Source organism: Kogia breviceps, chromosome 5 (assembly GCF_026419965.1).
Source record: "Kogia breviceps isolate mKogBre1 chromosome 5, mKogBre1 haplotype 1, whole genome shotgun sequence".
In the NCBI taxonomy this organism is placed as follows: domain Eukaryota; kingdom Metazoa; phylum Chordata; class Mammalia; order Artiodactyla; family Physeteridae; genus Kogia; species Kogia breviceps.
In genome coordinates this window covers 81,101,635-81,510,648 of record NC_081314.1, presented here as the reverse complement: position 1 = coordinate 81,510,648, position 409,014 = coordinate 81,101,635, and the positions used below count along the sequence as shown (strand labels likewise).

Here is a 409,014-nt window from a genome sequence, read left to right as displayed (position 1 = left end):
ACATTTGCAGGCTGCATCCCAGGCTGTGCTTCTCCTATGAGGGGAGAGGGGCTGATGCCGGGAGCTGAGACTTCCGGAAGGAGTCCGCAAACGTCCATTCTTGGGTTAATACCTGTAGGAACTCTGGGAAACCCTCACAGGCCTGGGTTAAGCTGTACCACCATGGGGCTTCTGCGGTCAGAGGGGCCTGGAACCCCACAGCAGGCCTCCTCCTCCTGTCGCCCTCAGCCTTCCCAGGGCTGCCTGGCACAGAGCCCCCGGTTGCATCCTCCAAGCTTCCAGGTATTGGCAGTGTCCCTGACATCCTTTCCAGGGTCTGGGAGGGTCCATCTCCCCTGATTCTCCAATCTCCTTGTTAAGTCTGCACCTGAAATCACGGTGTGGGCAGCTGAGGCTCTGCCTCCCTTGACAGGAAGCTCAAGTCCCTGGAGGAGCATGAAATCCCCTCATCGTACACCCAGAAGTGGCCTGCAGGGCCATGCTGTGGGCTGGGAATGCGGGGTCCATCTCTGCCACTGACCACCTGTGTTCCTTTCTCTCCTTGGACTCAGCTTCCAACTCCGGACAAGTGGAGGCTGGAGGTGACGATGCTCATCTGAGGCCCCTTCCGGTTCTGACATGTCATGGTTCCCTCGTGTACAACATGGGCTGGAGGTTTGGGAAGGTACGAGGTGGGTGGTGTTCAGTGACAGTTCTCCATGGAGCAGGTGGGGCTGCTCATCTTCTCCTGACTTTGAATATGAAATGAAGCAGCCTCAAGCCGCTGGCAGGCTATGATAAGTGCCTGGAGCTTTCAGCTTGATCAACTGTCCTAATGCAGGGGAGAAGAGGCAGAGATAATCAAATAAATGTAGGCTTTAGCCTGTGGACAGAGATGCCCATGGCATGTGGGCACCCTGGGCACTGTAAGCCGGGCCCAGCCCAGCTCTGGGGAGGAGCCCTGGTCCTGAGCTGCTGTGGATAAGCAACCACCAGACTGCACGAATTCCTTGTAACCGAACTCTCAGCTGACATTAGCTTGGCTAATGAGAAGCGCCTGAGGAAAAGGCCGAGTCTGGTGGGGAAGTAGGGTTTTAAGCTCAGACCTCCAGTGCTCCGACTGGAGGTGTCAAGCAGAGTGCTGCAGCCTGGAACCCAGGAGGTGGAGCCCTTCTTGGACCTCGCCAGGGGACCCAAGGGCACCAAGAGGACTAAAAGTCTCCAAGGATCAGGCAGCTGTACGCTTTGAGGGACTATCTGGGTGGGGTACCCCCCGAAAGTCATCCTAAATGAACCCCCTGCCCCCTGCCAATGCCCCTGTGCTCCAGGGAGCAGGGAGACAGCATGGTGGAGGGAAACCACTGTGTGCTTTGGGATCTGTGGAATTTGGATGAAATCCTGCATCCATCCCTGTTCAGAGGCCAAGCCTGAGCACTTGAGCCAAAGCTGCAGGCCCAGCCCCTTCTTAACACATTGCCTTTCTAAGTTTCTTTAAAGAACTTACTGGTATCTGAAATGACCCTATTTAATCATTTGTTTTATGTTTCCTGCCAGTCCCCCAAACCCTAGTAGAAGCCTGGGGACTGAGAATACAGTGGTCCCCAAGCCTGGAGGAGTTCCCACCCTTGTGGAGTCTGCAGTCTTGACAGGCAAACAGGTGAGAAAAGATGGCAGTGAGAACTGGGAGGGAAGTATGAGCACCGTCACAGCGGCCTCAGAAATTATAATATTGCCTGAGACGTACTTCACTGTTACCTGAAATTCTCACTTAACGGGTCTCCTGTTTTTTTCTGGTGCCCTGGCACTGTGGGAGCATCCAGGAAGTACACCAGGGCCGGTCCTAGGACCTCGGACAGGCACTTCCTGGAGGCCAGGCCACAGCCACTCCTGAAGGATAGGAAGGAATTCACCAAGTGCAGAGGGAGAACCTCCCAGCAGAGGGAATGTGCTGGACAAAGACCAGGAGGTGAGAGCCAGGTGCCCCAAGGGCCTGATGGGCCTTCATGAACATGGGGTGCAGAAGGGTGGAGACAAAGCCGACACAGGCTGCAGAAAGTCACTGGGTCAGGTTCAGGGGTCTGGACTTTGCACCAAGAACAACAGAGTTACTGCAGGCTGAAACAGAGAACGACATGATAATACTTGCATTTTAAAAGGCGATTTTGGCTGCTGTATGGAGAATGGATTTGGGGGGAGGGCAAGGATGGAAGCTGACAGCCGGTTGGGAGACCACTGCTGCCGTCCAGCTGAGATGCTGGTGGCCCAGATAAGAGGCAGCGGAGGAGGGAAGTTGATAACTTCTATTGATCCTCAGGAGATAGAATCAATAGGATTTAGCGACTGATTCAAAACTAAGTGAGGGCCAGTGAGGGAGTAAAAGAGGGAAGATGACTCCCAGGTTCTTGGCTTGACCAGCTGGTGGATGGGATGCCGTCCAGTGAGGTGGGAAAGACTAGGACGGTGGAGGAGGAAGGGATGTGTGGCAGCGGGGGGCGGGGAGTTTCATTTTGGATAGGCTGAGCTCTGGGTGCTTATGGGATGCCCAAGTGAAGGGGTCTAGTAGAGCTCTGAGATGGATGCAGGCTTGAGTCAGAGGCCTGCAGCCATCGGCACAGAGGGGAAACGCGAAGCCACGGCAGACCTGCTCCTCCTCTCCAGCTCCTGCGTCAGATTCCAGAGGGGCCTGGCTGGGCGGTGACAGGGGGCACCGTGGCCTGAGCCTGACCCCTTCCTGAGCACCCAATCCCATGGGCAGCCCTCCTTGGTTCTCACCGATGCCCAACATATTGGAAAGTGACTCTTGCTGCCTCATCTTCTGATTTCTCTTAGATGGTTACATAACATGTCTCAACTTTAAAGTGTTGACAACTGATTCAATTTTAAAAAGTAATGTGGGCCAAAGAGAACATGTTCAAGGGCCAAATCTGCTCCGGGGGCTGGTGATCAGGGGCCTCAGATTTGAAGTAAGGAGTTAGGATAGAACCCTCAGGGTCAGGAGCCCTGAAGGCAACGTTCTTCAGAGTAAGCCCCTGGACCAGAATCCCCCGGGAGCTTGGGTGAAAATACAGCCCCAGAGTCTCTATCTCCAGCGATTCAGATTCAGTAGTTCTGAGGGAGCCAGGAATCTGATTTTGTCAAGTACCCTGGGCGATTCTTGATGCACTCAACCTGTGAGTCAGGGGGTTGGCAGAGACTTGAGCAAGTTTGGTCAAGGAGGCAGGAGGAAACCAGAAGAGCAGGCTGTCCAGAACAAAGATCATTTAAGAAGCATGTTGGCTTCCTGGGAGGGATTCCAAGGTCCTTCTTCATTCTCCACAGCATGTCTTGGCTCCTTCCCAAGGAAGAGGAATGCTAATCTTCGTGCTCAGTTTCGAGATTCTGATGGAGCTCCACTTCTGCGAGTGAGAGGGAGTGGAGTCAATGGGCATTGAGAGGTTGGTGTACAGGGGTGTGGGTCTCTCTTCTGGCTCTTCTAGCCATTAAGTGGTAAGCAGAGCCAAATCTGCTCTTTCTCCCTGGATGCTTTCCTGTCCTTCCCAGCCTAGGCCAGCCTGGAGCCAAGCATGGTGGCACATGCACTCAATCTTTGAGTACTTCTTCCCTGGAGATGGTGGTGTGTTGGGTCAGCCTTTCTATCACAGTGGTAGGACCTAAGAGCTGGCATGAACAAGAATAGGGTGAGAGGTAAGCTGAGAAGGCCTCACAATTGCCTTTAGTCTGAGCTACTTCCTCTTACTGGTTTAGGAAGCATGAGTGTTCTATGAGGAGCTTACCAGAATGCTCCCCTGGGGCTCAAGCCACAGTTAACCATTACACATTTTGTTGGCTGGTTCCCCCTTGTTTCTTTTGCATATACCTTCATTAGAGATGCATGGAGAAAAAATGAGAGTTCTGGGCCAGGACTGGGTATTACTCGGGCCCCCAGTCTACTCCAAAACCATACCATTATTTCTAACATCCAGCAGGTAGTACCCCAATTTCAACCATACGACAAGGACCACAAAGCATACACTGGATTTCATAACAAGGAGGTCACTAGTGACCTGGAACAGAGCCGTGTCGGTGGCATGATAGGAAGAGCCAGGCTGGGTGAGACGGGAAGAGTGGGAGGTGAGAAGCAGAGGAGAGAACAGGAGGAGAGAGGGCGGAGGGCTGGGGTCAAAGCCAAGATGGGGAGGCACTCCATGGGAAGAGATGGCAAAGAGGAAGTACAGAGGATGGGATGGCTGGAGTGAGATCTCTAAGTGTGTGTGTGTGGGGGGGGTGGAAACATCTAGAACACAAGGAAGGGATTAACTTTGGACAGAAGGTCACCCCTTCCATTCTAACAGGAGGAAAAGAGAAGGGTATGCTCAGTATAGGTAAGTCTATAGATGTGGTGATAGAAAGTTGAAGGAATTGCTACCTGATGGCACATTTCTCTGAAATTGGGGGTGTTATCCTGGGCTGGGAGTGAGTCAGAGGTTTAAGGAGGATGGAGTCTAACGGGAATCATGGGCAGTGCCAGGCAGGCAGCCCCAAGAGTGAGGCACAGAGAAGGGTAGCAGCTGGATGATCCCAGCTCAGGGTTTTGCCAAGAGGGTGCAGTGGGAGGGCAGAGGGGCACGGGGGTTCTGATAACAGTGAGAAGAATGGTGGTCTGGCAGGAGAGTCTGATGGGAAGCCTGAGGGGTCATGGGCAAGAGAGATTGGGGAACAGGGAGAGATGGGGAACAGTGAGAGAGCTGGGAGCTTCAGAAAGCCATGGATGGGGTGTGGGCAGCAGAGGGCAGGGCACAGCCCCGGAGCTGCCCTGGCGGGGTGGGCAGAGCTGGTCCCAGCTGTCTATGTGGCCCTGGAGAAGTCACGTGCCCTCTCAGAGCCTCAGTTCCCTCTGCACAGAGAGTGATGGCTTCTCTGGCTCCCAAACATCTAGGCGGTGAGCTGACGTGGGGAGGATGCCACCCAGAGCGAAAGGAACTCTAAGGTCTTGTCAGATAACAGGGCACACCAGGACAAAGCAGCCATCACCTGGTGACGTTCAGGAATGAGGGTAAAGTCAGGGAGACGATTTCCTGACACCAGGAGCCTCAAGGAGGACATGAGCCTGAGTAACGGGCTGACAGCGGGCACTTAAACTGGGGTGTAGGCACAGGGGGAGTGGCGGTTGGCTGATCCAGTTTGGGGCTGTTGGTCCCAGCTGGGTCTTCTCAGACAGACAAGTTCACATCCACTGGTAGGCTCCCTTTAGACGCACCAGAAAGTAGCAAATGGTAGACTCCATCCAGGGTTGCTGACACCTGGGTTCTGAATCTAACGTGTAATTCGTTTACCTATTTGATGGTGGTTTATTAAAAACAAAAAAGAAGGAAAATCTTCCCAGATCCCAGGCTAAGCCCTCGTGCATCTTGTTTTTTGTTCCCCCCAGGACGTGTTAACATCCTCCGATGGGAGAAGCTGCCAACAGATTAGTATTTTTCATGGTGTTCAAGGAGCTCTAGCCCTGAAGATGTTTCAAGGATAAAAACTGAAAATAGCTTTCGAAAAGCCTGCAGTAGCACCCTGTCTCTTGGAGATTCACAATCTGCATTTATGTGCAAAATGATCTGAAAAGCACAGCAGGAGAGAAAACTTTGTTTCAACTTTTTAAACCACAGAACCGCTCCCCCCAGCATATGCATACCCCCATGCCCTCATAACCAATATTCTGTGGCTTTCACTTTGACATACATTGGCTAAATAAACAAACCACCTGCTGTAAGACTATCACCATCCGCCCTGGCACAGTCAACCAGTGTGGTTGTAGAGGTAGTATTACGTATGTCCTTGGTTATCTATTTGGTATGTCCAAAATCGGTTGTCATTTAAACAGCTCTTGAGGAAGACTTTAAGCCTGTTAAAGAGACAATAATCCATGGCATGAATAGAAGTATTTTAAATCTGTGAGAAAACTCACAGTCCAAGAGTCAAGTTAACTCACACACACAGAGTGTACTGGACACGCTGCAGACAAGCATTCTCGGGGCCAGACACAGCCTTATAAGGTGGCCTGACATTTTTTCATGGCCCCGGCCACCCTCCAAAAATATCCAGAGACAGAAGAAGAGTGGGAACTGACCTCCCTGAACGTTTCAAAGATTAACAAGAAGGCTCTCCATTAAACAGGAGCACTAACACCTGCTTCACGACCAGCTCCAAAATCTCTCATTTCAAAGCCAGGCAGCCTGCAGGGTCCCACCTGGGGAGGTCTCCCAAGCCGGAAGAGAATAGCTGGAGCCTCAAAGCATGCATCCAAGCTGGGTTTTTTGCTCTAAAAAGTGTTATTTCCTGTACCCCTCCAGAATATGCTTTAGGATCAGGCTGCCTTTAATTTATATGGACAATAGAAATCTGTGACTAATTTGCTATAGTGCGCCTTTCTGCCCCTTCCGCGCCCTTGGACCGAAGCTGTGTTCCAAACGCCTTTTGACTCCCAAGGCCCCGGATCACTTGTGAGGTGCTGCCCCCCAGCGGGACAGCCCAGCTACGACAACACGGAGGCGGAAATCACCTTTGGGTTTTAACCAAGTCCAGCATCTGGAATTGCATCTGGATTGCACCCACGAAAGTCAAAGATAGATGTGGAAGCACTGCCGTTGTAATAAGTCCACGTTCTGGAATTAGTGAACAGAAAACACAATTTCCAAACATAAGCAGATTTATGAAATGGGTACTAGGTGCTTAAGTATACTGCCTCACACATTTTATTTTTGCTCAAGTGACTTTTAAGGTGAATTGCCTTTTTGTGGGAAAAAAGATTATTTTTGGTAATGAGACCTACCCCTATAACAGTAAGGGGTATCGGGGTATCTCTCTAAATTTGAAAAAAAAAATTAGTTTCTTACATGTTTAAAATAAAAATGTTGGTCAAAAAAAAAACCCCACACAGCTCTCTCTTCTAACTCTGGATCCCAGTTGCCGGCAGGGGAATGTTAATAGGTATGGCTATATTTGCTAATAGTTGTTTAGAACAGTTTCTTCACCACTAAACTGTGTAACAACGAACCAGTCTATTTGTAATGCTGGGATAAAAAAAAAAAAAAATGAGGAATTGCAAAGCTAGTCTCCATTCTGGTTAAAGAGGACAGAACAACACAGCAGTATTTTCGGAATGCTGTGTGTAACAGTAGGTCTCTTAATTATACCAATGGTAATTCCTCAGGCTGGGGCTTATGTTAACATAGTACACATAATTGCCATAAAATATGACAATGACAAATTACAAAGCCCTGGCTGGTTTCCCATTACCACCCTAAGATTGAAAGGTTGTATTTTCTGTGTAGCCTCTACTATTAACTTTACCTCTGTTCTTCAATTTCAGTTGAAATACTTTTCTCTCTCTTCATAAATGAAAGCCTGTCTCTGAAGCAGATTAAACTCTACGTGAGGAGAGAGGTGGTCCTAACCACCGTGCTGGTAATATCTGTGACCAGACAGCGTTCAGAAAGAAAATGTTCCTCTTTGGAACAAAGATCACTGTCCTGGACAAGGGTGACAACTCTGAGAAAGACCTGGCAGACTCAGGAGGGGGCATGTCCCTGCTGGAGGCACCCTGAGATCACCCAGAGAAATAACTAGAAAGCGACCGGCACAGGGGCGCATCAGCACTTTCATTTTGAGGTGAGGAAATCTAGGGTCTAGTACTAGCAGGTCAGCAGTAGCTGAGCTGAGTACCCTTCTCAGTGTCATTCTGCCCACTTGTTACTGTGGACGTCAGTGTGTAAAGCAGTGCCTAGGATTGCTCTGTATTTGGAGCTGTTTTCAGGAGGAGGTACTCAACCACTGGACCAAGTACTGGTTTTATTATAAGATGAACATTGCTGGGCAACAGTATTTCCCCCCTCAACTTACATTAGAAAAGTTAGATTAAAACACACACAGGGGCTTCCCTGGTGGCGCAGCGGTTGAGAGTCCACCTGCCGATGCAGGGGACACGGGTTCGTGCCCCGGTCCGGAAAGATCCCACGTGCCGCGGAGCGGCTGCGCCCGTGAGCCATGGCCGCTGCGCCTGCGCGCCCGGAGCCTGTGCTCCGTAACGGGAGAGGCCCGCGTACCGCAGGAAAAACAAACAAACAAACAAACAAAAACACACACACACAAACACTGTAAGACAAGGGACCTCAATATTTTACTGATTTTTTATTTTTCTTGGTCACCTATATGAGGAATCTGTCTTGTCCTTCTGCAGCCAGGTTGGAGACTGGCTTGGTAAGCTTGAAGACTGACTGGTAGGAAGAATGACTTTTTGGAAACCTCTTAATATAATGTTTATTTTTCCTGTAAGTGTAGAACCATTAATGAATAGCAGAAATAGATTTTAAAACCGTAAAGAGCTGGAATCCGTTCACAGAGCTGAAACTCTTCCGTAATCCTACACCACCATTCTCGGGCCAATTCAGTGTGAAAAATCACTAGACTCACTGGTCAGTATTTCAAATCCAGGCAGCGCACACACCAGTTTATTTTGAAATGCAACACAGATCAGCATTTTATGAGTACAACTTATTACTACATTAACATTATCAGGTAAAAACAGCTTCCAAATGCATGCATAGAAAGTTAAGCATGGTCTTTGAACTCCTTATTTCTAAATATACAAAAAATACATTTAAATTATATAATTTTAGTGAATCAAAGACTTATAAAATTACAGTTTTGGTTTTCCTAACATAGAAAAAATATAAAAATGACTATATATATGGTCGTATAATTTTTTTACCCAAATTTCAAAGGAGCAGTAGGTACTGATATTGTCTTACAACGTTTTATCTGAAACTCAGAATTGAAAATAATTTGCAGGTTGTACCATATCAGTGCCAACCTTTTATTATAAACTAATAACCAGAAACATAAGTGGAAGTGAGGGCACAATCTCTTCACATGGCTTAACGCTACACTGTCTAAACCCTTCCTGTTGGAAGTTTGCTCCAGAGGAACGTTTTCATCAGGGAGGATGTGCTTTGTTCCATGACTAACTCTCACAGTGCCTTTGATGATAGTCAGTACATGTTAAATGAATGAACCCAACCTTAGCAAATAGAACACAGCAAGATGCGAATTAGCAGCTTGTGTCTACAAAGCACTACTGCGTACCTCAAAGAATTTTCTGCCAGAAGGTGGTACCCGAAGGGGGGGGGGGCGGATCTGAAACACCCAATCAGGTGGGGGGCTGGGCAGTTGATGCCTTTGACTGTGCCCTGAAATGAAAACGGTAAGTCTGACAAAATACCCACCAAAACACCACTTTCCTCATTCACACTTTATAAGAAGATGTGACATCTGGTGGGGTTAGATGTTCTCAATTCATAAGAGAACACCACCACTTCCAAAGAGAAATGAATTCATGTTAGAGATAAAGAAACCAGTTACTGAGTGAGGTGACTGAAGGACACAGTGGCATGGATTACTTATCTTCAACGAGCATTTTAAATGTTGATGGACAAAAATGCACACTGGGGTCGAGACCCTTTTTGAGAAGGGAATTGTTCGCTGTGTTCTTGTTGCCGAAGTTCAATTTGATGCATAACCACTATTTGTGAAAGGCTGTTTTTCATAGTGACAAATTATAATAGAGAGGCCCGAATAAAACCCCCAAGCCAGCAATCCTGGAAAACCTGCATTTCTCATCCCATCTTCTACAACTATTCCAAAAACAAATGAAAAAATCTTACTCAAATTAATAATAAGGCTAATATAACCCAAACTGATTCTATTTTATAGTAGAAATACATTTTGGAAAAATAAAAAGCATGAAAAATAATCTTTCCCACATATTTTGTTTCTCAAATACAAGAATAGATTCTAATCTCAACACGCCCAAGTTAAGAGTGCTAACTTTAAGAAGCAGAATTTTAATGTGTAATTCAAAAATAATTTATTACACATCTACCTGCATTAAATTTTAGGCTGCATATTTTCTTCTCATTTTCATCTTAATTTTCAAGCTTCTATGAAAATAAACATTTAAAAATTAGTTTTCCATTACGACTTCTAATATTAGCAACTATATTTTAATTGACAGTCAGTAAGCTAGACTTTTACAGATCAACCAATTTAAAAAATGGGGGGGGGAGTTTGCACAAAGAACATTCTGTGTTTAAAATCTAATGCACGTCTAAACTTGGGCTTTACATTTTTATCCAACTCTTTCTTGAAGAGCCTTAAATGCACAGTTTAGCAATTAAAGTATGGCGACATGATGTTAATTAGACAATGTCCATATGTCCAAAGTATTTCTTGGCTGATCCAAAATGTGGGGACAATACTACTTTTAGCTCATGACTGCCCAACTGGAACATTTCACTGCCTCTGGACTTACAACTTGGTGGGAATTACATAGGACCATAATTAGGAAAAGTATCCAAACAGAAGAGATGAATGAAAATGTAAAAGTAAATAATAAGGGCATATAAAACCCATTCCTCATGGTTCTTCCAGACTCCATTTTTAGAGTAACGCCTTCCATGTGCTTTCGTTAATGGATTCTTTACTCCTGTGTGACTAGACTGGCGTCAGGTCCCTAAGTAAGAATTGCTCTTGGGCAAACACCTTACTCAGGGGTGTTCTGAGAATGGTACTGTGAAAGGTACTTGTCACTGACTAGTGACTGAGCTTTCCCTTTCTGATAACTGTCATTTTGTTAAAATATGATTGAGGCTGAGCCCCAGATAAAGTAGCTTCTCTACAATATACACGTACTTATTAAATTCAAGCACATTTCGTAGTGGCAGGCAGTAATGACTCGATTGAGAACAAACAAAAGGGTTCTAGCTGTTTTCTGATTACAGGCACTACTCCAAAGTTTCACAGACATATATACATTGTATAATTCATTCACTAGATAGAGGGGAAGGTCCCAGCCATAACTTCAGAGCATTCCAGAGAACAAATGGCTTCCAGCATGCAGTCAAGCACTTTGAGAGGGAATGCTAAACACACTGCAGACTGAAACATAACTGCTGCAAGCTGGGCATTGAGTGGGCACAACTTCATTACTCAGACTGTAACGCTCAAGTATTTAGTATTACAGATCTTTATTTATCAGACACATGAAGGAAACAGGAGGATAAAAAATGCCAAATCGCTTTCCAGCGCCATCATAAATATTGGGAACTTCTGGTTGAAAGAACATGCTGAAATGGACCAGCAAGGATGTTTTATGTAACAGCTTTTGTTTGGTTTTTTATAAAATCCCAGGCCCATGTGATACTGGATTTTGGGTTTTGTTTTGTTTTGGGTTTTTTTTAGTATTTTTAAAAAAGTTCTTACTTATTTTCTATGAAACGTACTGGGAACAGAAAAAGTCTGCAGCATCTTTTGTCATTGGAAAGTTTGTTTCTGGGGGTGTGCAGGAAGCAGGAATTATTCAAATTTCTTGTGTTCTTCAGTATGAGAAAGGACCTTTCTTCTCTGGTGTATCATGTGGAAGTATAACTGGGGAAAAACTGGAAAGAAAAGAAAGAATTCATTAAGGAGATGATTTAAAATCACATTTTCTATGTAAAGCACATGGACTTGAGGTCCTCTCTCTCTGACCACTTTCTCTTCCAGCAACTAAGGAAGGTAACAAAGTGGGCTTGGAGAGAGAGGAAAAGCACAGAGGGACTGACTTTCCTGCTTTAGCCGAGGGGGAAGGATAGTGTGGACTGGAATGACAGACACTACTGACACTACCATTACCAATCAAGATGCCACAGAGCCGCCAAATAATACTCTTTACACGCTCTCATATTATCTTCACATTTATTCTCGGATTCCCCAACAACTAGGGGAAGAGTTCTAGTGATGGAGTTATTATTCCTGTTCACAGAGGAGGAACTCAAGCCCCAGAGAGGGTGGGCACGTGCCTGGGGTCTCATAGCAAATCACTGACAGAGTCAGGACCAGGCTCGGGGCTCCTGACTCTTAGGCTCGGCCTCTCTGTTACTGCTCTGTCATCAGGGAGGATCTCCTGAAAGTACTTCCAGAGAAAGGCTGTTCTTTGAGTGGGAAGACTGAAGAGGGGGAGGAACGCTATGACATTTGATCTGAACACCACTAAGCCGGGTTTGGATGAGGAAAAAGTCCATATGAAAAGCAAGCCCTTAGGCACGGGAGATTCTGTTCTTGGTCATTTCATAGATTACTTTAAAAAGGACTGGTTCTCAAATGAACAGGGTGGTCCTGCCTCCCTAGGGACTATTTAGAAATGCGGGTGGGGGGATAGTATTGAAGGGGGTAGATTACTGGCATTCAGCACAAGGGGCCAGGAATGCCCAAACCCACAACATATGACAGTCCCCTATGACTAAGAACTGTGTCATCCCAAATGCCTATAGTGTCCCTGCTGGGAAATGCCAGTTTAAAACTACCGGACCTTCACAAGGTTACTGTAAGCTGGGGGTTCAAAAACCATGTGAAAAACTCCAGTGAGATGGTCTTCGATGTACACTATCCCTCCTTCCTTCCCAACCGCTCCAATCTCTATTTTTTAGACAGTAACCTGTGTTTTGGGGGAGGTAATATCTACTACTGCCAACTCTCATCTCACAGTTTCTTCCTTTTTAAATGGATTCCAACTTGGCCAAATGTCAAATGATCTTCCCAAAGTACTCCAAGACATCAGTGGGTGTGTGCACATAGATCTGATAAACTGCAGAGGAGGCCCCAGTGCCGAACTGGGCTGCCATCCACTCCACTCACTATTTGCAGGCAGGAAGTTATTCACAGAAAAGACCCAGCTTGTGCATAAAATTCAACAGTGAGAGAACTATTTTGGTATGAAAGCCAGAAAATTTGACAAGCTCTATAATCTAAAAACTGGAAGTAAAGATATAATTAAACCATAAGGAATGCTAATTGTAATCATTTGAAAACGTGTGGCCAGTCACATTTCTACAGACCTACTTTAGTAAAGGGAAACTTTGAGGCAAAGTACACTAAGGACTTTTCCACTGGCTGCATTTGTTATTACGCCACTCATAAGGTGGCTATAGCCCCACAGGCTCTGAGGGAGGACAACGATCCAGAAGCCATTCATTAGGCCCTTAGTGGCAGCAAGAAGGCCAAGGACACCTTCATCCCCCAGGCAAGGGCCTGCTGGCTACAGAGGGTCAGGGGTCAGAACTGGAGAGCCGGTAAGGCCCTTTCATTTTTTTTACATCTTCCAGAGGTTTCTCAGTGCCCAAGAGAAAGGAATGTGTGGGGGAGGCCAGGAGAATGGGGGTACTTGGGTTGGAAATTCTCTTCTGCTCTGAGAGTGACTCCCTGGTGACCAGAACTTGGGTGACACCGTCTCCAACTCATTACCCACATGTTCACACTGAATCCAACTACAGTGGCTGAAACAATTCCAGATGCATGGCTACTGCTTTTAACTACACTGAAAATCTCAACCTGCCAACAGGCCATTTAGAATTCTACCCTCTGCTCTTACAGTTCAGGACATGGAGGGTGGAGATGGCGGCTGTGCACGTATGTGTGTCTGGCATGGAGTGTCGGAGTCGGGGTAGGGAGCTGTGCGTGTCACTGGACCCATCTTCCTGTAAGGAAATGGGCTCTCTTAAGACTTGAAGGCTGAGAGCAACTGGAAATGCTGTGCTTGGGGCAAGTTTCTTCTGTTCCTCTAAAAATCAGAGGTGCGGTTATGGTTACTGACAATGTGGAGAGTGCCCTCCTTCTTGGTGCCCTCACTCTACTTACTCATTGTTTCTCATTTCTCTCAGCCTTTAAGGCTATAGCTAACTTTCTACAGCCTTTTAAAGGCTATAGCTAACACCCCTATAGCTAACTTTCACCAATTTGTACAAGGATGGGGGAGGTGATGTAAACAGGACTTAGATGTCTACTGAGTCCTGTGGATACTGTACATACTCATACTGCATCTGCAGCAGAGGAGGAAAAGAGCATCTTGCAAGGGACTCCAAAGCACCTCGATATGAGAAAACTCCCAGGGCTGCGGCTCATGGGCCACACACAAAATGGGCTATGTGTGCACCAATGCAACATCAGGTCAGGACCATAATGAAGAGGTGCTGCTTTATGTAAGATATGTATATCATTAACTTCCCATTAAAGAGGGTTAAAAGAAACGTAAGTTGTAGAAAGGAAACCAAATTTGGTAAAGAAAGCTGCACATCAACAGCAACCTCTCCAAACTCTGCATTTTCTTCTCATAAATACCGTTTTGGAAAGTTGGAAATGTGCAGCTGGCTGGAATGAACTGTACAAACTGGTCTCAATATTAACAACCTAAACTACTGAAAACATTCAGGGCCATTGGCTCAGGCCAGAAGCATAGTGAGTGCCAGCAGACACAAATATGGTCTGCATGACCATCCTCAGCTGGGGTGGCGAGTCAGGGATTTGGAGGGAACCTTTTAATCCCTGTCCTTGTTCTACAAGAGTTAAGCTGCCTTAGAAGTGAAAGAATACAGCTTTTAACCAAGCCAAGTTCTCTTATCAAAAAGAGGCTGAGAATGGAAGAAGGGGGAAGGATTGAGGTAAAAGCAGACATCTGTTGAGAGGAGAGCGCTGCCCTACTCCCTGTAAGACAGCTGGCTCTAAGGTCTGTGTTTTCTCTCTTTTCTCATTTAAGGCCAAGAAGGACAATCCCAGAGAACTGGGCTTGTTTTCCTTCAGGAATCCTATCATCCTATCATCCTGTGCTTGACCAGGCCCCTTCGCTACCTTGAGAGGTCAGCAGGCAGAAGCAAAAGGCCGGGCAGCACTGGTTGCCCACCAGAGCACAAAAAAGACTACGAGGTGCAGACAGACATGGGCTGCCCTGGAGAACTGCTCCTGGAATAAAGCCCCTCCTTCTCTTCAACAGACAGAAAATCTTGCAGCAACTCTGAGGTAGGGGCCCCAGATTTCTGTCAATGACGCAGCACCTTGTTATTGGTTTGATTTCATGATATTCTCCTTGCCCCTTTCCCAGTTACCCAATACAGCATCTATCGCCATTCAAAGACTTATGTTGAATTTAAATAAATCCTGTGGTGCTCGTCGGGATATTTGTTAGTTTGGGTGTGGAAAAACTGCAATTAGAATTGCTGCTCCAGAGACTGGAAATGAAACTCTAGGGGAACAAAATTAGAAAGGTGAAAAGCTCTAAGTTAATTTTTATTACTTAAATTTTTACACTCTTCCATATTTATCTTTTGTTTGAAAATCAACTACCTTTTACATTTGAACCAGAGAGGAGGACTTGATCATTAATAAAGAGTAGAAAAAGAATCATGTAGCAGAACTGCATCCAAGAACTTCTCCAAGATAAATGTTCATATGAAATCGGGGTATGCTTTTTTTCTCACAACGCATTAAATGCAATTTTCCGCAGGGGGACACAAACATGTCACCTATGATTGTTAGGATGATTCACTCAGTTAATGCTGTGGGCTGAAAAAAAATCCAATCCTCCAGTCTGAATTTAATCTGAGGTTTAGGGGAGAACATAGCATTTCACAGACTAAAATAAGATTCAGAGTCACAATGCCTATGGAAGTAGCTAAATGAGAAGAAACATTAGCTTTACGTGTCCTTGGGTAAAACAAGATCCTTTTGGATATGTGGAAATCAATCACAGGATTGCAACTGAACATCAGAATTTGAGAAAAGGAGTAAACAACTCTTCCTCAGCAAACATGGCTCATTTCAGAGAAGCCTCAAACATGGCTTTTTCTCTCTGTTAATGTGCTGATAGGCATGTTTGATTATCCACATATTTAAACCTTCAGAAGTGCTATTAAAATCATTGGAAACCATCCAGAAGATAACACTATGTCCTATTCAGATGGCTTTGTTTATTTCCAAACAAGAAAATAAGAAATATAGAAAAAATAATCTATTTTTATTTTATTTGTTTCTAGTTAACTACCAATTCCTTAAAAGTGAAGTAACTGTCTATTTTGATACAGTAAAAATCTCTTTATAGTGTTTTTCAAATACCACAACAAGCAGTTCTCAAGACAGAAAAACTCAAGGTAAGGTCTTTAATGGCTTTTTTTTTTTTTGCTTTCCACTCAGTACTCTCCTCCAATAGACAGTTAACCTATCCTGGAATTCACTGTTTAAAACACACACTGAGAAGGACTGCATTTTGGCAGCTGTATTGAGAAGGGTTCATCTTTATTCAATTACTACCAGAGAAAATTTCCTCTGACAGTCGGCATTCAACAAAAACCAAAGCGTCCCCAATAAATTAGATTTATTGGGGTGCAAAAACAACCAAAGGCATTTAACTCTAGTTACTCTTGAGCCAATTTTTGAAACATAAATAAATATATGCATAAACATCTACTTACTTGGAATGTAGGAGATCATTATCAGAATTAGGAATGCGTAATAGTCAAAAGAGAAATTGTATTTGTTAGGTAAACTGATGGAGTACAGGCCAGACTGTCTGACAAAGGGCAAAGCGGCATATATTGTGAGCAATTCTCCTGACACTCCCATTGGGTACAGCACAATGAAAAGCGTGTACCTAAAACAAAACAAAATATTCATTACTGAGGTTCGAAGCCAGCTTTAGTAGAAAGATACATCCCCACCTATACTGATTACTTGGTAGAAAGCTATCGTTTATACATTTCCCTGTTTACCCACTGCTTAAATTCAGATTTTACAAGCCAGTTTTTGAAAAGGGCCAAAGCAAGTATGCTTCTGAATGTTCTAAAATAAAAGAAATGTGTTTGGTCAGCCTCAAAATTTGGCCTAAATAAACAACTCTTCAAAACAACTCCCTAAAATAATTGAGATGATGCCAAATATTGGTAAAGTGGGGGCACTGAGTCATGGTTTATACTGAAGGGTCCTGCCTCGTGGGGTGGGGCTGAGTTTGGGGGGAAGGTGTTGGAGCATGGTGTCCAGGAATCCCTACAATGTACACCAAAGTCTGGTCTGTGGACTGAAAAAAACAGCACATCCAATGTGTGTATACTGTTACAACTTTTCAAATGCCTGTACATGCTATTGTGAAAAATAAAATATATCCTAATTTTAAAAGACATTAAAAATTTTTATAAGGCTTTAGTCATTACATAATTTTCCAGTCAAAAAAACCTACAATTACTATCACATGGGTGAGTCCACACAATTTTTTTCACTTTAAAAGGAGTTCCTCAGGTTTCAAAAACAATTCAGAGAGGTTCATCCTATGGAACTAACTGGAAGCCATTCTGAGGTATAAGTATTGCTAAAGAAATCATCAGCTCAGGTTTTAAAAAGTCTTTGGCTGTTTGTGGCTGACAATAAATACTGGGCTCTAAATGTCCAGGTACAGGAATTGTGCTGAGAAATCTGTGACAAAAGAAAAACATGTTCTCCATTGCTACCTTCAGCCATGCTGAGGAGGATGGTGGAAAAGGAAGACTCTTCCATGGGCCACAGAAGACAATGGACAAAAGAATCTTTCTCTAATTGTAAAATCAGGGTTTGGTCAATAAACTTTCCTTATAACCAGGATAGACAGCTTTCACAAGTCTGCCCAGCTTGGTTAGAAACTGCTATATTTTTCCCATTCTCCCCTTTTCCTAATACAAATGTTTATTGAAAAAAAAGAAAAGAAAAAGGAGAAGTTCACATGCTTGAAATGTTGGAGACATTTGGTTTATGTCTCTGTTTAATCACTAGACTCATAAATTGTCTAGGAACCATTGTTTTTTTCCTTTTATGAAATGAGGAACTTTGACCCCAAGGATAATTTTGATCCTTTGGCTTTGTCACTCCTTCCTGTAGTCACTTCTAACTCAGAAAACTGCTCACAACTGTGTCACACATTAGTTCAGATAATTAGATGAACTATCAGTCTTTCACACAATTCATAACAAATATTACTGCTAAAAATAATCAAAGCAAACTAAACTGATAATATGCTAAAGCTGCCATGTAACATTTGTTATTAGTTAAAAAGTAATTTAAGAGTTATCTTGTTGGCAAAATTGAGACAAGAATTGGACTTGGTCCAAAATCCATCAAAATGGCAGAAGCTCATCAGTAAAATTTTCTATGGACAAAAAAGGGATGGTATATCAAATCTCTTTTGAATAATTTAACTGAAAAGAACTGATCCTAAGGAAATAAGTAGAGATAAAAAATTTAAAAGTGTTTCTATTAATCAAAGTTAGGTACAGTCACTTATTCTGATGAAATCTACAGACCAGATTTCTACCTAACCCGTCTCACACAATTTCATATTTATTTACTTATTTATTTATTGGCCACGCCACACAGGTTGCAGGATCCTAGTTCCCCGACCAGGGATCAAACCCAGGCCCACAGCAGTGAAAGTACCAAGTGCTAACCACTGAACCACCAGGGAATTCTCACAATTTTATTTTTAGAAATAAAAAACAATATTTAGGCAATAAAGGAAAAATACAGTGATAGATCACTTCAAAAGTTAGTCTTCATTCCCTGTACTTCTTTACCTGGCCCATTTGATGAGGTAAGGCAGATGGTTTAATAGACTGAATGTATAAAAGGAGTAACGGATAATTTCTGTGATTGTCCAGGCAATAACAAACAGGAGAACACTGTCTTCACTCTGTACCTGTAGGAACAGGAAGACAAAAGCAAAAGCAAACACATAAAACATCTTAACAAAGAAACACTCACCATGTGGGGAGCTGGGTCCCTCAGCCCCCTTACAGAGCTGGTGTGTTGAAGAAGTCGACACAGTCCCTGGTCTTTATCCTCAATGGCCATAGCACAGCACAGAAAGAGCTTACCACATAAAGGAACACATGCATGCCTATGACAACAATTGTGTAGAGCCAAGTGAGAAGGAATTTGGCTTACTGATGAGTATGAGAGACAGGGAGGGGGAATGATATGAGCTGTAGCCCACAGGGAGAAATAAACACGATGAGTGAGTTTCTGCATGTTCCTTTGCTGACCTAATGTGGAGAATGTGAACTGGCGTTAGTGGGAGCCAAGAATGGTTAGGTAAGACGGCAGAAGGGTGAATTGATGGAAACCTTGGGTTCCATTAACAAGAATGTTAATTTGATTTGCATGACAACTTGGAATCCAAGGAAGTTTCAAAGAAGGGCAATATAATGATTAAAACACAACTGAAGCTAATTCCCTGGGCAGGATGAATTCACATGAGGGAGGCTGGAGACCAGCTACGAGGCAGGGCCCATTTATTCTCTCCCACTGGTGACTTCTGCCCCCAGATGAGGCCTGGTTTAACTCAAGGATTACAGAAGCTTCCATGCTGATCACAGGAGGTGGCTAAAGCCAGAAGAGCTTTGGAATACTTAGCCTCCTCTGAAGTTGTTTTCATGCTGAAAAAAAAATACACTTTTTAAAAAAAACTTTAATCAATTAATTTATTTTGGCACACTGGGTCTTCGTTGTGGTGTGTGGGCTTCTCTAGTTGTGGTGCATGGGCTGTAGAGTGCACGAGCTCAGTAGTTGCGGCACGTGAGTTCTCTAGTTGTGGCATGTGGCATCTTAGTTTCCTGATCAGGGATCAAACCTGGGCCCCCTGCATTGGGAGTGTGGATGGAGTCTTAACCACTGGACCACCAGGGAAGTCCCCAAAACAATATATTTTAAAAAGAGCTCCTTATGTATGTTTTTTAGGGGATGTTCTCACTAGATGCCTTAGACTGCAAATCTTGCATGAAAATTTATTACCGTGGTATTAACTTTCAGCACCCCCTCTTCCCACCCCACCTAAGTTATGATGATCCTTGGCACTTGGAAACCAATAATAAGAAACAACCTTGCACACCAATTCACTTATATTTTCTTACATCCGAAAAGAGCAGTTAGAGAGTTGGATGTGAATAAGAAATTCCACTGAGGAAATCAAATAAATTTCAATTACAAGATGGATGTCTCTGTCTTACTTCTAACATCTAATACAACAAAGGTATGGCATTCTAACCTTAACTTTTGCTTCTCTGCATTTGCAATGTTAATTTAGCACTTACATTCTTCCTCAGAAAGTGTACCTGGAGCGATCCACCTACACAATGAAATAAGTAGCATTTACATACCTATTAACTAAATTGTTCTCACAAAGAATTTCATAAATCCATAGTTACTACTCTCTAAAAATAATAAGAATTTTATACTGTCAAGAGCAAGAGTACTTTTTGTTTTCCTGGCACTCTTATACTAGCTAAAGTAAAGCAAAAGCTAAACCCCTCTAAAGCTTTCATGTTTCATTTTTCAGTCTATCCCCAAATCCTTGCTTAAAACCCATTATACTAAAATATAATTTCAGAGCACACTTTGCTTTTTGATAGAATTTGTAATCCTCCTCATCTTAAGGAGATATGTTTTTACAGCTATGGGCTGAAGCCTTCCTTAAAGACCTTTGGGTTAAACAGGAAGTTCTTCTAATATTCTGCATTGTAATCGTCTTGAAAGCAGGGAGCGTGTTTTATTCATTTTTGATTCCCAAAAGTACTTTGTGATTTTCACAAGTAGGAGCTCAAAAGATATTGCTAAAGCAAAACAATTCAATCATAATCAGTTGCCTGCTTTTTGATACCTGATATTAGTTTCTACATAGTCTTAGAGGCCTTCAAATAAGGGAAAAGCAAACAAACAAGCCCCCCACCCCGCCCCCGCCTCCCACTCTGATCCAGCCTGCAGGTTATTTGATTCACTGTTCCCCCCACTCCACCCCAACTGGACTTTAACCAAAAGAACTGTAACAAACTCAGACTCAGGATGAATGTGAAAACAGTCTTCCCAGAATCCAGCTGTGAAGACCATGTCACAATTTTAAGAAGACTAAGGATGGGGAAAATGATCATTCTGTACAAAAGATATCTTCAGATCAATAGGAAGTATAACATGTTATTAAGAAGGGGCTCACATAAAGTCAGAGATCAAGCTTATCTAATTTGCAGATAATTATCCAGTAACAAAACAGGGGTAGAATGGAATTTGTTAAAACCAGTAAGATCAATGAGCAGGTTTGGGCTAGGTTGACCAAAAATGTCTTGAAGCCATGTTTCAAAGCTGCATGTTCACAATCATGGCACAAATGGGGGAATGGGCCGGGGGCCGCCTGGCTGGCCAGGAAATCTTCCTTTGCCTGGTGCGGTGAGCTGCGTGTTGGACCCTCCACACTGTAGACAGCAGGTTTCAGCCCCCTGCTCTACAAAGGGAGAGGAGGCGTGGGGAGTGGGTGGCTTGTGTAATTTAGCCAAGGGAGTTTACATAGAAATTCAAGCTGGAGAAACAAATGGGTGCAAGAGAAAAACCTTTACACACAAATAGCATCATCTGTTTGACTTTAAAAGGCTCAGGGAGTATCAGTACATGAAAAGCTGTCATTTTTATTACATTCAAAGAAAAACAAATGGTGCCAAAACAAATCGCGGTTGTAGAAACCCTTTTCTTCTTAGCATTTTAGAACCTACTGCTTACCACTCTGATTATTTCAAAGAAATCCCCTCATCAGGCTTTCTCTGGTAGGTGTTCTTTCCTCTTCTTGATACTCTTTTCATTTGTGAAGAGAAGAGATTTTGGTAAAATCTCGGAGGTGAGAACTAGAGTCTGTTCTTGGCAGAACTGTGAAGAGTATGTTTATCTCAGTCTCCTCTGGTTGCCATAATAAAATACCATAGTCTAGGTGGCTCAAACAGCAGAAATGTATTTTCTCGCAGTTTTAGAAGTCCGAGTTCAGGGTGCCAGCATGTTTGCTTCCTTGTGAGGACCCTCTTCCCGACTTGCAGCTGGCTGCTTTATCACCACATTCTCACATGGAACGTGAGAGAGAGGGAAGTTCTCTCTAAAAATATGTAAAAGGTATCATGTGCAAGGATATTAGTGCCTTAGAGGCATGAATCTCATTGTGAAGATCCCACCCTTACCTCATCTAAACCTAACCACTTACCAAACGCCCCCCCTCCAAATACCATAACACTGGGGGGCTTAGGGTTTCCACATATGAATTTTGGGGGACACAATTCAGTCCACAGCGTCGTTTCAGACCAGGTGTTGGCAAACTTCTGAAAAGGGCTAAATAGCAAATATTTTAGGCTTTGTGCCATATGTGGCCTTAGTCAGGTATTCTTTTTTGTTGTTTTTCTACACCCTTTTAAAAATGTAAAAACCATCACAAATTGCAGGCTACATGTAGCCTACAAGTCAACACTGTTTTAGATCCATTTGACACCCCCCAACTTTCCCTGTCTGTTAACCTCTACAAATATCATTCTTCAGCCTTCCTTTGGCAGACTCTGCATGTGTGTGTGTGTGTGTGTGTGTGTGTGTGTGTGTGTGTGTGTGTGTGTGTGTGTGTGTGGTGTTTTGCTGGGGGGTGGGGGAGGCAATATATCTATAACCAATGGACGCTATGGAAAAAGGAAGTAGTCTAAAAAGAATACATATAGGCAAGTTTTTCATGTTATGTCATCTTAAAATCTTAGTAATCTCCTTATGTTTGTGATAAAATATACATAACTTAAAATTTACCATTTTAATCATTTTTAAGTGTATATTTCAGTGGCATTAAGTACATTCACCATGCTGTGCAACTATCACCACCATCCATTTCCAAACTTTTTCATCAACCCAAACAAACTCTGTACCCATTAAATAATATCTCTCCATTTCTCCCTCCCTCTAGCCCTTGGTAACCACTACTCTAAGTCTTTAAGAACTTGCTCATTTCACAACACTGTAAATCAACCACACTTCAATTAAAAAAAAGAACTCGCTCATTCTAGGTACCTCAATTAAATGGAATCATGCAATATGTGTCCTTCTGTGTGTGGCTTCTTTCATTTAGCATAACGTTTTCAAGGTTTATCCATGTTGTAGCATTTATCAGAATTTCCCTCCTTTTAAAGGTTGAATATTATATTGTACGTAAATACCACATTTTGTTTACTGATTCAACTACTGATGAACATTTGTATTGCTTCTACCTTCTGGTTATTGGAATAATGCTGCTGTAAACATGGGTGTACAAATATCTATTTGAGTACCTGTTTTCAATTGTTTTGGGTATACCTAGGAGTGTAATTGTTAGAGCATATGGTAATTCAATGTTTAGCTTTTTGAGGAACTACCAAACTGTTTTCCACATTGGCTGCACCATTTTACATTCCTACCAACTGTGCAAAAAAGGTTCCAATTTCTTCACATCTTCACCAACACTTGTTATTTTCCTTTTTTCTTCCTGACAGTAGCATCCTAATGAGTATGAAGTGGCATCTTGTCGTGGTTTTGATATGCATTTCCCGTAACTAGAGATGTTGAGCATTTTTTCATGTGTTTGTTGGTCATATGTGTATCTTCTTTTGAGAAATGTCTTTTGCCCATTTCTTTTTATTTTTTTCCGGTATGTGGGCCTCTCACTGTTGTGGCCTCTCCCGTTGCGGAGCACAGGCTCCAGATGCGCAGGCTCAGCGGCCATGGCTCATGGGCCCAGCCACTCTGCAGCATGTGGGATCTTCCCGGACCGGGGCACGAACCCATGTGCCCTGCATTGGCAGGCGGACTCTCAACCACTGCACCACCAGGGAAGCCCTTGCCCATTTTTAATTTGGAAGGGGAGTAACCTCTTTTTAATAATTATGATCAATAGCAGTAAAAATAATTATACCTAATAGTTACTGTACTCATATTATCTGCCAAGCACTTTTTACATATATTACCTCTTCGAATCCCCATTTTACAGATGAGGAAAGTGAGGTTTACAGAAGTTGAATCCAGGTCTTGTCCCAAAACTCTGAACAGTTCTGACTTGTCTTCTTGGGCTTTAGACATACACACACACTCCCCTGTTGCTGTGGGGAGAACATCTCTCTTGCAATTGAGGATGGGGAGGTGAGGGAGAGACATAGAGATGGTAGGTGTAAGAGATGGATAGTATGATTGGAAAATCAGTTACATGTTGTAAATAAGTAAGCTGAGCAAATAAATCAATATATTAAAAAATGGACTTCTCGCTGTTGGAATCGGTATTTACAAACATGGAAGGGAGAACACTAGAAAGAACACCAAGATGTTGAATTGTAATTGGAGGAATCAGTATGAGCTCATGATTTTATGTATATGTGTGTGTGTGTGTGTGTGTGTGTGTGTATACACATATACACATACAGCGATGTAAATACTTTTAGATATACATGTGTATGAGTATATATGCATGTGGATGTATTGATACATATATGTATATAGTAGCTTTCTCTACTGAGAGGACCAAGAAGCAATAACATCCCAGTAGCGAGGAGCACCTCAACTACCAGATCTTGGTTCCTAAATATACCATCCTCCACTAAAAGGAACCAGGTTCCTTGGCATAATGGCTGATTCCAGGGCTGGGGCAGGGGAAGTACAAGATGATTCTGGAAATCTTTTTATCAGAAAGTAAGGAAATGCTCAAACAATGATGAAGACAAGTCAAAAGGACAAGAAGAAAGGGTTCCCGCTGACCAAATCACAGACAATTTTAGCATCAAAGTAAATAACAGATTACAATCCACTGGATTATATAGGAATTCACAAGTCCAAACTGATATAAATAAAATAAATAAATGAATAAATGAGAGAAAGGGAAAGCTATTCCTTACAGTAGGATGCCAACTAATACATGGAAAAGAAATGACGGAAGCAGAGAATCACCATTTGGTAACCATCACAGAGGTGGCTGATGGAGACCAGGAATCATTCCCGAAAAATACTGATCAATAAAACAGGGAAAATGGTGACTTGAAGGTGGAGAAAGCTGGCAGGCACCAACAGAAGCAGATGATTGAGGTCAACACCACCAGGGGTGGGATGGGTATAGTCATGGTGCTGCCACCTCATGTGATACCCTGAGAAGAGCATGGCACCATTTCTCTGGTATTTCTGCCAAGAATGCATGGCTTGAACTGGTTATGAGGGAACACTGGATGGATCTAGGCTGAGGGTCACCCTACGGAAATTAAGGCCTATACTCTTTAAAAACTGTTAAGGACATGAGAGAAAGATCAGGACTTCTTAGTCTTAGACTGATGGGTCTAAAGAGACCTGACAACTCATTGTATATATGGCAACAACCATGTTTCTCCTTTCCCTGTGTATCCTGGTGCTTAGCACAATACCTGCAGCATAGAAGATACTTAGTAAATATGTGCCATCCAGAAAAGGAAAAAAAAGGACACTGTTTAGACAGTTAGTGAAATCTGAAAGAGGCCTGTGGATGGGACGATAGTACTGTATCAGTTTTGGCTTCCAGACTGGAGGGCTGTTATGCAGGTCATGTAGGAGAGTGTATGAAACATGTACTTGGGTGACAGGACATCATGTACAGCTTGCTCTCAAGGTTCAGAAAAAAACGATTGATAACGGGTAGATAAATACAGAATAGGTGATAGGAATAGGAACAAATGTAGTAAAATGTCAGTAGTCGGGGAATCTGAATGAAGGAAACATGAGAGTTCTTGGCACTGTTCTAGTTCAAATTTTCTGTAAATCTGAAATTACTTCTAAAGAAATTATTTTAAAATATCACCTGAGAACTAAGCAACCACTTTGGGGACATAATTAGAAGCAAACTATATCATCTGGTTTCTAAAAATTGCTTTTGATATGAAGCCTCTAAATTTGCTGGAAGAGGCGGGCTACATAACCATAAAAGAAGATATAAGAACATTTATAACAAAAACTACCAATAAGAGCACACCTGAGAAGGAACAACAGGTTTAATGCTGACCCTAAATTTGTATGGGCATTCCTATTGTCTTACACTGTAAGTACCCCAACGGCAGGTCCAAAAACTCGCTTTGAAAAGGGGTTAGCGGGCCTTCCCTGGTGGCGCAGTGGTTGAGAATCCGCCTGCCGATGCAGGAGACACGGGTTCGTGCCCCGGTCCGGGAGGATCCCACATGCCGCGGAACGGCTGGGCCCGTGAGCCATGGCCGCTGAGCCTGCGCATCCGGAGCCTGTGCTCCGCAACGGGAGAGGCCACAACAGTGAGACGCCCGCGTACCACAAAAAAAAAATAAAAAAATAAAAATAAATGAAATGGGGTTAGCTTACTTAAAAAGCAAAATCAGACTTTCAATAAATGCTTTAGATTAGGATAATAATGATGATTAAGATAATGATAACTCCCATTTAGCAGGGCTAATTATTCCTTAAGTATGGTAAAAGTAATTATGTCTAAATTTTCACCAGCTAATTGTGAAACCATTTTAATAAGTATAAAAGAATTCATTCCTATGTGAAGTCAAGTCAATTATCTCTCTCTCTCTCTCTCTCTCTCTTTTTTTTTTGCAGTACGTGGGCCTCTCCCGTTGCGGAGCACAGGCTCCAACGTGCAGGTTCAGCGGCCACGGCTCACAGGCCCAGCCGCTCTGCGGCATGTGGGATCTTCCCGGACTGGGGCACGAACCCGTGTCCCCTGCATCGGCAGGTGGACTCTCAGTCACTGCACCACCAGGGAAGCCCCTATATCTCTCTGTTGAAAGTCAATTATATCTCTGCTTCAGGACATAGAAAAGAATTCAACTCAGTTGTGTAGAAATTTGTCACTAAAATTTTGGGAAAAGATTAGGTTACATTATAGCTAATATGTACCTAACATTTATTGAGCACTTACTAAGTGCCAGGCACTGTTCTAAATGCTTTATATGTATTAACATATTGCATCCCCAAGACCACCCCATGAGGAGGAACAACAGGGCCTGGGAGACTAGAACAGCTCCTCAGGAGCTAAAACAGCTGGGCAGCTGAAGTGTGACGTGGTGCCAGCACCCTGTCTTTCCTACCTTGTCAGTTATCCCACTCTACCGTACTGCTCAGTTCTGCTCCTGAGCAAGCCCTGTGAGGGCAGCACATGTGATTTCTCCTTCCCATGCATCCTAGTGCTTAGCACCATACTGGAGCAGAGAAGGTACTGAATGAGTATTCTGACCCATCTGCAGCCTGGCCTGCCTTGGTTGGAACAGCCTTGGGTGAGGAGGGCAGCTCTCCAGGGAGGGTGAGGCCACAGGGCTGCTGCCTGGATGGTGATGTCAGCAGAAGGTTTGGGCTGGGGCACCGGACAATTCTGACGACAATCCTGGTCCTTTCCATAACTTTCTGAAACTTTTTTGAATAAAAATGTCACTTAGTTATCTGCTTAAAAGGAATGTCATCCTTGATAAGAAGTTGAAATGTAATAAATATTGACATGTGGTGGTTTAAAAAAAAAAGATATCTGGATTAGCGTTAGTCTTTTCACATGGCAATTTCATGTGTAAAGTGTCCTTCATGATTTAATGTTTATTAAAAATCCATGATAGGGTACATGCTAAACAAACCAGAAAATAATATTCCTTTTCTATGGGAAATGCAAGTTATATATTAATATTCTTCCCCTTTAAAGGAGAAAAAAATGTGCATCTACATAGATTTTTCTTAACCTACAATGACAAAGGGAACTGGTTAAAAGATTATTTCCATTACAACAGAGTAACTAATTTTTGATATGGATGATGGCCTAGTTAAACATTTTGGCCTACGAAAACAAGTCTTGGTCATGAAATTAACTTTTCTGAACATGCAACGAGAAAAATGTATAAGCATGCGGTAAACAAGTAATGCATGATCAATTCTATATTTATGACAGACATGCAGGTCTGAATGCTAAAATGTTCCCATTAGTCCAACTTTAATGCTACTATCTGCTCAGCCCATTTCCTGGGAAACATGAAGGAAGAGTGGCAGGTTCCTACAACTAGCCTCTTCTCCAATCATTGCAACTCTTGAATTAAACAGACCTCCAGGCTTCCAGGCTACATATCCTTATCTCTCCCAGCCTCAGTTTCCTCATATGGAAACTGAGGTAATATTTGCCTTTGCATGGTTGACGTGAGGTCAGAAAAACCTATCAAATGCTTAGTAAAATGCTAGCCATTTAATATACAGTAGTTATTACTATTATTCCATGAAAGAAAAATTCAATTCAACAAATCTGTATTAAGTTTCTACTATCTATGCTAGCCACTGCTGGGACCCAGTACAGGTTGGTGGCTGCCTCTTAGGCTTAATTAACTACAAGATAATATTTTGTTTGTTGTTGTTTTGCTTTCTGTTGTTAAGTATTAAAGGCATTAGCCTGTACCAACTCTGGGATGTCTAAGGATCTCATCAGCTGCTAGCCTTTCCCAATGTTCTTCCTGAGTTCTGTTTGATTTTCTCACCTCCGAAGAGCACATTATTAACTGAAAAGTTTTCATGCAACTATTTCCTTCAACCAAACTCAAGCACGAGGACTACATCAGAATGGGGTTATAATTAGTCCCACCTTGATCATATATACCCAATACAGTCTAAGTATTCTATGAAGCAATAGTCCTTTAACTATAGCAAGACAGCCCAAGAACAATATTCCCAGCAGTAGTTTACTGTGGCCCCATAGGGAGAGCTGGGGCATACTCACTCCACTGTCTGCCCCAGACCTCTAAATGTATCATCCTAGTGTGCCCACCCAACACTCTAGAGGGGACAGGATTGATCACTGTCAGAAATGTAACTGACATGGTCAAAAGAACATGAAATTGGCAATATACACTGTGAAATGTCAAGGTTCTTTTGTTCTATGATGGTTTAAGAATTGCAAAAATGTCAGTAAGACAGAAAATAAAAACAAAGGCCCCAATGAAAACAAACAAACAAAAAAACCAAGGCTATAATACCATCTCCTGGAGCATAAATATTAAAACAATGTCCCATGATCCTGGTCCACAGATATTTTGAGTTTGTACAGTGTTTTAAAAAATAGTTGAGCCAGTTTTTCAAGTTAGAGATTTCACATAAAAAAAAAAAAAATCTGTATTTCTGTTTTTTCTTTTCTTTTCTTTTTTTTTTTTTTTTGCGGTACACGGGCCTCTCACTGTTGTGGCCTCTCCCTTTGCGGAGCACAGGCTCCGGACGCGCAGGCTCAGCGGCCATGGCTCACGGGCCCAGCCCCTCTGCGGCATGTGGGATCTTCCCAGACCGGGGCACGAACCCGCGTCCCCTGCATCGGCAGGTGGACTCTCAACCACTGCGCCACCAGGGAAGCCCAGAAGCCCTCTGCTTTTTCTTAAAAGAGCAACTGCATAACACTCGATCGATTTGCCAATCACTAGCTGAGGTGAGCACAGCCTTTCTTCTGAGATGACGTACACCCTCTAGTCATCATATCTCCTTGAACTTTCCTTTAACACCCACCTGTGGGACAGACATCTGGTGCCAACTGATAAGCTCTGCTACAGATGGCAAAGTGCTACACAAATGTAACATGACTATTTGAAAAACTCTAAAGTTTTTAAAACTATTAAGTAGTATATAAAAACTTGGTTAATTTTAGTTTTTACACTTGAAGCTCTCAACATACACTTCTTTGAAGCAGTAACCTCAATATAAGATTCCCTAAACTTGACCTAAAAAGACAGCACCAATGCAGAAGGCAAAAGAGATGCATGATTATCAAGTTTTTCGTTATCCTGGTAATTTTTTTGCCAGAGAAAAGTATAGTAAAGGGGAGAAGATGCAATACAAACGATTATGGCAGCAAATTAAAGAAAAGACAAGTTAAAAGTCTATAATGCATCAAGCCTAATAATTAGTATCTTCCCTCCCTTCCAAATGCAAGCATACCCTCAGCATGCTTCCACACACAACCACACGTGTGTATCAAGTTACGTCTTACAAATTCCCAAAGCGCACCAGGGTCACTTCAGACTGGAAAAGGGTCCTCTCTCTGGAAAATGCAGACGACTTAGTAAGATGCTTTATTTTATCCATTATGCATCACAGCTTTTAAATGAGAGCTTCTTGACTATGTAGGGCTTCTTGATATGGGTAGGTAAAAAAGGTTATTGAATCCTCTTCTCAGAAGCAATAGAAATACATTTCATATATATTTCACAGGAGCAGGGGGATAGGGATGATTTCTTCAGGTTCCCCTGTCATCTTCAAGATTCCCACTGAGACCAGTTACCTGTTGCATTCACTGTGCAGGTCAACTGTCAGGAGACTGAATGTACTGGTATTCTTGTCAAATTACATATTTTTAATTAAGTTATCTGATTCTCTATATTTATGCTGAAAATACAGTTATACTGAAAAAGCTATAGCATATAAAGGACCGATTTGGCAAAGGAGCAAATAATTTAAGAGACAGTTCCTCCTCCTACATATTAAAAAAGTTTTCCAATGAATATTTATCAATGCTTTAAAAATGCCACTCATTGTACTGTGGAGCACACCTGTTTAAAAGCAGTTTATAGCTAATAATTTTTAACTTTCCTTGACTTTGCTGACATATTTTAGCAATGCTCACGACGTATGCCACCAGCTCACTTTTACAGTGTGAAATGAGAATCTCTGAGCTCACTGGGATAATAATGTTGACTATATTTCTATGGTATCTTTGAACTCAAATAGGAGAGAAAAGGCCTGTGAAATGGTTTTCAAAAAAGACAAATGTGGGACATGTTATCATGGTGAATCTACTGCAAAGGCCAAACTGCAGGTCTCTGAAAGGTAGGGTCTATATGGCCTCCTGCCTCACCAGTTAATCAACTGCTACCTCTGCAAAAGATGAGAATACCATCCACACTGTTTCCCACACCTGCAATCAGGATTTTTATGACAATTTAATCTAGAGTACTAAACAAAAAATCCCTGGATTTAAAGAACACAACATACCAAGTATACTATATAAATATCCTTGGGCTACTTTTTTTTTTTTTTTAATCACACAGTCATGCACATATGAGATAAAATATATGGAACCTAACTGACTGAAATAAAGAGAATGGTAAATAATATTACACTGAACAACTACAGCTACACTGTCCGATACAGTAAACTCCAGTCACATGTGGCTATTTAAAATTAAATTACATTAAAATTCAGTTCCTCATTCACTCTAACTTCATTTCAAGGGTTCAATATGTGTTCACATACAACTAGTAGCTACTATATCAAACAGCACAGACACAGAACATTTCTGCCATTACCAAAAGTTCCTTTGTACAGTCCTGGGATAGAGGAAATATCCAAAAGAAAAATGCTGGTAACCAACATGTTTCTATCACTATACGGGACCAAAAAGTTACCCTTTTTGGCTTGAAATAAACATCTGAATTCACTTCACTTTCAAACCATGGATGAAAATTGGTTTGACTGTCAAATTCACTTATTGGTAACTCTCCACTGACAGTACAAGTTGACAGCACACTTCTATGACACAGGCTTACTACCCTGCATTATTTATTCTTCAACTCAAGCTGATGACATATTACCAAAGCTGAAACCACTCAGGCTCTCAGCCTGTAAATCTCATCTCAGGTGCTTCTTTGGGAAACTACTATTTTACATGCAAGGTAACTTTTTTTTTTTTTCTTTCATCATTCTCATTCCTATTCCATGACAGTTTCCTAGTGCCAAAAGTCAAACATCTTTGTTAATCTCAGGACTCCAAGTATCCAGATTTGGCTCTAAATAGGCTTTCTACTATTTCTAAGTAGCAGCAATTACATATATTAAGATACTACCCAATAGTATGAAAATGTCTTATGCTTGAAGAGGATTCATTCCAACAATGAGCTTCTGTGTCAGAAATTTCATTATCAGAAATAGAAGGAAAAAAAATTAGGAGGAAAGTAGGAGACACCACTGACATATCCAGAACATCAATTAAGTGGGGGAGAAGGGTTTTAGCATAATATTTTAAAAGACTAACTGAACTGTAAATGCACTGGGAAATCCAAAATCTGGAAGTTCTGGGGCAGAGGGAAAGGAAGAAGCCAATAGTGCTCAGGCCTGAAAGGCCTGGCCACCTGCAGGGCAGTCTGGACTGGGCAGGCTGGGGCAGGTCTGGCTTTGAGTCCCAGGGGAACCTCATAGAGTGGGGCACTTTCCTTTGGAGCTGACAGGTCAGGCCCTGGCCCTTCCTGCCCTGCATGACATTCCCCCAAATGAAAATAACCATGCAATCTTCCAGGGAGTTTGTCTGGTTTAACTGCTCCCTCTCGTGCCAGAATTGAGGAATGGGAATGGATGATGTCAGATTTAGCCCTTGAGGTACGAAAGCAAAAGAAAAGATCCCGAGAAACTTGAAGTGTGAGGGTGTTTGTGGGGCAGGGTCACCAATGGAGGAGGGTGCAGTGGAGGAGAGCCGAGAGGAGAAAAAGATTAACATTAAACACAAATGAAACTGATTTCCTGATTCTGTTGGGCCTGGAACCTATTCAACTATTAACTGACAAAGGGGGCTATGCTCTTGTAGGATGTAGTGGTAACACTCACTTGTATGGTTTAAGATGTTTTATTTTATTTTAAACACAACTGACTTAATTATCAAAGAACAGAGTATAATACATTTTGAACAAAGGAGTGCCACTGAAGTTTTCCAAGGACTACAAAAGAACTAAGACACTAGGAGAAAGATGCAACATGGAACATCAGATGTGAACCTACACTGAACCCAAAAGGATCTAAATATTTTGCAATAAAATTTTTATACACGGTTCAAGAAAATTTTGGAAAGGGACAGAAAAACACAGAGAAAAACAGACAACCTGATTTTGCCCAAATCACCTACGCTAAATATATTCAATGTCAAAGTGAACCATCCAGCCTTGAGAAAAGTAACACTACCTTTAAGTGTCCATTATTAACAGATGCGGAAGTGGCATGAAAGTACTGCTACATCTGTCTTGGAGTTGTCTAAAGTCTGACAGTGTCTGATTAACAATCAAATAATGAGGTTTCCTACTTTTAGGAGAGGTGCTAATTTTAAAAGTGAAGGTGATGCAAATCCACCTACAGAAATATTTAAAATAGAAAGTAAGGGAATAGATGGAGTAGGGTGGAGAACTTTAGACATTTAGCACTCAAGGGGGCAAAAGATACTGAATGTATCCCAATGTCCTTTGCTAATTGAGATGGAACGTCACTGTGGAAATGGCCTGGGCTAGAAGACAGTGGCGTGGCTTCTGGTCCAAGCACAATACCCAAGGAGGGAACAATATGCCCCAGATGCAGCCTCTCAGCTCCTCATCTGAATGATATGGATAAGAAGGTGCCCTTCCAGCCTAACCAAAAACCCATGTTCACGGATGGCCATTAGGGACAACAAGGAGAACGTGCAGCCACGGGAAACATGCTAACAAGAGAAGCAACCTCAAGAGGCATCAAGAGCATGAGTGCACCGCGGACCCAGCTGGAGGACCCAGCAGAGAAGGAAAACCTATAATGCAAAACAACAGGAAAAGGATCGTGGAGAATCGAGGATACCACTGTCCTTAGTCCTTTAGCTTCTACAAGAGTGAAAAAGGAGAGGAAAAGAGGAAGAAAAAAAAACCTGTGTGGCATCTATGAAGGAAGTAGCATTCCTTCTGAAGTGCAACTGCTTTATAAGGGGTTTCAGAAGCTGCTCGGCAAAAAACTGCGTGCTAGAGACCTTGATTTCTAAACACTGCTGCCTTGTTTTCATGTATTCCTCTCAGTTAATCTCCACAAAAACTCTGTGAAATGAGCAGGACAGATATCAGTATTACCATGTCACAGATGAGAAAAACAAGGCTCAGAAAGTTGAAGTGCGTTATCCTAAGCCACAGGGTAAGTGTCGAAGTGCACACTCACCAACTCCTCGTGAAAATTATGGCTGTTAAGCCTCCATGTTCTAGAATACTGAGTTTGACTTACCTAGAAAATAACAAAAGTGTCCAAGGAAGATGACATTTCTTGAGAAAACCGAAGAGAGATGTTTATGCAGTATTTCCTTGGGTGGAAATGATAACGATCTACCTGGAATCATAAATGATCTACCTGGAGGTGTTGGCCAGGCAACAAGAAGCACCTGCCCAGGATGGAGCCCTTCCCTCCAACCGACCCCCCAAACAAATGATGCTTTAGCTTCTTTAATGCCGTGGTTTCAAATCTGCCTCTGACTTCAAGGTGGGCCCCTCAAGCTTCCTCTTACATGCAAGTGAGCCTCAGCTCCACAGACACTAGATTTTGGAGAAGGCACCAGAAACTCCACAGTCCCTCCACTTAGCTGGGTAAGGGAACTCCAGGCTTTCATTCTGTAAGAATGAGACTATGGCTCTCAGATTTGGGACAGAGATGGTGAAATTTGGTTAGGTCTCGAGGAAACTAAGCAGAAATGGGAAGTAAAATCAAGAAAAAAGAAGGGCAAATAAAATTACAGCACAACACTACAGTTTCTTAGAGCATTTCTCAAACCTTAGAATTCATCAAATTATCCAAGGAGCTTAATAACAGTGATGATTCTCTATCTCCACTCCCCAAAATTCTGTATCAAATGTGGGGCGGGACCTGGAAAGTGCATTTTTAAGAAGCTTTCTGGTAATTCTGTTCCAAATAGTCCATAAACCCCAGTGTGAAAAATAGTCTTGGAACTTTCAAGGAGAAAGGCCAATTAATCAGTGTCCTAAAATGAGCACTAAAAAACCAGAGAAGCACATGGGCAAAGTGTTGCAGACAAGCACTCAGGGCCTACAATTGATTTGTACATTTCACATGCAAAACGATCTGAGTGGAGAATCATATGCATGTGGTATGACAGAACCGCTGAAGAGGAAGAGTGCTTCTGGGTCTGAAATGGGGGTTTTCAACTCCACACAGGATAAAGAAAGTATGGTTAGCACACAAAAATAAGGATGTGTTTACATCACATTTCTAACCGGTGAGAGCAAGTTCTGATGCAGTGGGAAGACTGTGGATTCAGAAGTCTGCTTTTCAACTCTGCCATTTGACAGACAGTCATTTGCCTCTCTAGCTTCCAAACTTTAAATGAAGACTACAACCTACCTCAAGAGACAGTTGTCAAGAGTGAATAATTATAACATTTTAATAAAGCCCTCTGTAAACTGTAATGCATCAAACAACAAAAAACAGCATAATGATAAAGAACTGGAGGTTACTAACTTTTTTAAACACTGATGGCAAGCTTTTTGTAGGCATCTTGCTGAGAAGTTAGCAGAGATGGCAGATTAAGTGTTACAAAGCCCAGTGGGCATGCCAGAAAGAAGTGGGAAACAGATGACTAGTGAAATCAGGAGAATTTACAGAACATTCCAAAGGAATGTGGGCAAACATCCTTTTCTCCAATGGTGGCAAAGGGTGAGGAAGAAAGGAGAGAAGGCTCAGCAGCACTCCAGGGTATAGTCTACTTTACATAAATTACCGCTAGTAGAGTATCGAAGGTGTTTGTTGCACTTAGGCTAAAGTCACAGCAAGAGCATAAAGTGTCAAAGGTGTTTGTTGCACTTAGCCTAAAGTCACAGCGACAGCCCAGCAACTTCTTACTCAACCACTGCCCATGGCAGTGACCTGAGACTTCTGCTCCAAGAACATGGCGATCTTACACTAAGAACTCCAGAAAGGATGTGTGTGGGCTTCTCCAAAGAGGGCTGGGCCAGGAAAAGGGACAGTGGCTTACCTGTGTGTCTAGGAATCTGGGGCTTGGCTTAGCTACTTTTGGACAAGGAAGAATATGTGCCTTGTGGACTTGTCTGTTTCTGATGGGGGGGGTCATAGTGAGGGACAGAGGTGGCATCTCCCACTGCAATTCACTCTGAAAAATGTCAATCTTTTTTCAGTTCAATGAGGAGACAAAGACACAGACCCAAACAGAAGGTGAGGGGAATAAATGCCCATAGAGGCCTGATGCGGCAGTAGCAGTGGCCAGCCTGGCTAAAGGAATGGGGAGGAAGCCAGTTCAGTTCTGGAGGTCAGGTGGGAAAACTGGAAAGGAAAGAGGTTAGCTAGAATTTCTGATTCCCTCCTGTATCCCTCAAACCCTATGTCCCACCCTGAGCTTGTCTGTTTTATCAGAAGTTTTACTTTGCTTATATAAAAAGTCCTTTTAAAAGGAAAGAAGTGGGAAGGTTATTTGCTATGTTAGGTCAAGAAAAAGCTTTTGAGCATAGAGACATTTTTTTCTTTAATATCCTGTTCATCAAGGTGTCCTGCTAGTGATGGTGGGTCCTTATACATCATAAAAGAAAACCACCTGATCACCTTTTAGTTCTATGATATACCTGGCGACATCTATATGACTAGCATTCCATGCAGTAAAGAATTATAATGACAAATAAGCATGCATGTCCTAAAGGGCGTCTTAAAAGAAAATATACCTCAAATATGAAAAAAGTAGTATCTAGTCTTAAAAGGCATACAGGCTATACCTCAGTACATCATGTACAATTACAGAAAACAAGGGGAATGAGCATAGAAAATATAAGCAGGCCAGAGAGGGTGGAATAAGAGTCCAAATCCAAATGTAATGCTATGAAAATGAATCTGTGTCCACTTTAGAGGGAAATATGATGTAAAAACAAATTGAGAATGAAAGTAGAGTACTGTGAAAAGAATTTGAACATTACTATGAGAAAGTGATATATATTTTATGAAACAGTTATTTCTGAGGTCAATTTCCCTATGCATTAGTTATGTGATTCCATTAAAATAAACAAAGCTGGATATAAAGAAAATACAGATATTTTAAAGATGTTTCAGTAAAACAGAAGAATGGAAGTTTAACAGGGAAGTCATATGTAATGTTGTACAGAACAAACTGAATTATAGCTAACATGAAACTACGCCAGGAAAAATAGCCTTTGGCCAAGAGAAGGGGGTGAGGAACAGGTCACAGACAGCAGACTGGCCTCTGAAATGCCACAACAACAGGTTTTCAAATTAGCTATTAGCAACTTGGGGTGGGCCAGGAGGGAATCTATTGCCATAAACAAAATGATGAATGGGTTCTTTTCAAAGAAAAGGGGAATGAGGAGAAAAGAAGTGTGATCTTGGAACAGCAAATACTATTTACGTGAGAAAGGAGTAAGTCAATTAATCAATAGGGTATATGTGAAAAGAAGAGGACCCAAGAGGTGATAGAAAGACAATAAAATTTACTACATTCCTAAGAAAATGATATGTTAACAATAGTAGAAACTGGGTAAGTTTGGTTGCAGAGAAACAATTTTGAATATGCAAATCTAACAAGCATATAACTTAAATTACTGTAAGGCTCAAATATGACACTACCTGTGAAACTATCTGTTAAATGTCAAGTCTGTGCATCTGGCAGGCAGGAGGTTACTGAGGGCAATGGCCAGGTCGACATAACTGTAATCCACAGAGACATTTAATAGCTTTCTAATCCAAGCTGTCTTCCTGCTCTGCCCAGGAAATCCTGGCAAATGTTGGTAACAGCAATATGGTAACAACTGCTTAACTTGAACTGTAATCATTTTTGATCTACCTGTCTACCACCCCGTTTGCCAGAAGTGCTAATAAGCAGAGGAGTGGTTATTGAAGCAGAGGAGAGGAGAAGCACAGGCCATGAATAACCCATCACCTGGAGCATTAGCTCCTGGACACCTAGTGTCTGACTCTACTGGCAAACTGATTAAACACTCCAGATTTGAAAACACTCTATCTTCATTTAATTATCGAAAGTACATAATTACCTGTTTAAGAATATAAATGAGTTACTATTAGGAAGAAAGTTTAGGTCACTTAAGACTATTGGGAAATTAAAAATTCCAGTTGCTGGTTAAAATGGAAGGGACAGAGTGTATACACAAAAGTAAAGGAGAAAGAAATACAGGTTAAAAGTGATTTATAGAAAGAACTTTGAAACCAATGAAAACAATAACTTTACCTTACTCCAGAAACAATTAAGAATGAGGTCAAGGGGCAATATGCTACATTAGGATTTACTTGCCTGTTTTTGACTTTTTTTTTTTTAGATTTTAGATTACTCTAAAAAGTGATCATGTAAAAGTAAGAGACTGTTTTACATTCTTCCTACACAGAAAGTGTAGACAGACATCTTCAAGGACTGAAAGAGCTTAAAAGAAAAAGTCTGTGAATCTATAACAAAAACAATAACTTAGCTTAGTCAATTTTGCTTAAAAACTCATTAGCTATGTGCATTTTTCTGTATATCATATGCCAATAAAAAGTTTAAAAAATCATTAATTAAAGTACAAATGAAACTGTCTAAATAAATCCTGAAAAACAAAATGTTTTGACAGGGATTTCAGAGAAACAGAAGACAAAGAAAAAAACAGAATAATGCTAATGAATTAGCACATTTCATGAGGCTAAAGAACCCAGTAATGCTGGTGATAAGTTACTGGGACTGGAAAACTGAAAAATGAATCTTCCTGGTGGCTACAAGTACTCTTCCTCATGATGACATTAGCAAGTAATAACTGACTCTTAAAAAGCCAAAAACATACTGGAAAATAATTCCCTTCCCTGATACCAGAAAATGAAAGCTTAGTTGTGGATCTATACCCATGGTAATGATGTCTTTCTCCCTCCAGTTCTTACAAGAAGCATCCCTGGGCCTGCCCAGGTATCCACCACCCCAGACCCGCAGCAGAGGGTATCCACCACCCCCAGACCCCCAGCAGAGGGAATCCACAGATCCCTGGGCCTGCCCCAGTATCCACCACCCCAGACCTCCCAGAACCACTAGACTCAGCACACTTGGGAATTCCAGTAACCCTGGTGGGCTGTGTGGAAACAAGTTTGTTTCTCCTGGTCCTACAAAGATTGGACTGTTTTGGGAATGAATTAATGTCCCTCACTTCCACAATGGTCCCACTACAAGGATGAAGATGTCCAGAGTTTATGGTGCTGGATCCAAACAAGAAAGCAGAAAAATATAACTGAGGTGCAGACTACATCCATACCAGCCAAATCTCCAAGGGAACTGAGATTTCAGGACTTTGTGTAATCAGTCTTCTCTTTACAACACTGCATATTTGGGGTATGTTTCCCACTAGTAACCCAATTCCTACAGTACAAGGGATTTTTATCTGGGCTATACTGATATGACCTGGAGTTCCATCTTTAGCCATAACACACATGTGAGAAAGAAAAGTTGACTAACGTTTGTTAAAGCTGATAGTATTTTATTTTTGTCAATTTAAACACTTACCTCCTTGACGCTATGTGTTACTGCCCATATTAAAAAAACTCTTGACATCACCTGGAAAGAAGTCAGGACAACAGAAGATGGAACAATTCCTGAAAGAAATTTTAGGATGGGTAAATAAATGTATTGTACTAAGTTTCAAAACGTAATAGATTTTCTAAAACATCCAAATTTTAATGTTTAAAGCCAAAACCATCATGAGTAACTGAAACTTATCTACATTGCTATATAGACTATGTTTTCCTATGTAGTCAATATTAAAGCTTTTTTCCTCCCTCAAAACAATAAAATTGTTAATGGCAATAGCAAACCACAGAATCTAGGTACCTTTCATAGGTCTTTCAAAACCACTTATACAGGTACAGAAAATAAAACCACTGCTTAATCTTTAAAATTAGACATTGAAAGTTCCTTTTACAATATGCGCTTCAAAAATGAACAGGCAACTATGGAAGGAAAATCAATGGTATTTGTGTCACTGGAATATTGGAAGCTCCTGTATATCAGATTTGATATGATACACTATCTAATGGTTAAGTTGGCATCTTTTATAACCCACTTGAAGATTCTGCCAACAAGTGGACAAAATCAAAGTTTATATACCATTTCTTCTTACCTTGTTCTTAACAGTAAGCATTGGTACAATTATCTTCCCAATGTTCTCAAGTTATAACACTGGAATCACATTTAGTTATTTTAGATAATCATCAAGTTCTGCTAAGTTTACATTTCTTTGGCTTCTCCCTTCAGTTCCTACAACCACAATCTAGAGACTAGCCACCACCATTAGGTAAAATTTTTCCTTCCTTTAATTCATCTTAAACCCAGCAATAAGTCATTATCTGAAAACATTCTCCTATCTTTGTTAACTTTACACTGGCAAGGAACTGCTACAAAAATAAAATCTGGAAGCAGAATTATGGGTATGCAGTCCAGTAGCCTCTCCACCATTTCTCTCTGGTCTTACTGCTACCAGCAACTAGACTTACCAACTTCCTGGACCTGTCAAGTTGCACGTGGCCAACTCCACACCTGCCAGGAACCCCTCATCACGGGTTGTAAATTCTTCTTCCGATTTAAAACTAACCTCATCTTCAATACATTCAGTGGACTATCCCTGATCAATTTTCATTCTTCTAAGCCCTCTAAAATACACTCAGACTTCTAGACATTTACATAGTTGGACAAACTACAACTTGCCGAAAGACCATGTGCAAATCATATAAAGCTCTATAGGTTTGGCTATCAAAGAAAATTATATCTTAGAATGAATTTTAAAGATCTGGGCTTTGAAGAGGTAGGGTTTGGTTCTCAAAAGCAAGTAAAATGGACATGTTAAGCACAATGCTTGGCATATAAAGATGCTCAATAAACCTTTGTAGAATGAATAAAAGAAAAATATTGGGCTTCCCTGGTGGCGCAGTGGTTGAGAGTCTGCCTGCCGATGCAGGGGACGCGGGTTCGTGCCCCAGTCCAGGAAGATCCCACATGCCTCGGAGTGGCTGGGCCCGTGAGCCATGGCCGCGGAGCCTGTGCTCCGCAATGGGAGAGGCCACAATAGTGAGAGGCTCGCGTACCACAAAAAAAAAAAAAAAAAAAAAAAAAAAAATCGGTGAGAAAAATATAAATGTATGGACATATAAATCAATGGAATAGAACTGAGAGTCCAAAAATAAACCCTCCCATTTTCAGTCACTTGATTTTCAACAAGGGTGCCAAGACAAGTCAATGGAAAAATATTTATCTTTTCAACAAATGGTGCTGGGACAATTGGATATCCACATGCTGAAGAATGGAGCTCGGATACTTTCTTACACCATATATAAAAAGTTACTCAAAGGCTTCCCCGGTGGCGCAGTGGATGAGAGTCCGCCTGCCGATGCAGGGGACACAGGTTCGTGCCCCGGTCCGGGAAGATCCCACATGACGCGGAGCGGCTGGGCCCGTGAGCCGTGGCCACTGAGCCTGCGCGTCCGGAGCCTGTGCTCCGCAACGGGAGAGACCACAACGGTGAGAGGCCCGCGTACCGCAAACAAGAAAAAAAAAAAAAAGTTACTCAAGATGGATCAAAGACCTAAATGTAAGAGGTAAAATGATAAAACTCTTGGAATAGATCTATTTACATAGATGTAAATTTTGTGACCTTGGATTAGGCAATGGTTTATTAGATGTGATACCAAAAGCACAAGAAAAAAAAAGGGCTTTATCAAAATTAAAAACTTATGTGCTTCAAAGGACACCATCAAGAAAGTGAAAAGAAAACCCCCAGATAGGAGAAAATATCTACAAATATACATAATAAGGAAATATATAAAAAATATATAAAGAACTCATAATTCAACAATAAAAAATACTACCCAATCTAAAAATGGCAAAAAATTTGAATAGACATTTTTCCAAAGAAAATATACAAATGGTCAATAAGCACATGAAAAGGTGCCCAGCATGATTAGGGAAATGCAAATTCAAATCATAATGAGATACACTTCACCCCCACTAGGATGGCTATCATTAAAAAGACAGATGATAACAAGTGGTGATAAGGATGTGGAGAAGTTGGAACCCTCATGCATTGCTGATTGGATTAGAAAATGGTGCAGACACCCTAGAAAACAGTCTGCCTCAAAATGTTAAATACAGAATTACCCTATGACCCAGCAATTCCACTCCTAGGAATATATATACCCAAGAGAAATAAAAACATATGCCCACACAAAAACTTGTACATGAATGTTTGTAGTGGTATTCATATTAGCCAAAAAGTGGAAATATTACAAATGTCCATCAACAGATGAATGGATAAATAAAATGTGGCAAAGCCATACAATGAGACATTAGAAATAAAATAAATAAAAAGTAATAAATAATAAAAGGAAATGAAGTAATGATACATGCTACAATATTAATGAACCTTAAAGCATTATGCTGAGTGAGGAAGCCAGTTACAAAAGATTACATGTTGTATGATTCAATTTATATGAAATGTCCAGAGTAGGCAAAATTATAGAGACAGAAAGTAGATTAGTGGTGACCTGAGACTGGAAGGTTAGGAAGAAAATGGAGAGTGACTGCCAATAGGTACAGGGTTTCTTTTTGGGGTGATGAAAATGTTCTAAAATTGATTATCATGATGGTTGCATAACTGTAAATATTAAACTGTACATTCTAAATGAATGAATTGAATGATATGTGAATAAACCTTTTATTTAAAAATATGTACAAATGAAGTACAGAGCCTGATGATATAATATGTAATACTGCCAAAGAGGCTAATTAGTGAGTCAAACATTAAGTGTATATACTTAGCCAGATCACATTTCAAATAAGAAAAACTAAAAAAGATTGACAAACAAAAAGTTTTCCTAAATGAGTTACTAAGCACTTGCCACTCAAGGAAAGATCACCACTCTTTCTAGCTTTTTTTTTTTTTTAACTCAAAGACCAGCTCATCACAACAAAACATGATTTTTTTTTTCCTTTTATTTCTGCTCTTTCTTTTTTTTACCACTGAAACAATGGGCTAGACTGCTAACGGTGTGAGCAGTGCTCCAGGGTTGCTGCTATATTTGGGTAGGGATAAAAAAGGCCAGGATCTGGACCTCAGATTTCCAAGTTCAAAAATCTAATTTTATGCCACTCACAAGCAAGAACCAGGCTCTTGGGAGACTGACTCATTAGTCAAATCCTAGTTATTTAATAAACCAAAATGTCAATTTATTCACTTGTAATAGAGGCACAGCCTTTGTAATTACTAAATGTCTGGGATTTTAGAGACCCTCATATAGGGGTGCTTTTTTCTGCTGTCAAAATCAGAATGCTTTGTGTGACTTTAAACAGAGGCATCTGGGAGATCTGAAGATGAATATCACAATTCAGTTATATACAGCTTTACTAATTATCCTTTCTCTACTATAAAGCTCCCTTTTCTAGGAAACATGAATATTTATATATGTTTCTCTTTTAAAAGTGCTAAGCAAAAATTATCTGATTGTTTTCCATAAAAGTAAGTTTTGGTAACCGAAAACAAAGATTTACTTTTCTGGTAAATTTCCCACCAGTCTTTTCTTCTAAGTATATTTTTAAATACAGTTCAACTTCTATTGTTTATACTCTTTGTGGTTTGCTTTTCTCATTTAACATTTTAAGAAATTTTCTATCTTACGACATATTCTTCAAAATTTTTAACTTGATTCATAACATTCCTTTGAGTTGAATATATTTGTTTACCTATTCTCCTTCTGTGAGACATTTAAATTGCTCCAATTGCTTGATACTATAAATGAAGTAATGCAGTATTACAAATAACACTTAAAATTTTTTGAGGCTGGGCTTCCCTGGTGGTGCAGTGGTTCAGAGTCCGCCTGCCGATGCAGGGGACACAGGTTCGTGCCCCGGTCTGGGAAGATCCCACATGCCACGGAGCGGCTCAGCCCGTGAGCCATGGCCGCTGAGCCTGCGCGTCTGCAGCCTGTGCTCCGCAATGGAAGAGGCCACAACAGTGAGAGGCCCGCGTACCGCCAAAAAAAAAATAAATAAATAAATAAAATTTTTTTTTGAGGCTTAGATCCTTTTTTTTAAAAAAGGATTATTTCCTTGGGACAGTTCCCAGAGGTGTAACTGCTAGGTCAAATGGCATGAATGCCTTTAAAGCTCTTGAAATATACTGCCAAATTGCTTTCCAAAAAGTTCGTATCATTATACACTCCCGGGCTTCCTTGGTAACACAGTGGTTGAGAATCTGCCTGTCAATGCAGGGGACATGGGTTCAAGCCCCGGTCTGGGAAGATCCCACAGGCCGCAGAGCAACTAGGCCCGTGAGCCACAACTACTGAACCTGCGCATCTTGAGCCTGTGCTCCACAACAAGAGAGCTCGCGATAGTGAGAGGCCTGCACACTGCGATGAAGAGTGGCCCCTGCTTGCCGCAACTAGAGAAAGCCCTCGCACAGAAACGAAGACCCAACACAGCCAAAAATAAATATGAAAATAAATAAATAAATTTAAAAATATGTATATACACTCCCACCAGCAGCATACAAGAGTGCCTGCTTTAGCACAGCCCCAGCAGTAAATTTAAATCTTAGTAAGTTAGGGAATAAAAAGCCGATCAATGCTTTCTAATTTGATGCAGATGCAGAGATGTTTCTGGCTTTGCCTGCAGGTGCTTCTGCATTCCCTATCCAGGGAATCTGCCTAGTTAGGCACCTGAATTTTTTCCAAGTGATGCCATCCATACCAACTCTCACTTAGCTTCTATAGCATAGGAACCTACCTCAACGAGTCACCCAGCAAATAGCACTTCTGACCCTCACCTGACAGCCCAATCTCAAAATGCCTCCTCTAAGAGATCAGTAAAAAGGCCAGTGGGAGGAGCGAACCCTTTCATAGGGAAGACCATCTGAAGTCCAGGAGCTAAGTTTATCTTTGGATTCAAGCCAGACAAACAATAGAGGGCCGCACAGATGAAACATATTATTTTAGCTCTGAAAAGAACTGACATCACTGAGTTGGGTTTATTGTTATCATCAGGTCGGTTTCATAAGAACTGGTTAAAAAATTATTACCTTATTTGCTATAGGAATGGTATGCAGTGTAACATCCACCCTATCACTCTATAAAGCCTCAAGTGGGAAATTTGTTTAAAAAACTTAATGTTAAGAAGTGTTTGCTCCTCTCCTCTCCTCTCATCATTCCTCTCCAATGATAAGAATTATATAACTCAGTTGCCCTTTTCAACTCGGTAGTCAGAAAGTTTCAAGCCAAATATGAAGCATACTACATTACTATATTTTGTGTTTAAGTTACCACAAATCCTTGTGGAATGAGGAATATAGATAGATAAGACAGACCAGATCCTCTTTCTTTTCTAGACTTCTTACAGTTGATCCCACTGTGTTAACATTTGTTATACCATTACCCTTTATTTGAATACAATGTTCATTAACATAGCATGTTTAAACTACCCAAACCGCACATTTTTTTAAATTGTTGACTGCTTCAATTGGTTGTTTCCAAATGACGGAGAGATTCTGCAATCTTATCAGTAAGCTATTACTAGATCAAAATTCCATCAAAATGATTACCAGATATCTATTATTTGTTAATTTAATTCAACAAATATTTTTGGAGTACCTACTCCATGCCAGGTACTGTTCTTTATGCTAGGGTTACAACAGTGAAGGAAATGTCCCTGCCCTCATGAAATTACACTCTCAGTCTACAACTGATTTACTTTGGGATAGCTTTTATTTTTAGCACGTTTCCCCTGAAGTTGATGTGAGGCTACTAAACATTTGTAAATTGGAAAATGGCATTGGTGCTTCTTGGTTTCAGAAAGATATCTCTGTCAGCAGTGTGAATCTTTGGCAAGGCAAGGTTATAAATTGAGAAACAATTATGAGAATTTATGTTGAAAAGGCAGTGAACTTTTGAAGCAAAACACTGGCAGATAAAAGAAACACAGGCACTTGTGTGAGTGCACATAATAAGTAAAAGCTGTATAAAGGGGATTCGGCAATCAGTTTCTTGTTTCTCCAGAACCAGGGTGCTCTGAGGACTCTCCAAACAGTTGAGCCCTGCAAAGCTGAGTAGCACTAGAAATCCTCCCTGCCTGGTGCAACCCTCCCATGGGCCAGGGTAGTGGGATTGGGAGACTGGCTACATATGACCAAGACCAGGTTGAAAGTTAAGTACAGGAAAGGCAACACAGGCTGGGAGCAGAGTAGGGTAGTGTTCAGATGGAGCCCACTACCAAAGCAAGAAAGGAGACACAAAATTGGTGCCAGAAATTAAACTAAATGATGGAAATTGAAATCAGAATCTCCCTACTGAAATTCCAAATCCATTGAACTAAAAGTAATAAACATTAAATAACAACAACAAAAATCACTAGCAGCAACCAGAAAGGAATGGGGTACAACTTTGTGCCATATATTTTAAAAAGTGCTAGCCAAGAAAGGATTATTGCACACCTCCTGCTTTGTTCCCAACTCCCAGAAAGTGATATTGGTGAATCAACAAAATCGCAAGTATTTTCACTAACAGGCCTAGGTTTGGAGAGAAACTCAAATTTCTGACTGGAGTGTGACAGATGTGGAGGCTGGAAAGTGATGGGGAAGTAACTAACTGGGAGCCACCTCACAGATGCTAACTAAGCCTTTCAGACCCCACGAGCTGGAAGACTGGTACAAAGTTCCCTATGAGGATAGGATATACTTTCTACAGGGTTGAGGAATCCCAGGATGACGTGATTAAATCTCAGAAGAGAAGGAAGAGCTCACGTGTTTTTAAATAAGTAATTCGTTCACACTGTTCAAAACTTTTAAAGTATAAAACGATACACAGAGAAAAGTCTCCCTCCCAGTCTCAGGTGCCTTTCCTACAGGTAACCAATTAATTTTTTGTCTATCATTCCAGAGATATATTTTAGGTATACAACAGCAAATATGTAAGTCAATGTATAAAGATACATTTATACACACTTTTCCAATTTTTTCCATAATGACAGTCTTTTTTTCTTTTAAAAATATCCTGATGATCTTTCTATATCAATATATGCATACACTGTTTTAATTACTGAGGCTTTATGTTTTCATATCTGTGTACTCTCCTAAGCCCTACCACCATTCCCTCAGCATGTAGAAAAATACATAAATCAGGAAAACCTTCACCCTTAAACTGTAGCTTAGAGGGGAAGACAACTGAATCTTAAATACTGTGGAAATGCAGTCAGGGAGGATTCAGTAACACAGCAAATAAAATGGCTGGACAGGGCTACTTTCCCTTTAGCAAGACGAAAAGACATGGCAACCATATGAACATAATGCAAGAAAAAAACAAAGCATGCATTGACGGCAGGAGAATTCAGATAGATTCAAAGCACAAGAAGGATCTGAGGTACCACTGTTGGCTTTTAAGATGGAGAGGCCATGGGCTTCCCTGGTGGCGCAGTGGTTGAGAATCTGCCTGCTGATGCAGGGAACACGGGTTCGAGCCCTGGTCTGGGAGGATCCCACATGCCGCCGGTCAACTAGGCCCGTGAGCCACAACTATTGAGCCTGCGCGTCTGGAGCCTGTGCTCCGCAACAAGAGAGGCTGTAACAGTGACAGACCCGTGCACCGCGATGAAGAGTGGCCCCCACTTGCCACAACCAGAGAAAGCCCTCGCACAGAAACGAAGACCCAACACAGCAAAAATAAAAAATAAATAAATTAATAAACTCCTACCCCCAACATCTTTAAAAAAAAAAAAAAAGATGGAGAGCAGCATCCAATGGCTGAGAGCAACCTCAGGCCAATAATCAGAAAGGAAAGGGGACCTCAGCACTATAACCACAAGGAACTGAAATCTGCCAACAGCTTAGAAGCAGATTTTTCCCTAGAGTCTCCAGATAAGAACCCAGCCCAGCTGATACCTTGATTTTGGCTTTGTGAAATCCTAAGCAAAAAACACAGCTGAGCCCACTCAGACTTCTGACCTATAGAACTATGAGCTAATAAAGAGGTGCTGTTTTAAACCAAAAAAAAAAAAAAATTAAGAATAAATAAAGCATGCATTGCATTTAGGGGAAAAGTCAAAGATTAAAGCAACTGGAAGGAAGATAATAATTACAGAAGACATAGACAATCCAACACAAGAATAATTGTTATCCCCAAAGTAGAAAACCCAATATATGGAACAGAAAATGTATTTAAGGGTGTAATCCAAGAAATGAAAGAACTAAATTTGTACCGAAAGAATACACTGTATCCCAGAAAACAAATGATAGTGAATAAGTAAAACCAAGAACTTTCTTGGTTAAAAAAATAATACTTTGGGGGGGGGCTTCCCTGGTGGCACAGTGGTTGGGGGTCCGCCTGCCAATGCAGGGGACACGGGTTCGTGCCCTGGTCCGGGAGGATCCCACATGCCGCGGAGCAGCTGGGCCCGTGAGCCACGGCCGCTGGGCCTGCGCGTCTGGGGCCTGTGCTCTGTGGCAGGAGGGGCCGCAACGGTGAGAGGCCCGCGTACCGCAAACAAACAAACAAACAAACAAACAAAAAACTTTGCGATCCAGGAAAAAAAAGCAAGTTGGGCTTCCCTGGTGGCGCAGTGGTTGAGAGTCCGCCTGCCGGTGCAGGGGACACGGGTTCGTGCCCCGGCCCGGGAAGATCCCACGTGCCGCGGAGCGGCTGGGCCCGTGAGCCATGGCTGCTGAGCCTGCGTGTCCGGAGCCTGTGCTCCGCAACGGGAGAGGCCACAACAGTGAGAGGCCTGCGTACCACAAAAATTAAAAAAAAAAAAAAAAAAAAAAAAAAAAGCAAGTTACCTACAAAGTGACAAGAAAATCAGCCTGGCTTCAGACTTCTCCACAGCAACATTCAATGTCAGAAGACAATGAAGCAACACTACAAAGGTCTGAGGGAAAGTATGTTCAAGAATATTACACCCAGACAAGATGTCATTCTAGTGTAATGGCAAAAGGTAGACATCACTAAATATGAATGAACTTGTCACATAATGCCTAAGTGACTGACCCTGAGAAACACATGCTGTCAGAAATTCAGGCAAACAAGATATAAATCAAAATAAAGAACTCAGGAATGGAGAAGTCATGGCAAAAGGGCCCATAGTAGGCAATGAATCCATTCATATATAACACTAAGACAAAACAATTATGGTAATTATGGTTATAGAACAGAGTGTAAATGCTTATAATTTATAATATTATTAAATTAGTAACAATTTAAAAATGGAGTCAGGGAAGAAGAGATGGGAGAATTAAGAGATATTGCCTAAAATATTGCTAAATGTAATTCTAATCTAAATTTTTCATAATCTTTTGGTTAAACTTTAAGGGGCCTTTTAGTAAATAATATATCTCTCATGGTTAAAGGTTTTATACCATATTCTTTTTTATAAACTCAATAATTTTAATGAAAAATAGTATGTATAGCATGAGCTACATAACTTGATTTTTCTATCCATCTACTTTTTCTTCCTTATATTAATATATATGTGAAAAGAATGCTCCCTGGGATGATGTTTATCTAATATACATGACAATTAGCACTACTGGTACAATTTTTAAAAAACTTTATGTACTTTTACACATTGTTTGAACTCATAAAAAACATGAGTTAAAAAATTTAAATTAATAAAATCATCATTCTTAACAAGAAATGAAACATTTGGCATCAGCAAAAGATAATTCTGGAATTGAACTAATTGCAATCTTAAATAGGAATTTTCTTAAATATTTTCTCTTAGAGTACAAGCTATTCTTAGGGACACAGAAAATATTTCTGGCCAAAATGAAGAGAAGGGTGGGAGTATGAAATTCAAGGAAGAAGATTACTGGCTTCTTTTGTTTTTGTTTTTTAAAGAATTGTCAGAAGATCAATTTTCTTTTCTTTTTTTCCAGAACATAGAAAACTGGCCATGCCTCTTGGGCTTGCAGCACCTGACCCCCCAAGAAAGAAATTTTCAATATACTTATCATAACCACACTTACTTTATTGAGCTCTGACAAAAGAAATGTGTGTCTTACACTGATATCAACAGCAAAATTATGGTATTTATATGATAAGCTCTGGATTTATTTGAGATTGGCATTTCGAAAAGATACACTAAACTGTAAGATAGCATTACATTTTGTGTTAAAAGGATAATGTTACTAAGTGCTTATTTTTTACCGAATTGAAATGGATATAAAGGAGAAGCATAAGAAATCAGGTACAATGATACTTCATGTGTCTAGCATTGGGAAAAACCATGTAGTTAGAATGAAATCTTTTCCCTTTATGTGACAAAACTTTAAATACAGAAGTGCTTCTCACACTGGGGCATGTATACCCCAAATATGTGCTTTAGGGTCCAATCCAGCAACATGCTACTAGCAGTCAACTTACTCAAACTCAACAGTATGAACTCAACCAAAAGAAAATAAGATAGAAAAATAACTTCATGTGGGCAACTTTACCCAGCATTTCACAGTGTGAGTGTGTGCACCGGAGTGAGTGGTGGTCTCGGGTCTCCTGGACATGTTGATTGCGATTTTACTGTTCAAAGATAATATAATATTCATCTAATGAGGTCCTAAATGCGAGCCAATTATTTTATCCAGCATTCAAATGAAGGAAAAGTAAACACTTTCAACACTGGAGGGAAAAGTGCCTGTGCTGGACTCACTGAGAGTCGATACTAAGTTGTACTGTTGTATGAACAATTTCAGGTGTTTTTCATTGGAATTTTACCTCTACATAAGCAATTCCAGTTTAGAAGACAAAGCCACAGGATATATACAATGCATCTTCATGGTTCATTAATTTTCCCTGAAATTGGGGGTGGGGGAATCCATTTCTACATTAAAACATAAAGAAGGGGACTTCAAAAGTGTTTCATATTTATGGCAAGTTATCTGGTCTTTACTCTCAAACCCCTGGAGAGGAACTATACTCCTCACAGATATTAGGCAGCCTTGAGAAAAGCTGGAAAAGCACTATGATACATAATAAAAATATAAGGTAGGAAGTTGAGCGCCTGGAAAAAGGGGTAGAAAAAAATCTTTTGAAACCATGGGCGAAATCAATACCTAAATGGATGTGGTGAAGGCCTGTATACTTGCTTGGGGCAGAACACAAACTTGGCTTAGAGCTCCTGTATGACTAATGTAACGAGAGAAAACAATCCACGTGTAATTTCAGCGTACATGAAAAAAAAGGAACCAAGTGGCTCGTTTTTGTTTTGTGTTTTTTTTGGCCGCGCCACCGGGTATGCGGGATCTTAGTTCCTCAGACCGACCAGGGATCAAACCCACGCCCCCTGCATTGGAAGCGTGGAGTTTAACCCCTCGATTGCCAGGGAAGTCCAGGGGCTCGGTTTGAGCATGTACTTATACATAAAATGGCTTTGACTACAGTAGTAGTTTCAAGTTTACTGCATGTTCTCTATACACTTTTCTGTTTGTTTTCACTGTTTCCTGTTTCTGATAGTCGGCTCTCAGAGTGTCTGCCACTAGCTTGCTCTTCCTCTTAACTGAGGTTCTTACATGTAAAAAGTAACAAACTGCCTTTAAGAGATCCAGAGACCTCTGAAGGAAATGAGCTCTGGAGGGTTTTATCAAATATCCAGAGACCTTTTTTCATTTGTTTGTTTACTTTTTGGATCTCCATTTTTTAACAATGTTACTGGAAGTCTAATCTCTGAATGAGAGCAAAATATAAACATTTTTAAAAAATGACACATTTCCAACCATTCTGAAGATAACATATTATAAAAGGGTGACACATTTAGAAAAAGATGAAAACATAAAAATATTAGAAGCCATTCTCAAAGAGGACGCAAGTCAATTATAAGTCATGGAACATCACTCAAACCTCTATATTATAGTTAGCATTCCAATAGCAAATTGCCACCTGATTAGTTTTACTAATCAGTTACTAATTAGTTTTTCATAGAGCTGCAGGTGTTTTAGATCAGACTGTTACGTGCAGCCTTGAAATGGGGATAGTTCATATATATATATTTCACCAGCAAAACTACATCATAAGCTTTTCTTAAAAAAAAAAAGATTTATTAGTATCTCTTTTTACACTTATCAAGTTTTATCTTAATATACTTATGAAAATTCTATTATGTAAAGCTTTTTCAAAAGGCTGAACCTAACCTGACTGTCACTTACTGGAAATAACAGAAGATCTAATGTCAAGTTTGAGAGTATAATCATTTCCTTACTACTTGAAAAAACCAACAATCACAGGATTTCACTTAAGCAAACCAAGAAATATACTTCTGCTAAACCATATTCTTTCTCAGAGTTCTACCAAACCCTGTGAGTAGGGAAGGAAGATTGAAGATGAAGTTTAACTTTACTAGAAGGTTGTGAAATCTTGGGAAAGATTCTTTATTTAAAAGAGCAAATAACCACAAGGGTTATTTAAATATGGTGATCTTTAGCTAAGAAAATCTTGGCTGTCAGAGTTGGAAAGGATCTAAGAGATCAAGTTCGACACAATTCTTGATAGATGAGGAAACTGAGGTGTGAAGAGGTAAAGTGACTTGCCAAGCTTACATGATAGTTGAATACAAAAAATTAACATTTATGTTTAAAATTTGGTGGTTATTCACAAAGAAGGTTAATTATTGGTCAATATATACTATAAGAGAATTAAAGTATTAGCAACCAATATGACCAAAGGTTAACATTCGAAGCATATAAAGACACAATTGTTTTTGTCTTTTAAAAAATCAAGACCCTAATGGACAAATAAGCAAAGGGCATAAGTAGATAATTCACATAATAAAGAACATAATAAACAAACATGGAAGTATATACAATTTCATAATAAGCAAAAAAGTAAGAAACAAGAGTAACCTATGATTTTATATTATTAACTTAGTGAATATTAAAAATAATCCTTTGCAATTCAATTTGGCTTTTTTTTTTGGCCCCGCCCTGCAGCATGTGGGACGTTAGTTCCCCGACCAGGGATCAAACCAGCGCCCCCTGCAGTGGAAGCACAGTGTCCTAACCACTGGACCACCAGGGAAGTCCCAATTTTGCAATATTTTTGTTAAAAGAATCTTCATACTCTTTGAATTAGTAACTACATGTGAAAATGTATGCAAAAGGCATAATCCAAAGACTAAAAAGTTCATATATCAACAGATATTGGTTGAAAAATTAATATTTTAAAATGGGGACAACCTAGACATTTTCCACTGGGAGGCATGACAATACACCTAATTCAATGAGATATTTTGTAATTAAAAAATATCAGTGAGGGCCTCCCTGGTGGCACAGTGGTTGAGAGTCCACCTGCCGATGCAGGGGACGCGGGTTCGTGCCCCGGTCCGGGAGGATCCCACATGCCGCGGAGCGGCTGGGCTCGTGAGCCATGGCTGCTGCGTGTCCGGAGCCCGTGCTCCGCAATGGGAGAGGACACAACAGTGAGAGGCCCGCGTACAGCAAAAAAAAAAAAAAAAAAAAAATTATCAGTGAATACAAGATAAGCATGAAACACCCTGTCATATCAGAAAGTAAGGACACTAAAAAGGTGACTGAGGTTCTATCATAAAAGACTCAGAAGACAATCTGAAGATGCTCCCACTGGACAAAGATGGCCAATTTGAGCATTAAAAAGAAGAGATACAATGGACTGAATCACACCGGATATGTTAAAATTCATGAGTTCATGATGATAAAATAAGAAGCAAAGACCTTCACTGTCCCTTTGACATGCTCTGATTTGTGTTGTACGGGGAGGAAGGGGTGTGTGTGTGTGTGTGCGTGCACGTGTATATGAACGTGCATGCGTGCATCCATTAGTATCAGTGCCTGCCTGAGTCAGGAAAATGACATCTCTGGTTCTGTATGAGGACAACGGTGTATAAAGCAACATGAAATGCTAGCCCTCATTTTGTTTTAACTTACAGACTAATGTCAATTGTTCTCAGAACTGGATTTTTTCCTCAAAATTGAAACTGCTTTTCCTTTTGGGTTTAATGAAGTATTGCTAGTTGAAGCCAGTTTGACATGGTGACAGAGCTGTTAGATTGATGAGAAGTGTCGCTGCCTGATTTAAAGCCAAACCCTGAATGCTTTTAAAGAATAAAAAATATTGTATATGTGAAAAAACCCCACAAACTTGTACTGGTTTTCTTTAGAGGATTCTGGGAAACCAACACATTATTCTGAAAACTGGTAAAGGGAAAAAAATCAAGCTTGAAAAAGAAGAATATATATATCTTGTTATGTCACAAGAAACTAAGGAAAGCAGTTTGGGAAAGGGGGAAGGGAACTGGATAAGTGGAGAACCAGGGTGGGACGGGGGCTCACTTTTCACTGTATACCCTTTAATGAATTACCTATTTGAAAAATAAACTCATTTAAGTATCACTATAGAGATTATGTAAAAAAAATAGAAAAATGGTTATATTAAAGGATCAGCAATCAAACAGTAGCCACTCTGGTTATAATAATGTAAAAACCATATATGTACGTAGACCAAGCCTGGAAGGAAACACAGAAAAACAAAATTGCTGACTAGACTTGCAGAATTTAGGGCATTTTTCTTCCTTTACATTAAAATGAATTCCCTTGTTATATTTATAATGTTATTTGTCCAATAAATAATGTTAAGGTGGCATTTAAATGGGAAACATAGTATTTTCACTCTGTTACCCATACTTGTAGGAAAGCCCAGATATTTGAACTTTGAGCCCATAATCAAGGTACTAAGAACCATTTGTAGGTAACTTGACTCTTACAAGAGATCTAAGAAGGATAAAAGAAAGGGTATACTGAGGGCTGTTCATACAGTAGATGTTAAAAGTACAATGACTCTGCCCAGCTCTATTTCCCATTCCTGCACTAATGCGGGGGTGGAGGCGGTGGTGGCATTCACTGAGTAGGAGGCCAGCAGAACATGGAAAGAGCCTGTCGACAGCACATAAAAGACACACTGAAAACGCTACTTGCAGGAGTGAAGCTTGTCAAAGTACTGCAGAGGCTGGGAAAGTGAAGAGAAGAGAAAGAGCAATTATAACCTGAACCTAACAATTCCTCAGCTAAAATTAACTAGAGAGGTGGAATATATCTGCAGCTTGAAAACGATAGGCAAATGAATGTTCAGGTACAAAAAGGTCCAACCTACACAGAACTTTAAAGGGTCATTGTAAAAAAAATTTCTGTTTTCATATCAATCGTTTGCTATTATTCTGAATATATTTCAATTGTGAACCCCCCAAATAAATAACTGGACTTAAGGATGTATAAGGAAATCCTAGGCTCAGAGCAAAACCTTTTATTTCTTGTTATAAGTCAAAATCAGTAAGGATTTATTAATGTCAAGCTTTTCCAGAAATATTACTTTAAAAACTTTTAGCTATGAATAATGAAAATTAAACAGTCACTTTCATTTACCTTGTCAAGTTTGAAATGAAATTATTTATTCAAAGCCTTCCAAATTTTTATGTCAAGAGATATCTCAGTTAATATACTTATATTACACTGAACTGTGTTCATAAATAATTCCTAAATATGTTACTTAAACACCTAAAATACATTATCCTAAAATACAAGTACTTTATATGCATTAAAATGTATATCAAAAAGGTAATGATAACTATTTCTGGGTAGTTAGATTAAATTGATTTTTACTTTCTTCTTTAAGTCTTTCAGTATTAGATGATTTTAAAAATAATATGCATGTGTCACTTTTATATAGAAATAAGGTTATTTTAGAAATAAGGCCTTTTCACTTAAAAAAAATCACAACATGATTTAATAGCCACCATATTACAAATTCTGTTAAAAATAAAAATGGGTAGAAGTTCAATCAAAACAATGTATAATTGTTTTCACACACAACTGATTTACAGTTATTTTAGCAAAAAAAAATCACATTGAATAAAAAATCTAAGTTGCAATCCTTTTATTATAAAAGCTGTTTTATTTATTCAGGTACCCCCTATTCTAATAAAGACTTTGCTGGGAGGAGTTGATCATATATAAGGTCATTACTGAGATTTATGATCACGTATCTTACTTAGGGGTACTGAGATTTATGACCATACATATTGTCTAGAGTTAAACCAATCTATGTTTTTGCTTTTCAAATCCAACTTAAAAAATATAAAGCATATTAATTATTCACATCAAGTACTGTAATATCACTACATTCTGTTCCCAAGTGGATGGACTCATGGATTGCTCTACTGGCTCAAGACTTGAGCAACCATTCAAATCCTTTGTGGCAACCACTACTGGCTGATTATTCACTGTGCATTTTCCTCTCTTCCTTACTAACAGAGTACTGATCTTATATGGAATAGCAGTGTACCCTGCTAAAACATTAGCTTCTTTGGAATCCCCTGCAGTTGGAGGAAGCCATGTGGCACAGTTCTGACCAATGAAAGATAAACAGTTTCTGGAAAGCCTTGCTGTGTAGCCACTTTCTGCCTGTAATGTGACATGACACCACATAACTCATCACAGCCATATTGTAACTACAGGACCACATGCACCAAGACAAAAGTGACACACTTCCGTGAACAGAAAGACAGATTTCTTGTTATACATAAAAAAGAAACTCCTATTTGGCTAACACACAGTAGTCAGAATTCTGGCACGTATAGCCAAATGCAATCCTACTTATATACTCTTTTACAGTTGAGAAAATGAACCAAAAATCTGAAGGGAATTTGAGTAGACTTAAGAAGTCAAAGTATATCAGAGTGCAGGAGAAGGTAACACTTTTTAAAAGAAGCTATTCCAATTACACTTTCCAGTCATGAAGACTAATGGCATCTGTAAGAAAGACGGTGAATATTTTCACCATCTTTGGTGAAAGATGTAATATTTTGGTGTAATATTTTCTTCTGGTTAACAATTTCCTAAATCATCTATAAACCAGATTTCATATCTCAAAAAAATCACTAATATTTTATGTCCAAAAACAAAAGCAAAAAATCTGCTCTCTTTTGCAATTTTGACATGTGGTATTCATGAGCATCTTTTAAAAACATTTTTCTGGAGCCAAGAATGTGGCTTTTCAGGTCAATATCTACCAGATATAACTGCAGTATTTACTGCAACATTTAACTATCATAAATAGTTCGTTGCCCTTAAATGAATCATTTTTCTTTAACAGTGTTGGAAATGTGATTACCCTATTCCCCCTGCACAGATTATTTTAAGGAAAAACTCCACCCATAAGCACCATAATCTATCTAAGCAAATCACCCACAGATCTAAGAGGAAAATGTTATATGAAAGGAGATAAACTCTAGAGAGCTAGAAAATCTTTATTTTATTTGATTCTTCACAGTAAACAAAGTACTATGAAGAATCACTTTGTTTTGAACTCCAAAGAAGTAAATATTTATGGGCTGAATGTGTGAATGAACCCTAAGAATAATGAACACAGATCACATATCCCAGAGCAAGTTCCTGTAAAGTTTAGGAGAAACCCCTTTTGAGGTTAGAGTTTCAGAGTGGAGAGGGATACCATTTCCTCATGGTATGTCATGAAGCTAAATCCCTCAGAGGCTATTCTACTACGGGTGGAATCTACGCCGAGTGTCACCAGCTTATTTTGCTCCTACCATGTATCCCTGAAGTCCTTGCCAAGATGACCAGAAACTCTGTATTAGGTGCTGTTAGAACATAATTTACTTTAAATTATATAGAAGTAAAGGGAGAAATAATTAGGCTATGTTGTTGCTCAACCTACAATAATAATATGAAAATCTACTATTAATTGAGAGTATTCTACGCATCACCCATGGTTCCACATCCTTTACTTATATTAACTAATTTACTTCTCACAACTCCTATGAGATAGGTGCTATTATTTTTCCTCTCTCTTTTTTTTTTTTTGGCTGCCCTGTACAGCATGCAGGATCTTAGCTCCCTGATCAGGGATTGAACCAGGCCCTCAGCAGTGAAAGCGTGGAGTCTTAATCACTGGACCACCAGAAAAGTCCCTATTTTTCTCATTGTATAGATGAAGGGAACTGAGGTCCAGAGAAGGTAAGTAACTTGCGCTAAATCACACAATGAGTAAGTGGTAGAAGCAGAATCAAAGCCAGGCAGTCTGGCTTCGAAGTCCATGCTCTTAACAACTAAGCTATACTACCTCCAACTATAGGAAGGATAAAATCAAGCAAAACAAGCCTGTGGATGGTTTTAAAATATGCCCACAAATTCTTTGATACTCCTCCCTTTAAGAGGTAGCCTACTTTTCCTCCCCTTGAGTGTGGAATGGACTTAGTGCCTTGCTTTGAACAAAAAGAAAAAGGTAGGAGTAATAGTGTGTGATTTTAGGGACTAGATCATAAAAAGCACTGTGGCTTCCTCTTTGCCCTCTCTCTTAGATCATCCACTCTGGGGGACACTAGATGCCGTATCATAAGGGACTTTGCAGCAGCCCTACGTGGAGAGGACCAAGTGGTGAGGAACTGAGGTCCCCTGCCAACAGCCATGAGAGTGAGTTATCTCAGAAGCACATCCTTCTGCTCCAGTCCAGTCTTCAGCTGACTGCAGTCCTGGATGGCATCTGACTACAACCACGAGAGGCTGAGCCAGGACCTCCCGGCTAAGCTGCTTCTGAATTCCAAACGCACAGAGACTATGAGAGAGGAAATGTTTGTGATTTTAAGTCACTCAGTTTGGGGGTAATTTTAATGTATCAATAAACACAGAACCTTTCATCAGAACCATATTTTCAATATAAAATTATATTCTAATACATTCTGTGTAAAATATATAAAAACTTGTGTAATTAATATGTGTAATTAATAATTACAAATTGTATAATTATATAACTAAGCACATATAATGTACATGTTATATATATAAAATATATACCCACATATATGTAACTACATGTAATATGTAATTAAATAATTATATGTAACTATAAATTAAGTAAAAAATGATTTTGAATGTCTGCTCATTCCCTGGAAGCAGTAACCATTTTAATCACTGCAGAAGGGTAGAACAACATATCCCCTATGTCCCTTCAAAAGCTACTCTATTTACTTAATAAAAAATTAAACAACATATATTAAACATATATACATGTAGAAAGATTATTCCGGCCTTATATCCTCACATACTCTTTACTTTTCCTCTTTTTTTATAAGTCAATAAAGAAATAATACATTCCAGCTCCAAAAATCTATCATAAGAACAAACTGTCTATTTGATTCCTAACAAGTCTATTCAAGGTGCTAATCTGCCATTATTTATAGACTCAATTCCTTTCTGAGCAGCTGTCATTAACAGAATAACTTAGGAGTTCAAAACATTCTTTATTCAACTCAACTGCCTCCTGGAATTGTTAGTCATACACCTCAAGGTTACAACTATGATAAAAGCTAAAGATGAACCAAGTCTCAAGAAGGCTATGAAAAAGAGCCACCATTACATACACCAAGATTAGTTGAGGCTCACTGATTGATATTCTGTTAAAGCCCTCATTCCTAATCATTTAGGTCTCTTTTATCAGATTGGAGGCTTTCTGAAGGTGTTTCCTGCACCAATGTTTTAACTGTGTGTGGCTTTCTAAGCACTCCAGAGCTGTCATTTGGAAACCCATGTATGCCCAGAAGACAAACACTAGTGTACCTCTTGGTGTAGAAGGGAAAGAGAGAAAACAGTGAGCTGGCTTCTAGTCTAGAAGTATTTAATACTTTGTCCACACCATTCTCCCTGCCTCAGGCTTTAGAAATGGTACTCTGGTCTCAAGCTGTCTCATCCTAACTCAAATTCTCTAAAGGAAGAAGAGTAGAGGCATGACCATACCTGGGCAATGAGGGCTGAGGAGAGTCTGAGAACAGGAAATGCAGAGGGAACAGATGAGGATGAAAGTGGAAAAAGAAATGGACAAAATGAGCAAAAATGAAGAGGCAGGAAAAATAGAGGGGAGGAAGAAAAGGCAAGGAGGAAAAGAAGGAGGAGTAGAGAGATTTCAGAGGAAGACATGAGAGCACAGAGAGAATAAAAACATGGAAAGGTAAAGAAACAATGTTCCTTCAAGGAAAAGAAAGCAAGTGTGAGAGAGAGAAGGGTGTGGGGGTGATAAATGGTGAAAAAGGCAAAGAAGTGGGGGAATCATAGCTTACCTCTAGGTCTCTCATTAGGCAACTAGTAGAAACTGGGAAAGCCACTAACAGATCCAGAGAATAAGAGAAAAAGCAGGTCTGAGATAAAATGATGACTTAAGCTTTATACATCTTGAGTTTGTAGTGTGCATAAAGGAACCAAGTGGCAATGTTCATCTGGGCAGCCGAGTTGGAAACTCAGAAGGCTGGTGTGGCCCAGAAGAGAATATGTGGGAGCCAATGAAGCTATGGGGAAGGTATGGTGAGGTCAAAGAGGGAAACTGCACAGGGAAGAAGAAGGCTAAGGACCAAAGCCCAAGTACACCAATATTTGAGGGACACAGAGAGAAAGAAGAGCCCATGAAAGAATCTAAGGACAGGTGCAGGTGATCTAAGGCATAGGAAGAGAGCTAGGAGAGAGAATGGGCAGGTGGAAGAGTGAATAGCCCCACTCTGAGAAGCAGCAAGGGAAGTGCTGTCCTTACGGAGAGTGAGGTTTCCATTAAGGTAAGAAAGTTGAGGAATTATTCTGTGAAGACAGAGGTGAATTTGCTTCCAGTGGGAAAGGGTTCCAAAAAGCATCATCATCTCTCCTTCTGTGCTCCCATACTCTTTTCAACTTATCCTTTGGGCAAAACTTTTTTCACACTCTGCTTCATGTTTGTGTCCTTGGCTCGAGAACAGGATGGGGTCTGATGATTTTTGTATTCTCAGTGCTTAGTCAGTACAGTGCCTGGCACCCGGCACAAACTCAATAAATGCTTGGAGGTTTTCTGAAGGGCAATGGGAAGTATGCATTAGTAAAAGCCTTAAAATATGATATGACCTTTGACATATTTCTATAAATTTATCTGTAGAGACTAGTCACAATTGTGTATAGATTTAGCTACAGATGCAGTTATTTGCAAACTTTATTCAACAAATACAGCATTGATTAAAAATCACAATATGTCTACATAATGAATATTATACATGCTCCAAAAATTTTTATTGACCATCAGTAACAAATAAACCTATACAAAACCTAAACCCTCGGCACAGCTAAAGATATAGACAACTACAGACTCAAATCACACGTAAGTAGAACTATAAAACACCAAATTCCAGCAGAGCCATGTCTTAAGCCTCTACTGCAAATCTTTATGGAAAGTGAGAGTCTGGAAAAATGGCATGTTAGCAAGAAGAGAGGAACAGAGGGCTGAAATTTGAGGTAAAAATTCCCCCAGGAAGAGGCAGTCCACCCTAGGTACAAAAACACTGAGAAAAACATTTTGTTGATTAGACTAATGACAGAGAAGGGAATTACTTAAGTCTGTGGGGCCCGAGTGGCAATCTCAAAAAGGCATCACTTCTAGGGAAGAAATGGGTAAAAGGGAAGGGAGAGATGTCTTTTAGTGAATGGATGGTGAAGGAGGAAATAGACAGGAGGAAATCTGCACTCACTCCGGTAACACAAATGAGAGCTCAAAACAACTGATAGGCATATAAATCCTATTCCTACTGACCTCCTCAAACAAAAAGGCATCCTTTGAAGAGACTACACTTCACTATGTTTACAGATAAAAGTGTCCTCAAGCTAGTAATCTTATAAATCAAACCAAACTTCCAACACTAGCCACACAATGAATACATAATAGCAACTTACAATTGTACAAAACTACTATCAGAAGAAAACAAAAAAAGAGGATCAAACATTTTAGCTAATGAAAATGCACTCAAAAAAAAATCACAAAGGAAACTTTAACACACCACTCCAAACTGAATATTATTAAATAAGCATTTGAGTATCTGAAAAATTATTTTTAATCATAAGTTCAAAAACTAAGAACAGAAATGGACCAAACAAAGCAGAAATGAAACAAAAGTTGAACTCAGGACAGAAATAGAAAAGAAAGACAAAATGATATCTGACCTAGGGACTACTTAAATTTCAGGTGATCAAAGGAGAATACATTCAAATGAAAATTTAACAAAGGGCACTGAAGAAAGGAAACAAAACAGCCAAGAGAATAAAAATGAAATTAAAGTAAAAGGGATCAGAGAGAAAGTGGCTGAAAAAGAAGGGAGGCAAACAAGATCTAACATACAGATATTTGGAGCCCCTGAAAAAAAAAGAGTAATGAAACAGAACTAAAATTTCAAACTATAATCCAACACAACTTTACAAAAATAAAAGAAGGCCTGAATTACATATCAAAAGAGGCTACTAGGTACCAGGGAAATTGCCCTGCAACAGTCAACTCTAAGGCATATCCTAGTAAAACTATTAGACTTTAAATATGAAGAAAAAAATCCTCAGTGATATCAGCAGGTTGGCAGAATAGGATTTTTAAGCATGTATCCCGTCACAGAAACATCAATTTGAAAAACTATCCACGCATGAAAGTACTTTCACAATAGCTAAGGATTCCAGGTGAGAGATTACAGCACCTGGGTGAAGCACAGAAATAAGAAAAGACTCACTGAAGACCGGAATAGGAAGGATGACCTGCATCACCCTTCCCCATCAAGCCTGGGTAGCACAGTACAGAGGGAAATACCCTCAGATGGGGAAAGGAGAGTGAAGTAAACACCCAATTTCACCACAAACTCCAGCACTAAACCTATCCCTGCAGCCCCTGGCTCCAGTCCAGCCCTCAGGGCCCCAGTCTCCAGGCTGGCCCTAGTGCCAGGCAAACCTTCATGGCCACCAGCTCCAGACTGGCTTCCATGGACCTAGGACCCAGGCCTATGATCACAGACCCAGGCTCACTCCAGTTCCAGACTGGCCCCCATGGACCCAGGATTTAGACACACCCCAGTGGACTCAGGCACCAGGCCCAATCTGCTGACCAAGGCACAAAGCCAACTTGCCTGAGGACTCCAGCAGCAAGCTGACCCACAGACCTCAACAGATAGCCTGCCCAGAATTTCTGGCCAGGTCGACTGGTGAAAAGCTTTCCAAGCTGAAGTCAGTTTATAAAAACTGGAAGAGGTGTCTATTTCTTCAAATGTTCAGACAGCAATGCAAGGCTGAGGGCATGAATAAACAGGGAAACATGACACCATCAAAGGAACGAATAAAGTACTTGTAACTGATGCTAAAGAAATGGAGATCTACAAACTGCCTGACAAAGAATTCAAAATAATCACAGAAGAAGCTCAGTGAGCTACAAGAAAATGCAATTAGATAACAAAATGAAACAAGAAAAACAATACATGAACAAAATGAGAAGTTCAACAAAGAAACAGACATCATAAAAAAGAACTAAATAGAAATTCTGAAGTTGAAGAACACAATGACAGAACTGAAAAATTCCACAGAGAACTTCAAGATCAGACTTGATCAAGCAGAAGAAAGAATCACTGAGGTTGAAGACAGGTCATTTGAAATTCGTCAGTGGAACGAAAGGAAAAAAGAATGAAGAAGTGTGATGAAAGCCTATGGGACATCATAAACTAACCAATACATACATTATGGGAGTCCCAGAGGAGAAACGGGCAGGAAGAGAAAGAAATTATGTCATTATTTATTTAAGGAAATGATGATAGAAAACTTCCCTAATCTGGAGAAGCAAACAACATCCAGATCCATGAAACCCAAAGAAACCCAAAGAAATTATATATACAGAGATCTTCACTGTAATACAATATAATCAAATTATCAAAAGTCAAAGACAAAGATAATTCTGAAAACAGCAAGGGAAAAGCAACTCATCACAGTCAAGGGAATCCCTAATAAGACTAATAGCAGATTTCTCAGCAGAAACCTTGTAGGCCAGGAGACAATGATATATTCAAAGTGCTGAAAGAAAAAAAAACCTGCCAATGAAGAATACTATATCCAGAAAGAGTTTCCCCTCCAGAAATGAAGGAGAAATAAAGACTTTCCCAGACAAACGAAAGCTGTGGGAGTTCAATATACTAGACATGCCTTACAAGAAATGCTAAAAAGAGTTTTTCAAGTTGAAATGAAAGGACACTAACAACACGAAAACATATGAAAATAAAAATCTTACTGTAAAGGTAAGAATATTGTCAAATTCAGTATATTCTAATACTGGAATGGTGGTATGTAAATCACTTTTAACTCTGATATGTAACTTAAAAGACAAAAGTATTAAAAATAACTATGGCTACAATAATTTGTTAAAGGATACCCAACACATAAAAGATGTAAATTGTGACACCAATAACAAAAAAACATGGGTAAAGTAAAAGTTAGAGTGTAGTTTTTGTATGTGGTCAATGTTAAGTGGTTAACAGCTTAAAAGAGACGATTTTACTACAAGATGTTTGATGTAAGTCTTATGGTAACAACAAAGAAAAAAGCTATAGTAAATACACAAAAGATAAAGAAATCAAAGATACCACTATAAAAAAATCAAATCACAAAGGAAGACAGCGAGAGAGGAAGAAAGGAACAACAGAACTACAAAATGGTCAGAAGGCAATTAACAAAATGGCAATAGAAATAGCACCAATAATTACTTTAAATGTAAATGGATTAAATTCTCCAATCAAAAGACAGAGAGTTACTGAATGGCTTAAATAAACAAGATCCAGCAATATGCTGTCTACGAGAGAAACACTTCAGCTTCAACGACACACAGGCTGAAAGTGCAGTGGTGGAAAAAGATAGTCCAAGCAAATGGTAACCAAAAGAGATCACAGGTGGCTAAAGTACATCACACAAAATAGACCTTAAGTAAAAAACTGTCACAAGAGACAAAGAAGATCATTATATAATGATAAAGTAGTCAAATCAACAACAGGATATAATAATTTTGATTATATACACACCCAACATTGGAGCACCTAAACATATAAAGCTGATAACAAAATCGAAGAAAGAAATAGCCAGCGGTACAAAATTAGTAGGGCACTTCAATATCCCACTTCCAACAATGGATAGATCATCCAAGACAGATCATCAAAATGGAAACAGCATACTTGAACAACACTACAGATCCAAAGGACCTAACAGACACACAGAGAACTTTCCATCCAACAGTAGCAGAATACACAGTCTTTTTCAAATGCACATGGAACACTCTCTAGGATAGATCACATGTTAGGCCACAAGACAAGTCTTAACAAATTTAAGGAGACTAAAATCATATCAAGTATCTACTCCAACCACAACAGTATCAAGCTAAAAACCAATAACAGGAATAAAATTGGAAAATTAGATTCAAAAGGGAAATAAAAAAATATCTTGAGACAAATGAAAACACAACATATCAAACTTATGGGATGCAGCAAAAGTAGTTCTAAGAGGGAAGTTTCAGCAACAATGCTTACATTAAGAAAGATCTCAGCTTCCTTGGTGGCACAGTGGTTAAGAATCTGCCTGCCAATGTAGGGGCACGGGTTCGAGCCCTGGTCTGGGAAGATCCCACATGCCACAGAGCACCTAAGCCTGTGCGCCACAACTACTGAGCCTGCACTCTACAGCCTGCAAGCCACAACTACTGAGCCTGTGTGCCACATTACTGAAGCCCATGCTCCACAACAAGAGAAGCCACTGCAATGAGAAGCCTGCTCACTGCAGCAAAGAGTAGCCCCCACTCGCCGCAACTAGAGAATGCCTGTGTGCAGCAACAAAGACCCAATGCATCCAAAAATAAATTAGTAAATAAGTAAATTTAAAAAAATCTAAAACAACCTAACTTTATACCTCAAGGAACTAGGAAAAGAAGAACAAACTAAGCCCAAAGTTAGCAGAAGGAAGGAAATAATAAAAATCAAAGCAGAAATAAACAGAGACTAGAAAAACAATAGAAAAGATGAATGAAACTAAGAGCTGGTTATTTTTTTTAAAGATAAAACTGACAAATCTTTAGCCAGACTAAGAAAAAAAGAAAGAAGACTCAAATAAAATTATAAATGAAAAAAAGAGGCATTATAACTGATACTACAGAAATAAAAAGGATCTTAAGAGACTACTATAAACATTTATATGCCAACTAGATATCCTAGAAGAAATGGATAAATTCCTAGAAATACAACCTATCAAGACTTAATCAAGAAGAAAGAGAAAATCTGAGCAGACCAATAATGAGTAAAGAGAGTGAATCAATAATCAGAAATTTCCCAATGAGAAAAGCCCAAGACCTGATGGCTTTACCAGTGAATTCTACCAAACATTTAAGGAAGAATTAATATGACTCTTTCTCAAATTCCTCCAAAAAACAGAAGAGAATACTTCTAAACTCAGAAAATAAAATAACAGGCCAATATCTCTGATGAACACAGATGAAAAAATCATCAATAAATACTAGCAAACCAAATTCAGCAGCACATTAAAAGGATCATACATCATGATCAAGTGGGATTCATCCCTGGAATGCAAGAATGGTTCAACATATGCAAATCAATAAATGTGATACACCACATTAACAAAATGAAAGCTAAAAATCATATGGTCACCTCAATAGATGCAAAAAAGCATTTGACAAAATTCTAAACCCTCTCAAAAACTCTCAACAAATTAGGTATAGAAGGAATGTATCTTAACATAATAAAGGTCATATACGACAAACTAACATCATAGTCCATGGTGAAAAGCTGAAAGCTTTTCCTCTAAGGAACAAGACAAAAATGCCAACTTTCACCACTTCTACTATTTAACATAGTACTGGAAGTCCTAGCCTGAGCAATTATGAAAGAAAAAGAAATAAAAGGCATCCAAATCAGAAAGGAAGAAGAAGAATTGTTTTTGTTTGCCAATGACATGATCTTATATATAGAAAACTCTAAACTTCACCCATGCCCCCCAAAAAACAACTATTCAGTAAACTTGCAGGACAGGAAATCAACAGAGAAAAATCAGTTGTGTTTCTACACATTAACAATGAACTATCCAAAAATGAAATTAAGAAGTCAATTCCATTTACAATATCATCAAAAAATATATAAATATTTCAGAATAAATTTAACCAAGGGGATAAAAGATCTGTACACTAAAAATTATAAAACATTGATAAAAGAAATTGAAGACACAAATAAATGGAAAGATATCCTGTGTTCATGGATTGGAAGAATTAATATTGTCAAAATGTCCATACTACCCAAAGTGAACTATAGATTCAATGCAATTCCTTTCAGTATTCCAATGGTGTTTTTTATAGAAATAGAAAAAAAAATCCTAAAATTCACAAACACAAAGGACCCTGAAAAACCAAAGTAATCTTGAGCCAAAAAACCCCCCAAACAAACAAACAAAATACAATGCTAGAGGCAGTACACTACCTGATTTCAAAATATACTATAAAGCTTCGGTAATCAAAACAACATGGTACTGGCATAAAAAAAAACCATACAGACGGTGGAACAGAATAGAGAACCCAGAAATAAATCCACACATTTATGGTCAAAAGATCTTTGAAAAAGTTGCCAACAACACATAATGGGAAAGGATAGTCTCTGCAATGAAGGTGCTGGGAAAACTGTATATTCACATGTAGAAGAATGAAACTGGACCCTTATCTCATGCCATGTAAAAAAAGTCATCTCAAGGTGGATTAAAGATTTAAAATATAAAATCTGAAACTGCAAAGCTACTAGAAGAAAACATAGGGAAAAAGCTTCTTGACATTGACCTGGGCAAATTTTTTTGGATATAACCCTCAATGAACAGGCAACAAAATAAAAAACTGACAAATGGGATTGCATCAAACTAAAACGTTTCTGTGCAGCAAAAGAAACAATCAACAGAATGGAAAGACAACCTACCTAGATATCTGCAAATAATATATTTGATAAGGAGTTAATACCCAAAATATTGATATATGAGGAACTCAACTCAATAGCAAGAAAACAAATACCAAAACAGAAAATGGACAAAGGACCTGAAAGGGCACTTCTCAAAGGAAGACATACAAAATGGCCAATAGGTATATGAAGAAAGCTCATCACTAATCATCAGGGAAATGCATATCAAAAACCACAATGAGATATCACCTCACACCCATCAGAATAACCATTACAAAAAGCCAAAAGATAACAAGTGTTGGCAAAGATGTGGAGAAAAGGGAACGCTTATACACTGTTGGTAGTAATATAAATTGGTATAGCCATTAGAGAAGATAGTATGGAGGTTCCTCAAAAAATTTAAAATAGAATTACCATATGTTCTAGTAATGCCACTTCTGGGTATACATCCAAAGGAAATGAAGTCAGTATCTTGAAGAGGTGTCTTTACTCCCTTGTTCATTGCAGTATCATTCACAACAGCTAAGATACTTAAACAACCTAAGTATTTACTGATGGATAAATGGATAAAGAGAACATGATACACACACATATATTATCCAGCCTTAAAAAAGAAGGCTGTCATTTGCAACAATGTGGGTAAACCTGAAGGACATTATGCTAAGTGAAATAAGCTAGGCAAGAAAGAAATACTCCACGATCTCACTCATAGGTGGAATCTAAAAGAAGTCAAACTCATAGAAGCAAAGAACAGAATGGTGGCTGCTTAGAGCTGTGGGATGGGGAAAAAGGAGAGATGTTGGTCAAAGAACACAGAGATTCAGTTGTGCAGGACGAATAAGTTCTGGAGAACGAATGTACAGTATGGTGACTGTAGTTAATAATATATTGTATACATGAAATTTGCTAAGAAAATAATCTTAAATGTCCTCACCTCAAAAAAAGATAACTGTGAGGTAATAGATATGTTAATTAGCTTGAGTGTGGCAATCATTTAACAATGTATATTTATATTGAAGCATCACACTGTGTACTGTAAATATAATTTTTATATCTCAATAAAGGTGGAGAAACAAAAATTTTTTAAGATTTTCAGGTAAAAAGACAAAATATCTTTTTTTTCCTTTTGGCTGTGTTGCGTCTTCATTGCTGCACATAGGCTTTCTCTATTTGCGGCGAGCGGGGGCTACTCTTGGTTGTGGTGCATAGGTTTCTCATTGTGGTGGCTTCTCTTGTTGCAGAGCACGGGCTCTAGGCACACAGGCTACAGTAGTTGCAGCACGTGGGCTCAGTAGTTGCAGCACGCAGGCCCTAGAGCTTGTGGGCTTCAGTAGTTGTGGCACATGGGTTCAGTAGTTGTGGCTTGCAGGCTCTAGAGCACAGGCTCAGCAGTTGTGGTGCACGGGCTTAGCTGCCCTGCGGCATGTGGGATCTTCCCAGACCAGGGATTGAACCCGTGTCCCCTGCACTGGCAGGCAGATTCTTAACCACTGTGCCACTAGGAAAGTCCCCCAAAGACAAAATATCTTAAAAGGGCAAGATAATTAGGTTGGTATCAGATTTCCCAGGAGAAACATACAAGCAAGGCCGACTAAAGAACATAATGAATGTCAAACTGGAAGTTCTGGCTAGTGCAATAACACAAGAAAAAGAAAATACAGATTGGAAAGGAAGAAACAAAACTATCTTTATTCACAGATGGCATGATTATCTATACAGATCTACCCAAAGAATCTACCAAAAAACCTCCTGGAACTAATAAGCAAGTAGAGCAAGGTTGCAGGACACAAGGTCACTACATAAAAAGCCAATCACTGTCTTATATGCCAGCAATGAACAACCAGAATTTGAAATTTAAAAAAAAATTTGTAATAACATCAAAAAAAGGAAATACTTAGGTACAAATCTAACAAAAGAGGTACAGGATTTTTACGTGGAAAACGTCAAAACGATGAAAGAAATCAAGTAAGATCTAAATATACGGAGAGCTAGTCCATGTCTGTGGACTAAAAGACTCAATATTATTAAGATGTCAATGCTTCCCAACATGATTTATAGATTCAACACAATATCAGTCAAAAATCCTAGGAAGCTACTTTGTAGATACTAACAAACTGATCCTAAAGTTTATATGGAAAGTCAAAAGACCCATACAATACTGAAGAAAAAGAAGAAAGTTGGAAGCCTTATATCTATTATAATCAAGACAGTATGCTATTAGCAAAATAACTGACATTTAGATCAACAGAACAGAATAGAGAGCCCAGAAATAAACCCATGCAAATATCTGATCTTCAGCAAAGGCACGAAGACAATTCAATGCAGAAAGGATAGTCTTTCTAATAAATGGTGCTGGGACAACCGACGTCCATATGTGAAAAAGTGAATCTAGATACAGACTAGACATTTTTCGCAAAAATTAACTCGAAACAGATCACAGACCTATTTGTAAAGTGTAAAGCTATAAAACTTCTGGAAGAAAACAGGAGAAAATCTATGTGACCTCGGGTTTGGTAATGAGTTTATAGATACAACACCAAAAGCATAATCCATGAAAGAAAATAATTCCTTCATAAAAGCAATTTTTTGGTTTTAAGCTGGTTAAGTGTAAAGTTGGTAGGTTTTAAGTTAAACTTTGGTTAAATTGGTTAAGTTGGACTTCATTAAAATTAAAAATTTCTGCTTTGTGAAAGAGACTATTAAAAGAATAAAAAGACAATTCACAGACTGGGAGAAGATATTTGCCAAACATTCGTCTGACAAAGGATTTACATCCAAAGTATAGTAAGAATTTTAAAATCTCAACAGGAAAACAAACAACTCAATTAAAAAGTGGGCAAAAGATGTGAACAGAAACCTCATCAAAGAAGGTATACAAATGGCAAATAAAAATATTAAAAAATGTGCACATCATTTGTCATTTGAGAAATGAAAATTAAAATAAAGGAAACTGGGACTTCTCTGGTGGTGCAGTGGTTAAGACTTCGAGCTCCCAATGCAGGCAGCCTAGGTTAGATCCCTGGCCAGGGAACTAGATCCCACATGCATGCCGCAACTAACAGTTCACATGCCACAACTAAGGAGGCTGCATGCCACAACTAAAGGAACCCATGCAACACAACTAAGGAGCAGGCAAGCTGCAACTAAGGAGCCTGCCTGCCATAACTAAGACCCAGCACAACCAAATAAATAAATATTAAAAAAAAAAAAAAGGAAACCACTGCATACATATTATGATGGCTAAAACCCAAGATAGCAACTGCTGGTGAGGATGCAGAGCAACAGGAACTCTCATTCATTGCTGACAAGAATGCAAAATGGTACAGCTACTTGGAACAGTTTGGCAGTTTCTTACAAAAGTAAACAGTCTTGCTTTATGATCCAATAATTGTGCTACTAGGTACATAATCAACTGACCTGAAAATGCAAAAAAAAATTTTTTCCAACACAAAACCAGCACACAAATATTTACAGCACCTTTATCCATAACCATCCCAAACTGGAAGCAACCTAGATGTCCTTCGATAGGTGAATGGATACACAAACTGTACATCCATACAGTGGAATATTATTCAGAAATAAAAAAGAATGGGGCTTCCCTGGTGGCGCAATGGTTGAGAGTCCGCCTGCCGATGCAGGGGACACGGGTTCGTGCCCCGGTCCGGGAAGATTCCACATGCCCGCGGAGCGGCTGGGCCCGTGAGCCATGGCCGCTGAGCCCGCGTGTCCAGAGCCTGTGCTCTGCAGCAGGAGAGGCCACAACAGTGAGAGGCCCGCATACCGCAAAAAAAAAAAAATTAGAAATAAAAAAGAATGAACTTTCAAACCATGTGGAAGATATGGAGGAATCTCAAAAGCAGATTGCTAACTGAAAGAACACTGTGAGGTAGGAACTGTTATTAAAATACTAGCGGAAAGATGTTCACTATGAATGAAGAGAAAAAAAATTCCTTTCCTAGGAAAGCTGTACAAAACTATAGAAGACATACTACGTCATACACATATACCAGATGTTCCAAAGTGTTCTTGCTTCCTTCATTAATACACTATTTAGCATTCAACTCCTGCTGTGGAATCATAAATCAAAGAATTCTTTTGCTAAACTTTCACTTTTTGGCTCAATGCAATTAACTCGGTCACTAGATGGTGTTTCCAGCTTTGCTGGACTAACTTTGCTTTTGAAGCTAAGAACATAAGTGGAAGGTTTACTGACTTCAGACTGTCACAAACCATGTGACCAGAGATCTTCTGAAATACTTTCTTTTGTCTCTAGCTTTTTAATTAAGCAAATTAAGGTAATTTTTAATTTTAAAGATACCTTGTGCCTATAATTAAGAAATATTTATGAGATAATCTCCAGGGCAATGCAGGAAGTTTCAGCTTTTTGTTACCTAAAATATTAACGATCAAGGCATGAGACAGCGATGGAAAAACATCCACTTCTCTTTTCTCTCCCTCTTTTCAGTTTCAGCTATTGATTTATTACTATTTTTATTAGACGTCCTCCAGAAGGCCTTACCTTCAGAGTGTCTCCTTACTAATACAAAGGTGCCATCTAGTGATGATCATGGGTAAATGTATGCCATAGAAAGTGTGTCTGTCCATCTCCCACCCCAATTCAGTTTTCTGCTGGGGCTTTCAAGATGCATTGAGAAAGCAAAATAAACAAATGGGACCTAATTAAACTTAAAAGCTTTTGCATAGCAAAGGAAACCACGGACAAAACGAAAAGAGAACCTACTGAATGGGAGAAAATATTTGCAAATGATATGACTGATAAGGGGTTAATCAAAATATATAAACAGCTCATACAACTCAACATCAAAAAGACCAAACAACCTGATTAAAAAATGGGCAGAAGAACTCAAGAGACATTTTTCCAAAGAGGACATGCAAATGGCCAACAGACACATGAAAAGATACTCAACACTGCTAATCATCAGGAAAATGCAAATCAAAACCACAATGAGGTATCACCACAAATCTGTTAGATGGCTATCATCAAAAAGAACACAAATAACAAATGTTGGCAAGGATGTGGAGAAAAGGGAATCCCTGTACACTGTTGGTGGGAATGTAAATTGGTGCAGCCACTGTGGTAAACAGAATGGAGGTTTCTCAAAAAACTAATAGACCTACCATATGATCCAGCAATTCCACTTCTGGGTATACATCCAAAAAAACCCCAAAACACTAATTTGAAAAGATACGTGCACCCCAATGTTCATAGCACCATTATTTACAACTGCCAAGATACTGAAGCGACCTAAGTGTCCCTGGACAGATGAATGGGTAAAGATATGGTATACATATACAATGGAATACTACTCAGCCATAAAAAAGAATGAAATTTTGCCATTTGCAGCATCACGTATGGACCTGAAGGGCATTATGTTAAGTGAAATAAGTCAGACAGAGAAAGACAAATACTGTATGATATCACTTATATGTGGAATCCAAAAAATGTAATAAACTAATGAATTTAACAAAAAAGAAACAGACTCACAGATATAGAGAACAAACTATCGGTTACCAGTTGGGAGAGAGAAACAGGGAGGGGCAGGATCAGGGTAGGGGATTAAGAGGTACAAACTATTGATACCATGTATAAAATGAATAAGCTATATGGATATATTGTATAGCACAGGGAATATAGCCAATATTTTATAATAACTATAAATGGAGTATAACCTTTAAACTGTGAATCACTATATTGTACGCCTGTAACATATAATATAGTACATCAACTATACTTCAAGAAAAAATGCATTGAGAGGGAAAATGTACTAAAACTATCAATACTATACTTGAAACAAGTTTCCTAATACTCACACATAGGTATATTTAAACATCTAGCGCATCTTCCTTTTCTATTACTGCTCAGATAACTGACCATCTCTGAAGCTACTTCATAGTTCGTTTCATGGAATTTCAGATCCAGCTGAAAGGAATGTTAGAGATTATGTATTATCTAGTCAAACTCCTACTTCTTCAGATGTGAAAACTAATGCCCAGAGGGAGGATGCCTGACTTGTTACACAGCTAGTAGTGTTTCCAATGGGGTTGGTTTGCCTTAGCTTGGTTCCTGATGGACTGGAAAACAAGATAATATTACCTTACAGAGAAGATATTTAAAAATATCTCAGTAACAGGTTTCCATTCAAACCAAACCCCTAGCTGCTCCTGCAAGGATGGCAAAGGGTAAAATTCCCTGATCTAGGCTCTATTCATGGCTTTCCCTTTTCCAACTGGGCACAGAAACCCTCAGGGATTATGTTTTGCCCACTAATAATCAATGGAAGAGCTGCTACAGCTTACTGAGTGCTTGCTAGGTGCCAGGCAGTGTGCATGAGCTCTGGGTAAGTCCCTCACCTTCGCTGCTCAGGCACTTTGGGCTCCTGATGAGCATGCCCTATTTGTCCCTTCCCTTCATCTCAGCACATTCACTCAGAGCCGGGAACAACTTATGGAGCTGGATGTTCCAGGCAAAGGGACATTTTATGACAAAATCATGGAGTGTGAAAATGCAAAGTTTATTCAGAGAAAGTGGCTGAAACTTTGGGTATAAGGAGCAGAAGACGCAGGTGCTAAAACTATATTTCTTTCCTCTTCTCTCTCTGTCTAGAGGGGAGAAGGCAAAATGTGACCAGGAGGCAACAGAATAATCAAAGAGCCAAAGCAGAGGGAGACTAAGCTAGACTGGTCTGAAGGGCTTGGCTGATTTGGGAAAGATTATGAACATGGTCTTGGTAGAGTTCTGGTGTCGGGATGCTGGGAAATGACTGTACTTAATAAATGACAAAGACAGAACAGCAAGGAGTTGACCAGGCCTCTAACCTCCCCACTGCACCCAGACAGCCCTCTAGGCAACAGACACAGGGTGGCCTGCTGGGAAAGGTTAAGACCATTTCCCCACCTCAAAGGGCTTCTCCTTCCCCTGTCAGTACTACCACTAAACATGCCCCCAGGCAGAAAGCAACTTCTGAATCTAAATCTGCACCATTTTGTATTCCCTAAGCCAGGAAAACTGGCTTGGGGAAATGGGTCCCAGGGTTGAACACACTAAGAACAGGATGGAAGAGAGCCAGCAAGGTCCATGTGACCCTGTGTCAGTTCCCACTTAACAAAAGGGGAGACAGATCTCAGGATCAGAAATTTGTACTTTGGGAATATGGCTATTTTTATACTGTTTGTTTTCTACATAAAAGCTTTTATTTTCTCCTTTATCCAGAATGCCAATAAGAATTATCAACGCTTTCGTCTACCTGACTCTCCCTGCCCTCCCCCCTCTCCAATGGCATAGAGCCTTGGGCAGGATCAGAGAGGAGTACTTCTGGGATCCCAGGCCCATGGCTCCTCTTCAAAACAACTGTGATCCGAAGCGAAGGGGCTCTGAGTGATTTCTAAGATGGATCCTCCAGGTGGGCATGGAGTAGGGGAATGGGCCATGTCTGCCCATCGTGCCCTGAATCCTCCAAAAGCTCTTTGATCTGTTCCCATCCCTCCAGGCTTCCACCTCACACTGAAGGCTGGATAAAGTGAAAGCTTCCTTTACAACTACTTTTAGAACCTGGGTAGAGGGGAGCCGATCCCGTACTCTTTTTCTCCAAAGTTTGAGAGGGAACTGACTGGTGCACATGACTAAGACCAGGCCGTGAGGTGGCCAAGTCACGTCCGACCCCCCAACACATACACCCCCATGCTCAAAAACCACCAGCAGGGGAAAGCATTACAAAACGAATTCTGCAGGGTGAGCCCAAGGTACGATGGAACTCCCGCTCGCAAGAGGGCCTGCTTGGTTCTGAAGGAAGCAAACCATTCCCCTTACTTCTACTCGTAAAGCGTAGGAATTGGGGCAGCTTTTATAACGTCTTGGGACCCACAATCCGTAGCATCTGTTCGGAGGGTCTGATTCCATACAGTTGGAGTCAGTGGATCTTTCCCCATCACTTTGCGCCTTTCAGTGTGGCTGGCTTGTGATAACTTCTTTTATGTGTTACACACACATAATTTGAATGTTGAGTGATCACAAATGGTCCTAGTTGTACATCTCTTCGCCACGTCACTGGAGAAACCCTCGCCGCGAGCAGTGCAACTTGCGGCGGCGCCGCCGCCCCGAACCTCCCTCCGGCCGGCCGTCGCCGAGCCCGGGCCGTGCCTTTGCCAAGGAGGTCCCGGCGCCCGGAGCAGCCGCGCGCCGCCCCGCCCCGCCGCAGCCGAGTCCCCGAGAGGCGCGGGTGCTGGAAAGTTTCGGACGCCGAATGGCGGCACCTCGCTCCCGAGCGCAGAGAGTGCGGGAGAGTCGGGGGGGCGGGTCTGGGGCGGGAGCGGTGGCGGCGGCAGAGGGTGGGACGGACCAGCGCCGACCCCGGCCGGGAGCTGTTTGTTATTTTTGATACTCATTCCCTTTTCGTTCTTCCTCACTTTTGGTAAAGTTCATTTAAAAAATGTCATCTAAGCTAAGAGGCACCAAAGAAGGCAGTTTTGTTTCTGTGTCCAGCCAAACCCATGAGGGCTGGGCGCAGGGGTGAAAGCAGAATTCCAGGTGAGCAAATCCGGGGGAATAACCTCTTTCCTCCACAATGCTTGGAATAACCCCTTTCCTCCACAATGCTTTCCTTCCAGAGTTCTCTTCTGCTGCAACACGGAAGGTTCTGGGTCTGGCTTTAGTAATACGTGAGGGCGTGTCCTTCACAATATTGCACTGTAAATGAGTAATAAAAGCTTGAACCTCTGGGGGGGCCGGGGAGGTGGGGGCGGATGGCAGGAGGCGTTGCAGTTTAGAGAGGATTTAGTTCATTCTCACTGGTGGGAGGGATAAGATTTCCGGTAGGAGACTGGGTCTTCTGGTGCTTGTCTCTCGGGCAGCTGCCCCTTTCCTCCCTGGTACCATTTGTTACTTAATAAAATCAGTCTGAAGCCATATGCTACCTATTAATATTAGGGTGATTACAAATTTCTTTAATTTTTAAAACAGAATTAAGTAAAAGGTGTCAGTTTACGAGAGGAGTGCAAGCTTGAATATACAGGAAATATTTGAAACCACAAATCTAGGATACCTACGTGAAAGGGCTTCTGTCCTTGTCTGTTGATGATATCAGAGTGCTAATACTCAACTTCACACATAATACCCTCTGGGCTATGACTGAGCTCCTGTTCTACAGTTTTCAATCAAGAGAACTTCCAAAGTTATTTATATTGACAGTATAATTTCCAACACAAAGGTTCACCAAACACACAATGTTACATCTTATTTAGAGTATCATCAGTTCTAGTCCCTCTACCTCTAATTTCTATCCCAACAAAGTGGAGTAACCATACTCTGGAGTTAGCTGAGAACCACCCATACCCAATATGCCTCTTCCACAATCTAACCTTGAGCACAACACAGAAAAACAGGTAATACTTCTTTCATTACAAACTGTACCATGTGATTAAAGAAAATCACAACTGTTCTTTGCAGTCTTGTAAAAGACATGTCCCGATCGGGTTTTAAACTTCTCATTTCCAAAAAGAAAAACACTGCGTAAATAAAAGCACTATGAATCTTGGTCTGAGGGCTGCGACCACAGTATTTAAGAAATCTTATCCCAGAAAAAGACAAATACTGTTTGATCTCACTTGTATGTGAAATCTAGGGAAAAAAAAACAAAAACAAAAACCCAAACTCATAGATACAGATAACAGACTGGTGGTTGCTTGTCGTATCTTAGACATTAAGCTAAGTGTTTCTCATGTGTGTCCTCTCGTGTTTTTACAACAACCCTAGAGGTAGGTATTATCCTCCTCCTTTTATTGAGGAAGAAATGAAAGCACACAAAAGTTGAGTTACATCCTGAAAGTAACAGCTAGTAACTAACCCAGGTCTGACTGAGGTCTAGACTTCTCATCAACAATATGTAAACTAAAGACATCTCAAGGCTCTAAAACAAGTTTCTAAAAGACCAAGCTATTACAGTGAAAAGTTTCAGAAAGCCACAGGAAAATAAACCATTATTCCCAAAGTAAACTTAAGTCATATGAGTAAAAAAAAAAAAGGATTGCCTTTAGGCTAATGCTAGAAACAGCCTATTGATTAGTATTCTTATTGATTTTTTTAAGGAACTGAAAACACTTTGAAACAACTTTCAGAAAATTTCACCAGAATTTAGTAAGATTATGATCAAATGTTCACTGAGCTCCCACTAGGAGCCATGAACTGTTAGATGCTGGGATACAGAAATCAATAGGAAACAGTTCTCATTCTTGGAAAAATTCAGTGATCTTGGTGGGAAATATAGGTATAGTGACAGACCATAATACATTGTGGAAAGTGTGATAACAGAGTGAGTTGCAGGGTATTACAGAAAAGTGAGGAATGGTATGTAATCTAGCCAGAGGTTGGTAGGAGAGTTTACTGGGGGAAGCTGCCAGCTGCAGGGGATGGGCTACCACTCCGGCAGAGCACAAAGCCTGGGCACAGTCCAGAGGCAGGAAGTAGTGCAGTAGTATGGAGGGCTGGGGGGACACAAGAAGGTCAGGGTTGCTGAAGCATAGAGTGGGAGGCAGGGAATTGACATAGGGTAAGGCTAGGGAGGTGGGCAGGGTCCAAATCATGAAGATGTTTAAACCAGCGAAGGGTTTTAAGCATGGAAGTGACATGCTCAGAATCATCCTTTAACTAAACCCCTCGAGGACTGTAAGCATGGATTTGGAGCCACACAGCCACAGGTTCAACTTCTAGCTCTAGGGCTTATTAGCTAAGTGAACTCTGGCAAGATATAAAACCTTCTAAGCCTCAGTCTTGTCAATAGTAAAATGGGAAGTAAGTAGATTATGAATGTAAAGCATTGAAACATAGTAAATGCTCTTATTATAACGATTGCTCTTATTATTATTAGTCTTAATATTATAAACCTACAAGTTCAGGGAGTGTGATATGGGAGTCCAGATGAGACATACTCAGGCCCTGAACAGGGCTGGAATAAAACAGGACAATCTGAGAACTATTTAGGAAACATAATTGAGAAAACTTGACGACCACCTAGGGCTATGGGAGTATGGGGAAAGGAGAGGAGACATCACGGATGAGCCCTAGGTCTAGAATGGGTGACTGAATGGATAGTGTTTGGAAGCTGGTGGAGCTGACAAGAAGGAGGAGGCTAAACAAGTGTGGGAGTGAGAGTCATGCTGAGGAGGAGGAGGTGTACATCCAGAAGTGGACATCCAGGAGCTCACGGGGTGAGTCTGGAGTCTGGGGTGCAGGCGTGGCTTGGAGTTAAAGAACTGAGTGTCATAAGTACCTCAACCCATGAGAAGGGAAGAGATCACCCAGAGGGCCTGTTCAGGCAGAAGAGCAATGCACTAGGCCAGATACTGGGAACACCCACAATTAAGGGGCAAGGGGAGAAAGAAAAGCCCCCAAAGAAAGAAAAGAACCACAGAGGACCAGAAAAGCCAGGAGGGCTCAGTATGATGTAAGATAAAAGAACAGGATGTCACAAGGGGGTCATGAGTGGTACCCAACGTAGTTGAGAAATTCAGTAAATTCCAAACATTAAATTCCTCAGAATTTAACAGAAATTCGTGCTGATTTTAGATCAGAGGACAATTTTAGTAGGGCAAGGGGTACAGAAGCACAACTGCTGGGTTAAGGTATAAATGGGAGCCCAGAAGTGGTAAGAGTATACCAGAAATCTGGTAAAAGGGATGAAGAGGACTTATACAGTAATAAGGGAGGAAGGTAGGGTCAAAGGTTAGGCTAAAAATTATTTTTAGGATGGAGCATTCTGAGCATTTTGTGAGCTGAGAAGGAAAAGGCAGATGACAAAGGGTGACGATGCAAGAGAGAGAATCACTGATGGAACAAGATTCTTGAGAAAATAAGAAGGAATTTTAAAGTATCTCATGTGTGTCAGGCACCACACCAAGACCTAGGGACACTTGTCAGCAAACCATCAGAGCAGAGTGTGACACAGATGCTAGTCCTTGGAGCGCATCCTGCCAGAGGCGCTCAGAGGGGCGCCCATCTGAGAGCGGCTTTCCTGAGCCTAAGCCTGTGCCTGTTCACCTCTCCGCTCCCTCTATACCCACCAGTGTCTGGCCCCACCTGGTAGGCATTCAATCATGGTCTTGGCATGAATGAATAAATACACTTGTCAGAAACTTTATTTCCAGGGGCAGAAATTTTATAGAGGCATGAGAATATATTCTAAGACAGATAAAAGGAATCTGTGTATTCAAATACAAGGCAATATTAATTAAAATAATAATACACATGCTTGGAAAACATGCATTTAAGAGCTTTGTATGGAGGCAGTTGAAGGTTAAGAGAGGTAGGGGAGACTGGGGGCACAGGGTTCAGTCATATGGAGAAGGCCTGAACTGGTTCCAGAACTCTCTCTGGCTGAATATATGCCCCAATCTACAAATTTAAGCACTTCAGACGGGACAAATTTTTCACCTCAAAACTCTAGATAATGGACTAAAAAGGAAATGTATGTAAGATTATTCACTAGCTGAAACCCATTCACCGTAAAATAAAGTCAGTCAGGTGGGCTCTGGCTCAGACTGGCCAGGTCCCAAGTGAGGCTGTGCCATTTACTGGCTATGGGACCAGGTCCCTTAACCTTCTTTGGTAAAGCAGATCACATGATAAATGAGTCTCCAAGGTGCTTTCAAATCTCTTGCTTAAAGGTGCTAAAGCAGTTTCCTAACCGTCTGAATACGCTCCTCTGAGAATCTATGAAAGCTATGAATTCTACCCACCTTCCCAAGCAAACACAGACACATCCATACAACATTTTGCAAATCATTTGAGAAACCCCTGACTGTAGACCTCCTCCTAGTGAGAAAATAGCCGAGGTGCAATTCTTTATAAGGAAGATGTTTGTCTTCCTTAAAAGTAATACAGCCCAGGTATGATAGTGATCCCTTTAAGGCCCATGGTGGAGAGTTTGCTGTGTGTCCACCTGAACCGTAAGTCTCTTCAACTCTGAATTCCCCAGTGCCCCAAATATAGTAAGTATCCACTTAATTTATCCATTATGTTGATCAGTGCCATAATGGTTTGAATACATAGTTCTGGGGTTTTCAGACTCTTGGTGCTTCTCAGTGAGTAGCAACTTCAAATCCTCCCTTGGAGAGACAAGTCCACATGCAGAGCAACCGCTATGGGTTTACTCCACACAGGGTCTATCAACTTTCCAAAATTGATTTCTGCTTAGAGGAGTCTAGCCACCCCAGACTAGAAGCTATGCCTTAGTTCCAGAGCAGAATTTGATGACCTTCCGCATTCCCCAAAAAGGAATCACATTGTATCTGCTTTTAGTAGAAATCTCTCACATTTGTATAACCCTTTGTACTTTCCAATCCCTCTCACATACATTAAATATTCATCTGAGAGGTAGGCAATATATGCAGTACTCCACTTTAAAAAATAAGGAAAGAGAGTATAACATTTAAGTAATCAGAGAGGGCTTTCAACAGAGCCCAGCACTCCAAGTCAAATTTTTATAAATATGCTAGTGTTTCTCTATTTACCCTTGTACTGAGAAGGTAGGAGAGGCCTCTTTAAATTGACAGAGAAAAGTAGCCATGACATTTAATAAAGTGTTCAGTGATAACATCTAAATAGTACCCATGATTTTAGAAACCAAAAGCCTAAGCAGTATTATATATAATAATTAAATAGGTTAGTTTTTTCAATGTTCAGTAAGACTCTAATCAACCTATCATTCATGACTTAAAAAAAAGAAAGCAGAATCCACTCTACATAAGTTGGGGGGAATTTCATACTCACCTATTGCACAATGTAAAATCTAGAGAGAAAAAGGGGGGAAAAGAGAATTAGTAAAGATCAATAATATTATAGCTTTATTTCATACAAACTAGCCTTTCAGAAGAATAGAGCAGTGTCTGCCAGCAGTATTGAATTCGAAAAATGAACATTCAATTTTTAAACTTGGCTACAGACTATTTAACAAAATGTAAATTCTTGTTCAGTTTTTTGTTTGTTCATTTTTAGTTTGTGTATCTATGGAAGATTTCCTAAGGAATAAATCTTACCCAGTAGTTTAGCAAATGTCAAGGACCTCTTCTATAATACATAAACTGTAAGAGCAGCCAGTGTACAACTCGCATGTCCTATTTGTACAGAACTATCACAGACTATGGAACACAGGATTAGAAGAGCCTTTTCTTACCTGGCAGGCCCTTCAATGCAGACATTTATTCTACAAAGCTCTACCCTGGGACCCCATCTTATCTCATTCTGTGACCTCATTATAGGGGTATTCCCAGTCTAATCTCTAACCACAGATCTCTTTGAACTCCAGTCCCACATTCCTTTGGACATCTCCATCTAGGTGTACCAGCAGCAACTGAAAGACAGCATACTTCAGCAGGAAGCTCACCCTTCCTTTCCTTCATACCTACCATGCCTCTTGATCACTAACCCCCCACTCTCAGATTCAACTGCTCTTTCCTTTCCTTCACTCCCAAGTCAAACAGGTTTCCAAGTCCTGCCAATGCTTTTGACATGTCTTCCCCAGTTTTTTATTTCCAGTGCATGGGTGAGACTGCTATCTCCTCTCCATCTCAATGGCCATCTAACCAGCCAATTAGGTTCTTCCAAATCCCCTTCCAATTCATCCTGTACCTGGCACTGCTTTAATCTGGGTGGTGGTAGTAAATAAGTAATCTGAAGCCATCTACAAGGTTGATTTAATGACCAAAGCTTTTCTGAATGATAAGACCTAACAACTATTGCAGTGCATTTTGGAATTTAAATTTCTCGAGCTGTCATTGTGTTGTTTGAAACTAACAATAACCCTGGCAGATGGGCAGGACAGATATCTCTATTTGCAGATGAGAAAACGAAGGCTTAGAAACACTGCTCAGCTTCACCAAGGTAGTAAGTGATGTACCGGATCAAGAACCTAGATTTTATTTCTACTGCTTTTTCTATCATTTCACTGTACATTAGTTGTACCTGCAAAAGCTATAACTTGACAAGACTTAGCTCTATCTAAAACATGCCTAGGGGGCTTCCCTGGTGGCGCACTGGTTGAGAGTCCGCCTGCCGATGCAGGAGAAACGGGTTCGTGCCCTGGTCTGGGAAGATCCCACATGCAGCAGAGCGGCTGGGCCCGTGAGCCATGGCCGCTGAGCCTGCATGTCCAGAGCCTGTGCTCCGCAAAGGGAGAGGCCACAACAGTGAGAGGCCCGCATACTGAAAAAAAATAAAAATAAAAAAAAAAAATAAATAAAACATGCCTAGGGACTTCCCTGGTGGCTCAGTGGTTAAGAATCTGCCTGCCAATGCAGGGGACATGGGTGCCAGTCCTGGTCCGGGAAGATCCCACGTGTCGCGGAGCAACTACCGAGCCTACACTCTAGAGCCCGCATGCCACAACTACTGGGCCCACGTGCCACAACTACTGAAGCCTGTGAGCCTAGAGCCTGTGCTCCACAACAAGAGAAGCCACCACAATGAGAAGCCCACGCGCTGCAACGAAGAGAAAAGCCCACACGCAGCAATGAGCACCCAATGCAGCCAAAGGTAAATAAAAAATTTTAAAAAATTTTAATTAAAAAGAAAAGAAGAATCCACCTGCCAATGCAGGGGACATGGGTTCAATCCCTGATCCAGGAAGATCCCACATGCTGCAGAGCAACTAAGCCCGTGGGCCACAACTACTGAGCCTGTGCTCTAGAGCCTGCGAGCCACAACTACTGAGCCTGCGTGCCGCAACTACTGAAGCCCATGTGCCTAGAGCCCGTGCTCCGCAACAAGAGAAGCCCCTGCAGTGAGAAGTCTGCTCGATGCAACTAGAGAAAGCCCGTGCGCAGCAACAAAGACCCAACACAACCAAAAAGAAACAAAAAACAAACCAAAAATCCCATGCCTAATAAGACTGTGCTCAAGTCTATGATTTCACTAAGTTTTTTCTGAAGGGAGGATGGGGGTGGCTTGGATTAAAAAAAAATCAAGCTGCACAAATATGTCGATAACTGATAAAAGAACAAAAGAATTACCAGACCGCAAATATATTTTTCAAAAGAAAACACTGCTAAGAATCTCAAATGTGTGAATATTACAAGATAAGCCAAACCTCCTGCTGCAAAGCTGAGGAAAACTAAGATACGTGCTGATTAAAATGAAATGGAACGAAAGATGAGTGATGAGCATCCTTTGAGACAAGACAGATGATAGTGCCTAGATAGAAAACCTATTCTATTCATGTATGTGGCAAGACATGCAGGCTACTGATTTACAATAGGACACTGAAGAAAAGGATGGATAACCTTAAGGCCTATCATGTCTTCTTTGTGTGACAGAACAGATCTTAGTCCTATGAGACCCAATCTCCCTTTTTTTTTTTTTTTTTTTTTTCCCGGTACGCGGGCCTCTCACTGCTGTGGCCTCTCCCGTTGCGGAGCACAGGCTCCGGACGCGCAGGCCTAGCGGCCATGGCTCACGGGCTTAGTTGCTCCGCGGCATGTGGGATCCTCCCGGACCAGGGCACGAACCCGTGACCCCTGCATCGGCAGGCGGATTCTCAACCACTGCGCCACCAGGGAAGCCCCAATCTCCCCTTTTTAATCACATATTTTATAATGCCTCCTTTACTAAATATAAAATTCATAGATGATATAACTTACCTGCACAAAAATTAAAACAAATAAACAGTGTCCTAACCAATATGTAAAGAAGAAATAAAAAGATAGTAGTTTATTTAAAAAAATATGTATTTCCACAGATAAATGCTTGGGGACACAACACAATGACATATTGAAGCAGTCAGATATAGGTATCAACTTATGATGAATAAGTTTGGATTTAAAAATAAGAATATCAGAAAGCACTTTGGACAAGAATAGGAAAATAAAAGAACAGAGGTACAGACCAACCCTAGAATAAAAACATTATTAAGATAATAATGGACATAGGGGAGTAATCTAAACTGAGACAAGTAAATAACAAGGTAGAGAAAATGAGGAAGTACAACATTATCACAAAGGAAGCTAGGTCTTATTTATTTCTAAGTGTGGTGTCAAAATAATCCCCTAGATTATGTCATGGGATAGGGTAGGAAGAAAGTATCACAGAAAACATCCTTCTGCTTTGAAATCCCACTGAGACATACAATCTGTGCCTGGTCTGTAAAAAGAACTTGGAAACAATATTCTTTGAATGGTGCGACAAGGAAAAGAAGATGGATTAGACAAAAAAACAGTAATGCAAAAAAAAAAAAAAAAAAACAGTAATGCAAGATGTGATAAAGTAGTTGTGTAACTGTGGATAGTTTTAGGATAAAACTGAACAACTGTAGTGATGCAAAAAAAGGCAGTATAAAATATTATTAAAATAGTTATATTAAAGAAATCAAGGGGGCTTCCCTGGTGGGGCAGTGGTTAAGAATCCACCTGCCGAGAGAGGCGAGAAGATGGCGGAAGAGTAAGACGCGGAGATCACCTTCCTCCTCACAGATATATCAGAAATACATCTACACATGGAACTTCTCCTATAGAACACCCACCGAACACTGGCAGAAGACCTCAGACCTCCCCAAAGGCAAGAAACTCCCCACGTACCTGGGTAGGGCAAAAGAAAAAAGAATAAACAGAGACAAAGAATAGGGACGGGACCTACACCAGTGGGAGGGAGCCGTGAAGGAGGAAAGATTCCCACACACTAGAAGCCCCTTCGCAGGCGGAGACTGCGGGTGGCGGAGGGGGAAGCTCCGGAGCCGTGGAGGAGAGCGCAGCAACAGGGTGTGGAGGGCAAAGCAGAGAGATTCCCGCAGAGGATCGGTGCCGAGCCTTGTCTGCTCACCCGCTGGGGCGGGCGGTGGGGGGGGGGGGGGGGCCCGGGAGCTGAGGCTCGGGCTTCAGTCGGATCCCAGGGAAAGGTCTGAAGTTGGCGGTGTGAACACAGCCTGAAGGGGTTAGTGCACCATGGCTAGCCGGGAGGGAGGCCAGTTGAAGTCTGGAGCTGCCGAAGAGGCAAGAGACCTTTTCTTCCCTCTTTGCTTCCTGGTGCGCGAAGAGAGGGGTTTAAGCGCGCTGCTTAAAAAGCTCCAGAAACGGGCGCGGAGCTGCCGAAGAGACAAGTGACATTTCTTGCCTCTTTGTCTCCTGGCGCAAGAGGAGAGGGGATTAAGCGCACCGTGTAAGGAGCTGCAGAAACGGGCGAGGAGCTGCCAAAGAGATAGGAGACTTTTTCTTGCCTCTTTGCTTCCTTGGGCGCGAGGAGAGGGGATTAAGAGCACCGCGTAAAGGAGCTCCAGAAACGGGCGCGAGCCCTGGCTGTCGACACGGACAGTAGAGACGGGTGTGGGACGCTAGAGTTGCTGCTGCCGCCACCAAGAGGCCTGTGTGCGAGCACAGGTCACTCTCCACACCGCCCCTCCCGGGAGCCCGTGCAGCCCGCCACTGCCGGGGTCCCGGGATACAGGGACAGCTTCCCCGCGAGAACGCGCGGTGCGCCTCGGGCTAGTGCAGCGTCACGCCAGCCTCTGCCGCCGCGGGCTCGCCCCGCATCCGTGCCCCTCCCTCCCCCCGGCCTGTGCCAGAGCCCCCGAATCAGCTGCTCCTCTAACCCCGTCCTGTCTGAGCGAAGGGCAGACGCCCTCGGACGACCTACACGCAGAGGCGGGGCCAAGTCCAAAGCTGAACCCTGGGAGCTGTGCGAACAAAGAGGAAAGGGGGAGGTCTCTCCCAGCAGCCTCAGAAGCAGCGGATTAAAGCTCCACAATCAACTTGAAGTGCCCTGCATCTGTGGAAAACCTGAATAGACAGCGAAATATCCCAAGTTGAGGAGGTGGACTTTGGGAGCAAGATATACTATTATTTTCTCCTTTTTTCTTTTTGTGAGTGTGTATGTGTGCACTGCTGTGTGAGATTTTGTCTGTATAGCTTTGCTTGCGCCATTTGTCCTAGGGTTAGAATGACCCGTTTTTTCTTTGTTTTTTTTAATAGAAATTTTTCTTATTATTTTTTATTTTAATAACTATATTTTATGCTACTTTATTTTGTCTTCTCCCTTTCTTCCTTTCTTCCTTCCTTTCTTCCCTCCTTCCTTCCGTCCTCCCTTTCTTCCTCCCTTCCTTCCTTCCTTCCTTTCTTCCTTTCTCCCTTCCTTCCCTCCCTCCCTCCCTCCTTCCTTCCCTCCCTCCCTCCTTCCTTCCTTTCTTTCCTTTCTATTTTTTCTCCCTTTTATTTTGAGCTGTGTGGATTAAAGGCTCTTGGCGCTCCAGCCAGGCATCAGGGCTGTGTCTCTGAGGTGGGAGAACCAACCTCAGGACACTGGTCCACAAGAGACCTCCCAGCTCCACACAATATCAAACGGCGAAAATCTCCCAGAGATCTCCATCTCAACACCAAGACCCAGCTTCACTCAAGGACCAGCAACGAACAGTGCTGGACACCCTATTCCCAACAAAGAGCAAGACAGGTCTACAGCCCCATCCATTAGCAGACAGGCTGCCTAAAATCATAATAAGGCTACCAACATCCCCAAACACACCACCAGACGTGGACCTGCCCACCAGAAAGACAAGATCCAGCCTCATCCACCAGAACAGAGGCACTAGTCCCCCCAACCAGGAAACCTACTCAACCCACTGAACCAACCTTAGCCACTGGGGACAGCCACCAAAAGCAAGGCGAACTACGAACCTGCAGCCTGCAAAAAGGAGACCCCAACACAGTAAGATAAGCAAAATGAGAAGATAGAAAAACACACAGCAGATGACGGAGCAAGATAAAAACACACCAGACCTAACAAATGAAGAGGAAATAGGCAGTCTACCTGAAAAAGAATTCAGAATAATGATAGTAAAGATGATTCAAAATCTTGGAAATAGAATAGACAAATTGCAAGAAACAGTTAACAAGGACCTAGAAGAAATAAAGAGGAAGCAAGCAACGATGAGCAACACAATAAATGAAATGAAAAATACTCTAGATGGTATCAATAGCAGAATAACTGAGGCAGAAGGACGGATAAGTGACCTGGAAGATAAAATAGTGGAAATAACTACTGCAGAGCAGAAGAAAGAAAAAAGAATGAAAAGAACTGAGGACAGTCTCAGAGACCTCTGGGACAACATTAAACGCACCAACATTCGAATTATAGGGGTCCCAGAAGAAGAGGAGAAAAAGAAAGGGACTGAGAAAATATTTGAAGAGATTATAGTTGAAAACTTCCCTAATATAGGAAAGGAAATAGTCAATCAAATCCAGGAAGCACAGAGAGTCCCATACAGGATAAACCCAAGGGTAAACACGCCAAGACACATAATAATCAAACTGTCAAAAATTAAATACAAAGAAAACATATTAAAAGCAGCAAGGGAAAAACAACAAATAACACACAAGGGAATCCCCATAAGGTTAACATCTGATCTTTCAGCAGAAATTCTACAAGCCAGAAGGGAGTGGCAGGACATATTTAAAGTGATGAAGGAAAAAAACCTACAACCAAGATTATTCTACCCAGCAAGGATCTCATTCAGATTTGATGGAGAAATTAAAACCTTTACAGACAAGCAAAAGCTGAGAGAGTTCAGCACCACCAAACCAGCTTTACAACAAATGCTAAAGGAACTTCTCTAGGCAAGAAACACAAGAGAAGGAAAAGACCTACAAGAACAACCTGAAACAATTAAGTAAATGGTAATAGGAACATACATACCCATAATTACCTTAAATGTAAATGGATTAAATGCTCCCACCAAAAAACACAGACTGGCTGAATGGATAGAAAAACAAGACCCATATATATGCTGTCTACAAGAGACCCACTTCAGACCTAGAGACACATACAGACTGAAAGTAAGGGTATGTAAAAAGATATTCCATGAAAATGGAAATCAGAAGAAAGCTGGAGTAGCAATTCTCATATCAGACAAAATAGACTTTAAAATAAAAACTATTACAAGAGACAAAGAAGGACACTACATAATGATCAAGGGATCGATCCATGAAGAAGATATAACAATTGTAAATATTTATGCACCCAACATAGGAGCACCTCAATACATAAGGCAAATACTAACAGCCATAAAAGGGGAAATCAACAGTAACACAATCATAGTAGGGGACTTCAACACCCCACTGTCACCAATGGACAGATCATCCAAAATGAAAATAAATAAGGAAACACAAGCTTTAAATGATACATTACACAAGATGGACTTAATTGATATTTATAGGACATTCCATCCAAAAACAACAGAATACACATTTTTCTCAAGTGCTCCTGGAACATTCTCCAGGATCGATCATATCTTGGGTCACAAATCTAGCCTTGGCAAATTTAAGAAAATTGAAATCGTATCAAGTATCTTTTCCGACCACAACGCTATGAGACTAGATATTAATTACAGGAAAAGATCTGTAAAAAATACAAACACATGGAGGCTAAACAATACACTACTTAATAACGAAGTGATCACTGAAGAAAACAAACAGAAATCAAAAAATACTTAGAAACAAATGACAATGGAGACACGACGACCCAAAACCTATGGGATACAGCAAAAACAGTTCTAAGAGGGAAGTCTATAACAATACAATCATACCTTAAGAAACAGGGAACATCTCGAATAAACAACCTAACTTTGCACTTAAAGCAATTAGAGAAAGAAGAACAAAAAACCCCCAAATTTGGCAGAAGGAAAGAAATCATAAAGATCAGATCAGAAATAAATGAAAAAGAAATGAAGGAAACAATAGCAAAGATCAATAAGAGTAAAAGCTGGTTCTTTGAGAAGATAAACAAAATTGATAAACCATTAGCCAGACTCATCAAGAATAAAAGGGAGAAGACTCAAATCAATAGAATTAGAAAGGAAAACGGAGATGTAACAACTGACACTGCAGAAATACAAAAGATTATTAGAGATTACTACAAGCAACTCTATGCCAATAAAATGGACAACCTGGAAGAAATGGACAAATTCTTAGAAATGCACAACCTGCTGAGACTGAACCAGGAAGAAATAGAAAATATGAACAGACCAATCACAAGCACTGAAATTGAAACTGTGATTAAAAATCTTCCAACAAACAAAAGCCCAGGACCAGATGGCTTCACAGGCGAATTCTATCAAACATTTAGAGAAGAGCTAACACCTATCCTTCTCAAACTCTTCCAAAAGATAGCAGAGGGAGGAACACTCCCAAACTCATTCTATGAGGCCACCATCACCCTGATACCAAAACCAGACAAAGATGTCACAAAGAAAGAAAACTACAGGCCAATATCACTGATGAACATAGATGCAAAAATCCTCAACAAAATACTAGCAAACAGAATCCAACAGCACATTAAAAGGATCATACACCATGATCAAGTGGGGTTTATTCCAGGAATGCAAGGATTCTTTTTTTTTTTTTTTTTTTTTTGTGGTATGCGAGCCTCACTGTTGTGGCCTCTCCCGTTGTGGAGCACAGGCTCAGCGGCCATGGCTCACAGGCCCAGCCGCTCTGCGGCATGTGGGATTTTCCCAGACCAGGGCACGAACCCGTGTCCCCAGCATCGGCAGGCGGATTCTCAACCACTGCACCACCAGGGAATCCCCAAGGATTCTTTAATATACGGAAATCAATCAACGTGATACACCATATCAACAAACTGAAGGAGAAAAACCATATGATCATCTCAATAGATGCAGAGAAAGCTTCTGACAAAATTCAACACCCATTTATGATAAAAACCCTGCAGAAAGTAGGCATAGAGGGAACTTTCCTCAACATAATAAAGGCCATATATGACAAACCCACAGCCAGCATTGTTCTCAATGGTGAAAAACTGAAACCATTTCCACTAAGATCAAGAACAAGACAAGGTTGCCCACTCTCACCACTCTTATTCAACCTAGTTTTGGAAGTTCTAGCCACAGCAATCAGAGAAAAAAAAGAAATAAAAGGAATCCAAATAGGAAAAGAAGTAAAGCTGTCACTGTTTGCAGATGACATGATACTATACATAGAGAATACTAAGGATGCTACCAGAAAACTACTAGAGCTAATCAATGAATTTGGTAAAGTAGCAGGATACAAAATTAATGCACAGAAATCTCTGGCATTCTTATACACTAATGATGAAAAATCTGAGAGTGAAATTAAGAAAACACTCCCATTTACCATTGCAACAAAAAGAATAAAATATCTAGGAATAAACCTACCAAAGGAGACAAAAGACTTGTATGCAGAAAACTATAAGACACTGATGAAAGAAATTAAAGATGATACAAATAGGTGGAGAAATATACCATGTTCTTGGATTGGAAGAATCAACATTGTGAAAATGACTCTACTACCCAAAGCAATCTACAGATTCAATGCAATCCCTATCAAATTACCACTGGCATTTTTTACAGAACTAGAACAAAAAATTTCACAATTTGTATGGAAACACAAAAGACCCCGAATAGCCAAAGCAATCTTGAGAATGAAACATGGAGCTGGAGGAATCAGGCTCCCTGACTTCAGACTATACTACAAGGCTACAGTAATCAAGACAGTATGGTACTGGCACAAAAACAGAAATATAGATCAATGGAACAGGATAGAAAGCCCAGAGGTAAACCCACACACATATGGTCACCTTATCTTTGATAAAGGAGGGAAGGATATACAGTGGAGAAAAGACAGCCTCTTCAATAAGTGGTGCTGGGAAAACTGGACATCTACATGTAAAAGTATGAAATTAGAACACTCCCTAACACCACACACAAAAATAAACTCAAAATGGGTTAAAGACCTAAATGTAAGGCCAGACACTATCAAACTCTTAGAGGAAAACATAGGCAGAACACTCTATGACATCAATCACACCAAGATCCTTTTTGACCCATCTCCTAGAGAAATGGAAATAAAAACAAAAATAAACAAATGGGATCTAATGAAACTTAAAAGCTTTTGCACAGCAAAGGATACCATAAACAAGACCAAAAGACAACCCTCAGAATGGGAGAAAATAGTTGCAAATGAAGCAACTGACAAAGGATTAATATCCAAAATGTAAAAGCAACTCATGCAGCTCAATAACAAAAAAACAAACAACCCAATCCAAAAATGGGCAGAAGAACTAAATAGACATTTCTCCAAAAAAGATATACAGATTGCCAACAAACACATGAAAGAATGCTCAACATCATTAATCATTAGAGAAATGCAAATCAAAACTACAATGAGATATCATCTCACACCAGTCAGATTGGCCATCATCAAAAACTCTAGAAACAATAAATGCTGGAGAGGGTGTGGGGAGAAAAGGGAACACTCTTGCACTGCTGGTGGGAATGTAAATTGATACAGCCACTATGGAGAACAGTATGGAGGTTCCTTAAAAAACTACAAATAGAACTACCATATGACCCTGCAATCCCAGTACTGGGCATATACCCTGAGAAAACCATAATTCAAAAAGAGTCATGTACCAAAATGTTCATTGCAGCTCTATTTACGATAGCCAGGACATGGAAGCAACCTAAGTGTCCATCATTGGATGAATGGATAAAGAAGATGTGGCACATATATACAATGGAATATTACTCAGCCATAAAAAGAAATGAAACTGAGTTATTTGTAATGAGGTGGATAGACCTGGAGTCTGTCATACAGAGTGAAGTAAGTCAGAAGGAGAAAAACAAATACCGTATGCTAACACCTATATATGGAATCAAAAAAATATATATCATGAAGAGATTAGTGATAGGATGGGAATAAAACACAGACCTACTAGAGCATGGACTTGAGGATATGGGGAGGGGGAAGAGTAAGCTGTGACGAAGTGAGAGAGTGGCAGGGACATATATACACTACCAAATGAAATTAGATAGCTAGTGGGAAGCTGCCGCATAGCACAGGGAGATCACCTCTGTGCTTTGTGACCACCTAGAGGGGTGGGATAGGGAGGGTGTGAGGGAGGGTGACGCAAGAGGGAAGAGATATGGGAACATATGTATATGTATAACTGATTCACTTTGTTGTAAATGAGAAACTAACACACTATTGTAAAACAGTTATACTCCAATAAAGATGTTAAAAAAAAAAAGAATCCGCCTGCCAATGCAGGGGACATGGGTTTGATCCCTGGTCCGGGAAGATCCCACATGTCACGGAGCAACTAAGCCCATGGTCCATAACTACTGAGCCTGCACTCTAGAGCCCATGGGCCACAACTACTGAGCCCACGTGCCACAACTACTGAAGCTCACGCACCTAGAGCCCATGCTCCCCAACAAGAAGCCACTGCAATGAGAAGCCCACACACCGCAACGAAGAGTAGCCCCCACTCGCCGCAACTAGAGAAAGCCTGCATGCAGCAATGAAGACCCAATGCAGCCAAAAATAAATAAATAAAATAAATAAATTTATATTTAAAAAAAAAGAAATTGAATGAGATCCCTACATTTCACGAGTCTCCATTAACTTAAAGTCTGAACAGGAATCTCAATCTGTTCCAGATTTTCAATCAATTTCATTGCTTTTGCAGTTATAACACTGTTGCACTGAAATCCTTTTCAACTATATAAGCAAGCTGGAAATGCTATAATGTTTACATAACAGAATGTGCAGAGTGAACAAATTACTCAATTATTTCGAGATGATACCTTTATTTCATTTAAGCTCCCTATTCATACCAACTGTGCTAGGCAGAATCCTAAAGATGATTCCCTAAGATTCTTGTACCTTGGTTATCCAATCAAACACTAAACAAGGTACCACAGGGCAGGAATTTTGCATATGTAATTAAAGTCCGAAGTCAATTGATTTTAAGGCACAGAGATTATGTGGGTAGGCCTGATCCAACCAGGCCAACCTTTTTTGTGTGTGTATGGTACGTGGGCCTCTCACTGCTGTGGCCTCTCCCGTTGCGGAGCACAGGCTCCGGACGCGCAGGCTCAGCGGCCATGGCTCACGGGCCCAGCCGCTCCGTGGCATGTGGGATCTTCCCAGACCGGGGCACAAACCCGTGTGCCCTGCATCGGCAGGCAGACTCTCAACCACTGCGCCACCAGGGAAGCCCCAGGCTAGCCTTTTAAAAGCAGAGAGTCTTCTCCAGCTGTTGGCAGAAGAGGAGCTCAAAGATATTCAAGGAACAAAAGATATTCAATATGCCATTTCTCACTTAGAAGATGGAGGAGGCCATGTGCAGGGACTGGAGAGCAGCCTCTAGGAGCTAGGAGTGACCTCCAGATGACAGCTAGTAAGGAAATGGGACCTCAGACCTACAACCACAGGTTAAGTGGATTCTGTCAACAAGCTGAATAAGCTTAGAAGCAGACACTTCCCCAGAGCCCCCAGATAGAAGCCAACCCAACTGACACCTTGATTTCAGTCTTGTGAGACCCCGAGCAGAGAACCCAGCCAAGCCCAGTTTCTGTTATAGAACTGTGAACTAATAAATGAGTGTGGTTTTAAGCCGCTAAGTTTGTGGTATTTTGTCATGCAGCAAGAGAAAACTAAGACAACGACCTTCTTCTAACTTAATAAGCTTTTTGTTTAATTTCTCATGAAGATTTTTTAGTATGAATATGTACTACAAAACTATCAATTTATATTTGGAGAGGGATCAGCCCATGGTATATACAAAAGTCAGGGGGAATACAGACCTCCGCTGAGTTGGACAATCTCAGACAGCACAGGACATCTACTTATAGCACCCCCATTCATTGTGGCAATCAAAAAACCCTCACAGTTTTCTAAATCGCACTCTAGAGGGGTCACACTGCTCTTGCTGAGATCTACTGAGAATCACTGAACTAAAATAAGCATACCTCATCAGAAAAAAATTCAGAAGACTTGCCATATTCAAAATCTCCCTTGAAAATATGTCATAGTGCTAATGATCCAATGTCAGCTGCTAGGAGTATTCACGCGGTTGAATGCTCCCCAATGTGTCTGCCACCAGTGTCTGCGTTCCCTGGGTGAGCCCCCCCTCCCCAGCCTCTCCAGGAGACTCCCCAAGGCCAGCAGGAGACTAGGGCATGAATGGAGCTGGTAGAATTTGTACACAGGCAGCCAGGCTCCAGAGCTGGTGTTCTTAACCACTACATATATTATTGATTTTGAGATCTGTGCATTACAAACCATAAATATTCAGCACTTTGAGCAGTACATTTGCTTCTCTCCTGTGTCTGGAATGAGAGATAACCAGAAGTACAGATTTAGACTCATTCATGAGCAGTTTCTAATGGCTTAGCTGGATGGTCAGGGACTTGGAAAGAACAGGATTGGAAGATAGTGACAAGGAAAGTTGGGGAAGAAGTATGTGGATGGATCTCTTAGAATGGGCATAGACATTGAAAACATTTGTCTCACGTGAATGCTCACCGAACGGCATCTACTGTAAAGGAGACTCTTAATGATGGTGGACAAAATGATGGACACTATTAACGTCAATTAGACTCTTCCCAGCCATCCCAGTGTTTCCTCAACAGACCCATGGACAAATTGTCCACGTTAACAAGAATGGAGGCTACGCACGGGCTCAACAACATGAACTTCCTCTTAGCAAGGCAGACCTGGTTAACCCTACTGCTGAGCGCCTAATCTGCCAATAGCAAGAGATCAGAATTAAGTGCCCTATAAAGCATCACTTCCCAGGCGGATGGCACACAACCTGATGGTAGGTTGATTACACTGGATTTCTTCCACCAAGGAGGGAGCAGATATTTGCCCTCACGGGAATAAACACATATTCTAGATATGGATTTGCCTTCCTTGCCCACAATGCCTCTGCCAGCATCGCCATCTATGAACTCACAGGGTGCCTGATCCGCCATCATAGCATTCTACACAGTATTGTGTCTGATCAAAGAACTCACTTCACAGCAAAAGAGATACATACATCAATGGGCTCAGGCCCACTGAATCATTTGCTCTTAACCACATATGCCACCACCCACAAATGCCTGGCTTAGTTGAAAGGTAGACTGATTTACTCAAGACTCAGTTATGATGCCAACTGGGAGACAGCACCTTGAAAGAATAGGGTTCTGCCTTACAGGATGCAGTTTATACTTTGAATCACAGATGCTGTATTCCTCATCACTGGATTACACAGGTCCAAGAATCAAGGGGAGGAAGTAGGAGTGGCTACTCTCACTATTATACCTATTAACCCACCTAAAGAATTTCTGCTTTCCATCCTGGCAACTTTGAGCTCTACTTGTCTGGAGAGCTTAGTCTCCACAAGGTTACTGGTTGCACCAGGTGACAACAGTGGTTCTACTGAATTGGAAGATGAGACTGCCATCTGGCCATTTTGGGCTCCTTATTTATGCTACTGAACCAACAGGCAAAAAAAGGGGGTTTGTCTATGGATGAAGTGGTCAATCCTGATTGCCAAGGGGATATCATGTTGCCATACACAATCGAGGCAAAGTGGACTATGTATGGAAGCCAGGGGGTTCTGAGGCACCTCTTAGCATTTCCAGTAGTAAACGTTAATGGAAAACTACAGCAACCAAAAAGAAGCAGAATGACTGAGGACTCAGACCCCTTGGGAATGAAGGTTTGGGTCACTGCTGTGGGTAAGGGAAATATGGAATGGGTAGTAGAAGAAGGAAGCCACAGGTACCAACTATAACCTCATGATCAATTACAGAAACAAAAACCGCAAAAAAAACAAAACAACAAAAAAATAGTAAACATCTCTCTCCTCTTGAATCATTTCCACCCAGTGGCAATAAGCTCATTTTAGTTTCAAAATTCAACCTCAATGTTGAATGTCATCTTTCACAATAGGTTACTTGGATACATCTTTTTTGTAAAAGTTTCTAAGATTTGTACTAAGGAAATTAATTTTGTAGGTTACCAACAAGTTTGTTCAGTTTCATTTTTTAAAAAGACTTCCAATTTTTAAAGAGTAGTTTTAGATTCACAGCAAAACTGAGAGGAAGGTACAGAGCTCTCCCATTTACCCCCTGCCTGCCACTCAAGCACAGCCTCCCCACTATCAAAATCCCCAACCAGTGTGGTATGTTTGTTACAACTGATGAACCTGTACTGACACATCACTGTCACTCGAAGTCTGTAGCTGAGGGTTCAATGTTGCTGTTATACCTTCTATGGGCTTGGACAAATGTATAATGACACGTATCCACCATTACAGTACCATACAGAGTAGTTTCACTGCCCTAAAAATCCTCTGTGCTGTGTCTATTCACCCTTCAGTTTCATTTTTAATCCAAGGTAAAATAATAATAACTAAGTCCCAGAAAGAGTAGCAAGTCTCAAGAGGAATAGGAACCCAAGCAGCTTTAGTTCATGGATTTAACATCATTCAGCTATAGTAAGTTCCAATTTCTGTCTTTCAATTCAAAATTCCACGTTCTTGGAGAAAAGTCTGACCAGCCCAGTTTGGGCCAGGTGTGCACCCCTTGGATCAGTGAGCTATGGCCTGAGAGGCAGGGTCAGGGGTAGAGATGCAGCTGGTATGGGTCTAGTGGTAGAACTGTGAAAATTTCCAGAGAGAATAAAACCTCCTGAGCTGGGCAGCTCCACAAAGCATGTCTACTACACTCATGTTATGGAGAGGTCCAGAACTAATTTGGGTTATGTTTAGCAGTATTTGGTTAGTATTGAAAATTATATGTATTTATGATTTCATCTATTTTTCTCAAAACTTACCTATATAATAACATGTAGCCTTGAAAGACAGACATCAATGTTAACAGCAGTTATCATTAGCTTATGACTGAAATGTTTTTTCTTCTTTATGTTTATCTGGGTTTTGCTACAATGAATATATAGCACTTATGATTATAGATGATTATGATTAGAGGCAAACTCCTTTCCCCTCTCCTCTGGCTTCATGAGAAGGCTTTTCTTCCAAATATTTCTGGTCTCTCTCCACTCATTAATCACTTTACTTCGGAAAGGAAGGATGACGCATCTGAGCAGTAAATGTGGCAAGAATGGGGCGTGCGTACCTCAGCTCCACCCTAGCGTTTCCACAGAGAACCCCAAGCTCTCTGGTTTACTCCATGCTTCCCTGGCCCCTGCTGCCTGGAGGAGGCAGAGTCTAATTCTGGAGTTCAGTTAGCAAACCTGCTTGACTTGCACACTAACACACAGCCTCCCGCTAGGCCTTTATCACTAATAAAGGTGATTTTTAGGGTCCTTATACAATTTATTTCCCAATGTTCAGAACATAAGCAAGAAAAAGAGGGTATTTAGTACGCTCTCTCAAAGGTTTCAATCCAAACATGTTTTCAAAATCCTTTTACATCCATTTTTTTTTTCTTTGCTGTACACGGGCCTCTCACTGCTGTGGCCTCTCCCACTGCGGAGCACAGGCTCTGGATGCGCAGGCTCAACGGCCATGTCACGGGCCCAGCCGCTCCACGGCATGCAGGATCCTCCCGGACCGGAGCACGAACCTGTGTCCCCTGCATCGGCAGGCGGACTCCCAACCACTGCACCATCAGGGAAGCCCCTACATCCATTTTTGAAGGAGGAAATACGCTAAATTTCTTTAATCACCGTTACTTTTTCTGTCTCTTAATCAGAACTTTTTTGCTGTATTTGGCTCTATAATTTATTATTTCATTATCTGCTTTATTTTCATATTCTGATTGTGAAATGTTGAAGCCCCACAGCACTTAGAACTGGAAAAAAAATGTTAAGGTCATCTAATCCAGAATATTCATTACAGAGAGGTTGAGACCAAGTGGCAAAACCAAGTCTTAGTACCCAAATTTCTTGTCTCCAGTGTTCTTTTCCATATACTGTGACACTTCTCAAGTACAATTCTATTTTTACTTTTTTAGCCATTTCTGCCAGCTTTTCTACGATAATCATTCAGCCATTAATAAATCCCACCAACATGTGTCTACCATGTTCCTTCTGCATGACAAATTGTAAATGCGGCAAGTTTCTCTTTGGCTTCTGCTCTGAAATCAACTTTATCTTAAGCAGGATGGTCCTGTTTTTCTTGTATGCTTGGTCATGGAAGGCTGGTTTGTCCTTTAGTAAGCTTATGTCAGTCTTCTATAGGCAACAGATTGTTGAATTTTGCTTTTTAAAAGAGTAACCACCACCCTACCTTTTTATTTTGATAAAATTAATGAGTCTACTTGCAAAGACATTAGAAACAATGCAATTGTGTGTAGTCAATCATCCTATAAGTTTATTGTTACTGCTACTGTCTTTTTCTTTTTTTAATGTTAATTCTGTACTTCACTTTAAATCAAAAGATAACCTACCTAAGCTGCCTATTTTCTTCTTTCTTCAAGGAACTTTAAAAAAAAAAATAAATTTATTTATTTATTTTATTTTTGGCTGCATTGGGTCTTTGCTGTGTGTGGGCTTTCTTTAGTTGCAGTGAGCGGGGGCTACTCCTCGTTGTGGTGCATGGGCTTCTCATTGCTGTGGCTTCTCTTGTTGCGGAGCACCTGCTCCAGGAGCGTGGGCTTCAGTAGTTGTGGCACGCAGGTTCAGCGGTTATGGCTCGTGGGCTCCAGAGTGCAGGCTTAGCAGTTGTGGCCCATTGGCTCAGTTGCTCTGCAGCATGTGGGATCTTCCCAGCCCAGGGCTTGAACCATGTCCCCTGCCTTAGCATGTGGATTCTTAACCACTGTGCCACCAGGGAAGCCCTCAAAGAACTTTTAAATCTTATTTTCCTAATTCATTTTTGTTTTCTATTATACCTTATTACATATTTATTACATATTATATCTTTCCTTTTTAATTTAAAGATTTACAAAGTGATATGTAAATGCACACTAAAGTATATAGAATAAAAAGCAGAAATTCCCTTGTATTCCCCCCAAATACCACATCCGTCCTCAGAGATAAGCACTAGTAACAGTTTGATATGCACCCTTCCATACCTTTTCCAATATCTGCAATTTGCTTTTTTTTCTTTTGATTTTCCTAACCTGGAAACATCACCATATTTTAATAATTATTCTCTTTATTTTGTCTTATGAATTAAAAAGTTTATAAACTCTGTTGTGACCTAAAATTTACATCACAAGGTTTGTCTTCCTTTGCTTTCCCTCCTTCCCACTTCGTTCTACCCTGGGAGAATGTGAAATATTTTATGAAATTACATGTGGACACCTTGCAATCTGTATGACGGTCTAAAGCTATGCTGTCAACGCAGTAGTCACTAGCCACATGTGCCTATTTAAATTTCACTTAAAAGTAAATAAAACTAAAAACTCAAACTAAAAACTCACCTGCCCCATGGGCTCAACAGTGGCTAGTATATCAGACAGCACAGATTTGGAATATTATCGTTGCAGAAAGTTCTTCTGTACAGTGCTAGTCTAAAGAATTGGTTAATTTTATTGGACTTCCCTGGCGGCACAGTGGTTAACAATCCGTCTGCCAAGGTCAGGGACACAGGTTTGAGCCCTGGTCCAGGAAGATCCCACATGCTGCAGAGCAGCTAGGCCCGTGCGCCACAACTACTGAAGCCCGCACGCCTAGAGCCCATGCTCCACAACAGAAGCCACCACAATGAGAAGCCTGTGCATCGCAACAAAGAGTAGCCCCTGCTCGCCGCAACTAGAGAAAGCCTGCATGCAGCAACGAAGACCCAACACAGCCAAAAATAAATAAATTTATTTTTTTAAAAGAATTGGTTAATTTTATTTATTTATATATCGGTTAAAAACCCTTTGATAAGGTTCTTTCAAAGTTCTATTATTTTGGTAGGTGTTTTCAAAATGTCTCCATTTGTAGGAAATTGCATGGTCTGTTATTCAGGAACCTAATGCTGTCTCCTAGCTTCATATGAATTTTTTTATTTTTCAAAGTCTAACGTCCCAAGTTGTTTTACTATTACATTTTAAGATCTCTTCTCTGCTAGAAATCACTTATCTTTCTTTTAAGTTTAAAAATTTAACAAATAGGTGCCCAGGAAGGGAAGGGATTTTTTTTCTTGAAAAACAGTGCCTATGTACAACTCCGTATACTCTCAATAACCACACTGAGAGGGGCTTTCCGTTCTGAATAGTTTTCTAGAATTTTTCCTGATTGTTTTTGAGTTATGCTTTCCAACCTTTTCTAATTCTGGTAGCCGTACTTTTTGACAGGTTGTATACCCTCAATCTGTTTTCTAGATACCTTGGTTCTACTATACTATTCATCTGTTAAGTTTCACTACTTTCCTGTATATTTTGTTTTTCTGTTGTACTGATAATCATTCATGCATTAGCTAGTCCACCAACACACAATATCTCTGATATGCCTGGCACTACGTATTTTGTAATGTTCTTTTTGACATTCAAATGGTACACTCTGAACAGTCCCTATGGTTTCTGCTCTGTAATCTGTTTTATCTGAGACTATAACTAGGAACTCCTGCCTTTCTTGAATCTTCAGTATCACCTATTTCTCTGCACTGTGGCCTGCTTCCTACCCTGAACTGCCACCATTGACATTTTTAGTTCTTTTTTAAAAAAAAATGTCAGCACGCTCTTTTCTATAGCCATTACCTATCTTCTCTGAACGCCGTATCAATTTGCTTCTATTGGCTTGAGTTGTTAAGCAGCGAGGCCTGTGTGGATGGACTCCTCCTTCCCACAGTCTCCCTCTTCCCTTCTAATGCTGCGACACTCATTAATTATACCCAAGTTCTATTTCCCTCTGGTTTTCACACTGTTTCTGAAGCTGGTTTGTCTGGGTTTGTTGTCATTCCTGTTTGTGTCAGATAAGCTCTACTATGACTTGCTCTGCTAGCTTTTCAGAAGTCTCTTTTAGAGGTCTGGTTTCTCAAAACAAGTCCTCAGAATAAAGTTAGTCTAAAATGTGCATATAGCTTGTGTTTCAGAAGTTCCTTCTTAAAATTACTGAGAAATTAGCATGTTTCCACAAGGAAGAAAAATATTACAGATGATGGTTATGTCCCCAGATGAGTTCAGAAAAGCAAAGTTAATATATAATGTGCCTAAAGTACTAGTAATACCACAGAACCCAACCACCTAGTATCTCTGTGGGAAAAAAATCATCCAGTAGTTGAGGCAAAAAGACAAAAACTGGCAGGGAGACAAGATGGGAGCCCTCTTCCTAAGGACACTACAAATTCTTAAGATTTTGCTATAATTCAGAGAACTATCCAAAATCAGTTTCCTATTATTTCATTACAGGATCTGAGGAGAGTTGTGACGTGAGGCATGAAGAATTAGACCAGAATACAGAGACGGGGCTTAGAAAACAACAAAAGCTATCTTCTCTCCTTCACTGCTTCTCCAGAACCAGTTCTGCCATTTCAGACCCAGTCCTAAATCAACTCTAGGAAAAGATAACAAATGACAGTTTTTATTTTTACTTTTTTTCGGTAGATAAGAGGGTTCCAAGCATTAGAAGGAGATGGAAGAGAATAAGAAGGAAAGGAGGTGCCTGTGGTCCATTAGATATTCCAAGATGGATGGTGGCAGGTAAATGATATTGAATATATGTACTGATGTACATGTGTTGAAGATGGTCTGTATTAGTCTCAACAATTAATGTCTCTGCAGAGCAGTCCTTAACCTACTGGAATCCTCACTGTCAATCACAGAGGTGCATCCAATTACGAGTATTTGAAAATGTCTTTGCTGTAATTACATTCTTATGTTAACTAAATATATTTAGAAATCCAAATTCTCTTAGAAATAATTTTAAAGCACCATAATGTAGGATCTTTAATTTCTAAACTTTAACTCAGTTCTTAACAAAGCTGGAAAGATAGTCTTTCCTTATCCATGAACATCATTAACCCGAAAAAAAGAATAAAGTAAAAAGAAAATTTATCTGGCTCATTATAGATGAATGGCATTTTTTAAAAATTGAGAGATAGAATTCACATATCACAAAATTCACTTACTTAAAGTGAACATTCAGTGATTTTTAGTTACATTCCCAAGGTTGTACAACCATACCACCATCTAATTCAAGAATATTTTCATCACCTGAAAAAGAAATCCTGTACCCATTAGCAGTCCCTCCCCATTCTCTCCTCCCCACAGCCCCTGGCAACCATTAATCTACTTTCTGTCTCTATGAATTTACCTATTCTGGACATTTCGTATAAATGGAATCAAACAACACATGGCTTTTTGTTTCTGGCTTCTTTCACAAAGCATGTTTTCAAGATTCATCCATGTTATAACAAGTACCAGTAACTCACTCATTTTATGGTATGGAGATATATTTTATTTATCTATGAATGGCATTTTAAAAATATACTTTTGCTACCTATGTTAATTAGCTCTCAGATTCAACTCAAGACACACTGTAGTTATTCACACACTGATCCCTGGGCCCACAAAGTTATCAGTATTTTACTTCCTGTCAATTTATAAATCATCTCATACCTTATCATCTTCACTGTATTGTGTCTCATTATTTTGATAAACACTCCTTGGACTTAATGCCTAGCACCACTTTTCTATAAGCTGTCCCTTCCCTCCAACTTCTATATGGTTAATGTGACCCTACTCTTGTCTACAGGTGATTGGTCCAGGAATAAGCACCTGATTCAAGCTGGACGTATTAGGCCCTTCACTAGGAATATGGAAATGGAAATAATATTGTTTTTAATTAGCTGCTCTCGATTGCAGAAACTATAATCTCAGGAGTTTTCTGTTACCATTGTCTGCCACACAGACTAAGAAACCAAAAAAAAAAAAAACCCAGTCTGCAAGAAGAGAAGAATCAGAGAAAAAGAGAGAAAGACAATAGTAGAGATAAGAGAGCAAGACCTCCTGGGTTCCCTGTGGTGCTCCAGTCCCAGATTCCAGGCCATTCCTAAGGCCCAGCTGCATCCCCACCCTTGGATTCCATGGGACATATTATACACTTATAATAAATTCCCCTTACAGTTTAAGTCAGCTAAGGCAGTTTCTATAATCTCCAGCCAAAAGTCTTAACATAATCATCTACCCAGTAAGATTTTAATGTCTTTATTAGCAAGGGCTCAACCTCCATGGCACCCATTACAGTGACTCAAACACATACTTATTTAACTATCACCTGTGGAATATTTTGAAAAACTATCTATAAAAATTACTTAAGACATTCTTGGATACGTATGTGGAAAAAAATTAGGATTTCTGTCTACTTTATTAAAAAGCTGTATTATTGGGACTTCCCTGGTGGTCCAGTGGCTAAGCCTCCGTGCTCCCAACGTAGGGGGCCCGGGGTCAATCCCTGGTCAGGGAACTAGATCCCACATGCCGCAACTAAAGGTCCCGCATGCCGCAACTAAAGGTCCTGAATGCTGCAACAACAACAGAAAGATTCTGCATGCCACAATGAAGATCCCGCACATGGCAATGGAGATCCTGCCTGCCGCAACTAAGACCTGGTGCAGCCAAATAAATAAATAAATATTTTTTAAAAAGCTATATTATTGGGGCTTCCCCGGTGGCGCAGTGGTTGCGAGTCCGCCTGCCGATGCAGGGGACACAGGTTCGTGCCCCGGTCCGGGAAGATCCCACATGCCGCGGAGCGGCTGAACCTGCACGTCCAGAGCTTGTGCCTTGTGCTCCGCAACGGGAGAGGCCACAGCAGTGAAAGGACCGCATAGCGCAGAAAAAAAAAAAAAAAAAAAAAAAAAAAGCTATATTATTGTATCACAAACTCAATATATCTTTGCACCCTTTCTGCAAAAAATCATTTAATTTCCTCAGAAAGTCTTTCTGTATTACACTACTACACGCCCATTTACACTTGCTTAGTAAATGTTTTATATTTTTAAAAGGCAAAGTGTTATATTTTCCTAAGAAGATTTGAAGTTTCTTGAGAACATTTCCTCTTAAAGCAAATTCCCACAGAACCTACTAAAGAATAATCACACAGATTACTATTCAGAATATTCATACAGAGATATAAGTGAGTAGCTGACCTTCCTGGACTTATTTTTTCCTCCTATAAACACGGTTTATTGTCAAGCACTAATAATTCCCATAGGGACAACTTATCTGTAATTAAACAACACTAAGCACATTATTATACTATGTAGGTTGGGTAGGCAATAAAACATTCCTTAATGGACAGCTCAGGAGATGCAGCTCTAGCAAGCCTGCTCTCTTGTCCCAGGTTGAGGGGTCTATTGCCATCACTGCCATCTACAAAGCTAATTCTCTGCACATCCTGCAGAGTTTTCATTTATTTTGCAGAGTTCTTTTCCCAAAATCAAATCCAGGATTTGTCACCTAATTGGTTCTTAGTGGGGATAACAGAGATAAAACCAAAACTCCAAAATATTTTCTTAAATCCCTATTAAAAATTTTATAGCGATAAATGGGCTAAACCCTCCAAGTCAAAGAATGGTTCTTGAGTAGATTATGTATCACACTATTTAATGTCACAACCTTCCCTAAGATATCCTTAAATTTTAAAAATTATACCTCTAATATTACCAAGCCTTACAGAGACAGAATCCCCTTTAAATTAGTAAATTATTGAAGTATTCCAGTTGTATATAACTTCTTACTATATCAAGCACTCAGGCAGTTTCTGATGGTCTTGACTCCAAACTTGGTTCTCTGTAGCTTGAGAACTGTGCTGGCCAAAGCTCTGACAGACAAGTGATACTCATTTACTACTGCCCCTTTCCCCCCAAAATTTAAGCCTCTAAGTTTACAATATGGCCCACACAAGGATTTGCTAGTTTCCTCAAACTCAAACTGTTAGGGCAGAAAGGAACTTTACAAATCTACGTCAAACTAATTATTTTACCAATGAGAAAACAAGGTGGACAAGAGATAAATGACTCGCCCAAATTCACAAAGTAAGTTGGTAAAACCAGCATGCTTAGAATAAGGGCACTCAGACTCCAGTTGTAAGTTCATTTCATCATACCATCTAACTTAAACATATAAGTATGGACAGTATTGAAATCTCTCTGCTTTCTGGGAGAAAAAAACCCCAAACCTACAACTTTCTGCTTTCCAAAATGAGGGTGAGGGCTTCCCTGGTGACGCAGTGGTTAAGAATCCGCCTGCCAATGCAGGGGACACGGGTTTGAGCCCTGGTCCGGGAAGATCCCATATGCCGCGGAGCAACTAAGCTCCTGTGCCACAACTACAGAGCCTGCGCTCGAGTCTGTGAGCCACAACTATTGAGCCCGCGTGCTGCAAATACTGAAGCCCGCATGCTGCAACTACTGAAGCCCGTGCATCCTAGAGCCTGTGCTCCTCAACAAGAGAAGCCACCGCCATGAGAAGGCCACGCACCACAACGAAGAGTAGCCCCCAGCCTGCATGCAGCAACGAAGACCCAACGCAGCCAAATATAAGTAAATAAACTAATTTTAAAAAAATGAGGGTGAGAGGTTGAGGTAACATCTCATTTCACGGAGATAAATGGTCTTTTCTTAAACAGCCTTCCAAATGTCATGATGGGCTTGGCCTAGAGGCTAGGTAAAATGAAACTGAATACCAGATCTCTGCAACCTGAAAAATTCTCACCATAATGAACTATGGCAAGTATGGTGTGTGCCCAAAGCTACCTCATTCCCCCTTTTCCATTAACAAAGTCTACAGTCCCTTGGCCAGAAGAATGGGCATGTGTCCTAGATCTGACTAATCAAGTATTTCACATCACTGGCAAGAGTGATTGGTCTAGATTGGTCAACCAGAATCCTTCCCTAATGCTGAGAAAAATAAGCTCTCTCCCACCAGGTGGAGAAGGCAATCTGCAGTAGGAGAGCCTAAGACTATTATTCAAAAAGAAATAGAGAAAAGCAGAGATGAGAGATGGAAAGAGAGTCTGGCAACATCAACTCCTTGGTTCTCATTCCCAAGCTGGTTCCTTTGATTTTTGTAAGTTAACCCTATTATCCTTATCAACTACAGAAGCCAATAAATTTCCTTTTACTTAAAATAATTTGAATTGCAAGTCAAAAATCCTATCATATACTTACCCCAGAAGACAGGACTGGATATATATATTACCCTTAACACAGGGAAATTAATAAACTATTGTTTAAAAAGGTTTTTGGAGGCTTTTAAACAGGCTCTACTATTTCTTATATCTATCACTCCTGACATCCTACACTCACCAACTTCACTGTTCCCATTATATGCCTGGTCCCTGTAAGTATCTGAGTTTGCTAACACTTCTCTAGGTTGTCCCTAGAATTTTTTAAAATCCTAATATAAGCTTGTTTCATTTGATTGCCAGTAAAAGTTGAATGTAAAATATATTCCAGGTAATACAAGTTAAATGAGATTTTATTTATGTAGAATGTCAAAAAGATAAACCAGGTATCAACATTATACATAGCGTTCTATGAGGCAAGTTTTCAACATTTAAAGCAAACCCAACAGAAACATGGCTACTTCAATATAATTTAGTAGCTTGTTTTTAATTTTAAAACAATAGAAATCAACAACAACAAATCTCAGGACCCACCTCCAATAAGGCTCCAGTTTGGAAGAATTTCAAAGGCTTTTCAATGGAATAATAAAGGCTATGATAGCTACCCTTAGCCAGGTATGCTCTGACCAGACCAACAGCTATAACGAGCCACCTAAGAAAAAGAGCAATCAGAAGAAAAAAAAAAAAGTAAGTAGGATTATAATAGAAAGATGTGGCAATCATAGATATTACTAAAGGTGACCTCAAGATCTGTGTCCTAGGTTTATCAATTATCACTCTCAAATGCCAAGCTGTATGTAATGCACAGAAATGTTGCACCTCCAGCAGCACCCTACAAAGAGTGCTTTTTGCAAAATCACAGTGGCACCTCACCCATCTGGAGCTTGGTTTTTTGGCAACCTTGCCTGTTGAGAACAAGGCCAAAAGGAGGGAAATAAGCTAAATTGGTCCTTGAGCAGCTAAATTAGGTGCCAGGAAGTCCAAGACAAGAGAAAAAAACTATTAAAGGAAAATTTTTAAATGCCCTGTGCAGTTAAAGGGTTGGTAATAATAACAGGGTGGAGAGATGTTTTAAACTATTTATAGAAGTATCTCATTGAACATACCCCTACCTTAAAATCTATTCTTTTAAAAGACTGCAAATGACATATGAATAAATGCTTTGTTTTTTAAAAAGAATAAAAGGTTTTTAAGTTGAGATTCCCAAAATCAATTTAGTAAAGAAAGCCAGATCAATACAAAACACAAAACAGGGAAGCATTTAGGCATATGGGTCTGAACACTACATTTCTGTTCTACTGTCCTCCAAAATAAATTTCTCAGGTCTTGTAGTTTTTTATTTGTTAAGTTCCATAATGAAATGAGGTATATCATTATTAAGGTGTGTCTCCCTGAAAGTGCTAAAAGATTTATTTATGTGTAAAATCTTAACTAGGCAATGGAGTATGTGGTCTATGTTATTTCTAGAAACTATCATACAAATACATCGAACAAGAGTTTGTAAAAAAAGAATTCCTTAATGGTGTAACTGGTTCAGCATTAGTAGCCTAAAAAAAAAAGCTTACTTTACTCTCATATCCCCAACTTTTCTTCTGGTTTAAGATACCACTCCTTACCCTCCACCCCATTCTCTACGCTCATGGTTCAGGAATAAAGGCTTCTTTTCGTCTTCCCCAATGTATCTTAAAATCCCTCTTTAGTACAATGCTCTCATCAAAGCCCTTGCTAAGATGACAAGAATTTTTATATATAAATACACAAACATATGCACTGCTGAATATTCATTTAAAATCATTCTGTGACCATTTATGTGATAAAGAAAACGTGCATCTGTAATATGGCTTCTAAACCCAGAACTACTACTAACAAGTTCTGTGACCTCAAGTCAAGCAAGTCACAACTTCTCTGAGCCTAGGTTTCAATACTGGCTATTTGTAACACTAGCCATAAAGCCTATGATCCTCTCAAGATGTGTTGTGTGTGTGTGTGTGTGTGTGTGTGTGAAAAGCAAGGTGTTGAAATGCTAATCCTTAGCATTCGTATTTTTAAAATACCCATGTACACATATTTGCTTGTATCAGTATCTGAAACATAAATAAAATTATCTGCCTTCCAGGGAGGAAATCTGGGTGGAAGGGAAGGTACGAGGGAAGATTTTCACTGTACACCCTTGCATACATTTTCAATTTTGCACCTGGCCAATGTATTATCTATTTTAAAAATAAATAAAACTGATGTTCATTATACAGTTCTTTCAACTTTTCTATATGTTTGAAAATTTTCATAATAAAATGTTACGAATTTTTTTTTTTTTACAAATTTGTAAAATTTAAAAATATATAACAGTCTGATCCTGTGATCCTCGTCATCAAAAATCATGGGGTCAGAGAATTAGAGGAATCTTGGAGATCATCTAGCTCAACTCTTTAATTTTTACAGATGAAAAAACGGGGGTCTAGAGAAATAAAATGATTTATCCAAGGCCACACAGTTAGTGTCATAACTAGAACTAAAAACTCGCTGCGACAAGGGATGGACTGAAATAAAGGAGAAACAAGAGGGGGTAAAATCTGTTTCCAGGGTCTATTCCGCTTCTCCCCAGTAACTGTGCCTTCCATCTCTAGTATCTTCTCCACCTCAATCCATCCTACAAAATCTAAACTCACCTAAAGCACAGGACTGCTCATGTCACTGGGCAAAAACTTTGAACGCTGTTCCACTACCTTTCCCATTAAAGCTCATCCTGGATTTTGAAAACAGCCGCCGAAATAAATGGTCAACTCTGCAGACACAGCTCCCTCCACTCCCTTTGGGGGGAACAGCTCGCCATTCGGACTTGCCGCCTGGGCTCTCAGCGCTGCACGATCGCCCGGCACAACGCCCCCCAGACATGGACGTGTGGCCAGCCCATACGTCCTCCCAAGGCCCTCCGGACCAGCGCCTGGGCAGCCTTCCCCGAGCCCCCTTGGAGCCCTGGAACTCCAGCTCGGGTCACACCCGGTGCCTGCGAACTTGCTCGGCCCCCGGCAAGCACCCAAGCGGATTCAGCCTCGACTGTCCTCGGAGCCCAGGTGCCGGCGCCCGGACTCCCGCCACCCGGGTTGCGCTGCGCGCGGCGGGCCAAGCCGGGCCGCTCCTCCTGCCGCAGAGCACCCTCCCCGGCCAGGCTCTCTCCCCGCCTTCCCGAGCCCCAGCCTCACCCCGCGGTCATCACCACATTGTAGATGACCAGGTACGCCGTGGCCAGAGGCCCCGGTCCCTTTTTCTTTCGCGAGCCGCTGGCTTCGCCGGCCCCGGCCCGGGCCCCGCCGCCCCCATTCCCTTTCGTCGCTGCAGTCGCCGCGGCTGCCGCCATATCAAACGCCGAGAGAACGCTCTCCTCGCGCGAGCACCTCCGCCCAGACTGGCCACTGCGAGAGGGGTGGAGGGAAGTACAAGGGAGAGGCGGGGCCGAGGCCGCGGGGCGGAGCCAGGGACAGCGCCCACGGCGGCCGCCATCTTGGAGGAGGGCAAAGACGCTCCCGGCCCTCCCGCCCCTCCGCTCGCCTCAGTCGCCACCGCCATCGAGGAACAGGGTAATCACCGCCGCTTTTGCGCTCCCGGTAATAACCTCCGGCGCCATCTTGGATTAGGTCAATGTTGTATTTGGCCTTATTCGACAGGCCTGTTGTTTCTGCCGTCTGGATGCTTCGTCGTCCCTGGTTATTCTCTCTCCTATAATTTCCGCCTCTGTGTGGGATTAATAAAATGATGTTTTCATTTTCCCTTCTCATCTTGACTTCTCCCAGTGGTCGTATCTTCACCCCTATACACGCGGTTCCAGTAACCTGCCATTTTGGGTCAGGGCAATTGACGCTGATTTCGCTTCCCATCATCCCCAGAGGCTGGCGGGAACGGCCCTTTATCTTAACTGCTAGCCGGGTTGAAGAATCTGTCTCTGAAGGTTTATTCCCTGCCTTTTGATTTTAAGTTACTTGTACAGTGGAGAAGGTCAACGAGAAGTATGTCCCTTTTCCTATCCGATTAAAGTCGCCCTTGTGGCCTAGGAGCCAGTGTCATTCTTGAGGGCCTGGAGAATGCCGAAATGCGTCTTCCAGCCCGAAGCCGCGTGGGCTCGCCCGTCGCCGAAGCCCGTCTCCGAAGCAGGACGAGGATGAGACGATTAGGCTGCCGGCTAAGGGTGAGGTGTCGAGTGGAGCGAGAAGCTTTCCACCCACAGTATTCCAAAATAGAGGGATGTTGGCTTATATGGAAAACATGTCTGCTTAAGGAAACCGGGACAGCTTGTGGAACCTGCTTCAACCAGCTGACCCCACTTTCCAATCACTGCTTTGTTCTAGCGGTTTTGGGTTTGTACTAGAAGTCTCCGAACTGTCAATTTTCTCATGCCCAAATCTATCTTTAAATTAATTACTGTACATGTGGTGGTATACAATACTTATTTATTCTTTCCAGTAAGTATTTATTTTATGGAGTGTCTGCGAGATTGCACTGGGGCTTATGGCACTAAGTGAAAGACAAGTCCTCGGTCTCCCAGACGTTATAGAGGGAGCCAGGTGAAAATAACTGTGTGTTTGTTGGTGAAGAGTGTTATAAGTTAAGAAGTTGTTTCAGTAATCCAGGCCGTAGCGAGTAGTGGTTTGGTCCAGAGTGGTCGCAATTGAGGTGATGAAAACTGAATTGAATTCTGGACATATTTTAGAAGTATCGCTGATAAGATTTGTTGATATGTTAGTTGTGGAGTGTGAGGTAGAAGACATTATGAGTAGCTTGGAATAATTGAGTTGTAGAAGAAGCTATTTTGAAGGCAGAAATCTGGGATTTTTATCTTTTACTTGCTGAGCTTGACGTCTATTAGACATTCAAGTGGAGAGGTTGAGTAGACAGATATAGACACTGAGGTTCCAGGAAGAAGTGTGGACTAGAGGTATAAATTTGACAGCCATCAGGGCGGTGATGGTATTTAGAGCCATGAGACATCTAAAGATTGAGAGATAACAACTAAACGGTTGTCAGTGTCTCATGCTTACAGCCCCACAGATTGTGTAGAGATCCTGCTGCCTGTTTTTCCTGACTTCTTTTTTTTGTGTGTGTGTGTGTGGTACGCGGGCCTCTCACTGCCGTGGCCTCTCCCGCCGCGGAGCGCAGGCTCCGGACGCGCAGGCCCAGCGGCCACGGCCCACGGGCCCAGCCGCTCCGCGGCACGCGGGATCCTCCCAGACCGGGGCACGAACCTGCGTCCCCTGCATCGGCAGACGGACTCTCAACCACTGCGCCACCAGGGAAGCCCCTGACTTCTTTAAAGAGCAAGTTGGTGTACTCACATTGCAGACTGTGATCAGAGGGAAAAATTTTTGCAAAGGAAATAAAGATGTGAGTCATTTTGCAGAGCAGATAATCACTATCTAAAAGCTTCTTTCATTCATTTAACTGATTTTTTTCCCAATATAACCTGCTTAGTGGGAAAGTAGGAGGCAGGAATGCATAAAGCTCTGTCGGAAATCAATTTAAAACTCAACGTATCTTCTTACAGTCACTTAGACTCCAGTCTGTTCTCTCCAGTATAGTCACAGTGATCTTTTCCAAATACAAACTTGTTCATGTCTACTACCTTCCCCCCCACCCTCTTATGACATTTAAATGGCTTTTAATGGCACTTATGATAAAGTGTAAAATATTTAATATGACCCACAGTAATGTGCATGGTCTTAACTCCTACCTGCTTCTTCAGTCTCACGTCACACCATGCTCTCCCTAGACATACTACCTTTATCTTAGTTCTTCCAATGAGTGATGAGCTTTTCTGCCACAGGGGCTTTGAGCCTTTTGTTCTCTCTGCCTAGAATCTCCATCCCTAACTTCTTCCTTCTGATCTAAGTTTGCCATCACTTTCCCTAAACTTCTGGAATGAGTCATTCTCCTTGTCTCCACGTACTTCCTCTCATGACACAGACCACAGTAATTTTATATTTACTCATGTGACTTCTCTCCCCAATAGACCATAAGTTTCATAAGACAGGAATAGTGGTATTTTCTTGGTAGTAGTGGTTTGTTTGAGTTGTTTGTGTTTTTGTTTTTCCCCTTCATTTCCTGACACATTGCCAGCAACATGATTCTGTCTGGATCAAGCATGATTTCTCTAGCAAAAGTAATTATTTCAAGCCTTAGGATTATCATGACACAAGCAGAGCTCATTCGAGTTCTTCTGTGAAATTGATATTAGGATGCTGGGGTGTAGTGTTCATCTTTTTGTCAGGATTATTAAAAATAAGAGGTTGCACTCCTGGCTCCAGACAGTCACCTTCTCTTCCATATGGGGAGAGAAGAAACCAAGCAAACAAGAGGGACTCTGTTTTGAGGGCTTTGGGTCTTGATTCCAGTCCCTGAGGTCTGGTACTTGATGCTTTTCCTTCAATTTTGTGGGTTTTCTCATTATTCTCCCCAGCAAGGGAGTCAGTATATCTCTTTTGCTTAATCTAGCAGTCCCAGAACAGCAACAACAAACCACAGCTCTATCCCATTTGTTCCAATAAAAGCCCTAGAAAGTAATCGCTTTACTTTGGGTCACATGCCTATCACTGAGCCAATCATTGCAGCCAAAGGGGATAGAATATGCTGACTGGCCAGGTCTTTGTCATATACACACAGCAGGAGGAGGGAGGCTTTCACCCAAACTATATACATTGAGTTTATACATCCCCCGCATTTGGGGGATATAGTTTCCCAATAAGTAATAAGGGAGTTGTTATCAGAAGAAGAGAATAGATGTTGGGGAGGTATGGTAGGCTGAAAAATGCCCCCCCCAATTGATGTCAAATATCTGTGAATGTTACTGTATTTGGAAAATACATTTAAATTAAAGATCTTAAGATGCGAGGATAATCTTGGATTATCCAGTGGGCCCTAAATGCAATCACATATACTTATAGAATAGACACACAGAGAAAAAGAGTCACACGGGGAGAGGAGGAGGCAGTGTGACCACAGAGGCAGAGATTGGAGTGATGAACCACAAATCGAGGTATGTTGACAGCCACCAGAATCTGAAATGTGCAAAGAATGGATTCTCCTTTAGAGCCTCCAGAGGCAGTACAGATTTGCCTTGCAATACCTTGATCTCAGACTTAGAGAACTGTGAGAGAACAAATTTGTCTTAAGCCACCCAGTTTGTGGTAATTTGTTACTGCAACAGAAAACTAATACAGCAGGTAAAAACAACAGATACTGAATGCATATTATCTGCCTCCAAGTATCTTACTCCAAGCGGAGTATTGGGAGAATTGCTGCGTTCAAAGAATAATTGAGAATGTTAAGCAGGTTAAAGTGGTCTAAACAAACATTGTTTCTGAGGACTACAAAGCAGTATTGTTGTGAGGAGAGAAATCAGGAAAAGCTTCTCAAAGGCATGTCTCAAACATAATCATAGGGATGTGTTATGAAAAGGTTGAAAGTCATTAAAGTGAGAGAAGATAAAAGGTAAAAAATGTAATAGGACACAGCCATGTGTCTACAGAAGGCTAACCAGGGTGAATGGATAAAAATAAGTCTAAATGAATAGTTGGGACTTGAGTGCTGGACTGAGGAATTTAAATTCGAACTAAGACATGGTAATGAATCAGGTTCTTAAATAGTTATAGGTTGAAAGTATTATCCGAAAAGAAAAATCAGCTCCCATTTATTAGTTTCCTATTGCTGCTGTAAAAAATTATCACAAGTTAGTGGCTTGAAACATCATGGAATTTATTCTCTTAAAGTTCTGTAGATCAGAAGTCCAAAATGATTCTTTCAGGGATAAAGTCAAGGTGTTGGCAGGGCTGGTTCCTTTTGGAAGCTCCAACGGAGAATCCATTCTTTACCTCTTCCAACTTCTAGAAGTTGCTGGCATTTCTTGTCTCACAGTCACATCTCTCCAGTCTCTCCAATCTCTGATTCTGTTGTTGGAATACCTTTCCTGATTTTGATCCTCCTGCGTCTCTCTTATAACAACTTTTGCGATTACATTGGGTCCAACCTGATGGTCAGGGTTACCCTCCCCATCTTAAAATCCTTGATTTAATCTCATCTGCCAGTCCCCTTTACCTTATAAGTAACAGTTTTAGGATTAGAGCATGGACATATTTGGGGGCTATTATTCAGCCTGCCACATTCCATTACCAAAAGAAAGGGAGGGAGGGAGGGAAAACCCCAAAGACTTGAAAAATGATAAACATTCTTTTTAAACCATTCCTGAATTTGCAGGAATGTAAAGGATATCTCCAAAGTGGGGATCAGAAGTGGAGTGAGGGCTTGTGTTGGGGATGGTAAAGAATAGTAAACTGAAACCAGAACAGTGATCAGTTAGTAAAAGTTAGTAAAAAAGCCAGTGCTAGGGCTGAGAGACTAATCAAGTGAGTTTTCTAGGGCTTTTTCTATTTGGGCACCACCCATTGATTTCAACATATGAGTTTTGAGGGGGTCATAGACATTCAGACCATAGAAGTTGCCTTCCTTGACAAAAGGGATTTTGTAGGTGTGATTAAATCAGGGACTCTGAGATGAGGAGATCATCTTGGGTTATCTGGGTGGGTCCTCTGTAATCATAAAAAGGAGGCGGAGGAAGAATCAGTCAGCCAGAAGGCATTGTGACTACAGAAGAAAGTCAGAGTGAGATGCAGTGTTTTGGGCTTTGGAGATGGAGGAAGGGGGCTTCCAGAATCTGGAAAACACAAGAAAATAGGTTCTTCCCTAGAGCCTTCAGAAAGGAATGCAGCCCTGCCAACATCTTGATTTTAGCCCAGTGAGTCCTATACTGGACTGCTGATCTACAGAACTATAAGATAATAAATTTGTATTGTTTTTTAAGCCACTAAGTTTGTGGTAATTTGTTACATCAGTAATTTAAAACTAATGCAGTAATACATGTGTATCGATAGCAGCCAAAAAGCATTACTAGAGGTAAAATCTTTCATAATAATGAACTGTTCTGTTCACCAGGAAAACAACAATTTTAAACAGGTATGCATAATATAAGAGGTATGGCCTCTGTGCTACTGTTCCAATTCTACATAGAAAATTATAAAACATTATTGGATGACATTAAGGAAGACCTAAGTAAGTGGAGAGATACTGAGTTCATAGATTGAAAGACTCAATACAGTAAAGATGACAGTTCTCCCCAAATTAATTTATAAATTGCATGCAATCTCAATCAAAATTTCACCAAGTAGTTTTTGTTGTTTGTTTTGATTTTTGTGGAATTTTGAGAAGCAGATTGAGATTTTATATGGAAATTTTAATGGTCCAAAAATTGCCAAGATATTGGGAGAACTTGCTCTACAAGATAACAACATTTATTGTAAACTATAGTTTTACAATTAAGACAGTATAGTATTAGCATAAGGATGGCAAATAGACTGATAGAACAGGATAGAGAGTCTAGGAACAGACCCACACATATATAGTCACTTTATGTATGACAGAGATACAGTAGGGAAAATATGGACATTCCAGTAAATGATTCTGGGACAAGTGGATATACGTATGGGAAAAAAAAAATTTCCTACCTCACACTATACACAAAAATCATTTCTAGACTTAAAATGTGAAAGTCAACATTTAAAGCTTTTAGAATTAGTATAGGAGAATATCTTTATGACCTCAAAGATTAGGAAAGAATTTTAAAACAAGATATAAAAAGTACCAACTATAAATGAAAAGGTTGCTACTTTGACTATATTAAAGTAAAGGATTTTTGTTCATCAAAAGATAGCATAAAACAAGCAAAAAAAAAAAAGCAAGGTACAGAGTGGGAGAGATATTTGCCACACATGTAATTAATAAAGGGCTAGTCTCCACAACATATGAAAACTCCTTCAAATCTGTAAGAGATAATTACATTGAAAAAGTGGGCAAAAGACTTGAATAGGGGCTTTACCAAAGAAAAAATATAAATGACCAATAAACATATGCAAATATGTTCAACCTCTTATTAATCAGGGAAATGAAAATTATAAGCACAGTGTGATACCATTAGCCATTCTCCAGAGTGGGTAAAATGAAACTGTTTGATAACACCAGTTGTTGGTGAGGGGACCGCAGGTGGTGAGTTGGGGCATTCACTTTGGAAAACAGTTTGACATTATCTAGGAAAGTCAAAGATAACACATATCCCATGACCATTTTTCTAATGCCAGGTTGATGGCCTTAAAGATTCCCTAGGGTACATATATCAGAATATTCAAAGCAGTATTTTTCGTTATAGGCCCACACTGAATACAACACATCTATCTACAGTAGAATAAATAAATAAATTTTATATCTTACGATGGGATACTTTACAGCGATGCAAGTGAACAAACTGCAGCTCTATTCAGTTATAACAGAGGAATTTCAAACAATATTGAGTGAAAGAAGTAAGGCACAGAAGAATACATACAGTATGATTCATTCATCTAAAGTTAAAAATCAGGCTAAATGAAAAATTATATTGTTTAAGGGATTCATACACAGGTGGTAAAACTAAAGAAAAGCAAAGAAATTATCATCACAAAAGTCAAGATAGTGGATACTTACCCAGGATAGGTAAGATAGGTGGATAGTGGGGAGGGAGGAATTTATGACCAAGAAGGGACAAGTAGCAAGGATTGGGAGAGTGGCAGGGAGAGGAGTTCTGGGAGTAATGGAAATGCTTTATTTCTTGACCTGGGTGGTGGTTATATAGGTTTTCCCTTAGTGATAATTCATTAAGATGTATATTTATGTTTTGGGTGCTTTTTGCTTATACTTTATATGTTAGATATACTTTATATGCTTGATATACATAAATGATATATAATAAAAATAAAGAGGAGTCCTGATAGTAGGAAATACTGCATCAGGATGATCATGTAAGAAGCTATTGTAGTTAATCTGGGCATAATAAAGATGTTAAAGGGGGACATCCCTGGTGATGCAGTGGTTAAGAATCTGCCTACCAATGCAGGGGACACAGGTTCGAGCCCTGATCCGGGAAGATCCCACATGCCGCGGAGCAACTAAGCCCGTGCGCCACAACTACTGAGCCTGCGCTCTAGAGCCCGGGAGCCACAACTACTGAGCCCGCATGCCTAGAGCCCATGCTTCACAACGAAAGAAGCCACTGCAATGAGAAGCCTGCGCACTGCAAGGAAGGGTATCCCCCTGCTCGCCACAGCTAGAGAAAGCCCACACATAGCAACAAAGACCCAACGCAGCCAAAAATAAATAAATAAATAAATAAATATTTTTTAAAAAGATGTTAAGGGGACAGCATTGCTGGCACCTCTTTTTAAAAAAAATAATAATAATTAATTAATTTTGGCTGCTCTGGGTCTTAGTTGCGGCATGAGGTATCTAGGTCCCCAACTAAGGATTGAACCCGGGCCCCCTGCATTGGGAGCACAGAGTCTTACCCACTAGACCACCAGGGAAGTCCCTGGCACCTCTTTAAGAGAAGCTGCTGAGGCAAAACCCTGGTGACAGATAGTGGCCATGTTTTGTACCCCATAATCTTCATCCCTTTGACTACAGATACGAATACATATACAGATGGTAAGACTATACAACAAAGAAATGAAGTGTTTATCACACATTCAGAATAGTGGATACTTCTGGACTTGAGCTGGGCCCCTGATCCAGGAGTTATTGATAGGGAGGCACCCCTCTTCCTCATCTTTTCACCTCCATAAAAAAGGCAACTTCTGTACAAAAGAGGTTATGTACTAATCAGATTTCCAGCTTCCTGAACAATGGAGACCAAAACCGGTTAGTTAGAGAGGAGTGTATTGAAAGGACATTGGATAGCTCACAAAATTGATAGAAAAGCTGAAGAATAAGATTTGGAACATCAGTAGGAGCCAAGGGAAATAAGACATCTAAAAATAGAGACCAAATCAATACACAGGAAGAGTCTGGTTAGTGTCTAACAACTTCTGTCATTGGCATAGCCACCATTGGGCATTGGATGCTGCCATTATTGTTTCCTCTGTTACCTCTGGAAAGATTCTAAACTGCTATTTTCTTCTCTGTTATTCACTCCAGAGTCAAGGTTGTAGGTAGGAGCATATTGTTGGAAGTTGACATGCCCAAATTCTAGAGACAAGGCAGCTGGGAAAGTGGCTATTTGCCCACACTTGAGCTTCTTTATTGGAATTACCTCCACATAGGAAGTGTGTTTAGATACTGGGTGGCCAAAAATGAAAGACACCCATCACAGGAAATATCAGAAATAAACACATCTGGCCCCACAGGGAGGAGGAAAGAGTAATATGATTAAGATCTGTGAAATTCATTGGGCCATGTTTTAACTGGGGGATGAGAGATTCTGCAGAGTCAGGAAAGGCAGCCAGGCTGACTCTTACTTCTGCCCTAAAGTGCACCATTCTCTCTCTTTTCTAGTTTCTCTGCCTGTGATTGGGAATAAGGAGCGGGGTGTATTTCTGATCAGCTCTGTGCTACTGGCCAGGCTATCTTCAATTCAGGAAGCTGGAAGTCCAGATGTCAGCAATCTTCATGGTTGGTCACATACCCCAAAACATACCCTTGTAGAGCTCTCTCTTTTTTTAAAATTTTTTTATTGAAGTGTAGTTGATTTACAATGTTGTGCCACTCTCTGCTGTACAGCAAAATGACTCAGTTATACACATATAGACATTCTTTTTTTATAGTCTTTTCCATTTTGGTTTATCACAGGATATTTAATATAGTTCCCTGTGCTATACAGTAGGCCCTTGTTGTTTATCCATCCTATATATAATAGTTTACATCTGCTAATCCTAAACTCCCAGTCCTTCCCTCCCCCACCTGCTCCCCCTTGGCAACCACAAGCCTGTTCTCTGTGTCTGTGAGTCTGTTTCTGTTTTGTAGGTAGGTTCCTTTGTGCCATATTTTAGATTCCACATATAAGTGATACCATGTGGTATTTTTCTTTTTCTGACTTACTTCACTTAGTATGATAATCTCTAGTTGCATCCATGTTGCTGCAAATGGCATGATTCCGTTCTTTTTTATGGCTGAGTAGTATTCCATTGTATATATGTACCACATATATAGTTTTGTCCAGGTATATGCCCAGGAGTGGAATTGCTAGATCCTATGGTAATTCTATTTTTAGTTATATGAGGAACCTCCACACTGTTTTCCATAGTGGCTGTACCAACTTACATTCCCACCAATAGTGTAGGAGGGTTCCCTTTTCTCCACACCCTATCCAGCATTTATTTGTAGACTTTTTAACGATGGCCATTCTGACCGGTGTGAAGTGGTATCTCATTGTAGTTTTGATTTGCATTTCTGTAATGATGTTGAGCATCTTTTCATGTGGAGGGCTCTCTGTTAATGGCCAGATGGGAGATGGTGCTGAGGTCATTCCCCACCTTCCTGAATTGTTATAGTTTCATTATCATACAAAAACCTGCAGAAAAGGAGGGGTTAGTAATAGGATTCAAACTCCAAATTCCACTCTAAACTTCCAGTTAGTTAGCCCATAGAATGGCCAGTGATATGACTAATATGGAAAGGTTATATCACATTATTCTTTTGAGAATTTGAGCTTGGGGAAACTGACACCTGAGCAGATGTGGAGAGAGGAGACCCTCTATGAGAGACTGTGAGATAGCTGCATTAGTACTTGATGACTTTCTATGATCAGCTTCAGGCCATAGGTCTCCTTATAAATGGTTAATAAACACACCAATGAAGATAAATAACATTTATGAACAAATGATGATTAAAATGATGAGATAGATGCCCTCTTGTTTTTTCTTCTTCAGAATGTCAAAGATAAAAAGAATACTGTTAGCAGGGATATAAGGACATGGGTATTCTTAAACTTTGCTACTGAATGTACAGCCTGATAGATACACTGTCTGGAAGGCAGCTTGACAATATGTAGCAAAACCTTCAAACCATTAATGTCCTTTGACCCAATAAGTACACTTCTTGGAATTTATCTTAAGGAATTTAGCTCAACTTTTTAAAAAAAATTTTATTGAAGTATAGTTGATTTACAGTGTTGTGTTAATTTCCGCTGTACAGCAAAGTGATTGTTATATATATTCTTTTTCATATTTTGCATTATGGTTTATCACAGAATATTGAATACAGTTCCCTGTACTATACAGTAGGACCTTGAGTTTTTAAAAAAGTTTTTATTGGAGTATAGTTGATTTACAACGTTGTGTTAGTTTCTGCTGTACAACAAAGTAAATCTGTTGTGTGTGTGTGTGTGTGTGTGTATCTCCACTCTTTTTTAGATTCTATTCCCATGTAGAGGACCTTGTTGTTTATCCATCCTATATATAATAGTTTGCATTTGCTAATCCCCAAAACTCCCAGTCCTTCCCTCCCCCACTCCCCTTCCCCTTGGCAAGGACAAGTCTGTTCTCTCTGTCTGTGAGTCTGTTTATCTTAAGAAATTTAGGATGTGAAAAAAGATTTAGTTAGTTATAAATGCTCATCACAATGCTACTTACAGTATCAAACTGTAGTAAATAATCTAAATGTCCAGCAGTACAGACTGGTTAAATTATGATAGAGGTTTAAAATAGTATAACATTCTGACATTAAAAATGATTTTGCAGAAACTTACTTTCAAATGATTCAGCAAAAATAAAGTGTGTGTGTGTGTGTGTGTGTGTGTGTGTGTGTGTGTGTGTAACAGAAAGCACAAGTGTGAGAGAAATTGTGAGCAAAGGGCAAATGTGGAAAATGATGTGATTGTTAAGACAAAAACTATAACAGGTCAGAAATGTCTACTCTGCCTGCAAGCTAACAAGGTGGCCTGGCCCCCACCCCACACACTCTCGTATTTTCATGTATATTTTTCTTTCAGGGCCCAGCCGCAGCAAGGGGCTCCAGATTTTTGTCCCTGGAGACCATTACTGCCAATTCTTGGGGTCTTCCTCCCAAAGGACATCCTCAAGGCATTGTTCTCTCTTTGTGACCCAGCCCAAGTTCCAGTACCCTGTGCTGAGGGAGCTGACCTCTTCACCCAGGTCCCTCAATGAGGAAATGTTCTCTTCTTTTGAACACCATGGGGGACACACATGGTCTGGGGCCTGGTCCAGGTGGATGGAGTGTGGGGTTTCCCAGGAAGAGGAGCAGGGCAAAGCTTGATCTCAGGGTGTACTTTGTGGCTTAAGGTATGTGTGTGGGGGTTAGTCTGGGTCCACATAGAGGTGCAGGAAGAGGATGTATGTATGTATGTTTATATATATAAAATATACATGTTATTTATATATATTATACTGTTTTATATACACACACAAATAATGAGCCCTCTGAGCCAAAAAACAAAAACAGTTTATCATTTATGGCAAAAGCAGCAGCCAGAGCAACATCTTATGTTGGTTACCAAGCCCCATCCATACAGGGCAACATAGTGAAGGCCAGATGGTACCTGCATGTGCAGTGGGGTGCGTTATAGGAGAGGAACCCTGTAATGGCATATTGGGAGTGGTACATTCTGATCCCCTCCAGCTCCTTATACAAATATTAGGAAACTCTGATCTTATATATGGCTGCTGGTGACCTGTCTATCCTGCCCTCCAAAGAGAGAGAAACCTTGTCTTTATTCTAGAATGTAAGCCAGTCTTCTCCAAGATGGGAAGGAGAGGGCTTTATCTTTACTATTCTGAACATCTCTGGGAAGAGAAACATATCTAATCCTTACCCTACTGGAATGTCTCTGTAGGGGAGGGAAAAAAAAAAAAACCTTTATCCTCTACCCTCTTAGGTTCAGTGTCTGGAACCCTGCGAATTGAACTGATAAAAGATTAACAGGAGAAAAAGGTTTACTTCATATACATGTGGGGGCCCTCACAGAAATGAAGTGAAAACCCCAAAGAGGTGGTCAGACCCAGAGGGTTATATACCATTTTAACAAAGAGCAATAAATTTGTGGAGAAGTGACAAGACAAAGGAATGTTGGTTTAGGTTTTTATGGGCAGTAAATTGTGGGAAGGTAAACTTGTGGGGAAAATTAATGGAAGATAAGGGTTGTTTTTAGTAGAGTTTGTTATGTATCTGCCATCTCTGGGCTGAGACAAGTTTAGAGTCAACTCCTGTCTGGTGATTAAGTGTTATTCTGCTCTTCCTGATATATGAGAGAGGATGGGGACACGTTCACAAAGGGAAATTTATGCCCTGCTTTTAGGCAAATAGGAGGAGGATAGAGAGCTTTTTCTGTATCTGCTCTTTCTCACTTGCCTTCAGCTCAAAATAGTCCTTATGCCAAAGTGGCATATTTGGGGGTGGTACATTCTGATCCCCTTCAGCTCCTTATACAAATACTGGAATTGATTGTAAATGCTTTTGATCAGAAGACCTGAATTATCCAGAAAAGTGAGATGTTCAGAGTGGATCATCTCCCAACAATATGGAGTGGATCATCTCCCAACAGTATTCTACTGAAGGGTTTAAGAGTGTTTATCGAACTATTCTATCAATCTTTCTCCAAGTTTGAAAAAATTTTAAATAAAAAGTTGGGTAGGGCTTCCCTGGTGGCGCAGTGGTTGAGAGTCTGCCTGCCGATGCAGGGGACGCGGGTTTGTGCCCTGGTCTGGGAAGATCCCACATGCCGCGGAGCGGCTGGGCCCCGTGAGCCATGGCCGCTGGGCCTGCGCATCCGGAGCCTGTGCTCTGCAAAGGGAGAGGCCACAACAGTGAGAGGCCTGCGTACTGCAAAAAAAAAAACAAAAAAAGTTGGGGAAATAATGCAGAGATGCATTTGATATGGAGATTGTTTAGAATATATTAAGTAGAAAAGTAAGATTTTATTTTTATAACAGTTAGGTATATCTGTCTATAGTGAAAAAAATCTATAAGGGGATATACCAATATATTATTAGTGTTTATCTTTGGCTGAGTAAGGGCATTAGGTTTTTTTTTTTTAATGTTCTTTCTGTTTATATGTATTTTGCTTTTTTTCCCCAATGAGTGGTTTTGTGAGTAAATTTTTTTTCTTTAAGTTTATCAAAAATGAATCCCTTTATGTCTTTCTGTCTTCTTATGAGGGTAGATATCAGTGACATGTTGGTTTTTTCTCCCCCCATCTTGGATGTACTTAAATTGCCCTGCAAAGTGGGGAGGGAAGAGAGTGAAAGATAAAGAGAAGAGGAGAGAAACCTAGGAGAAGAGACAGGTGTGGGAGGATTTTTCAAATGAAATGCTGATCAATATGAATTCCCTTATTTACTTTACCTCCATTACAAAATTAGTAAATTCTTTTATATTTTTGTGTGAGTTGAATTATTTGGTGGGAAACTCAGAAGGAAGAGGAGACAGCAGTAGTATAGGTTACATTTTAGGTGCTGCTGGGATTTTCAGACTAAAGTGCACTGCCTAGCTATATTTAGGATTAAATCATCGCCTAGAATAGTGGTTTTCAAACTCTTAAAGATTATTGAGGCCCCTAAAGAGCTTTTATTTATGTGTTTTATAACTACTTTATATTATCCATATTAGAAATCAAAACTAAGAAAAATTTAAATCACAAGAATATGTAAGCTGTCAGGGTGATGACATCACACATCATGACACCAAAAGTAAAAGCAACAAAAGCAAAAATAAACAAATGGGACTATATCATACTAAAAATCTTCTGTTACAGCAAAGGAAACCATCAACAAAATAAAAAGGCGACCTACTGAATGGGAGAAAATATTTGCAAATCATATATCTGATAAGGAATTAATATCCAAAATATATAAAGAACTCATACACTCTATAGCAAAAAAAAATCCAATTAAAAAATGGGCAGAAGATCTGAATAGACATTTTTTTTCCAAAGAAGACATACAGATGACCAACAGGTACCTGAAAAGATGCTCAGCATCATTAATCATCAGGGAAATGAAAATCCAAACCACAATGAAACATCACCTCCCGCCTGTTAGAATGACTTTATCAGAAAGACAAGAAAGAACAATTTTTGGCAAGGACGTGGAGAAAGGGGAACCCTCGTGCACTGTTGGTGGAAATGTAAATTGGTACAGCCACAATGGAAAAAAGTATGGAGTTTCCTCAAAAAATTAAAAATATAACTATATGATCATATAACATTTATATGTTATATATAATATATACGTTATATATAACATATGTGTGTTATATATAACATATATGATAACATATCATATAACATATATGATCCAGCAACTCCATTTCTGGGCATTTATCTGAACAAAATGAAAACACTAACTAGAAAAGATATATGTACCCCCATGTTCATTGCAGCATAATTTACAATAGCCAAGATATGGAAACAACCTCAGTGTCCATCAACAGATAATGGATAAAGATGTTTTTATATATACATATATATATATAATCTCCATAAAAAAGAGTGAAATCTTGCCATTTGTGACATGGATGGACCTCGAGGGCATTATGCTAAGTGAAATAAGTCAGACAGAGAAGGCCAAATGCTGTGTGACCTCTCTTATATGTGGAATCTAAAACAACAACAAGAACAACAAAAACCCAACCAACATAATAGATACAGAGAACACATTGATGTTCTCTGTATTGGGATTGTTGCCCGATCCCTGTGTTTTCTGAGTTGCTACTTCTCACTCTCAGTTGTGCCTGTTGTCCACCAGTCTTACAGCTTCTCTAGTCTAACTTTATTTTATTTATTTTTCCCCCTCTAGTCTAACTTTAAAAGACCCCCTTTCCTGCTAGCATTCGAGGAGAGACTGTCAAGAAGGCCTGTGGGCTAAAGGAGGAGATGGAGGGGGGACGGTCAGTCTAATTCCTCTGTTTTTTGACTCATTCTGTGGTAGGACTCAGCTTGCTTTTTGACGCTTTCTCCCCTACAGGTGCTTGCAGAGTGGAAAAAGTTGAAACGAAATTACTTACCAATTAGTCTATCCCAAAATTTTGTCAACAACTCAAGTCTAATGTATCACCTCTCTTATTCTTTGCCCTGTGGGTTTAATGCCTTTTGTGCCTTTACTTTCATTTTAGTGAGGTTTTGGGAGGCAGGAGATAAATTCAGGTGTCTGATCTGCCACGTATGACCACTAGCCTCAATTTAGTTTACATAGAAACAGCTTCTCTTCCCTTTAGCACCCCCATTTTTATTGATTTATATAATAATTAAATTATATAATTACAGTTGTACAACTGGCATAAAGAAGTTTAAGAACAAATCCAATTGACTCTTGGTAAATAATACTACTCAGTGGCCATCAGTTAGTAGAACAGAAGTGTGTGGGCTCCAGTTCATTTATTTTACAGAAAGAATGAAAATTGTGGTTAAGTCGGGCAAGTTGGATTAAATGGAAATTAGTTAACTGAGTTTCTACATTAAATGAATATAAGACATTCATTAACAGGGCGCATTTTATTTTTATTTATTTTTTAACATCTTTATTGGAGTATAATTGCTTTACAATGGTGTGTTTCTGCTGTATAACAAAGTGAATCAGCTATACATATACATACATCCCCATATCTCCTCCCTGTTGTGTCTCCCTCCCACCCTCCCTATCCCACCCCTCTAGGTGGACACAAAGCACCAAGCTGATCTCCCTTATTAACAGGGTGCATTATTAAAAGTCTAAATGATTTGGCTTCTTAGACAACCAGTTTAACTTTAAATGACTTTATCTGTCTTTAAAAACTCCTTGAGCAAGCAAATGCCTTTCCATGATCAGGCTCTTTTCTGTACTTTAAACATGGGTACTATTGATGTGTTCAGACTGACTTCCTGGACTCTGGACCCTTGTCTGTCCTAACTCCTATGTATCCCATCCTACTTCTGCATTGATTTCCTGGTTGGACTTTTGACCTGCATTGACCTCAGTGCATCAGTGAGTTGATACCTTATATTCCTTTTGAGGCTCCTCTTCATAGGTACATGGTTCCCTCAGTCTCTAACCTTTTAGGCTTCTTCAGAGTAAAACTGACTTGCCTTTCTCTTGGCCTTCTTCTCTGCAGGAAGTCAGGTTTCAGCTTCTGTGCTCTAAGTAAGTTACCCGCTCATCTGTTTGCTTTCCATCTTCCAAAATTCTGGTATTTTTCATCTTTCTTCTCCCATATTTTTCTTTGAGGGGTTTATAGCTTTAAAAAAACGTATTCCTTCACTCTCAGTTTAATGGGGCTCTGAAGAGAACGGAGTTACTGCTTGTCTTCTGGAGTTCATGTTTGGTCTTCTCTCTACTATGGTAGCTTCCCATTTTCTAAACCCTTAATCTCTTGATTCTCCAGAAAATAGGAGCATTTTGAGCTTTCTAGACAACTTAAAAAAGGTGTCTACCTAGTCTTTTCCTGGGACTGCCTAGCAGAGCCCTGTTTGTTCTGTGGTTAATATACTGCCAGAAACAAGTCAATGTGAATTAGCTTTTGTAAATATAAATTAAAAGTTAGAGAACTTTTGGGGATTAAAGGTTAAGTGTGAGTTTAAAGTCAAGCCAACTTTGAGAAATTTCCTCTTGATTGGAAAATAAGACTCATAAGGTCAGATGAGCTTTTCTCTTTTGACTATGAAGAAGAGAGTATTTAGAGACTGGAAGTTAAAACTTTTCCAGAGACCAAGAAGGCAGTTGTAGCATTTCCTAAACTCATAGCAGTTGTGTTTCATATAGCTGTATGTGCACTTTCAGTTACAAAGATGTTTTTCTGGAGGTGGGTGGAATTTCAATAATTCTTTCCATCTTTCATTAGTGTATAACTTTTCCACATATTTGTTTTGTTTCTACAGAAGTATTATCAGTTCCTAGCGGGTAGAGGATGTTTCTGACACACCTTATAGCATCTCCGAGTGCTAGAAGAACAGAGCTGACCATAAGGATCAGGTACTGTGCATGAGCTCTTTTAGTTTTTATAACGATCTGTGAAGGAGGAAATATAATTTCTCTAATTTTATATGTGATGAAACTGAAGCACAAGCTATACAACTTCAGTGAGAAGCAGAGCTGGAACTGATTCCACTTGGCTGATTACCCAGGTCAGCTAGATCCTACCCTCGTATCCTGCAGTGCTTGCTTTCAGTGAACAGGTGAGATGCTTTCTGGAGAGACACATCTGGGACTTCATGGAGCTTACAGAATAGGCTGTCTGACTGCTTGCTAATAAATGTCTGTTGAATCTGACCAGAGGCTATTGGTCATTTTAACATACCATCTGGAGCAAGATTGTGGAGAAACCCTATAGCTTAACCTGTCTCTTAACTTTTGGAAGCTACTGATGTCTGTCCAAAAGAAGCTAATAATAATGAATTGACTTTTAGGTTAATTTGTAACCTTCTTCCTTAGTTATCTCCAGCTGGAAGAAATCTAGTCCCAGAGAGTCAAATAATGTCTTGTGAAGATTTATAATGTACTTCTGTGTGGTCACTACTGGAGCTGTGGTCTCTGATATGAAGCCCTCCTTGCAATGTACAAGCATTTGGAACACTGGCAAGGCCTATGAGCTAAAATTTCAAACAACCAGCAGTTAGAAACTGACTGTTGTCTCCAAGTGCTGTAGATCTCCTGGGTATTTCCAGTTCCAATGGGAAGAGAGTTATGATCAAAGCCACTAAGGTTAAAATGACTGTAGCTATCAGGATGGCCCCTCCCCTTTTGGTTCACTGTTGGGGAAATCTTGCCCCAGGGACGCTGTCTCTTTCTCTGCTATCTCAGTTGTCCCTGTTGGATGCTCCCATATCTCAAGTAGCTCCAAGTTCCAAAAACACCAGAGATTTTTTGCCTAACTAACTGGTTGCTTCATATCATAAGTAATCTGATAATTGCTTGTGAATTGCAGGTCTATTTCGATTTTCTGGTGAGAAGCACAAGAACTGGTACTTTTTAAAAGTCTTAAAAAGTGAAAAAATATATGAATATAAATGAACACAATAACGTAAGTATTGAGTTTGTGTTATCCAATATGATTGATGAAACTATAGACCATACTTTCCAGACTGATTTCACGCAAACTTTTATGTTTTAATTTCACAATTTGAAAAGTGATATGCATAGTTAAGGTAAAATTTGGAGTTTCTCTTTTCCTCCTAGTCCATCTAAAACAGTGCTAATAGAACTTTATAGAACGTTTTAATCTGTGCTGTCCAATAAGATAGCCAGCCACTAGTCACATGTGATTATTGAGCACTTAATGTGGCTATTGTAGCTGAGGAACTGAATTTTAAATTTTATTTATTTTCATTAATTTAAATTTAAATAGTCACTGGTGAGTCATGGCTACCATATTGGTCAGAATAGATCTAGAATACAGTGATGACCTTATAACAGGATAGTCTAGGCTATGTTACAGCCACAAAAAATGCTAAAATCTTGGGGATTTATAAGAACAAAGATTTATTTCTTGCTGTGTTATATACTCATTTGGGATTGGCTTGGGACCTAGGTGGGTAAAGTAGCCACCATCTGACATGTTGCCAGTCACTATGGAGAGTCTTGCACCAGAACTTAAATTCTCTGGACCAGAGGGGATGAATATCACTTCTGCTTCTACCTCGCTGACTGAAATTAGTCACACAGCCCCATCTCCCATCTCACACAGGGAGTCAGGAATGTGGTCCTAATCATGTGCCAGGGGCCAAAGAGCCTCAGTAATGACTGTCACAGACATTAGCTTCCTTTTCAAAATACAGAGGAGTTCTCAAGGGTTAAAGAAAGTAGTATTACCTGTGTTTTCTTGAAAAGTGGAGAGTTGAGTTTCTTTAGAATTCCGTTATTCTTTAGCTCATTCATACTTATTAGCACAGATGTATTAAAAGCACAGATTTTATTAAAATGTGTAAAACTCAAACATCTTGATAAAAAGAAAGAGACTTTAAGTAAAGTTAGAGCTGACAACAGTCAGCATGTCTTTTTCGTTATACATAGAAATTTATTTAATATGAAGCTCTGCAATGTAATGAATAATCAGTGGATTTTTTTTATATGTTTGGGATGAGAATGGAATGGAAGGAAATTATTTGTTTTCTTTCAGAATATAAGGTACATTTTTCACTAGTGAGGAATAAAAAGTCCTTTTCTTTAAAAATAATAATTCCCTCATTAGGAACACATTTGTGGATTGTGGTTGCCTTAAAAAAATGAAACAATTTAAATATTATCTGGACAATGGATTCTTTCCAGACTATACTGTGGAATCATAGAATCATCTAGTCTAACATTTAATAGTATGTCTTGATTCTTTCTAGAATATCTACAGTATTGTTGGAATACTCAAGACCTGGGGGGGCCCCCACCATCTGATATCTGAAAACAGACTTTCTGTGAAGCAGGAATGATGATTTCCTGAGAACAAATGCTTCACTATCAAGACATGGAAAGATAGCACTCGGCTGCTAGTAACAAATTGCACCAAAGTTACAAATGCAGAACAAGCCTTGGTAAATATTAATGACGATGATGATTTTGTGACATACTGAAAATGTCAGATTTTAGCATTATGAGCGTACTGTAGATACTAGAATGTAATTGAACCAAAATGATGCTCGAGAGAAATTTTGAAGTAAATGTGCAAATTAGGCTATCTAGTATAAACTAGAAGTGCCTAAGTCATTCTTTTCCTTAGTAAAGCACAACCAAGTAAGGCTTTTTTTTGGCTGCTCTGTGCAGCATGTGGAATCTTAGTTCCCTGACCAGGGATCGAACCCGTGCCCCCTGCAGTGGAAGCGTGGATTCTTAACCACTGGACCACTAGGGAAGTCTCCCAGCATGTAAGCCATTTATGCAGCAGAGCATTTGTTTTTAGTTTCTGAGATCTGTTTGGGTCATCTATAACTGGTGGCATGGAAAGGAAAAGAAGGCTGCAAAGACTGAACAAACAGCATGCACTGTGGTAGCCTTTATTTAAAAATTGTGAGCTAACTACAGTTGTAGTGTTCTCAGTTACCATTCTGATGGTATAATAAACTGGGAGAACATTAACACAACTTCAAGAAGGCATCAAAAAAACCTGTAAACAAACATAAACACCACACATGCGCGCACATATACAGCATACACGCACACAAAGATTATAGTCTAAACAATCAAAAGTGATGAAGAAAAGCTTTGAATGCTCTAAATCAAATTTAAAACACTTATAATAAACTGTGGCAATACTGTGGCTATATGAAAAATGTTGTAACTGCTTAAAAAGCAAAAAGAAAAATACTGGCAATTTGAAACTAGCAGCAAGAAGCAGATAAAAATAGAATGGAAGATAACATAAGACTAAGTAACATCAAAATTCTAATGTTGATACTGTGTAGGATTGCACTGAAGTAATTTAAAATTGGTTCTTAAGGAACTCTCAAAAAGTCCCTTGAAATATTAAACTGCTGCGCTTTACAAGCAGTGGAAAAGAAAAAAAGTATTTGGAATGTAACACACACACACAGAGGAAATGTATTAGGCATTATCAGTTTATGGTCTTTGTTTATGCCCTTCAAAAAGTTTTATAAAGAAAAATATAAGTGCCAATGTAGTGAAAGAAAGTTAAAAATTCCTAAAGATGCAAGTCTGAGTGCATTTATCAGGTTAAGAATATATTTCAAGGTTGGGGGGCAAGGCATAATTGATGCACATTCAAGAAGAAAAGTCTCGTGGAATCCATAAGGTAAGTAGAGTTCTCTGGAGCATGTTTAAAAATGAAGGTATATTAAACTCAGAGTATCCTGAATGAGATTCCAAAATATGTGGAGTTCTATAGCTGAAACCTATTTCATAGTGGCCAATAAATAATTAAGACTAACTTTTCAGCAAACTTTTTCATACATTCAAACACAAAAATCTTTACCACACATGCAGAGCTGATATTCTAAAACAGCGCAGGTATGAGTCCTGGTTTCAGAAAAGCACATTAACAAGGATTTTTTTCCATAGGTTCCTATAAGAATGTCTGAAGCTTCTAGAAATCTTCAAAGAGGGGATAAGTTTAGATTTCCTACTGATTTTGGAAGAAAGGAGAGTCTGTTTTTCCTAAGGAAGCCAGTCATCCATGAGCAGGAGACGTGTCTTCAGGATCTAAAAAGTGTCATGTCCCTAATGCTTAAACTCATGGCAAGTCCAGATCCAGAAAAACTGGCAGGTAGAACAGGGGATGGAAAAGCAAAGTTCAAATGTCTATAGTACTATAGTATACTTTGGAAATATTGTGCCTCATAAGTTAAAATGGCTCAACTGCCTGCAGAACGAAGTGCTACAGGACTGGAGAAGACCTGGTTCTCTGGAGTAGGAGCTGGGAGAGACCATCTCCAGGGACCCTTTGGGCAGGGCTGTGACCTTGTTTTTTCATGAGTGCTTTCAGTTGGAGAATTTATATGACTTTGCCCAGATAAAGCTTCCTTCTGGTTACTTTTTCTCTAAAATTGGTTGGTCAGGCAAGTTACTGGTGATTTCCCCAAATGAAATCTAGCTGTACTAGAATCTTAAGGTGCCAGCTAATTTAAATTAATGCCCCTCAGTAACGCTGCTGGGTATCAACCACTATTGCTGAAGAATCAACCCCCAAATGACCTAACTAATCTATCACACTAGGTGCTTTTACTGTCTTGGGTTTTTTGAGCTTTAGAGAGATAGTCTTTGTAATATGAGTTAGAAATTGCTTCTCTCTGGCTTTGTTTCATTCTTCCTCCTCTTCTTCCCCTTCTCCTTCTCCTTCTCCTTCCTCCATGGTTTCCACAATGAGCTCTGCTGTGCAGGTGGCTTCTCCAAGACTGTTGACAGCCTTGCATGTGTACTTGGCATCGTCATCCCCGCAAACATCACTAATGATTAAAGAGCAGTTCCCATCCTCATCGTAGTCTATCTGGAAGTGGCGGGACTCCCTGATTGACTGGTCATCTTTGAACCAGACGACCTCAGGGTCTGGGTATCCTGTATCACAGGGAGGGAACACAGGTTGCAGAAACTATTATTTAAAACTTATCAGTTCATGCAAACTCTTGAGCTACCTCTATTGATTAAGGGGGTAAAGGGAAAAAAATTACGATGTTGGCTTTTACCATCTATTTTGATATTTACATTTGAATAGGGGCATGTATTGTAAACACTAATATCTGAAACGCCACATAAGGTATTGTACAGGCATCCCATTTCCCACCCATGTAGGGCTTGTACCACCTCTCACCTTAATACAGACATAGATAACTCCCTGGAACACTGTCCCAGTTCCAACCACATGCCTGGAGCTAAATACCTTCTTGGATTAAAGGAAAACTTTTTTTATCTTGTATAAAAGAACTTAAATAAATTTAAATTAAAAAATAAGAGTCAGAAAAAATGGGCACAAGGGATCTTTTGGGGGTGATGGAAATATTTAAAAATTGGATAGTGGTAATGACTGCACAATTCTGTAAATATCTAAAAATAACTGAATTGTATACTTAAAATGGGTGAATTTTATGGTGTGTAAATTATAATTCAAAGATGATAACAGACCTGTAAAACATAAATTAGAGGAACTGACAATACTGCTAGGAAAAAGAAAGCAGTATTTGTCTTAGTCTGATCCAAAGACAGATAATTTGCCTGTAGATAACTGGAAATTGACCACATTGATTCATCTCACTTTATGCATTAGTCATGTTGCTGCAAAGTTCAGCATTAAATTTTATACGTTTTATGCCTTTAAAAACATAATAATACTAACTGACTTGTTTTTAAACTTTGGAGAAGGAGTTTTACAGGACAAAATTGTAGCAGCTAGAATACAAATTACACATAACAATTCTAACATTCTTTTCAAGTAGAATTTTGTTTTTAACAAACAGCATCCATATGCTTTAATTTCTCCTCAGCACTTCAAAATAATGCAAATACCAAGAAAATAATCCCAAAGAGAAAAGTAAGCAAAAAGATAATTATTATGAAATAATATTTTCTAAAAAATAAAGGAAAAAGTAAAGAACTTAAGACCCAAAGACAGTGGTGATGGTGAGAGCTACAAGCAGTGGCTCAGAACTCTCAGCAGAACCCCCAATCTGAGCACTCCACACTAGCAAAGGCAGCACATCCACTTTAAAAAAAAAATTGAATGAAAAAAGAGAAAGATTATGGTAGGCGAGACATTTATAAGGCATCTTGATAATACAGTGATGCAGGAGAAAAACTGTTTTTCCATTCCTACCTTTGGGTTACTTTACCCAAAAGGCATTATCTAGCCATACTGCTGGAGAATCTTACAAAGTGGGAGGCATGGTTCGTTATCACTGCTGTCCTGTGCTATGCTGCCTTGGGGAAGTTGGTCTGACTGAAATGGGAGATAGCCCTCCACTCTGGTTGGCACACAACAGTCACAGACCTGAAGCAAAGGGGCCTGTCTTATCTTGCCACTTTCTAGAATGTGGCAGTCTGTTGAAACTGAAATGCTATGTGTCACCAACACTGCTAACTTCTCAGGTGCTATGCTAAGATCCCTTAGGGTCCCTTGAGCTCTAACAACTCACTCTGGCCACATTATTTCTAGCAGGCAGAGAAACATGGGGAAGACAGCACAGAGGCCTGGTTCCCAACTTCCCTCAGTTTGAAGTCACACCGCAGGCTGTCTCTGCACTTACCAGTTCCACAACTTTTCCCTTGACTCCATGACATCTTTAAAAGACTTGAAAGGTTTCCCCTTTCCACATGTTATCTCACAGTCTCCAGAGCCACTCAAGGCATTAGGCACTGTCTTACAGATGAGGACTAACTAGAGACTCAGAAGAGCTAAATCACCACCCAAGGTCACAGAGCCCAGTGATTAACAGCAGAGCTGCCTTCTCTTCATCCTATGCTCTGTGCCAGCCTTCCTTTGAGAGCCTTTGGTAGGCAGTTCACATGCTTCCCATAAGCTTGCAAAGCTCATTTCATTAAGCATGTTCCATAGCCAAATAGGTCCATGATAAACCACTTTTAACTTGGGTGTAGTGGCTGATGTAAGTAGGTGAAATATCAGATGTGCCCTCAGTGAGTCACTGAATGGCCCCAGTCTTAAGCAGGTGGGCCCACTGCCCCATTTTCCCTCACAGCCTGGCTGTTCCAGAACTGACATTCTGCCAAGGGCACACAGTAGGGGCCCACCAGCCAACCATACCCCTTTCGTAGGTAAGGGAAGAACAGCTACAAACTTACCTTCGATCTTGCAGTCAAATCTAGCAGCACTTCCCTCCACAACTTCTAAATCACGGATGGTCTTAGAAAAGTAGGGTTTTACATGGGGCTTTTCCTCAGCGACAGCCTCAAGGAAAGCTTGGGAGACATCTTCTAGAAGACAGGGAAGAGGACATGGTAATTTCTTTATTCCTTGTTCTCTCGTCCTCCCTGGTTTAAAAAAGCTGACTTTTTTTTTTAAGTTGTCATAATTTAGCAAATAATGGCTCTTAGAATCATAAGCACACCTTTCTCCAGCAGACTCGCTGGCCTGCTGCCAAATGATTTTGGCAGAAGAGAGAACTGTGACCAAACTGGGGAAATGTTTGGACTCCCCCTCCCTTATGCTGACACACTGAAAAAGGAAATAATCTTTAAAAAGGTTATCTGGCTACATTTCATGCTGTTTCAGGATTCAGTTGAGGGTATTGAAGAAGGACGGGAGCATACCAGCCCACCTGATCTCTGTACCCCCTCTGCCCTCCTCTGGCAGCAGCAGGCCCTTCATCTGCTTCTTGGAAGGGAAGAGCCAGGTCCTAGAGGCATCTTCGATTTGCCAATAGCTCTGTTCTCCACACAGATACTGCCTTCACAGTGTATGACTCTGGACCAGGGTTTGGGATTGGTCCCGGGAAAAGCTGTAACTTTGAGTGGCTCCTGATCCTCTCCTTCCCCTTCAGGCTATTTTTGGGTCATCTGGAGAGTGGCAGGGCTGGAGCAGGAGGGACCAGGCCCATGTGCAGCAGGCTTGGTCCCCGGCTGCATCAGAGCAGCTCAGCAAGCAGCCTCACCAATTACCCTGTCTTATGCACAAAGGGATCTAGACTCAGCTTCTCACCTTTGGATACCAAAAGCATCAGGCAGTGGGAGGTGGAGGAGTGTCTTAGGCCAAATGAGGCACCTCAAGATGATAAGGGCCAGACCCTACATGCATCTGAAGCAGGAAGAGGCCAAGGCCTTCACTGAGGAGATGGATGGGGCAGCATCTCAAAGACGGTGGGCAAGTAACTAACCCTATTGGTCTCTAGGAGGGGCCCTGCCAGTCACTGTCTACCCAGTTCAAAAGACATGCTTCGGCATCATGAAAAATACCAAACAAATGTGGACTATATGAGTCAATTTTTGTTTAAAAGGAAAATGCAAAGACACGTTAAATTAAAAAATGGATATTTTTTAAAAGTACACTACTATATGTGATTTTTATTTTATGTTTGCCTATTATATAAGCATTGCTTTTGTAATGAGAAAAATGAAACTTTTAATAAAGCCTTTGCTAATTCTTATGTAAAATATAGGGAAAAGATTAGCGGAGATCATCTAGTTCTATTAGACAAATAATAACTTCTGAAAATAGTTAAACCTAAGGTGAAACAATTAAAGAATAATTACTACATTTAGTAATTATTGTCAGGGCAGTGTAAAAGTAGTTTCAAATTTTTCCTTGTAGGTTGTATTATTAAAAAACCCACCCCCCCCACCTTAAGAAAAAAAAACCTCTAAATGCCTCTCCATCCCCCAACCCTTCCTTTGTCACCATCTGGCTGGAGAAAATCTTCCTGGAGCTCCTTACCTTCAGACTCTAGTTTTTCTGCATTGAGTGGGCTGGTTGGTGACCCTGTTGAAGATTTCCTGCCACTGAGCCCTGAGATCATTGCCATAGAGGACAGTCTTCCAATGGCTCTCACAGCATTGCCCGTTTTCTGGAAAATAGACACTGGCGTTGGACTCAGGCGGTGTCACTGGTTCCAGCTGGGCAGCGGGGCTCAGGGAGAAGAGCCCAGCCCAGGAGAAGCAGCTGTCCTTGAAACAAGGGACTCCTGAGTGCCGAGGTTCTGCAGAGGAGTGAGCCCAACCTTGCTCTGCTCAGCACTATCAGCGTGTCAGAAGATGTTCGGAGAATGGAATGGGGCCTGGAACCGATGTGTGCGTTAATGTGACTAAACAAGGTCAACATGAGACAAAAACCCTTTTCATACTGTGCTTCAACTCCCATAAAAGGGATAGTTTATATAAAGCAACTGCAGGCTGAGACGGCTCCAAAGACTTAACTGCTGACAGGGCCCAGTGGAGGCTGTTTCTCATAAAACAATGCTAGTGATAGGATTTTAATTGGCCAAGAGAACAGTTACTATGGATCCCACAGGTCCCGTTGGGGGAAAAAAAAGGCCTTCTATTGACCATAGGCAGGTTGCTTAACCTCCCTGGGCTTCAGTTTCCTTCTCTGTATAAGGAGGGGGTTGGGCAAGATGATCTCCAAGGTCTCATTTAGTTCTGTTTATGATTCAGATACTTAAGAGATTTCGAGAAATACTCTAGCTGGCCCCAGCACAAGTCTACAGTGAAGTTCTGGAGGGGTGTTCTTCCCTGATGTACACCCAGCATCAAAAAGCAGCACCCAAAGAAATGAAAAGCACAGCACTTTGCTTTTCTTAGTCGAGGCACCTTGGGAGAGGACAGAATTTTTACTGAAAGGGATGCCAGGACTTGAAAATTTTCTTTGCATTTTGAAAATTCTACGAAGCATAGGATTTAGGTCAAGAAGTCCCCAATACACATTGTGTCTGTGTTTCTCACCTTTAAGTAAAGATTCTCACCCCTTTTCTATGGTCAATGGAATGACTAAGATAAGAAACTAAGGCATAACCACTGCTTTCCAGCCCTGCACCCAAAGCATCTTTTGAGGCATCCAGATGCTGTGCATCCAGGGAGCAAATGTCACCACAGACTAGCTGCTGAGAGAGGAAGGGAACAGCCTGTACACAGGCAGACGGCTGGCACTCGCCCACTGGACCTCAAACTGTGCCAGCAAAGCCATTTTCCTCCTGAATTAACTGCATACACTCAGGTATTTCAGGCAAGCCTCACAATTTTGGACTACCTGAAAAGCCAGTATACTTCAGTTAAAAGATTATTTCAAAAGTAAAGAATTTCAGGCTGCTAGGGAATCACATAGAAGATGGGTGTGTGTGTGTGGTTTAAGCGGAGACCTGCTGCTTGTGACCGCAGTCGCTTCCTGTTAAGTCACATCCCATCCTTCCTGCAGACTACTTTCATGTACTCTGGACAGGCATTCCATCTTGCCCTGTCCTCTGGCCACCCACCTCTCACATATACACCGTGGGGTGTGGTTATGCTTCTGGCCCTCTGTCCCACAGTGAAGCTGGGTCACTCTGTAAAGAACCCAGGAGGCCCCAGGTGGAGGTGATGAGGGGGGAAGAAGGTGAGGAATGACAACCCACTGACTTAACTATGCAGAGGCACTGTGGCCCTGCAGAGAACACCCCGGGAGACTGAGACTACCTAGCAACTTGCATGCCTTCTGGGAGAGGCTGCTGGTGACATCACTGATCTGTTTGTTCTGCTAGCTGGAGTGTGGAGAGACCCAGCTCTTCCCAGGGGAGCTTACCCTGACCTCAGAAACGGGTAAGAGGTGGTGCCAGCCACGGAAGCCCTCCCTGTGGAGTCCATGCCGGACCAGACCACTTCCTAACCAGCCAAACTCTCAGACTCAGCCCTTCTCAGCTCTCCAATCCCTTCATCCAACACAGATTGGTTTGCCCTGGGCCAGGAGTCTCTAAACTTAGAGGGTTTGTTCCTAACAAGGGACAGGTTAGTTCTCTAACCACTCATTACTCTGTTAACGTGTGTAAATCAGTTCCCCTCTCTGGGCCTCATTGTTGGACCTGAAGATTCAAATCTCCCTGCAGCTCTAGCCTTCTACAGAAAGACTGATTCAGACATGCAAATGTGTAGCAGGGAATGCTCCCCTTGAGCCCATGGGCTTCCTAATCCCAAACACCTATATGCAGGACTGTCTTCACTTGTATGGTGTGGAAGAATGAAGTCTTTTCTGTTAACAAAATGACTAATAGGAAGCTATGAGAACAAGGCAAATCAAAGCATTTCAGAGAAGGTGGAAAATAACGAATAGACCACACACTGGGGGAAATTTTCCATCAGATGGAGCAATAGACCATATAATTTCTAAAACAGGAAGAAACGTAAGTGCTCAATAAGGGAAAATCTTAATAACCTACACATCAGAGGTCAATCTTTGGAAGCTGCTTCATGGGAAAAAATAGTTGGTGGGGAAGTTATTTGTCAGAACTATATGTTCTAGCCTTCCAGTTTCATGCCTTTGAGCTGAAAATTGGTTGCTGCTTTACTAACTGAGACCTTTGGAAATTTTTAAAACATCAAAAAAGAAAGATTCAATTCCTGATAAGTTCCATTATTGTCTTGAGGAGGCCTTTTTCTTGTTGGAGGGCAATTGCCAAGGCTGGGTTGCTGTGTTCCAGGCAGGCAGGGTCTGTAATGGCTTCCCTAACAGAGCACAGACTCCCTCCCCTGGGAGAGCCAGTGAGGTAAGGCAGGCTGACTAACCAGCCTGGTTTCCCAGGATTGAGGGACTGCCCAGGATGAGGGGCTTTCAGGGATAAAGCTGAGAGGCCCTGGAAAACCTCGGCAAGGTGATCACCCTAGAGCCAGCCAGCCATCATGGGCCCTACATAAACACCAACAGCCCCAAGATTACAATTTCCCCTGAGAATGCATATTATCTAAATGTGATGGCCAAGAGTACTCCATGCTATACTGAGTCAAAAGCTTTCTTCCCCAAGGCCCTTTGGTCTATACTGCTGAAGTCTTTGTGGTTCTCAGAGAATAAAGATGGCTGACCACAAGCCTCCAATTCCTAGTCCTTTGCTTCCATTTTGCATGCAGAAGCCGTGTTATCCTGCTCAACTTACCCACCCTCAATGCTATTACTCACCACCATGTCTCTTCAACATTCTTTTGATATAAATAAAAAACCTACCCTCTTTCAGAATAACTTCATTCTAAGATCAGTAATACAATGAGTCATCTATCTATTGCTTGTTGGGGCTTGTTCCCATGTTACTTCCTTCCCCTTTTATGAAAACCACACCAGGGGCTTCCCTGGTGGCGCAGTGGTTAAGAATCTGCCTGCCGATGCAGGGGACATGGGTTCGAGCCCTGGTCCGGGAAGATCCCACGTGCCACACAGCAACTAAGCCCATGCACCACAACTACTGAACCTGCGCTCTAGAGCCTGTGAGCCACAACTACTGAGGCTGTGTGCCACAATTACTGAAGCCCCCACGCCTAGAGCACCTGTTCCACAACGAGGGAAGCCACCGCAATGAGAAGCCCGCACACCACAACAAAGAGTAGCCCCTGCTCACTGCAACTAGAGAAAGTCCGCGCGCAGCAACGAAGACCCAATGCAGCCAAATATAAATTTAAAAAATTTTTAAAAATCCTTAAGAATGTCATAAGCTTTAAAAAAAAAAAAAGCAAAAAACCACACAAGAATGATAGCAAGGAAGCTTTTCTTACGCAGCTGTAGAGCATTGTGGGCCCCCCGTGCTTGCCCTGGCCCTCTCCCTCCACAGCGCACCCCATTCTATTCCCCTCCACTCCACTCTGCCTCAGCACACAGAACCTCAGCTGCTCTCAGAGGGAACCCTCTATTCCAGGGGTGCTAAGGTCCTGGTATCCAGAGTTTAAAATGTGGAAAACATTTTCCTAAGGAAGAAGTGTAACACAAGATGGTCAGATGCAGCTGAACTATTACCAGTGACAGTATGCTTCAGGGACATTATGTGTTGAATGGGATTTTGCAGACTACTTTTCTATGTAATTTTGTGAAACGTAACCACTGTTTCTGTGGAAAAGCCATTTCCAAATGCTGCTACCTATATTAAAATAGGAAATTAATGTTCCTTCTCTGAATTCTGTCCTTTCCCTTCTCACTTTCAGAAAACCTTATGGCTTATAACACTGTAAACAACAAGAAAAAATGTGATTCAAATATCACCACAAATTATGGTTTCCGGACCCATCTGACTGAAAAATTCCATTTATTTCCTCTCCCATTTCCTTATCTCTTCTCTGCGCCTATCCCCTGGGTTTAGGCTCTTCCTGGCTTTGGTTCACCAGCAGATGTGTGGATGCCTCCAGAAGCCTGAAGTGATAAGGCTGCCCTTTAGCCCACGGCCTCATCCAACCAAAACCCAGTGAGATTCCCTCCGCTGAGAACTGCCCCACCCGCATACCAGTCACCGTATCCGCTCCAGAAATACCGCTATTTCTTTGAGATCTACTGGCCACAGGATCATTAATAAAGTCAACCTTTGATTTTTGTGGCCCCCTTGTGGCTTTGTTTTTTTAAAAGAGGATTTGCTCCTCTGATTTCACTGGACCCTAATGACACCAGAGGGTAAGGTAAGCGGCACAGGTGTTCCAACTCACCAGGTACTTGACGGAGGCCAGGAGATCCACCCAAACCTTCAGGTGGGGCTAACCAAGAACTGACTCCCACTTCGGGGAAGCCGCTGAGATGTGCAGGGGTTGGAGTCTCTCAGACCCACACACCCGAAGCCCCTCTCTCACCTTTGGTCCTCTCAGCCTTTGTGTGAACTTGGACTTTTCAGTGAACTGTGGTTTAGTCATTCTGTGTGGCAAATCACCAGTGTCCCAGTTGCCCCTAAAATGGTGGTTTCCTTTTTCTCTACCACAAAGGCAAGGTCTAAATGCCCCAGTCCCCTGAATGCCCAGCTAAAAGACTGCTCCTGTCAGGCCAGCATGATCAGGGTGAGGTCCAGTTCCCATCTCTGAGCCTTTTCCTCTGTCTGTGCTGTTATCCCCTCCTCTCTGTTCTACTCATGTTCCATGGCCAACTTCAGACTCCTGCCCTTGGCAGCCTTTCTTCACAACCACATCCACCTCTGGTGTGACTGGTTCCATTCTCTGTCCGCACTCACATATATGGGTATGGAGAGCTATAGTGATCCTTTATAATTCTTGTGTGTTATGTCCTTTTATGTCTATTTGCTCAGGTACCTGTTACACTATACATTCCTTGAGTATAGAAACCATGTACCCTCCAGTAGCCCAGGAATTTTATAATACTAGTAGTGATAATAAAAATAAAATAGATCTTGATAAGTTCTCTATGGTTTTGAATGATCATTTTCTCCATCAGCTAACAATCAGAGGCAATTTGTGTCATTAAACTGTGTGCTGTTAAGACTGTGTACGCTGGAGCCAGTCTCTGGGTTTGAATCCTGGCTTTACCAGTTACTAGCTGTGATCCTGGATGACCTTCCTAACCTTTCTCTGCTTTGTTTGTCTGAGAATTGGGGATAACAATAGTACCTGCCTCCCAGGATTAAAAAACAATGCATAGAGAGTGCTTTGAATGTTCCCTGATACGTGGCCAGCCCTCCATACATATTGGCTACCGATCTCATTTGTGAACACTTACTATGTGCCAGGCAATGTGCTAAAGGCCAAATGAATATTATCTCATACAATTCTCACAACAGTGAGAATCTCACAAAGATTTGGTACCACTAATATCCCCATTTTATAGATGAGAAAACGAAGGCACAGCAAGGTTAAGTAACTTGGCTAAGGACATGTAGCTAGTAACATACAACCTCTCTATGTCTCTCCCATGTCTCTCTTTGTGGATCATGTGCCCACCTCCTTCACTGTAAAGAAATGCAAGACCATCATTCTACCTATAAGGAGATCACATTCTCCAGGGTTGCGAAATAGTCCTAAAGGTGACATTGCTCGTCCCTGACATGGAATGTCAGTCTTGGTCCCAGACTATTTCAGAAACAAATGTAAACATTTTTGGAGTGAGACCAGGGCAAGTTGGGAATGAGGGTACCTTGAATAAAGCAATTATGAGGGGCGACATCCCAGTCCAACGTGACCCCTCATTACCTGCCATTTTCTTCTTGCCATGTACTTCTTCATCCGGTCCTTGGAGAGTTTCTTGGCCTCCATGTTCTTGGTGTCTTTCGTTAGCCATGTATGCTGAAGGCACTGGGTGCAGTCCAAGCGGTTTCTAATAGAGGCAGAGATCAGAGGGTTTCTGAGCAGAAGGGGACCACGGAGACTGCTGGTCAGATCAGAAATGGGAGGTCACCTGTCCCTAGTTACACAGGGCAGAGCCCAGGGCTCTCTGCTCCCAGTCCATCCACCATTATGAGAATCACTGTGCTCTTGGCCTTTTTCCTCTCTTGGTCGGGGTTACACTGACTAGACCCAGAATACATTAGTGTTAAGAAAGCCTAAACACCAGTAAGCAACTGGAGTCTCATGACCTGCCCTTGGGGTCTAGGGAGGCTAAGTGCTGGAGGGCAGACATATCTGGGAATGATTGGCACCATATTCCAGGGTGGGGTCATTCTGCCGGTCACGTGGGGGCTGGGAACTGTGGAGGTCCGATCCTTCAGCCTCCTTGTCTGATGGAGAGAAGAGTGAAACCTTAGGCCCAAACCTTTGAGAATCAGTGAACTCTCAAGTCTTATGGTGTGGTTGAGTATCAGTTTTTCCCATTAAAACTCAAAGAGGTATGTCTTTTGTACAACCTATGAATTATGACAACCTTAGAACTGCACTGAAACTCATTTAATCTTCTGAAAGCTCTGGGAATCTAGAAATATTTCAGGGCCATCACCTTGACTGTCATAGGACTAATGAAGTCCAAAGTACCAAGTGCTAACATATGTAGAAAAATGAGTAAAAGTAAATTTGCTAACTATAGCAAAATATAGTGATTTTTAGATAAGGGAATATGGATGATTTTAATTTTCTTCTTTCAAAATTTGTACAACTTACATGTATTAATTTATAATAGAAAAACATTTTTTAAAATGCTGATAGATGGAGATTTCTGGTTGAAGAGATGCTGAGTTTGAGTTTATGGGAATCTAGTGTCTTGATCTATATGAAATCAATTCTTTGGTGAGTCCATTTTATGAGCACAGAGGAGCCAACAAGTTTCTGAGTAAACTCAAGGTCAGGTGAGAAAACAGGGTATATACACAATACCTCATTTACCACATCTTGGGTGAATAAAGCCTGGTTGACAAAAGCCATCCTTGGACTGGGGTCTGCACCTCCCTGAGGCACCTGGGGAGCAGGGACCCCTCACACGGGAGGGGCATCTTGCCCCCCCCCCCCAACATCTAGATCCTCCTTGGGTCATGCCTGCTTCTGAGGTGAAGACTGGGGCAGCAAAGTGCTAAAAGGACCTCGCTGTCAAGGAGTGTGGAATATCTCCTCTGGAGGAGTTTGGCCTTGAGCTGGCTAAAACACTCAGGCAGGCAGGCAGGCAGCTCCTACATGATTTAGATACAAAATAAGCATCAAGCCAGAATAGCTAGGAGCATGATCAGGACCGGCAAATAGGGTACCTCCCCTGAAAGCCCCAGAAGAGGGGCTGAGGTTTCAGCAGGGCGGCTGCAGGCCACAGCTGTACACGGAGAATAAAAGGGGCTGTCGTTATTCACACGCAAGCTGCCTCATTCCATCAACACTAAGTCAAGTGTTGCTTTTCAGGTGAGGTTTCTGTGCTTCGAAAGACAGGAGAGTGTCGGGCACCAGGAAGCAGGACCCTCACGCACGCAGTGCCCGTCCTCCCCTCCTCGGGTGCGGAGGGGCCCACGACAGGGAAAGAGAGTCCCTGCCTCTGGACCCCAGTCCAGGGAGTGGGGAGGCCGAAAAGACTGAAATCTCGACTCTTTACTTCATATCTTTCTTCAGCAAGCTGCTGATAAAATCCTTGGCGTCATCAGAGATCTCATCGAAGGCCTCGTCGTCAAAGTCCCAGGTGGCTGAGGTGACGTTGGCTAAGGTTTCGTTATCGTTGTCACCCATGAAGGGGGACAGTCCACTGACCCTGGGGGATGAGAGAGGAGAGCAGTGAGTGGGGGAGGCCAGCAGGGAGGGCGGTCCCACCAGGGGAGCGCTCCCTGAGGTCAGAGGTGAGAGCGCCCCAAACGCCCCTGCTCCTGCCTCTCCTCCCACCCAGGAGAGAAGGGGGCGTGGCTCTCAGCCTCTGCCCGTGGGCTCACTCGCTGTACTTCTGGGGTGTCGCCCGCCTGTTGACATCACCTGCCTGTGAAGCTGAGGCGGAGGGACTTTTCTTCAGTTTACCACTTCCACACAGCACAGCAGGGCCTTCCTCCCTGCCTTTGCTCTTTTCGCCCCGCAGAACCTTCTCCACGGTCCTGGAAGGAGGAGTGGCCTCCTTCGCAGGGCTCCAGGCACGCATGCGCGCGCACACGCACGCACGCGCGCGCGCACACACACACACACACACACGCACACGTGGACTTGTCACGTGGTACAGCACTCATCACCGCGCCCTGTCCCGCCATTGGCACCAAGAACAGGGCCAGCCTACGCAGGGCTCAGCAAGGGTGTGTCCACGAAGGGTGGACCTGTAATGCAGTCGGTGATCCATCTATACTTGAGGTCAATGCGCCTGAGGCATTTAGGACAAACCAGAAAACTTCCCTCAGAGGAAACACGGCCTGTTCATTCGCTGGGTAACCTTGGACAATTCCCCTCATCTCTCCGTGTCAGCTTCCTCCTCTGATGGACAACCTGCTACTTGGAGTGGTCACCACTGCCACCTCTCCCTGTTCTCCTTCTCCTGCGTCCTCATTCTCATGACAGCAGACATCTATCAAATGTTCACTATGTGCCATGCACTGGGCTAAAACAGATTAACTCATTCAGTCTTAACACCACCCTTTAAGGCAGGTAACTCATTACTTCGTTTAACAGATAAGGAAACAGAGGCACCAAGTGGGGGTAAGTAACTTGCCCAAGGATTTGCAATGAACCTATTTCTTAACCGCTAATTTGTACAGTCTTTTCTAGGAAGATGAAGTAAATCACAGCGTACAGCACTGGCAGGAGGCCTGGTCCACAGTATGGAGCCTGGTCTGTGACCATAGCTATTATGCAGTTCTTCTGTACACAGTTCACCCCCACTGCCCCATCAATCCGTGATCTCTGGAATGACTCACTTAGCAATAGCTTAATCCAAATAAAATTTGGAAGGTAAAGTATCTCAAAGCCGAATGGAGCAGGTGTCTGGCCTCACCTCTCACCTCTGGCGGGCACCTCATCTTCACCCCAGCCATCCAGCCCGCCACTCACCCTGACCTAGGGCCAGCTTCATGGGCCTTGGAAGAGCCCCACTCTTGGCTTAATGCTCTGCTGCCATCATTTTGAAATTCTTAATGTTTACACAAGTCACCCCACCTTTTTATGCTGCACTGGGCTCTACGACTTATGTAGCTGGTCCTGCCCTGTCCCCACCTGAGCCACATGAGATGGATCTAGGGCCCTCATGCCATCAACCTTCCAAGTTAAGGCTTTACTAACATCCCTTTCCCCAAATCCCTCATCATAAACAATAATGCAACCCCCTCGGGAGCTGTTTTGGCATCCAAGAGGCCTCAGCTTATGAAATACACTCGGCCCTGGAAACTAAGTTTTGTAGAACAAAATCTATTGAAATATTGCAAGGAAAGCTTGCCATGGGAGGAACCCTCTTGTGAAAATCTTCATTAAAAAGAAGAAAAAGAGCTTTTTCAGTGTGAAATATCTCACCCTAATCAACATATTTGTGCTTTTGAATAAAATAGTTTTATAGATGGCATTAAAATGTCTTAAAGCAAGACAACCAATTTATGTTCTGAGAAGGCATGGAGATAATCATTCTCGATCATATCACAGTGAGGGAAGGGTGGGACCTCACCAGGCCCAAGTCTGTACTGTTATATGCTATTCCTTTCCCCTCTCTGGGCCTCAGCTTCCCCTCTTATACATCAAGGGTACTGGACTAGAATTCCTAGGGGCTCCCAGGAAGACCATAGGCTTAACTAGTCCCATCAAGAAGCAGCCTGAGGGCTTCCCTGGTGGCGCAGTGGTTGAGAGTCCGCCTGCCGATGCAGGGGACACGGGTTCGTGCCCCGGTCCTGGAAGATCCCACGTGCCGCGGAGCGGCTGGGCCCGTGAGCCGTGGCCGCTGAGCCTGCGCGTCCGGAGCCTGCGCTGCGCAATGGGAGAGGCCACAACAGTGAGAGGCCCGCGTACCGCAAAAAAAAAAAAAAAAAAAAAAAAAAAGAAGCAGCCTGACTCTTGCTTGCCAGCTACGTGCTTCATTCTGTCTCTGCACTTTCCATTTGAAACAAAGGGGGGAAGTCCTACAGCATTCCAAGAGATTGCTGGGAGCAGGGGCGGGGAAGCAAACAACCCTGCTGTGGAATGCTGAAAGGCCGCATTCTGTAAACCTCCTTTCCTAATTAGGAACTGTCATCCTGCAAAGATAGGGCTTAATCTCTGTGATGTTCATAGTTGGGGAGAGCCTCCTCTCCTCTGGCCTCTGGCACTCCTCCTTCCTGGCAGCCCATCCATCTGAAATCCCTCCCAAGCCTTGGCTGGCTCCTCACCTGCCCCAGCTCCCCCAGCATTCCCCCTGATAAACAGTACGTCTCTAAAATAAAACTTGCAAAATATGCAGAGCATGATGATGAAGACAGTATTCGAATTTTAGTAATGCCGTTCCGTGGTGGTGGGATTTTGCAGAATTTTTAAACTTCCTTTCTTGTACTTTTTCTTTATTGCTAGAACTTGCATAGGATCATATATGGTTGGGTTGTTCAACCCAATCAACAAACATAGTAACCCTAGCATGAAAAACACAGCTACTCACCTCTTTTCCTAGTCTTACCTAGGTTTTAACTGAAGGGGATCAGGGTATACCACCCCAAAATATGAACTTGGGCATAAAAATTGCCTTGAGCTGAAGGCAATTAGCCCTTTGTCCTCCCTCTTTCAAAAGCAGGGCATACATTTCTCTTCGTTAAGGTGACATAAATTTCCATTTGTTCTATTTGTCCATTCTTTTCTTCCCAGGAAGAGAAGAAAGACTCTCATCTGCATATTAGATCTTGCTGAACAGTCCCTATACATTTCCTAGTCACCTTGTCACAATTTACTCCCTCCAGAAGCTCCAATCCCTTTTTCCTTCATCTAGTTATTTCTGTATAATTTATCACTCTTTGTTAAAGTAGTATATAAGCCCCAAATTTTAAAGGTACCTTGAGTCACATTTCTTTATGAACACCTGTGCATATGTACATAATTAAATCTGTTTTCTTTTTGTTAATCTGTCCTTTTAAAAATATATATTTATTTATTTATTTATTTGGTTGTGCCGGGTCTTAGTTGCTGCATGTGGGCTCCTTAGTTGTGGCATGTGAACTGTTAGTTGCAGCATGCATATGGGATCTAGTTCCCTGGCCAGGGATCAAACCTGGGCCCACTGCATTGGGAGTGTGGAGTCTTAGCCACTACGCCATCAGGGAAGTCCCGTTGATCTGTCTTCTGTCAGTTTGACTTGCAGGCCCCCAAGAACTGAACCAAAGAGGTAGAGGAAAGCTTTTTCCTCCCCAACATAACCAGTGAATTTGTCTGGTTTTCACAAAATTGTAATCAGTGTGGGCAAGTTCTTGGTTGCTCTACTTTTTCCTCACTTGACATTGTCTTTCACAAGTGTATACAGAGTCTTAATGTTCATTTTTAATGGTTAAATATTAGTCTTTGTGCTAATGAGTCAACTAAGGACATGACTGCAGGGTGTTCTAATTTCTTAATTCCTAATCTCTTACTGCAGCCAAACTTCACCAGGGAATCTGATGCGGGGGCCTGTTCTGCTTGGAGGACAGAACATCAGGAGACAGAAGGCAGAAATGCCTCTTGAATTACACTTTCTCTATGGTGTTTTTTAAGCAGATGACTCCACTGCATGAATGGCCAGCAAAGGAGGCCATACATCTTCCAGCAGAACTACTGAGTGCTTAGGAAGGGGTTAGTCTTTTATCCCATTTTATCCTTGGGATACTCATTCCCTGGTGTGGTGGGAAGATTTGAGAGGGCTGGGCAGGCCCCACAGGAAGAGCTGGGCATCATTTTGTGCAGTAGCCTAGAAAAGACAGACCCAGGGTTTAGTCATGTTAACCACAGCCCAAGTCCCTGGAGAGTAAAACCTGCAGGTGGTGTCTGGGCCTGGTGTGGATGTGGGGTGCCTGGACCTCTCAGGACCTGCAATAGAGAGCATGTCTGGACTCAGCAGCTAAGAGGGCAGAAGCAGCCCTGGGTGGAGCCACTGGATCCCTCTGAAGAGCCCTGCATCCAAATCTGAGTCTGAGTAGGTACCTGATGCTTGGGTACTGGGACTTCTCCCCAGCTCACTAGGCTGCTGTCCCCAGAAGTTAGATTCCAGACGGGGATGGACCTGGCTCTCTGGACCATGGTGCGTGCTCACAAATGAGCTGAGATGGGAAGTCTGCTGCTGAGCACAGCAGGAAGATGGTAGGGAGGAGAAAGCAGGGCAGCAGTTTGGGGGAGGGGAGGAGGAGAAGGAATTCTGGGGTAGGGGTGAGGGCAGGGCACAGAGAAGGGTTTTGGTGTCTCCACAGGCAGTAAGGGAACAGCAAGTCCTAAGGAAATGGAGGGAGGGAGATAAGAGAGGGAAGGAGGTCTTAGAAAAGGAGGCGGGGCTTAGAATTTCTTCACCATTGAAGTGTGGCCTAGAGAGCCTGGTCCTCTCTCTTCCTGCCAGAAACCAATGGGTATTGGAAATAGCAGAAGTCTCCAGCAGATTCACGAAATCTTCTTCTCCCTTCAGAATCAGGGATGAGAGGGTAAGGGGCCCCCAACCCCACCTGCTACATCTCTACCCTGCCTAGGGACCCTGGGCAGGCAGTGGAGCCAGGTCTCCTGTGCCGTGACAGGATCTGCCCCTATCTCTCCGAGGGTGTGAGAAGGCGTTCCTTCAGCAAAGTCAAAACAACCTACGGGACACAGCTGCTCACTTAGGAGGTGCTCACCAAATCTGCGCTGAGGGATACATCTGTTATCACCTGTCCCCCAGCTCCCCATATCTCACTGGCCCCAGAAAGGAGATGGTGGGGAGGTGAGGGGCATCCTCTGGCACAAACAAACAAGGAAGGTGACCCTGACAAGGACTCCAAGCTCCAGAGAGAGGGATGGAGGGTGCACGAGGGCCGCCAGAGAACCTCTTCTGGGGGCTTCCGGCAGTGGCTCTAGAATTCTGCAGAGCGGGGGCTGAGAGGAAGCAATGTGGCTGGCTCCACCTTCTGTTCTCACACCACGTGCCCTGCTGACAGCCCTAGTTGAGGAGAGAGACTCTCAGACCTCAATCCCCACTGTGAGAGCCAGTGGGAAAAGTCCCGCAGGGCAGAGTAGCCCGCAGAGGTGCTGGCTCCCCAGCAGCCAGGATGCTGGGGGGGCTACAGGAGGCTGTGTAGGGCTGGCCTGTGTCCGTCACCCCCACTGCTCACCTGCCCCCCTTCCACAGGCACCTCTCCACCCTCCTCCCACCTTCGTACAGATGCCTTCAGGCTGGTGCCCCATTCATCGAAATTATTTTTACCCCATTTCAAAAAGCCCTTCCCTTTTCCTAGGTCTCAGCTTTAAAAGTAATCTAGCAAACCATGTAACATGTTATCCAAATTACTTCTTCCACCTCAAAGAATTTTCATTTTAAAATAAAGTGCTCTTATGACCCAGTAATTCTAGTTTTAGATTATATATCCAACAGAAATGCATAAAAGATATTCACTAAAGCACGTGTACCGGAATACTCACAATAACGCAAACTGGAATCTAGTCAAAAGCCCATCAGCATAGAATGGATAAGTAACCTGGATGAAGTTCACAGAGTGAAACACTACACGGCACCAAGAATGAACAGCCTACAGCTACACACCATAACATGAATGGGGGTCACAAACAAGGTGGGGCAGAAGAAGCCAGACACATCTTTCTGTATGATTTCGTTTACATAAAGTTCAAAAGCAGGTGGACATGGTGCGTGATGTTAGAATGGGGATCAGGTTACCCCTGAGGGAGTAAGCAGAGCCTGGGCACCGGGAGGGCTGGGGGCCTGTTACTGTGTGGTTTCCGGGTCTGGGTATAGGTGTGTTCACTGTGCAAATTCACGGAGCGTCTAGTCACCGGTCTGGCCCTGACCCACAGGGAGACCCATCGTCCTAGTTTGCCCAGGACGGTCCTCACTTCAGCACTGAAAGTCCCGTATCCTGGGAAACCCATCAGTGCTGGGTGAACTGGGACAGCTGGCCATGCTCTAGGACTGTGGGAAGTGGGCAGCCATGTGGGCTTCCCTGGCTCCTGTGACCTCCATGCCGCATGAAGATCGAATCTCTGCCATGCCCCACTCCCAGGTTTATTCTGAGGACCAAACAGATGGTCCTGATTCTACAGCAGTGGGAAAACCAATGGAGAGAGAAAGGCAAGTCTCCTTGATGGCTGCAGGGGTACCCAGGACCAAGCCACGCCACGGGGCAGCTGGGTCTGAACAGAGGGAGCTGACAAAAGACCATTTCCCAAGAGCCTCTCCTGGGCAAAGGTCCAGCGTGAGCCCCATCCAGCCTGGGGCAGTCCCCACCGCCCTGCTCTCCTTTATTTACCAAGGGGCCAGCACTACAGAATCTGGCACAGTTTTCTTCACTCAGCTCCCTTTCTCCTAGAGGGGACTGCGTAGGCAGAGGCAGGGAGATGCACTCCTGGCCAGAGTTTCTTCTCTGCTGCTCTGGGGGAGGCTGTGTTGGTAGGGGTGACCCCAAGCAGGGAAGAAGATGACTCTCTGGGGTACAGAACCTGTGACACAGGTTCAACTGAGGTAGGCTGTCCTAATAGCCCACAGGGAGAGTAAGACTCCTGAGCACGTGAAAAAGCCACATTGGCGCGTGCACGCACACACACACACACACACACACAATCACTCTGCTTCTGCTAAAGCTTTTGTAACAGTGGTTCCTAAACCTGGCTGTGCAGTAGAATCACCTAAAGCCATTTCTCACACTGGGGTCTGAAGACCCCAGGGATCTATCTAAGAAAGTATTCTTAGAGGTCATATTCAAGTTTTCTGTGAAAATGTTTAATTTGGCCTTTTGCTTTAACAACAAAAACTTTTTAACAAAATGACTACATGCATATCTGCATTTTCAGGGGGACCATCCCATAACTGCGTGATGCCACACAAACTCAGGGGCTGCCACTAAGGCTAATGCCTGCTTGCAGCCTGAGGCTTTAGAGACTAAATCAGCCAGATCCCAACAAGAGGGTGTGCTCTAGGGCCTGGTACTCAAAGTGCTGTCTTCAGACCAGCACCAGCAGCAACCAACACCTGTTAGAAATGTGGATTCTCAGGTCCCCTGGAGCTTTTGAATCAGAACTTGTAATCTAAGGAGCAGCCCAGGTGATTCCCACATATTACTGTCTGTGAAGCACTGGTCTAGATTACTGGCCTTCCCTCTTTTCTCCAGCGTTTTTTTAACGGAATGGCTTCCTATTTTCCACCTAATTTCCCAATTCTAATGACTACACAGTAGCTTTCTGTTGTCTACGGGTCCCACTAAAGGCTCTATCACCAAAAGCGCTTATTAATTAGTCTGTATGCTGGACGCAGAGATGAGGCTGGAATTTGGGGTCCCTCTGCCGTGAGGATGGGGTGCGGTCCTCTGAAGATGACGATGACACCCACAGCAGATGTACACCTGGGCTCTCTCCCTGCTTCTCTGTGGACCCATGTACACACATGAAGGTAAATTCCACGGCACCAGCCACGTTCCTGTCCTCCTGACCAAAGGCCCCTAGGTGGCCAGCATCAAGGATGGTGAGGGGCCCAGAATGGGGCTCTTGCTGTGTAGGGCTAGACGCTCCTGCAGAAGTGTGACGTGGGCTGTGCACATCACTGGGAGCACAGAAGCCAGGCAGGCCAGCGAGGAGGGGGATGGGAGCCTACCGCCCTCCTGACTCTAGGCGGGCTCCCCATCAGGACCCACTCTGGTCCCTTAAACATCAGGGCAGCCTGAGGACCCTCCTCCCGTGTGCCCCAGGACTCACAGGATGTAGCAGATGACCCCGATGCTCCACATGTCTGTGGCGTAGCCAATGGGCTCATAGTTGATCACTTCAGGTGCAACGAACTCTGGGGTGCCAAAGAGGACCTTCAGAGACCCCGCGTTCTCTGCAACCAGGATGGAGAGGGATCAGTCGCCAGAACATCCCTAAGCCAACCCGAGGTAAGCGGATGCCTGGGAGGGACACAGGCAAGGCCGGCCTTCAGCGGCTCTCCCCTTGCAGGATGGCACAGAGACAACAGCCTCCTCATGGAACAAGTGCATCGATACACCAGTGAAACCGACAAACTGCATGCGAACCTCAAATGTTTGGGCAGGGTTGATGGAAGGGGGAGAGCCCGTTACAGCCCTGCCCCGGATGGACTGGCTTTCCATGTGTTTGTCTCTCCCGTGAGTTCCCTGAGACAGGGGTTGTGACTTGTGCTTGAAAATAATCTCTACCATCCAGTCTGTCATTTGTATCCTGCTACCTGCTTTATGAGGACTTTCCTATTTAATGCTCTGGCCAACCCTAAGGAGGATGACCCCCATCTCCCAAGGAGAAAAGGGAGGCCCAGGGAGTGACTCCCCCCTGCCCCCTGGTAGATGGTGGTCAGGACCTAACCCAGGGGGTCTGACTCCTGAGCCATGTTCCTCCCCTCCCCCACCCACCTCTCCACGCGTAGTGTCACGTCTCTCTTCCCAGGAGCTGCTGGGAGGTTAGTTGGGAAAAACCATAACCCTGAGGTGGTGCCTCTGAGCCACAGAGGACCATCACCCACCGAAATGACTCTTGGGTTGGGTACCCAGGCCCTGACCGCCTTCCCCTATCATGCCCTGCCTCCTGAAAGGGCAGGAAAAGCAGTGATGCTTCCAAGAGCCCTGGACTAGGCCCCAGGTCCTCATTCCACCCCAGCTCGTCATGGGACTTGATGGGCAAAAAGCTACAGTGAACCTCGGTTTCCTGGTCTATAAATTGAGGCTCATAAAATCTGCCCTGCCTGCCTCAAAGGGTTGCTGTGAGAATCAGATGAGAGAAAGTAGGTGAAAGTGTTCTGGAAACTGTATACAGTAGGATGCAAATGTGAGGAAGCACCATCAGCAAAATGTTCTGCTGCTGAAGGCACCAGAGTGAAAAAAATAATAACGATAAAATAAATGAAAACACCTACATAGTGTTTACTATGTGCGAGGCACTGCTCTTATAACTCTACCTGTATTAACTCAGTGATCCCATAACAACTCTATGAGGTGAGTCCTACTGTTATCCCAATTTACAGATGAGAAATTTGAGACATAGGTTCCCACAGCTAGTAAGTGGGAGGGGCCGTCTCCACGGTCTCTGATCTCAGCTCCAATCCGGTACATCCCCTCTAATACCGTTGTCTCTAATACAGTGCATGGAACACAAACAGCCACGGCCACTGCCATGACATGTTGGTGACAACAGGAGAGGTGGCTCAGCCTTACCCAACCTCCTGGCCAGACCGAAGTCGATGAGCTTGATCCTGGTGCCTGTCTTGTTGACACACATGATGTTCTCGGGCTTGAGGTCCAGGTGGACAATGCCCTGCTTGTGGATGTACTCCACCCCCTCCGAGATCTGCCTCATGTACTTGATGCACTCCCGCTCGGTCAGCTCGAAGTCCTCGTCGATGATGCGCTCGAACAGCTCGCCCCCGGACACGCTGCGGGGACAGAGGGGGAGCTCAGACCGCAGGAGCAGGGAGCCTGGCCAGGGCAGGCTGGGGGAGGGGGTCACGGCCAGGAAAGCCCAGTGTATGGGGGTGCCAGGCATTTTCTGCAGCTTCCCGAGTCCCAGACCACTGACCTGTTATGTTGGCGCCAGTCTTCCACTGTGTGAGGACGGCCCGGTCCTCCTGGTTTCCTGCTTGGGGGACCCTCCCTGTGCCCACTAAGCTTTGGAGGGGTTCAGGGAAGCATCTACTAGGTAGTTTCAGAGGTGGCCATGAACTGAGAGATCTAGAATGATCTCCTAAGCAAAAAGGGTAACTGCCAGGCAACCTCTTTCCCCCAAATGATTATAGATGTAAGGGATTATCCTGTTCTCCAGCCATGTCTTTTAGTCATAAAGAATTTAAGTTTAAAAATTCACAGTGCCCATAAGCATTTGTTTTGCATAGCCAGAAACAGAAAAGTATCTTCAATAATACGGAGCATCAGCACATTTTGTAAAATTCATTGGCTGTAACCTATTATACTTACAGTTGTGATCAATTTGTTTCCTCTGGCTAGGCCTATAACATCAGTTTACTCCTTCCAGCCATAACTAACTTGCCTCGCCTGCTCCCTGGCCCAGGCTGGGAGGATGGAAGGATGGCCCTGGCCATCCTTCCTGCCTGGATAGACTTTGGCTCCTGGCCATGGTGGTTCTGGGGCCTGCAGTGGGTGTCTTTTCTAAGGATTGGCCAGCCAGCATATTTCCCTTCAGTGCAAATGCTGAGTCACATGGGGCCCCTCCCAGCCTTCCGAACACACCTTCCTTGCTCGCTGCTCAGAAACCTTAAAGCATCCCCTTGGTAACTTATGTAGCATCCAGACATCAGTAAGATTTTTTTTTACAATGGCCTGTAGATCCACCAGCTGGACAAGGTTGAGTGGGCTTCCTTCTGAGCCTGTCCTCTTCCAAGGGGCTTCCCTCTTCTAAGGGAGTCAGCACAAAGATGGGAAAGAGCTGAGTTTGAATCCTGTCACTGTGGCTTGGGCAAGTTACTTAACCTTTCTGAGCCCCAGTTTCCTCATCTGTCCCTACGTCATAGTAGTTAGGAATGAAGGAACCTTTGTAAAGCATCATGCCCACACAGTGGGTGCTCAGCACATATTAGTTATCATCTGACAGCCTGCTGCAGGCGAAGTGGATCTTGTTACTGAGCCCTGAGGGAGAGACAGACAAGGACGCACCATGGGGCCCAGCACACGGAAGCCTCTGTGGGTCTCCATCACCACAGGACAGACTTCTGGGAGGCCTGAGCCGGTAAAGGTCAGTCTGTGCCAGTGGCCGCTGGGGGGCGCTGGAACCAATGCTTTAGAACCAACCGAGAAGGAGGTCCTTGTGTGGCCAGCAGGTGGCGCCTCTGTCCTCAAGCCCTTCACTTCTGTTGCCCTCCAGCCAGGCTCTCGGTCAAACTCTAATCTTCGTTCCTAGGTTTCAGGCCATTCTTAACATTTCTGAGCCCCGATTTCCTCATCTTTAAGATGCAGGTAAAAACAGCACTATCTCACACAGGGTTGCTGTGAAGATTGAGTGAATTAATACAGGTAAAGTGCTTAGAAAAGTGCCTGGCACATAGTAAGTGCTCAATAATGTTAATTATCTTTTTCTTTCTTTTTTCTTTTTTCAAGAACCAGTGGGGGCTCTTGCTGAAAATACAGACTCCCAAGCTTCTCCCCTGCATATTCTGATTTAGAAAATCTTGGAAGGGTTGTGATCCATATTTTTAATGAGTACCCCAGGTGATTCTTAAGATCAGACAAGTTTGAGAAATATTGGCTTACTCAGTTACCACCCCTGGGAAGCCAGCTGAAATACATGTCCTCTGAGAAATCACTCCCAATTTCATCATATGATCTTTCCCTCCCTGGGTTCCCACAGTCTCATCTCTGCACTTTTCCCATCAAGTCTGCCTTGTCTTAAAGTTGTTTGTGAACATGTCTGGAAAAGGTATGGCTCATCTCTAGACCCTTGTTTTTACCTGGCAATATCTGGAACAGACAAGGTACCCCCAAATGTTTGGTTTTAAATTTAAAATATTCTGAAAAAGCAAGACACCATTTTTTGCAGTGTCCTTGGGAACGTCTGAGGCAATGAGTGGTGGAAATCTGAGCCGTGGAGATAATTACTGCTGCATTTCTAGAGGTAACCTATTCAGTAGAGGTGCAAATAGGTTCAAACCTATTCAAATTTATTTAATGTATTTTAAAAACTGTCCTTGTGGTCCATTTTCGAGGATGGAAGGGGTTACATAAATAGGATGAATGGTTCTATATAGGTTTCTTTTCAAAACGCTCAAGACTGTGGGTGGAAAGAAGCTGCCACCCACAGAGATGGGATAAAGCCATGGGCCAAGATTGGGCGGAGGAAATGTGTGCTTAATAAATTAACAGTGATGAGTGAGTGAATGAATGAATGAATACCTACCTTATTCCAAGGGATCAAATTTATCCCCCAACTGTAGATTGGCCAGCCCTCACTGGCAGCCAGAAGGATGACACTTCAGGGGGCTCCAAACCCAGACCCTCTCCTCCTTGTCTCATGGCAGCTAGCCGCTTATTCTTTGATCAGTTTTGCCAATGGCAGCATGAAGGTGAGATGGGCAATGGATGACTCAGCTTAAGCTGCACATCTGCTTCAGTGCTCAGGGGCCCACCAGCACTTGGAATGTCCCAAAAGGACCAGCCCTGACTCCAGGCCCGGAGCCTGAAGGAACTCCTGTATCAGAGCAACACTGCTACAACAATAGGGGCTTGTCCCATAATCGGACGTCAGAAAGGCTGAAGACACATTAATTCTGGTCTCTCACTGTATCTGAGGCGGCTGATCTGAAGGCTGGGACCGTGCAATACATTTTCATTTTTCTGTATCACCAGAGATTGTCCTTCTCTTAATCTCAGTCTCCACCAAACAAGGAGAAGAGCAAATCGTACTGCTGAAAGCCAACCTCTGCCTGCTCAGTGGCCAGGTCTGTTTAAGCTGGAAGAGAGGTACAGGCTGAGTATGAATCTGCTCCTTCTTCTTTGGTCGAGTTCCTATCAAGGGGCAAGCTCCTTACCCCAAGTGCAGGAGAATCATCTGGCATCTGTGAATGTAAGACTCCTGTCCACGGGGGAGGCGTGGGGTGGAGGGATGAAAGCCAGACCAGCTGAAGCCCTCGTACGTTTTCTCCCAACATTTTCCATCCAGCTTGCCAACTCCCAATTCCAAGCTAAGTATGGTATTCTGCCCACTGGTGCTGCCGTCCAGCCTCACCCAGGCTTGGCTGCCTCCTACCCGCTCCTGCACCTTCTCACGAGCTTGCTCAAGGTTTAACTTCCAAAGATAAGACATTTCTTCACATATCCCCACACGCCCACGCTGCCTGGACCAAGCGACCTGTTCTACAATAAATGTGAAAGGCTGCAGCCCACAGGGCTATTGTGAGGGTATAATGAGTGAGGCCATGGACATGGGCTAAATCTTTCCTAGAAGTGGGGAGGGAAGTTTGAATTCGGGGCTGAAAACTGATTCTAAGAGACGAAGGAAGATTTTCTTTGAATCTCTGTAACAGTTCCACAGAAGTGCAGAATTTTAGAACCAAAAGGGAGTCTAATCCAAATACCTCTCCTTGCTGAAAGGATTTAATAATTACAACATCACAGCTCGACAGTCATAGAAGCTGACCCCAGGTTTCCTGAATAGTAGGATTTGTTCCACACAACCGGTTGGGTGTTAAAGTGCTCACAAAATAATTTTAAGTGGAAAAAAGACCAGGATACAGAAAAAGTCAATGCATCATACTCCTAAGAATAACTCGCAATTATACAGCCTGTGCCTGACACATGTTATTCCATCTAATCCCCACATTATACACGAGATGGTTTATAGCCTCCTTTTACAGATCATAAATCTAATGATTGGCACAGTTGGGCAGCTTATTCAAGGTCGTCAACAAGAGGCAGAGCAGGGGATGAAGTGAGGTTTCTCAGACTCAAGTCTGTCTCTTAACCACGACTGCCTTTCCTGAGGAACACAAACTGAAAGGAAACAGCAAAGGTTCACGGAGTGAGGGGAGTCACTCTTCAAACTGGGGATGCCTCACTGGCTTCACCAGTCCCAGGAGAGAACACCGAGATGTTGGCAGAGTCCTCTCCGAAGGGCTGAGATCCCTGAAGCTCGGGATGAGCAGTTCAAGGATGCTGGCGGCAATTTCAGAATATTGCTAAAACTTTCAAATGCGCACCCCGTTTGATCCACTGCTCCCACACTTCTGGGAATTTACCCTACAGATGTACAGAGGCATAGTGTAAAGCTGTATGTACAAGGTTATAAACACTGCCTTTTTGCAAAAGCCAAAGCCTGGAAACCATCCAAAACCCTATCAAAAGAAGACGAATAACCTGTGGTCTATGCATACGCTGAGATCCCAGGGAGCAGGGAGAGTGAGGAAGCCCCCTGGCTACTGATGTGGGCCTCTCTCCAAGATACACTGTTGAATGGAAAGAAGCCAAGTATAGAATATTGAGTGAAACTTGTCTTTGGGTTAAAAGGTGGGAAGTATGTGTATATATATATATGTGTGTGTGTGTGTGTGTGTGTGTGTGTGTGTGTGTGTGTGTACATACATATATGTATATATTTATATATTCATATGAATTTTATATATATATAATATATACTTGCATTTTCATAAAGAAACTTTGGAAGGACACAGACAAAACCAACAAAATTGGTTACCAGTGGTGCTGAGGCAGGGTAGGAACAGGGTAGATGGGAGACAGGGGTAGGAATGGGACTTCTCATTGTGTATTTTCTTATATTTTTTGATATGATTGTATCATATACTTTAAAAATTCAGATTAAAAAAGGAAAATAAATACTTAAAAAATACACACTATGGAGCATGTCTGGCTTTCTGACTCCAGTATGTTTGTGTGTGTGTGTGTGTGTGTGTGTGTGTGTGTATGTGTGCGTGTGTGTGTATGTTTATATGTGTGTGTATGTTTATATCTGTGTGTGTGTATGTATGTTTGTGTGTGTGTGTGTGTGTGTGTGTGTGCACATGCAGACCAGCACTCAGAGGGGAGAGAGCTGGAGGACTGGGACTCGAAGAAACAATGGAGTCCAGGAAAGCCTTGGCTGGACGTCCTCTGGTCATCCCCCTGCCTCTGTACAGCCCAGCTCAGAAAGTGCTACTCTTTGGTGAGTGAGAGGTCAAGAGAGAACAAACCAGCGTGGACCAGGGGCACACAGAGCAGAGCAGGAGGACGGGAGCGAGGCTTACACTCCTGCATTCTGAGCTCCCAGCCCTGGGCCCCCTTCTCTCTCACAGGCTGGTCGGGAAGTGGCCCTGTCCCCCCTCTTCTGCTATAAAGCCACCTCTAGGTCAGAATGCCCTGAATGAAACCAAGGAGCCAAGGGGTAGCCCTGAGCCTTCCACAGGGAGGTGAGGGTGAGAAGGGGGCAGGGGTCCTCAAAGACCTGCCAGTGTGTTCTGGAGAGGAGCAGAGCGGGGGCTGGCGGGCAGTGGGTCAGGGCCAGCACCATGCACAGACGGACTGTCCCCGGTGGTCAGCACCCGGCCACACGGGCTGCCGAGTGTCGTGCATATCACACCCTGGTCCACAGTGCTCTCCATCTTGGGGCTGAGGGTGGCAGCGGGACAGTGTATGTGGTGGGGGGGGGGTCACACAAGGGGATCCCAGGCCCATGGCTCCTGGGCCGCCCTGCAGCAGGACACTCACATTTCCAGGACCATGACGATGTTGGCCTTCTCTTCGAAGGCATCCACACACTGGACCAGCTTGGGGTGGTGGAGGCAGTTCATGATGCTGATCTCCTGCCGGATGTTCTCTTTCTCTTTTGCTGAATATGCCTTGAAGAATTTCCCTGCCCAGATTTTTCCAGTTTTCTTTTCTACAAGTCGAAAGACCTGTCCAAATTTCCCACTGTGAATGAAAGGAGGAGAGAAAAAGCAATTTAGCCCAGCTTTCCACTGAACTGGGATTGGCAAGTGATGGACGGTGGGACCCATCTGGCCTCCCTCTTTTTCTAAATAAAGTTTTACTGGAAAACAGCCATGCCCATTTGTGCCCAGATTGTCTGTGGCTGCTTCTGGATTTCAGTAGCAGAGCAGTCGTTGCAGCATAAACCAAATGGCCCACAAACCCTAATTATAATTATAATTATAATAATCATTATTTATTATTATAATTATAATAATCATTATTTATTATTATAATATAATTAATAATTATTATAATTATAATAATCATTATTTATTATTATAATATAATTAATATATTAATATAATATAATTAATATAAAATACTATAAATAAATAATATAATAAATAAAAAATAAATAATATAATATAATATTATTTATAATTATAATTATTAATTATTATAATTGTAATTATTATCTGGCCCTTTACAGAAAAAGTTCGCCAGTCCCTGCTCTAGGTCAGTGAAGCACACTGCTGATGCTGAAAAACCTACTCTCCATCATTTGTCAATGTCAGCCCGGGTCTGGCCCCGCAACCCTCCCCTAACTCTGTCCAGTCTTGCAGTTCCTTTAGGACTGTCATCTCCTTGGGCTGAGGACTCAATCTTGGCGACAGACTTCTTTCCCTCTCCCCCATGAAATGACCCATGACGTCAGGTTGGGGAAGTCCTCCCCAAGTACCGAGAATTTCTGAGTGGTTGCCTGCCTTCCACGCCTTTCCAGTACCGGGGCCCTGGAGACAGCCTAGCAAGGCCCCTGCTTCCCACTGTGGGGATGGCAGTGGTGGCATTCCGCTGACACCACTCCCGCCCCAGCGCAGGGTCCTCGTTCTTCAGGACTGCGATGAGGTTGGTGTCACTCCTTTATTGGACAGAAACCCTCCGGAAATAAGAGCTGAGCCCCATTCCTCTCTCTGCCACCTCCCCTCCTCCTCCAGGGATAGTCAGTGGGCGACAGGCAGCCCTGGGTGCCGCTGCTGGTGGGCACAGCCTGGCTGTGCCGAGGGCCGAGGGTTGCGGTCTGAGTCCATTGGTGTCTCCGCAGCCCAGGGAAGAGCCTGAGCAGAGACTGTGGACCGAGTTCACAAAGCGAGGGGCGATGACAGGAGGTGCATGTCAAGGGGGCGCGTTCTCCTGAAGCACTAGAGCTACAACTGCTGAACGGCGAGCATGGATCAAAGGGAAGGGATCCTAAAGATGGGCCGGGCCAGACCCGCTGCCCTGGGTTATGTCCTATGTGCGGGGTGGATTGCGGAGGAGGACGGGCCTGCTCAAGCTTGCGGAGGGAGCCCGGGGCACAGCAGCTCCGAAGAGAGCCCTGGCCGGGTGATGCTTTCACGGGTGCCGACAGGCCAAGCCCTCCCGGTTCCGCAGGAACCTCCGTCTGGGGAGTTGGCAGAACCCAGGGAAGGACAGGAAGAGGAAGCAGGGAACTTAACCTCGGGGTCTGCGCCACCCTCACCCTGGGCTCCGGAAGGGTGCTTCCCACTCCACTTACGATCCTAGTCTCTCTTCGATGTCGTAGAAGTCAGACACTTTCTGGTCAGTATTGACCGCGACGGTCCGGTAATCGACCTCGGGCTCCTTTTCATCTGCAGGGTGGGGGTCGGGGTGAGCATGAGCCATCAGACCCCTCACTCACCCCCCTCCACCCCTCAAGTCTTCCCGAGGACGGGGGACAGCACTCACCATCATCTGACACCTCCACTTCATCCTTCGGCTCTAGGGGGAGAGAGGGTGTGGGTGATTAGTAATGAAGGCCCACTGACAGCAAAGCATGCCGGGGGCCCTGTCAGACTGCAGCCTTCCCAGGCACAAGACCACCAAGCCCAGAGCTCTGGGCATCACTACAGGGTCAGTGGGTCCACGCTGCAACAGGGCCACGTATACACCGGCAGGCGCTGGCCTCCTCACCCCACCCAGCCCCTCCTCTGCCAGCTCTCCCCTCCATCCACTCCCCTCTAGCCTTGAGGTCCCCTAGACATGCCCTTCTTCACATCCTTTCTAGTCTCTGTGAGTTTCAGAACCTACACACAACTACGACAGTCCCTTTCTGCTCCAACTCAAAAGTCGGCAACTTATAATTGCTACTAGTGTCAAATCCATTTGTCCATTTGCTGAGAACTTTTTCTGGAATTCCAGCTAGGTACCAGTTATTTTGCCAGTGATCATGGGTGTACAAAACAAAATACAGATGGCATGATCTCTCCTCCTTTCTTGGAGCTTATATATAATTTCGTTGGAGAGGCAAAAACACATATCCTTGAAATATCCATTACGAGTGTTATATAATCAAGCACATGATATCGCAGTACAAACTGAGTAGACAATGGAGGAAGGTGACACAAGTTGGGCAAGTATAAAGTCAGTGCAATTAGTCTAGGAAGAAGGAGCCCTTGAGTTGTGTCTTAAAGGGAATGATGCAACACAGCGAGGAGGTGGGTGACGTCATGCAGGAAGCCAGCGGGTGTTTATGGGTATGGCAAGGAGGGACGTGAGCAGCCCACCCTGGCCGTTCACACAGATGTTTCAGTAGTGGATGGGGGGGTCGTGAGGGGACAGGCTGGTGGCCAGAGGAATACAACCACTTCAGAAGTCCAGGCTTTCCTTTGCTTTGGTATAATTAGTCCCTAAAGAGCCACTGTGGCTTCTTGACCTTAGCCAAGTGCCTTTCCCTTCCTAGACCTCAGTTTCCTCATCTGTAAAAGGAAAGCACTGTATTTCTGGGTGGTTTCTCGGGTCCTTGGCTAGCCCTGGATGCCATGCTTTGTGATGTGCTAGATGCTGCTCAGCCATGATGTGGGCTGTGTCCCGTCTGACAGCGGGAACCAAGAGAGGCTTCCTGAAGAGGTAGAAAGACCTGAGGAAGCCAGAGAGGGAGGCCAAGGATTTCTAAAGTGTGTGTGTGTGTGTGTGTGTGTGTGTGTGTGTGTGTGTGTGAACAACTGGGAGAAAGGGTGTGATTTGCTGAAGCTCCCAGCAGAGCAAGACTGAGGACGGCAGACGGAAGGAAGGCCAGAGCGGATGGGGTGGAGGGCTTGGTCAGACATTGCCCAGCGAGGAGGGCTTGTGTGGGAGCGAGCCCAGCTCCGTGTGCTTCGCAAGTGGAATGCTGGCGGTGAAGGTGTGGGTCGGGGACCAGGTGCAGCTTGAAACTGTAGACAGTGAGCCTCTCTGTTAGGCTGAGGGCAGAACAAATTACTGAAACCTAAGCAGGCAACCTGAGAGAAGTCACACAGTTCCCATGCAAGATAAGTACCCCTTGCTGGAAAAGAGTTTTGAGAGAGTTTAGAAGCATGTGACCAGGAACGAGAGAGGCTATGATTTATTTAGAGTTCTTAAAATGCTGTTGATGAAGTTTAATTTTAAAAAACCAACACAAGTGGGATTGGGAGGAATATTTGTCACAGAAAGGAAAATGCCATGGAAAAATAAAAAAGGATAAGATCGACGGGGACTCTCAGATTGGTGGTGGGGTTCACAGATACTGTCGGGATGTGAGTATAACTGATCAAGTCTTCTAAATCACAGATTTGAGAGTTGATAGCGACACCGTCAAATTCATGGATGACCAAAATGTACTTGAGAGAAACACACCTGGAAGGTAGTAATGGAGCCATGTGTTCAGGGAGAATTGAATCATTCAGACTTTCAGCATGACAAGCTCTAGGGTATCTAGTGAGAGAACCAAAAGTGGGAGCCCCATTCCTCAACCAACTGCTCTGGCCAACAGAATGCTGTCACTGGGGACGTGCACCGGCTGCAAACAGGTATTATTACTCTGCCCTTGGTAGAGCCTGGGGTCATGTGACCCTAGAACCCTGGCTGTTGGCGCTGAGAAAGTCTCAGTGGAGCTGGAGGAGGTATGCGCCATTGAAAGGAAGAGCTGCCATGCAAAGACAATCAGAAAAGGTTAGGCCTCTCTGGTTGGGAAAGAAGCCTAAAGCAGACATGATAAAAAACAAAAAAAATCACAATAGCCAAGGGTGAGATGAGGGTTACGAACTTTCACCAACGAATGAATACTATAACGTGGGAGAACAATTTAGCGTTATGCCTTACATAGGAGGAAGGCTGTAGGCATATGGAAATCACATCTCAAGAGCCACCGTAAGAACGATAAATAGGTTCAAGAGATGTTTAGGTTAGTTCAACAATGGTATTTCAAACAGGGATTTAAGGAAAGCAAGAGATTCAAGTCAATTCAACAATCATTAACTGAGCACTTGTGGATGCCAGTCACTGGATGGGGCCTTAGAGACAAAATATTAATGATAATAACCACATTTAGTGTCAGGGAGGCCCCATCGTCCTGATCCGTGGTGCCCCAGCTGAGACAGTGGTTTGACCTCTCCTGACCTTTGTGTCCCCATGCCACATATCCTGGTGTAGAATGAGCAACAGGATGAGAGAGTACAGAGAGACGGGCTTTCCTGGCCTGGAATCTCTCGGAGGAACTGTCTGTCCTCTCCTCGTGAAGGGGCAGCAGCAGCGCTGTGAGCCCATGAGGGGCTTTCCAGTGACCTGTTTCCCGGAGGCATCTTCCATGTGGCCCTGAAAGGGCATGCAGTTCTAGAACTGGCCTCTCCCCATCTCTTTGACACCAGTTAGAAATGGAGCTAGCCTTCTTGCCCTCATCTCAAATACCACACCTAACCTCGCCTCCTGCCTCTCTCCTTAGCAGTCAACATGCAGAGTGCCTTCCTGGTACCACGGCTGTGGGGTCCAGCTCAATCCCAGGGAACCCAGGCCCCTGCCTCTGGCTCACTGTCACACTGCAACCCTTCCTCTGTGTGGAACTCGGACCAAGGCTCCAGGCTGAGACACTTCCCTTTCCTCCTTTTCCTTCTCATCCTGTCTCCACTCTATTTGGAAGGGAAATGGCCACGAGAGGAGGAACCCCAGAGGTGTGGGGGAAAGACCACAATTCAATTAGCCAAGCTCTCTGAGCATAAAGGGGTAGTAATGAGAGAGGTGGCCACGTGGTGTCCATCTTTCCGTTCAGGAAGGAGCTAAATTGCAGTAGAAAGGACTTCAACGAAATACTTTAAAAAAAAATCCACTCGGAAAGAGCTGTGAGATCCAAGAGCTAAGTGGAAGAACTATTTGGAAGATGGTTCCGAGATTATTTCTGCAGGCAGATAACACCATCCCCCTGGAGTGGTGTTTCGGGGAGGATCGGCTGAGCGCTCTGGCCGTCACGTGGCACGTGTCTAGCCGACTCCCTGGACAGAGCGGTCCCTTCGCACGGCGGAGGGCTGCTGGGCGCCCAGCGGACACTAGAGGGCGCCCGCGCCCCGGGGAGGGCAGCCGCGGCAGCTCAGGGTGAGCGGTTGATTTCCGCTGCTTCTCTAGGGGCTCTGCATCTCTACCCTACCCTGCAAGCAGCCTCTATCACAGCTGTTTGCGAACAACTATATAGACTAGAACAGATTAGGATTAGGAGCAAGGACAGAGTGGATTTCAGAGTTAGAGTTGAGTATGGTGGGAGTGGAGATCCAGACCTGGTTGGGATGGGAGAGAGCGGCTGCGTTGGGTGGGAGGGGGAAGGGGAGGTGCTCCTTTACTCAGGTTTGGGAAGACGAGGAGGGGAGCTGTCAGGTTAGGGTTCCTAGTCTGAGGGGGCGGGGGCTCTGGCATAAGGAGGCCACAGAGCTGGGTGGAGACCTACATGCTATGCTGTGTCCTCCACCGTATCCCTAGCGCCCAGGCAGCACCTGGAACACAGGAGGGGCACCGGACACACTGGGTGGGTGAATGCAGAGTGAGGGCGGGGATGGAACTGAGAGGTCCGGATGAAGCCAAAAACTGAAGTTGCTGAGGCAGAGGCTGGAGGGGCCGTGGTGGAGGTGGGGAAGGTGAGTGCCAACATTAGCTGCGCTTAGAGGGGGGAGGGTTAATTGGCACTGCCTTTTTATGACCACCAGACCCCAAGGGCTCACAGAAGTGATCTACTATAATCACATCCTTCTTCTACACATGTGCACACACACACACATACACCCTCCACTTTTCTGAGAGCCATTGCACTTTTAAAGAGGAGAGAGATGATCAACCCAGGCTATAACTGACAGGCTTCTGAGCCGTCCACAGAGAGCTTCACTTGGGAGCCACACCTCCTTACCCTCACCCTCCCATCCCCCCCTTCATCCTCTGCCCCTCAGAGGATATTCTGTGCTGTTCTACCCCTTCCCCCGCCCCCCCACCCACCAGGGACAAGCCAGCTAGACCTGGGGGTGGGAGCATCTTCCAGCCTGGAAGCCCTGGGTGGCCTGGACCCCTCCTCTGGATTGCAGGCAATTTCAACATTTCCCTTTGTCTGCTCTCAGCCAGGATGGGCCCCAGGAAGAGAATCTGAGGACCACAGAAGGGGGTTCAGCTGGCCTCAGGCAAGAAGGGAGAGGCCATCTGCCTGGAGCCAAGTGGTCCCAGCCCCTCCTCTCCATAGACCATCCTTACAGCCCTGGAAGCTGCTGTCCCGGCCTCCTAAGAGCCACAGGTGCAGCTCCTGTGGCCTCTGGTCCTCTGTGTGGGGCTCAACAGGTATTCTACAGTCTCTCCTGGTACATGCCATAAAAGACCTGGAAGTTTTCCCTTCCAGCTAACGCACATCTCACTGCCATGTTACCCCTTTTCTGTCACTTTTCTAAGAAGTTAGGAGTCATCTTCTTGGACAAAGTGATATGCTAAAAACATGCAGACTGGAGCCTGGCTGCCTCTCCTGGCCCCGCCCACTCTAACCAGTGTGCTTCCCATTCTGCTCATGTCAAAGGGCGGCGGATGGCGGTTTTGTTACTCCTTCTCCCAGAAGGCATTTGTGAGCGGCCAGTGGGCAGGAGCCCCATGAAACTGCAAAGAGGTCTGGCAGGGCTCTCTCGGGCCGGGCTCCACAGTCCACGCTGCCACAGCACACTGTGGCTCTCAGAGAGACCTGCCCTCTGAGGATCTCTAGGGCTCACTGGGCAAAGGCCCCCAAGACAGGGCTGCACAGGCAAAATTGTAACTTTGGTGCGTTTTCCACTGGCAACCTCCAAACTTTCTTTCTGGAGCCCTCATTTAATTTGAAGGTAAAGTTTAGTTTCTGTTTTATGCCTAAATTTTGAAACTAAAGAGGGGTATCAAACTGTAATGACAGTTTCCATACGTATGATGCCTCTGGCTATATGGTGATTTCAGGACCTGCGCCCTGTCCAGCTCCTGGTCCTTTAGTCATCTCTCTACCTCACATCTTACAGCTCTCTTTTCTCCCAGAAGTCTTTCACTTGTTTTCCCTCCACTCTCCTCCCTGCCCCCAACCTTGCCTCCATCTTAAATTCACAGCACTCGTTTTCTTCTCTTCACATGAAACTTCTTGAAGTAACATTCCATACTCCTGGCCTCTTCTTCCATTTATTCCTTAGCCCCAGGCCAACCATTTTCCACCCTGTGGAAACGCTATGGACTTTGCTCTCAAAGATCACGGCTTATCAAAGGGCTGAATCCAAAGATCTTGCATCCTCATCTCTTTCCTCTTTGCCACTCGCTGCTTCCATGTTTCTGCAACACAGCTCCAGCCTCCCCTTGGTTCTCTCCCCTCCCAGTCCTTTCCCCTGGTCGCGCAGGCTCCTTCATTTCTGTATCAGTGTAGACTTTCTTTACCCCTCCTCCCCCACTCCGTGAACTTACTAATGCCCATGTCTTCAATCACCAATTAAATAGTGAAGACCCCTTCCAAACCTGTGGCTTGAGCTTAAACCTTTCTCCTGAGCTCTGGATTCAACCATCTAACAGTCTGAAGACACCTCCCCATGGATATCCCTCAGACACCTCAACTCAACAGGACTGAAACCAGAACTTTCACCTTCTCTGGGACTCCCTGCTATCTCACCTCCAAGTCACAGGGAGGCAGCCTGGCCTCCTCCATTAGTTTAACCAATGGAGCTCAGGCTCAGGGTCAGACAGCTCTGAGTTCAAGCTTCAACACGCCATTTCCAAGCTCTGTGACCTTGGGCAACTAGCTTCACTCCTCTAAACCTCAGTTCCCCTATCTGTAAAGTGGGGGTAATAACAGTATCTACATCGTTGAGTTAGATGCGTGACATAATGTACGTAAAGTGCTTAATGCATGGTTAGCATACAGCAAGGGTTTAATATATGTTAGCCACCATGAATCATAATAATCAACCTCTAAATGGCTCTTGAACTTGTCTTTAGTTGCCCAAGCTGGGACCTGGGAGTAATCTTAGACTCTTCTAACTTTTGCCTTGAATTCTCTGCCCCAGAAGTCATCAGGAATGGTCAATTCCACCTCCTAAGGAGCCCTTTCTATACCTCTTCCGGACTACACCACAGAGGCTCAACCGGTATTTCACTGACTCCAATCTCATCCCCCTAGTCCACTTCAGTGCTTCTCGAACTTTCAAGTGTATATGAATCCATGGGGGGTGAGGGTGGAAAATGTTAAAATGAAGGTTCAGAAGGGACTAGGGAAGTGGGGGGCAGAGAGTCTGCATTTCTAACAGGCTCCCAGAATCCCAAGACTAGTGGTCCAGACCACCCCTTGAGTTGCAAAGGTCTATTCTTCCTCTAACTCTCTTTCTAAAAAAACAGATCTAACTGCATCAAGCCCCTGCCTGAAAACCTTTGATGAACTCACAATTTTACCCACACTGTCTTTTTTTGTGTTGCTTCCTCCTGTTCTGTCTCACACAGCATATGCCCTGGCCACACACAAGAGTCTCAAAATGCCATGCATTTCTACCACTTTGTACCTTTGCTCACGCTGTTCCCTCTGCGAGGAATGCCTCTCCCAATCTGCCCTACCTCTTGGAATCCTATTCCTTTTCCCAAGACTCAGCATAAGTATTACGTCTAGGAAGTCCTTCCCAACCTTCATGGCAAAATTATTCATGCTTTCTGCTGTGTCTCCGCAATTTGTTTATACTGGCCTAATAGGATGCAGCCCATCTCATTATAGTTAGCTGTCCTCCTTGTTAGATTTTATGCTCCCAATCTTATTGGTCTTCCCTGACACTGAGTTCACCCTCAAATATGAGTGCAAGAGAGGAGGAAGCTGGATGAGTGGGTAGGGCAAGATGTTGAAACTGTAGGTCTACCTGAGCTCCCGCCTTCCAGGACTGTGCTCCTGATTAACACACCATCACCCCTGCTGGAAGTGTACCGAAACCGGTGGTTCAATACTTTTTGAAGGATCATAGGTACCTCTTTTAGAGTATGGATCAGCATCACCACATTGGAAATCAAGACCCCAAAAGACTCTGCCAGCCATCAGTGATGTCTTGTCAGTTCCCTTGTACCCGTCTCAGTTCAGTCTTCTATACACACAAGGTAAGTCATGCACATTTATCTCAAGCCAGTGATGAAAGGAAGGCAGCCTACCCTCAGGTTTCTCTCCCACCACTGTGAGTTCAGACTCCTGGCTCGGCTCACTGGTTCCATAGACGTTGATTGCGCGCACACGGAATTTATACTCTCGGTCAGGCAGCAGGTCCTGGATGTTAAAAGAGGTGCTGCGGCACGTGGCTAGTTCCTTCCACTTCTTGTCCGCCGAGTCCCAGATCTCGACGCTGTAGGACTGTACAGCGCTGCCCCCATCGTACGAGGAGCCGTACCAGGACAGGGTCAGCGAGGAGCTGCGGATGTCAGAGGCACAAGGCGTGCCGGCCGGGGGGTCCGGCTTGTCTGGGGAGACAGAAGCACAACGTCACCCAACTCTGCAGGACTGCAGGGAGAGAAGTTCTTTAATTTGCTCTGTCATGAGGGAGAAGCCTGGAGAACAGGAGCTGCGATCCCTGGTCCTGGCTCTCCTTCCCTCATCCACATGGTCACACCTATGTACACACCTGCCTATATGGAAAGCCCCACAAATACCGATTTGCTCAGAAAAAAACTCTTTTTTGGCTAGTTTCCAGTCTACAAGTCATGATTTCCTGTGCTTTGCCCAAGTCATAAACATATTTCTCAGTGTAAACAGATCTAGGAAGCTGCCCAGGAGGCGTGGACTGCTTCCCATAAAAAATATGCTTTGAGAGAGAGTTCAGTGTGTGTGTGTGTGTGTGTGTGTGTGTGTGTGTGTGTGTGTGTGTGTGTGTGTGTGTGTCCTTCAGGCCTGAGGTCAGTGACCTGTGACATAACCAGGGGTCAGTCTCCACTTTCTCTGGGACCTGGGAAACACCTGCCCCGCTGAGAGTCTGTACGGCACAGTGAGCTCTGGAGTCACACACTGGGTTTGAATACAGCTCTGTGTTCATTCATTACTTGTTAACCTCTCTGTGCCAGAGAGTTTCCTCATCTGTAAAATATGCATGATAATAGCACTGGATCACAAGGTTGTTGTGAGATGTTCTTAGAGAAGCGTCTTGTTTGAGTAGCCTTTACTGTCATCATTATTGCAGAAGTTTATTTCTAACTTTATAATATATAAAAAATTACTCCTACCCTCTCTCTGTCATCCTCCTAGGACTGGTATAAAATGAGATAATAGAATTTCAAAGCAAACCACAGTAGCAAATCACAATCATCCCTGACTGAGGGTCAGAAAATGAGCTGAGGACACAAACTAGGAGCGGCCCTTTGGTCTGGCCGCCTTCCCATTCAGACCAGTAATGCTAAGAACCAGTAACACTGCCAACTTCAAGGCAAATCACGGTAGTCAGTGTGTTCATTAATGAGCTTCTTTAGTTTTGCTGATTTTTGGCAGGTGCTCATCTGAACAGAATTCTATTTTTCAGATTTAGTCTCTGTAGGTGGTTGGTTTAGTTACAGATACCAGTGTTCACTAAGCCTTCATCTCCTCCAAGACAATCTGAGTCCTAGAGCTCCCCAAACTAGCAATTAAAAGCCATGTTTTTGGGGCTTCCCTGGTGGCGCAGTGGTTGAGAGTCCGCCTGCCGATGCAGGGGACACGGGTTCGTGCCCTGGTCCGGGAAGATCCCACGTGCCGCGGAGCGGCTGGGCCCATGAGCCATGGCCGCTGAGCCTGCGCGTCCGGAGCCTGTGCTCCGCAACAGGAGAGCCCACAACAGTGAGAGGCACGCGTACCGCAAAAAAAAAAAAAAGCCATGTTTTATGCTCTGAATTTATAAGCTATGTGAATTCCAGCTAATTCCTTAACTTCCAGTACAACTTTGTCTTTTTCATTTGGAAAATGGGGTTAATATATATCTACCTCTTAGGGGTTTTGCAAGCATCAAATAAGCAAACCCAGGTAAAGTACTTGATTCCTACTCTCCTCCCCCTCAGCAAGGAAGGAAGGCCAAAGAAAATCCCTGCAAATGACTTAAGCATATTGAGAAGATAAAGAATGTTCTGCCTGTGTGTGTGTGTCCATGTATACATATACATAAACACATACACATACATACACATACACCTATACATACATATACATACACACACAAACACATACACATATACCTATACACACATCCACATCCATATATACATATACACATCCATATTCATTTTCCCCCCTCCCCCAAGCCCCGCTGCTTCTACATCCAGCCAAGGACGCACTGGCCGGAAGCCATCCATACCCAGCAACCTCAGCCTGGGTTGACTCGCCCTGGAATGACTCTGGGACTGTGACAGCCACTCCCCACCGGTGGCAGTCACTCTGGAGGCCTCCTATGATGGAACCACTTTCACTGGTTGCTCAATATGTTCTCTTAGAAAAACTGTTCTGAAAGATACATTGGTCTTTTTAGAAATATCTCTGGTGTTGGCTAAGATGTTTATTACTCTAAACTCTCTTACAGGCAAGTGGTTCAAATCCTCTCAAGACCCAGCTAAGGAAGTAAAAAGGCCTAAAGAAAGATGAAAGACAGACTCCCTGCCTCCCTCCCTCAAAGGAAATGCCTGGAAAACTTCTGACTGGACACGTTTAATGTCCTGTAGTTTGAGATGACGAATACAGATACACTCCACTGACTGATATTCTCCCCTCCTGCTTTGGTCAAGAAAAGAAAACTTTGAGAAATGGGTATTTTAGAAAAGGTACTATTAATCCCCTACCCTGTTCCAAATTTAGTCTCTTGGCTAAAAGAGAGAGAACTGACACAGGACATATGTCACTGCCTGCAGCATGAGAGAAGATGCAAAGTTTGGGGAGGGTGGCTTTAATTCAAAGTGAAACCTCAATGCTTTCAAGGAATTTGATGCCATATTAAGGAGTTCAGAACAGATGCAAGTCTGAAGTCATAGGAGATTAGGAGTCCCCACCCGCATGCCTGCCCTTGGAGCCATGGGCTGAGCCTGATGTTTTCTGTTCTTTCCAAACTACGGAGCTCCACATGGAGGTTGGATGAGCTGGGAACGAAAACCCTCAGGACAGAATAGACGTCCTCAGAACAGCCTGCTCTCCAGGCCAAAGAAACAGACGCACTCAGTCTGGGAGGGAGGCCTGGGCATGGCCTGGCAAAGGCCAGGCGGGCTCAGTATCTGGGGCCCTGAGCTCCGTGATTCCTTGGAATTCTTTCATGGCTCCCTGGAGACTTGACTAGCAGAATAGGAAATGCTGAGTCTAAAGGAAGGGGCTCCGATGGCACCAGTTCCAGGATTTTCTCTTCAGCAAATGTTCTCACTCTTGGGAAAACGGAGGATCTCATCTCTACTGCTTCTCTGGAGTAACTGTGCTGGCAGTCTCTGCGTGCCTGTGTGTTTGAAGATGGTCTGTAACTCGGCCTAACCCCACCTGGGCCTCCCTTCACTGGCACCTCAGCAGCCACCTGCAGCTTTTAGAGAATGGCAGGGCTGCAAGGGCCCCCAGGTTATCTACCTGGGTAATCCCAGCCCTTTGGGATTAGGCAAGGCACTTTGCTTACCAAGAATACCCAGCTGGCCAGAGACAGAGCCAAAAGGAGATTCTAAAAGGTCTCTGAACCCTCACTCCAGGGGCCTGTTATTTTCCCAGCTATCAGGCTGAATAAGATCAAGAATGCATCTTGCTTAAGCCCAAGCCAAGCATTACGATGAGAAATCTCCTGCCCTTAAAAATCAGGCAACTTCCAAGCTCAGATAGTATTGGGGGATTACTGGGTATCTGGGGTTCTCTCTGCTTTGTTTTTCTCCTTTAAAGGTATGCAGAGTGGCCTGTTTTTCTTGTGTTGCATGAAGGACTTCATCTGGGTCCAGCTGCTCTCTCCTGCCCGAGAGGCCCCTCCCTCACCCTTCCGAGGCTGAGATGGGAGGCCCACTCGTAGGCAGAGGCCCTCTGAGCATCACAAATCCCTCCCTGCACTGTCTTTTTAACATATAATAATAATAATAGTAAGCCTTCAAAATAGCTAAACATCACTCATTTAAAGTAACTGAAGGAAAGGCTAATTTTTTAAATGAATTTATGTATTTTTAAAATTTTTTAAAATAAATTTATTTATTTATTTTTGGCTGTGTTGGGTCTTCGTTCTGTGCGTGGGCTTTCTCCGGTTGTGGCGAGTGGGGGCCACTCTTCATCGCGGTGCACGGGCCTCTCACTGTCGAGGCCTCTCCCGTTGTGGAGCACAGGCTCCAGACGCGCAGGCTCAGTAGTTGTGGCTCACGGGCCCAGCCGCTCCGCGGCATGTGGGATCTTCCCGGACTGGGGCACGAACCCGTGTGCCCTGCACTGGCAGGCGGATTCTTAACCACTGCGCCACCAGGGAAGCCCTGTATTTATTTTTTAACTTTTGTCTGTGTTGGGTCTTCGTTGCTGTGCCCGGGCTTTTCTCTAGTTGTGGCAAGCGGGGGCTACTCTTCCTTGCGGTGCGCGGACTTCCCATTGCGGTAGCTTCTCTTGTTGCGGGGCACAGGCTGTAGGCACGCGGGCTTCAGTAGTTGTAGCTCGTGGGCTCTAGAGCACAGACTCAGTAGTTGTGGCACACGGGCTTAGTTGCTCCACGGCATGTGGGATCTTCCCGGACCAGGGCTCGAACCTGTGTTCCCTACGTTGGCAGGTGGGTTCTTAACCACTGCACCACCAGGGAAGCCCAAGGAAAGGCTAATTTTTATCATCATTAAAAAAAATAGGAGGGCTTCCCTGGTGGCACAGTGGTTGAGAATCCGCCTGCCGATGCAGGGTACACGGGTTCGTGCCCCGGTCCGGGAAGATCCCACATGCTGTGGAGTGGCTGGGCCCGTGGGCCATGGCTGCTGAGCCTGTGCGTCTGGAGCCTGTGCTCCGCAACGGGAGAAGCCACAACAGTGAGAGGCCCGCGTACCACCAAAAAAAAAATAATAGGAGACAGAGACTATCTGAAAAGAAGGGGGTACTTTAAAAACATACAAGAAAAGAAGTTTACCACTAATTAGTAGAAGTTGTGCTAAACTGGCCTTATTTAGCTGGCTTACAAATGGGTGCTTCCAAAGTGCTTGAAACTGTCTGGAGCAGGCCAAACTCCTGTTTCATCTCATTTACATTTTACATCTACTTAATCAACCCTTATCAGATAATACACTGATGTCCCTAGAGACATGCAGGTAAACCTGGGCTTAATCCAGATTTACTGTGGACTGATTCTAAATCCACAGGCTCTGAATGAATGTGGATTTGCTGTATCCATCAACATGAGTCCTCATTTTATTGAGCAATTCTATTCTTAGCTGTCCAAGGGGGAAGCAGACAGAAAGCCCTTCCCCTCCATTCCATTCCCCTCCCAGGACGGCATTTAACATGCTGCTCCTGCCAGCTGGCGGACAGCCACGCCAATGGCCCTGTCAGCACTGGCCGAGGAGAATGAGAAACTCAACCATAAAAGGCCACAAGTGCAGCCCGTATGGTGGTGATGGGGGAGGGGAGCGGGTGGCACCGTGGGGAGCATGGGAGCAGGGGGCACTGGTCACAGAAAAGCAGTTCCATGGACTTGACCCTAAAGTTCCCCCAGCAGGAGCAGATGAGAGAGAACACCAAGGAAAACTGGAAACCGCTGCCAGCTGACGGGTGGGGCGTGGTACCAAATCAATACTTCAGGTTCTGGTCTAAGTGGAAAGGCGAACTGGATCACTAGCACCAATCCCCCGCCCGCAAAGTGTTCCTGACTCCAGGAGGAGACAATTAAAATAAGCATCCGGAGTCACCACAGAAGGGTCTCTCCTGTCTTTTATAGATGAGAAACCTATTCCCTGAGCCTCTGGTCCACTGGCCTTCCCAGAGATAAAACTCCTGACCTAAGGAAACTAAAGAAAGGGGACAGATCAAAGAACACCAGGTGAAATCCAAAAATGGGCAGAAGGCCTAAATAGACCTTTCTCCAAAGAAGATATACAGATTGCCAACAAACACATGAAAGGATGCTCAACATCATTAATCATTAGAGAAATGCAAATCAAAACTACAGTGAGATATCATCTCACACCAGTCAGAATGGCCATCATCCAAAAAATCTACAAACAATAAATGCTGGAGAGGGTGTGGAGAAAAGGGAACCCTCTTGCACTGTTGGTGGGAATGTAAATTGATACAGCCACTATGGAGAACGGTATGGACGTTCCTTAGAAAACTAAAAATAGGGCTTCCGTGGTGGCACAGTGGTTGAGAGTCCGCCTGCTGATGCAGGGGACACGGGTTCATGCCCCGGTCCGGGAAGATCCCACATGCCGCGGAGCGGCTGGGCCCGTGAGCCATGGCTGCTGAGCCTGCGCGTCCGGAGCCTGTGCTCCGCAACGGGAGAGGCCGCAACAGTGAGAGGACCGCGTACCGCAAAACAAACAAACAAACAAACAAAAAAACACCTATAAATAGAGCTACCATACGACCCAGCAATCCCACTACTGGGCATATACCCTGAGAAAACCATAATTCAAAAAGAGTCATGTACCAGAATGTCCATTGCATTTCTATTTACAATAGCCAGGACATGGAAGCAACCTAAGTGTCCATCGACAGATGAATGGATAAAGAAGATGTGGCACACATATACAATGGAATATTACTCAGCCATAAAAAAGAAATGAAATTGAGTTATTTGTAGCGAGGTGGATGGACCTAGAGTCTGTCATACAGAGTGAAGTAAGTCAGAAAGAGAAAAACAAATACCATATGCTAACACGTATACATGGAATCTAAAAAAAAAAAAAGGTCATGAAGAACCTAGGCGCAGGATGGCAATAAAGACGCAGACCTATTAGAGAATGGACTTGAGGACACAGGGAGGGGGAAGGGTAAGCTGGGACGAAGTGAGAGAGTGGCAGGGACATATATACACTACCAAACGTAAAATAGATAGCTAGTGGGAAGCAGCCTCATAGCACAGGGAGATCAGCTCGGTGCTTTGTGACCACCTAGAGGGGTGGGATAGGGAGGGTGGGAGGGAGACGCAAGAGGGAAGAGATATGGGGACATATGTGTATGTATAGCTGATTCACTTTGTTATAAAGCAGAAACTAACACACCATTGTAAAGCAATTATACTCCAATAAAGATGTTAACAAAAAAAAAAGAACACCAGGTGAAAGGCTTTCGTGTGCACCACGTATGAAGGGCCACAAGTGCTCTAGGACCAGCCTGCTGTCCGGCTCTGCTGCTCCTGCTGTCCCGAATGCCTGCCACGTGCGGGGGCGGTGGGCTGAGCATGACAGAGAGTGGGAGGCCCGTTAGGAAGCTAGTTTGATGTTTCAGGAGAGAGTTGACCAGGGCATGAAAAACACAGTGATTGAGATGGAGAGGAAAAAGTGACCTTGACCATCAGTCTGGAGACAGACTCTGAACTCAATCCTGGGATATAGGTGATAAGAAAAAGGGAGTGGATTGGGGATTAGGAGGGCAAGGTGACCTCAGAAGAGTAGTCCCAGAAGACTAATGGGGCCTGGGGGTGAGGCTACAGGGAGTTGAAGATTGTTGCCAGGGAGGTGAAGAAGGAGACTCAGAGGAGAGACTGGCTCTTTCAGAGGGTTTGGCCGTGAAGAGAGAGCAGGAGAAAGATGCTAGGGTGGCCAGAGTGAGACGAGATACTGCAGGAGTTATGCGTGCCTGTGCGCATGGCGAAGATGGGAGAGTCCTGGCAACATTTATGGGAGAAACTGGGGAGAAGTTGAAGAGAATGGGGGTGGCGGGGGTTGGAGCCCTCAAGAGCCTGGGGTCCGGAGCACAGGAGAAAGGTGGCCAACACCCAGAGCCTGGAGGGTGGAGTCAGCACGGGGACAGATAGAGAGACGCCTGCAGATGTAGGACCACCAAGCTAAGCAAGTTCATGCCTGATGCCTCCTATTTCTCAGGGAGGCCAGTGGCCAAGGCCTGCAGGGTAGGGGGGTCTCGAGGAATGGCTATCACAGGGTGTGCGAGAGGGCACTGACCAGCACTGACGCCTTGGCTGAGCCTGGACATTGACAGAGCCCAGCACTGAGTCTGCAGATGGATGTGGTCTCTCTGCCGTGCCCCAGACTCAGGCAGAGCGGCAGTGAAGTTGAAAGGCAGCACTGATTCAAGGTGAGGGTTTGCGAGGGGACCGGGGTTGGGGGCGGGCAGTGGACGAGGGGGAGAAGGGGTCAGAGGGGCTAGCCAGAGAGAGCTGGAGTGGTAGAGCTCAGAGTCTGGCTAGAAAGGGAAACTGGGAGGGGCTTCCTAGGAAGAGGAAAACGCCGTGTGTGCAAGGTCTGGGATTCTCAACAAACATGAAGGGCAGCAACCGTGTGAGAGCAGGGAGAAAGGGATTCTGGGGGCAGAGGAAACATGTGCTGAAGGAGTGGCCTCGGGAGATGCGGCCTGGAAGTCCATCATCCCGCCTTCCCTACACCCCATCCCCAGACTCACCCACAACGGTGAGGTTGACCTGGGCCTGCCTGCTGCCCAGCCTGTTCTCCACCAGCAGAGTGTAGCAGCCACAGTGTTCCTGGCGTGCGGCACGGATGGTGAGCTTGCTGCCATTCTCACTGTTCTCCACCTTGATGTTCTCACTCTCCTGGATCTGGGACAGAGAGTGGGGCAGGCACTGGAGACTTGAGCCAGAAAGGAAGGGGGCTCTGACCCACACTCCTCACCCCTGGGGATGTGGATACAGCTGCCCGGGCTGTGTGGGGCTGGTCTTGTCTGGACTCTGAGCTTCCCCCTAAGCAGGGAAGACCTCCTAAGGTCTAGACTCTGAGCTTCCCCCTCTCCTGCATCCAGAGCCAAGCTGCCCTGACAGGGTCCAGATCTGAGACAAGCAGGGAGGGTGCTGAGCAGGCTCTGGTGGTCGGGAGTGAGCTGTCACTCTCTGCTCCAGACTGGAAATGGGGTACATTCCAGCCCCCTCCACTGTTCTGGGATAGGATGGTGGGAGAACACATTTGATCAAAGTCACTTACAAAGCCCAACCAGTGGGTTCTGACCTCTTCTGTGCTGTCAAATACCATAGTCACCAGCCAGATGTGGCTATTCAAATTCTAGTTGAGTGGCAAATAATCCAAATGTCCATCAACGGATGAACAGATAAACAAAATGTGGTACATCCAGAAAATGGAATATTATTTGGCCATAAAAAAGGAATAAAATATTGGTTCATGTTATATCATGGATGTGCCCTGAAAATATAACGCTAAGTGAAAAAACCCAGACACAAAAGAACACATATTGTATGATTCCATTTATATGAAATGCCCAGAATAGGCAAATCCAAAGAGACAGAAAGCAGGTTAGAGATTGCCAGGGTCTGGGGGAAGGGGAGAAATGACTACTAATGGGTCTGGGGTTTCTTTTCGAGGTGATAAAAATGTTCTGGAATTAGAAAATTGTTATGGTTGCCCAACCTTGTGAATATATGTACACTTTAAAAGGATGAATTTTATGGTGTGTGAATTATATCTCAACAAAGCTGTTATAACAATTTTTAATTAATTGAAGTGTAAAATTCAGTTCCTCAGTTGCACTAGTCATACTTCACGTATTCAATAGCCACATATGCTTAGTGGCTGCTCTACTGGATAACAGACATAGTACAATTACATCACTACAGAAAGTTCTGTTGGATGGAGCTGGGACTTGTCTCCGAAGAGGGTTGAGATTCCATCTTACTTCAGACACCACTAGCCCAGACAAAACCCAGGCAAACATGCTTTGGGATAAGGCCAGCTTCTCCTCTTCATCTTTTGAGTCCAACCCTTCTTTCTTCCCCAGTACCAGCCTCCCACCTCTGGGCCTTAGGACAATTTGAATGGGTTGGAAATAGAGCAATAGAGGTTTCAGAAGAAGTCATCACACCTTCTGTAGAGGTCCTGATCCAGGGCCATCCTGCTGGTCTGGGGCCCCTGCTGATCAGGCACATGGACACACACTACCAACGTGGGATCGGAAAAATAGCCAGGCTCCCCAGGTTTCTCTAAAAGGAACTGGTTGTTCGGAAATTCAAACGTTTTCCTGTAGGACTGTTGTTATAAATGGAAGTTAGATTTCTGGGTCAGTAAGCCAAAATTCTGTTTAACGTACAATTTATCTACTCAAATACTCAGGTGCGCTTTTATCTCTCCAGCACGTGGTTAAGTTTAAGTGGTTGCCACAGATAGGGTTCAGTGAGCTGGCACAGAATCACAGACAGCTCGAGAGTCTGAGAGGTCATTTAGGTCACTGGTTCGATTTTCCTGACTCCAAGTAGAATTCTAGACAGAGATACCAAAATCAGGTGGGGGCCATAGGTGGTTTCTGTTTTTTCCTTCATACTCTTCTCTATCACACAACTTGTCTACAAAACAGGCATTCTTGCTAGATGTAGAAGAAAAGGTTGTTAAGAGCTCAGATTTGGTGGGTGGGTGACAGGGGTGTGAGGGGCTCTCCCATTTCTCAGGCCCCTGTGATGAACAGTGATGCTGCCCTTCATCACAGGTCTTCTCACCCCTTTAGGCCCAGAGCTGCTCTGGAACTTGTGTGGGTTGTTCTCGGGCCACTGCCCTCTGTTACTGACCTGCTTTCGGAACTTCATCCAGGTGCAGGTGATGGGCTGGGTGCCGGCCACTTTACCAAACAGCTCCACAGGCTCTCCTGCTCGCACCTTTTGGTCCTCAGGAAACTGGATGATCTGAGGGGGCATGGCTGGGGGAGGACAAGGGAGAGAGTGAGCTCCGAGGAGGAGGGAGCCTCAGACATTCTAATCTCATTCGACGCTGCCAGCCACATTGGTCTGTTGATCCTCTCTCACCTTCCGGAACCTTCAGGGTAAGACTGAGCAATGAGCACTGCTTCAGATGCCTGGGCTGACGGACCTGCTAGGTTTGTTGGTCTCTTGATCCTGATTCCCTCAGAAGTGACCCACACAATTTACAAGGCATGATTCTCTGCTTGTTGGTTGCTCTGGAATTTGTGCCTTACCCTAATTTTTTGAATCTGTGACCTTACTCCTTTATTAGTTACAAAGCATCTTGCCTTCTAACCTCCAGCTCACCCTGGCTGACAGGCTCAATATGGTTCACATCCTCAAATGTCTTTCCATGGAAAACAGACAGGGCTTCCTATAACAGGGACATACAGAGCAGAGCATGAAAGCAGCACAGAGTGGATTTTCTCTGTAAGGGGCAGACTGGAGGACAGAGTGGTGAGCAGGATTTCACAGAAGGGACGGGAAAGTCACCAGTATCGTGTGATGCTGTCCATACCAGGGAAGCAGGAGAAAAGGCAAGTAGTGGAAGACGGTGGGGGACCAAGGTGTACAGAGACTCTTGGGGAAATTTCAGCCTGAATAATGCAGAGCTTGAATCGGGGAGCGGGGTGGGACCACATCCCCAGTGGTCAGTCTAGCAGAGCACAGGGTAAACCCCTCATGGCAGATGACTCCCTCGCCCGCAAATGTTGCTGTGACCAATTACCTGCCTTCGGAGGGGTCTTGGGGGCAGGTTTCTTTTTCACAGTTGCATCACCTGAAACAAAGAAGTTCACAGGTTATTTTCTGTTATGATTATTATTTTTTTACAAGGCTCCTGAATCCTAGGAGGGCATAGTCTTATCCACTGGCCCCTCATCCAGATAAAGCCCTCCCTTGAATATGTCTTTCTGGAGACCTTGCAGTCTCACATGGACAACCTCATGAGCGAATGAATATCACTTCTCAACAGGGCCTCTGGAGGGGTCCCTGGAGCCTCCAGGGAGATAAAAACTCTGAAAAATGCTTATGCTTCCATTGTCCATTTCAACGATGATAACCCCAAACTCACTAACTCTTCTCTTACCCTAACTTTCAGGAAACTCATAAGGGAAATTATGTCAGATAAACTGACTAAATTTAGTCCTTGGTGTGGATCCAAGGGTCTCAGGCTTCCTTTGGGTCACAGACTGTGGACTGTGGCTTTTATTTTTTTTAATGTTTGTTGAATGTATCAATGAATGAACAAACAAATGAATGAACCAACCAATGGTCTCCTTCATTCTTACCCCCCCATCCTCCAAATAACTCACATAAGAAAAATGAGCCAAACAGACCAGTTTTGCTGCACAAACCTGTTCATTTGTCTAAATAGCAATATGGTGAATACATAAAAATATCCTCAGCTACCTTCACAGCTTATTTTCATATTTCTTTCAGGTCTTTGTTCAAAAGTCATCTAACATACTTACCCAAGTGATATGAAAATGTACATGCACACAGACACCTGTATATGAATGTTTGTAGTGGGTTTATTTGTGATTGCCAAAAACTAGAAGTTATCCAAATGTCCTTCAAATGGAGAATGAATGAACTGTGGTACATTCATACAAGGAAATACCACTCATCAATAAAAAGGAACAAACTTCTGATATACACAACATGAATGAATCTCAATGATTCATCTTTCTCTTCTGCTAAAAGAAGCCAGACTCAAAGGCTGTGTACTGTATAATTCTATTTGTAGGACGTTTTAGAAAAGGCAACACTGTAGGGACAGAGAAAAGATGGGTGGGGAGGGGTTGACTACTAAGGGGCATAGGACATATTTTAAGGTGTAGAAACCATATCTTGGTCGTGGTGGTAGTTACAGGACTATATGCATTTGTCAAGAACTGTGCGATAGAATGGGTGAATTTTACTGTATGTAAATTATAATATGAAAAATGGGAAAGAGTTGTTTAACCAATGAGATCCTCCCTAACCACACTATATCAAATAGCTGTGGTTTTATAATAGATTATCCTTGTTTTTAGGAAATATATACTGAAGTATTGAGGTATAGAGGACACCACATGTGCAACTTACTTTCAAACTGTTCATAAACAATAATGTGTACGTATGTATGTATACGTGTATATGTGTTTGTGATGAGATAGAAGGAAAGAGAGGTTGAAAAATAGAGGAAGAGAAGGAGAGAGAACATATGATAAAGCAAAAATGATAAAACATTAATATTTGAAGAATGTGAATGAAGGGTATACAAGAAATATTTGTACTATTTTCGCAACTTTTCCATAGTTCTGAAATTATTTCAAAATAAAAGTTAAACAATGTTTTATCCAGCCAACATGATGTAGTTGTTCAAATGAGGGAGAATGAGAAAGCAGCATCTGTTGAAGAGATGGCTGGGAGGTGGGACACAGGGTGGACTTGAGGACTCGAGATGATCTGACCTGGAGAGAAGAGCCCCACTGATCAGGAACAGAGCGACTCAGAGTAGAGAGTTAGGGTGATGTTTGGTGGAGAGTGGCTGGGGCACAGGGCTGGTTTCAGAGAGCAGTGGCACGAAGATGGCGTGACAATTTAAAGAAAATAAAAAATTCAGTTCCTCGGTCACACTAGTCACATTTCAAGTGCTCATAGCCATGCATGTTTAGTGGCTTCCATACTGTGTAGACAGAGAGCACTGCTATCATCACAGAAAGTTCTGTTTGACAGTGCTGGTCTAGAAGGTCAAGTTTGAGAGTTAGGTCTCTGTCCTGAGTAACAGGATGTCCTGATACAAACAGCAGTCCAACTGGGCTAGAGGACCCCTGAAGGTCTTTCCAGTTCCAGGGCACAAGAATATCCAATTAGGGCTTCCCTGGTGGCACAGTAGTTGGGAGTCTGTCTGCCGATGCAGGGGATATGGGTTTGTGCCCCGGTCTGGGAGGATCCCACATGCCGCGGAGCGGCTGGGCCCATGAGCCATGGCCGCTGAGCCTGCACGTCTGGAGCCTGTGCTCCGCGGCGGGAGAGGCCACAGCAGTGAGAGGCCCGCATACCGCAAAAAAATAAAACAAAACAAACAAACAAAAAAGAATATCCAATTGCCATACTCTTAGGAGAAACACATCAAGGTCCAGCCTTGGCAAAGGCAGCAGAAAAGAAAATACAAATAAGAGACGGAAGAAAAGTTAAAAGAATTTTGGGGCTAAACAAGAGGGAGGAACAAAGATTTCTCAGGGACTTCTTGCTTGAATAAATGGGAAAAATTTTATCGATGGAACATGGAATCTAGGAGTGAAAGATGAGGAGTTTGGCTTGGCTCAAGAGAATGTGGTCGATGAAAGAGTTTAATCTGTGTATTGGCTAGAAGCCCAGGATCAGAATTCTAGAGATAGTTGGTGGAAGCTGAACGAGAAAGATTTCAGGATCCAACATGCAATCATTAATGGAAACTGTGAGGATGGGTCAGTTCTTTGGGGGAAAGAGTACAGTGAACGATGAGAAAGGGCCAGGGACTGATCTGAGGTGATGCTCGCAGAGGGGAGCTGGGATGGAGGAGAGGGGCTGTGGAAGGACTGTCCCTGAAACCCAGGGTGGAGGAGGATGGGCCCTGGAAAATACGACCAGCATCAGGTGATGGGTGGTATTTGAGAGGGCAGGTTCTGTGGGATGGTGGGGTCAGAAGTTGCTCTAGAGTAGATTCTCAAGGAAACAGCTAGGGAGTCAACTAATCCATCAAGAATTCTGGAGGTGAAAGGGACAAAGAGAAGCAGGGTGAAGAAGAGGAAATGTCAAGCTAATGTTTCTTCCAAGGTGAGAGAGAACAGGTGTGAAAGCAGAAGGCTAGGACTAGGTGGAGAGGGAGAGCCCAGAGATGCTAGCAGGGAAGAGCCGGGAAAGCCAGATCCCTCGGGAGTGGGTACTGGATGGGATACGGAACCCTCAGAATTGGCTGAGCCACAAAGCACCTGCTTCTCTGCATCCAGGGCAGCTGGAAGGGAGACGGCACAACTGGAAGAGAGCAGCCCTCAAGGGAAGGAAAGAGGGGCTCCTACCAGAGCCGGGATCTGACCTCCTGGGAGAGGGAAAGCCATCTCTTCAGATGAACTGTGTGGAGGGCTGTTGTTATGGGCTGAGTGGTGTCCCCAGCGGTTCATACGTTGAAGCCCTAGCCCCTAATACCTCAGAATATGACTATATTTGGAGACAGGAACTTTAAAGAGGTGACTAAATTAAAAGGAGGCTGTTAGGGTGGACCCTAATCCAAACCGACTGGTGTCCTTATAAGAACAGGAAATTTGGGCACACGGAGAGACACCAGGGATGCACACACAGAAAAAGGGCCATGTGAGGCAAGAAGCCCACCACCTGCAGGCCAAGGAGAGAGGCCTCAGAAGAAACCAAACCTGCCGACACCTGATCTCAGACTTCCAGCTTCCAGAACCGTGAGACAAGACATTCCTGCTGTTTAGGTCACCCAGTCTGCGGTACTTTGTTATGGCAGCCCTAGCACACTGCAGCTGTGGATGAGCTCTGGGGGCAGGGAAGGAGGGTGCCAGCCCCTGGAGTGGTGGGCTAGGAGTTACTCAGAAGGCAAGCAAGGGCTCAAAGTGAAAGCAGATGACTCCAAAGTGCCCTCCTATGTTATTCTTGGGGGCTCTGGGTAAACCTACATGGCCAGAAGTAGAGCCTGAACTAATAGCAATATTTCTATGTTACAGTTAAGTAAGATTGAAGGCCAAAGTTTTATGGTAGTTCTACAAATTTTGAGCATCTCCTGTTTGAACTGGTTAGCATTTGAAACTGGGTTGGTTCCTATCAGTAACAACTATTTGAAACGTTAGCAATGTTCTGTATCTTATTCTATACATATTTTATGGGACCTTCTGCTGAAATCCATTAATTGCGTTCTGGGCTTAGGAGAACATATTTAATGGATTAGAAAGCAGAGTCAATGGATTCTAAACCTGGTTTCTCGTAGAGAGCTAGACTCAGCAAATTGAGTTTCTAACCCATGATGTCATCATCCTTTTTCTCATTGGGTTCTTACCCCAACCAAATACAAGCAGGGCACTTCACGTTGTTTCCATTTCATGAAAAAGGAGATGGATTTGAATAAAAGTCAGATGACTTGCTGGGTTTATAAAACGACATGTGGCCAAGTTAGAAACAGGATTTAACCTTCTTGCTGCCCAGCGTATGGCTACTTTCCTCCTGTTTCCTCTTGACTCCAGTTGACACTTTGCCCCATCCTCAAATCAGGTCCTTGAAACCTTTCTCTGTCCCTTTGCAGAAAATGCAGTGGGCGTAGGCTCTGGCACTGGACTTGGGTTTGAATACTGCCCTGTTACTTCCTAAGCTGTGTGACTTACAGCCTGTTATTTAACCTCTTGGAGCTCCAGTTTCCTCATTCAAAGAATGTGGGAAGAATAAATAAAATTTGTTGTAAAGAATTAAGCTACATTGTAAAGAAGGTATAGCAATAAAGTGCAAGCTGTAACACCAGCCCTACCACCCATTCACCTTTCTTCCCCAAACACATCCCCAGAGGACTGCTCTGTACTTTGCTTCACCTGTTTAGTCTCCACACTGTAGGCCAGGTCAGCTTTATACCTAACATGAGGTCGCTAATGCTGCGCCTGAAGCTCCTTCCCCAGTTCAGGTCCTCAGAAGAGGGAAAGTTCTTGCTGGTCCAGATGTCCAAGCTCTCAGTACTTCTTGGGTCACTAACTAGTTTCTTTTCCTCTGGATGCACCCTTCTTATTATATTATTATTGCTGTCAGCCCTTTGTCCCTCACCCCCTTCTCCAGCACCCCAAACATCCTGTGCTGGCCATTGTCAGAGAGGAGTATTACAGAAGGAAAATAAAATCCAACCATCTTTGCAAACCCCAGACACAGGGTGAGGCAAGGAGGGCAGAGTGTCCTCCCTCTCCTTGCCACTGGGTCTGTCCCTCTCCCAGACAGTCATCGCTAGATGGCACACCCCTCCTGGTACAGCACTGCTTGAGCTCTAACTCAACTAGCTCAAACTCTAACTCCACAAACTTCTCTGAGTTCCTCTTTTTTATCCCTCTTTCTGCTGCCCTCATTTTTCCTGGAGCCCAGACCTGTCTCCTGGGCCCAACCATACATCCCACTACCCGACACCATCTCCCTAGGCACATACCACAAACCCAACACACCCAAATCCCAATCCAGGCTCTTCTCGCTGTACTGCTGCTCATTTCCATTTCTCCCAAGGCCCCCTCACTGCCCATATCCGGTCACAAACTGACATCTTTCAATTCCATCAACAAGATAACCTCCTTGGTCCCACTTCCACATCCCTGCTGTCACCATTCTAGTCCTAACTGTACCACCTCCTAGACCTCTGGTCCCCTGTCCCCACACTAATACATCCATCACTCGGTGGCCAAAATGGTCTTTCTCAAACGCAAGTCTGATGTCACTCCACTGTTGAAACCTCTCCAGTGGCTGCCCACTGCCTCGTAGGATCAAGTCCAACTCACCAGACAAGGGCCTTCAAGATTTGTCCCTGACTTTCATCCCCAGCCTTCTTTCTAACTCTTGGGGAACACCGTCACCCATGCCCTGTATGCTCAATGTCAGTGGTTCTCAAAATCTAGCGTGCATGATGATTACCCAGGAGACTTGCTGAAAACACAGATTCCTGACCTTCCTGGGGTGTGGATGTTGCTGGTTCCTGTGCCAGCTTCCAGGGGGCACTGCTCTGTACTCTACACTGAAGGCCTTTCAGTTTCTGCACTGCCAGGATTTTGCTGTCAACTCTTAGCTGACTCTTGCACATTCTGGGACGGGTCTCAGCTCACACATCACTGCTGCCAGGTTGGGTTCCATGCCCCTCCAACGTAGTTCAATCAGTAGTCATCACAAGGCACTGCAATTGCAGAAACCTGCTCCCAACACGCATATACCCCAGCAAGCTCCCTGGGGACAGGAATGGGGCCCATCCTGTTCATTTTCTGTATCCCCAGTGCGTAGCTCAGTATCTGGCACAGGCTACAAAACAGCTCTTAAAGGAATGAATGGAACCCCCGAGGATCTCTGTTAACATGGGAACTCCCGAGAACACTCCAACCCACCCCTGGGCTCTGATGCTCAGAGATAAAGCCCATTGGCTTGAATCCTTGTGCAACTTTTCACAAAAAGGAGAAGGTCCCTTGCTCTGTTACCAATTAGATCAAAGCTGCCAGGTGCTGGGCCTTCCACCCCAGACAGGGGACTGAGGCTGGAAGAAGTGAAGCAGCCCAATAAACACATCACAAATCAAAGCACTGAATTTAGAAGGTTCCTGGGAAACATGGGGCTGGGCTGGGAAGGCTGGCCTACAATTGTCTGGGTAATCCATCTTATGCTTTTGCCCCAGCCTGCCCCCACCCACCTAGTCCTGGCCTCATGAACCTTCCTCTGCCCTGGGAGGGCAGAGGTCGGCACCCCACAGAAGTTTCCAGACTGCTCAATCTGAAGACACATGAGTCCCTCTCTCCAGTGATCTCCGGAAAGATCAGAGCCAGCAATTGGGAGATAGTTACAGAACCTGAAGGTGGGTCTTACAGCTTCAAAAGGGTCTGAGATAATGGAAAGCCAAAGGGAATTGGGGAGGTGGCATGAACAGCCTAGGGTACAGGGAGGCCCCTGGATCTCTGCCTCTCTGGGGACATTTCCTTTTTTAGGTAGTTAGCTAAAAATAGACATTAAACCCTTCACAATTCCCAAAATCAGCATTAACTTTCTGCCACAAGCTCCTGAAGGGGACTCGGGTTGGATGATGTGTGGAGGGAGAGCACCCACCCTGCAGGGCTGTGTCAGAACAGGAGGGTGGAGGTGAGGACCTGGGGATGGAAGGCTGAATCTCACTGTCCTGCAGTGGGGGAGGCTCAGGGCTCCAAGGGACTTGAAAACCCCCCAACAATGTCCCTCTCCCTCGCCCCACACACATTAAGCCCTTTCCAACTCCTCCTTACAAACCTGTGGAAAAATATTAGTCATTTTCCCAGAATGAACATCGCTGGACAAATTTCCTATACACATCCCCTTATAGCAAAGGCTGTCACGTAAGAAGATTCCAGAGGAGCACTGCTCCTCTTGTTACTGCAAACACCCAGCCCTGAGCCCCCAGGGCACAGAACATCAGGACAGTTGTGAAAGAGGCAGCCCAGTATGGCCAGGACAGCAGTGTCCGTGTTGCTTGATGGGTATCCTCCAGGCCCTCCCCTGGAAGGACCCATCCTGCCATTGAACTGGCTTGTGGGAGACAATGGAAGAGCTGGGAAGGATCTGGAGGTGGCAGCCCAGGAGTGGAAGCACAGGTCCACCTGCATGGTGTGGTGGAGGGTGGCATGACCACCATCACTCTTCAGAGACCAGTATTTTGGTTGGGAGTAACCAGGAGTTGGTGCCAGCTTTCAAAGACATTCATGGAAATAGCCCCACTTCTCTCCCAGGGTCCCACATCTTTCCCTGTCAAGCAAGTCTTGATGCCAAGTCCTAATCTCTCCAGCATTTCCTTCCAGCCCTCTGAATCCTGGAGAGAGTTTGATCAAAAGAAAGATTTGATCCTGGAGAAAATCTTCTGGATAACTGGACACTGCCTTTGACATCCAAAGATGCTTTCAAGGTGACTGGTTTTGGTTTCAGAGAGAGACATACATACAGGAGACCAAGGCAAGATATCTAAGAGCATCGTAATCTGGGATAGTAGTCAGTGAGGTCAAAGTGACCGATATCAGAGGTGAAGCTCAAGGCCAAGGCCAGGCATGGAATATAAAGTGGTGTTCCACCTGCATCCTCCCCAGATCCCAGAAGCAGGGGAACTCATAAATACATTTGAAAAGTGAAATACTTATTATATCCCTACTTCACACCAGGCACTGAAATTTCAGAGATGGACAGGCACTGGTTCCTGTCCCCTAGTTGTAAAAGCACCTTGTGGATGTTCCTCTATCTGTTTTCTAAAAGACCATCAGCTTTATGGACTGATAGGAGGAACCCCTGAGCCTGTTATCGCACTGGCAGCGCCTCTCTGTATTTTCTCAAACCATCCTTCAGCCCCATCAATGCCTCTCTCACACAAAATTCCAGTCAGATCCCCTCCAGCTGGACACACTAAGCCTGGACTCTATGCATATGGCCTCCTTCCCATCAGGATATCTCTGCTACTGTGTGTTCATGCTTGCCGGAGCTTCTACCCTTCACGAACCAGATGATACAAAAGGTGTATCATCCCCACCTGCGTTGTATCACTCCAAAGAAAAGCATTCTACTGAACGGCTTATGTCAGAGCTGGAAAAGGCCTGGTGGGTCAGTCCGAGAAAGTCCCCATTTGACAGGTGCAGAGGGAGGAAGGGCTTTGACTAAGGCCACATGTTCAATTAGAGGCAGAACCAAGACATTCATTTCCTGCTCTCCAGCCCAGGGGCTGTTTGGCTATGCCCTGTGCCTGAGCACTGCCCCACCGGGCACAGTAAATGGGCATCTGGAGGTCCAACAAGGAAGGGTGTTGCTGTCTACCCACATCCCCCATCCCCGTCACAGGTGGGGATACTTCTCCCCTGGGCCCACGCACGTCTCTCTTGTTCTCTCTCCAAAGGTGGGAGACAACCCACTCTGGGCTGGAGGAGTGCATAAAGATTTCCAGGAGGGCTGAGACTGAATTCCCATCAAGATGGGGGAAAGCAGCCATAAAGGATAGTGGGACAATGGACAAAAATTGAATATGGGACCGTGGGTTAAACAGTATCGGTTCAATGTTAAATGTCCCGATTTTAATAATTGCATTGTGGTTATGTTCTTAGGAGACACATAGTAGATATTTAGAGGTCAAGGGCATGATGTCTCTGTTTGTAAACGGTATATATATGTCTATATGAGGAATGGTGAATACATATGAACAGATATAAGCGTATATATAGTATATATACAGTATATATAGATATATAGATACGAATATTTGATGAATGGTGTGTATATATATATATATATATGAGTTTATACATAGAGAATGACAAAACAATGGAACAAAATGCAAATAATTGATGAATCTAAGTAAAGGGTGTACAAGAGTTTCTTGTACTAGTCTTGCACCTTTTCTGTAAATTTGAAATTATATCAAAATAAAGTTAGAAAAAAATTCCCATTGAGAGGCATGCAGCAAAGACCCTGACAGGTCTTAAGACCCAGGGCAGCAGGGAAGCATGCCGGCTGTCACCCTCTTCTCCCCCCAGCTCTGACGGCAGTCAGACCTCTGTCCCCGCTGGTGGACAGTATCCACTGTGTGGACAGCACAAGGGATGGCCCTGAGACTATGGAAGGCACAGGGTGGTGTGGGAGGAAGGGAGATCAGGGTTGCCCTCGCAGGGCCCACATGTAACTAGCTGTGAGCTGTGAGGCTCTGGGCAAGACACTTTAGTTCTCTAAGACTCCGATTTGCTAATCTGTAAAATGGGAACAACTATTTGTAGCTCAGTGGAATAAGACTTGCCTGAAGTGACATAGATTGAGTGGCTAAGATGATGCCTGTTGCATGGGTGCTCAAAAAACTCTTTTGTGTGATGGGCAGGTGACCGAATCGGGGGCCCTCACGATAGTACCTGTGCATTCCTCCCTCCAGTCTCCCCTCACAAGAGGAGTGTTACAGTTCCTCCTCAACCAAACCACATTCCTCTCCTCTTTCATAACCTGGCCTAGCGTTTCCCTCATCCCAAAATCCTCATCCCCAAAATCCTCACTTCTGTACTCGTGAGTTGGTGTCTGTCAGGTTAACTTGTACTCTCGTCAGTTTGCTCACATCTGGCCCCTTGGGTTTGGGCAAATCAGCTTGGCTTTTCCCTCACGCTCCCCAGAGCTAGGCAGCAGCGGTGCCCCCAGGGGCTCTCAGGCCAGTGTGGACAGGTACCATCCACTTTCACACCTGACAGCTCCCTCACAGGACCAAACATCCGGGCTGGGGAGGGGAGGGCATGCAGACAGGGATCTGGCCACCATCTATTTGACAAGGAAACCACTCAGCCTTCCCTCGGTCACTGGAGGAAAGATGGATTTCCTGGTTAGATTAGGTACTTCCCAGCCCTTGATGAAAATGAACACACATACGTAGCCAGACCACTCAGCAACGTGAGAATCTGGGCTTTCCCATGGAAACAGAGATGTCTGGGACTGGGGACGGCAATGCTAAGAGAAAAAGGCAAGTTGCAGAGGTATACAGACTGCATAATTCCATTTCTGTGAGAAAAAAAATCCAACTGAAATATTTGCATGTGTATATGTGAATATTCAGAAAAAAGTAATTGTGGATATATTTGAGGAGGTGAGTGAAATTAGGGGTAAGATGAAAGAGGGCTTTCGCATTGTACTTGGTAAACTTCTGTACGAGTTAAAATGTGTAAACAAGAAGGCATGCATATTTAACTTATGTAACTGATAAATCATATAAATCATCCCCCAAAGTGAGAAAAGAACTGGGGGTGCAGACCTAAAAGACACCCCCTTCATTCCCTATCTCTGGGCAGCTGCCTTCTCAGGAGGCTCCTGGGAAGGAAGCCGCACAGTGGTACACAGGCACCCAGGAAACTCTGCAGGTTTCTAAGGAAAAACGCTGCTAATGCTCTCAGTGCCCCAGGGAGTGACAGGCTGGGTGATGGGGGGCAGGAGGTGTGGGACGACAGAGGAATTCAACATGGCCATTACTATACATAGAGACACACACTTCCATTCTTTTGGGAGTAAGACATCTGTCTGTAACTCCAACCTGAAGGCTTTCTACACAGAGTGAAATTCCCCTTCAGCAGACAAGCAGTGTCAGCTGGAGTTGATGCAGTCACGAATGTGTGTGTTTGCCACGGAGATGAAGCACTTGCAGCTGCCCCTCCCTTGGAGCAGCACTGCCCACTGAGCCCCCCTTCTCTGCATCCTTCAGAGGGGAAAGAACCATGGCGCCCAGACCCCACCAGAGCATCTTGCTCTCTCCCTAAAGGCAGGTGATGGAAATGCCCTGAGGACCTGGGCCTGGGGCCTGCGGTGGTTCCACATTTAATCGAGTTAGTAGAGTTAGACCCGGTTCTGCTTCCCAAGAGCAGCGGTGCCAGGGCACCAGGCTTCCTTCTGGACAGATGATTTCCAGCCCGGCTGACAGCACCTTGGAATGACCCAGGGGCGTAAACATACACTGAAGCCGGGACCCCACTGCCAGAGATTCTGATCTAATTAGTCTGGGGTGCAGCAGGGGGCAGTGGTTTTAAATGCTCCCCAGGTGAATCTCACATGCAGCCAGGGTTGAGAGCCCCTGCCCTGGAACCGCATGATGGCAACTTGGCTGGGGTTTTCCACAGCCTTCTCTTCTCCAGGGCAAAGAGCCCAGGTCCTGGGTCTGCTCATTGTCTCCAGTTTGTTTTTCTCTTTCACGGCTCTCCTCTGACCCCACCTCACTCCCCTCGGGATCTCACCAGAATAGATGTGCCAGAGCTGAGGACAGGAGGCTGCTGACCTCCCAGCTCAAACTCCAGGCACTCCTGCTTCTGCTCCCAGGAGAGGAGAACAATCGCATCAGACCCAGTTCACCATCACTTGGCGCTCTTAAGAGATTCCATGTCTCTCCCGAGGACTTTTTCCCATAACTAAATAGAACACAGGCCCAAGAAATCCTTTGGGAAGATAAAAATCATTAACCCATTCTCACTAGGTTTTTCTTAGAATTGTTTATGCATTGTCAACAACTTACTATTAAACGTCCACTTGTGATAATCGGAGGCTCCCAGTGGTTAAATATCCATGAGAAATCATCATTCCAATTTGGCTGCCCTGGCATACTGAAGGCTGAGCGTGCTTCTCACCCCCAAAAGCTTGGCTGGTATGTGCACGAGGAACCCAAGCTCCTCATTGGGAAGGTAAATAGGTTGCTTTGAAGAGATGAGAATAAAACTAAGTTACAGAACACTGCCTTGTAATGGAAAGAGAGAGGCAGCCTTTGAATTAATCTAGCTCACTTCCCTTTATTAGTATGGGTAATTAAGAGTTTGTCTTGTCTTTCGCTCTTTTAAAACACAGAGTGTGTTGGCGATGCCCAAGCAACCCTGTATCTTTTGTTAAAATTGGAGGTTTCGAAGCATACTTCTAACAAAATTAGACCAATAATTAATCAGTAGTGGAAGCCAGGGCTGCATTATGACCTTTGTGGAGTCTAAGCACTTTTGCCTTTGAAGGCTCCTTCCCTTCACTAAAGGAAAAAAAAAAAAATGTATATACTTACATACATACATACATAAATTATATTTTACAACTGCACTGGTATAAAGATGAGTATATTAATGTTATGAATTAAAACATTTTCTTTGACCTAAAAGTTAAATTTTCCCCTAATTTTATAAGATATTGAAATATTTTTGTGGGCCTGTAAAAGCGCCGTGGACCCTAGTCACAGCGCCTAAAAGCTTATAAGGGGTTCTGTGGGAAGCCAAGATCCAAAAAGAGGGAGAGAGTCAGGCAGAGTCATAGGAGAAGCCCCTTCCCTGCTTGGCTATTTAGTCCACAGCTGCAAGTTTGTTCTAAGAGATGCTGGTAAGGCCTTTCTATGAGCAGGTCACGGCACTGGCATCCTGAAAGGTGCACCCCTAAGTTGGCCCAGGTGGAGGCCCATGGAACTTAAAAAGGAGGAAGGAGGATGAGACACAGACACGTCACCGTGACCCTGGGAAGGGGACAGCCAATGGCAGAAGGGGAATGCTGAGTGCTGTGGGGGCTCACGGGAGGGCAGAGTTCCTTTCAGCTGGAGCAAAGACGAGCTCAGGGATGAGATGACTTTTCAGTGGGAGTCTGTCCCACAAGAGAGGTGCCAGGGCAAAGGCACAGAGGGAGGAACACAGGGGTGTCCAGTGCACATAGAGGAGCTCAGTTTGGCTTGAGGATGAAATAGGAGTAAGGAGCTGGGGGGCAGCGCTTGGAAAGAAAGGCTGAGGCTGGATGTCAGAATGTGTGCACACACGTGGCAGGTGTGCCAGGACGGCAACGTGTGAGAGGTTCACTTGCACGGGACTGGTGGGCTCTGGGGACCGCTGGGCACTCCAACCAGCAGTGATCTGGTCCGAGCCACTGTGTAAGAAGGTCTGTGTGGCAGGAAAGACTCAACTGGGAGAGATTAGGGGAAGGTCTCCCAGGGTTCTTGGTGGGAAGCACAAGGGGCCTGAGTGACGCTGCCAGAGGATGTGGATGTGTAAAACCACTCAGGCCTTGGAGAGGTGGGAGGGGTGAGAAAAGGCCAGTGGCTCGGTCACCGGGAGCTCACAGGGCTCCAGGGTGGTGGCAGGGGCCAGGCTCCGAGGAGCACAGGCAGGGAAGTGGCCGGCCCTCAGTCCCGGGTTTGCCTGGAAGAGCTGAACGAGTACTTACTCTCCGTTCCTAGCATGGAAGGAAGAGAGCTCTTTGGCCTCCGGGCTTTCATCTCCGGGGCCTTGGCGTTCTCACTGGTGGGGGCATCTGGAACAAAACAGGTAATGACAAACATGAGTAGGCAGCTGCCCAGGGAAGGAAGCAGAAGAGGCATTGCAATAAATATCCCACCTCAACCCCAACAAGTCCCTCCCGTCCCAGCTCTACTCTGAGGGCCCTCAGCGCCTGCTGGGCAGGCCAGGCACCTTCCTCTCAAGAGCACCAAAGAAGGAGTGTCCTCGCCACCCGGCCTTATAAATCAGGTGCAGAGCACAGCTGTCCTGAAGATGGATGGACAGTCTATCCTGGGAGCTGGGTAGCGCTTTTGCCTCTGCTGAAGGCACGGGCCGCCGGAATCGCATCACTGGCAGCGCTGGGGCACAGCCAGAGCCCCTCTGCACACCAATGCCTATCTTTTCCCTTCACTGGGTCCTAACTCACTTGGGCTAAACATTCTGGATTTCCAAAAGCCCGCTCTGTGTAGAGAGGTCTCTTGAACAGGGGAAGCGGGGGATGGGTTGCTGCCTTGGGCTCATGGTCTGGAGGGGGCTCGCAGCCTGTTGTCTCTGACTCTTGTACCAAGGGACACTGACACTCAGACCTCCAGACCAGATGAAGGCCTCTGAGCAGGCGGCCGGCATGCCTCACGGGCTCTGGACTGAGCCTTGGAGCCCTTGTGGGGGCTTCTGCACCCTCTCCAAAGCAGAGCCACTGGAACCCTGCAGTGGCAGCCTCTGGGCAGAGCTGCAACGCTGCCCAGGTGAGCGCACAACTCCGCAGGGCTGTCCTCCACTCCCCCTCCTTCCCATTCATGCCCAGTGTGGAAGGTGCTGGGGGAAACCCTCCCTTGTCAGGGCAGCAGGGCGACATAGCGCTGGGCTGGGTGGAAAAGGCCCTCACTGGGCCGAGAAGAGACTGGACTCTAGCAAGCTGCTGGGACCGGGATAAGAAGGAGCTGGCTGTACCGCTATCACTGGGCTCCAGCATTTTCCCCACAAGGAACTCTCTTCAGGGACTATGCCGGGTGCGGCGGGGTGGGGGGGAGCCTCCCCCTCCCAGCCCCTTCCTGTGCATCCTTTTCCTGCTCCTGAACAGGAAGCACAGAGGGAGGTGGGAGGGGGTGGGACTTTCCAGCTGACGCTTGGCCACATTCCTGTGGCCTGTCTGGGGAGGAAGGGCCATCTCCCTGTCCCCGCCTCCACGGCAGGGCAATCCCAGACTCTAACACGTGTTCTCGCCTAGACTGGGCTTCTGGGGCTTTGCGGGGTGGGCTCGGAAGCACAGAACTAGGGGCTGGGCAGGTACACTTCCCTTGACATTTGCACATCAGGCTGCCATAAACCAAGGTCATGGGGTGAGTCTATGGTTCCCTGTCTGGGGCCCTCCCTTCTTCCCTTCCTTCAAGACCAGCACCTTCTGACAGCACCAATGACAATTCAAAGAAAGGCGCACCCAGAAATTTCTTTGTTTTCCCCCGCTTTTAAGGAAGAGGAGGCGAGGACAGAGTGTGCACAGACAGTCCTCTCTCTTCCTTGGCGTAAGTACTCGCTTTGCCGTCTTTTTCCCAGTGAGTTCCGGGGCATCCGAGGAGGGAGACAAGGAAGGACCAAGATTTTATTTTAATTGATGGGGAAACTGAGGCATAAGCAAGCAAAGGAGGAGAGGCCCAGTTTTCCTGGGCTCCTGAAAGAAAGGAGACGGGGACTGAGATTCCTTCTCTCCTCGTGGGGTCACGATGGGCTTTGCTTCTAAGCATCATTAGAGTAGGGATGAAGAGAAGAGGGCTCTAGTTGCAGCTTTGTCATCAGCAATCCTGGGATCGTGGGCAAATAACTTCAGCTGCCCCGGGTCTCTGTTTCCACATTTGTACAAGGGAAACTACACTTATTTTCTCTGCCTCACAGCCCTCTCTAGGGAGAGAATGCATGCGACAGTGATCATTTACCTGTTCATTCATTTCTCCTGTTCGCCCCATTCCTCGCCTCCTTCCCAAATCTGCCTTAGAATCCTCCACCTTCACAAAGCCCCCCCCCACCCCCCACATAGGCCCCTGCTGCATGTCTCCTGCCTCCTCATCCGTCCTCAGCTCTTGGGTGCCTGCTTGTGAGTACACCACCCCATCATGTGCTTTGAGCCTTGTTTGTAGATGTTCCTTATCTTTCCATCTGGCGCTGAGGCAAGGGGCTCAAGTTTCCCTGGCAGACCAGGCACACCGCCAGACTTGGAGCCCCACAGGGGTGGAACGAGCCCCCTCTTCCCTCTGCAGCACCCCCACCCCCTGTGGGCTGTACCTGCACCACGAGCCACTAGCCATCAATCTGTCCATGAGAACCACAGCAAGGAGTGGGCCGAGAGGACCACGTGCTTAATCAGAACCAGCTTTGTGTTCACATGGCTGCCCAGGGGATAAAAATAATAGTAATAAAAGTTTAAGAGCAGCATGTATTTTCTGTCTGTTTTAATCAGTTTGTGATGAAACTGAACTCCATTTCTAGATCTGGGCCCCAGGGCTGGAGTCCTTTGCTGGTCTGCTGGTGCCCCCAAAGAAGCAGGAGGGAGGAAGGTGGTGGTGTGAGGAGTGGGGGGGGGGCTCAACATAGAGAGGAAAACGTGTCCTTATATGGACAATGCCTCACCCCTTCCACTCCTGGGCTGGCTCTGGGCTCAGCCTTCCAGTGCAGCATTTCTTCTTCTGTCTCCCCTGAGAGAGGTCATTCCCAGAGCTGCAACCCTAGGCAGGGGGAGTGAGGTCTTGGGAGGCTTCTGGGAGGGGGGTCTGAGCTTCCAGGAGCCCCAGGAGGGAGCAGGGCAGAGGGGCTGGCCTCTCTCTCTCTCTCTGCCCAGGAGCAAGCAGCATGCTGGCAAAATCAGGAGGGAGAGAGCTCTCTGGTCAGCATGAGTGCCTTCCTGGCTCTGCAGGCTGGTGACTGTGAGTCCTTGGGCAAGTTCCTGACCTTATTCACCAGGAAAAAGGGAATAACAACACCCCAACAGAGGAGTGAATGAGATGTGGAGTAAGAGCTGGCATTTATTGGGTACTCAGGCCGTGCCTGGCACGATGCTAAGTGCTTTACACCCATGTTTCAGGTTGAACCACACCATTTGCCAATATTCAAGTGTTTTTGACCTACTAAAATAGCAATTTTATTTAGTTCAACCTAATACATTTTAGCTGCCTGAGACAATATAAAGAACAAATGGGAGTGGGAGCAGACCGAGGCCAACAAAAGAAGTGGGGGTCGGCTCAGCCACAGTCAGAAGGGCTCCCTGGCCATGGAGGCAGTGGACCACAGTGGCTACAGGAGCCAAGGTGTGGGTTTAAATCCCCACCCAGCTACTTATTAGCTGCATACACCTCAAATTAGGCTTTAAACTCCCTTCTTAGAGTTGCAAATCGCCCCGAGTTGCCAAATCCAGTGGCTAATGCTCAGGCTCATCTTATTCTACCCGGCAGAGCCTTCTGACACATTGATCTCCATCATTCCTTTCTTATTGAAATGATCACCCTTTGGCCTCTGGGACACCCCTCTCTGCTTGATTTCTTCCTGTCTCACCATGGCCAGTCCTTCTCCGTCTCCTTCGCAGACCTCTGTCCTGCCTTACTGGTCAGTGTTGGACTCTCTCCTTCCCTCCTCCATCCACATCCACCCCTGGGGACCTCATCTACTCCCAGGGCATTCAGTGGCCTCATGAAGATGGCTCCTCATGTCCTGCCTCTAACCCCGACCTCCCTCCTCACCTTAAACTTCACACACACGAAAGTCTTGACTGTCCCTCACCCCTACCCATTTTGATCTTAGTAGGTGGTACCACCATTGACCTGTGCTCCCTCACGAAAACCAAGGGTCACCTTTGACTTCTCTTTCTCTCTGTCTATTTCCAATTCATCAACAGATCTTATCAGCTGTACTGTCAAAACATTATAAATCTGGTCATTTCCCACCTCTTCCATAGAGTCTAAGCTGCCATCATCTCACGCCTGGGCTATCATGGCAACCTCGAATCTGCTCTCCCTCTTACCCCTCCTGGGTCTGGTCACCGCCTGAGTGATCCTTTACAACGGCCAGGGCTGTCCCACTGCACTTATAATAAAATCCAGCGTCCTGGTCACAGCCTACATGGCCTTGCAGATCTGGTCCTCCTCTGTCTCATTTCCTACCGCTCTGCCCCTGGCCCGGGGCTCGGCCACCCTGGCCTCCTTACATCTCCTTCTGGGAGTGTCTCCCGTACAGTCTCAGCTCAGGGTTTTGCTCCTGTTCCTCACCTCTGCCGTGCTACTGCTGGGACTCCTTCCCAAATTCCTTCAGGCTTCTGTTCAAATGCCTCTTCCTCGGAGAGTCCTCACCCTCTCCAACAATAGCACGCTCCCCCATCACCCTGTTTTGCTTTCTTCACAGCATGTGTTGTTGCCTGAGATCGTATGACATATCTGTTCATCCGTTTTTTTGTCTCTCCCTCACTCGAATGTAAAGGCTCTGAGAACAGGAACTTGTTTTGTTCACTGCTTTTAACCCCAGCCCCAGCAGCAGAACGGGTGCTGACATACGGGTTGACAGAAGGCCCATGGGAACGCCACCTCCTACCAAACGCACACACCAGCCTCCATGGTTACAAAGCCCCTGATCTCACTGGTAGCTGAGGCCGGATGCCCTTGGCAAGGTGGCTGGGAAGGGTGGCCTGATCTGCCCGGTCTTGGGATTTGGGCCTACAAAGGGCTTTGCTTCCTCACTTCTCACCTGGGTCTGAATGAGAGGCAGTGGGCCACTCGGGCAAGAGGTGCAGAAGGACACTTCCCAGCAAGAAGGGCTGTTGGTAAGGAAGACCTGGATCTCTCGGACAGTGGGCACTGCCATGTTATTCACTAGACAGGGAGGCCGTGCGGGTGGTGGAAAGGTGCGGTCTTTGGAACCAGACACACCTGGGTTGGAGTCCTGCCAGGGTAACTCATGCCAGGAAGTCATGTGACTCCCTGTGCAGGGTGGCTCGAAGGGCCTGGGCTTTGGGATCAGAGACACCCAGGGAAACGGCATCTCCTGCTTACCGTCTGAGTGACTGGGGAAGGCTGCTGACCCTCGCTGAGCCTGGGTTTTCCCACTGAGAAAGATACCCTGCCCAACTGCTGCATAAACTAAAAATGCACAAGAGTTTCTGGCCATTGAAGGTCAGCTTTTTCTCCTCCTGGGTGAGTTTTCTGACAAGTCCTTACTGACCCCAGGCTTCAGCTGCCTTCTGTGGTACAAGTTGACATGTCTGCTGCTAACCTGGAAGGAATGGCGGTATGACCATAATCAAGAAAGTGCACAGAGCACCCTTTTTCTTATGGAAACAACCCAAAAGGCAGGATTAAAAGAGCCAGATGTGCTGCATTATAAAGGCTACCTCCCTCTGTCTTTTCTATAAGAGGGAAGAAGTAGTGTGGCTAATACGGAACAGCCAATGAGCCAAAGTCATTTTCGTGAGGTCTTGAAATACATCATTCTATTAGCCACAGATATATAGTCTAAATGGTGTCCAGCACAGCCTACGTGAGTGATAGTGAGTGACTGTCGGGGGCAGGGCCAGCCTGACATCAGCATTAGCTGTGGTCCCCACCGCGAGAGGAGAAGGACCTTGCAGCCCCTTAGGAGGGAAGCAAGACTGGTCTTATCCAGAGGTTTAGCAGGGCAGCTGCAGATGGAGAGCAATGGAAGACCCTGCCCAAAAACTAGGCTTCAAAGTTCAGTCAAGGTTACTTCTTAGGGCAAGTGGTTCTTCACTGTATTTTAATTCATGACTTCTTTTAAGAATTTGTTTAAAAACTGTGGACCCTTTCTTCAGAAAAATGCTCTAATCCACAAACACATAAAAGTTTGCCTATAATATCAAAGGGTGCATGGGCCCACGGGGACCTCTAAGCCAGGTACTATGGCCTAAGGGTGCGGGGAGAGATGAGAGGATCGGGGACAGAGCAGGACCTGAAGCCTATTTAGCTGAGAGGAGTACAAGGGGAAAGATGCTGAAAGGGGGTGGGAGAGCAGCTCAGGAGCCTGTAGTCCTTTCCTATTTGCCCAGAGGTGGCTCTTGATGGAAAGATAAAGCTAAATGTGGCAGGAAGGACAAGAACATAGCTCCAGGTGTAGCAACAGGGAAAAGAGTGGGTGTGGAGGGGGGCTGCCCTTCCCTTTTTCTCTTTGAAAAAATACAACCCTCCCCCCCCCAATTAACCCAGAGTTGGCCCTGTTATCTCAGCTGGTCTCCCTCTCATCCCCTTCCTAGCACTTCTCCTAAGACCCACATCCCAGTCTGTAGTCTGAGGCCAAACCCTGCAGAGGCCCCTCTGAAGGAACCATAGATACATTATGATGGCCAAGATTAGAAGGAGACCAAGTTAGGGGCAAAGAAAGCCCTTTAAGTTGCAGAATGAATTCCCCAAACCTTAAAAAAAAAAAAAAAAAAAAAAAAGAATCCCCAAATGTATTCTCTAGGAAAAAGGAAATTTTTTAAAATGAGCCATTTGCTCTTTCTGGAAAAGGTGCTGACACTTTGCAGATAAGGAGAATGAATTGCCCGTCCTGCCTTCAGCTAGCCATGTAAATAGGACCCAAAGAGGCTAGGGATTCCCAAAGCAGATAACCTCATTAACAGGCGGGGCTTCCTTCTGGAACCAGCATGGGTCCCAAGTGTGGCGTTGTTAGAGATAGGTTTCTGGGGTCAAGTTCCCAGAAACATTGTTTTTTAAATTGCAGTACCTGTCTGGAAAGAAGCAGAACTCTGACCTGGGTGGGTGACAAGAGTAATCAGAAGCAGCAGCCCCTAGCCTCAAAACATGTGTTTCAAGCCCCCCTCTGAACTGACCATACACTTTGACCCATGGAATCTGCTTCCTTAGACTCAAGAGCCCCTGTGACAAACACATTCACAGAACTCCAGGGAGACACCCACAATATTCTATAGTTTCAGGTTTACTGTTGGCTACTGACAAGTTGATTTGTGTTGCCATTATGTTTTTTTAAAAGACTTTTGTTTTTAAGACTCTCTTTTCTTTTCTCCCACTCATTATGTATCACGGGTGTCGGCTTTTATGATCAGGAAATCATATTACAAAATCCAGAATGGAGACAATGATTCCACATCTTGTGGAATGGGGGTGAAACAGGTTAGGGGTTTAGAAGTCAAGTGATTACATTCAAAGTCAGAGGAACAACAAAGCTGGTCTTCAAGATGCCTTATTTGGACACTAGCTTTTAACGTGTCACTGATAGTTACTAACCAGGCATTTCAAGGGCAAGAAATTGTTTTCCCCAAACTACCTTTTCAGACAGTTGCAGGCAAGTAACGAAATACCAAGAAAGGGCACTGGATTGAAAGTCCCAAGATGGGACTCTGGCCCTGGCTTGGCCCTCAATAGAGCAGGGAACCTCATGAGGGAAGCTTTCCCTCTCTGAACAGCCTGGGTGTCCCATCCCGTCAAGTGAGGGTGGTGGCTTAAACCATCTACTTCCAAGCCTCTAATTCTAACCCTACACAGAGGAGGAAAGGAGAGTCACAAACACACTACCTGCATTTCTTTAGGACAAATCCCCGTTCCTCACAGCTTGGACTCGCCCCTTCCTCACAAGAAACTCCACTCAGATCTGGTAAGCCTCTCCGTCTCCACGCGTCTCTTCCTCTCCCTCTGCTGTATTATGATTACTTTTCTCTAACTGCAGAGGCAGGCCTGTCCCCATTACCCGAAGCCTCAGCCCCTACTCACCTCCTGGAGGAAGTGTCCCCACTCGGACCTCACTCTCTCCCCTCTTCCTCACGGCTCTGTTCAGCTGGCACTGACACGTGCTCGCTGCGGCTTGTAAAATACTATGTAGTCATTTTCCTGTGGGTGTGTCTTTTCTCCTCCTGCCCTGTCTCAGCCGTCCCTGCCTGGCATGTGGGCGTCAGGACTGGGTAGGGGGGTGAGCAGCCCTCTTCCCAGCCGGGGGCAGGGCTGTGAGGACACAGGGGACCACCAAGTAGAGCTCCTACTTTCCTTCCCGTCTCGTTGTTCTGCAGAAGATGGTTTGTCACCCACAAAGTGAACGCCTCAGGTTGGGATGGCAGCCTCGGCTGCAGCCCCCGTTCAGGTACGGTGGGAAGGGGGCGCTGAGAAAGGGGGATTCTATGTGTGGCAGGGGTAGGTGGGCACGACCTACCGTCCACGGTGACTTGGCAGGAACACTCAGCCTGGCCGGCGCTGTTCTTGGCTACGCACTTGTATAAGCCTCTGTCCTCGGGCAGGGCCTTCTCAATGGACACGGAGCACAGCGAGCCTGAGCAGGAAGAGGAACATGTGTTGAGTGGACCAGGTCTGAGCCCAACACCTGCCGGGCACTTGGAGCATCAGAGCGAGTGTTATTCACACACCCAGAAATCAGAGGCTCTGTGGGAACCAACCTGCTCACCCAACCAAAGCCAAGGCACTTTTTGCTGATAACCCAGATCCAAAATAACTGATCCCTAAATATACCCAACCGCCCCCCACCCACCCCAGCAAGTTCTCTCCTGGGGATATGATAGAAAGGTAAGAAGAAGAGAGAGAAACAGCCTCTGCCTTGGGAGAGCATCAGCACAATAGACGGGGCAGATGGACCCAGGCCCTCACACTGGATGTCACCAAGAGAGACAAGCAGTGGTCAGACTCGGGTCTGCAGACTGTGGGAGGGACAGTGGCAGGTGAGGACACTCGGCCCTGCTTACAGCAATGCTTCTGGGAATGCATCCTAGAAAAGGGCATTTTGAACAAAGAGGTGAGGGGGGAGGGCGGGAGCCCCTGTCCAGCAGGGACACTGGCCTGTGGGCAGATCTGTTGGGAGGAGACAGTGACCAGCCTGGGACCCTGGAGCTGGCTTTTCAGGAATGGTATCTGAGTTGAGAATCATGGCCGATGAGGGGCCCTGGGCTGGGAGAGGGGCTCTGTGGGGCTGCCTCTCTCAGTGCAGGGTCCTTTGGTCCCCTAAGAGAGGGATGGCCTTCTTTTCCACGGGGCTACCCTTGCCCCAGCACACCTCTTCTGGCCTGGTTGGGGGAAGGAGGGGTCAGGCTGGGTATGAACAGAAGTCTGGTCCTCACCCATCCTAGCTCTCTCATCCCAGGGCTGGCTACTTCCCTGGTGGACACGTTTGGAGAGTTTCCCTTAGGGGGTGGGGAGACACATCTGAGGACTGGGCTTGCTGGGCCAGGCAGGAGGGCAGCAGTACCCTCGTTCCTGCCATCGGACACACACACAAGCCAGCAGCACGGCGTCCTGCCCAAAGCTGCCCTGTCGTCAGGGCAGCCGTCATCATACGAGGAGGAGGATACAGCCGGAGCCACGTGCATCCTGCCGCCTGGAGCCACTGGCCGCGGACACCTCCCTTTCCGCCACACTGCCCGGCACAAGTCACTGGCTCTGAGCGGGCAGAGCTGTGTGCATCCCAGGTGTGTATGCGAAGCAGCATGGTCTTTGATCTCAAAAGTCCCCGCACCCCCATTAGACAGATGCACAGACTTGACCAACAAATACCAGGATATTCAGAGAGAGGAAGGGTGACGTCAGTTCTGCCCAGAGAACCTCACTGAGGCTGGAGGAGAAAGCAGAGACAGAATAGTTCTCTTTACCTCCTGGCACATGGGTAAGGTCTTCAACAGGGAAACCTCAGTCCTGTCGACCCCTTGGGGCAGGATGGCTGATCTGCTCCCCTCCCTCCTACACTCTCGCTGAGACCCCACCTCTCAGAAGGACCTCACTATGCTCTCCCACCACCGGGGTCGGCGATGCCTCAGGATCTCTTCCCATTGTGGCTAGGAGACGGAATCTGCAGACACTGCAGCAGAAAGGAGTTAGGTTTTGGATTTTTAGGAACTCTGTTGTGAAAGCAAAAACTACGAAGCTCAGGAATCAGGGAATGAGGGTTACTATCTTCTAGAGAGAGGAATTTCCATTCATCCGGGAGGGCAGGGGCATGCGAAGATGACCTCTGACCCCAAACTTGAGGCTTAGAAGAAACGGACCCCATCTTGCCATTTTCCCTCAGTCTGAGGCTAAGGCTCGGGGAGCAGATCTCCTACTGCCAACAGACATCCTGGTTGGATCCTTGATTGTCTCTCATCTTCAGTCCCCCAGCTGCCTTCAGCCTTAAACCCAAATGGGACAAAACAGTAGCGAGACCCCCAGGAGAGGTGGAGCATGTAGACCACAGCCCTTGCCCTTCACGCGGGGGGAAAGCATCAGAAAGGCAGTTTTTCCAAGCCGCTCAGAGCCTGGACCCCTGGCCATGTGCGTGGGCTGGGGGAGGGCCCCCGGCAGGCTTGGAAGCTGGGCTGGCCCAGATGGAAGCATCTGGTATTTCCTGTGGGACAGCTTATTCCTGACCTCCAGAAGAAAAACTGTTTCCCAGAGTTTTTTTTTGAGACGCCGCAGCCTGGTGGGGAATTTTGAGAGGAAGGTTAGGGGGATGGGAACCAGGGATCCAATGAAGAGCTCAGCTAGACCGGTCCCTGGGAGAGCCCCTCAAGGCCACAGAGTCTGAAGACCACTCCACCATCTTGTGCTTTCTCTGAGTGTGTGGGGAGAGGAGGCATGGGGTGTACGAGGTAGAGGGAGGGGTCCCAAGCCCTAGAGGCGCTGCTCCGAGGCTGCCCTCAGTCAGCAGTGTCTCCTGACCTGGTCCCCCGGCATGCCGGGACAGTACAACTCAGCTCCAGGTCACCTCCTCAGGGATGGTGCCTTCCTTGCCATCTCTAAGCACCCCTGGCCATAGGTGGACCTCTTCTGTGCCCTGAGTTCACCTTTATCAGAGCTTGTCTCCCAAGGCCATTACTGAAACACAGCCTCTCTCCCACGCTAGATCATGGAGGGCAGTGACTGTGACTGTTATGAATGTTTTTCCTGAGCCTGGAATGCAGTCAGTTTAAAAACAAAAAATTGCCGTTCTGAGAATGTCCAAGGCATATTTCTGGAGCAGGTGATCTGGTAGGATCTATGCAACAGAAAGTCACGAACACTTAATCAAACATAACCTACCATTGAAAAAGATAGTATAGTTTCTAAAAGGGAAAAAAAAATGCCTAACTCAGAATTCTTCAAGTGGATTATGCATACAATGAAAAGGGCTAGAAGCCTCACACATAGTAGGTGCTGTATAAATCCTTGTGTTTTTGTAGATTGGACTTACACAGGTTTTGAAAAAGCCTTTGCAAGATCCCACACTGAAGGCACACTGAAGGCAATTAAAAATGAATCATCGGTTGACAGCAGCAACAAAAATGAACCCTCATTCATAGATGGGGAGAAATGTTTGCCAGGCACAGAAGCCTGGCCCGGCGACAGGAAACAAGGCATAAAGATGAAAGCACTTCTCAGGAGCAGCGCAGAGCTCACTGGCCAGCCATGGGCCTCCCAGTCCTGGGCCGAGGGCTGAGCAGCGCTGCTGCAGGTCCAGAAGGGGCCTGGTGAGGCCACTCTGCAGGCCTGGAGGGCAGGCCCAGCTGCTGTAAGTGAGCACCATCTGCCCTGCCGTTCTGGGGGATGCAAGAAGAGCAAGGACATCTCCACAGGTCCCTCCAAGAATGAACAGTCAACTCAACTGACTGCCATCACACCTCTCCTGCTCTCCTTGGTGCTAGACAGAGTGGACATAATCATGTTTTGGGGGGCCTGTGGGCTATGAGCCCTATCCAAGTACAGGGTTCAGAGAAGCACCCCTGAAACCTATCAACAGTGCCCACCAGCAGTAGGTCACAGACACACACATTGATGGGGGACGAGCACAAGAGTCTGTCATGGCCAGAGGCCCCAGGGACAACAGTCTGGGAAGGAGTCCTGGAGGAAGCGAATCTTGATCTTAGATGAGGTAACAGAAGGGGAGTCAGGGAGGCGGGGGTGGAGAGGATGCTCAGTAGTGTGTGAAGGATGGGGAAACCCACTTAGCAACCCCCCTTCTCCCTACAAACCCCTCAAAATACCAGCTTCCTTCCTTATTTCCACTGGTGCCATCATTGTGACCCAGTCACCCACACACGGACACTCAGTGCTCCTCCACCCCTTCCTCTCCTTTACCCCAGCCGCCCACCCTTCCAAGCCAGGCAAGAGGTTCTGTTAATTCTGCCTTTGCTTCTTGCACTGGTTATCTCCTGTCTGTGGCCATGGCTACCTTGTTCGTCCAGGCCTCACCACCTTTCTCCCCACCCTCTTCGGTAAGCTCCTTCCTTGTCTTTGGGCCCAGAATCAATGAAAACCCCCCCGTAAACCAGGCTTTGTGTCTATTGCTCTCCATTCCCAACTCTTACATGGCTCCCTACTGCCTTTAGAATGGAGTTCCTTAGCATGATAGAGGATGGAATGGGGCCGCGCCTCCCTCTCGAGCCCAGATGATGCTGGGAGCGGGCCTGCCTTGGCTGCTGCCTGCGTTCCTGCTTGGGAAGCCCACACCCTCCCTCTCCTGCTGTGAGCCCTGCCTGCCTTCACACTTCAGATCAAGGCCCTGCTCTTTCACCACCAGCCTCTCCCTGCGGCCCAGCACTCAGCTCCCTCTCCTCTCACTCCCAGCAGCTCATCATCAGCGCTTGGCTGGAAGAGGTTTATCACTGTGCGTGTGTGTCCTCTCTTTCCAGATCTATCGAGAGCAGATTTACTCATACCTCTCAGAGGTCCCACTCCCTGCAGCGGAGCCTCCTGAAGTGGTCACTGACAAGGCTTTACCGCAGGTTTTCTCCTGGGTCTGTGTTTGACCCGGGCTCTTGTAGATTTGGACAGGGAAGCGCTAGAGAAGGGGCAGTGGACAGAGTGTGGCTGCTGCTTTGAGACCAGGCCCGTTTCAAGGTCAGCTTCCTCTACTGCAGTGAAAATACCAGAAACTCACAAGCCCAGAGGGCGCCGCCAGTCTTCCAGCCTCCTGAAAACTGTTGGCAGTGTTGCGGAATAAACAGCCATGAGCCTTTTCCCTTGATAGGCAACGCTCTCGGGGAGCTGATCAGGGAAGGACCAGGATGCGGACACGCTAACAAGAATTAACTAAGAGGGGATGGAGCACAGCGGTCTAGGCGTTGGAACTCAACTGCCTGCCTTCCAATCCCAGCTCTGTTACTAACTAGCTGTGCAGCCTTGGGCAAAGTGCTTAACTTCTCTGTTAGACAGGCAGTGTAGTGGTTGTGAGGTCACCACAGGGTAACCTGGGAAATTGTCCTGGTCGAGGTTTCGGGTCAGTTTTACCCGAAACTTTCCAACAGGAGGGGCCCACAGAGGTGGCAAGGAAGGCTTGGCATCCACTCCCCTGGACATCTCATGCCACCATGGTGACCCCCCATACCTTCCTGTGTGTGGAAAGGCCGAACTAGCAGAGGCAGGGGGATGGATGAGATGACTTCTGGAGGCCCCTACCAAGCTGAGGATTTTCATGTGGAAAAGCTATGGTGTCAACACATTAGCAGAAAAGACACCCTTTTTTTCTTCTCCTGGCCAATTTCCCCTCTACTCCTTTAGCAGTTAGATTCAAAACGCTCAGCTGTTCCAGATTTGCTGTCTGAGCTGCAGAATAAAGACAGAAACTCCATCGTGAGCCGAGAGGGATAATGCTATTTTCAAATGCTTCATTAGGGTTTTTAAGAGGAAGGAAGAAAGCCAGATGAGGGGTGAGGGAGGGGTGGAGAGGGGTGCACTCAGAGGACGGGAAGGAAGGCAGCACAGCGGCGGGGGAGTGCTTCTGTCTCAGCTGATCTGGATTTGACAGGACCTGTCTCCTAGGGCCTCTGCCCTGACTGCCCTCTACCCCTCAAGGTTAAAATGCCACGTCCCCGGGAGCTTGTGCCCTGCCCTGTCCAGAGCTACCAGCATCAGCCTCGAGTCAGGCCAGACTCTATCCTAGGGCCGGCCACCAGAGTGGGGCGTGGGAAGACTGCTGTCCTTGGAGCTCCCATCCAGGACTGGGATTTACGGAAACATTTCAAACCAAATGAGGGGTCAGAGAAAATAGCCCTCTCATCCCCACCTCTCCTCTAGGTTAAACTGGCACATCTGAGAACTCCAAACCCTGAAAGGCCTCAGATGGCAGGATTTAGGGCCCCCCTTCTTCTCTCCACAACCCAAGAATGTGAAATACCAGCAAACAAAAGTCTCATCCAAATTAGGAAGCGAGTGGCTCTGTCCGCCTGTGAGTGTGTGCTGTAGGGGCTGCTTGGGGATTTGGTTTCCCCCCTCGGGTCCCTTCAAACACACAATGCTATCAAGACTTAAGCTGTCGACCCCAAATCACATCCTGTCACTGCACACCCTGACCTGAACCTTAAATACTGCTTCAGAGGCAGTTCCCAGCCCCAAGCCCCTGGTCAGCCCTAGCCCCAGTGCCCCCATTTCCAAGCCTATGATTGGAGCCTTCTCTGGGCCAAAGCCGGGCATTAGCCCAGGCCTGCTCTGAGGAGCCACGCCTAGGGGTGCCATGACGGGGCTCTGCCAGACAGATGCCGAGATCGGGGAATGTGCCTGCGGGACCAGGCACCCACCCCTGTCCCCCAGCCATGGAGTGTGGCAGGAACCAATCCTGTGAGTGAGGGGCAGAGAGAAGCCTTTCCCACCCAGGCTCTGGGCTACTAACACCATCAACAAGCCAGGGCTCCAGGAGCTGACAGTGGCTGGGGCAGAGCTACCCTTCCTCCCAGCCCCAACCGTGTTACCTTCTTGAGAGAGGACAATGAACTTGGTAGTCTTGAGCATCTTTCCATTCAGTGTCCAGGTGATGGTGGCTGGGGGCTCAGAGGACACCTGGCACTGGAGCAGCAGTTTCTCACCCTCCACCACACGGAGATCGCATAGCTTCTCCTTGAAGGCTGGGGCTGTCCCTTGGCTCTCAGGTCTTTTTTCATTATCTGTGGCCCCTGCATGGCCCCTCTTGCAGTTCACATCATTCTTAACCTCCTTCTTAAGTTCTTCGTTCCCAGCCGGTTTGGGGGCCTCGGACAACTTACCATTGCCCAAGGGTTTGGGGGTCTCAGCTGACTTGACATTACCCAAGGGTTTGGGGGTCTCAGCCGGCTTGGCATTGTCCACGGTTTTCAGAAATCCTGAAGGCTGGGCATTGCCTGCAGGCTTGGGACCTTCTGCTGCCTTGGCATTCAAGGCTTCAGAGTTGTTACTGCCATTCTCTGCAGGTAATTTTTTCTTACTACCCAACACCGAGCGAAAATCTGGGGTGGCAGGTTTTGGAGGTGGCACCTTCTCAGGCACAGGGGTCTTGGGAGTCCCTTTCTTGGCCAGGACAGAGCGGAAGTCCACCTGCTGGGGGCTATGCACCTTCCTCTCTTCCTCCGACACAGTCTTCGGCTTCACCTGCCGCTGCAGGTTGGCGCGGAAATCCATCTGCTCGGCTGGGGTCTCCTTCAGGTCCTCTTCAGACAAGGTCTTGGTACTCACCTTCTTGCCCAGGAGGTCGCGGAAGTCCAGCTGCCCCACCTCCTGCTGGCGGATGGCCTCCTCCGTGTGCTGCCGCGTCTCCACGCGCCTCGTGAGCACCCCGCGCACGCCCTCGCCGTCTCCCTCGTCGGGCCCGCCCTGCCCTCCTGCTGGCCAGCCGGGCCTCAGGCTCCCGTAGCCGCCACCTCCACCACCATCAGCGCCAGCTCCTCGGCTGCAGAGGCCCTCACCACTGGCAGGCTCCCTCCCCCTGTGACCAGTGAAGGGAAAAAGGAAAGTAGCAGGAGGAAAAGGGGCTGGGTAAGAAAGAGACGTCAGGGGAGAGCAAATCCCCAGAGAGGGAGGGAGGGCAGAGGGGAGGGGGGCTGGCCAGGCCGTGTTTATAGAAGGGAACTTTGGTGAGAGGCGCTTGCTTGCTTAGTTGGTTTGTTACATCGGTAATGACTTCAGTAGCCTTATAAGGGTGTATGCCAAAAAAAAAAATTTTTTTTTCACCCCCCCTCTCCTCCCCTGCTCTCCCTCCCTCATTCCCCTTTCAATCTCTCCCATTTGGCTCGGGCAGCCTCTACTGGAGGATACAAACAATCTGGGGCTGCTGGGCTGGGCCTGCTGGGACCAGGAGTTAGGTGGGTGGGTGGTGGCACGGGGCCTGGCTGGCCAGCCCCTGGGTGGTACTCACCGCAGGACAGCTCTGGCAGGGCTGCTCTGTAGCATCAGTGATACCTGGCAACTGCATTCACCAACCCGGTTCCTGAAGAATTCAAGGGATCAGTACAGATCAAGAGGCTTTCTGGGCCAAGGGCCTGCCCAGCCTAGGGCTGTGAGGAGGGCAGGGCAGGCAGGAACTTGGCCATGGGCTGGCTGGCTGACCCCAGGGAAGACAGGACCCTGGGCTAAGCTGTGACCCTAACACACCCACACCAGACCTAGATTTAGGGCAGGGCCCTCCCCCACTTTGGTCACACTTTATTTTTCCAGCTCTTGTTTAAAAAGGAAAAAAAAAAAAAAGGAATCTTCTGGGCAATAGCTACAGTAGGCATCCAGAAGTAGGACTACTTTTCTGTAAGTATATTACAAAAATTATACAATCAATCGATCACTCAGTCAAGGAAGAGTGAAGACTAACACTGCTAAGGGCTGTGATGGAGCCCCTTGGTCTAGACTGTGGCCCCGGTCAGCTTGCCCAGTGACCCTGAGTCTGACTCCATGCTCCCTTAATACAGAGGTGGTTATTCCTTCTCCTCACAAGATGCCCCTACCTGCTATGTCCCTTTCACCTGCTCATGAAATGAAAACACCCTCCAATCCGTACCCATCAGCGAATGCCCTCAGATCAGAACTTTTCTTATTAAAAACCTAACAGGTGTCTCCCTACGACGGTGACCCATTTTCTTCCTCCGTTGGGTGGACAGGGCTCCGGATTCTTCAGCCCACTGTTAAAGCTGTTCGTGACCAGCTGAGGCCCCTCTGCTCAGGAAAGGGGCTGCAACCAGGCTCGCTGTGCTGGGCTTACAGCAGATCAGCCCTCCGACCCCACAAGGCTGCCACCTGCTGGCATTTCTGGGCTCTGACCAGCCAAGAAGGTTCTGCTCAGAGGAGGGGAAGTGGAGGGGCAGATCTGAGAGCCAAAGGTGACTGCCTGATAATAACCACGTCGTATGCAGCACCTTCTAGCTTCCATGACTCGCAGCCACTATCTTTCTCGTCCCCACACAGCCCAGTGAGGTTCAGAGCACTGCTCTGCCCATTGCAAAGGGAAGAGAGGGAGACCCAGGAGTTTCCGGGATGCAGTGTTGGGCTCTTGGGGTCTCGCATTTATTTCCTGCACTTGGCCATCTTACTTGCACTTCAGGGGCTGACACATGCCCCAGACCCTACCGTAGACACAATCCATCTCACTTACTCATGGCAGCTCTGAAAGGTTGGGGTCAGCATTGTTTTTTGTTTTTATTTCTTTATTTTTTGCTGTGTTGGGTCTTCGTTGTTGTGCATGGGCTTTCTCTAGTTGTAGCACACAGGGGCTACTCTTTGTTGCGGTGAGCAGGCTTCTCATTGCGGTGCTTCTTTTGTTGTGGAGCACGGGCTCTAGGTGCCCGGACTTCAGTAGCTGTGGCACGTGGGCTCAGTAGTTGTAGCTCGCGGGCTCTAGAGTGCAGGCTCAGTAGCTGTGGCGCACGGGCTTAGCTGCTCCGCGGCATGTGGGATCTTCCCGGACAGGGGCTCAAACCCATGTCCCCTGCACTGGCAGGAGGATTCTTAACCACTGCACCACCAGGGAAGCCCAGCATTGTTTTTATAGGTAAGAAAAATGAAGTTCATCAAGGTTAAGTAATTTTGCCTAAACTCACAGGGCTGGCTAGCAGGGGAAGGGGTTGGGACCTGGGTCTACTTGAATCCAAGACCTGTAACTTTCCCATTCCACCCTACCGATTGCTGATCAGTACAAATCTATTCTGGGACATGTGTGTCTCTGTGTGTATGTGTATATCAACTGCAGGTATGTGGGCTCCACCTGACGGGCACCTGTGCCTGCAGGCCCATGTTTGGGAACGTGTATATGTCACCCCCACGTGGACAGAGAGCTGAGCATGTGTCCCGCAGCTCTGCCGATGCATGTGGGTATCTACCTTGCTTTGCATGGCCTCCTTCCCAATGGAGGACCAGCTCCGGGTCAGGCACTGGCAGCCCACTGTGTGGGCTGATGATTCTTGAGGGTCCCGGGGAGTCACTGTTCACTCCTAGACACTGGGACCCACATGACGGAAGGAGAGGTTGATCTTTCGTGCTCCCTAACCCTCCTCTCATCTTCTGGGATCCCCTCCTGTCACCTTCCTCAATGCTCAAGATCTTGGGGGTGCAGATTCAAGGTTTGGGGAGTTTGAGGGCCCATGGTGCTCCTGTGTTCCACAAACAGCAGTTAGGTTCCTCCTCAGTGCCAGGTCCTGGGAAGGCTGGGAGGCCCTCAGAGCATCCTGAGAACTCAGCACAGAAGCCTAAAAGGGCTTGGGTCAACCATGGGAGGTCACTTGGGGGTGAGGCCCAGGCCCCTGGCACCCCCCTTCTGCCAGGCTGCTGGCCAGTAGAGCCCACTCTGTTCCCGCTTTTCTTTCAAGCACAGGGTGCGGGGTCTGGGGTTGGCGTGGAGCAGGAGGACAAGATGTCCAAGGGCCATGTTTTCTGAGGAGCCCTTTTCGACATCTCCTCAGCTGAATTTCCTCCTCTCACAAGTAGCACACAGCCCAGATGCAAAAATCAGGAGCCGACACGGACCAGATGGCCCTGCTTTGCCCTAGCCAAGCCCCTCAGAGGCTCTAAATGGTGGGGTGCCCTGACCTCCAAGCTGGAGTAAGCTCTATCTCCCCATGGGGGAAACAGGTAAGCACTCCTGTTGTTTTCTATTACCTGCCTTGAGGGAGGCAGGTAGAGATGGCCTTCCTCAGGCCTCACCCTGAGGTACCCAGGCAGTCTGAGGGGGCAGATGGGAGGTAGAGAACTTGGGACACAATGGCTGGCCCACTAAGCATATCATTCCTTGGCATGGGGGTCACTATGTCTGCAGCCACGAACTTAAGTCTCTGCTAGACTTTGAAGGCTAATCATGGGTTCGGTTGGAGCCTGCAAAGGTCAGAGAGGCCTGTTGCCTGGAAGCCACACTCCAGATAATCTAACCAGCTGATCAGCCTCTTCGGCCCTCTTTTTTTTTCTTTTAAAATTTATTTATTTGTTTATTTTTGGCTGTGTTGGGTCTTCGTTGCTGTGCGGGCTTTTCTCTAGTTGTGGTGAGTTGGGGCCACCCCTCGTTGAGGTGCGCAGGCTTCTCACTGTGGTGGCTTCTCTTGTTGTGGAGCACGGGCTCCAAGCACACAGCCCCCAGTAGTTGCAGCACGCAGGCTCAGTAGTTGTGGCTCGCAGGCTCTAGAGCGCAGGCCCAGCAGTTGTGGTGCACGGGCCTAGTTGCTCTGTGGCATGTGGGATCTTCCCGGACCATGGCTCGAACCCGTGCCCCCTGCGTTAGCAGGCAGACTCTTAACCACTGCACCACCAGGGAAGTCCCTTCGGCCCTCTTTGGTGTCTGCACATACTGTATTCAGTTAGAAAGTCAGGCCTGAGGCCGAGGCACCACCCCCATGCCCAGCCCAGGTGCTGCCACAGAGGACATGTGGCTGTCGCTCTATAAGCTGTACCTTTTACAACTAATAGAATCCTTTGTGTTCCCTGCCTCCTAAACCCTGAATAAGAAGCCCCAGTCTTTGGTTACAAAGCCTTGGACACTGTCCCACTCTGAATCACCCACCCCTGGAATGGATTTTATATGCAAAATTAGTTTAAAGAATTAATTTCCTGGCAAGTATCAATTTTTGAAATATTTCAGCTGGAATTTGGAGCTGTCTTTTTGACATTTCCCTTTTTAGTTCAGGAGACAAGCGCTAGGGGAGGAGAGGGGAGGTAGAAACCAACCACCCGTATGTACCCCCAACTTCAGCAGGACAGAGAGCACCTGTCCCACCCCCACCCTCAGCCTGGCTTCCTTCCAGCCTCCTAGTCTCCCTCCTTGAAAGGCATTCTATCCTGGGTCTAGGTCTGATTTCTCTCTAGGTCTGGGTCTGAGAAAAGCCACAGGGCAGCAGGCCTCCTGGCAGGCCTGGCACGCACTCCCCAGGGCAACTTTCCACAGACTGGCTCCTTCTCACAGGGGACAAAGCCAAGGCCAGGGCAGCAGCCTCCCAAAGGAATGAAGAGGCTGGACTCTGGGGAGGGAAAAGGGGCAAGGGCTGCACATGTGGGGACCCTAGTGCGATGTCCCAGGCTTCCCAAGTTCCCAGTGCACTGAAACAAAGAATGGAGGAGCACCTGATTTAAAGACACAGCTATGGTTCCAGTCTAGGCTCTGCTACTCACCTTTGGGTGGCCGTGACCCTGCGGCCTCAGCTTCCCCCATTATTAAACAAGGAGGTGGCTAGAAAATTTCTGAAGTCCCTTCCAGCTAGGACAGTCTCAGTTTTATGACTGTCCCCAGCTGGGCCCAGACAGTCTGCCTGCTGACCTCCCAGTGCAACCCTCCACTCCGGCCTGGAAGACTTCCCACAGCCTTGCTTTGTTCTTTCCTACCCTCTCGTGCTCAGCCTATCCAACGAGACTTTACCCATTTGCCTCAGAATCCCACAAAAAGCTCATCTCTTCTGGGATGTCTAGCTTGATTACATGAGTATTCTCTCAAAGCACCACTCCTTTCATACAGACAAGCTCTATTCTAACATACAATCAGTTTCCACTATTTGTACTGGCCTAGAGGAAGAAGAAACTATCTTCTCTCTATTTTGGAGGCAGATTGGCCCTCCTGATAATAAATGGTTCAGACACAAGGCAAAGGCCGTTGATGTGTCCTGACCATACTGCTGATGGTGGTAGGATGACCAGTCAGCCCATGAACATCTCATCAGCTGACCACAGACATGTTATTAGCTCAGCTGAGCCTTGCCGAGATAAGTAGAATTTCCTAGCAGATCCAAAGATGCCCAATGAATAATAAATGGGTATTTTCTTAAAAGTCACTAAGTCTTGGGATGATTTGTTATGCAGCAAAAGCTAATGATGCAAATATAAAGCACATGCCCAGAAAGGACCCAAGTAGATGGAGCACATGCTGGGTTTTGTCATTCCTGAAGGAACAATGCTCCATCATGGCAGTAGCTTTGGCATATTGCTACAGAGCTCAGAGACTTGAACATGATGGGCTCAGTACAGTGAAATGATTGATCCAGGAGAGCAATCCCCTTGCAAAGTGGCCAGGCACCTGAGCCAGAGTATTCCAGCCATCTTCAGGATGTGGCACAACCTGTTTGCAGAGTCCAGATGCAGACAAGTGCTCTTCTTCAATGCTAATACCAACCGTAGGGGCTGGCACTCTGTCTCTGTCAACCCAGGGTTGACATGGAATTTTAAGTTAGAACATTTTAAAGGTAGAAGAACATTTCTGGATCACATTCATATAACAAATAGTTACTGATGCTGACTACGGGCAGATACTGTTCTAGGCACTGGGAACATGGCAGTGTGCCTTCATGGAGCTTACTTTCCCATGTTCCCTAGAAAGACCTTGAAAGGGAGGAAGAAGGAATAGGGATAGTTAACGTCCCTGCAGTGGTTTTAAATGTCTACAAATTCTTTGATACTCCTTTCTCCAAGAGGTGGACCTTAATTCCCCTCCGCTGGAGTATGGGTTGTACTTAGTGACTCACTTCTTGCAAAGAGAGTGTAGCAGAAGTAATGGTGTGTGACTTCCAAGGATAGGTCATACGAGACATTGCAAGTTCCAACTAGTTCTCTCTCTTGGACCACCAACTCTGGGGAAGCCAGCTGCCATGTCATGAAGACACTCAAGCAGCACTAGGGAGAGGTCCACACAGCCAGGAGCCGAGGCCTCCTGCCAACAGCCCTGTGAGTGAGCCATCATAGATGTGGACCCTGCAGCCTCAGTCGAGCCTTCAGAGACAGCAGCCCCTGCTGACATCTTCACTGAAACCTCACATAAAACCCTGAGCCAAAGCTCATCTAGCTAAGCTGCTTCAAATTCCCGACCCATACAAACTATGAGAATATAACTGTTTGTTGTCTGAAGCTGCTATGTACGGGGGTAATTTGTTACTCTGCAATAGATAATGAATACATTCCCTCTATCCTGCTGCTTTTCCAATTTTAATCCATCTTCCCTCCTTCACAGTCTTCATATACCAAATAATGGGGGAACAAAAGCCAGGATGTAATAAGACAGAGGACTCTGGGGAACTGAGCTCAGAAGAGAAGGCTCTCAATGAACCTCTGTTGTATTTAAGTGGAAGAAACAAAAGCAGCAGCACCAAGCCTGCACTTTCTTTACCTTGAAGCCCAACCCCACATTACTTTGTGATTCCTCTGGCTTCCCAGTTCCAGGCAGGGACTTTGCTGGGAGGTAGGAATTTGGGGGGTAAGCGTTAAAGGAGGTTGGCAGGTCATGCAGACTCACTTGAGCAGGATCTCATACTGGCCGGCATGCCAGGGCTGCACGTTCTTTAGAACCAGGGTGAACACGTCCTCATTCTGTAGCACCTCGAAGTGGCCAGTGTCTTTGGAGAGGGCTTTGCCGTCCCGGAGCCAGTGCACAGTGGGGAAGGGGTCCCCAGCTATGGCACAGGAGATGAGGACACTCTGGCCCAGGCAGGCTGTCACTGAGCGGGGCTTGCTGATGAACCAGGGCTGGGTGCCATCCTGAGGCTCTGAAGTTAGCAAAGGATTGAGTTAGAGAGGGAGGCCTTTCAGCAGAGGGCATCCACTCAACTCTCCATGGCAGTGAAGGTCAGAAGACAGAGTGTTACCCAAAGAACAGCTTGTCCAGAAATCACTTTTATTGAACATACAGGTAGAGCACATCCTTCTCATGGCAAATCTGTCTTGGTTACTTCTCACAGGGTAATATTAACATGAATTTGTATATTCAAAGCACGGGGAGGCTGTCCACAAGGTACAGGGGCACTGGGCTAGGTACCAATGATCTGCATGACATGTGTATGATTAAGAGTTGTCACTTGCTTCATGCATGTTTAGTTTGCCTCTCCTCTTAAACATGGGTTCCCTAAAGGCTAGGACCATCATAGGCCATAACTCATCTGTCACTGCCAAACTGTTAGTTGTGTTAGGAGATATCTCTCCCAGCACTCTCCGCAGCTTGACACCAGTACCCCAGAGAGGGCAGGAGCTTCAGAAGGTAGGGGAGGGTGGCCCCACTCAGCCAGGACCTCAGATGTAGGATGGGGAGCTGGCCACTGGGGCTGGGATGGGACCAAGGGAGCGTGGGGTCCGTGGTGGGGACAAAGTAGGCTCACATGGTTTCCTTGCCTCCGAATCACCTTTGGAGAGACCATGGCAGCAAAGCCTCCCTGCCCCTGCCCGCCACTGGTCAGCGGGTCAGCCTCACCTTGCACTGTGAGCATGGCCTGGGTGCGGACCTCTCCTGCGCTGTTCCAGGCTTCACAGGTGTAAGTGCCCGTGTCCTCCGGGAACACTTCCTGGATACAGAGGCTGTGCTGAGTGCCTCTCTGTTCAAAGTGGAAGTCTTCTGACTCCTGGATCTCATTCCCGTTGTGAAGCCAGATGACCTCAGGGGGCGGGTTCCCTGAACGGGGAGGAGAGGCAGGGGAGCTCATCAGGGAGGTGCTTCCCCGGGCCGTGCAGCAACTCTACTTAATACTACGACGTTGTATTGCATAAGTTTTCCCATCCATAACATATTCTAACCCTATCTATCTCAAAGGTTTACTGGGAGGATTAAATAAATTAATGCCATAGCAGCCCACTAGAAACGCTGATTAGAATAGCATCTGGCACAAAGGAAGTACTCAATGCATGTTCATTGTAATTACTTAACAACAGATTTGGGGAAACCAGAAAGAATCCAGAAGTGAAAAATATTACTTCAGAGATAAAAGAGGAAACCTAGAAGAATGGTTTTTAAAATTAGAATTCAAGCTGCTTGATAGTGCTGAGTGGTAGCCGGATCAGTGGGTTCCAGCACTGTTTCCTGCTGTGCACACCTCACACCTTGTGTGCGTGCCCAGGCGACGCCATGGGGACTTCACAGAAACTCCCTGGTCAGTTTTCACCAAGGGAAAGCTCCCTTAGTGCTTCATTTTGCTACCATACAAATGTTATTCAAGGGTGAAGATGGGTACCAGGCTTTCCAAACCCAGCTCATGGTGGATAGCATTTTCACTTTTACTAGTCTACTTCCCTGGGTAGCTTCTAGCCATTTGTTGGGGGCATAAAACAATGGCCACCTGTGAGCGTTTCCTCTGCGGAAAGAGCTGAGCTATGGCACTCTGCTTCCAGGGGAGCAAGTCCCCGGGAACGGCTGCTGAGGGAGGCTGCGTGGTATCAAGCTCTTTCAAGGACAGAGGAGACCACCATCTGTCTCTGGTGGGGTAGCCAGCACGTGTCTGCAGGCCAGGTGCAGGGTGCCTCTGATTTCTAGCAGCTCGAGGAGTATGTGCAGGGGAGGGGACCCAGCATCTGCCTGCATTGTCCCGGGGACTGCCTTCAGCCTTCGGGAGCAGGGAGCTCATCCTAGGATCCCTAAAAGGGTGAGCCCATGGGTTCTCTCCCAACTCATCTTTATCGCTTCTGCAACTCAAAAGAAACTGATAAAGCAGACAGGACCTCCAGGCTGTCAGAAGGACTGATCAGAGGCCAGCATGAGCCTGCATCAGTAAGTCTGTGCCAGGATACGCCCCAGGCTTCGCTTGCTGGCTTCTAGCAAAAACAGTAAAATCTCTCACTGGGCTGTTCATCCCACGCTCTTGTCACCCCACCCATTTGAGAAGGACCCCTGTTCTATCTTCTCACCTTAACATTTGAATAGAGCAACTGAGACTTATCTTCCAAGGGTTAGAAAGTTCTCACATCATCTGGTTTTGGACCTGTGTTCACAATCTTCCAGCTACATTGGCCATACTGTGTTCTCAGTTAATCCCTCACCTCTCTAGCATGGCCATCTTCTTCCCTGGACCACTTAACCTTGAATCCAGAAAATCCAGCCCAGAGAAAGCAGAAGAGAGGGCCCAAGAGGTTCCACGTCTTTGGGACCACTGACTGACAGTCCCAGGATGCCTTTCTGGTGGACAGTGATCTGAGCGGGATGTCGGGAAGCAAAGCCCGTGTTGCAACCATGCCCGTTTTCACGTATACCCCGGGGACAGAGATGCAGGGACAGACCTGACACCTGGACTGTCATGGTGACCTGGCTCCCGTCCATGACTCTGAGATCAGAGAGGCCCTGCAGGAAGAGGGGCGCGACGGGCTTGCTGGAGGCCGTGGGCAGGAGGTACTCACTTTTCTCGTCACTCTTCTTTTCTGCGTGGCAAACAGAACGTGGGGTGAACATTCACTCATTCACTCCCCAGACGCAGATGAAATGAGCACTCAGCACATGAATGTGTTGGGGCTCAGGTTCCCACCAGAAACTGACCGCTGCCAGAGAAGGAGCTCGGGAGGCCCTGGAGATCCCTAGGAACAAGGCATGCCCGTTTGCCTGTGTGGTACGACAATGGTCTTGCCTCACAGCAGGAAAGGACGAGGCCTCTGTAGGGTCATGTCCAACCTAGGCTCTGGCTCTCCAGGAGCACTTCCAGGGAATGGAGGCTGGGAGTGGGGCAGCCAATACTTGGCATCTTATGAGACTTTTCCCCCCCCTTAAATAGTATTTACTCTTTTGAATAAGTCATACATTCATATAGCATAAAATTCAAAAGGTACAAAGAGTATGTGTACAGTCTCCCCTCTACCCCTGTCCTCTGGCCGAATGTCTCTCCCCAGAGGCAACCGATTTTCAGTTCCTTGTTCACCTCGCCAAAGATGGTCCATGTGTATAACACACAATAGCATATAGGTGTACTCTTTAATTTTTCTTCTCTTAAAAAAACAAAGTTAGCACACTATACACAATGATTGGCATCTTGTTTTTTCATCTAACAATACAGTTATCCTTCAGTATCTGCAGGGTACTGGTACCAGGACCCCTTGCAGATACCAAAATCTGCAGGTGCTCCAGTGCCTTAGATAAAATGCATACAACTTAAAATCCTCCTGTATACTTTAAATCATCTCTAGATTATTTATAATACCTAATACAATGTAAATGCTACGTAAATAGTCGCCAGTGCGGCAAATTCAAGTTTCCCTTTTTGAAACTTTCTGGAATTTTTTTTCTCCAATATTTTTGATATGCGGTTAGTTGAATCCGCAGAGGCAGAGCCCATGGATACAGAGGGCCGACTGTATATCTTGATGTCTCTCATAAAACAGAGCTGGAGAGCTTCTTCATTGTTTTCTAAGACTGCATGATGCTCCTTTACCATCTCCTGAGATTTTAAGCACCTCAAGAAAGTCAAAGACGCTACATAATTAGAATGACTAAAATGAAAGACTGATCAACCTAAGTACTGGGTCTGGCAAGGATGTGGAGCAACTAGAACCCTCCTACACTGCTGGTGCGAGTGTAAAATAGTACAGACCCTTTTAAAGACAGTTTGGGGGCTTCCCTGGTGGCGCAGTGGTTGAGAATCCGCCTGCCGATGCAGGAGACACGGGTTCGTACCCCGGTCCAGGAAGATCCCACGTGCCGCGGAGCAACTAAGCCCGTGAGCCATGGCCGCTAGGCCTGCGCGTCCGGGGCCTGTGCTCCGCAACGGGAGAGGCCACAGCAGTGAGAGGCCCGCATACCGCAAAAAAAAAAAAAAAAAAAAAACCAAACTTAAAAACAGTTTGGCAGTTTCTTAAAAAGTTAAACATACATTTAGCATATGAGCCATTCATTCTACTCCTGGGTATTTACACAAGAGAAATGAAAGCATGTATCCATACAAAGAGTTGCACACAAACATTCATAGCGGTTTGATTCCTAATGGCCCCAAACTGGAAACAACTCAAATATTCCATCAACAAGTGAATGAATAAACAAATTATGATATATCCGTACAGTGGAATACTTCTCAGCACTAATGAGAGACACTACAACAGGGACACATCTCACAAAAATTACACTGCATGAAAGAAGCCAGGCAAAGAAGGAGTACCTAATGGATGATTCCATTTACATAAAATTCTAGAAAATGCAAAATAAAGTGACAGAAAGGTTGCTTGGGGCAGGCGTTGTGGGGAGGGATTGTAAAGGGAAACAAGGAAGCCTTTGGGGGTGATGGAGATGTTCATTTTTAAAAATTGTGGTGAAGGTTTCATGGGTGAAGGCTTCACATTAAACACCATAAATATATGCAGTTTGTTGTACAATCAAAACGGGGATGGGGGGCGGTGGTGGAATCTCTCTCTGGGAGGGGGAAGGAGTGCACCGGCTAGACAAAGACAAAAACTAGAAGAGCTCTCTGGGTTCAGGGCTGGCCTGCTCACTCCCACTCCGTTTGCTGGGGAGATGGGCTAACAAATAGGCTTTCCATTATTCTTAGAATCCTCCCTACGACGACGCCGCGCTCTGACCTGCCTCCTGAGAGCCACAGGGGAAGGAGCAGTAAGGTTAGGTTGGGCTGGTGTCAGTTTCCCACACAGGATGGCCCTCCTGCAGGACGAGCTCCCAGCTGCCCCGTCTCTGATCCTGCCCTTCATCCTGTGAGCCAGGTGGCTTTGACCTTCAATAATTCTTTGTTAGCCTTCTTATTTTTGTCTTTGGGGGAGGGGGGCAGGGGTAGGGACAAAGAAGGCTATGGTATCTCTAAGGTAAACTGTAAGTTTGGGGAAAGAGGGACTGTGATATTTTGAGTTCTTTTTAGCACAGGGCCACACATACCAGACCTTCTCCTGGAAGCCTGCAGCCATGAGGACATATTTCCAGGGTGCTTTACATACCTGGCAAAGGCCTAACTCCAAACTGGCCACTAGATTTTTATCTGCTGGCACTGAAAACAAAATATGGTGTGCTGCAGAGCACACCCAGCACAGCCTCTGGGAATGAGGGGGAGACACTGGGAAGACAGGTAGGTAGGAGGACAATTTCCCCCAAGGCAGGTGCCGTGTGAAGGGCGTGGAGCCAGAGTGCAAGGGAAGACAGGGCCCACGACCAGAGGATGGGCTCTCAGAGCCATCCTGCCCCAGCCCCTGGCATCACTGCCTTTGACAGGGGGCAGCCAGGCAGCCTTGGCCTTGGCACAAGGCCCCGGGAGTGGGCTCGGGGGGCCCAATATTGGAAATGCAGAGATCTCCTTTCTCTGACAGAGTGGTAGTAGCCAGGGAAGCAGGCTCTGCCTCAGGAGAGTTGAGGCATTTCCTGTCTTGCACAGACTGAGAAGGCTCCAGGACAAAATGTTTTTGCCTGTCCAGGGCCCTCCCTGTTCCCGCCTCTCCGCTGTCTCAGCCAGAGTCCCCAGTTTTGCAGAGCTCCCTGCAGACGGGCTCTTATTCCTAGGTGCTGTGGAAACATCAAAAACCCCAGCTCCCTTTCCTTCAAGCCAGTGCAGCTCCTCTTTGACCTCCACCATCTCCTGGGTCTTCCTACTGCCATTTTCTGGTCTGGGGCTTTGGCAAAGCCAGGCCAACCTACGGGTCTCGGCCAGTGGGGACTAAATGCTTATCTATAGCTCCCTGTCCCGAGAGGGTGGCCTGGGCACTGACTCCCAGGTGGCAGCTCACTGGTTCTCTGAAAGTCACTGAAATGTAGGATCTGAAGCCGGGTCCTGGTCTTGGGCAAGTCACTGCCTCTCTCTCGGAAGCTCGACTTCTTCACCTGTATTTAGCGTAATAATAGTATCATCATAGGACCTGGGGGTTTGAAAGAGATAATCTGTGAAAATACTTTGGCCATCCATCATCAATAGTCACAGGTGTGTGAGGCTGGCACGAGAGCTGATTCATACCTACCCGCTTGGGCTCAACTAGCTGGTGGGTTTATCAGCAACAGAAGAACAAACAGAGGCTGGACCCTCACCCCAGGATTACAGACTCATTTTTATGTAACCTAAGGGAAATACTGTTAGGAAAACAAATGTGTTGCTTAACAATATCATGGATAGGGCTTCCCTGGTGGCGCAGTGGTTGAGCGTCCGCCTGCCGATGCAGGGGACGTGGGTTCGTGCCCCGGTCCGGGAAGATCCCACATGCCGCGGAGCGGCTGGGCCCGTGAGCCATGGCCGCTGAGCCTGCACGTCCGGAGCCTGTGCTCCGCAACGGGAGAGGCCAACAGCAGTGAGAGGCACATGTACTAAAAAAAAAAAAAAAAAAAAAAAAAATCATGGATATATCTAAAGTAAATCTAAAGCAATTTGAGAACAAAATTTCACCGCACTCCCTCAGAGAGAGATGAGTGAGAGTGCCTGAATTTGTGGGAACTGCCCCTGGCAGGCATTTAGTTCCAATGTCACCCATCGCCTCTGACCCAGTTCTTGCCTCCCCAAAGCCCCACTGTAAGAACAGAGAGAAAAGGGAAGTGACTGGGAGGAAATGTGCAGAATGAACCTGTTCTCAGACCTGCCGTTCAGGGTCACATGGGACAAGAGCTACGGTGAATCGGGCTAGTGGGTGGCTGAGCCATCCCCAGCATTCAACCTCCCAGAGTCTTCACAGGGTGAGAAAGCCAAGCCCCTACAATTACACTCTGCGCTGGGGTTCAGGAGACGACAAGGATGTCAGTTTCGAGACAAGCAGCTTCCTCTAGGCAACCTGAGAGAAGCAGCCCTAACTTGAATCCTGAAACCCCAGTCCTAACCCCACCACCCCACTTTACTGGTAGTGAGGCCAGGACGTGCTCAGGTGAAGGGAGTTGCCCGAGGTCCCAGAGCCAGTGACAGGCAGACCTAGAGCTCACCCCAGGTCTCCTGACTGCAAGGCCAAGGTGTTCTGGAGGCTGTCTCTTCCAAGGGAGCCAGCCACCTCCCGTGATGCCCATGCTGAACTCCCCATGAGGGCAAATGTCCTATGCTGACCCCCATTCTTGACCCTTGACAAGGGAGAAAGCTAACGCAGAGCAGGGAAAGCCAGGGGAAAAGGGCAAGGTGTGTGTATGTCATTTAGTTCCAAAGGCACACACAACTTCTTCTGGCTCATCTGTGGCCGACTGACCACGTATCAGTTTATGCTCACTCTTGTGTGGACTTAGATAAAATAAGAAGAGACAGATGGAAACAGGTGCTGCGAACTCACAGCCTGAGCTGCGTGATCTGAAGCAAGTTCCCCATCCTAAGCCTCAGTGTTCTCTCCCCTAAACTGATAAGAATACTACAGTTATCATCAGATACTGACAATCATCAATCAGTATAATGCATGACAAATACTGCAGGGTTTTCAGATGATTCAAAGAAATAACACCCATAAAACAGCTACAAGAATATCTGGCACATAATAAGTACAGGAATAAATGTTTTGTGCCTTTCCTAACCCAACTGTGACTGTTTTTGGTTAAGCAAACTCAACCTGACAATAACTACGATGAGAAAAGTCTCCCAAATCTGGACATTCACATTTAATCAGGCAGAGATCTGAAAGGTCTCAGCTTCCACTGAGATAACATTATAATAATTCCTTACAAAGTTCAGCACCTCACCATTCCAAAGGACTCTAAAGGATGTCTGTAGCTCTCAGTTTATCCTCAACACCCCCTGAAGTAGGGAAGATTGTGCCCTCATTTTACAGCAGAAAGAGCTGAGGCTCAAATTGGAGAAGGAACTGTTAAAGCAAATAAAGTCGGACCCACCCCTCAAACCATATATAAGTGGATTAAAGATAACATCTCTCCCAAACTTCACGTAGAGAAAGGATTTGTGAACATCTTAATGACTAGCTTCTTATAGTACATTTCTAGTGAAGTAAACCCACCCCGTGATGAAACAGATTCTTCCTCTGCTCCTTCCGAAAAACTGCTTCTTTCCTTCAAGCCAGTAATGCAGAAATTCCTTCATGATCACGTTGATCTACAGGTTAGTGCCCTCTATGCTCTCCAGGTGCACTGCTACAATAGCAACTTCCCGAAAGGCATGTTACTCCTCTTTTTTGTTCAGTTCTATGACATGGAGATTATTGAAAAAGAAGCTTTCTTGGTTTGGAAAGAAGATATAACCCAAGAGTTTCCAGGGAAAGGCAAGGCTTTGTTCCAGGTGAATCAGTGGCTAACCTGGCTAGAAACTCCTGAAGAAGAAGAATCAGAAGAAGAAGCTGACTAAAAGAACCAGCCAAAGCCTTAAATTGTGGCTAACCTGGCTAGAAACTCCTGAAGAAGAAGAATCAGAAGAAGAAGCTGACTAAAAGAACCAGCCAAAGCCTTAAATTGTGGAAAACATACTGTTGCTATGATATAACTGCATTTGACCTAACCACTGTGAAAATTCATTGCACTGTAAAGTTTTCACAATATTTAAAGCAGAAGCATGTCAGTTAGGATTTCCTTCTGCATAAGGTTTTTTGTAGTGTAATGTCTTTTTTTTTTAAGTTATTTTAAAAAACATTTTATTTATTTTTTATTTTGGGGTGCGTTGGGTCTTCGTTGCTGTGTGTGGGCTTTCTCTGGTTGCGGTGAGTGGGGGCTACTCTTTGCTGCAGTGTGTGGGCTTCTCATTGCGGTGGTTTCTCTTGCTGTGGAGCACGGGCTCTAGGCACGCGGGCTTCAGTAGTTGTGGCACGCAGGCTCAGTAGTTGTGGCTCGCAGGCTTAGTTGCTCTGCGACTAAGATGTGGGATCTTCCCAGACCAGTGCTCGAACCCTTGTCCCCTGCATTGGCAGGCAGATTCTTAACCACTGTGCCACCAGGGAAGCCCTAGTGTAATGTCTTAATCATAGTCTACCAACAAATATTTTAGGAGTATCTTTAATGTTTAGATAGTATATTAGCAGCATGCAATATTACATCATAAGTTCTCAAGCAGAGGCAGTCTATTGCAAGAACCTGCTTTGCTGCCAGTTATCATAGGCTGTTTTAAGTTAGAAAACTGAAGAGCAACACTGAATACTGTAGAAATGTACTTTACTCAGTGATACTTGAGTTGTTGCAATATTTGATTATCCATTTGGTTGTTACAGAAAAATTCTTAACTGTAATTGATGGTTGCTGCCGTAATAGTATATTGCCTGTATTTCCACCTCTAGTAATGGGCTTTATGTGCTAGATTTTAATATCCTTGAGTCTGGGCAAGTGCATGAGTCTTTTTAAAAGAAACATGGTTTACTTGCACAAAACTGATCAGTTTTGAGAGATCGTAAATTCCCTTGAAGTGGTCTTTGTGGGTATGAAACGAATTGTGAGAATTTGAATTGGTCCCTCTTATTATAGTATTGAAATTAAGCCTACTTAATTTATCAAGTCATGTTCATGCCCTGATTTTATATACTTCCTTCAGAGAAGGAAGCTGGCCTGTCCTAAGAGCTGATATGGCTAGTGGGGTCCTGGTCTGGATGCTCCCCCCTTCCTGTCCTGAGAACAAAGGCCAGTTGCCTAGATTCCACGGGGAGCTTTCTGTCCCCGTGCTCACGTGCAGAGTCGCCACTTCTTCTAGAGAAGTCTCTTCTAGGGTTGTGCTTTAGCTGTCACCTGGCACAGTCCTGGTTTGAGGCGGGGTAGGCGGGCCAGGGTCTGAGGTGAGAGGCCCCCAGTGGCCATGGAGCCTCAGGGAACCTAAGCCTTCATCATTTGGGGAAGGCAGGCACTGGCCGTGGCACACCAATAGCAAGGGAGGGGTCCCTGGGACCCTATGACAGACTTGCTACCCAGCTCAAATGGGGCCAGACGTCCCCACACCTGTGCTTCCTCTGCTTTGCTGAGACCAAACCCAGAGGGGCCCTTCTTTCTGGAATCCAGGATGGGCCAAGCCTCCTCGATTCCCTGGCCTAGGACTAAAGATCTGAAGTGGACTTCTCTGTTGCTCTGATACTTGGTCAATTGGCCAGTGGCTCTCCACTTACTCTGCTGTTAAACTGAGCAGCCAGGTACTGCGGGCTCTGTTCCACTTTGAGAGAAAGGAAAAGGACCTGGCCTGTCCTCCAGTGGGAAAGACAAGAACTAAGATTAAGAATGCTGGGACTTCCCTGGTGGTGCAGTGGTTAAGAATTGCCCGCCAATGCAGGGGACACGGGTTCGAGCCCCAGTCCGGGAAGATCCCACATGCCGCGGAGCAACTAAGCCCATGCGCCACAACTACTGAGCCTGCGCTCTAGAGCCCACGTGCCACAGCTACTGAAGCCCGCGTGCCTAGAGCCTGTGCCCCGCAACAAGAGAAGTCACCACAAGAAGTCTGCGCACCGCAACGAAGAGTAGCCTCTGCTCGCCCCAACTAGAGAAAGCCCGTGCACAGCAATGAAGACCCAACGTAGCCAAAAATAAATAAACTAAAAAAAAAAGAGAATGCTTATAAGCAGTTTATTGACAAGTAAAAATGATGCCACGTAGACTAAGCTGTAGCAAGACTTAAAGGGAAAGAGGAGGGAGACAAGAGAAGAGAGAGGGCAGGAGAAAGAAGGGACATGGAAGAGGGACTAAGGGAAAAGGAAGGAGAGAGAGAGATGGTGGGGGGAGCACTGCTTTCTGAACCTACAGACCCTCTGAATTTTCCCTCCTTGGCTATTTTTGCTCTGTTTTGACTCATCAGAAACTGTTTTTGAAGACAGTTCCTAGTCATGAACTTAAACATAAAATTCTTGCTCTGGGGAAGCAAAAGTATCAAACAAATGATTTCTCAGGGTCCCAGAGCACCAAAGTAGAAAGCAGATGGGCTGAGGCAGCTGGAGGCCTAGAGCTGCTGCCTATTAGCTGAGTTATTGTGACTTGACCTCTGAGCATCGATTTTCTTCATCTGTAAAGCAGAGTTAATTCAAAAGTGGAAAGTGGAGTTGTTGTGGGAATTAAATAAGACAAACCAGCTTTTCTATCTGATTAGATTTTGTCTATCAAAACAGTGTTCCTCATTAGTAAAGCTAATTGATAGTGGTCTTGTTTCAACACTTATAGGAACTGGTATTAACCCAATACTAGATTTTGAAAAGCTCTTATTTAAAGGAAGTTAAGTACCCACACAACAGGTGCTATTTGTTACCTTTCTCATGAATTCGCATACAATAACTGGTATAACCCTGCTTCTCAAACGTGGAGACACGAGTGAGGGCTTTGGCTTCTCTTGGGCTTGAAATTAAGAAGCCCCTACGGCCTTTGTCCCAGTGCTGGTGTGATGGCAGTGTCTCCCTCTATACTGCAGTCATTCTCCTGTTCTTCCCTTCTGAGTCCTTCCTCTTTCTATGGGTTTAGCAAGAAAAACAATTCTGAATTTCTCCTTAGAAATTTTCCCTTGGAAGTTTTCTCCACTTGTCAACTTTTACTAGCCAACACGCTGCTCTCTAAAGCGCCCCCATGGTTATTAGCAGGCTCCCAGCTCATTCAAAACTTGTGTCAGATTAAAACAAAAATTATAGAATGTTACCTTTCAAGTGTTTAAACAGATGACACAAATATGAAAGAGACAGAATACCCTACCATCTTAAGAGCTCCTGAAACCATGTACGAGTCCCTGTGTCCTTGCCATGTTGTAACAAAAATAGAAATGAGGTTTTTCCTCTCGATAACAAGGAAAATAAAGGGAACAGTGAACAGGTGAGAGAAGAAACATAAACTGACCTGAAAGAATTAATCGATCCTAGTTTTACTTTAACTGTGACTAATCTGTAGTGTCTGTAACGAGATTTGTCCATCACAAAGCTAACCTCTAAGGCTCTCTGACACTATGTGAATTACATCCTGCACCTATCAAACCCTTACTCCCTGTGAATTACATCCTGCCCCTAACACTCTCTGATTCTGTGTGAATTACATCCTGCACCTGGTGTTTACACTCCCTTAACTCTCTTGTAGCAAATCACTCCTTGTAGCAGTTGGCATTTCAGAAAGGTGTGGGCCAATAACTCAGGGACAATAGACTGAGCTGCCAGCAGGCAATTAGCAGGCTGCCTGACACCAGCTGTGACTGTTTTGAAATAATGCAAGAAGAAAAATGCAAGACCTTCACTACTTTGATCCTTATCACCTACCCCAAACTGTGAGCTCCACCTATAAAAACCTCTTCTGATTCCCCAGGAAGGGGACAGGCACAGTTCTTGAGGTGCTAGCCTACTCTTTGCCTGGCAAGGAATAAAGCTTCTCTATTTCTTTTCCTCCGAAACTCTGTCTCCATATTTCCCCTTGGCATCGAGGCACAGAGACCCAAGATTTCTGGCATCACTCCCCAGGGCTGCCCACCTGGGGAGGGACCACTGCCTGTCACAGCTTTTACTAAGTCCTGCTGTCAGAGCCTCAGGCCCGGTCTCTCAGCATCTTCCCTGCTCTGACACCAGCATCCCTGGACCCGCAGGTTGTCACCAAATAAAGGTGGACATGGAAGGGCCCTCCCCTACTTCCTAGCATCCCCCACTCCTCTCAGGTGTGCAGACACTTGGACCTTTTGAAGATGCAGTTAGGGGGAGGGAAAATGATTGCGTTTATCTCCGATCTGCTGAAGATTTTCCTTAAGCTTTGAACCTGAGCTATTTTGCTTAGTCATAAAAATGCAAAATACCATTCCAACAGCAAATCCGATTCACTCCAAACCCTGTTATACTGTGGAAATTCAGTAAATCACCAACAAAAGGCAGTTCTGGAAGCACAATCCTCCCTTCTTCCTTTATTTGGTGCTCAAAATCCAGCAAGGTCCAGGGATCATGGTCTAGCTTCCTCCTTTCCCTAAGTTCCAGGACTGTTGACTCTAGAGGGCTCATCAAGGAAGCTTACCTTCACCCAGCCACTCCCCATCTGCAGAGCATTTATGCACGGTGCAAATCCCTCCCCAGGGACGGATGCAAGCTCTCTTCCAACAAAAGTCTGTCTCTTAACCAAATAAACTTACTTGGAGCATCAGCAAAAGGTCTACTTCGGTGGGCATAAAAAGAGATCCTTTCCCCCATAGCCTTGCTCTGTCTTTTGGCTTTTCTTCTCCCCACTGATTTCTCCAGAACCTAAGAAGCAAATGGGAAGAAGCGGCAAGGAAAAGAATGAAAGGAAACAATGACGTATGACATCCCCAAAAGGATCTCTGACCGGTAATGATAGGGTTGCCAGATGGGAGGCAGGAATCATTGCAACCATAGCCTTCTTACTGCCTTAGAAGTTATAATCAAACTCTAAATGTAAAGGTAAACCATCCAAGCCAACTGACGTTCCCTCCCGAGGCGTGTCTGGGAACCATACTCTCCACCACACTGTCAAAGCACGCATCACATTTTGCCATGAGGAACACAAAGCTGTAATTCTGGATGGCGTTCCTGACCAAGGACTCTGGGCAAATAAATGCTAGAGATGACCTGCGATGGCTGTAGAAGTAGACCACGGTGCAGCTCTAATTGCCCAATTAGTAAAATAAGGCTCCAGCTCCATGACACGGAAACAAACAAATACTCGGAAGTCCTTCTGTGACAAGAAGGGCCCACATGGCGCACAACACCAGTTCTGTTGTATCAACTTGTATAAAACTAAAATACTGGTTATAAAATAATTTAACATTTCTTTGCTGGCCTTCACAGAATTTAGAAGACTTTGGACACGTATTGTAGGTGGACTAAAGTTCTTAAAAAACAAACAAAAAAGACAAGGTAAAACCGATGTTTATCCTTTCCCCTCAGTAAGTTTCTCTTTAGCTGACACAAGTATTAAAAATGTTTTCAATCTATGTGGAATCTTAAAAAATGGTACAAATGAACCTATTTACAAAACAGAAACAGAGTCACAGATGTAGAAAATAAACTTATGGTTACCAAGGGGGAAGGGGGATAAATTGGGAGATTGGGATTGACATATACACACTACTATATATAAACTAGATAACTAATAAGGACCTACTGTATAGCACAGGGAACTCTACTTAATACTCTACAATGACCTACATGGGAACAGAATCTAAAAAAGAGTAGATATATGTATATGTATAACTGATTCACTTTGCTATACAGCAGAAGCTAACATAATATTGTAAATCAACTATACAGTACTCCAATAAAAATGAACAAAAAGAGGGTTATCTCAAAAAAATTTTTTTTAATGTTTTCAGTGTTTTTAAACTCATAGAGGGAAAGATTATACAACATCCAAAGTGCCTGCCAGTATCCTCCAATTAAAATGGCGGGAGGCTGTCAGTACTCAAAGCTGCCCCACAGAGAGCTTGAAACTAATCTGAAAACCAGCTGGGCTTCTGCGGATGCTTTCACTGCCTAGTGAATGGCTGACTTCCCTAGTGCCTGTTGCTTTCATTAGCGGCTCTTTATCGAAACAAATACTCTAATAAATATGCTTATTAAGTTTCAATTTTTTATGTTAGAAATCAGGTTTTTTATTTTTAATTTTTTTTTAACTTACCCACATTTTATGTCCTTAGGTGCCTTTAAGAGCCCAGCAGGTCTTCACTTAAATAAACAAACCATTAGGCGGAGACACTGTCTAAATGGGCACTATTAGCAGGTTAATAAATCTAGTCACTTAAGAATTTTAGCCTTGACAAAGATACTCCAGGGGGAGATAAATTAAAATATTCTAGCCTAAGGAAGCCTCCACACCAATGACTCAGTGCAAATACACTGAAATATGTACTCTCCTTCAGATCTTCCTGGCTTCTGCAGGAATTTAGATTAATCGTCCTTTAGGCTCCATCTGGGTCAAGAGGGAAGACTTTCACGGCCTGGTTAACTACTAGGGACTGTTTTCCTAGTGTGGGAGGAGGAAAGCAGGAATATTTGTTGGGGGGCTTTTGAGAGCTAGTGTGTGGGTTTGCTGGGCACTCCCATGAACCCTGAGACCCCAGACATGTGAGGAGTCATGTGGAGGCAACACCCCCTGCGCTACTGGGCAGACTCACCCACCGCCATTGCTCTTTCATTCATTCACTGAACACATGCCCTGCCTCTCTCTCTGAACCCAGTCTCTACCACTTCCCCCCCACTCCCTTTGCTCCAGACTCACTGTCTCTTAAATAGGCTGACTGGATTCCCAGCTCAGGGCCTTTGCACTTGCTGTGCCGCCTGCCTGGAGCACTCTTTTTCCAGTTCATGAGGTCTCTGCTCAGAAGTCACCCTCCCCAAGAGGTTTCCTCCAGCACCTAACTAAGAAAGGATCCCTTCCACCCCGCTCTGTATTCTTGTTTTCTTAATAGCACTTGTCGATATTGGATTAAGCCAGGTGTGGATGATTTCCCATCTCTCCATCAGAAGGTAACCGGCAGGGAGACAGAACCTGTCGCTTATTCACGGCGGCTTCCCCAGAACGATGCCTGGCACCAAGGAGGTGCTCAGTAGAGATTTGCTGATAAGTAAGCACAACCATAAGGGAGGTACCGCTGCTAAGAGAACTCACCCCAGAGGAAGTGACACTTGTGGGAGGGAGTTAGATTTGGGGAGGAAGGGGTTACAGAGGAGAGAAGGCAGAGAAAGCAGGGAAAAGAGGCTGCAGAAATCACGTCAGAGTGCTGAGCCAGCAATTTCGGGATGATCGCAAAACCTTGGCGAAAGGTTAAGACAAAGAGCACCCATGTCTGGCCTTCAACAAAATATCTGCTGAGCTCTCCTCCAGCAAAAGTTGCCCGGGAACCTGCTCCTCCCTGGAAACCAGACCAGCGGAGGGAGAGCCACTGCCGAATGGCGCCCTCTTGTGGCCAGAGCCTCCAGAACGCATGCTCAGACTACGGCTTTAGCGCGTGGCCCTACACCTCCCTTCTCTGATTCTGATTCTCTCTTCCCTTTACCAAAACCAAACGACCAGACAGACAGAAAAGCAACCACCCAGCGTGGCAAAGTGGATCCTTTGGTAAGACCGCTCCTTAGGCTTGCCATTTTGAAGGGAGTTCATCTGTTTAAAGGTTGGGACTCCGTTGGACAATCATAAAGGCACCCACTTACTGAGCACGTCCCATGTTTGGAGATCATTAGTGTGTTTAATGTAATCCTCACAGTACTTGGGGTGACTCTCAGTGTCCTCATCACACAGAAGAGGAAGGTGAGGCCCGGAGAGGAAACAGCAGCCCAGCGGCAGGGCTAGCAAGCCGTGGTCAGGACTCACACCTGGGCAGCTCCACGCTCCAGCCAGGGTGTGGGGCCACACGGATGGGAGAAGAAGGCCAGGCCTGGGCAGCTGAGGGAGAGGCCAGGACAGCGGTCGGCACGGTAGGGGACTAATGCCTCCACTACAGTCGTCTCCCTCCCCCTGAGCTGCCCCAGAGACTGCAGCCAGAGCAGCTGCCAATAAAGAAAGAAAAACTCCACGGCTGAGGCTGGTGCGGGACGTGGACCGGAGCCTCCCGGGGACCCCGGGAGCAGAGCCGGGGCTGTCACGGTGCCAGGCTCAGCCTGCCCCGACCCTGTGCAGGCAGCCCAGCACGGCGGCCTGAGCTCGGCCACGTCTCAGCCTCCTTCACCATTTATGGTAGCTGAGCCTCTGTTTGGCCTTCACGGGCCAGTCAATCCCCACGCTGGGAGGGGGCCCTCGCTCACACAGGGCTGCTCTCAGAGCAGATCCACGTGGCTCTGGCAGAGCTCTTGCCGGGTACCTCTCTGTTTCTGCTTTGAAACGTGTTCAGATGGGCAACCACCCAGGACCTGCCCCTCCCACAGACCTGGGGGCCAGGAGGACAGCCCCCAGGCTGAGTGGGAGGGCCTCCTGGGAAGAAGCAGGGCCAGTCCCCGGCTGGCTGGCCGGTGCACATGGGCGCTTCACAGGAATCGCAGAGAACTCAGAGAGGCTGGAGAGAGCCTCTGCAGCCAGGCCATAGCCAAGTCAGGGCACCAGTGCCATTCCTCTATCCCTAGGGGCGACAATGCCCAGCCCCGGGGCCGAGGGTCAGCCCCACTCTGGGGCCAGGGGACTTGCACTCTGCAAAAGGGCAGGAAGTTTCAGTGGCTTGGTGATCTGGGTTCAAAAGGCCAGTGTGGCTCACGACCTTGGGGTGCTTAGGCAAGTGACATTGATTTCTTGAGACCCTCAGACCCTTCTGTGTAAGATAGGAAGAGCACTGCCCCCCAACCCTAGGCTGCTGCTCACATACAGGGAGACTCTCCCCAAGAGGCTGAGCCCTGGGGGAACAGAGCGGGGAGACATGTCTCCCGCGAGGCTGCTGGAAAAGCAGGGCACGGCACATCTGTTCCAAGCACCCGGGTCCCAGTCAGCAGGGGAGCTGGGGGCCCTGGCTCAGCTGGGGCTGGGGAGTCAGGCTCACCTGAACACCTGGGGCCCAAGAAGTCCTTCCCTGGCCCTGTCACTATGCCTGCTGATACCACAGCCCAGATAGCTCTGTCTTGAGTCTGTGGCTCTCCAGGAACTTCCTGGGACTAAGTGCTTGATCAATGGATGACAACCATAGTAATCAGGTTAGTGGACGCCAGGCTGGGAGGTATAAGAGCAAGCCTGGGGTGGTGGGGAGCATCAAGGGCAGAAGAAAAAGGGACCAACGGTGGCCCTCTGGGAGCCTCAATACTGGCACTTGTTACCCGGTGTCCCCCAGTGCGTGAGGGGTCATCTGTGAGAGGCTAAGTCCTCCAGGGATACTTTATCTTTCAGTGCGTGCGGTTTTCTGCCTACCAGACTGGAAGCGTCTTGAGCCAAGGGAGTCTCTGCCTCTTTCCCCTGCATCTTCCCTCAGCCTTGGGGGGGGTGAGGGGGTGGGGGACTGGCCTTGCACGTCCATCTCCCATGGCAGACCCTGGTCACTGTGAGCTCCTGGAGGCCATCGCCTCCACCTGCCTGCCTTTAGGTGCGGTGCCCTTTCTCCAAAGCAGATGTGTTGGCAGGAAAGGTGCTTCCAGAGAGGTGCCCAGGGGCTCCTACCATGGACAGTGACCCGGGAGCTGCAGGACACCTGCCCCAAGGTGTTCTGGGCCAGACAGGTGTAGGTGCCATCGTCCTCTGGGAGGGCATCCTGGATGTGGAGCTCAGCCACGCCAGCCTCGCAGGTGGAGTGAGCATACTGGATGGGCTGCCCTGTGGAGGGAAGCACAGGAAGGCTCAGGCAGGGAGCACCCAGTGGCAGGGTGTACGCCCTGTCCTCGGCAGGGCAGCTGTTGTCATGACGCTGATGTTCCCCATACTTGCTCAGCCCCACTGAGGGCTAATGATGTGTCAGGACCACCCCTAGCCAACTGGACAGAGGTTCGAGGAGGGGAAAAAGAGGCAGGTGCTAGGGAGGTAAAGGAGAGGGAGTGATTGTGTGGGTGGAGGAGCAAGGCTGGGACTGGTAGGACTTGGGGGACAGATTCTGGAGGCACTTAGAATGCAGGCAGGAAAGGGACAGAGTTCTGTGCATTCTGTTTAAATAAATAGTCCCCAAATCCACATCATAGACTTCACAGAATCCTGAGCCTGGAAAGAATCTGACAGGGTCATCTGGCCCATAGCCCAGCCTCAGGCAGAACAGACCTCACCCAGACTGCACATGAGGCTCCCGGCTCCTTTTAGATGTCTCCAGAAACAATGATTCCATTTCCCATTGCAGATATTTACCAGAAGCAATTCTGCACCCTCAACCTAACACTGCAATGACATGCATTTTAGAGTTCACAGAAAAGATAAATAAAGGGAACTAAAAAACGACTCTGGCCCTTTCTTCCAAGAGTCCCTTGCATGGAGGGCCCTTTAATTCAGGTCACATAAAGTCCTGCATGGAGACAGAAGTGTGTGGCGTGAAATTCAGTGGTTTCTTTAATGCTATATGTTCCCGGGATTTTATCATTCCAGGATGTGAGCTTTCATTTCCAGGAAAAAAAAAAAAAGAATCTCATTACTGAAGATCCTGGCCTTAGAGCAGGAATGTTTCCATTCACCATATACGAAGCAACTGTCAGTTCCTTCCCTTGTCAGCCCAGGCTCCTGGTTTGCACATCATAAAACTGGGGGCGTGCAGTGGGAGAGGGAGAAAGTGCAGAAAAAGGTCCTCTCCCTGCAATCCAATGTTTTCTTCTGCACATAGCAACACTTCACATCTCCATGACAGGCACTGCCAAGTCAGCCACAGGGCCAGAGGAAAGAGATTCCACCGGCCTGACTGCACTTCATAGAAGTGGGGCTGGGGGCTGGGAGAGCCAGGGGCCAGGATCCTACTACTGAGAGGACTGAACACCCGTGTGTGTGTGTGTGCATGTACCTAAAACCTCCTTGAGAATACCAGTACATTCCATGACTGCCATCTAAGTGCCTCTGCTGTTGAAACCTGTGCCAACAAGCTGTTTGAGAGCTCTCCTTTTACTGGAGCATAGCTCATTTTGGCTCCACAAGCATGGGGTGAGATGGTGGCTCCAGAAAGGAGTTGTTGGCTCAGGGCACTCAGAATTAGGCAACACAGAACTCCCAGCTCCAAGACTGGTGAGATCAGAGTTGGCGGCCAAGGGTTCCCGACTTGTGCACGATCGCCCTCTAGTGGGAAGAGTGTGAAAATGCCAAGATTCGCCAAGAGTAAGGTGGGGTTGCTTTTCAGTTTGAAGAGGTGTAGACCAGGGGTCAGCGAACTCCTGCTCGTGGACCAAATCCCACTTGACGCCTGTTTTTATATAGCCCAAAAGCTAAGGATAGTTTCTCGTATTTTAAATGGTGGGAAAAAAATCAAAGGAAGAATATTTCATGACGTGTGACAATTGTGTGAAATTCACGTGTCCATAAATAAAGTTTTATTGCAGTACAGCCACACCCATTCATTGACATGTTGTCTCTGGCTGCGCTCTGTGCCATGACAGCAGAGTTGAGTAGCTGTGACAGAGACTGCATGGTCTGAAAATTTGGAAATACTTACCAACTGGTCCTTTATTGACAATGTTTCTTGATGTCTCGCCTGGAGTGTGAGCCAGGCAGAAGGGAGACTCTCTTGCTCTGAGCCCTTCCTAGTCTTTAACATCCATGCTCTGTTCCAGCTGCAAGGAGGCTGCCTCCTTGCAGTCAATCACGGAATCCAATAGGAGCTCTGTCCGTAGTGAGGGGTGGAGACCCCAATTCTCACCTCTCTGCCCAAGAGGACCACACATAGGGAGACCCCGAGGCAACTTCTCTCACTGACTAAAGATCATTTCTAGCAAAGCCTAAGCAAACTATACCGATGAGGCAGGTTCACAGGCAACACGGCAATGGTGCAGAAATGACTGGGGCTATTTGGTGCACAGGTGACGGGCCGCTGCTCCCTTAAGGAGCCTATTCCATCAGCGTGAGAGCTGGCAGAGACCCGAACCTTCTGTTCCAGCCCAACTCCTCACCAATAAAGAAGCCGATGCCAAAAGAGGTAAAGGGGGGTGTCCAAGGTCACCCAACCACTCGATACGGAGAAGGACAAGTGCAGATCCTTCATCCTCTCTGCAGATCCTCAAAGCAGACCCCACTCAAGTTCGAATTACTGGTCTATAAACCCCCAAACCACTTGCCGCTAAATAAAAGGCAAGATCCCATGAGCAACTGCTAGTGTGGTTCATTAATCTGTCGGTATATTCATTTTTTGACTCAACAAATATTTATAGAGGCCCACTCTGAACCTGGCCATATGAAAAGAAACTAAATTGCTTGTGCACCTAGGTGCCAGGCACCTCATTAACTGTTTTACATAAAGGATCTAATTTAATTTTCACAACCACCACCCTGGAAGGTAGGTGGCATTATTCTCGTCTTGCAGACAAGGAGCTCAAGGCTCAGACAGGAGTAAAACTTGCCTAGTGTCCCCACAGCCAGGCATTAGCAGACTCCCAGGTCCTGTGCTCTCTCTGTACCCAGTGCTTCCTTCTCATGCATAAACGGTTCAGAGTGATATATGGGGAAGCCAAGTGAGAATGCAGGCAGGGTCAAGGGTCTAGGTAGCTGGAGCAGGGGGGACTCACCATTGAGCAGCCAAGTGATTCGGGGCACCGGGGTCCCCTGCACCGAGCACTGCAGCACGAAGTCCTGGCCCTCAACGACACTGCAGTCCTTTAGGACACTGGAGAATGAGGGGGCCGCCTCCATCACGGCCAGCCCTGTGAAGGCAAAGAACAGACGGGCCATCTCAGATCACAGCTGACCTGTGCTGTTGACTGACCGGAGGCTGACACCTACCTCACTGCCCTGGGCGCCCAGGGCTTGCTTCTTTGGTGGTCTGGCTTTGCCTGACCCATCATCACACAGGGAAGCAGGCAGCACCACTGAGGCAGAGATCTGGAGCCTGAGGCAGAGTCACTGGCAGGGGCTTTTTCATTGTCACAAGACATCCCAGGTCTGGGGGTGCTCAGGATGAGGCTGGCCTCCTCTCCCCCGGGACACGTGCCCCCGCCCCCCATCTTGTCTTGACTTTCACTATCCTGGAGCACCCACAGAGTTCCTCCTTCCCCCTTTCTTGGCCCTATTCTACTTTCTGGGGTCTTTTATCATCTTTGACGTGTCCCATCAGACGATGCACACATTTTTTTTTTTATTAAAAAAATCCTTGGCTGAAATGTTTCATTAGATTGAAAATGTGGATAAAATAGATTTTTTAGGAAAACAAAAAATGGCCTAAGCTGACTCAAAGAACAATTTATAAATTAAAAAAATAGACTGGCAACCTCTATGATCTAATCATAGAAATATCTCCTTATGGTTTACTCAAGAGATAGATGTACAAGGATGAACACTGAAACACTGTATGTCACAGCTAAAGGCCCTGCACACGCTTGTGAATATCTTTTTCACTTGTAGAGACCACATGCCCATTGGTGAGGACATTTCCATTTTAAATTATTATAATTAATTTTTCCAATTCCAGGACAGAATCAAATGACAAGGACTTACATGGGTTCTAGTTTTCCAACCTAGGCCAGTGGTTCAGAAGCACTGGGGGCCTGGGACAATGCATTACTCAGTCCCCCTCTGACTCTGATGCACATTCTCACTGAGAACCACTGAGCTGAACTTTCCAGAAGCCTTCTAAATAGGTGAGTTGGGGAGTATTTTGTTATTTGGGGGCATAATTAAGAGGAATAGGGATAGAAAATCTCTTCCACAACACCCAGAACATGCTGCAGAAGAGTCAAGGTGGCTGATAGCTGAGAAAAGGCAACTGGATTTGGTGATGAGAAGATATCTCACTGGTACTTTTCAAGAGAAGCTATTCAATACAGTGATGAGGGGAAAACCATATTATACAGCAAAGGTTTAAGGGCAAAGGCTAATATTCAAGGGCTTACCAGGTACTTTTCCAGAGGTGACAATGCCACGAGACTGCTATCTTTAGCCCGTTTTATAGATGAAGATCATAATTTCCCATAGTCCAGCCCAATGGTGAAGCAAGGCTTTACACCCAGTTCTCTGACTTTACATCCACACTTCTTCCTCTAGCCCCGAGCTCCCCTAAAGGGAGAGCTGGCAAAGTGGGAGCACAGCTACATGTCAGGATGTGATGCATCTGAATGGGACTGGTACTGAGGGAAGGGATGCCAGCCTATCTGGACAGGTGGGGGGAGGCACCACCTCCACCCCTTCGGACGGCATCAAATTCCCTCATTAGAGAAATGCCTTCGGGAGTCACTGAAAACAATATGGGCTTTTGTGTCAGACCAACATGGGTTAGGAATATGCTATTTGTTTTACAAGGCATGGGACCTTGAACAAGTCACTTAACCTCACTACAGCTCAGTATTCTCATCTGGAAAATGGGTGTAACTCTATCTCATAAGATTGTTGGGATAATTAAATGGGGCCGTGCAAGTAAAGCTTTTAGCACGAAGTCTGGCACATTGAACAGGCTTTCAGTGGGGGATTAGCTGTCATTAGCAGATGGAAGCTGGGCGTGGAGACTGGACTTGCAGCAAGTTTTGGGGGTAAAAGAGAGTGGAGAGAGAACGTGGGAGCTTAAGGGTCAGTGAAGCAGAAGGAAGATTTTTTTTTTTTTCTTTTTGGTTGAGGGGAGACCAGAGCACACCTGTAGGGAGGAGAAAGAAGGCTCTAGATAGGGGGACGGGGAGAGACTGAAGAAATGGTGGGAGAGTCAATCATTATTAGACCCGATCTTTGTGGGGATGGGAGGGATGGAAAGAGAAGTCTTGGTAAGGGAAACAGGCAGCTTTTCCGCAGTGATAGGAAGAAAGAGAGGAAGAGGCGTTAGACGACCTACATCTTGGTGAAGGCTTCTAGAGAACAGCTAAGGAGAAAGGCAGTCAAGCAGGACTTCTGGAATGGTAGACTAAGGACTAAGCAGACTAAGTCTGCTCCTCCAGACAAGGACCAGGAATGCTGGCAAGAGTGCTCAACATCAACTTTCTCAGAACTCTGGAAATTACCCAAAGGCTTGCAGCCTTCTGAGCAGCCTTCATTCTAAAACAAACACACACACACAGCTGAATCTTGGTAAGAAGAGCAAGCTTTGAGGCATGCCCAGTTCCCACCCCCTTGCCCAGCTCTGCGGTGGCTTTAAAACCCACATTGTCTTTCACCCCCAACTTGCTGCAGGTACAGTCTCCACGCACAGCTTCCATTTAATAATAGTAGCTAACACTCTAACCAAAGCTTCTTGGTTTTTAACCTTTGGTGGACACAGTGCTAGGTGAGTCCCCCGCCCTGACACAGAGCCCTGGATGATGAAGCTCAGGTTCCCCGACCTGGGACCTCTGCCTACAGGCACTCCCACCTCCAAATGAATGGATAATATTCCTTGCAGGGGAATTCATAAATGTAGTAAAATTCCCAATTAAGAAGTGAGTCAATGGTATACAGTGAAAAGCAAGACTACCTCTCACCCCTTCCTGGACCCCCAGTTTCTCTTCCTAGAGGTAACTTGTGGACACTTCCAGAAATGTTGATGCACACACAAGCATCAGTTTGCTTTGTGTACATAGATTTCTTTTCCTTTAACACGAACAGCATGTGATACACGTGGCTCTCTCTGCACTTGGCTTGTCCCCCATACTAACATATCTTGGACATGTTTCACTAGCAGGGTCTACAGGTCAGGCACATTCGTTCCCCTGGCTTCATGGCATCTTACTCTGTGAATGAACTAGTAAGCTCTTTTTTGGGAAACATTTATTATGGCAAATTTCAAACATATACAAAAGTAGAGAAAGCTGTATCGTGGATCATCATATCCCTGTTTCTCAACTTTCATAATGGCCAATCTCACTTCATTCATACCCACCACTGAGTCCCACCACACATGGATTATATCTGAAGTAAATATCAGAAATCATATCATTTCACCAGTAAATAACTCAGCTTATATCTCTAAAACATATGGACTTTGAAAAAAATCACCACGAGATCCACCATCACCTCTTAAAAATAGCACTAACTCCTTTATACTGGATATCTTGTCAGTGCTCAAATTTTCCTGATGTTCTTACAAAAAAAAAATTTTTTTAAAGGTGTCTCCATCAGGATCCATGCAAAGTCCATGTATTGCAACTATTGGTGTCTCTTATGTGTCTTTTCATGTAAGTTTCCTACAGTTTGTTCCTTCTTTCCTTTTGGCTTGCAATTTACTTGTTGAAAAAATAGGTGAAGGTTATTTGTATCATAGAGTTTCCATCAGCCTGCAATGTGCTGTGGTTTAATAAGTTCCTCAATACATGTAATGACATGAGTCTAGGGTCCCTAAATGGCATTTAAAATGAAGGGGAAATCTTATAGAGAGATAGATGGGTACAAGGCTATTGAACACAGTTCTGTTACAGTGGTGAAAAAATGGAAACAATAGACACAATCTAAATGGAAACAACAATAAGGCCATGCCTAAACATGTTCTATGAAATATTATACGGCCATTACAAAGCATGCTTTTAAATGATATTTAAAAATATAGAAAGAAATAGTATAGAAAGATGCTTATGTAACGTGAGCAAATTAGAATAGTAAGCAGTATACAAACAGCACAAAGCTAACTTTGTTTTAAAAATATTAAACTATCATTTACTTCTGAGTCATAAGATTATATACATTGTTTAAATTCCTCTCAATGAACATGCACTACTGCTATAAACAGACACTATAAGGAGCACAAAAGATGTGGCACTCACATCACCTCACATCACTCTCAGTGTGTCAATCGGGTTCTCTGAGGTCACCAAAGTGAGACTCAGCAGCTCACAGCTGGGCTGGGCCTGGGGCCCGGGTATGTTTATTCTGAGGCGATTCGGATGTGAACTCCCGATCAGGAATCACTCTCCTGGAGCAGTGACTCTGGCTTCGGCCGGTGGGTGGGGGTGATGTTTCTGTCGGGTGGTACACCCTGGGCAGGGGGCTGCAGGAGGTGACGCTTGTGCGGTGTATGAAGCACCCCACAAATGTCCTCCCTCAGGGAACCTGGGGTGACCTGGAGGAATGTACTCACTTTTCACCAGGAGGGTCCAGCCACAGGACACCCGGCCTCGGACATTGGTGGCTGTGCAGCTGTAGTTCCCGCTGTCCCTGGCCCGGGCTCTCAGGAGGCAGAGGTAATGGGTCCCCCCAGCTTCATAAACCTCGATGGTGCCTTCTCTTCTCCTCAAAGGGGCACCGTCCAGGAACCAGGTCACTTCGGGCTTCGGGATCCCTGAAACTACAGGGCCAGGTGAAGGACGGGAGGTCCCCGAGAGCACGCTGTACTTGTGGGGTGCAGGTAGGGGTGGAGAGGCTGAGCCGGAGGGCAGAGCCCAGTCCCGTGTGCAGCCGCCCTCCCGCTTGAACCTGCTTTCTTACCCCTCCCCCCACATCCCAAGACGGAGGCAGGCCTTGGGGAGGAGGGCTACAAGGTGATAAGCTAGGTCTCCAGATCAGCCAGAGGGAGGAAAGAGGAGGGGACTCTGCGGCTTGTGTGTGGTGGAGATGGTGGTGATGGGTTTCCCACAGAGGGTGGTGAGAATTAGGGCTCAGGGTCAATGCTGTCTCCAACCATGAACAATGGTTCACTGCTGGGAGTTTCTCCAGAACAAGAGACGTGACGAGACTGAGTCCTTCCGGAGGGGATACCCCTGTAAGGTGCTTCCTGGGGTCGGGGATGGGGCTCTAGTCCAAGGGGCCAGGAGATACAGGAGACTCTGACCACTGAGCGGAAGGAAGGGAGGGGCCACCCGGGGGCTAAGTGTGGGCACCAGCGGCCTCAGGCAGCTCTACTCACCTTCGCATCTGAACTTGACTGGCTGATCCTCATTGACTTCCTGGCTTTGGGGCTTGCTCTCAAATTTGGGGAATGTTGTGTCCCCCTGGCCCTCCGTGGGGACCTTCCTGGTAGCAACCTGGCTCACAGTGTCTTGGCTTCCCAGGCCACACTGCCTGGTGTGGAGGGCGGCTGGAGGGCAAGCAGCTGGCTTCTCCCTCTCTTCTCTGGAAGGAGACAGGGCATCCGAGACCGGCGCTCTCGGTGCCAGCTGCACTTTTGCGGCCTGCAGGGTGATGGTGCTGGAAGTCTTCTGCTGGACGGGGGTCCTCAGGGCCTTTCCGGGCGAGTCCCCCGCCGGCGCCGGCTCAGATTCCCTCGGGGGCTGAGGCTGGTTCCCCGTGGCCCAGGTCTGGGAGCCACCTCTCTGGAGGCTGGAGCAGTTCTTACTCTCAGCTGCAGCCTCCAGGCCATCCAGTTTCAGCCCCTGAGCGATTCCAGGGGTCACTTCCTTCCTGATGTCTGAATTGGCCACCTTTGCTCCTCTCACAAGCGACCTGTTTGGTGGGTGTGTGGCAGGGGACAGTGGGGCAGAAGAAGGAATAGAACAATCATCTGGTTACGCGTTACAAGCCCAGACTCCAGGGATTACAAAAGCCCACAGATCAAGACAGAGTAAGAGCCGAGGTCTTTCTACGCAGTTTACTCAGTTCCCAGCCAGAAAGCAAGCAGCCATTCTCCGTCTTCCCTGCCCCTCATCCCCAGCCCAGTGTTCTAGCCACACTCATTACATCTGCCCTTTTTCTCTTCTCCATGAGCCCCGACCTGGTTCAAACACGTGGTGTCCCCTGTCCACACTGGCCCTAACCCATGTTCCACATAGCATGCACAGTCCATCTTTTAAAAACATAAATTGAATGATGCCATTTTAAGCTTAAGAATTTCCAACAGCTTTTCCACTCGATTAAGAGTAAAACTGAGCTGTTCAAGATGGCCTGCAGGGATGCCATGTGGCAGCTGGCTCTGCCTGGACTGCCCCCAAGACACTGTCTCCAGTGCCTACCAGGCTGCAGCCCCTCGGGGTTCTGTGGGCCCGAGGCTCCCTCTCACCTCACCACTTTCACACCTGCAACACCTCCGTTTGGAACACTTTCTCCCTGAGCTCTTCTTCTCTTAGCTCATAATATTCGTCACAGGCCTGAGCTCAAACATCAAGCTTTCCAAAAGGGGTTCTCTGACACTCTACTCCAAATTAGCGCTTCTCGTAGACTTATGTTTAGCGCTTACGTTTTGTGTGGCTCTGTTTAAGGCCCTTCTCTACACTAGACAGCTCACCACGCATACCCAGCATCTAGCACAGAGCCTCACGCTCAGGAAAGGAAGCTCTCCCGATGAAGATGTGCTGGGTGAGCAAGTAGATCCTGGCCTTGAACGTGGAGGGTATCCTTGCAGAGCAGTGCCCTTCCTAATATGACAGCTAACTAGTAAAGATACTGAGCAGGGTCGTCGACAGTCTCAATGCTGATGGCAAGCCTGACACAGAACCTGGACAGCAAATTACAACAGAGTAAAACTAAACACCCCAAATAAAACAATGCCCCCCAAACAATCAGTTCTCCCCCCTATACGGTGACTCAGAAATTCAGGGCTTTTTTTTTTTTTTTTTTTTTTTGCGGTATGCAGGCCTCTCACTGTTGCGGCCTCTCCCGTTGTGGAGCGCAGGCTCCGGACGCGCAGGCTCAGCGGCCATGGCTCACGGGCCCAGCCGCTCCACGGCCTGTGGGATCTTCCCAGACCGGGGCACGAACCCGTGTCCCCTCGGCAGGCAGACTCGCAATCACTGCGCCACCAGGGAAGCCCCCAGGGCAGGGCATTTCTTGATGACAAGCCCTCTTTTCTCTCAGGGCATTTCAAGATGGAAACATGATAATCACAAAGCCTACACATACCTATTGGCAATGTCCAAGCCTGGAAAAAGGGAGAAGGTAGAAAGACCGTTAGTGGAAAGTTTTATACACCAAGAACAGAAAGTGATATGACAACCATCTCTTGTTTATGACAGAGTTTGGCTTCCCAAACTCTCACTTACCCCATCACCTATGGTCCTCCCTCCCTCTCTCCTCTCAGCTTCCCTGGTCCTGAACTTCTTGGGTTAATCTGATAAACTCCTCTGAGCCCTGGAGACACTGTTAAGCTTCCAGCGCTGCCCTGGGACCTTTATGGCAGCCTCTGCTGCCCCGCCCTGGGCACTGGAGCTTCCTGTTCCTTAGCCCACAGAAGGAAACAAAAACCACTCCACTGAAAACTTCAAACCCAGAAAGTTTAACTTGCATGTGGCCTTCAAAAGAAACCCCCAGTGATCATTTTTGACAAATACCTGCTTCATTTTAAAGTATACAGAGAAAGTGTAATTTTATTCAGTTCTTCAAAGAAAAAACATACAATTACTAGATACGTTTTTCTTGCCACGACTTTAAAACATTTTTATCACAGAAAATTATAAAATATACAATAGTACAGAGAAGGATATAACAAACACTGAAAGCCTACACCCAGATTAGGGAAATATCAACCTTTTGCCAATCTTATCTATCCCTTTTTGTTTTGGTTATTTGAGGGTTTTTTTTCTGGGAATATTTTCAAACAAAATGTCATTAAGTGCTTCAGAAGGAAACAGTTCTTTAATTCAGTGCCAGGGCAAGTAAAGGGAGAGGGACTAAAACACTTCTCCAGATGACTAATAGCAGGTCCTGAGCCTGTAGTGAGTTGTGAAGTCAAATGCTATGGTCAGGATCAGGGTTTTTTCTTTTTTTCTTTTTTTAATTGCCAACGTCTTCTTATGTGGTAGTCCTACACTTTATTTATTTATTTATTTTAAAATAGTCCTTCATTTACTTATTTATTTTGGCTGCACCGGGTCTTAGTTGCGGCACACAGGATCTTTTTTTTTAGTTTCACCATGTGGGATCTAGTTCCCCAAGCAGGGATCGAACCCGGGTCCCCTGCATTGGGAGCGCGGAGTCTTATCCACTGGACCACCAGGGAAGTCCCCAGGGTTTTTTCTTTTAATGGTGTAGAATGGAAGAGAAAATGCCAGCATGTACTGTACATAATACTACTCAGGATTGTTTCATAAAACTTGTTTTAGTTAAATCTCTCTCTCTCTCTCTCTCCATCTATCTATCTATCTATCTCCCAGGTTGCAATGTAGAATAAATTTGTTTCTGTGGGTAGTGAACACACTTGACCCAAAAATGTACAGAAAGCAAGAAAGGGTATTTTCTGAGAAAGGAAACAGACGGGGAAGAGGAAAATCAAAGAAATGAGGGTAAGAAAGGAGGAGGAGAGAGTAAGGTCATTTCCCTCCCAGATCCCCAAATCCCACCCCGCTCAAGGTTCCCGCTAGAATGAAGTGACGTCAATCCCCTTCCCCCTCCACACACTCTGGCTTCCCCGGGCTGGACTTGGCAGAACCAAGGGGAATGTAAGGGAAAGGCGTATTCAAAGAGATTTCAAGAGAAGAGTTTACTGGGGCTGATGATTACAGCAAGAAGAGACAGGCGTCAAAGGTGATGCTGAAATGCCCAGTCTGGTGGGAAGTAAAGAGTTACGTTGAGGGGGCACCTGATCTGAACGACAGGATGGATGACAAGATCAATTGCAGGCAGGTTAAATCTGAGGTGATGGCAAGACATTAGCAATGCCCACTCTTCCAAAAGGCAATTAGAGATGTAAATAAAAAAGGAGTCTGAGCAAGAAGGAAAAACTGAACACAGGTGTGGAGCCACACGTGAAGCATCTTCCTCCGTGGCCGAGTCTGTGCTACCCGCCTACCCTTTCTTCTGATTCAAGACCCTGCCCCTGCGGAGGGACACATGAGTAGGTAAGTGTGACACGTGTAACACAGAGACACGTAATGAATACGCAGCTCCTTCTAGGAGGGTAGGGACTCCAGGAAGGGACAGTCCAGCAGTAGCCCTCCCACCGCCTGATACCTTGGATGGAGAGCTCAGCAGACATGGAGGCCTTCCCTGACCCGTTCACCACCATGCACGTGTACACTCCCACGTCATCTTGGTTGACCTCGTGGATTTCCAGGACTTGCACCCCATTCTTCTCAGACATAGACACACGGGAACTGGGCTGCAGGGGAACATCTCCCTGTGGATGGCATAGGCAGCTTGGTCAGAGAAACTGCTCACCTTTTGACTCTGTCCTACCTCCTGTCAATCCAGGTGGGACAGACACCAGGCATGCACAGCAGGGCCCTCTGCTCTGGGCTCTGTCAACGTGCTTGGAGAGCAGCTTGAGGGCAACCCAAGGGCCCTGACTCGAGGTGCATGGATGCGCTGTGGTGTTCGGTCCAGCTGAGGGCAGGTGTATTGAACCTGTTTTGAAGGAGCCCTAGTTTGAGGTGGGAAATCCTATATCCCTCACTTTGGTTCTCCTCTGTCTCCCTCTTCCTTTTATTGATGTTCCAGGGTCAGTAGAGGAGAATCAGGAAACAGGGGAAAGGCATCCTGTCACTCATTTTTATACAGGAGTTCTATCTGTGAACAAGCTCCTCTCCCTGGCCTTGACCCCCAGTGCTCCTCACTGCCCTGTTAATGTGGGCTGCTCTCCTCCCCACTGCTGCCTCCTCTTCCCCCTTCCCCACCCCTCCCCCACCTCTGTCTTCACATTGTTCAGCCCTGAATGATTTATAAAGCACTCCCACGTGGAGCCTCCCAACAGTATTTGGAGGTAGGTGGGATTATCTCTGCCTCATAGATAAGGAAACTGGGGTTCTAAGAGAGCAAATGCTTTGCCCAGCATCTCATGCTTTGTCAATCAGGGAGCTGTGGCGTGAAATCAGCCCCAGACTTCAAACTCCACTCTCTTGACATGGGTCAGGTCTGTTTTGACTCGGAAGTTTTGTACTGTTTTGTGAGTGTGTGGATTACAGGACATCGTGGGCTTAGTAACACAGGGAGAGTGTGCAAACAGGGGCAAGAACAGGCACAGCTACCAAACACATGAGAACCTCAAGGACGCTCTACGGTTGAAGTGGAAGGGACTGATTGGGAAGACAGACTCCCAGTAGTCCAGGGATCTAACCCAGAGTCAGGGCAGACAAAGCCTCACCTTGAGCCAGGAGACCTGTGGCTGGGGCCGGCCAGTGATCTTGCAGGAGAATCGCCCCATCTGTCCTTCTTTGACCACCGCTCGGCCCAGCTTAGTAGCAAACTTTGGTGGGCATTCTCCCCAGATGCTAGGACGGGTCTCCACCACAGGGGCTGCAAATCTGTCCCTGGAAAGAAATCAGCAGAGAATCTACAGCAATGCAGATCCTTTTCTCTCTGTCCCCACCCAAGTTACTTAAGCTGGGCTCAGAAACCAGCAAAGGGCAACCTTCCCAATTCTGTGCCTCAAACACATTTTTGGAAAAATCTGTGGCACCAAAACCTATTTCCTCCATCTCCTGGGCATGCAGCTAGCCTTCAGTTACCAGCCTCCCTTGAAGTTAGGTATGCTTGAATTCTACTGAGGTCTGGCCAAAGCTGGGCTTTGGCCAACAGACTTTGAGCAGAAAGCAGAAACACCATGTGCCATTTCTAGGCTGGACCCATCAAAACCTCCTGTGCTATTCTCCACAGTCTCTCTTGCCCACTTTTCTGGCTAGATGCAGAGAGTCCTGCTGAGGCTCCAAGGCCTAGGACATGATGGAGCCACAAGACAGAAGGAGCCTGGGTCCCTGAAAGATAATGGGAAGGGTTTCCACCTGTCCAAGAATATGTGAACTGACTTTGCTTGAGTAAGAAATCACCTTTCCCTGTGTTAAGCCATTGGAATTTGGGGGCTTGTCTGTTACAGCATCCACTGTTACTTACCCTCACCAATTTAGGCTTACTTGCCATAAGAAATTCACATGCTGACTGCCTATTCTAAGTCTGCTTGTTTAAGTCTTCTCACTATTGCCTTGGTTGTTAGGGACCCCTGCAGACTATGGCCACATAGCCCACTTCCATTTAGCAACTAGACTAGTCAAAGGGGTATCTATAGAGGCCTCCAGGTCAGGAGGTGCCGTGTGACTGACACATCACACCACAATAGGCTCCCACTTTAGTTATCATAACCCAAGATGTTTGAGAAGACTTGCTCCCCAGGCTGTTCTGCCAAGGCCTCAGGAAACGCCAGTTACCTTACGCTGGGTTGGACATCCTGGAACTTACCCCAAGGCTTTGGAAACAAGAGGTTGACCACGCTTCTTCACAAAGCCCCCTGCAAATAGGAAACAAAGAGAAAGAGGCTTGAAAAGTCCGGTCTGAGCTACAAACTGGGAGCAACAAAAGCCAGAAAGAGTCAGCGGGGGTGGGGGGTGGATAATGACAGTAACAGTTCACCCTGACCGAGCCCATACTGGGTCAGGCTCTATGGTGGGCACTTTACATGCATCGTTGCATGGATTTCCCGCAATACTTTAAGGAGGCTGGTATTACAACATCCTTCTATTTTTTTAAACAGGTGAGAAAAATGAGATTCAGAGACATGAAGTCGCCCACTTGAGTCACAGAGCCAGTAATGGTACAGGAAAGCATCCCGGTCTACCTATTCTAGAACACTCCACCATTCTGCTGAGTGGCTATATGCCCCTGGACCTTCCACTCAGGGATGATCTGTGGCGATCAGGACCTCTCCAGAAAAGGAGCCAGTTGAACGGACAGGGGAGATGCACATGCATCTGTCTTACTACATCTATTCCTGTTTGACCCAATCACTTAAAGCCCAGCAAACAGCAGGATCTGTCCTGCTGGAATGGAGCAGATCACAGGAGACAAGCTCCAGAGCAGCCAGCACCTCCCAGAACCTGCTCCAGCAGGACACTGGGCACTGCCAGTCCTGGGTGAGGTGCTGCTGTGCTGGGCAGGAAGCAGTTAAATAGCAGACTCTGCAAGGCGGCTGGGGTCGGCGGCTCCTTTATCCAACTGCTGCTGCTGGGAGGAACAACTCATACCGTGACCAGGAAGTGACTATAAAGCAGTGGGGTGTTTTTGAGGAATGGGGAGGGGGAGAGGAGGACATTTTTGAGATGACAATCAGCCTGGAAGTTGTTCTCTTTCTGTGACAAACTGGGAATGTTTATAAAACTCCACCCAAGGCACGCATGAAAAGGGTAGAAGTCATTCCCTGATATCGGCAGGCAGCTGCAATGGGAGATCTGCAGGGTGTCTCCCGGAAAAGGGTAAACTTCCTTAAATTCCAGCACTGATCACATCTATGTGAATGCATAGGAACATAGGAATGGAAGGTGAAGATCATGGCTGCGTACTTCCCTCAGCCATATCTGGTTTAAGGTTATACAAGGACCTTAGTGAAAAAGGGTTAATAACAATGCCTGCATCACATTTAAGTTGTGATGCCATATGGGTTGACAATTGTTGTACGTGCATTCTGCTTAACATAACTATTTAGTGAGCCGTGTATAGTTTTCATCCCATAATGTGGGTTTAGTTCTTGTCATTCAATACTCTGTTCAAGGTTAAAAGAACTTATAAGCTGATAAAAGGAGAGACCTGTTCTGGGAGGGCCCAACTGACAACTGCAGTCAAGATGCTGGGGTCCCTCGGACACCACTGGAGGAAGTTCTTTTAGAAGGTATTTGAGCAAATGAGAATCATCAGCTTTAAAGATGCTCTGCTCTTAGATCAGCAACTTCCTTTCTGCCTCTCCAGTGAAAGGAAACGATGCTAAAAGTAGGAAAGAAAGTTTACAAAGCTACTCACTTTGGTCTTCTTTGTAGTAGTAAATATTGGAAAACATAAATGTCACACAATAGGGAGACAATAAGTGGCTTAGTAAAATGTACAATTAGACATCTTATTCTGCCACCAAATTATGTTTAAGAATATATGAAACATGCAGAAATATGTTAAAAATATTATATCATTTGCTCTTCAGCACACTCCAGCTGGGCTGTGATCCTCTCCACTCCACTGAGCTCCATTCCGACCACCATCTTGTCAAACCCAGTGGTTAACCCTCTTCACAGTCTCACTCAGTAGCACTTGAGAGCAGGGGCCACTCCTCTCCAAAGCACTTTCTCCTCCAGACTTTCCTGCTTTTACCAGGTTGCCTATTCTTTCCTCAACCTCCTTCTCTTCTGGAACTTTATCTCTGAGAGCACCCTAGGGCTGAGTCTTGGGTCCTCTCCTCAGCGCTATGGACTCTTCCCCAGGGGGGGTCTTAGTCCCATAGCTTTAAATAATATCCATAATAACTCCCAAACCATACTCCCACCAGAACTTTTTATTCCTCAGAAGTATCCAGGCCAGTGCCCAGCACATTAGTAGGTATTCAAATATTTGTTAAACGAATGAATTTTATGAAAAAAAGAGCAGCATGCAAAATTTTCTATTCAATGTGATCATAATCAGGTAAAAATAAGATAAAATACCCAAACATAGTGAAACAACCAGAAGAAAATATATCAAAACGTAATTGCCTCTTATACATGCTCTATTCCACAGCATTAGTCACACACCAATCACGAAGACTCGTCTAAAATATCCAGGTACCATCACTGCACTTATCATGCTACTGTACCACTCATTTCACATTGGGGTAAAGATTTGATAAAAATTAGACTGGTCAATAGATAACCAACAAGGACCTACTGTATAGCACAAGGAACTGCACTCAGTATTGTGTCATAACCTATAAGAGAAAAGAATCTGAAAAGGAATATGTGTACATATAACTGAATCACTGTGCTATACACCTGAAACCAACATGATATTGTAAGTCAACTATACTTTAATAAAAATAAATAAATTAATTAATTTTAAAAAGTAGACTCATCAACAGATGAATGGATAAACAATATAAGGTCTATGTATACAATGAAATATTATTCAGCCATGCAGAGGAATAAAGTAATGATACATGTTACAACACAGATTAACCTTGAAAATTTTTGCTAAGTGAAAAAAGCCAGACACAAAAAATGTATGATTCCATTTATATCAAATGTTCTGAAGAGGCAAATCCACAGAGACAGAAGGCAGATTGAGTGGTTGCCAGGGGCTGGGGAAGGGGGAGTGGAGTGACTGCTCAATGGGTGTGGGGTCTCTGTTTGGGGTGATGAAAAATTCTGGAGCTAGACAGTGGTGATGGCTGCACACCATTGTGAATGTACTTAATGCCACTGAGTTGCATGTTTTAAAATGGTTAAAATGGCAAATTTTACGTAATACGTATTTTATCACAATAAAAAAAAAATTATACTAAGAATCTTTAAAACTCTTGGGAGCTAAATGTCCTAAGCCAAAGGCTAAAATTCCTTTACCCCTTAAAAGACAGAGCAAAAGTATGGCATTTCCTCAAAGAATACCAAAAGTGTGCTGTTTGGAGGTACTTCTGTATCAGAGTAAGAGCAGTTTACGGTACAATCCAAAGGTAACATATAAAGCAGTCAGCTAAAAATGGAACTGAGGAACGCTCATCTTAATGTGTGTCAACACCAAGACATACATCAAAGCAAACAGAGAATTTGGGCTAAAATAGCTAACAGGGTCTATTTACAGGCAAAACTTTGAAGTTGCAAATTGTCAGATAAGGCAAAATTAATTTTGTGAAAGTATGAAAATCTGGCAGAACAGCAAGGCTATGTAGAAAAATAAGTGGAAAGGGGATTAAGGTAGATAAGCCAAAAATAGAAGAGTAAGTTACGAGAATTGGTGAAGACAGGATTGAGTTAGTGAGAGGGAAAAAAAGGCCAAGGCACCAAAGGTATTTAAACAGTCATCTCAGATTTTTCAAGGATGAGTAAAAGAGGATGCTAGCAGATTTTAGGAGTGAAAAGTTCAATAGTGAAGATACTAAGCGCATTTTGTCAAAGACTGAGTAGACACAGAGAATGCTGCCAAAAGGGGAATAATGTGATCATGATGGTAAGAAGAAGAAATACCTCTAAAAATGTGAGATGATATAATTTATTATCCAAACAGAGACTCTGGACACTGAAAGGGGCATAATTAATAATTCTGCCCGGACAACAGGAGTAAACCAGGACTGTTCCAGGCAAACCAGGGAGCAGTCACCCCACTTGCAGGCAACTTCAAAGCAGATTTTAAGGACAGCTTAAAATAGTGGTTCTTCACTCAATCAGAACAAATACCCACTTTTTATAACATATACTTAGCAATGTCCCCTGTGCCATGTTGAATCAATATTTGCTGCTAACCATCCACATATATAATTTCAAAAAGAAAATAAATGTAAAGTCCTGACTAAAATGTTAAGGAGAAACAAAAGGAAAGGGAAGTATAATAATGTTTATTTCAATATTTTGATATTGTACATCAATAGATGTTCAAGCATGTCTATTTCAATGTAAATGCTCAGGCACTTTAGAAGCCATAACAAAATAGATGCCTGTACTGACTCATATGCCTGTTTGGATTTGAAGGTGAATGATCAAAAAACACACTGTACAAGTAAGTAGTCATGGAAATGAAGGAACACAGGTATACAGGTGGACGCTAGAATAAAAAGTAGTGTTAGCAATGTTATATGTCAATTATATCTCAATAAAGAGAAAAAAAGAAAAAATTAGTAGAGTAAAAAAAAAGTAGTGTTAGGATAAATAACAGAGAAGACAAATTACATAACGAAGAAAGAATGAAACCTTAAAAGAAGATAACACAGCAAGACAAGTTACAGACCACTGAAGTAGAGAAAATGGGGGAAAAAATGACTGTAAGTGTGGTGTCAAAACAATTTTCTGCTGTATGACATGGGATCCTTGAGACCTCATCTGTACTAAAACACTGATTCAGTCCCTATTATGCACAAGGCATTAGAGCTTCAGCAAGTAGACTGATGTGTGTAATAAAAGCTAGAATAAAACTTGAGCCTTAAGAGAAAGGCAAAGTGCTTCAGAGATGGGGGAGGGGACACCCCAGAGCAGGGCCTATTGAAGATCTTGAGTTTCAGTTTAAAGGTGGATCATTGGAGGATTCGAAGGGAGGGAATGATAAAATCCCATCTGAATTTTTTGAAAGATAATTTTAGCAGCAATGTGGAGATTACAGTGGGGTATGGGTAGAACTGGGGAGACCATTTGGAAATCTGTGCAACAGGACAGAGTGGATGGACCACAATGGTGGTAGTGGGAACAAATGAGAACTGGCACAGCAGGATCTGGTGACTGGCCAGGGAAGGGGAGGGAGGGAGCACTTGAGGATGACGAGGTGGCTGGGCTGCCCTGCTTCCAAAGGAGGTTTGGGTTATCACCTGTCAAGGTTTCAGCTGTGTCTTCCACAGGGCACTGAAGTCCTAACCATGAATGTTAATGCACCTCTGCCAGGGGCTGCCTGTCACTGTATAAATATACCCTATATAAACAGTTCATTCTACAGCCTCCACTCAGGCAGGGGGCTTTGGAGGTCACTGCCACAGTCCACGTTCACTGGAATGTGCACATGTACATTATTCTTACACTATGACACTCAATAACAAGTACAGTTGACCCTTGGAGAACACGGTGGTTAGGGATGCCAACCCCGTGCAGTGGAAAATCCACGTACTCTATCTCTGCCTCAAAAATGAAGGAATTGATACATGACTCACCCAAGGGCAGGAAGCTGAAGCTGTTCTGTAGAATCAGGACTCAAACCCTAGTTCTTTTGATTCTGCATATTGTGATCTCTAATTGAACATAAACTTCCTCCCACACTTAGTTAATTTAAATATTTGTAAAATGAAAATACAGGTACTCTATTTATTGAAAAAAAATCCATATATAAGTGGACTCATGCAGTTCAAAACTGTTGCTCAAGGGTCAACCATACATCCTTGCATAGCGGCTAAGGAGCTTATCCCAGTGCGCCTAGTAGATATTTCAGGAGTTCTATTTGGGTCCCCAGGAAACTGATGCATTAAAGAACCAATTCTTCCTCAGGGGGTTGAAATAAAATATCCACCACTTAGAAGACAAATTACTTCCTGGTCATTGATGGACAAAGTAGTCATATATCCTACCCAATGAGTTCAAAGGAGTAGTGACACAAAGTTTTGTTTTGGAGGGGGGAATAGTTCAATAAATTGCAGCCAGTGATCTCTCAACTGTCTTAAATAAGTACTCTAAAGAGGAATTTAGATCCTCTGCAGAGAGGAAATAGCTGTTTTCTTTAGAGTCTTCTTTCCGAGGCCAAGGATCACAGGCATCCCAGCTCATTTCTTAAGAGTCATTTTCCACTGTGATTCCCTCCCAAAACACCAAGCCAAGTAGCAGGTGTTCACTACAGTAATTAAGTCATAAAGACTGATTTTGTATCAATTTATCAGGAAGGAAACAAAGAGAAATTTACCTCCGGAGCCGCTCCCCACTTGCGGGTCTGATGTGGTAGGAGTCATCTGGCTGTGGCTACTGTACAGGTGTCTGATCAGAAGCCACCCAGTGAGCAAGTGCAGCATATGGGAAGGTTATTGTAAGCATGGTTCTGGAGAAATTCATTGTACTAATAAGCAACCCATTTTTGTTGGGGATCATGCAAAGTGATGGTATATCAAAGACTAATGGAACACATGAAAAACCTGTGATTGTAATACTTGTAATAAACCCATGTGTTCAGAAAAATAAAGGTAAAGTTAAAAAGATTCATGAAGCAAAGCAAGCACATAGTAGGTCTGTCCCTCAAGCTGTGGCTAAGGGCAGCAGTTCATCTGGAGAGCTACATGCCGTAGGAAAATGGAAAAGCAACAATTAAGGGCAGAATCGTCCACTCATACTCTGGAACGGATATGACTCTAAAAACTGCCTCGCCTCGTGCTCCAGACCTCCCACGGTCTCCTCCCAATCTGTCCTTCATCTTTATTTCCCACTACTCTCTGCTCCTGCCCGTCTACTCACCCCACCCTCCACCCCAGGCCCTAACTCTTAACCACTTTCCTCCCATCCCCAGCATCAGAATCATAATCTGCCATCCAACTCTCACTCGCTCTGTCCCGGCTAGCCAAGTCCCTCCTCCTCCAAGAAGATATCGCAGACCATTTCAACCTCCAGATGTCTCATCCTCCTCTAAGTTTACGGAACAGAAGTGCCAATCATTTGGCAAATAAACCTGTGCTGCCTTGGGGTTGTGCTTTTACTTAGCTTTTAATGTGTCTAGGTCTTAGCTGACCAACCAGGTTCTTGCAGAAGGGATCTGACAAAGCATTTCATCTCCCACACGGCACCGCACAAAGCCAGCACTTCCTGTGTGTTGTTGCTTAATTGAAATATAACTATGAAATATGAGGTCAAGAAAGTCAGTCTCTTGAGAGCAATAACCAAGTCTTGCTGCTCTTAGATCCCAGCATAAAGTTAGCACATGTAATGAAGTCTGATGAATGAAGAAGAGGCTAGAACTACAAGCAACTGGGAAAGGTCTGGGGGTGGAGATCGGGAAATGGGTAGAGAAGTTAGAGATGGGAAGAAAAGATGGCAGCTGGGCCAGCCAGGGGTACTGGCGTGTATTTTGGAGGGAAAAAGAGGCAAAGTGAAACTGGAAGGTGAAAACAACAGAGGGAAGGGAGAAGGAGATTTGGAAGGCATGCTTCCAGAACAGAATGGGACCAAGTCATTTGTCATCTAACTCTTCCATGTAGCAAATAAGTGAGGCAGTCTTGACACACAACTGTTTCACAGCAAAGAGACTGGAGGGGCAAAAAGAATCATCTTTATCTCTACCATATTTATATTTTTCCCTTTGATGAGACAGAAAAGGACCAAGAACTCAGAACATTTAAATACTGACTGGGTAAGAAAAAAAATAGGGCATATGCCCCTATAGAAAGAAGAGTCATCAGGGAGTATAACAGACTGAAAAGAGTTGATAAAGAATACAAATGGGAAATATAATTACAGGTCTTTAAGAAGGTAGAAAATTTAGGTAAAAGAAGACAGTACAAAAGAAGAGAACAACAAAACAAAAGGAGAATCACAAAAGACGTTCTTGAGGAATACAATAATTTGACTCAGCCATTGTAAAGAGACATGGGTTCAAATATATAATGTCATCAATCCAATCCAATGTGAAAATAAAAGGGATCTGAGAAGTCTGACCCTGGAAAAGTGTAGTAGCAAAAGACATGGCGCAGAAGCATTTCCTACAAATTCAAAATCACCAGAGAACGCTGGTGCCAGCAGCACCAGAATAGTTTGGCTAGCGGACACTAAGGCCAGTCTTCTCCCTTAAATCCCATGACATGGGGTCACTCTCTTTTTTTTTGCCGCCACATTCTAGGTGGCCTGCCACCCGGCTCTCTTTCTCTCGCATGGTCAGGGAGCACTTAATTCTACTGCAAAAGTGGTATTTGTTACCTATTTATAGTCTCTCTTTCCCCATTGGAAGTAAACTCCAAGGGGGCAGAAAGCCTGTCTGAATTGGGCCTGACACAGAGTGAAACAAGAGTGGTGAACGAGGCAATGGATAGAGGGATGCACTCTTTGCTTGTGTGAGACATTCCAAGATGAGGGGACATGTCTGCTTTTCAACAGAGACAAAAGGGGCAGCCTCAGAACCTATCACCTACAGGGGAGGGAGCTGGTGGAAGAATCCCCCAGGAATGGAGGTGAAGGAGGAGGAATTTGCATGAAGGATGGTGTATTTAATAGAGAAGAAAGAGTGATGGTCAAGGCTGGATCCAGAAAGGAGGGAAGAAACAGGTCTTTGCCTACCCCCCATCTCCATTTATTCATTTCAAAGAAAACTCCCAAGAGGAAGGAGCCCCTGGCCGAATCTATTCCCCAGCGAATACATATTCACTATCTCTAAAGTTATTTTTTCAGTTGTTCATTGCACTCTTAGGCGGAGTCGTTAATGTCTTGGAATTTATTTTTCAGAGATGAAAATAAACTTTATCCACTTCCTCTGAAACTATCGCTCTCCTCTCTCTTGCTACTCCTCTTCCCCTAGAATAAGCCCTTATTTCTCAACATCATCTTTAAAGCTTTACTCACTGCCCAGTGCACGAGACATGTTGATCACGACTAGGGTAACCATGCAATTTATTATCCAAACTGGGACTCTTCTGAAAGTCAAAGGAGGCTCTACTTATAATTACATTGGTAGAACAAGCATGCTGGGATAAATGGTCACCCTAAGGACACTTGCTGTGACCATGGGTCTGCAAAAGGGCAACCACTTGCCCAAATGCTCACATTTGAGAATCATTTGTACTAGGAAAAATATATCACATCTGTAACTGAATCCTTCCTTGCTACTCAAAGTGTGACCTGTGGACCAGCAGCACGGGCATCACCCAGGGGCTGGTTAGAAGTGCAGACACTTGGGCCCTACTCCAGGCCTACAGAACCAGAATCTGCATTTTAACGAGATTCCCCCAGGTGATTTGGGTGCCCTTGCATTTGCATTAAACAAGCCTATAAGGTGAGTATGAGCCGTCCTGAGGCCTGGATCACCTCTGGGCCTCCAGTTTGGCTTTCCCCGGGTTCCTGAGCTCATGGCCTTAAAATGAACCCTCTATTACTTGAAATGACTTAAGTGCCTCCCTGGTCCCTGAAACACAAAGGGCCTTCTCAAAGTCAGACCACCACGTCTGGGGTATATCTCTCAATATCAGCCCCGCACCTCACTCCACCCCACGCCCTAGGTTCACTCTGTGGATGTGATTGCCCAGGACAACCTGCCACCTTGTTCCTACACGTGGGCTTCTCTTTTTTCTCCGTGTAAGCCTTGTTTATCCCTATTCAAGCTTCTAGAGCTGTGCTTGTCCAGTACAGTAGGCATTAGTCACCTATAGTTATTGAGCTCTCGAAATACGGCTGGTCTGAATTGAGGTGTGTTACCATGTAAAATACGCTGCAAATGTTGAAGAATGTAAAATATCTCAGAAATAATTTTTATATGTTGAAATGATAGTATCTTGGATATATTGGGTTAAGTTAAAGTACTTTATTAAAATCGATTTCAACTTTAAAAAAATGTGGCTACTAGAAAACTTGAGATGACACATGTGGCTCACATGATACAGTTGACCCTTTAACAATGAGGGGGTCAGGGATGCCCACCCTCCCTGCAGTTGAAAATCCATGTATAACTTAGAGTCAGCCCTCTGCATGTTCGCCGTTCCTCTGTGTCTGCGGTTCCACACTGCAGATTCAACCAACCTCAGACTGTGTAATACCGTGGTATTTAGTATTTTAAAAAATCCCCATCTAAGTGAACCTGCGAGGTTCAAACTCATATAGTTCAAGGGTCAATTTATTTCTCTGGACAGTGTGGGGCTAGAGAACAGGCTGTGGCCCCTACATTATACAGAAAGCTCCCAGAAAGCAGGCACCACGTCTCTTCCCTGCTCTGCACCGAGCCTCTGTGACCAGTCCTCTGGAGGTAGATGAGTCTCAGGGCTGGCTACACAAAGCCTTTCCAGGGCTCAGACTAGGGCTGCACAAGGTCATGAATGGTCCTGTCATGAAGATGCTTGTTCTCAAGGAGGATAGTGCAAGCTTCTTGGCCCTGGTTACCAAAGGAAATCAGAGGAGAAAGCTTTCTCTTCTATTCTCCACACAAGGATTTCCCTCTGCAAGTACTTCTCAGGATATTAATGCCACGTTTGAACATCACAAGGTTACCATTTACTGAGTGCCTACTATTTGTCAGTGCTGGGCTGATCTTTACACAACCCATGGGGCAGCCATTAGCATCAGTTTACGGAAAAGGAAATAAGGCTCGGAAAGGTTAATTTCCCCATAGTTAGAAATTAGTGGAGCTAAAATCCAAGACCATTGGATAACACTGCCTTCTAAACTTGACCATTAGGGAGTCAAAAGGCTCCATATATGAGTCATACTCTTAATTCCTGAAGCTCTGCTCTTTCCGAATAAGAAGCAAAACTAAGAAGCAAAGCACAGAGAGCTGGCTAAAAGCAGGAGGGCTGCTGGATTCCCTTCGTAAGGGTTTGGGGCTAGCCTGGCACCGTCAACAACTTATCCACGGCATAAGGGACCAGAGTGGATCCTTCCAGGGCTATGGTCTATGGGGTGGTCCCAAACCACACATGGGCTGAAACTGGCCTTTGATGCAGAAGCAGAAAGTATACAGGGCCATTCACATTTAAAGGAACTGCAGCCTTTAGGTCATTCTCTACCTCCTAGGGTCAGAAGGCATAAAACATCTTCGATGATCTCCTCAAATTGAAACCAAAGAGGAGGGCGCAGGGTTAAAAGCCTTAGACTTCTCTCATTTGCTATAGTTCTCTTGCCTTCTTTCTTTTCCTCTGCCCTGAGTACCATGACCTAATAAAAATTTTCCTGCTTAGTTGAGACATCAGATCTAATGTCCTCACTGATGGGAACTTAAAAAAAAAAAAAAAAAAAAGGTTTCATACGACCTGGGTTTTATATAGCTCCCCCGTACTCCTAACCCACTCCATTCCTTTACAATGGATCATAGAAAACAAGGGCTAGCCCAGGTTGTAGAGACCACTGAATTCAAACCCTTTATTCTACAGAAACAGAGATCCAGAGTTTAAAGTCGCACACTGACCGGCAAAAGTTGGGACCAGAACCTTGAACCTCTGATTCCCCGTTTCCCCAGCTCCAAATAGAAAATCAGAAAAGGGGTGTTACAGACTACATTTTTGTGTCCCCACCCAAATTCATATGTTGAAGCCCTCACCCTACACAGTGTCACTGTATTTGAAGACAGGGCCTGTGAGGAGGTGACAAAGGTTCAGTGAGGCCTTAAGGGTGGGGCCCTTAGAAGAAGAAGAAGAGACACGAGAGTTCCCTCTCTCCACCATGTGAGGACACAGGCAGAAGGTGGCTATCTGCAAGCCAGGAAGAGAGCCTTCACCAGAAACCAAATCCTGCTGGACTGATCTTGAACTTCCAGATTCCAGAACTGTGAGAAAATTAATTTCTATTATTTAAGCCATGCAGTCTGTGGTATTTTGTTATGGCAGCCCAGGCTGACTAATACAAGGGGATAATGTAGTTTTTATTTGTGGGCCTCAACTCAAAGTTTGGGCATTGAAAAGTGTATACTGTAGAGGAAAACACAGCATCAGAACTGGCCGAGATGAGGGTCATTCAGAGAGTGACCAGGGGCCACCTTCCATGTGGAATGCCCCAGCCCACAGGTACTTGAAGGCCATTAAAAGGAAAGAGTCACTCAGTTAAAGAATTTGGGGAAAGCATCCAAACTATGCATATTCTATTCTGTGAAACAGCCTGTCCGTCCTTTCATGATGCAAGCAAACAGGAAAAACACTGGCCAAGGTACACCTCGCCCCCTTCTGGAACCTTCTCTGGCACACAATGTCCCCTGAAAACCAGGTTGGGAGGACTGTTTTCTGAGAGAGGAGAAATGAGTCTGACCCTCTGGTTTATAAGCCCTTAGAAAGACCTGGAAGGGTGGAGGGAACCTTGCCATATTTCTGAGGGTCTGACGAACCCACATGTCCTTTTAGACATCAGGGCTTTAAGCAGCAGCCAGTGGCCTGAACTGGAAATGTTCTCACCAGTGGAGTGCCTTCAGCATGTGGGAGATACACCGGAAGCAAAAGGAACAGTTTTACTTATGGTCAAATGTTTTCCTGGAATTTTTAAAGTTAATAAACTTAATAGAATTTTATTTACGTACAAAGGGAAAAAAAGGCAAAATAAGGAATCAGTGTTAACACACTTGTATGTTTATCTCCTATATATTTTTCTGAGTTTTACAAAATTTTTTATGATGGGCATGTACTACTTTATAATGATGCTAATAAAACATTGCTCATTCTCTAAATAGTTCAGTATCTAGCATGTGCCAGGAAGTCTTCTAGATGCTGGAGATACAGCAGTAAACAAGATAAAGGCCTTCTTCTCCTAGAGCTACCAGTTAGAGGTGGGGCTTGGGGGAGATAATCAAAAGGGAGGCAGTGACAGTCCTAGAAGAAAAAGTTCAGGTGGAGTGAGAGGATGGAGAGTTCAGGGGATGGGGTGGTCAGAGAGGGTTCTCTAAGGAGGGGACGTCTGAGCAGAGACCTGAAGGAAGTGAGGGGCCTAGTCAGGGGCCGGGCTGCAGAAAGAACCCTTCTTTGCACAGGGAACAGCCGGGTGAAGGCCCTGAGGCTTTGCTCAAGGACAAGCAGAGGGCCAGTGTGACCACAGTGGAGCGAGTAGGGTGAGGAGTGGTAGGAGACGGGTCTGGAGAGCCAGGCAGGAGCGGGATGTACTTTGTAAGGCCATGATGAGGAGTCTGGTATCAGTCTCAGCGTGGGGGGAAGCGAGGGGAAGGCTGGAGCAGAAAGGGAGGTGATGCGTAGTCTGACATTGTCTCCTGGGATGCCTCCCTTGTTCCAGACACCACATTGCCCCCATCAGACTTAACAGGTCCTGAGTTCCGGGATGGGGATGCTTTCTCCTGTGCATCCCTCTCCCAAGAGAGGGCTGAGGCAGGAGCTGCAAGGCCTTGGGAAAACTGGTGGCTCATTTCTCCCCAGGGCTTTCACCTCTTGGGACTCACCTTCTACCGTCAACTCCACTGTCACCTGGCGGGCACCACTACCATTGGTGGCTTCACAGGTATACTTTCCCTTGTCCTCCTCATGGACAGCATGAATCACAAGGCTGAAAGTCCCCCGGGTACCACAATCCAGCAGGAAGCGGCCCCCACCGGCAATGGGTTGCCCGTTTCTGTGCCATGTCACTTGGGGCTCTGGGTAACCCCGGACCTTCAAGGAAAAGAAGAAAGGGTGAGAGCTTGTACATAAGGAGTACTTCCTGTGTGGCAGGCATTGTTCTGGGTGCTTTACATGTATTAACTCTTTTAATCCTCATAACATCCCCTGCAACATCTACTATTTTCATCTCCATTTTGGAGACGAGGAGATTGAGACGCAGGGTTTTGGTAGATTTCTCGAGGTCTTGAAGGTAGCAAGCAGCCGAGTCAGGCATCCTGGCTCCACAGCCCACCACACAAGTGTCTCTCAAGCCTCGATGCATGATTAGAATTACCAGGGGGAGATTTAAAGCAATACTAGTGCCCAGGTCCAACCTTGGACCAATTAAATCAGAACCCCAGGGGGTGGGGACTGAGCATGGGAATTCTAGAGCAGTGCTTCCTACTCTAACATGAATCACTTGTTAAAAATGCAGATTCTGCTTCTATAGGTTTGGGGTGGGCCTGAGATTCTGCCATTCAGACAAGCTCTCAGATGATGCTGAGGCTGCTGGTCCCTAGAACTCACCTCGGGTAGCAAGGTTCTAGATCTGAGCTGCCCGGTATGGCAGCCACTAGTCACACATGGTAGCTTAGTGCTTGAACTGTGGCTGGTCCTGAGTTGCACTGTAACTGCACTGTAAATGTAAATTATACGTGGGGTTTTGAAGAGTCAGTATGAAAAGAGAATGTAAACTACCTCGATAATCTAAAAATACTGATTACATATTGAAAAGATAGTCATTTTGACATATTGGGTTAAATAAAATATATTGTTAATACTAATTTCACTTGTTTCTCTTTACTTTTTTAATGTGGCTACTAGGAAAGGTACAGCTACATACATGCCTTGCTTGACGCTTCTATCAGGCAGTGCTGCCCTAGACCACTCTTTCTCTACAAATAGTTAGCAGCTAACATCTGTTGAGTGCTAAGTGTTAAGCACTTTTCTAAATACTTAGCATATCTGAGCCTCACAGCAACTTGTTCAGAGAGAAGATATTTCCCCAAAGAGGGGGAAAGGCAGAGAGAGAGAAATTCTAAGAAATCACCTTGAGTTTCAGAGAAAGTTCCCCAAGGGTGCTGAAACCTCTGAAACTCAACAGGCCCTTTGGAATGGACTCATCTTTGGAGGAGCAGGGCTCAGACTGGCCCGTCAATGCACAGCCTGGCACCTGAACTGGGGGATTTTAGCACTGGAAATGCACAGAAGACATCACAGAAACCTCCTGAGAAAGAAATTGTTGGCGTTACAAATAGGTTGTAACAGTAGCTTTCATCCACGTACCCAATCCAAGACAAGAGAGCATAGATACAGATGAAGCCAAACCAAAATTCCCTGGATGACCCCAAATTACATTTACAAAGAAAGCCTTCAGTGACCTACAGCAATAATCCTCCTTATACACCCCAGCAAGGTCAGAGAGGATGCTTTATCAGCACGTGGGAGAAAGGGGAGGGGAGGTGGCTGTGCCGTCATGCCTGGCCACTGCAGCCTCACCAAGCACATATCCTATCTCAGGGCGATGCTGTTGAAGGGGACTACATACATATTATAATGCCTATTATAATATGAAACAAAGTGCTAATAGCGATTGCCTCTAGGTCTCTCTTTTCCTTTTACTTAACTATCATTTTCTGATACTCCTGCAAATAACACCCCTGACCTTTGTAAAACAGAAAAAATTTTAAATGAAAATATGTGTTCCTTTTATATTCGTGTGCCTATAAAATGAATGTAGAACACAACCATTCATTAATCTGTGGAGCCCCTCAGGGTACTTAAATCTAGAAATGGAAATAAAAGTGGTACACAAAAAAACATTATTCATGTTTGAAGGTAGCAAATGCCACATATCCATATAAAACACATCACCTTGTGGCACTATCTTGGCACAAAGGTTCATGCCAAGGAATATCAGAAAATCACTCCGTTAAAGCATTCCTTTTCTCTGTGAAAGCATATTTTCAGGAGACAACTAAGGAAAGAAACTCTTTCCTACAGAAGGAAGTCCCTTGGGAGTCTGGTCATATAGTGAATCTGCAAATCATCATCTTCTCCTCCATCCTGTCAGGCAGAGCCAGCCTCACCTCCAGATGATCAGGTGGCCTTCTGTCAGCATCAGAGAAAGGCAGTGTAGAACCCTGGGACTGGGAGGAGATGAATTATTAACTCCACCAAAGGTGTCCTTAGCATTCCACGAGCAAGTACTCTGGCCCCCTGCAGTGGTGCCAACTCTGTGGCCACCAGGGCCTGAGGCGTTAATGTTTAACTGGGGACATTACAAGTGCTCCAGACCTCAGGGACACAGATCCCTCTTTCCCTTTCCATTTTCCTCTCATTTTCAATTTTTATTTATTTAATTTATCCTGGTTGCACCAGGTCTTAGTTGCGGCATGTGTGCTCCTTAGTTGCAGCATGCATGTGAGATCTAGTTCCCTGACCAGGGTTCGAACCCAAGTCCCCTGTGTTGGAGGGTGGGTTCTTAACCACTGCACCACCAGGGAAGTCCCTCTCATTTTCTACATACATATACATTCCCCTCCACCCCACACCAACAGATCCACCTCTGCAACACCCTTATATATTAAAATAAATATCCAGGGATATTTAAACATGCTGAAATTGGTACCACGTAGAAAGCTGTGGTTTGCAATGGACTTTTGTACACCCTGCATCTGAAGCAAAGGCAGGAATTTCTATGACCTTTTTCGGTTCCAAGGTCTGAATGATTTTCAGCTCCAATTCTTATCCACCCAATATGGAAAAACTTGTTCAACCACTACCTAATGTTACCTAAAAATTACTCAACTTCAAGTAATCTCATTCTTATTGCTGGCCCACTATCCTGGGCTCCTGGGTGGGGAAAGAAGAGAAGTCTGGACTCACACCCGTGGCTGTGTGACAGCAGCCCTGCCTTCCCTGGACGCCTTATCTGCCTTCATCACGGGCCTTCCACCAAAAAGCCACAGACGGGGGATTTTTATAGCCCAGTCTAAGACCACAGTAAAAACCCAGTGATACTTTAGTTTTCAGAGGTCTTCCACATATAGAATCTTATTTGATTCCTGCAACACTACAAGGGAGGTGTCATGGGTTGGGTTCCCTGGAAGCGGAACCTGAGACAGGGATTCAGGAACCCAGGTCTTAGTCAACAATCAGAGCAGCTGGGAATGGGTGTAGCAGCCTGGTGCAGGGGATCTGGGTGGGGTACCAAAAGTGTCTGTGACAGCATGCAACGCCAATCATATTATTAAACCCAGAGAGCAAAGGATAGAGGTCCGAAGAAGTGGATGATTTGCCAGCGATAAAGCGGCAGATCTGGGACCACAATTTTGGTCTCCAAGTTGAGTGACTGTCTCTCTGTGCCTCACTGTAAATTCATTTTTTTGGTGACATAAATATTATAGAATCCAAAGCATTAATAAGGGTCTATCTCTAATAGACCCTAAGCCTCCTCTAGGTTAAAGCAATATCTGCTCCCCACTTTGGGAAAAAAGCCAAAGAACTCACAAAAGTCATGGCCATCCCATAAGCAAGTCTTGGGCTGTTTCCTTGGAATAACAGGAGAACAGTGCTATAGACTGAATGTGTCTCTCCAAAGTTCATGTCAAAATCCTAACCCTTAATGTGATTATATTGGGAGATGGGGACTTGGGGTGATTAGGTCAGAAGGGTGGAACCCTCATGAATGGGATTAGTGCCCTTACAAAAGAGATCCCAGAGAGCTCCCTCACCCTTCTACCATGTGAGGACACAGTGAGAGGCTGACCGGCTATGAACCAGGAATCAGACCTCTCCAGACACTGAATCTGCTGGTGCTTTGATTTTGGACTTCCCAGCCTCCAAACATGTGAGAAATAAATTTCTATTGTTGAAACCACCCTGTCTGTGGTATTTCTGTTATAGCAGAAATACCCCAATGGTCTAAGATAGACAGGGATGGGTGCCATGCACAAGCCCAAGATAAGCCTAGGAAAGTCAGTGTGGAACAGAAAAGACAGTGTAAGAGCCAGGCCTGAGTCCTGGGTCTGACTTGTCTTCCTAGCCTCTTCAGGTTGTAATTCCTTCCTTTCATCGAAGAGAAAACAGCTCTTGATAGCTCAGGCTCCTTCCATTCCTGAAATAGTCTGGATCTAAATAGTGACCCACTTAGCTTCTGGGGGAAGATTCTTTCCTCTCCCTCCAGTCTACCCTGGGCCCCAGTCCACAGCCTTAATACTTTCTAATCCTCCATAAGGGAAAATCAAGTGACCACAAGGAAAAAGGCTTGTGAACATGAGTGGGCAGCCCTGACTTGTCACCATAATGAGTTTTTGGAAATGGCCCCAAAGAGGGTCATTCTAAGGAGAATCATATTTTTGCCACAGTAAACCACATTTAACTGGAGGTTGTGTTTTTGAACAAAAGCCTGAGATCAAATAAATCAAGGGCATAGCTGACAATCTGTCATACAAATAAAGATATAGTAACCATAACCCCTATAATAATTTAAAATAGTAAAACTGTTTTCCAGTGCCATAAAATGTCCCCAAGAGCCTTTACAGCCTCAAAAGGCCTTTAAAAGGAATGAGGGCTCATTCTGTGTGTGTTGGATGGTGAGGGGAAAGCTGGGCAGCAGGCGGGCAGCTGCTCGCTGCCATGTCACACCAGCCGGCCGTGCTGGAGAGGTTTTCAGAACCTGGTGCTGTCTCAAGATCTACTTAATGATTGAAAGTGAAACATTCTTAAGGGCACTGTCTCTTCATTTTTTTTTTTTTTTTCTCTGTAGTACGCGGGCCTCTCACTGCTGTGGCCTCTCCCGTTGCAGAGCAAAGGCTCCGGACACGCAGGCTCAGCGGCCATGGCTCACGGGCCCAGCCGCTCAGCGGCATGTGGGATCTTCCTGGACCGGGGCACGAACCCGTGTCCCCTGCATCGGCAGGCGGATTCTCAACCACTGCGCCACCAGGGAAGCCCTTCATTTTTATCTGATGTGTGTGAAGGGCTTGCAGTTAATTCCAGTTTGCCCAGGACAGGCTACCAGAGCATAAGCCCAGAACAGGGCCAGGTTCTCTGGCCTCCACAACCCCTACAAGACTCAGAGCAACACATCTGCTTTCTCAGCTCGGTGAGTGGTAGAAAGGGGGTGATTTTGCTGTTTTTGATGATCTCCTGCATGTCTTTTGTTCCTGGGTGGGCCTGTCCCTGTCTGCACAATGCAAGCCCACACAGCTGCAGTGCAGAGCTGGGCAGGCCATGAAACTGAGACTCTGCCCACATAGGGGACGGAGGGAGACCAAAACGAGTGAAACCAGGATTACCCTAAGGCCAGGGTGAAAGGAGACAGCCCGGCAGGACACTGGAGAGTCGGGAAGATACACAAAGAAGACGTGAGCAGTGAGCCGAGAAGTCCTTGGGGCTGGGAACAAGAGATGGAGGGGTTTTCAATAAGTATTTCTTTGAAACCTGTTGAGTAACTGAATCGATGATGGGAAAGGCTGAGCCTAAAGAATGGGAAATTAAGGAAACCTGCTGGACAGATGCCCCACCTCACCACCACCGCCCCCCGCAAGCGGGACAAAGCTGATTCTGCAACACAACTGTCTCCATGCTTCCTATGATTGCAGGCCTGTCTGTAGCACATCACTCTGAACCTCTTCCTCTGTTTCAAGGCAGCTTCTTCTATACTAAAGAAATTCTCCTATGATAAATGACTAGGAAAGGGCTGGTGATTTAAAAAGTGAAAAATAATAGGAAGTTAATCAGTGATGCTGAGGAATGCGTTGAAGAAGAATTCTCTGTCCCATCTCCAGGTATAAGCTCACCCAGATAATAAGTGGACATGGATGCACAGAAAGGAGAATTAAAACATTAACACCCCCAGCAAATCAGACCACAGAAAATGCCTATGAAACTTACATCATGGGTATATTATGAGAGTGGAGAGTGAAGGGTGAGCCATGGGTATGGCATGACCGAGCTTAGAGGCCTGGGTCTGTGTCAGCAACTGGCACACGGTCCATTGGACAGGCGGAACTTAATTAAGGCTTTGAATAATCCCATTAACCAACAGTCAAAAGCCTTAACTGAACCCACAGAACCGATCAGGAAGAGATCATACCAGCTAAAAACAGCAATTAGTGAGAGGCTTAAACTGCTGGATGCTCCCTGCCCTTAAGTTCAAGTTGTGAAACAGCGAGGACCAAAGAAGTTCCATGAAAAACAAAAGCAGAATGCAGAGAATCATTCCTCAAACTGGCCCAGAGAATGCCACCTGGGTCATCAGGGAAAGATGCTGAAAGTCTCTATCTGTGATCAGCCATTCTCATTTTCTTTTCTTTTTTTAACATTCTTTATCATATTCTTTTCCATTATGGTTTATTATAGGATACTGAATATAGTTCCCTGTGCTATACAGTAGGACCTTGTTTTTTATCCATTCTATATAAAACAGTTTGCATCTGCTAATCCCAAACTCCCAATCTGTCCCTCTCCCACCCCTCCTTCCACTTGGCAGCTACAAGTCTGTTCTCTAATGTCTGTGAGTGTTTCTGTTTCACAGATAAGTTTGTTTGTGTCATATTTTAGATTCCACATATAAGTGATAGCATATGGTATTTGTCTTTCTCTTTCTGACTTACTTCTCTGAGTATGATAACTTCTAAGTCCACCCATGTAGATGCAAATGTCATTATTTCATTCTTTTTATGGCTGAGTAATACTCCATTGTGTATATATACAACATCTTCTTTATCCATTCATCTGTCCATGGACATTTAGGTTGTTTCCATGTCCTGGGTATTTTAAATAATGCTGCTATGAACATTGTGGTGCATGTATCTTTTCAAATTAGTGTTTTGTCCAGATGTATGCCCAGGAGTGGGATTGCTGGATTATATGGCAACTTGATTTTTAGTTTTTTGCACTCTCACTTTCTATGGCAAATTTTCTTCTCCGCTGGCCCAAGACATAGACAACCCCATATTCCTACATCTGCAAGACTGAGAACATCCTGTTTCTCCCACAGAGAGTACGAGACAGGCTATAGCTTGGCAGTCTTGGGTTATACCTCAGGCCCTTTTGAATGTTTCAAACAAAAAGCTTGATTTCCTTTTATCTAGCTCACCTTATCAATGCATGCAACTTTTTGATTCCCTTTCTTTTTTAAAAAAATTTATTTATTTAATTTATTTTATTTTTGGCTGTGTTGTATTCTTGTTGCTGCGCGGGCTTTTTCTAGTTGCGGTGAGCTGGGGCTACTCTTTGTTGTAGTGCGTGGGCTTCTCATTGCAGTGGCTTCTCTTGTTGCGGGGCACAGGCTCTAGGTGTGCAGCCTTCAGTAATTGTGGCACGCGGTCTCATTAGTTGTGGCTCACGGGCTCAGCAGCTGTGGCTCATGGGCTGTAGAGCGCAGGCTCAGTAGTTGTGGCGCACGGACTTAGTTACTCCGCAGCATGTGGGATCTTCCCGGACCAGGGCTCGAACCCATGTTCCCTGCATTGGCAGGCAGATTCTTAGCCACTGTGCCACCAGGAAAGCCCCCGATTCCTTTTCAATGACACAAGCACCTAGAATTCTGAAGCAGTCCAACAAAGAAATAGAATCCTAAGTGTAATAGGGAAACTCTCACGTTGATGTTTTTCTAGTTTTTCCAAATTCAGAGTTTTCCTATAAAAACAAGTGTTCTTCTGTTTGAACTCTAGTCCTTGTGGGATGGCTGTGGGATTCCAGCCTTATTGCAAACCTCTCTACTCAAAGCCCTGAGTTCTGGCTTTCATGATGGTGTCCAAGGACACGGCATCTCCAGCTGGTGAAGCGGGCCTGGGAGCTCACTCTCCAGTTTCTACTGCCAAGTTGAGATATACTCTCAGATATATTAAAATATTAATAAGAGGCGTGTGGTATCATAGAAGTTTAACAAATTAGTGCTGTGGCTTGGTTTTTTTGGTTTGCTCAGGATCTCCTGCCTACCTTTCCCAGTGTAAGCTACTCCTTGGAGATAGCAGACTCACCTCTCTGCCCCCACCACAGGTGAGTCTGGTGAGATGCATTAGGCAGCCGCCTCCTGGCCAAAACGCTCAGACTTCCAAAATGAGCATGATCCACGTCAGCCAATCAGAGCTCTTCCCTGCAATTTCAATTAGAATAAAGGGAGACCAAACTGTCTCTTCACAGGGACCCCAAGCTGGGAAGATGTAAGCCTGAAGCTGTCTGTCCACAGCCATATTTTCCCATCCCTGCCCCCTGTTTTCTTGCCTCCACCTAAGGGAAGGAAGCCATGTGCAAAATAAGACATCACATACACAGTGAAGAAGAGAAGAGATGGAGGCACAGCCTGGCAGAGCTATGGCAGACCCGGCATCCACTCAGTCACATGAGACAATACATGTCTTTCACTTAACCCATGGAGTTGGTTTGTCACTTGCAAACAAGAGTCCTGACTAATTCAAGAAGGTATATGGCATCTGGAATCAGACAGACCTGTGTTGGATGCTGGCTGCACCAAGCAACCGTTGCCTGACTTTGGGCAAGTTACTTATCTGACCCTCAGTTTATACAACTGTAAGATAGGATGATATCAGTATCCACTTCCATGGACAAGTTTCTCATTTGATCAGAAACTTGTCCATGGAAGTACATATGTACAATAGTATATTAACAAATTCAAAAGGTTAGATCCTCTGTCTCTTCTTTTCTTCAGTCAGTAATTCCTTATAATAAGTTACCTTAGAATCCATTCAGCTCCCAGCTTTAACAGCATGAAGCTGTATTTCTGCCCTAAGAAATACCACTACTTTATGAACTTCTGGGCTTGCTGAGCCTCATCTTACACACCTCGAATTCTTTTTTTTTTTCGTGGCCTCTCCCGTTGCGGAGCGCAGGCTCCGGAGGCACAGGCTCAGCGGCCATGGCTCACAGGCCCAGCCGCTCCGCGGCATGTGGGATCTTCCCGGACCGGGGCACGAACCCGTGTCCCCTGCATCGGCAGGCGGACTCTCAACCACAGAGCCACCAGGGAAGCCCCACAACTCGAATTCTTATAGACAACTTCGAGGCATCACACCCTTAATTAGATAAAAACCTAACCCTTTAAACTGAAAACACCTTCTGCCTTAGCTGAACTGGCTTATTAGTTTTATTTAAAGAGCAAACCCCTTTTGAAAAGTGATCATTGATTTTATGTAACATCACAAAGCACATTTTAAAACAAATATCCAGGGCTTCCCTGGTGGCGCAGTGGTTGAGAATCCACCTGCCGATGCAGGGGACATGGGTTCGTGCCCCGGTCCGGGAAGATCCCACATGCCGCAGAGCAGCTGGGCCCGTGAGCCATGGCCACTGAGCCTGTGCGTCTGGAGCCTGTGCTCTGCAACAGGAGAGGCCACACAGTGAGAGGCCCGCGTACCACAAAAAAAAAAAAAAAAAAACACAAATATCCACTCTATAGTTTTGTCTGCACCATCATTCCACTCCTGTAATACCACATGCAACTCTGAGACAGAGACCATCCCCTTGATTTCTGCCTCACTGACTTATGCAGCCCTGGAATTTCAAGGCCATGGGCAAGTTTTGGGAAGGAAATAAATCTGGGGTAATAAATCTGAAGTTTCTGGCCAGTCATGGTTGGATCTGGGGAGAGAGAGACATACTTCACTGGCAGAAGAGATGGAGGACAGGGCTCCTCCTCAAATAACACACAGCCCACTTGGCAATGGCTCACAACCCCTCAAACAGCACAGCCCAGATGCCACAAGACTCAAAAACTGGCCACAGATTGTACTGGGAAGGTCCTGGCCTATGAGGACTCTCAAAGAATATGAGGCAATTCTGTTTAAAAGCAAAGGTGGGCCAAAGTGACCAGAGGGTCCCAGCAACATGAGAACATCTCAGCTTGGCTCCCTTGGCTTAGATGGGCTCCCCTGGCAGCCGCTGACCACCCGCTCCGCACGCACGTCATCGCACAAAGCCTGCATTTTGCTTGGACTTGCCCAGGTGGCAGCCTGCGAGGGAGGTGGGGGAGCAGGCGGGGCTTTGGCAGCAGGACCTTGTGGACTGCCTGAATCCGTATGGCCAGGAGGGGGGTCTCTGTGATGCTGTCAGAAAATACCTGGCACAAAGGGTAGAACGCAGCTGTCTGAGTTTGCTACTCTATGGCAGAATGTCCTCCCCAGGCCCTGCTGCTCAAAGGTACCCTGATCTGCATAGAGAACCATGCCAGGTAAGGAATCGAAAGCTGCTTCCTGGGCAACGTCAGAGTCTGACTGCCCACTGGGCTGAAAAACACAACCAAACATGCTGTCTTAAACTGTTTTCACTCTCACCAAGACAGGTACATGGTCAAAAGGTACATTAAGTCATTTAAAAAAAAAAAAAAAAAAAAAAAAAGCAGGCCTCTGCTCTACCCCTCCCACCCCCAATTTCCATTTCCTTCAGGAAATCACCTTCAAGTCTTTTAGCCATTTCTTTTGGTATTTTTTTCCCTTGTATTTCTAAATAACAGCCTTACACAACTACTTATTTTATTCTTTCTAATTTTAGACTTTATTTCTTAACATCTCTGTATGGAATATGAGCTTTCAGCTCTCAAATCTTCCCCCACATAAACCCTTCCCCCCACCCCCCCACAATAACCACATCTGAATTTTTACTAAGCCAGTGTGTTAGTGTTTGCTTCATTTTAACTTTGCTCATTGCCAAGCTACATAGTATATTACAAGTGCATTTTTCCCAGAGTTAATACCCGCCATACTTTTGGTTTGATTTGTTTTTTAAGAACCCAACTTCTCAAGAGAACTATAAAATTCTTCTCAGCAATGGTCAAATGCATCAGATAATGAATTCATCAGTGGCTTTTATTTTTTTCTTCTTTGGAGAGAGTCCTTCTGGAATCTTCTGTCATTATCCTCCAATCTAAACTCGATGCTGTCTAGGTCTGACACACAGTGGTCCAGGGACTTTCAGTCACCCATCCACTTTAACCATCCACTTTGGTTAAACATGTCCCCTTCCACTGGTTTCTTAAGGACAATTTAACCTTTCTTAAGGTTAAATTTTTAAACCTGGCATTTCCAAAAGTGTCAATATTCTACTTTATACTCAACTTACAGTTTATCTAGGAAAGGAATTAGAGCAGAAAATCTTTTTCTCTTCAGAATTTTGAACGTATTGCTTCATGGCATTTGCAGGCAATGATTCTGGTGTCCAGTGTTGCTGTGAGAGGTATAACGCCAATGCAGTCCTTCCTCTATGACCTGGTGTGTGGTGTGTGGTGTGTGGTTTGCGTGTGCATGCGTGTGTGTTTTTATTCCAAACTTTTAGAATCTTCTCTTTATCCCTGACAGTCTAGAATTCCATGACGATTTGCTTTGGTGTGGGTCTTAGTTCGCTCATTGTATTGGACCCTTGGTAATTGGTCTTTTCATTATTGGGAATGCATATCTTTCAATTTTGAGGGATTTTTGTGTTTTGACAATTCTCTCTCTACTGTTTTTTACTATGTTCTCTTTACAGAATTCCCGAGTTGGATATTAGCCCTACTAGACTGACCCTTTACATTTCTTTTCTTTTTAAATGTATTTTCCTCCTCTTTTTGTTCTCCCTGGGAGATTTCCTTGACTTTATCTTCCAGCCAGTCTATTGAAGTTAATATTTTAGCTATCATTAATTTTTAAAAAAATCTTCTTTCTCAGTTTTTCAAAACTTCTTTGAATAATCTCCTGTTCTTGTTTAATGGAAGTAACATCTTATCTCTGTGGTGAAATGAAATGTCTTCACAGTCTTCTGTAGTCTTCTGTTCCTACTTGGTTCCTTTTCTGGTTCTTTTTGTCTCTTTCATAACAGAGGCTTCCCTTGAACAGCTGATGGTCCTTCACTGACTCTTCACGCATGTGGGTGAAGAAATTAAAATCTCTGTGCACACAAGTGGGGCCTTATCAATTTGTTGGATCTCCCAGTAGTGTGAATGGGTAAAAACTCTCAACTATCCATATCTGTGGATCTTGTTTCTTGAGATGATCAGTTTTCACAAAGAGAAAATCTTCTGATTCCCTGCTTAGGTGGTGGTGGTTTGGACATAGTAATTAAGTCTGTCTACCAGTATTTGGGACTCTGACTGAGGGAAGGCCTTGAGGGGTCTCATCTCATACGGTGACTTTCACTTAGCCCCTTGCCCTTTCGAGTACAACACCTCACCCTGCCTGCAGCTGTGCCTTGTGCCCAGGAGTTGAGAGTTGGTCAAGTTCAGTTTCTCCTCAGAGAACCTTCGATCTTTCAGGTGGAGGGGAGGAGCAGTGGCCCAGCACATGGAGTGTGGAAGGGGATTGGGGACCCTAACTGCTCCTTATTACATTTTTAACCAATCCTCCAGTTTTCAGCTTCACTCCACAACCCAGGCTTTCAAAATACATGACGCCTCCCACTTCTCAGCCTCTTTAGGAATTGTTTTGGCACAGGCAGGCTTACTTTTTCTTATTTCCCACTCCCTAGCCACAGGCACAGCACAACACAGAAAGCTAAAACCCGTCAGCCGATCATCTATTCATTTTCCATCATCCATCAATTCCTTGACATGGCTCATCAGCTGTTGTCTCTCTCTCATTCTATCTGTCCCCACAGATTAATAAGTTTTCATTTTCTTTTAATAAAAACTCATTTTAAGGGTGGTTATCATAACAACAACAACAAAACAGAAAATAAGCAAAGATGTGGAGAACCTGGAATTCCTGTGTACTGGTGGTGAGAATATAGAATGGTATAGCTGCTATGGAAAACAGTATGGTGGTCCCCCCCAAAATTAAAAACAGAATTACCATACAATTCAGCAATTCCACTTCTGGGTATAAACCCAAAAGAACTGAAAGGAGGGACATGAACAGATATTTGTACACCCATGTTCACGGCAGCACTGTTCACATAATCAAGAGGCGGAAGCAATCCAAGTGTCCATCAATGGATGCCTGGATAAACAAAATGTGATATATACATAAAATGAAATATTATTCAGCCTTAAAAAGGAAGGAAATCGTGACACATGCTACAACATGGATGAACCTGGAGGACATTAAGCTGAGTGAAATAAGCCAGTCACAAAAGGACAAACACTTAGATGAGGACCTAGTGTGATGAAATTCATGGAGACAGAAAATAGAATGGTAGTTGCCAGGGCTGGGAGGAGGCGTGAAATGCGGAGTTAGTGTTTATTTGGTTTTTTTTTTTTCCGGTATGCGGGCCTCTCACTGTTGTGGCCTCTCCCTCTGTGGAGCACAGGCTCCGGACGCGCAGGCCCAGCGGCCATGGCTCACGGGCCTAGTTGCTCCGCGGCATGTGGGATCTTCCCGGACCAGGGCACGAACCCGTGTCTCCTGCATCGGCAGGCGGATTCTCAACCACTGCGCCACCAGGGAAGCCCGGAGTTAGTGTTTAATACGTACAGAATTTCCATTTTGTAAGATGGAAAAAGTTTGGGAAATGGGTGGTGGTGTTAGTTGCACACCATTTGAATATATTTAATACCACTGAACTGTATGTACACTTAAACATGGTTAAAATGGTCGATTTTCTGCTATGTATATTTTACACAATAAAAAAAAAATCAGTGAGTCATACATATGTGGATCTATTTTTGAACTGTTTCAATTATCTGTATGTTTACCCCTTTGCCAAATACTACACTGCCTTTGGTACAATAGCTTTATGTTAGGTATTAAAATCAAGAAATAAAAGTTTGAAAACATGTAAATCAGACCAAAGTCACTCCTCTATTTTGAAAATTTCCAATGGTTTCTCACTGTACTAAGAATAAAACCCAATTACCATGGCTTACAAGGCCCTGTGTGCCCTGGCCCCTGCCTATTTCTCTCCCCACTCCATCCTTGCCCGCTGTACCCCTGCCACACAGGTCTTCTCTCCACACCAGGAAATAAGATGAAGATAACCGGTACTCTACCCTGGAGTGGGTCCCCACCTGCGGGATGACAGGGGCATGCAATCGACCAGAGCACGTACGGTCAGTGCCGCAGAAGAGGCGTGGACGGAGGACTGAAGGAGCGCGTGGAGGATGGGGGGAGCCCCATGGTGGTACTGCTGCTGTGAGCTGAGCAGGACTCCGGGGGCCACCTCCCAATACAGCGGCAGCCCCCAGGGAGCTGGGGTGGGGTGGCAGATAGAGCTGGGTAGGTGAGAACCAGCCACTCAAGTTTGACTAGGCAGGAGATGGTTCCCAGTAGCTCTGCCAGCCTTGAGGCAGCCCCTCGGGGTCCCCACCCTGGAATGGGCTCAAGGAGAGGTGAGCGGAGATGTATCCCAGGCCATGGCAGTGGGAGCACAGCCTGGGAGGAGCCCTGGGACTCCTTCTCCTCCTCCTATCTCCCTCCACAAACATCCTAGTGTCATCTGGGCAGTGCTCCACAGCCACTTCTGCCTGATTCACTGCTCCTGCCAACTGAGTTGCATGCAGTGCAGCTCTTGCACAAGCTGTTGTTCAGGGATTTTAGGGCAGGGTCCCAGGAGACACAGGAAAGAGAGCAGAAACAAATGCCAGGACCCTCATAGGGCCCCAGGGGACACAGGAAGGAAAGCAGAAACAAATGCCAGGACCCTCATTGTGAACAAGCCTGCGCGTGCTAGTGGCACGGTGGTGGCACGGTTGTCTGCTGGTGGCATGTTGGGGGCAGGGAACACCAAAGGGGTTTGAGTCCTAGTTCAAAACACACATTTAAAGCAGATTTAGACTTTCCAGTCCGAACCACAGACATTTCTTTTCTGAAGAAGCATCTGGAAAAATAGAGGGAAAAGTTGCCCAGTTATTTAGTAAAAACAAAATCCAAACTTTCCTTTCCCCCCTCTTGCCAATGTCCCTTTAAAGTACATGATCCTCAGGGATCCATGGGGGCTGGGGCTCAGCTATAATCACTGGTTAGAAGGCTAAGATACCTCCCCAGCCCCCAAAGCTGTGTGCTCAGGGTCAGTGGAGCCTGCTTCCGCCTAACCAACACATGGCTGGTCAAGAGGAATCAAAACCAGCCCATTTCCCAGACGGCTACAAGAGAAGCTTGAGGGTTTCCTGTGTTGGGAGCTTTGTAGCCCAAATAGCCCTTCTCCCCACGTCCTAGAATATCCCTAGTGAAAGGAGGAGGGTAAACAGTCTGCAGAATGCCTGGGCATGCGTCTTCCTTTCTAATCACAGAGTACTGTAAGAAATTCGATAGATGCCACTGTTAGAGGATCAGCGTCGAGGAGTCTGTAGGCTGGGCTTGGCCACGGCCTCAGTGTGGGTAACTGCTCAGACCACCCAGCTCAGAGAATTCCAGGTGCAGTCCGTGAAGCTGCTAAACATGAGTGGATGTGCTGGCAGGCACCGGGGTCACCCTAATAAGTTAGGTCTTTACTGGCTTAGAGCAAGTCGGCTACAGACAACTCCAGGCCTGAGGAACAGGGAAGAGTTAAGAATGGGGAGTGTCAGGAAGTGGCAGGGAGAAGCAATTTGCAGGCAAGAACGGTGCCTCTGGGGTGCCTTCAGGGAAGAGGACTGCTGAAACGATGGTCTGGTTCATACTTTGTGTTGCAAAAAGGGTCAGCTTCAGGTTGGGTACTAAAGGGTCTGTAAACTTCTTGTGCCCCTAAGAATCCACTCTAGCCTAGAAAAGCTTCACTCTTTCTACTGCCACCACTCTCACCTTCTCCGGGAGACCCTAGCCTCTGGGAATTCTGGAAACACTTTCTGCCTCTCACCCGGCACCTTCCCACGGTAGCTGTTTCACCGACACTGGGGCCCACTGTAGCCCGAGCAGGACAGGGAATTCCCGCTCCAGATCCCAAGGGGAGGCAGGCCAGTCTGCAGCCCAGAAGGAAGGGGCATGTCTGGGGTCCAGAGCCCATCAACACTCGCAGTGGCAGGAGGGAAGCGTGAGAGCAGTGTTTATTCCAAAGCCGTTTTCTGTCAAGAGCCTCTCAGCTGGGTCCAGGGCCGGGGCCCCATTTCCAAGGTTGGTGTTTTTCCCTTCTTTTTGCTGGACAGGGAGAAGTGGAAAAAACCAGCACTGCCTTGGCCCTCAGCTTCTTTGGAGCTGATTTTGCTCCCCCTGGCAGGGTCTGCCCCCAGAGTAGACATGCAAACCACAAATGCAGGCCACAGCAGCGTCAGAGTCCTCAGCTCTGCTCCCCAGCTGGGTCACCAGACCCGCGTGACTCACCCAGGCAAAGATCCCTGACACCACTCAGGGCTCAGGCCACTGATGCCCCTGCCCTCACCCCACGCCTAGGCCACAGAGCGCCTACTTCTCTAAATATGCCTGTAGTCTGTGTACTGGGGACAGTGCTCCCTCTCTAAAGAGATAGTACTTATTTTTAAAGCTGAAAAGAAATATCCTGCAGCCAGGGCTAAATGCCAATACAACCAATTCTCAGTTATTTCCCTGCTGCAAAGCTCTGTTTCTATTTGTCTACAGGTTGTGTCCTACATCAGATTTATCCTCCTAATTTTGTCCTTTTAAATAACGCTCACCATACACCATTAGGTGAACATGATAGATACCTTAGAGACGTGCGGCTAGTGGGACCAAGAGCGGAGCAGTTCCAAGACACCACATCCTCCCCCTCTCTGCCCCCTCCTCCAGAACCACTCACTCTCCCCCTAGAGAGTCTCCCCAATTAACCAGCGCCCTCTGATCTCTCTCACTGCCCAGCTTTCAGAACTTACACTATTCTCTTAAGTGACCACATTTTAAAAACAAGCAGACATTTATCTGTTTAAAATCAGGCTTGTTCCAGAAAATCTGGGCCAAACTAATCACCATTACATCACCTTTCATATTTCTTTCTGCCCTACAGCAAGCACAGTGACCATACTTTCCATATAAAATCAGGACACATTATCTGACAAGAGATTCACGGGCAACCTCCAGGTGCAAGGAGGAGTTGGTGTTATAAAGTCTCAACATCAAAACGCTGGAACTCCAAGAATATTTGGATGACTTTACTGGAAAAAATGAGAATAGTTTGAACCAGAATGGCTGACAACAATCTGAGATGACAGCACCTATGCCAGTAACACAGGTTATGCCTTTTTTTTTTTTTCTGTACATGAATGCCTACATCTGCTTTATTCATAATAGCCCAAGCTGGAAACAACCAACTATCCATCACACAGCTTATGCTTTTGTTTATTCCAGGCACATTCAGCATAACTCCATACAAGACTGTGAGTTACCTAAGAGGGGGAACTAGACATGTTACCTATTTTGAAGACCTCTCCATGTCCAGCAGGACTACTAAATCTACTACTGAGTGGACGGTTGGCTGATGTCTCTCCTCTCCCATCTTTATGCCCCAGCTCAACTATCATTTCTTGATGTCCCAAACTAGGTCATGCTGTTATGCTTTCAGGGCATCCCATGTTCTTTCTTCAGTGGGTTTCATCAGAGTTCATAATTCATCTATATTTAGTTATTCTTGCCTGTCTCATAGCACTAGACCATAACTGCTTGTGGAAAGAACTACAGAGGTTTGGCTCATCAGTGAATCACCAACTCCTTGGCACGTAGTAGGTGATCAACCAGTATTTTTACATTAATGACCTGGTCTCTCTGGTAAATCCCAGGACTTCATATTTCTCCTTTACACCAACATTTTTATTAATTACTTGAACGAAGACTGCAAAGCTGCTCATGAGAACTAGAGTTAGCATCAATACTGGGGGCGCATAGGCTAACAGAATCAACATGCTTAAAGAACAAATATCCAAATAAACAGAAAGCTAGCAGAGAACAAGTACTGTGAAGGTTCTAAATCATCAGCTAGATAAAATCAGAGTGGCAGGGGCAGCTCATGTGTAAAAGGAGCTGGCAAGAGTCTGCTAAACTTCATTCAGTCTTAAGCTATATTACAGAGCACGGTGTGTGAACAAGGAGAGGGCAGCCGCATGCTGCCTGACTACCACTGCCAGGTGCCACAGGTTAACTGGACATGGATGAAGGGGCTCATGATCTGTGAGGTGATGACCATGCCTACTGCCCCGCTGGCACCTTGCTGGTGCTCAACAGATGTTTACTGAAGGAACATAAAGGCTAGTTGATGGAAATAGGTATATTTAGCCTGGAATAAAACACACCACAAGGAGGACATAACTGTCTTCAAATATATAAAGAGCTCTTGTATAAAACAATCTATGTGCTGCATAGCTCCAGAACAGGGATGAACAGGTCCAAAATCTAGGCAGATTTAAGCTGATACAAGGAAGGGTAACAATGCCTGAACAATGAAAGGGACCAAGTGTAACATGACAGATCTCCATCCCCAGAAGTCTTCACAAGGAGGATGGAGAACCATCTGGCTGGGATGTTGTCCAGGGAAACTTCATCCCCTCTAAGATGACTTCCACCCCAAATCCTAGTCTTCTAAGAAATTAACAGAGCTGAATGCATAAAGGTGAGAGAGAACTTGAAAGAAACATTACATTTATGCTGTAAATAACCTTTGTGCTATGAATACAGAGCTTGGAACGATCTGTTCCTTAAAGGGTTTAATGAACTCACCCACAAAACTATGTGGATCCAGCATGTTTTCAGGAGATGTTTCCTCAATCTTCTAATTTCTTCCACTGAACTTTTCAGGTTTCCAATTTCTTTTTTTAGCCAATTTTGGTAGTTCCTATTTTCTTAGAAAAAATACATTTCTTTCAAGATTTCCAAATGTATTATCAGAGTTGAACACGGAAATCTTTTTGTCAACTCCAGATCTGTGGTTAGAGTCTCATTTCTAAATTTTATTTATATTTCCTGTTTTTCTCTGGTTGGTCTGGTTGGCCTTGCCTATTTCCTATTTCCAAGACTAGTCCTTAAACATATTCACTAATATCATTTTTCTACTTTGTAATGAACTCATGTCTTTTATATAAATAAAAGAAATGGTCTCCTTTGGTTTGTTCTATTATTTGATTTTGTGAGTTGAATAATTCATCCATTATTTTTTAGTATTTTTTGTTCTATAATAAAAACATTAAAGACTATGAATTCACCTCTGATACTGGCTTTAGCCAGTTATAAACCAGCTACTCAAAAAGCAAGACTGTTTTCAAATCTAGTAGCTATTACCAGTTAGAAAAGGTACACACACACACACACACACACACACACACACACACACTTCATCTAGGAATAAACTTAAGATGTGCAAGGATCTATGTAATGAAAGTTTCAAAACTTTCTAAACAACATATGAGAAGTCTTGAATAAATAAAGAAAAATACTTTGTCCTTGGGTTAAAAGTAATCAGTGGGATTATACTATTAATTATGGAAATGTTAAAAAGCTATAATAGTAAAATGTTAACCATCTTGGTTCGGATACAAAAATACATACATTGATTAATAAAACGGTCCAGAAAATCCAAAAACAATCTCTATACATGTGACTTTAGTACATGATAAAAGTGCCTTCAAATGAATGAGAAAAGAATGAATTATTAAGTAAATATGGATCATTTTTTTAAAAATCACATTTAAGATCCCTACCTCACACTACATAGAGAAACATCCATTTTGATTAAAATGTTAAAAGTTAAAAAAAAGCTAGAAAAAATGCATATATAATCTTAGAGATTCCAAGTATGATAACAATGGCAGAAACTATAAAGATATTTAGCCACTTAAATTTAAAACTTTTGTACAAAAGTAAAGTTATGACCAAAATTAAAAGGTAAACGAATGAAAATTATTTGAATTACATATAGAAAACAAAGGTGGAAGTTCTTAATACATAAAAAGTTTGCATAACTAAGGAAAATGAGTACATAAAAAAGTAAAGGGTATGGACAAGAAGTTCATAAGATAGCCAAACATATTAAAAATGTTTAATTTAAAAGTGATCAAGCAATGCAGAAGTAGAGAATGGACTTGAGGACACAGGGAAGGGTAAGGGTAAGCTGGGACGAAGTGAGAGAGTGGCATGGACATATATACACTACCAAATGTAAAATAGATAGCTAGTGGGAAGCAGCCGCATAGCACAGGGAGATCAGCTTGGTGCTTTGTGACCACCTAGAGGGGTGGGATAGGGAGGGTGCCAGGGAGACGCAAGAGGGAGGAGATATGGGGATATATGTATATGTATAGATGATTCACTTTGTTATCCAGCAGAAACTAACACACCATTGTAAAGCAATTATACTCCAATAAAGATGTTAAAAAAAAAGTGATCAAGCAAATGTGAAATAAAATGTGATATTGTTCATTATTAAAGTTTGTTAATTTAATAGGTAAAGAGATAACCAGTGCTTATAAGAGTATGGGAAAATTAAATTATTAAACACTGGTGATGTGACAGTTACAATTTGAACTTCATTTTTCTTACCTATGAAATTAACATAGTAATGGTGATCTTACAAGGCTGTCTTAACAACTTGGAAGTAGCTATCAAAAGACTTTAAAAGATTCAATAAGTCTAATATCTGCATTAGGAATTATCGAAGTTGTCCATGATGACGGATGTAAGTTTAAGTTATTTAAAAGAGCAAATATTATAAATCCAAATGTCCAAAACTTAGTCTATTTAAAATAACTATCCAGCCAGATGGTAGCCACTGGGGATGGAAGCTGGTCATGGCTACAGTGGCGGGAACACCATCATGTCCCAGAAGGAAAATTCCATCAGCACTGTTTAAAGGAAGGAAACTGCAAAGCTTTGAAATATTCATTTTTTGAATGCAAAAGATCAATTTTGGATGCCAGATCAACTTACAGGATAAAAGGATACTGACAGGATGTTGAAACCAAGATGAAAACAGCAAAAGGATTTACTCTACTCCTTAAAACAGAGAAGCCAAAATAGGAAGCATACCTTTTGTCACAATTGTTCCATTGGACCAGCTTTTCCTTTCATGGAACACTGGAGAATATGGATGAGTTCTGTTTTTGAATATGTATAAATGATTCTCTTGCTCTAAGTTATTTTTAGAAGAAAAATTTAATTGAACAATTATGGGCTGAGTGTAATAAATCTGTTTCAAGAATTGTTCTAAGGCATATAAATTAATTAAATTTAAATAATTATGGTACAAAGATGGGATGAAATACTATACAGCTATTAAAAATTATAACTTTGCAGCACACAAGAAAATATTAATTAAATATTAATTTACATAAAAGGCAACTTATAAAACTACAGTTATTTAATATGTATAATATGGTATTTAATAAACATATATGTTCCTCCTGTTATAAAAGAAGAAAAATTGAAAGGAAATACACAAGAATATAAACAGCTTCTTTCTCTGGTGGTGGGATTGTTTTTTCTATACTTTTCTGTATTTCCTTTTTTTTTTTTTTTTTTGCAGTGTATGTATTTTACCTTCTTGAACAACACCAAAAACATTTAAAAACCTAACTTACAGAAGTTCAAATTATGCAAATTTTCCAGGAGCCCATTTTTTGGAAAGTAAATAAAAAAGAGAACGGCTGTGACTAAAAGTCCCCTCAGAAAGGAAGACTGAGGGAATGGCACGCCATACTTGTCTGTAAGAAAATCCAGCTGAAATCAGCACGGCTGGTGACCAGCTGGATTAAGACCAAATGGGCTGTGGCTGTAGCAGAGCTGGCAGCATTCTCCATGGAAGGCCCTTTGCAGCAGAGGGCAGGAGGCTTCTGAATGGGAGCTTAGAACAGTGTGCTCACTCCCTAGCTGGTGTCCAGCAGGACTACTGAAAGGACTTCAAAGGACAACGAAGTCCATCCGTCACTCTCCCAGGAGACAGCCCACACCCCACACCCCTGCCCAGAGAACCTCTCATTGGTTAACTCATCCTGCAAGGATGCAAGTCAGTGGTTTACTCCAAGCCTTGAGTGAAATAGCGACTGGTGGTCCTGGCCAAATCCTCTCTCAGGTTTAACTGGTTTCAACCTCTGAGCTGGAGTCTGATCCTGAGCAGAGCCACTGCCTGTCCCCAGCTGAGGCTGCCAGGGCCTCGGCAGAGTCCTGGGGCTGAGCTCCATCCATGGAGTGAGACAGTTTGGGGCATGGAAAAGCAAGGGGAGGCTGGGCGCCAGCCTCCTCCCCAGCTGTTTTCAATAAGGCTCCACTTCTGAGGTTGCTGGCAGACCTCTGGAAAGATCTGAACCAACCTCTCATAATGTTTTCCATCAAACCCACAATTAAGTAATATTCTCTTAACTCATGAACTGCACATGAAACCTTTTTCCTGTCACTTCTTAGCTCCTTTCCTAAGCAACCTACCAGCAGGTCAGGCTGGGGTTACAGCGCTTTTGCGGGGTCAGCGGAGACCACAGCACAGGTTTCCTGAGGCCATTACTATGCCTCCTCCTGCTACACAAGGATGGAGGGGTTGAACTTTGGCCTCACGATGTACAAGCCACATTATATACATCATTTCACTTAATCCTCCCAATGGCCCTGGAAGGTCAGCATTACTATGCTAATTTTATAGGTAATAAAAATGAAGTTCAAAGAAGATAAGTCATTTGTACAAGATCCCCAATTCATGCTTTTTCCACTACAGCCTTCCAAAGAGGTCAAATAGGATTGCGGGCAAGAAAATTCCACGTATCAAAAAGCTATTCTAAGACCATCTGGTCTCTTGGCAAGATTTAAGCATCACAGCCTTATTTTGTAATTGAATAAATTAGTGACTCCTAGAATGACCTACGATGGATCCCACCTTCTCCATGAGGTCTTCTGAGTGCTTCTTGCCAATAGCTTTTATCACATATTTTATAGTATTTTATACTCTGACCAAAGGGCATTAGGTCTTATTTACTGAGGAGGGTTTGTTCATTCACTCACTTGACAAAAGCTTGCAAAGCACCCTTCCCCGGTACTGCTCTAGTCATTTGTAAGAGATATACAGATGATTATGAACTAGTCTTGACTCAGGGACTATCTACTCTCAGAGAGGAGATGGAGAAGACAGATTCAACAAAGGAAATCTTATAAGACAAGTGCGCGCGCGCGCGCGCACACACACACACACACACACACACACACACACACACACACACACACTTTACCTCCTTAACCAGGCTGCATCAATGCTTAGTGAACAAGAACCGAGTCTTCAGTGTTTTCCTGCTCATAGGACCTAGCCCTGTATCTGCTGCACACCTATGTTAGAGTCAGTACAGTTGGCCTGGCCCCTATCTTAGGAAGCCCCTTTCTACTGGGGGGGACAGTATCCACCTCTAAGGGCCCCTCCTCTGGGATCCAATGAAGACGTAGTGACAAATATACTCTGAATAAGGATATGATTCAAAGGGGAAGATTAAAATTAGTAAATATTTGGGCCAGGACCTGATGTGTGGAGAAGAAAAGGGAAAAAGAAAAACAAGGAGTAGTTCAAGACTTGACCCTATGTGGTTGGTGGAATCTCTGAGCCTGAAACTATGAGATCTAGCCCATCCGTTTGTCAGTCAGTGTCAAGGAAGCTGGCACTAGGAGGTTAAGGCAGAGGCAGATGCAGACTGGGGCCTAGAGAAGGATTCTGGCTCAGAGAGCAGTTTGGCAGATACAGAAAAGAACCAGGCTGTGAGCTGAAGCAGGAAGAAGCTGGAGACAAACTGACAAACTAAGTTTGTATTCACAGATGAAGCAGAGATGTCAAGCCAAAGACCAGCCTTTTGGAAAGCACTAGAGCTTTAAAATGCCCAAAGCCTTTGTCCCTCTACTGCAAACTAATCAACCCCAAGGAAATAATATTAATTATTGAATTGAAAGCTTCATGTATAAGATGTTCACCAAAATTTAATTTGTACAAGGAAATACTGGAAACCATCTAGAGAACTACCAATGGAGGAATGATTCAGTAAACTGTAGCATATCAAATTTAATGGAATATTAACCATTAAAATTATATTGACAGAGTGACTTGAAAAATGATATGTTGGGTGAGAAAAGGCAGGATACAAAACAGTAAAAACAATTTTTAGGTGGTTTTAGGACAGTATAAATGATTTTTAGAGTGGTGCTATGGGCAGATTAGTGATCCTGATCATGTTACTAGTATAATGCCTACCATTTTATTGGGGAAGTACTGTGTGTTGACATCAACTCTCCAACCAATAACGCTTTGAGGCAGCAATTATTATTATTATTGTTATTCCCTGCTCACTATAGAGCTTAGAGAACAGATCTTAAAGCCTGTGTTCCTTCTACTCCTCCCATTGCCCTACGGCACGGAGGTTCTTAGCTCCCTACACTACATTTTATGACCATTTAAGCCCCAGCAAGGCCATGTTTACAAGCACAGGGTTGACCATTGCTCCCTGAAGAAGGCAAGATGAACTAGGCCTCCCAGAGGCATTCACCCACATTCTGCCACAGCTGGAGTCCCATCTCCCTACCCATCCCTCTAACCCCTGAAACCTTGGAGACATCATGCCTCTCACCTGACTAGGGGGAACTGAAAGGTTCAGGGAGCATCACCAAATGTAGAACAGAGAGCTCAGGGCCACAGGGAGATGAGGTGTGGAGCAACTGGGGGGTGGACTGAGCTGGTTTAGGAACAAAGAAGAGCAGATGGCTGGGTGATCTGAGTTCTGAGGACGAGGGGATCGCAGAGCAGAGAACAACGACAGAGCCAGGGTCCTCCACTCTTCTGCCCAATAGCATCTCTCACTGCCTTTAAAATCGAGATAGTTCCCCTTATTTACACACAGGAAATGTGCACATATCCCCAAGTACATACCACAGGAGAGCTCCTACTAGTTATGTCCTGTGATTACATCTCCTGAGTAAATGAGCTTACTTTTGAAGGACAAGATGGGTCTTGTACCTGATCATGATTTTTAGGAAGCTTATCGTCACATCTGAAACCCATCTCCATCAACTCTACAAGACTGTACAACACTCACCTCTGTGTGCTCGTCTTATCCCAGGTCTATTATTCCCTCCTCATATTTGCCCTTTGCTCTTTTCTGATCTCTCACCTCTATGCCAGTAAAGGATTCAAAGCATTATAAAACTTAACTTAATACAAGGGCAATATCACCCCTAAGGGGGTGAAAATTGGTTTGGGGAGAAGGGGGCAAAAAACTTTACTCTTTTTTATGTCTAAAGCACTATATACATACAGTTCATAAAGAGAGAGTACATCCTTGAGAACCACTGATCTCTGTGAGTCAACCCCGTGCTCGAGCAATAAAGAGAACGCCTTCCCTTGACCCGAGATCGTCAGACACATCATGCCCAGAAGTAAATTACGCAGCGTATGCAAGTCCGGTCCCCTCCTGCCCCACAGCCTCAGCCCCACCCACGTGCAGCTGAGACCTGTAGCCGTGACCTGTGCTTCTACCTCCTGAGACCAATGATTTCACATCAGTGGTGTGGAGAAGAGCCTGTGTAAGGCCGGTGTGCTCAGTTGCAGACCCCGTGGTCTCACCTCAGTGGGGCTGGGACGGGAAACTCCAAGCACCCCAGTGGCTTCTGATGGACCCCGCTTTGAGACACACTCTCTACACAGGGTCTCTACCAATGACTTAGGCACCTAGGTATCCAGATTTTTCCCCCAAACTCCAAAAAAGTCATGCTCTGGCTGTTAAAAAGGAAGGGCTGAGGATGGGGAGGTGACTGATTTGACTTTATTATAAGAGCTTTGCCCCAGGTAAGTCATTAATCAGGCACCAGCGGTTCTTACATGTGTGTGGGACCCACCAGTTCTACGTCATTATGTTCGTCACTTCCAGAAACCAGTGTCTCCCCTCTCCTCTCTGGACTTAACTGTGGCAAGTCTCCCCGTCCTCTGGCCCCACAGGGGATGGCATTGACTGGGGTGGCGCCTGGCCCCGAGTGGCCTGGCTGTGAGGGCCGCAGCCCGGGAAACTGGCCTCCACGGCCTCGGCTTCCCTGCACTGCTCACGGATGAGGTGAGGCCAGCATGACAGGCTGCGGAAAGTATGTCCAGGTGCCTGGCTCCCTCGGCCTCATGCCTGTAAAATCAGGATCCAGATTTGATTTGCTTTTCCTCGCCTTCCTGGCTCCAGCTCTTCCAGGCTCATTTTTCACTCCCCTGTCAGGCTTTCCAGGGCTGGGGGGCCGGGCGAGCCAAGACCTTCACACTCCACAGACAAGCCTCCCCCACCGCCGTCCACGCAGCCTCCCACCCTGCTCCCACGGCCTCAGCCTGCCCTGAATCCCGCAGGACTTCTCTGAGGGGGACGGGCCTGCACCTCTTAGAGGAGCCGCTCAGGGACCCAGTGTGTCACCCAGTGAGAGAAGAAGACTGGGCTTATTTCCTCTTTCTCACACCACTCAGCCAGCCCTGTCAGGACACAGCATCTATCCACTGCCACGGTGCCCCACCCGCTCTCACTTCAGAGTGTCCCTGAGCAGAGGCGCAGGACCAGGAGCGACCCTGAAGGAGCCATCGGGTCTGACATCCCACCTTCCCCCAGCCATCTGGGACGTGTGTGTGGAATGAGCACGGAGGGGCCGATTCATGGCCTCAGCTGCCTGAGAGTGTGAATCTCTTTGAATGGAGAGACAGGACGGTCTCCTGGTCCTCTCTGTCATCTTTTTACCCCAGGGGCACCTAACACCCTGCAGAGAGCTACTGTTTGCTGAACTGAGCTCACCAGTAAACCACCCACTCAGGCCAGCCTTCCCGAGTGTCGCAACTTCATGTAGCACTGGGGGTCAGCTGGTGGGCACACTAAGAAAACCACCAGGTCCCTACTCCAAAATCTTATTTAAATTTTATGTTTATGGAATCATGGAATGTTAGAGCAGGAAAAGGCATCAGAGCCATCTGGTCCAACCTCTTTACTTATAAATGAGGAAACTGAAGTCCAGAGGTCAGAGCAAGTTAGAGACAAAGACCCAGGTGTATGAGCAGCAGCCCAACCCTCCTGCTAGTGTCACACCACTGGTCCTGAGACAATCCAGCTCCCTGTGATGACCAGCAAACTGCCGAGCAAAGAAGTTTGCAGAGGATGGGATTTTAGTATCAGTAAGCTGACTGCAGTTGTATTTGACTTCAAATCCTTGTTAGCTATGATCTAACTACGCCTTATTGAATACTTGCCATGGCAGGGTACCATCCTTGATGTTATGAAGAATACAAAAATGAGTAAGAAATGGCCCTTCAAGAGCTCTCATTCTAGTGGCAAGCACATAAATAGCCAGAACATAAAGCCAAAGATATACAGTATAAGAAAGCTCCGGGTGATTCAGAAGGAAGGAGAACATAACTGGCAGAGGGAGGGAGAAGCAAGGTGGGCTCCCTGGTAGAAGTGACTTTTGAAAGAGCCTGGGTATTACTTATATATCTGGGGTCTAGATTCCAGTTAGAAATATGACGGAAGTCAGAGAGACAAAGCCCAGGACCTGCTCAGGGATGGTGGGCTCAGGTCGTAGGGTGGTTGGGAGAAGCACTGGCCCAGGGGACTGATCCGCACTGTGGACAACAGTGAATGCCGGGCAGGGAGCCTGGACCCCTAACCATGGAAAGGCTCTGGGCCAAGAAGAAGAGCTCAAAGAAGAACCTTGCAGAAGATGAAGTCCGGATGGGGCTGAGTGGGGAGCACCCGGGAGCCCTGGCAGGTTAACCCCACCCGATGGGTGGGCTCTCACCCCTCAAGGGGTGCCGGCCATTCTTCAGCTCTGCTGTCCACTAGTGAATGGGCAGATTCGACTCACAGAAGGGGATTAGAGACCCGGCATCATTCTTCAGTCTAGTTCTCCCTGAGAGCACTGTGCTCTGGGAGTCGCTGGGCCTCCATTCATACATTTCATTCCATTTAATCCTGCCTATTCTTTCCCAAGAGCTTAGAAATGGGACACAGGGTGACCAGCACTTTCTATCTTCTAACAAACCTAGAAGGGCTTTGTACATTATAACGTGTTATCCAAATGAATGGTGTATTATTAAAAATCCATCCATTGATGGATGAATGGATAAAGAAAATGTGGTGTATATATATATATATATATATATATATATATATATATATATATATAAAATGGAATATTACTCAGCTATATTAAAAAAAGGAAATCCTGTCATTTGCGACATGAATGGACCTGGAGGGTATTAAGCTAAGTGAAATAAGTCAGACAGAGAAAGACAAATACTGTATGATCTCACTTACATGTGGAACAGAGAACTGGTTGCTGGGGTATGGGTGGGGGGATGATTTGAGATAGGTGAAGGGAGTCAAAAGCTATAAACTTCCAGTTGTAAAATTAAAAATTCCTGGAGGGGCTTCCCTGGTGGCGCAGTGGTTGAGAGTCCTCCTGCCGATGCAGAGGACACGGGTGCATGCCACGGAGCGGCTGGGCCCGTGAGCCGTGGCCGCTGAGCCTGTGCGTGCGGAGCCTGTGCTCTGCAACGGGAGAGGCCACAACAGTGAGAGGCCCGTGTACCGCAAAAAAAAAAAGTCCTGGAGATGTAATGTACAACATGGTGACTATAGTTAATAGTACTGTACTACACATTTGAAAAGTGATGAGAGTAGATCTTAAAAATTCTCATCACAAGAAAAAAAATTTATAACTGTATGGTGATGGATGTTAACTAGACTTACTGTGGCGATCACTTTGCATTTTACACAAACATTGAATGATTATGTTGTACTCTTGAGACTAATATAATGCTATATGTCAATTATATCTCAATTTAAAAATAAGACATGATCAGAACAAAATATAAAGAGAACTCCAGGGACTTCCCTGGTGGTCCAGTGGTTAAGACTTCGCCTTCCAAAGCAGGGGGTGAGGGTTCGATTCCTGGTCGGGGAGTTAAGATCCCACATGCCTTGTGGCCAAAAAACCAAAACATAATACAGAAGCAATACTGTAACAAATTCAATAAAGACTTTAAAAATGGTCCACATCAAAAAATCTTTAAAGAGATCTCCACCCCCAAGATGTTGGAACTGAATAAAATAATAATATGTTAAATATGGGAACAACTGTCAAGATTATTTGGTGCAACTCCCAACCTGACTTGTGGATCCCAAATACTACAGTCCTCAGAAGCTGATACAGCCCTCCTTTAAAACGTCTGGTTCTGACCAGCTAAAACAGTACCTGGCTCATGGTAAAGTGCTCAATAAACACAAGGTAAATGAATCAAATCCAAACACTCAGAATCTACCTTATATAAAAGCAGAACATTAATGATGCAAGAGATTAAAATTTAGAAAATCCACAGACTGAACAAATAATCTCTTATTACTGGGCACCTACCAGGAGCTGGGACTGAGACACATTTTTAAAAACTCAGACATGTGAAATAGGGAACAAACAGTACAATATATAAATCATAGAACTTCAGATTGCAAAGGGCCTTAGGGTCATCTAAATTTATTATATGGAGGAATCTGAGACTCAGGGAGGTTTGGTGGTTGGTTGAAAGTTTTAAGGCAGCTTCATAGGAACCTGAACCCCAGTCCAGTGTTCTTTCCACAATATATTATGTTATCCATCCAATCAAATCCTAACTTGTAGAATATAACCCTCCTAGAATGTGGCAATGGAAAAGAATACAATGGACTGGAGAATCTGGAAAAGGCTTCAGAGAGGAGGAAAAGTTTAATTCTCCGTTACCAAAATTGATAATCCATTAGCTGCAAGATCACTAATGATGGTAATCATGTTTTCTCTTTCTTTTTAGTCCCAGGATCCAGAGCACAGAGGAAACTCAACTCACGTTGGCCAACTTTAAAGAAAGTTGTATCTTAATTAACTTCATTTAAAGTTGGAAGGAAGCTGTATATTACAAGGAATGTGAACATCTCATGGTTCCATAGAAATTGTATCTATGTAAAAAAACACCAGGCCTGCACAAGCTCTCCCATGCTCATGTAGATTCCCACTGATGAACGCCAAACTGGAGCTGCACACCTGTCCCTCAGGCCACCATGAGCAAACACAGAGAATAGGAAAAGCCGAATTTGGTGTCTCCATCTCTCAGTGCTCATTTTGCCACACAATTTTGTTTCCATTTCAAAGCAGACAATCAAGTAATTGGAAACATGTTAAAGTAATAGAGGCCCAAAGCCCTTATTAGTAGAGACAGCTGTATCCACCAGGCACAGTCTTCTCTACCCTGAGAGGTAAACTGTCATTGCAAAATTTGAAAACACAGACACATAGAGAACTTACAACAAAATAAAATTCTATTTACATGGTTCCAATTCCTCTTCTAATTTTAGGTAGTGAACATGTACATGCTTTAAATGGCAGTGCTCCCACTGCACAGAGTGCATACTCTACTTCTCTTTCCACTTTGTGTTATGCACACACATTTCCATTTAGGGGTATAGCTCCCCAAATGATGTGCTTAAGTACCTCCTTTTGAGCACAAACTAATTCCTTTTTGTCATTTAAAATAATGCTCTGAACATCCTAGTACCATCTACTTTCTCCTTCTTCTTTAAGAGTTAACTTATAGTGCCAAAAGCAGAATTCTTGGCAAAGCACATCAACAGTTTTACCATGCCTGTAACATTCTGCCAGTCTGGGCCCCCAAAAGGCTGAACCAACAATCCGTGCTCCCGGCATGGTTTCCTGTTTCACCTGTTTCCTCACAGCACCAACAGTGGGCTTTTGGCATCTTTTGCATTGCTAGTTTTTCAGGTACATAAGTACTTTAAAGGGATTTTAATTTCCATTTGTCTAGTTGCTAGCAGTGTTGGATAATGTATTTTGATGCAGTGCTATATATTTTTCCACACTTAAACTTTATGTTCCTTTCAATATAAACAGTGTATTCATCTTTGACCATTTATCAAATAGAATCTGGACATTGAACTCAGATAGATATGCCAAGTCTTTTTATAGGCAATTTTATTGTGTTTTTAAGAAATTACAGAAGTAATTCCTTTCTACTGTTAAAAAATTTCAAGCTGTAAGAATGTGTACAAGGTAAAAGGTGAAAGTTGAAGGTATAAAATGATGAAAGGTTTCCTCCCCTCTCATCTTTCCCCTCCCTGGAATAGTATCATTTTCCAGATATAACCACTGAAATCATCTTTCCATTCCTCTTATCATTAAACTCTGTAATTCTAGGTAATATACTCTGGGTCTTTTTCTTAATTTAAGAATTTAGAGAGCACTTAGTGGATTCCCACTATGAATGATGAGAAATTTCACTGGCTTATACTGCCTCTCTCTCACCAGTCCTTTTTTGATTTTTAGATCTTCTATTGGACATTAATGACAAGATCACAAACTCAAACTCCTACAGACCCTGGGCAGGATACCCAAGTATAGAAAGTGGGTGGGGACAAGAAATATCATGAGGCTCCTCCTGCCCATCTATAGCTTTCCCATTTTTAATATGAAAGTGGGTAGGGAAAAAGCAAAGTCATAACTGCCAACAGAGCAGAAGCAAGAAAAACTATAATCCTGCAGCCTGTGGAACAAAAACCACATTCACAGAAAGACAGACAAGATGAAAAGGCAGAGAGCTATGTACCAGATGAAGGAACAAGATAAAACCCCAGAAAAACAACTAAATGAAGTGGAGATAGGCAACCTTCCAGAAAAAGAATTCAGAATAATGATAGTGAAGATGATCCAGGACCTCAGAAAAAGAATGGAGGCAAAGATCAAGAAGATGCAAGAAATGTTTAACAAAGACCTAGAAGAATTAAAGAACAAACAAACAGAGATGAACAATACAATAACTGAAATGAAAAATACATGAGAAGGAATCAATAGCAGAATAACTGAGGTAGAAGAATGGATAAGTGACCTGGAAGACAGAATGGTGGAATTCACTGCTGCAGAACAGAATAAAGAAAAAGAATGAAAAGAAATGAAGATGGCCTAAGAGACCTCTGGGACAGCATTAAATGCAACAACATTTGCATTATAGGGGTCCCAGAAGGAGAAGAGAGAGAGAAAGGACCCAAGAAAATATTTGAAAAGATTATAGTCGAAAACTTCTCTAACATGGGAAAGGAAATAGCTACCCAAATCCAGGAAGCTCAGAGAGTCCCATACAGGATAAACCCAAGGAGAAACACACCGAGACACATAGTAAATTGGAAAAAATTAAACACAAAGAAAAATTATTGAAAGCAGCAAGGGAAAAACAACAAATAACATACAAGGGAACTCCCATAAGGTTAACAGCTGAGTTCTCAGTAGAAACTCTACAAGCCAGAAGGGAGTGGCATGACATATTTAAAGTGATGAAAGAGAAGGACCTACAACAAAGATTACTCTACCTGGCAAGGATCTCATTCAGATTCGATGGAGAAATCAAAAGCTTTACAGACAAGCAAAAGCTAAGAGAATTCAGCACCACCAAACCAGCTCTACAACAAATGCTAAAGGAAATTCTCTAAGTGGGAAACACAAGAGAAGAAAAGGACCTACAAAAACAAACCCAAAACAATTAAGAAAATGGTAATAGGAATATACATATCAATAATTACCTTAAAGGTGAATAGATTAAATGCTCCAAGCAAAAGACACAGATTCGCTGAATGGATACAAAAACAAGACCCATATATATGCTGTCTACAAGAGACCCACTTCAGACCTAGGGACACATACAGACTGAAAGTGACAGAATGGAAAAAGATATTCCATGCCAATGGAAATCAAAAGAAAGCTGGAGTAGCAATACTCATATTAGATAAAATAGACTTTAAAATAAAGAATGTTACAAGAGACAAGGAAGGACACTATATAATGATCAAGGGATCAGTCCAAGAAAACGATATAACAATTATAAATATATATGCACCCAACATAGGAGCACCTCAATACATAAGGCAACTGCTAAAAGCTATAAAAGAGGAAATCGACAATAACACAATAATAGTTGGGGACTTTAATACCTCACTTACACCAGTGGACAGATCATCCAGACAGAAAATTAATAAGGAAACACAAGCTTTAAATGATACAATAGACCAGATAGATTTAATTGATATTTATAGGACATTCCATCCAAATACAGCAGATTTCACTTTCTTCTCAATTGCACATGGAACATTCTCCAGGATAGATCACATCCTGGGTCACAAGTCAAGCCTCAGTAGATTTAAGAAAATTGAAATCATATCAAGCATCTTTTCTGACCACAACTCTATGAGATTATAAATCAATTACAGGGAAAAAAACGTAAAAAACACAAATACATGGAGGCTAAACAATACGTTACTAAATAACCAAGAGATCACTGAAATAATCAAAGAGAAAATCAAAAAATACCTAGAGACAAATGACAGTGAAAACACGACGATCCAAAACCTATGGGATGCAGCAAAAGCAGTTCTAAGAGGGAAGTTTATCGCAATACAAGCCCACCTCAAGAAACAAGACACAAGAAACATCTCAAATAAACAATCTAACCACACACCTAAATGAACTAGAGACAGAAGAACAAACAAAACCCAAAGTTAGCAGAAGGAAAGAAATCATAAAGATCAGAGCAGAAATAAATGAAATACAAACAAAGAAAACAATAGCAAAGATCAATAAAACTAAAAGCTGGTTCTTTGAGAAGATAAACAAAATTGTTAAACCATTAGCCAGACTTATGGAGAAAAAGAGGGAGAGGACTCAAGTCAATAAAATTAGAAATGAAAAAGGAGAAGTTACAACAGACACCTCAGAAATACAAAGCATGCTAAGAGACTATGACAAGCAACTCTATGCCAATAAAATGGACAACCGGGAAGAAATAGACAAATTCTTAGACAGGTATAAACTTCTAAGACTGAACCAGGAAGAAATAGAAAATATGAACAAACCAATCACAAGTAATGAAATTGAAACTGTGATTAAAAATCTTCCAACAAACAAAAGTCCAGGACCAGATGGCTTCACAGGTGAATTCTGTCAAACATTTAGAGAACAGCTAACAACCATCCTTCTCAAACTCTTCCAAAAAATTGCAGATGAAGGAAACTCCCCAACTCATTTTATGAGGCCACCATCACCCTGATAACAAAAACCAGACAAAGATACTACAAAAAAAGAAAATTACAGACCAATATCACTGATAAATATACATGCAAAAATCCTCAGCAAAATACTAGCAAACAGAATCCAACGACACATTAAAAGGATCATACACCATGATCAAGTGGGATTTATCCCAGAGATGCAAGGATTCTTCAATTTATGCAAATCAATCAATGTGATACACCATATTAACAAACTGAAGAATAAAAACCATATGATCATCTCAATAGATGCAGAAAAAGCTTTTGACAAAATTCAACACCTGTTTATGATAAACACTCTCCAGAAAGTGGGCATAGAGGGAACCTACCTCAACATAGTAAAGGCCATATACGACAAACCCACAGCAAACATCATTCTCAATGGTGAGAAACTGAAACCATTTCCTCTAAGATCAGGAACAAGACAAGGATGTCCACTCTTATCACTATTATCAAACATAGCTTTGGAAGTCCTAGCCACGGCAATCAGAGAAGAAAAAGAAATAAAAGGAATACAAATTGGAAAAGAAGAAGTCAAACTGTCACTGTTTGCAGATGATATGATACTATACATAGAGAATCCTAAAGATGCCACTAGAAAACTACTATAGCTGATCAATGAATTTGGTAAAATTACAGGATACAAAATGAATGCACAGAAATCTCTTGCGCACCTATACACTAACAATGAAAGATCAGAAAGAGAAATTAAGGAAACAATCCCATTCACCATTGCAACAAAAAGAATAAAATAACTAGGAATAAACCTACCTAAGGAGGTAAAAGACCTATACTCAGGAAACTATAAGACACTGATGAAAGAAATCAAAGATGACACAGATGAAGAGATATACCATGTTCTTGGATTGGAAGGACCAATATTGTGAAAATAATTATACTACCCAAAGCAATCTACAGATTCAATGCAATCCCTATCAAATTACCTGTGGCATTTTTTGCAGAACTAGAACAAAAAATCTTAAAATTTATATGGAGACACGAAAGACCCCGAATAGCCAAATCAGTCTTGAGGGGGAAAAAATGGAACTGGATGAATCAGACTCCCTGACTTCAGACTATACTATAAATCTACAGTAATCAAGACAATATGGTACTGGCACAAAAACAGAAATATAGATCAATGAAACAGGATAGAAAGCCCAGAGACAAACCCATGCACCTATGGTCAACTAATCTATGAGAAAGGAGGCAAGGATATACAATGGAGAAAAGACAGCCTCTTCAATAAGTGGTGCTGGGAAAACTGGACAGCTACACATAAAAGAATGAAATTAGAACACTCCCTAATACCATACACAAAAATAAACTCAAAATGAATTAGAGACCTAAATGTAAGACCGGACACTGTAAAACTCTTAGAGGAAGACATAGGAAGAACACTCTTTGACATAAATCACAGCAAGATCTTTTTTGTTCCACCTCCTAGAGTAATGGAAATAAAAACAAAAATAAACAAAAATAAACAAATGGGACCTAATGAAACTTAAAAGCTTTTGAAAAGCAAAGGAAACTACAAACAAGATGAAAAGACAACCCTCAGATTGGGAGAAAATATTTGCAAACTTATCAACGGACAAAGGATTAATCTGCAAAATATATAAACAGCTCATGCAGCTCAATATTTAAAAAAAACAAACAACCCAATACAAAAATGTGCAGAAGACCTAAATAGACATTTTCCAAAGAAGACATACAGATGGCCAAGAAGCACATGAGAAGCTGCTCAACATCACTAATTATTAGAGAAATGCAAATCAAAACTACAATGAGGTATCACCTCACACCAGTTAGATGGGCATCATCAGAAAATCTACAAACAACAAATGCTGGAAAGGGTGTGGAGAAAAGGGAACCCTCTTGCACTCCTGGTGGGAATGTAAATTGATACAGCCACTATGGAAAACGGTATGGAGGTTCCTTAAGAAACTAAAAATAGAATTATCATATGACCCAGCAATCCCACTACTGGGCATATACCCAGAGGAAACCATATGCAGAAAGACACATGCACCCCAATGTTCTTTGCAGCACTATTTACAATAGCCAGGTCATGCAAGCAACCTAAATGCCCATCGACAGACGAATGGATAAAGAAAATGTGGCACATATATACAATGGAATATTATTCAGCCATAAAAAGGAACGAAATTGGGTCATTTGTACAGATGTGGATGAATCTAGAGACTGTCATACAGAGTGAAGTAAGTCAGAAGGAGAAAAACAAATATCGTATATTAACACATATATGTGGAACCTAGAAAAATGGTACAGATCAACCAGTTTGCAGGGCAGAAATTGAGACACAGATGTAGAGAACAAACATATGGACACCAAGGTGGGGGAAGCGGCGGGGGGTGGTGGTGGTAGTGTGATGAATTGGGAGATTAGAATTGACATACATACACTAATATGTATAAAATGGATAACTAATAAGAACCTGCTGTATAAAAACAAACGAACAAAAAAACACTGGCAACAGATGCTTGCCCATGTGTTGGGAGATGACTGGGAATCAGTGTGGGTCAGGACTATAGCAACCTGGCAAAGACATGCTTAGATGTAGGGGTAGCACCCACAGACCAAGTGTTGCCAGATCTTATTTTTTGAGAAAAGCCGTTCAGAAAGGAACTGTATGTGTAAGTTTTCCATTTGTAAATCTTAGCTCAAATGTTTTGAGAACACTGCTGACCAAACATAAAATGTCTGTGTACCAAATATGGCTGATGAGTTGACCATTTTTTACCTCTGTCATTATGGTTTTAAGTCATATCCTCAAGCCTTGTTATTTGATCCATCTGTTTTAGATGGTATCTCCTCACTTCTCACCATGTAAGATGAGGACAATAGTGCCCTTGTAATTTTCTCTTTCTCTCTTTCCCTCCTCTACCTTACCATTCAGCATTCCTTTACTTTTGGCTTGCCAAAGCTTACAGAGTTTACCTTCTGTTCTGTAACTCTAATTAACACTTTAGAGGTTTGTCTATAGATTGACTTTAAAGAAAAGAACAGGGACTTCCCTGGTGGTACAGTGTTTAAGAATCTGCCTGCCAATGCAGGGGACACATGTTCAATCCTTGGTCCAGGAAGATCCCACATGCCGTGGAGCAACTAAGCCCATGGGCCACAACTATTGAGCCTGCGAGCCACAACCACTGAGCCCATGTGCCACAACTACTGAAGCCCGCGAGCATAGAGCCCGTGCTCCGCAACAAGAGAAGCCACCACGCTGAGAAACCCGCAAACCTCAACGAAGAGTAGCCCCCTCTCGCCGCAACTAGAGAAAGCCCGTGAACAGCAATGAAGACACAATGCAGCCAAACATAAATAAATTAATAAAACTTTTTAAAAATGTATAAAAAAGAACAATTTTCTTGATAGCAATATTATATTGTATAAATATTTTCTTCAAACATCTGGTGGCCATGAATTAACTATTCACAATCTATGATTGAAGAACTAGTTTCTAAATGGACGTTTTCCATCCCGGTGTGTAGTCCTGTCACCCTGAATGAGGGGCTTGACTGCAAGCTTCGTGTCCCTGAGTGGGGCACGTCTACCGGTGGGCTTCACTTAGAGTGTCTGGGCATGGAGCAGCTGGACAGCAACTGGACATGCAACACATTTCACCTGGTGGCAAAGTAAAAAGACTTTCTTTGGAGATACTGATTAATATCCACACCAAGAGCTTCAGTTTTCTCCATAGAGATATTAAGTAAACATCCTTTAATCACCCTGATTTCTGCCCTACAGCCCACTCCTAGTCTCCAAATCCTTTCATCTCAAATATGTGGCTCTCAATTATATGTTATGGTGGGTAGCGCTGATGTATCCCTCCATGCAAACCCATGGAAATCCCTCATCCACTAATTCCCCTCTCCTGTTCTCAGTGCAACTCTGAATTAATTCTTTTTAACCTTTTACGTTCATTTCAATGGCACATTTGGAGGGAGGAGAAGTTAATAAATCTGTTCAGTCTGGCATTTTGAATCAGAGTGTCCACCAACTTCTGACAACTGTACTTTCATCATGACTTGTCCTGTCATTTCCCATTCTGCAGCTTTTCCCTTAAATACTTCAGGAACCAGCCTCCTTGTCATGAGAATTTCTGAGCCACCTGGAACAGACAGCTATTGAAATTTTGGGAGCACATTCAAGCTTTCTGGGATACCAAGAATACTACTCTTCAACAAAAATGGAAAACAAAGATTCGTTCATCAAGGGTTTACATTTTTCTTTGAATGATTTTATGCCCTAAGGAAATTCTCAAGAATTTAATATCTTATTTCTATTGTGAAAGGAACAGCCATTGTCAATATATCTTCTAGCTGTGGATCTCTAGTACATGGGGACTGAATTAAACGCAAGAGCAGCCTTGATCAGCCCTCTCCGATAGCACTTTCTGTGATGTTAGAAATGTTCAATAATCTGCACTGCCCAACACAGTAGCTATCAGCCACACGTGGATACTGAGTGCTGAAAATGTGGCTAGCCTGGCTGAGGAACTGAATTTTTAATTTTATTTAATTTTAATTCATTTAACCTAAATTTAACTAGCCACATGTGGCTAATTGCTATCCTACTGGACAACGCAGCTCTAGACCTCAAACAACTCGTTCGCATTGAGGAAGCAAAAGACAATAAACAATAACTGATAAAGTTGCACATTAATAAAAGAAAAAATGAGTCAGATAAGTAAGTATTCTAGGAATTCAGAGGAGGGAGCAGTTGAGGGTTAGAAAGTTCAGGATTAGCTCAGATCTACCTATGAGGTAGATCTATGTGCTATTGTTAAAAACAACAACAACAACAAAAAGGCCAAAAGATGTTAAGCAAAAAGAGCAAGGTACAGATCAGTATATGTACATGGGTCCATTTGTATATGTAAAAGCATATACAGATTCATGCTTATATTTGCACAGAATATTTCCAGACGGATACCCAAATTGTTAATGGTGGCTACCTCTGGAGAGCAGAAGTACAGGTCAAGGCAAGGAACATTTTTACTTTGCTGGAATTTTTGTTTTAAAAAGAGTTTAACATTTAAATCATTTTTTTTTCTTTATAATAAAATTATAGGCACAGCGATGAATGAATAATCGTTTTTAAAAGGCCAAAGTAGTCAACTCTTTCCTGTGGCTCCTCTGTCCTCTACTAAAATGCTTTAAAGAGAAGACATACTTAAGGAAAGTAGCCTGAAGGAGGTAGGGTTTAAATAGGACCTTGATGCTGGATAAGATGCCGTGGGAGAAGGAAGGGTATTCTTGATAAAGGCATGGCCTCAGGTAAAGAAGGGAGCAGGGAAAAGGATGGGAGAAGGGGAGACAAGACCCTAAGAAACATGGGACCAAATCCCTATGGGCTTGACTGGCAAGAGGTCTCGAGTCAGACCCTACCAACCTGCTTCTCAAGAGAACCAAACACTTAACAGAGCACCCATCATGTGGCAGGCATTGTGCTACTCCTGGACACAAAGATGAAAAAGAAACAGTCACTGAGTTCAAGGAACCAGATGAGACCTGTAAAAGGGATGACATCAATAGCGTGAGGAATACAAGATTTGGACCCTAAAGTACTGCCTCCTTCACTTTCTGACATAATCTTGGCAAGGTTTGTAATTACTCTGAGCCCCTGGGTTCTTCCTCTATAAAAAATGGGGATATGAGGGCATTATGCTAAGTGAAATAAGTCAGACAGAGAAAGACAAATACTGCATGATATCACTTATATGTAGAACCTAAAAAATACAACAAACTAGTGAATATAAAAAAAGAAGCAGACACAGGGAACAAACTAGTGGCTACTAGTGGGGAGGGCGGGGAGGGGCACTGTAGGGGTGGGGCGTGGGAGGTACAAACTACTGGCTGTAAGATAGGTTTAAGGATGTATTGAACAACGCGGGAACTACAGCCAATATTCTGCAATAACTGTAAATGGAGTATAACCTTTAAAAATTGTATTAATTTTTGTTTAACTTTTAAAAATGGGTATAGGGCTTCCCTGGTGGTGCAGTGGTTGAGAATCTGCCTGCTGATGCAGGGGACACGGGTTCGTGCCCCGGTACGGGAAGATCCCACATGCCGCGGAGCGGCGGGGCCCGTGAGCCATGGCCGCTGAGCCTGCGCGTCCGGAGCCTGTGCTCTGCAACGGGAGAGGCCACAACAGTGAGAGGCCCGCGTACCGCAAAAAAAAAAAAAAAAAGTGTATAAAGCTACTTTACCATGAGGACAAAATGACGAAGACCATATGCCTGGCGCCAGTAGGCCTATCACACTCTGCCCCCACTCCTAATCGATAGGGAAGGTAAAATGCTTTCCTGTTTACCCTTTGTCCGCAAAGGTGATACCAGAACAAAGTACCATTGCGTTTGTGTGGGTGAGCAGGGCTGGAGTGGGCTATAGGGAGGAAGGGAGGAAGAGGGGTCAGGGCTGGCGAGCTTGGAGCTGATTGGAAGGGCCTTGTGGGTAGCGCTGAGGAACCTCATCCAAGGTTCGAGGATTGAAGCAGGGAGGTGACATAGTCAGACCTGCATTGTCAGAAGGACCAACTGGAAGGAACAGAAGTCAGGAAGCAAGAAACCAGTTTCCAAGCCACTGCAAACCTCATCTTAATCTCCTCTAAATTCCTGTAGTACAAACTATTTAATTGAACTATTTCAAGCATCTAATTACACTGTCATATCCTACTGTTTTATAGGCACATGTTTTTCTCAAGAACCACATCATTAAGACTTCTGAGGACAGAGAATTCCCTCACGGTCCAGTGGCTGGGACTCGGCACTTTCACGCTTTCACTGCCGGGGCCCGGGTTCAATCACTGGTTGGGGGGGATGGGGACTTAGATCTCGCGAGTCATGGCCAAAAACAAGACTTCCGAGGGCAGAAAGCAGACCAGATGCTTCCTTCAAACTTCTCCAAGTGGTTGAGCGCTTCTGAGATAGAAGCGAACTGGGAAGTTAGTGGGGGAAGGATACCAATGTTGGTTAAAGTGGATATTGAGTTATTCACGCTTTCATGTGTCAGGCCTTCCCTGTTCCGTTCCTCCACCCTCCACGCCTTAAACATAAACATGTCTTAATAAGGCCAGGCTAGCCCGTTATTGTGAAGCCCCCTTCAGTGAACGCTGAGCCCCTCAGTCTGGACTGAAACCTCATTTGTGTTGTACTTCAGGAGGCACTGAAGTATCAGCTCGTTTGATTCACAGCACAGCCAGGGCCTATCACTATGTTTGCTTTTTCTGATAAGAATGAATTCCAGGGCAGAAGGGAAGAAATCTCCAGTAATTTTAGTATTTTTCCTACCATCTCGCTCCTTTCACACTTGACTCCATGTTGGGGGAAGCAGCCTGTCAGCACTTTAGCCGCCCTTGGGGGCAACAGAGCAGCTGAGGCATTTCAGTCAGCCCTTGACATGTGCGGGCCTCCGCTATCTGTCTGTGGAGGCCCCCAGCACCCTGGGCCCAGCAACACTCACGAGGCAGTGGCACAGTCCATCCTACGCTGTCAGGGTCCTGCTATACCCGTGGGCGGACAACAGATCCCCACATCTGAGTTTCATCTACCTTCTTATCCCCCCAAGTAAACAGCTGCCCCTTGGCCATCCCACTCAGGCCTAGGTAAGTCTTCTCATGGGAATAGGCCCACCCAGGCCTTAGAAGTGGGCTCAGGGCCCTTTGGTAGAGAATTCCAGGGTCCTGGGTGCTCAGAACATGGCAGATGGTGTGGCTCCACTGGGTATATCCCTTGAGCAGAGAGATCCCCTGCTCTTGGGCAAGGGTGCAGCCAGATGAAGGAACAGGGGATTCTAGAATGTAGGCTCAGGTTGCCTGGGCCTAAAGGTGGTACTGATGAGATATAGATCCAAAGTTGTATGAGTTCTGGTAACTATAATCTCCTTAAGCTGGCAGAGGAAAAAAAAAAAAAAAGGTGGGGCAGGGTAGGTAGCTTTGCCCTAATCAGTAGACCCTGATCAAATAGTTTTCTGTAATGACATTAAATCACCACTTAGAGCCATATGGTTGACCTTCTCTCATAGACCCTAGACCCTGTTGGTTCAAGCAAGATGGCCACAGCCAGGGAGGAACAAATTCCTCTAGAATGCTTTAACTGCACGGCCACATTCAACTCAAGCATTCCCCTCACTGTTGGTAGATTTGGTAAAGGTCTGAAAGGGTTTTTTAGTTCTTCTCTGTGTTATTTCTTCTTCCCTGTTATTCCCATCAGTTAAAGATATGATATCTCCACATGCATCTCATTAGGTATTGTTTATCAGTTAGGAACACTTTCTATAAAATTTCCCATGTAAATAACCACAGCCAAAGATCCTATCTGGGAAACTCTCTAAGCCTTAGGACTTCTGTCTCTTAGCTATTGGTCTTTATGCTCCCTCCACAGCTGTACCCACCACCCCCTATGCCCACCCCAACCAATCCTTTGTATTCTGGCTTGTTCCCTCATGGTTTAAATATGGCTGCCTGAGCACCAGCCATCAAATCTGCATTCAAGGCAGGAAGCAGGGGAGGGGTGGAATATGAGAGAACCAGTGACTTGTTTTGTTTTAATCAGAAAAGCAAATGCTTTCCTAGGAATACCCTAGCTGACTTCAGCCAAATGTGTCACTGAGCAACTCTTAGCTGCAAAGGAAAACTTCGCAATGACCTCTAGAATGGAAAAGGGAAGGGCAAAGAGGGTTGGTCGTGGGTTACATGTTGGTCCAAAGTATCTGCCACAAAGTGGAAAAACCCTAAAGGATATGACGGACTGAGACCCACAGAGCTGAACATCTCACAGTTTGGAGCTTCTCAGAAAAAGACAAGAACCACAAGGGGCACCTGTGGTCCTGTCTTAGGGTCACCAAGTCTTTTTGATAGAAAGAGGAAGGCGGGGAGGAAGGGGTTCATTAAGTCTTTTGCCTAAAAATAGGATAAAGAGGAAGGGTGGGGGCGGGCAACTGTTTTTACCTCTTTCAGGAATAAAACCAGAAAACACAAGGTTGAACCAACTTCTGATTACCAGCTTCAGAAGGCAGTAGGAAACAAACCTTTGTAACTTCCTCACATCTGTGGGGTTCTTTGTGTTTCTACAGTTATGGGAGGATCCCGTGCCCTCTGCAGAAGAAGCTGGGACATCCTAGTACCCTCCACACCCAGGCTTTAGGGCTTGAGCTGGTAATGGCAACTTTTAGAGGGGTGTGGGGGGCGGGGAGAGGAAAGCAGACAGAGGCCCTGAGGGCTGCTGTAAGGAAGAGAAGGGTTCCTGCTGGCTGCGATGGGTGCCAGCCTGGGCCTAAGAAGTAGCTTGAAGGCTTATTTTATAAGTCACTCAGTTGTAAGAGATTCTGCAAGAGCCCAGTGACTGGAGAGCTGAGGTCCCCAGGTCGCTGTGAAACTGACACGGGGACTGGCTGGTGCAGAATAAGCCTCTAGAACAGGATGCGTCCCAGGGCCTGGACAGAGGGGTCAGCTGCAGGACAGGTCAAGTGGCCACAGCAGAGCAGGTTAACATGCCCTAGAGGCAGAGAACCCCTGGCTGTGATCAGGGGATGACCATTTGGCACTCGGTCTTTTAAAACTAGAAACTCCTGCTCTAAGCTCGTGTCACGCAGGCCACCACCATCCTACCTTTCCCTTCTCTGAGGGGGCCGGGTCAGGAACCCCCGCTGCTCATCTGCATCTCTGTATCCAAACAACCACTTCCTCATTCTGGAGTCACTTGACGTGGCCCTTCCCTGATGCAAGGTGTTCCTTTGCTTCAGTGATAATACACACTTGCAGCATGCTAGTTTACAGAGTGCTTTCTAAGACAGCCCCTCCCTCTGTGTTTCTCCCTGCAAGTTCTGAGATGGAGCCCGACATTCCACCTAACATCTCTCTGGAATTGTCTTCCTTCTGTGTCCTCTATACACCAGCATGCTCTCAAGGTGCTGTTCTGGGTTAATTCCAGGAAGTTGGTGAGTGGTAACAGAGCTCCGAATGCTGACCTCTAAGGAACACATTCCCTTTGACCTATAGCCCACATGTAATATACAAAGTCAACTATTTCCTCAATATAAGTAAAATAAAATGTTCACATAGAGAATGCTCTACTTTAAGAATACTGCAATCAGCATTGTGAATGCATGAAATGCCATCGAATTGTTTAAGACAGTTAAATTTATGTATATGAATGTCACCTCATTAAAAAGAATACTGTTATTACTACGCTTCTTGACTTTATGAACTGCTTTTACCATTTTCTTCTTCACCTCGTTTTCTTTTCATATCCCTGCAGGCCAGAAAATATAGAAACAACTAGTTATTTCTTCTCAGATAAGGAAACTGAGGTCCAGAGAAGGTCTAACCTGCCAACCAGAGGATAACTAAGCAACAGAGAACTCCAGTGTGTGGACTCCTGGGCCAGTGCTCATTCTACAAAGGTTCCAGGGCAAACAGCCCAAAGGCTCTGCTCCTTCATGACCTCCAAAGTCAGCAAAGGAAGCAAGGCCTCTTCATCTGTAGAAGCTAAGTCATCTCTTACTCTCTGAATTTGAGGGAGGAGTTCATCTCTGACAAGCAATAGGGCAGGAGGGTGGCTATGGATCAGTTTTGCTAAGCCATTTTTCAGAAGTTCACTTTGAATTTTTTAAGTGTAAATCCAGTGTTTTATAACATATTCACAAAGTTGTACAACCACTACCTAATTTCAGAACAGTCCTCATCCCCCAAAGAAACCCTGCACTGTTCAGCGGTCACTCCCCACTCCTCCCCGCTAGCCCTCAACAATCACTCATCTACTGTTAGTCGCTATACTTTTTGCCTATTCTGGACATTACAGATATGTGCAGTCATTCAATATGTGGCCTTCCGTGTCTGGCTTCTTTCATTTAGCATGTTTTCAGTGTTCATCCATGTCGTCGTGTGCATCAGTACTTCACTCCCATTTCTAAATCCCCAGGCACTCTTCCTGTTGCTTCTTTCCTGCCAGCTGTGGGGATGTGGGGATGGAGGGACCACAGTCAGGGCAACAGAAAAAAGCCCTCATCCTCGTAGAGCCCAGAGAGAAGAAACAGACCCCTCAGCAGCATCACCAACATTCCCCTTCTTCAAGTAAAACATATGACAAGGAACGTCAGATCCACCAGCAAACAGTTAACTACGCAGGCCTGTGCAGAGCACATAGCCCCTGAATACTCTCCAGATGACCAGGCAGCCAAACGTGCCACTTAAACAGAGGCGAGGCCCAGTGTCATCCAGGAAGAGTGATGCTCTTGGCTCCTTCATTCCACAAGCTTTCAGGTCCCTGCTCTTAACTTGTAGACTCAGAGCGCAACCTATGAGTTCCTCGTCACCTCAGCTGTCTTCTGCTCGGATCAAAGCCTTCTAGCTGCTAAAGCATTTCCTCGGGGAGATCGTCCGTGTTTAATCCAGGACAAATACTACTTGCAAACCCCTGACTTCCACATGCATCTCTGCATCAAGCTGATGATCTGACTTCCTGGTGGCCTGAGCCAGCAGCTTACTAAAAGTCCCTCCAATGGGGCATAACCTCGATATTCTCACAGCTATTCTTCCCATCTTCCTCTTCTCCTTTCTAGTACAAGGGGGACGAGGAATTATCATTGCCTGTTTGCAGAAGAAGAAATGGAGGCCCGGTAAGGGCAAGAGACCAATACCCATTAGCAAAAGGTGACAGAACTGAGATAAGGGGTCCTATCTCCCACCCCATTGCTCTGGATGTACCACGTGGATACACGAGATGGTTAGTTAACCAAACATTCCTTCCAGGTAGGAAGTGAGAGAAAAGTGAGAGTTAGTTCTCAGTTGTCAGATCTGAGACTTCCTGCCACCAGCCCCCCTCTTCTTCTCCTAGGATCAGGTGCATGAACCCAGAACACGACTCGCATTAATAGCAAACCATCAGTGTCCCTCCCCGCCCCCAAATTCTCCAGCACGGCCCAAAGTCAACCATAAACAGAAGAAGTAGGGCCAATGGGCGTATATCCACCTTACTTGTGAGTCCAAAAGGAAAGCAGGCTTTCTGGCAGGTCAGCCTGCCGAGGAGAAGGCCGCAGCAGAAGAAACGATCCCCCCGCCACATGCCCTGCAAGCCGCCCACCCAGCTTCACTCCTTACCCTCCCTTCAAACTTGGCGGTGGCCCCTTCCTTGATGCAGAGGTTCCGAGGGGGCAAAATGAAAGCAGGGGCCTCGGTCAGGGGCATGGAGCCGACTCTCGAGTGATCCACAGCGAGGGAGGTTTTGGAAACGTGTGTCGCAGCCAGCTTCACATCCCCCATGGTCTGCAAACAGGAAGGAAGATCAGGTCAGATGAGACAAAGTACAGCCCGTCCTCCCTGCAGGCAGCCAGCGTGCCCAGGGTGCTGGTTGGGGCCGCAGTGTCGTGGGCTTTACAGGGAGCCCCACTAGGTCAGGGACCACCTGGAGCTCCTCTCTGGGAATAAGAGTCCCTGTGTCCCCTGCACACAAAGCTGCAGGGGTGAAGTCCAGTCTGCCCCAGACGCCAGCTCCCAGGGCCAAGTCCTGGTCTCCCCAAAACCCCGTGGAGAACTTCCAGGAAGGGGGAAGCTAGAGGAGGAACAGAGAAACCAGATGTTTCTCGGCGTTTTCACATGGATATCTGAAGTCATACTTAATAGTCACTCAACCTTCAGAATCTATATCTGCATTAGGCACTCAAGGTGAAAGTAAAAGCTGCTTTTGCCTGAACTGTGAGGGCTCTTGGGCTAAAGAAAAATGGGATCCATAGTCCAAGAAAGAAAAGAGTTTAGGGCTAATACGGCAAGGATCCTGGGTGAGGTGAGGTGAGGTAAGAGTGTGGGGTTGAAAGCAGGGAAGGAAGCAAGGCTAGGGAGGACCCTAGCCACTTCTGGGGACCGGATTGTGAAAAAGCCTCAAAAGTCATAGAACGTCAGAGAAGGGAGCATTTTAAGGTTATCCAGGCTAACTCCTCCATTTATAACTGAGGCCCAGAGAAGGTAAGTCACTCACTCAAAGAGACAAAGCAAAATGATGGCATCACTGGCAGGTAAACCTCAGGCTCCTGACTCCTGGTCCAGGGCCCCGCTGGGACTAGACAAGATGTCTCTGGGGGCGGGCAGGTTGATTGGAACAAAGGGATTTCCTTAGGATTAATTCTAGAAGTGTAATTAGTAACAGGTATGAATCAGTTCCTGGTTGCAAATTACAGAAATGGACTCTGGCTCTCACAAACAGAGAAGGGATCTGTTGGAAAGATGGGGAGTAGGCAAGCTATCGAAGTCCACAGGAAAGGCTGGAGAACCAGGCTGGGAAAACAGGCAGCAGTCGAGAGAAGCCAGGTTGTCAGAACCTAGCCAAGGTCACTGGACACCCATTGCCACCCTCTGGAATATGTCCCAAGTATCCCTGCTCCAGATTTCAAGTCCAGGTAGGAGCCTCACCAGGCTGGGATGGTTCCAGGTTGGGGACCACATCTTACTCAGCATGGAATCCATGGTACCTGGCCTATCACAGGCCTGCAACAAACGTCTGCTAAACTGAAGAGGAAGAGTATTTCCAGTTTTTATTTTTCTGTTCATTTTCTTGGGATCGTCAGTCACAAGCCTATGTCCCATGCCAAGTGGGGTAAGCTGACAGAAATGAACAGTGATAATCTGGGCATATAATTAGTTTGTTTAAATTTAATAACATCTAACAAAACTAAAATGGAGGTTACAAGTTAAAGTAACAAAGAGCTAGGTTTGTTTGTAAAATGGCACATCCCCTGCTTGACAAAGCCAGCTTTCTCTTTCACAGATGAGGTATTAGCTTTGCAAACAAAATCCTTTCCAAATTATAAGACTCACAGGTTCACTGTAGTAAGTAACAATAAAAACGAAATTTATGTAGCACTTACTATATACCAGGAACTATTCTAAACACTTTATAAATACTAGCTCAACTGCTCCTTTCAACAACACTGTGAGACAGATGATCTCATCATCCCCATTTTATGGATTAGAAACTGAGGCTCACTGAGATTAAGTCATTTGCCCAGGGTCAGAGTATTTAGTAGGGGGCAGAACTGGCATTTGATCCCAGGTGTCTGGCACCAAAGCTCCTATTCTTAACCGCTGGACCCTCTTTTTTTAAAAAAAAATAATTTATTTATTTATTTTTGGCTGCGCTGGGTCTTTTTGTTGCTGTGCGCGGGCCTTCTCTAGTTGCAGCTAGCGAGGGCTACTCTTCGTTGCAATGCGTGGGCTTCTCACTGCAGCTCTTGTTGCAGAGCACGGGCTCTAGGCGCACGGGCTTCAGTAGTTGTGGCATGTGGGCTCAGTAGTTGTGGTGCATGGGCTTAGTTGCTCCTCGGCATGTGGGATCTTCCCTGACCAGGGCTTAATCCCGTGTCCCCTGCATTGGCAGGCGGATTCTTAATCACTACGCCACCAGGGAAGTCCCCCACTGGACCCTCTTGCTTCCTACTAGCAGTCAGAGTTGCCTGATGGGAAGGGGGTCTGAGGTTGGGGTAATAAGCGAGAAAGCTGACAGCTGCTACCACACACACATAATACTGAGGTCTTCCATATGACACAGCATACCAATGACAACATTAAAAGGCATTTGATGATCTGGGATAAAATGTTTGCAACAAGAATGAAGGATGAGGGGCTTCCCTGGTGGCGCAGTGGTTGAGAATCCGCCTGCCGATGCAGGGGATACGGGTTCGTGCCCCGGTACGGGAAGATCCCACATGCCGCGGAGCGGCTGGGCCCGTGAGCCATGGCCGCTGAGCCTGTGCGTCCGGAGCCTGTGCTCCGCAATGGGAGAGGCCACAACAGTGAGAGGCCCGCGTAACACAAAAAAAAAAAAAAAAAAAAAAAAGAATGAAGGATGAGGATATTTTATATATAAGAAAACAGCCTGACAGATAATGGGTAGAGCTATGGCTTGGACGGTGCACAGAAGATAGACAAATGACCACAACACAAATGGTAGCTGCCTAGCCTCAATCAGAATCCAAGAGTGCAAATTAAGGACAAGTTATTATTTTAAAAAACTGACCAAACTGACATTAAAAAGAAAGATAACATACAATACCAGTGAGACTGTGGGTACTCATACCCTTCTGAGGAGTATAAACTGAAGCAATCTTTCTGGAAAGCAATTTGTCAAAAAGAGTCTGAAAAAAATGTCCATCTCTTTCTCCAGTAATCCTCCATTTAGAAATATATTATTGGGAAAGAAACAGAGATACAGCCCCACATTTATATATGAGACTACTAATCACATTACTTATAGGAAAATAAACAGAAGAATAATCCAGTTAAATAGAAATAGAAAAAAAAACAACAACAAAAAAACACAGTTAAATATCCAACAGTGAGAATTGGTTGAATACAGTAGAATATCAGGCAGTTCTATGAGTATATTTACAAGGAAAATAATAATAGGAATTTAATGATATAGAAATTTTAAACTAAAAATAAGTTTCATTATGGAAAATTTCAAACAGAAAAGTAGAAAGAATGATAAAATGAGCACCTCAAACACCTATCACCTAGATTCAACAGTTAACATTTTGCCATATCTATATCATTGTGTTTGTGTATGTGTTTGCAGAACCATTTCAAGGTAATCAGGATATAATTTTAATGGCAAGAATCAGGATATAGTCATTCACTCAATTAAAATATATTTATTGAACATCCACCATGTTGCAAGCTAGGGGCTAGGGATACAGCAGTGAACAATTACGTGTGTGTGTGTGTGTGTGTGTGTGTGTGTGTGTCGTGAGTGTGATAACATGGGGTTCTTATATCCTGCAGAGCCTCCCAGGACCATACACCCCAGAGGGGACACTCTTCTCTCTGCCTTCCTCCACTGCCACTGAAGTGAGGTGACAAATACACTCTGCGCTGCCAACGCCAGGGGTGGGGTGGAGAGAGGGCAAGTATCACAAGGGCTGTCGCCAGCCGCAAGTCCAGGGCACTGCTACTTTCCAGCTATTAGCTGGGCAAGGTACTTCAACTCTCCTGGCCTCAGTTTCCTTTTCTATGAAATGAGAATGATAATATCAATCTCACAAAGTTGAGGGAAGGATTTGAATGACAGTATATATAAAACACTTAGTACAGCATAAAAGGCACTCAATAATTGGTAGCTGTCAACGTGGTCATCATCCAGCCCCCAAAGGGAAAGCAAGTTCCCTAACCCTGCAGGACAGACCCTTTGCACCAAGGATGGCAAGCCCAGGCCAGCCTGATTATCCTCAGGGCAAGGGTATCTGAGTGGGATTATGGTATAACAGCAGTGGGAAGCATATGGCAGACCATGAGAAGGGGTGTAGGAGGGCCTGGGGCCCCCTGACAGCCTCCACAGCACTGTCCTGTGTGTCCTAGCATGGAACGGGCAGGGTGCATGCACCCGACATCGTGCTCAGCCCTAATCTCACTCAATCTCCCCGTCCTGCAAGGCAGTTCTGATTATGCTCCTTTCACAAACGAGGACACGGGGGCTCAGAAAACCAACTACATTTGTCCAAGGTCACATAGCTAAGAAGTGGAAACCAAACTGAATTCTGATCATAGCCATACCCTGTGGGCTTCCTGGAGGGCCCCCGGACCCAGACTAGGCATTTCCTGCCTTCCCCAGTAATGGGAGATGTGAGAGGCAGAGGCTTTCGGCAGTTGCATAAAGGAAGGGGGGCGGGGGAATGTAACACCCCCTTCTGCTCTCACTTCTGGCTTTCAAAGACACAAGACTTCACTCTGCTTTCGGGTGAACTGGAAACTAAGAGTGGTGACATGGGGCTCAGAATCCTCTCTATAAATCCTCTTGATCTTGACCTTCTGAGGTCTCCTGAAGGCCCTGGATGCTATCATCAAAAGGGACATGCTTGGCCCCATACACACAGAAGATAGAAGTCATCCATCCCTGGGCGGGTGGGAAGGTCTGGCTTCAGGTCAGAAACAGAACAGGCAAGTCAATACAGCAAGTGCCCTGCGAGGGGTGGGGGAGGGTGGGAAGGGCAGTTTTTAACCACCACACAGGCAGAACCGGAGCCCAATCCCAGGCTGGCCAGGCACACCAAACAGCCCTGCTCGGCCCATCACCCCACCCACTGCCATCAGCCGCATAAACAGATTCCGTCCACATTGCCAATTAATGGTTACTGGCATATCTGGAATGCTCTACCAATAATAATTATTATAATAATTATAAATCAAACCAAACCATCCTTGTTCCCTTCTAACCCCTCATCCAGCCTGTTGACCACATTCCAGTCGAAAGCACCATAGGGCCTGAGTGACTTCTGCAATAATTTCTCTATCGGCAGAGCAGTACTCAGTGGCTGGAGTCAAATACACCTACCCAGGGGGGTTTCGTTCAGCACCAGTTAAATGCAGATCAAGAAGAGACATGTACCAAAATGTTCACTGCAGCTCTATTTACAATAGCCAGGAGATGGAAGCAACCTAAGTGTCCATCAACGGATGAATGGATAAAGAAGATGTGGCACATATATACAATGGAGTATTACTCAGCCATAAAGAAACGAAACTGAGTTATTTGTAGTGAGGTGGATGGACCTGGAGTCTGTCATACAGAGTGAAGTAAGTCAGAAGGAGAAAAACAAATACCGTATGCTAACACATATATATGGAATCTAAGAAAAAAAAATGTCACAAAGAGATTAGTGGTAGGACGGGAATAAAACACAGACCTACTAGAGCATGGACTTGAGGATATGGGAAGGGGGAAGGGTAAGCTGTGACAAAGTGAGAGAGTGGCAGGGACATATATACACTATCAAATGTAAATTAGATAGCTAGTGGGAAGCTGCCGCATAGCACAGGGAGATCAGCTGCTTTGTGACCACCTAGAGGGGTGGGATAGGGAGGGTGGGAGGGAGGGAGACGCAAGAGGGAAGAGATATGGAACATATGTATATGTATAACTGATTCACTTTGTTGTAAAGCAGAAACTAACACACCATTGTAAAGCAATTATACGCCAATAAAGATGTTTAAAAAAAATAAAAATAAAAAGTTACATGTTTCTTTGTTAAAAAAAAAAAGAAAAAAGAAGAGACAGAAGTAAGAAGAGGAAAAACAGGAGGAGGGGATCAGAAGAGCAGTGCTCTGAGGGCTGAAAGCCACACGCCGCCATACAGACAATGCTTGGGCCAAAGCTCACCTCCAAATAAGGTTTTCACAAGTAACAGAATTTATTAATCCTTCAAAGCAGCACTAAATTAATTTGACTTTAATTCGATCAAAAGCACTTTCAACTGTCTCTTGAACCCAGAAAGGAACACTTTCAACTATGGCCAAGAGAGAGGGCAAAAAGACTCAGAGAAAAGTTTAAAATCAAGAATCAAGTTACACAGCAGAACAAGTCTAGAGAAACCAGCTGCCCCCTTCCCTACCCAAAGTGCATACATTTTTCATGATCGTAGTCCTTAAGCACCTGATCCAGCGAGGCATCCTGGAGATACCATACCTTCCCTACAGGGAAGGGCTCCCAGACGGTTCTGCAGTGGAAGCCTGGCCGTCAGCCATGAACCCCCGGAGCCACAGGCACACAGCAAACACAGCAAACCACCAGAGGTGCAAATGCCGCAGGCAATGACAGTTCCCTCTCCCCACATTAATCCTCTCTCTTCAGAGCATTCAAATCCTGACAAATTCCCTAATCTCTCCTAATCTTGGAACGAGCTGCTCCTTGGCTGTGGGCTGTGCCTGCTGACTTGCTGTGACCCACGGGAGCAGGCAGCGGCAGCAGGGTCACACACCAGAGAACGGACACGGCTTACCGTGACCTCTTCCCCGGGCAGCTCTCCCATGAGTCGGGACGCGTGGACGGCCACGCTTTACCACCGTACTGCAGAGACACCTGTCCAAGGTCTGTCAGGGAAGGAAGACAGTGAAGGAGAGCCAGAGATGTAGCAGAGCCCAGGGCCAGACTGAAAAGTTAAGAGGCATTCGTCTGACTGCTCACAGATGTTGCAACTTGCCTTGTGCCGGGCAGCCAACTTCACCCGGTCAGAGCGATGTGTGGTTCCAATCCGCCCAGCTGGGGTGACCTTTGAAACCCCTGGCTGTCAGCTGCAGAGGCTCTGAGTGGAGTCCCAGGGAAACCAGGGATAGAAGCTCACAGGCTTTTACTTGTTCAGAGCTGCAGGTTCCAATCTGAGTGTGGAGCAAAGGGAGGACACTGTCAAGCTGAGAGCTGAGTCCTTGGAGGGGCTGAGCACACCCCCAACTCCACATCTGGCCTGGAACACCACCCATCCCTAGGCACATGTGGCCTGGGAGTACCACCCAGGGCTCGTGGGACCCTTGCCTCTTGAGTCCCAGCTCCCTCCTCCTTGAGCTGAAGAAGCCCTGTTTATGATCCCTGGGGTGGGAGCAAGCTCAGAGAGCAGATGGGTGGGGGACTCCTGTGTTCCTGTCTTAAGGAATCTGGGCTGAGATTTGACCCAGGCTCCACAGACTGTGTTCACGTTGAGAACAGGACCTAGCAGCACCGGTCCTGAGCCCTGGAGAGCTTCAGGAGTGGTCCCTGGCACATACTTCTAAAACATGGTAGTGAGGTGATGCCCAGTCCAGTCCTTCTCCTCCAGGGGACAGAAGGTATTTCCATAGTTCCAAAGGAATCTCTCATCCTATGCAACTCACACCTTAGGACAGACTGCAGATGTCCAAATCAGAAATGATGTGGATTTAAGCTTTCTACTGACTTGTGTCTGATTCTGGAGTAACCGGACTTCTCCTAACACCTAGCTTACCCCTTAGCCACTAGCTCAGCAGTTCTCAAACTTTTTAGTCTCAGGGTCCCTTCATACTCCTAAAATTATTGAAGATCCCAAAGAGCTTTTGTGTGTGAATTGTTGCTATCAATATTTTACTGTATTAAATTAAATTCTTACTGTATTAAAACTAAGAAGTAGTAATTCATTTAAAACATCAATAATAAGCCCATTAGGTTAACATAAATAACACTTTTATTGTTGTTTTTTTGGGGGTTTTTTTTTGCGGTACGCGGGCCTCTCACTGCCGTGGCCTCTCCCGCAGCGGAGCACAGGCTCCAGACGCGCAGGCTCAGCGGCCATGGCTCACGGGCCCAGCCGCTCCGCGGCACGTGGGATCCTCCCGGACCGGGGCACAAACCTGTGTCCCCTGCACCGGCAGGCGGACTCTCAACCACTGCGCCACCAGGGAAGCCCATAAATAACACTTTTAAAAGAAAACTACATATTCTGAAACAAAACCAAAAAAGTTTAGGGCTTCCCTGGTGACGCAGCGGTTGGGAATCTGCCAGGGCCCACTTTGAGAACCACTGCTCTACCCTATCTCCTGCTCTCCCCATCACTATCTGTTCTTCTGTCCTCCATAAAGCACACAAGTGGAAAGGGAATAATGGTTCTATAGGAGTAGTGGTGTGCGGCTTTGAGGGGCAGGTGGGAGAGAGGGTGAATCAATACCTAATTTGATTCCATCTTTTTTTTCCAAGGGGAATGGTTGAACATATGTGGACCGGAGAGATCTGAAGACAGACACTGATGAAGAGAATACCTTTAAGGCAACTGAGTTCTTGGTCAAGACTGAATGTGCACCACAGACTCTGGAAGACCTTGCACATGGTAGATACTTGAATATTTTATGGATAATAAAGGAAGAAATGAATCCAAGAAAACAATGCTGCTCACACTGAGGAACAGAGGTGACTCCAGATCTCGGTCTCCTAGACAGAGGTCTCTGGGGAGCAACCAGAGACTGGAAAGTCATTTTGAATTGGACAGAACTAAGGACAGTAATTCGGACAAAATCATGGAAGGTGTGTCTATCACATACATCACAGTTGGCCGCCGTGCAGTCATGTGGTTATTTGATTAACATTTGTCTCCCCCACTGGAACGTAAGCCCCTCCACTAGGTCACGGGTCCTGTGTGGTTCGCTCACTACTGTATCCCTAATGCCTAGAATATGGATGAGCACACAGTAAGTTCTCAACAAATACTTGTGGGATATATGAATAAATTGGAAGTTGGGATTAAAAAGCATAAAAAATCACTTCCAAACTATGGTATCACTTAATTTTGTTGTGGAGCAAACATGTGAACATTAGAGAGAGGATGTAAGGAAAGAAATGGGCGAACAGGTCACAACAATAAACAGTCTACCTCTCTGGGGCCTGTAGGCATTTGGTTCGAGACACATGGGTAGCAGTCCTGGCTCTAAACCAGGCATGTAACTTGTGAATCCTTTCCCCTCTTTGCTTCTCAGGCCGCCTGGGTGTGAAGTGAGCACAGTCATACCCGGCCCTGGGTACGCTCTCTGGGTTTCCTGCTGGCATCCTTGAGAGACTTGGGCCCAGGTTTCCGGGTTCCTAAGGGATATCAGGTAAAGCCAGCCCACTCCTTCCTGCCTCCCCCACCAGTTGAGTTCCTCCCTGAGCCCACATGCCTGTGGCCTTCCTTCCCCATGGTGTCCTGGGCCTTTCCTCTTGAAAGACACATTAAAGGAAGGTTGGGCGGACTTCCCTGGTGGCGCAGTGGTTAAGAATCCGCCTGCCAATGCAGGGGACATGGGGTCAAGCAGCCTGCGTGCCACAACTACTGAGCCCCATGTGCCTAGAGCCCGTGCTCTGCAACAAGAGAAGCCACCGCAATGAGAAGCCCGTGCGCCGCAATGAAGAGTAGCCCCCGCTCGCTGCAACTAGAGGAAGCCCGCGTGCAGCAACAAAGACCCAACGCAGCCATAAATAAATAAATAAATATTTTTAAAAAGGAAGGCTGGGCTTCTACAGGCAGCTGACCTACCCGCTTCAGCCCGGTCACATCATCAGAGGAGCAGACCACGGGCAGGAGGAGGGTGTCCACTCAGCAACTCTACCCTGAGTGCCCACATCTTTGGCAGAAAGTTATTTTAAAATTTTCTTAAAAGGGGATCAAACCAAAAAAACACAGCCAAATGAACACACAGTGTGAACGAGTGAGGCCTGCTCTCCTGGAGCTGCTCTCTTACTGTTGGGATTCTTGCTTAATTTGAGATTTAATGAGACCAGATGAGAGAAGTTTTCTGCAGTAAAAGTCACATGCAAAAAGAAATCAGAGCCAGAAACCCTGATTATAATTAAATTAGCAACGTGCACATTCCTGTCACAGTCTTAGCAACATCCTAAAGTTCACTCAGCTCGTTAGCAGTATCATCCCTGCAGAAGTAAGTTTGGGGTCACAGGCGTGTTTATTCAACCATCCCCTTCTCAAATACCTTGCCTCCCCCTCCATCCTGCTAAAGCCACGCCGATGTGCCCGTGAGATGAGCGGTGGGAGGACTCAGGCAGGAGCAGCCCCACCTCGGTCCGTGGGAGCCCAGGAAATCCACTCGGGGAGGAGGAACGGTGCTTGTGGCTTCCATCGACAGGATGCCCCTCAGCAGGGAACAGACTGCTGTGCAGCCAGATGTGCGTCCTCCGCTGCGAAACTGTGTGGCCTGAGGCAAGCGACAACCTCTGAAAGTCTTAGTTTACTCATCTGTAAAATGGAGCTACTATTAATACTCTCCTACCTGCAGGGTTGCTATGAGGGTCAGCAATGCGTATAAAAAACAGCCCGGCCCAGTCTCTGGCACAGAATAAGTGCTCAGTCCATGGTGGCTGCTACTGTTAATGCTGTTGTTGTCATTGTTGTTTTAAGATTTCTGTCAGAAGCTCAGAGGATAGAAGCAGCCTTGGCCAACAAGGGGGCCAGCTGAGGAAAATTGGCAGGCAGCACCTGACGGTTAAATAGCTCAGGAGAGTCAGAGGCTCCAGTGCCCACTGTGGCTGTACCCTAGCCACTGTGTGACCTTGAGAAAGCCACTTCCCATCTCTGGTTCTCTCTCTGACCTGAAGAGCCTCTCTGGACCTTCCTGCCCTAGTTCACCTGTGTCTCTAGGACTGTTGCCAGCTCTCCATAGGATACCTGGGCAGGTAGGAAAGGTTCCAGCATGGGGAGCCAAGCCCACAGCAGAGACAAGATGCTTTGGGACACCAGGAGAGGAGAAAGAAGAGGGTTCTGTTCCAGGCCCTCCACGCAGGGCTTCACAGGCTGACAGGTGCATCTGGTCCTCGGGGCACGCTTGTGAGACACAGGCACAAGCCATGAAGACTGAAGCCTGGGCCAGCGCTAGGCATGAGCATGAATCCGCTCATTCCAGCTTCGCAGCCTCTGGCCTCTCCCAGGTCGAGCTTCTGATTCTGTGAGGTCTGTCCAGAGAGGGGCTGGGGCTGAAAGAGCTGAGGGGAAACCCCAGGAAAAAGAGGAGAAAAAGGAACCAATAATAGCTCCTGTTTAGTGAGCACTTATTAAGCGTCAGGAGTGGACTAAGTACTTAAGGTGATTCCCTTAGCAGAGCGGCAAATGCTAACAGCAAAATTAATGAGGCAGGGTGCTGGGGAGAGTCATTTGCTCATAAAGTAAGTGGAATATATTCCTTTTCTTTCTACCACTTCATTCTTCCTCTCCTTCCTCCAATTTAGCCAACATTTAGTAATTTATTTTGAAAGCTCTGGAGTCTTGGGCATGGGGAGCACATGGAAGGGGTGGCAGGTGGTCAGGGGTGGGGGGTGCGCTATTAGGGATGTAGTGTCCAAGGGGTGAGAGGGGTAAAGGGAAGGGTCCCCACTCTGGGCCCTGAGTCTGCCTGGCCATTCCTCTCTTGGTCTTTAGTGAAGCCTAGGAAAGCTCTGGAAAAGAAGGCCCAGGAAGGGAATCCATGATTCTGCTCATCACACCCTCCTTGGAGGGACCCTGAGCAGCTTCTCCAGCTCCAGACAGGCATGTCCCATCCCGTCTTTCTGAGCCACTGGAAGCACATGCTGCCCTTCAGCTTTCTGTCGGGAGCTGGCCCTGTGGTGATGATCTGAGGGGACCGGCCCAGAGGATCCTGTCCTGGGAGGGCCCTTGGATTCTGAGAACACGGCTGCAAGTGAACTTTGAGCAGAGCTCGCCCAGGCCCGGCTACTGAACACGGACCCAGCTTCTCTCCACACAGTTTAGGGGAGTTGCCAGCACCCCATGGCCTGTTGCTCCTGGGAAAACACTAGCCCTGTGACTGGACTAGCCCTGGCTGATGCGAGGAGAGAGAATGAGAAAGACCCTTCTAGGGAGGCCTGCCTTTCCCCGTGACAGGCTCAGGCACTGACTGGAACAGTGTCTTCCAAGGAGACGGGGAGCAGGGAGCACAGTCGACAGGAGGGTCTGCAGAGATGTGGATGCTGATAAGAACTAGGGCTGAGTTTGAAGGCTCTCTCCAGCCATAGGCGTCCACAGCTCCTGCTGGACCTCCTGGGGCCCAGGCTGGCTCCACCACATCCCTGCTTCCCCGAGCTTCCCTTACTGAGAGGTGTGGGGATCCTTCTTTGGCAAACCCTGACACAGCATGAGAATATGAGGCAAGCCAGCCTGCTTCACCAACTCCTACAGGCTCCGGGATTTGAAATGCGAATTTGTAATTGTTTTCTACTTACTCCCACAGACGAAACCTGGCCTCTTCCAGCTGAAGCCAAAGGCCTGGCCAACAATGTACGCATTTCTAGTTTCTCTCCCACTCTTGGTTAGCACTGAGACAAGGGGGCAGGTGAACAAAGAAGAATGAGGAGGGAGCCAAGACCGGGTGTCTCCAACATGCCAGAGGAGGGAGGGTGCTAAATCCAGGTGGGTTTTTCCCCTGGAATTTTTAGGTTGGCTGCCCCAACCAGAGAGAAATGATCAATTCCTACTCTAGGGTCAAGCCCAGAACTGAATCAAGAACACTGTTGGGGTAACCACCAGTCCTGGGACACTAGGAACAAGGAATTGACAATCTAAGAGTAAGCTGGGTGGTGATGCCAGCCAGTGGACTTGGGCAAGCCATCCCATCACAGGCTGTGTCGTCAGACATGCCGCACTTGAACCTGCTTCTGCCACTTAGTATCCAGATGACCATGGGTGATTTACTTAATCTCTCTAAAGCTCAATTTTCCCATCCGTAAATCTGTTCTGTAGGGCTCTGTAGAGATTAGAGGGAAGGTCAAGTATCTAACACAAAGCAGATACTCAGAATACCCAACACACTGTAACTGCAATGCAATTTCTAACCATGCCTGGCACATAGCAAGCACTTAGCAAATGATGACTCTCAGGTAACAGTCAACTAGGAGGACCAATCAGAGGTATCACATTTCACTTATATGTTCTCGTTCATTGAAATATTGCCTCAGGGACTTCCCTGGTGGTCCCGTGGTAAAGAATCCACCTTCTAATGCAGGGGACATGGGTTCAATCCCTGGTCAGGGAACTAAGATACCACACGCCGCAGGACAACTAAGCCCAAACTCCACAACTACTGAGCTCACGTGCCTCAATGAGAGAGCCCACGTGCCACAAACTATAGAGCCCACGTGCTCTGGAGCCCTCGCGCCACAACTAGAGAGAGAAAACCCGCACACCACCACTAGAGAGAAGCCCATGCCTCAATGAAAGATCCTGCACGCCTCAATGAAGACCCCGCGTGCAACTAAGACCCGATGCAGACAAACAAAAGAAATTAAAAAAAAAAAAAAGAAATACTGCCTTAAACATAGCCTCATCTATCACAGAGAGTAGATTACTAATTCACACTCTTACATTGACTTCTTTTACTCATTTATTTGTCATTGGCCAGACAATATGCATTGCTCTCATCCCAAATTCTAGCTTCCTGGTTAGAAAAGTGGAATACGGCTGTATCGCAGAATGTGAGGGTTGGTAGGGGACCTAAATCATCTAGCCCAACCCCTTCACTTTACAGATGAGGAAGTGGGCCCAGAGTGGACTTATGTATCCTCAAAGACCAGAGGAGGGCAGGGATCTCTGAAGTTTTCAAGGCATGAGAATTCATGAGAATGAATCATGATCATCTAAGCAAGTGAGCCCTGCAGTAGAGAGCTGAGCTGGGCAAGGGAAGATGGTGGTACATGTCTCCGTGCAAGGAAACTCACCTGGGAAAGGGATGGGTCAAGGGAGGTTTTGAGAGATATAGTCATTAAATTGATTGAGACTAGGTTGTGGAGGGCCTAGAGGGTAGCATGTTCTTAGATAATGCTATCAAAAGCTTTTGATTTATAATAAACTTTGAGCTACTGACAATTTATGAAATGCTTTCCCAAACAAGATCTCATTTCAACTTCACAACATATTGAGATATGTTACAACCCCATTTTACTGATAGGAAATCTGAGGCTCAAAGACCAAGTGACTTGTCTAAAGTCAATAGCTAATAAAGCAGAACTAGAATCCAGTCCTTCTTATTCCAAATCCTGGCTCTATTTGGTAACATGCTCGGGAAGGATTTAGCAAGATATGTTGAATCTTATCATAATAAACACCATGCCCAAAAGGAAATTTCAAGTATAACAACTGTATTGATATTCCCTCAGATTTTATTGGAATGATATCTGATGGGTACAGATTTGACTAATGTAGTCAATCCCTTGCCCAGAGAAAGCCCCTTTTATTTGTCCCAAACAAATGGGTGACTTCATTTCAATCCCTCATGCCTGAGGGAGAGACCATGCTTACTGGCTAAGTTCTAGTAAGTCTATGTAGGACTCAACGCCACCATCAGTAGATATGCCTCACCCCACGCACAGAGATGCTCTCTCTTCCCATTCACGGGCCAGACATCTCTGTGTTCTCCCCCAAAGCATGCTGCTGTTCTCCAGACTCCCCTCGGTTCTCCCCTCTCTGGCTGGGCACAACCCCAGACCTTGGCCTTGGGTGCTGCATTAGAATGGCCAGGAGGATGCTTTGGCAGCGTGACAAGCCCTGTGTTTCCACAGGCAGTTCACTCCTTGCCCTTACCTGCCCTCCCATGACATGAGGACCTGTCCCCAGTACAGCCTCCAGCTCTGGATAAGAAACAATGGCTTAGTGTTTTCTGGAATTTACCTGGGGTGGTGGAGGGCTGCCAACCCAACCCAACCAGATTTATCAGCCCAAGGGAGGAAAGTCAGGTTCAGACACAGCCCCGCTCCTCCTTCAGGCTTCTTCAGTCTTCACTCTGAGGGGCTGCATCATCTTCCCTCGTCTGCTGGTGGCACCCACCTAGCACTGTGCAGCCCCACTAGGGTGAGGGGCACAGGGGAGCCTGTCTCTCGAGGTTCCTTTGGTATTCTTGGGTACGAACCTCAGGTCCTTTGTGGAGGAGACTTGCTCACCCTGGGAACCTGAAATGTCAGGGCTGGAAGGGACCTTAGAAATGATGCCATCAGGGGGAACTTCATGATGGCAGAGGAGTAAGACATGGAGAACACCTTCCTTCCCACAAATACATCAAAAATACATCTACATGTGGAACAACCCCTACAGAACACCTACTGAACGCTGGCAGAAGATCTAAGACTTCCCCAAAAGCAAGAAAATCCCCACATACCTGGATGGGGATTTTCTGGCAAAAAAAAAATTGTACCTGGCAAAAGAAAACTGAAAAAACAGAGACAAAAAGTAGGGGCAGGACCTGCACCTCGAGGACAGGGCTGTGAAGGAGGAAAAGTTTCCACACACTAGGAAGCCTCAGAGCCACAGAGGAGAGCACAGCAACAGAGGTGTGGAGGGCAAAGTGAGAGATTCCTGCACAGAGGATCAGTGCCGACCAGCACTCACAAGCCCGAGAGGCTTGTCTGTCTGCTCACCCGCCAGCTGGGACAGGCAGGGGCCGGGAGCTGAGGCTCAGGCTTCAGTCGGATCCCAGAGAGAGGACTGGGGTTGGCTGCATGAACACAGCCTGAAGGGGGTTAGTGCACCACAGCTAGCCGTAAGGGAGTCCGGGGAAAAGTCTGGACCTGCCTAAGAGGCAAGAGACCATTGTTTCGGGGTGTGTGAGGAGAGGGCATTCCTTCCCCGTGTGCCCACAGAAGGCAGAGCACCACCTAAGTGAGCTCCAGAGACGGGCACAAGCCACGACTATCAGCTCAGATCCCAGAGACAGGCATAAAACACTAACGCTGTTGCTGCAGCCACCAAGAAGCCTGTGTGCAAACACAGATCACTATCCACACACACACACCCTCCCCTGCCACACCCCACTGGGAACCTGTGCAGCCCTGCACTGTCAGGGTCCTGTGATCCAGGGACAACTTCCCCGGGAGAACACATGGCACGCCTCAGGCTGCTGCAACATCACACCGGCCTCTGCAGGCTTGCCCCGCATTCCAATTATGACTACCTACCCTTCCCTCCCCCTGGTGTGAGTGAACAAGAGAGACTTATCAGCCGTGGCTTTAACCCCCTCCTGTCTGGGTGGGGAACAGGTGCCTGAGGGTGACCTACATGCAAAGGTGGGGCCCAAACCAAAGCTGAACCCCAGGAGCTGTGGGAACAAAGAAGAGAAAGGGAAATCTCTCCGTGCAGCCTCAGGAGCAGTGGATTAAATCCCCACACTCAACTTGAGGTACCCTATATCTGTGGAATGCCTGAATAGGCAAAGAACGAATCACCCCAAAATTGAGGTGGTGGACTTTGGGAGCAACTGTAGATTTGGGGTTTGCTATCTATGACTGATTTGTTTCTGATTTTTATGTTTATCTTAGTTTAGTTTCTAGGGCTTGTTATCATGGGTGGACTTGTTTATTGGTTTGGTTGCTCTCTTCTTTATTATTATTATTATTTTAATAATTAAAAATATTTTGTTTTTAATAATTTTTTTTCTTTCTTTTTTTCTCCCTTTTCTTCTGAGCTATGGGACAGACAGGGTCTTGGTGCTCTAGCCTTGTGTCAGGCCTGAGGCTCCGAGGTGGGAGAGCCAAATTCAGCACACTGGACCACCAGAGACCTCCGGGCCCCATGTAATATCAATCGGCAAGAGCTCTCCCAGAGACCTTTGTCTCAATGCTAAGAACAAGCTCCACCCAACGGCCAGCAAGCTTCAGTGCTAGATGCCCCGTGCCAAACAACAAGACAGGAACACAACCCCACCCATTAGCAGAGAGGTTGCCTAACATCATACTAAGTTCACAGACACCCCAAAACACACCACCGGATGCAGTCCTTCCCACCAGAAAGACAAGATCCATCCCCACCCACCAGAACACAGGCACCAGTCCCCTCCACCAGGAAGCCTACACAAGCCACTGAACCAACCTTAGCCACTGGAGGCAGTACCAAAATCAATGGGAACTACAAACCTGCAGCCTGTGAAAAGGAGACCCCAAACACAGTAAGTTAAACAAAATGAGAAGACAGAGAAATATGCAGCAGATGAAGGAACAAGGTAAACCAGCCCAAATAAATGAAGAGGAAATAGGCAGTTGACCTGAAAAAGATTCAGGGTAATGACAGTAAAGATGATCCAAAATCTTGGAAATAGAATGGAGAAAACACAAGAAACATTTCACAAGGACCTAGAAGAACTAAAGAGCGAACAAACAATGATGAACAGCACAATAAATGAAATTTAAAATTCTCTAGAAGGAATCAATAGCAGAATAACTGAGGCAGAAGAACGGATAAATGATCTGGAAGATAAAATGCTGGAAATAACTACTGCAGAGCAGAATAAAGAAAAAAGAATGAAAAGAATGGAGGACAGTCTCAGAGACCTCTGGAACAATATTAAACGCACCAAAATTCGAATTATAGGGGTCCCAGAAGAAGAGAAAAGGAAAGGGTCTGAGAAAATATTTGAAGAGGTTATAGTTGAAAACTTCCCTAACATGGGAAAGGAAATAGTCAAGTCCAGGAAGCCAAGAGAGCCCCACAGGATAAATCCAAGGAGAAACATGCCAAGATGCATGTTAATCAAACTATCAAACATTAAATACAAAGAAAACATATTAAAAGCAGCAAGGGAAAAACAACAAATAACACACAAGGGAATCCCCATAAGGTTAACAGCTGATCTTTCAGCAGAAACTCTGCAAGCCAGAAGGCAGTGGCAGGACATATTTAAAGTGATGACGAAGAAAAACCTACAACCAAGATTACTCTACCCAGCAAGGATCTCATTCAGATTTGATGGAGAAATTAAAACCTTTACAGACAAGCAAAAGCTGAGAGCGTTCAGCACCACCAAACCAGCTTTACAACAAATGCTAAAGGAACTTCTCTAGGCAAGAAACACAAGAGAAGGAAAAGACCTACAATAACAAACCCAAAACAATTAAGTAAATGGTAATAGGAACATACATATTGATAATTACCTTAAATGTAAATGGATTAAATCCTCCCACCAAAAGACACAGACTGGCTGAATGGATACAGAAACAAGACCCATATATATGCTGTCTACAAGAGACCCACTTCAGACCTAGGGACACATACAGACTGAAAGTGAGGGGATGGGAAAAGATATTCCAGGCAAATGGAAATCAAAAGAAAGCTGGAATAGCAATTCTCATATCAGACAAAATAGACTTTAAAATAAAAACCATTACAAGAGACAAAGAAGGACACTACATAATGATCAAGGGATTGATCCAAGAAGAAGATATAACCATCGTAAATATTTATGCACCGGGTTTCCCTGGTGGTGCAGTGGTTGAGAATCTGCCTGCTAATGCAGGGGACATGGGTTTGAGCCCTGGTCTGGGAAGATCCCACATGCTGCGGAGCAACTGGGCCTGTGAGCCACAACTGAGCCTGCGCATCCGGAGCCTGTGCTCCGCAATGGGAGAGGCCACAGCAGTGAGACGCCCACGTACCACAAAAAAAAAAAAAAGGGAAATCAACAGTAACATAATAATAGTAGGGGACTTTAACACCTCCCTTTCACCAATGGACAGACCATCCACAATGAAAATAAGGAAAAACAAGCTTTAAATGATACATAAGACCAGATGAACTTAATTGATATTTATAGGACATTCCATCCAAAAACAACAGAATACACTTTCTTCTCAAGTGCTCATGGAACATTCTCCAGGATAGATCATATCTTGGATCACAAATCAAGCCTCAGTAAATTTAAGAAAATTGAAATCATATCAAGTATCTTTTCCAACAACAACGCTATGAGACTAGATACTAATTACAGGAAAAAAAACTGTAAAAAATACAAACACATGGACGCTAAATGATACACTACTGAATAACCAAGAGATCACTGAAGAAAGCAAACAGGAAGTCAAAAAATACATAGAAACAAATGACAATGAAATATGACAACCCAAAACCTATGGGATGCAGCAAAAGCAGTTCTAAGAGGGAAGCATATAGCAATTCCATCCTACCTCAAGAAACAAGAAAAATCTCAAATAAACAACCTAACCTTACACCTAAAGCAATTAGAGAAAGAAGAACAAAACAACCCCAAAAGTTAGCAGAAGGAAAGAAATCATAAAGATGAGATCAGAAATAAATGAAAAAGAAATGAAGGAAAAAATAGCAAAGATCCATAAAACTAAAAGCTGCTTCTTTGAGAAGATAAAATTGATAAACCATTAGCCAGACTCATCAAGAAACAAAGGGAGAAGATTCAAATCAACAGAATTAGAAAATAAAAAGGAGAACTAACAACTGACACTGCAGAAATACAAAGGATCATGAAAGATTACTACAAGCAACTATACGCTAATAAAATGGACAACCCGGAAGAAATGGACAAATTCTTAGAAAAGCACAATCTTCCGAGACTGAACCAGGAAGAAATAGAAAATATAAACAGACCAATCACAAGCACTGAAATTGAAACTGTGATTAAAAATCTTCCAAGAAACAAAAGCCCAGAACCAGATGGCTTCACAGGCGAATTCTATCAAACATTTAGAGAAGAACTAACACCTATCCTTCTCAAACTCTTGCAAAATATAGCAAGGGAGGGAAGGAGGAACACTCCCAAACTCATTCTATGAGGCCACAATCATGGTGATACCAAAACCAGACAAAGATGTCACAAAAAAAGAAAACTACTGGCCAATATCACTGATGACTATAACTGCAAAAATCCTCAACAAAATATTAGCAAACAGAATCCAACAGCACATTAAAAGGATCATACACCTTGATTAAGTGGGGTTTATCCCAGGAATGCAAGGATTCTTCAATATACGCAGAGTAATCAATGTTATCCACCATATTAACAAACTGAAGGATAAAAACCATATGATGATCTCAATCGATGCAGAAAAAGCTTGCAACAAAATTCAACACCCATTCATGATAAAAACTCTCCAGAAAGTATATATAGAGGGAATCTACCTCAACATAATAAAGGCCATATATGATAAACCCACAGCCAACATCATTCTCAATAGTGAAAAACTGAAACCATTTCCTCTAAGATCAGGAACAAGACAAGGTTGCCCACTCTTTCCACTCTTATTCAACATAGTTTTGGAAGTTTTAGCCACAGTAGTCAGAGAAGAAAAAGAAATAAAAAAAATCCAAATCGGAAAAGAAGAAGTAAAACTGTCACTGTTTGCAGATGACATGATATTATACATAAAGAATCCTAAAGATGCTACCAGAAAAATACTAGAGCTAATCAATGAATCTGGTAAAGTAGCAGGACACAAAATTAATGCACAGAAATCTCTTGCATTCTTATACACTAATGACAAAAAAGTCTGAAAAAGAAATTAAGGAAACACTCCCATTTACCACTGCAACAAAAAGAATAAAATACCTAGGAATAAACCTAGCTAAGGAGACAAAAGACCTGTATGCAGAAAACTATAAGACACTGATGAAAGAAATTAAAGATGATACAAACAGATGGAGAGATATACCATGTTCTTGGATTGGAAGAATCAACATTGTGAAAATGACTCTACTACCCAAAGCAATCTACAGATTCAACGCAATCCCTATCAAACTACCAATGGCATTTTTCACAGAACTAGAATAAAAAATTTCACAATTTGTATGGAAACACAAAAACCCCAATAGCCAAAACAATCTTGAGAAAGAAAAATGGAGATGGAGGAATCAGGCTCCCGGACTTCAGACTATACTACAAAGCTACAGTAATCAAGACAGTATGGTACTACCACAAATACAGAAATATAGATCAATGGAACAGGATAGAAAGCCCAGAGATAAACCCACGCACATATGGTCACCTCATCTTTGATAAAGGAGACAAAAATATACAATGGAGAAAAGACAGCCTCTTTGGTGTACAACAGAAACTAACATAGTATTGTGAAGGAATTATACTCCAATAAAGATCTACTTAAAAAAAAGAATGAAATTAGAACACTTCCTAACACCATCCACAAAAATAAACTAAGAATGGATTAAAGACTTAAACATAAGGCCAGACACTATAAAACTCTTACAGGACAACATAGGCAGCATACTCTATGACATAAATCACAGCAAGATCCTTTTTGACCCACCTCCTAGAGAAATGGAAATAAAAAAAAAAATAAACAAATGGGTCCTAATGAAACTTAAAAGCTTTTGCACAGCAAAGTAACCCATAAACAAGACAAAAAGACAACCCTCAGAATGAGAGAAAATATTTGCAAATGAAGCAACTGACAAAGGATTAATCTCCAAAATATACAAGTAGCTCATGCAGCTGAATATCAAAAAACAAACAACCCAATCCAAAAATGGGCAGAAGACCTAAATAGACATTTCTCCAAAGAAGATATACAGATTGCCAACAAACACATGAAAGGATGCTCAACATCAAGAATCATTAGAGAAATGTAAATCAAAACTACAATGAGGTATCACCTCACACGGGTTAGAATGGCCATTATCAAAAAATCTACAAACAACAAATGCTGGAGAGGGTGTGGAGAAAAGGGAACCCTTTGCACTGTTGGTGGGAATGTAAATTGATACAGCCACTATGGCGAACAGTATGGAGGTTCCTTAAAAAACTACAAATAGAACTACCATATGACCCAGCAATCCCACTACTGGGCATATACCCTGAGAATACCATAATTCAAAAAGAGTCATGTACCACAATCTTCACTGCAGCTCTATTTACAATAGCCAGGACAAACTAAGTGTCTATTGACAGATGAATGGATAAAGAAGATGTGGCACATATATACCATGGAATATTATTCGGCCATTAAAAAGAAATGAAATTGAGTTATTTGTAGGGAGGTGGAGGGACTAGAGTCTGTCATACAGAGTGAAGTAAATCAGAAAGAGAAAAACAAATGCCATATGCTAACACATATATATGGAATAAAAAAAAATGGTTCTGATGAACCTAGGGGCAGGACAGGAATAAAGATGAAGATGTAGGGAAGGGACTTGAGGACACGGGGAGGGTGAAGGGTAAGCTGGGACAAAGTGAGAGAGTAGCATTGACATATATATACTATCAAATGTAAAATAGATAGCTAGTGGGAAGCAGCCGCATAGTACAGAGAGATCAGCTCAGTGCTTTGTGACCACCTAGAGGGGTGGGATAGGGAGGGTTGGAGGGAGGGAGATGCAAGAGGGAAGAGATATGGGGATATATGTATACATATAGCTGATTCACTTTGTTATACAGCAGAAACTAACACAACATTATAAAGCAATTATACTCCAATAAAGATGTTAAAAAAAAAAAGGCAAAGTCCACAGAAAAAAAAAAAAAAAAGAAATGATGCCATCACACGCCCAACCCCGGAGTGGAGCAACTCATTCCTGGGGCATCAACTGTACTCAAAGATCTGGGCGGGGGGGGGGGGGGGGGGCGGCTTCCCTGGTGGCACAGTGGTTGAGAGTCCGCCTGCCGACACAGGGGACGCTAGTTTGTGCCCCGGTCCGGGAGGGTCCCACGTGCCTCGGAGCGGCTGGGCCCGTGAGCCATGGCCGCTGAGCCTGTGCATCCGGAGCCTGTGCTCCGCAACGGGAGAGGCCACAACAGTGAGAGGCCCGCATACCGCAAAAAAAAAAAAAAAGATCTGGGGGAAGCATGAGAACCAATGTGTTCACATTGTTGTACCAAATGACAACTATAAGTTGATTTTACAAATTACCCTAAGACTTCAAAGAAATGTGATGCTTTCTGCAAGCTGCTTCAGGCTACACCCCAAGACCCTACCCTCAGCATACTAGTTCTTTCTCCAATTCCCTGGGGATGGCAGAGTCAGAGAAGCACTGCTCCCACCCAAACCCTGTATCACAGAAAGGAAACCTCAGGTCCAGCCAAGTGAAGCGACCGTGAACCATAATATCTACTATTACTAATAAAGATAATCCATTTACTGAATGCTTACCAGGAGCCAGGTACTCTACTGAGAGTTTTACTTAAGTTAACTTTCATTTTCAAAGCAACTCTATAAGAGGTATGATTTTCACTTCAAAGATGAAAAGAAGACTCAGAAGTTGAGCAATATATCCAAAATCGCAAAGCTAACAATGACAGCTACTTCTTATCTGGGTTTGAACCCAGGCCTCTGACTCCAAGGTTCATCACTGTTAGTGATGCAAGAGGGAGGAGCTGGGAGTGGGTCGGAGTCCAGGGTGCTGGTGTCTTGTTCTAGATTATTATGCACAGCCCCAGAACACAGGTGTGCCTTAGCTTACCCTCAGCCTATCAATAAGAAAACTGAAGCTCAGAGAGAAGAGCCCAACTTAAGGCCAGAGCCACTGAATTTCAGAGACAGCCTCTGCTAACAGTGGGCTCTGTGGGAGTATCCTAACCTCTCTGGGGTTAGAAGACCTCTAACATCCCTCCTGAATGTACCAGTTATAACCTCCTGACTTGCACATCCTGTCAGCCTTTGTGAGCCTGAGCACCTGCGGGGGCCTCATTCACTTTGGTCTGCAGAGAGCAGCTCTGACAAGCTACACTTAACCTCCCGCCAGGGGGCTGGATGGGGTGGGGTGGTGGTGGTGGTGGTGGTGGTGGTGGTGGTGGGTGGGAGGGGTGTGGGGATGGGGGGGTGCTAAGGGAACTCGTTTGACAATTGCCAGTCGCTCCTGGTTCTGAACTGATCAACCAGCCTGCTAATCATTAGCTAAGCCCTATATGCCAGGAAGCAGAATGTATACACAGTAGCCAAAAGCCACAGCCACAAGCAGGCACACCCCTCTCAGCAAGGAAATTCCAGAAGTTCATTCATTCCTGTGGTTCGCATCTATAAGAATCTTCTTCCAGATCCCAACTTCTTAGGTCCCTGATGTTGTCTAAAAAGCCTACTCCACATCTGGACAAAAGCATGCTGCAAAGATGCGACTCTGTTGTGACTACTTAGAATATTTACATTATCTGTGGTATCCACGTTGATCGCCTGAGCCAATCAAGCCAGGCTTATCAACACTGCGCTCCCAACAGGGCAGGAAGGACCTTGGCTGAAGGGTCAGAACACATGGTCTGCCCACACACCCATCACTGTGTGTTTACCCAGCTCTGTCCCGGACCCCATGGGGCTCTGTGTGTTGGGAGGAAGGGAGCAGAACATCAGGGGGTGAAGAGACAGGAGGTAGAGAAAGTTGAGACTCAGGGAGCAGCTTTGGAAGGGCCAGCACTCCTCACTTTGGCCTTGAGGAGGCCTCTGGACATCAGGAACCGTCAGCCTGCTGGGGAAGAGCCCCACCCGAGAGTAGATAAAGGCAGCTCACAGCCGCCTGCTTGCTTCCTCCCCAGCCCAGCCCAGCCCCTCAGCTCCCACCCAAACTGCTGCAGCTCCTCCTGAGCATGTTGCAGGTTCTAGAGTCTCGCCTCCAGCTGTGGCCCTTTAAAGCTGAGCAACTCGAGGTTCACGCAGGCCCTACCTGATGTTCTAAGCCTGTCCCGGCTCCCCCCGGCGCTGCTGACTGGGGAGCCCCTCACACCTCTTCTAGACAGGCTCCGGGACCCAGGACGTTGGCTAGGGGCGGGCAGGCCACCGCCTCTCGCCTTCCCTTTCGTGCTCCTTGACTAGGCAGGAGAAGCCACTCAAGCACCAGGTGTGCAGGCCCTCGGCTGTCCTGCTGTCCCCTCACGATGGGCTGAGGCTCAAGGCCCTTCCGCACCACACCTGCCTGCCCCCCTTCCTCCCTCCCAAAGGACGCCCCCTCCTTCTCTGTCTCGGCAGGCGATTAGGGATGTTGCCGAGAACATCCAGTTCTTACCATCTGCAACAATGGACGATAACAGAGTGACACATCTTCTACTGCAAGGACTTTTCCCACCAATCATGTCTCCCTCCCTTCCTCCTCAGGCATCACTGAAGATACTGACAAGGCTAACATGTGTCTCTTCTCCTCTTCCACCCCAAACCTGCTCCGGAGGGGCGCTGTTGAGAAAGAAAACGGTGACCCCTGGGAACCCGGAGGAAAGGGCATGGAGAAAACTGATGGGCAATGGAGAGCACGGTGCATCAGCAGGAACACGGCCAAGTGTGACGGACCCTCTGGAGAGAGGACCGAGTTCACAGGTGTCAGCTCAACCGGCCCCAGTGGGGAGGAGAGGGCCCCTGCCCCTCCAATCTTCTCTTGGAAACAGGGGGCCAGCAGGAAGATCAAGGGCTACCCCATGTGTCAGCTGGGCTCACACCTGGCCAGGGGAGCACAGACCTTGACGACAGGGGACTTGGAATCCTATTGGGGAGGCCAGATCAACAAAGGAGAACAATATAACCAAAGGGGCCAGGAAAGTGGGGCTGGAAATAAAACAGCTGGTGGGCCCTGGCCTGTTCACGGGACTTGGTAAACCCTTCATGTTTTCCACTCCTGAACCCCACGGCTCTGCACCCTGCTCGGGACACTCAGCCAACACAAATCAGCAGTTCGTTTCTTAGCATTTGCCTCGAGGGGAGCACGGGCCCAGCATTTATTGGGTGTTAAGTGTTCTCTCTCCCTCAATAATAATAAGATGGGTACAGGACTCTGAAAAGTTGTTTACCATCACTGTAAAGCTCTGAAATGGCCATCTTAGTTGTTAGAACATTTTCTCCGGGGCAATTTAGGTAAGCTTCCACCCACTGTACATAGCAGCCAACCAGCTAGGCCTCTCCAGGTGTGGTAGATTAGGCCAAAATAGGACTACTAAATGTGCTTATCCATACCAAATAGACCTATTAAATTAATAATGCACTTCTAATTATTCTAAAGAAATAATTTATCATTCATGCTTGAAGTAAGAATCAGTTTTGTTCTCACTCTTGTTTTTTTATGATTACTCAATTCGGGATTTTTCTGAGAGAAAGCAGTCCCCTGGGACTTCCTAGAGTCCAGTGTTTGATGGGGGCAAATTATTTATACTGAAGAACTCTGCTCCCCCTCACACCTGTTAGCTGGGGCTTGGTTCCATCTCCCCGATGGCTTTGTTCCTCTTGGTTTCTAGGCCCAAGTGAGCTTCTGGGAAGCTGCAATTTGGCACAAGTGCGTACTTGCTTGGGTGTCCTCTCTCTCAGCTGATCTTTGCAGGTTCCTGGCAAGTCTCTCTCTTAGTTGAGACAATGCTCCCCCCCACCACCCTCTTCCCACACCTCTTAACTAGAAAAATAAAATAATATCCAGGTGCCAGAAGGTAATTTCTTGCTTAAGCCCAGGAAAAGCCAAAGAGAGCTACCTTATCCCCACATTTGCTACCTGCAATGCTCAACCAAACAACAGGACAAACCATCTACGAAAGATCTAGCTATCTCTTCACTTCTGCAACCCCTGAAGCGTTTCTTTGCCTGTTCCTGTGCACGATGAGCTGCAGCTGTATGGCTTCCCCATTGACCGGAAGCCCCTCTGAGCTGAGACTGTGAGGAGATGCTGCCTAAAGGACGTCCCGCGAGTCCGCTCCCCGAGCCCCGCGGGGTCCAGCTGGGAATCTCTGGGCACTCGGGGTCAGACCAATCCCCCTGTGGGCACAGGGGAGGGGCCTCCTCCACAATTGCACTTTTCTTGCAAGCTGAACCTAAGTCTAGGCTCCCAGGCTGCATCAAAGATGCAGGGGGTTCTGAAAGGGGGTTCCCAGTAAGGCAGCCTTGACAGACCCAACAGAACACGGGGTAGACACCAAGAAAGAAACAGAGCCCACCCAGGCCAGGTTCTTGTTTGCTTCAAGTTATCTACCATTTCAATGTATTTCTATATATGGCACTAGCCATATATAGGCTTTTCTATTAAAAGTCAAGAACTTTTCTAGGGAGGACTGCTCCCAGGTACACAGATAGGAGGACGGCTCAGCTGGCAAATTATCTATTCTCACTGTAGATACTCTTCTGCTCAATGAAAAATTTAACGGTCCTGCACTCAATTTGTGGGATAGGTAAGGAAGGATGGAAGTGGAAGAGGAGCTCCTGGGTCAGAGTGAAATATGAATTCTAGCTACATGCTACAGCAGCTTAGGAATAACCACTGTGATTATATTACAACTAATCAGGAAGCAGAGCTATTTCCAAATGGGCCACTTCTCCATCAGGCCTGGGCCTGCCTCAGCATCAGGGAATCTTAACTCACCAGCTCTTATGCACTAGAGGCAACCGGCAGAGCAATTACCATCAACCTATCCTGTCCTCCTCCATCCTTTTCAATAACTAGGGTGACCACATGACATATTACCCAAACCAGGACTCTTCTGAGAATGAAGAGAGGGACTACTAACACTTATGCCGGGACTGTCCAGGGGAAATAGGACGTGTGTGACCACGCTAATCACTCCCGCCATCCCCCTAAGTCTGGATGTGGCACATGACTTCAAGGATGTTTCCCCTGGCCACGTTCACTCCGTTCTGGCCAAGCTTGTACTTCACGTGCCCTCAGTCCAGGAAACTGTTATGTTATTTCACGCACTTGGTTATATTTGGACATGTTCTCATATCTGTCCTCGCTCCTTTTCTAGACCATCAGTGTCTTAGTTTCTAACTTGTTTCTTGGAACTATAGTTGATTTACAATACTGCGTTAGTTTCAGGTGTACAGCAAAGTGATTCAGTTATACATATTTTTTTCAGACTATTTTCCATTATAGGCTATTATAAGATTTTGAATATAGTTCCCTGTGCTATACAGTAATCCTTGCTGCTTATCTATTTTAGGTACAGTAGTTTGTATGTGTTAACCCCATACTCCTAATTTATCCCTCCTCCCCTTTGGTAACCATAAGTTTGTTTTCTATAATCTGTGAGTCTGTTTTTGTCTTGTATATAGATTCATTTGTATTATTTTTTAGATTCCACATATAAGTGATATCGCATAATATTTGTCTTTCTCTGTCTGACTTAACTTCATTTAGTATGATATTCCCTAGGTCCATCCATGTTGCTGCAAATGGCAATATTTCATTCTTTTTTATGGTTGACTAATGTTCCATTATATATATACCACACTTTCTTTAACCAATCACCTGTTGATGGCCACTTGGGTTGTTTCCATGTCTTGGCTATCATAAATCATGCTGCTATGAACACTGGGGTGCATGTATCTTTTCGAATTAGAGTTTTTGTCTTTTCTGGATATATGCCCAAGAGTGGGATTGCTGGATCATATGGCAGCTCTATGTTTAGGTTTTTAGGGAACCTCCATACTGTTCTCCATAGGGGCTGCACCAATTGACATTCTCACCAACAGTGTAGGAGGGTTCCCTTTTCTGCACTGTTTGCTGACTTTTTGCATGAACTTTAAACTCACTCTAGTTCCTTTGTTCCATCCACTTTTGTCATGTTCATAAATAAATAATATTTGCTGAAAGTCTGGTTGTAAGTATGATTGCAAATGACTTTTTTCCTAACATAAATACTGTCATTTTTTATATATTTTTCCAGTATTTTTCTATATATCTACTTTTTAAAACAAAATTATACATACACACTATCATTGCCTTCACCTTCATACTTTTGTTCAGGCTAAACCACAATATTTTTCCTGGTTACAGAACACTCTTCCTAAGTCTCATTTTTAATAACTTTGTAACATTCTGTCAAGTGGATGAACCATCATTTACTCAATCACATCCCTGTTATTTACCATTTAGCTTGTTTCCAATTTCACTAAAACAAACAACATCACAAGTCACAATTTCATGAATATAACTTCTCCTTCACTCTAGATTATATCTACTCAAGATATATTTCAAGAATTTAGATTACTAAGTCAAAGTGCTTGAAATTTTTATGGCTCTCAAATCTAGGTCCTCTTAATTTCTGTCAGTGTACTACCTGGGGTGAATCATGGCTCCCCAAATATTTTGCTCTCCTTCTTCAGCCCCAGTTTGATCTTGAGCTCCTTGATCTGGTGCCAGGGCCCGGGTATGAGCCAGGTCCAGGGATTCCTGCACAGTTTGAAGGGATGTGCACTTAGATATCTGACCAAGTTAGGCAAGGCTTGGGAAATGAGGCAAGTATTGAGCAAGACAGGGAAGGATCCCACCCCAAGGAGTCATGAAGTTCAAAACAACTATTGTTATCAAGCAAAACATGGGGCTTCTGCTCTCTCTCCTCTGTAATCCTGCCAGTGGGGGCAGCCCCAGCTGCCTCTGAGCCTTTTCTACCCAGCTGAGTCCTACCTTAACCTCAAGGTATCCTCTTCTCTAAGGCCTTCCCAGCAGGATTTATGACACAGATTCTTGAGCACAGACTTGGACAAACGTTCCAATCTGTGATAAAATACAGAAAATGAGGACAATACGTGGAATTTTTCATACAGCTCATTGCACATAGTTTAAAAGGCCATCCTTTAATCTCAGTTTATGTCCTTCATACTTTCTTGGAATTAATGTATTCTTTCATTTATTTGTAAAATTGTCCATGGCTTTGTTTAATTAGTAGTTCGTTTATTTATCGCATATGTTTTGACAGCTCGCTACCTGCCAGGTGCTATTCTAGACCCTAGAGACAGAGCAGCAAACACAAGAGACAAAGGTGCCTGACAACTAGCTTTTCTGATTGTGATATAAGTGCCTGACATGTAGCTTTTGATTGCTGAGGCCTCCACTTCAAAGACAGCCATTTCGAATAAACACACTGCCAGCTACAGTGTGTTTACAGTGTGTTTACTAGATAAACAGCCAGGCCGCCCCACCCATGAGGTTCCCTTTTTTTAGAGAGAGCTCTGGTGACCTAGATAACTGACCATTCGACGGTTTTTCCCTTCCTGTGCTTTAATTCCTGCTTTTATGCTTTAAATTCACCAATAAAGAGTGAACACTTGAAACCCTAGGTCCTCCAACCCTCGACCCCAATAAAGGCAGAACCCCAGGTCTTCGCGATCTCGTGCTCTCTCTCCCTCTCTCCCCCCACCCCTCGCTGTGTGGCCCCGGGGAGGCCTTGCACCCTCAGGGACCTGCGAGCAATAAGCCTTGTCTTTTCTAAGTTCCCTGATGGTTGTTACTGAGCTGCGTCTTGCAGTCTTAATATGAACCACAAGGGTCGGTCCAGCCACAACATTGGCTCCAGGTGGAAAAATGTCTGTGGGGGCCACCACAAGTAGCACGGCCCAGGGGAGTGCCCCCAGGCGTCTTTAGCTTACAGGATCACTATTACCAGGCTGAGAAGGCTCTGAAACAGCGCCCTTGCTCTGACTGTGGAGGCTCTGCCTCAGCAGTGCCCTGGAGGGTGGGCGGAAGGGCTCAGGTTTGGACATCATTGTATATCCATGGTGGTGTCCTGCACAGTCACTTTTTATTAAACACTTGCTGGGGACGGGGTTTTAAAAAGACACTGACACTCCCTGGAGCATTAGTGGGGACACTTGTGTGCACAGCAGAGGGCCTGTGGGAGGTTTGAAAAAGGGCATGAAATCAACCAACTCTGGGGCCACCGTGCCTGGCTTGCAATCCCAGCTCTGCTGTAGGACCTTCAGCAAATGCTTTCACCTCTCAGCAAATGCTTTCACCTCTCAGCCTGTGTCCCCACTTGTAAAATGGGCAGGATTGTAACAGTACTTGCATGAAGAGGCTTGAAGATGGAACCCCTCCCCACAATCCTTGGCACACCAGAAGCCCTCAATAAATGTGACCTAGTTGTAGCAATAACAATAGCATCAATTGGGTGCTAAATAAACCAGCTAATAGGTGACTGTGTCAACATTAAACCAGGTGAAAGGTCACAGCCCAGAGAACCAAACTGAAATTGAAGGTACATTTGACCGGCCAGAAATGTTAAAGATATAACAGGGAAAATTAAATTTGTATATGAAGGAAGAAAAAAACAAACTGGCCAGACTTTCTCTTCCTTCTCCACATGTCAATGGTAGAAACTGATAGAATTTCATTTATGTCAGTGATAGAAACAGGGCAAAATGCTCCTACCAAATCCAGGTTTGTTCAATGATGGGCACATGCCAGAACTCAACCACAAATGGCCACGATGAGTTGAGGGGAGTGGAACTAGGGAATAAACACACAAGTTCAGGGACTTTCCTAAAGTATGGACATTCCACAGACAGATAATTTCCAGTGCCACACAGAACTTCGGAATTTAAGAAATCTGAGGGAGGGTGGGATGGGGTAGAAAACAGAATACTGGCCACAACAAGCAGCACAACAAAGGCCCAAGTTTGCAGAGGTTGCTCTTAGCTCTGTGATTGAAATGCAATGCTGTGCAAACTTAATAGCGGCTCAGGTAAAATAATGTCAGCAGACTGGATAATTAAAGCTTTTTGCCTCATTTCTTTGTTCTCTTGCTTTCCGGAGAGAGGTCGATAGAAAAAGGAGATGGGTCCAGTAAACCAAGAATTCCTCAGAGTTTTAAGTATATTTTTAGTTACTCCTGACAACTGGGATAGCAGAGACATTATTTCGGGATCAGAGATCAGATCCTGATCATGCCCTTTACATGGGGCTAAACATCACTCTCTGAAATCCTTTGATGAGAATGTACTTATTGCAAAGATATGCACAGGCTAATTGAGACCACATTTAGGGTGTCTGTAGCTTCTGACAGAAGATGTTTCTGGCTGAGTGGAACAGATACCATTAAACCAGTTGCCACCATTCCTATTTTTCACCATCTTCCCAAATTCCTTCCTGGACCTGCATCTGGACCAGACCTGTTCCACTCAGGACGGGAGCTGCCCAAGACCAGGGGAGTGACCACGGGCCCACAGCCAGGTCCTTACAGAGCAGCAATGGACCCAACCGCCTGGTCCCGCTTGCTTTTTAAAGCATGGGCTACTCGAGAATGAAAGAGTAAATCACAAAAACACAGACACGGTTAAGAGTGCAGGGAGATCTTCGAACTCAACCTGCCATCCAGCAGAGGAATGCTGTTCTGCCCCAAACTGGGCAAAAGGGTGGGACTGATATGTTTGTGGACAATTGCCAGGACCTGGCTGAGCCATGAGGCTGGTGATTACAGGGATGGAACCAAACCCATCAGGGTGGAGGGAGGACTTAGCCAAGATCCTGGTGGGTCCCTCCATAAGAATGCCAGGAACTGCAGGACTAGGGGATGCATCTGAGACTAACCCCTCTAGCCCCCTTAGGGCAGTCTGGTGTTCCCTAGAGTTAGAACTCCCCCTGCCCCACTCATGCAGGAACCCTCTCTGGGCATGTCTGACAGGGGAAAATGCTCAGAGAGGGGACAGGAAGGGGTGGCAGGGGAAGGAGTTCCAGTCACTGTGTACAGCAGGGTCTGCTGAGCCATGATATGGCTTCGGCTATCTGGACCCAATTCTGTCCCCTGGAGTCACATAAACTCTACCTTTCTACAAGACATGGCTACAAATATCTGAAGACAATCATCATTTATCCTTTATCCTTCTGCAGATGAAACACCCTCGGCTACAAATATCTGAAGACAATCATCATTTATCCTTTATCCTTCTGCAGATGAAACACCCTCGACCCTTTCAACTGTTCCTACTTGCCATTGTTTCCAAACCGTTTCACATCCTCTGGGTTCATGCTAGTTTCACCAGGACCCCCTTGGTGTGACCCTGAGGACTGAAGAAAGAACACAGGAGGACAGTGGATAAACCACAGGTTTAAGTCTCGGCGCCATCATACCCCATGCCTCAATTCCCTCTGCAGTTTCCTCTGCAGCACCTGATAATCTTAGGTATGAGAAATGTATGAGTCAGTTCATAGAGAACTCTTAGAACTGTGCCTGGCAAGGCAGCTGATAAGCAGCTAATTAAGTCTCAGCTATTTCTTAGCACAATGCTTAGCATAAGAAGTATGCAATGCATATACAAATCCTGCAGCTGATACTCCATTACTCACCAGCTCTCTTACTCATAAGACAACAGTACCACCTCTGAGCTTTGATGAGGTAAGTTGTGAGAAGTCTCCTGGTCAGTGCGTGGTGCAGAACAAGCAGGCCATATACACTAGCTTCCTTCCCCTTTGCATGGATGCAGCAGCTAGGAGCCATTCTCTACGGGTCTCTCATGTGCTGTATATCCAGCAAGCACAGGCACTGACTGCCTTTGCTCCAGATTATCTTTTCAAGAAGATTTGTATCATAAACAATCTTGGAAGAAAGAGTGTCTTCCTTTGGAGCAAAGAACAGGCATGCTTACTGTCCATTATAAAAGGTCTGAGTTCCCTAATCTCAGGATTTCTCTCCACTGTGTGGGCAGCTGTCACCCTATGGAGATTGGAGCTCAAAGAACCAGTGAGAGAAAATGCTGGTTCTCTGGTCACTGTCATTGTTATGAATCATAAAGTCCTGGCCCTAACCCATGGAGCTCATCTTCTGCCAGCATTCATGAAACCTTGGCAGCAAACTCACTAGCTTGCCAATTGGTGAAATCTCAAGACACTCCATAGTTATTAAAGACAACCTAGAGAAGAGACAGTGACAAAATAACCACTCCCTGACTCCTACAGTAAAGATATTAAACTATCATCAACCTTATCATAGTCTATCTATATTTAGCTGATTTTCTAAAAATTCTAAGTGAAGAATTTTTATTTATTTCCTTATTTATTCATTTCGATTTTCATCTTCTTGATTTTGTTTCTTTTTTTTTTTTTTTTTTTTTTGCGTTACGCGGGCCTCTCACTGTTGTGGCCTCTCCCGTTGCAGAGCAAAGGCTCCGGACGCACAGGCTCAGCGGCCATGGCTCACGGGCCCAGCTGCTCCACGGCATGTGGGATCTTCCCAGACCGGGGCACGAACCTGCGTCCCCTGCATCGGCAGGTGGACTCTCAACCACTGCACCACCAGGGAAGCCCCCATCTTCTTGATTTTAATCGAAAGTTCCATTCATTTGAGGTGTCTTCTAAAGCTTTTTTGAGGGGAGACATCTTTTGAACTTGAAGGTCCCCCTTTCCAGTGCCTTTGTCAGAGGTGCACAGACCATAGTTTCTCCTCCTGTTCCACTCACTTCTCCCACCAGACCAGGTAGACGCTCCTTCTAAATCTAGGTTCTTATCTGTAGCATGAGACACCAGTTTGAATTGTATAAAACTCTTGACAAGCTTCTACCTTCATTCAATTTGTGGCTAAGAGCACAGTGAGTTCTACAATCATCCTAGGATGCTCTTCGTTCTCCCCTTACCCTTTACTGAGAGCACTGGGTGAGCCTCTATATTAACACCTCCACTTCCAAAAGGTAGAGATGTGTGACCTATGGGATGTGACACAGCTGAAGATCAGCAGGACACCAGCTGGTGTAGTTAGGAAGAAGAGGTAAGAACACCCACGTCCTGCTGGGAAATCTGGCCTAAAACCACTAAGGCTGTAACCCAGAGCAAGTCGAGAGCTGAGAAGGCAGCTGTGTGAATGGGGCAGGGAAGTGCAATTACTGCCATGTTTGTGCTTCAGACTCATCTCTGGCACTAAGAAAGACAGGGGCACGGTTAGGGACAATGTTATGAAATGCAATTTCAACTCACCCCAGGTAGCTTAGTAGGAGGCCGGTAGATATGAAGCTGTCAGTGGTTCCAAACCTTCTTCAGACACCGCAAATTAGTGGGACAAGATCCTTACTCCCATCCTCAACTACTGCCACTACCACTGTCCCTCATTTTCAGATCAAGGATTCATGCACATGACAAACTCTAGCTCACAGGTACCCACTGACTATTCAGATAAGCAACCAGTGATTTTCATCGTTTTGTCCCTTGGGTACTTTCTTGCATTTTATATGTACCCTCCCTCTCCACCACAAAACTGAGTATATCTGGGTCTCAGCATCTGGCATTAAATTATAACATGATTCTTTTCAAAAATAAATAAAAATAAGTGAGCCAATAAACCTCCTGAACTACAATGCTTTTTCTCTTATTCATCTTTTTAAATTGAGGGGGTTTTATTTTTAGATTTTACTGTCTGAAGATTTCTTACAATATTTTTAAGCATGACTGGGTATACTAAGATCTCAACATCTGGTCATAAGTTACTTGCAGAACTGTGGCATAGTTTTCTTTCTTTTGAAAAATAATTAATCTGTGATGGCTTTAATGGATATCAAATGAATAAAAACAACTTTTATCTTAACATAGTTTCAGCAGTAAGCTTGGGCTTTATCAGGCCCCATGATCAAGGATTACACAGGAATGTTTAATAATTAGGTTCCCAGGATAACTCCAGGGGATGGATCCTTGGCTTGAAGGCTTATTACCAGCTTAGACTCTCATCCCACACCCCAAGTCTCCCTTGTGTTATAGAGGGCTCTCAACTTCTGGTCCTGCCTCCTCAAGGTGGCCTCCCATCTCTTCAAAGCTCTCACAGTGTCCCATCCAGAAACTGCTTCTATGTTTTCCTATGATCCAACGGTCCTCTGGTTTCATTATGTCTGTGTAAGAGACAGGACAGGATCCAAATCTCATCCCAGACTCCCGATCGTCAGAAAACTCATCTCTCTACCTACACAGATTAACTCCTAATGTACCCACAACCCTTAGGGGGTTTTGAGGCTGTTCCACTACAGACTGTTCCCAGAGACGGCCAGACCTTCACACCTGGTTACCTCCACAGGTACAGATCAGTAAAACCCAGTCAATGGAATACTACTCAGCCGTAAGAAAGAATGAAATAATGCCATTTGCAGCAACATGGATGGACCTAGAGATTATCACACCAAGTAAAGTAAGTCAGACAAAAAGTTCATATGGTATCACTTATATGTGGAATCTAAAAAATCATACAAATGACTTATTTACAAAACAGAAACAGACTCACAAAACAAACTTTCAGTTAGAAAAGGGGAAGGGGAGATAAATTAGGAGCTTGTGATTAACAGATACACACTATATAAAAAATAAACAAGATCCTACTGTATAGCACAGGGAACAACAGTCAATATCTTGCAATAATCTATAATGGAAAAGAATCTGAAAAAGAATACACACATGCGGGACTTCCCTGGTGACGCAGTGGTTAAGACTCCGCTTGCCGATGTAAGGGACACGGGTTTGAGCCTTGGTCCGGAAGGATCCCACATGCCGTGGAGCAACGAAGCCCATGCACCACGACTACTGAGCCTGCTCTCTAGAGCCCATGCACCACAACTACTGAGCCCGTGTGCCACAACTACTGAAGCTCGTGCGCCTAGAGCCCGTGTTCTGCAATGAGAAGCCTGTGCACCACAACGAAGAGTAGCCCTCGCTCGCCGCAACTAGAGAAAGCCCGCGTGCAGCAACAAAGACCCAACACAGCCAAAAACTGAAAATAAATAAATAAATATTTTTAAAAAGAAACATTTGCTAAAGGTCCCTGCATCATCTATGAGGGGCCCACTGGCTCAGACTTTAAGGGACCTTGGAGAAGGGCACCGAGTTCTGGGCAGCCTCTACACCGACCAGTTTAACGGCTGTGCTCATGAGGCCCTGTCTCCTCACTAAGGAGGAAAAAGAGTACTGGATGATTTCTGCAGCCCCATCTGCTCTAGGTTTTACAACAGAAGTTTGACTGTCCTCTTTTCCTCATTGCAAACTTCCCTGTTCTGAGCATAAATCTGGTAACTACACAGAAGGGGCTTCAGGCACAGCCCTCTCAGCACCAGAGGCTCTACCTTCAGCCCTATTTTAGCCGGGGCAAACCTGCCTTTAAAATAAGCGACTTGCGTTAATTTCTCCATCCTTTGATCTTCTGCCTCTGCTGCTTCACAAAGTCATGGCTTTAAGGCTTTGCCTTCCAAGGGAGCCATGCTCAGCCATACAGTGTTCACTTTGATCCAGCCTCCCCTGAATACTAAAATAATGCCTCCCATCTCAGATGCAGGTTCTGTATTCTCTGTCAGGCAGCAGTAGGACACCACTACTTTTTTTCTTTACCAGCCACTTTAGAGTCCAACCTCACTGTCATTTTAAAAAAATTCCTTTAAAGTTACAGGATTTATTTTCTTAATGAAAGAGCAGCCCTTACATACTTTTTTTTTTTTTTTTTTTTTGCCTTTCCAAGTAGTCTGAGAGGCTACTCTCTCACTTCAGTGATGGGGCCATAGTTCAAAGCACCTTTAGAACCATAGTGGAAACAATCAGTGCTATAAAATCACAGGCCACGCTTCCTTTCACTAATTCCTCTTTCCCTTCCTCTTCCTTCTCACACTCTTTGCTTCACTAGAATTGGTCGTGGCCCCATCAGCCTCCTTTGCACTGAGAGTGAACAGATGGCCCCCTGGCTGACACTGGCTGAGGACCCCTGACGCGCTATAAGCCTGAGGATCAGCATGGTGGCAACAGAAAACCCATCTCCCTCGCTGGCTAAAGCTGCAGAAGGCAATGAATCCCACCCCCGCCCCTCAAATAACACATAGGAAATCCCAAAAGATCACTGAATTGTTTGAATACTATTGAGAAATATATTTCAGAATATTATTTGAAATATTATTCACCATTGGATAGCTGCCCAAAGAAGTCCCCATCTAAACACTCACTCTATGTTACCCTAACACAGGACTTCGCACTAAGCAGAGTGCAGATGACCACGTCTGTGCAGCTCTTGGTCAGCACCCGGAAGAGCTGGGTCCACGTTAACACGGAATTCTACCTGTGCGCCAACCCCAACGAGGTCTGCTTGCCAAGGAAACACAGGGTCAAAGGGGAAACCAAAACCGAATGGAGGGGGCTTCCCTGGTGGTGCAGTGGTTGAGAGTCCACCTGCCGATGCAGGGGACACGGGTTCGTGCCCTGGTCTGAGAAGATCCCACATGCTGCAGAGCAGCTGGGCCCGTGAGCCATGGCCGCTGAGCCTGCGCGTCCGGAGCCTGTGCTCCGCAACGGGAGAGGCCACAACAGTGAGAGGCCTGCGTACCAAAACAACAACAACAACAACAAAAACCGAATGGAGGGACTTCCCTGGTGGCACAGTGGCTAAGAATCTGCCTGCCAATGCAGGGGACACGGGTTTGATCTCTGGCCCGGGAAGATCCCACATGCCTCGGAGCAACTAAGCCCATGCGCCACAACTACCGAGCCTGTGCTCTAGAGCCTGAGAGCCACAACTACTGAGCCCGTGCATCTAGAGCCCATGCTCTGCAACAAGAGAAGCCACCACAATGAGAAGCCCGTGCACCGCAACGAAGAGTAGCCCCGGCTCGCTGCAATTAGAGAAAGCCCATGTACAGCAACAAAGACCCAATGCAGCCAAAAATAAATATCAATTAATTTCAAACAAACAAACAAACAAAAATAAATGGAGTTCATCACAGCAGCCTCCTGGAGCAGTTGAGGAAGAAGTCTGGGGCAGTCGGGAAGCCGGAGCACCACAGTTTGGCAGTACGAAAAGCTTCTAGCAGAGGCCAGGGCACCCAGCAGGCACTTAATCAATCTTGATTCCTGGCTGGCTCCACCGATGGCTCCCACTGACTTGACCAGTTCTAGAATTCTGACCGGCTAAGCCAAGGTCAACAGATAATGCTAAAGCATGTTGACTTCGCCCCCACCTGCCTGGGCACCTGGCCAGGTGTCATCTCACCTTGGGGGCTGTGGTCCCTCCCGGATGCCCAGGAAGGCACACAGTTCCCCTCCGGCAGCTCCTCAGGGTGGACTGAGGGGGAGGGGTCAACAGCACAACTTAAACTCTGCCCACTCACCAATGTCTCCTCTGCTGCTTGTTGTGGTAACTGGGCTGAGAGGACAAGGAAAGAAGTCCTGGAGGTCTGTCTCACCGTGGGGAGCCCTCAGCCAGGACACTCCTGAAGTGTTCTGGACTGCAGCAGAGGCAGCCGATTTGGCAGCCACCTGGACGGTGCCTGGCGGAAAGGAGGACAGGAAAGCCGAGGCCGGGACAGACATGCAACAGGGAGAGGAAGCGGGAGCCAGAGGACCTTATCACCAGAGAGGCTGGTGGCAATGTCCCAAGGTCAACAATCGTTGCTTTTATGACCACGTGTGGGGGGCTGGGGGTTTAGAGTTCAGGAACAATGGTTACGAGGAGAACCAGAACAAGGTGCTTCCTCCCTCCGCAGATGACAGATGCAGGAGAGCCAGGGAGGATGGCACTGGGGAGAGGCCCTAGCAGGGATGAGGGAGGAAGGACACCCAGCAGGCCTCTCAGGAGGCCACTGGGGTCTCTGGAGGGGGCCGGGCTTTGATGACACAGCCAGGGGAAGGGGATGCCCACAGGACAGGGAGGAAGTACCCACATCTGGGAGAAGACTGTCCTCAGAAGTGAGTGAGCCCCCGCCCCCCACTGTCCCAGGACCCAGCCCACGTCCCATGTCTCGCAGAACCCACAAGCAGGCAGCCCATGGCGCCCACCCCTCAGCCTGGTCCAGGCTCCTGAAGTTCACCCCTTCTCCCCGCTTCACAAACCTGATTCCCTCCAGCAGCAAATCTCATATATTCCTTAAGAGGGAAACAAATACTTATATCAAGAGTATGCAGTAAATCCATTCTCTCAAAGGAACAAATGACTTATCTCTGAGCCCATTATGTGTTGCCCTTCCAGAAGGTGTATTAGTAAAAGATTCTTTGTAAACCCAAAGGACATCAAATGCTCATGATGGAATTTCAGCAGAGGAACTTTCAGGAGGAAAGGTCCTTACACATTCCTTCCATCACACAGGAGATCTAGAGCGTGTATGCTCAGTCTAGGGTGGTGGTCCCCCCCACTTTGAGGTGTACGTTGAAGAAGAAATGGGAGTGACTGGACCCTCTGAAGAGGGGTGGGCTGGGGTGGAATCCTCACCCTGTTACAGTGCCGTGGCTAGACGTTCTTTCCCACCTGGACAGGGAGCTTCAGCAGAGAGCTAATCCCAAGGGTGCCAGCCCCACCTGAACCCACTTGCCGCTGGTAACCCGTGTGGCCACAGGACCAGGTGGGAGCTGAAGCAGGATGGTGTTCCTATAAGTAATGGTTTCTGTGTCTCTCATGGCCTAAGCCAGTCGGTCCCAGCGGAACTGCTCTCCACCCAGCAAGCTCAGTCCGTCTGCTGTCCCTCTACTCAAGGATTCTCCACCCCTGGGAAACGGCTCAGGCACCTGTGGCTTGACCCTGACTCCACTTCCAGCTGGAGCACACTTGGCACCTCATCCTCGCCAGCCACTCTTCCGCTGGCTGCCAGCAGGAGGCACCTCCTCACCTGTTGCTCCTCCTGTGCCTCAGGCCCACATCCCACCCTGTGCGCACAGGAGATGGGGATGCTCCGCCACGCCCATCCTTTTGTCCAGCGGATTAGGCCACTTCCGGCTATAATCCTTTCACAGCTCAACCTGCATCAAGGATTGTTTCCAAAAGGACCCAAAGTCACTCACAAGAAAAAACAAAATTAAACAGATTATTGAAAGACTAAAACTGTACAAAAGCTGATAATATATGGAAAATGTTTTTCTAAACTAATTTTACAAACGTATCAAGCATTACATCTGTCCCCTAAGTTTCATGACACTCATAGTTAAAAAAAAAAAAAAAAAAAAGGAAACAGTATGGGTCACATAATTCTCCTTGCTGTGAGGATGCAATTAGAACACTCCCTAACACCATACACAAAAATAAACTCAAAATGGGTTATAGACTTAAATGTAAGGCCAGACACTATCAAACTCTTAGAGGAAAACATAGGCAGAACACTCTATGACATAAATCACACCAGATCCTTTTTGACCCATCTCCTAGAAAAATGGAAATAAAGACAAAAATAAACAAATGGGACCTAATGAAACTTAAAAGCTTTTGCACAGCAAAAGATACCATGAACAAGACCAAAAGACAACCCTCAGAATGGGAGAAAACATTTGCTCATAAATTAAGCAACTGACAAAGTATTAATCTCCAAAATTTACAAGCAACTCATGCAGCTCAATAACAAAAAACCAAACAACCCAATCCAAAAATGGGCAGAAGACCTAAATAGACATTTCTCCAAAGAAGATATACAGATTGCCAACAAACACATGAAAGAATGCTCCACATCATTCATCATTAGAGAAATGCAAATCAAAACTACAATGAGATATCATCTCACACCAGTCAGAATGGCCATCATCAAAACATCTAGAAACAATAAATGCTGGAGAGGGGGTGGAGAAAAGGGAACACTCTTTCACTGCTTGTGGGAATGTGAATTGGCACAGCCACTATGGAGAACAGTATGGAGGTTCCTTAAAAAACTACAAATAGAACTACCATATGACCCAGCAATCCCACGACTGGGCATATACCCTGAGAAAACCATAATTCAAAAAAGAGTCATGTACCAAAATGTTCATTGCAGCTCTATTTACAATAGCCAGGACATGGAAGCAACCTAAGTGTCCATCATTGGATGAATGGATAAAGAAGATGTGGCACATATATACAATGGAATATTACTCAGCCATAAAAAGAAATGAAACTGAGTTATTTGTAGTGAGGTGGATGGACCTAGAGTCTGTCATACAGAGTGAAGTAAGTCAGAAAGAGAAAAACAAATACCATATGCTAACACATATATATGGAATCTAAGAAAAAAAAAAGGTAATGAAGAACCTAGGGGTAAGATGGGAATAAAGACACAGATCTACTAGAGAATGGACTTGAGGATATGGGGAGGGGGAAGGGTAAGCTGTGACAAAATGAGAGAGTGGCGTGGACATATATACACTACCAAACGTAGGGTGGATAGCTAGTGGGAAGCAGCCGCATGGCACAGGGAGATCAGCTAGGTGGTCTGTGACCACCTAGAGTGGTGGGATAGGGAGGGTGGGAGGGAGGGAGACACAAGAGGGAAGAGATATGGGAACATGTATATATGTATAACTGATTCACTTTGTTGTAAAGCAGAAAATAACACACCATTGTAAAACAGTTATACTCCAATAAAGATGTTTTAAAAAAGAAAAAAGAAACAGTGGTTATCTCTACAGAGAGGGAACTGAACTTCACATGAATGATTCTACCCGTAGGGTTTTCAGAAAGAAATGCTTGCTATTTGGCCCCTTTTTAACATCAACACTTATGAAAGTAAGAAAAATGTTAAAACATGACTTGAGTTTTTTGCAGGGAACTAAAGCAATGTCATTTGGGCAGGGGTCTGGAAGCTTAAATACAAGACACAGTGGTTCTCAGGGCACCTCACCACGCATTCTGCAGCGAAGACGGGAAAAGGAAGTTTCGAGGGGGAGGGGCACTGGTAAATGTGGTGGGATTATTAATTCCCATATGACTTGGGGGTGGGAGGACAAGAATGCTAAAATCCTACATTAAACAGAATACTCATTATAAAGAATTATCTCATCTAAAATGCTAATAGTACCCCTGCTGAGAAACAGTGGATGGGGAATCAGTAATTAGCATGACTCTTTTAATGCCTTAAATACCAATTAAATCTTCACAGAGAGTTGACAGCAAAGACTACAAGAATGTCTGCTCTGGGAGTACAGATGAAGGGGGATGCAGGCTTCTGATGTGTCAGTCCTGCTGGTGGTGACATGCAGATCATTTTATAAAGGGATTGGAGCCTGATGAGTACTGTTGGCTAGAGAGAGAGCTGGATGATGGTGAGCTATAAGCATGCCTGTGGAAAAGGACAAACCTCTTCTGTTTTTTATTTCTTTATATGTCTAAATGAGGACACAGTTGGGACATCAAAACTGCACATCAACACATCACAGGAGAAACTAGTCTAGAGCACTGGTTTTCAACTTGTGGTTCCCAACTAGTGTCACCTGGGAACTTGTTGGAACTATCCCACACCGGCTGAAGAGAAGAAACTGAGAGTGGGTCCAGCCAGGTGTGTTTTAACAAGTCCTCCAGGTGAGCCTGATTCAGGCTCAAGTTTGAGAACAACCAGTCTAGAAGGTTTAGGGCTGAACATGGCAATTGGTCACCAGAGATACTTTAGAAATGCTGGCTCACCCCTGTGCAGAGTCTCTATTAGACTCTGAGAGGGAGGGGGATATTGCAACATGTCTGTTGCAGGCAAATGATCAGAGGCAGAGGGTCTGAGAGGGAAGACCTAAGTGATGAGAAATAGGAGCAAAGAGTGAATTATCAGGGGCCAATTTAAGTCTCAAGTCAGATTAACCATCCCAGAAGGATTTTTAAAAATTGAAACATAGTTGATTTACAATATTATATTAGTTTCAGGTACAGATAGTGATTTACAGCATTTACAGTGATTTACAGCATAGTGATTTAGTATTTTTATATATTCCATTTAAAGATATTACAAAATAATGGTAATAATTCCCTGTGCTATACAATATATCCTTGTTGCTTCTCTGTTTTATACATAGTAGTTTGTATCTCTTAATCCCATACCCCTGTCTTGCCCCTCTCCTCTTCCCTCTCCACATTGGTATCCACTAGGTTGTTTTCTACATTGGTGAGTCTATTTTACTAGATATACTTACTTGTTTTATTTTTTTATATTCCACATATAAGTGATAACACAGTATTTGTCTTTTTCTGTCTGACTTATTTCACTAGCATAATACACTCTAGGTCCATACACATCGTTGTAAATGGCAGCATTTCATTCTTTTTTATGGCAGAGTAATATTCCATTGTATACATTTACAGCACCTTCTTTATCCATTCATCAGTTGATGGACATTTGGGTTGCTTCCATATCTTAGCTATTGTAAATAGTGCTGCTATGAACAGTGGGGTGCATGTACCTTTTCAAATTAGTGTTTTCATTTTTCCCAGATATATACCCAGGAATGGAATTGCTGGATCATATGGCAGTTTTATTTTCAGTTTTTTGAGGAACCTCCATACTGTTTTCCATAGCGGCTACACCAATTTGCATTTCCACCAACAGTGTACAAGGATTGCCTTTTCTCCACATCCTCATCAACATTTGTTATTTGTAGACTTTTTGATGACACACATCCTGACATGTGTGAGGTGATAGCTCGTTGTTTTGACTTGTATTTCTCTAATAGCGATGTTGAGCATCTTTTCATGTGCCTGTTAGCCATCACTATGTCTTCTTTGGAAAAAAGTCTATTCAAGTCTTCTGCCCATTTCTTTTTTAGATTTTTTTTTTTTAAATATTGAGTTGTATGAGCCGTTTGTATATTTTAGATATTAATCCCTTGTTAGTTGCATCATTTGCAAATATTTTCTCCCATTCAGTAGATTGTCTTTTTGTTTTGTTGATGGTTTCCTTTGCTGTGAAAAAGTTTAATTAGTCCCATTTGTCTATTTTTGCTTTAATTTCTTTTGCATGAGGCGCTAGATCCCCCAAAATATTGCTACAATTTATGTCAAAGAGTGTTCTGCCTATGTTCTCCTCTAGGAGTTTTATGGTTTCATGTCTTATATTTAGGTCTTTAACCCTTTTTGAGTTTATTTTTGTATATGGTGTGAGGAAATGTTCTAATCTCATTCTTTTACATGTAGCTGTCCAGTTTTCCCAGCACCACTTATTGAAGAGACTATCTTTTCTCCACTGTATATTCTTGCTTCCTTTGCTGTAGATAAAGTGACCACAGGTGTGCTGGTTTATTTCTTGGTAGAAGGATTTTGTTTTTAATCAAACTTGTACTTCTCTTTGAATAGCCAATACATTTATATGATTCAAAAGATTCAAAGGGTATGCAGTAAAAGGTCTTTCACCCTCCCCTGCTCCTAGGTACTCAGCTCCAACTTCCCTTCCTCAGACTCAGCCATGTCATCAGTGTTTTCAAGGGATATGTTATAAAAATACATATATGTTTTTGTCCCCACTTTCTTTCTTAAAAACAAATGATAGCATACGACACACTCTGTTTTGTACCTTGCTTTTTTCACTTAATATATTTTGGGGATTATTCCATATTAGACACATCAAGAACCACCTAGAAGACTTCCAAGTATCTGGAAACACACAACACCCCAGAGACATGTGTGCCTTCCCTAAAGAGAAGGAGCATCTGCTAGGCATTACATGATTCCTGTGGATTTCTTAGTGAACTCCCTATAGAAAAATTGTCCTGAAATTCTCGATTTGGAGAACTCTCCTCAGGCTCTAATTGTATGCTGTTTTATAACAGAAGGAGGTAATATGGAAACTCTGAGGTCATTAAAGACCAAGAATAACACTACCAGATAACATTAGCAACTAGTGGGTCAGACACCCTATGATACACAGTAGAGGAAAGCTTGAACACTGGAGAGAACTCAAAGCAATGAGAGGACTTGAACTTTTTGTCTTTAAGACTAATAACCATACAACACATTTTATCTATAGGAATTCACAAAACACATGAAAGGATAAATACATGAACTAGTGAAGAATACTTAGGTCAGTTTTCAACACTTAGAATCAGATATATAACAGAATAAAATAATATATATATATATAATCTCTTTCCTTCTACAAGCTTCAGTTACAGTAACAGTTCCTTCAGAATTACTTTTTGTTCTGTCTGTCCTTCAGCACCATCAGTAAGATTAGTGATGTTGAGCACAGTTTAATATACCTATTGTCCACTTGGATGTCATTTTTGGAAAAATGTCTATTCAGGTCCCTTGCTCATTTTTTAATTGGGTTATGATATCTTTGTGGTGGGTTTTTGTTTGTTTTGTTTTTGCTATTGAGCTATAAGAGTTCTTTATATATTTTAGATATTAATCCCTTTTTAGATATATGGTTTGCAGATATTTTCTCCCATTCTGTATGTTGCCTTTTCATTTTGTTGACGGTTACCTTTGATGAGCAAAAGCTTTTTAGTTTGATATAGTTCCACTTGTTTTTTGCTCTTGTTGCCTGAGTTTTCAGTGTCATATCTAAAAAATCATTGCCAAGACCAATGTCAAGGAGCTTTTATCTTATGTTTTCTTCTAAGAGTTTTAAAGTTTCAGGTATTCTGTTTAAGTCTTTAATACATTTTGATTTGGCTTTTGTGTATAGTATAAGGGTCTAATTTCATTCTTTTGCATATGGATATGCAAAATTTTCCCAACACCATTTGTTGAAGAGACTCTTCTTTCTCCATTGTGTATTCTTGGACCCCTTGTCAAAGATTAGTTGACTGTATATGTGTGGGTTTATTTCTGGGCTTTCTATTCTGTTCCACTGACACATGTCTGTTTTAATGCCAGTAATGCCATATTGTTTTGATTAGTATAGCTTTGTAATATAGTTTGAAATCAGGAATCGTAATGCCTCCAGCTTTGTTCTTCTTTCTCAAGAGTCCTTTGGCTACCCAGAGTCTTCTGTGGTTCCATACTAATTTTAGGATTGTTTGTTCTATTTCTGTGGAAAAATGTCATTGTAATTTTGATAGGGATTGCATTGCACCTGTAGATCTCTTTGGGTAGTACAGATGATTTAACAATATTAATTCTTCCAATCCATGAACGTGAGCTATCTTTCAATTTACTTGTGTCTTATTCAATTTCTTTCATCAATGTCTTTTAGTGTTCAGTGTATAGGTCTTTCACCTCCTTAGTTAAATTTATTCATATGTATTTTATTCTTTTTAATGCTATTGTAAATGGGATTGTTTTCTTAATTTCTTTTTAGGATAGTTTATTGTTGGTGCTTCCAGCTTCTGACACAGGTTTTAGTGAAGATGAGTTCTTTCTGCAGGGAGGCGCCCCTTTCCAAAGGCCACATCAATTCAGAGAGAAAAACCAAAACAAAAGCCCGACAGGAAGGAAGGGAAGCTATTCAAACTCCCTGTCCCTCTCCTCCATAGCACACAATAGCTGAGTCCTCTACTGGAGAATCACGGCTCCAAAAGAATCCCTCTGACCTGGTGTTTTCTGGTTTTAAAGCCTCCATTTGAGCACTGTCACTATGGCGACAAGTCTGGGATGCTCTGCTCTAAGTGAGGAAGCTTATCCTTCAAATATGCTTCTTGAGTTAGCAACAAAGGAATTCACTGAACCTCAACTAATCTCATATTCTCCTGGGAGACCTCTCTCAAGAGGCACTTTTCTCCCCTTGCCCTCACAAACCTCCCAGGTTTACACTGCTCAGCCAACAACCACATTTACATAGAGATTTACAGTCTACTTTCACCCACATCATCTCAATCAAGCCCTGAGGAGTCCTCTTCAGTCACATGAGCCTCTTCTACAACAACGAAACAAAATGAGGCCCTTGGTTTTAGGGAGCCCCTCCCGGGAAGGCTAGCAGACACAGGCCCTGCAGCTGAGATGGGACAGAGGAAGGCGGAGTGGGAGCGTACGGAGCTTACCCACATGACTTTTTTCTTTTCCAGAGGGAAGAATCTGCAGTGGCTTCTAACCCTGGCAGGCCTGATGCCCACTCCCCTGAAGCTCTTCTCAGTCTGTTCCGGGCTGTTGTTCTGCCTTGGCTCATGTTCTACATCATTCCCAGCCCCAGCTGTCCCAAGAGTGGCTGTCGGCTCTGGGGAATTTATCCTCCCTGACTTCAGAGGGGTCTTCCTTAAATATGACTTCTTAGAGTCTGCCCTGGCTTCCTATAACATAAGTGTAAAAGGAAAACTCTCCTTTACTTTTCTCTACTCTGTGATGACATTCTGCTTCACTTCTGGTCACCAAATGTGTAGAGGTTTGCCCCTCACCAAGCAATTCTCTGCAACACCAGCTGAGTGTCCTACAATTTAATTCAATTCTGACACTATTCACCTGGAGAGAGCATCAGATCCCACAGACTGCCCCCACTTCAGATGCCAACTGCAAGTCCAGGTTGTTACCTGGACTTCTGACTGACTGGCTATAAATCAGAGGCTCCCACGACTCCCCTCCTCGAGTTTGATCACTTGCTAGGACAGCTTACAGAATTCAAGAAAACAGTTTACTTATTAGATTAATAGTTTATTACAATGGATATTAAAGAACATGAATGAACAGTCACATGAAGAGATACATAGGGTGAGGTGCGGAAGAGTCCCAAGCACAGGGGCTTCTGTCTCATGGAGTCTGGGGTATACCACCCTCCTGGCACATAGATGAAACAACCCAAAAGCTCTCCAAACACCATCTTTTTGGGGTTTTATGGCGGCTTCCTGTCATAGGCACTAATGAATACATCATTAGCTATTGGTGATTAAGTCAATCTCTAGCCCTTCTCCCCTCCCCAGAGGTCAGGAGGTGGAACTGAAAGTTCCAACTCTCTAATCACCTGGCTGGCTCTGCTGGCAACTAGCCCCCTTCCTATGGTTTTTTAGGGGTTTTCCAAAAATCACCTCATTAATATAAACTCAGTGGTTGAAACAGGCTTGTTATGAATAGCAAAAAACACCCATTGTCCATATAGCTCTTATCACTTAAGAAATTACAAAGGTTTTAAGAGCTATTTACAGGAAACATGACAAATTTATTACATCAGCGTATCACAATAGGCCTACCTCTTATTCGTTTTATAACCTTGGGGAAGTGATTTAACCTTTCTAAGCCTGTTACCTCTTCTGTAAGATGGGGGCAATTACATCTATCCAGATGGTTCTGATAAGGACTGAGTACACAGATACATTCTACAATTCTTAGTTCCCTCCCATCCCAGCCCACTCTGCCCTCAGGGGTAGGCAGTCTCAAATCCTAAGGAGGTTCATAACAAAGAGACAAAATGATGTACCAACCTCAATTGACCTCTTTACCTTGTGTCTTTGGTCACCTAAACCATTTCTGGGTGATATGTAATTCCTTTCCTCCAGTTTTCAAAACAAACAAATAAGGAAGGCTGTTCAACCTCATTCATCTTTATTATGAGAGGCAATGAAGTAGGAACAAAGATCATCCTAGGAGATAAAACTTATGGGTTCCAGTCCTCCCTGCTCACTGAGTTCCTCAGCCTCTCTGGTCTCCAGGAGCTTCTTTTTAAATACCTTACCTGTCTTACCTCCCAGAGGAAAGGGGCTGGATAGGGTGCTCTGTTAGAGCCCCTTCCTGCTCTAAGATCTCCGAACTTTAAAGGAGTACCAAACATGAAACAGGAATAAATCAGATTTACCAGAGAGACTGGTCTTGCCCTCTAGGAGTGTTCTAAAGTGTTGTAAACTCCACCCCCACTTCTTAAAATAAACATTTCATTTGGGAATAATTTTAGATTTTTAGAAAAGTTGCTAAGATGATGCAGAGAGTTCCTTTAACCAATTTCCCCTAATTTTAACATCTTACATTATCATGGTACATTTGTCAGAACTACAAAACCAACATTGGTACATTATTTACTAAATTCCAGATTTTATATGGATTTCACCAATTTTTCTACTAATGTCTTTTTTTCTGCTCCTGGATCCAATCCAGGATATCTCATTGCATTTAGGATAAAACAACTTTTAAATGGTGAAAGATTTCCAACATAGAGAAAATAGATCTTCAATAAAAAGAACATCAGATACACTTGAGGCTATTTTTGAGCCCTCTCTTCCCATTTTCAAGCCCTTTCCTTTCTCCCTAGAGAAGCATCATCACAAACTCATTGTTTATCATTCCCTGGCATGTTTGCATGGATTCCTAAAAAGAAAATATAAGCATAAACACTTTTGATTATAGTTTTTCAGACTTTAAAATGTATATAAATATTATTCTTTTCATATCCTTCCATACATACCCTGCTTCTTTCATTCAACTATGCTTTTGAGATCCATCTGTTAAGAAATCTAGTGATAGTTCTTTTTGCTCCTGTGCATAAGATGTATAGCATTTCATTCTATGAGTACACCACTATTATCATTCTCCTACTGATGGACATTAAACCGTTTCTTTCTTTTCTTTTTTTGCTGCAATAGACATTTTAATCCATTTGCTGAAACATAAGAAAGATTCTCCATCTAGGACTAGAATTTCTGCATTAAAAGGCATAACCAGCTTTCTGGTGGAGATGTCCTCCCCATGATAACATGCCTCTCACAAAGGATCGCATTCATCCCTCTCCAGAAGAGAAGAAGAAACACAAGAAGTTCCTGGTACAGAGCCCCAATTCCTATTTCATGGATGTGAAATGCCCAGGTTGCTATAAAATCACCACCATTTTTAGCCATGCACAAACAGTAGTTTTGTGTCTTGGCTGCTCTATTGTCCTCTGCCAGCCTACAGGAGGAAAAGCAAGGCTTGCAGAAGGATGCTCCTTCAGATGGAAGCAGCACTAAAAGCACCCAGAATCAAGATGAATGGGAAACCATCCCAATAAATGCATTTTGGATATATCCTGTTTATTGTTTTGTTTTACTGCTAGGAAATTCCTACCTCACATATTCAGGGGCAACTCTAGAGTCAGTTGGGGCAATCTGTGAAATCAAATGAAGGCAGTTTCCAAGTCAAAAGTCCACAGGGCTGAATATAAGGACTCCTTACCTAGAAAGAGGAAAGCTGTTGATGCCAACACTGCAAAGAGGGTAAAGAGGAAAATCTGGTAAGAACCCATGAACTTCTGAAGGATACCTGAATCTTCACACTGATCTACGCATTGGCAGAATAAAAGAAGATAATAGTTATTTAATATATCCAGGACAGATGCTGCATTTAAAATCTTGTGTGGTCCTAAGAGTATCTAGCTGAAGCACTCAAAACCTAGCCCTCTAAGAAATTATTTTGCTTCTTACCAGAAAAAGGGGGTGAATTGTACTTGGCTCCTCTACCTCTTTTTGGCTTTTTACCTCTCTAATGTAATAAACTACAATTATTGAGCCTCTAATTTCTTTTCAGCTTACAAAAGAATATTTCAATTCTCTGCCACTTTAAAATGCCTGTTACCTTTCCTGTGCACTTTAACTCTAGGTGACATGCTTCCATTCACCAAGTTTGTGACAATGTACAGTGATTCAATTTCTACTTTTAATCCCTCTAACCTAAAACATTTCCTTGGATCACCAATGACCTCTTATATCCAGGGGCCACTTGTCCTTTTTTATTCAGGTGTCATTTCTAGGGAACATTCTGATTTGTATATAACCTTGTCCTCAATAAATCTTCAGACTTGTGTCTTTGAAGCATTAAAAAAAAAATGTGTAACTAAATTGTTTCTTAAAGCTGTTGTACTGATCTACACTCCTTTCAGAAGTGAATGAGTCTGTTGCTCCATGTCCTCATCCATACTTGGAAGGGCATTCATTTTATAAATTAATTTGGCAACTACTGGCATCTTTATAATGAGTCTTCCAGTTCATGAACACTGCCTTTTTTCCCATTTATTAAGACTTTTTTTCTTTTCAGTAATTGTAATTTCTCCAAAAATATTCTTGTACATATTTTGGTTAGGCATACCACTAGGTATCTTGAAGCTTTTATTACTATTGAAAATGGGATCCTTTATTTATTAAATTTTCTAATTGGTTATTACTGGTGAGTAAGATTTTTATATGTTGATTTTGTGTCTAGGGAAACTGGCAAGCTCTTACTATATATTTTCTACTTAAAAAAACTCAAGAAAATCATATTGTATGCAACTAAGGACATATCTTTCCAACATTCACAACATTTTTCTTATCTTGTTGCATTGGCTAGAATCTCCTGTACAATGCTGAATATAAATGGTGAGAAAGGGCATCTTTATCTTTTTCATGTCTTTACTGAAAAGAAGCCTAGAGTCTTATTGTTAAGGATAGTTTTTGCTGGAATATTTTGATAGATGCTCTATATCAAGTTAAGGAAATTCCCTTCTAAGTTTCCTGAGAAGTCTATTCAATCATGAACAAGCACTAAATTCTGACAACTACTTTTTCTGTTTCTTACAGATTGTAGGTATTATTGATCTGTTAACATGATTTATTACATTAACATATTTTCTGATGTTGGATCATTCTTAATTTCATGCATAAACTCTACTTAGAATGTAAATATTTGAAATAGATTTGCAAATATTCCATGAGCATCTATGTTTATAAATTGGACTGTTTTATAATTTTCCTTTCTTGTATTCTTCTTGTCTGGTTTGGGTATTTAGGTTATACTATCATTGTAAAAGTAGATAGCTTTTCCTAATTTTCTATTCTCTTAAACAGTTTGTTAATATTAGGATTATCTACTTCTTAGAAGTTGAATAAAGTACAGATGTAAACCATCTAAGCCTGATATTTTGGAGAGATGAGGTCTTGGTTATCAGCTTAAGTTCTTTAATGATTTTTGCTTTTTGGTATTTTCTATATTTTTTTAAGTAGTTTTGGCAAATTATATTTACCTAGAAAACTATGTCTTTTCCCAATCCAAATTTTGTCATAAAATTCTTCAGAGTATAATCTTATGATTTTTATTATCTATTACACATCTGTAGTTATAGTTCCCTTTCTTTCAAAATATTATTTGTAGCTCTTTTTTGAAAAAAAAAACGTAACTAGGGATTTATCTATTTTATAACTCTTTTTGATCCTCTAAATTGCTTTCTATTTTATTTTGTTTGTTCTCTTAGTTTCCTTACTTTTACTTTTCTAAAGGCTTATTTTCTTCCTTGTCTATCTTCTTGAGATGGACATGTATAGACAGTAAGTCATCTACACAATATGTATTCTCCCTTTGTTCTTTATTAGCATAACCCCTGTTTAGTTTGGGAAAGCAATATGCCAAGCTAAAAGACAAACAAATTATGTTTTTCAGACTCCCCTGCAGCTAGGAAATGCCATATGACACACCTGTTACCAATGACATATAAGTGGAACTTGCTGGGTAGGGCTTCCAAGAAAACTCTTTAATTACAGATAGCAGATTCAGCTGGTACATGCCTCTTTCATAACCTGTCCTTTTCTTCCTCATCATGTTTGGAATGTGCATACAAAACTGGACGTAGAGCAGCCACCTTACAACCATGGGGCAGCTAGCATGAGTATGAAAGCTAAGTTTAGATGAGTCAAAAGTTAGAAAAGCCTGGGCTATCATGGCATCATGGAACCTCCATATCTGATTTGAACTGTCTACCTCCAAATGAAATCAAGTCCCCCATAAAACTGTGTTCCTCTGAGACAGGAGGGAAGAGGGCAGGGCACAACCATTAAAAGAATGATACAACCATTAAGAACAGAATATGACATAAACTGGTTAGAACCTATTAGGCCCAAGATGGTGGAAGATTTGTCTTCCAGTAGACCTTGATCCTCATTCTACACTCACTGTAATAATTAGCATGCTAAATGACATACCCACAGGCATCATGACAGTTCTAAGGCCAACCATAAAAGGCCAAAAAGTGGGCAGTGGCCCAATTCCTGGAAATCCCCGCCCATTCCCCAACATAGTTGGAATAATTACCCCAATTTATTAGCCTATGAAATTACCCAGCCCACAAAAACTAACCATCTCATATTTTGGGGCTGCTCTTGCCTTTTGAGACAAGACTGTATTCTGTCTGTGGTATGTGTATCTCGCTAAATAAATCTATTTCTTGCCTATCACTTTGTCTCTCACTGAATTCTTTCTGCTATGAGACATAAAGAACCTGAGCTTCATTAAATCCTGAGACCAGGTGTGCGATTTCAATGAAAAGACTCAAGTCTCAGTCTGAATTTTGGCTGGGTTTGAGTCCCATCTGAGGTGTGATTGGGTTCAAGTCCCAATCTGAGGCGTGCGGTTTCACCTCTGCAAAGTTTATGATTAACCTCTCCAATCAAAACTTTATTTCCTTTTTTATCCTGCACCAGTTTCCCTCAGGATTGAGGAGTATCAAAGAAAAGGGGGGACTGAAACCGAGCAGGACCCTGCAGCGTCCTCCCGGGTACAAAAGCCTTTCTGTGTCCCCTGTTTCTTGTTTGTAGAAAAAGGCTTTAGTCTCCTAGCCCTTCCCTGATTTCCAAAGAGCAGAGCCAGTTACGAATTAGGGAAGTGAGGGAATGCAGAAACAAAGGAAAGGCAGTCAAGAAACAATAGTTCAGCAATCAAACAGAGTCCTAGTTCCTCTTCAAGGGATATAAGTAACCATCTGATGCATATCTTTGAGTTGTTCTGCAGGAACTAAAACTCCCACCCAGGTGGAGGATGGTGACTACATGCTGACCACAAGCACAGAGACCCCAGACTGGTTGGAACCAGAAGGTTGGTGATGAACATTCCTGAAACACCACACTGTTTCCTCACCACCAACCAATCAGAAGAAAATCATGCCCTCCGCAACCTTCAGCCCAAATGTTGCCTTTAAAAACCTTATAGTCCAGCCAGCCAGGAAGATGGATCTGAGAAAAGCCTATGTCTCATATCTTCTTGGTTGGCACCCTCTTATCAATAAACTGCTCCAAACTCTGATGTTTCAGTTTGTTTGGCCTCACTGTGCATCAATCGGTACAGGAACTTGAGTTTGACAAAACAAACTTCTTGTTACATGACAAGGTTAAACCTCTAGGTCATTTAACCCATGATCATTTACACACAGCCAAATACCATTTAAAATAATACAATATGCAACTATCTTTCATTTTTTAACTTTTTAATAAATGTATTTAAGGTCATAAATTTTCCTGAAAGAAAAGCTTTCTTGACTAAGCTGAGAGATCAACTGTGCTGGTCCAGACCAGAAAGACCACCTAGCCAACCCAAAAAGTTGTGATATAAATGAAAATGTCCATGGTTTAAGTCCCTAAATTTGGGGGTGGTCTATTATACAGTAAAAGCTAACTAATACAGAAATTGGTTTCAAGAGTGGGGTGCTGCCATAACAAAATCCTAAAACATGTGGTATTGGCTTTGGAATAGGGAAGTGACCAGAAAATCAGTAAGGAAACAGACTGCAAAGGTTGCAAAAATGAAAAAAAAAAAAAAACAAACAAACCCAAAAACCCACCTGCTGTAGCAGGTCTGGAAAATGATGACTCATACTATGTAGAGACAGAACAGTTGGTAAAACTGAAGTTGACAGTACCTTGAGAGGAAAAAAATGAACCTAATGAACTTTCAGTTACAGCTAAGTAGATCTCCAGAGAGAATTTGGAAAGTGCCACTTGGGTACTCTTAACTGCATATGATAAGATATGGCAAGACAGAAGAATGGGCAAAAGAAGGAAATGTTCAGTTTGCAACCAGAATTTAGATGGCATACAGAGGGCCCAGGGCCTACTGTGTTGGAAAATAAAACTCTCAAAACTCTCATCTCCAGTCTCCCCATATCTGAATAGTCTTCAAGTAAAAGATTCTCAGAGTAAAAGGAGACCTTAGGACAAAGAGAAAAGCAAGGGTATGGCCACTTGTTAAGACCTCTGAAAGATTTAAGAAAGTGCCTAGTATACTTCTTAACTAGATAAAAAAGGCAAGACAGAAGCCTAATCCCAAATCACAGTGAATAAAGCTAGAGAAAAAAATAATTGTGGGTACAGCTTTTGTTGAATAAAGTAGACTATAATCTGTTACACCGAAAGCCCAAAATGTTAAAAAAACAAAAACAAGACAAAACTATACCAGCAAAAGCACCATCAGCTTGGACTAGAGGGAACTAAGATTGATTAAACTGCAAAGAAGTCTCTAGGCTCTCAACTACCTATGGGCAGGAAGCCAGATGAGAAAGCTGCTGAACTGTTAACATGGCCATTTCTTATGGAAAGGAAAGATTTCTCAAGATGGGGAGCCAAGGGACTAGAGAATGGAGTCTAGGGCCTTGGAGAACAATGGAATGGGAAGGCACTCCCAGGAAGCAGAACTGAGCCCTAATCAAGGGCCTAGGGGGAATTTTAGACCAGTGATTTTATGTATCCTCTGATCTTCCCCCTTTTGAAGGGATGCATCTATTCAGTTAACCTTCCTCTGTCTCACCACTGTATGTCAGGTGTGCAGGGAGAAGGTGACTTGTCATTTTAATTCACAGATCTCTGAATCAAGAGGCACCTTACCCAAGGAGCCATATCTAAGTATCCTCATTCATCCTGATGTGATAAGATCATGAGATCACATCCTTCCAGCCTGATGCTATATGTAGGATGAGACATGTAAAGTGGGAGAAATGTGAATAATTTGTGGCCAAGGAGCAAATTGTGGTAGATTCTAAAAGCAGCCACACACATATATATACAATGGAATATTACTCAGCCATAAAAAGAAACAAAATTGAGTTATTTGTAGGGAGGTGGATGGACCTAGAGTCCGTCATACAGAGTGAAGTAAGTCAGAAAGAGAAAAACAAATATGGTATGCTAACACATATATATGGAATCTAAAAAAAAAAAGGGTCTGAAGAACCTAGGGGCAGGACAGGAATAAAGATGCAGACACGGAGAGGGGGAAGGGTAAGCTGGGACGAAGTAAGAGAGTGGCATGGACATATATACACTACCAAATGTAAAACGGATAGCTAGTGGGAAGCAGCCACATAGCACAGGGGGATCAGCTCAGTGCTTTGTGACCACCTAGAGGGGTGGGATAGGGAGGGTGGGAGGGAGGGAGATGCAAGAGGGAGAAGATATGAGGATATATGTATAGCTGATTCACTTTGTTATAAAGCAGAAACACACCATTGTAAAGCAATTATACTCCAATAAAGATGTTAAAAAAATTTTTTTAATTAAAAAAAATAAAAGCAGCCACAAATTCTTTTCTTCCTACCAAGGGGTGGAGTCTGTTTCTCCACTCCTTGAATCTGGGCTTGGCCTTGTGACTTGTTTTTGCTAACAGGACATTAGTAAATGTAATATAAATGAAAGATTTAAAAGTGCTTGCACAAGGAGGATTTTTCTCTGGCTGCACTTGGAAGCCTGGACTATCATGTGAACAGCCTCAGCAGACAATTTGGAAGATGAGAGGCAATTTGGAAGAGAACTAAGGCATCCCAGCATGCAGGCCGTCAACTTCCAGACATTGAAGCTATCCTAGATCATCTAGCCAGCCACCAGCCCAACACAGACGTGTGTGATAGTCAAGATCAGCTGAGCTGGCCCAGATTTTTAAAACTACACAGCTGCCCCAAAGATTCTAGAGCTGAATAAGATAGTGTTTCTTTTAAGCCATTAAGTTTTGTAGTGGTTTGTTATGCAGCAAACCTCAACTGATACAATTGTTTTTACATAGTCCATAATTATCATCTTCCTGACTCTGAATATGGCTTTAACATCCCTCCTCCCCAGAATAGCCTGCCCCATATTGCTACTGTCGCCTAATTTTCATTTTAATCATATTTTTAAATCACTCTCACACACACACACACACACACACACACACACAACACACACACTCAGGAATTTTTTACATAGGTTAACAGTTAAATGAATATAAATATATTTAATCAATTTCTGTGTTCACTGTTGTTTCTTATATTGTGCATCCTTTCTCATTGTTTGATTTTTTTCCTTCTAAAGTATATCTTTTAATAGTTATTTTAATGAGAGTCTTGAGTTTATACCTTTGGTCTTTATTTTTCTCTCACTGCTGTAGGATAGTTAATCTAGGCATAGTATTCTAGGTCCAACACTTAGAAGTTGTAAGTCTGCTTCCTTACTTCTGCTGCTGAAACATCTATTAGTCATTTATTTATACATGACATATTTTTAACTCTGATTTTTAATTGGTTGCTATGGACTGAATATTTGTGTCCCCCCTAAATTCATATGATGAAGCCTCAACTCCCAATATGACTGTATTTGGAGACCGGACCTTTATGGAGGTAATTAGGTTAAATGAAGTCATAACAGTGGGGCCCTGATCAGATAGGATCAGTGTCCTTAGAAGAAGAGACAGGAGAGAGCTCGCATTCTCTCTCTCCCTGCTATGTCAGGACACAGTGAGAAGGCGGCCATCTACAAGCCAGGAAGAGAGTTCTCACCAGAAACTAAATCGGTTTTGCTCTTGGACTTCCCAGCCTCCAAAACTGTGAGAAATAAATGTCTGTTGTTTAAACCACCCAGTCTATGGCATTTTGTTATGGCAGCCCAAGCAGCTTCATATACTGGTCTCCCCCCTGCCCTTGATAGTATGCAGTTTCACTGCAATATGTGTAATTGTGGGTTAACTTTTATTTAACCTCTGTAGTATTTGGAGATACTTTTGATCCAAAAACTCATAGTTAGTCAACTCTGGAAAATTATTAGCCATGTATTTAAACATTGCTTCTCTTTCATTCCCTCTGTTCTCTCTGTAACTTTTATTATAGAATGTTGAAGCCAGTCAATTTATCTTTCATATCTCTAAACTTACACCATAAGTTTCTCTGTACTGTTTTCCAATCTGTTAACTTACTTCAGTGGTATCTAGGAATCAGTGTACCCTATCTATTGTATCTTTATTTTAATAACTACAGTTTTCATTTCACATTTTAATTTTTTATATATATCTGATCTTATTTTATTTATGCTTTTTTTCCATAATTCCTTATTTTTTAATGAAAGTTATGCCTTTTTTTTTAGGGCAGGGCACATCCTCTACCTACTTATTATAAAGTTCTTTTCAGACTAGTCTAAAAAATTAATTTCATTTGGGATAATTTCTTATTCTTACAGTTGATTCTGTTACCTGATTTATTTGCAATTTTGGAGTTGCAAGTTCCTTTTGAGTCTGTTCTTCTCACTTTTGTTATTTTGTTCCTCTCTCTCTGACCCCATTTCTCCTTGACCCTCCGGGCCCCCAGTGCAGAAGCAGGTTGGGTGTTACAGTCCCACAAGAACATGGCAGCCGCAGTCACAGAACCAGCAGGCAGCTGGGCTCAGTTCCTGGTAGCAAGGCTATGTGCTTGTTCTTGCCTTTCTTAGCCCACAACTCCTGTCCCAGTCTCTTCCTTCCCTCTCACACACCCAGCCTTCCTTCACGACTTGCTGAGCTCTTCTTCAGCCCTGGCTTCCAGTCTTACTCTGGTTTCTCAATGCCTGCAGAGCACTCTTATTTTTTTTGTCCCTTTATTTCATAGGAGCCAAACTCTTCATAGCCACTGCCTCCAACCAGCCTACAGCACAAGAAACTTCAGTCTCTCATCACCTTTTTGCAATTCTCTTCTTTTATGATCCACAGAGATGGTTACTTCACATCTGAGGCTGGTGATGTTCATTTTTTGTTTCTCTTTCCTTTTGTCCCTCAGAGATATGAGTTTGGAGAATCAGTTTTCAAAATGTAAACAAAATGGGAATAGGAAATAGGAATAGGAAATAGGAATCTGGTCCTCCTTCCCAAAGCTGCAGTGCCCCCAAAATGAAACTTTAAAAAAGGACAAGGGGATCATATGTGAATGCCAATCATTTCTCTCTTGAGCCAGAGAAGCATCTCCACCTCACTAAAGCCTCTCTGTCCAAAAGGCAAGCATGGTGAGGAAGGCAAAGAGAACCACTGCTCTTGGCTACCATATACCCTGGAGATCTGGGAACTTCTTTTATAACTAAGCTATTTATTGATCAAATGAACCAGAACAGAGGACTTTGGCAAGAACTTGAAAGACTAATATAATCTTTCCCATTCATTCAAAAACTTCAGTTAGAAAGAATGGGATGGAAAGAGGACACAGTAAATATTGTGATATGGCATATTCAAAACTACAAGTCCATTCTTTTCAGAACAGAACTTCCTACACTGGGACATGGGCACCTGAGTCTTCAGTGTCTGTGACGTTGTCCTTACAGTTACTGGACAAATAAAGGGATATAACTTAGTCTGGAATCAATAAATGGAGAACGCACAACACAAGTAGCTTTCCTTCCCCTTGACCTGGAAAGAGACTTCTTCCTTGCCTATAAGCATATAGGGAGAAGTTTCACTTTCAGTTGGAACAACTCAATTTGGCATCCGCCTATAACATACCACCACAACTCGCATCTGTTTATCCACTGGGAACTTCCCCAAATTGGTCTCAGCAGGGTACCAGGTGGGATGAGATGAGGCACATCAATTTCAGCACTAACTTCCAGGGGTTTACTTTGTATGTGTGCTTATTTGGGGGTTTGCTTTCTGCCAAGTCTACCATAACACAGCCAGTTTTCCATTTAGCTACACGACTCATTCAAATATTTAATGAGCATTTACTGATAATAACAGCTCCTATTTAATGGGGACCTCTGTTTGCATGACAGTGCATTTTACATACCCATTTCATTTTCACAACCGCTAGTCATTCAAAGTAGGCACTGTTATCTTCATTTTTCAATAGAGAAAACAGGCTTAGAGAAGTTTAGTAGTTTGTCAAAGTCACACAGGCTGGAGCTTGAATTTGGATATGACTCCAAAACCAAAAATGTTTTTGTTATTGCAACCTGAGGACACCTGTTCTTTCCTATAGAGAAAACTGTGTGTTACAGGCTATGGCCCTAAGTTTTCTACACTGAGGCAAGGCCAGCCTAAAACAGCCTCCTCCAGAGCCGTCCCCTGGCCTGTATATATTCATTTTCCCCTTCCACCTCAATTCTGCCATTTGTGCTTCTGGGGCCTATGACCTAACAACTCTCAGCTACAGGCAGCATCAGACAGAGGCAACAAGAACTTTTGGGTCGCTATTGGTATTGGATTCTGGGCCCTTCTCAGTCAGGGCCCCGAAGTTTGGTAGTTTTCCTGCTGCCAAAGCTCTGGGGATTTGTCTCCTTGTCAAGCTTATTTTTATCACTTGCAATGGTGCCCAGATCCCGTGGTATTGGCCTTGGCCCTGAGGATGGTATATAATAGGCAGAAAAATGCAGTGGGACTTGGAAGAACTGGAGGTCTCCAGAAAGGGAGAGGCCTCGAAGTACTAAGGAAAGGACAACTGGAGCTGGTTTCCCAGAAATGCGGATGGGCTCTAACCTTCCACTCACTCCTTTGGCCTCTTTAGTAATTCCCTGGACAGCCTGGGAGAGTCATGGGCCTCAGCTCACCAAAATGCTTCTCCCCACTCCATCCTGACACCTAATGTGCTAAGTGCTTTGTGTGCATTACTTCATTTAATCCTTATGACATCCTATGAGGTACAGGTGCTATTATCTCCATATTATAGATGAGAAAACCAAGGGAAAGAGAAGTTTTATAATTTACACAAAATCGCACAGCTAGTAAATGATGGAGCTAGGATTTGAAACCAGGCAGTCTGATGCAGAGGTTGTATGCTAAACTACTATAGAAATAGGCTCACAGAAAAAACATAAAAGGGCTTCCCTAGTGGCGCAGTGGTTGGGAGTCCGCCTGCCGATGCAGGGGACGCGGGTTCGTGCCCCGGTCCGGGAAGATCCCACATGCCGCAGAGCGGCTGGGCCCGTGAGCCATGGCCGCTGAGCCTGCGCGTCCGGAGCCTGTGCTCCGCAACAGGAGAGGCCACAGCAGTGAGAGGCCCGCGTACCGCAAAACAAACAAACAACAACAACAACAACAAAAAAACATAAAAGATGGATGTAAAATATGTGTCTATAATTAGTTACAGGGATTTGGGGGGGATTGGGTAATGCTTGGTCAACACCATATTTTGACTAGTGAAGGGCTAGGCTCTGTGACTTTCCCACACACTGTCTTCTAAAGGATGCCCGTTCAATTGGAGGTGACAGAAGGGTTCTTGGCCCGCAGCACATTTGACTCCCAGCAGTCACTCAATAAATGTTAGCTAGAGTAGAAGCCCTTTTAAATAACCTCCACTTACCAGAATACCCTTTTAGGCAACATTCTCCATTCCCTCTGTACCATATCCTAACTGATGCCACCATGCTGAATGCTCATGGCTACGAGGTATTCTCTAGTATACTTGAACCTTCTGCTCCTTCCAGGTAAGCTGTTTGCAAGAGTCAACTGGCTTGTCCCCAAAACCACTTTTTCCAATTGTATTTACTACTTAGATCATATAAGTGAATTCACATATAATTCAGCCTGATTCAATCATACCAAATGCCAGCCATTTCCAAAAATCTAATCCAGGTTCAGAAGATGAAGTGTCATAATACAAGATCTTGTGTCATAATACAAGATGTTAAAAAGACTGTCCAAATATCACTATCATATAAAGAGGTTCTATAACTCAAGAAGAAAAAGACAAATAAGTTAATAGAAAAATGAGCCAAGGATTTACAAACAGCCAGAAAACATGGCAACATGCCCAATCTTACCAGAGGTAAGTAAAAATTAAATTACAGTGAGACAGCATTTATTATCCATTAGACTAACAAAAATTTAAATGACTGATATCATCTGGTTTTGGTAAGGTATGGGCAATCAAACTGTTACCAGTAATTTCTTGTAGGCAGTAGAAACAATAAATTCATATACATAAATACATTTTTAATGGGATTTTCAATGTTTTCAGATGCGGCTAAATAAAAAGCAAAACTCACCCTCAGAAGGAAGAAGGAACTGTTCTAAACCTTAAACATTCTTCTAAAACTGAAATTCGAAAAACATTTCCATCAATGTGGCACCACCAAATGAAGAGGTGATAATACGCACCCTCCTAAGAGGGCTACTGTGATCAGGACGAGGACTTCCTAGTGTGGTGATTCCGACACCCTTCTCCCAACTCTGCTGGCCTATCTCGGCAGGTATGGCAGCGCCCATCCCCAGCAGGCCCAGCACAGGACGCCATGCTGTTCAGCAACACCCCTCTCTCTCTTCCCCACTCTCTCATGTACAAGGCTCCAGTTGCACCAGGGTGGACAGTTTGCCTCTCACATTCTTTGATCGGAACATTGCTGTGTCTCCAACCTCTCATGCTTGAAACAGACTTGCTGGTATTTGAGCCCTTAGGACACCCAGCGCCTGCAATAACATAAAGACTCAGCTTCTCTTGGAGACCCACTGAGCCAAGGACATAGTGTTCTATCTATACAATGAAATGCAGATTTCCCAATAAAAGGCAAAATTCTTGACTTCGGGAGGTTGGATAGGATGGAAAAGAATTCCAGCTGGTTAAAGTTACGGCATTGAAAAAAGCCCTGTCTGAGAATAATTCTTGTGTCTGAGGCCAAGATGCTGTCATCTTGCCACAGACTGTTAAAATATTCACTCATGGCGTACTCCAATCCTCAAAGCTGTGCCCTGAGACAGTCTAACTTGGTCAATAAACACAGTGGTTCAGTCTTGCTGCCTTCTCTTCTGAAATTAAGAATATTTTAGCTGAATTAGTGCCCGGGCAAAATGTACAGGAGGCTGTATCTAGTTAAAAACTGGTTGGACACTGTGATTACATGTTAAGATCATGAAAGAAATGTCAAGAATCCTCCTTCTTGCTGTATAGCTGAAAGAAGAAAGCCATAAAACAGAGTCAGCTGTGCCCTGTGGGCCTAATAAGGTGGGCTCTGGGGTGAGACTACTGGGTTTCCTCCACAGCACCATCACTTCCAGCTCGGTGACTCTGCCTAAGTCTCCTGGCATCTCTGTCCCCTCATTTCCTCGCCTGAAATATGGGGATGCTAAAATAGCTCACCACATAGAGTCATCAGAAAGGGCAATGAGTTAATCCATTTAAAGTGCTGCTCTCCAAGGAAGCACTCAAATGTTAGTTATCACCCCTGGAAGGGAGAAGTGGTGGGCTGGAGAGAATGCTGAAGGACTTGAATGTCTATCATTGGTTTGACAACCCGTGTAGAAGGCATTTATTCATGTGCTCTGCTCAAGCTGTCCTCTGGCCATTTCATGTGTTCAGCCATTTACCTCTTACACTTACCTCATAGCTCTTTGGGTGTGTGTCATCTCCCTAACTAGATGGTGAGCTCCTGGAGGTCAGAAGTGGTGTCTTCACCTAGCACAGAGTCTGGTCCCCAGTAAGCACTCAACAAATATCTGATTGACCCTGCTAGCTGCTCATATGCAGAGTGAACTGGACTCAAAATTAATCACACAAACTCCATTTAAATGGGCTTTTCTAGAAGTGCAGCTTAACTTTGCAGGATACATTCATCAAAACCAGAGATAGAGATGGGTCTCTGTGATCCACTGGACAACAGCACTAAAAGGTGCCATCCCTGCCACAGGCAGGGTGCTCTCTTACTCGCTGTCTGGGAGCTCTCGTCGCTCTCAGCAGAAGAATCCTCCCTGCCCACAGCAGAGCTCCAGGCCTGCAGAGACCCCGTGCAGAATCCGGGCAGCAATCTGCATCTTTCTCCAGGAAGTCTTTAAGGCCCTGTTGGCTAAGCCCTGGCCATCTGGACTGGCTCCTGTGCCACCTGGAATATTTAGAGACCAGCTCCAGTTCACAATCCTAGCTTCGTACTCTGACCTCCTGGCCACGTGTTCTCAAACTGCCAAGTTGTGCAATTTAAGTTGGAGAATCTTGTGTCTCTGGAGGTCATTTGTTCATTCAGCAAGCTTTCCAGAGGGTCTTCTATATTCCAGGTACTAACCACGTTCTTAAAATACTGAATTGTAATAAAAATGACTAACATGCCACTTACTGAATATTGAGTATGTGTCAGATACTGTGTTAAGTGCCCTCAGTCCACTGTCTAATTTAATTCAGGGAGGTTAGTATTATTCTCGTTTTACAGATGAAGAAAATGAGACACAGAAATGAAGTAACTTGCTTGCACTCCCATGGTTAGTGAGCTGCAGGGCTGGATTAAGGCCTGAAGCCAAGTCGGTTTGAGAGTAAGCACTCTGATCACAATGCTTGCTGACTCTCCCTGCCTCACTTAATCTATTTCTCTTCTCTAGCTTTATAACTCTTGCTCACGTCACCCTTACCACCTAGATTCAAAAGATCTAAACAAACTGGATCTTTCCTATTTCACAGGCTCTTTTGGACCAGGTTTGATGTGACAGGTTACCAAACCCCTGACACTAAACAAAAAAGGTGAAGTTCAGGTTGGGTCAAATAATATCGCCTTTCAGCACCTCTTGCATCCCTCCTCCCTTGTTTACCTCACCCTTCCCTACTTGTCCTTCCCTCCTTTTTCTGTCTGCTTCCCAATACACCCACTCAGGTATCCCAGGGGCTCCCCAACTCAACCCCAAATGAAACTCACCCTGCTTCCTGACTTCTCTGCCAACGCTTTACACTTAGCTGCCTGGCATTCAGGTCGAAACCTCAAAGTCATCAACATGAGAAGGAAATAGAGCATAGTGAATAAAAATACAGGCTCTGGGTTCAAATTCTGGATGTGACTCTACCAGCTGCAGGACCTAGGAACAAGTTACTTAATCTAGCTCTGTCTCACTTTTCTCATCTGCAAAATGAAGATAAAAACAGCACCTACCAAAAAAGAAAGTGTTTTGCTACAGATGCGGCAGGAACAACTGGATATCCATTAGGGGAAAAAAAGAATTTTGACTTCCCCATTTCATATGCTACACAAAAATTAATTTGAGATGGATGATAGATCTAAACATAGAAATTAAAGCTATAAAGCTTCTAGAAGGAAATATAAGATATGATCTTTGTAATATGGGAGTCAGCACAAGTTTCTTAGGATATGGAGAAAAGAACAGCCTTACAAAGACAATGATAAATTAGACCTTGTCAAAATTTAAAACTTCTGTTCATCGGAAGACACTGTTAAGAAAATGAATAGGCAAGCCACAATTAGGAAAAAGATTTGCAATCACATATTTGACAAATAAGGAGTATTCAGAATAAATAAAGAATCCCTAAAATTCAATAAGAAAAAGACAAAAACCACAATTTTTAAATTCAATTTTAAATATTTGAATAATTTAAACAACACTCAGAAAGAAAGATATAGAAATGGTCAGTAAGTGCATAAAAAAGTTCTTAGTATCATTAATCATTAGGGAAATATAAATTACACCCATTTGGGGATAGCTTCATATCCACCAGAATGGCTAAAATTTAAAAGTCTAACAATACCAAACGTTGATGAGGATGCAGAGTAACCAACCAGACTCTGATACATTGTGGAAGCATAAAAATGGTACAACCACTTTGGCAGTTCCTTATAAAGCTAAACATAGACCTTCCTATGACCCATTCCCAGATGTTTACCCAAGAGAAATGAAAAAATATGTCCACCAAAAAAAAAGACCTGTACAAGATGTTCATGGCAGCTTTATACAGAAAAGCCAAAAACTGGAAACAGCCCAGTGTCCATCAAGCAAAGAATGGAGACACAAAACTGTGGTACAGCCATACGATGGAATACTATTTAGAAATAAAGAGGAAGGAAATACTGATACACGCAACAACATGGATGGATCTCAGAAACATTATACCATGTGACAGAAACTTCAAACCAGAGAGTACGTACTGTACAATTCCATTTATATGAAGTTCTAGCAAAGGCACAGGAATCTATGATTTAAAATTCAGAACACTTGCAAGACACGCTAAGGTGGCGAAGCGAGAGTGGCAGAGGACACCGGCCCGCCCAGGCTCTGAGGCTGGGGTCGGGAGACGGGGGGTTGGGCCGGACACCGCACCCCTGCCTTCCGACACCACCGAATGACGTGGAGGAGAGGCGAGGGGCTCCGGGCAGAACGAGAAGGGCAGCCCAGTTCACCATGAACGTCCGTCCATCGTCTGGCGCGGCCCAGGCCCAGCCCCAGTGAGTGGGACGTCACCACATCCATCAATTGACCTCAAAGATAGAGTCATCCCAGTGGAACTGAAGATAAGAAAGAAGATCAAAGGAAGAGGACTTCAGGAAAAGCCAGTAAAGAGTGCTGAGACTGTGAGCACCTCAAAGACAAAGGCCATTTACTCTTGTGTCTCTACAACCCCAAGGAATGTGCCTGGCACACACCGTGTGGATGAAAGGCTCTTGGCGCTACAGCCAGGAGTCAGTGCTGTGCCTCTGAGGTGGGAGAGCCAACTTCAGAACGCTGGTCCACAAGAGACCTCCCAGCTCCACATAATATCAAACGGTGGAAATCTCCCAGAGATCTCCATCTCAACACCAACACCCAGCTTCACTCAACGACCAGCAAGGTACAGTGCTGGACAACCTATGCCAAACAACTAGCAAGACAGGAATACAACCTCATCCGTTAGCAGAGAGGCTGCCTAAAATCACAATAAGGCCACAGACACCCCCAAAACACCACCAGACATGGACCTGCTCACCAGAAAGACAAGATCCAGCCTCAGCAAACAGAAAACAGGCACTAGTCCCCTCTACCAGGAAGCCCACACAACCCACTGAACCAACTTTAGCCACTGGGGACAGACACCAAAAACAACGGGAAATATGAACCTGCAGCCTGCAAAAAGGAGACCCCAAACACAGTAAGATAAGCAAAATGAGAAGACAGAAGAACACACAGAAGATGAAGGAGCAAGATAAAAACCCACCTGACCTAACAAAGGAAGAGGAAATAGGCAGTCTACCTGAAAAAGAATTCAGAATAATGATAGTAAAGATGATCCAAAATCTTGGAAATAGAATAGAGAAAATGCAAGAAACATTTAACAAGGACCTAGAAGAACTAAAGAGGAAACAAGCAATGGTGAACAACACAATAAATGAAATGAAAAATACTCTAGATGGGATCAATAGCAGAATAACTGAGGCAGAAGGACGGATAAGTGACCTGGAAGATAAAATAATGGAAATAACTACTGCAGAGAAGAATAAAGAAAAAAGAATGAAAAGAACTTAGGACAGTCTCAGAGACCTCTGGGACAACATTAAACACACCAACATTCAAATTATAGGGGTCCCAGAGGAAGAAGAGAAGAAGAAAGGGACTGAGAAAATATTTGAAGAGATTATAGTTGAAAATTTCCCTAATACGGGAAAGGAAATAGTTAATCAAGTTCAGGAAGCACAGAGAGTCCCATACAGGATAAATCCAAGGAGAAACACACCAAGACACATATTAATCAAACTGTCAAAAATTAAACACAAAGAAAACACATTAAAAGCAGCAAGGGAAAAGCAACAAATAACACACAAGGGAGGGAATCCCGATAAGGTTAACAGTTGATCTTTCAGCAGAAACTCTGCAAGCCAGAAGGGACTGGCAGGACATATTTAAAGTGATGAAGGAGAAAAACCTAGAACCCAGATTACTCTACCCAGCAAGGATCTCATTCAGATTTGATGGAGACATCAAAACCTTTACAGATAAGCAAAAGCTGAGAGCGTTCAGCACCACAAAACCAGCTCTACAACAAATGCTAAAGGAACTTCTCTAGGCAAGAAACACAAGAGAAGGAAAAGACCTACAATAACAAACCCAAAACAATTAAGAAAATGGTAATAGGAACATACATATCGATAATTACCTTATATGTAAATAGATTAAATGTTCCCAGCAAAAGACACAGACTGGCTGAATGGATACAAAAACAAGACCGATATACATGCTGTCTACAAGAGACCCACTTCAGACCTAGGGACACATACAGACTGAAAGTGAGAGGATGGAAAAAGATATTCCATGCAAATGGAAATCAAAAGAAAGCTGGAGTAGCAGTTCTCATATCAGACAAAATAGACTTTAAAATAAAGACGATTACAAGAGACAAAGAAGGACACTACCTAATGATCAAGGGATCGATCCATGAAGAAGATATAACAATTGTAAATATTTATGCACCCAACATAGGAGCACCTCAATACATAAGGCAAATACTAACAGCCATAAAAGGGGAAATCAACAGTAACACAATCATAGTAGGGGACTTTAATACCCCACTTTCACCAATGGACAGATCATCCAAAATGAAAATAAATAAGGAAACACAAGCTTTAAATGATAAGATGGACTTAATTGATATTTATAGGACATTCCATCCAAAAACAACAGAATACACATTTTTCTCAAGTGCTCATGGAACATTCTCCAGGATAGAACATATCTTGGGTCACAAACCAAGCCTTGGGAAATTTAAGAAAATTGAAATCGTATCAAGTATCTTTTCCAACCACAACGCTATGAGACTAGATATCAATTACAGGAAAAGATCTGTAAAAAATACAAACACATAGAGGCTAAACAATACACTACTTAATAACGAAGTGATCACTGAAGAAATCAAAGAGGAAATCAAAACATACCTAGAAACAAATGACAATGGAGACATGGTGAACCAAAACCTATGGGATGCAGCAAAAGCGGTTCTAAGAGGGAAGTTTATAGGAATACAATCCTACCTTAAGAAACAGGAAACAACTCAAATAAACAAGCTAACCTTGCACTTAAAGCAATTAGAGAAAGAAGAACAAAAAAACCCCGAAGTTAGCAGAAGGAAAGAAATCATAAAGATTGGATCAGAAATAAATGAAAAGAAATGAAGGAAATGATAGCAAAGATCAATAAAACTAAAAGCTGGTTCTTTGAGAATATAAACAAAACAGATAAACCATTAGCCAGACTCACCATGAAAAAAAGGGAGAAGACTGAAATCAATAGAATTAGAAATGAAAAAGGAGAAGTAACAACGGACACTGCAGAAATACAAAAGATCATGAGAGATTACTACAAACAACTCTATGCCAATAAAATGGACAACCGGGAAGAAATGGACAAATTCTTAGAAATGCACAACCTGCAAAGACTGAATCAGGAAGAAAGAGAAATTATGAACAGACCAATCACAAGCACTGAAATTGAAACTGTGATTAAAAATCTTCCAACAACAAAAGCCCAGGACCAGATGGCTTCACAGGTGAATTCTATCAAACATTTAGAGAAGCGCTAACACCTATCCTTCTCAAACTCTTCCAAAATATAATTGAGGGAGGAACACTCCCAAACTCATTCTATGAGGCCACCATCACCCTGATACCAAAACCAGACAAGGATGTCACAAAGAAAGAAAACTACAGGCCAATATCACTGATGAACATAGATGCAAAAATCCTCAACAAAATACTAGCAAACAGAACCCAACAGAACATTAAAAGGATTATACACCATGATCAAGTGAGGTTTATTCCAAGAATGCAAGAATTCTTCAATATATGCAAATCAATCAATGTGATACACCAGATTAACAAATTGAAGGAGAAAAACCATATGATCATCTCAATAGATGCAGAGAAAGCTTTTGACAAAATTCAACACCCATCTATGATAAAAACCCTGCAGAAAGTAGGCACAGAGGGAACTTTCCTCAACATAATAAAGGCCATATATGACAAACCCACAGCCAACATCATCCTCAATGGTAAAAAACTGAAACCATTTCCACTAAGATCAGGAACAAGACAAGGTTGCCCACTCTCACCACTCTTATTCAGCATAGTCTTGGAAGTTTTAGCCACAGCAATCAGAGAAGAAAAGGAAATAAAAGGAATCCAAATCCAAAAAGAAGAAGTAAAGCTGTTACTGTTTGCAGATGACATGATACTATACATAGAGAAGCCTAAAGATGCTACCAGAAAACTACTAGAGCTAATCAATGAACTTGGTAAAGTAGCAGGATACAAAATTAATGCATAGAAATCTCTGGCATTCCTATACACTAATGATGAAAAATCTGAAAGTGAAATTAAGAAAACACTCCCATTTACCATTGCAAGAAAAAGAATAAAATATCTAGGAATAAACCTACCTAAGGAGACAAAAGACTTGTATGCAGAAAATTATAAGACACTGATGAAAGAAATTAAAGATGATACAAACAGATGGAGAGATATACCATGTTCTTGGATTGGAAGAATCAACATTGTGAAAATGACTCTACTACCCAAAGCAATCTACAGATTCAATGCAATCCCTATCAAACTACCACTGGCATTTTTCACAGAACTAGAACAAAAAATTTCACAATTTGTATGGAAACACAAAAGACCCCGAATAGCCAAAGCAATCTTGAGAATGAAAAATGGAGCTGGAGGAATCTGGCTCCTTGACTTCAGACTATACTACAAAGCTACAATAATCAAGACAGTATGATACTGGCACAAAACCAGAAATATAGATCAATGGAACACGATAGAAAGCCCAGAGATAAACCCATGCACATATGGTCACCTTATATTTGATAAAGGAGGCAGGAATGTACAGTGGAGAAAGGACAGCCTCTTCAATAAGTGGTGCTGGGAAAACTGGACTGGTACATATAAAAGTATGAGATTAGAACACTCCCTAACACCATACACAAAAATAAGCTCAAAATGGATTAAAGACCTAAGTGTAAGGCCAGACACTATCAAACTCTTAGAGGAAAACAGAGGCAGAACACTCTATGACATAAATCACAGCAAGATCCTTTTTGACCCATCTCCTAGAAAAATGGAAATAAAAACAAAAATAAACAAATGGGACCTAATGAAACTTAAAAGCTTTTGCACAGCAAAGGAAACCATAAACAAGACCAAAAGACAACCCTCAGAATGGGAGAAAATATTTGCAAATGAAGCAACTGACAAAGGATTAATCTCCAAAATTTACAAGCAGCTCATGCAGCTCCGTAACAAAAAACCAAACAACCCAATCCAAAAATGGGCAGAAGACCTAAATAGACATTTCTCCAAAGAAGATATACAGATTGCCAACAAACACATGAAAGAATGCTCCACATCATTCATCATTCGAGAAATGCAAATCAAAACTACAATGAGATATCATCTCACACCAGTCAGAATGGCCATCGTCAAAACATCTAGAAACAATAAATGCTGGAGAGGGGATGGAGAAAAGGGAACACTCTTTCACTGCTTGTGGGAATGTGAATTGGTACAGCCACTATGGAGAACAGTATGGAGGTTCCTTAAAAAACTACAAATAGAACTACCATATGACCCAGCAATCCCACTACTGGGCATATACCCTGAGAAAACCATAATTCAAAAAAGAGTCATGTACCAAAATGTTCATTGCAGCTCTATTTACAATAGCCAGGACATGGAAGCAACCTAAGTGTCCATCATTGGATGAATGGATAAAGAAGATGTGGCACATATATACAATGGAATATTACTCAGTCATAAAAAGAAATGAAACTGAGTTATTTGTAATGAGGTGGATAGACCTGGAGTCTGTCATACAGAGTGAAGTAAGTCAGAAGGAGAAAAACAAATACCGTATGCTAACACATATATATGGAATCTAAGAAAAAAAAATGTCATGAAGAACCTAGGAGTAAGATGGGAATAAAGACACAGACCTACTAGAGAATGGACTTGAGGATATGGGGAGGGGGAAGGGTAAGCTGTGACAAAGTGAGAGAGTGGCATGGACATATATACACTACCAAACATAAAATAGATAGCTAGTGGGAAGCAGCCACATAGCACAGGGAGATAAGCTCGGTGCTTTGTGACCACCTAGAGGGGTGGGATAGGGAAGGTGGGAGGGAGGGAGACACAAGAGGGAAGAGATATGGGAATATGTGTATATGTATAATTGATTCACTTTGTTATAAAGCAGAAACTAACACACCATTGTAAAGCAATTATACTCCAGTAAAGATGTAAAAAAATAAAATAAAATAAAAATAAAAATCAGAACAGTGGTTGCCTCTGAAGAGTGGGGACAGGGAGTGATTGAGAAGGAACATGAAGGAATTTTCTGGGATGCTGGTAATGTCCAAATCTTGAAAGGGACTTGGGTTGCACAGTTGCGTGCTTTTGTCAAAAGTCAGACAATGGTACACTTAAGATTTGTGCATTTCACATATGTAAATTTTTCTCAAAAGGAAAGTAATGTAAAAAACTATTGAACTCTAATTAATAGCACGTGTGCTTAAGTATTTAGGGGAAAATATACTAATGTCTGCAACCTAATTTGAAATGCATCACAAAAACAAGAAGGTCGGATGGATAACAGAGGGATAGATAGATTCGTGACAAAGCAAACACATGTTAATTTTAGAATCTAGGTGGAGAGTATATAGGTATTCACTGTACATTTGTTTCAATTTTGCTGCATATTTGAAACTTTTCATAACGAAATAACAGAAAATAGTACCTACAATATAAGATTGCTATACCATCTTTTACCCTCTTTCCTGTCAGCACTCACATGGTCTCCAACACCTGCTACCTTTATGTCACTCACATTCCTCTCTTTGCTGGCTCTTCTGCAATCTCCAGCCAGGTCCAAGCCATGGACTCATATCTGGATTGCAGACCTACTGCCCTCCCTAATGCTGGTGTTCCCTCACTCCAATCCATCCTGAATGTCAATCTTCTCACTCACAGCTCTTATTATGTGAACGCTGCTGCTCAGCAACTTTTCACGACTCTCCATTAACAATCTCAAGACTCTCAGCCTGCAACAAGGCCCTTGCATTCCGGCCTCATTCTATCAATATGATTGCCCTATGGAAATACAGAAATTCTTGGCTACAGTCAAACGAGATAACTACTTATCCCCTAACACAACACACACTTCCTATCCCAACACCCTTGCCTCCTCTACGGGAATCTATTCCTGGGTGTCCAGGGGCCCAGCTACAGGTCTCAGCAGTTCAGCACATGAACAGAAGCTAGTCAGAAAACTTTGGCCTTGACAGGTATGAGTTTCAAGGCCTCCTAAAGAGACTCAGCAGTATTATGCCAGCACAGAAAGCACCTACTCCCTTTATTCACTTGTTCGTTCATTCATATACTCTCTAACTCACTTGCGAAGTACTTACTATGTGCCAGATAATCTGCTAGAGGCTGCAAAGGAGGTAAAGTGACAGGACCCCAGCCTGAAGAAAGGCAATTAGTGACAGTAAGATTGAAGAATAGTCATAATTCATAGTAAGTCCTATCTTGAAGGTGGTAGTACCAGAATCTCATTCAAGGTTCACTCCAGATTGAGTCTGGTGAAAGTGTATGGGGATCCCTGTGGCAGTTTCAAAGCATGGCCTCAAAATCTTTGACACTCCTCCCACTGAGATAGGAGAGAATCTGTGTTCCCTCCCCCCTTGAATCTGAGCAGGCTTGGGACTGTCTTGACCAATAGAGTACAGGAAAAGTGATACTGTGTGACTTCTCAGGTTAGGTAATAGAAGACCAGGCAGCTTCCACCTGGCTCTCATGGAATGTTTATTCTCCAAAGGCTCCTGGGGACACTCCCTCTTGGAACCCAGCCACCATATTGTGAAGAAGCCCAAGCCACACACAGAGGCCACTTGTAGGCACTCTGGCTACATGGGCCCCAGCTGACCCCAGCCTTCAAGTCATCTCAGCCTAGGCACCAGACTGTAAGTAAAGAAGCCTCCAGTAATTCCAGCTCTTAACCATTTGAGTCATCTGAGCCATCCAGGTCTTCAGAAAACATCCCCACCATGTCCTGTTCAAATTCCTGACCCGCAGAACTCCTGAGCATAATAAAGAATAATATTTATTAGTAGTACTATGCTGAGCATAATAATGTTGTTTTATGCTGCTATGTCTGGGGGTGTTTTGTTACAAGCAATGGATAACTGGAACAATCCCTTCAAAAACAAGTGCTACTCATGGCAGGGCCCTGGGCAGTTAAGCCGGGGCCCTGAAGCCAACAAAGAGTGACACACCCAAAGATTATAACTGGAACATCCCTTTAAAAATTTTACCCCATTTATCAAGTTTATAATACCTTCAATTACTCAACATTCAACAAATAATGTATTAATTGCCTAGATGGGACAGTTACTGCTTAGTATTAGATAAAAATCCCTGCCCTCCAGGAGCTTACCACCTAGTGGAGAAACAGACAGTAAGTGAGACAAGTAAGGAAAATATAAACCATGTTGGATAGGGATTAAATATAAGGAGAGAAAATAAAGCCGGGAGAGGGGCTATGAAATATCAGGTGTGGGATCAATATTTTAGAGAGGGTGGCCAGGAAAGGCCTCATGGAGAAGGTGACTCGAACAAAGCCCTGTTGGAAAGTGTTGGGATGGGAATACCAGGCCCCCATGGCTGTCTTCTTCTAAGCACCCTTCCCATGTCACTTGCTCATGAACCCTATCAGCTAGACAGACCTCACAAAAATCCACAGGGTCAAGGAGCTTCTCCAACACAACTCTCAAATAAGAATTATGTGATGCCAAAGCAGGAAGGGCCCTCAGAAGCCATCCATTCTCACCCCCTCACCTTTCAGTGGAGAAACTGAAGCCGTGATGTTCCAGCTGGCCTAAGACTTAACCTAAGACATGCATGTCTGCCCAGCCCTGTGCTCTTGCTCCTACTCTCCACTGATTACTGGAAAACGATTCTCCCTTGGTAACTAAGCTCTTTCTCCCTTGGTTGCATCACCCCAGCCAGTTGCACCTGATCCTCCCCATCTGTCACTGACATAGTCTGAGACCAGTCCCCAGGGTGGGTGGGTAAGGGAGTCCAAGATTAGAACCAGCACTGGCCCTAGACAACTGCCAACATTCCCACCAATAGCGCTACCAATGCCTATAACACCTCCATCAACAGCCCCTCCACAATGCAGTCAGTGACACAGAAAATGGACATCTTCCACTTTCTCTTCTTAGCTGCTCTGTTGGGGGTTGAACTGGGTCCTCCAAAAAGTCATGTTGAGAGACTGGTTCAAGATGGTGGAGTAGAAGGACATGCGCTCATTCCCTCTTGCAAGAGCACCGGAATCACAACTAACTGCTGAACAATCATCGACAGGAAGACACTGGAACTCGCCAAAAAAGATAACACAGATCCAAACACAAAGGAGAAGCCGCAATGAGATGGTAGGAGGGGCACAATCACAATAAAATCAAATCCCATAACTGCTGGGTGGGTGACTCACAAACTGAGAACATTTATACCACAGAAGTGCACCCACTGGAGTGAAGGTTCTAAGCCCCACATCAGGCTTCCGAACCTGGGGGTCTGGTAATGGGAGGAGGAAATCCTAGAGACTTTGAAGGCTAGTGGGATTTGACTGCAGGACTTTGACAAGACTGGGGGAAAGAGAGACTCCACTCTTGGAGGGCACACACAAAGTAGTGTGTGCATCAGGACCCAGGGGAAGGAGCAGTGACCCCATAGGAGATGGAACCAGACTTACCTGCTACTGTTGGAGGGTCTCCTGCAGAGGTGGGGGGTGGCTATGGCTCACCATGAGGACAAGAACACTGGCAGCAAAAGTTCCGGGAAGTACTCCTTGGCATGAGCCCTCCCATAGTCCAACATTAGCCCCACCAAAGAGCCTGGTACGCTCCAGTGCTGGGTCACCTCAGGCCAAACAAAAAACATGGAAGAAACCCAGCCCCACCTATCAGCAGACAAGCAGATTAAACTTTTACTGAGCTGTGCGGAGAGAGCAACACCCAGCTCTACCCACCATCAGTCCCTCCCACTAGGAAGCTTGCACAAGCCTCTTAGATAGCCTCATCCACCAGACGGCAGACAGCAGAAGCAAGAAGAACTATAATTCTGCATCCTATGCAAGGAAAACCACATTCACAGAAAGATAGACAAAATGAAAAGGCAGAGGAATTTGTACCACATGAAGGAACAAGATAAAATCCCAGAAAAACACCAAATGAAGTGGAGATAGGCAACCTTCCAGAAAAAGAATTCAGAATAATGATAGTGAAGATGATCCAGGACCTCGGAAAAAGAATGGAGGCAAAGATCGAGAAGATGCAAGAAATGTTTAACAAAGACCTAGAAGAATTAAAGAACAAACACCTAGAAAAATTAAACAACAAACAAACAGATATGAACAATACAATAACTGAAATGAAAAATACACTAGAAGGAATCAATAGCAGAATAACTGAGGCATTAGAACGCATAAGTGACCTGGAAGACAGAACAGTGGAATTCACTGCCACAAAACAGAATAAAGAAAAAAGAATCAAAAGAAATGAAGACAGCTTAAGAGACTTCTGGGACAACATTAAATGCAACAACATTCGCATTACGGGGGTCCCAGAAGGAGGAGAGAAAGAGAAAGGACCCGAGAAAATATTTGAAGAGATCATAGTTGAAAACTTCCCAAATATGGGAAAGGGAATAGTCAATCAAGTCCAGGAAGCTCAGAGAGTCCCAGGCAGGGTAAACCCAAAGAGAAACACACCAAGAAACATAGTAATCAAACTGACAAAAATTAAAGACAAAGAAAAATTATTTAAAGCAACAAGGGAAAGATGACAAATAACATACAAGGGAACTCCCATAAGGTTAACAGCTGATTTCTCAGCAGAAACTCTACAAGCCAGAAGAGATTGGCACGATACATTTAAAGTGATGAAAGGGAAGAAACTACAACCAAGATTACTCTACCCAGCAAGGATCTCATTCAGATTCGATGGAGAAATCAAAAGCTTTACAGACAAGCAAAAGCTAAGAGAATTCAGCACCACCAAACCAGCTCTACAACAAATGCTAAAGGAACTTTTCTAAGAGGGAAACATAAGAGAAGAAAAGAACCTACAAAAACAAACCCATAACAATTAAGAAAATGGTAAAAGGAGCATACATATCGATAATTACCTTAAAGGTGAATGTATTAAATGCTCCAACCAAAAGACACAGGTTTGCTGAATGGATACAAAAACAAGACCATATATATGCTGCCTACAGGAGACCCACTTCAGACCTAGGGACACATACAGACTGAAAGTGACAGGATGGAAAAAGATATTCCATGCAAATGGAAATCAAAAGAAAGCTGGAGTAGCAATATTCATATCAGATAAAATAGACTTTAAAATAAAGAATGTTACAAGAGACAAGGAAGAACACTACATAATGATCAAGGGATCAATCCAAGAAGAAGATATAACAATTGTAAATATATATGCACCCAACATAGGAGCACCTCAATACATAAGGCAACTCCTAACAGCTATAAAAGAGGAAATTGACAGTAACACAATAATAGTGGGAGACTTTAACACCTCACTTACACCACGGACAGATCATCCACACAGAAAATTAATAAGGAAACACAGGCTTTAAATGACACAACAGACCAGATAGATTTAATTGATATTTATAGGACATTCCATCCAAAAAAAGCAGATTACACTTTCTTCTCAAGTGCACATGGAACATTCTCCAGGAGAGATCACATCCTGGGTCACAAGTCAAGCCTCGGTAAATTTAATAAAATTGAAATCATATCAAGCATCTTTTCTGACCACAACGCTATGAGATTACAAGTCAATTACAGGGGGAAAAAAACGTAAAAAACACAAACCCATGGAGGCTAAACAATATGTTACTAAATAACCAAGAGATCACTGAAGAAATCAAAGAGGAAATCAAAAAATACCTAGAGACAAATGACAATGAAAACACAATGATCCAAAACCTATGGAATGCAGCAAAAGCACTTCTAAGAGGGAAGTTTATAGCAATACAAGCTTACCTCAAGAAACAAGAAAACTCTAAAATAAACAATCTAACCTTACACCTAAATGAACTAGAGAAAGAAGAACAAGCAAAACCCAAAGTTAGTAGAAGGAAAGAAATCATAAAGATCAGAGCAGAAATAAATGAAATACAAACAAAGAAAACAATAGCAAAGATCAATAAAATGAAAAGCTGGTTCTTTGAGAAGATAAACAAAATTGATAAACCTTTATCCATTCTCAACAAGAAAAAAAGGGAGAGTACTCAAATCAATAAAATTAAAAATGAAAAGGAGAAGTTACAACAGACACTGCAGAAATACAAAGCATCATAAGAGAGTATTAAAAGCAACTTTATGCCAATAAAATGGACAATCTGGAAGAAATGGACAAATTCTTAGAACGGTATAACCTTCTAAGACTGAACTAGGAAGAAATAGAAAATATGCACAGACCAGTCACAAGTAATGAAATTGAAACTGTGACTAAAAATCTTCCAACAAACAAAAGTCCAGGACCAGATGGCTTCACAGGTGAATTCTATCAAACATTTAGACAAGAGCTAACACCCATCCTTTTCAAACTCTTCCAAAAAACTGCAGAAGGAACACTCCCAAACTCATTCTACAAGGTCACCATCATCCTGATACCAAAACCAGACAAAGATACTACAAAAAAAGAAAATGACAGACCAATATCACTGATGAATATAGATGCAAAAATCCTCAACAAAATACTAGCAAACAGAATCCAACAACACATTAAAAAGATCCTACACCATGATCAAGTGGGATTTATCCCAGGGATGCAAGGATTCTTCAATATATGCAAATCAATCAATGTGATACACCATATTAACAAATTGAAGAGTAAAAACCATATGATCATCTCAATAGATGCAGAAAAAGATTTTGACAAAATTCAGCACCCATTTATGATAAAAACTATTCAGAGTGTGGGCATAAAGGGAACTTACCCCAACATAAAAAAGGCCACACATGACAAACCCACAGCAAACATCATTCTTAATGGTGAAAAACTGAAACCATTTCCTCAGATCAGGAGCAAGACAAGGATGTCCACTCTTGTCACTATTATTCAACATAGCTTTGGAAGTCCTAGCCATGGCTATTAGAGAAGAAAAAGAAATAAAAGGAATATAAATTGTAAAAGAAGTAAAACTGTCACTCTTTGCAGATGACATGATACTATACATAGAGAATCCTAAAGATGCCACCAGAAAACTACTATAGCTGATCAATGAATTTGGTAAAGTTGCAGGATACAAAATTAATGCACAGAAATCTCTGGCATTCCTATACACTAACAACGAAAGATCAGAAAGAGAAATTAAGGAAACAATCCCATTCACCATTGCAACAAAAAGAATAAAATAACTAGGAATAAACCTACCTAAGGTGGTAAAAGACCTATACTCAGGAAACTATAAGACACTGATGAAAGAAATCAAAGATGACACAGATGAAGAGATATACCATGTTCTTGGATTGGAAGAATCAGCACTGTGAAAATGAATATACTACCCAAAGCAATCTACAGATTCAATGCAATCCCTATCAAATTACCACTGGCATTTTTTGCAGAACTGGAACAAAAAATCTTAAAATTTATATGGAGACACAAAAGACCCTGAATAGCCAAAGCAGTCTTCAGGGGAAAAAATGGAGCTGCAGGATCAGACTCCCTGACTTCAGACTATACTGCAAAGCTACAGTAATCAAGACAGTACGATACTGGCACAAAAACAGAAATACAGATTAGTGGAACAGGATAGAAAGCCCAGAGATAAGCCCACGCACCTATGGTCAACTGATCTATGAGAAAGGAGTCAAGGATACACAATGGAGAAAAGACAGTCTCTTCAATAAGTGGTGCTGGGAAAACTGGACAGCTACATGTAAAAGAATGAAATTAGAACTCTCCCTAACACCACCCACAAAAATAAACTCAAAATGGAATAGAGACCTAAATCTAAGACCAGATACTATAAAACTCTTAGAGGAAAACATAGGAAGAACACTCTTTGACATAAATCACAGCAAGATCTTTTTTGATCCACCTCCTAGAGTAATGGAAATAAAAACAAAAATAAACAAAAATTTAAAAATGGGACCTAATGAAATGTAAAACCTTTTGAAAAGCAAAGGAAACTACAAGAAAGACGAAAAGACAACCCTCACAATGGGAGAAAATATTTGCAAATGAATCAACGGACAAAGGATTAATCTCCAAAATATCTAAACAGCTCATGCAGCTCAATATTAAAGAAACAAACAACCCAATCCAAAATGCGCACAAGACCTAAATAGACATTTCTCCAAAGAACACATACAGATGGCCAAGAAGCACATGAAAAGCTGCTCAACGTCACTAATTATTAGAGAAATGCAAATCAAAACTACAATGAGGTAGCACCTCACACCAATTAGAATGGGTATCACCAGAAAATCTGCAAACAACAAATGCTGAAGAGGGTGTGGAGAAAAGGGAACACTCTTGCACTGTTGGTGGGAATGTAAATTGATACAGCCACTATGGAGAACAGTATGGAGGTTCCTTAAAAAACTAAAAATAGAATTACTGCATGATCCAGAAATCCCACTACTGGGCATATACCCAGAGAAAACCATAATTCAAAAAGACACATGCACCCCAATGTTCATTGCAGCACTATTTACAATAGCCAGGTCACGGAAGCAACATAAATGCCCATCGACAGATGAATGGATAAAGAAGATGTGGTATATATATATATATATATATATATATATATATATACATACATACATACACACACATACATACAATGGAATATTACTCAACCATAAAAAGGAACAAAATTGGGTCATTTGTACAGACGTGGATGAATCCAGAGACTGTCATACAGAGTGAAGTAAGTCAGAAAGAGAAAAACAAATATCGTATAATAATGCATATATGTGGAACCTAGAAAAATGGTACAGATGAACTGGTTTGCAAGGCAGAAATTGAGACACAGGTGTAGAGAACAAATGTATAGACACCAAGGGGGGAAAGCGGTAGGAGTGGTGGTGGTGGTGGTGGTGGTGTGATGAATTGGGAGATTGGGATTGACATGTATACACTAATATGTATAAAATAGATAACTAATAAGAAACTGCTGTATAAAAAAATAAAATTCAAAAATTCAAAAAAAGTAAGTAAAAATAAAAGCAAAAAAAAAAGTCATGTTGAAATCCTAACCGCCCCCCCCATCCAACCTGTGAATATAACCTTATTTGGAAATGAAATGAGTGGTGTCCTTACAATAGAGGGAAATTTGGACACATGCACAATACACAGAGACACAGAAGAGAGACAGCCACATGCAGATGGAGGCAGAAATTAGAGTGATGCATGTGCAAGCCAAGGAATGCCAGCAATTTGTCAGCAACCCACCAGAAGCTAATAGAGACAAGGAAGCAGTCTTTCTTAGAGCCTTCAAAGGGAGTGTGGCTCTGCTGACACAGTAATTTCAGACTTCTAGCCTCTCGGACTGTGAAAGAATAAATTTCTGTTGTTCTAAGCCAGCGTGTGGTAGTTTTGTTACAGCAGCCCTAAGAAACTAGCACCCTTGCATATATAAAGAGTCTGAAGGTACCCGTGGTCCCCATACACAGGCCTTCTCCCTGTAATTCCAGGTCAGGTGCTCAGAAGCAGCTCCCATCTCCCCCTTCACCACTCCTCATCCTTCATATCTACCAACAGTACATGTACTGAGTCCACCCAGGAAGCCTGCAGGAAGCAGGTGAGAAGCCAGTCATGCCTAGGGTTTTGGGTACAATTTGCTGACCACCTTGGTCTATGTCTTGCTATGGGCACAACCTGTTTTATACGGTTTGGCTCCAATCAGTCTTGGATCTGTTGGCCTTTCTACCCTACTTAAGAACGACTGATGGTCCCTGTGACAGGCTGAGAGGTCACAGGGAAGTACCATCCACAGAAGACCGATCCCTCTCACGGGTCCAATAGTGACCTGTTAAACATAAATCATCCCAGTAGTAGGCTCTTTGGTAATACGGAACAAAAGCAAAAAAAAAAAAAAAAAAAGAGGATCATAATATACCTTTCAACCTGGTAATGCCGTTTTTGGAATACCAAGGAAATGACACAACAGAAAAAAAAAACAAACGATTTGGACAAAGATAATTATAGCAGTGTTACTCATAATTGTGAAATAAAAACTGGAAACATTAATTGCAGAACAGTTAAAAGAGAGTGTCATAATAATACCTAACATTTCCTGAGCCCTTACTATATGGCAGACAATACACCAAATGTTTTGCATGGATTATCTTATTTCACTCTCACAAAAATCTTATGACAAAGCTGTGTTATCCCTTTTTCAGAGATAAAACTGTTCAAGGTCACACAGCTAGCAAGTGGGAAGTGACCACTACTTTATGCCCTCTGCTTAGTTAGAGTAGTGACTTTACCATGGTCATGTGAAATAGGACAAGTTCTTTTCAACTTCCCTGAGCCTTAGGCCCTCAACTATAAAACAGGAACAAGAATAACATCATAAGACTGAAAAAATTAAATGCAAAATGTGTGAACCATTAAGTAAACTATAAAGCATTATCCAAATGAAAAGTACTTACAGACTCAATGACAACTGAATATCTCATGCAGTGGGAGTCCACTTGTAGCCTACTTTGCATGCTGAGTTGAACAGTTAGAATTTTATCTTTCATGTAGTAGAAGATTAACACTGTTTTTTAACCAGGGATGTTACACGTTAATGTTGTTTTGAGGTACGATAATATAAAATCATCTCAGGATGACCAAACTGGAACTTTATTTAATTTCCAATCCTCAAAGTTTTATGAGCTCTCTAGTAAAAGCCCTGGTCTGATTCCTCCAAAGGGTGGGCAGGGTGGGCCTGAAAGCAGCAGTTTCCTTGATTCACTGATTTCCGGCAGGAGACACAGGGGTCTCATCCCCTAAAAACTGTACTCAGGGGTCTAGAACGCCAGCAAAGGAAAGCAGACACCCCAGAGCACACAAAGAGGTGGGGGTGTCCTGATGGCATTTGGGGAGAACTCTCCTCACCCCTCCCTCACGTCACTGGGAAGTAAGGATGGTACAAATGTGTTCTGTCCACAGTGAGGGCCTACACATGTATAAAGGAGGGTTATTACTGTCTCCAGGTCCTAGGGGTCTGTCAAACGCCAGGCAATTATGCAATCGGTTCCACTCACCAGGGTCTGGCGCAGTACCAGGACGCTGTTCCCATCCCAGCGAACCAGGCTGAATAAGGCAAAAGCACCAAATAATCCAAGGCCCCACCCAGACCAGGCAGTCAGCCCCTCCCTACTCCAGAGCAAAATCAGACACTCAGCCCCTGAGTCACCCCTCGGCAGCCTTCAGTCAAAAAATACCTGAGAAGGGAGAAAGTGACTAACACCCCTCTCCATACCCTAGATGTCTAGTGGATTTTCCCATCATGTTTGTAACTTGTTTTGCATTTCTTTTGCCCACCACTCCCTGCTTAATATCCTTTAGAGTCCCCCCTCATCTCTCAGGAGAGGGGGTGGGGTGTTTAATGTAACCCTCACAACAACGCTGGGAGGTTGCGAGCATCTTCATTTTAGAAATGAGTGAAGGGAAGTTCAGAGTAGTTAAATAATTTCCCAGGCTCACCCATCTAATAAGTTGCTGAGCTGGGCTTCAAACCCAGGTGTGTGAGCTGCAAAGCCCGGACCTCCCCATCAATCACACATCTGCTCTCCCAGTCAATGAGAAGAAGTAGCTGAGATGGATTCTGCAACCTGCCTATACAAAATCTGTCCGGTGCACCAAATTGCCATGGCACTATGTGGTCAACACATAGCTGCCAGAGACACAAAGTTCAGGCGTGCTCACATTCAGGAGCCAGACAGGCCCCCACCTCCTGCTCCGGCTCTCCCACACACTGGCACACCCTCTATAAAAGAAGGCCAGGGCCCTGGAAAGGGGTCAGTCAAGCCCTTTCAGAACACCAGCACTAGGCTGGCATCTGGATGCCTGACTTCCTGTGTCAACCACAATTCTTAGGAAAAGGAGAGAGTAATTAGAAAGCAGCGCCCCACAGACCAAACTTAAGTCATGTTTCCAAAATAGACTTCCAAATGAAAGATCAGCCTGTGCCTGCAGTGACAGCACTTGGGCCCAACTCCTCCACACAGCCCCCATTTCCTCTGAGCCCCTGAGGGGACCATAAAGGGAGGTCAGCAGGGGCACCAAGGACATGCACAGTTCTTTCCATCAGCCACAAATATTTACTAACCATCTACTATATGCTTTATGGGAGATAAGAGGTGGTACTATACTATGACCCTGCTCCTGAGAAGCTCCTAGCTTGGTGACAAGCTAAGAAACAAAGACACAGACAGGTGCAAACCAGATGCTCTAAACTAAGTGAAGCTTATCTTGGGGATGCAAGGCTGGTTCAACATTTGAAAATCAGTCAGTGTAATTCACCATATTAACAGACTACAGGGGTGGGCAAACTATGCCCCATAGGCCAAACTGTCTGTTTTTGTAAATAAAGTTTAATTGAAACACAGCCATGACCATTCATTTACATATTATCTATGGCTGTTTTCATGCTACCAAAAAAATGGCAAAGTTGAATACTTGTGATAGACATTATATAGCCTACTAAGTTGAAAATTTTTACTACTGGCTCTTTTCAGAAAAAGTTTGTTGACCCTTGATCTAAATTATTGGGAGAGAGCCCTTTCACCCATAAAACTACAGCAACTCCAGCTCCCTCTACTCTCTGTTCTACAGACCAGGTTGGGAAGCAGATGTGAGCATTAGGGTCCCAGACTCTCAGGGCTGGAAGACCAGGCCATTGCCTTCCACAAGGAAAACAGTCCAAGGTACGAATTCCACTCCTCCCTCCCACTGGTCCCACTCACAGGTAAAAACCTCAGGGCTCTCTGGAAGAATGTGGCACAGGCTTTTTACTAAAGCTTTCATAATAAATGCTTGTAGGTGCAGAAAAACTCCTTCTATACCTCCATGTTCACTTTCCCAACCCAACTACCCCCAAAAAGGAGAATTCTGGAGGTCTCAAATCAATGATCTAAGCTTCCACTTTAGCAAACTAGTAAAGGAAGAGCAACTAAACCAAAGCAAGCAGAAGAAAACAAATAATAAAGAGAAGAAATCAATGAACTTGAAAACAGAAAATTAACAGAGAATGATCAATGAAACCAAAAGCTGGTTCTTTGAAAATATCAATAAAGTTGACAAAACTCTGGCCAGACTGGCAGAGAGCAAAAAAGATACAAACTACAAATATTAGTAATGAAAGAAAGAAGACACATCACTATTATCCCTAAAGACATTAAAAGAATAATAAGCAAATATTATCAACAATATTTGCCCATAAATTCTACATTTTGGATGAAACAAATTACCCCCAAAGCACAAACTATCAAAAGTCACTCAAGTAGGCATGGACTTATACATACCGCCAAATGTAAAATAGATAGCTAGTGGAAAGCAGCCGCATAGCACAGGGAGATCAGCTCAGTGCTTTGTGACCACCTAGAGGAGTGGGATAGGGAGGGTGGGAGGGAGATGCAAGAGGGAGGAGATATGGGGATATATGTATATGTATAGCTGATTCACTTTGTTATAAAGCAGAAACTAACACACAATTGTAAAGCAATTATACTCCAATAAAGATGTTAAAAAAAATCACTCAAGGAAAAACAATGACCTAGATAGCCCTACACTTATTAAATAATTCAGTTTTCAGTTAAAAACCATCCCAGAAAACACACCAGGTTCAAATGGCTCCACAGGAAAATTCTACCAAAAATTTAAGGAATAAACAATAGCTACCCTATACGACTCTTCCAGGAAACAGAAGTGGAGGAAACACTTCCTAACTCCTTTTATGAGGTAACCAATACCCTGACACCAAAATCAGACAAAGACATTAAAGAAGAGAACTAGCCCAATATCCTTCATAAGTATAAATGCACACACACAAAAAACCTCAATAAAATGTTAGTAAATTCAACCCAGCAATATACAAAAAGATTAATAATATATCTTGACCAAGTGGAGTTTATTCCTGGAATGTAAGGCTGGTTAATCATACAGAAATTAATTAATGTAATTCAGCATATCAACAGACTAAAGCAGAGTTCAGCAAACTATGCAGCCTGTCTCTGTAAATAATAACTATTGGAACACAGCCATGCCCATTCATTTATGTATTGTTTATGGTTGGTTTCATGTTGCAATGGCAGAGCTGAGTCATTGATTAGAGACCTTGTAAGAGTCGAGTAGAGACCTTATGGCCCACAAAGGCTATAATATTTACTCTCTGGCTGCCATGATCTGAATGCTTGTGTCCTTCCAAAATTTATACGTTGAAATCCTAACCCCCAAAGATGATGATATTAAAAGGTGGGACCTTTGGGAGGTGCTTAAGTCATAAGGATGGAGCTCTCATGAATAGGATTAGTGCCCTTATAAAAGAGACTCCAAAGAGATCCCTAACCCATTCTACCATGTAGAGGACACAGGAAGAAAGTGCTGGCTATGAACCAGAAGAGGACACTCTCTAAAACTTGACCATGCTGGAACTCTGATCTTGAACTTACCAGCCTCCCAAACTGTGAGCAATAAATTTCTGTTGTTTATAAGTTACCCATTCTGTGGTATTTTGTTATAGCATTCTAAACAGACTAAGACACTTGCCCTTTAAGAAAAAATCTGCCAACTCTTGGACAAAAAAAAGATATACATGATCATTTCAATAGATCTACAAAGAGCACTTGAAAAAAATCATTATCCATTCAAATTAAAAAATCTCAACAAGCTAGGAGTAGAAGGGAACTTCCTTACATTAATAAGGAATATCTATGAAAATCACACAGCTAGCATAAAACATAATGGTATGAGACTGAATGCTTGCCACCTAAGATTGGAAATAAAACAAAGATGTTTATTTTCACCACTCCTTTTTAACATTATACTGAAGATGCTAACCAGCACTACAAGGCAAGAAAAATAAATACAAGTCAAATAAATTAGATTGAAAATAAAACTGTCTTTATTCACAGATAACATATTACCTGCATAGAAAATCCCAAAGAATCTTAAAAAAAGCTACTGGAACTAGTGAGTTTAGAAAGGTCACAAGATACAGGGACTTCTGTGGTGGCACAGTGGTTAAGAATCTGCCTGCCAATGCAGGGTACATGGGTTCAAGCCCTGGTCTGGGAAGATCTCACATGCCACGGAGCAACTAAGCCCGTGCACCACAACTACTGAGCCTGCGCTCTAGAGCCCACGAGCCACAACTACTGAGCTCCCATTCCTAGAGCCCATGCTCCACAACAAGAGAAGCCAACGCAAAGAGAAGCTCACTCACCGCAACCAAGAGCAGACCCCGTTTGCTGCAACTAGAGAAAGCCTGCGCACAGCAAAGAAGACCCAATGAAGCCAAAAATAATAAATAAATAAATAAATTTATAAGAAAGGTCACAAGATACAAAAATCAATTGTTAGAAAGAGAAAAGCTCAGGGAAATAGTTAAGAGGCAGAGGATGGTTGAAAATTGGTTCTATAGCTCAGCCTCCTAAATTACATATTTTTATGGTGTTGGTTAACTTCAAACAATTATATACCAATTATATTAATTTCCAAATTCTATAGGTACACATTTTGGTACACTTTATCCTCTGATTTAAATCTTTTTAAAATCCACTGAAATAATAATCAATTGTATTTACAGTTGACCCTTGAACAGCATGGGTTTAAACTAAGTGGGTCCACTTATACATGAATTTTATCAATAGTAAACACTACAGTACTACATGATCCTCGGTTGGTTGAATCTGCAGATGCAGAACCTCAGATAAGGAGGAACCAGATACAGAGGACTGACTCTAAGTTATACATGAATTTTCAACTGCAAGGAAGGTCAGTACTCCTAACCCCCAAGTTATTCAAGGGTCAACTGTACTAGCAATGAACAACTAGAAAACAGAATTTTACTGAAAGTGCCATTTACAATTACACCAAAAATATGAAATACATAGCTATTAGACTAGCAAAATATGTCCAATATTTAATATGCTAAAACTACAAAACACTGATGAAGAAATCAAAGACCTCAATAAGTGCAGAGATGGAGTTTATTTATGTATTAGAAGACCCAAAATTGTTAACATGTCAATTCTCCCTAAACTATTCTATAGATTCAATACAATACTAATGAAACTTCCAGCAGGATTTTATGCAGAAACCAACAAAATGATTTTAAAATATATATGAAAGGCAAAGATATAGAACAGTCAAAACAATTTGGAAAAGGAAGAACTAAGTTGAAGGATTCACACTACCTGATTTCAAAACTTAAAATAAACCTACAATAATCAAGACAGTGTGGTACTGCTGAAAGGATATACACATAAACCAATGGAACAGAATAGTCAGAAACAGACACACACATAAATTCTCAACTGATTTCCAACAAAGATACAAAGGCAATTCAATCCTTCAAGGAGAAGGATAGTCATTTCACTATGGTACTAGAGTAACTGGACGTCTGTATGCAAAAAGAACCTCTATCTATACCTTGCTCCATGTACAAAAATAACTAAAAATGGATTAGACCTAAATGTAAAATCTAAAACTACAAGACATCTTAAAGAAAGTACTGGAGAAAATCTTAATGACTTCATATTAGGTAATTCTTAGATACAACACCAAAAGAATATATTTTTTCAATTGATAAATTGGACCTCGGCAAAATTAAAAACTTCTGCTCTGCAAAAATAGACTTTGTTAAGAGAATAAAAAGACAAGCTATAGACAATGAGAAAATATTTGCTAAACATGTCTGGACTCATGTCCAGAAAATGAAAAATTATATCTCAAAACTCAATCAAAATGAAACAAAGATGCTCAACATTATTAGTCATTAAGGAAATGCAAATTAAAACCACAATGATAAAAGTATACCTATTAGAATATCTAAAAATTTTTAAAAGTCTGGCAATACTAAATGCTGACAAGGATGTAGAAACTATAACCCTTGTACATTGCTAGTGGGAATGCAAAATGGTAGAGCCACTTTGGAAAACAGTTTGCCATTTTATTATAATACACCATATCACCCAGAAATCCCATTCCTATTTACCCAAGTGAAATGAAAATCTATGTTCACATAAAAACCTGTACACAAATACTCATAGTGAATTATTCATTATCACCCCAAACTGGAAACAGCCCTAATGTCCTTCAACTGGCTAATAGAGAAATACATACAATGAAATAACACTCAGTAGCATAAAGGAATGACCTACTGGTATACCCAACAACACAGATAACTCTCCAACACACTGTGCTAAATGAAAGAAGGTAAACTTAAAAGGCTACGTACTATATGACATTCTGAGAGAGGCAAAATCATAGGTACAGAAATCAGATCAGTGATTCCCACTTAGGGTCTTCAGGTGGTAGAAGAGTTGACTATAAAGTGCCCAAGGCGGGCTTCCCCGGTAGCGCAGTGGTTAAGAATCCGCCTGCCAAATCAGGGGACACGTGTTCAAACTCTGGTCCAGGAAGATGCCACATGCCATGGAGCGACTAAACCCGTGCACCACAACTACTGAGACTGTACTCTACAGCACGCAAGCCACAGCTACTAAAGCCTGTGCACCTAGAGCCCATGCTCTGTGACAGGAGATGCCATGCAATGAGAAGCCCACGCACCGCAAGGAAGAGTAGCCCCTGCTCGCTGCAATGAGAGAAAGCCTGCGCGCAGCAATGAAGACCCAATGCAGCCCCCCAAAATTAACTAATTATTTTTTTTTAAGTTTTTAAAGTGTCCAAGGCAATTTTTGGAAGTGAGGGAAATATTCTGTATCTTGATTGTGGTAATGCTTATATGACTATCTATGTTTGTCAAAATGCAAAGTTGTACACTGAAATAAGTTAATTTTATTATAGGTAAATTATACCTCAATTTTTTTTAATGAGGAAAAAAATGTCTTAAAAAAGATTCTGGGGACTTCCCTGGTGGCACAGTGGTTAAGAATCTGCCTGCCAATGCAGGAGACATGGGTCCGATCCCTGGTCCGGGAAGATCCCACATGCCGCGGAGCAACAAAGCCGATGCGCCACAAATACTGAGCCTACGCTCTAGAGCCCATGAGCCACAACTACTGAAGCCCATGCGCCTAGAGCCTGGGCTCCGCAACAAGAGAAGCCACCGCAATGAGAAGCCTGTGCACCACAATGAGGAGTAGCCCCCACTCGCCGCAACTAGAGAAAGCCCATGCACAGCAATGAAGATCCAATGCAGGCAAAAATTTTAAAAATTAAAAAAAAGAAAAGATTCCACCATGATGCAGCATGGAAAAGAAAAGTTATTGTGTAACTAAAACAATGCCTACCACTTGTCAAGCAATGGAATAAAAGGCAATAGAAACTGCCACATGTATCAGAATAAAGCATAGACTTTTCAAAGATAGGAAAAGTTGGTGTCACTAATTCATGTGCAACACATGATCAGTTGGGTACTGAACAATAGTTTTTTCAAAGCTTCCAGTTAACTTTCAGAAGAAGACATTTAACTTTTAGCAACATTATTTTCTTATAGAAATAAACCAGAACTCAAAGTTTAACCTAAATGAAATGTAGATGAAACTCTGATATACTTTAGTATTCCTTAGAATTATTCTGTCGATCCTAAAGGGGCTGAAGATGTCAAAATTGTGGGCACACACAAAATCAGCCAAGGAAAGCAAAGACAGTTAATAGTTCTATCTCACTTATGACCATAAATGCAAAAAAAGTTTCCAATAAAGTATTAGAAAATCAAAGCCAACAAGGTGTTTACCAAAACTATACATGACCAAGTATTTACTCAAGAATTTACCTTAGGAATTCAAGGATGGCTAAACATTCAAATATCACGAGCACAGATTATCAAAAACAGCATTTTATCTTGAAGTCTTGTGTAATTCTGATAGACAAACACAATTCAGAAGGATCTGAATACTCTGATTGTGATAATGATGAAGAAAGTGAATATGAATAAAAGCATATTGAAATTTAGAAATTTTTCTAAAATTGTGTATATTAAAGGAAGTGTGTTTTTTCCCCTAAGAATCTAGAAAGTGATAAGAATCTTACAGCCTACAGTAACTTGAAATCAAGAAAATATGGGAATGTTATCTCCTTTCACTATACAAGTATTACCTTTTTTTTTTCCTCTTCAACTAGCCTGAGTTGGTTTCTGTTAATTTTGAAGAATCTTTCCTAATACACAAATCAAAGAAATAATTACATAGTGAAAAAGCAACCAAGATTGATTCTCAAATCTGGCGCACAATGGAAACACCTGAGGAGCTTTGTAAAAACAGAGATTCCCTGACCGCACCCAGGTCTAGGCTGGGGACTAGGAGGCATGGATTATTTTGCCAACAAGGCTCCCAAAGGAATTTTTGTTATTAGTGGGTTCTGGAAGACTGCTATTAGGAGATAAAGGCTTTAGGCATGTCTTTCCCTTGAAGTTTTTCCAGTGTGGTTGTAGATATAAAAATTTTAGCATGAATAAAACTAAACAAGTAAACTTTCCATAACAATAAATGACTTGTCACCATCAAAAGAATTTTACAGGGACCAATTCAAGGTTCCTACAGAAGTTCAAATGAGGAGGAGAACTTGAAGCTCAGGAGGTCAAAGGCAGTCTCCATTTGGGGGCAGTGCCTGACACGTATTAGGAACTTAATTCATTCCCTGAACAAATATTTAAGGATAGAAGAACTTGTCAGACAAAGAGGCAAGTGAAGAATATTCCTGGAGAGAATAAACTCATAAAGGCAAAGAGATAGGAAACTGGGTTCAGGGACAGTAAGTTAATGAGTCTCATTGCCTTGGAGGTCAGATTACAGAGGCCCTTGCGCTTCAGGTTAAGGCTGTTCTGTGAGAAGCAGGGAGCCACTGAAGGTTTCTGAAGGTGGAGTGACACAGCCAGACTGGGCTTTAAGATTAACAAAGCAATCAAGTGTAAAATGTATTTGTGCCTCAGAGAAGCCAGTTTATAGTCCAAGTGTGAGCTAGCAAAGGTCTGGTCGTGAGCAATAGCGATATGAAAGTAAAACCCAGGGATTCTCTCTGCCTGGGATATTAACCAGAGGAGGGGGTAACCACAAGAGGAGGGGCTGAGTGGCCGAGGTCATCTGCAACCAGCTGGTGCCCTAGGTGACTGCCCAATCACAACAAAAAGCCTGAGAACTCCCTAAAACACTTCAGTTGAAACGCCATGGGGTAAAATCAGTAGCAACTGCATTAACTGTCTCATGCCCAGCATGAGGCCCTACGATGAAGACAGAAGCTTCGGTAGTAATAAGAGGAAAGCTATAGGCACACTGAAACAGCCTATTGCCTCTTCTTGAACATATCCATTTCCACAAGGTTACCAACCAAGCGACTATGCTCTGTTGACACTAATAAAACAAAAATATGGAATGAGAACTTAACCTGGATAATGAGGAAGGGTAAAAACAGGTCTGTTTTAGGCACATTCTCTGAATAGGCTTAGTACTCTGCAGGAAAAGTGCATAATGTTTAGGAGAAAAATAGAACAGTTATGCCTAACCACGAGGTAGATGAGTGGAAAGTACCTTCTCTGGGAGCAGCAGATGGGAGATGCCTTAGGATCTTTCTTGAACACTCCCACTCACTCACTAGCCAGGCCTTCAACCCAGATGTCCAGGCACCTGTGGTGTGCCAGGTACTAAAACTACTTACAGGTCTAAGAGTAAGGACACAGAGATGAACCACGGCCTTTACCCTCAGGAACTCGAGGCCTAGCGAGCCACCACACCTTATGACTGCATCGCAATGAACGTTACCAAGCACTTGTTCATCTACCCATGGCCTCCTCAGGCAAGCAGAGAAGGGGTTCCCCCCTCCATTTATATATGCCCTTGCAGAGACCTGGACGGCGCTGGAGCTGACTCCAAACCACGGCCTCTTCCCGGTTTGTCACACAGCCTGAGGAGACGTTCTACCTAGTCCAGCCCTAAAAAAGGAGAAGAGCATTCCTGCCAGGGTCAGTGCAGATGGCCAGAGCCTCCAACTGTTCACAGGGTGAAAATTCCTGTGAAAGATGGTACATTCCAGAGTCAAGGCAGACCCAGAAGACAGTGTCAGCCACAGGTGTCAAGTCTAGCTATCAGGTGGGATGGGGTCTAGGACTTCAGGGACGGATGGAAGCTGTGTGGGCAGATATAAAGTACGCAGGAGGGCTTCCCTGGTGGCGCAGTGGTTGAGAGTCCGCCTGCCGATGCGGGGGACGCGGGTTCGTGCCCCGGTCCGGGAAGGTCCCACGTGCCGCGGAGCGGCTGGGCCCGTGAGCCACGGCCGCTGAGCCTGTGCGTCCGGAGCCCTGTGCTCCGCAACGGGAGGGGCCACGGCAGTGAGAGGCCCGCGTACCGCAAAAAAAATAAATAAATAAATAAAGTACACAGGGGCCCTGGCAGCAGACAGATGGCAGTGATCACAGAGTCAGGCCAGATAAGGAACACTCACCCCTGCTCCCCAGGGAACCCTCAGACTAAAGAGGCCAGCCTTCAAGGACTTCAGAGAACCTGGTGGGACAGATGATAGAACCAACATGCATCCATTTCTCTGGCCGAGGTCAGGCCTTCCCACCCCATCGCTATCCCCCACCAGGGTGGAGTGATAATAACTGGCTGTTCCCGGTTTGGCCACCAATGCCTTGGCCTCTTAGACGAGGGCGTCCACCTCACTCTAATGCAGGTGTCAGGTGGACTGACAGACATGAAGCATGAGGAAAGAACACAGAGCCCCGCGAACCCAAAAGTCTTCATGGGATGGGCTTTCACTCTGGCTATAGATTTTTGCCTCACATAATTTTTGATCCAGTATAAAGTGAAAACAAAATTGTTCCAGGAATATTATGGGCAGCAGAGGGAAAACACCCCCAAAATAAATCTCAGGACAAGCTGTCCTGCATGGTTGAGAGCTCACCACAGGGTCAAAGGTTCTTCACCAGGTTCTAACAAAGGAGGAGCTGAGAGCGTCTGGGACACTGGAACCAAGTGTTCCCACCTTCTTCTCTTCAGGCCTGTACCCACCCTCCCTCCTCCTCATCTTTGAGGCCTTTCCTTATCACTCCAGCCTCTGAAATTCCCCCAAATGAGTCTGTACCACAGAACTCATGCCTGTTTTCTAATTATATACTTCATACATGTTAGCTGTTTCTCCACAAAAACTCAAAGTCTGTTGGGCGTACTACTTTCCTTTTATAATCCTCCACAGGGCTAGGTGGAGAGGAGGTCTGTAATTCATGTTTGTTGGCTGATATACAGCTCATTCCACAGACCTAGCAAACACTACTCAATATGTAGAATAACGGGTATTCCTTCTTTTGTGCCTCCTTATATTCACATATTCATTTCATTTTTATAACCACCTTCATTGTCAGAAGAAGAAACTGCAGTCAGCCCACAGAGGTTAAATACCATACCCAGGAACATCCAGCCAGTAAGTGAACAGGATGGCTCTAAACCCAAGTTTAACTCCAAAGATCACATTCTACTCTTGTGCTGCCTGTCTGCCAGAAATCTGAAGGAGAGCTACTCTGTACCAGAAATATCAATCTCTGAAAACAAAAAACATAAACAGCATCCTCAACGATGAAAGCTCAACAGTGTAGCTATTTGGTTCCTGAAAGATCACGAGAACTAACTCATAAGGTCCTGCATTAACAAATCAGCATCCATCCGATCTGGGGGCCCAGAGTCTGGGGTGGGGGGGAAGAGGGCGGAATCAAGCAGCAGATCTGAAAGAAAAGGAAATCCTCTCCTCATCCCATTTCTTTTGTCTCCAGAGGGCCCAAGAGAAGAGGGGAGGGGAGAAAGGGGGACAGAAGTACCAACAATGGGGGGAGGGGACAACAGTGGGATATTCAAGAAGCCTGATCTATACATAAATTCCCACAGCTCCCTTGTGGGGTGTCCATTGTGAGCATTCACCCTCAGATAAAAGGGGCAGTGAACAGGAGGACAGTGTGAGCATCTGGAAATCCAGCCTTATCCCCACAAGCTACAAACAGGGAGCAATTCTTACTGGCTCGCCTCCATTTCACAAGGGCTGCAGCCCTAACAACAGGTGCATCCAATAGGGCAGCAGGGATGCATCTGCTGACCTGTAGTGACAAATACTGAGGTCCTGGAGACCGTAAGAATTGCATTCGCTCAACCTGTTGGCTTAAAACAAACGGAAAAGTATGAAGCCAAAACTCAGTAAAGAGACAAGGGCATTCATCTGTGGAATTGCACAGGTCGGAGAGGCTCACACAGCAGACCCCAGGCCAGCACACTCACCTTTCAGTGCTTGTGGAGCAAGAGGCTAAGGCAGAAGGAAGGGGGCAGAAGTCACGTGGCACAGGATCCTGGCCTAGTGGCTTCTGCACTGGTCTCACTCTGGACTCCCAGCCCCATGCCACCCAAGTGTCCACATGCAAACAGTCCTACCTCGTGTCCTCTGGGTGCACTCTCTGGAGGTCAGAGGAGAATGACAAATATTCAAGCTGGGAGAGGACGACGTCTTCTGTTGGGAAAAGTTACTTTCTAAGGATTGTACTCTTAATTTCCCTACATTTACAGAAAGGATAGGACAGGAAGCTTTTAAGAATGAACAATTTCCCAATCAGAGTGTGTTGGTTTGAACTGGGGGAAGGGCAGTTAGGCTTCCAAGTGGCCCTGGTATATATTTCCAGAATACCAAGAAGTGTTGTTCTCAGAAAGATAATAAAAGTCCACATGTTCATGGGATCTCTGCACCTCTACCTACAGGCTGGGCTGCATTCTCAAATTGTCACCTCTTGAACCTCTTAAAAGGCAAAGAGCCAATAAATCAACTGTTTCACAGACTCAGACTCATATTTTGTGGGGGAAAGCAAGGGGTCATTCTGTTGTTTTGTTTTTGTTTTTTCCCATTACGCGGGCCTCTCACTGTTGTGGCCTCTCCCGTTGCGGAGCACAGGCTCCGGACGCGCAGGCTCAGCGGCCATGGCTCACGGGCCCAGCCGCTCCGCGGCACGTGGGATCTTCCCAGACCAGGGCACGAACCCGTGTCCCCTGCATTAGCAGGCGGACTCTCAACCACTGCACCACCAGGGAAGCCCAAAGGGGTCATTCTTGTAGACACCGAGTACACGGTGACCCCAGAGCATTCACAGTCTATTTCTCTGAGGCTGGGGCAGAACTCCCCAGCTACAATCAAAACCCCTCCTCGGGTGATACAAGAGGGAAGAGATATGGGAACATATGTATATGTATAACTGATTCACTTTGTTGTAAAGGAAAAACTAACACACTATTGTAAAACAGTTATACTCCAATAAAGATGTTTAAAAAAAAAAAAAAAACCTCCTCCAAAAAAACAGAAAACAAACAAACAAAAAAACCCCTCCTCCACTTGTGGCACTGCAAGGGTCTCTCCTAACCCCAGCACCATCTAGAGCCAGCCTCCTTTTCTGACAAGCCTTCCCAGCAGACTCCCCTGCAGCTGCCAGCCAGAGGCCCCTGCCCTATGGTGACTACACCTGTCTGTCTAAGGTCCAGGCAGCAGGTGAGTCCACCTAAGCTTACCAGTTAGACCAGGAACTTCCCCAGGGCCTAGTCTGCTCTGTACATGTCCCCCAAAATCTAATCCCTGAGGAAATGGTCTCCTGATAAGAGGATCAGCAAACCTCATATAAAGAAAATATTCCAAGGCCCCAGCTACCCCATTCTCAGTTATTTAGTTACTGCACAAAAGAAACCAAATACACAGATCCTTTGCCACTGTGGGGTAGTTTTCTGAGCTCATGCCTAGTAGTGCATGAGGACCAGCATTTTTTTGTATCATGAGTGAAGGGACAGAGAGGCACATCTTGGTGAAAAGGCTCTTGTGCAAGTCCCCAGAGTACCCACTACCCCATCCCGTAGCCAGCATCCAGCCACTCCCCACCCAGGGCCAAGTGCCTAGGCTCCTCCCTGCTCTGGATGAAGGCTACTGTCCCACCTAGGATGGGAGACAAAGGGTCAACCTTACTCTGGGCATGAAGAAAGAACATTCCATACCAGCCTAGGACACTATGGTGCCAGCAGCATCACCTTCTACATCCCTGCAGTATGCAGGGCAGGGAAAGAGACTAAGACAGAGGATCACCAAAGAGAGAAGGGAAGGGGGCTAGGAATTTAAAAGTAAAGAGATGGAGGGGAAGAGGGAAATAAAGTGAAAAAACCAAAACTCTAAAACAAAAACAAAAACTATTTTACTAGAACCTGAAATGCCTTTTAGGCACCCAGAAGCACCTACACTTCTCCCAGAGACTTGCACTGTGGATCCCTGATGCTTTGAAGTGTAAGGGGTTCCCTAAACGGTTCTCTCAAGCCCCTCATTTGCAAATAACTCATTGACAAGTTGTGCATTTTGACAAAAGATTGCACTAAAGCAGGGAAGAACTACAGCCCCAGCTGGAAGGGGGATGCAACACTAGGCAGGCTCCCGAGGGCTTGGGGGGAGCGGGGACGGATTGCACATACTCTGCTCTTTGCACTTGGAGAGAGGAGGGATGGTAAAACCGGCGGCCTGAGGCCTGGCACTATGCCCACCACCCGGGTGTTCCCCCACCTGGGCCCAGCTCCTTCAATTAACTGCAAGGGCTATTTTTACCCCTTCTAGGACTCAAAGAAGCTGGGTCTTTCTCCTTCAGGTTACTATATAGAGGATGTGCCCTCCCAACAACAACAAAATGCTCTCCCCATCAGCCCGTCTTCACATCTGCAATACCACTCCTAGAAATTCAGCCCTTTGGGTCTTGAAGAGTGTTAAGTAGCCACAAGTTACAGGGAGGAGTTCTGCCTTAACCATAGACAGCTAACACCTGGGAATTAGTTTAGCCTAAACTTTCCAACCGCAATGATCTGCGAACAAGGGTCCTTCAACCATGAAACTCCGGTTGAAGACAAGGAGGCAGAGCAGGCGAGGGGGCTTCAGTGAGGAGCAGGGAGTGAGAGCAAGACTGTGACGCCCGACGCCCCAGCTTTGCCTGGGACGCCGGGGCTGCCGCCACTGCCCTATCTTCCCGGACCCGCATTTAGGCTAGGAGGACTTTCACGTGGCACCTCCGCCCCCGCAGCTGGGAGAAGAGCCCACCTCTCTTCCTTGAAGGCTAGCGGCGATTTGCAGCCCTCAAATCAAAAGCGCCCCCTTCGGACGACGCCTATAGAGACAACAGCATAACTGTCCCCAAGCACCTCACCTTTCAAAAGAAAACCGTGCTGCCTGGAAACGCTGGGGTCTCCGCCTTACGCGCCACACCCCGCCCCAACTCCTCGCTGCACGTAGAAACCCCTCTCGAACAGTGGAGCCAGGGGCAGTCTCCCGAGGGAGGGTCCCGACCCTGGGACCCCCGCCCTCGAGGAGTGACTCCCAGGGACCGCGCCGGGACAAAAGCGTGGGGCGGGCTCACTCACCCGCGCGGCGAAGGCGGCTCGGGAGCCGAGGCACGGCGCTCGGCGGGGGCGTCCCGGCCACCGGCGCGCAGCGCAGGCTCAGCGCTCAACTCGCCGCCGGCTGCGGACCGGGCGGCGCCGGGAGCCCGCGAGGCGAGTCCAGCACGGGACGGGGCGGGGCGAGGGTGAATGGTCGGCGAGAAAGCTAGCAAGTGGGAGAGCAAACGCGAGTGTGCTAGAGACTGAGAGCACGACGCTCCGAATCCAGACCCAAAATGCAGTCTCTGGCTCACACGCGCTGATTTGCATTTCATTTGCATAGCGCTCTGGGAATGGACCTGCGGTCCTTCCGCCACGCCTACCCGCCCTCCTTCCCCGGGTCGGGAGAGGAGAATCCGGAGCGGAACCGAGCGCTGGACGTCGGTCCATCTCGCCCTTCCCCCGCACCGCCCCAACTCCTCCTTGCACACTGAACTGGTGGCCTTCAGGGTGTTTTCTCATGTTTTCCCGTGGAAGACCACTCGATACACAAAAGAAGAACACACTGGAAAAACTCTGTAGACTTTAAAATTAATTTTTTCTTTGATGTGGCTATTAAAAACAACAACGAATCGAGTAGATTCCCCCAAATGAATGCAATTTGGGGTTTTGGACAAAGTATCGCGAAAAACTTGCTCATTTTCAAAATTGGACACAAGGCGCAATTTTGTTCTGCCTGGATTACATAGTCCTTAAAAAGGCGGGTTCTGGAGTTGAGAACCCTACCCCTTACTTTACAGCTGCAAAATTTTGGGCAAGCTAGTAATCTCTGTTACTCCGTCTACTTATCTCTAAAATGGGACAATCTGCCTCATAGGAATGTAAGGCTTCAGTGAGATAAGCCAGGTAAAGCGCTTAGGATAGCACCTAACAGTTACTTTTAAACGTGCGAGTATGATCTATATCCACTTAATGGAGAGGCAATCAGACCAAGGAGAGGCAAGAAAGAGGAAGGGAGAGGTAGGGGAAGAGGCTATAGATGGCAAAGAGAGAACGGTTTAAGATTAGAGACAGTCTCTCCAAGGTTCAGGCCAGGGTTCCCCCACCCTATTCTGCTGTTAGGCTAACCAGACCCAGCTCTGAGAAAGCATTTCTATATCTTCTTTCCCCGCAGAAGATCCAGCTGTGAATGCATTTTGAAACGTTATCATGGGATGTTCTGGAGAAATATTAAAAATGTTCAATTCAGCTACTTCTTAAAAAAAAAAAATTGAATCTAAAGGAAGCAAACTCTGTTCTGTGGTGGAGAGTCCCAGATTGGGAGACCTGAGTGTTAGACCTGGTTCTGGCACTAACTTCGTGGAGCTTGCGGGAGTCACCATCTCTGGCCCTCAGTTTTCTAATCTGGAAAATGAGGAAGCTCCTTGGGATGTTTTTTCTTTTCTTCAGGCATCTTCCAGCTCTGAAACTTTAGCCCCAGGGTTCCTCTGATATTTTTTGTTGTTGTTGTGTGTTAAGAATCCTCCATTGGTTTGGAGGATAACTACACAGCCTTTTCAAAATTGATATTTTTCCTCTTGCCTAATATTTAGTTTGCACCTGATATGAAATATTTTGTAGAGCTTCCTGATCTCTTCATTTGGACTCTTCCCCCCCCCCAAATGTTTATTCCAGGTAAAGGAGTACTTATTGTGCTTTCTATAGTAAAATAAAACACAAGTACAGAAAACCACACAAAACAAATATATAGATATAGATTATATAGACTGGTGAATTTTTATGAGCAAAACATCCTTGCAGTCACCACCCAAGTCAACAAATAGAACTCTGCCAGCCACCCCAGAAGCCTCTCCATGTGCCCCATCCCTATCCCTATCTAAAAAAAAAATTATTTATTTAATTTGTTTATTTTTGGCTGCACTGTGTCTTCATGGCTGTGCGTGGGCTT

The 409,014-nt window shown here is 44.2% G+C and overlaps 3 protein-coding genes, 2 long non-coding RNA genes and 1 pseudogene across 15 annotated transcripts; 4 read left to right on the top strand and 2 right to left on the bottom strand.

Annotated features, from left to right (window-relative positions):
* Positions 1–8,121: 8,121 nt before the first annotated feature.
* On the bottom strand, positions 8,122–109,782 carry HACD2 (3-hydroxyacyl-CoA dehydratase 2). Of its 2 annotated transcripts, none has more exons than XM_059064416.2 (7): positions 109,556–109,782; positions 106,544–106,661; positions 80,967–80,985; positions 38,906–38,994; positions 18,405–18,526; positions 16,281–16,459; positions 8,122–11,441 (listed from the first exon to the last, which is right to left on the bottom strand). In XM_059064416.2, exons 1-7 carry the CDS (start codon positions 109,780–109,782, stop codon positions 11,359–11,361), a joined length of 837 nt encoding a protein of 278 aa, XP_058920399.1. In that variant the 3' UTR covers positions 8,122–11,358. The 2 variants fall into 2 exon arrangements, with proteins under 2 accessions (XP_058920399.1, XP_058920398.1); XM_059064415.2 differs by lacking the exon at positions 109,556–109,782 and adding an exon at positions 109,210–109,426.
* On the top strand, positions 14,375–57,900 carry LOC136794259 (uncharacterized). 3 transcript variants are annotated; one of them, XR_010840744.1, is made up of 3 exons: positions 14,375–14,477; positions 14,573–14,832; positions 57,761–57,900. It is a non-coding gene; the product is annotated as an uncharacterized lncRNA (long non-coding RNA). The 3 variants fall into 3 exon arrangements; XR_010840743.1 differs by lacking the exon at positions 57,761–57,900 and adding an exon at positions 26,221–26,871; XR_010840745.1 differs by lacking the exon at positions 57,761–57,900 and adding an exon at positions 15,894–15,939.
* LOC131757169 (uncharacterized) lies at positions 109,551–140,203 on the top strand. Its single transcript, XR_010840742.1, has 5 exons — positions 109,551–109,611; positions 126,711–126,804; positions 127,757–127,852; positions 129,162–129,353; positions 140,016–140,203. It is a non-coding gene; the product is annotated as an uncharacterized lncRNA (long non-coding RNA).
* Positions 125,390–407,351, bottom strand: MYLK (myosin light chain kinase). 8 transcript variants are annotated; one of them, XM_067034430.1, is made up of 34 exons: positions 407,109–407,331; positions 404,118–404,193; positions 315,560–315,734; positions 308,697–308,861; positions 262,486–262,693; positions 249,202–249,250; positions 248,114–248,279; positions 246,985–247,150; positions 244,939–244,957; positions 243,011–243,546; positions 242,246–242,452; positions 237,789–237,923; positions 234,769–234,921; positions 219,174–219,311; positions 217,381–217,578; positions 216,433–216,682; positions 210,109–210,180; positions 208,694–209,679; positions 202,201–202,317; positions 193,997–194,083; positions 180,330–180,380; positions 179,432–179,559; positions 177,310–177,463; positions 168,966–169,268; positions 161,277–161,309; positions 161,086–161,179; positions 159,327–159,530; positions 153,339–153,556; positions 151,873–151,996; positions 143,648–143,800; positions 141,838–141,961; positions 135,650–135,779; positions 134,062–134,193; positions 125,390–131,826 (listed from the first exon to the last, which is right to left on the bottom strand). In XM_067034430.1, exons 4-34 carry the CDS (start codon positions 308,856–308,858, stop codon positions 131,573–131,575), a joined length of 5,751 nt encoding a protein of 1,916 aa, XP_066890531.1. In that variant the 5' UTR covers positions 308,859–308,861; positions 315,560–315,734; positions 404,118–404,193; positions 407,109–407,331; the 3' UTR covers positions 125,390–131,572. The 8 variants fall into 8 exon arrangements, with proteins under 8 accessions (XP_066890531.1, XP_066890535.1, XP_066890530.1 ...); XM_067034434.1 differs by having other exon boundaries at positions 134,062–134,190; XM_067034429.1 differs by lacking the exon at positions 404,118–404,193 and having other exon boundaries at positions 407,109–407,351.
* On the top strand, positions 221,521–225,142 carry LOC136794302 (eukaryotic translation initiation factor 4 gamma 2 pseudogene; annotated as a pseudogene).
* Positions 358,502–358,750, top strand: LOC131757164 (small ribosomal subunit protein eS27-like). Its single transcript, XM_059064430.2, has one exon. The coding sequence runs from the start codon at positions 358,502–358,504 to the stop codon at positions 358,748–358,750; it is 249 nt and encodes an 82-aa protein (XP_058920413.1).
* Positions 407,352–409,014: the final 1,663 nt, after the last annotated feature.

Bases quoted from the DNA above. Each gene is read 5' to 3' on its own strand.
- HACD2 (XM_059064416.2), bottom strand. From the start codon at position 109,782: ATGAGAAGGGAAAATGAAAACATCATTTTATTAATCCCACACAGAGGC. The intron at 106,662-109,555 runs GCGAGCGGAGGG...TCTTTTTCTTAG, and splicing joins CGATGGCGGTGGCGACTGAG to GTGGCTCGTTATAGCTGTTG. The intron at 11,442-16,280 runs GTAAGTAGATGT...TTTTCTTTCCAG, and splicing joins AATGATCTCCTACATTCCAA to TTTTTCCCCAGTTATACTTC.
- MYLK (XM_067034429.1), bottom strand. From the start codon at position 308,858: ATGGGGGATGTGAAGCTGGCTGCGACACACGTTTCCAAAACCTCCCTC. The intron at 194,084-202,200 runs GTAGGTCGTGCC...GTTTTGTTCCAG, and splicing joins CTGCCAAGTCACCGTGGACG to ATGCCCCCACCAGTGAGAAC. The intron at 143,801-151,872 runs GTGAGTCCTGGG...CTCATCCCCCAG, and splicing joins GGGGTCATCTGCTACATCCT to GGTCAGTGGACTGTCCCCCT.
- LOC131757164 (XM_059064430.2), top strand. From the start codon at position 358,502: ATGCCTCTCACAAAGGATCGCATTCATCCCTCTCCAGAAGAGAAGAAG.